The sequence below is a fragment of the Phacochoerus africanus genome, chromosome 3 (assembly GCF_016906955.1).
Source record: "Phacochoerus africanus isolate WHEZ1 chromosome 3, ROS_Pafr_v1, whole genome shotgun sequence".
Taxonomy (NCBI): domain Eukaryota; kingdom Metazoa; phylum Chordata; class Mammalia; order Artiodactyla; family Suidae; genus Phacochoerus; species Phacochoerus africanus.
Window position 1 is genome coordinate 175,822,487 of NC_062546.1, and position 434,120 is coordinate 176,256,606.

Consider the following 434,120-nt stretch of genomic DNA (forward strand, 5'->3'; position numbering starts at 1 on the left):
TCTCTCACCTTCTCTCTCACCTTCTCTCTGTCTCTGTCTCTCTCTCTCTCTCTGTCTCTGTCTCTCTCTGTCTCTCTCTCTCTCTCTCTCTCTCTCTCTCTCGCCTTCTCTCTCTCTCTTTCTCTGTCATGAAATTTGGTTTGGGAGACATCTGTCCCCAAACTTGAATTGCTGATGAACTGGGAAGCTTGCTTTATGAAGGGACTTAGTTCCTATGGCCCTGGTCTAGAATTGTGAGGTGAATGTCCATGTGCCCAGCCCCGCAGCCCCCCATCCTGGAACTCCATGTCTTGCCCTGGGGGCGCACCTCCGGAAGAGGGGCTGAAGTCAAAAGATCCAGCTTCTCCCCTCCAGGGCACACAGGGCAGTGAGACAGCTGGCCTCTGGTGCTCCAGGAAAAGACGGAGCATTTGTTGCTGTGCCTTAGACTCCTGAGGGATGGCACTGGACGCAGATGCTGCCTAGAAAAGGATCGACCATGTGTCATCCTTGAGCTTTCAGAGAGTCACGGCACATTAGCCTTGGTCTTGGGGCCTCTCAAAGGGACAGGGCATTCTGGCTCCAGATTTTATTCAAATTCTGGACTTAATGTCTGCACATTTGCCACTAAACCATATCCTGTCTCATGAAATCAATGATCTTGTCTTCTGTTGTTCTGTAACTTTGTACAAGTAACTCTCATCTCCCTCACTCAACTGCAGGCGCCTCTTTACATTTCCATGGCTTAGTGCACCGTACAGTTTCACCGATTTCAAATCCAGTGAACAAAAGAGTTCAGGAACGTAGCCCCGATCTCATTCTTCGTTCCTAGTGCTGTTAATATTGTCCTATCCAAAAGTGTGATCCTTAGGCCTTGTCTCTAAGGGGCAGAGAGATGAAGAGCAGTAAAAGCCATCATCGAATACAACCTTGTTGTTAAGGGTGGGTCTTTGCAAATGAATGAATCTAGGCTTTGTCCGTTTTCAGGGAATCATCTGTGGACATCCTTTCAGGGTCCTGGAGCTTCCTGAAGAAACACCAAGAAGAAAGATGAGAGTGATAACGGATGGCAATTGAGGTGTTAGGTCTTAGATTTTTCTTCCTCAAGGTCCAGGATGGGTTTAAGTAGATGATCTATCAATTCCTGAGGACCTGGGGAAGTCAGCACTCTGAAACACAGCTGGTAAAAGTGTAAATCAGTATCACCCAGTGTAGACAAGATCAACACAGTGACGTAATCCATTAACTCTACTAGGAAGTCAACCTGAGGAAGTAATAGGACGAGTGTGCAAAGACAGACATTAAGGAATTTAGTTCATGAAAATTTGAAAATACTGGAAACAATGCAAATGTCTACTAATGGAGGATTTATTAAGTAATGTATGATATGGCTGTACAATGCAATATCATGCAGCTCTCAAAAAGATTAAGTAAAATTTTTAATACTGTTTCATTATTTATAAGGTGCCTCTTTTATATCTTAATGTCTCTGAAATTAGGCTATGTCTTAGTCTCCAGGGCCAGCCAATTATAATCTGCAGCATTTTTTCCTTCTTGGAGGTATACAAGCTTATAATCACAAGCCTCTTTCATTCAGTGAAGTAGTGACACGGAAGGACGGCCCTCGTACAGGAAGTTAAAAAGGATCCTACAGAACACGGCGTGGGTAAGATCCCATTTATGTTCATATGTATGTTGATTTCTGGACACATGTATCACATTCTTGATAGTGATGGTCAGGGTAGGGTTACAAGAATTTTAACTTTATCTGGATTGGGGGAGTAATTTGTAACCTTCATGCACTCTTAGGAAAAATAAAGATATTTCCAAATGAGTCCGTTGCTTTGCCTTTTTCTTTCCACCCACCATGAGAAGAATTTCTGGACGGATTGCCCATAAAGGAGTCAGGTGAGCAAGATGTCTCTCTCTCCTTGAACAACCATCTCGCAACATAGTCATGGCCACAAGGCTACAGTTCTTGGCTCTCGATGATGCAACTGGGACAGATTTTTGTGACTTGAACCTGCATAGCTGAACTCCTATGTGACCCATATTACATTAGCCTAACAGCACTGGTGCCATGTTTTCACAAAATGACAGGAAGGTGTTGTCAGGGTTGCTGCTTGGCGAGAGGAGGAAGGTAGTTGTTGCTGCCGTTGCTGTGGTTGTTGTCTTTTTAGGGCGCATCTGCGGCATAAGGAGGTTCCCAGGCTAGGGGTCCAATCGGAGCTGCAGTGACCAGCCTAGGCCACAGCCACAGCAACTCGGGATCCGAGCCGCAGTCTATGACCTACACCACAGCTCACAGCCACACCGGATCCTTAACCCACTGAGCGAAGCCAGGGATGGAACCTGCGTCCTCATGGATACTAGTCGGATTTGTTACCACTGAGCCATAACAGGAATGCCTGTAACAAGGTAGTTGTTCAATTGAGGAAAGAAGCCACCCATTCTGATCATGGAAAAATAAAGGATGGAGAAGAAAAAAAATACAGCATTTTAGAAGCTAAGTTTGCCATTTTTATATCTTCTTCTGATCCAACAACTCTCTAGGTTTTGGTAAAGGTGTAGCCATCAAGCTATTATTACCTCCACCAGGACCACAGAATTGAACAGTAAATGCTTAAAAGGAAAATTCAGAACCTGAGGGTGATCCCTTAAAATTATTGAGGCTTTTTATTTTTTTAAGATTTAATTGTACTATATTATTTAAACAACCATAATTAGATGATAACCGGAGTCGTTTAAATTTATTTAATGTGTGATTTTTAAATTCCTAGGCATTGTGCTAAGTGTAATGTTATTATCAATTAAATTAGCATTCTTACCACTTTCACTCTCAATAACTTTTCAGCTGCTATTATCTGGAGTTTTAGTAGCATCTCATCAGTAAAGGCTCATTGTGGCTGGCCCGTCTGTTCCATTAATAATTTCTTAATTAAGTGAGATGACAGCTGTCCCTCCTTGTCCTCACTACCTTGTCACTCTCTTTCTTTCCAAAGTAATTTTTTTTTTTTCTGGTCTCTCTTATTTTTTTCCCCACAGACAGGCTTAGCTCCTGGTGTCGTTCACAAATGGATCTGGAATTTCTTCTCTGATCTTCACTCCGCCTACCCCAATCTGTTCCCTCTCTGTCTTCTTGATTTCAGTTCCATATTCATTTCTCCCCTTCAAAAGCTTTTCTCACTTCTCGCCATCTCTCGTCTCTAGTCCTTTTAGTTACCTTGGGTTTCTTTTCCGCTGCGCTCTCATTTTTTTCCCCCAAACAATTCCATCATGTTACCTTCCTTCGATCTCTCTCTGTATTTCCCCTTATGGTCTAAATATCCAGCAGTGAGACACCGTTCTAATACAAAGAGACAAAATTAGTGCCAGCTTCATCATGGAAGCCCCTTGTGACCTCGAAACTGTCAACCTTATATAAATAATCCCCACTGCCACCATTCGTTTACTTATTCAATTCCAAATATTTTTCCCCCTGGGGATTTGTCTTAGTAAGAAACAGAGAATGCTAACTTTGGAACAAGTATTCTACATGCTACCGAAATATAACTCCCAGGAGAATGCGTTCCTTCAGTAGTTCCTCTTCTGGGTTGGCCTTTTACTTGCGCCTGTGTTGTCGTCCTTTTGAAATCTTTCCTCCTGTTGATAAATAAACCAGCTATGACCTTTAAAAAAATGTAGGATTATCTTTGACTTGTGAAAAAGAAAGTGACTCAGGATTCAGTTCTTATTTTATCCAAATCGGCTTACCTATTTCTGAACGGCGTATGTAGAAACAGAGCTAAAACTAGAAAAGACTTTAGTGGGTCCTCATTTGATAGATGATGGATGGGAAAAGGTAGGGCTTTTGGACCTGTGCTGTCCAATACGGTAGCCACTACCTGCATGTGGCTATTTAAATTTAAATGAAAAATTTTTAAATGGGAGTTCCTGTTGTGGCTCAGTGGATTACGAACCCAACCAGTATCCATGAGAACGAGGGTTGGACCGGTTGGATGGCATTTCATTAATAAGTCCTAGAACAACATACTGGTAAGTGTAAAGAGGGATCCTGTGGTCAGAAAGTGAAATTCAGGAGTTCCCGTCGTGGCACAGTGGTTAACGAATCCGACTAGGAACCATGAGGTTGCAGGTTCGATCCCTGGTCTCGCTCAGTGGGTTAAGGATCTGGCGTTGATGTGAGCTGCGGTGTAGGTCTCAGACGAGGCTCAGATCTGGCTGTCACTGTGGCCGTGGCGTAGGCCAGCAGCTAAGGCTCCGATTAGACCCCTAGCCTGGGAACCTCCAGATGCTGCAGATACAGCCCTAAAAAGCAAAATTAATTAATTAGTTAAATTAATAATTAAAAAATGAAAATGAAAAGGATTTCCCTTGGTGGCTCAGCCTTTAACGAACCCAACTAGGATCCATGAGGATTGGGGTTTGATCCCTGGACTTGCTCAGTGGGTTAAAGGATCCGGCATTCCTGTGAGCTGTAGTGTAGGTTGCAGAGGTGGCTCGGATCTCACGTTGCTGTGGCTGTGGCATAGGCCAGCAGCTGTAGTTCTGATTTGAACCCTAGCCTAGGAACTTCCATATGCCTCGGGTGTGGCCCTGAAAAGACAAAAGAGAAAAAAACTAAATAAAATGAACTTGTTCACTGATTTACTGCCTTGTTTATCGTCTAGGGTCTCTGTCATCTGTGTTTTCTGTGCTATCTTTCTGAACTTTGAACAGTGCCTGGCATGTAGGAGATGCTCAATAAATTTTTTTTCAATAAAGAAAAACATTGAGGCTGAGTTCCATTATTATTTTCATTTCACAACAAAGGAGATGGAGGCTTAAATAAGAGCTTCTCAATTGTTTCACATTTTTTTATTTTTTAGGACCTCACCCCAGCATATGGAGGTTTCCTGGCTAGGGGTCGAATTGGAGCTGCATCTGCCAGCCTTTGCCACAGCCACAGCCACGCCAGATCGGAGCTGTATCTGTACCCTACACCACAGGTCATGGCAATGTCGGATCCTTAACCCACTGAGTGAGGCCAGGGATCAAACCTGTGTCCCCATGGATGCGAGTCAGGTTCATTTCCACTGAGCCACGATGGGAACTTGATTGGTTCACATTTAGTAGGTGGTTTGGTCAAAAACTGATCCCAGATATATCTGGCACCAAGTTCTGCTTTTAATCATAGGTTTATGTTGTGGTCTCTTTTTTAAAAATGCCCTGTGTTTGTTCCTTCATTCATGCTGGACAAAGTCAGGCTCTTGATGAATGACCCTGTTTTCATTCCACTTAAAATCTAGCAGGCCTTTTGCAAGGTGAAAATTGATAACCGGTTCATTTTATGCATTTATGAGATTTGCTTAAATCTTCATGTACGGGTTCTAATCAAAGAATTATAGGAATAAACAAGTTATTGAAAGGTCATTTCTTTGTCCTTCTCCCCTCCTGTTCCAGGTGACAAGGACCTCGTCTTTCAGATAATTTTTGGGAATGGAGCGATATTTTTAAAATGGACTAAACTAAAATATAGATAACTCATTGGGACCATCTGAGGGGTCTGCCACAGTAGTAGACTGAATTCTTAGTGACACAGGTGTCATCCCTTAATGTGGCGTTAAAGGAAAACCCCAAGAAGAGGTAGAAAGATCAACGAGTGGGAAATTGAAAACCTGGGTTCTAACCCCAGTCCCTTAGTGTTTTTTCTCATCAGCAAAATGGGGGTGGGGGTGGGGGTGGAATGCGAGTCCTACCTACATCATGGCAAACTTGTGTGAACACAGTGAAAGAGTTTATGTAAAAGTGCCATACAGTGTGCAGCTGTCATTTCAGGGCCTCATTTGCTCCTTAGAGGATGGGGAAGGTGGACGGGTCCTAGGTACGAAGGGACATAGAGGGCTGTTTCCCTTTCCAGCCTGATCCTTTCACCCCTTCATGCCATGGTTTCCTGGTTTCATGCCTCCAAGCCTTTGCACAGGCTGTTCCCTCTGCCTAGAATCCCCTTTCCTCACTGGTGATTTTCTGTACTATTTGAAGACTCAGCTTGAACCTGACTTTCTCTGTACAAACTTTCTGATTCCTTTAAAGCAGAGTCCTTGTTCCTTCTTCTATTTTTAGAACCCTGATTGAGTTCATGTAACTACAGTGTCATTTTCTGTTTCTAGATCATGCGATTGGGAGCTTCGTGAGGATGGGGAGTGTCCATTTTTCATGGGATTGTCTTTTCCACACTTTCTTCTAGTGGCAGCTCACTTCCCCCCACACCCACGTGGTTATCCGAGGGTTCTCCATGCTAGTCCAGTGTCATCCCTTCCCTTACCCACGCAGCCACGCAGGGGGATGGGGTGGGAGTGAGAACCTGATAGAAGCAGGGTATCCCATCCCAAAGGGCAGAGTTGTTTGGTTTAGGGTGAGCTCCTAGTCTAATTTGAGAATTGGAACTGAGAAAAGGAATTCAGTCTCTTTCGGTTTTGAGGCACTACTGGCGGCCATGTTTTTAGACATCAGGGCAAAAAAAGTGGGAGTCTTGAGAAAGAGAAGAATAAAATAAATGAGCTGAGAGGAAGAGAGCTGAGATGGAGGGCCCTCAGCTCTTGAATCCCCATTTCTGTGGTACTAGAAGTCAAGTTCTCCTCCTAGGGTTTCCGCAAAGACACTCTAGTATTCCTATCATATGTTATACCCCAGTCCTTATAATGAATTAATTCCACATTGTGCACAGACCACTTCAAGTTGAATTTCTCTCACCACCAAAAAATAAATAAGCAAGCATAAATATGCAGTTCTATCTGATATAAATGGCCTCAGGCATCTTTGAAGCCCTAATGTTGAACACAGTCTCAGCTTATTGTACTCATTAGATAAGTTAGTAAGTTAATTCATCTTTATCCCAATTCTTATGCTGTATGGTTTTCAAATACTGAATAAAAACACCTTAATCTTTGAATTCCCGCTGTGGCTCAGCGATCATGAACCTGACTAGTATGTATGAGGATGCAGGTTCGATCCCTGGCCTTACTCAGTGGGGTAAGGATCCAGTGTTGCTGTGAGCTGTGGTGCAGGTCACAGACGCAGCTCGGATCCTGCGTTGCTGTGGCTGTGGCTGTGGCTGGCAGCTGTAGCTCCGATTAGACCCCTAGCCTGAGAACTTCCATATGCCGTGAGTGAAGCCCTAAAAAGACAAAAAAAAAAAAAAAAAAAGAAAAGAAAAGAAAAGGAAAAACCCACCAAAAAAACCCTTGATCTTGTAAATGACCAAATACAACAATGCAATTGTGTGTTTAATCCTTAAACATGGATTAGTTACTTTAATAAAAATATAGTAAATCTCATCTTTTGAACACATTTTGCAGAACTCTGATAGCCCCAATATAAACATAAACAACTATTAAGTGAACCGCATCTTCAGGCACCTCATCTCAGGAGGGTAGAATTTGGTAGAAGGGGAAGGGAATTACTAGAAAAGTGATGTTTTCACCTCAGCATTTTGCTCAGCACTTTTGTGACTTTGAGCCAATCGTACAACCGCTATGGGCATGAGGTTCCTTATTCAAAAGGCAAAGAGGAAGGAGGGAGTTGGGCTTAGATAAGATCTATCCTCCTGACCTCACTTGTTTACTATGAATATTAAATGAGATAACATATTAAAGCTATTGACAAGCTATTAAAACTAATCAAAGAGGGTATAACCTTCTCCATTACTCTATTATTTCACTAGTGAACACTAGAATAGTTTCTCTTTATTTTGTATCTATGGAGAGCTGTTATTAAAAATCACTCATTATTAGAAAAATGCAAATGAAAACTACACTGAGGTATCACCTCACTCTGGTCAGAATGACCATCATTAAAAAGCCTACAAATAATAAATCCTGGAGAGAAGGGAACCCTCCTACACTGTCGGTGGGAATGTAAATTAGTGCAGCCACCATGGGGAACAGCATGAAAGTTCCTTTAAAAACTAAAAATAGAGCTATCATGCCATCCTGCAATCCTACTTCTGGGCACGTATCCAGAGAAAATCATAATTGGAAAAGATACATGCACCCCAATGTCCATAGCAGCACTATTTATAGGAGCCAAGACATGGAAGCAACCTAAATATCCACTGACAGATGAATGGGTAAAGAAGATATAGCATATGTATACAATGGAATTTTACTCAGCGGCACAAAGGAACGAAATAATGCTATTTGCAACAACGTGGATGGACCTAGAGATTATCATACTAAGTGAAGTAAGCCAAAGAAAGAAAAATATCATATGACATCACTTATATGTGGAATCTAAAAAAATTATACACACGACTGTATACAAAACATAAGTAACAAGAACCTATTGTATAGCACAGAGATATCTATTCAATATTCTATAATAACATATAGGGGAAAAGAATCAGAAAAAATGGATATATATACACATGTGATTCACTGTGCTGTACACCTGAAACTAACGCATCGCTGTAAATTAACTTCACTCTAATAAGTTTTTTTAAAAGATACAAATGACTTATTTACGAAACAGAAATAGACGCACAGACATAGAAAACACACTTAGGTTGCCAAAGGGGAAAATGTGGTGGGGTGGGTAAACTAGAGTTTGGGATCGCCGTGTATAAACTATGATGCATAAAACAGGTAACCAACAAGGACCTACTGTGTAGCACAGGGACCTATACTCCATATATTGTCATAACCTCTAAGGGAAAAGAATCAGAAAAATATATATACGTATATATATCACGCTGAATCACTGTGCTGTACACCTGAAGCTAACACATGGCAAATCAAGCATACCTCAATAAAAAAATTAAATCAAAAAATCTAAACGAATCAGGACAAATCCATCAGGTCCATTGCCCTGGAACAGCTTTACTATTGTCAGTACTGCAGCCTGTGATTGGGGGATGAAAACGACGATCAAGTTCCTCCTGGAGGGAGGGGAGGGAGAGGAGGGGAGGGGAGGGGTAGGGAGGGGGGGGGAGAACAGCTCAGAATATTCTTCCGTGAGGCTGTCTGGTGTCTTTCCCTTCTCAGGACCGCCCTTTCTTTTCTTCACCTCTCGCGGAGTGCTACTTCCCAAGAGAGAAGCCTTTTACAATAATAATAGTACGTTAGATTTGCCTGACATTTTATTTGGAAGGAAATCCAAGTTATTTAACAAGCGAGTATTGTCTCCTTTGACCGGCCGAGGAAGCTGGCCCGAGAGCCGGTGCTCCGGAAAGCCACCCTGCCGGCGAGTGACAGAACCGAAGGGAAATCGCTGCATCTTCCGTGCATATCATCTGGGATCCCTTAACAAAGCCACTGTTCTTTCCGTACAAAAATAACCGATGCAGAAGAAACACCTCAAAACCCTTTCCCGCAGTTGCGAAGGAAAAGGACGGAAATGAGTGGGCGCTTAATCACTGCTCCCCTCTGGGCCGAGCTTCCGGACCCTTCTTCCTCCCGGTACTCTCCAAGAATGGCAGGAAATCAGACCTCTAATATGGAAAGCATAACACTTAGCAAAGAAAAAGGCAAACATTTCCACGGGGGGGTTGTGTTTTTGGAGAACACACTGGTTCGCTTTGGGGGCATGATGTCTCCGGAGAAAGAACAGGACTGAACCTAGGAAACACTGGCCCCCCAGCCTGCCTAGCAAGTCCCTGGCGGAGGACTGGGGGGCACGCCCTTGGGGTGGCTGCAGGGGAAAGGAGAGAGGCCATACCCCCTCTGCTGTCGCTTCTCCCCTGGTGTGAGAGCAGAGGCCCCCCCCCCCCCCCCAGTCCAAGACCTGGGGTGAGGTTGAGGTTGAGCAGCAGGTCTATTTTCTCAAGGACTAAGATTAGACTCAGATCTAAGAAGCTGCCCCCGAAACGTGCCAGCTTTCTGTTAGTACTGGTAGTACAGCAGCACCTAGGGAGCACGTAACATATGCCAGACCCTAGTCGCATCAATGCCATGGATTCATTCCTTCCATTCCTCTTTTTCTCCATTTTTATTTTTATTTATTTATTTTTATTTTTTGTCTTTTTGCTATTGCTTTGGGCCGCTCCCACGGCATATGGAAGATTCCCAGGCTAGGGGTCGAATCGGAGCTGTAGCCACCGGCCTACGCCAGAGCCACAGCAACGCGGGATCCGAGCCGCGTCTGCAACCTACACCACAGCTCACTGCAACGCCGGATCGTCAACCCACTGAGCAAGGGCAGGGACCGAACCCGCAACCTCATGCTTCCTAGTCGGATTCGTTAACCACTGCGCCACGACGGGAACTCCTCTCCATTTTTAAAAATTGCATTGAAGTGCAGTTGATTTACAGTGTTGTGTTCATTTCTGCTGTGCAACAAAGTGATATTGTTATCAACACATTCACTCTTTTTCAGATTCTTTCCCCACACCACAGAGTATTGAGTAGAGTTCCCTGTGCTACACAGCAGGTCCCAGTTGACTTCTGTCATTCTTTTTTTTTTTTTGTCTTTTTTGTTGTTGTTGTTGTTGTTGCTATTTCTTGGGCCGCTCCCGCGGCATATGGAGGTTCCCAGGCTAGGGGTTGAATCAGAGCTGTAGCCACCGGCCTACGCCAGAGCCACAGCAACGCGGGATCCGAGCCGCGTCTGCAACCTACACCACAGCTCACGGCAACGCCGGATCGTTAACCCACTGAGCAAGGGCAGGGACCCAACCCGCAACCTCATGGTTCCTAGTCGGATTCGTTAACCACTGCGCCACAACGGGAACTCCAACTTCTGTCATTCTTGAAATGATCTTCAAGTGACTAAGAGAGACCAGGATGGTCACCCTCAAGGAAAATTCGTAATTAGTGTCTGCTTGTATTCCACAATGCTTTTACATTTATTTTCTAATATAAAGTCTTCCAATGCTTTTGGAACTTATCTTGAACCTAGAGAGAAACTCCAGTTAGAAAAGACGTGACAGGAAGTTCCCGTCATGGCTCAGTGGTTAACAAATCTGACTAGGAACCATGAGGTTGCAGGTTCGACCCCTGGCCTTGCTCAGTGGGTTAAGGATCCGGCGTTGCTGTGAGCTGTGGTGGAGGTTGCAGACTCGGCTTGGATCCTGCGTTGCTGTGGCCCTGGTGTAGGCCAACAGCTGCAGCTCCAATTAGACTCCTAGCCTGGAAACCTCCATATGCCACAGGTGCAGCTCTAAAAAGACAAAAAGACAAAAAAAAAAAAAAAGACCTGACAAAGAAGGAAATGGACAAGGTGGACCATTTTCTCTACCTGGTCATGTCATGTTTTTCTCTAGCAGCTGAAGGTAAGAGTTTCATATTGTCTCACTGAGAGAAGGCTTTCGTCCCAGTTAGACAAAGAGAAAGAAACTATAGATCGTTAGTGTATGAAGAGTTTGAAAGAAGAAAACAGCATTAAACCTAAAAAGAAGGTTTAACTCAGAAATACTGCCAAGTAGATGATGAAGATTTTCCTTAATGGGCTGAATAGTGCCTTTTGTGAATGCAGGGATCATATCTGCTTGGTGCCATTTGCATATCCAGAGCCTAGCCCCAGAGATTAGCTAGCATTCAAATGTTCGTTAGTTAACTAAAACATTAAAATTATTAATTTTTGTTTAATGAACTACAAGAATGAATGGAAACATGAATACTTCTTTGAACCATTCAAATTCTTTTGCTGGTCTATGATTTCTATATCAAATATTCCTCAAAATTGTATGATCACAGAATTTAAGGAGAGGAAGGCATTTAGGAATCATCTAATCTATTCTTTTTATTTTTTAAGAAAGGAAAAGCGAGGCCTGGAAATGTTAAATGATTTGCCTCAGGTCACGCGGCTCACAGAGGCATAGTCAGAGCGAGCGAGGAAAATGTCTCCTGACTCCTCATCCACCATCCTTTCTTCCTGGACCCTTTTCGTGATCCTTCAGACATAAATTGATAAGGAAATTCATCTTTGTCCTTACTGTAATGGAATTATGTTTTTTTCCTCCCATTGCTGCAGCTTTTCTCTTGATGCTCATAGATCAGTCCTGAAAAGTTTTCTGACTCCCCGCCCCCAAATCTTTTTTTTTTTTTCTTTCCTTTTAGAGACACTCCCACAGCATATGGAGGTTCCCAGGCTAAGGGTCAAATTGGAGCTGCAGCTGCCAGCCTGCACCACAACCAGAGCAACGCCAGATCAGAGCCAAGTCTGCAAACTGCACCGCGGCTAACAGCAACGCTGGATTCTTAACCCACTCAGCAGTGCCAGGGATCAAACCTGTGTCGTCAAGAATACAAGTCGGGTTCATTACGGCTGAGCCACAATAGGAATTCCTTTACTAAATTTTTTGGAAAGGAGATGCAGCAGAAGTGTGTGGATGAGAAGAAATTGGTTCTGGTAAAGATAAGTGGGTCAGTGTAAGTGCTGGAGTACATTAAAAATTACGAATATATATTGCCTTTGGAATGGATTAGCAACAAGATCCTGCTGTGTAGCACTGGGAACTATGTCTAGTCACTTATGACGGAGCATGATAAGCTGAGAAAAAGAAAGTGTCCATGTATGTGTAACTGGGTCACCGTGCTGTACAGTAGGAAAAAAAAATTGTATTGGGGAAATAACTATTTTAAAAAAAAAAAGTATAAATAAAGTAGCTGTTGGTGTACTACTTGAGAGAATGGTTTTAAAATACAATTGGGTTTAAAAAGAGCAATTTTCAGAAACTTATATCATGACTTTTCTTTGCCTCTGTTTGCCTATAAATAAAAAGATAATAGTAGTAAAAATAAAAAAATTTTAAAAATTATGAACATAAAAAATAGAGGAGTTCCCATCACGGCTCAGTGGTTAAAGAACCCTGCTAGGAACCATGAGGATGTGAGTTTGATCCCTGGCCTCCCTCAGTGGGTCGAGGATTTGGTCTTGCCCTGAGCTGTAGTGTAGGCCGCAGACGTGGCTCATATCCCGCATTGCTGTGGCTCTGGTGTAGGCCGGCAGCTACAGCTCCGATTAGACTCCTAGCCTGGGAACTTCCATATGCTATGGATGCAGCCTCAAAAAGACAAAAAAAAAAGAACTGTTTGCAAGGCTCTGTTGGATATTCTGAGCTACTTGACCCCTAAGTGAAGAGGCAGTCTCTTGGTCATTGCACTAGGGCTGTCCATCTTTTTTCCTCCTTCCTGCTCCCAGCTCTGGAAAAATGAACACTGGGTGCCTTGCTGAGGCTCCTCACTTCCCCCCAGCAACGGCTGATGCAGCCGATGATGAGCCCTAGACTCAAGCCTGGCCAATTAAATTCTTTCTCATGGGAAATTAGAATTGGGACCCTGAGACTATGTCAGTTCCTGAGGGGAGCCGGGAGACAGGGGCTGTGGAGGCTGGAACTAAGGCAGTTATTTGGGGGCGGCGTGGGTGAAAGGTATGCTGGCCGGATACAATGGATGAGGAAGCAAAGATGCTTGTTTGTGGAAGGAAGGGCAGAGCCAGCAGGCAAAGGAGAACAGAAATGAAATATGAGGAAGGCAAGGACTCTCACATTCTCTCAGGGACTATTTTTCCCAAAATAGATTTTCATGAAATCCTCCTGCAACTTTTTTTATTAATCTTTTAATCTTGATACAATTGTAGTAAGTTTTTGTGCTTTTCAAAGAGGGATTGACTTTTGAGTTAGAGAAAGCGAGAGAGCAGAGGATCGTTCGCTTTCAAAGGAGCAGGGAAACTGGAGCTGGAAAGGGAACAGCGAGTGGAGAAGGCAGGGAAGAGCCGAGAGCCTGCAGACCTGGAGAAGGGGATGGAGAAGACAGCAGACGAGGCACTGGGCCTGCCAGCGTGTGAGGCTGGCGAAGCTGAGGGGACTTGGGTGACAGCGGCTGCCTTCCAGATACCCCACTGACTCGGTGCCCAGCCAGCCTCATTTTCCAACCCCCAGAGCCAATCAGCTGCTCATCACTGCTGCACAGGGAGAGCATCAAAGGGATTTAATAATGGTTGGCAAATGTCAAATTACATTGAATCGCAACCAAATTCCAGACATTTAGGGCTGCGCAGTCATTAACAATCAATTAGTGCACTCGCTTTCAGTCAAAGCATTTTTCATGCCCTCCCTCTTCCACGACAAGGAAGCACATGCCCTGCTTCTTTTCCCCTCCACGGCTGAGCGAGGCATCACGCCTCGAGTTTGGTCCATGAAGGAACCATTTGGCCCCTGCTGTCATTGTTTTCATTTCCTCGTTTGCTCCCCCCAGCAGCACTGTCAGGAGAGGAAGGAAACGTTAAGTGCCATTTGTCTAGCCCGTCCTGCAGGCAGGGGCTGAGAAAACGACATTGGTCATTTTTCTCTTTCTTGGGCATCATGAAGTAATAAAAGGTAAAGCGGATGCAGAGGCTCATGTAAGATCTTTTCACCAGTTGGGAGCCCGGGACTGGGGGCTGCCGTCCGTGGAGGAGTGATGCATGCCAATTACACACGGAGGGCATTAGGTGAACTCATTTCACCTCTAATGGCCCATGTTCTGATGCAGCAGGATTTCATCCCAGCAGCAGAGCCGTAAACATTTACCACAAAACAAGTCATCGCTCTATTGATTGCTGAGTTATCTGCTTCATCCTTCTTTTCCAGATTAGCTCCGATTTATGGCAGTTCCCTTTCTGGTCCCTGAGCCACCTGCCTCATCTTTGGGGTGCTGCTGGTCAGGGGAAGGAGATAAGCGGGAATCTGTATCTGTGCATTTTCAGGAAGAGCTTTCACACTCATTCTTTAAAATTCCTTTTTCACTCCTATTTTTCCCCGCTAGGTCTTCCACGGACCTATTTTTGGACCAAGGTTCCCAGAATATAGAAAAGCCCACAGTCTCCAACTGCGACATGGATTCCTCCCTCTGGTTTCATAGATGACAATCTGGATGTAAAACTGGGCGTAGCTCAGAGGGGCTATGCTGACAAGACAGCAGACTTAGATGGGCTCCTCCAAGTTCTTAGTCCCAGGGCACTTCTGCTTGAAGGATGGACTCCACGGCATAAAACCAGCAAAGGTTAAAAAACAAATAGGACACCACCCAGAGAGGGTGGTGTTGGTGTCTCAGAAGCTGTGGGCAGGGCCCAAAGGGGGGTCTTAAGCCCAAAGTGGGTACGTTGTCAGGTCCTAGTAGCAGGCAGGCACCTGTGCCCTGGTTAGGACCTCTGCCAGGAACCATCTCAGCACAGAGCATGAGCTGCAAAGGCCACCTCAGAGGGTTGAATCAAAACTGGCAAAATCAAAGCACATTCTCCCCAAAGAGTTACCGCCAGAGGTCTTTGCTAAGAAAAGAGACCCAGAGAAGGTCCATCTCAATACACATTGAGAAGAAGATTCCTGTAACTTTATCTGATCAGCTACCTCCTTGGAAGTCACCCAGCGATGACTGGTGACAGGGCTGTTCTTACTGGGATGGATCTCAAACATATGAACAGACATAGCACACACTGAGCAAAAGAGAAGTACCTCTGGAATCTAATTTTTTGCAGAATAAAAACTAAGAACCCAATAGCAAATAATACAATTTTAAAATGTTGTTTTGCTTTATATGAATGTTTCTCAGACTCTGAGGTGCTCTGCAGATGACCTTGAGAGGACCTATGAAAATGCAGATGTCCAGGCCTACCCCCCAAAGAATCTGATTCAGGTTTGGGATAAGCCCCAGAAAACTGCATCTGTAAGAAGAATGCTTAATGATTCTGATGCAGGAGGTCGTTGGTTCACACCCTGAGCAGCACCACACACAGGTCGCTTCTACGTATATTTAAACAAGGCCAACTTCTATGGGGGTGGGGGGTGGGGACAATTACACTGCCTCAATCAAAATCCACCTATACTGTAATGGATAGGACTGTGAGCTAAGGGGGCCGATTTATATTTGACATTTTACAATCCCGACTCTCTTAAGGTTCAAGAGAGTTATCAAGTAGTTATTTTATTATTGCATATATGTCTTGTTCAGAAACAGGCCAGTGGGTGTGTATGTGGCTGAAACATCGGATACAACACACACATGCCGAGTGACTGACCCACTGCCTGGCATATCACAGTGTTTAACAAACAAGGATGGGCTGGAATTCTCCATGTCATTCTGCGGTTTTCTGTTTCTAACTATTTCTAAGGAAACCAGGAAAACAACCAAAACCATTTTTCTTAGTAGCACCATTTTAAATTATGCTGAAAATCAACACCCTCCAACTGGGATATTGTGCCACCAAAAAAATACAGAGGAGGAAGGACGGAGGAAGGAGGAGAATGCAGGACAAAGGGCCAGGTCTTTGGGGCAGCACCAGAAAGAGAAGTCCAAAACAGGCTTTGGAGTCAGTTCTAAACACCAGATACCAGGAGGCAGAGAGGAGGGAGAGAGGAAAGAGGAAATGAAAATAAATGGGAACAAATATGAAAACAGAAACGTCAAGATTGGAAAGAGAAAAGTGTTATAAGTTCCCAAAACCAAAGACAAGATTCAAATTTTGGTCATTCATTAATATCATCATATTAGCATTAGAAACAGAGTGGGATTAGGTATTTCTAAGCAGGGATGGAAAGTGATTTTGTACCCATTTGACACTGAGTCAACTCCCTTAAGGCTTCAAGTGGCAAATCTTTCTGTCTTTGTTTCCATGAGTTCACCGGAGCATGTAAATAAGATTAGGGTGCTTATTCCTCATAGTCTGAGTTCTTTAACTGGTGATTCTATCATCATGTATTTCTCAGGACAGTTTGCAAACTCAACCCCAAGATCATAATATGTTGTAGAGCTGCAGAGACCATATCATCATTGGTTTGGCTTTTCGAGTCCATGAGTGATGATCCTTTAAATATTCCCCCAGTGATGGAATATACATTTCCATCTTCATGAAGGGACCTTGACTTTTTCGCTCACAAGACTAGGACCCTGGAAGTTGTTGCTTCAAGGAACAGAATCAAGCCCCACAACCAGGAATCTATCATTGCCATTATCGAACCAGAGACCACCCATTTGCTGGCAGCTGTTTCCTGTAATAAGCTCTACAGACCCAGGTTCCTGTACACTCTCGTTTTGATGACATAGGAGACTTTGCTGGCAACAAAATATTGCTTTGGCCTCTTCCTTCTATGAAGTCACTTGTTACCTTGTGCCTCCATGGTAATGGGCAAAGAACTGCCTGCCTGATGGCTTACCTGTCTTCGCCTCCTCGGTCCCAAAGTTAACCACACACTTCTGTGACTTTTATCCTCCACAATCCCCATGTCTGTCATGCTTCTTGCACTTAAAGCTTTTCTTGGGAAAGGATGGAATACATTCATACGCACTAATGGCACAGCATGGATAAGGTATAAAGAGTTACCTCTTCTTGGCTAGTTGAAGGGTTTTTTTTTTTTTGCTTGTTTGTTTGTTTTTGTATTTTTTCTTTCTTTTTTGCCACACAGGCAATATGTGGAAGTTCCTGGCCCAGGCATCAAACCTACGCCTCAGAGCAGCAACCAGCGCCCTAGCGGTGAGAATGCAGGAGCCTCAACCTTCTAGGTGATCAGAGAACTCCCTAGTTGAAGTTTTAAAATAGGAAAGTTTGGGGGCAAAAAAAGTTTAAATATTTAATAGTAGAATGTCAGGTTTGGGAAGCTGGCTGGAAGAATATTTGGGAGGCTGAGTGGGGTGTGTGTATGTGTGTGTGTTTGTATAAATGTACAGAGGTAAGTGGGGGATCCCAGGAAACATGCCATGAAGGCGAATACATCTTTTGAAGCCATGTTTCATAGCATGCATCTGTTTCTAGGCATTGATTGTCGATGGGCAGACGCGAGGAAAGGGTGATTTCCTTGATGCGGCTGATGCCTAATGTTCAGGGCTCCATTCGCAGAATAATGGCATGACCTGGCCGTGAGCCTATCCTCGGAGAGCGCCTTTCACTGAGGGAAGATGGGTGTTCCAAGGAGGGGAAAGCAAGGCAGACGATGCAAGCTCATTCCACTCACGGCCACATTATCTTCTTCCTCCTAAGAGACCTCTGGGTCCTTAAGTAACTTCCCAGTCATCAAATCAGTCTTTATTAAATTTTCACATGCACTTAGTTTTAGATTCGATTTGAAATGTGCTCCAAGGAGCATCATGTGGACTAAATAATTAGCTAAAGAGAAATGGTACAGAATAGATTTTAGAGAATGGCACAGAACAGTGCCTCTCCAATACCACCAGTGGTAACTGAGTCTCTTAATATAACACAATTATGAGTATTTTTATTTTGAGTAAAATTTTATTTTCACTTATATTTAAAGGGAAAACAATCCAATCAGTGGTTTCAGAAATTTGTGCTTAGGACAAAGCTAACACAGGTATTTAAGGTTTTAAAAAGTGGGTCGAGTTAAAGAAAACTATTCAGGAAATATTAGTGCAAGGGTATCACAAGAATCTTGAAGGCTGCACTCAAGTGACTAAAGCGGAAGAAACACCATCGCCAAGACTAGTTGAGCATATCAACAACTCTGGGTCGACTCCTGTGCTGTCTGACCTTGGGCAGGTTGCCGTCTCTCTGAGCCCCAGTGCTCAAGAGCAATGGTGGCATTGAAGGAGATCTCTAAGATCCCTTCCAATTCTAGAAAGTGATGATTTATCTATAGTATAGGTTACCATCTGTGACTAAAGGAAAGGAAATGGGGAAATTAAGTCAGTGTTGTCAATGGCGAAGTCATGGGGAGACACACATACGCATCAAGTTAGCTCCTAGATCACGGAGCAGCAATGAGGGGGAGAGGAAAATCCAGAACCAGGGGAACTGGGAGCCAGCACTGTCACTTGCCGTGCCCCTTGGGCCTTCTCGAAGTCACATGCCCTCTTGAAGTCCCAATTTCTCTCTGGGAAGGCAAAGTGTCATGTTGGTATATTACAGCTATTCCATTACTATGCAGTCTTATTGGATGGCTCAAATGCAGTGTAAATGAAGTAAAAATTCAAATCAAAGGTAAATCTTGTTCTCGTCCCCTCTTGTAGGTGTCTTGGTTGTTTCCGTGTTTTTATTTTTTATTTTTATTTATTTATTTATTTTTTGTCTTTTGCTATTTCTTGGGCTGCTCCCACGGCATATGGAGGTTCCCAGGCTAGGGGTCGAATTGGAGCTGTAGCCACCGGCCTACGCCGGAGCCACAGCAACGCGGGATCCGAGCCGCGTCTGCAACCTACACCACAGCTCACAGCAATGCCGGATCCTTAACCCACTGAGCAAGCGCAGGGACCGAACCCTCAACCTCATGGTTCCTAGTCGGATTCGTTAACCAGGGCGCCACGACGGGAACTCCCGTATTTTTAAATACATAGTGGGATGCTATGCACAACTAAATTATGATCAGGCAGAATTTTTAAGAAAACAATAGCTTAAGTTCAAGCCAGGCAATATTGGTCGTTTTGAACAGCGGAGACAAAATGTTTAATGTTGAAGAAGTAATCATGAATCTGCTTATCGCAGGGAACCCGCAAAACCATGCTCATTCACTGTCATCTCAAAATCAGGTTCCAGTTAAAAGTTTTAACCATCTCCATTTCTAACTATAATCCTAAATGGAAGATGAGCTAGTTCTACTAAATTATTTATCAATTCCACCAAGCCCTGCTTTTTACGAGGTTTCTTTCTATTAGCACAGAATTTCCAATTGAATGCGTGACCCCAGATTAGAGCCATCACAATGCCTGTGCACTTTCTTCCCCTAGGTTGTCCAGGTTATACTTTCAGACTCCTGCCTGTTGATCTAGAGTTATGTTTTTGCGCTTATTAGGTTACCAAGTTTGCTTCTCTGATCTGTGAGTTGACAAGGCGATACCTGCTTGCTACACTGCCACACAAAAACCCTGCAACTTCCAAATAAGGATGCAGCAAAGGAAGTTGCTTGGGGTAAGACTGGAGTCATTTAGTGTGGGGTCAGATAGCAGGATAGTCTGGAGCCACCCCTGAAATCACCTTTTTGTCTTTTTTGGGGGGAACTTTTTAGGGCTGCCTCCAGGGCATATGGAGGTTCCCAGGCTAGGGGTCCAATCACAGCCGCTGGCCTACACCACAACCACAGCAATGAGGGATCCAAGCCGCATCTGCAACCTACGCCACAGCTCACGGCAACGCCAGATCCTTAACCCACTGAGCGAGGCCAGGGATCAAACTCACATCCTCATGGATGTAAGTTGGGTTCATTAACTGCTGAGCCACAACGGGAACTCCTGAATGCATCTTATGTGGCAAAAAGCGATGCTTGAAAAGTTGTGCAGTGGGTAACGTATTTTCAGACATATTTTAAACAAAAGTCATGTGTCTAAATATGGGAGCTTCAGTCATCTAGAATATTCACTTATGTAAACCATCTCCTTTCCTCATGGCAGAAAGACTAGACTTAGTAGCTTTCCCTCTTATCACTTCAGCAGAGTATAGGTTGTCCCCTACCTAACACGTTCAATTTGATATCCTTTGACATGTCAGGCTTATTCTTCAGAAAAATAAGCCTTGTTCTAAGTACTACTGCAAAACTGTATTATCTTTCCTCATGCAAAGACATTTCTAAGCCAATGCCCTTTGGACATGAGAAGGTTACATTACTCAGCTAGTCATGGGTCTACTAAACATCCAGGGATCACCAGGTAGGGCTGTGGACTCCGGGGCTCAGTGTTTCTCCCACTGGAGCCTATAGTTTCCCATCAGCCGGCCTTGGTTGGCCCTGCTGTCCAGCTCCCAGGCCTACACGGAAAGACATGGCAATAGATATTTATAATTTTCTAAAATATTTCCCTGGCCCCTGAAGCATCTACTGTTCTCTTTACCTTGAGTTTTATTAGGAGGAGGAAACAAGCCATCAGCTTCACCATTCTTTTGGTGTTCATAAGTCCAAAGTGTGAAAAGAAAGCTGAGTAGCACCATGTCCCGTGCAGGGGACAAACGTGCTCACTGTCGCTCCCAGGGAATACACCACTTTTCTCGGGGATGCGCTCTGCAAGGGGGGCTGGGATCGTAACACCAGTCAGGTGCTCTGCCTTCCTGCTTTTACTTGGATGTTCTTTCCTGGAAGTCATGTGTGGGAGAGAAGATTTTGATAAGTATTCTTTCCAGTTCTGGGAATGCTCCCTCTTCTTGGTTTCCAGGCCGCTTCTATTTGCACCCTGCTGGTACTCGGCGGAGCTGCCCAAATAGCGCTGCCTCTGACCAGCCGTCTCTTCCCCACTTTGTCACCAGCCTCCTCCTGTAAACTGACTCCCACCTCAATTATTTCTTCTCACCTTTGCCCTTCTTCCCTCCTCCACCAACTGCTTCAAGTTATTCTCCGCAAATCTGCTCTCATTAATGCCATCCCAGAACCGACTTTTCCCTTTTCTCTCCAAATAAAAGGCTTTCAATAAGCTGCTCCGAACCCCCCAAACAAATAACATCCCACAATCCACCTCGTTCTAAAATATTGCTTTTCATAACCTCCAACCATTTGCTCTCCTCCTCCCCTTGAAGAAATAAACCGTCTTCAGTGTTCCTTCTTATCTGGGCATTGAGCTACCTCATTGAAACCATAAAACACACATGCACACACACACTCAGCGACCTCCCAAACAAAGACAAATGACCTAATACAATCTTTCGCCTTCCCCTCCTCTGAGAAAGAAAACTCTCATGAGGTATGTAAGGACTCAATTGTGTCCCTTTGAGGATTTTTTTTCTCCCTGACGAAACAGGCTAAGGAGAAATACAGTAAGGCATTCCAAGGCCAAACACATTCTACTGTTTATTACACATATTACATTCTTAAATAAAAATGCGTCACATAACATTTTTTGCATAGATATCTTACAATATACCAATTTAAAAAAGAATTATGAAACAGACCAGTAACAAAAATAAATTTTTTCTTCATTAATAATTTTGTAACATTAACATACCACCATCATATAATACAAATAATAGTTTTAAATCTTAAGACTTTTGTACAGCAAAAAAACTTGACAAAGTAATATATTTATATATATATATATAAAAAGCTTAAAAAAAATAAAATGTCAAAAAAAGGCATAACCGAGGGCTATAAGACTGGGTACTTCTGTGATATATTATAAATACCAGAGAAGGCCTGAGAGCATGTGACCGAGGGAGGTGGGGGAGGGGAGGGGGCCGGGAGTAGGTCTCTCCAAACACACTTGTTAGACACATCTGGCAAAAAGGAAATGTATAGTGCAAAAACAAAGGTCTTCGAGCAAATTTTAAGAGGGTCATAGAGATTGGAAAGAAAAGTGGTGGCTGGGAAGTTATGTGGTGGGAGGGTGACAAGAGAGAAGGAGTCTGAGGTGGGGGGCTTATGGAAAGGAAGGGGGAGGCTTCAAAAACATTAAACATTTATTTTTGCCTCTGTGTTAGCAAGGAGATCTTGGCCATAACAGGTGTATTTTTCCTCCCTGGAATGAAGCAGAAGTGAAAGACAAAGAAATGCAACCAAGTCTGGGGTTAGGTAGAAAATGCATGCTGAGAAAAACAAAAATCAAAAAAGGTTGAGAACTAGCCAATGAGCCCCAAAGCCTTTCAGGACCTAGATTTGCAGAAATCATTCTGCCCCGGGCCCAAAGGCCTAGGATTAAAATGTCCCCTCTCCCCACCCTCAGCCCCTCCCCTCTATGTGGAACTCCCAGTGTGTTTTCAATATACTGGCAATTATAAGCATCCATCCCCCCCAAAAGATAGTAGGCACTGGTGGCTACTCCTCGTAAACGTCAGTAGCCTAAGTGTTTTCCTTCTGCGAAGGTACATTAGGTACAGGTGCACACGTGTCCAGCTGTGTGCACTCATACCACCCTCATTATTCTGACGTGGGGTCCATTTTATGGCAGTAGACAGAAGCTGGAGTCAAAGCAGTTTACGATTCCAAAGCTCACAGTTGAAAAAAATTGTATAAACAGTCCCCAACAAAGAACGTATCAACCTTCCCCTCATGACTGCTGAGAGGGAGCCCTGTTTGAAAAGAGTCATCTCGTTTGGGATATTTGTGAAGCGACGGCCTAGGATTTCTCTCCCCATTTTCTTTTTACCTGTTTTCCGAGGACTTGTACGTACATGCAAGACACCTGAAGAATACAGTACTATATTGGAAGGGTGCACGTGAGAGAGTTAATTGCAGCTTTATTTGTCCCTTTTCCGGGATCTATTAGGAACCCACAGAGGAGATTTAAGAGAGGGTTAAAGGCGAGAGAAAATCCTAAAGCCTCAGGCAGTTAGTCATGGGATCTCACATTTACAAACAGTTTTTGCTTCCTTTGACACATTTTTGTTGTTCCATCTCAAGTATTCCCAAAGATCCTCACTGAGGAAAGTAGGCCACCAAAGAGGCATTGATGTATACTCAGGCCAGCCAGCCCCTCTAGTTTCCAAAGGGAAATATCGCCATGTTTACCATCATCCAGACCCGGAGTGCAAATTCCCTCCTCCTCCTCCCTCCCCACACTTGTCCTCGGCCACTTCCGGAAGATGCCAGGGAAAGAACGCTTCCGCGAGTAGATTTCAACCAGGTTCTACTTAATGACTTTTCACTTTGGCAAAGATCTGGGTGCAAAATGGCGGCCAGAAAAGCTGGCCCTCCTCAGATTTTTTTTAGAAAAGAAACAATTAATTTGATTTTTGTAGTTAGATACATTGCATCTCTTGACTTTCCCAAGCTTCTTCCTTCTCCTGAAACCAATTCGTGCAAGAGAAGCCAAAAGTACCTTGCACTATACTTTATATTTTACGAAGTGACTTCCACAGAGGAAACCATTGTGAACCAATAAAATTAATCATTAAATTTTGTCGTTCTTGCCATTTGAGTTCAATTCTTTTGTCTTTGCCATAGAATTCAGGAGTCGGGGCTACAGGCATAAGTTCTGAATGCACTGGCTGAGCCACCCTGAAAGTCCCATTTATTTCCCCTTTGATGCAAGTAGACATGGCTAATCTGGAAGCTTATCCCAAACTGAAGTCCCTAGGAGAAAAAAAAAAAAAACCAAAAACCTTCTCTGGCCTCTAGATTCAAAGAAGGTTGTTTTTTTTTTTTTTTTTTTTTAAAGGGAACTAGTTCTGCTCATCATGCATGAGGTTGGCTGTCTTTTTTACCCTGTTATAAGCAGGCAATCAAAGATGTAGAAAGGGCACAGGAGGTGGAGGCGGGGAGGAGAGGGGAGACTGAAGGGCTTTGCAAAGGAGAGCACAGAGAGGAGAGGAAATGGTCAGCATGAAGTTCATTTGGGGGTCTCTGATATTTTTATAAAATGCAGCTTTGTCATGGAATCCAAACATCTCTTTTTCTGGACATAATACTCATCACCACCAGGCATTACGCTGGGCCAATTAACCACCAGTGGGGCAGGAAGCCAGTAGCTAGGAGCAGCATTATAATTTCAGGTTTCCACATCTTTGACTTACAGCCATGTGGTAGGAGAAAGAAGCACAAATTGAAACAAAATTGTCAATGGCTTAGAAACACTCTTTTTCTATACTTTAAACTCTGAACCCTGGATAAAGCGTGCTTGAGAGGACAACTAAAGAAACACCATGCCAGGTTTTTCCTTTCAAATTTGAGATCCCCTGGAAGGTTGGGAGGTAACAATTTAAATGAGAAAGTGGTTTCCTGTGTTTCAAATGTCCATTAAAGCACTGTTCTAAATAACCTGTCCTCTTGGAAGAAGACTAGCTTCGGGTTTTTCTTGGAAAGCCCGTTCACTCCAGCACGCTTTCCAACCACCTCTGCCATTTCAGAGATGATGGGTTCTTTATCACAAATCTGTATCCAAAATGACTGCGGCTACCGCTCCCCTCCACCCTCCACAGACCGGACTGGTAATCATTCAGAAGTGTCAAACCGGCTAGAGAAGAACAGTTTCAAAGCCATACGCTTAGCACCCACCAGATTCTCAGGCCAGTTCTCACAGTCAACAGATGCCTGAAGCAAGCAAGCTGCACCATCGTGGTTCAGTGCATCCTGCTTGGAGAAAGGTCAGGAGCAGATTACAAAGGACCTCGCTCATACAAAAAGAGAGAGGAATTGCTGAACATTTCAAACACTGATGAAGACCAAAGGGCCTTTGTTCTGCCACATTCAAATGAGATCTTTTCAAGACCGCAGATGACAACGGGGAGTGAGCAAGCAATGATTACTCTTTTGCATTTTTTTTTTAAACTTTCTTTTTAATAGAGCCTTGCATTGGTCAGTTCAAAAATTAAATTAAGTATCATAAACCCTTAATAATAGCATTTCGAGAGGCAAGAGCAGCTCCAGCTGGGGAGAGAACGTTTGTAAAATCATGGCAGCCACGGCTAATGCCATCACTGGTGTGTGCGTGCAGTCATGCTGGAGGCTGCTCTAGAAAGGGAAACCAAGGAACCAACACAATCTGGGGTGTCTAAAGTATCATCTAGTGCACTGACTGGAGGCGCTACAGTTTAATACAGCTGAGGTTCAAGGTCCCTCACACATCCTTCATGGAGAAAGGATGTACCACACATTCAAATATAATCCCATGGTATGCCCTGATGGACTGGCTACAAATGCACTCAAATGCAGTCGAGAACTACGAGATTGTCAGCAAGCAGTGCTCCAGAAATGGTTTCTAAGTCATGTCTAGTTTTAAATCTTTGGAATAAAACTGATTTTTTTTTTTTTAAATACCCTCCAACTAACATATACATAATTGCCTCTGGCAAATGGGCAGATTTTGTGTGTGTGTGTGTGTGTGTGTGTGTGTGTGTGTGTGTGTGTGTGTGTTTAGGGTGGTTTTTCTTTTTTTGTTGTTTTTTGTGGAGTTTTTTTGTGTTTTTTTTTTCTTTTTTTTTTTTTTGGTCTAAATTGAAAAAAAGAAAAAGAGAAAGAAAACTTTAAGGGCCAGACCTCAGAATGCCCCAAGTGTCCAATTGGCAGCTACAGCATTTGTGATAAGGAGGCTCCTTTACCCTCAGACGAGTAGTTTCAACATTTCAGTGAAATCAAAGTTTGTAGAAAGCTGAGAAACCAAATGCCAAGGATCTTGAAGGTTGCTGTCATAAATGTATCTGTTTCTTACATTATTTCCTTTTAAAGACTTCAGTTTTGCATCCCAAATAGGTATGGGTTGGCATTTTAACAGTCAATGAATCAAACAGTCAAAGGAGGGCAGGAGGGGAGCCAGCTGGTAGGAAGGAGCAGCAACCATGGGCGGACCAAATGCCATTTTTGTTTTGTTAGACGTGTCTTGAAGGGATGGTCCCAGAATATACAAAATATACAATCTGCCCTAATAACCACCCCGCTTGCTTGCATAGGCCATTTAATGGTCCTGAAGGCAGTCTTTGGAGTTGAGGCCAGTGCCAGCTAGCTAAGAATGCGGGTAGATGGAGACCGATATTGGATGTGTGGGGGGGATGGAAAGTGAGGCATGTAACCCCTCGAAGTCAGCTTGCAGAGTAAGTGTGAGGCCTCTCTTGATCCCGGGTGCTCTAGGTCACAAGCCATGGTAGGCCTAGCCAAAAAAAAAAAAAAAAAATCAGAAACGTGTCTCTCCTTTTAGACGGACCATGAGAGAAACATCTCAACCCTTTCTTTAAATGTCCACCCTTCATTCATTCCCACAACAGCATTCTGAATGGTGAGTTTTAACAAGTGGGGTGATATGACTCGGTGGGTATGAGAGAGGAAGAGAGGGTGATGGTTTTTGAAGCCACCAGACTTGGGAGGCATCCTCCGTTTTCCTCACTCCTGGACAGAGTGGTATTTTTGGCTTTTTGTCAGGTCATAACCCAGAGTGAGTTAAATATGCAGCTGCCCTTTGAGAGTAGCGACATCTATGCTGAAACTGGTTACTGGGTAGTAATGACACACAGCACGGGGTCGATCACTATAGGCTGAGGTCATGATGCCTCAAGGGGGATGAGAAAAGTGTGATGTCCCATCTGATTGGCTGCTTCGAGAGCTGGACATCCAGGTGCCGAGAGAGAGAGAGTCCTGGAGAGGTTTAGTCCATGGAGAAAAGGTAAAACATTTAAGCTTCCAAATAAGCTTTTCAAGTTTTCGTTAGCAAAAAAGAGAGATTAAAAAGAAAAAATCTAGCACTGGCAATAAGGTGAGGCTCAAGGGATATACTGTGATTTATCATCAAGGACTTTATTCTCTTGGCCACTTTGCAGTCATGCTAGAAGTTTCCAGAATCCCTAGTGCATATGGTGTGCAAGAGTCAAAAAGTAAGAAAAGAAAACTCCTCCCTGGAGAGTGAAGTCTAGAGAAATGCAGGCCAGAAAGGTGTAAGGTGTTATTCCAGAGTCTGCCGCCGCTAAGGCCGTTGGTATCGACTGGAAAGATCTCAATAGTACTAAGAAGAACCAAAACTGATCAACAGTTCTGTGAGGAAGTCGGACGCACGGAATAGTAGGACTTTTCACACACAAAGGACAAATAAACCAAGAGTTAATTTTGGCTACCAAACTGCAATTTGGTTTTCTAGGTCATTTTCCCCCAACTATTTAAAAAGAAACATTAGTGCTACACATATGCAACTTTAAGACGTTGTATTCTCCTATCAAGTTGCACTGAGAAGCAAGTTAAATGAGCCCCTCTTACTGCCGTCCACCTGCAGAGACGTCACAGCCATTTTCTTTGATTTCCATTGGCAACAGCGGGAAATAATTCCAATAGTGCTGAAGTAAGCAGCCAGACTGCCTTGCTGAGTTCACCGGGTTCCCGTCTTCTTCATCTTCGACCATCTGGCTAGGGCAAGGCATAAAGAATAGACGTATATATTTTAAATATAGCTGAGTGCATGACTGTGTGTGTGTGTGCGCATGTGTGCGTGTGTGTACACAGAGGTTTATCAGTGAGAACTTTCTCCTGCGAGGCAATGGGTCCCCGCTCGAAGTCCAGCCCCTGCCTCGCGGCATTTCCTTCAGACAATGGCCGATGCCATGGCAACTCTGGCCTTTAGCTTTCTTAGATATGTCTCTTCATATGGAGGGCAAGATGGTCAGACCTGGAAAAACACCTAGGAGACAGAAGAACAACAAGGATATTAGAGGGATCTGGGTGAAGAACTCCACTTCCTTCACCCATTAGAAAATGACTCCTCCTGCCTTCAAGAGAGGCAGTGCACGTGAGTTGAGAAAACAAGGCGGTGTGTAGGGAAGGGGAGCTCAGGGCTCAGCCTGCTTGGGTTTGAATCCCAACTCTTCCAGGAGCTGTATGACTCTGAGCACCTTAACCTCGCTGTTCTTTAATTCCTCCTCAGTACAACGGGGATAATTACAGCGCTTACCTCCTAGGTGGGTTGTGGGAATGAAATGAGATGATCTCCGTAAAGTGCTTAGAAGATCTCCTGGCACATGGTAAGATCTCAATGAGTATCAACTATCCTTATCATTACTGTCATTATTAAAGGAGACACAAATGTAAAAGTATTTTGGAAACAAGATGTGCCACGCCCACATACTATCAACACAGCAAAGAATGCTTAGTCTGTACTACTGAATGATGAAATGCTAATATTTCAACAACTGGATTTTAGTCTTAAACCTCACAAGAAAAGCCCAGAAATGCTGCCTATGATACTCGCATGTCTATAGAGACACTCTATATTCAAGTTGAGAAAAAGCTCATGTCTATTAAGTATGGTATAATATGCAGGCATGTTCTAGGTATCTCCCCAATATTACCTCAGTAACATCCCTAGCAACTTTCCACGCTAAGTATTCACACCCCTTTGGTGTACGTGTGGTAAGGACACTGAGGCTAGGGTCGCACAGCCAGCCAGTGGAACACGTGTGATGGGGACCCCGGTGGATCTATAAGCCCCCTCTTTTGAACCATTTCTCAGTACCCAAGGTCCACCACTGAGTGCCTTCCTCAGCCTCAGGGCGAACGCAGTGGCTGTCTTTACTCCTGCCCTTCTTCTGATACCACCAACTTGACTGTCCCCGGGGTAGCAACTCTCCTGCACTCTCAACTGAATGGAGCTGACCATCCTCCTGAGGCTGAAATCATGGCCATAGTAATCTGCTAGTGACCATTAGGTGACTCATAAAGGTCAATGAGAACCAGCTCTGGGACATTTGCTGAAAATATAGGAAGAGATCTCTCTCCCTTAGGGTAAGGGTACCAAGATTGAAGCCTGGAGTTGCAGGTGTCCATACGGCCATGTGGGGAAAAGCCTGCTTGAGAATGAAGGCAATGGGAAAAATTGGGGCCTGCAGAGGAAAGGGAGACAGTTTCTAGTCCTAATGACAACATCTGAGAACCTGGACTCAGCCAAACCTAAAGACTAATCCAATTCTGTTCTTCTTAATTATCTGAACTACTAAATACCCTAATGCCAGTATGAGTCAGGGTTTTGTGCTTATAACTAATAGAGCAAACATTTCCACACCCCTGAAGTCTACATACAATCTCAGGTTCTGGCTGGAATTCCTGAGAAGGCAGCACAGAAGTGAGCAGTCATTTTTTGGCCCTGGGGGCGTGTTCCCCCTCAGGTCCTCCTCTAGAAACTAGCCACCTTCCCACCTGGGAGGAGAGTCCCAGGGTCCCCGAATACCCTCAGAGTCCAAACTCAGGTTGGGATGCTAGCAAGCTGTCCTGGTGAGGTTAGAAAGGCTTCCTGTTCTGCAGAATTTCCCCGTATTTGCTCATTCCTAGAACAACCAACCACAACATCGGCCTTATCCCCTCACCCCAACATTCTCCGCACACTGTCTGTGGTCATTTCTGAAACAGGCACATGTGCTGGACAGAACCTCAAGGAAATGAAGCACAACAGAACAAAGGTAAAATTAAAAAAACGCAAAGTCTAGTGGGAAAAGTGTAGTAGAAAATGATCTACTCCCATAACACATTGAGTAATAGTAATCCTTACTCTAACCACTTATTTCAGGCCCTGATTTGGTGTCCGCAAGATGCTTGGGTTCCATCTAAGCATCTTGCGGATACCAAATCTAAGGGGATTTGATTTCCTATAAAACAGTGATAACTTTTCTTCAAAAGCAAGTACTTGATGTTACTGGTACAAAAAAAGAAAAGAAGAAAGAAAAGAAAAGGGAAAAAGCAATAGAGCCTGCAGGGGATTTAGTTTTTGACTTGTGCAACTCTGTGCTGTCCTTAGGGTACACTAAGTACTGCCCACTGCCTCTTCTCTTTCTTTCCTCCCTCCCTCCTTTCTTCCTTTTCTCCTTCTTGCCATCACTGCAGTAGCCTAAAGGAAGATCTAAGTTGGGAAGTTCTTTTCGTAGGTATTTCTTTTTTAAAGTTGACATCCTCACAAGAACTCTATAAAGAAGGTACCATTCTTATGCCCTCTACCAGATGGGAGATTCAGCAAAGAGAGGCAAAGCCAAACCCTGAACCCAAACAGCCTGACTCCAGAGCTCTTGGCCATACCGGCTTCTGAGTAGCTGAGCTGTTGATTTAAGGAGTCTGTAGTAGGCAGGATAATGGATGGCTCTCCCCAAATATCTATACCTCATCCCTGGAACTTGTGAATGTGTTAGGTTCCAAGGCAAAGAGGAGTTAAAGGCTTGATGGAAATAATTTGCTCATCAGCTGACCTTAAAATAGAAGATTACTCTGGATTATCTGGGTGGCCCAAGGTCACTGCAAAGGTCTTTAAAAAATGGAAGAGGAAGTCAAAAGAAAAAACCAGAGAGATGGCAGCATGAGGCCTTGATACGATGATTAAAGAATCAGGTCAGAGTTCCCATAGTGGTACAACGGAAACGAAGCTCACTAGGAATCATGAGGTTGAGGGTTCAATCCCTGGCCTTGCTCAGTGGGTTAAGGATCTGGCACTGCTGTGAGCTGAGGTGTAGTCACAGATGTGGCTTGGATCTGGCATTGAAGTAGCTGTGGTGTAGGCCAGCAGCTGTAGCTCTGACTGGACCCCTAGCCTGGGAACCTTCGCATGCTGCAAATGCGGCCCTAAAAGGCAAAAAAAAATTTTTTAAATAAAAAAAGGATGGGGACAGGAGTCAAGAAAAGTGGGCAAACCTGGAAGCTGGAAAAGACAAGGACTTAGATTCTTCCATTGAGCCTCCAAAAAGAAGCCCAGCCCATACTTTGATTTTACTCCCTGTGAGACCTGTGCTAGACTTCTAACCTACAGAACTGTGAGATAATAAATTTCCAAAGATAAATAATGATGATACATTTGTGGCAGTTGGTAATGGTAGCAACTAGAAAACTAATCTAGATTAATCTGGTCAGGCCTGAGCAGCAAGGACCTGTAAGAAAGCAACAGAGCAGACACAAAAGAGCCTTCCTGTCCAAAACAGGAATAGGGGATTTGAGATGGTAAGAGGCAAAGCAGAAGTCTTAGCAGTACAAAACCTTTTTCTTTTCTTTTCCATAGCCTTAGAACTTACAGGAAAATAGTATTCTTGATATAGAACTTCATTTGAAAGAACCACTCAATGATGTGTGTGTTCCGTACTTTTATTCTGCTTTTGCCAATTGCCTAGCCTGTGCTGGGTATCTAGCAATTTATGCATAAGTATCTATCTTTACTCTTCAAGCTCTTTCAGGAAAAAAAAAAAAAGGAAAAACAAACCAAATCTTTAGCATGGTATGAAATGTGATAGCATGCCTCCTGAATCAAACTAGCATCATTATTTGTTCAAATTCTAGGGAGTGTATGGAGCTTCGAATTAGATGAGGTCCCTTACTATTGAGGTTTTATTTAAATTCAATACACACCAGCAAGATACTCAGTCATGGTTAATTTACATTTATTAATGTATATTTACTGAGTTCCACATAGGAATAGTAAACTAAAAAGCAATAGATAGACTCAGCATCTAGAAATGCAGAATCAAATAATTCTAAGGGTAATATACCCCGAGAGGGTATTTATGACTACAAAGCAGTCAGACGACCTTAAATGAGAAGGTCCTTAGTGATTGAAATTTGTTCATTACAGAGAACTAGTCAAACCCCTATTGTCCTTTCTCTTGCTTATGAAAAAGGCCCACTGAAGTCACATGGGCATTAAACCAATAACAACCCTCCAGGGCCCCAAAGGGCTAGATTCAGGTTGCTATTTCTCACTACCTAGAAGTGGGCTGAGGTAGAGATCAAAGGTCAAAATGCCTCCTCTCAACTCCCCAAGATCTTGGAGGTACTACCCTAGGAGCTGTCTCCCTGGATTATATCTGCGTATTCCTCTTGTGGAAACAGCCCTGATAACTGCCGTCAGGAGCCATGCTCTTTGGGCTGGCCCCTAACAGTTGACCACTTAGTGCGCTGCCCTGCTCAATGCTCAGTAAGAAATGGCAGAGCCACCTCACTGCTTTCTTCTCTAGCCCGAACCTAAAGCCAGAGGTCCTAAAACCCAACGTCTTCAGGGGCCAGACAGATCAAGTAAAAGGATGCGATGGGTCAAGTGTAGGAAACACAGCACTTTGAAACCATCTGATTCCACTGCTGACAAGGCACAGAGATGGAGGAATAGCCCTCTCCAGTAGGAGGAGACAACAGTCCGTGGGATGACCCTTGGCAATTGACGCTGCACACCGAGGAGACTGGGGCGGGGGTGCAGCGAGACATGAGTGATCACATGGCCATCATGATAGGACGTGATGACTCTCCAGCTCCAGAAAATTATGGCCACATGGGACTGTGAGCCCACTCTTACCAAATCTTCTGATTTTTCCACAAAAAGCCAGGAATAGAGATTTTTGTGACATTTAGCAATTTTAAATGTTAACAAAACAAACAAAAACTCATGTATTTTTTTGAATCTACCCTATAGGCGAAATGCAAGCATAAGTTAGACTTGGTCCATGCTTTAAGGACCAGAAACCCCAATCCTAGTTTAGCTTCTAAATAGGGAGGTCAGATTGCTCCAATTATACAAGGCAAGAGATAGGTTTCTGCGCTCACATGCACTGTGGTACTATCAGGATTCTGTGTCCTGCAGAGGACTACAGATGCCCTCTGTTTCTGAAGGTCAAAGTCCTCTAAGGAACATCAAGTCCCCAGCCACTCCAGGCTTTCCTTTCATTGGCTCTGGGACCACTCCAACTCCCTACGCCGTCTCCCAGACCTGCTTTAATTCTCAGTGCAGTTCCTGCAATTGAAGTATAAGGTGCTACCTGTCAGGAGACACCAGTCAACTCCACTCCTTGGTTTCCGACATTGGTGAAAACACACTGACCCTCAGCCCACACCACAGGACTTTGAGCTACTCACCAGCTTCCCCAAGTACCGTGTTACAGAACTTGTGCCATCACCTCAGCAGATTTCTAGCTCCAGAAACCCAGGTATATTGTGATGAAGAAAAGAGCACAGAGAACTAGGTAAATTTTCCATCCCTGACATGTCCTTCACTGAAATATCCAATGGGTTTGAAGCATTTCTTCATATAAATCACACCAATGGTCAGACTGAATCCTCATATGTCAAGTGCTAGACAGCTGCATATGGCTTAATAACGCAGGAGACAAGAAGAGAAGAATACTAACTGGTAATTTCCCCATAAGAATTCTCTGTCTGTTTCCAAGGATAATGGCTATCCATAATGCTCCATCTCCAGGGAAGAACCTTACCACCCTTCAGGACAGGGTGCCTCATCTGTACCTACTACCACCATTATTTGGGTAACTGATAAAGGATTCCTCTGCATCCCCCTTGATATAATAATGTTCTTTCTCCAAGCTGTGGACCAAGAGTGACCATCTATGTCCCTTTTCTATTAGTAGCCAGGGTCAGAGAGGAATGCCCTTGAGATGGGAGTTGAGGGAAGATCATCACTGAAATATAATCTATAAAAGAACAACTGCTGATTCACATAAATTCAGGGAGCCCTCAAGGTAATGGGAGAGACATTAAAAAACAGGTTGTTGGGGGGGGGGCAGGAAGGTTAGCAGAAGGGAGCTCCAAGGGGATGAGAGACAATAGCTTCATGGAGTGTACTTCCTTAGCCCTGGGGTGGGAGGTTATCTTCAGGCTCCAGGAGGCCTGGGGGCTTTATTTAGTTCTTAAAGAATGAAGATAAGAGGAAAATAGCCTCTTCAGGAAGAAGAAAAAAAAAAAAAGGAGGAAAAACATGATCGCTCCTTTATAAGCATCTTAAAGGAGCACCAAGCCAACTGGCCACCCATGAGATCTGGCCACTCCTGCCCCACTCTCCAAACAAACAGGCACTACTCCAGAGGAAGGTCTGGCAAGGGAGGTGCCAGCACAAGGATGGGGGAGGCAGGATGCGAAAGAGATCGCATTTCCTCCGACGCAGAGCCAGGCCTCTGCGGACATCCTGCACAGCCCTCCTGCCATCCTGCGAGCGGCTGGCCGAGCCGGGGAACCCTGAGGCTTTCAGGGCTTTTATCGTATTAGAAGCATTTCTCTCATCATAACTGAGACCTTTAGTATTGCATTAAAAAGATGGTTAATTTTCTTAAGCTTCCTTTTAAACACAGAAATAGGATTAGAAGGATAACACGCTCAGATGCAAGCCCATTATTTGATTATGACTAAACCTAATCCTGCCTTCACCTTGGCCTGCAGAGTCTCCATTTTGGGGTTTATTGGTTGATAATGCCAGGGCTGTCAGATACTATTACTTGTGTAGTATCTGTTGCTACGTGCTCTTTCTTCCACTATCAAATGCTGAAGGTTTGAAATTGAATTATAGGATCAGTTCTCAAAGCCTGGCCATCTTTTAGACCTGTGCACCTATTCTCAAAGAAAGGATGGTTCAGGCCCCCAAAGAATGAGAACTCTCTTCAGTAACTGCATTCCTAGCAGCACTCAAAGGAAAGCCTTGTAACTAACCTTCCCTCTGTTAAGCAGGCTTTCTATGCTCTCATGTTGTTAAGGATGAGAGGAAAAATGGTATTGATGTTAATAAAAAGATCAGAAGTAACAGGTGACCAATCTCTATCCTGTTACTTTTCCTATTATACTAGAATCATGTGTCAGTCATCTCCTTGGGGGTAGGAGCTCTGTCTTACTGATACCCAGTGACTAAGATGGTTCTGGTGTTCATGAAATACTTGCGTAACTGAACCAAGCATTCATATCATCTCTGGATTACATGCAAGAAGGCACCCTTATCTCATAGGTGTTTTCAGTGGAGAAGTAAAAGGCATGCCCACACCCGAGTCCCTGCGAGACACACTTGAGATAAACCCAAGAGCACACGACCCGCCCACCCTCCCGCCCACTCTACCATCTCCCTTCCCCATCCCAGGAGCTTCTTAGTTTCTTTACCTGTCGCAGTGGTTGCATTTAAAGGGCTTTGCACCTGTGTGTTTCCTGTAGTGCCTTGTGAGCTCATCGCTTCGTGCAAAACGCCACTCACACCCTTCCCATGAGCACTTATAAGGCTTCTCACCTGCAAGAAGAGATGGAATGACCATGGTCAGCAACAAGAACAAAAGGGCGATACACCTGATCAGGGTCTGCTGCCTATTCTTCAGACTTGGAAAAAACTACATTTCCCAACAGAGCATACCATAGTTTTCTTTTAGTCTCTGGATGTTTTTATTGTTATTATTGTTATTATTATTAACCTTCAAAAGTGGTTTCACAAGATCTTCAAATCTAGAGCCATCATTTCAGTTCCCAGAGCCAGAGCATCTCCTCGGATGGGTGAGGGATCAATTTTTATTTATTTTCTATTCCTTGGAGCACTCTGACCCCCCACACTCCAAGCAGAAAGGAAATGTGCTATTTTCATCTGAACCACAAATGCTTCTAATGCTATTTTTCTCCAGAACCTACAGTAATTTACCATTTTAGCCTTTTTGGTCTTCTCCCTCCTCCTCTTCCCTCCTACCACAAACTGTAGCCAGGCAGCTGCCTGACAAGGCAAGGAGCTCAGGTCTCCCAGAACCCCTGTTCCTTCCAGTAAATGTGAGTGGCTGGACAGTCACAAGAAAAGGCTATGATTTGAGAGTTAAGACAAAAATCACTTAACGATTCCTGGCATTTATGTGAAGTACAGTTGCAAAAGACCTACTTAGGAAGTGGGATGGATTGGGAATTTGGGGTTAATAGATGCAAACTATTGCCTTTGGAATGCATAAGCAATGAGATCCTGCTGTATAGCACTGGGAACTATATCTAGTCATTTATGATGGAGCATGATAATGTAGAAAAAATAATGTATACATGTAAGTGTAACTGGGTCACCTTGCTGTACAGTAGAAAACTGACAGAACACGGTAAACCAGCTATAATAGAAAAAGTAAAAATGATTATTAAAAAAAAGAAGCTCGTCATTTAATGACTCTAGAGTGTTCATATTCGAGAGTGATACACATTATTACAAAATATTTTTAAAGTCAATTTGTAGAGCAAGGTTTCAGCCACCATGAAGTTGCTTAGGAGCACGAAATTCGAGCTCTGTGCTCAAGTGACCTTTTCGCACAGTAAATACAGATGGAGAAATATGGAAGAGAAAGTACATGACTTTTCCTAAGACCTGTTTTTTTAAACTCATCAACGTCTGTCACCCAACATGACAAATATTTACCCTTCCAACTGTATGGAGGACTGGTTCTAATAAGAAGAAAAATAATCTTTGAAATCATGAAAGTTCCTGAGCCCTGTAACTGAGAAGCTGGTTAGCAGTGCAGTCAACAGCTCTGAAGCCAACCTTCCTGGGCTCAGCTTTCACGTCTGCCCCTAACTGTCTAGGCTGGGGCAAGTTAATCACCCTCTCTGAGTGCCCTCTGTTTTCTTAGAGATAATAGTAGTATGGACCTTAAAGGGTTTGGGGAAGATAAACTAATTTACATATGCACTATATATTAATTAGAACAGTGCTGGGCACGTATAAGATTCACGTAACTGGTAAATATTATAAACTGCCAAACCTGAAATTTTGGGGATACACCAGTGCCAAGGTAGTATGGGGGTCCCATTACTCTCCATTTTTTAATAGATCCCCCTTCACTAGGCAGCACTGAAGGAGACATTGCCCAGATACTGTACTTGACCCATTTTCTTCTCTCCGCCTTTTCCCTTCTCTTTAAAGCTAACTACAAAGTGTTCACAATTCTGTATTTGTATCACCTAGAATTGGACCAAACATGATTGAAATTTTTATTTCATTAAATTGGTGCCCTAGTGAGCCACCGCTCTGTAAGACCCATGGAGAAGAGGAATGAGAAACGCGGGCATTTCTTTTCAATCGAACCAAGAGGACATGAAGGAAGGCCAGCGGCGCAGGAGGAAACCCATTCAGTTTTGGAAACCAGAAAAAATAAAAAAGCAGCAGCAGCACAGAGCGGTGTTAAAAGTTCACCTTCTGGATCCTTAAAGCCACGATTTTAGAAAAGTGTGCCTGCTGCCAAGAAGGCGAAGAGTGGAGGAGTCAAGTCAACTTTGGAATTGGTACACCTGGGATCTTGCTTTGTTCATGACAGACACCAAGCCTCAGTGTCCTTCTCTGTCAAATGGGGGTGAGATCCCCATGTTTATTGTGAGGTTTAAACAAGCTGTGGTGTACCAGGTGTTTCTGAAGCCTGGCATGAGGTAAATGTTCAGTTAATCTGAGCTCCCTCCCTGCCCCCATTTGCCTATATTCTCAGAGGCTGCTGAGGAGACGGGTCTAACTGGCTGTCAATGCAAAGTCCCAGGGCTCAGGGTCCAGACAGCTGCGCCTGGAGTCACGGGGGGCAACCTAAATATTGGAAAACAGAGTCTTTTGCATTTGAAATATTTTTTCAATATATTGTTGGAGAATGGACCTGAAAAAGAGTGTTCTTCAGATGTGCTCCAGAGGAGTGGGATGCTGAAGGGGAAATAAGAGACCCAAGCTGGAGAGAGAGGTGTGCTCTCAGAGAGGCCTGTTGGCATCATTTTACTGAATGCTATTGATTACTCACGAGGCTCTGTGACTTCAAGGAAATCTGGCACAAACAATGACAGCAAACGCAGAACGAGGCACCTGAGACTTCGCATTCAAAACGCCCTCTACCCCCAGAGACCTTCAAATGCAAGTAAAACTGGAGGGTTTTGGAAGTTTGGGCACCAAGCATGGGCCAAATGTAGCAAGGCCTCTGGAAATCCCATGACATTCTACAGCAGCAAGCAGAGAGATCCAGTCCTCAAAATCAATCCCACAATTGAATGGACTCATCTATCAAAGGCAACCACATTCTGAAGGACACAGGAAGGACAGAGAGAAAATGAAGGCGATTAAAGTGGATATCTTTGGGTAATTTTTTTTTTTTAATTTCAAAGTGTTTGCTTTTCCCCTTGCTGAATTTTTTACTTTTGTTCTGTTTTATTCTGACAAATAATGTAAAGGATTTAGTTATTTCCCAGAAAATAATGCAGATAACTCTGTTAATTCCTGGCACAAACCAACCATCTTCTCCCCAGGGGCTACTTCCGTGTCCTTCCAGGGGCTAAGTCCCTTTTGCCACTGCACAGACAGAAACTACCAGCAGCTTGACTTGGCTCTCAATCATGTCAGCTAACACTGTTTCCTGCTTACAGCAGGTGCCATATAGAAATAACACTGGGGACAAGCCCTTTTATGTCCTGCTAGTTTAGCCAAGTTATGCTATAGTGATTCATCAAGCTATTTTTCCAGGATCTGAATAACTGACCTACATGTCGCTATTTCCACAAATACTCAATAATAAGACATTTAAAATAACCAAGATAAAACTCAGCCAAACAATGAGGTAGTAGTGCATGAAACAGGCAGAGTTCAGAAATCAGAGGGGCAGAAAAAATACAAAGAATTGGGAATATAACTTCATATTTAAAGTTCACAAATAGTGCAGTTAGGCTGGCTTCATTTCTGGGTTCCATACCCACTTCCACAAACCATTATCTACTCTCAAATCAGGGAAATGCTTCTGTCAGCATTTTGCATTGTCAAGATTACAGCTCCCTAATCCAGCAGTAGGGTGTTCCACAGAAAGAAGAAAGGAAAGAAGGAAAGAAAGAAAGAAATGGAGGAGGGAGGAAGGAAGGAGAGTGGTAGAGAAGAAGAGAGGGACAGAGGGAGTGTGGAAAAGAAAGGAAACAAAAAGGCAGTGAGTGCAGTGATAACAGCAGATTTCCTGCAAAATCAGCTCACCTCCCTCACCCTCCCTTCTCTTCCTGCTCCACTCCAGATACTATTCCTGGGTATAAAACAGAAAATGTCATGCCTCCACCACATGCTACACTTGTGGCATTTGGCTCCCTGCACCTCAAGAGCGAGCAAAAATGTTCAAGCGAGGTCTCCGTGAGACAGGCAGATGGGAGACAGGCTTCAAATATCAGGACTCAAGCCCAGAAGGAGTGTGTGAGTGAAGCAGGCATGTGACAGAGGATGGACGAAGGAGTAGGACGATGCCCACACGGTCCACAGGGCCAGCAGGAGATGCTCTTCAGAAGCCCCTGAATTTTAGGGAGAGTATCAAGAACTACTTTTCCTTTCTGGAAATTAACCCCAGGAACTCGTTTTCCTGGTGGGGGTGGGGAGGGGTTCATATCACATCAGACGTGACAGTAGATCTAATCAGGGGTAAACACATTTATAAGGCATATGAGGGCTTTTTTTTTTGTTTTTTTTTCTCTTTTTTTTTCTCAATGGCCTGATCCATAGCATAGGGAAGTTGCCAGGCCAGGGGTTGAATCTGAGCTGCAGCTGCAACCTAAACCACAGCTGTGGCAATGCTGGAGCCTTTAACCCACTGCACCGGACCAGGATCGAACCCACACCTCCGCAGTGACCTGAGCCCCTTCAATCAGATTTGTAACTCACTGCACCACAGCAGGAACTCCCAGATGAGGGCTCTTAAAAGGAGAGTAAAGGATGCTTGAGAATCAGGACTGATTTAACAGGCCAAATCACAGCACAAATTCATGCTTCTCCACAAAATGGCCTCTGAAATGAAATGTGGTCTAAACCAGTGTGGCTTTTTTTTTTTTTTTTTTTTTTTTTTAAGTTTTTGGAGCTCCTGTCATGGCACAATGGTTAACAAATCCAACTAGGAACCATGAGGTTGCGGATTTGATCCCTGACCTTGCCCAGTGGGTGAAGGATCTGGAGTTGCCATGAGCTGTGGTGTAGGTCACAGATGCGGCTCAGATCCTGCATGGCTGTGGCCCTGGTGTAGGCCGGCAGCAATAGCTCCAATTTGACCCCTAGCCTGGGAACCTCCATATGCCGTGAGTGTGGCCCTAGAAAAAGACAAAAAAAAAAGACAAAGTTTCTTACAGAGTTACTTTTTCTACATCATGATCATCGCATTGGATTGATCAAAAAATAATGTCAAAAATACCTTTTGAACATGCACCTCCAATACATGTAGATTTATTCATGAATTACATAAATGTACTAATGTCCTAATATATTAGGATATTATAAAATATACAGGGACCTGCTGCCTGGCACAGGGAACTCTACTCAATATTCTGTGATAACCTATATGGGAAAAGAATCTGACAAAGCATGGGTACGTGTATACGCATAAATAACTGAAGCACTTTGTTGTACAGCAGAAATTAACACAACATTGTAAATCAACTATGCTTCAATACAATTTTTCAAAAACTACAAAAACAAATAAAACATACACTCAATACAGAATTTAAAAGAACTAGAGTCAATTAAATATAAATAGACGCGATAAATTTTTCTTCCCACACTCAAAAAGACTGTTACACAACAACCCTATTTCAAGACCACTGCCCTACAGGGAAAATGAAAACAGCGTGGCTCCAAGTTCACTGGTCTTGGCGCTTCCATCCTTGGCCCCTACAGTCAGAGTGACCCTTTGAAAATGTGAGAGCATGTGTGTCCCTTACAGGGGACTTTAATCTTTATATTTCCATAGAATCATTTTCTCTAACATCCCATGGATTTTATTTTATGCATTTAAAAACATTCTGTAGAGGGTTCCACAGGGTTCACTAGATTGCCAAAGACGTTTGTAACTCAAAAAAGGTTAAGAAGAAATTAAAGTGTAAATGCTCCTGGGTTTCCCATGGCTTTTAAATGTCAAAAGCCTGTAAGGTCCTCTGGTATAGAGTCTACATGATCTGCCCCCCCCTTCAACCTTGGCTCACCATGTTCTTCTGGCATGCTCCCACCTCAGGGCCTTTACACTTGCTACCCTCTTGGCAGGGAGCACTCTTGTTCCCTCACTTCATTCAGGGCACTGCTCAAATGTCTCCATCTCAGAGAGACCAAGCCTCTCCATCCTCTGTTGAACAGCAGATTCTTTCCCCTTCACACCACTTAGGCACGTGGAAATGAGACTGCATATTGTTTGTGTGCACTGCCGTCTGCTTCCCCTAGGAGAGTGTAAGCTTCATGCAGGCATCTCTTTTGTTCACCATGATACCAACAGCATTCAAGCAGGGCCTGGCTCAATCCTGCAGAATACACTGCATGAATAAAATATCCCCATTTGCAACAAAGACCCGAGGTTACTCGGAGGGGTAAGACAGCCTCCCTTTCTTTTCTTTTCTTTTTTTTTTTGTCTTTTTGCCTTTTCTAGGGCCTCTCCCATGGCGCATGGAGGTTCCCAGGCTAGAGGTCAAATCGGAGATGTAGCCGCCAGCCTATGCCACAGCCATCACAACTCGGGATCTGAGCTGCGTCTTTGACCTACACCACAGCTCACGGCAACACCGGATCCTTAACCCACTGAGCGAGCCAGGGATCAAACCCGCACCCTCATCATTCCTAGTCGGATTCGTTAACCACTGAGCCACAAGGCTGCTAACCAGGACAGCCTCTCTATGTGCTGAACTGGCTTAAGAGTAGAAAATGTTGGCTTGCTTGTTTAAACCTGGCCACTCCTCTGTGATAGGGAGTAAAATGTGAAACTGTGCAGTGGATTCAGTAAGTATTCCTTCATCCATCAAAGATTACTTCCCACTTCTTCTCTATCTGCCTGAGCCTAAAAAAGGAGAATCCTGAAAATCTTCCTGTATCCTTCATCTCACACCTGGGATCACAGTCTCCGGAGCAACGTCCCCTCTGGGAATCCAAGTGCGTCATTTTAGAGAATTCATTTGTAAATGTTCTCACTGAAGATGTGTTTGGGAGAGCACAAGTGATATGTCAAATGTATTGCACTATACATTTGCCTTTAAGATACAGACTGTAACATGAAATATGATCAGGCCTCAGAATCTTGCACTAAAAGTCTCTTGAGAATAAACATTGCTGATGCAAATTTTCTGTATTCTTCTGATCCGCAAAATTTCAAGTTCCTAACCCAATTCCTAAGGAGACTAAGATTTTGACCTGCCCCGGTCTCAGTTCAAACTAATTTTATCTATTTCTTTTAATTTATTTTTAAATGTGGTTACTAGATTTCTATTATCTGGGCATCTCAAGGTCCTAGTCTCCTTAAGACTTGGATTAGGAATTTGAAATTTTTCAGATCAGGAAATGGAAAAGCAAAACAGAAAGGAAGAAGAATACTTTGTGATGGGTTTATATTGCCACTGAGTACATCTAGAGGAAACCAGCAAAGATCCATCAATTGCTTTCACATCACACTCAGCAGCACTAGAGAATTTGAGCTACCTGGGGAATAAAGACATTGTGAGAGAAAATGTCACTAAGCTTTCTTAACATTGGAGAAAGAGTAACCAGTATACATCACTCCACAGCTTGGCAATCTCTTCTCAGGGTGTACGTATCACAAGTGAAAAATACTCCAAGTTATTATCTCTGTTTTGGAAAATTATCTCAGAGCTCCTCTTAGATTCCAGCTGAATCTTAAATATTTTCCTTTTCCAAGATTTTTAGATTAGGTGGTTGATGGAAAAAGAGACAAGGGCTTTATTTCCCAGAATTTCAAAAGCATTTACAACTACTACATAAAATATGTAGTTTATTTATGCTCCATGTTGATTTTTTTTTCGTTTATCCATTATCTGCTCACCCAAAGACCAAGTAGGTGCTGGGACCTGACTTAGTTTATACAACGCACCAGTCACTTTACAGAACATACAAACATTGCCTCAAATTTTTTAAAAATGTTTGAAACAACTAATAACATAATAACTGGCCTAGGTTAGATTAACTCTTCATTGCCTGGATCACCACCTTAAAAATGGTTGATTAAAAATCTAAGATTTAAACCTTATATCCTTAATGAAGTATAGCTCCTACTTTAGAATGTAGAGAGAAGTGAGAAAGGATTTTGACTTACCCCACAGCTGTCGACAACTGAGGTGTCTAATACAGTATTCACGAACCCGATGTGGCTGGGAGCACATGAGATGTGGCTAAGGTAATTAAAGAACCGAACTTCTAATTTAATTTTAGTTAAAATTTAATATCGGAAGCAATATACAGAATATTTTATACTCTTCTTTCGGTAGGACTGCACTTGACTTTAACTATTGAAATTTTAGCATATGGACTTAGACATGCAACAAACATAGAATACCCTGGATGCCGAAGATCTATCATTGAAAAGAATATGTAAAATACACCTCATTAATATTTTTTATTTTTTGTCTTTTGTCTTTTTAGGGCCACACCCGTGGCATATGGAGGTTCCCAGGCTAGGGGTTGAATCGGAGCTGTAGCCACTGGCCTACACCACAACCACAGCAGCACAGAATACACTGGATATTGAAGATCTATTATTGAAAAGAATATGTAAAATACATCCAATATTTTTTCATATGGACTTTATGTTGAAATAATATTTTGGATATATTGGTTTAGATAAAACATATTATCGAAATTATTTTACCTATTTCTTCTCATTCTTTTTTAAAGTAGCACTTCTTTCCCCAGAAAATTTAAGATCACATATGTGTCTTGCATATAGTTCTATTGAGGACAGCACTAGTTTAAAACCTATCTTCTGTGTGGAATTCCCACCATTCATTTTCAAGCATAAGGGCTCCCCCTTCCTAAATTCTTCCCAATGCCCAGCCCCCAAAATTACGTTACTACCCTGCTTTCCAGATTCAGGAACCCTAATGTACATCATCCAAAACCTCTCATCTCTGTCCACAGTGAGCAGGCAAAGTCAAAAACAGAGACTTCTGCTATGCCTCACTGATGATAAAAATACCATCAGCCTCTTCAGTGTGACAACCCTGGAGTCAGCCAACATTAATTGTTGGTTCTAATGCACATCGAGCAGTGACACTGCTGGAGATGCAAGCGCAAGGGAAAGGGTCTCTATTTTAGGGAGTTCCCAAGTGGGGAAGCCCACGTGTGCACATAAGGGACACAGGCCCCCATGAGTCTGATCCATGTGTGTGCACAGACGTGCGGAGGAGCCACCCCTAAGACTCCATAGGACCATCAGGGTGGACTTCCTTTGATGCCTCCAGGAAACTGAATCACTGGTCAGGTGAAAAAAAAATACACTTGTCATTGAAAACAGACTCTTGTAGTTTTGGCTTTGCCACACACTAGCAATATGGCCTGGTAGGATGAGTTAACTTCTGGTGGACTTACTGTTCTTAACCGTGTGGGAAAGAAATTTTAAAACATCTGTCCTGCCTCCCTTTTAGTTACAGAGATTCAATGGAATCTAGTTCATAAAAGTGACTGGTCAATTATGAAGTCCCATATGGATAAAGGGTGTACTGACGATGGTGGTGACATCAAAAGGGAGTTGGCAGGCATGCCAGAGAGGACTATGGGAACGGAGACCTCTGTCACTTCTGTGTGCAGGGCAAGGGCACAAGGGCTTCTCCATGAGACTTAAATTGGAGGCCAAGCATCGCATGGAGTCACTTCTCGGGCCCACCATGCCTTGTGTCACACAGCCAGGAAATACATAGGATTCCATCAATTTGGGGGAACATATTTCATTTTAATAACTGCTCCTTCTGAAATGCAGAAGGATGACTAGATTGGTGGTGAAAACTGGCAATATCACAGATGTTGGAGCAAATATAGCTCTCAGCAATCAGAGTTTTTGCAAATGTGTAACCTGTGATTCCAATACTTGTGTTTTTAGATACCATAGCACGTTTCCCATAAGGTGAGGGGTATCATAATACTCTCAGAGTCAAACTGATTATTTATTTCATAAAAATGTGTATTGTAATTTTTCATTGAGATATAATTAATTCCCTTCCCCAACAGAACAAAATCCCACAACTCTTAAGAGAGTAATTCTCAAAAGACTGTAAACTCACTTAAAAATTTAGACCTCAACACTCATACCTGAAGTTGTATGTTCTCAGGTCGTAAAACAGGTTAGCATGATCATTTGGGGCTAAAGGTTTCCCTGGCAGCATGGTAATTTTTTCTGCATTTCTTTTCTTGTTTTGGTTTGATTCTCACTGGCTTGTTTTTGTTGCTGCTGTCCAATATTAATTTTTAAAATTATTTTTATTTGCTTTTTAAGGATAAATTAAAGAATAATATTGATTCGGAAATTTAACTACATTTTGGTGATTACCAAAGTTACAATAACGTTAAAAGCTAGACAGAAATTAAATTTGAAAAGTTGTTAAAACATTTGTCTCTTTTCCTGCCAAGATAACTACACCACGTGAATTTATCTGAAACTAATTTGTAGGACATTTCTTCCATTGGGCAATAAAGATATTACTCTATAAGCCACAGTTCAATTTGATGTATTTAGGAAGGAATTTGATTATTAGGAACTATGCATTTCAAACTCATGGCCAATCTTTGATTTCTGCATTCAAATATAAAGATATCACGACTGCAGAGGACATTTGCAGGAAGTGTCAATTATTATAACCATGACCACACTATTAATTTCTGAATCATTTTTAAAAATTTAATTTTAAGAATGAAGACCAAAAAAAAAAAATGTAGCTTTAACCCCAAACAACATGTTCCAAGCTTAGTTGATATGAAAAGTATCACCAAGTCACTGTGAAAGCAATGCAACCTCGAATGCGGAAGTGTGCCCTTCAGAAGCAACCAACATAGAACAGGGACCTTTCCCCCCCAAAGATCTAATGAATTTCAGAGGCTGGCAACTCAAGGGTACAACTTCAAGTGAGTATTATCTGCAGGAATTTATTCTTCTTGCATGAAGAGAGGCAGTGAGAAAAAGAATAATTGTGGAGCATAGAGCTTTGAAGGGGGGGTAGGCTTGATACCAGCCAGGCAGGTTTGGGGAAACCTGGGGGCAATGGAGAGGATTGGGTATCTGGGATTCATGGGGAAAAAGGGGGCATGGAGGTCCAGTACCGGTGTGTAGTGGGGGGAGGCTCAAACAAATCTCACCAGCCCCAGGACACAGGGACGTCATCAATCAGCCCACATCACATTAATTGAGGATGTTTAATTTGTCTCACTGAATTTTTCATTTTTGCCAACTAAAAACTGGATAAGGTTAAAACATTTACTATTAGGATAAAAAGTTAATTTTCTGCTGCATATGTGATATACATGAAAGGAGATAGACCAATGATTTAGAAAACCCATAAGAATGGATAATTCAAAAGCCATGTCAGACCTGATTTAGGAAATTATCAAATGACTAGTGTCAGCATCCTGAATTTGTTCTGATTAAGCTAATGCGAACATTAATTGTTACTCCCTGATTATACAAATGCAGATGGTAGAGAAGTGGCCTAAGCAAATCAATATTTGATAAGGTAATTTGCCTTAAATTAAAAAGCAAAAAAGTAACTTTATCAATCCTCAAGGTCAGACTGGATCATTTACATACAGATGATGGAGAGATGGGCCCTCCCCTGGATCAGCCACCATTCAAGTCAAATAGATATGGATCCAATTCCCTCCAGATTTTGAGTCAAGATTTAAAACATCAATTTGTCTGTATAACTTAACTCTCTTCCAAGATTAACCCCTTTTTTTTTCAAAGACAATTTCCCCATTAGCTAAAACAACCCAAATATGTACCTTACCCAAGCATGACGTTTAAGAATAACCCTGGAGTTCCCATTGTGGCGCAGCGGAAACGAATCCGACTAGGAACCATGAGGTTTCGGGTTCGATCCCTGGCCTCGCTCAGTGGGTTAAAGATCCAGTGTTGCCGTGAGCTGGGGTTTAGGTCACAGATGTGGCTTGGATCTGGTGTTGCTGTGGCTGTAGCTCCAATTAGACCTCTAGCCTGGGAACCTCCATATGCCGTGGGTGCAGCCGTAAAAAGACAAAAAGGCCAAAAAAAGAAAAAAAAAGAAAAAGAATAACTCCAAGGGAAAATTTTAGTTTCTTATTTTGACAAATGATAACCTAAGCAAGATGCTTTTCACATACCACGGCCTATGTGCTTAGGAAAAGATGTCCATAAAACCATCCCACTTATTTTTCTACCCTTATCTATCCACCACTCCTTCCATAAACCCCCTCACTCCCCAACATCCCCAAGCAGCCCTCCCCAGCCCTTCCTGCTTACTGGAATGTCCTCAAATCTGTCTTCCCTACGTCACCCCAGCCCAAAGTATTTCTCCTCCTCTGAAGACTAGAGCTTTGTCTGAGTTTTCACTCTTTGGCCACTTATTTGCTATTTCCTGTAGATGTACCTTTTCATGCCTTGATTTTTTTTTTTTTTTGCCCTGTTTTTCCCCACCCACATTCATGGAAATTACTTTCAAAACTGGGATATCTTATCCCCCTCCCCACCCCCCACCGCCACATTCAATAAATACAATTGCATATCTGATGTGTGTCTAGGTACAGAGCTAGAGGCTTTCTCACTTGCCTCTTTGTCATCAACCACTGTCCAGCACTAGCACAGGCACACCCTCTGCACTCGGTATGACACTTGCTAATGAAAAGACAAGTGATCAGTCAGAAATCAACAGTATGAAAAGCTTTGTTACTACTCTGCTTTCCAGATTCATGAACCCTAACATGCATCATCCAGGTTGCCAGAACGTCTAGAACCCCTCATCTCTGTCCACAAATGAGCAGGCAAAGTCAAAAACAGAGACTTCTGGTTTAACCAATGGAGAAAATACCATCCGCCTCTTCAGTGTGAACAACCTGGATTCAGCCAGCACTGATTGTTGGTAATAATACACGCTGAGCAATACCACCACTGGAGATTAAAGCACAAAGGGAAGGGTCTCTGCTTTAGGGAGTTCTCAGGTGGGGAAGCCCTCACATGCACACAACGGAAACAAGCCCAATAGTCTGATCAATGTGCGTGTGTGGACGTGTGGAGGAGGCCACCCCTGAGACTCTGTAGGACCATCAGGGTAGATTTCCCAGAAGAGACAGGCCTCACTGAAATGTGAAGGATGCCAGGGACAAGGCAGTGGGCATTTCAGGGAGAAGCAACAGTAGGTAAAAAGGGCCAGAGATGAGGAACAGGGGAGTATCACAGATGAGGTGAAGGGTGAGTATATGAAGAAGAATTTCAAGAATGGACTGGCCAGGTGTTAAGAACCACAGCCTTAGGGACCTTGCTGACAAGCCATCTCCTGGGAGGCTGACTGCCTTGAGGCCAGAGGCCAGGTCTCTACACAGTTGTGTCCTCAGAGTCTAGCCTAATGTATGGCGCCAGCACCTCACGAAGCATGTCCTTTGGGATATGACTCTGGTAGCCTTGGGTGCCCTTTCTTCTCTGCTCCTGTAACTTCCTTTAGAAGAGTCTTATTATTTGAGGGATTTGTTTACATGCTGTAAGGCCCAAACCGACTGGTCCCTTGAAGGGCAGAGGCCAGGTTTACTCTCCTTTATATTTCCAAGACTTGGAGTGCTGGAGATATTCCAAAGATCCTGGACTAACTTGATTGAACAAACAACTGTGTCCATGACTAGGCCTTAATTAAAGCTTCCTTTAAGCACTGTAACCTAGATCCTCCTACACCCTCTTTCTGCTGCTCTGTGATAGGAATTAGGAAGAAAAAATGATTAGAGTCACCTATGGAATCCACACACACACACACACACAAAACCCCCCCAAATATGCAAACAATTCAGTACAAACATATTGACACCCACATATGTAGAAACACCCACACACAATCTGTCAGCCTACATACCTCTAACCTCAAACAGCCTTAATTTCATCTGTGCTAAACCCACAGCTACAAACGACTTTATCTTCATTCTTCCACTAAATTTTCACCCTGGATGAAAATGTCAATGCAATGTGACTTTATACTTTGGAGGGGAAAATGTGCAAGAATATTAAGATGTGGTTAATTTGACCCTATAGGCTTGCTCTCTCAAAGTTATTCATCTCCCAATCACTTCATGTTATTCCAATACAGCAATATTCTCATAAAATACAAAATGGAAATTAAATTTCCATTCAGAATGTCTGGCCTACCACAGGAACCAAGCTTTCATGCAGCTATTTTGATTTTGCAATGTGCTACATACTTAAATGCACTAGAATTTTTTTTCTTACCATATTATACATTTAGAATTTCTCAACTTAAGTGCTTCATATTTAAATTTCTTAAAAAGAGACTATTCTTAAGACTAAGAGCAGAGCAGCAATGGCCAATTGTCCTTCTATATTCATTCTCCCCTATTCTATCATAAGAGAATCCCCAGATTTTAGCTGGGCTCATTGCCACTCAGAATGAAGATTTTATTTCCCAGCTCCTTTGCATGTCGACATATGACTAAGTTCTGGCTGATGAGATGTGAGTGGAAGTGACAAGTGCCATTCCAAGCTGTACTTTTAAAGGTTGGGACATCCTCTCCCCTTCCACACGTTCAAAATAGTTGCATGAAAACTAGTTCCTGGAAAGCAGGCCTGGGAACAGCTATCTAGAATTGCATGGACATGGGCGATTCTTAAGGACAGAAATCCTAGGGAAGGGAGTCCAACAGGACGGATGGAATCTGGGCTTCTGATAGCTTCTGAGAGCACACCTGCCTGGGAGCCTGGACTTTTACATGAAAGAGAAAAAAACAAAAACAAAAAACTTCCATTTTCTCTATGCCTCTGTTAGCTTGGATCTCTGTCACAAATAGTTCCATTTATGTTCTTATTAATTCACAGGGTAACAGAAACCAATGAATGAAAACGATACATGCCCAAATGGAAAACCTGCAGTACAAACATTATTTCAAATTTCAATTCATTTTTTTTTTAATTCAGAAAGGTTGCCAGAACATCTAGAAATGGAGTTATCATGTTTGCAATTATGGTTTAGTGGAAAACACTCACAGCCTGCAATTGGGAGACCTCAGTTCTAGTCTTGGCTCTTACTCTTTACTATGTGACCTTAGAAAGTTACATCCTCTTTGAGTCTCACTTTTTCACCTGCAAAACGGGGCTAATCTCTTCTTTGACAATGGTGTCAGTATGAGGCATGAAGAGAGATGATGTTTAGGCACATGCTTTGTATACTATAAAGTACTATGTAGGTAAAGTCATTATTAAAATATTCCCAATGAGGAGTTCCTGTAATGGCTCAGCAGTAACAAAACCGACTAGTATCCATGAGGACACAGGTTTGATCCCTGGCCTCACTCAGCGGGTTAAGGATCTGGTGTTGCTGTGAGCTGTGATATAGGTCGAATATGTGGCTAGGATCCTGCATTGCTGTGGCTGCAGTGTAAGTCAGCAGCTACAGCTCTGATTCGACCCCTAGCCCGGGAACTTCCATAGGCTGCAGGTATGGCCCTAAAAAGACAAAATAAAATAAAATACTCCCAACGAACACCCTTCTTTATGCAAGGTGGCTCCTATTAGCACCCAGTGCCTGGAGAGAACTTGCTGGCAAATAAAAGGCCTCCAATCATGTGTTTCTAGCTAAGATGGGTACAGATCAGTGTCTCCATGTTAGGAGCATACCACTTCCTGCAGCTAGTCTTTCATTTAATGATCAGAGATAACTCTCCAAACCCTAACTTCTTAGCTGGGACTGTCTCAGTGATTAGAAAGACAAAGGGTTTGGGCCAAATAGCACAACCTTGTACCACACACAGAAAAATAGTTCATAGCCCATGTACCACTAATATAGGGTATATATATCTCACCATATCTCTCAGGCTTCATATCTCATTCACTGAAATAGGCTTTTCCACTAGCTTTTTCTACTAGATATGAAGACAGTAAATCAAACCCTGATGAGATGTCTCTGTTTTTCTTCCTCACATAGATATACATATAGTAGAAAACCAAGTAAGAGAGAAAAACACAAAATGTCACACACAGACCATAAATGTATCTTTCCAGAAAAAGAATTTTTTGTTTGTTTGTTTTCTTAGGGCCTCACCCATGGCATATGGAAGTTTCTAGCTAGGGGTTGAAACAGAGCTGCAGCTGCTAGCCTACGCCACAGCCAGATTCAAGCAAGCCACATCTGTGACCTACATGGCAACACTGGATTCTTAACCCACTGAACAGGGCCAAGGATAGAACTCACATCCTCATGGATACCAGTCGGTTTCATTACTGCTGAGTCACAATGGGAACTCCCAGAAAAAACCATCCTGAATGCTCATCCTAAGCCAAGAAGTGTGGCCCAATTCCATCCATCCTCAATTGACGATGGTGTTTTATAAATCCTGGGGACCTGGGCTACTGGCTAATCTTTATTAAGCACTTACTATGTGCTGGCACTGCAGACACTAAGGGCAGCCCTATGTGATACATACGATTCAATCTTTTCAACAGCCCTATGTGATACATATGATTATCCTCCCCCATTTTATGGATAAGAAACTGAGGATCAGAGAAATTAAGCCAGTCACTAAGTTCACCACCTTACCGGTGTTACCATCAAGATGGAAACCCAGGCAGTCTCACCTTCAGAGTCCTTGTGATTAACCTCTACTTCACTCTTCCTCTTATTTAAATGCCAACAAGAAAAATCAATGTTCATATTCCTTTCGGAAATATTTTCTGATAAAATAAATTTTTCAACTCCAAAGAATGTTAGAACTCTTTAGATGCATCCCCTACAATAGCTGTTCTATTTTTTTTTTTTTTGGCTGCGCCCATGGCATGCAGGAATTCCCAGCACAGGGACTGAACCCCAGCCTCAGCAGTGATGACGCTGGATCCTTAACCCACTGAGACACCAGGGAAGTCCTGATTTCTAAAAAATGAACAAGTGAAGGAACATTATCTCCTGAGGCTAGAAGTGAGGGGTATGAATCACCCCTCACTCATCTCATCATATCCCATGGTCTCACCTTTAGGTCATATAATCGTACTACTCACTACAGAACCTCTGTGTGGGGTAGGCAGTCAAAGTTGGTACCACATATCAACTCTACCAGTGGTTTTGCATTTCACTGCCTTCACCTTTTTAAAAAAAACATCAGTTTAACGTGACAACCAAATAGAAATCCCCAGGGCCAATGGGAAAGCAAGGGCTTCATTCTTAACCCATAACTCAGTCTGTCTGAAAGCCCTGCAGGGCCCAAAGGTAGACTGAAGATGGCTCCGTGTTGGGCTACTTTCTCAAACTCCCACCCCTCTGCCACATCCTCTCCTACACCTAGCCCAGAAATCCAAAGAGGAGGATGAGGAGGGTGTGAACTCCAAAGAGAGAGTGACACAAGGGACCTGGAGAGTCAGCCAGAGGCCAAACTGCTCGGTCCAGTCTGGGAGCCACTAGGGCCAGGTGGCTCCTGAGCATCTGAAATGTGAGCACTCTGAATTGAGATGCATTCTAAGTGTAAAATACATCTGGGTATCAAAGACTTAGTTTTGGGAAAAAATGTAAAGCAGTTCATCGATACATGTTAACATTGATTACATGCTGAAATTAAAGTCCAGTGTTTAATTAATTAGTATAATGAATCACTTTTTAAATAAAGCTACCAGGATATGCATCTATAATCATACATGTGGCTTGTATTACCTATTTCTATCAGACAGTGCTCCTCTTATATACCACATTTAAGAATTCGGACATTATTCTAAGAACAACGGCAGCCATGGTGAGCTTTTAGGCAGAGGCATAACACGATCAGATTTGAATCTTTAAGAATCACCCTGGCGACAAAACGGAGAATGGGCTACAGAGGGAAATGAGCTGATGTGGGAGACGCTCTAGGAGGCTCTGCGAGAGTCTGGGAGAGAGAAGATAATGGCTGCAACATGGATGGCATTGCTCCTGGCGGTGGGAGAGGGGAAAAGTGAACAAATAGAAAACATAGTTGGAAAGTAGTGCCAACAGGCTATAGAAATTGACTGAATAAGGGGGAAACAAAAGGTTGTGTATGGGGTGCCTCCCAAGGTCTGCTCTGAATAGAGTGGGCGGGCCATTCAGTACCAACTCTAGTAATTATGCATCCAAGTTATCCTGGGGTGGCAGTATTCCATCTGCATGAGGTTCCCCTGCCAGAGGTACGAATCACGGGACGAACTAGCGCACGCTGTTCCCAAGTGCTTGCCTTCTGAAGAGCTCCCAGAACAAGAAAGTCAAGATTCTGCCAAGACAAAAATCACTTTGGAAAGCTGCTGGAAACGATGATGATAATTGCTGCTAAGATCAGGAAATGGGCTGAAAGTGCAGCAAATGTAATGGGTTGTGGTCTTCGCTCCTCTGCCCCTTCCTGGATGCTTTCCTAGAAAATTCCAGCAGAATACGGCAGGAGAATAGGCTTTGGAGTCAGACTCTGACTTAAAGGTCAGCTCAGCCCCTTATTAGCTGGTCATACCAGGACTCTTCCAGGCGTCACTTTTTCCTCCCTAAGATGGGAAAATCACCCCCCACCTTGGGAGGACTCAGGGCAGAGGCACAGGGGCAAGATCAGCACGCTGCCTGATTCGCACATAGTGCCCCAGACTAGGGCTGTCTTTCTCCCTTTCTCAACACCCATCCCCCAGGAAGGGGTGGCAGGTGTGCACATTGCTCCCTTCAGCTGTCTCCCCTCACACGGGTGAAAGCTGGGCCGGGTTGGGTGTTTGGATGTTAACCCCGTGGAGAACCCAGCGCCCAGCCAAGGCTGTAGGGACACAAAAGGGACACTCCTTCCAGGGCCAGCAGGAACATGAATAATTAAGGCAAAGCTCTGCTTATCAAAATAAATGAACAAAGGATGACTCTGACATAGCAGCCACTTTTTTTTTTTTTTTTGAGACCATTTTTTCCTCAGTTCCAACTTGATCATCTTCAGAGGCCTATCAATTTGGATAAATTAGCAAGCTTCTCCTCCGTATGGAGCCACGGCCATAAATCACAAATATGAGTGTGTAAAATTATATAGCATGGGGCCCAGTGTAATAATAAACACATTTATATTTTATAACTGCTGTTTTCTCCACGCTCCAGCCGGCTCGCTGCCTGGGCCCCAGGGGCTCACAAGCGCCCCCACCTGCCCGTGGGCAGCACTCTGGCTTTGTGTGCAGGCCTCAGATCTGAGATCTGCCACATGCCAGCCGGCTCCTCTTTGTGCTGCAGCAGGGCCAGCGAGGAATCGTACCGGCTCCCGGCCCTGTGTGCAGTGTGGCAGAGACACAAATGAGCAGGTGACCTTTCAAACCGTGTCAAAATGGGCCCTTGACCCAGAGACCTAGAAACTTCAGTGGTTTCACTGTCTAAACCAGCCAAGTGAAAAGACCTATGTTTGCACAATATGATTGTGTTTACACAAAGATTTAACGCCTCAATAGAGCAAAAGCTGTTCAGTTAATTTTAATTATTGCTTTATTCTTCTCACAACAGATTAAAAAAGGAAAAGTTTAACAGTGAGCTCGCGGTAATTGATCCCATAAGCTTTGTGCCTAAGGTCCTTCGTGCAGTGACAGTAGCAGGAAGGATGCGTGCAAGGTTATCCTTAGCCGAAAGGATTTTTTTCTAGTCCCTGCCTTTGCTTATTTAACATTCCTGGTGGAGAAGATGGACATCAAAAACAAAACAAAACACACACAGAGAAAAACTTCAAGATCTGACTGTGGGAGGGGGGGATAGTCACACACGGGTGAGAAAGCATTCTGATGCTTAGCAGCAAATTCTAAGCAAGCAAGAGGCTCCCATCCAGTGAGGATGAGAGCCTGCCCATTCCAACCATTTATTAAGGTTATTTCTTTGGCAGGCAGAATAAATAAAAGGGGGGAGTATATTTAAAAATATCAACATGCACAGGAACCCAGGATCAGATAAAGGAAAAATCTATAGGCAAACAAGCCTCAAAAAGTGGAGCCCTCAGGGGTCATGTGTGCTCTTCCTTCCACCTTTCAGGATTTTGTCTTTGGTGTTAAAACCTTTTTCTTCCTTTAGATCTCCACAAGACAATGCAAGAATGCCTGTCACTCGGAGGTTCCTGTAGGTCCTGTGCGCAGAATGCTGGAAAGCAGCTCTCCCTCACCGTGTGCTTTTGTAACTACAGAGGGAAGGTGGCTGCACACAGCAGCACAATCTTCACCTGAGTTTGGATCTTTGCCCACTAGGGATTTATAATTCCTGTATCGATCAAGCGTTTTTCTCCTGAAGACATTTAACACAGCCATAAATAGCCTCCAAAAAGTGGGGCAAAAGAGGGATAAATAGGATTATTTTTAACTCCACAGGTATCATACAAATAAAAATAAGAGCAATGACAGTAGTGGGAAGGATGTATGAAAGGTTTATTTGTTCGAACTCTGCAAGCAAAGCTCTGGTATACCTAAGACGGCAACGTGCAACCGACACGTCAAGATCCATGCAGTCGTAGCTCCTCCCACTTTTCTCTAAGGTGCCTCCATTTGGATTTTCTGGTTTTGTAAGGAAAAAAGGACTGCCAAAATGTATTCTTTTAAGGGGTCAGGGATAAGTTTCTATTTATGATTTCTCTTCATAAAGTTTCTAAAATATGCAAACGCACTAGGACTGAGCTATCATTTTGAGAATCAATGCCTTGCATTTGCTGGCATCTTCAAAACTAGCTTTTTTAAAATGGGGGGAAAAAAAACAAGATCAAATACTCTTAAGTTCAATCAAAATAGAACATAGATAAGACAATCATTCCTTTTTCTTAGCTGTTCTAAACTTGCTGTCATATTGGACAATATGATAACAACTCACTTGTTATAAGTGTATAAGTGTATAAGTAGGATGGCAACTTATTAAGCCATTTTTTTGTTGTTGTTGAGCCAAAAACACAGCTAAATTCATTTATATTCTATTTGAATTTGACACCGCCCCCCCCCAAGAATAACTGATTTCTAAAGGACAAACAGAATGGGTTAGGCACTACGGTTCAGTACAGAAACCTTTGAAAATCATTCTCAGGGTCTGTTTCCTCATCTATAAAATGGGAATCATGAAAAGATTTACCCCACAGGTGAGAGGTAAATACAATGAGGAATGTGAAAGCTCTTGGTGACAATCAATACAAGTGATATCATTATTGCTTATGTCTTTGGATCAAGCAATAATGTGGAGGCAGCCACTCCCAGGTTTGGTCCCCAACTCCCTTCTCATTCCCAAGGCCAATCTGAGTAGGAATGCCTCAGCCTACCCTTTCTTTAGCACATCTGCTCCGGGGAGCTGACTAAATAACCATTGCCTCTTCAGGTCATCAAGATAAATATTACTAATTCCCTACTGGACCTAAAACTGAGGTCTGATAACAACTGTGATCCCAAACATGACACTTACCATGACCCCAGGAGGCCAGCTCACTAATCACAATTTCTTCAAGTGGCAAGGGATAAGCTAATCTGTGTGAAAGACACAGATGTCACGTCCTCCCTACAGCCACATTCACATGTATGAGAGGAATAATGTCAGCAGTATTATCTCCACACAATTATAATAGCATATTGTCCATTGTATCTGGGGATGACACGTCTGACAAAGTTATTTTCTATGCATGTGAATGCAGTTGAAAGGGCCAATGCATAATTCACATCTCCTGACAAAATGCAAGCAGAAAGTATGTGTCTGGCAGATAATGCCACTTAAAATCTTTTTACCTGAGGTAGCACCTTCCTCCCTGAGAACTCAAAATGCATCCGGGTACTCTCCTCCAGGTGCTGGTGAGAACCTGACCATGAATGAGGAAACGGACTGAGGAAGCACATACTAGTGCAATACAGGTTTCCCCATGCAAGTTCTATTTTCCGACTGAAAACACTTATTCCCAAACTTATTTGTACCCTAACAGTCAACCTTCTGTTTGATAATAAGAAAACCATTGTTATAATTTGGAGAGGCTGCTGTACGTGAGAGGACAGGTAGAAAATGATCGTTAGTGCCTGGTCAGCTAGACCCACTTCCTGGCTAAAAGCCTCTCTCCCACCTATCAGCCTGGCGGCCCATGCGATTTAAATCCCTGCCTCAGCAAAATCACAAATTATTACAGGTCAGGAGCCTACAGCAAGAGGGGAGGGGATGTCGTTTGAGAGGAGCTATAAGCATGAATGTTAATTCTAGAAAGCAAAGGGGGCTGGGGGCGGGGGTGGGTACAGCAAATTGTCTACCGGACAGAAAAAATAAATTATACAATAGTGATACTTAGTCAATTTTTAAAAGAGCACAAAAGGGAAGGCAGCACTTGGTCAGTAGTCTTAAAAGGATGAGGAAACATTTGGCAAGTGGTGCAAGAGTAACCCAAAGAGATGAAATGAAAGATGGCTTGGGTTGCGTTAGGCCAGGCTTTCTCAATCCTGGCCATTTGGGGCTGGATTGTTCTCAGCTGTGGAGGCTGCCCTGTGTACTGTAGCATGTTTGCCAGTATCCCTGCCCTCCACTTGCCAGATGCCAGTAGCAACCCCTCCTCCAAAAGGCGACAACCCAAAATATCTCCAGACATCGCCAAAGGTCCCCCGAGGGAGAAAATGGGCCCAGGTTGGGAACCACTGCATTAGGCACCTAATGATGTCACATGTGCAAAGAGCTGGGCTAAAAGGTTTGCTCTCACACACAATGGCTGGCCTCTTTAGCCATCGAAAGGAGGTCCCAACGCCTCCCTGGAACAGTCACACGACTTTCATGTTCCTGCCAGACCTCATTAGCTTCTCAAGTTCTTGAAGGGTCAGGCAAGGCCCGCTGAGCAGAGCAGCTCCCCTGGGGTGCAGGCGGCCACGTGAGGTTGTGAGCACAGGGTGTCCAGCTGAAGGGCTAAGGGGGCCGAATCCAGCCCTGCCTCTCAAGCACAGGGCTGCCTCTGCCCCTAAGGAAGGGGCATGGTTTTTTTCATTTGCACAAAGGCATGCCATGGGTTAGCAGCAGTCCTGCTAGGCTCCTGGCAGCCACCAGACTTCTCTTTTCCAGGTTTGTCAATGGATGGACCTCACACAAGCAGTAGCAATGTTGTGTGCAGATGAGAATTAGCAAAGCAGGCCTTTTGTGCCTGAAGAGAATTGAACGTTTGAAGCAGCTTCGTGAAATACCTCCTTTCCTTAACCTCCAGAGCATGCTGACACTCTCACCATTGCTTTAAAGGTGGACACATGCAAAGAATAAAAATCTGCCCACCTGAAGAGCAGGAATGGGGGAAGCTAGGAAAGTGGGTACTGGTGTTTGTTTACGGCTGGGGCAAACCGTGACAGCTTCCGCCTTCCAAGACCCGTGCCTTGGGCTTCTCAGGTCTCATCAGAATCAAAATGAAGCTACGTAACCACATCCAATCGATGAGTGAGGAGCAATGGACAAAAACAGCTGGGATTTCCTTGGGTTTGTGCTCCATATCCTGCTTCAGTTGACAGCATGATACTCAGCTGACCCATGATATTTCAAAAAGATTAACAACGGGTCCTTTTATTAGACAGAGAAATAATGTCTATGCATACCTGCTCTGCAGTTATCCTCTGATAACGAGGTTTTCATCTGGAGTTCAATCACTACTAATGGCTAGCTGGTTTCCTTAAGATCTGTGGAATACTGCACTCTTCATTCCATCATCCTAGCCTGGTTTGAAGCCTTCTACCTATTTTAAGGATACTTGAAGCAGCAATGATTCCATAGGGTTTGATCTGATCTCCTTACTACTGGCAGGGCTGTGGCTCAGAAGAGAGCTTCTCCTGTTTTACTTTCGATCGAGGAGGACAGATCTCATTAGTATGGGAAACCAGTACCAGCCATTAGCATCAAGTAAGAGTTGCCTTTGCTAACTATTTCTGTGCACAGTCACACAACATGCTCTGAGTTTTTCTCAATAAAACAGGCTTTTTTCCCAGGGGGATGAAGTTGGCTCTTCCAGGGGCCTCAATTTACATACACTTTCTCAACCATTTCAAGTGCAACCTCCTTGAAGCATCAGTTCATTTCTGAAGAATCTTCCTCCCCACACTTCCAGGAAGAATTTCAATAATGATGAAATGGAAACCTCTACTTAGGAAATAGAATAATATGGAAAGTAATTATGCTTTAAAAAAAATCACAAAAACTGGTTTTAGGTTTATGTTGTACCCCATTTTCTTGTTTGCTATAAGGAAAGAAAAATCAGATGTGCAAGCAAAAAATCAGATGCTTATTTCTATGTAAAAATGCGATGGTATCACCAAAAAAGTACTTAGGACATGTGCTACACACATCCGAGGAATGAAATCCATAATGGAAATTCAACGGTCTAGAAGCTTCCCTTTACTTCTTCTTAATGAATAAAACAGCTGGGAAAATCTCATAATTGCTTTTAAGTCCATTTGATTTCTTTATACTCTGTATGGTATCAAGAAGAATGGCTACAAGAGAATTTGGTCCATTTGAGAGATAAAATGGCATTCTCCTTAAGATGTTAAAGATGCTGCTTTGTTATTAAGTTAGAAATTTTAATGTCTGCACAAATTCTATTAGTGTCCATATCAGCTACAGATGTGTAATAATTTGCCAGTTCTTTCTTAAGAAGATCAAATCCATCATTGAAGTAATGTCTTCAAATATCTTGTTTCTTTTAAACTATATTCAAAAGGTAAGCAGGGAGAAGAAAGACTTGAAGATTCTAATGTGTTTTCATAGCTAAAGGATTTAGTTGAGAAAGCAGGCTGAGGGGACGCAGGTGCCAGACATTGTGTAGAATTTGCACTTACGCTCCATTAATTGCCGGCATATCTTCCTTTCCCTTTTTCCTCCCCTCCCCCCATTAAATCCCTTTGGAAAACAGCAGAGCAGCAGGCCCAGACTGGTACCCAGCAGCAACACCAGGAGCAGAAGTAGCCAATTAGCCTCCAGAATACAAAGAGGGGGAAAAAAAATTGATGCAGTTACCTAGCAACCAGAAAGAGCAGAAACAGCTGTGTAGCAGGCCCAGGCTGGTACCCAGGCAGAAACAGGATAGCCAATTAGCACACTGTATTTAATGCTGATGTGGTTTCCTAGTAACAGGCTGTACAAGTCTGTCTGTTGCATTTTCTCCCTCCCTTCCTCACATTTTCTTCAATCATGCACAGTATTACTATTTGCCCTAATTACTGTTTCTCCACTGCTTCAAGCAGCCATTATTTTGTCCCCAGAGAAATTGGAAGAACTCAGAAAAAAAATCTTCTGTAATGACAGTATTTAGTTTCAAATTCAGATTAGCTATAAGCCTTGAGACACTAAACAACAACAACAAAGAATGAAGGAAAAAAAAAAACACCAAAAAGCCAGCAAATCGCCTTCTGACTAAATTTGTAAGGAGCCTATGGTACCTTTTCTTCATGCTAATATTTACATGTGAGGGAAGTAAAAAATATTTAATAATGCATACCGTCATTCTGCCATACACTACATTTTCAAATAGGTTGAATCCTCTGTGTACTTGAATTTATTCATATTGATTTTCTGACACTCTCTCCTGAACACTAGGAACATAAAATGTCTTATTACCTATATCAGAGAAGGGAGATGTATCTTTTGTTGCTCTTTTTAAAATACCGATACTAGTTTCAACAGGCTCATGACCAATTGAGAATTCAATATGAGGAATCATTATTTCCCTCCTACAAGAGAAGCTGAGTACAAGTGAAGAGTGTGTACACAGCAGTAAGGGGATTCAAACACCATGTTGTAAGTTCATAATCACAGTAATGAATTCCAGTGAGTGATTTTTCTTTTTTTTTGGTCTTTTTGTCTTTTTAGGGTGGCACCCACGGCATATGGAGGTTCCCAGGCTAAGGGTTGAATCTGTGCTGTAGCCGCCAGCCTATGCCATAGCTGCAGCAATGCTAGATCTGAGCTGCATCTGTGACCTACGCCACAGCCACGGCAACGCTGGATCCTTAACCCCCAGGAGGTGATATTAAACCACATGAACATACAAAATGAGGATAGAAAACATTTAAACATGACCACTACAGTTATTCTGAAATAATTCCTACTTCATGTTACTCCCTTGTATACCCGAATATGTACTGGTGTCAGCCTTTTTTCCTGAGTTCTCGTCATCAGGGCACAGATTATATTAATTCTACAATTCAGCATCCATGAGACCCCTAGAACTGCTCTCATTAAACAGTGGCTTCAATATTGGAACAATATATAGTCCTTCCTACAAAATTTCCCTCCTATGAAAACAGCAAGGGCTCCAGAAGAAGACATGTGACATCTTAACACACTTCACTGGGCAATACTCTTTCACGAAGGAAAAGGACTTTCTCAATCCAGGATGGCTTCTGGCTTCCTGCCCACAACAAAAAGACTGATGGCTTTTCTTAACTTTAGCACAGCTACTGAAAAGGCTGAAACTATTCTATCCTAACAAATTTGGGATTTTTAAAAATTTTACACTGTTTGCTTGGAAACAGTATGCATAATACTGTTTCACTTTACTGAATTCCATAAATTAAACGTCAATTAAATGTCATGGAGAGAGGATACATTCTGAAGGCAGAAACGACAAAAGAAGCCTAAAGTGTGTCTGCTGATATCAGATGAGTGATTTAGCATATAAAATAACTTTTAAGTTATAAATGCATTTTATCTTGCAAACAAAATAAAAGGAGTCTAATCAATGCAGATAACTTTTGAAGGGAAGAAAGAAAAAGATGCAGGGTACGAAAAGGAAGAAAATCTGCCAAGGAGGCCTTGTTTAAGACAAAGCTGGACTTAGGTTCCATAGGGAACTCGCTATGGGTTGCTCTGGTCATCCACCCTTAAGAACATATAGGGTCCAATCCCTGGTCAGTCACCAACTCACCTACCTCAATAGCCACAGATGAAAAAGGAGGAAGAAAGGTGAACAGATAGATATATAGGATAGACCGTAGAAAGCTTATTCTCTCTGCAGATACTCTTGAAATCAGTTAAATGGGTTGGCCTCCTTTACATAAGCGAGTCAGGTCCTCATACTGGTGACCAAATATGGGGACACTGCAGGAACAAGAATGGGGAGTGACTGTCATTGGTTGGCCAGATAACCAGCACATTAAAAAGTCACTAACTTTGGACTATTATGAATGGTTTTGCTTCTACTGACATTTAGCTTAATAACTGTCCTGATTACATTACTTTTTAAAATGGCTGAAAACAGGTTACTCTTAGAAAATGTAGAAAACCCAGTAGCAGGGGAGGAGGAAAGAATGGGATGTGGGGAATGCTCCAGGTCCCAAAATGCCACCCCCATCTTGTCTTCCTACTTGCCTGCAGATTCCTGAAATTCCATAACTGTTTTGCACTGGCTGATGGATATGTAATCCACAAATCAGTAGTGTATTGCTACCAGATCCTTTCTGATGTAAAGGAGGGGAAAGAAAGGCAAAGAAGGCAGGAAATGTCTCAGGACAGGAAGGCATCAGATATAAAATTCTTTGGTGGGTCATGATGAAGGAAGGAACTGAGGTTTTTTTAGGAAATAGAGGTTTGTTCCAGACCATTCAGTTTGCCTCCCTCCATTAGGGTATGGACAAATTGAAACTGCCTGGTTTCTCCGTTTGGTACCCGAGCAGCCCGACTTTGAGTCCTCTTATACTTCCATGATAGGCTGGATCCCCAGAGTTCCATTTGCTTATCAGAATTAACTTCCTTATAGGCAAAGTATCTTTCTTCATGATCTATTTTTAAGGTCTCAACTATAATTTCTACTAAATTCAAACTAGGTATTTTTCAAAGAAAGACACATCATTTTAAAAATAGTTTCTCATCTGTCCTTATCTGTTAACTAATGTTTTGAAAAAGATTATTCTAAAGTTTTTTTAAAAAAAGGGTTTTGTTTCATTACACATGACTTTCTTAAACTCCCCTTTGTTTCCTGATTCACACAGAATTACTCTATTATTGTTTCAACTTCAGGAGATACAAGGAAAGTACTGCCTACCACCAATTAATTTGTACAATATTATCTTAGCCTGAACTCTGTTTAAGAGGCTCTGTTTAACTTTCCTCCAACCTCCCAGTATAATATATCCCGGATAACCATGATGATCATGTTATTAACATTGTTATAAGAGAAACAGCTTCTATACATAGTCTATTTATTAAAGGGAACAGTTTTTGCTTTTGTTTTGAAGTTCACACTCAGCCTTCCTTCCAATACCATTCCTTCATGTGCACAGACTTCTCATGACCCTCTTTTTCCCTTCTCCAGCAAACAGAGGTGGCCTAACCTTTCCATCTTAGCATTTATGAAATTCTGTTACTTCCACTGCCTCTTTTCTCTTCCCTCTTCTCACCTCTCATCCTCAGTCCATGTTCTACTCTTTTTTGAAATCAGGATCTAAATATAATGACTTTATAAAACCATAGTTCAGGCTTTTGCATCAAAAAGCGAGGTTCCCAGAGATAAGGAAGGAAGAGTGTCTGGTACAGTGGGAGTTCAATAAATACTGTTTATGGCGAAATAGTTATTAATTTCATGTTTTTTTCTTTCTCCTCAATTCTATTTTTAACATGTTTATTTGCTTTGTGACTACCAATTATCCATTAAAAGGACATCTGGAATAGGAATTCCACAAAACCTACATCTATTACCATGTTACAATAAAAACACAAATGTGTTTGCTGTGTATACGCTGAGTTTAAACCATTCTATTCAATATATGTTTACCACAAATGTTAAGCGCTACTATCCTATTGCTAAATTATCATGTGGTGAAGTTTTAAGATCTTCCGGGATCATAAAATTCTTCCACCAATTGTTTTTCACCACCTCATTCACACCCCTTTTTTTCAAACTCTTTCTCTTAAGCCTTTGAATATGCTAAATCCAAACTATCAAACCCTCCTATTAAACTCTCTCCACCTTGTCAACTGAACAGTTAACCCTTATGTTAGTTTCCATCCCATAATAGGGGTTTAATGAGTTTCTGCCTCAACATTGGATAAACTTCATTAGCAGCCATGTGTCTCAGCATATTAAAGGCCCCTTAATGTCTTAAAATTGCCCTATTTCAGTTGCTATTGTATAAATTCAAAGAATTCTTATCTATGGAGCTGAGGAGGTTGAAAGTGGTCGATGGGCCCCCTACGGTTCCAGACTGAGGTATTTAATTTTTATCCTGCTGATAGGCCTGACCTTGAATTAGGGCTTCTATTTATATAAATTAGTATATTATCACATGGGCATCATTTTAAAAGATGAACAGCATCAATTTAAAAAAAACACACACCCTTTCCAGAAAGAGAAAAGCGACTTTGTATCTCTGAATATCCGTTCTGCTTCTGACCACCCACAGAAGCCCTCATCTCATGTAATGCCCTGTCTTTCTTTAGCACTCTTTATCAAAACGGTCCTTCCTTTCTTAATTGTTGGTCACTGCGTGGCCCAGCGCCTGACATCTACAGGCACTTAATACCTGTGTGCAGAATGACTGAATGAACAAGTAAAGGAAGAAAGAAGCAAGATGATCTACTAAATAGAATGCGAGCCTAAGGGACAGGAGACATGGGATAATTTTTAATGTTGCCAGGCAGGTTGTATAATCTGGGCTAAGGCATTTTTACGTTTTTGGTCCTCAGTTTCTCCTATATGGGATGATGCTTGTTTTTATTATTTCATGTAGATAAGAGTATTAACATTTGTCATTTTAATGAGGGAACTGGGAATGTTATAAGAAAGTTTCTCTTTAATTCCACGGTTAAAAAAAAGGCTTAATGGTAATAACCATAATAACTGTAACTTCTGCAGTAACAATAATGGGCCTGGAAACGGAAGATCATTCCTTCGTAATTTCCTTGTTCTGGTTCTTAGTCATCTGATGAGGCAATATGCTTAAGAATCCTCCCAGTTCTTATCTATTTAGAAGATATTTAAAGTAGTTTTCATTGTCAATTGATATTTAACCTATAAGTTTCTCATTTCCTCTTAATAAGAGGTTATTAAGAAAAATGTCTGTATGACTTCTTTTCCCTTCATGAGTTAGCAGAGAAGTTGAGAGCTCTGACTGCAGCAATACTGTTTGGTTCAAATCCTGACCTAGCCACTTAGGAGCTATGTGACACTGGGCAAGTTACTTGACCTCTCCTGGGCTCATTTTCCTCATCCGTGTAAAAAGAATAGTATCTGTGTCATTAGATTCATATGGCTTTAAGTGGTTAATTTGTAAAAGACTTCTTTTAAAAAAGAGGCAGTCGCAGGCACCGGGGTGTGCTGTGATCATACAGCCAGTTAGTACTCTGTGTTGTCTTAAAAAAAGAGACAACACACCCAAAATGGAGTCACTTGTGCTAAGCCCCACATCATCAAACCAAGAGTTAATATCTAACTAAATTACAGTTTCAGCCTCCTCCAGGACGGGAATCTTAAACCAGTCAATCTTCAATTACCTGATGAGCACTAGTGAGGTAATCTGCTTGATAGGCACTTGTCATCCCCTGAAGGAAGGTGACCTGGGTACAACAATCAGCTCTGCTAGTATAACTTACTTCTTCATCTAGCCCCCTTCTGCCTACCTATAATAGTCTTTCGTTTGGTATGACTCTTCAGAGTTCTTTTCTTTTTGCTAGATGGAATGTTACCCAATTCATGAAACAGCAAATAAAGCCAATGAGAGTTAAAATTTACTCAGCTGAATTTTGTTTCTTAACAGATTTGGGGGCAGTGGTGGGATCCAGAGGAAACTTCTGACAGCCTCAGTGATAAGTTTTGAGTTGTCTTTCTTATCATTTCTAAGGGCTATGGGTAAGTTTCTCTCAAATCTTTCTCTGTTGATGTACCCATGGCACACAGAAGTTCTTGGGCCAAGGGGTCAAATCTATATTAAAGCAGTGGCCCAAGCCAAAGCAGTGACAATGCTGGATCCTTAACCCACTGAGCCACCAGAGAACTCCAAGTTCCTCTCAGCTTTGAGTTCTCCTCTCTTTGTACTGAGCTCTTTATCTAATTGGCTTTTCAGTCTGGGGTTAATGGGCCAGTCTAAACTGACAGAGGCTCTAACAGATTTCCAGTCCTTAGCCCTTACTTTGTCCATGGTCCCGGTCCAGGGCTTAGTGGGTCAGCTTGAGCTAGCAGATGGTTCTATCACCCAAGTACCTAGCCCTTGATTAGTTCACAGTCCCCATTTCTTAGGGTGAGTTGGTTTAGTCTATAGTTCCACAGTGGGAAGAGCTGGACCTAAAGCCTTCTCTTGGTCCATCTGCAATAATATCTCTTTGGTTACTACTGATATGTTAACATGCATATGAGGTAAATACTATTGTTAATGGGAATCTCAGAAGCCAAAGCCACAACATTGATGGGTATGGTGGAGCATTTAAAAGCTGTTGGAGGAGTTCCCGTCGTGGCGCAGTGGTTAGCGAATCCGACTAGGAACCATGAGGTTGCGGGTTCGATCCCTGCCCTTGCTCAGTGGGTTAACGATCCGGCGTTGCCATGAGCTGTGGTATAGATTGCAGACGCGGCTCGGATCCCGCGTTGCTGTGGCTCTGGCGTAGGCCGGTGGCTATAGCTCCGATTCGACCCCTAGCCTGGGAACCTCCATATGCCGCGGGAGCGGCCCAAGAAATAGTAAAATAAATAAATAAATAAATAAAAGCTGTTAGAGTACCTGTCACCTAACATAAAAGGCTCCTACATTAGGATACAAATTAGAACTTGTCATAAAACAAGTTAGATGACACCAGGCCACTCATCAATCTCAAGAAAATTTCCGCACAAGATACATTTTAAAACACCACACAATCCCCCAACCCAGTGCCACATCCCTCTCAGATATTAATTTTGGCTCCAAGAGACACAAGACTTAGCTTTAAAAAAAAAAGGGGGGGATCCTTAAGTTTCAAAGAATTGAGTGTACCACCTTCTGGCACACCTGCTAAGAACTATGGTCCTAGAAGCTATAAATATCTACAACAATGGCAAAACCTTACTAAAGACAACCTAGAATTACAATGGTCATTGTGGGGAATGTTCCAATTAGACATGATCCTTTAAGAAGTGTGCTTTAAAGCAAGGCTTCCCAAATCAAACAGAATAGGATACCTATTGTAACTGGCATGCAGGAGGCTCCAAAAGACTCCAAAATTCCAAAATACCTTCATTGAAAGATTTGTTACAAAAGGCTAATGATAATATCAAGAGGTACCTAAAACCAAAAAACTCTGCGATAGACACAACTCCCATTGCTCCCCTCTACTCTCCTTCACTTGTGTACCTTCTACTTATCTCCTGCCTGCACTACTCTCAAAAGACTACCTGGATGTAAAGAAAAGTCTACCAAGTTAGTGGTCTTACAGACACCCCCCCATCTACCCTCAAAGGAAGACCCCATATGCACCCCTCCCAGAGTTGATAAGACTCAGAGGGGTTTTCAGGTAAACTGATACCTTATTCCCTTAAACAGCCAAGGAAAAATAAAATTTAAAATTAATAGGAAAAACTTGTCAAATTCTGGTAGAGTCTACAACCTGCAGACGGGATCCTGGCAAAATTGGCAGAATCCAATGAAGGATGAGAATTCTTTTTTTTTTGTCTTTTTAGCTATTTCTTGGGCCACTCCCGCGGCATATGGAGGTTCCCAGGCTAGGGGTCGAATCAGAGCTGTAGCCACTGGCCTATGCCAGAGCCACAGCAACGCGGGATCCGAGCCGCGTCTGCAACCCACACCACAGCTCACGGGAACGCCGGATCATCCACCCACTGAGCAAGGGCAGGGACCGGACCCGCAACCTCATGGTTCCCAGTTGGATTCGTCAACCACTGCGCCACGACGGGAACTCCAGGATGAGAATTCTTACCAGAGTCTGCTCTCCTGAATCTCTGTCTGTTGTGCCCAATTGAGAAGAAAATAAAATTTTACATTGTCTTTTCCTTTCTAAATCCAGATCCACTGGTTATTGATCCTTTCTCTCCCAAGAATAGCCCTTGCCTTCTTGCTTGTCTTATGTCCCGAGAATTTGGTTTGTCAATTTAGGGGCCCCAGGATATGATCAGGCAAAAATATAAGTTATACCCCATTTGCAGCTAGAGTCTATGGAAAGTCCTCAGGGGAATCGTCTAAATCTTTTTTTTTTTTTCTTTTCTTTTCAGGCTATCTTTGGGGAGAGGCCCTGAATCTCAGGAGGGTAATACCTTTCGTACTTTCTTTGAGGACCCCTCGGGTCCACTGAGTTGTTCATTACTGCCGGTATTTTTAAAAATTTTATTTATTTATATTTATTGTTTGTTTCAGCTGAAAACCAACAAGATATCTGAAAGGATTTTTTAAGTAGCTCTGTGATCAGAAGTTGGCCAAACTGGAGGCTGATATTCAGAGCCTGATAGAAAAAATGTTTTCAACCTTCTCCCCTAAGATAAAACGAAACTATGTACCCAGAAGGAGGGAAATACCCAACAATTTAAAAATAAAAACATTCTGCTACCTTTGTGGAGGTATTTACTAAAAGATTCCAAAAACAAACAGCTCTAAATCCAGAACTTCGAAATCTTTTCATTTCCATCTTAGTTGGAAATCTTCTCCCCAATATAAAAAAGCAAATTGAAGATAATGTGGCTGGATGGGCAAATCAACTCTTTGATACGTTTAGGTTACAATCCTCCTCTTTGAAAAATTAAAAGCAACCGTCCTTATCTTAAAAATTTTTGCAAAACCAGAAATACAGCTTGAGAAACAATTCGAAGTCCAATCCCCAAATCTCCCCTATGCATCTCAAAAGGCTTGCAGGTATTGTAAAAATTCTGGCCTTAGGAAACAAGAATCCTTCTAGGAGGAACTTGCATTCTTTCCCTGTGCCTTTGAGATGTAAATGTTCTACCTGGTCTTCTCTGGGAAATCTTATCTAGGCCATCTCTTTGAAATGCAGACTCCAGAGAGGTAATTCTACTGGAAAGAAAAAGAAGGGGGGGAAGGAATTACTTGAAGCTTCGACAAGTGGAAAATCTTAAGTGTCTTCTCCACAAATATTAGTCAAAAGGTTTAGCCATCTGAGGCTTAGTTTACTCCATCTGCCAAAAACATAATTTGGATTCAACTTATTTTATATAACTAGTGAGTTTTGTATTATTGTACCTGATTATGACTAAAATTTGAAAATGGAAGCTATAAGGTCTCTGCATCTGTCTATACATCATACATCTTATGTGTGTCTGTATAGACAGCTGATCTTTGAACAACACAGATCTGAACTGCAAGGATGCACCTACATGCAAGTTTTTTCCAGTAGTAAATATTACAGTACTGCATGATTATTTGGTTGGTTGAATCTACAGATAAAGAGGAACCACATACAGTCAAAGGGCCAGCTCGAAGCTATACACAGATTTTCGACTATGCAGAGGGTCAGCACCTGAAACCCCATACTGTTCAAGGGTCAGATGTAGATGTGTCACAGATGTGTGACATTTTCTACCTCTGAGTGGTACTACTAAAATTAATTTGTAAAGAGCTTAATTTAATTGGCTTAAAAACAAACAAATCCTATACAAATTAAATATAGTCTCAGAAATACAAAATATAACCCAAATGTTTTTCAAGCTCTCATGACCTAGGATAATCTTCCGCAAATAAAAGTTAGTTTAAGTTTGCTAGTTTAATTAAAATAGGCATGTCTTTAGATTTACCAACATTGAAAATAATGCAGACATACAACTTTTATTCTACCTGGGTTTACTTGACAAGTAAGTATTTTATCCCCGTTACTACATTTTTTAGCAAGAAAAATAACTTGGTATGATAAAATTTTCATGAGTAATCTAAACATAACCATTAAGAACAAGTGATTTAAATAGATATAAGTGGGATAAGAGTTTCTACTTTCCAGTAATAACTATGGTTTATGGTGTGTCTACTTAAATAGCTTCCCCAAACCTTTTTGGTAACTTGAAACCTTAGAGTTTTGCTAAGTTAAATTAAATGATAGATAGTCATTGAATATTTAGGTCATTTCCAAATAAAATACTGGAACATTAATCCTAAATATCTACTGGCTTATTACTGAGAAATTTAAGATGTTTGGGTTTATTAGTAAACATGAGTTTTTTTAGTTTTTTGCCTCATTGGAAAATTTATATGCGGGAGAATATATTTCTCGAAATTAAGAAGTATATTTATAAATTTGCCAGTCCACAGAATGCCAGTGTAAGAGACAGTCCACAATTTACTTCTAGTCTTCACTATAAATTAAGAATTCCAATAGCTATTCTAATCAATATCTACTTAAAACTACTAAAGACAAAATAAGGTTGAAGGAAAATAACTGTATAAAAAGTAGGTAAGTAAAGTAAAATGACTGTTCCAGAATAAGAAAGAGGGGGAAAAAAAGGACAAAATTGTAGAAAGTCTATGGAAAAGGAATCTTGGGAAACAAATTTTATGAATGGTCAAGCTGGCTAAGATTAGAATTAATTTATTTAAGTTTAAAAAAGTTTTAATATCAAAAGAACACTGGTACAAAATTAGAATTTGGTTTTCTCTGCTAAAATGATAAGGTTTTAATAGGACTTTTAGTCTGCCTTTGATAACAGATTGTGAATCTTTATTTTTTAAGTAATCTGCCTGAATAGTAAAGATTTCATGTCTTACTAAAATAACTTACTGTGCTTCAAACTGTATTTACCAGGTCTTAGGTTACTTAAGAAAACCCAATCTTCTCAATATTAAAGGAGCTAAGTTTTGCTTACAACTATGTAAGCTTCTGTATCTGCCTGTAACAATATCTACTGTCACGTTGTTGAAGTGGATATTTTTGACCAACTTCCCCCAAGTCAAATTCTAAATGAAGTTTTTTAACTTCAAATTATCTTTGGGATTTTCCTTTTTTTCCTTTTTTTTTTAGGGCCGCACCTTGCAGCATATGGAGGTTCCCAAGCTAAGGGTCGAATCAGAGCTACAGCTGCAGGGCTATGTCACAGTCACAGCCACACCAGATCTGAGCCATGTCTGTGACCTACACCACAGCTCACGGCAATGCCAAATCCTTAATTCACTGAGCGAGGCCACAGACTGAACCCGTGTCTTCATGGATACTAGTTGGGTTTGTTCCCCCTGAGCCACAACAGGAACTCCTCTTTGGGATTTTCCATAGAGCCCCTGGAACATCTTGAGAGCTTTATTCTCTCCCCTTTAAAAAGAGAGAGGTTACACCAAATAGGTTTAGTTGATATGTTAAAAAGGAAACATTGTCAAAGAGGTAATATTAAGTCTTCTTTATTTTGTATCTGTATAGATATATAAGTGTTCCAGAAATTGTATGAAATTCCTGAAAATCTTATATGATCTGGTAAAGTGTTATCAGTCTTAATTCCAGTAACTATCTTAAAATGTTGTATATCATAGAAATAAAACATTTCCTTAGCAAATGAGTTCTCATCAGATCTTTAACACTGGGCATTTTAAAGTCTTATAACTTATAGGCAGTTATTGTTATACTCTGATATTTTTACAAAAGTGGGCCTTAAGGAAAGGACCTTACCAAGTGCTCCTGACCACTGACACTATTGCAAACCTAGAAAGCATTGAACCTTGGGTACACATCTCATGGCTGAAGAAGGCTCCACCTGACATCTGGCCCTAGGCAAACTCTGAAGACCTACAAATGAAAGTGACTAAGAGAAGTAGCCGACATCAAGGTAGACTGATTCTACCCAGGATGCTGGATCAAGATCTCACACTTTAAACGTAAACAACCTTTCTACCTGTCTTTCTGTCCTTTACTGTGACCTTGACCTAGAAAGACAACCCCATCATCCATAACCCCCAGGATGTTACTAAGAGGGGTAACCTTTTAGACTGTTGGATTTGTCATTAAAAACGCCGACCTGTCCCTAATGCTAGGGAACCCTGGTCCTCTTTGTGACCCATTTTTCCTCTATTCCTAATATCTGAAAGCTACAACTCAACTCCAATTAGAAATCACTTACAAGATCAGATTTTTATGGCCAGAACATCTGTGCCTTGTTTTTACCTTTCTCAAATTATAGATGTACTGTCCAACAGACACAATACAGACAAACCATACTACATTTGTACCTCTATGTTCTTATGATGGCCTAAATCAGATCTTACCCCAATCATGAAAATATCTTGCTAGCAGTATCCATCTTTGCAAGGAATTTAAAAGAAATTTTTATTTCAGACTAGGAAATTTAATTCTCAAATGTACTGAAAACCTAACTGGTCCCCAGCTTGAATGGGCAAATGCAATGATCCCTGCAAATGAATCCCTCAACAGTGCCACCTTAGTGGGAATATTCTGTGCCCTGACATGACTAATCTTTGTCTGTGGTGATCATCATTCTCCTTGGGCTTATGAATGCCTAGATAGCTGGCACATAACCACGCAATGCCTCCTAGATTATCTAATGTGCCTCTAACTGTCCACAATCAAACTGAGACACCTCATTGGTCAACTCCCCTGATTTACACGGTCAAGTTAGAAGGGACCTATCAGAAGGCATTCAGGATTCAGGATGTGCTTTCTTTGGCAGGTCCCTACTTCCCTGGTTAGGAATAAGTACAAATGAGACTATGATCAGGAACCTTCTTTAACTCTTGAAAGTACTGCAGAATCCACCATGAAAAATCCTTAGACTCTCTGACCAAGATTGTTCTTGATAATGATAGTCTTGATTATCCTTTAGTTGAACATGCAGGTGTCTGTGCTGTGTCCAACACCACTGGTTGCATCCTGATTAACATTTCTAGGGAATCTGAAACTCCTCTACATATAATCACTGAACAAGCTACTTGGCTTTAAAAAGTGACTCCTTAGAGTGCCCATCGTGGCTCAGTGGTTGACGAATCCAACTAGGAACCATGAGGTTTTGGGTTTGATCCCTGGCTCGCTCAGTGGGTTAAGGATCTGGTGTTGCAGTGAGCTGTGGTATAGGTCGCAGACGCAGCTTGGATCCAGCATTGCTGTGGCTCTGATATAGACCAGTGGCTACAGCTCTTATTAGACCCCTAGCCTGGGAACCTCCATATACCGCGGGAGCGGCCCTCAAAAGGCAAAAAGACAAAAAATAAATAAAAATAAAAATAAACAAATAAAAAGTGACTCCTTCAACAAGGTCTTTCTTTGATGTATTTGATTTTGATTGGTTGGGGTCTTGGGGACCATGGCTCTAAAGTACATGGGAATTATCTTGCTTATAATAAGCAAAGTAGTCTCCCTGGTGTGCTTTAAATGCATGTTTGTAGCCACTAACTACTAAAGCAAGTGATCTCCCTAAGACCAACTGAAAAAGTAGAAACCTTAAGTCAACCTATGAATAGAATCAGAATTAGCAAAAACTGCGAGATTCTTAGAGCAATAGCTGGGAGTGGCACTGATGCCTTAAATGTTGATCACATCTCTCAGGCTAAGAGTCTGATCAAAAGCAGAGAATTGTTTAAAAAGAGATAACTGGCCCAAAATGGAATCACTTGAGTTAAGCTCTATTTCACCAAACTGAAACTTAAAATTTAATATAGGTTCAGCTTCCCCCAGGAATAGAATCTTAAACCAGTCCATCTGGAATTACCTGGTCAGCACTAGTGAGGTGATCTGCCCAATAGACCCCTGCCATTCTCTAAAGGAAGGTGACCTTGCCACAAACAATCAGCTCTTTGCTGGTATAACTTCCCTGTCCAGCCCCCTTCTGCCTATAAAAGTCTTTCATTTTGTACGGCTCTTCAGAGCTCCTTTCTATTTGCTAGGTGAGATGCTGCCCAATTCATGAATCATCAAATACAGCCACCAAGATCTTTAAAATTTACTCAGTTGAATTTTGTTTCTTAATACTCTGAACAATGCCTGGCACATAGCAAGTGTTTATAAATATTTGTTGAATAAGTAAAATAAATTGTATTTCAAACTTTAAAACACTTTCATTATATGTATACAATAATCACATGTGTTTATCTTTTAAACACTACATTCATCTTTTTGCTTATAATATTTTAGTCACCTTTCTATTTAAAAACAATTTCCCTAAATCCTAATTAAACTTAGAGATTGTGCTTCAGCTTGATTCATTGTTGACCTGCCCCAATGCAGACATAAAATTCTAAGTAAAACTGCATACTCATTTTATTTTTTTCAACCTGAAAAGCATACCTTTATATACTTCAGTGAAAAATATAGGATGTCCTTTTCACCATCCCTGGATTAGGCTAAAAGGAATCCCAGTCTACAGAGAGAGTCTTCTAAGGATATACAAGAACACGGCCTCTTTTCTCCCTCCTCTGTGACCAACCACCAAAGATTTCATTGCTGGCCTTTGTGCTGACTTTACCAACATGACTCACTCTTAACAGTGTAAATGTGGGCATGCTTTGATAGGAATTTCCAAATTAGCAAAGTCTGTCCACTTAACACAAAGCACCATTTCAATCGCAGCCTTTTTTTTTTCTTCATTTACTCAGAAGTGATCTAGACGAAATGTGGAAAATTATTTTCTCTTTTTGAATAGAAACTACTAACACTTTAACAAACGGATTTTTGCTGAAAATAAACAACATCAAGGATTTTTTAAAAAAACTGGAGGTGAAGGACTTCCCCACATCAAGATATAAGGATTGCTTAGCTGTCTCCAACAAGATGAATAACACGATGAACATAATGGTTGGATTATTGAGAAAGACAAATATATTACACAAAAACCAGAATACAGAGTGGGAGAGAAGGGTCTGTGATGGCTTGGCTGCTAAAGGACATTTTTACGCTCATACCAGCACTAAGTGCTCTTCCCAATGAATAAACCATATGTCCATTTTTATATGCTTCCTTTCACTGAGATTCTAATTCACAATATTCGCTTTGTGCCGGTCCCTGCCTCATCTTCTGCCACCCCCAGCCTGGTCCCCCCCACATCCCTCACTTCACCTCCTTGGGCAACCCGTATTTATGCCTAGCTACCAACTTGAACATCTGCTACCTGAAAAAAAGAAAAATCACCTCATTGCCCAACATCCTCTAAGGCAAAAAGTTTGAAGGATTCAGCATCCTTAAAAAAAAAAAAAAAGCCCCAGAAGCGGGGGGTGGGGTGGGGTGGGGGGTGGGGGGGCAGTGAGGAAGCGGCATACCTTCTCCAGCTCAGTAAATTCTATCTATATAAAGAATAAATGAATAACACTTTAAAAAATTCTTCAAGGCAAGCAGATCCATGTTACCAACAACGTATTGTCTTTCCTCATGCATAGATGGAGACCCACACATTTTATTTCATTTCTGCAAGTGGGTCTCTTTTTCAATGTATTACCATATAGAAGAGATAGGGTGTGTGTGTGTGTGTGTGTGTGTATACACACACACAGACATATATATATATAACTCTAGAGAACAAAACGCCAATATTTCTCTTTCTCCTGGATGGTTTTCTCTCTCTCTTTTTTTAATGTCTCATAATGCTTCCACAGCTGAAAGATAAGAAAATATTTTCACTGAATTAAAGCGAGCCCAGTGTTAAAACAGCTTGCCTGAATCCAACCAGAGCCCATTTTTCTAAACATCATTTCAACATTTGGTCAGCAGTTCTCCCCACCCCACTCACTTCCATCAGTGGACTAGTCTCCGACCTGAATTCCCATCACCATATCACCTTTGCCCTCGAGCTTTTACGAGTCCACTTCCTTGATATGTTTGCACCTAATTGGATTCCATCCCTTCATGCTTTTTTCATTATTCTTAGTTCATCCACACTACATAAATTATCACTTTTGTTTTCAGTTCCCCATGTGCTCCCTTCACACTAATTCCAAATAAATACTTCTGATTCTCATCCATTTAATTCAAATGAATTCAGATTCCCTCTCCCCATCTTCCATCCCCACCTTTACCTCCCTTCCTGTCTGTTTCTTAGAGCACCGACTTTTCCCTCCACGCTCGGCTCTGCAGAAGGTTTTACTGGCAAAAGGCTACTGCTGCCTATGTTGTTTTAGGAAAGCCATGCTCTACATTTCTGCTAACTTCAATGGGCAGCGCCTGCATGTCCAATTTCACCCTCCGTGACTAATGTGTCCAGGCATCATCACCTCCCACACTGAAATTATGGAAGTGAGGAAAGAAAAGCTTCTTGCTGTTTGGTGGTATTTAACTTTAAGTAGTTTATTTCTAGTTTACATAAAGCTGTTTTTTCACAAAATCCATGCTAATCAATATCATCTGAAATAGTCACAATTCTACCAACCCTGTCTTTAATGACCTCTTACCATCTGCCAAGTATGATACCTACATTCATTTACCCTTCTAAACAATCCAGGCAGTAAACATGATTATCACTGTTTTGAGGAAACTGAGGCTCAGAGAAGATAAATCACTTATCCAGATGATAAGTCTAGGAAATGATAGAGCCAGAATTCAAACCCAGGTCTCCCTGACTGCAAAGCCCTTCTCTTAACCACTCTGCAGGGCTGCCTTTCTAATAACGCATAGTGCCTTCTTAGGTAAATTCCCCACAGGGAGGAGTCTTTCCACTTTCAGCAATTATAAAGCAAGTGGTTGCAGGTGCTAGGAAACCCTAAGAAGCTCCACCTTGATAATCACTCTGGGTGGACAAAGCCCAAAAAACAAAGCACAAAATAATGCACCACTCCTAAGAGTTATCCTTCTAGTGCATCCATTGGAAAGAAGGGATAGAAAATGAAGAAAATGCTCTGGACGCTCCATCCCCCATCCCCCGCCCCACCCCCCACCCCACTGCCAAAAAAGAATCTTTGCTTCTCCAGAGCTGCCCAGCTTCCACACTAGGCAGGACATAGCCTGTTTTCAGGTCAATAATTCGTAAATGTGCTCATAACCATGAATTCCACACCTCCAACAAAGCTCAACCATCTCGCCTCATCCTGCCTTCTCTGGTTTCCTGGGGGAAACAGGAGATGAGTCATGGCCGAAGCCTGAGAGCACTGCAATGTCTTCTCATTACTCTACTCATTGACTTGAGAAAGAAAGAAATGTAAATAAAAATGACCTTCGGGATGATATCGGGGAGGAAAAAAAAAAAAGCTGACAATAGCAAGGAGCTTTTGCCTTGGTATCTGAGAACTGGAGGACTCAAACCCAAACACCAATGGGAGCCAAAAGCGGGACCCCCAACCTGAGCCACAGGTTCACAGGTCATGATAGGAGACCTTCTATGAATCAGCGAGGGCCACATGGGAAAGTAAGTTCAGAATTAGAGAACATGCCTAAGTCCTGTGCTGCGAGGAAGCAACGTCTGCTCTCATCCTCCCACGGGAGCACCTCTGAGGCTCAAGATGGTGATGGCTTCTAGTCACGTATTATGCATTCCTACCTCAGGAGACTTCCTCTGTCCTGCACAAAGACACTTCACAGACCACCTTCCCCCAGACTGAGAAGGGCCTTACGAGCTGGATTGTTTGGCAGATGTGGAAAATGAGGCCACCAGAGAGGTAAAGGGCTGTGCTCAAGGTCACAAAGCTCTTTAGTGACCATGTTAGAGCTAGAACCCAGGTTTTCCTAATTTTCCAGGCAATGAATTTTGCATGGCACACTTCCTTGGTGGCACCATCCACAAACCACCACAGAGCAGCGAGCCTGAAAAGAAGTCTTACTGTCACATCTCCTAGCTCAGAAGACCTCTCCTAGATACCTGTTTCTCCTTGACCACACTCTGATTCTTCTGCTTATACTTTGGGAGCTTTTCCCTGCTCAGCTTGCACTGTGCACACAGGATGCAAAAACCAAGCCCGCAATACACTGTTGGGGCCTCATTTAAAAACCACCAGTGTCAGTAATTGCTCCTCCAATGCTAACCCCAAGAAGAGATGCCAGACCTAAGCATCCAACTCAAAACAGAGAACAAAGACTAGATTCAAGGAAAATGCTAATCTCACCTTTTTCTCTGTAAAACCCACTCTTCTATATGATCCCATTGCTCCTAAGATCAAGATGATTCCTGGGAGTCGCCACAGAAGTCCTGAGTAAAATATACAGTCCCCACTGGTCCCCACTGCCCTTACCACACACATAGCAATGTAATCACTTTAGCATCTTCTCAGTAACAAGCTCATTAAAAAGCAATTCTGCCATCTCTCCATAAAGCACGCGCCAGAGAACAATGCAAAAGAGGAGATGCCAATTAATTACAGAATGATCACATCTAATGAACTCTGAAACCCTCCTGCTGTTGGTGACTTTGATGAAAAATCAGGGATGCTGGAAAAAGAGTGAATAAGGACACCCTGGCTACCTTGTTCCACCGTGAATTCTTTCAAATGTATGTCCTCAGATTCCAGTGTTGATCAAAAGCACAGAATTATACTCATAAAACAATGCAAAGTGTCAGGAAAGCGACAAGCGCATAGATCACATACAGCTTTGAGTCACACCACCAGAGCCCTTGCTCAGCAATGTCGGATTCTACACTGTGGTTGGCATTGCCTCTGAAAGTATCTCACAGCCCACGAGTGACAAAGCCATGTTCTGTGCCCGGGACATCTGGAGACCTTAAGAGAGCCACCCTGCTTCCCCACCCAGGCCCTCCTGCCTCTCTGCCTGCACCTCCTAGTTGTCATGGATGTCACTTCTCGGAGCAGAGAGAAGCCCTTCCCACCACGCGGCTAAAGGAGGAAAAAGAAGAAACCACGTGCGGCCAACTTGTACCACTACCTGTGTGAGTCCTCTGGTGGGCCTTTAAGTGGGAGCTTTTTGTATAAACTTTCCGGCACCCGTTAAACTGACAGCGGTGAACCCTCTTCTTGTTTTCGGGGCATGCCTCAGCCCCTACCCCTCCTTGTTCGCTGTCGCTCTGTCCACTCTTAACTGTCCCAGCTGCCGCCACGGCTGCCGCTGCTGTTGCCACCCCTCCCACCTTCACTGAGCTGAGCGCAGCCTTCTTGGCCACCAGTTTCAACGTCACTGTGCCATCCACGGCTGAGAGAGTCTGTGAGGTTTTGACCAGATGGCGGCTGAGCTCAGGGGACGACGGGGGCGTTAATGAGGTCACTGCGTTGAGCTGGGCCTGGTTGACGGCCGTGTAGCTGTCGAGAGAAGAGCTGGTTGGCTGGAGGCTGAGGCAGGTCTCAGATAGCAACTTGTCCCGAGAGAGCAAAATGTCCACTGCCGAGCTCTTCTCACAGATGGTGGCTTCCACGGGGAGCAGCAGGGGGTCTAAGCGCCGGAAGCTTTCCTCGATGCACGGGGGAGGAGAGGCGTGGAGGAAACAGTCCAGGTCCTCACCGAAGGTCTCCGAGATCCTCCTGGGCTCCGTCTGCAGGTAGCGTTCCAATTCAAGGCATGTCTGCAGAGGGCAAGGAGGGAGGGAGAGAAACGGCCATCAGAAGCAGAGAACACCACGACACCACGTGTCGACAGGCAGAGGAAGAAGACACAGCAAGGAGCAGAGACTATTTCATGGCTCGTTATCTGAAATTCTCTTGTGGAAAGGTCTGACCTTGTTATTTTCTCCCTAGACACTTCTGAAGAGTTCACAGGGGTCACATCACACAAGTTCAACTACTACAGTTGGGGAACTAGAAAGCCAGAAGGGCTATCTCACACCATCAAGTTCCTCGAGAACATTCAATATTAAAATGATCTCGTAATTCCCGTCGTGTCTCAGCGGAAACAAATGTGACTAGTATCTATGAGGATGTAGGTTCAATTCCTGGCCTCGCTCAGTGGGATAGGGATCCGGTGTTGCCATGAACTGTGGTGTAGGTCGCTGACTCAGCTTGGATCTGGCATTGCTGTGGCTGTGGTGTAGGCCAGAGGCTACAGCTCTGATTCGACCCCTAGCCTGGGAATCTCCATATGCTGCAGGTTTGGGCATAAAATAGACCAAAAAAAAAAATTTTTTTTTTTTTTTGTCTTTTTGCTATTTCTTTGGGCCGCTCCCGCGGCATATGGAGATTCCCAGGCTAGGGGTCTAATTGGAGCTATAGCCATCAGCCTACACCAGAGCCACAGCAACACGGGATCCGAGCCACGTCTGCAACCTACACCACAGCTCACGGCAACGCCGGATTGTTAACCCACTGAGCAAGGGCAGGGACCGAACCCGCAACCTTATGGTTCCTAGTTGGATTCGTTAACCACTGCGCCATGACGGGAACTCCCAAAAAATTTTTTTAAATGTAAAAATAAAAATGAGCTCATGCCCCACAATCCAACTCAGCAGGTGAGACACTCTAAGCCTTCCTAGTAATTCCCATGTAAGCAAAAAGCAAATAGAATCATACAAGGTTTTCCCACCAAGATAAGACTCCTCACAGTCGAACCTCATTTTTGCAAACACACTTTAGCAAGTCACAAAAACAAGTCAATTTTACAACTTGCCCTGAAGATTAAATGGTGCCCACCCAAACTAAGACACAAATTTAGCAAACACTAAGGCCTGCCTTGTGAATGGATTCCCTAACCAGCAGGAGTGGACACTGTTCTAAAGAACGCCTCTTCTAAAACCTTTGACATGCAAGACAAAACCCCTGTTGTTTACCGCAAGTTATTCGAAATACGATTGCTACATATTGTGTGGCAAGGAGCATGAGTCCCATTGCAATAGTTTGACATCTATGACTATGTGATAAAAATAAGTTCAAACACAGCTATTTATTTGAATTGTTAAAGACACAATTTCAATATAAAGTTTCACCTGGTAAAGAAATAAGAAAAAAAACCCAAAAAGTCCAGTTGCAACACATCTTCATCCACCATAGTCATAAGGCTTTGAAAGACGGTAGAAACATTTTCATGGCACAAGTGGATATTTAGGTTTGTAACCTAAAAGCACCTTTCACTTGAAAATCCTACTCTTTCAGAATCTGGTAGAAACCATGGTGCTAACATATACCATCAGTTCAATTTGCTCTAACTTCTGGGCTTCAACAAAGAAACACTGATGGTGAATTTAAAGTATGCTACCTCCTAATTTTCTGCCTCCGTAGAGCTTCTATGTTTTCAGCCAGTGTTCTGATTCTAGGCTCTTATTCTGTTAAGAATATCTTTTAATGATATACCGAATTGCGGTGTATCTGTCAAGGATTTTATTTTGGTGACATTTCGAAAGATTGGTTTTTAATCAGCCTTCAGGTAAAAAAAAAAAAAAAACTGCTTTACTGAATAAGAAAAGAAGATTTTTAAAGATGAATCACCTTTGGGTCTCAATGTTGATTTTTAATAGTATAAACTAATGAATGGTTCCAATCTTCATTCAACAGTCATATCACAAGTGTTCATTCGACTACTGTGTTCATAGCAAGGCGCAAGACTTTCTATGTGTTAGAAGACAGAGTAGCAGGAGTTCCCATCATGGCTCAGTGGTTAACAAATCCGACCAGGAACCAAGAGGTTGTGGGTTTGATCCCTGGCCTTGCTCAGTGGGTTAAGGATCTGGCGTTGCCATGAGCTATGGTGTAGGTTGCAGATATGGCTCCAATCCGGAGTTGCTGTGGCTGTGGCATAGGCCAGTGGCTACAGCTCTGATTAGACCCCTAGCCTTGGAACCTCCATATGCTGTGGAAGCAGCCCAAGAAAATGGCAAAAAGACAAAAAAGATCAAAAAAAAAAAAAAAGACAGAGTAACACATCTGTTCAGTGTAGGTACAGAATAAAGAATTACAAGCTAAAAATTACATGAAGCAAAGGGATAACAAATAACATAAGAATAAAGTATGTTGCAAACTTCTTAGAGGATGAGTGGACAGTGGATTCTATATAATATGGAGGTATTTAATCAATGAAAGTTTATTGGAAAAGTAACTTCGATTCTATTTCACTTATTGATTAGATAATAGCTCTTGCTGAGTAGCTTTACATCACTTCATATTTGAAACTAATACTACCACCTTCTCAGGTCTAGAAATTTACCTTATTCTTATTTGCCCCTTTTCTGAATTCTATGTTTCAAAGATTTCCCCTTTCCTTTTTCCAAATTATTGCTAGAAATTATCATTTAGTTCTTTCCAATATTGAAATCCTCAGTCTTATCCCTAGCCAATTCACTTCTGAATTATAATACCCCTGAAACCTCCCGTCTATTTTTAAATAATCATCTACCAAGCACGGTTTCTGGTACCCATCAAGTACATAATGTCTACCTAACAAAGATAAAATTAACCTTACACTACTATTTTGATCATTCTGTTCTACTCTAATCTACAAAAGCCATCTGGTGACCCTAATCTGGACTAGGCTGAGGCTAGCAATCCTAGAAATGGCCACTAATACATGTCTTCTGGAACATAATTATAATGCTCTTTTAGCTTGGCCCAAAAAGCAGAACTAGATCTTTAAGACACAGATATGTTCCAGGTAGTCAGCTGAATCATGGGTTATAAGAGGTCCTTGAGGCAGTTCCCTGCCTCACACACAAGGACCATTTCACACCCACGGTCACCAGTGTCTATAGATAGAGCTTTAATATGTCATGTCCTCTTACATAGTTTGTAGCTCAGAATTTCTAAAGTCACTAAGAAATTGTTGTGATTGTTAGGAAGCTCAGATCTTTTCATGTTCAGAGTTCTGAGGAACTGAGATATTTCAAATGCATTTACACACTCTACAGGGGAGATTAAAAAATAACCTACCCAGTATGGCCTAGTTTGAGTCTCAGAACACATGACCCACACTGATGATCTAAGGATGGAGAGATACTTCCCATTACTCAAATGTGGGGAAATCTGGACCATTTAAGAGAGGCTATCATTTACAGTCTTAATACAGGGCATTCTTATTCCACCTGAGTTAGAGAAACGTAAGTGCCCATCAGAATGTGCTGGATAGTCCTCTAAAATCACTATGGAATATTTCTACCTGGAGAAGCCCACTTCTTATAATATCTGCTGGTGATGAAGCTTAGACAGAGAAGATATGGTCAATCAGAAACTCATCAGGAGTGCTAAAGATTAAAATGTTAAGGACGAGAAGGATTTCAATGTTAGGCTATTTCCAAGCAAAAGAGACAGTTTATCTCCAATGTTTATTAAAAAATAATGACAAGAACCCCTTAAGAAATGCCTGTGATGTTTAACTGGAATTTAAGGTATCAGTATTTACTCAAAGATTTTAATGCATAGACACACAGAGGCATACATAAAAATAGATGTGTATATGCATGTATATGTATATACACATGTATTTCCTAGCTCTGTCAATGAGGAGTCTATAAGCAAAGACACCTTAGTAGCAGTGAGCACACCTGGCACAAAGATCTTGGTTTCTAAATATCATTATACATACCACTAAATATAAAATAGATAACCAGAAGGACCTACTATATAGCATAGGAAACTATACTTAGTATTTTGCAATAACCTATAAGGGAAAAGAATCTGAAAAATAATGTGTATGTATGTATAACTGAATCTCTTATGCTATAAACACCTGAAACTAACACAACATTGCAAATCAACTATACTTCAATTAAAAAAAAAAAAGAAACTATACTTCATTATTCAATAAAGGGAACTGGAGCACCTTGGAGAAATAACTGACTGAGAATTAGAGGCAAAGAAAATAAAGATGAGCCTAGAATAACTTGTGGTACGAGAAGGTAAGTTAATGCACATTAAGTGATGGAGGTATGTCAAAAAGACTCATGAGCCAACCTGATGGAGCTCTCAAAGCTCAAATCATTTGAGCAACAAAAATAAATAATGATAATAACAGATTATAATCCATGGAATAAAACTAATATCTATGAATTCACAGTGACATAAATAAATGGTTGAATAAACCAGTGGAGGAGATTGATGGAAACAGAAAACTGCCATTAGTCAAACAACAAAGTAATAATAACTATATGTAAGAATCACCAATGGATGTTAAAATTAATAGATGAGGCTATGATGAGAAACAAGGTATTTTCCTAGTCTCAAAGTATCCCCTCAATAAGATATTTAATAATTACAAACACAAAACTAGTGATTTTACAGTAGAGAAACCTGGCATGCGCCACCTTAACCATACGATGAAATTTAGCAGCATATTGATATATTCCCCTGACATGCCAGGCTGAAAAGGACACATTAATCTGTTCCACTCTTGCCAAAAAGCATATAACCTCAATCTAATCATGAGAAAACTACATACCAATACAAACTGAGGGCCATTCTACAAAATCACTGGCCAGTATTCTTTAAATGTATCAAGGTCATGAAGAACAAAGGAAGATTAAGAAGCTGTCTCAGCCGGGAGGAAACTAAGATTAGACAACTAAATGCAATGGATTCCTGCTGGGATCCCGGATGAAAAAGGACATCAGTAGGAAAAATAATGTAATTCAAATAAAGTGTATGCATTAGTTAATGGTATTTTATCAATGTTAATTTCTTGCTCTAATATCTGTACTATGGTCATATAACATTAGGGAAAGCTGGGAAAAGTGTATACAGGAACTCTATGTACTATTTTTGCAACTCTTCTGTAAGTCTAAATAATTAGAGAGAGAGAGAAAAGAAATACCCATCAGCACACTAGGATTGTCTCCAGGTTGCAAATTTCAATACAGAGTTCAAATGTTTGTCTGCCCACCAAAACCAAATTGGAGTTGGCAGATGTCAATGTAATGACATAAATCATGGCTGTCTGGGTACCTCACCCTGGAGAAACGAGGCTTTCCTCAGCCTGGCCAAACAACATAACTTAAGGCTTGAGCCACTGGCTCAAGAAATATGTGAGAAGTTTGGTCATATGTGGGCATGATAACCAAGGTCACCAAATGGCTCTTGTTCAACCTGTCCTTATCTCACCATAATTTACATGAAACTTGCCAGTCAGGATTGCACTTTTGCCATTTCCCCTAAAACCTTCCCCTGAAGGGTTTCCCTCACTTATTTTTCCTCTCCTTACTTGCTCTCAAGCCCATATGCTTGACAAAGTCTCTCCTTTTCTCTCCCACTAATTCTTTTATTCAAAGTTCAGCATGAAGTCTCTCTCCAGAAGCACTGTCTAGAAAAAATAGTTAAGAAAATATGCTGACTGTCAAGTGCTGAAAGACACCTCTCCTCAATCCTAGACAATTAAACAGTATCTCCCAAATGAATCTAAGAGTCCATAAATTAATTAGTGGTATGTCTGGTTTATTAAGATCATGATCTCCTTAAAAACAATGATCATACTGCTAGTATCATATAGGTCTCAAAAACAAAAATAATCTTTTAGAGCTAAATTCTACCTCTGTGGTATTAATGGGCGATACATCCAAATGTCTGAAGTGGGAGTAGTTCTAAGAATGTTTTAAAAAATGAGCTAGAATCACCTCACCTAACCTCCACCCATCACCAGCACTATAACCATACCCATATTTCGTTGGGGCAGACTCTAGTCCAGGCACCTCAATTCCACCCCTTTAAACCCAAGTGTTTTTAAAAAACAAAAATTCTAGTTAGTTTTTTTTTTTCCCCCGTGTCTTTTAATTTGAACATAAGACAAAGCCATTGGTCCAATATTCTTGCCACCACTCAATAACTACGTCTTATGAGCAATGTTTGGAGTCTTTGGATCCATGTAGACATGAGTTAGTGAGTCAAAACAGAAATAAAAGTAATTGAATTTTGATAATGATTTCTTTCTGGAATAGTATAGAGTCACTGAAATAAAATGTCACCTACTACTACCTATGTTTATAATCAATGGTCAGTCATTTGCATTCCCTTTAGCCAGCTGCCCTTCATTCCAAGCATCCCATCTATTTTCACTCACCTTAAAGAGCCAAGAGTTAAAAGTACAAAGAGATAAAACAAATCGGGAAAGAGTACAGATATAAAAATATGGGGAAATACAGTGTCCTCCTTCATGGAAATTTACAAAGTCTGCTTCTTTTGAGAGCAGACCCTGACCTGATGTTATTGATATTGACGATGATGAAGATGATGCTTCTGGCAAGGAAGGGGTGACCTTGGTTCCCAGAAAGAATGCTTACCCAGGTAATTGCACACACAGGTGAATTGTACTTGGCTGCCCATGGGAGCCCCTTCCTGACATTTATTATGTGTGGTTTTGTCACGTGCTATTAACCATGGTGCCACAATCCCCAAACAGTCTGAAGTACAGCAACAGGGAAACAGAATCCCTTACCTTTCTCCTGTGAGTGTTCCAAAGCTTAATTACTTTTCTGTGCTTTGAAATCATCACACGTGTCCCAGAATGGAAATTCGAAGTGACACAAAACAACCTTCTGATAGTAGGGTAATTTGGATTTCTTTTGTAAAGCAATCTTCTAAAATACTCATTCTTTCTAACATATTATTAACTATGCTCACATTTCACACTTTTTAGCAAAATCTTTATTCTTCTGACTCCTAAAACCAACTTGAAAACTCTATAGGATTGCAAAGGATGCTATTCATGGGAACTTTGTGATTTTTTTTTTTCTCCTTCAAAGGATACTATGATGTAATGGTTCTGACACATTTTTAGTCTTTTAAAATAAGGTCAGAGTTGAAAGATGGGAAAGGAAGTGGAAAGCATGGGCAGAGAGTTTTGGTACCATTTTTCTCAGGGGTTGAAGGAGGGGAAGGACGCATCCTCGTGACTGAGAAGCCCAGTGGGTTTCAACATTTCAAAGCAGGTTTGAGGAGAATAAAACACTGAACCTAACTCATGACAGAGAGGATGTATCAACTGGTGACAAGAATCACACTTGTAAGACCTGGAAAGTGATTTCTATGAAGATTTTAAACAAATATTCACTTTTGCTTGACTTTTATTGCCAGAAAATATTAGGGTGGAAGGTTATTTAAGAGAGAATAAATTTTGTCTAAAAATTGGAGGTAAGCAAGTATATGGTATGAGCGAAAATCTCATTGCATTTTTTAGCTATTAGGTTAAAAGAAAAAAAAAACAAAAACCCCACATCAATAGCACACCCCAGAGGTACAACAACATTACACATCGCTGTCAGAACTGCTGAACACCACGAAATGACCACAGCACTGTAGCCAGCGTAAGAGCACATTCCTTCCCACTGTTCCTCACATCAGCTGGCTGCTGGAGCTGAAACCAAATTAAATTTTTCCCTCCAGTAACGTGTATATTCTGAGAGACAATGCTGTGAAAATTAACTGAATTCTACACAAATATGAAAGTTGGGAAATTTCTACCCAAATCTCTTCAGCGTTTCTCCACCCCAAAACTATTTTAAACATGCAAAGAAAATATTTGTTGTATATTTTTCCTTGGGGAGGCTGAGGAGGAAGGAGACAAGATTAAAGGCCTAGGGAGAGGATGATGTCTTTGAAATAAGTAGCCTCAAATACCCCTTTCATCTCCCATGGATTCCTTCATTGCAGCGCATTAAAAAAAACAAAACAAAACAAAACAAAAAAACAACAACCTCCCCCTAAACAACTCAAATCCAAATTAAGCGTTGCGTTTTAAAGTCATGTAACTTGGCAGAGTTGGAGCCCAGTCTTCTGCTGTTTGTGGTGGGGTTTTTTTTGGTTTTGGGGGGTTTTTGTGTGTGTGTGTGTTTTGTTTTGTTTTGTTTTTTGCTTTTTAGGGCCACACCCATTGCATATGGAGGTTCTCAGGCTACAGGTCTTATCAGAGCTATAGCTGCCATCTTATGCCACAGCCACAGTCACAGCCACGCCAGATCTGAGCCGTGTCTGCGACCTGCACCACAGCTCATGGCAACATCGGATCCTTAACCCACTAAGCAAGGCCAGGGATCGAACCCACAACCTCATGATTCCTAGTTGGATTTGTTTACACTGAGCCCTGACAGGAACTCCTCTTCTGCTCTTTGAAGGAATGCATGGGGTCCCCCATACTTCCAACAACTTGGAAAAGCATTTTCCTCCTTCACAGTGTCTATGATCCTTAATTAAGTGTCCACTAGGGATAAGGTAGACAAAAGACCCTTCTACCTCAGCTCAGGGTTATTTTTCCATATGTTATTTCTCAGAATATATTAAGTCTACTGCTCTGGCCTCTACCCACAATGACTGCACCTAATCCCCATCAGCCCTTAAGGAGAGTCACTCGCTATAACTTGGCCACTGGACTGTAACTATATTCAACTTCTGAGAGGTGGCGAGATACCACTGCTTACTACAGTTGCGTCGCATAAGATGCCTGGGTCCACTATCACCTTATCTCCCAAAGAAGCCTCAGTTTAGCCTGACACACACTGGAGGAAATCCCAGTTGTTACCTTATAGAATGAAAACAAGTTTCATTAGTGTCTCTGATTTGGTCATTCCACTTTCACAGACAAAATAAAATCTATGTCCTAGTAGTCAATGAAAAAATCATCCTACACTAGAGCGAAGACCTAGATCTGGGCTGAAAGTGTGGTTTAAGAAAGAGAAAAAAAATGCAGAAGAGACATCCCTGGAGGAAAAACCCATTTCCTCTAGGGATGGAGAGCACCAACTAGATCTTGCTTGGGAAAGAGGGCACCCCGTCCCAGTGGCTCACGAGAACCCAAGGACTTGGGAGAGGAGCGATGCTGCCCAAGAACAATGATCCTGACAGTTGTTCAGCTTCACCATTAATTTTCCATAAAGAGCAGTTTTTGAGACGAGGGCTTGTGTCAGAAGGGGCCTGATGCTTCGGAAACCTGTAATTATTCCTGGTTCCCCACCCCCCACAGCCTCTGCACCTGTGTCAGTTCAAGGCACCAGCTGGCCATGTCTTGCCTCCTGCCTCTTAAAGGGGTGGGCTGGGATGGGGGGTAGGGGCAGGGGGGCTGGGGGGGGGGGTTTGAGGGTGGGGGCTGGGCAGGGGAGCCTTCATGGAAAACCCAGACTCACATGACTTGCCTCTTCTTCCAAAATATAAAAACAAAACAAAAATTTTAAACTCACCCGTCTCATCCCTTCCCCCAACGGGTCTTGCCAAAGGAAACAAATAAACATTAATTGGCTAGAGAGCCTTCATTCAAACCAAAATTACTGAAAAACACAGTAACAGGGAAAGGTCTGACAAGGGGTTATTAATCCTGTTTTACAACCTGCTCTTGTTCACCCTCCACCCGCTCCCGTTAACTCTGCACGCGCACACACACACACACACACCCGCCCCAAACTCCCTGGGCCCCTCTGCACTGAGTGGCCAGGACGGGAACATGCCGAACCCATGACATCATCTCCCCTTCCTCTCCCAAATCACTTGCACAGGCTGACTCAGGCTACTGGTTTTTTTTGTTTTTGTTTTTGTTTTTTAAAGCAAGCTCATTTCACTGACTTCCTTCTGGCACGCTGTTATATCCTTCTCAGTTGGGTTAAACATACCCTTCCTCTGCTGTCCATAAAAAAATACATATACATGTATGGCTGCTTTTTTACCCCAAAGCAAGTTTCTCACATGTACAATGTACACTACACACACACACACAACTTCTCTCTCTCTCTCACACACAAACCCAGTCGAAGCTTGAATTTCCCAAGAACAACAGGTTCATATCCCATTGGGGCCCTCAGTGGCAGATGCAATTTAGTGGCTGGTGATCACAGAGAATATTTTCAAAACCAAGAGAGTTTTCAAGGACTTCCACTGTGGAATGTTAAAGACAATGTTGGGGCCCTAAGAGGAATGTTTGTTCTACTCCTCAGGCTGCAAAAAATGACAGCCAAAAACATAATGAGACCAAGCCCTAAGCCGCTTTTCCTGATATAGATGGTTGCACATTTACTTAATTAATTTCAGGTACTTGGAATCAACTTCCCAAAATATTTAAGGGGGCTGCATGGATGTGCCACTGTGCTGCCCACCACAGTTGAGGAAACTGGCCCTGTGTGTACACTGAGAGGCAGAAGAGAGGGACTTATGGGACAGACCGCTTGTTGGAAGGTGGTCCTTGGTCACTCTTCACAGGGACCTCAGGGCCTCGCTCATGAAGCCCCACACACTCACTAATCCAAATTTATAGGATACTATGAAACTAATTCTCTGGTTCCCCACAGACATCAGCCTCACCAGCATTTAAATGTAATCTTCACTAGAACGTGGGTTCCTCAAAACACCTGGTCCTATTTTTGACCCATGGCCTGACTCAAGAATTTGTCTTATTGAATGAATGAATGAATGAATGAATGAAGCAACTCAAAACACTTCGGTCCAAACGACAACACATTTGATCACAATTTTGGTCAGGCATGGGTCCCAGAAAATGATGACAGCCAAAAATGCTTCCTTCTTTACCAAAAGAATATCAGAAACAGGAGTTCCTGTCGTGGCTCAGTGGTTAATGAATCCGACTGGGAACCATGAGGTTGCGGGTTCAATCCCTGGCCTTGCTCAGTGGGTTAAGGATCCGGCGTTGCCGTGGGCTGTGGTGTAGGTTGCAGACTCGGCTCGGATTCCGTGTTGCTGTGGCTCTGGAGGAGGCCGGCGGCTACAGCTGCGATTGGACCCCTAGCCTGGGAACCTCCATATGCCACAGGAGTGGCCCAAGAAATGGCAAAAAGACAAAAAAAAAAAAAAAGATTATCAGAAACAATGCGTATGCATGCATTACCAACAACAGTCCTTGGACGATTCAGCGGTATTTAATATTTAATTACAGGTGATTTTACTTGTCTCTTCAATGCTTTCCATTAAAACAAAACAAAACAAAACAAAAAACAACTTTAACTGCTTACTGTCTGACACACCCAGCATTCCCAAATAAGAGGCACATTTAGATTCCTAAAAGGCCACAGGGCAGCCCTTTGTGGGAAGTAAAACCATTTTCTCATCCCAGAGAGCATCCCTCTCCCTTCTGCCACTTCATCTTTTCTCCTGTGGCCTCCAGAAACCACCAGAAGAGAAGCAATACACACAAGCAATCAAATTGCTATTTTCAACGCTCACTTATTATTGGTAGAAAGAACATGGTCTGGGGAATCAAGTTCAATGCCTCCCTTTCCAACACCGCCTCTCCCTCTTCCCCCTAACTCCTCAACCTGAGCAGGGAGTTCATTTCCTTCGCTGCAAAATGGGTGGACTGTACTCTCAAAGATGCCTTCCAGCTCAAAGTTCTTGCTGACAACCCTTCAATGGCCTGCCATCACGCTTGTTTCCTGGCCATGGCAAATCAGACCCTACATGAACGGGTCTTGCTTTCCTCAGTTCTTACCCCTCCCCTATTCACACACACAGTGCCTGCCATTCCTGCACCCCAGAATTCAGAGCCGCCAGGTCACAGCACACCTAATTTCTTTTCTTATATTATGTTTTGGTTTAACTGCCACCTATTCAGAGATTCCTTTGATCTGCCTAGATAAAACTCACCCAAACAACCTCTTCATTCTCCATCAGACCACCTCCTTTTATTTGCCCTGTAGTTACTTACCAAGCCCTAAAAAGACCTAAATTATCTGTGTACATGTCTACTGTCTATCTTTCCCTACTGTTGGGGAAGTTCCAGAAGAGTAGGGACCTAGTCTTATGCGCCAAGGAATCTCTAGCACCCAGCACAGGGCCTGGAAAAGGCATCCAAACATACTCATTTAATGGGTAAATCAATCAATGAAGCCATTAGTCAATCCCAAATTCCAGAGAGGATGTTAGCTGGTCTCTCCCATCAGGAAATGGATTCTAAAATGTCTACCTTATTAGGTCAAAGGGCTGCATCAACGTTTCTCCTCTGTTCATGGTTTAGCATGGAGAAGGTCCTCATGATTCATCCTCAACAGACTGAGGAAAATGGAGCCTCTTCTCAGGACACAGGGTTCTCACATCTGCCCATTTCAAACAGATGCCAAGAAAGCGTTTCTTCTCAGGAGTTGGTACCGCATCATCTATGGTTCAGATGAAAAAAAGCCACCCTCTCCTGGCCTCCGTGCCAGGTTTATTCACTGGTGCCCTGAAGTTCAACTACTCTGTATCATTTCTACCATCCCTGAGAAAGGCACCTCTGGCCACTGGCCCCCAAAGCACCTGAGGGTCACATCCATTTGGTCTCCAATGCTGGCATCCCCACATACACCAGTTCTTCAATGGAAGAGTGCATTCACATCTCGCGGTGAGCAAGGACCCATGTTTTCTGTCACCCTAAACAGACCCATACTCCACTTATACATATGAGGTCCTTGACATTCCTGTTCTGGCCCGTTCTGGGGACTTTTCCATAAATTCCTAAACACAAAGCATTTCATTCCTCTCCATTCCCTTTACGAATTTTACATAAAAAGATATTTCTTCTGAGAGGTGCTATTTATTTCAGGATCATTATTTCACAGATACAGAGCCCTCAAACACTGAGCCTGGAAGTAAGCCAAAATCCAATTAAGAGGGTATGGCGTTTGAACTAGGCAAGAGCTAAGGGTGAAAATATTGAATATAAGCTGTACAGGTTCCCTGTGTGTGTGTGAACACGTGTGTGTGTGTGTGTGTGTGTGTGTGCACATACCACCGACAATGTAGATTCTCTTTAATGTCTTTTGGATGCCTTTCTCTAAACCTGTCGCTGTTCCCAGAGTCACAAAGCCGCTCCCTTTCTTGTTTATTATGGTAGGCAGTAGGAATCTTTCACACACTGGCTGGAAAAAGATGAAGGAGAAACAAAGAGAAGGTTTCTCATCATGTAAAGCACAGAAAAATTGTGCTTGGCTCTTTTCTGAACCACATTCTGATATTGCAGATTTCAAATTAACAATTCAACTCAACTTGACAGGGAGGAACCAAGGGCTGAGGCCCTGAAGTTTGGTTTCCAGTAGCCCTGGCATCTCATTTAACCTTAGGTAGCTCGCCTGGTACCATATGACATGCACTTTCAGGCACACCAGACTCTCACTGAGGAAGAGACACTAATTTGAATCATCACTGCCATCCCCTCACCCCTTTGTTCCTGTCTGAACCAATTTCCATACAGTTTCAAAGAAATCATCAGCCCGTGCAAAGGGGAAATCCCAATGGAGCTAGAACTACATTAGCAGCATAAGGGGGGAAATCTAATTTCCAATCCAGTTGCTTTGTTGTTTCAACCTCCAAGGAAGGTTGCTACATATTCACAACATAAATTAAGTTTTAAAACGCCACTGTGATTTAAAATTAATAAAAACTCTCATGGGGAAAAGGTGGTCCTTGGTACAAATCTCCTTACACAACTGAAGGTCAACTCCACCAGAGGTTGTGGGTGGTCTGGGGCTTTGAGGTCTCAATCATCTGAGCCAACAAAATATTTTAGAGTGGTATATCCTCATTGAAACCAGTGCATGCACATACTACTTAATGGTTAATGCTGAGTGAATCCTCAGTGTAAGACAGTATCCACATTAAGAAATCTTAAACTATCTTGTTGACAGACCTCACTGAGATGTATTTTAATGGTCAAATTAGGGATTCCATATTGGCATGACAGGATATGCCAATGAGATTTCCGAGTGCCCTACTTACTGGAATAAAACTCATGGCAAGACACCAGTCTGACTACATCATTAATTAACCTGAACTACATACCGGAACATTGCTGCTAATAAAACTTCCCCTGTAAAGAAAACATGTTTTCTCTACTGAGAATCCTGGAATGTGGGCCCCAGCACAGCCGCTGCCTTAATTAAGGAGATATTTTGATGTTGTGTCTATATCTGCAATTGCCATAAAATTTGGTCATATTTGGCTCGATCTTCAGTAACATGAATTCTTGAATGTGCTTTTCGGATAAAGAAAATAAAAATGACATCCACATTAGCAGGATTTGCAAACAGCTGTGTAAATGAAAGGATCACTTTTGCTAAGTAAGGATGCTTTCTCTCCACTGTACTTAAAAGCACACTCTGAGCTCTGAACCCATGATTCACTGAATCAGAGATCTATAGAAACCTTCCATTTTCTCTAGAAAACAGGCTGACAGATTCAGAAACAAAGTCATAAGTATAGCAGCCAGATGAAATTGAGACTTTTCCAATCCAATCGGTATGAAATGACATACACTCTTTTACAGAGAATTTTCTTATGAAAAGCTTTCAAAAATGCTAGTCAGTATTTTCATGGAAACTCGGAGTCCCCCTATGGGACCACCTAGACAACAAGAATTACAATCCTCATCTTACTGATGTGGAACCCAAGCTAGTAAAGAAACAGGGTTTTCTATACTTCTTTAGCCACACTATCAATAGGACCAGAAACAGAACCAGAAGTTTCTTGGCTTTTTTCCTAGTCCAATTCTGAGCCTTCTACCATGATCTCAAAACATTCTAAAAAATTCAACAAGCCATCATCCCTCAGTAACCTTGAAGGAATAAGATTCCTGACAAAGATTCAGGACCTTCCCAAATTGAAAACAAAATACCCAATCCCAAACTGCATTTCACAAGCTCTATGTAGTAGCATCTCCTGGTGAAAATGAAACAAGAGGTCTTAGTTTTGACAACACTCTTTACTAGGAGATTTCTGAATTTTCTCTGGCTGTTCCATATGTTGGTTGGATTGTTAAAAGTAAGCAGGATTTCAGTCACTCCCATGTGTCAACATCAAGTGTCATCACTGAGATAGAAGTGGAACTAGTATTGTTTGAACTGAGAAAATTTATCATTACAATTTACTAAGGACCCAATTTTACTTGTTTTTTGGATTAAGGCCAAATAAATGCAAACAAAAACTGACACACTTTTTAAGGGGGGATTTGAACCTACCATCCAACATTTTAAAAAATACTTCCCAGTTGTAACAAACATAAAAGAAGCATATTTGGCTAAACCAGATTCAGCACCCCTCCCACCCAGCATCCTTCAGAAGAGTGGATTTCACCCACTTTCAACACCAGTATTATCAATCATTCATTTCTTTTGTTCAAGATTCAAGGAGAAAACATAGCTTGAAAAAGGATAAGGAAGGAACAGAAGCAACAAGAAGAAAAGGAAAAAAAGGAAGCAAAGAAAAATTGATGAACAGCAAGTACCTCACTCCTGTATGAAAATCTTGGATGCCAACAGCTCTTATCAGGTGATACATATACACTTCTAACCAAGGGGATCCATCAAACTTTGGGCAGCAGACCAACTCAATGGCAAAACTGACACTTGGCCTTGCTCCCTACATGGGACCTAAACATTAATTTTAAAGTGGTTTGTCTATAATCACTTGGTAGTAAACTACGAAGAAACAATGGCCAGAATATGACTGTGATTCAGAAATGTGTGGTTGTGGGAAGATCATCTTTTATTAAAAATCAAGTAATTTTACATCTTATGGGGATGGGTAACTATTCAATCTTGGATATCAGCATCTTTCAACCCTGGGATTTTTTATGGGTACATAAAGTCAAAGGCAATGTGGTGTCATGGAGAGAACACAGACCAAAATCAGGGGGGCTTTTACCAGCTCTTTCTGCATAATTAGCTTTGTGACCTTCTTCAAGTCACCTCCTATTCAGTTCTTGTTTTCTCAAGACCAAATCTTGGTTGCCTAAGGGAAGCAGGGCAGGAGAAAGATGGAATTTACTATTCTGGTCCCTCTGCTTACAGGGGCCTTCAGGTATCTCAGTTTCAGACCCTAGACCGCAGTTTCTGCCCAGTCTCCCAGATGGGGTGCCATGAATCAAGGTCATACAGTTGTCCTTGAGGTGCTGGGTAGACAGATGTTGTTACTAAGGATCCCTTCCTCTAGATGTTATCAATGCCCTTCCTGATACATCTAGGTCAGGATTCACAAACTCAAACACCCACAAGGGCCAGGAGGCTAATAAACAGTAATGAAAAGAATATGACAGTAGGGACGGGTGGGCACTGTGGTAAACACTTCTCACAGAGTTTTCCTATGAAATACCTTATCTGAGGAGAGCTGGAGGAAATCACAAACGAGCAGCACTTTCATTTATCCTCTGCTTAGCTACCCTTGCCCGGCACCACGCAGCTGGAAGCCCTGTGCTCAGGAAGAATCTTGACGCAAGAAAGGGAAAGCTACAGAGATGTTACCATGAAATGTCAAGCAGGAGAGGGTATGTGCTGACAAATCTACAAGTGCCTGGAGAGGTCTAACACCAAGTTTTAAACTTCCCTTGGATTAAACATAGTGCTTGGTATCATCAGCAGCTGCTCAATAAATCTTAAATGAATTTCTTAAAAAATCTTGAGTAGGAGCCACTATTACTTATCATGGGCTCTTCTCAGAGGTGACTGGATCAGACTGGTAGCTTTGTCTAGCAGAAAAACTCTGCGAGGATACGCAGGTTACACCCCACTTGAACTCTGCTGGCCTTTCAGGGGCAGGTGTTGTGTCTTGTACTTCTTTTAAGTTAATTTAACAATTATTGCCTGAACCTCTACTTTATATCAGACACTGTGCTAGAGATTTCAGGGAAACCAAGGGCTCAATACCTGCCTACAAGATGCCCAGGGTATAGTAGGGACAAAAAGGGATAGAAACAGATGCAATTAAAGAGAACAGGGTATAAGTGTGACTAACAACTTGGGCACACAAGATGTTATGGCAACACCGCAAATAAACCAACTCACTCTCCTAGAAGGTCAGTGCGGCCATGTGAAGAAGTCACATCTGAGCTGGACCTTGAAAAATGAGTAAGCTTTTGACAAGCAGAGAAAGGGAACAATGACATTCTAGAAAGACATATAACATGAGCAATGATGTAGATACATGCAAACCCCATTGTGTGCTTGGAAAAGGATGGGCAGTAGGGGATCTGATATATTGGGTATCTATAATGTGGCAGCAAAAATGCATCCCCAGGGCTTAGAAAGTGCCAAACATTTTTTTGGCTGACAATGATATTGCTTAGCTTTACCAGTGTATGTACTAAACAGCAGTTGGCTGTTTCTCTAGATTCTCAGTGATAAGTCAGGGAAAGATTAAGAGCTCAGAAGATACTACGGAGGATCAATAGTCCTATTAATGCTACCAAGTAACATTCCTGAACCCAAATGTTTCACAAAACCATCTGAAGCATTTTCCATTTCAAATTTATACACACATAATTATAATTTAAGACACATAACACATAAAATGAGAACATAAACACATAAGGCACATAAAACGAGAAGACAGAAATCTTAGCTAAAAAATAATGCTACTGGATCAAGCATAGACTTAAATTCAGCCCTGAGTTTCCTGGTAGCCAAGGCAAAAAGATCAACAGAACTAAGAAATTCCCATTATCAAATAAAAGAAGCATCAGTTTCTCAGATATCAGCTGACCTATGTATGCCAAGTTTAAAGCAAGAGGGGGAAGAAAACAAGAAAATTTGGAAGAAAAGAAGAAAAAACAAGAGGAAGAAAATAGATCATTAAAAAATATATATCTTCTCCTTTAAAAAAAAATTGATAAATTCTTCATTAAAAACCATCAAAAGTTTTGTTGGTGAGGGGACCAAAGCTTCAGCGCCTGAGTATGTTTTTCTCCTTTGTATCCCCTTTCTGTTGCTGTTTTTCTGGCTTTCTAAGCAAAGAGGAAACCTCACCCATTCCTGTAGACATGCATTTATGACCACACTCTCCTGGCCAATAACCCTCAGCAGCTCCTTTTGGCACTTCTCAAGGGTGGAGTGTCAAGCAACTGGATCTGGTTGTGAAGCTGCTGCTGCTACCACTCAGGTTGAACGTTGGCAAGTTCAGTGAAGGCTCCAGGGCAGAGCTAACTCATTAAGGACAAAATGTGCAGGCACATTTGACCTTTGGAAATCCAGCTCTGGTTGGAAGCTTCCAGATTCAAAACAAAAGCTCCAGGGCTGGAAAGAGAGTTGGAGGAAGCTCTCTGCAAGCATGGACCCATCCCCCACACATTCCCCTGTGACTGAGAGGCTCACAAAATCAATAGAACAGCATTATTAACTCTGCAATATCATAAGAGAAGGCTTCACTCTCTGTCTTGGTGGGGAAGGAAGACGGTAGGGAAGCAGGCTGGCTCCTAGGGAAAGGATGCTTCATTAAAGTCTTAACTCTCGGGAGGCAAATGCGCGTGAGCTCAACATATGAACCCAGTGTTGATACAGCACCCCTCCAAACACACACACACCTACAAATCTTGCCCTTGGTCAAGGAGTTGTCATAGTGGAAGAAAGTACAGCTAAACCCAGCAAGGTCTGAATGACAAAGAGTAATTGTTTGCTGCAGACTTCCAAAAAGTCATGCCAGGGGCTGACCCAAGGCAACAGTTTCAAAAACATCACACGAATGTGGAAGGCTTTCATCCTGAGTCGCATAGATGCTAATTATCCCCTTGTTTTCCTGGGTCACCTACAAGTACCAAAACGAACATTTTCAAATGTTTTTCACTGGAAGAAAATACAGAGGTTTTGTTCTGCTTGCATGGAAATGAAACCACCAATCCTATCCTTGAGTTCTTTCTGCTTTGCTTAGGACTCCCAACCAGCTGGGTCATTCCTTCCCTCTCATAGGTCACATGACCCAATTCAACTGCCTCTATCACCAAGTCACTGTCACCCACAAATCTCATGCCCACCCGATGAACAGGGCTCCTTTTATCTTTCTCCTCATATGAAGATATATTTTGGTCTCTCCTATATCCTCCACTGTCCCTCAGCAATGCCAGTAACTGTCACTGCCAAGGCTGAAAATTGGCAGATGTTAGAGGTAAACAAAGTAAGTCTTCAGATACATCTTAATCCCCAAATCCTTCCTCTAATCATGCTTATCAGGCAAAACTCTCATCTCTGTAATGTTGCTGTTGTCTTCAGCATCTGAGTCTGGCATTTGATTCTAGGTTGAAGGTTAAGCATCCCCTGTTGCAAATCATATGTACATCAGTTCAATTCACTTGCTGTTAAAGAAGCATCCTTCTTCCCAGAAAGGTTTTGTTTTTTGCTTTTTTCCTTTAGCCACATACCAAGCCAGAATCAGACAAATACAACCTGATGTGTTTATTGATATTATTCACATCACTCAACAGGGCACAATGGCAACTCACCAATCAGGCCTGGGGCAGAACTCAAGAACAGAATGCTCATCATATCTATATTTTTAAAAACTGCCACTGCTGGTGACCATAAACTACCTGCTGCGTTTGTGTACACAGATTTTGTAAGGAAATATAATAACATATCATTAAAGCCTTAACTAACATGGTTAGTCAAAATCTCTTGCCTACCATGATTTGCTTCATGACAATGAAAAGAACCATTAGCTTTTCCTTTTCTTTATTTCCCTCATTTTTTTTCCTATGAAGGAATAACATAGACCTATTTTCTAAAAAGCTGAGGGTAAAATGAAAAAAAAACCTTTAAACAATAATACACTTATTCAAACACTAGTAACATATATACACGGAATATGAAGTGTGATAATCTCCTTGCTTAGAAAGATTAAAATTCCAGCCACATACATAGAAGAGAATTTATAAACCCAAAAGGAGACTAGTAATAAATGAAATATTGTTGTCTAAAGGTTATAAGCGTCCTCAACCCAAAATGTCTGTTCCATTTTTTATTTCTTTTGAGTGGTAACTATGTAATTCCAGGAAAAAGTTTTGAGAAGAACATTTTGAGAAGTATATAAAAGAGCTGTGAGATGAATAGGAAAATTCCTTAACCATTTCAGAAGTAACTAGGAAAGTCACTGAAAATAATGTTCTCTCCTGGCACCCTGTTCTTTTCTTTATATGCCACTCACAGTGCATATGCCCACATGTATCTATTTTCTGGGTCCACCTCTAGACACTAAGCTCCATGAGAGCACAGACAGCATGTCTGGGTCACTACTCTTTCTCAGCACCTAGCACAATGCTTGGCACATTAAAAACCCTCAAGAAAAGGGGAGAGGAAGGAAGAAAAGGAGAAAGAGAGGGAGGAATTAAATGAAGAAATTAAAAAGAACCAGGAGAGTGACGTCACCAAGATGGCAACATAGACGGCTTCTGACTTCACTCCTCATCACAAGAAGAATCACTAACAACTATTCATCAACAAGGTATCCCTGAGAAAATCCTAAAGAAAGAGAACACCACAAAAATTAACAGAAGAGAAATGAAGCACAACTATAAAACTGAGCGCTCTCTATTTTCTTTTCAAGAATCCCAGTGGGTTACTATGGATGAGTCTGACTATTCCAATGCCTTCATCCCTTGTTGGTAGATGGCAGCTTCTGATCCACAAGAGCCAGCTGACTTCAAGGACCAGGGGTGAGTTCTGTTCTGATGGAAAGTGGCCAAGAAGAGGCAAGTGGACTGTCAAGGGACAAAGCAGTCTCCACGGCCAGTGTGTCTTGGAAACACAGGGTTCTTCTGCTGTCATCTCTCCATCTCTCCCACTCTTCCACTGAGGCTTCCTGCCTATAGCCCTCAAACTCTTTCCATTTTCACTTGCAGGATGAGGTGGGGGGAATTCAGGACACGCTAGATCCGAACACTCTCTGGGTCATCCCCCTTCCCTGACTGCTCCCAGTCTCCTTCTGGCCAAGTGTTCCTCAAAGACCAGTATGTAGGACAAAGTACCCTGGAGCCCTTTCCCTGCATCAGACCAAAGTAAAAGCATCACTGCTGCTTCCTGCCTGCCTTCTGCACCCTGAGTCCTTCCCCTTGCTGAGCTTGCTCCTCCCTCCTCTCCTCCAGAATTCGGCAGACACAGGACTCCCTCTTTCAGAAGTAAATACCTCGCTGAATATCCTGGAAATAAAGTTTCCAAACTTCCTTTGATTCCCTCTCCCACTCCTGCCCGAGAAAGGAAATGGTGGGTGATACTGGAAGAAAAAACATTAAGAAAAAACACTGCAACCCGCATTCCTCTCTCCTCATCCTGATCTCTTCCTGGAAGGCAGTTGCCCCCTGTTTTGGGGAAGCACTGAGGGGCCAGGTAGGCAGGACCTGCTGTTCGGTGGAACACAGACTTCCCCATGCATGGGTCTGCCCACAAGCCAGCAGGGGAGGGAACGGGGTAAATACTGGGAAGCTGGAATGAGATGGCAATTGGTCTAAATCCAGCTTTATCAATTTTAAAGCTGACACAACCTTTATCTCTCTGGTTCCTGTATCTATTTTCTCAAATAGATTAGGGAGTGAGGAAGTGGGATTAATTTATTGGCCCCACTAAAAGAACAGCAATCGTGGTATAATTATAGACAACTGTCAACAGTGCAAAGTATCGATCCTCTCAAGAAACCTGGTATATTTTAAATTTATTTGAACATAAAACCAAAAAAACCCGTGTGTGTGTGTGTGTGTGTGTGTGTGTGTATAAAACGACAAAAATATAAGTGGCCCATCACTCCATCACCAGGACTTCTCTTAAAAAATTAAAAGCAATGAACATACGTGAAGGTCAAAAACATTTAAACAGAGCAGAAAAGGTATAAAAAGTAAAATCTCCCTTTTCTATCTCCCAGCACCCTCTCCTCCTCCCTAAAACTGTCAATAAGTATGTATGTATATCTTTTTATTTGAAATGTTATGCAAATCAGCACATATCATAGAGAGTTTTATTTCTTCCTTTTTCTCATTTACACAGAAGGTAATTGGCTTTTCATTGCAATAGCTGTAAGGCCCCAGGTGCAAAGAGGCTGGGGAGGGGATGGTCTGACTCTTTCTCAAGCCCCCCTCCAGCCCTGCCCATAGTTCCCTTTGCCCTGTAAGGCCTTCGCCCTTTCTTTCCAAGGTGTTCCCTCTGATCACAACCACCCCACTGCTCCACAGCAAGGGCCTCGTAACAGCTAAGACATCTGACAGCGATATAAGATGTCGCCACTGGGGGAAACATGGGACTCTGTGTATTATTTTTGCCACTTACTATGAGTCTATAACTATTTCGAAATAAAAAGTGTTTTTAAAATGAAACAAGTCAGTGCTTGGTGGGGAAAGCCACAGTGAAGGAACCTGAAAGTGAGAGGACAAGGAGTGACAGGTGATGACAAAGCTCTCTGACAATGTCAGAGCCAACACCAGGTCTGGGCCTCTGCTGCTTCCACGGTGCTCGCTGACCCTGGCTGTAGCATCGGTTGGTCCCTGAAATGTCTCAGGATGGGTTTGATTTTCTTTAAAGAATAAAACAATGTTTTCCCATGAAGCTATTTGTTGTGAACTTAAAAATGTTACCACTAGATCCAAAGCAAATTATGGTTTTCTTTTAATAGCTGAGTGAGTTTCCATCCTTTTTTAAAAAAACCAAAACTAAACCTTAAAAGTCTATAAATACTTAATTTTGCAGAGAAAGGTATGGCCCTCCAGATGGGGAGTCCATCCAATTCATGATCTCAAGCATTTTATGGCCACACTTCCCTGCAAATCACATGGATGGCAAAAATCCAGCTGCATAGTCGAGTGTTTTGTCACATTCCTGACCCCAGAATCAAATTTCTCATGTGGGAGGTTGAGCCAAAGGTATGTCCTGATGAATCCCTACAGAAGCAGATTCCTGTCCCTCTCCATCTCCATTTCCCCTTGAACGTCTGGAGCCAGGGCAAACTGGAAGCCGTGAGCTTCAGGGACCACATCCAACTCTACCAAGGGTGAGGGGAGGGCCACGCCTGCCATCTGACCCACACAGGCGGAGCAAGAGAGGCCCATGCCAGGAGTGGCTCCCAAGGGCCACCCTAGCTTCAAACCTTCACTTGGAAGGGATGTATAGAAACAGAGCTACTCAACCCCAAAAAGAGATGTGCTGAAACCTTGGCGGTCCTCTCACCAGGAGAGATCCAGAGGTGCCTTCATTTCTACCAGGGCTACAGATGAGGCAGTAGGAGAGTGGGCCTTTGGACACTGTGGGCTCCCAAATTCTTATTGCTTTGGTACCCATCTTAAGCAGCATGGCAATCTGAGCATCCTTAGCTGAAGAGTTCATGGGGCTTGACCAACGTAGGCGGCATGGTGCTCATGTCAGAGAGACAAGGACAGATATCGCCTGCCAGAGTTGCCTCAGGCCAGGATAAAGGCCCATGTCCCAGAGAGCACACATGCTGCCCAGTCACTCCAATTCCTGTGTAGCACAAGCTGGGTTTCCCTGGAAGTCAGCTAAGCAGTCCTGGTAAGTCTCAGACTTCCTATCCAGGCAAGTCCCCAGCTTCTTATCATCTAACAACATGTGACAGACATTGTTAATCAGTCATTTTAACCACACAAACTTCCACTTGCAGAAGCAAGCTGTCCCCAGGCTTCGCCCTTCCACATAAAACCCAAACTTCCTTCATCTGTGGGAACCAACACACACACAAATGTAAATTAATTGTTTCATAAGTATGGTAAAATATTTCAATTTTTTAAAATGTGTCTTAAAAATTTAAGCCAAGAATATTACCTTAATTCAGAAGTTTTGACACACTATAAACTATAGGTAGACAGTATGTTTACTTTTTCAAAATTTATTTAAAAGGTAACACACACCCAAAGAAATGAGAGAGTTTTATGTCCGCACTTTTAGACAACCAGTACAGAAACTTTTCAAAGTTCCATAACTAAGAAAGACACAAGTAAGAGCCCCACTTGAACAAGTAAGAAGCCACTATACTCCAGCTCGGAAAACTGAACAGAAATCATAAGGAGGAAAAAGTCAACCAGGAGTGCTAGTCTAAGGTTTGAAACAAAAGCCTTCACTACCACAGAATAGAAAACAATAACATTATATGGCATGTGACAGTTTACAAAGCACTTTCACAGCCATATATCATTTGATTATAACAATCCTATTATTATAAACCTCACAGTGCAGATGGGGAAAATGCAGTTTAGCAATTTGCCCCCGGTTTATACTTACAAAGTCAGGACTAAATTCCAGTTTTCTGACTCCAAGTCCCTTGATCTTTCTACCACACCAGCATCCCTCAAACTTCAGTTCATTCCACCTTCATGCATTTTCACCAATCAGCATTCCATCTGTATAATCATTTCCCTATTATTTTCATTTTTAATTGCCTCACTAAGGCACTATGTATTAAGGGTGCATATATTTTAAAATATACTTCCTGTAAATGTTCATCACTAAAAGATAATCATAAAACTAAAAACAATAAAACCAAAATGATACTATTAACTTTTAGCTGGATGTTTGCCAATCTAAAGCTCTGGGTCTGAGATCTGCTCTTTCTGTATAAGAAAGAGAGAGAGACAGAGAGGGAGAGAGAAAGGAAGGAAAGAAGAAAGGAAGAAAGTAGGGAGGGAGGGAAGAAAGGAAAAATAAGGAAGGGCGGATGGGGGAGGGAGGGAAGGAGGTGGGAGGAGGGATGGACCAAGAGACAGAGGAGGAGGAGGAGGAGAAGGAAACATCGCAAAGCCTTAAAGACACACTACCACAAAGCTGAGTTTTCCTCCAAGAGTTAGAAGGATTGAAAGAAAACTGAAAAGGGAATAATACTCCCTCCCGCAGTGATTCTGTTGTTATTTAACGCTGTGCTCCAGAAGCCCAAGGGGTACAGCCCACCCTCTGAAAAGCACTGCCTTGAGCCAAGCTGCACTGTGCCTTTGGTTAACATGTGAATGCATTTAAAATATTGAAAAGGGGCTCACAATCCTTGAAGGTCCAATACTGGCTTGGACTTAAATAATGATCTCTAAAGCTCAGGCAGGTTATCTGCAAATTGAGGAGGACAAGGGATTGCAGTGAGATGTCTAATGGTCCTCAAATTCTACTACTGTAAAATCCTAGTCTCTAATAGGGAGCGTAAAAAAGAGATCATAAATGCAAAAACAGGAGGAAAAAGTAGGCAGGCACATCTTGGGTAGGAAGACAAATGGTTGGCATTCTGCTTCTCTTTCACAGAAAAAATGTGCAAGGACATTTAAAGTCCACATAATGTCTGTCCGTCTTTCTTTTTCTTCTTTTTCTTTATTTTCTATCTTTCTTTTCTCCTTTCTAGAGATATTTTTCAGAAATATTTTAACAGCTAATTCACACAGTGAGATAAACAGCTATTAACTTAAAAATTAATAAATACATGTTAACGAGAGAATGACTTAGCACTCAGAAGTTTTTTAAAAAGGAAAAAAAGAAAGAAAAAGTAATTGGAGATTGGAGAAAGAAGGAGGAACCCCCAGCATCAAGCAATTCAAAAGAATGGCTAGCTTTTATAACGGGAAAAGAATGACCCTGAAAATCACCATCTGGTCAACCTAAATGATATCCTTAGTAATATCAGGGAGCCAAGACAAAAGAATACATTTTTTTAAACACCCCTAATGTAGAATAGCATCCTGAAAGCATTAGAAAATGAAGGCCAAGTGCTTGCTGGCAGTACTGGAGTGCCAAGGGTAGGAAGAAAGCAAATTACTTGATTCTCAAGACAGTACTTTATTATAATGCCCTGGAGTTCTTCACACAAAAAGCATCACTTCCTCAGTGAAACAAGTCATATAAAGTCCACTGCCATGAAAAATAAGCAGTTAAAGCACTTAATGGGATTCTGTACCACATGCTTCTATGTCAAGACTAAGAAACCTCAGAAATGGTTACATGCTTTTCTTCCACAGAAAGGAGTTTTTCCCACCACTGACCAGTTGGGTCTCAGAGTGACAAAAGAAACCGTGACAATGGCAGGCATTTGTTAATGAGGGCTGTCTGACCAAAAGGACTTTTTGTTTGGTATTGTCCCATTTTACTCCCACTTCCACCAAGAAGAGGCTGCAAGCTTAGGAAACTTAGAGTCAGTTTCCAAATTGGAAAATGTTGCAAATACCAATAAGGAATAAACACGCTCTGCAGCAACTGCTCAGCCCAGGCGGGGAGTGGGGAAAGCAGATGGTCTTTTCCATCCCAGATTTCGATGATCTACAACAGAACCTGGATGACGAGGAGAAATTGAGATGCAATTTGGAAGCTGCTTTATAAAAGAGAATCCCAAACAAAGACATTCAACAAGGCCGAGAAATCTACAAAGAAATGAAAGTGGATTCTAGGTAAAGGGTTGAAATCAAGCCGGCTTGAGACTGAAAAAGAAATAAAGGCTGTCCACGCACCATAGCATTTTGGAGGGGAAGGTAACTCAGAGAGCTGCCGGTCTGGGGGTCACCAGGCCAAATGCATGCTTACCTGGCCAGGGATCAGAAATAAACCGAGGTAGAAATAGAGGGGATACAGTTCATTGAGGAATACATGATCTGTCTAAAAGCATTCCAATTAAAAAGAAAATTGTAGTATGTATGCTGGGCAAACAAACAGCTCTTGAAGCCAGTTTGCCTAGGAGCTTCTTGTTTGTAATCTCTGGTCATCTGACTGTTCCTGACTCTACCCTACTGTACACCCATGACGAAACTGAGGACCAGAGAAGTCACGTTATTTGATGATAGGCACGGAGCAGGAGTTGTGTGTATGCAGGACAGCCAAAACACCAGGGTTATGTTACACACTGAGATGACGTTCAATAGAAAAAATTAAATGACATTAAAGCAAAAATCCTTCATGCCTTTGGGTCAGGTGTACTAAATTGACACAGTTTATTCTTTCAGAGGTTAAACTACATTATCATCTAGTTAAAACACAAAGGTAATGAGAATTGGGGGAAGATGTGTGCCAGAAAAGGTTGTGAAAAAAAACAAAAAACCAAAGCAGAGTCAGATATTCGATTTTTCACAAATAATTGTTAAATCCATAATTAACTCTGTCACAATGGTCCTGAGTAAGATGGCAAATGGAGCTCCTGACTTCCATTTTCCAGAGAGGAAAAATGAGGTACACAGAACTCTTACACTTTTTTTTTTAATGGATTCTTTAAAGTTATATGCTCAAGGTTCTTTCAGGTACTCCTCAAAGAGCAAGGTAACAAAAATCCTTTCTTTGCTTCGTATTGGTGAGTGTACATTTTTTAAAAAATTGGATAAGCTTAAGACTCTTTTTTTAAAAGTGAAACTCCAAGGGAGGGGAAAAATCTCATTGAGATATATTACCTAGTGTGAAATCTTCCTAGGAAATCCATGAAGTGTAGGGAAGGGTGCGCACGGCCTCCCTGGGGGCAGCTGGAAGCAGACAAGACAAAGAACTGGAAGCGTTCTTGCTGGGAGCCCCTCTCCTGCCAGGAATGGGACTTTCCTCCCTGGCTTCCATGAACCTAAGAAAACACAAATACACACTCCTCGGAAGGAGGAAATGCAGTCTGCCCACAGGCTGGCATCTCTGAAATAAATCTCTCCATAGGTGTTGGGCTAAACCTTCCATATGAGGAAATAATCTTAGAGTTTTATAGCAGCATATGCAAGATTCTTCCCCCTCCCCCATAAAACTCCCAACATGAACAACCACATCAAATCATTGCTTTTTCAGAGGCCAATTCAAAAACACCCACTTTATCACAGAAAGAATATTCCCTATGTACGTGAGTGCTTCCATTATGTCTTATTTGAAGGGGGAAAATGAAATAAAAATCCTATCAGAGATATTTATAGATCTCATAAAACCTGATTCACTCTCATAAGCTGCCGTAAGCTCAGTCATCAGGTAAGGCAGAAAAAGCAGGTGTAGAAACCAGCAATGTATTACAGTATATGTGCCTAATTCTGGCTCTTAAGGAAAAATAACCGTGTGCTGGAAAAACTTAAGAGAAGTCACAAGTAAGACCAGAAAGAAAGGGAAGGGGTTGGACATTTGTGTGAACAAGCCAAGCAAACTCCAAGGATGTTAAAGGAGCCTGAGTTTCTGGGGACAATGGATATTGCTGCCCCACTTCCAAGTACAAGTGACTTCAAGAGAGCTGCTCTGTGGGATGGGCAGAGGAATACCATGTTACATGGTCAGCCCTCGCCCTGGGCCCACCTTCCATCAGAATCACTGAGATCCTAGAGAGACCAGCGATGTTAAAAAAGGCATTGTGCCACTCTGTACTATTTTTAATGGGAGGAAGAATGGCTGGAAATAGGGAAGGAAAGAGCACTTGTTGAGTCAGTACTATGTGCCAGACCCTGGGGCAGAGAGCCCACAGGCCTGCCCTTACCTAGGTATTATTAACTCCTTTCCACTGATGACAGAAGGAGACTCAGAGACGGGGACTTTCTCATCTTTCTCCAGCTGTGCCTGATTTCAGCGCCTCGTATGATGTGACTACCACAAACATTATGACCTTAAGGAGACCTAGCACAGCCCAGTTCTCTTTCAGATGAGAAAACCAAGGCCCAGAAAGAGGAGAGTTGTTCAGCTCCACTGAGTTCCAGCCATGACCTTCAGCTTCTGCCTCAGTGTCTCCTGCCTAAACTGGAGACAGTCGAAAAGTAAAAATTCAGAGTCCTGAGCATACTGCCTGGGTGTGCACTCTGGCTCAGCTACTTCCAAGGGGTGTGACTTTAGGCAAGTCATTTAATAACCCTCACCTCAGTGTCTCCATCTATAAAATGGGGATAAGCAGACTATGCATCTCACAGGGTTAGTGTGAGGATTGAATGAAATGATGCATGTAAGGTTCTTAGATGAGATCACCTCTAGGAAGTATTAGATAGATACTAGACATTATGATGATGCTTATTATGCTCATAGGCAGAAGAGCCAAGTGGCAAAAGTCTTGAAGAGGAAAGTGTGTTCCACCACCGGTTTTGCAACTCATTTGCTCTGCAGCCACATTAACACAACTTGCTTAATCTTCCTCTGCCCCAATTTTCTCACCTCTGGATGGGAAATTCTGTAATACCTGCCTGTTCCTTAGTTACAGAAAGAATGTGCCAATGACAAGAGATCCTGAGCAAAACACCCCGAGTCCTTGGGAGCAAAAGCTCAACACAGATGTTTGTTAGACTCTCACCAGCCAACATGAATGTCCCCATCACAGAGGAATTCATCTCGTGGTCCATATGAAAGAAAGCAAGAACCTTAATACAGGGAGGCAAATGCTCAGGTGAGGGCCAAACCATCTTGGGACACAGAAACCAAAGCCAGAGACTAAGGCTGACATTGAGCAGCATCTCAGGAAGCTCACAGGAGAACCAGTTCTGCAGAGGGGCCTCCTCATGGAAGACACCCTTCACCCCTCAGGCAGGAACTGTGTGCTATTAACAGGGTCTGTAGTGGCAACATGGACAAACACTAGGAGCTCAAAAGGTAGGGGTGGGGGAATCTATTTCCACTCCTTTGTAGGCTGAGCGAATCTGCCGCCTCTCCAAAAATAAGAGGCAGCTCTATGACCACCCCATTGAATTCCTGCCTCCTCGGCTCGGGAAGGTGAGCCTGAAAGCGGGGTCAGGAGCAGGCAGGCACTGCCTTGCAGAGCAATTGCTCCATGGCTAATTGCCGTTTTCACAGCTGGGTTGAGCTTTCCAAAAGACATCCTTCAACCCTGCTCTGAGCTCCTCTCATGATGTTCTCTCTTGCCAACTATACCCCCATCAAAGACAGTTTATAGATGAAAGGATGTAGCTACAGTACATCCATTTCTGCAAACATCACAGTTTGAAATAGAGGCCTTTCTAAGGCTTCTTTGTGAACATCACTGCATGCCCACAGTCATTACGACAAGAGCTAAGCCTTCTATGGATGAGGAGGCAGCCTCCTTGCCTGAATGTCCTCAGTGGTAATTCTTCCACAGTTTATTTTTGCTCCTCTTACTAGAAACATGGAGCCTTTGAAACTCTTTATAAACAGAGTCTACTGGCAAACAGTGAGGTCAGTAAGAAATATGTAGATCTGCTACCTAATGCCTATCTGGCATCATCCAACAGATGTTCATGCACACATCCACCCCCTTGAAACCACAGAGCAGGCTGAGGTAAGTGGAAAATCATGGTCGAAAGCCTGCCGAGAATAAATTATTTGAAGCATGGCATGGCTGGAGTTTAATGCCCATCACCACAAAGGTACCAGAAGTGGAATCTGACCAGGTTAAGCAAACTTCTAGTGGGTCACAGGAAATGTGAGCTAAATGAGACTGTATTCAACACTTTAGGGTAAGGGAAAGCAAAATAAGAAGGATGAAACTGCACTTGGTTAAGGAACTGGATGAAGTACATTCACCAACACTGTCCCGCTTTATTATAAACCTGTTACACTCAGATTCCAAGTTATACATGAAATGAAATATTTCCATATAAGGAGCAGGCATCTGCAACTGTGACTTCTCTGATAGTAACCCTCTACAGATTAATGGCTCCAAGCCTTGACTGCATTATTAGTCACCCAGAAGCTTTAAAAAACCTTGACACCTAGGTTCTACCCAAATGAATACTGATTTAATTGATCTGGGGTGCAGCCACAGTGGGGAACCATTGCTACGGGCATAGTCAAATCTTATGTCACAGTCATATCATATACTGAATATCTACCATGTGCAAAGCTCTCCAAAAATCTGAATAGTTACATATTAAAAATTTACTATCGAAATTACAACCAAGGCATTGACTCTGCTCTAAATCATATGACCTAACTGGGAAAATAAAGCAACGAGGAAAAAAGAAAAAGAAAAGCTATACTACATGACAAAACTGAAAAGCATCATGAGGAAGTGAAAAGTTCTACACAAGAGTGTAGAAACAGTAGTAATTACTCTTGGCCAAGGGAAAGGGAGGGAGTTTGCTGGATGATGTGGCAACCACCTGAAAGTTAAAGGATGGGTAGAATCTAGACAAAGTGGGAAAGAGGAAAGAAGAAAGAAAAGACTGAAGGAAATGACATGAATGAAGACAGAAGCAGGAAAAGGAGTCCTTCGATTTGGATGGCAATTACCACACCTGGTAACAAGGGGGGAAACTTGTGACTATTACCTAGGCCCAGTCTTGGAACATCCTGACTCTTAAAAATTTGGCCTCATCTGATACAAGAGAGGGAGCCACCGGCAGTTTGAAACATGGTGATGGAGGCAGCAGGTCAGTCCAGGGGAAGTGATGGGGCTGCCCTGGGACAATGGCAGAGCGAGAAGAAAGTGGAAGACCATGGCAAAGCACTGTACGAACCAAATCAATGGCATTTTTCAACTGCTTAGAGTCAAAGGAAAGAAAGGAGCCATGGTGACTGGACCTTCAAATCTGGATCACAGAAGAAAGGGTGACTCATTAAAAGAAATAGGGAAGCCAGGAAAAGGAAGAAAGAAGTTGATGAGATCAAGCTTTGGGGCATATTCAGCTGAGGTCATCATGGGACAACCCCAAAAGACTTTATTGTCAGCTCCATGTTTCCAAGTCGAAAAAGCGGGCCTGAAACCCAGGAAAATATCACAAAGAACTTGGGGAAGAAAAAAAAAAAAAAAAAAAAAAAAACGCAGAAGTTGACTCTCTTCCCAATGCATCACAATGTGCAATATTTTTTGTTTGAATTTGTAAAACATTACAACTTCGCTGCTGCCCATTCAACCCTCTCAAGAAATTTTAAAACACTTCAAGAAAGATTTTCCTGAATTGGCACATGATTACTGCTACAGTTCCATGCAGTCCCTTTATTGGCAAGTTGTCAGAGACAAAGCATCTCACCATTTCTTTCACATTTGATGCTTTTCACATAAAACCCCAGTTCTATCATCCATCCAACTCCCTACTGCATCCATCTCAATGTACCTCCTTCTTCTTACCCCATTTGTTATCATTTAAGTGACAGCAGTTTTTTCCCATAAGTCTGGAATTCTAATTGGGGGCTTTTGTGGGTTTTTTTTGTTTGTTTGCCTTTTTTTTTTAGTACACTATACATTTTCCAGGTTACCACACATTATTAAAAGAGTAAAAGAGATTAAATTACACACACAAGCTTTCTCCAAGATATGCAATAGCTTGGCTTAGGGCCTAGACAATTCCAAAATTCCATGTACTAGTACTGTGCAAAGTAAAAAATGGGACTTTCTTGCCTCCCTTTAAGGGGAGAGAGAGAAAAAGAGAGGAGAAAAGATAAGAAGTGACTCAAATTATATTCAGAACAGTGTGATGAAAAGCAAGCAAACTGATTTGGGCATTTGAAAGAGTCTTAGTCCTGGCGAAGAAACCAAGACCCTTTCAGGACTTGAAATTCTAAGATACTCTGCATCTAGCTTTGGTACAAGGACTGGAGCTTGACATTCAATATGACCCTCAGGAAACATCAATAAACCCATATTCAGAAATAGATATTGCATATGGCTCTACATTAATTATTTTAATTACCTATAATCATTTCCGAATGACATAGACATGGATGCTGTTTCCTGGCCATGATGGACATGTGTATTCACACTGTCTACTCATCTGCCCTAAAAGGGCTACTGGCCCCAATACGCCATTAGCTAAAAAAGCAGAACAGAACTCCTTTATGATTTATAAACGAGGTTGTAACAAAGTGGGTAAATATAGAAAAGGTCAGTGTTCAAATCCAGGACTTAAAAATCTCTTTTTTTGGCAACTGGGTTCTAATATTATATTACTTAATTTTGAACATGCTCACTCTCTCTACTGGAGTCAAGCTCATAGAGGGCAGAATCTACACCCAATTCAATTTCGCATCACCCAAAGGGTATCTTGAACATAAGCAGAATTAAGGAATGAAGTACTGACTGTGAAATATTTTCCATATTTTAATATAAACAGAGAAAAGCCCACAAGGTGTGACTGAGCGCATCTCCCAGCTCAAACAGCAATGGTATCACTAGGAAACCAGAAGTCACTCCATCTCCAGGAGGCTGATACTGGACCCACATCTCAAGGCTGCTGCTGACCCTCAGCTGTCCATCCGTCTGTCACACACATGGTGGATGGGGCAGCTGGAAGCTGCTCTAATGGACACAATACACTCAGCAGGACCAAGTTCTCAGTGCCATGACAAAATACCAAGTGAGACAAACAAAAAGGACCTGGGGCAGGAAAAATGATTCTCCAAATTAACAGAAAATGAAGCTGAAGAAGGGCAAGGAACAAGACCATGACCAGTCTTAGGTAAAAGCTTGTCCAAGAAACGCAATACTTGATTTGGGGAACTCTTAAACTGAATAAGGACTGGTTTCTCCTGTGGCTGTTTTAAAATGAGCACACAATGTAATCGGGCAGAGAAGAGTGTTTCTTATCTTGTGGAAGCTGCGTGTAACAATGATTAGAGGCTGTATCTTGTTCCACAGACTTTAACACCATTAGTACTTGCAGAGCTTCCTGATCACTGCATTGGGTAAGATGTGGCAATTGGGGTTAAAATATTTCCATCTGTTTACGCTAAGCAAGTGCTCAGGTGATTTGGAAAAACAAAGGGATTAATTTGTAGAGTGATAAATCTCTGCCCCTCACCCTTCTGACACCACTGAGGTTATGTTAGGGAGCTGTCCCAAACTTTCAGCAAATCCCAATTCCAACATACGTACTAACTGACAAACCAAGTGAACCAGAATCACAGAGCTGTTCTCCACCTTTGCCAATCATGGAGTCTAGCAAAGGTGATTTAAAACCCCTTGCACGCTACTACAAACTGCAGAGATGGTGGGTGATTGCCAGTCCATTTGGTCAGCTATCCTATCAACATGGGCCAGGTGGGACTGGCCAGAGGAAACTGTCTTTTCTCCCCTATACGCACAGAATGATTAGAGAAGACTGCATTGCCTTCTTGTGCTCAAAAAGTTAAAATACAGGAATTCTCTGAAGGGGGAAGAATCTGAAGGTTTATAAGACAATGGCTACTAAAAGCTCCATTAGGACCTTCTCTAAACTATTCCCATTTAAGTGAAAAGGCAAATAGCCCCCCTGGCATTTATATTTAGAATGGACTGGGAGAGAGGAAGAGCCCATTTTGAACACTGAAGGTCTCTGACATACCCATACATAAATCATTTCAGGGTGAGGTGTCACAGTGCATCTTCTGCTCTGCCCTTTAAATGGATTGGACCCCAACATCACGTTCTCCTCCGGGTAGGGAAAGGGGGTGGGAGTTTCATGGAGAACAAAGAAGTCACCACTTCCTTTATTCCCCCAACTAAAGACAAATGTAATAAAAATATCTGCATTGTAACATTCACTCACTTTAAACTACCGAACTGCAAACAGGTAGGCTCAATGATAATGTTTGAGAGCTCCTAAATCTACACAAAGATGTATCTATTAAAAACAACAAGGAAATGAATCTATTAAAGAAAGACTAAGTGTGTGATTGATGGCATTCACATGTGCTTTCACTTGCAAAAAAGCTACATTTATTTAGTGACTGCATCCTTATAAAGAAAATCTGGATAACAGTGGCAGTTGTAATTTTTTTTTTTAATTTTATCTACCAAGTCACTGCTTCAAATAAAAAAACCCATAGATTTATGGTAACTAAAGAGCACACAAATCACATATGAGAGAGAGAGAGAAAAAAAAAAAAAAAGCCAGCTATTTTATCCTTTCAGTGTGGTTAGCAAGGCTCCTTTGTGTCTACAAATTTCCCTGGGTGGTGCTGTTGCCAAGAAATTCTAATTCATGACAAGGTTTTCTGCAAACTGGAGACAGAGGCAAACCTGCGAATGCAGGGACCCTATAGTTTGCTTTGTCTTTCTGGCTGAGGCAGCCCCTGACTGCTCAGGCCTGTGGAAGGCAAGGCAAAGGCACTATCCCCATATAGAGGGAGAAGCAATGAAACTCACACATCAAATCCCATCCCTAGCGCCATGAGGCTGTTCTTGGAAGGCAACCATTTTTGTAGGTTGTCCCCCAGAGATGCTTCATACCAAAGGCCCTTGTAAAAAAGTGTTTCATGGTGCCTGAAACCAAGATGAAATTGTGGTGTTACTGGGACGGGTGTCGTTCTTACAGTAGCCAAGTATGCCATTAGTTTAAAACAATCGGGGAATGGAGGAGGAGGGAGGAATGTTCTATGATTTATTTATTTGTTTCCAGTAGCAGTGGAAAATTTTCTCTAAGCAAAAGGGAGGCCTGAAGCTGACCCCATCTGCCAATTATGAATCAGCATTACCAACAAGCATAATTCCATAAGAGTTTTCAAGTAAACATACCATGCTCCTCAATGGCATGAAGCAAAGCTAAGTGCAAATAAGACTTAGAATATCATTACTTGACTGGAAATCATGAAACAGTAGCCTAGGGATAAAAAGTGTATGTAAATTCTAAAAGTCTTTGTAGCTTCCCAAAGAAAAAACAACCAACAGTACTGTACCAAATCTTTTATTTTCCAAGTCAGCAGAAGGTCCAGAAAAATGATTTCTAATGGCAACAAAATTCGTGAACAGGTCCCCCTTTAGCCATCATCAAGTGGTACCCTATATGCTACTATAGCTTCCGTCCTACCCTTGACTTTTTCCCACTTTTGCTCATACAGCTCTTGGAAATTTTCCTGCAAGTTTTCAAAGAGCCTAAGGCTGGTAGCCTTCAGAGTTGTGCGTCAGCTGAATTCCATAAAATAATAGACCACATAAGCACAGTGTAATTTACAGTTATATGACAGGCAGGGATGATGTTACTTGGGCCAAGTGCTTAAGTATGCAGTCAGAGCCCAGGAATGGAGAGCTGTTAATGCAGGATGTCCATCTGGATTTTAAAATTACACCGGCAATGATGTTCAGAGTTGGAGCTGTATGTGCCTAAGACATTATCGCCTGAAATTCCAATGTCAAAATGATGACCCCTGAGGAGGGCCATGACAAGCTCGCTGACTATTAAGCAAGACAATTATCTCAGATGAAAGTGTAAAGTAAAATCTTCAAATAGTCCATCCTCAATTTTCAAATGCACAGATGTTCTTGGATTTATCATCCAAGCCACTCTTTCTTACGAACCAAATCAGATTATTGGAATCTCTGTATTTCGCTCATCTCCTCAAGGTACACTGTTCACTTTCAGAAGTACATCCAATGATTGCTCCTCATTTGACCTCTAAAATCTGATTACCCCAGAGCATGAGGAAACTTCCTCCTGCCTGGGGTTCTTTGCAGCAACCTTCTTGAGCCGATCTGAGCAGAGGAGCCTTAAAATTTCACCATCTGATGGCTGATTTGGAACCAACGACTGCATATAACCACACTCCTCTCCTTTACTCAGAAGAGGGAAGGGGGCAGGGAGAGGGAGGAAGGAAGAGATAGAGGTTGGAGGTTATGTCATCGACATGAACTTAAGAGCCCCAGTCACCTTTACAGAAAGCATTTGTGACTACAGAGTCCAGAGAAGAAGGTTCCTTGGAGTGATATCTCATTTAGGGCTGTGTCCTCACAAGTTCTGTTTCAGCAGGAAACAGGGGCCTGCCTCTGAAAGAGCTTGGCAAAGGGTTTTAAGGTGAGGGTAGCTGGCAGTTGGAAAGGATTCAGGCAAGAAGGAAGGAGGGAAGTGCAGGGAGAGTGAAAAGTCCTTTGCCTACAGACAGAAACTAAGCTAAAGGTTCCCTGAAGGGGGTGAGATGAAGAGGGGAGGAAGAGAAAAGCAGAGAAGGCTTCCGAGGAAACAATAGATCTAATACATCCTCTAATTAGCAAACCAGTGATGCTTCTTTACAGATCTAGACTTTCTCATGGATGGTCTAACCAGATCTAGAAAAGCAGGTTTTGTCTGGAGAGGCCTTCCCCAAAGCAGGCTTTTACTACTGTGAAAACTTGAACCAAAACAAAGTTGGGTGATTCATCAGGAGGGAACGTTGTAACAAATAAAGCCAACTTTCTTCCCTCCAACACTGCTTAACAGTTGGTCACAAACAAGGGCTGCCTTGGGCAGGCTGACTAAATCAACAGATTCTCTTCCCTAACCTGTCTAGACAGTTGTTAATAGGAAACGGATTCGACACCAGTGGGCTGACAGTGTGAAATAAAGACTATTTCAGAAAATGAAATTCTGGCAACCTTTTGGTTTAATTAGCATGTGAAATAAAAGAACGAAAAAGCTCTAGTGAGACCCTTGGTGAGATAGTCTCCTTAAGGATGAGGGAAAGGATACACTGAAGAAATGCCTATGTTGAAAACGCTTGAGCTGTGTGTGCATTTAGAGGGAGATGGTCAAATCCATCAGCCAGCATCCTTGGGCAGGAATGCATGTGTGGACGCAGAGACACCGGAGGCCAGTACCTGGAGAAACTCACAGCCTCAGATCAGAAGGGAGAATAGCAAATAGTAACAATGGCAGAGAGAGAGGATTGGCTCCTTACACCAAAAGCCAAACCTCTCTCCCTAAAGCAGCTACTGTTACATCCTAGGCTCAAGCTGGCAAATCCCGCTTTGGATACTGGCAGAGGAAATTCAGCCGTTCATTAGCCTTAACAAGCTGCTGTCACGGAGCGGAGAAGTTACACGAGCAGCCACACACCAAGCTTCTTGCAGCCCCTCCTCAAGGGCAAGCACGTTTTTCCAAGGCGGACCGTGCAGGTTCGCACTTCCAATGTGCAAATTCAAACCGTCTTCTTGGACTTTCCATGATGCACACTGCAGAATTTTGAAAGACTACTCGTGTTCCTCCACTCCCCCATCCACCATCTTTCCTGCATTTAATGTCCCCTCAGCAGCTCCTAATCCTTACTGAGAAAACCACCATTTCCGCAGCAGATCTAGCACTTTCCACTGACCAGCACTTTCTTTATTCCACTTCACAAAGCCCAGGGAACTTGTCACCAGCCCCACTTCCCCCTAACTGGGACACCCAGCCAACTTGGCATCAGTGCCCTTCAGCATCTTAGGAGTTTCTTAACTAGTCCTCTAAGACAAAGTCAGAGGCATGGAAGTACACATCACCCTTTGTCAGAGGTTGTGCCAAGTGGAGAGGGACCCCCCCCCCCAAAAAAAAAGAGAAGCAAGGACACACATAGAGAAGGTGTTCTCTTTCTGAAGACGTTGCACTGGAGAGACCTACAATGCACGTTCAGCATGAGACAGATAACATCTTCCCGTCCTCCTCGGAAATATCCTCAAGTATCTCTTATCACTGGGCTCCTCTTCTTTCTGCCCACCTTCTAATCTCAAAATCAAGTTTCTATTCTTTACTGATACTCCCTAATTACTGGGAAAACACTCCGCTTTGCTCCTACCGTCTCCCCTCCACCTGACGGTCGTTAGCACAGTTGAAAGAGATGAACCAGATTTAAGGTTCAAGATTCAAGTAGGTAGAGCTCCTGCATATAAGGAAGCGGTACCTGCCAGCGACGACTTGTAACCCAAACCACCTTCCCAACCCTCTCCTCCGAACCCCAGAAGTTAGGGAGGTCTCTGCTGGGGGACACTGAGCTTGACAACGTGTGCGCAAGGATGCGTGTTGGCGACTGAAACGCAGGCAGCTCAGACCGGCTGCTCAGCTCGGCACACTAAGGGGTTAGGGGGTGGGTGGAGAGGTAAGCAGATGACTGTTTCCGAAAACATTTAAAATAACAAACAGCCAAAAGGGGGGAAAAAAATAAACAACAACAACACAAAATTCAACCCCAAGCCCACACCAACGCAGCCCCTGCGCCTCCGCCGCCACCACACGATTTACACAAGTAATTTAAATCATTCACCTGCTGCCAGGTCTCCTCCAGGGATGGCAAAGCTGAGAAGTAGCCGGTGTCGTGGACAAGTTGTAGCTCCTGGAATATACTATAACTAGCCAACACGTCCATGCTGCTGCTGCCGGGCAAAACGGGAGGAGAAACCCTCCCCCGAACACAGTTGGGTCTGTTTGTTTGTCAGTCTGTCTGGCTCACCCCCCAAGAAGGCAGACATCCAGTGGCCCTTTTGTTTTGTTTTGTTTCAGTCAACTAAAAAGGAAAAAAAAAAAAAATCAATGCAGGAGAGAGGGAGAGAGGAGGTGAGAAAGAGACTGAGTGGGGCGGATGGAAAGAGGCATCCAGCGTGTACAGTGCAGACGGCTGCCAGGAAAAGGGGACTTCTCCACGGGAGTAACAATTCCCTTCCAGGGCTCTAATCACTCCAGCTCGTGGATCAGGAAGGGGGATGCAAACTCACTGACACGAAGCTGCCATCTATTTCTGCAGCGCTGTTCGCTCCTAATGCAATCTTTGCTCTTTATTTTGGGAGGTTGCATTTTTTTTTTCTCGCGATCGCTTCTCTCCCCCCCTTTCCTTCCCTCCCCACCCCCCACCCCATCCTTGCTAGTTTGTAGTCTTCCCCCCCTCCTTTTCTCCTCCTCCTGCTCTTCCCCCTCCCCAAACTCCCTCCCTCCGCCCGGCTCTCCGCGCAGCCGTGGGATCTCGGAGGAGGGCGTCCATTAGGCCGCGTGTGACCATGTAAGGTAAACAGGGGGCTCATGAAGTCACTGAGGACCAATGGGGAGCACGAAGCGAGGCCTGGGGCGGGGCTTGGTCCTGGCGACGGGCTTGGATTGGCGCGCTGCGGATCTCCCTGCTGCCTTACAAGGCGGTGCGAGGCGAGCTATTTTTAGAGGGCTATATAAGGGGGCTGAGGCTGCCGCCGGGCTGCCGGGTAACACGAGCGCGAGGGACGGGGAGGGTCGCGGCGACACTTGCGCTGGCTCCGGGGACGCCGAGGCGGCCGGGATCGGGCCGCACGCCGGCCTCCGACCCTCGCTTTGGTGCCTAGCGGAGCCAGGGCGTTCGGAGCCGGTTCCCCTGAGAAGGGAAAGGGTCGCATGTTGCCGTTCTGGCGTGGACGCGGCCGGTCAGGAGGTGAAAGTCCAGAACGCTGGGTTAAGATGCCTCCTGGAGGAGGAGCGGGGCGGGGGACTGAGAAGCCAGCGTGGGGAGGAGGGCCGGCCACTTCCCACTCCACCTACCTCCTAGGCCCGGGGGCGGGGAACCGCGAGGGAGGGGCAGCGCAAAGGACTTCCTCACTTCCTAAAAGATAAACCGGCGTGGGGGGCAGGAAAGAAAAAGTCACCAAAAGCCCCTTCACGAATTCCCCACAGGCTGCCAGGGTGCAGAGAAGAAGCGCCAGAGGAGGAAGTGCCGCTCACAATGGAGCAGAACAAAGGGGAGCGGAGCGCGGAGAGCAGCCTGTGCCCGCCCCGCGCCCGCACGCAGTCCCCGCCCCCCACTCCCCTCGGCGCCGCGGTGCGCCCCCCGCCCCCCAGCCTGTCCTGCCTTCTGACCCCGTGAAGGGGGAATGCAGCCGGGGTCAGACCCCCAGTTAGCGCTCACTGGAACGGGACACTTTGCTGGAGTGTGTTAAAGACAATAGAGGGAAGCTGGGTGGACGTGGGGTGCAGGCTGAAGCTGGCAACTTGCTCTGGTGTTAAAGGCAAGGCTCCCCATGTAGCTTGGAGAGAGGATGTCTACCTGCCCAAAGTGAGGTGGTGAGAGGAAAGGAACCGAATTACGTTCTGAAGCTATCATATAGAGTTTTATCTATAGAGACCCTGTTGTCTCTTAGATGAAACCCTTGCACTACGCACGTTGTTGGGGTTGAACAGTTGTTTGCTTGACCTTAAGTGGTGAGTGTCGTTCAAGCTTCCCCAAAATGCACTGAGAGCTGAACTTCCACTTCTGGAATGATTGCAGAATTTGGTATTTCTTCAGAGATGAGAAACTTAATTCACCCTGCAGTGGAAGAAACATATCCACCTTAATCACCCTTCTCAGCTGTCTCACCTTCTTACTATGTGGAACTCCATATCTCAATATTTGAAAGATTCTGTTTTATAGAACAAACACCATTTGAAATTCAGTATTTGTCAGGGGAAATTAAACAGGAATTATTGAGTTGAGGACAATCTAGTTTATTTACTTTTTGATGTCTGGGATTCTGTTGGTCAGATCTACCTGTATAATTGTGAATTTACTGTAAATGTATCTGCATGGACTACACAGATCTTGGTGCATTTAGTATTATACATACATATTCATGGTGCCAGGGGATAAATGGTATAAAAAGGTTAAAAGTCCTACATGAATAAGGCGATATTACGATAGCACACATATAACTGCCAGTATATGAGAAGACTGCCTGGGCCTTTCCCAGAGGTAGAAAAGCACTTAGAGCCATCACATCCCAATGAATGTGTTAACTTGCTCCTTATGGTCATCCCTACTGCCACTTCCTAGCTATGAGACTTTAAGAAAATTATTGGCTCAAACCCTCTGGGCTGTGCATCTCAGAAACAGGAATAGTGGTATCTGCCTTGCCTGGTTATTATGAACAATCAAAATGTTATAATGTTTGTAACTCACCTAGCATAGTATTTGGTACTATTAGGTAAGTACTAAATGTTAGCCACCACAATCCCCTGGCTTTAAGTAAATTAATATCTAAACTAATCAAACCCATGGGGGTGATGTACCAGTCTTAGAAGAAGGAGATAGAAATGTCTTGCCAATTTGGAATAGTTTCCCCTTCTCCCCCTCGACACGCTATTCTGATTGTGTGTGAGGACAGGGAGGAGGCCATTGAGAAGTACTGGGGCAGGAGTCATGCTTGTGAGTAATAGCGGAAGGAAAGAAACTTCAATGTAGGAAACTCAAGGGGCAAAAGCAAAGCAAGACGAAAGAATATAATCTGATGTTTGAGATTCAAGTTAACTTATTTTTTTGTTTTTGTGTTACACTATTAACATTTTGAACAGTATATTTATGTACCTGTTAACTTATGAGTCTGAAAATCTCACAAATAATAGATATAATTTATTAAGCACAATGTGCCAAACTGTGTGGGCACATAACATAAACATTTTGTACGCAATGTCTTATTTTATCCTCATGACAACCCCAACAAATTGTCCCCAGCTTTACAGATGAAGATACCCAGGCTTGGAAATATTAAGCTGGTCAAAGTCACACAACCAGGAAGCAGTCAAACAGGGGTTTAAACCCTAGAGCATCTGACTTCCACAATTGTGCTCTGCATAGGGCTCTCTGCAAGGTGAAGACTTGCTTTCTTGGTTTTAAGTCAAGATTTGTTTATAAAAATTGCTTGGATGTGAAGAAGTAAGGCTTCCATTGGGGTTTTTCCCGTGTAAATATCAGCTAACCAACTTACTGAAGAACTCAACTAAAATTTTACCATGTAAATCCTAAAAACCTTATTATGACTTTTTCCAAAGCTTTATAGATTAAAATTCATCTAAGAGATTTACGTAACAAGGTGCCCCTTAAGGCACATTTTCAGTATTAGTCATATTTAGCTACCTTTAATAGCCTAGAGACCCCAGGTTCACCTTGCAAGGCACATGTAAAGAATCCAAACATACAAAATAATCAACAAATTAAGACCACAGAGGACTTTGGCAGTCAAACCAAAAATAAATAGCACCGTTACAACTACCACGGATTGAACACTTTCTCTGTACCTGGCATTTTATACATGTTCACATCTGATCTTCACCACAGTCTTGCAATAGAGCTATTATTGCTCATTTTCGCAGACGAAGATACCACAGTTCAGAATAGGCACATACTTTGCCCATTGTTCTGTCAATGAGTGACCCTCCGAGAAGTGAGAAATGAGGATATTTTGTGAACAAAATAGTGAAAATTTAACATGTAAAAAGAAACAATCAAGACATCAGACTATTACTACTAGAAAAGTTCTTTGTCATTAGTATAGGAAGTCCTTATTATCCTAGTGTGATTAGTACTGGAAATGCCTCCTTAAAGTAAATCTACTTAAAACAAAGACCAAATCTCAGTGCAATTAGTGAAAAAAGGGACTTTTTTGAAAATAAAATTCAACATTATTAAAATACCTTTATTCTATCCTATAGTGAATAAAATTTATAAGTACAACTATGAGCTAATTATAGGGTGAATAAATAATAAATCAAGATGATTTTTGTGGGCTTAATTTTTTCTCCACAATGTGAAGCACCTTACAACATGCTTTATTTCATATTTGACTTTTAGAGAATAATCAAAAAAAGATGGTTATCTTTGTAAAAATATTTGAGGGCTTCTTTAGTTTTCCCAAGGCTCTCAATTAATTCTCTGATATTCAAACTATTCTCTTCTGAAGCATCAAAACAGTCATCATCCCAGTTGATTTTGCCTCCATTCGTTTATTTAATTCTATAGATCCTCCTGTGCCAGTTTTACCAACCTCACTTTCTTTCACCTTACACCTTTTGTAAGGTTTGCAATTTCACTTTCCAACAGAACTGACTGTATTTGCACTGTTTGTAGAGGGGGTTGGGGGGAAGAGGAGTGTGGTGTTAAAAGATCTCCTTTTTTAATAAGTGGACTAATTTGTAAGTGGCCATATCATTAATAAATACTTTCATACATTATTAACTTTTGCTTCTCTTACAGTCTTACTATAGTGGAACGAAGTATGAACTTGGGAAGCAGCCTTTGTTTGTATCAGAGAAAAACAAGAATGCCAAAGAGATGGAGACTGGTAACAAGACTCTGAGAGACAGTTTGAACCTGGAAGAAGATGTATGTATCCATATATACAATGACATACATACATATATATACACGGACAACTCGAGAGTTGTTTCATGATTGATAAAATTAACAGCAGCTTTATCAGGATGCTTATGTCTCAGACAAAATATTCCTTGAGAATATATATCTCCTCTTGTTTTCATTCCCTATGTACCCTCTGCTCATAATTTGACTTCCCATTTGTTTTGCCTCTAGGGAAAGAATGTGCTGGTTACAACCACAGGAGCCTAGTGCTCATTGTGACGGTTTGGTTGTTTTTGTCCACACAAAGTCCTTGTAGTTATACATGTGTTCCTTTTGAATTTAGTTAGCATAGCATGGGCCTGACTCCCTGGGTGTGTTCAATTTTGAGACTCTGACATGTTGAGGTTTCTGGACATGATGGATAAAAAAACAAACAACAAAATAAGCCCTTTTCTTGGTGAAATAACCGAAAATTCCCTGCTGATCTCCAGAAAACATCCCAATCTTATCATTGATTTTTCAGAATTCTGTTGTATGTTATAGTTTAATAACAATATCCATTTTTTAATAAAATGTTAAAACCAACCCTGAATGTTGAATTTGCCTTGTTATATGAAAGAGGTTAAAGGGAATACCTGGAGTGCATTACTGGTAATGGGCACATTGCTCTGACTCCAGTAGTCATTAACAAAAATTGACTTACCTTAATGATAAAGGTAAAGAATTCAAACATTCAGCAAAAGTTCACTGTCAGGAATGTCCTGTCCAGACCTTAGAATGGTGGACATTTAGTGCCATTATGACCTGTGGTGCATAATTCCTGTGGAGAATAATGTGTGTAGTCACTTTTCCGGCCTGAGGTACCAGCACTTAGAAGTATCGATATTCTCTAATGAAGAACAAAATCATTATCAAAATTCAATCAGTCCTTCAACATATATTATGCAAAACATTCAGCATATATTATGCAAAACATTTGGTCATTTAACATACATTATGCAAAGTGCATAGGTTGAAAATAGAATGGTAAACACAGATACATTAGCAATGTCAGATAGTAGCACTGTGTCTCAGAAGCTAGAAAAAGCATCTGAAGTGTTTAGTCCTACTTTCACAGATTCACTGCTTTCCTCTGCAATATTCTTTCCAGGAGATGCCCAGTTGCTCCAATGATGGGGAAATCCCAGCAAGGACTGGGATAAACCACTATGACTGAGTCTCACTGGCTGATTTTCCCCATCTGAGAACAGCATCACAAGCTATTCAGGGGTTTCTGGACAACAATTTTGGAAAAGAGTCCAGTAGAAAATGGGGAAAGGTTTTAAATAATAAAAAGAATTCCTTTGGCTATGTAATCATAGAAATGCCAAGGCAAATGTGAAGCTAGTGAGAAATTAAGTTGCTGGTGTTTTAGGGATTATTATCCTTTGCAGAGTGTGAAGCATCGTTTGTAAGATTGTGTTATGTTTCATCACAGTAATTTCTATCATGACATGGTGAATACAGCACAGCATTGCTATTAATATACTAAATATCACTGTCTGTGTTTTATCAGGACATTTTCATTTTTCTTTCAAACATGTCATTTCCAGAGGGTTTGGTACACACTTAATGGGATTTAACAGCAGAATGCATCTCAGATTTGGTAATGGAAATCAATGGGAGAATAAGATTGATTTGATAGAAAGTCTGGACTGCAAACTTTGCTGACAATGACCATTCCTTTAAGTGAGGGATACCTATTCCACAAGTGTCCAATGATGGAAATTTTATGTGGATAATATAACTGGGTAGTTTGGAAGATTAATAACATCGGCAGCAGTTTTTTGCTGACTTGTTGCTCATTTGAATGTCACTGAATTTTCTTTACCAGAAGGATGCTTATTTGAATGGTTGGAAGAGTCAGCTTTTAATACTGGTTACTGCTTTTCTCAGAAGTAAGCATGGCAAATGCCCTACCTTTCCATGTATGCGGTCTAAATGCTTCTATATCTACTTCAGAATGTTTCACAATCCTCTCCCAGCTCTCACCATCTCCTCTTACTGCTCTGCAATGCTCAGAGATTGTTCTAAGCAAAGGGGGTCACGTTTTACACAGGTTCATCACATTTTGGCCTTGCCCAAGCTGGGCCCCACATATGACATGCTCTTCTCCTTTGCTGGGAAGCTAGGGAAATACCACTTAATGAAGGCCAAAAGTCAGTATGGCTCAGAGAGGCTCACTTCCTCCACCCAACTTGTCCAAACATGAGATTCGATCCAGCTCTCTCCATGCCGTACATTAACCTAAACTTTGCTTTTCTGTAGTATCGATTCTTAATCTTTGATGGATGTCCATGTTAAGCCCCTCTCAAGTGTTATCATCCTTTCCATGTGCTCAGTTGCCCTTTTGAGATTGCAACTTCCTAGGGAACATTTATTAGATAACTCTAATATCTGTTATGATAAGCACAAACTTTTTTAAAAAACCAACTTTAAAAAGATCATACAAAATGTTTTGAGTAAAATTTAAAACAGTGTTACTCTTTCTCCATTATTATTTGGACACTGTATTGTTTGTGCTGGCTTCTGTTAGCCTGGCCTAAACAGGAGAAAATGGCATTACCTCAAATGATGTCAAATGTGGTTGAAAGAAAATAGAAGCCCTAAGGCTCCTAGTGAAATTCTCTGTAATTAAAGCTACCAAAGTCCACATAAAGTGGGTGAGATACATTGTCAAAGAACCCACTTAAAGAGAATGATTTAGAGATAATATACATTTTTTTTAAATAAGATACTACCCAGTCTATCAGGAAACAGTCACTGCTACATTTGTTACATTTTAAGAGAGACTGTAATCTTGAATATTGTGACACTGCACAAAGTGATGTAGTAACAGACTTTTCTGGGAACTGGTAACAATGTTAGCAAAAAGAAAGCTGGAGAATAGAAATGTGTTAAATGCCAGTTTCTTCTATGCTGTCCTGGGGTAGAGGATGTCCTGATGCTAAATGACCTTTAATTAAAGATCACTTAGAATAGAAGGAGATCTACTTTAGTATTTTGAAAGTAAGTTATATGGTAACCCTGAATTTCCCCTTTTTTGACCTGGCTTTACCATGGCAATCTTCTCATCTGTAATTTGGTCTTCTGAATGGACTGCCCTTTGTAAACACATAATACCAATTTTTATTTATTTACCTTCTTATTTATTATTTCTTCTACTTTCAGAGAAGTATGAATAAAGACATTAAAACATAGGAAACATAGTACAGAAAACTATGAGCATTAAAGACAGAAGTTAAGTACCAAAGGATAAGGGAAGAAGAAATATACTAGGTATCCATTATCATTCCAGCTGTATCTCCCATTACACACTGATCAAGGTCTGTTGTTATTTATAAATTAGTTCCTTGCAAATTTGCCTGGTGTGAACCAAGGCACAGAATCTTGTCTCTGTGAGTGCAGACATTTGGTTTTTTCAGCAAAAACTGAGCTTCATATTTTTCAGTTCTGGTGGGCCCACTCAGATGTGCCCAGATTGTCTCATTTAAAGCCACATGGTTTCATTTAATGAATAATTATGGAGCACCTATTCTGTCATTCACCAGGCTTGGGGCTAAAAGAATGAGTGAGATGTGATTCTTGCCCTTCTGAAACTAACTTGCTAAGTGAAGAGGGATTTAAATTAAAAGTATAAGAGTAATATGGCATACTAGATTATTACAGACTCCCTCTATATAAAAACAACCAAAATTCTAGGACATAAGCCTTGATGAGTGAACAAGATAGGGAATTATTGAGCTAAAATCTAAGCAAAAGTGGTATTCAACATTGCTTCTGGCAGTGTGCACTCTTAAACTTAATATTCCTAGTGCTTGCTGTATATTAAAAAGAGCCTAAAAATTATCATGCGTGCTTCCAGCAAAGATAGACTAACTGGTATTGGATAAACCCTGCCCTTCCTTGCCCTGGAGAAAATCTAGACAAAATATAAAAATTACATGATGGGAGTTCCCACTGTGGTACAGTTAGTTAAGAATCTGACTGCAGTAGCTCAGGTTGCTGTGCAAGTGTGGTTTCAAACTCTGGCCCATCACAGTGGGTTAAAGTTTCCGGAGTAGGTCACAGCTGAGTCTCAGAATCAATCTCTGGCCCAGAAACCTCCATGTGTCATGGGTGCAGAGATAAGATTAAAAAAAAAAAAATTACATGATAAAGGTACTGAAGAAGTAATAATTTAGCAATAACTCATCAAGCCTGTATCCTGGAAAGGAAATTCAAAGAGAAATGCAAAGATCAGCATGGTTTTATCTCACTGGAAGTAATTACCTAAGAGAAAACTGAGTGGTCATGAAGCTGAGCAGAAAACACAGCTGAAAAGGAAGATGAGCAAAGGATTCAATAAATTCAAAGCCTGGGAGTATAAATATTAGAGTTTAGAGTTGACCAGTAGGTTGAGGGCGAGGCAATATGGAGAGGAGAAATAGACCATACCTTACCAGGACTGAACTCCAGCTTTGACATATCATAGATCCAACTGGAATAAAATAGTCTACTCCTAGTCAAGCCATCTTCGGAAGAAAAGAGTAAATTCTCACTCTAAAAAGGTAATCCAGACCCTTGAACTAATCTATTTTTTTTATATTTAATGTCCAGCACTCATTTAAAAACAAACAGGTATAAAAATGTAAAACTTCCTCAAAACCAGGATTTTAAAAATCGGATAGTATAAATAGACCCATAAGAAATACAGACATTCTCATCATCAGACATACACTTTAATATAACTGTCATTAACACAATCAAGAAGTTAAATGACAAGATGGAGAACCTCAGCATAGAACTGGGGACTAACAAAAAATAAAATCCTAGAACTAAAAATCACAATAATCAAAAATAAAAATGTAATGGAAGTGATGGTCCTGGTTAATTTTATGTGTCAAATTGACTGAATTACATGGTGCACAGATGTTTGGTTAAATATTGTTTCTGAATGTGTCTGTAAGTGTATTTCGGGGTGAGATTAGCATTTGAATTAGTGGACTCAGTGAAGGAGTTTTTCCTCCCCACTGTGGATGGGCATCATCCAATCCCTTAAGGGCCTGAAAAAAAAAACAAAAAGTGGAGGAACGAAGAATTTGGCCCTTCCTGCCTGACTGCTTGAGCTGGAACATCAATCTTCTGACCTTGGCACTCCTGGTTCTTCAGACCCAGCCTGGAATCTACATCATTGGCTCCCCTGGTTGTCAGGCCTTCAGACTTGGACTGAATTATGCCACTGGCTTTCCTGGCTTTTTGACTTACAGATGACAGACTGTGGGATTTCTATGATTGCATGAGCCAACTCCCTATAATATACATATATACATACATATATACATATCTTATTAGTTTTGTTTCTGGAGAGAACTCTAATCCACAGTTTAACCAATTAAACACAGATAAAGAGAATATTGGAAGTATGGGCAACAACATGGTAACGCAAAAGATGGTGAAAAGGATAAAGAACATAAATGGCGAGGGAATAAGATGAAACATTCTGTCATGTGTGTAAGTGGATTCCATTAAGTAGAAAAGAGAAAACAGGAGAGAAGCATCATTCAAAGGGATAATGACTGAGAATTTTCCACAATTAAACAAAATACATCAAAAGCCACAGACTACAAAGAGCTCTAGACCCCAAGTTGGATAAATACAACAAAACTCTTTCTAAGCAATTCATAGAACAATTGCTGACAACCAAAAAGAAAATCTGAAGAACAGTTAAGTATGAGATATTTTACTTTTATGAGTTCAAATATAAGATAGAATTCTTTATTCTCAACAGAAACACTGGAAGCAGAAGGCAGTGGAATGACACATTCAAAGTGCTAAAAGAAAACAACTGTCAATTTAGATTTCTATACTCAGTGAAAATGTCCTTCAAAAATTTTGAGGGACAGATTCACTCTAAAATATTACTAAGGAGAGTTCTAAAGTCAGAAGGATAGTGGTGCCAGATGAATATGTGGAGAATATAAATACTGATTGGATATACTGGATATTAATATTGATTCTCTAAACCAATAATAATAAGGTTTATGAAGCTTTAAGTTATATGGAATTGAAAGACCACAATAGGGAAGTAAATGGAGTTTAAATATTCTCATATTCCATGATCCTAGGATATGTAACAAGTTCAAATGTGCATCAGACTTATAATTTCTAAGGTAACCACTAAAAGAATAAGAATATTAAATTACAAGCAATAAAAGGGGAGGAAGAAAACTACTAATCTAGAAAAGGAGAGAAAGAAATAGAACAATTAGTACAAATAGAAAACAAATAGTAAGATGGTAGATTTAGGCTCAAATATCTTAATTACTCCAATAATTGAAAATAGACTAAAACATCCAATTAAAAGTCACTCTCAAACAAAATAAAAAAAAAAACTCAAGTACAGTGAAATTTCTATTTTTGTAGATCAAAAATGGAAACGTATGCTGCTTATAGAAAAAGAAGGGTGGATCATGAAAGAAAAAAGATAAATCATGTATATATAACCAAAACAAAGTTGGCTTAGTTCTGAGAATATTAGACAATTTTAAGTTAATAAACTAGACATAAAAATGATAGTTTATGAGTCCATCAAAAAGAGAGAACACATATAATCTGTTCATATGCCCTCAAAATGATAGAGTAAAATGGAAGAATTAAAGGAAAAGTAGAAAAATTTATGATCACATTGATAGAGTTTAATTCTCCTTGGTAATTGATAGAACAAACAGACAAAAATCAGAAAATTTAAAGAATTTGAGCAACACAATGTTTACCTAATTGTCAAACAGAGAATATAGCACTTAATGCCTATAGAAAACATATTTTCAGGTGGGTATTGAATATTTACCAAAATAGACCATATATTGTGCCATATGAAAGTCTCAGCAAATTCCAGAGTGAAACTGTACAAAAAGAGACTATTCCCACTATAGAGGGAATCAAGCAGAAATCAATAACAAAAATAATTTCCATGTGTTTGGAAATTAGGGAATGTATTACTAAATACCCTATGTGTTAAAGACTGTATCACAATAAAAATTTTAAAAATGTATTTTTAAAGATGATATATAGACAGATATGTAACAAATCAAGTATAGCAAAATGGTAATGGTATGATCTAGATAAATACATGGCTATTCACTGGAAAATTTTGTTACATTTGGCTCAAATTTCCTTTCTGTCAAAAAACCTATATCTAAAACATTCTTTTTTTTTTGTCTTTTTGCCTTTTCTAGGGTCGCTTCCCATGGCATATGAAGGTTCCCAGGCTAGGGGTCTAATCAGAACTGTAGCCACCAGCCTACGCCACAGCCATAGCAATGCAGGATCCAAGCCACGTCTGCAACCTACACCACAGGTCACGGCAACGCCAGATCCTTAACCCACTGAGCAGGGCCAGGGATTGAACCCACAACCTCATGGTTCCTAGTCAGATTTGTTAACCACTGCGCCACGACGGGAACTTCTTGATTTTATACTCTACCACATTTGCTATCCCCCTCAATTCCCTGTCACCGACAAATTGAATAGACCTAATATTAATAGCTAACATGTAGGAAGCTTCTCATGTGCCAGACACTGTTCTGTTTACATATATTGTCTCGCACTCATAATACCCCAAGTTAGGTACTAATTGTATACCCATTATACATATAAAAAACCTGAGGCCCAAAGAAGCTCAGTAACCAACCCTGGGCCACATGGCTTCTAAGTGATAGGCCAAATCTGAAGCCAAAGTCACTACCCTATGCTCAGTCACTACCCTATACTTCTTACCTACCCACCCCCCAAATTGCTAAGGGCAATTTGTGCAGACAAGACTAGAATGCTGAACCCTTTTAAAGACTACCCTCCAAGTTGAGCCACCTGAGGAGACCTATACAGTCAGTGGACTGGTCATCACACAGATCTTTCAACTTGTCCATGAGGATACCTTAAAAGATTTTATTGGCTGTTTTGCATGGATGTACTATGTCCACAATTCCTCTGCCTCTGCCCAGGTCATCACTTATACAAGAACATTTGGCTGTTTTGACCTGACTCTATCCTGGGGCATAGATGCTGGCCCTGGGGATTGTGGCTTCCATTTCTGGGTCCATACAAATTATTGGTTTAATAATTAATTCTAGAATTTTACTAAGAAATGATGTCAAGATTCAGAATACAGTCTGACACAGGAGGAGATTTTGGTGGACACCCAAATAGGTCATTATAAGGACAACCACGATACCAAGGAAAACAGGTCTATCTCCTGGGTACCCTTGCATTCTTTTTAAAAAATTTAACTAATTTTTAAATAACATTAAAATAACTTTTAAAATAATAGCTTACTTTGTTCTAAAGCTTCTAGACAATTTATTTATAATTGGCCTTGATTATATGTCTCCCCTTCCAACTTTTACCCATTCTTTTAGAAGCTGAGCTTACTGAAACTACCCTAAGACAGTCAAGGAATCTTTAGATTCCTTATATCTTTTTCCTTAGAATCATTCATCTACGTATTGTCAGAATTTCAGTTTTAAAAAACTCCTGTCCCTCTTAGGTTCAGCTTTCCTTTTCAGTGATGTAGATCTTGCTATTCAAAGTGTCATCCCTATAGGAGATCCCGATGTGGCTCAGTGGAAATGAACCTGACTAGTATTCATGAGATGCAGGTTTAATCCCTGGCCTCACTCAGTGGGTTAATGGTGTAGGTCACAGACACAGCTCGGATCTGGCATTGCTATGGCTGTGGTACAGGCCAGCAGCTGCAGCTCTGATCCAACCCCTAGATCCAGGAACTTCCATATGCCATGGGTATGGCCTAAAAGCAGTAACAACCAAGAGTGATTCTTGGGTCAGTAGCACTGATAATAAGCTCTTAGACTTGCAGAATGGACCTACTGAATTACAATATGCCTTTTAACAAAATCCCCAGATAATGTGTGTGCATGTAAAGTTTGAGAAGCACTGTTACAGGCCAAGGACTCACAACCTTTCTTTTTCTGAACTTGTTAAAAATGGCTTTCTGATGCCCTAGAGCCAGTTCCACCTAGCTATACCCATCTCCCTGACTTGTATTTATTCGGAGATAAAGCAGGTGTTTCCTGAGGTGTCACTGTCACTTCATCAGCTGGTATCTTCTAGATGGTTAGAACTGGATTGAGAGGAACTGTTGTTCCCCTTTCACTTCTTCTAAATTCTAAGAGAGGTCTGTTTTGTTCCAACTTTCCTTCATTTCCAAGACACAGAAGTTGAAATATATCCTCCTTAATTATCCTTTTATATCTGAAGAGACTATTCAGAATGCACTATAGGTAAGTTCAAAGGTACTTTCATATCTGCTATTTCACTTGGTCCTCACAGCAGTTCTATGATATAGCTAGTATTAAAATTCTCAGAGCATAGATTATTATTCTCATTTACCTGATAAAAAAGCTGAAGCTTAGATGTTAAAGCAACTTGTGTGAAACCATATAGCAAGCAACGGCAATGTCAGTGCTAGTGTTCAGACCCCTTGTATTCTTGCCACTGCTCAATCAGATCTCCAAAGCATTCATTCAAATTTCTGAGCCATGTTGGAGGGAGAACTACCCATCCTACCACCTACCAAGCAAATAGTCTCTCCCCTGTGGAAAAATGCTCTTGCTTAGCTACCTAATGCCCAACTTCCTTTTAAAATTTGCTGCTAGAATCCTAATGCTTTGCTTGGAGTATGTTCAGCTACCTACATACGTGCCCAGTTTTCCTTGTAGTTAGGAGTGGCCAAGGACACACTTCTGGCCAATAAGATGTAAATAGAAGCCTTGTAGAATATATTAGTTTGCTGGGGCTGCCATAACAAAATACCACAAACTGGGGTGGCTTAAACAACAGAAATGTATTATCTCACTGCTTTGGAGGTCAGAAGTCTGAAATCAAGGTGTTGGCAGGATGGGTTCCTTCCAAGGGCTATGAAGAAAGGATCTGTTTCAGGTATCTCCCCTCGGCTTGAAGTTGGCTGCCTTCCAGTTCCCATGGTGTTCTCCCTGTGGGCACATCTCTGTGTCCACATTTCCTCTGTGCATAAAGGCACCAGTCATATTGGATTGGGCCCACACTGATGACTCCATTTTCACTTGATTACCTCTGTAAAGACCCTATCTCAAAGTAAGGTCCTATTCTGAGACACTTGGGCTTAGTTCTGCAGCATGTCTTTTTTTGAGGGGACACAATTCAAACCTAACATGGGGAGAGTATGGGTTTCTGGGGAAGGTTTTGCTTTCTTCCTAAAAGGGCACTGCCACAGTGTGCTATCTTTCCACGGTCCCTCCTTTTTTCTGCCTTATACACTGTCTCAGCAGCTGGAGCTGCCCAGCCTTATTGGGATTAAAAGGAAAAAACCAGGAGCACTAAGGAGTTGAACCAACATTAGGAACTGCCTGACTCTTTATCTTCTTACACGAGACAAGTTAACCCCTATGCTAAATGTCCTTGTCGTGGATTTTCTGTTATTTAGAGCCAAATGCATCCTAATATATCACATTCTTCAAGAACTGGCTTTTCATGATTTTATCAAAGAATACCAATTAATCCGGGGTAAAAGTGCTAGTTATTATCAAGCTATGTTTACAAATGATTTAGATCGGAAAAGGGCTTGACCAGCTTGAATAATGAAAGTACCGTACCTTTGCAGACACTCTGGAAAACAATGTCTGAAAAAATATGTACGTTGGAGGCTGTCCACCAACTGCAATCAAACTCCCTTTTGTGGCTAGTTCTTAAAGGTGGCGGGTCTTCCAACCCCCAGTGGTGTTCTTGACAAGCCAAGAAAAAAGATCCTGCTTGCTATTCTTAGCGTTTATACTAAGGCCATCATTTGAGAAAATGAGGTCATGACTTGTAACCCTCAACAGTGGAAATTTTAGCGAGTCCCTCCATGAACTTCTTTGACAATTGAACATGAGATCATCTCTGCAGTTAAAATTTGTAGTCCTCAATGCACCTCTGTTCCCTTTCACAGGCTGTGTCCTATTGTGATCTCTTTTGGAATTCTTTGGGAAGTCAAAGAAGTCTGAGAGCAGTGGCTGTTGTGTCTCCAGATACTGTAAGTAAGAAAGAAAGTACTGGGGAGAGGGCAAGGTGTAGTTACCAAAGAACCAGGCAGGATGCCCTCCAAATGGGACAGAGACTAGAACAAGGCAGAAAAATTGAAGCAGGCACTCACTCTCAGCACTAAGCAATGTAAGGTCAGCATGTCTTAACATTAGCCCTGGGTGTTTCTTCTGCCTCACCCTTGTCCAGCCCTGCCTTCAGGTAAGAATGATCTCTAATGGACACTCTGTTTGTTTGTTTGTTTGTTTTGGGCCACACCTGTGGCATCCAGGATTCCAGGGCCAGGGATGGAACCTGTACCACAGCAGCAACCTGAGCCACAGCAGTGACAGATGATGCCAGATCCTTAACCCGCTGCACCACCAGGGAACTCCTCTAATGGACACTCTTATCTCCTCAAATTCACTTCTGTTGCTATATATGCCTGCTTTTTGGTTCTGACCTGTATATTTTATTAATTTTACTTGAAGAGCTATAATTTTAACCATAATCCTGATGAAAACACAATCACAGAAAAAAGATATTTTCTATTCTTCATACCCAGGCATTTAATTTTTTACAATGTTAACTCCAAATTAGTGAGGACCTATGTGCCTAAAGTATAGAGATATTTTACATATATTATGTTTAACATGCACTAAGACATTCTTTAGTCTATGCATCTGTAGCCCACTTAGCAGATGAGTCCCAGAGAGAGTAAAGGACTGGTCCCCAACCCGAGAGAAGACAGGGCCACTCCCACAAGAGTGCCACATCTGCCCTCACTTCCCGTACTCACTTCAGGCCTCAAAATCCCTGATTTTCTTGTTTTAATTCCCTTAGTCACTAGAAATTCTGCCTCTTCATCTCCAAGTCAGGTTTTTCTTACTTGATTATAAGATTTTACTATTGCTTTGCTTTTGTGGTTTCTTCCTCTTTCCCAGCTTAAAAAAAAAAAAAAAAATTCATTGAGTTTCAGAGTAGATCAGTATGTCAAGTTTTCTCAAAACATTCTTTAAAGTCATTTTCTGACTTAAATGTCTAGAGGGCAGAGCTAAATGGGGCCACCAGGTAAGAAAGCAGGACAGCTCCACACACTTACAGAGGCTGAGGAAGGACAAATGGAAAGGAAAAATCTTATTAGGCTTTGTAGGTCAGGGAAATCCTTTCTAGCCTGGATTTTTAAACCTTCTGAATTTTAATTGAAAGTATTTCCCCAGAGTATTTACTTTAACATGACTGTGCACTCTCAATATATATATATATATATTCCCTATCCATATTAGAAATATATTACAAATTCCAGGAAGACAAGATTGTATTACAAGGGAGAATTCAATGATGTACCGTTTCTGCTTCGGACAGTAGCCATGACATTGCTGGCAACTACAGAAGTTTCCAGACTCCTACTGAGCATCTCTGCTGGGAAAAATCTAATGCTTGTGGGTAAGATATATGACTATCTGGTCCCACCTAGGAATCACCATTAGTTTTTTGTTTTGTTTTAGGTTTTTTTTTTTTTTTTTTTTTGCCATTTCTTCAGCCACTCCCGCGGCATATGGAGATTCCCAGGCTAGGGGTCTAATCCAAGCTGTAGCCACCAGCCTACGCCAGAACCACAGCAACACAGGATCCCAGCCGCATCTGTAACCTACACCACAGCTCATGGCAATACCGGATCCTTAAGCCACTGAGCAAGGCCAGGGGTCAAACCTGCAACCTCATGGTTCCTAGTCGGATTGGTTAACCACTGTGCCACAACGGTAACTCCACCATTAGTTTTTGTTTGTTTTTTGTTTTTTTAATTACTCAAATGAGTTTATCACATCTGTAGTTGTATATTGATCATAACAATCTGATTTTAAAAGAAGTGAGCAGTACTCCTTTTGGGAGATTTATGATCATTCACATCAGAAAATGCTCCCAAATTAGACAGCAAAAGATTGGTTTTAACAAACCTGGGGGTGGGGGTTAGACAGGTATGAAAATTAATGAACAAAACTTTAAGTCACCCTGATTTCCAGTTTTGGCCTTGAATGCAAAACATTGCTTATTCTTTGTACAGTACACACACACACACACACACACACACACACACACACACACATGCACACCCCAAAAGATAGGGATTCTCAATGCAAAACATATGCGAAATCCTTATAACAAATGCAAAATCAATAGAAAAGTATATATAGAACTACCATATGACCCAGCAATCTCACTCTTGGGCATATATCCATAAAAAACTTTCCTTGAAAAAGACACATACACCCCTCTGTTCATTGTAGCACTACTCACAATAGCCAAAACATGGAAACAACCTAAATGTCCATCCACAGATGACTGGATTAAGAAGATGTGGATATATATACAATAGAATACTAATCAGCCATAAAAAGAAGAAAATAATGCCATTTGCAGCAACATGGATGGAACTAGAGACTCTCATACTAAGTGACATAAGTCAGAAAAAAAGACAAATACCGTATGATATCACTTACATCTGGAATCTAACATATGGCACAAATGAACCTTTCCACAGAAAAGAAACTCATGGACATAAAGAATAGACTTGTGGTTGCCAAGGGGGAGGGGGAGGGAGTGCGATGGACTGGGAAGTTGGGGTTAATAGATGTAAACTATTGCCTTTGGAAGGGATAAGCAATGAGATCCTGCTGTATAGCACTGGGAACTATATCTACTCACTTACGATGGAGCATGATGATGTGAGAAAAAGAATGTATATGTGTATGTGTGACTGGGTCACCTTGCTGTACAGAAGAAAACTGACAGAAAAAAAGAAAAAAAAAAGAAAAATCAAGTGACAGCTAAGTGTTACTACTCATCTTTCCTTAATTTGTATGTACGTATATCTTTGTCCAAACTAGAAATGCTCTTCTTCCTGTTGTATCATGACAACCATGATTATTTGTAATAAAGTGGATTATAATAATACACTGGTTTAAAGAGTACTTTTTGTCTTTCTGGCTCAATATATTTTTCATTGTGTCTTCTCATCTTCATTATCATACCATAAAGGAGGTTACTTATCATTTCTGATTTATAGATACAAAAGGACACTGAAAAGTCAGATGACAAAATGTGAGGTCAAACAGACATGAAAAATTGGTCCTTCAATTCACTTCCTATATTCAAATTACTTAGCTCTCTTTAACGAGATAGTAATATGTAAGAAAGAATTTTCAGCTGGAAGAGTGCTTCAGCATTAGAACACGTTTCCAAATTAGGGATCATCCTTTCCAAATTCCTTTAAAACTAGAACAGAAGACTGGGTATTTTGGATGGTTTCAAAGCTGACCCACCTGATCCAGGGCATTTACTGGACAACCTTGTAAGGACTCTGAGTAGCATTCTTGTGATGCTATGACTAAGTGATCATGCCTGGCCTACCTCATCCACCTCTTACTCATATTTTCCCAGCACTCTGCTTATAAAGAATCCATTTGGCCCCTCCTTGGAAACATACTTTCCCATACTACTTCAGAGTTTTTGCCACAACTCTGCTGCAGTGTCCCTGCTTGACACTGTGCTCCATACTGTGGGATTAGAGGAAAGTTTCCCTTCCATGGGACTCCAGGCTAGCAGTGGTCTTGGCGCAAATGAAGGATGCACAGTATGTCCATGGCTCAGCCATCCATTCTGATCCTAAAGCTCGGGTAGAGGTGTCCCTTCCCTCCAGGTTGCTGCCTGATTCATTGGAGCCAACTGTCTCCCTACCTTCAACTTTGCTTCTATGCTGCAAGTCTCGGGGATCTTTGCAGTCACAGAAGCCTCCGAGATGACTGTATGTGGGCAGAGCCTTGACCTCCACTGTCAGTATGTAGAATACAGGGTGATTCAGCCCAGCCACGAAATGAGAAAGTGGATGGGGGTGGAGATGGGAGGCCAACCATCTACTGTCTGCAACCCGTGGGACTGTTAACCTCCCACTTTAGCAGGGCCAGGGTAGAAGTGGCCCAAATCAATCTAATATGCAGGCTATCTGGGGTCGAATTCTAGCTCAAATACTTTCTTTGCTGCAGTTTTCACATTTAGACCTAACAACATTTTTTCTTGGTAATGACTATGGGTCAGGTACATGTTCCCGGCTTTTACATGTAATATTTCTCATGGACAGCTATTGATTTTTGGTCCTTTGGTATCCTGAGTTGCCTGCATTGGTAACTCTACTCAGATTTTCCTCTGAAAACTGCCTCTCCTCCAGTCACAGCTTCTGGATAGACTTCATCCATTCTCAGCTCCAGGGCTGAAGTCTGTGACTTATGCCTGGCCCATCAGAATTCCATATTTTCATGGATTATGTGGAGTGAATCTCAGGAATTCCCTGAAAGCTACTTGAAGAGACTTGTTCTAGCTTTATCAGTCAGAGTGTTGAGTGTTGTCATGCTACGAGCCTAAAAACACTGAACCACGTCACACTGAGGCTAAGATTGATCCAGCCCAGAGGAAACAATAAAAGAGCCAAGAATGGATTCTTATGGCAGCTTTGTGGGCTGAATCATAGCGATCTGAAGCTGTACTTGTTCGTCTGCTTTTAGTAATAAAACTCTTTTAGTTTAAGCCAGCTTGAATTGGCTCTTCTGTCATTTTTTAAACTTACATAAAAAACTGGTTGAGCTAATATACAATATTGTCATAAGCAGCAAATGAGGCAATGCATATAAGGGAAATTTTAAGGGTACAAATAGATATATGAGAGCATGAAAGATTACTGTTGATATACCTTGAGGGTAACCTCCTCTTCCTATTTTCTCTCTTCAATCGTGATGTTTAAAATCTTGTTCCTGTGAAGAAACTGTGCAAGCTGATGTATGAAAGAAGATCTAGCTCTGTAAAGGTTATTGGCTGGATTTTTCTCTCATTCTTTTTGGAACTGAGCTCAGTGAAACATAAATTAAGTGATCAAACATATCCTACACTCCTGTCACTCTCTAACTCCTCATGTCCTGTCATCAAGTCGATCAAATTCTTCCTTAATGTATCTTCAGTCCATTCATTTTCTGTTATATCTATTGCCACTATCTTAAACAAGGTCCTCCTATTATGTGAATTGCTGAAACTGGATTGTGGTTTCATGTACATGTCTGAGGAAGGAAACACAGGAGGAGTTTTAGGTTTTGTTGGCATATTGGTTATAAATTTGCTGCATGACCCCAAATTTGGTGTTTCAAAACAAGAATAAACAGTTATTATTTCACATGGTTTCTATGATACAAGGTTTGAGAGTGACTTAGATAGATGGCTTTGATTCAGAGTCTCCCATGAGATTAGAATTAAAGTGTTGTCTGGAGCTGTAGTCATCTGAAGGCTCAACTGGGGCTAGATCTGCTTCCAGCTTGGCTCACTCACATGCCTGGCAATTTAGTGCTGATTCTTTTTGTTTGTTTGTTTGTTTGTTTTTGTCTTTTTAGGGCTGCACCTGTGTCATATGGAGGTTCCCAGACTAGGGGTCGAATGGGAGCTGTAGCTGGCCACAGCCATGGCCACAGCAATCCCAGATCCGAGCCTCGCCTGTGACCTACGCCACAGCTCGTGGCAACACCAGATCCTTAACCCACTGAGCAAGGCCAGGGATCCAACCCACAACCTCATGGTTCCTAGTTGGATTCATTCCTGCTGCACTACGACAGGAACTCCCTGTGCTGATTCTTGATAGGAAACATCTTCCACTCTACACAGTCCTCACCATAGGGCAGTTAAGTGTCCCCATGACATGACAACAGGCTCCCCCTAGAGCAAATGCTCAAGCAAGAGGAAGAGAGGTGCCATAATATCTTTTATGACTAAGCCTCAGAAGACATTCTTCATCATTTCCAGTGTTCTTTTGGTCACACAGATCTTCTTTATCCAGTGTGTGAAAGGGTACAAAGGCATAAAAATCAGGAGGTGGGGATCATGGGGGTGGGGTTCATCTTCTGGCCTGGCAGTGAAAACTTCAGTCTGGGATGTTCAATTTTGAGCACAGAGTACTTATCAAGCAGTATCAAGGTGGGGAAGGACAGTAAAGAGCTGGACTTAATGGGCTGTGGGTCAGAAGAGAGAGGTTGCTGGGAGTCACCAGCAACAAGATGGCAGCAGAAGACATGGGAGTGAATAAGATTAACCAGAAAGAGTGAGAAGAAGGTAAAGGACCAAACCAGTGATATCTGAAGATGGACAGACAAAGAAGAGTCTGCACAAAAGCCTGAGAAAGGAGTTCTTGTTGTGGTGCAGCAGAAATGAATCCGACTAGGAACCATGAGGATGCAGGTTCCATCCCTGGCCTCGCTCAGTGGGTTAAGGATCCAGCATTGCCGTGAGCTGTGGTGGTGGTCACAGATGTGGCTTGGATCCCGAGTTGCTGTGGCTGTGGTGTAGGCCAGCAGCTGTAGTTCCAATTAGACCCCTAGCCTAGGAGCTGTGGTGGAGGTCACAGATGTGGCTTGGATCCCAAGTTGCTGTGGCTGTGGTGTAGGCCAGCAGCTGTAGTTCCAATTAGACCCCTAGCCTAGGAATCTCCATATGCTGCAAATGCAGACCTAAAAAGCAAAAAAAAAAAAAAAAAAAACTGAGAAAAATCAACCAGAAAGGTAGAAGAAAAGTCAAGATAGACCAATACCATCAAAACTAAGGGAGTTTCATGGAAGGAAAATCGTTACCTTTCCACTGAATTCTAGAATTCTATGATTCCAGTTGACAGTTGTAATGATATCAGGTTTTGCTAAGAAATTGATGCAACTGAAATAAAAATGAGAAAAATCCAAAGGTTTTTGGAAGTTGATACCTAACAGATTTGTTAAATTTCTAACTGTCTTCACAAACACAAAATAAAGAATTGTTTGTTTCATCTTTGAAGAAAGGGATGGATTTTGTTTTACTTCGAAAGTTGAATATTTTCTTTATCCATACATTCTATCCATATATTTTCTCCAATTATTTCCTAGTTATTACGAGGTTATTCATCATTATCTAAAATATCAGACTTAGTTATAAACCTTTCCTATTATCCTCCTTTCTCCTGAGGCAGCAATCATTCCATTAGTTCTCTTCAATTTTGAGAGTTCCAGAATCTCTAGACCACCTCTCTGGTCTATGACATCATAGAGTATTAAAGTTTGTAAAAAATTCTGTCAGGAAGTTCCCATCGTGGCTCAGTGGAAACAAATCTGACTAGTATCCGTGAGGATGCAGGCTCGATCCCTGGCCTCTCTGAGTGGATTAAGAATCCGGCACTGCCGTCAGTTGTAGTGTAGGTTGCAGATGTGGCTCGGATCCCGTGTTGCTGTGGCTGTGGCGTAGGCCAATGGCTACTGCTCCGATTGGACCACTAGCCTGGGAACCTCCATATGCTGCAGGTTTGGCCCTAAAAACACACACACACACAAAAAAAAAATCTGTCAGGCTCATAGTTTTGGGTTGGTTGGTTGGTGCCCTGGTCGTCTATTGTTACAAGAATAAAATTTTAGGAAACATACCTTTGATAGAGATAGGAACTAGTCATGAATACACTAGATTGTTTGGTTTTGTTTTGTTTGTTTTGCCTTTGAAAGTCATCAGGTTGGATATGTATGGCTTAGAGATTTGTTTCGTTTTGTTTAGGATGATTTTAGTCAATCTGTGATCTATTTATCCTGCACCTGACCAAATTTATTTGCTCTGACCCATTACATAGATAGCTATTTGCTATTTACTTTCCTGCGAGAAAAGTGCTTGGTCAGCTAAGGAAAATACTGCAAAAGTTACAAGAGAATCTTATGTGACAGCTTAGTAAACTAATTATATTTTTATCCTCTTCTCTGTATTCTAAAGAGTTCAAGTTCAGAAGGAAAATAAACCCAATGTATGTTCATCTAGAAGTCAAATTCTTTCTATGAAAATGAACCTACAAATAAGATTAGAACGTGTACTTCTAAATACCTTATAACAGTAACTGATGGTACTGGCCCTAATTTTCTTTCCTCTCCACCTCACATTACAGAAAAGGCATAGGAAACATTGCATTCATTTCTGGAGTATGGCCACTTCTGGCATGGAAAGCAACAAACTTTATTTAACAGCTACACCATAAAACATTTCACAGTAGTGTATATATTCCAGGCAAAAATGCTACTGTCCAGTGTGAAGTTAGCTATAACTTAGATGGAATGCTGACCTTGACCCTTATTTATTAGTTAAATTGTGTCCCCCTGAAATTCATGTGTTGAAGTCCTAACTCCTAGTCTCTAGGAATTACTGTGTTTGGAGATAGAGTCTTTCAAGAGATAAAGTAAGAGCTGAAATAAAGTCACTAGGATGAACCGTACTCCCATGTGACAAATACATCCTTACATTGTATATGTCCTTAAATATGTCTTTCAAAGAAAAGGAGATTAGGACACAGACACACAGAGGGGAGACCAAGTGAAGACACAAGGAGAAGGGACTCACCTCCAAGCCAAGGAGGGAGACATGAGAGGAAAATATTGACACCTTGATCTCAGACCTCCAGCCTCCAGAACAATGAGAAAATAATTTCTGTTGTTTAAGTCACCTGGTGTGTGGTGCTTTGTGTGGCAGCCCTAGCAAATGGATACAGCCACGGAGTCAGACATAAATAGTTCCACAGCCTGGATTTATTGAGGGACTGCATCTCCGAATTCCAGAAACACAAGATATGCTGAGCACAGTGGTTCTCTCCACTTTTGCCCCCATTAGCCAATCAGTTCTCACATCAGTTCACTCTTGAATTTAGTTATTTTTTTAAATTCATGTATGACATATTATAATCTAAGCAAGCCCCAATGACAAGTAGCCAGGGAGCTACATTTCTCTCAGCACGTGGACACACACAAACACAATTTCTGTGTTAATAACTATAAATATTCTAGTAAGTGTTCTAATGGCCAACGAGAGGCAAATTCTCAGTAAGCTCAGGTACTCTTGTAAATGAGCTACATGGGAGAAATTCAGAGTCCATTTATGTTATTCTCCTTCAGTCATATATTAAGACACAAGGATTTAATACGAACCTGTCAGGTATAGTGAAAAGTCCTCTACTACATAAATATATGTATATATTTATATAAATGTATATAAATATATATATATGTATATTTTGTTTCTTAATTTAACTCAGGATATATTTTTGGAATAATGCCCAACAACATGAATTAAACAGAGGAAATGGAGACCATTAACATATGAACTAAAATAAGTGCTATAAAACAAATTTTTAATCTGAATTAAATGACCCCATTTAATGCAGAACGTTTATGGAATTTTCTGTTCTTTAGGGCAACAGGGTTCTCTTGGGCCCTCCCAATTTCTCTGAAAGGGAGGCGGCAGAAAGAAAAGGGAGAGGAGCCTCAATTAGGAAACAGGGAGACAGAGGCACAAAGAAAGTCTGGCCCTGCTCCCACCATTTAATGTAGGGGTCTTGACTGAGCACACCTACCTCTAAGAAATTTTAAGCTTGCACCTCAAAGTATATCTTTTTATTCATTTCTTCGTAAGTGATTTTCACTTGTTCCACTGCAGTAACATATGTATATTATAAAGCATGCACTAAAAATAGAGATTTTGTAACACTGAGTTAAACATTCGTTTTCTTTTCAAAGATTATCCCGTGTTCTCTCTGATTTGGAAACCACTGAATTACTGAGTGGGGTGTCAGAGTAGGGGGGCAGATCCTCAGACTCCCCTCAACACATCTATTTGATCATTCTGCCTCTCGCCAGTTTTCGAGAGTAAACAAATTTGTGCAAAGGAGCGCATGCCACGCACTGATGATACTCGGGGCCCCAATATCATCTCTGTAGAAACTCCGTGAGGATCAGACATTAAATACAAACATACGGACTTTCTTTCCTTTTGGCTCAGTAGCACCTACCTTTATGGTACCAGTGGTCCAAACACTCAAGTTCAACTAGAGTACTGTAAGATATAGTCATATGTTGCACTTAAATATCACAGTAGAAGAAAACAATCAAGTGATGGGAATGAGCTCAGCATTAAAATTTTTGGTCTCTATACCTCCTAATATGTGAACATAAATATGTGGGATAAACAAAGCAGAGGTCTCCTCCCCACAACAGATATTTGGGAGCAAGCATTCATTTTGAAGCTCAGTAATTCCTTTTGTTTTACTTCAGTTTGTTTGTTTGTTTTGTTTTTAGTTTTCTTTTTATACCCGCACCTGCAGCGTATGGATGTTCCCAGGCTAGGGGTCCAATCGGAACTGCAGCTGCCACAGCCATGGCAACACCAGATCTGAGCCTCATCTATGACCTATGCCGCAATTCGCAGCAACACCAGATTCTTAACCCACTGAGCAAGGCCAGAGAGCAAACCCACATCCTCACCGACAGACACTATGTAGGGTTCTGAACCTGTTGAGCCACAACGGGAACTCCAGTTTGTTTGTGTTTTTTTTGTCTTTTTTTTTTTTGTTGTTGTTGTTGCTGCTATTTCTTGGGCCGCTCCCGCGGCATATGGAGGTTCCCAGGCTAGGGATCCAATCGGAGCTGTAGCCACCGGCCTACGCCAGAGCCACAGCAACGCAGGATCCAAGCCGCGTCTGCAACCTACACCACAGCTCACGGCAACGCCGGATCGTTAACCCACTGAGCAAGGGCAGGGACCGAACCCACAACCTCATGGTTCCTAGTCGGATTCGTTAACCACTGCGCCACGACGGGAACTCCATTGTTTTTTATTTGTATTAAATTTGCATTAAATTAAAAATGAATTCTTCTTGTTTGAAATAGTAAATATAATATGACCCAGTGTTATAAAAACATTTCTATTTACCTCCTTTCTTTCAGAGTACTTTCACCTGAGTAATCAATGATTATGATTTCTGGGTTTTGAGATTTAGTGTCGTGTTTCTTGTTTGCTTCTTTTGTTTTTACTTTCTGCCTTTACTCTCCTGAATTGCTTACAATATCTTTGTAATACAAAAATATATATTATATAAAAACTACAAAGTAATTTTCCTTTAAAAGAAACATCAGATATTCATACCTAATTGAATGAGTAGATAAACGTGAAAAATAGGTTGTATCTGAAATTCAAAGGAGATTTTGCAGCGCAAAGAAGAGGCTGTAGTTCTTGGGGGATAACTGCATATGCTATCCCTGTGGAAATGAAAGCATAGTCAGCCCTGAGCTCCCCCACCCCCACCCCAACAGGTGAGAGAGGTTCCACATTTCTGCATTTTCTTGCACTGTCTACACCACAGTCAATAGTAAGATTGACTCATCTGCAAGATAACTAGTTAGACTTATAAGATGTGCCTCAGCCTTAAAACCATTTTTTCCTTTATATTTAGCTGAATAATTTATGAAAGCCCTAAATCCTAGAAACCTGGAATTTTAAAACTGGATAATATTTCAGAAATTATCTAATAATCCCTATACTTTCCATATGAGGAAGTCACAGCCCAGATGAGGAAGTCACAGACAAGAGAAGTGTCATCTTGCTCAAGGCCACCAGAATGTGGATGGACCCTGGATTGTAACCCTCTTCTTCTGATATCCAGTTCAACAACAGCCACTCTGCTAACTCTAGGCTTGGCACATGACTCGTCTCTTTTCATTTGTCCTGGCTTATTGCTTCCCTCTATTATTGTTGCCATATTGTTGTAAATAGTCCTAAACCATTTGTGGTAAGAGGTGGGGGACGACTAAATATTTACACTGTAAAGATCAGGACAACTCTGCCAACTTCCAATGTTAGTGCCCTCTCTAAACAGGCTTGCGTGTCTGAAGCCTGGGGCTCACTGTTACTTCACGGTCACTGACAATATCTGTGGTGTCCCTGCGGCCATGAAGGCTTGCTGTCATAAGTGGCACACTGTGCACACATACAGGCTTCCTTCCTAGCTGGAAATTCCTTGAAAGTAATTTTTAAAACGTTTTACAGGCAATTCAAGTAACTATTCAAGAATGTATTTAATACTCATGAATACAATGACCAAAGGTGAGAGTAGACATCCTTGTTAGAAACCATGACAGTAAGGAGATTTGGAAAATAACAAATAAGCATCTACTTGGGGAAGGGGAATATATATAAAGTAGTTTGGTACTAAGTTAAGAACTCAGAGATAAAAGCTAAAAAAGAAACCTCTCAAGATGGTTGGAGACAACAATGGGAGTAGATGTAGCAGATGATGCTGAGAGGATAAGAGCTCTTCTTTTCTGGGAAATATACTTGATCTTCTATTCTTTTTTTTTTTCCTCTCTCTCTTTTTTTTTTCTTTTTTTTTAATTTCTTTTTTTTTTTTTTAGGGCTGCACCCACAGCATATGGAGGTTCCCAGGCTAGGGGTCCAATAGGAACTGCAGCCACTGGCCTATGACACAGCAATGCCACATCTGAGCCACATCTTCGACCTACACCACAGCTCATGGCAATGCAGGATCCTTAACCCACTGAGCGAGGCCAGAGATGGAATCCATGTCCTCATGGATGCTAGTCAGGTTCATCAACCACTGAGCCATGACAGGAACTCCTCATCTTCTGTTCTGACATCACTTTACTTTCCATAGAAATACTATGATAACAGAAAGTCAGGAAGGTGGACAATCACAAGGTCTTTGCAGAATCAACAACTAAATCTACAAAAATATTTATATAACACTTGAGTGTTAGAAGGGCAAAACCAAAAAAAAAAAAAAATGCATTGACTATTTCTGACCCTGAAAACACAACTAATTAGCAATAACACCAAAAGGAACAGTAAGTTGAGCTTCCAGGTCTGGTGGGGTATTAAATAAACAATGACTTGCAAATATTCAGTTATAATCCACTTAATTATGTCATACGAGATGGCTGTTCAAATTGGTGTCAATAATCTTTTAACCAGGGAAAAAAATGAGGAAAAAACCTATTACATTAGTATTTTAATACATTTATATTTTGTGCTCTATTTCTACTCTTTCTGTGAAAAGGTATAACAGGTTATGGATTGTATATCTTCTATAGACTATTCACACTCTGATAGGGAATAGTGGCCATCTTTGAACAATCTGACTTTAACTTACTGGTCTTAAATCAAGGCTGTCAATCATTGTTGGAACAGAATGTGGTGAATTGTTTTGCAGTGAACTGAAATCAAGTCAAGGGGCAGTTCCCATGTGGCTCAGCAGAAACGAACCCAACTAGTATCCATAAGGATGCCAGTTCCATCCCTGGCCTCACTCAGTGGGTTATGGATCCAGAGTTGCCCTCAGTTTCAGTGTGGGTTGCAGACCTGGCTCAGATTCCACATTGCTGTGGCTGTGGTGTAGGCCAGCATTTGCAGCTCCGATTCGACCCCAAGCCTGGGAACTTCCATATGCCATGGGTACAGCTTTAAAAAGTAAAAGAAAAGAAAAAGAAAAGAAAAGAAAAAAGAAAAGAATATGAATTGTTTTAAATAAGGCTTAAACATAATGCAAACCCTTCCATGGTCAAACACAGAAACAGGGCTCTTAATTATTCACTCTCTTGGGGTAGGGGGATGATTACATTGCCACAAGAATCAGACATAAAGAAAGCCCAAATCTCAAAGCAAAATTTTTTAACATAAGAATCATTCTGAGGAGTCACTCAGTACTGGTTTTATTTTCTTTCTTTTTTGCCCACACCTGCAGCATATGGAAGTTCCCAGGCTAGGTAGGGGTCCAATCGGAAATGCAGCTGCCAGCCATATCCACAGCAAGGCCAGATCTAAGTCGCATCTGTGACCTACACCACAGCCCATGGCAATGCCAGATCTTTAACCCACTGAATGAGGCTAGGGACTGAAACTGCATCCTCATGTATATTAGTCAAATTGGTTAGCACTGAGCCACAACGGGAACTTCCATAGTATTATTTTCTAGATTAATACAACATGCTCATCGTCTTGTTTGAAAGATTCTAACTTACTGTGTCAATGTGTATTGATTTCATTTCAAGATCACCAGTAAAAATAATAATTAGATAGTTGACACACAAAAATTAAAGGTTTTATGTTCTGTTTGTGTTTATAAAAAAATTGAACCTCAAGGTGTAGCAAAGAAGAATTAGCTTATTTTAAAGCAATTGTGTGGGAGGCAGCTAATAAAATTACATTGACATTATATATACTTGTCTTTCTATAAGAATCACAGCAATCAAGTCAAATTAAATTTAAAAGAATACGCTAAAATACTCACTGTTCAAAGGTGATCAACAGATCTTTCTTAAGCATTTAACTGTGATAATTAGGAGGATAATGTTTGATTTGCCCATAAAACTCATTATTTCTTTTTCTATTTCTGGGATTCATTTATCTCACTTACCTGTGACCTGTTTAGTATGGATCTGGGTCAGTTTTAAATTAAAGAGTATGCATCTTCGGGTAATGAAACGTCCACAAGAGGACCATGGATATAAATAAAATGCAGGCATTCCCTACCCTGCAAACATCCAACTTATGAAGACACATGCATATGAGCAGAGCCCTGGAGAATAAAACATGTAACCAGTCTTGCCAACACCAATGCCTACAGCAGCATGAGGCAGATAACACACATGAATAGAGCCACTCCTTAAATGGAGGCAGTCACTATCCAGACCACCAAATTCTTGCCACATAAGAATAAAGGGGAAGCAAATCCACGTTTCTATATAAAATCTCTATGTCTGGAGTTCCTGTCGTGGCACAGTGGTTAACGAATCCGACCAGGAACCATAAGGTTGCAGGTTCGAGCCCTGCCCTTGCTCAGTGGGTTAACGATCCGGCGTTGCCGTGAGCTGTGGTGTAGGTTGCAGACGCGGCCCGGATCCCGCGTTGCTGTGGCTCTGGTGTAGGCTGGCAGCTACAGCTCCGATTCGACCCCTAGCCTGGGAACCTCTATATGCCGCGGGAAGTGGCCCAAGAAATGGCAAAAAGAAAAAACAAAAACAAAAACAAAAAACAAAACTCTATGTCTGAATATTGGACATATCAATTCATTTTTTTTTTTTTGTAAACCACACAAAACACTTCTATAAGCCATTATGAACCTTCTTCCATGTAAAGCTCACGATGTTCAAGAGATATAATTCTCTGGAGTTCCTGTCGTGGCTCAACGGTTAACAAATGCAACTAGGATCCATGAGGATGTGGGCTCGATCCCTCGCCTCGCTCAGTGGGTTGAGGATCCAGCATTGCCGTGAGCTGTGGTGTAGGTTGCAAACACGGCTCAGATCTTGCATTGCTGTGGCTGTAGCGTAAGCTAGCGGCTACAGCTCCGATTTGACCCCTAGCCTGGGAACCTCCACATGCTGCAAGCATGGCCCCAAAAAGACAAAAAAAAAAAAAAAAGATAAATTAAAAAAAGAGAGAGATAATTCTCTAGTCTGTCTTTGCTCAAGATGTATATATTCAGTCTGTTCTGCTTCTAAACAAGTTTTCAGAATGTAAAAGAGCTGCTCTATGGTTGGTAAGCAAGGAAACTGTACTAATGGAATATAAACAGCACACTGGTTTTCACAGAGTTTTCTTACCAGCACAATCATGTTGTGTGTCACATAGGAATGGCAGCTGGATGCAGAGTATATCAGCCCTGCTCAAGGCAGCAAGTCACAGAGGAAGACAGTATTGCTCTGCTCACTCTGCTCTGCCTTAGACATGATTATTTACAGTTTCCCCAATCTTTTTGTATTTTGGCCTGTATCCAACATCTGCAGACTCAATACTGCCTTCAACATCTCTTTCAACAAGCCACCTTCATTTTTAAAGTCTGATATATGCTACAGAATATATTTATTAAGAAATTAGTATGACTTTGAATTAGAAAAGGCTAGGATTTTATTGCAATTACTGTTTTATTAGTACTTGTTTACGGTGTTGCCTCAGTGTTAGTTGGTCTGCCTCAACATTATTTTTCCCAAAAGTATTGTTCTTTTTGGTACGGACTTTTGCAGAACACAAAGGGATTTTGTTTGTTTGTTTCAGGTTTTTTTTTTTTTTTAAGAGTATGTATATCACTTTATGGCAGAAATATTACCCACTGTTGACATGTGGATGCAAGATTTCAAGTTAGATCTGTTCACTGACTAATATCATTAAACTAGCCTTTCAATATATGTGATTCACTTTTGACTAGGTCCTTTGCTCTTAGTCAGTTTACACTGCTCTAATAAAAATACCATGGCTGGGTGGCTTAAACAACAAACATTTATTCTCCTGGTTCTGGAGGCTCAGAAGGGGGTTCTCCCATATCACGTACCTGCCATACCCCATCAGCTCCCAGGGACTCTTGTTGGTGATGGACTCTTGTCTAACTCTGAACTCTCAGGTGTGCAACCCTTACACTCGAACATAAGAAGTTGTTTTTGAGAGATAGTGTTTCTGGGACTTGAGCATTGGCTTGCCCTCTACCTTTTTGGCTTAAATTGCTTCTCTGCTCACAGTTCTCAGCTTTGGGTCTTGGCTAAGGCAAGTATCCTCTATTCCTTCTCAGCCCTGCAGAGCCTATGTCTGCATTTGGCCAATGCTGGCTCCCTCCAAAGGGGGTGTTTGGATATTGGGCTCCATTTTTGCTAAGTCTGAGACTCCCACACAGCATTCCTCAGTCCTTCTTGGCAGGCAGTGGACCCATCATCCCAGGGAAACAAGGTGTCTAAGTGAGTAGTTCTTTTAACCACATTTTATTTTATTTATTTATTTATTTATTTATTTATTTATTTATTTATTTATTTTTGTCTTTTTGTCTTTTCTAGGGCCACACCCACAGCATATGGAGGTTCCCAGGCTAGGGGTTGAATCAGAGCTGTAGCAGTTGGCCTACACCAGAGCCACAGCAACACCAGATCCGAGTCGTGTCTGCGACCTACACCACAGCCCACGGCAATGCCAGATCCTTAACCCACTGAGCAAGGCCAGGGATCGAACCTGCAACCTCATGGTTCCCAGTCGGATTCACTAACTACTGAGCCACGATGGGAACTCCCACATTCGATTTATGATCTGAAAAATGTATGCTCCGAAAAGTGTGGCTTGGAAGGGAGATGTGATGGGGTTTTGAGCAGTGGGATAGCTCACCAAAAACTACAGAACTTTACCTCTAGGAGAGAGCAGAGAGTACAGAGGAAGGAGCACTGTCGATGATTATAGAGAGGTAGGGAGAGAGGATTTGGCCACAATGAGAGGGCATGTATTAGGGAACTTGATGTTAGAGTAAAGAATGTTGACATGTTACCGTAAGCAACAGGAAATTCTAGATCAGAGGAGTGATGTGATGATTTCTGAACTTGAGGATAGCTGCATCCTGGCTGGTATTAGAATGGGTTGGACCAAAGAGAGGTGAAAATTAGAATAACCATCTAAGAGGCTGTTGCTGTCTATCTCTATCTATCTAACTGTCTGTCTAGGAGGATCCAAACAACCAGGAGAGTTTAATAATTAAAGGGAGGTACAAACTCAAGGAATATTGTGAGAGTTTTTAGGAAGAAAAAAGGAGGAACTTTATCCATCCAGATCATTACTCCATGATGGAGACCTCATTCTAATGAAACTTCCAACATTACTGCCATTTTTTGAAGACTTTCAGAGAGAAGAGTCATGGGAACAAAAGAATTTCCACAATGAATGAGACTCTCTCTTTCCTTACACTCAGAGTCCCATTAACCACAGTAACCTGGGATGTCCTGAGAGTAGCTACTTTTCCTCTAGGAGTCCAGATGTGGGGTCAGAGAACCACCAAGTGTCTCTATGTATACACAAGGACTCCAGCTGTTGAGGTGCTGAACACAGAGTATGTCAGAATTCAGCTCAGGAAGAAAGGAAGGACTCCCACACCAGTGACAAAACCCCAATGGAGATAACATGAGCATCTTAGCACCAGCTCTCCCTAAGCAGAACAACATCCACTTAGGAAGGAAATGGAGACCTGATGCTATTTTTTTTCTACTTTGAGCAGGTAGGAAAGTCAGCTTTCTCCAAAATCGCTACCAATTCATGGCCTTCACTTTCAGCATCTCATCTAAAATTAAATTAATTGAGGGAACTTTTTCTTTTCTTTTTTCTTTTTTTTTTTGTCTTTTGCCTTCTTTAGGGCCGTTTCCCACAGCACATGGAGGTTCCCAGGCTAAGGGTTGAATCAGAGCTGTAGCCACTGGCCTACGCCACAGCCACAGCGACGTGGGATCCGAGCCACGTCTGCGACTTACACCACAGCTCCCAGCAACACCGGGTCCTTAACCCACTGAGCAAAGCCAGGGATTGAACCCAAAACCTCATGGTTCCTAGTCGGATTCATTAACCACTGCACCATGACAGGAACTCTGAGGAAACTTTCTAAGGTTACTCCTCAACTTGGTGTTTTTCTTGGCCTGGAGCCCAAAGTATACAACCTACATCAAGGAACAGATGTACACAATTTAGAAATTTTAATATCAATAAGTTAGGCTATGAAAAAAAAAAACTTTACCATAAAGGACTTCTATAAATAGCTATTTTTTTCCCTTGCTTCATAGGATTCAGTACCCATTCATCTTTCCAAGAACATAGCTACTGCACTATGTTTGTGATGCAACTGTAACTTATTCAGGCACTTCCTCTTACTTGTTTTGTAATTATATTCTTTGATCATTTTATGAGGGCCGTCTCTCTAACTATATTGTAAATTCCCTGGAAGCATAAACCTATTAATTTTTTTGTATCATCCATAGTTCCCACTGCTCTTTCTTGGTACACAGTGGGCATTCAATAAATGCCCTTCCCATCAGATCAAGTTGTTAAGTCAGAAGAGAAGTCAATGGTTACAGCTAGGTCTAAATCTTTTGTGACTGGAGAAGAAAGGAAATGGGCAGGCATTTCAGCTTTAAAATGGCATGAGAAATTTGGTTTTTTTCTCCGTAGCAATTCGAGTAGATGATATTGGATTTACCATGTAGCAGGGATCATGGAAGTGCAATACAAAACCCAGGTGACAGTATGAAATGTATTTTGTGTGTATTCACAAAATTCCACAGAATCAATCACCATCCCTTTGACTGAGTTAATATGAACTCCAGTGGCAGTAACCCACGGACCTCTAATAGAATTCACCGACGGGAAATAGTAACAGTTCCCATGGAGGCATTACCTTCGCTGCCAACTGTGATCTATGGATGACAGCCTCCCAGAAAACACATTGACACAATAGGCTGTAATGGCTCAGATGGGGCCTTTATGCGATATCGGGCCAGTGATCCGCAGACAATGTCTCGCCAGGAGGTTTCTCAATTGCCTTCTCCAAAGCTTTCCCTCATGCTTTCAGGGTCTGTCCAGGTACTTTCCAGAGCTCAGGGATGTCTGCCTGTGCTCTAAGGCTATCGAAGCTTGCCTCAAGGCATCTCCATTACACTAATGAGCCACTGCAAAGCCAATGAGAAAATGAAGAATAGCTGCAGATGGAAGATTTTCCCCAATTTGCGATGATGTAGGTGTAGATATGTTTGCTTATAAAGTGTCGTTAAGCTCTGACAGTGAAATTTGGGCTTTCTTTCTTATCCAGCCCTGTTAATCAGTTTGAAAACAGCTTCGTACACATCTAAAGAGGCCCTGACACCCGTAGGCCAGTTGATCAATCAGTCAACACATGTTTGGTAAATATGCATGCCCATAATTATGCAAGGAATTGTTGTAGATGTAGGAGAGTAATCGGCTTCTTCCCTCAAGGAGATTCCGATTGAGTTAGAAGTGAAACTGACCCATGCGAACCCACGTGTAATTATGGCTAAATTGCTAGGCTGGTGTATTCTCCGATCTAGATTGTTTTGACAATTATACACTCAAAGCTACCCAATAAACTCCTGTACTTCGCTCATTATTGCTTTAATACAATAATGACACAATGAGCATATGACCTGGCACTGAGCAGTAACTCAGATACATAGTATGTGGCAGAGGGAAGAACAGACTCACCAGTGGATGCGAAAAAGAACTGTACATTCTTAGAGTAAATCAAGAGCATGTAGGAAGGATTGGGGAGAAGGGAAGAGAAGGAATTACTAATATTTACAAACTCCAGTTATGCCCTAGACACTTCACACATTGCTTCATTTTCCCTTAACAAGGGCCCTGTGAGGTAGAAATTAACATTTATTTTGTACGTGAAAAAAACAGCAGCACAGAGAGATTATCTGTCTTGCCCCATGCCACATATGAGAAAATGAGTGAACCAGGACTCAGTTCTGATTCATTCATTTTCTGTCTGTTCCAAAGCCCACATTCTTTCCAATCCTCCACCATCTCTTTCACAGCTTCTATCATCTTGACCAGAGCATATATATATATATATATATATATATATATATATATATATATATATATATATATATATACACCTATCATTCCTTCCACATTGCTATGGGAATAGTCTTCTTCAAAATAATCCTGGGCCCCTAATTCTGGGTTGGGTGGAAAAAAGGGACAGATTGAGGACCAAAAAACAAAGGTGAAGAACAGATTTCAGAGACTACCTTCTGCCAATTCACAAAGTTAAAGCCAGGACTGGTGTTCTGCCAGGGTGTCCAGTCCAGCATCCATTCTAACTGGTCAGTGCAAAAGTTATTGAGGAAATGACATATTTTAAAAACACAATCCTCCATAACTCCTTTATGAGTTTCTGAAATCTGAAGTCACTGAATATTGGTTTTTGAGAAGAATAATTTTAATTTTTTTTTCCTTTTTTGTCTCTTTAGGACTACATGTGTGACATATGGGAGTTCCCAGGCTAGGGGTTGGAGCTGCAGCCGACAGTCTATACCACAGCCACAGCAACACCAGATCCGAGCTGCGTCTGCACCCTACCCTGCAGCTCATGGCAATGATGGTTCTTTAACCCACTGAGTGGGGCCAGGGACCGAACCTGCATCCTCATGGATACTAATTGGGTTCATTACTTCTGAGCCACAACAGGAAATACCTAATAATGTCAAACTTGAATGCAGCTCTTAGGGTTAAAGGAGAGCAATATGAATAACACCATGACTGGGAGAAAATTTATACTGAGAAAAAATATCAGTTTAGTCATATACTTTACATTTTTTAAATATCCTTAACATTATTAGAAAACGATCATAAGACTTTTATATAAAACTTTAAATACATATCAAAATTGGTCTAAACTTACAACATAGAAGACTTAGATTTTTATTTGTTGTATAGATTTTTAAAAACTATAACTATTCTCCTAGCTATCCCAATCCATTTCCAATATCTAACTTCTCAGAGATAAGCACCTTTAATGGTTTAGTGTCTCTAGATTTTTTTTCTATCTATAGAGGAACATAAAATATATTTCAAATACGTTTGCTTTACAAAAATTTAGTCATGTGTACTACTCTGCAGCTTGTTTTTTGCACATAATGTACAAAGACAACATTCCATTTTGTTCTTTTCACTAAGTACATGGTCTGCCTGTGTGTGGATGTATCATAACTTCTGAAGAATTACTGATATATATTCAGAGTGTTTTCAATGTTTTGATATCTTTTTTTTTTTTTTGCCTTTTTGTCTTTTTAGGGCTGCACCCACGGCATATGGAGGTTCCCAGGCTAGGGGTCTAATCAGAGCTACAGCTGCTGGCCTACACCACAACCACAGCAACACCAGATCCGAGCTGCATCCGTGACCTACACCACAGCTCCTGGCAACACCGGATCCGTAACCCACTGAGCGAGGCCAGGGATCAAACCCGCAACCTCATGGTTCCTAGTCAGATTTGTTTCCACTGCGCCATGATGGGAACTCCTTGATGTCTTAAATAATGCCACCCAAAACATCTTTGCACATTTTTCCCACTTACATGAATATGTTAATAAGAAAAATACACTCTTTTAAATACTCCAATCTCCTTTTAGCAAATTAATGTCAGATATTCATCTGTGCCTATTTTATAGAAATTCATACATACATTTACTATTACCCTGTATAATTTATTGACATATTTTTATGCCAATATGATAAGTTGGTATTAGGGTAATGTATTTGATGTGTTCTTGATTGTGTATAACCACCAAATATAATACTGCACTTATAATTAACAGAAATTTTATTTCAGTCATAGTTGATGGGTACCCATCACAGTGAAAATTAGGCATTATTCTAACAGGTTTCAGAAATACTGTCAGAACTCAAAATAGTAACTCTGTGAGAACTGGAATAATCACAGAAGGTTTCTTGGAAGAGCTGGAGCTTCAGCTGCCTTGAAACAAGGAGGATTTGGATGGCCTAACAGAGGGGGGGAGCCAAGAATGTGAACCTGAGAAGTCAGGACCACGGACAGAGCAGAGATGGGCCCACGGAGGAGTACACTTTGAGAGGAGCTGTGGGAAAAGACTAAAAGCAGCAAAGTGAGGCTTTATGATGAGGGTTTTGAAAAACAGATCAGAAGGTATGCACTTAATGCAGAAATAGGAAATCAGGACCAATGATCAGTTTGGAATATATAACAAAGCTAGAAGCTATATAAAGTCAGACTTGAAAAGGAAAGAGCCATGTACTAGATCAGTGGGAGGTCCAGGGCCTACATACGGTAGTAATCCCATAAATAAAAAGGGGCAATTGAGATATTCCATAGGAAATATCAACATGATCCACAACAACACCTACTGCTTAATTAGAATTTACTCTGAGCCAGACCCTGTGCTAAATGCTCATCCTATCATTTAATACTCCTAGGGTTAAACCTTTGAGTCTGTATGATAACTAACCTCATGGATGAGATATGCTGAGGCTCAGAGAGGTTAAGTGACTTACCCAAGATGACAGAGATTATACATTACAGAGCTGGGATCCCAATCCATGTACCTATCAAAGTCAGGAATCAGAGCTGAAACTCAGATTTATATCACAAACATTATGGAGATTCTGTTCCATATGAGTTCATAGCTCCAATAAAAGAGATGGTCCTTCATTTTCCAGTGTTTCCTTCTTTCCATGAAAAACTATGAAAAGATACCTTCATAAAAAAATAACTGAGTTCAAATCACTTCTGGAATAGTTCCACCCAGCCACATGAAGTCCTTGACAAGTAACATAACCTAAATTCAAATACCAGCTTTGTCAACTGAGTTATCTCACATAACATCACCTAACTTCTTGGAATCTCATTCTCCCAGGTACCTGATAGCTCCTAAACACCCCAGCGCTCCTATTTTTTGTACTTTTGTTGCCAAATGAAGCTGGATATAGGACTGAGGTGACAAAATCTGGATCTTACTTTGCCCCCCTGGACTGGACATAATCTCTTAGAATTCTCTTATGCATTCATTAATGTAATCATTTATAAAGTAAACACTTCTTGAGTACCTACTATATGCCAGACACTTCTCTAGATACTGTAGGTTTAGCTAGGAACAAAATATTAATTTAACATTTTTAGTAGAGTAACGACAGCTTTTACAAAGTGTATCCTTTGTTCTTATATGTGATTTCAGTATTAACTCATTTAATCCTTATACCAACTCTATAAGGTATTTCTTCATAAAATGAGTCACAATGGGAGTTGGTAACTAGCTCAAGATTACACAGCTGTAGAGCAGAATCAGATTTTAAACCCAAGTAGTTGGGCTCCAAAGCCCCAACTCAACTTAAATGTTTTTCTCAATACTCATCACACCATGTTGCCCAGGAAGTATCCCATTTCCTGTAAGTAGAGCCAGTACTTGGCTAAGGCTGAAATGAAAGGCTTCAGGAAAGGCCACAGGATTCTATGGCTTGAGCTTTAGAATTGCAAGACTATGTTCGAATTCGTTTTCACACATGCTGGTCAAATTGAAAATTTTAATTTCTCTGACCTTCAGTTTTCTCATCTATAACATGGAGATAGAATAGTGTCTACCCCACAGGGTTGTTGTAATGTATAGGACAATGCTGAGTACCACAAAGGGAGTCAGAATAAGTACCCTGTGAACCTTAAAATTACTTTAAGCAAAGACCCTAGTACTTTGGATATTAGAAAGTATTTATAGATGCAGAACCCATCTTGACTTCAGTCATTTGTTCACCTACTTTGAAGAAACCTCTAGATATTAAAATGTACTCATTCTGTAGGCATTTAAACATTGAAGTGCATTTTCATGGAAGAGTAAATTTTTAGGGGTTACCCATGCATCTTATAAACACTATAATCACCAGGAACAAGGGTGGGAATATGCAAAGCCATGGAACATTCTAGAACTATTCACACTTAAGCTTCCTCTCTGATGGGGGCCTGCTGAATATTAAAGATGCCTTCCGTTTTGTGTACCATTGATTGTATAATGATCTTCAACACCTCAGGATCATTGTGTTGGCACCAGAGCAGCCCCATAAGGGAGATTAGAAGACTATTTTGCTCTTTAATTGATTCCTTGAAACATTTCCTAGATGAGGCCATTATTTGCATTTTCCTGATGGCTAATCCAAATGTAGAGCTTCTAATGGTTGGGATGAGACACACACTAAGTTTGTGTCAGTCTAAAGTAAAAAGAAAGAGGAATCACAATACCTAGGCCCATTTTTTCAAATGCTAAACCATTTTTCCTTCCTAATAACTGCCTAAATAAATAAATAAATAAATAAATAAACAGGCTCATGGAAATACAGTTTCAGAGTATGACAAAAATTCAACTAAACCTACATGGAAACAGATGATATATACTCAAAACTCCTCATACAAGAATTATTTACAGCAGAATCTAGATCATAAACATGACTGCCATTTGATCAACCCTTATAACCATCTTTAGCAGTACGAGATCCAGAGCCAACCAATCAGGGTTCAAATCCTTATTTTCTAACTTTCTAGCTGTGGAAATCACTTCAATTACTTCTCCAATACTCAGTTTTCTTATCTGTCAAATAGGGAATAAAAACACTACTTACAGCCTTGTGGAATTATGAGAAACAAATGATATAAGGCATAAAACATGTTTGGCATGGGACCTGGCAAATAACAAAAACTCAAATTTGTTCTTATTACAAGTTTATATATATTTACAATACATTATACCATATAAAAATAATGTTTTACATTATTTGTTTTTTTTTGCCTTTTTTTTGCCTTTTCTAGGGCCGCTCCTGCGGCATATGGAGGTTCCCAGGCTAGGGGTCCAATCAGAGTTGTAGCCACCGGCCTACGCCAGAGCCACAGCAACAGGGGATCTGAGCTGCGTCTGCAACCTACACCACAGCTCACAGCAATGCCGGATCCTTAACCCACTGAGCAAGGGCAGGGATCGAACCTGCAACCTCATGGTTCCTAGTTGGATTCGTTAACCACTGCGCCACGACGGGAACTCCTACATTATTTCTGATCTTTAAACAACCCTTCACAAAAGAAGCGTTAACTCCTTTGTATGGATACGGCAATGTAAGTTCAGACCAGCCATGTGACTTGCACCAAATTAAGTGCTGCTAAGTGTCAGAACCAGGCCAGAGCTCAGGCATTCCACACTGGGCATTCTCTCTCTCAGCGTCACAGTGGCCCCCACCCAAGCCACCATCCTGACTGAAATGTTGCAATGACTCCCATCTTAAGTCAGTTTCCACTGCCAGCCCAGTACTCAGCTCTAAGGATGATCCTGAAGCAAAGCTCACCAACTAGACAAAGAAACACCAGTGTGGACATGTTTACAAAATGCCTTTCACCACATAAACTGGCCACTTTGACAGACATATTTTAGCAGGAAACAGGGCAGCTTGCTTTCCAAGGTGCTTGTTCTTGCCTCTCATAACCAAAGGAGAAGAGCAGCATCTTTTTTTTTATTGGCCCATAACCTTTTACTTATGTGAGTTTGGCACAAAATGACAGCTGTTAACACAGCAGGCTACCTCTTGGCATTCCAGTGATGGCTATATTAGTGCCACCACAGGCCCAGGCCTGTCATAAGCCCTTCGTGAATCAAAGTGCCACTAATTTTCCCCTTATAAAGACCACAAGATGGTATCCAGGCTGTGCCTTTCAATTTATATTGTTCTGCCAGGCAGCAGCAAGATCATGAATTTTAAATGCCTACTGTTATTTCGTCATATAACTGCACCATGGGCTCGATGCTATTACTGAGAAAATGGTGCAAAGTAAGTATAATAGTATTTTCACAGTGAAATCTACTTATGATAAATCCTGAGAACTGAGAATAAATTTTGTTGAGGACCCTCATTAACTACTAATTCCCCCTTGTCTCCCCTGCCCTCAGCTCACCCTCTCACACCGTTATCTTACAGGATTCAGCATAGGACTAAAACAAGCAATTTACTGCCTTCCATAGGTGCTGGTAATAAAGGGGAGATATAATGGGGATAAGATAGGAGAGAAAGATAGGATAAGAAAGCACTGGAGGCCACAACTGCTGATTGTGGATCCGTTAATAATTCATAATCTGTCTCTCCAAACCCAGGCTTCCTCTTAACTATTTTTTCCCAACTGATGTTACCAATATTCTCCTAAACATCCAGGCTTGAAGAAATGGAATCAGATCTTTGCCTTGCCCTCACTTTGCCTCTCACACTTAGTCCCTAAGTCTGTGGATACTTCCTTTACAATCTCTCTCCCCTCCAACCTTCATTTCTATTGTCATGGTCATCACTTTATTACAGGTCATTATGACATAATAACTGAATTATTGCAATTGTCAGTTTATTGCAAAGTAGGTAAGAATTCCACTCTGGATGCAAACAAATCTGGGTTCAAATTATGGACCAATCATTTTCTAGCTCTGTGGCCTCAGACACGTTAAGGAATATTTCCAAGCTTCATCCCACGAACAGAGATATTGATATTGACTACCTCTAGGGTTGTTAAAACAACCAAGAAAATACATCCAAAGTGCTCATGTTATTTTTTAACTGTTTTGCATAATCAATTTTCTCCCTCTTTACATGCCTATTTTAAGTTTCTCTTACTAAAAGAAAGCAACATGCCATCTTCTGTTCCAAAACCTAAATTATACTCCCAGCATATAAAACAAATATCAAATGCCTTGGCCTCTCATTCAAGGCCTTTTACTGTCAGACCCTAAGTTATCTTCCCATCCTACCTCCATCTCACTACTGTTCACATGTCATATCATTCTTTTCCCCTTCATCTCCATCCCATCTCCATCATCCAAATGTACACCAAGTTAGCCTGCTTCAAATACATCATCCTTCATAAATGTCCTCCTGATACTTCAATTCAAACTAGTCTCCTTTCTCCACCAAACCTGTAGTTGACACCTATTTCCTGTGTCACTTTTGTTGCAAAGTATATATTGCTAAGTTTGAACTCCTTATTTCATCCTTTTACACCTTATTTTTGCAATTAAATGAGGATGTTTTTCCATTGCAAGCCAAAGGAACACCTTACAAGTGAAACTGTCTTAGAACAAAGATTTTTGATTCTTAAGTAAATGATTTCTTTCGGATGCTGTCCAAAATGTACACATCTCACATGACACCTCGTTTGTTAAATTTCAGAAGAAAATGCCTTTAAACACTGTGAACTTGGAGTCAGAAAGGACTGAGAGATTTCAGGGTCCTAGAGTTTGGCTTGCTAGTAGCCGAGGTGAAACCAATGATAACTATCTCTGGCTGAGGCCCTTCTTCAAGGCAGAGGAGAGTTCTTCTCACCGATGCCTAAGGCAGGTTCCTGGAAACAGGGAAAGGGCTCTTTGGGTTACGCTGTATGCCAATGGATAGAGAGAGAATCTTTATCTCATGGGGCAGAGACCTAGGAGCCATAGCCCACCCCACAAGTTGAGGGAGCAAAAGAAGGGGACCCCATCCTAGATGACATCCTTAGGATTCCTTTTTCTGATAATGGAGCCCATACCACAAAGCATGTTGTTTGAATGGAGCCTTTTTTGTATACACGTCACAACATATAAGAAGTAAATAAGGTACCAATGTGAATGGACTCTATTTTATAAAAGATGAATTGTCTTCACCCTCTATGTCCTTCCATCTTTAGTAAGCAATCCATTTGTTTCTCCCGGCCCAATTCAACAACAGAGGCTTTGTCCTGATCTATTTGACAAGTCAGAAAGCCAAGTTCCTCATTTGCAGAAGCCGCTGACCATTGGGCCTAGACCAGAGAGTGAGCCAAGCCAAAACCAGGAACAGGCAGAGTGGTACCAGGAACCAGGAGAAAGCAGTGGTAGGGTCTTCTCAGAGACTGTCATAGCAGCAGCAAAAGAACAATATGGGGTGGGGATGGGGAGATCAATGGGAGAAAAGAATGCCAAAAATTAAGAACCACATAGCATATCCAAGAGAAAACAACGAGCTAACAGATGGCAAGTGTGTCTGAACTATGATCATCCTCATCCTCATCAGCATCATCACAGTCCCCTCTCTGAACCCCTTAGGCCTAGATATGTTTAGGAATTCAAAACTTTTAGACTTCAGATAGATTGATCATATTAATTTTAATGCATCCACATTTCTGCTACAAATCACACTAAGTGGGATTAAACAGAGCCCGTGAGGGGTTCTCTTGTGGCTCAGCAGGTCAATAATCCAACATCACTGCTACACCTCGGGTCATTGCTGTGGTGCGGATTCAAGCCCTGACCCAGGAACTTCTGCATGCCCTGGGTGCAGTCAAAAAATTCAAAACAAACAAACAAACAACAACAATAAAAAAAAAAAAAACAGAGCCAGTAAATAACCTGTGTCAGTTCAAGTCAAGCTTGGCTACCAAGTGAGTCTTAATTCCAGTTTACAAACAAACAATTATTTTTTAGAATCAGAGTGGGGTGAGGGTTCAGAATCACAAAGGAAACTGTGGACTAGGAGAACACTTACGTTAAGCTATGGAGGGTGTGAGGACTTCCGTTGATCTGGTGGATGGAAACTTAGATAACGGGCACCATCTCTACTGCAAAATGAGGAAGCTGAAGCCCCAGGAGGTTAACAACATTCTCAGACATCTCAAAACTCACTTACAATTGAAAACATAGCTAGAGATAGATATAGGATTTAGAGACAGAGATCCCACTTTTTTTTTTTTTTTTAATCTAGGTAGTCACATGGCAAAGCCATTCATGTGCAGCAAACCCAGGTTTCTAAGAAAATTTTGATTTGATATAGATCGTGTATTATATGCTGGAGTCTTGTGTTCATCAGCCGCTTTATTGGCTTTGCCATTGCTCTTAAATGTCTCTTGCTATTTTGGAATTCTTCCTTGATGACTTTGGGTTGTACTGGAGTAAAGAGGGCCTCTTATTCTGATGTTGATCATTCCCATCAGTGACCCCATTATCTTCTAATGACCATTTTTAGGGAATACATCTAAGGTTATTTTTAAAAGTCTTTTGATGCCACAATATCAACAGCAATTATCTGGTATCATGAGGTCTGCAATCTTTTTCCAAAAAAAAAGTAGATTTTTGAAATGGTCCAAAAAGAAAAGGAGATTACATTGTCCTCCCTATAGTCTGCAGGTCATATTTGAGCGTAACTATTATGGAAGTGCAACAGATAATTACATGTCTACCGAGTGTTCAGGGGACAGCTTTAGATCTCTGTCCCTGAATGTTGGCACCTCTTGCTCCTTTATCTGATATTACTCCCTCCCATGGCTGCTCCTTTAGGTAGAGTGCAGCTCCAAATTAGATGTTCTGTTAGGGCAGTGGCTTTGGCTCCCACTCCCAACACCACTCTAATGATGCCTCTCCTCAGTCACTCTTGCATCATGACCAGCTCAGCTGAAGCCACCTTGAAAGAGACAGGAGAAGAGACCACAGGGGAGAGGACAGAAACCATCCACCTTCTCTATCTTTTCCCCTCTGCCTACTCTATTGAGCTCCTGGGCCTTTTCATCAGTGACCTCACTCTGTAACCAGGCAACATTCAGAACAATTTCAAAAGCCATCACCTCTAAGATTTATCATCCAGAAGCTTCTCCAGGTTTCATGGTGCATAAATTCTCTCCCTCAACTGAACAGACCCTTTTGGAAAATAAATGCTTATTATTTGAGACCTGTTTTCCCCAAGTATTGGTTTTCCAGAATACAAACCTAGTCACATCTTAGTTTATCTATAAATAGATGCCACATCTATTTCCCTTTGGACCTGAATGTTCTGAGCAGTAAGTTGATTTCTCACCCTTGAACCTACAGAAATGCGGTTTAGAGACAGTGGACTATAGCTAGGCTGGGGCAGAAGAAGCAGTCCTCTTGCTAATGTGTGTGAAGGTTTTCATTTGACTACTATTAATAGTAATGAGGGTGAGCTGCCAAAATCCCTGTGCACTGAAATGAAAATCTAAGCTTTGATATAGAGATTTCCTGTTACACTGTTGATAATTCATTGTATGATGTGATCAACTTATACTATAATAATGGCACTTATACATCACACTTTGAAGATGCTTTTTATTGACTTAATGTGAATATTATTGCCATCGTTTATTACAGAGAAGTATCTTGTAGTAATTGAAATACAATATGGTGTCATTAATCATCCTGAATACAAAATGTTAACTTTAAACTGGTCACACTGTATTAAATGCTCCTCTACCCATAAAGCTATTTGATTTGCAAGTCTGTAAAAAGCTGGATGTTTAGGATTTAGTGGGACTAGGCCTTGGAACACATTTCTCTGTCAGATTTCTCAACAGTTTGCTTTAACCCAAGTAAATTTTATTGTTTTGTTTGGGTAGGTTTTCTCTTCCCATGTATACTTCACTGGATAAAATGATTGGAGTCATTTTCACATAACATGAGAACAGGACAGTTTTCCCATCTCTTTGAACTGACCCTGAGATCTAGTTACCTACCTTCTCCATATTTGCAAGATTTAACGCACTGGGACCTTAAAGAAGGTAAGCGATGTTGTCCGGTGAAAATAATTCATGGAGATTGGAGGGAGGATCACAGATTGCTGCCCACACAACACTTTGGCGTGCCCTGTTCCAAAAGCCCCATTCGTGATCTTATAGCGACTCAGATTTTATAGGCTAAATGATTTTAGGGTCTCATGGTTCTTTTCACATGACTGAGCGTATCTAATTACCAAAATCACTTACAACCTGCAAACCAAAGGCACAGGGTGAAAAAAAGTCTTTTTTTTTCCTTTGGCCTGAGTAATATACAAAGGAAGAATTATTTGATGTGGAACATAATACTTACTGTATAATGAAGAAATATTTCAGCAGAACTTTAACTCATCTTTTATATCAGAAAATATTTCTTAGGCATATGACAATTTATCTATATGATTAAATGGTTCAGCATTCAAGAAGCTGCTTTCCTTATTTTAGTCATTTACAAAAATAACTCACTGGGTGGTATTTTTGTATTTTAAAAATTTGTACTGTGATTCCATTTTGGTTGAAAGTCTTTTTGTGGATTACAGAAGTAATGCAGGCTCATTATAGATGATCTACAAAATACAAAGAAAAAAACTAAATCACCCATAGTGCCTCAAGGCAATATTTTCAAAGGCCCATGTAATGATTTTGAATGGTGCAGAGATGTTTGAAACACTCACTTACACCGGCTGCCTTTCTTTTTTATTTGGAATAAGGCTACAAGCAGTTTAGGACCCTCTATATGAAAGGTAACAGAGTGATGCTCTGTCATTTTAAATTCAACTTTTGTCAGTAGTACTTCTCTTCATAGGGACATTTATTTTTGACCACTTTGCAAAGAGATTAAAATGAAAATGTATGAAGAGTCCCAGAAGGCAGTCTGCTTTGAAAAGCTGTTTACTTGCCTTGGGCGTGATTTGGGAGGGTAAAGGTCAAGGATGAGTCACAGGAAAGCCCCATGGGCTGTCCATTCAGACTGCTCAATACTCTTTCATCTCTCTCTGTTTTTGTTGACACCAGCTGTGTCTACCTTAATCCTCTCTGTGAGTTTACATCTTTTTTCTTAATAATCTATAAGCAAACCACAGAAAAGGCACATGTGCTGACTAGAAAGTAATGGTGGGGAAGCAGGTGATGGGAAGAAAAGGCAAAGGAAAAAGAAGTATAATGGGCCGTAAACTCCTCTTTATAAAATGTCAGAGAAAGCAACAGCATATTTGACAAGACTTGATTTGACCCAGAGCACTGGCACCTGTAATTCTTAAACATTATCCAATACCTGAAACAAAGGAATGTTATTGCGCTAAACTTCTTAATCTCAAAGCGCTTCCTACAGATTTTCTTTTTTGTAAGTGTAACATAACAAATGTGTTTCATGATTTAAAGGCTTTGATAATCATCAACTTTAAATACAATTAGCCTAGTATATTATACGCAATGCTGGTATTTTGCCCGCATGTTTCTAGGCAATAGGACCACCTAAGTAAGATGTTCTACCTTAAACCCCTCCTTTCCTAAAACATAAAAGTAGGAGTGACATGGCATTTAATGGATTTCTAAATCCTTCAGTGTGGGAAGAATGGGAAGTAGGTGGTAGAAGGAACATCAGCACCTCTTAGTCAAAAGAAATATGTGAATGCATTGACAGGAGAGTTTAAAAGAGAAAGAAAGGAAAATAAGAACAGAGATAACAAAAGTCCTGAAACTACACTGTCATGGCCAACTATCTCATGAATCCAATTAAGAACATATTAATTGCTTGACTTCAGATTGGTACATTTATTGATGGATAATGACCAATTTTGGCTCCACCTGTGGGAAGGCAGCTGTTGGAACCCTGAGTTGAGGCTTATAGAAAAAGTGGTGCTGATCTACAAGGTAAAACAGAGGGCAACAAAAAGCACCAGAGACAGAGATACGCTAGGCAACATCTAGGGCATTTTCAGCATATTATTTCATTTTTTCTTTCAGTCTTTAGGATGAACCACCAAGGTGGGGGTGTGATGGGGAAAGGAAAGAAGAATTGTCTCTCTGGAGAGATGGGGCCTAGCCTGAAAGTGATGGGTAAGGCTGAGATGCTGAGTGCCCTGCAGTAACCCATGGCAACAGCCATTCCCAGAACAGCTGTCAAGCAGTGACTTAAATGGATGACCCAAGTGCTGGATTTGTTTTTATTTGGTTGCTTGTTTGTTAACCCTAATATATGGCTTTGAACACGGAGAGAATCTTTTTTGGAAGAAATAAGTTGGCAAATATTTTAGGCTGAGATGTAGTTTTCTTAAATACCCAAGGGGAAACAATTTCACTTCCAGGAGAAACAAAGAATTGGTTAATATATTACCTTTAAAATCCTGAATCCCAAAATTAGTACATGTTTTGTGTAAATACTATCATTCTAATTAATGCTTTCTGCAGTTTTAAGAAAATAATGCTGCAAGGTCCATTTCTCCCCTCCTATCCTAGCCTAACAGAGGCACATTACCTGGACCTAAGCCTTAACTCCTCCACCGGTTATTAGCTATCTAATTCAAGGCAGCCACGGGCCCTCTCCACACAAAATCTACAAAATGAGGGTAACTGTAGCAACGCCATGAGAATTAAGTGAGTTAGTGCCGGTATAGCACGTAGCACAGTGCATGGCTCATGATTAATGTCCACTAAAATTTAGCTAGCTACTGTTATTGTATTTTATCAAATGCAAAATGCCACCCATCATACGATACACCATTATTTTATATGCCACTATTAAAAAAATGATGCTAGCAAATTACAACACTATGCTTTCTTAGTTTTATACTTTACCGAACGTTCTTTTAAAATTATTAGATGTGTATTTCATCATATGTCACTCTTGTGCATACATTAAAAGGAAAATGTACATTAAATAAATGTCTTAAAGTATTCCTATCATTTTTTAACCTCGAAGAGGATTCTACTGCATTTCTTCTTGAGTTCTCAAAGCTCTCTATCAAGACCACCAAGGAGAACTGCTGATCACACAAAACTGGGTTTATTAAACTGATGAACAAGAGAAAGCACCTCCTTGATCAAATATCAGCAGTGTTTTCAAAGAGAAGTCAGGGTAGTTGTAGGATTTAGGGAAGTCTGCCAGTAGTTTTAGGGTAGATTAGGGCAGAAGATAGTTAAGTAGGGCTGGACGAGGATAGGTCAGAATTTTTACTAAAATAACTTGCCAGAAGTCAGTGGTCTTGTCTTGGAATGAATGAGTCTGAACAAGCTGATGTTAAAACATTTTAGTTTGCTGTGCATATCATGGTTTGTATAGTTTTATCTGCTATGCCAATCATATTACGAGTTTGCAAGCTGTGGTTTCTGCTTTATTTTTCATCCATTGTCATCAATGTCCACATTTTTCCACCCAACTTTGTGCTCTGTGCCCTTAAGAATGTTGGTGATGCAGTGCTTCTTATTACCTCTGGATTTCCTCTGCAGAAGCTGGTACCCATTCTGAAAGTTTTGATGCCCATGTATAGTATTGGCACCATTGTAATGGCTGCCCTGCTGACAGTGATCTTGTTATGCCTCCTGATTTTAGAATTGAAGAAATATGAAAAAAAGGTTTATCTTAGAATCAATGAAATACACTAATAATTTGATAGCAATAAAATCTAATTCTCATCTTGAAGAGGAAAAACCAACTGTATATTTATGTTCCCATTAGAGAACTAGCCACTTATGGACATAAGTGAAAGGATCTGTCATAAAATTACAGGACAGTAATACTTACCCCTATAGATAAGCCATTATACCCCCTCAAAGAGCCGAAAGGGGAGGTTTTTATTGTTTATTTTGTTCTGATTCTTACTGGTTTAGCATTAATTTTGTTTCCTCAATTTAATAGTTCACTGTTCTTTCAAATCTTTTTCTTGTGACAAGGTATTTGATCACAGAAGAAATAATCTAAATTACGTAAACAAGAAAGTCTGATGTGTCTGGCTTATAGAACTTCTGTACCATAGGACAAAACTAGAAAAAATAAAGATACTCAGAGGTATGTTTTTAGTTGGATTTTTTAAAAACTGGGTGGATTTGAACTTCATTCCAATTGTAACTTTTCCAGTGGCAAAAACTAAAAATGAGCACAATGACAGCTTCCAAGAAGACAAGTCCTGGAGCAAATTATCCATTGGGACCCTGATCTTTGGCCCCACTGTGATTTCCAAGAAACAGTGAGGATGCGTCTGTGTGTGTGCCTGCTCACGTGCTGGGTGAGGATGCAGAGGGAGAGAACTGAAAATCCATTTCTAATGTCAATATTATGTTTTCCTCTGAAAGATCACCCAGTGTGTCAGGCTTACCCGTAACAGCTACATCACCTTGCAATTGGAATGGGTCAAGAAAGAAATCTCACATGTTACCAGGGGGCACGTGAAACTCTCTGGAGGTCCGATAGAGTGAATAGATGGCTCCATCTCTTTTCCACCTGATAGGAACTCAAATTAAAATCTTAACTAAATCAGAAAATAAATGTAAAGAAACCCAATAATGTTTTGATTTCTCCATGATGATATTGATACCTTTTTTGAGATATGAAAAATCTGTAGGTTTTCTTCTTTTTTAAGAAAAGAAGTATGAGCTGCCCCTGAATTGCTAATGTCCTGAGCATATGCTTTGTCTGCCTGCTGGGTAATCCACACTGGGTGGCATCTTGGTTTGCTTCTGGATCAGGAAATGCTCTCAGCTTTAGGCTGCACCAAATGTAGACATTCAAATAAAATTGTGAATGTTTTTGTGTTCTTTTGTAAGCAAAATCCTCCCTTACCCCTTCCCTAACCCAGTGTCAAATGGATTGTTTCTCCAAGTACGATTCAGATTTTCTTCACTGCAGATTATTACCCTGTTGGGTTTCTTTATCTGAAATCATCCTGGGGAACCTTTGTGTTTGAAGTACAAAATGATATGAAAAGTCAAGTTTAAAAAAAAAAAGGCAAACCTAAAAGCCGAAGGCAGATGTTGGAAGCAGGAAAACCATTCCTTGAACTCCCCAGGAGTTGATCAAAGAGACAGCCATAAATTGCAACAAAGGCAGAGATCTACTCCGCTCTGAAAGCCAGCCAGAAACACTGGAAATGTTTCATTATTTATTTCATTAATTCTGTGATAGCAATCTCTACTGACAAGATTTGCAAATCTAATCATTTATTAATGAAACTGTCTGGTGGATTGTGCCCAAGATCTTCCGTCGGTCCCAGGCTCGGAATGGCTTAAGCTCTTTGCTAGCTGCCGGCTTGCTCTCTTGCCACAGTACAATATCAGGATTTCCAAGATCTTCATCACACATTTTCTCTCTGAGCTCAAAGGCTTATTCAGAGATGGCTGCCTACATAGCCCTGTCCTGAGGACCAGCACGATGGCCATTTTCCAGTATAGGTATAGCAGACATGGTTTCATCTATTCATAGAAAACGCTGAGAATCACAACACGGAGTGTGTGGTTTTAAGTCATGGTGCAGACAGGAATAGATCTTTTACACTGTATTTGCATTGTTACTACTCACCCTGATGCAGAGAAGGCTTAACCTGACTCTTGACTAAGACATTGATTTTTCCTGGAAATTTTTCACCATGGTTTCAGATATTTCCAAAATCTCGGCCTGTTTCCTTGGCAACCACCTAAGCTTTATTCCCTATGAACCAATGTGGCATGATTCATCAGTAAACAGCGAAGCAGCAGCCACCCAACTTATAGGCGTCCTAAAGATTTCCTGGAAAGTGATCCTTGCCCTGAGCTATTTCACAGGCACTGTTGTTGATATTTCACAGAGCGCAGCTAAAAAAATAATAAAAGTCCCACAACCTTGTGCATGGGGAACAACAGCGTTTATGGAGATAATGAAATGCAGAAATGAAAACCCCTCAGCAAAGCCCCTTTAGATGTGCCTAAGCTACATTCATTAATCTGTGATAATTAGACGTATTTGCAGAGGTTAACAGCAGTGCCACACGGTAATTAAGCACTCCCTCTCTACCAAAGGGATCGAAATGCTCCTCATGTGACGCATGTCCAGTCTTCAAGACTTTTTATGTTTGCTTTAGGGCTCAGGTTTCCTATAGAAAGAAATTATATTCTACACAGCCCTGACCAGATATTACTTTCTATAATGAGCAGCAACATCGAATTTTAGTTCTAAGCTCTGCAGTGAGAATGACCTAAGGTTAGAACCATTGCCTCCATTACTGACTGGCTGTATCAATTTGGGCAAGTTGATAAATCCTTTTGCCTCAGTTTCTCCATCTGATAAATGTGGATAAAAAAAACACTTTCTTCAGAATGTTATTGTGATGATTTAAAAACCACAATGACGATAATACGGAACATTCACTGAATATTTATAATATGCATGCACTATTCTAAGCCCCTTACCATTAAATCTCATTTTGCAGATGAGGAAATTAGAACATGAGATTTTGAATAGCTTGCCCAAACCCAAGCTTTGGGAGCAAATAATTTAATTCATTTTGGGGTATCCAAGTCCCTTGCGAGCAAACTTCCAAAAAAATGACTGTTTTGAAAAACACATCTTCCCTCTTTTCTTGAGAATAGCAACAATATTTATGCACTGTAACAGCTTTATCCTTGGCAACAGGGCTTAGACTAGGTATAGCAGTGTATCCTATCTATGAAGGAATACATTAATAAAGAATTACTGGAATGCAGAAAGGAGATGTTCCAATTCTCCCCAGTTTTAGTAATTGCACTAAATAAGGAAATATAGAATGGTGCTTTGTGTATACCAAGTACTCAATAAACAGTAGGTATTATAATTACAAAAGTGAACTGCAGAAGAGCTGCATAAAAGTGAACCATATTTTTCTGTTTACAGATGCACATGAATGTGGACTTAAGATGGCAATCATCGCTAAATTCATACACGCTGGGATTTAGATCAATTTCAGTCCAACAGTAGGAGTATTTAAAAGGATAAAGAAGTGAAATTGGACCCCTACGTTACCCCTTACATGAAAATCTACTCAAAATGGATTAAAGACTTGAATTTAAGACCTGAAACCATACAACTCCTAGAAGAAAACAGGTGGCAAACTCCTTGACTTGGTTGACATTAGTGTTGGCTGTGATCTTCCTGCATCTGAAACCAACTGCGAAGGCAACAAAAGCAAACAAATGGGACTATATCAACTAAAAAGCTTCTGTACAGCAAGGGAAACCGTTAGCAAAATGGAAAAGCAGCCTACAGAATGGTAGAAAATATCTGCAAGCCACACAAAAGGTGAATATCTAAATATACGAGATAAAAGGTGAATATCTAAATATCTAATATCTGCAAGCGACATAAAAGGTGAATATCTAAATATACGAGAAATTCATACAACACAATAGCAAAATATATATATATAATAATAATCCAATTAAAAAATGAGCAAAGGACCAGAATAGTAACTTCTCAAAAACAGATGTATGGCCAACAGGTACATGAAAATTTGCTCAACATTACAAATCACCAGGAAACTGCAAATCAAAATCACAATGAGACACCACTTCATACATGTCAGAAAGTCCAACATCAGAAAGACAGGATAACTAATGCTGGTGAGGATCTGGAGAAAAGGGAATCCTTGTACACTGCTGGAGGGAATGTAGTCTGTTAAAAGCACTGTGGAAAACAGTATGAAATCTCCTCAAGAAATTAAAAATAGAACAAGGTAGGATCCACCAATGCCACTTCTGGGTATATATCCAAACAAAAAAAAATCATTATCTCAAAGGGGTATCTGTATTCCCATGTTAATTGCAGCATTATTCATAATGGCTAAGGTGTGGAAACAACCCAAGTGTCAGCAGATATATGAATGGATAAAGAAAATGTGATATATATACACATACACACACACATAAAGAAAATGTGGTGTGTATATCACACTGTCTTTATAGATGTATATACACACAAAACAGAATATTATCCAACTTTAAAAAAGGATGTTATGGAGTTCCCATTGTGACACAGCGGAAACGAATCCAACTAGAAACCATGAGGTTGTGGGTTCGATACCTAGCCTTGCTCAGTGGGTTAAAGATCCGGCGTTGCCACGAGCTGTGGTGTAGGTCACACATGCAGCTCGGACCTGGCATTGCTGTGGCTGTGGTGTAGGCCAGCAACAACAGCTCCGATTAGACCCTCCCTGGGAACCTCCATATGCCACTAAGCCCTAAGAGGACAAAAGACAAAAAAAAAAAAAAAAAAAGGAAATTATATCATTTTGACAACTTGAATAAAACTGGAGGATATTGTGCTAAGTGAAATAAGCTAGATAGAGGGAAAACAAATACTGCATGATATCACTTACACGTGGAATCTAAAAAGAAAAGTTGAATGCAGAGAAACAGAGAGCAGAAGGGTGTTTTCCAGTGGCTGGAGGTATCAGAAAGGATTAAGGAGATGCTAATAAAAGTGTATAAACTTTTGGTTACAAGGTGAATAAGGTCTGAAGATTTCATGTATAACATGGTGAATATAGTTGATAATAGTATACTGTGTAGTTGAAATTATAGGGTTCTCACCAAAAAAAGAAAAAAAAGAGTAAATATGTGAGATGAGGGATGTGTTAACTCAATGGTGAGAAGTCATTTGCAACATACATAAATATCAAATCATCATGTTACACATTTGCAATACATTACAATTGTATTTGTCAATAAAGTTGGAGAAAAATTAGTGAGGGGAGAGGAAGTGGGAGGGTAGGGAGAGAAAGAGAGAGAAGAGAGAGACAGACAGAGAAAGGAAAGAGAGAGAGGGGAAGGCAGGGAGGGAAAAGAGGGAGCAACAGCTGAAAAAAAGTAACAAAAGTTTCCAGTCCTCAAATCCTGGAAAGCAGAGTTTAAAAATTCTCCAATCTTGAGAAGGAGAGAGGGGTTTTGCCTGTATTTTAAGATGTTATCAGACCAAGTTAGAAAGTAATAATGGGATTATAGCTGCTTTGCCTTAAGAAAGGGCTCTTATTTAACGAATATTTCAAGATAGCCTCAACTTTGCCACCCTTGCTCTTTCTTCATGTCCCAGTTGAAGCCATGCTCATTTCTCACACAGTCTAGAATAAGGATTTCGGCAGAGAAATAAAACCCCAAGCCTGAGCTTGGCTGATTTTCCACACACAGCTGGTACATTCATTAGCAGTTCCTGACTCCTCTCTCTGCACGAGTGTGCAAATGGGCAGCATGGCACTTGTTTTTGCAAATCCTCCTTTTTACTTTTTGTTTTGTTTTTTGTTTTTTTGGCTTTTGAAAGACAAGCATTGACACTTTCCACAAAGAAAGAAACTCCCAGGCAGCACCAAGGAAAGAACGAAAGGAGCTCTAAGGAAGGATCTGGGAAGTTCTACCAGTCCTCGTTCACATGGGAAACCAGTCCCATACTTTCCTGCAGCTGATAAAGACAGAGGGCCATCTCCAGGTTACTCTTGGTCTGCCCGTACCTCACCTTTGTCAACTGACCTGAACTTTCCCAGTAAGATCAACCTCTTATTCAGCTTGCGGCATGCTGAAACTGTTACAGAAAATAGGCAACACTGACACCACCACAGCCCTGATTGCCTCAGTTCATTTTTTTTTTTTCTTAAGGGGAGACAATTTTCTAAACTGGCAGCAAATGGCATTTGGTGGGGGGGGTGTCCCATTGATATATTGAAAGGAGACACAAGGTTTAACAAGGTAACTGTTCGAGAGTAGGTCTTCATATGCCGCCATTCTGTGATATGGAATGGACTGAAGGCAGCGGAGCTTTCCAAAAAACATGTGTAACTCTCTTCAGATTGCCCAATTTCCAGACTATGCGGGGGTCTTTCTTTTAATTAAGTGGACCTGACAGAATGTGGATTCTGGCCTTTACCTGCTCTCTAAACTGTCTTCTTATTTGACAGCCCCTTTACTTAAATTCCTTCCCCCCAGTTTATGACAGTGGATTTCATAATACAAACTAAGAGGTAGACTGAGACTCACCCAGAAGGTTCTACATGTGATTAGTAAAATACGTGTGTGTCTTGGGTTTGAATGAAGAGAATCTAAGCTGGAAGGACAAAGATTGAAAGAGATAGAAAAAGATTCCTCTTGTTAAAGTAAATTAATTAGTTGGATTTATATGAGGAGACAGAAGGGAAGAAGCCAGGCTGTGTCCCATATTAATAACTCACTTGGGAGAAGCCAGATTGGATTGAAAGCAAAAGACAGGGGGAGGGGGAACTCCGTGCCACCTTACACAAGAAGTAGCCTCGGTTTTCCTCCCTTTGCACTCCATAACCCTTACATACACAAACACACAATCTCATTCCTGACATGAAAATGATGTCATCTTTCTTTTTGACTCACCAACCAGACTACATTAATCCCCTGCAGCGTGAGGGCCAGCAGGAGGCTGCTTAAGGGACTTCAGGCCTGTGAATAAATGATGACCCAGTGGTTAGGGGCGGCAGCCTAGATACATTCAGGATGCATTAAAGCAATTAGCTGGAAGAGGAGTGAGCACAATTTCCAATCCCCAAGAAGGACCAGGCCATGTTTGGAATAGGGCAAGGAGCTTTATAGCTGAGGGAGGGCGGGTAAGAGCCACTTAGCAAAGTGGCTACGCAGGAAAGGAGTGTGGAGTTTTCTCCCTTGGCCTTCTTTGATACGAGAGCCGTTTGGGGGGGATTTCAGGATTGTGGGAGCTATGAAGCTAATTACTTTTGCAAATCGGTAGAGACAAATTGGTAGAACCAGCTTTGTCACAGATGATTCCAAATCATGGTTTGCAAACTGGTATGCCACTGGCTGAATCTGGTCCACGGATGCTTTTGGCTTGGCCAGACTATTCACTTTAGGCCAATATTAGAAGTCAAGAGACCTCACCAAAAACCCAGCAAGTCTGGAAAATGTTGCACCAGTATTTCTACATGACACTAATTCGTTGAAGCTGAGGACCTGCTTTCCTCTTATACCAGCCATATGCTCTCCAGTTTGCCACAGTCCTCACCACTCTCTATGCCCTTACTCTCAACCCATTGGATCCTGTAGGGATTTGAGCCTGTGACCTCTACTTGAAATGGCTCCTGAATTAGGTTCGACCAGAAACAAAAGGTTAAATTCCAGAGCTCCTGAGCACAGTTTGCATGTGGACATTTCTCAGTCCCTGCTCCTGGAAGGGTTAGCTCCAGCCTTGCCCACAACTGTTTGTGAGGCTGTCTGCCACTCTCAGAGATGCAGAGGTGCCGCTCTCTGCAACACACACTCAGCTATTTCAACCTGGTCAGGAAAGGTGGCCGTGAGGTGACAATTAGAACAAAGGGGCATCTGAACATAATTTCAAATTCAGTGACAATCACAGGTTTGGACAGTATTGATGCCCACCAAAATCCAAATGTTCAGAAATGTCACAAGCTAAATAAAATGCCAGCCAAGAACAGCCTCAGAGATCCAGAAACGGCTTGGCATGTTTTGGGACACTGACTTCACAGTGCAGCGAGATGTGTGAAATAGCCCCTAACATGCAAGAACTCCCTAGGCACAGTCCACAGTTCTAATTTCTCTGAAAAGGCACTTACCTCTTTCCCTGATGTTCCCTGTTTACTTAAGTCAATAAAGCTTTGTCTAAATTTTTTTATTGTTCAGATGAACTTCTAATTGGAAATGTCACTTAAGAAAAAAGAAAAAGAAAAAGAGCTCTGATGACTTAAGGAAACCAAATCATCAAACTTCTGCCTCCTTTCTCCTCTCCTCCAAACCTTCAGATGCTTTTCTCACTTCTTGCTTTTAATCTCTCTCTTCTGCCTCCCAATCACTTAGCTGGAATGGGAATCAAGTGCTAAGTGGCTGCTCCCTCCCTCCTCTCAGCACCAAATGTGGCTGCTCCTAAAAGGCATCTTCCAGACTGCTGCGGACACAAGAGCCTGTGTCAGCAATCCCTCTGCTTAAAACGAGAAGACAAGGCATGTTTTTAAAAGACGGCTGAAAAATGTGTGTGACTCTAGTGCCCCAAAAGAGACTGTAACAGACTGCAGTAAAAAAGTACCTGGTACAGGGTCAGAAAATGAATAATTCAAACTTTCCTCACATGCTGAATTAACCTTGACTTATTTCATGCTTCCCCACCCCCATCTCCTGACTTGTGCCTCTCTCCAGGCTGGAGTTGGTTGGAGTCATTCAGGTGTGCATTTTAATCCCTCTAGGAAACTTCTTCTGCTCTATTTGGATCACAGAAAGTGAGAACAGTTGGATAAGCTTGTGCTCACGCCCGGCGAGAAGGGGTGTCATATGGAAGCCTGCACAGATGGGGCCCTTGGGGCTTCCACCACGCCCGTGAAAATGACCACCAAATGTTCTTTCACTAATACTGACAGCCAGAGGCTAACGCAACTTGGGATTTAGAAAATGTCCTTCTTTCTAGTTTCAGTACACTCAATTTTCTTTAAAGATTATTTTTTCCCCAATTTTCTCACTCACATTACCAACAACAGCAACAAACTCCTTCACCCCACCAAAAAAAAAAAAAAAAAAAATCCTCTTTTCTCGCTCAGCCTTTGGAAGAAGGCACTCCTGTCTGCTTTAAGTCACCTCTCCCATCTGACAGTACATTACAGAGCATGGCATTATCTTCCCATCGTTTTCCAGGCACAGAGCCATACAGGGAGTAAAGGTCTATGAAAGCTCAATTTTCACCTAAATTGTACTTGCAGACCCTTCTCCCTGATGAGCTTGACGGGAAGAGTGGAAGCTGGTCAAGAGACACATGTTCACATGTGCAAGGCTAAGAGGAAGATGTGAGCATACCTGCGCGTACAGTGCGTTTTCTTGGTTACAGTTTGAAATAAATACTGTGTGTCTTACAGCCAATACCATGTAAAGAAGATGGTACACCCCAAGGCAAAGAGAAATCTGGGTTTTGCCTTAAGAAACTTGTCCTTAACATTATGGTAAAGTAATTTCCATAAGAAGCCTTTCAACATTGTCCAGGAGAACTTTCTTCAATGATGGAAATATTCTTTATCTATGTTTTCCAATATGATAGCCATTGTAGCCGCTGAACACTTGAATTGTGACTAGTGTTACTGAGGAACTGCATTTTTTTGTTGTTTTATTATAATTAATTTAAATTTAGGAGTTCCCATTGTGGCGCAGCGGAAACAAATTTGACTAGGAACCATGAGGTTGCGGGTGTGATCCCCGGCCCTGCTCAGTGGGTTAAGGATCTGGCGTTGCCATGAGCTGTGGTGTTAAGTTGCAGAGGCGGCTTGGATCTGACGTTGCTGTGGCTGTGGTGCAGGCTGGCAGCTACAGCTCTGATTTGACTCCTAGCCTGGGAAACTCCATATGCCACGGGTTTGGCCCTAAAAAAAAAAAGCTAATAATAATAATAATAATAAATTTAAATAGCCACTTGTGGCCACTGGCTCCTGTATTGGACAATGCAAGGCTAGCTGTCAAGATACATCTCTGTTCCATCCCTTTTTGCTGCTGTTGTTGTTGTCAACCAATCTTCAGTATACCTAAGTCCAAACACTTCTTTAAGAAATTCTTTCATTATTATCAAAAATGAGGAAGGCAGGAAGCAAACTTTGGATTAGGCTTCCTCCAAGCCCAGGCCTAGGAAAGTGCTTTTAAATGTGAATCTCATTTACGCTTGGTTGAAATTTTACAACTCTACTCTAAATAAAAATTATCCTCATTTTTAACAGCTGAGGAATCTGAAGGTGATGAATTTTGGTAAATGGCCTAAAATCACAAGATGAATAGCTTGCAGAACTGGAGTTTGAGTCTTTGAATCCAGTCCAGTAGGTGTTCCATTATAAATAAGTGGTATTATTCTCAGCACTATTCCCAATTCACAGAGATGGAGGGGGGGAAATCATTCATAACAGAATAAAGTCCAAGAAATCACTCTATGAGTGGTAGGCGTAAATGTTTGTGGTCTTTAGCTACAAGTTTCAGCTCCAAGTGCACACTGAAAGTATTCAGTGAGGAAGCATACCATGAATGTGCACTTCTTGGTGCCAATGGTGTGGTCTGAAATGACTAGTTCAAAGTCACTACTCTCATTGTTACTGAAAGATGTCTGAGACCTGCAGGGAAAAGCAGGTGTGTATTAGGCAAAACCAGATCAAGAAAACTGGAATACTTCCAAACTGAAAGATCTTAAAAGTCAGGGAGAAATACCCTTCATCCAAAATAACTCAGTGCCTTGACTGGGGGAGAAAGCAGGAGAGTTACCAAGGGCTGGGCAAGCCTTGTTGAAAGAGGTGTTTTTCTCTGCCCGGGCTGCAGCTGGAATCCCTGGCTACAGCACTGCCCAGAAGGGTGGTAAGCAGAAAGCTCTCTGCTGGTAGCCATTCACCCAGGAAGTTTCCTAGAAGGTGATGTTGATTGTAATTAGAGCCTCGCCTCTGAGAGGGGGGTTGTCTCAATTCCCAGTCCTGCAAATGCAGCTGGTGGCTGGAAGCTGCCGCCTGGCATTCTCTCCAGAGAGAGTCTCAGCTGCTCTTACCGTGGAGAATCATCACTTGGTTTCGTTTCCCAGGGTAGGGGTTGAGTGTGACCAGGGAGGGAGTGGCAGCGCTTTACCTTGGAAGAAGCCGAAGACCCCTGTGCAGGTGGCTTCTCACAGTGTGTGCCTGCCCCTATCGGGACAGCAGGCTTCAGTTCCTCCCTGCTCCCTTGCTGGCTGTTCACTTTCTACACCAATAGGCTCTGAGGTGACAAGTTCAATTCCCAGTTCTGTCAAACCTGCATTTTCTTCCCTGACCTACTTTTCCCACTCCGCAGTGCTGGAACAATGCCTCGCTCTGTTCCCTGTTTAGACCCATCTTTTGCCTGAGCTGGTGCAGAAGCCCGGGCCTTTGCCAGGCTTTTTTGCCTTGAATCCCTGACAAGTGTTGATGGGAAAAGAAAAAGAGAAGGAGAAAAAAGAAAATCCTCACTATAAAACAGTTCAGTTTGGCTCTCCCACAGCTACCCCGATTCCGACAGGAATAAACCCTCCTGCTGGTAAGGAAGGAAAGTAAAAGGTCAGGCTTCTCCATTCACCTCTCTCCCCTTCACCCCAAGCCCAACCCCACACTCCCAGGCGCAGTGAGAGCAATTAAGGCAATGCCAAGAACACTCCTGACCCCGTGAGCATCAAAGAAGCTGCTGCCGCATTTGCTGGCTCTAACTGAGGCATCATCCAGGAAGGCGCCTCTCACCCACACTCGCACAGCCCTCCCTCTGTGAGCTGCTCCCTGCCAGGAGCACCAGGCAGCCTCTCACAAAGGCCCTCCAGTTCCGTCTACAGGTCTGGCACCACCAAAGGTTTCTCAGGCTTATTTATGGTCACAAGGCTCCATGACCCAGGAGCCAGTGAGGCCGCACAAGGGACACTTCTTTGTGATTTGTAAAGTAGATGTGAAGATCGCACACGGAGGCAGGATAATCTGACATGGGGAGAGGTGAGAGGCAGAGGAACAATAACATCACAGGCATCCGTAGTGACTGAATGCTGTACACTGGATTGTTCTGTGTGCATGTGCAGACAATGTCTGCTTGTCCCAGGATCCTGTAAGACAGGTATGATTATCACCCCCACTGCACAGGCGGAGAGGTACAGGGCTGTGCCGGGAGAGGCAGCAGTCAGGCCAGGACACACACACAGAGTTGCTGCCATCACACCTGGCCTGGACTCTGCACCCCTGCCCAGCCAATGCCACCTAGCTCTAAGCTGCACCTTGTCCCACACTCTGAGGACAACCTGGCCTGCAGTGTCCTCTCGAGCACTCTAGCAGCCCTCTCCTTCCATTCCACAAACTCCAGCCAACACCTCTCTGGCCCTGTTCCTCCTTATGCTCTTGGGACAATAGGCTCCTCCAGACACCCTCCTCACTTCAGCTACTCCATGAGTTTCCTCTCCTACAAGGACCTATGCGAGCCTGTCACAAAGACCCCAGCTGGACAGCACAGATAGGTTGTGCCTGAGCTCACACCCTCCAGTTCCCCCCCAGTCTAGGCTACACGTCCAGGCAGGCCTGTTCAGGGAGGTGCATGCTGGGGGAGGGTCTTGCCTCTCAGAGAGGAGAGTGCTCCACAAGGAAAATGGGTCTGGCTGCCTCCCCTTTCCTGCTGGGTCTTCTGCTACGTGAGGACATAGGCTTAGAGCTGTGGCAGCTATCTTGCAGCCATGAGGGAATTCACTTCTGACATACTGAGGATAAAAATGAGGAAAGAGGGAGTTCCCATGGTTCAGCAGACACAAATCCAACTAGGAACCATGAGGTTGCGGGTTTGATCCCTGGCCTTGCTCAGTGGGTAGGGACCTGGGGTTGCCACAAGCTGTGGTGTAGGTAGCAGACTTGGCTTGGATCTGGCATTGCTGTGGTTCTGGTGTAGGCTGGCAGCTGTAGCTCCGATTCAACCCCTAGCCTGGGAACCCCCATATGCCACAGGTGTGGCTCTAAAAAGACAAAAAGAAAAAAGAGGAAAGAAATAAATGCCAGGAACACAATGATGCCATTGAGCTACTGCACCAACTTTGGAACTGCCAACTTTTAGATGTATTGTTTGATTAAAAAAAAAACTGGAGTTCCCATTGCGGTGCAGCAGAAATGAATCCAACTAGGAACCATGAGGTTGTGGGTTTGATCCCTGGCCTCACTCAATGGGATAAGGATCTGGCATTGCCGTGAGCTGTGGTGTAGGTTGCAGAGGCAGCTAGGATCCTGTGTTGCTGTGGCTGTGGTGTAGGCTGGCGGCTGTAGCTTCAATTAGACCCCTAACCTGGAAACCTCCATATGCCACAGGTGCAGCCCTAAAAACCAAAAAAAAAAAGAAAAAAGAAAGAAAGACAGACAGAAAGAAAGAAAGAAAGAAAGAAAGAAAGAAAGAAAGAAAGAAAGAAAAAGAAAAAAAGCAAGAAAGAAGAAGAGAAAAACTTCAAAATTTATATTACTAATCTACCACTAGATATTCCATTGCTTGCAACCCAAAGCACCAAACAAATAGAGCTACCTACCTACAACTAGCCCTCCAGCAAGGGTGTGAATGACTTCCTGTTCTCAGTTGTTTCCCCCCCCCCCACCTCACCCCACTCACAGTCTGCTCCCCTCCCCAGGAAAGAACTTGGCCATCCCTCATCCAGCCTCATTTCCTGGTCTTTGCCATCACTACTCCATCTGCGGGGAAAACCTCTCCTCAGATCTTTACAAGGCTGCCCTCTTCTCTTCACCCAACTTTCTGTCCTATGTGTGTTTCCTTCATGGACTGTCTCATGCTACGTAAGTATCTTAATTGTTGAAAATCTCTCTGTGTTTGACAGTTTGCCCATCTTACTCACCTACAACCTCAACTGGCTCATTGCAAGTGTTCAGACACTGGTGTGCAATCCCCAGCTAACCTCGCTGTGTTTGCCGTGGTGAATCAATGGGTCCTTTTCCTCTTCCTCCTCCTCCTTCCTTTTCTTTTCCACCTCCTTGTCTTCTTCTCTTTTTTTTTTTTTAAATCCCCTTCTCTTCTCTTTTCTCTTCCTTCTCCTCCCTCAAATCTGACCAATGCCTGCTATGCCTCTTTTGATGGTACGGATAGACTCTCTTCCAAATTAACCTTTCCCAATTTTTTAGAATCACTGCATGTGTTCAACAACTGAAATCTCAGTTTGATCACTTCCAATGAGGCTCGGGTTTTACGGTATCATTGCAAACTGGAATGCTTTGATGGAATGACAATGTGAAGATGTTTTTAAGCTTCTTGTGTTCATTTCACTATACCATCATGGTGGTTTTCAGTCTTTCAGACATTTTAATCTATGCTTAATTATGCTCATTCCCAGAGCTCCTTAAAAGCAAATGACACAATTTTTTTTTAATCAAATAAATAATACACATGAGGCCTGCTAAGGCTTGATAGAAGCCTGCTGATCAGCTGGAGAATGACTGTGATCAGCGGGCCTGAGAAACCAGGGTTTTTGGAGTCATCCTCTACCTCTCTGACATTTCTAGGCAGTCAAGAAAAATCTTCAAAGCCTGGAGAGACAGAATGTTTGCCAAGCCTGTACCCTAGCCTCTCCTCCCAGACAGGATGGAATCTGCTAAATTTGATTCTTCTTGGTGATCAGTTTTCTATGCATACAGATAAGTGTGGTTCAGAGGCAACATGGAGTCCATGGCTGCTTTGGCAAAAGGAGAAAGAGCCTCTATCACAGTCATTCCCAGCTGATAGACAGACAGACAGACAGACAGATACACACACACCACAGCCTGGGTGACAAGCACAGTTCTGAGAGAATCCAAAAACTCTTCCAGGAGGCTGGGGAGTCAAGATAAAGGTGCTGGCAGATTTGCTGTCTGCAGTGAGCCCTCTTCCTGGTTTTCAGATGGCCATCTTCTCATTATGTCCTCACACGGCCTTTCCCCTTTCCTCGATGCGTACACAAGGTGGAAAGAGAGAGCTCATTTCTGGTCCTCAGTTTCTAAGGGAAGTAATCCCATCATGAGGGCCCTACCCTCCTGATCTAATCTAACCCTAATTACTTCCCAAAGGCTCACCTCCAAGAACCATCACATCAGGGATGTGGGCTTCGGCATGTGAATTTGGGAGAAGCACAAATATTCAGTCCATAGCAGCCTCTCCTGCCACTTTGTAATAATGACAAGAATCAATGTCAGGATTCAGGCATTGGACATCCCTTTCTAGGGCAATTTGGAAACTTTCAGCTGGTGATGGGCACCTGCTGATTGAGTCTGTCCGGAACATAGTCACCCTTCTTCTGCTACACTTTGTATGCTTCCCTTGCCGTGAACAGTTTTAGAAGGCCTGTCAATTAAGGCTTCTCACTCCTATCTAGCTAGGAGGTTGATATGAGACTCAAGCTGGATCAAGTAGATTTTCTTGGATTTTTTTTTTCTTTTCTTGCATTTTAGGGCCACACTTGTGGCATATGGAAGTTCCTAGGCTAGGGCTTGAATCGGAGCTGCAGTTGCCAGCCCATGCCAAGGGATCCAAGCCATGTCTGTGACCTACACCATAGCTCACGGCAACACCGGATCCTTAACCCACTGAGCGAGGCCAAGGATTGAACCTACTTCCTCATGGATACTAATCTGGTTCATTACTGCTGAGCCATGATGGGAAGTCCTTGGAAATTTTAATCTTGAACAAAACAAGGACATAAACTGAAGACAACTCAAAACACTGGCACTTCCCTAAAGAGAGTGTCTGTTACTTCATGCTACCTAAATTCTCTGGTTCTAATATTTTCTAATACTTGGTCTTTAGCTTTGGCTTTTACTAAATGACTACTACATATCCTTCAATTAATTGCTTTTTTTCCCTTGTTAAATGCCAGGTTAATGTGTGTAACTTACAATAAAAGGACCCTAAATTATAGACTTTTTAAACAATGAAGCCCAGAGCACTACACCTGCTCCCACCAGTGAGGCCTCAGAATATGTTTGTATGTCCTCTTCTAACTCTGGTAAAAGGCCCAAATAATTGAAAAAACAAAAAACCTGGGTCACTGTCTCTCTGGTCTGCCATGCCATTCTCAAGTAGAGAACAAAAACAGCAATTCCAGAAGCTAAGAGAAAAAGAGCCTTTTTTTTTAAAAAAAAATCTTATCTACCTTAAAAGCCATGAATGAAATAAAGGGAGCTGTGTTCATCACACCTGACTCACATGATTACTGTGGGTCAGCCATCAATATGTAGATAGAAGGAAAATAATTGGCATAAGCTCCTTGAAATTTCTGCCTACAGACTCCCCAAGGAGGCCTTGGGGAAATTCAGATAGCATTTGAACAGCCAGGGCTTCGTAATGAGAACTGACAGTCTAGTGTGTAGTACAAAAGACACTTCCCTCCTGGAACCATGAAAAGTACTTTAATCAGCCAAAAAGTTGCTACTGTAAAAAAGGGGGGGAGGAGATACTGTAAGCCCCTCATTTATTGTTTCTCTGCCATTGCCGTGTCTGGCTCCGTCTAACTGTCCAAGCCCCCATGGCATCATCTAGGCCTCCCTCATTAATGCCACTTGCTCATTGCTATGCCAGCAAGCCCAGCTGATTAACAGGAAACCCTGAGCTGAAGGTTGCCTGGGTTTCAGGTTGCTTATGCACACGATTCACACTCCATGTATTAGGAGTTCCCTCCTTTGCTCAGATCACTCAGTAAGTCTGGAAAGCAGGAAATCGGCTTTGAATTGTCTCTGGCTCCTCACTGACCGGTCAAACTCCAGGGGGCCCGTGGAATATTTGATTAGTTGTAAACTCAAAACAACCATCACAAAGAAAGATAAAAGGTTAAAACCACAAGCAAGGCACCCCATGGTGAAGAGCCTGAAAGATTGGAAAAGGTAAGCCAAAAAAAATACTCAGCAGAAGCTAAAGATAAAACGAGGCATGTTTCATGCCCAAGGCAGAAAATTAAAAATTGAGCAGGTTCCATTCTGAGAGGTGTATTGTAAGGTGAGGTCTCTTTCCCCATACCCCACCCCCAGCCTATGTCATCCTCTCTGGAGCCCAGTCTTACCTGCTGGCATGCTGTGTTTTCCTTTGTCCTCTCACTTCTAGCTGAGACAAACCCTGTTACCAGTGTGATCAACAGACAATATTTTCAAGGCAATAATCCTAGGAAATCTTGGTGGGGCGTCAGAACCTGAGGGCTTTGGGTATGCACCTATGGGTATATATGCAGATGCCTCTGTAGAAGTGGCCGAATGCTTCCTTTAAGACATTTTCTGCATCTTAAGGTCAGAATGTGACCAAGGTCACGCCACATTCCAGAGGCATGAGTCTTATATCAATTTTCTGGTCCAGGTGGAGTATAAAGACCTTGCCCCCTTGTTCTGATTTGAGACATCTTGGGAAAAATCCATTCCAGTTCCACAGAACCCTATAAAAATGGTAGAAAAAATGCTCTGACTGCATCGCTATTTGGCATTTCCCTTTGCTCAAGCCTGTTTAATTTACTTCCTCAACAATGTTGATCCTTGAGTACTCTCCCAATGAACTTATTGTATTAAAAAAAAAACTTTTAGGGAGTTTCCACTGTGGTTCAGTGGTAACAAAACTGACATATCCACGAGGACTCAATGGGGTTCAATCCCTGGCTTTGCCCAGTGGGTTAGGGACCTGGGGTTGCCATGAGCTGTGGTGTAGTTTTCAGTTATGGCTTGGATTTAGCATTGCTGTGGCTGTGGCATAGGCCAGCAGCTGCAGCTCCGATTGTACCCCTAGCCTGGGAACTTCCATATGCCACAGGTGTGGCCCTAATAAGAAAAAAACCCACAAACTTTTAGAGGCGTTCTCTTGTGGCACTGAGCTTAGGTAGCTGCTGTGGCACGGGTTTGATCCCTGGGCCCAGGAACTTCCACATGCTCGGGGCAAGGCCAAAAACAAAACAAAACAAGCAAAACCAAGCAAAAACAAAAACAAAAACTTTTTGAAAAGTAATATACTAAAAGATCTTGAAATCCAACCTCCTACCCAGTCACTGTAGAAACCCCCTCTGTGATAGCCTTAAGAGAGAACTGAATTCTCTTTTGTTAAAACTTCCTGGTGTTTGAGGTTCCACATTCTCACACAGGAGTTAAGAGGAGGTGGTGCCACATTGGAGAGGCCAATCTGACACCAGAGTAGCCATGGAACTCGGTAAGGTGATGAATTATGGGTCAGACAAAGAGCACAGCTTCTTGGAAAGGGCAAAAAGATGGCATGTAAAGGTATTAAATTGTGATAGTCCAGTAAATAGGAGTATCCAAGAGCTAGCAGAAAAAAAAAAAAAAAACCATCAAGTGGTACCCTGGCATCCTTTTCCTTACAGAGCTGAGCTAATAAAGAAATATGGTGGGCTGTCCTGCCAAGAGTGGTATAGAAACAACACTGGGAATTTATGATAAAAGGCCAAGGAAATGGGCAAGAAAAAAAGAGCCAAGAATACAAGGACACTACAGAGAGAACTATTAAACAAGCATCATCCCCTGGCTTATCTCCTTTGTACACTGAGCTCCCAGAGGCTTCCAACAGAGCTCAGCACAGCGAAGACTGACACAGAGAGAGTGTGGCTTGTCACATATCTAACATGGTGCAGAAAATAGAAGGAGAGCCTCTGAAACATGGAGTCAGATAATTTCTAGTGGTCAAACAGGATGGTAATTTTTCCTGTTATTGTTGGCAGATATGATCATGATGCTGATGGTCTAGACTACTCTGGGCAAAGCCAAGATGAAGAATAAGGTAGCTAGGGATGCAGTGGTGGGAAAACCTCCATACAGGAGTTTCAACTGACATCAGAGTCTTTAGGGAGTGTGTTAAACTCCAAGAACGGGAAAGGCAATTTGCATAAGTCTTACATATCCAGAACAAGACAATGGGAAGTGATGAGAAACATGGACCTCTCTTAGGCTTTACCTAGCAAAAGCATTTTCAAACACTTTCCTGTCTAAACTGTTATGTTTATGGCTGAATTTGACTCTCAGGTTGCCCATTTGCAGCCCTCTTTCTAAAAGATGAAGACCTTCCCAGATATCTCAAGCAATCACCTGCTGCTACCATTGCTCACACTCACAATTGAATTGGTGGTCTCACAACTAGGTTTATGTTTTATTTCATGTCGAAGAATAGCCTGCACATAGCCCTTTCTGTGTCTTTGCTGCCACTGTGACTATTACCATTTCTAGCTAATTAAAGTAAGTCAATGCAATGGCCACAAAGGAGGGGAAGAAACTGACCAAGTGGAAAAAGGAAAACGTTGAATAACATTAAGCAGAAAAAGCGAAGGGAAGGGCGAAGACCTTCAGGATTGTTCAGATAGATGTAATATCCCAGCTCTTTACATAGAATCAGACCTTAGCATCTAAAGATAGCTTCCTCTTTCTTAAAAAGGAAGGCATGAACATTTACTGAATGCTTACACTGTGCCTAGCATATGCCAAGTACCTTTCCTAGAGGGAACTAGAAGAAAGTAGGCTGAAGATTCGACTATAATCTACATTTTTCCTGTGGGCCATGGAGACTCTAATTCTCAGGCTGCAGAATCCGTAGCTGTCCAGCTGATTTTCATTATTTTCCATGAAAGTAGGAATGCAGGGACCAAGAGAACAATGTATACATTAAATGTTTGTAACTAATCATAATACAGAATAAAACTATGAAAACATAAGTCAAAACTGTGAAAACTTGGCTGAGAAGTTTACTTCTATTCCCAAAGCTCCTAAGCATGGTTTTGTTTGACTAATGCCGTATGCTATTCAGTTAGTTCTCTGAGGCCATGATCAAAGGGCCATCTAGGCACCAAGTGGAAATGCACGTGGGAGGAGAGGCAACAAATTCAAAATCAAAGCCAAATGGAGCCATTTCCAATGGGACCACCCACACCTCACTTTGGACAAGAAATGAAGGATTTTTAAAGCAGAAAGACCTTCTAGATTGTTTCCCATTCACTCTGCTGACAGATGTACTGAGGCCTGCAGTGTTTACATAGAGGCTGAGTTTACAAGCCAATTAAGAGTTTGAGGATATTGAGCTATATCATGGCTTCCATTTCAAACTTCATCTCCAATTTGTTACATAATTTTGCTTCATTCCTGAGATTATTTGTGCCTCAGCCTCTCTCCCATTTTAAAACATCACTTCAACCTTTAAAATTCTACATTGATTTATTTCACACACAGGTATGGAGCACCTACTATGTACCCAGCCCTAATCTAGGTGCTGAAGATAAAGTAGAGAAGGGTCAGTGGAGAATAAGACAGACAAACAAGGAATTTATGTTTCAAAGGAAGATGTTTGTCAGTATTTGTTGGCCAAGAGTATCAAATTTCTTAATATTCTTACACTGAAGTTAATTTCTCCATGTAACTTAAATTATCTTACTTCTTTACATAGGAATTGTTAAAGAAAAAGAACTTCTGGAGTTCCTGTTGTGGCTCAGCAGTAACAAACCTGACTAGTATCCATGGGGATTTAGGTTTGATCCTTGGCCTTACTCAGTGGGCTACACAGCGTTGCCATGATCTATGATGTAGGCTGCAGACGTGGCTTGGATCCTGCGTTGCTGTGACTGTGGCATGGGCAGGCAGATGCAGCTCGGATTCAACCCCTAGCTTAGCAACGTCCATATGCCACAAGTGCAGCCCTAAAAAGTTAAAAAAAAAAAAACAAAAAACTTAGGCTTTCTCAGAAACCAGATTCAGACTTATGAGCCCTAATACATGTCAGTTATTATTTTTATCACAGTTTTAAAAATAACAATGCTAAAGCAGGTCACTGTCATTGCCTGCCCCCACCCCATGACCTTTCTACCCAAGTCTACATTAGAATCTAGCAGTTGTCTGGAACCTATCACTGAGGGGAAGGGTATTAGAGAACAGACTGCTTAAAAAGGGAAAGGAATGAACAGAAGACAAAAAGAAAGAGAGAGAAACAGCCAGGAGGAAGTAAAATAATACTAACACAAAGAGAAAGAGAAGATAGAACCAGATGAAATAGAGCATGGTGTGTCTAGGTAAAAGGACTGACGGAATGCTAGGACCAGGTTAAGGCCATCGAGGCCACTAGAGCACTAAATTGAAGGAGGTCACTCTCAAAGTCAGTGTCTAGACAACTTGCTTTCCCGTTCCCAATCCCAGCACTGGTGCCCAGGGCCCCTTATATAAATACCGCTGGTACCTAATGCTGGCTTGTATACGTGCAACATCATCTTTAGTTTACCTGTCCCAGATGTAGGGGCAGAAGCTACACCTCCTTCCTGAAACTGCTTTCTTATTCCAGGCCAAGAATTCTCCCTCTGAATTCTCCCTCTGTTCAGGGCTGTTGAGCTATTGGGTACTTGCTAATCGTGTCATGTTTATAATTTCTATACCTCAACGGGTGTATGAGCAATTTGAAGATAGCACCAGGCCCAACAGTCCACGAGGCCAAGGAAAGCGATGGGCACACAGCAAGTTCTAATTAAGTGACTGAATGAATAATTGGTTGGTTGGTTAGAGCTAGAAACAGAGAATGACCTTCAACTTAGAATTCACAAGATGCCCAAGTCACACCTCATCCCCTGAAGCGCAAAGAGTTGCCACTACCACTTGTCTCCCTGAGCAGCCACATTGTCACACACAACAGGTGTTGTGAGAAGAGAGCCCGAGGGTGATACTAAGGAGGTGTCAGAGGCCCCAGTGGACAAGAGAAAAAGACAAGCAGAATATAAAGCAACTCTCTTTGTGGGAGGAGAATGAAACGAGAAAACTAAGAAACTATCATCTTTACTTCAAGAAGAGAATGCCCAGATTGCCATATACCTACATTTATTAGGGGGTGGGGCAGAGTCTACTGTGTAGGTAACTGAAATTCAAAAGAGCCAAATTTCCATAGAAAATTCCCAATTTCCAATCCAGTTAGAATGTTGTTGAGATGTTAATCCCAACCCTACAAAGGAATTCTAGTCATTGGGTATCTTTATGTTTATAAAAGCATCTTTATGTTTATAAAAGCACTGGCTAACACCTGTCTGGGCATGAGATGCCTCCCTGTCCCATAAGCCAGCCTGGCCCTTTGGCAGAACGAGCACAATCTGGCCTGTGCAGGTGACTTGTAAATAATTGCAGGTGTTTAGGACAATCATTTTCCAATACCATTTGCTTGATCTCAACATGCTTGGATTTTGATCCTACCTAGGCACCACTTCCAGAACACTGGATCTAAAACGCTTTTTAGACCATCCTCTCTAGATTCCTGATTGGCAAGGTCTCACTGGTACTGGATCCTCAGCCTGCCCCTCCTCTGGCTTTCCTGGCCCTTCGTTGCCTCCTTGGGCAACAAAACCCTTGCCCCATGGACGTACCATGTAACTGGTGTCCTGACTGAGCCAACCCTAGTGGCCCTGTGAGTGCAGTGACTCAGATCCTTGGGGCCATTTACAAGCTACCAACAGAAACGGCAGCACTTATCCAAGCCTCAGTTGGATTGTAACGAGGTCTAAAGGTGGTTGGCAGATGAAGCTACCCATGCCTCTGCTGTTATCTATTTCAACTGATTTACCTGGGGCTTGTGGAGACCCCGAGGGAATGCACAACTTCTGGGCACCATTGGAGTTAAAACATATGGACACATATGGGAAGGAAGGGAAAAGAGGGAAAGCAACCTGAGTCAGTTTGCATGGAGAGAAGGCAGGGAACCTTAGGAAAGAGCCTGGAGTGCGAACCAGACTCAGCAACAGCCCTTGAAAAGCCGAAGGAAGTCATGGTTCTGGCTGAAGCTCGTGGAAGACATTAGAAGGCTCCCATTTCAGCTCAGGAATATATTTTGATGAAAGGGAGAGGGGATGGAGGGAAACTTTGCAAACTTTCATGGAGTTGGTGGCGATTACTAAAGGTAATGAGACCATATTCTTGCTCACCTACTAGTAAAGCTTGGGGACCCATTGGTTACAACAGAGTACTATATACTCTACTTCCTTTTTAAGGGTGTCAGGAGATATCTGATCTGCCAGAGCCTGTCCTGCTACCCTGTCTCTGACCTAGAGATCAGAAGCCAATAAGTTGGCACCATCCAGCATCTGAGCCTCTGTGGCTACAGAGACATGTCCTCTCCCTATACAGAGAAACAGGAAGCAGTCTGTAACCACTGGGTCCACACAGACCCTTCATCCCATCATGAAAGCCGCCTCTGCCATCCAAAGCCTTCCCTTGCTCCAGCAAGGATGACAGGAAGCCTTTACTCTGCATGTGCATCCAGTGTGAGCCTCAGCATCTGCATTCAAATGCTGTCTTTATTGGACTCTGCCCACCTCCAGCCAGAGAGGATGACAAGCAAAGCCTACCACAGAGATCTTTTCATGTTTCTAATCATCCCAGGCATGCCTCTGGTTTCCTCCCCGGCCCTCCAAGCTTGCAATCTGTTTCCTTCTGTGGTGAGGCTGGGCAAGTCCCCTGCCTGGGTTGGAGAGCTGTGAGTCATGAGTCTCTGCCGCTTCACCCACAAGTTCCAAACAGCCTAGCAAGATCCAACTCTGACCCCACAGAGTTCTCCATCCACGACGGGTGCCTTCAGGAATGTGTCTGCGGGAAGCAAGAGAACTTTCAAATACAGTGCAACAGAGTCATTGATGTTTTCTCCCTCCTATGCTGGATTGCAAGACCCCCCCAAAGGCTAGTCGGCTCCACAATTAGGTAGGCACAGAGAGAGACCTGAGTCCAACTCTGAGCCATTTCAATCCGTTTTAGAGCTGACTTGCTCAGAGAATGGAAAGGAACAAGGCTCTCAGTGGAGATATCATGTAGCTATGGCCTACAAGTATTTTTTAATAGGTAAAATTTAGAAAGAATTTGAATATTTTATGCCGGGGAGATAGATTGCCGAGAGAAATGGTTGGGGAAAGGAAACATTCAGTTCAAGTGATTCCAAAGGACATTTAACTGATCTAAATATTTGTCAAGCTGACTCACTACATCCACCCTCACCTGCCTGAAATCAATATGTTCAAGTCAAACACAGTCGTCTGCCTCCGAGTGTAGAAAAAGAACTTAAACCTGAACTGGCAGCCAGGAAGGGGAGAGAAGAGTCAGACTGGGAGCCAGGCTAGAGAAGCTTTTTCCTCTAAGGGAGAGACCTAAAACGAGTTGTTGATCCCCCTAGAGTTAGCTTTCAAAGTCTGTAATCCCACAGCAAGCTTCGGCTCATCTAGATGCCATGAATAAACGGTTAAATACTGAGGAGAGCATTTTTTTTTTTTTTTGGAAAAGTGTATGAACATATCTGTTAGAACAAATGCTTTCTCTTCTTGCTCTAGCTTTGAATTTCTCAGGACGCAGACGTACTACTTTGCACAGAAAGCATGGACAAGGCCAGGCATGCTGTTTACCTCACTTTTTAAGGAGTTCCCTTAAGATACCTATGTCAAGGCCTTTTCATTCTGAGTCATTTGACTTCTACTCCAAAAACGAAATGGGAAAAAAAAAAAAAAAGAGCCCTTTGATTTAACACTGTTTTTCACCAGATGCCTGTAACTTGGGAGCCGGTCTGGCACTGGAAATACCCCTGATGCTGCCACATTCTGAGATGGGTTCGCAGAGGCACATCCTTAAGCCCTGCCCTGAATGCAAAATGGAACGAGGTGCTGGCCCCCTGAGAGTGAAGAAGAATCAAGGAGGACTGGGGGTCCTGAGGCTCCGATTGGTCACAGATGGGTCTGCACAGCTGTGTGGACAGCAGGGTACCCAGAGGCCAATTCCTGTCACTCCTGACTCACTGCTACTGTGTGACCAAGGACACGCTGGATCTTGCGACCAGCCCTATACTCAAGGACAGATGGAAAGGCACTTTGGGGCCTCACTCAGGTTCTTATTCTCTCCTCTACGAAAGGCAGTATAGCCATGAGAAGTGACCACTTCTGTTGTCATCGTTAATGTGGTAGAGAATTGCAAAAATCCCTTCTCATTCCCCCCACCCGCTGCCCCTGTCCTTTCCCTCTCCTTGTAGCCACACCTTTGCAACATGACTTTGCATTTCCTCCCATAATAAGTGGGGTTAATTTCCCCACCCTTTAATCTGGGCTGGCTTTATGACTCACTTGGACCAAGTGATGGTGTGCCAGCTCTAAGCCTCAGCCTCGAGAAGTGCTGAGCCCTTCTGCTCTCTCTTTCTTGAACTCCATGATTCCATGAGGAACCTGGGATTGTTGAACAGAAGACACGCACAGCCCAGTCCGCTGTCACCCTGCTGATAGCCACACAAATGCCAGACTTCAGAGAAAGGGAGCCCTTCCTAGACCAAGCAGCCCTCAGCCCACCTACCAGCTGAGACAGGAGTGAGCCAAACCAACATCAACCAAATTTGGCCCAAGTCAGCACAACCACCCAGCTGATCTGTAGACTTGTGAGTGACAGTAAATGCTTGTTGTTTTCAGTCACCAAGTTTTGAGGTGACTGGTCTTACAGCAATAGTCAACTGATGTCCTCATTCATTTGAGGGAGAGGGAGCGCACATGATAGGGTGGAGTAACACGACCCTTCAGGCATTAACATATTCATTCCACAGAGAGTGGATGAAGTACTATAGAACTCAGGTATCATTCCAAGCTCTGGGGATCCAATGACCCTGCTTTCTTAAGAGTTTGCATTTCAGTGGGTGAAGACCAACTACAAATAAATAAATGAGTAAGTAAATACAAATATTGGCTAGTACACAACATACAGACCATTTGAAAGGGTATACACTAAAGAGTAACTATGTGGTTACCTCAGGTTTATGGCCAGGGAAGTCTCATTGAAGAAACATTTAGACTGAGAGCTGAGGGACAATGTAGAGTGAGCCATGTGAATATGAGGAGAAGAGCACTCTGAGCAGATGGAAGCGCAAGTGCACCCTGTGGCTGGACTACGGGGTGGCTCAGCAACAGAGAGAAGACTGTATATCTAGAAACCATGGGAAAGGAAAGAGGGGTGGGTAGGGGCAAAGAACAGAGCATGTAGGCCTTTCAAACCAGGAAAAATAATTCAGATTTTATGCTAAATGCACTAAGCAAGCTATCATCGTTTTTTAAATCAAGAGAGAGTAACATAATCTGACTAATGTTTAAACGAATCCCTTTGGCTGATGGGCGCAGAGTGGCTATTAATGGGCAAAAGTGGAAGAAGGGAATCAGTTAAGAAGCTCCTGCAATCCTTTAGCCTGAGCCAGGGTTATAGTGATGGAGATTAAGAGAAGAATGTTTTAAGGGAAGAAGTGACAGGACTTGGGATGAACTGGATGTGGGAGATAAGGGAGAGAAAGGAATCAAGGGTAATGCCCAGATCTTTGTTCCGTAATGAGATGAGCTGAAATACAAGGGGGGAGGGGAGGGCAGGCTTGAGGGCTGGGCATCAGAGTCTGAGATGTCTATTAGAACAGGGGAGAGGCCAAGTATGTGAGGGCCACGTGGGCCTGGAGTCCTGGGGTAGGGTGTCACTGGAGGAGTAGGGTGGGGGTCACAGGCAGGAAGATGATAAAAGCCTTGGGTTGCATGAGGTCACCTGAGGTCAGTGATTACAAGAAAGAGGCGCCCAGGACAGAGACCTGGGACAGGCCAACATTTACAGGTTGAACACTGAGAAGAAGCCAGCAAAGGAAATTGAGAAGGAACAGCCTTTACCGGGGCAAATAAGGAAGTACATACAGCGTCACACAAACCAAGCGGGTAGAACAGCAAGAAGAGATGGTGGTCAATAGCCCTACGTGCTCCTGACTAATATGGAAGACAGGAACCTTTCTGAAATCAGCAAACATTCAAAGGCCTTTTTCCCTTTTTAGGGCAGAAACACAGCTCAGAACGTAGAGTGGACTGCAAAGTTATTTTCTGAGCTCTCTGTCTCTGCTGGCTTCTGCCACTGGATAGCTGGGACTACTTTACACCAACTGCCCCTGCCCCTCTTAAACCCAGTTCTTCTACCTTCAGTTATTTTCCAAACTCTGCCTCTCTCCACAGGCCTTGAAATATGATGACCCATCAAGTGAGTTGATGCAGACTCTCTAGAAACTATAAGCTTCAGAAGGATGAGGGTGGTGTCCACATTGTTGGCACTCTATCCCAGTCCCTGGTACAGTACCCATCCACAAATGAACTCAATCACTGAGTGCATGAAAGTACGTCTAGTCCCATTTCATCGCCTACCATCAGTGCTGTACTTGGCTTCTCCTGGTAACCATGCTGCCCCTATCTTACCCCCCTGTGGACAGATAAAAGGCTTTTCTTTAACATCCCTCAAGCTGAGTTTTCTATAGTTTGGGATCCTATCTTGCTTCTCAGTCTTTATAGGGTAGGATGGTGCTGCTAAGGCCAGTTCCCCAGGACCACTGCTGACTTCTCTGAAGTGGCTGTTGGGACTTTCCTGGTGGCCTGCCCATCCCCATAACTAGGACAAGTCAGACTCTCAACTATGTTTAAGGGTCTCATCTCCCCAGGACCCTACCTTTAAGATTTTCTAAGTGTTCATTGTTGTGGAATTTTTCAGCTGTTTTGTATTCAATTCATACACATACAAGGTCTGGATGGCTGGATGCTAGGAGGAGTCTGTGTCAGCTTGACCTGAAATGTTGTCTGCTAAAAGTCAAAGTTAAAATACCTGACACTAATATCTGGGAACGTCCACGTGACCTTTTAACCCCCAAAAGGGTGTTACTTTTGCCTTCAACTCTGACCTGGATGTTTATTTGTGAATTAATATCAGAATTTACACTTCCAGTAGTTCATGTGGACCCTGTCTCAAAGGAAGGCGTTTGGAAACCATTCCAACCTAACATAGAGCAACTTACCTGCTAATCCCCAGTGCAATTCTGGTTTTTTGGACAGTCAGGTATTAGGAGGCGGAGGACTAAAAAGTTAACCTCATATGACCTGAACAAAGGATCATTCTTTTTCATCTTTAAAATAATTTTACCTTTAATCATGAGGGTTTTTTTTTTTCCTACTTTTAAAGGCTTTAGTGATTATTTTGGGCTTAACCCTGTAAGTATTCTGCTAACACCTTCTACTCCAAAGAGCTCATATTTGTTTGGCTTGTGAAAGGAAATTATCACAGAAACAACATCAGATTTTAGCTGAAGTCAAGACACATATTAAATCCAATGCTTCACAGCTTAAAACAAGCCCCTCCACCTCCGACAGGCTTCTCGTGGCCGTGTGCAGACACTTAATAAATGCTTTTGATGAAACTCCCTCTGTCTAAAAAGGAAATTAGATTGTTCTGACAGTATCTCCCCATCACTAAACTGTTGGTTATTATCTAGCAGCCTGTGATCCTCTAGGTGCTTACAAATTGATTGTTTAATGTTTTGCATTCCTCTATGTCCACATTTCCAGGGTCAGCAGCCACATCTACAATTCCCAGTGTAGGTGATGTGTTTGTCCTTTGACGGTCTTTGGGCATTTCGCTGAATACACACACGAACACACATACACAATTTTTGTTTCAGAACCGTTTTCTAAGCTGCTCATTTATTCACTTTTTTGAAGTTACTGAGTATTGAACATGTATGGACTAACATTGGGCTAAGGGGATACATTTGTATGCAAGATGAGGCAGATTCATGTCCTTCTGGAGCTTAAAATCTAGTGATTGTAACTTCAAATCACAGTTAAGACTGTGGATAAAGTAAACAGGTTCTACAATAGAGAATAAATGATCAGGACTCTGAATTGGAAATTTTTAAGCTGAGATTTAAAGAATAAAAGGGCCAGAAGGGTAGCCTTAAAAATTAGGTAGAAGGAAGTGATGAATGTGAAGGTTCCAGAGTGAGAGTTCCTTTGGTCCAGGACTTGATGAAGGACAAAAGGGAGTGGGCTTTGGGAAAAGAGTGATGGGAAGTGAGGGGCAGCTACAGTCTTAGAAGCCTTACAGGTAGGGTGAACACACATCCCAGTTTGTCAAGAACAGTCTTGGTTCAGACCTTTGCTCTGGTATAATTATCAAAAAGGCCTCCTTTCCCTCTGGAAAGTGTCCTGGTTTGCATGATAAATTATATGGTCACCCTACCAAAAGCATGTAGAAGATTTGAAATTTTATAATGTGTAAGATGGGAAATCATTGATGGATACTAAGGAGAGATATGATCCCACTGGATTAATGTTTCCAGATAGTTCCATGTATAGTCCAAAGGTGGCCAAGTATGGAAGTGACTCTAGTAAGTTTATTATTTGGCCCAGGGAAAAATGGATGGTTAACAGAGCATCATATTTAGCAAATATCTTGCATTAAGCAACATTCTACCATCTTCTATCTTCTCAGGCCCCCAGGGCTGCTTCCAGTAGACTAGACACTGTGGTGCTCTGTGCAGACCCTCTACCCCTTTAGAACTGGGCTGCTCATTCCCCCAGCTGCCAAAAGTGTTAGCTGTAGGTGACTCACAGCCACGAGGCCACAGGAATTGCTGAAGGAAGCTGCCTTGCTTGAAGATGCACCCCCACTCCTCCCGGGACGCAGGACAGATGTAATTAATTGGGCAAAACAGGGGTACAAAGACCCAACCCTTTGCCTCAATTCAGGACATCTCTGAAGGGTATTCCAGTTCTAGGCCGCTGTTGCAGCTGCATTACAGTTCAATTTCTCCCCCACTCCATCCTGCTTCCCTCACACTCCCACAGAAACTGTTCCCCAGAGCACTGTCCCCAAAATCACCAGCATGCAACTATCCACTACAGAATCTGTTGCCTGAGGAACTGGGTTTACAATTCCAATGATAGCACAACTCTCCCTTAAAATGTATCTTTGGCATTATCTAGCCTGGCAACTCCACATCTAATCAAGATGTAGAGTTTTCCCTATGCTTTTCTGTTGGGTATATAAAGGATCTTTTCCTCTCATCTGTTATGTCATTTGTAAACTGAATCACCTAGTTTGTTCTGACCTGGATAATTTTATCCATAAATGGTTGTATTGGTTCTTGACACTGGTTCTCTGTAAGCTGGCACCCTTCCCACTTTTCATGGCATTCCAAGTGGTTATTTCAGATAAAATATCAGCCCTTCTTTAAATATCTTGATTTTTGATTACCTAAATTTAGTTTCTTATTTTTGGCACAAGTTATTTCCTTAGAGAACGTAAAGATGTCATAAATTCCTTTTTTATTTCTTTTATTCATGAGGTTATTCCTAGTATTTCTATATAGTAATTTGAAATTTATTGAAATAAGTTACAATGGGGCCCTATTCTTTACAGCTTATTATCACCAAGAATGCAATATATCATAGATTAAATCATGCTCTCCCCAAACATAACTACAACCAACAAAAGACAGATGCTGGGTCATTAAGAGTCTACTAGGAGAGAGAGTTTTGGTAATCTTTGCAAAGCAACACATTAAGTCTTCACACCTTCACAGGCATAAGAGGGATAAATGTGTATGGAGGTGGTGAGGGATGAGGACCTGGAAAGGGAAGGCGAATGTTCACACATTCTTAGCACTGGAGCTGGCCCATGCATCCTGGTGAAGTCTGTTGACCAATTTCCAGCCGCCTAGCCACATGAACTCTGCTTCCCCGCCTCTGCTCACAGTAAAGGGCACATGGGAGAGAGAAAGAGCACCTACATAGACTCATACTTCAACTCTCCCCAGTCATCCCATTCAACAAATATTCTTGAGCATCTACTATAGTGCTATGTCCAGGTTGGACTATATTAGGTGGAAAGCATCTCAGAAAACCATTCACATTCCCTTCACTCACCCACCCCTCCACCACTACCACCCGTCACAGCTTACATCATACCTCTTGGTCTTGAGTCCCCAAATGTATAATAAAAAATTCCCCAATTTTTTTTTAAAATAATTTTCCTTTCATTTAAATTCAAAACTTCTTTTTCAAACCATCTGCCCTAAGCATACCATCTATTGTGGAAATCTTTAATCCTTCGATTAATTTTTCCAGCTATAGAAAGATTAGGTTAAAAAGAATATCTTTTTTAGTTGACCCAGATCTAAATGTTGTTCTTGATACTTTTCAATAGTCCGCTTATACCCTTATTTCTAAAATATTGGATAAGTCCTTATCATCTCCAGTTTGTGTCATAGTAGAAAGTATGTGGAAACCAGTGGGAACTTCAACTCTTTAATTTATGAACAGTTGGATCTGTCTCCTTGTTTAGTCTCTCAAATCCTCATTCTCCCCATGTGTCAAATGGGGAAAACACTTAACTTACAGGATTTTATGAAGATCAAAGTGAATCCTGGTACTAAAGGTTTGAACCTGGTAGTAAAGGTTTGAGCCTGACCCATTCTAATTGCAGGTTCCTCTCACTTTTCTTGCTCAGAAACTCTTTGATCATTCATTTGACAAATACACATTGATGCTTACATTGTGCAAGGTACCACTTTAGGCCCTAAGGTTACAAGCTGAATAAGTAGGACAGTGTACCTGGTGGTGGTGTTCAGCTTCTGTTCTAATGGGAGGAGAATGGCAGTGACGGATAAAGAGAGAGCAGGGGGTGGTAAGTGCTTGGATTAAAATTAATCAGAAAGATATAATAGGAAATAATTGGATATGGATAGGATCAATAGAAATAATTATTGTATATAATAATGTATAAACAACAATAATGTATGTTGAGTGTCAGAGGGCCTCTCTGGGGAGGTAAAATCTGAGCTGAGACCTAAATGACAAGAAGGAGTTAAGCCAATTAAACACCTTAAAGAAGAGCTTTCTAGACAGAGGGAATGGCTAGGAGAGTCCTAAGGCAGGAATGGACTTAGAGGGCTTTATGCAAGGAGTGGTAGGAAGATGCCCATCCATTATAGGCCATTTGGTCAGAGCAAAGATCTTGTATTTTCTTTTCAGTGCAATAAAGAGCTATGGAGAATTTAAAGCAAAATGTGGGGTGGGGGGTGGGGGGACAAGATCTGACCTATCTGACTCCAAACACCATCAGGAAGGATAGTTTTGGGTTAACAAGAGTAGAGGGAAAGAAATCACTTAGAAGGCTATTATAGTCATCCAAGTGAGAGATGCTGATGGCCTGGACTACAGTGGAGTCCACAGCGATGGTGAGAAATAAACAGATGCTGGAGAGATTTTAGAGTAAAAACCAACAGGACTTGGCAAAATGGGTGAAGGGGATTAAGAGGTACAAACTACTAGGTATAAAACAAATAAGTGATAAGGATGTAATGTACAACACAGGGAATAGAGCTAATATTTTATAACAACTTTACTGGGGTATAATCTATATATATCACTATAAAAATAACCTTGCTGTACACCTGAAACTAGTATAATATTGTAAGTCAACTATACTTCAATTAAAAAAAGTAGAGTCTACTGGACTTGCGGCTGTATTGAATGGAGGTGGGAAATGAGGAAAAGGAAGAGATTCTAGGCAGGATTCCAAGGATTTGACTTGAACCCAGGGGCGTCATTTACTGAGAAAAACAAAGCAAGGAGCATACTTCTTGGAGAAAATCATGATTTCAGTTCTAGACATCAAAAGTTTGAAATGCCATTAAACATCCAAATGAATATGAGTAGATGGCAACCTGTAATTAAATATACCAGCATGGATTTCAGGGATCAGGGATCAAGGCTGAAGACAGATACATTTGAGAGACATCACCCTAATGATGGTATTCAAAGCCATGGAACTAGAAGAGATTCCCAGAGGAGAAAATGTAGATGGAGAAGAAAAGGGGTGAAAGTATAGGTCTCAGGGCAAACAAGCAAAGGAGTCTAAGGAGAAAGAGCCAGTATAGAAAAACCGAGAGAGTATGAGATTATAAAAGTCAAGAGAGTGTTAGGCAATGAGGAGATTATTCACAATTTTTATTGCCCGTGAGCTTGCTTCACAAATGCTGCTATTAACAGCAAACCAACATTAAGCCCAGTCACCAACCTGTCAACCCCAAGAACAATTTCAATTTTCACTTCTCAAATATCTCAGTGTTATGGGTTGAACTATGCCAACACAATAAACTAGTTTTCGACCTTAATCCCGAGGACCTCAGAATGTAACCTAATTTGGATATAGGATCTTTACAGAGATAATCAAGTTTAAGAGATCATTAAGGTGAATCCTAATATGACTGGTGTCCCAAAAAGAGAGCATAGAGACTCCCAGACAGGGAGAATGCCATATGAAAATAAAGGCAGAGAAAGGGGTGATGGAGCAAAAGCCAAGGAACACCAAAGATGGCCAACAAAGCACCAGAAGCTAGGAGAGATGCGTGGCACAGATTCTCCTCCACAGCCCATAGTCCTCAGGAAGAACCAACACCTTGATTTCAGACCTTCAGTCTCCAGAACTCTGGGACAACAAGTATCTGTTAAGCCACTCAGTTTGTGGTGCTTCTGCTAGGTGGCCCTAGCAAACTAATACTGTCATTATGACATTATATTCTCACAGCTGAGGTCTCCTTTCCCCAAAAGCAAAGAACAAAATAGACTCTGGGACAGTGTTAGCCACTGCAGGGACACTTCCGTGGTCTTTGTTCTCAGTGTCTGAACATGAAACGTTGCACTTGTAAAAACACTAGGAACAAAATCACCCATGGTGAATGCAGTCAGCTAGTGGGTTGATGGCACAGGAATCCCACTTTTTCAAGGGATAAATGAAACAATATGAGGGAGTTTAAAAAAAAAAAAAAAGAGTGTGTGTGTTCAATACAGAGTAGTGAGGAGAACCTTCCACGAAGGAGAGCATGGCCCATGTGGCATTCAGACCCAGAAGTAACCCCAGAGGAAGGGAAGGTGCAGGTCCTCCTCCCCATTTGCCCAGATTAGAGATGGCTTGTTTTGACAATATGCACACTTTGAAAGGCTTCTCTTTCACTCTGCCTATTTCTGTTCCCACAAGGCACACACTTAATTTCTATTTTTATCCTAAATTTATGAAGTTCAAAAGAAAAGATGGCTTCTCTTTATACTGAATTTGGAAAGTATCTTAAGGTGTTACAGTTAAGCTGTTTTTGATCATAAGGAGCAGATATCCACAAATATGTTCAATTCAGACAGAGCCTTGGGAGTTGGTGACTGTTGTCAGGATCCATGTGACATAGGACGAGAGACAATCAATTGAAACCAAGAACTTTGGTAGAAAAAATAGATCACACTTACCTCATGTTTCAGGCACCCTGATAAGTACCTTAATGTATTACCTCACTTATTTCTCACTTTATCCCTATCACATAGGTACTGTACTTCTACCCATTTTACAGAAGAAGAAGCTAAAATATGAGAGATTAAGTGCCTTGCCCAAAGTTACAAAGCTAGTAAGTGATGAGCCAGGATTTAAACCAAGATGGGCTGGCTTCTTTGAGTACTACCCACAGGAACCTGAGTGGAACTGAAGCAGATTAGGGATTCTCTCTCTCATCATCCTTCCCTCCACCTTTCTTGTCATCTTCCTCCCTGCCCTGTTCTCCCTCCACTCTTCTCTGTCTACTCTTCTCCTTCCAGCTCTGCCTGTTTCTCTCAGCATTTCCATTGCCCCTCTTTTTTGTGTCTACTCTGTTCTCTTTCGGCCCCTGACTATCGTATTCTGTTCGCTGTGTCACTTTGCTCTATGCAACAGATTCTACTTACTCCTAGTTTCTGTTCCTTACACTTAGTTTTGTTCCTTACACAGTGGATGTGGCCCAACCTCCCAGTGTAACAGGGGCAGGGTACACATGTGGCTGTTAGTGAGCCACCAGTAGAGGTCCTACTCAGGCATTGGTCAGCATCACAGTGGCCCTCCCCTCCCCCTCCTTTATATAAAAGGAGCCCAAATTTGGATTGAGGGAAGATGGTTCTTTGTCCAGTGGACAAAATCCAGTTGGATCAGTCCATTAGGTGCCCCCCAATCTAATCTACTCAGCTACTCAGCTACACGTTGAATCATAAAGAACTAAACACGGCAGCCCATGCAGGGCCAGGCTCAGGGCAGCTGCTGAGAATGATGTCTACTCAGCAGACAGTCACCTTCATATTTGTCACAAATACCAACTACTGATCAATTCTGTCATGGATAAGCCTGCTAGTCTGACCGCTACCCAGGCCTGGACCATACCTGGGCATTCAATGCATGCCCCTGATGTAATGGTGCTCACGCATGCTGCACATCTCTGTGCAATTATGATACCTGATTTCGAGGGAATAGGTGAAGATCTTGTTTGGCTCCTCCAAGAGAAGACAAATGGACCTGAGTTGCAAGGCACATCAGATCGAAGGGGAACCCAGGCATCAGGAGGAAGCTAGAGGCAGAGAACCATGTCATTCAGTGTGGACACTCATCAGAGACCTGCCTCTTCAATTAACCAGAGTTCTCTGTTGTTGTGTTGGGAGTAAAAGCTGGAAACCAGAAAAAAGAAGCTGCCTGAGTGAAGAGACAAAAGGAACTCAGCCTAAGCCAGGGTGAGCTCCTATTTGAATTAGAGTCCTGGTTTCTCTGGGAGAAAAGAGAAAAGGTGCTAAACTACAGGGTTGGGCTCTTGGAGCCAGACTAAGACATCTTAGTCATTAGAGCACATGGAATCTCTCTATCAGGCTTCTGCAGCCACTGAACAATGAGCTAGGCTCTGCAGTGTGTATCTGCACTTGTTCACCTGAATATATAAAGATGTTTAAAAAGCAAATCTGCCAGCAACTTTTTGTCTGACTCTATTCCCAAAAAAGGTACTTTGAATGATACATTACTATGTTTCCATGTGTTTCTTAACAGATTTGAGCAGGTTTGTTATAGAACTGGACAGGTGTTAGTATCTTAGCATTCCCAGCCTTTCACACCTTGCACGATCACTCAGCCTTCCTTCTAGAAATTTTGCTCTCTTTCTTTGATACACTGGATTGACTGAAAACAGGTTTTCTATATACTTAGGGAACAAAAATATATTTTTTGCATTAAAAATAGAATCACAACAGACACAAAGACTGATATTTAAACAAAGAATACACCAATTCTCATATCCTGATAGTAATCCATTTTTCAGTACTTCCGGAAATACCTCACAAACTATCCTACCACTAAATCATAATGTGTGGAACTACAATAACATGTTGATAAACCTTGTTGACTTATTTTTAAAATAACCCTCATCGTGTATGCCATGTACTAAAGGGTTCCCCTCTCCCATGCATGAAGTTCCAGAATGAAAGTGGGTTGTTGCCATGGCAACAGAATACAAGGCAGAGAACTTCAGACGGGGGGAGGTCTCTATACCCAAGGCCACAGCCACAAGAAAGCCTCGGGGCCCCAGAGTGGTGGCAGCAAAGAGAAGCAACCTGCTATGACTTCACACAGCCAGATGGCCTGCTGTTGACATAGGGTTCCCCAACTGCTAATTATTTGCATAACTCTGGATCATTCATTCAAAGGAAAATACAGACTTAAGTATGCATTGATATACTTATCAGACAGTTCCTATCTTTGAAAAACCTAGTATTAGATACTTTCTCCAGGTACCTGGCACAGCACCTCATACATAGGAGCTACTTAAGTGTGTTTTTAGCTATGTACTGGATCCCTTCTTGAGCCAGGTATTGCTCTAGAGATGAAAAAGAAAGGTTCCCTCTCCTCAGAGAGCTCACTGTTCATTGTGTAGACAAGCATATATCAAGATCCATATAACCTTACATGTCAACTTAATGCTACAGCCTTGCCCAGGTTATCACAGGGGAAGAACCTAGAAGACAGACACACCCTGGGGAAGAAAGAGGGGACGAGGAGAAAGGGAGACAGGGTGTGTGCCACATGATCTGAGTCCTGAAGGACGAAGGAGGAGTTATGGGTGCTCCTTGTCTGTTTGTTTTTGTCTGCTCACTTGGAGACAGTCCTGGCAGAGAGAGCAGCAAGGACAAAGTTCAAAGGGAAAGAGTAGCATCGTCCATGGTGGGAAAGCACATGCCGTTTGCTTTGGCTGAACATGAACCTGTGAGGCAAGGAAGGGTGGGCACTGAAGCTGGAGATAAAGGGGGCTGGGGTGTGCACAGAGCATGGAAGTCCTCCCCTGGGAGGGCCCAGACTGCATCTTCTGGGCAAAGGAGGCCCCTGAGAGGTAAAGCCTGCCTTCTGAAAGGACTCTCGGCAGCAAGGTGGAGAATTGCTTAGCAGAGAACACTGGAGTCAAGAGGACCAATTTCAAGGCAGCAACAGACACCCAGGCAAGAGACACTAAGAGCCTGAATCAGAGGAGTCCTCTTGTGATGCAGAGGGTTGAGGATCCAGCATTGTCACTGCAGCCACTTGGGTCCTGCTGTGGCACAGTTTCCATGCCTGGCCCGGGAATTTCCCTATGCCACCAGCAGGGCAAAAAAAAAAAAAAAAAAAAGAAAGCCTGAATCAGAGTGGAGTTTAGAGGTGGAAAGAGTGAGGATAGATTCTAGAAACATTTAGTAAGTAAAATCACATAGTTCCTCAGCATGATTCACCTCCCCAAATCTCTAAAACACAAATCTCCATTTTCTCTGTACCAACTTTAACACTAAGGAAAACCTGTGCAAAGAAGGGTACGATTACAACGACTGAAGTGCCTCCAATAGTACGTAGCTTTTACAATCATTGAACCACTTAAAATGATCATAGGCACTTTAAAACCTATTGGCTGAGTTGATGGACAGGGAAAAATATTTCTTTCTTGGATTTATTCCAGTACACTGTTTCCCATCATTATTGGTCATGGGGGTCAGAAAAAGAAAGGAGATTTTTAGAACGATTCTGAACAATATATCACTGCCAACTCAGAGTGGCAGGCAAAACAAAACTGATAATGCTCCGTATTGAGATAGGATCATTCCTCTGAGGCTCTCCTGATTTCACAGTGAATATTAATTTTTAGAGCATTCCTATAAAGTAGACAAGTGGCAGAAGGGGTTGGCTCCATTTCAGTGGGGGTTGGGGGTGGAGCAGGGAGAGACACTAGTGCCTGAAGAGATTTAACAGAGGTAAGGCTGGTTGGAGACAAGCCTGAGGGCAGAGTTTGGGCTTCTTGGTTTCTTCTCCTGGTTTAATCATCTAAACCCATCCTAATTAGGTTAAAGTATTTAACACAGCCTGTCCAGATCTCATCTGAAAAGAGGAAGCAAAGACCTGGGTAATTTTCCAGATAATTTCTTTAAAAGAAAAAAAAGCAAGCCTTCTTTCCTCCAAATTGTTGATAATTGATGCAACACAGGAAGTCTCACTGCTTTTTAATGAGTTCCGAAACTCAAATTCTGCCATTTATTTTTTTTTTTTTTTAAATCTGCATTTGCCTGAAATATCTCAGTAATTCTAGTGGAAAGGGAAGTTCTGCCTAAATTATGAAAATGGCCTCAATTTACTTCTTGGTGTAGCTGAGGGAGAAGTGGGCACTGCATTGGTATGTGAGCCGCAGAGTTCAAGCTCCCCTCCAGTGGCCTGGGGTATACAGACTCCTTTGGTGCTGAGATGGGGGTGGAGGGAAAACCCCTCACTCCCATTCAATAGTATGATGCCTTCTGTTCCATTAAAAATGTGTGGGTGTTCCTCATTTACTCATTTCGCATCCACCAGACTGCAACGGATACCACCTGCTTTGTTCCATTTATACACAGGTGAAAATATAGGACTTAGACTAACAACTGGAAAAAATGACTCAATTCTTACTAAAGGGTCAGCCTTGGGCTCAGTTTATTTTTTTTATATATTTATTTGATGGGTAAATTGAGCTAACTGTGATGAAGCAAGAAAATGACTGCATTCCCCCCCCCCTTTTTTTTTTTTTTGCCAAAGCACATGTCCCAGTTCTTTGTCTGACTCAAGCCCTTGTTATCTGCCACACTGCTTTTGTCTTTCCCCCATTCAGCCACTCTTCCCTTACTCCTATCCCCGTGTATCTCTTAGGAAGAGTCACATGCCCCCTGGATGCTTGAGTTTAGTGAAAACCTTTGATTACAATGGAGTACACAGGCAACAGTTCAGGTGGAAAGAAGGAGCCCTATCCTGAAGCTATTTAGGGGCAGCTATGAGTCTATGGGGGGGACCCTAACAGTTTGCATTTTCACTAGAGCTCGTAGACAAAAGCTTCAGATCTTAATGATGAACAGAGGCAGCTCCTTCGGGCTGGTGTGTGGGTGTCCTGCTGCTCCCAGCAGTTAGAAGAGCCAAGAACAAAAGATGCTCGCCAGGCCACCCTGGTACCCAGCCTGGAGCCACAGGATGTCTGACACACGCTGTTCTCCTGGGCTTGTACTCGCCACCACCCTGCCCAGTTCCCTGAGCACACACCCAGCATGGAGTTTTCTGCATTACCTGTCTCCCCAAAGGAGGGCTCCTTTTTGAGACTGTATGACTTCATTTTACACCCTAAACAATTAGACATGATTTCCCAAAACCTACGAGCAGTCAGCAGACCCTATCCAAATAGTCAGCTCTAAGCGGTTAAGGCAGGAGGAGAGAAAAGGAGGGCGGAGGGAGAGGGGTGGGGGAAGGAAGGCAGAGACTCCTGTCTTTGTTTCTCTCCCATCTGGCTGGGAGCCAGAGGCGAGGATCGAAGAGACCTATCCTTTGTCCACTGATTTGACAGTCGTCCGGAGTTCCCACTCAGTAAAATCGGAGTGGGAGGCATTCACACATTCATGTCCAGAGCTCACAAGGTTACTGAGAAATCTAAGTCTTCCTATGCCTGGTGGAAGCAGGATTTCTATGTAGCACTTCAGTTTTCAAGGTCACAATAAAATTAAAGTTCCACTTTCTCACTGTAGCCTGTCATTGTTAGCACTCTCCTAGTCCTCCAAGGGACCAAAAGCATGTACTCTGTGGCTTTAAGGGAAGAGAGAATCCTTCTCAGGCTCTATCAAGTCTGGTTAGGTTTTAGCATGTAAAGTTCCAGGCCATAAATAATTCAAAAGGCAAGAAGAAGATTTTCCTCATTCTCCATCTATCCCTGCACACAACAGCCACCCCCCCCTTTCTGGCTTATAACAAATGCTAATTTAATCAACTGGCAGTAAATTGTACTGGTTGCTGACTCATGCCAGACACAGCCCCTATGGACTTCACCGAGAGCCATGCCATCTCATTTGGAAATGAACAATAAAGAGGTGCCATCCAGAGCTGCCCACCTTTCTTCTTTTGTCTGCCTTTGTTTCCTTTTATCCCTCCCCCTCCTCCAAAGAGGCTTCTTCACAATATGTCTGTGATGTACATGCAGGAAATTCACATCTCAGCCGTGCTACCTGCTAGGGTCTGCGCTCCCTGTGCGTTGCGCAGCCTCCTGCCCGTCTCTGATGACAGGGATGGGGGTGTTCCCAGTGCTCCCGAAGGCTGCTCTCTGGATAAAGCATGTGGCTGAGAAGAAAGGTGAGAAGGGGAGTGAGGCAGAGCCAGCCCTCATTATCCAAGCTGTGAAAGCATGTGTGTCAGAGAGGCTCCTCAATAAAACCCGGAGCTCGGGGATAGAAGCTGATTAAGGGGATGGAGAAGCAGCTCCCATCAGTGGGCCCTCTTCACCTCTCCAAGCCAGCAGAGTGGGGGCTCCTCCCCCTGGGGATGGCTGTAATGGAGGGTGGAGGGGAGGAGTCTCCCTGGAGACAAGGTAGGAGCAGCAGGTAGAGGGCTGGGGCTGGAGAAGATGGGACAGAAGAAAAAGGGCCAAGAGATAGAAAAATATTTATGGGAAGCCTAGAGTCAATTTCCCTTTCCTTTTGCTCTTTTATTTTGGCTATAAATATTTATCTTATAAAGAAGCATTCTCCATCCCTGCCCTAGAGGGACTCCTTTAAAACCCTCCCCATCATGATCATCCAAATATGTGCTGAGCACTAATGTATAGGGAGGAAATGGAAGGTCACCACCCTCTTGTCTTCAAATGCCTTATAAAGCACTTACAGTGTTCCAGGCACCATGGTGCATTATTGTGTTTGCTTTCTCCTCCTGACCACCCTGTAGAGGTACACAGCTGGTAGTATTAGGTCCCTTCTGCAGACAGGCTAGACTCTGTGCAAGGGCTGATTGATGGAGCAGTCCTAGCCCACACCATTTCCATCAGACACCCGCTACCTGGGGCATGGCACACAGTAGGTCTTTCTGCTTAGATGTTAGCCTTATCATTTACTAAGCAAATGTAGTAACAGCACAACATCAGAACTTCTGGAAGGGTATGACTCCCCTGGTCATCAAACGCTACCCCCATTGCTGACTATTTGTGCTTCTGGTCTTGAATTGTCAAAGAGCTATTTTATGTTTAATTGTACCCATCGGCATCATTGGATCATAAAGTCCTCCTGGCCAGGGACTTGGTGTGAGGAGTTTTTGTGTCCCCCACAAGGTGAAGAAGTGGGGTGGGTTACAGAGAGCAAATTCAAATTTTCTAGTGGGTAGCAAGCACACCTGAAAGCTTTTCAGGTGAGAAACACTGCCGGGACCATCCTAATTTTCAGATCACCTCACTGAGGTTTCTATCTTCTGTGGTTCTTCCTCCAGTTTGACAGTTACATGTCCATTCCTTTGGGTTCTTTTTCGGGTGTGTAGGTGTGTGTGCGCACATACACACGTGTGTGTCTTGGGCTGACTGCATTGTTTCATGCCCCTCTTTGAGGGTTTTTTCTAGAAGGTTTCCTGGTGACAAACAGGACATACACAATGACAAAAGCACTTTTGCCTTAGAATGCACGATCAACTTCCTGTGGGAAACTCAGAAAGGGGAACAAACAGGGGGCCCTCTTCTCCTCCAGCACCTTCTGTCCTTGCACAATATTCTAATGCATGGCTCTACAATTTTGGGGCCCCTGGGGATCCAAGAAAGAGTCACCCTGCTTTGGGGGAGGCTTCTGTACCCAGCACATGGCATTCTAAGGCACTACATCTCTGCCAAGAATGGAAGGCGTGGCTCACTTTGTCCTTATTTGACCAGAAGGCTCGGCATGGAATGCTGCCTCGGTGCTGGTGCTCGCTGTAACTCCCGGGTGGTTGTAAATAAGCACAAGGCCTGGTTTGGCTTCTTGGCTAAACGTTTGCACAGTAACTCAAAATGGGGCAGCAGACATGAGTCAGGAGGGAGAGATAAGCTAAAGAACAGGGGCTTCTCTCAAGCCAGCGAGATGGTACTTTACCCAGAGACACTCGCCAGTCTCCAGGGACAGACTGCAAATCCTCCCCCCAACACTGCACCACCTGCTAGAGCCACTTGCAAAGCAGCTGGTAAGAGCAGCTAAGTGAGCGAGCCGCTCGTCCATACTTCACAAGGCCAGCCAGGCCCTTGCATGTTGCTAAAAGGGGCAATAAAAAGATATTAAATTTTTCTACTTTGAACACTCACAATTCAAGCCAGGGCTATATACAAGCTGAGGATGTAAAGCTCAGGGATAACACTGGCTCTGCAAGATGAGGTTCAGTGAAAATATGAAAAGATAATAGTTATTTAATTCCAGTGATCATGGTTATGTGTGCAGTAATCAGTGGATCACCAGATTTACCCTTGCCTCCCAGAGACAGGGCACCAGTAGCTGGTGGGCAGAGGGTATTAAGCCTCCATGGTATGCTTCATTTTCTCTACCAGGGATGATGAAAGGGAGGGCTTCTTCCAGGGATTATATGCCACCCTCTAAGGTGCCGAATAGACGAACAGATTCCTTCCTTTACTCATTCATAATAATCAGGGCTGCCCTGAAGCTGTGCTTCTCTAGTTTAAGTCTACCTTATTTCTGCTCCTTTTAAACTGTTATCTTAGCCCGCTTGGGCTACAACAAAGCACCAAAGACGTGGTGGCTTAAACAACCGAAACGTACTTTCTCACAGTTTTGGAGGCTGGACGTCCTAGATGAAGGTATCCACAAGGTTGGTTTCTTCCGAGGCCTCTCTTTGGCTTGTAGATGTCCACCTCCTCCCTGAGTCTCTACATGGTCTTCTCTGGGTGTGTGTCTGTGTCTTCATCCCCTCTTTTTAGAAGAACACTGGTCACAGTGGATTAGGGCCCACCCAGACGACCTCGTTGTATTTTATTTGCCCCTTTAAAGGCCTTATTTCCAAATGCCACAGCATTCTGAGGTCCTGGGTGTTAGGGCTTCAATGTATGAACTTGGGAAGGAACACAGTTCAGCCCACAGCAACAATTATGCTTTCTTTTGTATGTCTCAGGACTAAATATGCGAGTCTCTGTGCGCATAAATGTTTTTGTAAACACATATCCCACTGCTGACCCAGGAAGACTCAGGCTCTGCCCCTGCCATGTCTACACACCTACAGGCACCTCCACCCACCAAGGTGAGAATGAAAAACTCCACAGCATTTTGGGGCTAATAACAGAAAGAAAGGGTTTTAAGTCCGCCCCACCCCACCCCAGTAGATTGTCCCCCTTGTGAAGGAGGGAAGGCAGTAAGAATAATTATGGTGGGATGGGGGTGGGGGGAGCCTATCAACTCTTTGCCCTTTATTTCTCCACTCCTGCCAGGGGGCTCCCTCACTTGGTAGCCTGTCTCTGAGTAAAGGCAGCTTCTGCCTGGCTGCCCCTTTATCAACTCTACAAACTAGCGATCTAGTTTAGTCACAGAATGAGGTTCCATTTGTTTCTAACATAAACTGGGATTCAGCATTTGACCAATCCAAGTGACAGACAAACTCCAACTGGCAGGTTTGTACCTGACTCTCTCCATTTTGTATTTTTCCTCCACCAGGATACTTTCAGTTCCCTTCAAGTGGTCCTGTCACTACTCAGTGACTTAAGCTGAAACTCCCTGAAGGAGCATTTTTTCCTAATTCCCAAGGCACACGTCTGTACCATCAGGACTCTCCCTGCTGGGAAAGTCCCAACCATCCACCAGTCCATTTCAAGACAGGGATGCTGAGATCTTTCAGGCAGTAAGTTTTAGCCTCATAACTACAGAATGGTTAATTGGATGAGAGTAACAAAGAACTGTCCTGTGAAATTTTTAATGCTTCAAAAATTCCCATTTAAAATTGTTTTGGCCCTAAACCCATGTTTTGTGCACATGTTTTGTTTTCTGAAATCCTCCTCTGGGCCTGCATGCTGGAGACATGACAAATTTGGAATTTCAATCCATATGCCCATTTGAGTTCTAGGAATGCACACTGGTTAGGTTTTAAGAGCACCTTCTGGTAAATTAAGTCAGAGGTAGATATTGATGCTGCTATATAGTCAAGCAGCAGTAAAATTAATTCTAAGAAAGGGGTAGAAAAATATCTCCCATTTATCTTCTTCCTATCTCATAATTTGAGCCTACATTCCTAGAGATTTTAAAATATTATAATAAAAAAATAAGCCTTAACTGACCAATATTCCAAGCCAAAGAGTCTAACCCCGGTGAATTAATACTATTTATTTATTCAGTGTGTACAGGGCACAGACCTGTACACCAAGTGATAGTTAGATATATACATCTCTGTCTTCCATGATTGCAGAATCAGAGTAAGAAGACACAGACATAAAAGACCTTAATTAACAACAGAGAGCAGGAAATCTGGTCGACACCAACTAGGTTTGACAGATACTCAGTGCTATTGGGCTTTGGAGGTGAGAATGGTCACTACAGTGAAGGGGTCTCAGAGGAGGTGATCTTGGAACCCAGATTAGCTGCCTGGATCTGCTCCTGCTTTCAGTGAGTATGGGCTCACTGGAGGCTTTGGAGCAGGAGAACGATGTTATGACAAAATAGGTATTGGAGGTGAGTACATTGGCACAGGGCAAGGGCACAGGATGTGCTCGAACAGGTAAGAAGAAGCAAGGCTGGGAGACAGGTCTGCAAACTCTGGCAGTGGTCCAGGCACCAAGAGACTCACACCTGAGGTGAGGGCTGGCAGTGGCGAGAAGAGGAGATGGATGTCACAGGCATTGTGAAGATGAAATAGAGCTTCGAGTCCTACTGACACTGAGAGGCAGGGTACAGGGTCCTGACCACTGACCAGCTCACCAAGGAAGACCCTGTCCAGAGGGAAGGTCTAGGTCCTGGCTGAGCAGCTCTCCCAGCCTCCCTCCCCTTCCACACCCCCTAGAAAGGGCAGAACCGCCCAGCACACCAGGCTTTCTAGGAGGAGTCTCAGGTCATCCCCAGAATGCAGCCTTGCCCTCTGAACAGACAGGAAGAATATTCAGGGCACAGGGATTAATTATGTAAGGCCCGTCATCAAACAAAAGTCCCAGAGCTTCCTCTGGCTTCAACCCCCAAACCAGTCCTCCTTCCTGATTGTACCAAAATGAACATTGTCTGGCTATGACCTTGAATCATTCAGACTTCAGATCTGTCCTTTTGGATTCTGTAGTGATTTTTGCCGGCCCTGTTAAGCATCTAGTGTCTTCCTTCCCCCTCTCCAACAGCCCTTATTTCTATTATTTCTGCATGAGTCTCACATATGGTTCCCGGGTCACAGGGTCTAGATTCAGCCCATTGGGGAACTCTATCCACCTGTCTTTGTCGACATACCTAAGCTCCTGATTCAGATATCCCCTGAAGCCAGACACCTCTAGACTTTTCATTTCTATGAAATAACTTTATTGCTTGAGCTCTGTATTCTGCTCATTGCACTTAAAAAGTGCCCAACCCAGGCTCCATGTTGGATGGTATCACTGCAGAAAGGGCTCTGGGAAAAAAGATGGAACACTGTCACTTGTGTGAATGGGCCATGTGGCCTTTGTCAATGTTCTTCATCTCTCTGGGCTTCAGTTTCTTCATCAGTAACGTGAGGGACTTGTACAAGCTGGGCTCTAACAGTTCTTCTAGCTTTGCCGGGTAGACTCTACCACCCCTAGTGTATCCTAAAGCCCTAGCAAACTTGACTCCTCCCCTCCTGACCTGTCCTCTCACAGTCTTGCCGCTGCCTGTCTGACCCCACACTGCAGCCCATGAGCACCAGGTAGACTGCCTTTTCCAAGGTGGCTGAGGAATCAGTGTGCTTCCAGGGCTCTAAACACATGTAAGATCAATAGTGCCATGAACCGAAATAGAGTCTGTGTTTTCTTTCTCTGTGGGGGTAGGGAGGACACTGGGAAGAGTGAGGGAGGCGTGGGGTGGGAGTAGAAACCCAGGCCACATTAAGGCCTATGGAACTGGGGTGAGGGGGAAACAGCCAAAAAGGAACATTCAGCTGTGGGAGAGTCCACACTGGAGGTCACGTCCCAAATTTGAGCACAACAATAGCCAGGTAAAGAAGTTCCCATTGTGACGCAGCAGAAACGAATCCAGCTAGTATCCACAAGGATGAGGGTTCGATCCCTGGCCTGGCTCAGTGGGTTAAGGATCTGGCATTGCTGTGAGCTGTGGCGTAGGTCCCAGATGCAGCTCAGACCCGGAGTTGCTGTGGCTGTGGTGTAGACCTGTAGCTGCAGCTCTGTTTCAACCCCGAGCCTAGGAACTCCCATATGCCAGGGGTGTGGCCCTAAAAAGCAAAAAAAAAAAAAAAAAGCCAGGTGATTCTGAGCTGGGAGAGGGTTAACACAGGGCCAAAGCCGGAAAGAGAGACCCTACCTGGAGACTTGCCAGTGCAGGTCACAACATAGAGGGGAGAGTTGAACCTGGGACCAAGCAGCTGCCCTGGGAGAGTGGAAAGAAAAAAAATGAGTCTGCAGGTCTTAAACATGACAGGCAACCATATTTTATGAGGGAAAGAAAGAGGAAAAGGAAAGGTCAGTAGAAGGTAAAGGAGCAAACAGAGAAGGGAACTAATTTCCCCTGAGTTGCTGCTCCACACTGGGCTCTTCACATATTTCACTGGACAGAAAACCTTGAGAGTGAGTGTTGTGAAAGCTAAGGAGAAAAAGCACTGTCCAGGAGAGGCGCCCTGGGCTTGTGTAATGGAGCACGCCCCGGTCAGGTCAGCAGCACCCAGGCCTTGGCGCACCCCTAGAAGGATGGGTCCTGATCTCTTGCAGCAGAGATGGGAGCAGACACTTTGGGTGGCCCGCATCAGCACCCAACTCCCACCTAGATCAATGACCTCCTCAGGCTTGCTGCTCCTCCCATCAGTTCTCTCTGCTTTTTAGCTGTAGGGCCTTTTCTGAAGCTGTGGGAGCCTCACGCAGGGACAACTCAGACAGAGGAATGAATACTCGCTTTCCCCAACGGGCAACCACTCAGAGACAAGAGCCCCCACATCAGTGCCCCCGCCCCTTTGTGAATACGGACAGTAGGACAGTACAGAGCTCCACGATGAACCATTCGTGGGCTTCTCCTCCTTCCCTGCCTCATTCTCCCCACCCCGCCTCTCCCTTTTCCAGGATGGAATCCCAAATAATTACCTACGCTCAGTCCTTGACTGGGACCCTGCTTTCTGGAGAAGCCAGACCAAGACAGATGAGTCAGCCTTGTGGTAGCCAAGAGAACCCAGACCAAGAAATTCAGGCAGAAGCATGAGTGCACATTTCCTTTAAAGCCCCGAAATGCTGAATAAATAGAACAGATTTCTACTGCTCTCTGTGATGACCAAAGGCTGAGCTGCGTTCTTTGGGGCAGGCAGAGATGGTACTTTGGACATGGTCCACAGGTCCTTGGTCATAAATCCCCTCTTGAGAGGGTGGACAGGCAGTGCTAGTTCCCAGGACTCTTGGTCGAAAACAGAAACAGGCTGAGTGCCATCCACATCACCGAGAACAGCACTTACCTGCCCAGAGGCCTGCAGCCCAGAAGCCTGCAGCAGGAGGCAGCTCAGGAAAGTGTTTTGTTTCACTTGTCTGACTCATTCGCCACAATGTGTTCAAAGCTAGGGGAACTTAGCAGATGTGAAGTTTAACTGCAGTAGAAGGAGCTTAGCACTAAATTTACCCTAAGCGCCTTCAGTCCTTTGTGCTATTGCCTGGCCCCACAGGCATTTGAGTCAGCAAACCCTCGCATATTTGAGAGAAGGGGCTTTGGTCCATTCCCTGCTGTGTCCCCTCCACTGCCTAGCTCCAAAGTTTCTATCTCTGCTCCACCTTGGATTCCTCTGATGCTCTCGCTCTTGACCTCCTTGGACCCGCAGAGGCCTTCTTTAACACAGGGGGAAGGGTGGTCCTGAGAAGTAGCCCTCCACGTTCTCCCATTCCAACTTGGACTCCTACCCACTGCACAATTCCCAGCCACCTGCACAGGTCACTGACCCTACTGAAGCATCAAGAAGATCGAGGGGGGTTTCAAAACCTGGAAGAGAAAAATGAGGGAGCTCCAGCTGTGGCACAGCAGAAACGAATCTGACTTTTATCCATGAGGACGCGGGTTCCATGCCTGGCCTCACTAAGTGAGTTAAGGATCCAGTGTTGCTGTGAGCTGTGGTGTAGGTTGCAGATGTGGCTGGGATCCTGTGTTGCTGTGGCTGTGGTGTAGGCCGGCAGCTCTAGTTCCGCTTTGACCCCTAGCCTGGGAACCTCCATATGCCTCGGTACGACCCTAAAAAAAAGAAAAAAAGAAAAAAGAAAGTGAAGACCTGATATCTCTCTTCTCCGAGTACAGCAGCACTTGCGGCTCCTCTCCCCCTGTCCAAGGTCCCCCGTGCTGCTCAGGCTCTCTTCCTCCTCAGGGCCGTGTCTGTCACACCATCTCTCTCCTCAGTGCTCGTTTCCTGAGGCCGATGTTGGGCTGCTAGCGAGATGTTCTTCTCTTCCTTTTGAAAGCCAACCATCTTTTGGCGGAGACTCTCTTACCCTGGGTTGCATTTTCTTTCAAGTTTTTCATTTGAGAAATTGTCTTAATACTTTAATAAATTAAATTGCATTAATAAAGCAATTTTAACTCTCCCTTGAGCCAACATACTCCTTTTAAAGGAGACCTAGACTTTATATATCCAATGGATTAGCTGGAGATTTTTCTTAAAGAAAAGAGAGAGGGGCAATATTATTTCAGCATGAATCAATACTTAGACTTTTGCCCTAATCTGGATTTGATGTATTGCCACTATTCCATTGAACCCTCACAATGACAAACACCTGTGCTATTTATAAAGATTGTTGAAGCTTAAAATTTTAAGGAATAAAGAAAAACCTGCGGCCCAGCAAAAGCACTTGGCATTCCCCACCCAGCACTCATGCAATGCTGGGGATTTGATAGCTGCCTCATAGGCAGAAGGGTCTGAAGGCCAGACATCTGCACACAGATTTCTCTTCTGTTTTTTCCTTTAATCAAGTGCAATGGTTTTCAGATTTCAGTGTGAAATTAGAATACACGTTGTATGTTTTTTGGGTGATATAAGGGCTTTTCAAGGGTAATACTAAGTCTATATGATGTTCACGTTAGGTGTTGATTATAGAACCTAAAAATATTCCTCCGAAGATGCGACTCTTCTGTTTGGAAGCATTCTTCAACACGAATTAGGCCTTCAGACCAGAATGTCTAAATGGCTGCAATTATTTTTTTATTTTTTATTTTTGGCTGCACCCAAGACATGCAGAAGTTCCCGGGCCAGGGATCAAACCTGAGCCACAGCAATGACACAGCTGAGTCTTCAACTGCCACCAGGGAACTCCTGGCTGCAAATTTTTTTTTCATGCTTTTTGCAAATATTCAAATGGTGGGCTTATTTATTTTTGTTCTTACTATCCTTGGAAAGAGAACACGGCCCCTCAAGCCTGAGGTGTCCTGTTGAAAGCCACCCCTGACCCCACGTCACCACCTAGCAGCTTTTCTCTCTGGTATAGTTAGAGAGAGAGCTGGGGAGTGGTGAGGGGGCTGGCTTTCTTACTAACCAGCCAGATCACTTGGGGCTGCAAACCTTATGCCATCCATTTCATCATGGCATTTGAAAGCAGAGATCTCCTTGAGCCCATCATATGTGTCCTGAATTTCCCAGCTTTATTGCGAGGCCTATTTCATCTGTCACTGTTTATACCTCTGCTCAGGTTCATGGTAAATGGTCTGTTTCTGTCAATGACTTTTTCATCTATGTCAGGGAAAGGCCCATTAGACAAATCCAATGGGACAAGTTCAGAGAGTTTGTCAGTTCCCGTCACTTTCAGGTCTGGCTGTGCAGTGGAGCACAGACGCGAAACAGACTTGTCAAGATGGGCAGCTTCTCTGGAAGAAGTTTATCTCAATGGAGAGAAACGTGATGGGTGAAAAACATTAAAATACCAGCCCTGAAGCCTGGGAACAGCACAGGGAGCTGAAAAGAGCTGTCTGTGAATAAATTAAGTCTCAATCCCCTGTGCACAGGAGGGGTGGGGGGATCATGGTGTTTATCCCAGATATTTGGGGGTGCTTGGGAAGAGCCCAATACAAATGAGGAAGCCAACATTTCTTAACATCAATAATTACTTTAACTTAATCAATAATTATTGATGAGAGAAGCGAAAATATTTTATGTCTTTTTTCTCTGAGAAGGTAAAACTACTGCCATATCATCCTATTGCCAAACTAAGGCCCCACACCCTCTACCTCATATATTTGGCCGCCCCTCTTTCTGCAGTGAGCAAAATGTCCTGGTGGCAGTCTAAGCCCAAATCCTCTCATCTGTTGGAGTCTTGGCCTCATGGCTTTGTCAAGCACTCGTTCCTAGAGTTGTCATCTGCCTTCTCATTATCAGTTCCTCTCTACTTGGTCATTCCTTGCAGCTTAAATATGCTGTCATAACTCTCATCAAAAACAAAACAAAACAAAACAAAATTTTAACTCCATATCCCTTCTTAACTGCCACTCAATTTTTTCCTGCTCACTTTTTAGTGAAGTTCCTTTCTCGACTTCCTCCTCCTCCCCCCATTCTCTTAAACAACTTTTGGGGAACAAAAAGTTGTCATCAAGGTCACCAGTGATTTTCACATAACCAAATTCAAGTACTCAGTTTCACAACATTTGCCATAATTGACAGCTCCATGTAAAATATGATATAGTACAATACTCCTTTCTAGCTATCCATTTATTACCTGCCCCCTCACTATAATATAAAGCAATTCTCATAGGAAAATAGGAAGTTTGCTCAGTTTACCAAGTCTCCCCAGCTCCTAGAACACTATGCCTGGCACATGTTAGGTTCTCAATATATACGTGGTTGAATGAATCAATCAATTGCTTTGGCTCTGCTGGTTACCTGGTTATCGGTAAGCAAGAACCAAAATTTCTTTGAGACATAACTGTGTAATTTCTTTAGTCTAATATTTTGCCATGGTCTGGGAAAGTGATGCTGTTCACTCTCAGAAATGGAATGGTAAGGCAAGAAAAATGCAGCGAATGTGTATTGAGTGTCTCCTAAATGTAAGTACTGAACTAGCCACCTTCACATACATTTTCTTGTTTACCCCTCACAACAACCTCCTAAGAGAGGTGCTATTATTATCTCCATTTTGCAAAGGAAGAAAATAAAGCAAAAAGAGAGGTGAAATAGTCTGCCCAACTTTGCCCAAACACGAATTCATCATTGATGAACCCATGCAGTTTTCTAGCTCCTTTGGTGCTAGATATTAAGTGATGCGAATTCACAAAGGAACTGAGGTGATAAAGCTATAAGTCAAATTTTCCAAAATAAAATATACACGCATTTGGGAATATCTGAGTTGTTGTTTTTATTGTCAAAAAACATCAAAGTGTTACTAAAGTAAATAAAACAACAGAGCTCCAAGCAATTTTTTTTTTTTTTTGCCTGTTTTCTTTCCCAAGCATACTCACTAGAGGCTTAGAACCATCATCCATATATGCATAGTTGTAGAGCCGGATAAATACAGGATGTCCCTTTAAATATGAATTTCAGATGAAACACAATGTTTTAGCATAAGTATATTCCAAACATTACATGGGACATACTTACTCTCAAAAAAAAAAACTGTTGTTTATCTGAAACGTGCTTATATATTTTTATTTGCTAAATCTGGCAGGCCTATACAAGGCCAAATGTGCCCTGCCATGCTTGTCCCTTCACTCTGCTAGACAACTTTATCAAGGCAATAGGACAGAAAGAAGAAAGGAGCAAGGGCCACTTTGAAAAGACCTTGAAGTGTTAAAAGCCAATGACTTCTGTCTTGCTGTTTACTGGGGAGGACTGGGAGAGATGTTTTGTGATAGTAGGTTTACCTCCAGAGCCCCACCCTCTGCCACTTGGGCCTCCTCAGAACCTGAGCAACTGTGAACAAATCCCTTGTGTTCTCTAGCCTCAGTTTACCCATCTACAAAATGGCAGCAGTCCTAGGAGTCGGAAAGAAAAGAAAGCAGGTGATGCGATGTGACAGACTTCTGCAGATATGGTAGTTGGTCAAGGGCTCAGTGAAGCTTTTTAAGAGAAACTCAAATGATTAGAAGAAAGCAGCCATGTGAAGAATGTGTGTGCGCGCATGCATGTGTGTGGGTGCGTGTGTGTGTTTATATCTGTGCAACTACAGAGAAGATAGAGGAGATGAGGGCCAGACAGGACAGTGAGTACAAAGTGTTTAATGGGGACAGAGGATTCCATACTGACCTTTTTTTTTTTTTTTTTTTAATAAAAATAAAGGATACCAGATTCAGAGTAAAGCAAAAACTCGACAATTGGGGCAAAGAGAGACTAATCGATAAATCACATCCCCTGAAGTTGATTTAAGTAGTGAATGGAAATGCAGGCTAAACAAAGAAAATATCAAAACTGGGAATAAACACAGCTTGAAGTTGCAATCAATTAAAGTGATGACAAATTTAACCCCACTGATACCTGACATTGTTTACCTTGAAGGAGGGCAGTGTTACAGACTCAACTGTGTCCCTCTCAAAGTCCTATGTTGAAGCCCTAACTCCCAAAGAAATGACATACTTAGGGACAGAAACGTTGGGCTGGTAATTAAGGTTAAATGAGGTCATAAATGTGGCGGCCTAAACCAATAGGACTGGCGGCCTTATGAGAAGAAGAAGAGAAAAAGAGCTTCCTCCCCACCTGCATGTGCTGAGGAAAGTCCATGTAAGGACACAACAAGAAGAACGCCATCTGCAAGCCAGGGAGAGAGATGTACCAGAACCCAACCGGGCTGCACCCGGACCCCAGACTTCTAGCCTCCAGGACAGTGAGGAAATGCATTTGTGTGTTCAAGACACCCAACCTCTGATACATTGTTACAGCAATCTGAGCAGACTAAGACAGACAGTTGAGGAACACTAACCATTTTAAGAGCTTTACTGCGTGAAAAGCCTACTGTTATGTCATAACAAATAGACTATGGAGTAAGAAGGAGAAATGAAGTCAGTGAGATGGACAAAAACAACCTAGCAATTAATGGGATAAATAACCAGGGATGTTTTTTCCAGGGTTGGGACCATCCTTGGGCATATCAGGTTCCCAATCAAAAAGACATGATCGTGGGAGATAAGCCAGCTTATGTGGAGGGTCCCCACTGAATGAGCAAAGACAGGTGGGGGCTGCACTGGGAGACAGTGCCAATAAGAAACATTTGAAAACTTCTGAGACCTTTACTGTATGAATCCATACATCTCATTCATTTTTTCCCTTAGGTTATAAAGAATAAGAACAAGGCACAACCTCTTGTCCAAGGTTCATTCCAGACATGATGTTAGGGAATGGGTGCATTTGAGATCTGATGATGTGGGCGTTTCTGCCCACAAAGATGTTCAGTTCTGTAGGACAGATGCTCAGAAAGTCTGAGCAACACAAAGCTGGGTTTGAAAAGACATTGGATAGACTGGGTGGATGGACAGGCGGATGGACGGTGAGTGAATGGATGAAATAGTGGTTGTTACAGTGGTTCACAGCAGCGCTAGGGCCCTGATGCCAGCCTCTGGCTATGTTTGATCTATTTGAACACAGGCACTGATCACTCTCTGAAAAACTGATAACACCCTGTGCGTGACCCCTGCACTAATAGCATCTAAAAAACACAAACATCTTATTTGCTTTTGTTTTCCCAAAAGCCTAGCCTTGACACCATGAACTGGGATTGACAATCCCATTGACTCTTGCTGTCCTGGCCTGTATGTCATTACTGGGGGCCTGTTTTTGTTTTGGTTTGTTTTTTTATGGCCACACCCATGGTATATGGAAGTTCCCAAGCCAGGAACTGAATCTGAGCTGCAGCTACAACCTACACCTCAGCTGCAGCAATGCCAGATCCTTTAACCCACTGTGCCAGGCTGGGGATTGAACCCCCACCTTCACAGCAATCTGAGCCCCTGCAGGTGGATTCTTAACCTACTGCACTAGAGTAGAAACTCCTGTTTAATGAACTCATTCATTTATTCATTCAATAAATAGTTATTAAGAGCTTGCCATATGCTATGCATTGTTCTAAGTTTTGTGGATATATTAGAAAGCAAATGCACTTACATTCTGCCGAGAAGAAAAAAAACAGAAAACAAACCAAAAAATAAAAAATGTCTAGTACATCAGACAGTGATAAGTGCTATGAAGAAAAGTAAAGCAGAAAAGAGGGACAGAGCAAGGCAGAGCCAGGGGTAAGACGCTTAAGGGCATGCTCAGGGAAGACTCATGAGGAAGGCGACCTGTGAGCAAAGACCTGGAGAAGCTGGAGGAGTGGCCCACACAGCTCTCTGGGGACAAGATGCTCCAGCCAGAGGATGAGTGAAGCTCTGAGGTGGGATTGTGTCTGCAGTGAAAAGGAAAACAGTAGACAAAGGAATGGGAGGACAGAGGATGTAATATAAGAAAGAAGAGGGGAAGGAAGAGACTCGCACAGGGTCCTGTCCACCCTGGTGAGGATTTCACATTTAAAAAAAAAAAAATTTGAGTTTTTGAGGTATAATCGACATATAACACCGCATTAGTTTCAGGGGTATAATATAATGATTCAATGTTTGTATACATTATGAAATGATCACCACAATAAGACTAGTTACCATCCATCACCACACAAAAGTCACAATTTTTTTTCTTGCTATGGGAACTTTTAGGATCTACACTTTTAGGAATTTTTGAATATGCAATACAATATTAACTAGAGTCACCAAGCTAAACATTACATCCCCATGACTTATTTATTTTATAAACGGAAGTTTGTCCCTCTTGATCCCCTTCACTTAATTCACTCACTATCCTAATACAACTCGCCTTTGGCAACTACCACCAAGTTCTTTGTATCTATGAGTTTTGTTTTGTTTGTTCATTTATGTTTTAGATGTCACATGTAAGTGAAATCATACAATATTCGTCTTTCTCTGTCTAACTTGGTGCACTCAGCATACTACCCTCAAATCCTGTCCACGTTGTCACAAGCAACAAGGTTACATTCTTTTCTTATGGTAATATTACCTGTATAAATACATCACATCTTCTTTATCTGTTCATCTGTTAATGGACATTTAGGTTGTTTCCATATCTTGGCTAGTGCAAATAATGCTGCAATGAACATGGGGATGTATATATCTTTTTCATATTAGTGTTTTAATTTTCTTTGGATAAAAATACGGAAGTAGAATTGCTAGATCATAGAGTAGTCATGTTTTTAATTTTCTAAGAAATCTCCATACTGTTTTCCATAGTGTTACCAATTTGCATTCCCATCAACAGTGCATGAGGGTTAACTTTTCTCCACATCCATGCCAATACTTGTTATTTCTTGTCTTTTTGATGATGTCCATTATAAAAGGTGTGAGGTGATATCTCACTGTGATTTTGATTTACATTTCCCTAATGAAGAGTGATATTGGGCATATTTTCATGTGTCTGTTAGCCATCTGTATGTCTTTGAAAACTGTCTATTCAGATCCTCTAGTAGTTCTTTTAAACCAAATTGTTTAGGGTTTGGAGGGTATTGCGTTGTACCAGTTCTTTATATATTTTGGATATGAACCCTTCACCAAACATATGACTTGCGAATATTTTCTCCCATTGAGTAAGTTGCCTTTTTATGTTATCGATGGTTTCCTCTGCTATGCAGAAGCTTTTTAGTACAAGAGGAGAATTTCTCTTTTACTTTGAGCTATTGAGGGATGATATGGCCTGATTTAGGTTTTAGCAGGATTATTCTGGTTGCTGGATTGAGACTAAGAATTTGGGGTGGCAAAGGAAGAAGCAGGGAAACCAATTAGAAGGTATTTTGATAATCCAAGTAAGAGAAGGTTGTGGCTCTGACCAGGTGTTAGTGGCAAAAGTAGTGAGAATATCAGATTTTTTTTTTTTGGTCTTTTTGTCTTTCCTAGGGCCACTCCCATGGCATATGGAGGTTCCCAGGCTAGGGGTCGAATCGGAGCTATAGCTGCTGGTTTACGCCACAGCCACAGCAAGAAGGGATCCGAGCGCATCTGCAACCTACACCACAGCTCACGGCAATGCCGGATCCTTAACCCACTGAGCAAGGCCAGGGATGGAAGCCGCAACCTCATGGTTCCTAGTCGGGTTCGTTAACCACTGAGCCACGACAGGAACTCCAGATTTTAAATATCTTTGGGGACTATAGCCAATAGGATTTGTTGGTGGTTTGGATGTAGGGTTTCATTGAGGAGATTCCTGTAATGTTCCAAGCACCCCTGGTATAAAACACTGGCTTGCTACATGGTATCTTCCTACTGAAGGGCCTCAATTAACTGATGGGTTGGCCCAGAATAAATTGGGATTCTTCCAGCACCTCCAGTCCCCCCTCAACCCTCACAGTCATAATTGTGATTAGGACTGATGGTTTCTCTAACCTTATGGGCTCCAATGACTTAATACTCTTTTTTGCCAAGCCCAGCCCAGGGTCCATCCCATAACCCCCCATTTCTACCTCTTGCTGCCTGCACTTAGGTTCTCATAAGAATGGGAAATCTGAGCTTGAAGGAAGAAAAGGCTCTATCTAGATGAAAATGGGTCCAAGTGGGGAGAGCCATTCCAAGCCAGGATAACTGTTAAGGGAAAGCATTGGACCATGTACTGTAGCGCTGAGACAAGACAATCAGAACAGCAAGACCAGACGTTGAAAATCAGCACCTTTCTAGTTCTCTACCCAACGTCTATTACCAGATTTTAAGACATTTTGGGTCAAAAGGAGATATAAGAAGTTGCCATCTGATGGCCATCTGAGAGCAGAATAGATAAAATATCTAAGGAGAGTGCCTCTTGCAAACTATTAGTCTTAGTTGTGATTGTTTAAGCAACAAAGAAAGCAGAAGGGAGAGACAAAGGAAGAAGGAACAAAACAACAAAAAAAGAAAGAATGGTTCTTTCCCATTAACTGTTTTATAGAAAACAGTAATGGATTATTACTACATTCTATACTATCTATTTACCTAACTTTTAAAAAGAATCCAGGAGTTCCCGTCGTGGCGCAGTGGTTAACGAATCCAACTAGGAACCATGAGGTTGCAGGTTCAGTCCCTGCCCTTGCTCAGTGGGTTAAGGATCCGGCGTTGCCGTCAGCTATGGTGTAGGTTGCAGACGCGGCTCGGATCCCAAGTTGCTGTGGCTCTGGCGTAGGCCGGTGGCTACAGCTCCGATTGGACCCCTAACCAGGGAACCTCCATATGCCGCGGGAGCGGCCCAAAGAAATAGCAAAAAGACAAAAAATAAAAAAATAAAAAGAATCCAGGCAATCAACCCTCCTGTACATTATGATTTAAATCAGGACTTTTTTTAAAGTAACAATTTGGAAGATTTCCTCTCAGGGAATGAGAGTGAGCATGCTGAGTCTAACCAAATCATTTTTGGTATTAAAACATAACACGACATAAATCCTTTGGAACACAACCCATGCAATAGATCCCAACTGCTCTTCAGATTCCTGATCAGGATTTCCAGACATTCAAAAGTGCTGGGGGTGGGGTGGGATGGGTTGGGAGAGATATATGCACGTGTTGTCATTTAAAAGATCCAATACTATGATTCTCACATGTGGAAATTTTCCACTGACTTCAGATTTGCTAGTATGAACCATCAAACCCTCAAAGATAGTGCTAGGGCAACTTGGAGGCATATTTCCAACCTCCTGGTGGAATAAATTATAAGATGCAATAAAGTAGTTATTTTCTAGGGCTTGTTGTATTTTTATTCCTCCCACAAACAAAATGTAAACCATCACAAATTAAATAGATTCCTCAAGGTCCAAAGGAGGCTTCTCATGCAGTCTTTTGAAAACTCAGCGGTGTGTCGCAACAGATGTTAAAGGGCCAGCTCTGAAAGGCCCTTGTCTATTTTATCAACAAGATGTGGATTGGAAATGGGGAACTTGAAGGCCTTGCCCCAGAGACTTTTGTAGTGAAGTGACATGGGGGATGAGCATCAATCTCTTAGTCCCTTCCCAATCTCTTTGTGTGTCTCCCTGTGAGGTCATCTGGTTCTGAGAGTAGCAGGTTCAACAGGATGCTAGCTCCCTAGAACCTACCCACTTTTTCTCCCACCTTAATTATTGAGAGAATCTTTTCAAACAGTTACTACGATGATGCTACTCTTCACCTACATCCTTGATGAGTACATCTTACCTGGTTTTTCCTGCAGAGCTGAAGTAGGCAGACTCACTGTCAAGTACAGAAGGTGGCACTGCTCCTGTTATTTGAAATTTTGTGGAGCTGAGACCTGGGATTCAGAACTCTGAAACTGCATCCAGATAGCACCTCCATACACAGTGCACTTAGGCACTCACAGCCGCAGGCACAGGGACCATGAAAGTCATAATGTCTCCATGTGCTGCCCTGCTCCAGCCTTCAGTTATGAACAAAAGACAGCATCCCTTGGACCAGCCTCCCTTTCATACGTTATACTGTATATCATTTAGAGGCCATAGGAGTAGGGTGGCCCAGGGCCACCTGAAATATTCCCTCCCTCCTGTCCAGCTCTGTTCCTGAGCTTCACTTACTGCTGGTTTGGGGGCTCCCCATCCACCCACATGCATTTATAGCATCTGTCCCAGCCTAAGGCCTCTGCCTCAGGGCCTGTTTTAGACGTCTTATACCAAATGAGAATATGCATAACAGATGACTTATTCAAAACCTAAAATCTAGTTAGGGTGGCAATAGAAACTAATAGGCTCCATATTCTTTTACCTACCTCTGGCTAGAAATGATAACTGAAGCCAAAAGTTACAAGCTTCAGTGAGCATAGTAATGAGAAAACCTGAATTCTTGGGAGACAAACAACACAGGTCGTTTGAGTAGATAAATCTTTCAGTTAGAAATTACATCTTGATAAATGGTTAAGAAAATTATTATTGAATATTTTCATACCAGTTACCATAACTTAAGCATCAATCCATTGTCTGCACCTTATCTTAAAGTTTCTGCCTAAGCCTGTTTGTTTGTTTGTTTGTTTTTTACTGCTAAGAGATTTATTGAGGTATGAAAAAGTTTGTTTTAATAGTTCTAAGAACTATTATCTCATAGCCTTGAAACTATAAATGTTCTCTATGGGAAACTGCATTTGCTATAGAAATGTGTTATTGAATGTTGTGGTTTGTAGTAGAAAACAGCATGTGCTTACTTGTTCTAATCTATGTTGGTCTTAGGAGGTTGAAATAAACCACCAATCTTGTGATAATTAACTCAATATTAGTTCACTGCTCTAGATCTAATCTATTCAATCACTTAAAGGGCTGTGTTGTATCTCTTAAAATTAAGACATAGCTAAAGGCATTTCTGCTCATAAAAATTTATTTTACAAGTATAATTAAAGTGTTGATAACAGTATATCTTTTAAACACAATGAGAACAAGATTTGCCACATTAGTAACAAGATTTAGGGATTTTACTGTTTTCAGTTCAGAAGAGCTATTTCTTCTACACTTCGCTTTAAATAAACAAGAAGGTCAGTTGAAAAATGAAAAGAAAATCACTCAAAGGATAATTTTCATGACAAACTTATTAAGATGAGAATTTGGGGGAGTTCCCGTCATGGTGCAGTGGTTAAGGAATCCGACTAGGAACCATGAGGTTGCGGGTTCGATCCCTGCCCTTGCTCAGTGGGTTAAGGATCCAGTGTTGCCGTGAGCTGTGGTGTAGGTTGCAGACGTGGCTCGGATCCTGCGTTGCTGTGGCTCTGGCATAGGCTGGCAGCTACAGCTCCAATTAGACCCCTAGCCTGGGAACCTCCATATGCCACGGGAGCGGCCCAAGAAATGGCAAAAAGACAAAAAAAAAAAAAAAAAGATGAGAATTTGGGCTTGTGGGACTGTGCACAAAAATACCTCCACAGAGGGTGGCCTGTGAGAGGGGATTGGTAAATGCAGGCTGAATCTGATTTGCAACAATTGAAGTTCCTTTATACTAACCTTCAGCTATTGCTAGAGACAGAGGTAATGACCGACCACATCCTCTGGAATGTTATTTAACCTCACGCCAGGCCTAAAAGGTCCTTTTCTCCCTCAAGAGGAAGCTATGGAGAGGAGGCCCATCTTGTGAGGTGTCCCAAGAAGAGGAGAGGTGCACTGTTTCTTCTCCATCTCATATCCCCTCTCTGCTCTGTCAGGAGCCTTTCCCTGGTCCACTGCCTTGGAGCCTGGTTTACGATACTTGTGCAGCCCCCATTAACACCACCTTCTCCCTGAATCTGAGCTCATCAGTCTATAGGCATTCCCTACACCCACCAAATTTCATACCTGTCTCTAGACCCACAAATGTGCTGCCCAGCTTCTCCGTCAGGGGAGCATTTGATGGAAGGAGGGCCAGCCAGCTACCAGCTATTTCAGGGCCTGCCTCAGCTGCAGACCCTCTCCCCAAGGTCATGCTCTTTGCTGACAGCCCACAACCCTTGGCTGAGATGGTGCCCCCTGGAGCACGGCTCCAATGGGCAATATTCACTGTAGCACCCCTGGTGATACAGACCCAGGCCCTTTGGACCTGCATCACAACTGGACTTCTTCCCCTGCCCAATCTGCTTCCTGTGCCTCCCCTTGACAGGGGCTGAACTTAATGAGCACATTGCTTTGGAAACTCCGGCTCAGCATCTGTTTGTAGAGAGTCCCACCTGGGACAGATGTTATGTATGTCAGTCTCTTCATGAGACTACTGCCAAATGGTCAATCTGACACAGACATTCAGGAGAAGAGGGAAAGGTCTAGAAGCTCATCAGAGTAGACCAGTGGTCCTAAATATTTTAGCCTGTAGAAACTGAACCCTTTCTTCAGATAAACTTTTTGTGAAACCATAAGAGGAACTGAGTGGGGTGTCTCAATAGAAACTCCTCTGGCTGGTCACAGAGCCTAGAAAGATGGAAAAAACCAATGGACTGAAGAGATCAGCAGCTCCCAACCCACATCAGGCATCAGAATCCACTGGGAGCATTTAGAAATACAAGGGTCTGGCCCTCGCCCCTGAGATTAAGTTTCAACATTGTAAACATTCTTCAGGTGAATCTACTGGACAGTTTGGAGCGCTCTTCTCCATATCACAAGATGGCCTCCTCTCCAGGATAAATATTTAAAACAGGGCTTCCAGCATATGTGTGACTGAGTCACTTGGCTGTACAGCAGAAATTGGCACAACATTGTTCATCGACCATTTTAATATTTTATTTTAATAATCTAATATATATTTAATATTATATTTTAATAAAAATAAAGACCAACTTGAAAAAGTGAGCAGGAAAAACAAACAAAAACAAGGCCTCCAGCACCTAAGGCTATTCTAGCCTTTATGTTAATGGAGAGATTTATTTTTTAAGCACCTATTAATATCACTGGCTATATGCTCTTCTGAAAATCAAACAATGAAAATATTATTGAAGATAATACACACTAAGAGAAGGGCACAGATCATAAGTGTACAGCTCAAAGGATTTTCACATGATAAACTTTTCCCCAGGAACCAGCACAAAATCAAGAAATAAAACACTACCATCACCCAGGAATCCAGCCTCATGTCCTTTTCCTGTTTCTAGCCCCTAAACCTTTAGCCTAATTTGTATCATCATATATTAATTTTGTCTGTTTGTGTACTTTACATCAATGGAATTACAAAGAATGTGTTCTTTTGTGTCTACTTTCTTTCAATATTATTCTCATAAGATTCATCATGTTTTGTATCATAGCTTTAATTTGCTCATTTTCATTGACCTAACATAACACAAATTATTTACTCATTCTGCTGCTGATGGACATTTGTTTAAGAGGGTGCTATTATACATTTGCCACCCACACTCTTGTATAAATGTATTATGTATAAATATTTTGGTGTATGTATATAAGCATTTCTGTTGAGTATATATCTGGGAATGGAATTGCTCAATGATAAAATATACACATATTCAGGTTAGTAGATATTGCCAAACAACTTTCCAAAATGCTTACATCAATATATATTCAGAGAGTTCCAATCATTCCACATCCTGATCAATATCTGGTATTTTTTTTTGTCAGTCTTTTGGTTTTTCATTCTATTTTCATTCTAACCATTCTGGCAGATAAGTAATGTTATCTCATTAGGGTTTTAATATATATTTTCCCTGAATATTGGACACTTTTTAATAAGTTTATTGGACATTTAGATATCCTCTTTTATTAAGATTCTGTTCAAGTCTTTTGCCTATTTTAAAGCTTCAGTTAAGACAATATGTACTGGCATAAGGATAGACGAATAGGTTAAGAGGAAAGAATAGAAATTCCGTTCATATATAATCTCTTGATCTGCGATAAAGCTAGAAGTGATGGATAATGGGGAGATGTCTTTTCAGTAAATCATGTCAGGTCAAAATGATAGTCATACACAAAAATATATTATGCTACCTCACAGCATAATCAAAAAAAAAAAATTCTAGATAGACTATAGATTTCAATGTGAAAAGAAAAACAATAAAATTTTCTTAAGAAAACAAGAATGATATCTTAATGACCATGCAGAGCGAAAAGATTTCATAATCCAGATATAAAAACATTAAGTATAAAGTAAAACAAGTTATAAATGATAGCACTTTTAAGTTTAGTGTTATCCAAAGGCACCAATAAGAGACTGCAGTGGCAAGCCACAAAAGATACTTACAAGAAATATATTTAGGAGTTCCCAACGTGGCTCAGTGGCTAACGAATCTGACTAGAAACCATGAGGTTGCGGGTTCCATCCCTGCCCTTGCTCAGTGGGTTAAGGATCTGGCGTTGCCGTGAGCTGTGGTGTAGGTTGCAGATGTGGCTCGGATCCCATGTTGCTGTGGCTCTGACATAGGCTGGCGGCTACAGCTCCAATACGACCCCTAGCCTGGGAACCTCCATATGCTGTGAGAGCAGTCCTAGAAATGGCAAAAAAAAAGAAAAAGAAAAAGAAAAAAAAAATATATTTAACAAAAGACTCATATCCAGAACATATTCTTTTGTTATGAGCCACATGGGAAGTCCAAGAACATGTTCTTTTAACGGTTGCATATTATTCCATAGTATATATGTGAAATAGTTTATGTTCACTCCCTAGTTATGACCATCTACTCTATTTTTAATTGTTCACTATCTAAAACAATGTAGTAATGAATATACTTGTCCATTTTTGAGTGTTTTCCTAATGAATTACCCAGAAGTGGATGTAGAGTCATGAAATAAAGCAGAGCTTCAAACCACAAACCCCAACGGAAAGATATTTTTTTTCCCAGGTAGGTTTTCTCTCATCTTGCAAATCTTACTCTGAAACTAATTCTCTGCACTCTCTTAGCCAGGGCCCTGATCATTTTTTTCCATCTTTTAAAGACCCTAGCATTGATTAATAAGAATACCCAGGCTTGAGGAGAAGACTTAAGAATTATGACAAGGGAGAATAAAAGAACATAAGAAAATGTCTGCACAAGAGAGCTCTCCAATATTCTCCCAAAGATTTTCTTCTTCTCAGCTTTCTAAAGAAATTGTATGTAAGGTATAATAATTGACTTGAGCAGTATATCTTGTATTATGATGATAAGCAAGTATCCTGGGGTCTTTTTTTTTTTTTTTTTTTGTCTTTTTGACTTTTCTAGGGCCACTCCTGCAGCATATGGAGGTTCCCAGGCTAGGGGTCAAATTGGAGCTATAGCCACCAGCCTACGCCAGAGCCACAGCAACACGGGATCCAAGCCGCGTCTGTGACCTACACCACAGCTCACAGCAACGTCGGATCTTTAACCCACCGAGCAAGGCCAGGGATCAAACCCGCAACCTCATGGTTCTTAGTCAGATTCGTTAACCACTGCGCCACGATGGGAACTCCCTGGGGTCTTTTGAAATAAGGAACTTAGCAAACACAAAATTCAATTAAATGATTTTTTTCTTTTTTTTGGTTGCTAAAGAGACTGGATATCTCTATTTTCAATATTATTTACTGAAAACTATCTTTCAAATACATATGAATCTCCTTTCCTGCTTTGGTAAGGACAATATCCTAAGTATAGCTGATTATTTCTTTACAGGCATGAAATCTTAAGATCCTCAGGGTCGTAATTTGAACATTAATCTCATCTTATGTGGCACCGATAGAGAAAGTGTTCCTGGCACATTTTGCCTTATAGTAGACTATACACTTCTTAAGGGCAAGAACTACATTCAGATTCTGATTCTGTCAGGTATAAAGTTTGTGTTCTTGGGTGGAGTATCTGATTCCCAGTGTTCCCATCTGCAAGGAGAAAGAGACTGCCTCACACACATGTTATTGGAAGAAATCAAATTCTGGTATACAGTTCATGGCACATAGTAGGACTTAGTGAATGCTCCTTTTGCTTTTCCAAAATATTTTTTTTCCCAAATCAAATTTAAGTGACTGTAGGAGGTAAGAACGAATTTTTTATGATATTAGGGCATAAAGGGAAAAAAAGCCTAACTGTGATTTTTTGCCTTTTGAATTAACATCACTTATTTGAAAGTGAGGTGGCACAGAGAATTCCAGCATACTGTGATCTCTAATTATTTGGTTCCCATTAGTAATCAGACAAACCTTCAGGCAGGCAACTTGGCAAAATGTATCAAATTTCCTTTGCCTCAGCAATCCCATTCTACTAGTTTATCCTAAGGAAATAATGGAGCATGAACAAGGATATTCACTGTAAGGTTGTTTATAGTATTAAAACATTAGAGGAGTTCCCGTCATGGCTCAGTGGATAACGAATCCGACTAGTAACCAAGAGGTTGCGGGTTCAATCCCTGGACTCGCTCAGTGGGTTAAGGATCTGGCGTTGACATGAGCTGTGGTGTAGGTCGCAGACGCGGCTCGGATCCCGTGTTGCTGTGAATGTGGCATAGACCAGTGGCTACAGCTCCGATTGGACCCCTAAAACCTGGGAACCTCCATATGCCGCTGGTGCAGCCCCCCCCCAAAAAAAATTATAAAACATTAGAAACAACCTAAATGCTCATGAATAGGAGATTGGTGAAACATATTTTGGACAACCCATACAGCAAAATATTACGAAATTTTTAGAAATAACAGTGTAGCTTCATATTTATAGATTTGTAGGATGCCCACAAAATACTGCTAAGTGGATAAAGCAAATTACAAAATAGTATATATTAAACATTTTATTCCATTTTTGTCAAAAACCTGTATCTGCATGTATGTATGCATAGAAAAAAAACCTTGAAAAATACATACCAACATGCTCATATGTTTATGTACAAGTGGCAGGATTATGAATGACTTTCTCTTTCTTTTTTTTTTTTGTCTTTTTAGGGCCTCACCCGCAGCACATGGAGGTTCCCAGCCTAGGGGGTCAAATCAGACCAAGAGCCGCCGGCCTACACCACAGCCACAGCAATGCAGGATTCCAGCCACATCTGCAACCTACACCACAGCTCGTGGGATCTTAAACACACTGAGCGAGGCCTGGGAACGAACCTGTGTCCCCATGATACTAGTCAGTTTCCACAGAGCCACGATGGGAATTCCAACTTTCTCTTTCTTTTTAATACCTTTTTGTTTTTACCATATTCTTTTATAATAAGTCTGTATTATTTTTATAATAAAAATACTAAAGCTACTTTTATTTTGAAAAATTTTGTAATTTAGTTGCAAAAAATGCCAACTGATAATTCTGCACTAAGAAATCCTAAAAAACCCATCTCTCTATTGACCTTATTTCATTCATCCTCAAACAGAAAGGCTTCATTATGGCTGTGTGTGGCAGGGTTTTTCAAATTTGGCACTATTGACATTTTGAGCTGGATAATTCTTTGTCGTGGGAGACTGTCTAGTACCTTGTGAGAGGTTTAGCAGGATCACTGACCTCTATTCACTAACGCTAGTTAACACACATTCTTCCTTTCCCACCAAGGAATCCAAAAATGTCTCCAAATGTTGCCAGATATCACCTAGGGGCTAAACCACCCCAGTTGAAAACCACAGCTCTAAGGAAACTGAAGACCTGGAAATAAACCATATGTTTGCCACTTACTAGTTGGGTGATTTAATCTCTCTGGGGTTCCATTTCCTCATGTCTATGTCATCTTTAAGATATCTTCAGTTCTAAAACCTATAGTTTTATGGGTTTGTACAAAATCAATTGATCCAAAGGGCAAGTGGTTGGTCCAGAGGCATGCAAAAAACCAATAATACAGACAGAAATGTAACTGGGTCTCCTGTTTGCAACATGCACTTATCCACTCATGAATAAACATTTGCGACAAATATTTACTGAGTGCCTTCTATATCTCAGGCACTGTTATAGGCACTGGGAAATAGTAATAGAAAAGAAAATGAGGTTCTTGCTTTCTTGGAGCTCATCTTCTGTTGAGAGAAGCAAACTGTAATTACGTCAGTTAATAAACAGGAGTATTTTAGATAAATGACATTAAATAGGTAACACGGTAATGGACGGCCACTGGAATGGTGTTGGGAAAAGCAAACGACATTAGATAAGGTGGCCTGGGAAGTCCCTCCAGAGGAACTGATACTTGAACTAAGATCTGAAAGATAATGAGGGTAGAGCCAAGCAAAAATCAGTGGGGGGAAAAATCCCAGTCAGAGGGAACTGAAGTACAAAAGCAGTGAGATGGAGAAGAGCTTGGGATTGTATTCATGATATTTAATAGCAGTACCTACATGACAGAAAGTTACAAAGGAAACAGTGTCAACTTATATTATTAACAACATGGGGAAAAGGTAAATGGAAAAGTAATCTCTAATTTTTCCATAGTAGAGTGATTATAGTAGAAATTAAATCCAACAAAAGCCCTCACATCATGGCCGTCATCAGTAATGCAATTGAAAAATTGTGTCCGGGGGAATTCTGGAAACGAATGTCCCCAAAAGCTCACCAGTGCCTTTCTATCACCATTTAGTACTAGGAAGGGGGTGCCAAGAAGATGTCTACTGAATTGCCAAAGCAATAAATTGAGGGGATAATCTTTTTGGTGGTTGGTATGCTCAGGGGGAATGGGTCCAGTAGATAAGATGATAACTAGATTTAGATGACAATTTGCTTTGAGTAAAATGTCGAGCTTGTAAATAATTTAAAAATAACCTGTCATTCAATTGCAGCATGTCCTTTAAGAAATTTTAATCGATGCAAAACACATTTCTCAAATACAAGCTTCTAACCCCTGTGAAACCAGCTATCCGTCTAAACAAAGAGCTGTGACACTCGGTCAGGAGAGTGTGTGCAGTGGTTATGAAGGAGAGTGAATTGAGCTACAACCCCAGAATCCAATATATGACAATAGCCTTGCAACTGAGGAATTAGCTATTTCAATAATATGTAATGTGGAAACACACCACTTGTTCAGCTCTTTTTGCTCAAGGGCACTGAGAAGCTGAGGTTTCAATCCACTCATCAGAAACAATCAACATGCACATAAACTCTGCATTTTGGCTGCAAATGGATTGTCTCTTTGTTATATTTGCCAAAAGCTCAGCATTACAGACAAAGAAAAAGGGAGAAAAGGTGGGGGGGGGAGAGGGAAGACATAGTAACTGCCTGAAATTAGGGTATCTGATCATCTCAAGAACATAAGCTCAAGGACAAAGAGGCAGAGCACAGGATTGGTGGGCGGGAGTAGGGGGAGGAATCTCTCCTGACCCCCACTATTGTCACTAAGCTAAGCTCAGTCGCTTTCTGCCTGGTCACCCTTGTTGAAATGGGGAAAAACAGAGATCATTCCAAATGTGAGAGAGGCAAATCGCCACCATTTTCAGGCCAGCTGCTTTCCCTGGGGACAGCAGGAAGCAGAGGCAGTGGCTGCTCTTTCTTTGTGCTTCCCCAGTGCTGCTCAAGCCCTCACTGCTGGGTCACACAGCCTGGTGGCCTTCCCTGACTCAGCTTTTCTTTTTCCCATAGATTGTTTTATCAAAGGAAACGAATCATTGTTCAACCTACAGGGCCAGGAGATGCAGCAGCAAAACCCCAAGGACAATAGAAAGTTCTGTTCCTTTAGGCTGAAACTCCTGGAGATGTTTTATTTTATTCCTTGCTTAGATCTGAAGATCTTTTCTTCCTTTTTCTTTTTTTCTTTTTCCCCTCCAACATTGACATATATTATAAAGACATCATCCTAAATCACCTACAGGGTAGCTACAGTTGAGGAAATAGTACCAGCACAATTAGAGAAGAAGGACACCTCTGAGGGTTTAACTGAAGTTGGCTCAGCATTTGTTTTTAATGAATTGATTATAATTGATTATCAAAACAAATACATTGATTTAGTATTCCTTAAGTCATATATACTAAATCTGCAAAGCTATTAATCCTGGATAGATTTAAAGATAATAGATAATGATGCATTATTCATAAATGCTGTAGAGTAGGATATCCACTGTACAACTGTTAATCTCTAGCAATATCATTTTCATATTCATCTGTTATGATTTTATTTAAACCAGATTGTCAAAATTTTTTTAAATGTTGATTTTTAAAATCTGCCCTCGTAACAAAACATCAGTTCCTCCTCTCAACCTAATGCAGCCATGGAGACAGAATGAAGATAGGGCTTCCTTCCCTCCCTGCCTGGCCCAGTTTACACACAGCCACATTCACAAAGACATGTGTACATGCTGCTTGGCTGTGCTACTGACCTTGAATAGTTTCCAGTCTGTCTTTGTCCCAAGGTCAACCAGAATCAAGCTCCACTTTTTGCCTTCGTGTCAGACATTATCTTCATTGGTTAGTTTGTTGTAATTCTTTTGCAGATACTGAACCAAATATACTCAGGCTGCATTCTCCTGGGACCTTTCACTCAGGGCTAAATATAAATAAATACTCATATAGGGCAGCTTTTGATGAAACATTAAAGATGTCTCTGGTTATATGGCTTCTAGATTCTCTATTTTCTCTATGAAAAAATCCATGGTGGTAGAGAGAACCTTAGCCAAGGGGAGGGAATAGATTTCTAAATTGCTGCCTATGGACCCCCTGGGACTTAATGGCACAGGGCAAAGAAGCAGCTGATCTTGGCAAAAGAAGCAAGATAAATAAAATTAGCCACTAAATCATCTCCCCTTAAAATACCAGCTGTCAACTCCCTCCAACATTTATGAATTTGGGGGCATGTTACTGTCATATTATGTCTCACCCAGGATCAAGTAGCACTGCTCTTTTCACTTGGGAAAGGGTCCCCGGTTCCCCACACAGGAGAGACTAAAGCAAAGGGTTTGACTTTTTTTCTTTCGCCCTCTTTCCCTGTCATATGTACAAGAAAGAACCAAGCCAACCAATATTAGTTGCTCTAATGATTGTAATTGTTGCTTATTTTTAAACAACTTTCCCAGTCATCCCTTCAAAGATTGGGACTGCTGGCTCCTACAGAGGATTATGCACATGCCTTTTGGGAACTACCATCTGTTCAGAAAAGGGATTCTGCCCATGGTGATGGGGAGGGGGAGGGGGGTCTGGATGAGCAGAAATAAGACAAAGGTGGCAATCTTGCAAACTTGGGGGGCAGGGGGTGCTTTATCCCTCTCCTGTAGCTCCCTACTGGGATCAGGACTCTGCAGCTTCAGGAGAGAGGATGGTGGTGCTTGATAGGGTCACTGAAACTTTGAGTTAGAGCTCTCCCACGAAAATGGGAGACATGCAATAACAATGAAAAAGCTAACCTTAACCAAACACTGCACTAACTGCTTTCTAAGTATTATCTCACTGAATGCTCAGAACAATGGTCAAAATGGATAATATTGCAGCTCCATTTTAAAAATGAGCAAACTTATGAGTTCCATTTGTGGTTCGGCGGTTAACGAAACCGACTAGGATCCATGAGGATGCCGGTTTGATCCCTGGCCTCCATCAGTGGGTTAAGGATCCGGCATTGCCACAAGCTGTGGTATAGACTGCAGAGGAAGCTCAGATTGCATGGCTGTAGACCGGTGGCTACAGTTCTGATTCGGTCCCTAGCTTGGGAACTTCCATATGCCGCAGGTGCGGCCTTAAAGGACAAAATACATACATACATACATACAAACATACATACATACATAAGCAAGCAAGCAAACTTTATAGTTAAGCAGTTGGTCCACGATCCTATCCTGGGAAGAAGCACTATATAGCCTTTTAAGCAGTATGAGGCACCCTCTTTCCACTGGACATGGGGGTGATCAGCAAATCACAGTCACCTCCTGGCCTCAGTCATTCCTACCTGAGCACAAAGCATGCGCCTCCAGCTGCAAAGAGATCCTTCCAGGCTTGTGCAAAACCTCTAAGCATTGCTAGGCAGGTCCTCCAGGGAGAATCAGCTGGAAGCACATGGGCATCATAAGGATCACAAGGGAATCTTAGGAGAAAACACTGATGAGTTGTACAAACTCCTTTTCCTTATACTCCACACACATTGTTTTGAAACCAGAGGAAAGAACCTGAACAGGCTCAAACACAGACTAGCTATTTTAATCTGCACCTAACTAAATCTGTTGGTTGGAGGCCAGGTGAAATTCCTATCACACTTTATAGGAGCAAAATCATGAAGCTTTTCTAAAAACAAAATCTTACAAAGCAGAGTCCATAGTAGACACAAAAAGACCATATGTTGGCTCATTAAAATAGCAATTTTTTTGTTATTGTTTATTTAAAAATACATAAAGCTTTTCCACTGTGACTAGATAAGAACTCTGTATAATCTATAGAACACCACAATCTTTACCACTCCAAAAACGGGCACAATGTCAGAATACAAACAGGCTAAATTCATACTCCACAGACAGATTAAAGGACCTGGATGGAGTGAGCCAGAAGAGCCAGTACAATTCAGGCTGAGAGAAAAAAAAACCACCTATTTTTTGACTCAAGTGTAATAATAACTATAATGTTTTATAAAGAGCTTTCCAATATTATTTTGCTTGGGCTTCACAAGGCAACGAAGGGAGGTGTGGTCAGGTGTGGTCATCCCACACCCAGTCCCCATTTCCAGATTGAGGCCCCCTAAGTGATTTGTCCAAGGTCATGGTCAAGAGTAGAGGGAACTCATCCAAGAACTTGGAAGTCTTCAGGATTTTCCTACTTGAATTTTCAGCACAAGAGCTGGTCACTGACACAAATGAAAACACACAGTCATAAATAGCCTTTGCTCTTGACTTCATGTGGGCCCAGATGGAAGGGAGTTAGTGGACATATGTCTGCTCTCTTCCAGCCACATTTTCAGTCACTCCACAAGAGGTAAGGGTGGACAGGGGAGGACACATTGATGAGAGAGCCTCAAGAAAGGCTACTTGAAGAAAAGCCAGGGAGGGTGATAAGGCACAGTGGATTCCCTCCACCTTCTCCTCCTGGAGTGGAGGGATCTGCCTCTCCTCTACTTTTTTTTTTTTCTTTTTTCTTTTTAAGGCCAGACCTGGGACATATGGAAGTTAATGAGCTAGGGGTTGAACTTAAGCTACAGCTGAAGGCTTAATGTCACAGCCATAGCAGCACTGTATCCAAGCTGCATCTGCAACCTACACCAGAGCTTATGGCAATGCCGAATCCTTAACCCACTGAGTGAGGCCAGGGATCAAACCCACATCCTCACCGACACTGTGTTGGGTTCTTAACCCCCTGAGCCATAATGGGAACTCCTGTCTCTCCTCTAATGGTGCTCCTTTCGCTGCTAAATTACCATGCTAGGCACGTGCAGAAAACATAGAAGGGTTTTCCATAAATTTGAGTTTAAAGGGGATAATACTTGATGTTAAATCATTAAATTAAAACATTCTTTATGAGACAATTTTATAGTTTCAAGCCATTTTCCCAACTACAGCTGCATAGTAAATTAATTACAGTGTTAGTAGTTCATTGGTGACTCTTGTAAACACATTTTACTCAAAACAAATACACACAACTATTCTCCAAATATTTGTTCACATATTTGAATCCATTAAAAGGTGCTTGTAACTTTAGGCGGGAAAGGATTCTTGGTAATTTCATTGCTTGCCTCATTTTAGCCTGGGAAGAGCTGTGTTCATCTTCCAGTCAGCATATAGCATAATTTATCACAGCTACTTACGTGGTACTGGCTAACATAACTGAGGACTTTTCAGAAGTTGAGCAGAGTTGGGGAAGGGTAGTTATTAATCTAGTAAAAACAACTTTAATAATTTGGTTCATATATATACTAAAAAGAAAGATGAACCATTTTTTCATCCCTAATGGCTGAAAATATGAAAGATAAAAAAATCTCATGTTAGATAAACTTACAAGAGCCACACACATTATATCAAAAACATTTCACTTTACATTTGTAAACAAATGCTGAGTTTTATAAAATAAATATGTAATAAAGAATATAATTTAGCAAGATGACCTAAGATGGATAAGAAGTATGATTTGGGTGAAAATGTTCTCTATATCAGTCATGTAAAAGTTTGCTGTACTCAAACTATATAGAAATAACTTGGATTGGTTTTATATGCAATTTAAGCTTTTTCTAAATATACATACTTAATGCACAGCTGAAAATCATAAAGCATCAAAATATCCATGTAGGAAGAAGACTTTTGTAAGAAGTATATCTACATGTCTTATATCCGCAGAAACCATTTTCTTCAAACCCAAACTTGGCATAACTAACTTGACTTGGTAAGTTCAAGTATATTCATAGAACAATGGGTATATCTAAAATCTGAATATCTGAAATCCAGCCCGAGCCCCCAAATCTATTCTCTCTGGCTGCTATACCTCTGCAGAGAATGAGGTCACAAAAACGCACACACATTTATGTGACACCCCATGTACACTCTGTGCACTCAGGCAGAGGCACCTCAAAAGACTGCAAAAATCCAATGATAAAACCACCCAAATGTCCATGAACAGAGAAAAAGACAAGTAAATTGGGCTATATACATGACAATGGAATAGTAAGCAGAAATTTCAATATGTGAACTCTTACTGTCTTCTCAGTGGGAATGAATGTCACACCAATAACGTTGGGCAAAAGAAGCCAGACCTGCCAAGAGCAGTGTATTATTTCATTTCTTTTTTAAAACATCGAAAATAATCTGTGGTGTTGGAGGACAAGGAGAGTGGTAACCCTTGGGGAGGGAGGCAGTGAGAGAAAGGGGCAATAAGGAGTCTTCTGGAGTCCTGATATCTTCTGTTTATTCATCTATAGGCTGCTTCCACAGTCAGGTTTCCCTTCGCAAAAATTCATCTAGCTATAAATTACATTTATAATTGGAGTAAGTTATACTCCAATAAAAAGCTTACTTGAAATATAAAAATAAGAAGACAGCTGAGAAAGTGCCACTTCAAACCTAGCTGACCCAAAGTGCTACAAAGGGTTTAAGCTCTCCATGCCCTCTGCAGGGGAGCAGAGCCTTTTGAATAATTCAGAGACACAAGGTAATGGAAACTCACAATCACAAGAAAAGCCCTCATTGGAGTTCCCTGGTGCTACAGTGAGTTAAGGATCCAGTGCTGTCCTGCAGCAGCTTGGGTTGCTGCTGAGGTGCAGGTTCAATTTCTGGCCTGGGAAATTCCACTTGCCATGTACATGGCCAAAAGAAAGAAACAAAGAGAAGCCCTCATCTTCTCATACTCTTGTGGTAAATAAGACATTGTCATTGTAATAAAAGGGGGAAAGCCCACGGCCTCTCTAAGCCAAATATCTCCCAGTGTGTGTTTACTCAGCTTTGCTATAACCCAGTCAAATAGAGCCAGGAATTCCTTGGAGGCTATATACACAGTTCTAGTTAGATGAACTACTTGCCAAATGTGTGGACAGCCTCATTCCCTAGAAGAGATGGTCTTGGCTTTTGACAAAACAACCTAGTTGGGAAAGAGCACATTCTGCAAACTGTCTTTGAGCATCACTCAGATTTGAGAGAATGTTATAAAAACTGTATTACAGTTCTGCTACTCGAACTAAGAAATGAAGCCTTTTCGTTTGGTCTGAACTTTCTTCAAGAAATACACTGAAGCCCATACATCCTGGCATGATTCCATTTGGAGAACATGGATCTCTGACATTCTCACCCACACTACACCACTCTGCTTGGGGTCCAGAACTTCCTCTGTAAACAAGACAGACACATTTGTAAGTGGGGAAACAAAGCTCAATGCTGAATTGGGATTGGGGACAAGCATTAATATAAACCTGGACAACCAGAAGAGACAAAACCCCCTTAATCAGCACAAACAGACAGAACTAAATGTCTGGCCCTGATGTCTCTTTAAATCCTATCTAAATTATCCTACTTTCCTGGGAAATGGGTATGGAAGGCTTTCTCCAGGTGGAAGCAAAAAAGGTGGATAGCTATGAGGGAGACAGGAGTTTTCTGCTGCTCAATAAGAAACATCCTTATCAAGCCTGGTATCATTCACCATGGTCAGAACTCTCTTGTTTCTGGCAAGAACGCACTAGATCTGTAATTTTTAGTTCTTTTTCTAACCCTACCATTTTCATGCAGTGTCATCTTTAGCTGGTCTCTTAACCTTTTGGGGCTGTAAATAGTTTGCAAATTGAAATTAGCTTTATCTTTCTTCAAATACTCAAAGGAGTAGGGTAAAGATGCTTGAATATTGCTTTGAGCATTCACAAACTTAAGTGATACTCTGAATGGGAAGACCAGCCTTGCTTACTCAGCCCTCCTTTGACATCTCCATGTTTAAGCTCTGTCCAGCTTTTCCAAGAGCACTGATGGAGTTCTGCTTTCCACAAGAGGTGGGGCAGGGCATTTAAATCTCCTGAGCTAAAGAGAAGTTGGATCTTTCTCCATATCCTTTTATTTTGAATTAGTGACCTCTACATACTACCTGAGTTTCTACCGGAGTGTTTGACATTCTGTATTTTACCATTCCTTGACTTAAAGAGACATAAAATTTTTCCAATTAGATAAATGTAGTTTTTGAGGACATAATTTTTAAATCATAACAAAGAAAAATTTTAATATGTATTTTTACCAGACTTTATAGGAAAAAAACTGTTGCAGCCATTGATAACTTAGAAGAACATAATTTACAACTAAAGTTTTAGAAGTTAGAGTTCGGAGAATGTCAATGAGAAGTAAAATGAAAGCACTGTTGAGATTATAATTCGAGCAAAGGGGAAAATACAACTCAATTTCACCCTCAAAGGGTAATCTTACATGCACACTTCCTTTTCTTTTTTTTTTTTTTTCTTGCCACCTTGTGGCATATGGGGTTCCCAGGCCAGGTCAATCCGAGCCACAGCTGTGGCAATGCCAGATCCTTAAGCCACTGCGCCAGGCCAGGGATCAAACCGACATCCCTGCTGCTGCAGAGACACCATCAATCCTGTTGCCTCCACAGCAGGAACTCCTACATGCACATTTTTAAAGGAACATATCCATGGTAAAAGTGAACTACACCTGTAGATCACACTCTTCCAGCACTTTCCAGCAATCCCAGTGCAGTATGGAGAAAATGAATGCTTCTCTTAATCAAGCATGTAATCCCATGTTTACAAATGAGAAGAACGAAAAATGAATAAAGGTTGGGAAATTAGATCTCTGCAGAAAGACTGGTGGAACTGGCTTCATTTGTCCTCAAGAAGAAGAAAAGACTGTAGGATAAAGGGGTTCTCAAGCCTGTATATGAAGGAATACGCACAGTGAGTGGTTCAATGAATTAACTGAAGGCAAAAACAAGGCTGTTAAAGAACAACCAAGTATACTTAACTTAATGTTTGAACAGGATTTTAAGTCTTTCCACATTTAAGCTAGAGGGCCATCTGGAACCATCTCTAACAATGTCAAAAGAGGCCTCTGAGTCTGCCAGGAAACTGAGCAAAGTTATCCCTACCCTTCTTTCCGGCTTGGTTTGGTTAGCAGTAGAAAGAAGAATTTTGAGGCCCTTTCAGAATTGAAGTTTTAGGAACATGACTGACATTAAGCTCAAAAAGATGGCAGCAATATGATCAGAAAGTAACGGTGACCCTCAACCCAGCCTCCCCGGTTACCATCCAAATGTCGTCATAGGCCTACATCATTTTCACAAAACTGCCCTGAACTCATCAGCTCCATAAAATAAATTCTCTAGTATGACTTCCCCATTTCTGTAAATGATGTCACCATTTTTTTTTCCCAGTCATCCCAGCGTGACACCAGAGTCATTTGAGACTCACCTGTCTCCTCACTCATCACTGCCAGTCTGCCAACAATGCCTAGTGAGTCTTGCCTCTGTCTTTCTCATCTCATAATCATCCCCTCCTTTTCACCCCCAGGGCCAACATGCTAATTCAGATGATCATTAGGGTACATCAGTAAGACAACTAATTTGACTGTTCATTTCCTGTCTCCTAAATTCCAAACTCATCCTCAGTATTCCCCAAAGAGTGGTCCAAAGACCATCCCCAAGAAAATCACACCAAGGGATCTTGTTAAAAATGCAAAAATCCAAGGCCCCAGACTTCTTTCTCGGAATATCTGGTGTTTGTTCTCAAGGACTGGGATTTTTAACAAGCTTTCCCCATGTGATACTGGTATACCCTAAAATATTCTCCCATATTGATAGGACTGATATATATACATATATATATTATATATATATATAACCAAGGGTATATTATGGAAATGATATGCAGTTTCTGAGGCCTGGTCATAAAATACATTGCAGCATCTGCCTTGCTCTCATGGACCATTCGCTCTGGGAGAAGCGAGGTGCCTAGTTCTTAGTAACTTCAGGAAGCCCATGGAGACACACATGGTAACAGCCTCACAAACTCACCATATATGCGAGTAGGCCAACTTGGATGCATATCTTCCAACCCTGTCAAACCTTCCAAGGACTGTAGCCCTGAGATCTTGACTATAACCTTTTAAGAGTCCTGGAATCAGAACCACCTAGCTAATCCCCTTCCGTATTCCAAAACAACAGAAACTATATGAAATAATAAATACATATCTTTTAGGACAAGGCGTTGGGGTAGTTTTTCATTAGCAATAAATATATGATACCAGTCCTCTTATCATATACTAGCTCCTATCTCTTAACTCTTTTGGGGAAGATGTTTAATCCTCAACTACACTGCAAAATCCTTGAGAGCAGGATAATTTTTTGTGTTTCTTTGCATCCTCGACCATGCCTAATAATTATACATATAGATACATATATACATACATACATAGATACACATAGGTATAGATAGCTCACATTACATGGGTATCTCACTATATATGTATGTATCTGTATATGCATATTTCATACCTACACTCTCACACACACACTCACACAATGTGCTTGATAAACATTCGTGCATGGTGAATGAATGAAAGAGCACAGAGTATCCCATTAAATAAGCTTTCAAAATATTGCACTGAACCAACACTCATTTTAAAATCAAGTTTACGGAAACTTTTGTCACAAGGAAATCACTTGAGAAAAGCTGCATTTGAAGCCATTTTGAAGCCATTTTTTTTTCTCTCTCACCCATTTCTCTGCCTCTCTGTTGTTGCTTATTGGCTTCTGAAATGTAGGTCACCTCCAGTAGTATGACCTAATTAGAAGATGTAATTTAACAGAAAAAAAATAAAATAAAAGAAATCCTTTGAGATGGCAGAATTGAAACAAAGAAAAGTGGTTCTTTCATTTTGTGTTTTTGGCAATAGCTTCTCTACTAAAGTTATCCCCTTTCCACCCCCAAGCTACACAATTTGTAAAGCACAAAGAAGAAAGGTAGAAATGAGTTTGGGAGCAGCTGGAAATGATGAATTTATAATGATCACAGAAGAAGAAAGACTAAGCTTTGCTTCGCTAAAGTGGCTCTGTGGGGCTGCTTCTTGGCAACACAGCGAGTGAGACTTTGGAGGAAGAAGTATTGATGATGCTGACATGAAGCGCCACACACTCCTAGAATGAGAAGAGACCTTACAACTAATCCTTCCAACCCCTTAGGAAATGCTGTGACACCTGTTGTGATTGTAACACAATAAAACTCCATAAACAAAGCATCTAAACAATAGTGTTTCTTTATTCCTACATTTGGCACTCTTGATTTAGAAAAGAGAAAAGTGGTAAGTAAGCTAAACAGACTTTAAGGCTTCATTATAAAATTAACTTCCAGGGGATGTCATTGGGCCAGACTGGATTCACTCCATCTCCCTTACCTCTTCCTCTCAGAGGCATGATGCTGGGTTCCTGTAAAACGCTTAAGTGCTTTTTGAATCACCCCAGAAACACTTAACTACACTGATCATAATTGAATGCATTATTAATTCCTTCTTTGAAAACTGATATTCCATATTTGTCATTAGATGATTCCATTTACCTATGTAACAAAACTCAAAGGCCCACTGTATGTTTGACCTGCCTGATGGCTGGCACTTATTAAGGTGAAAACAGTTATATTATTCCCATTTTACAGAGGTGCAGAAAGGTTAAGTATCTTACCTAAATTCAGACAGTGAATAAAAGGTAAAGTCAAGAAGCAAATCCTGACAGCCTGACTGTAGAAGCTGTGCTCTTACTTCTCTACATTAACTATAAAACTATATTCTTCACCTACTTGAGATCAATGGGCATTTACTGCATAGGCAACTTACCTAGTTCTCTCTGCAAGTACCTTCCCAATTGCAGGAAAGTACCCCAGTCATTTTTAGCCTTCTTCCCATTGCAACTCACCCATGAGAGATGTCACACTACCACCAATACCCATGGCATATACACAAGTTACTCTCCATGTTGCTGAACAGGGGATTCCAATATGCATTCTTATTAAGAATCACTACCCTACAACCTAGGAGTTCCCCTTTTGGCATAACAGCAGGAAGAGCTCTGCAGACCCACTCCTCAGCAAAACTGGTTAAAATTATTTTGGAAAACAATAAAGTCTGTGGAAATATTTCTATTGGTATACAGCAAATGAAGAAAAATTTATTCATGAAAATCTACTAAAACTCAGGGAGAACTACAAGAGTTACTGGCATTTGAACCAAGACCCACACCTTCTTCCCCTGCTCCAGCTCAGTGAGGTGGAGACTTTACTCCAAACTGCTGTGGGCAAGAACACAAGGCTCCTTCTTCCAGCTCCCAGTCAGGAGTCTATCTTCCTGGGGAAGGACAGGACATTGATATTTCTTACCTTTTCCCCAGCTACCTGTTGTTGAAGCTAAGTATCAGGAGAGTATAGCCAAGAAATAGGGGTTTCCTTCTTCTATCCTGCCCCCAATCATGGGACAGAGGCTCTACCTGGGACACATGCAGCTGAGAATGCTGTGTCCCTAACCATGCTTGCCCTGGCTTAGAGAGCTGGGTTCTGTACAAGAGCATGAACTAAGCAGACCTGGAGCTGTTGCCCTCCCCATCCACCAAGCATTCAGCTTCTAAAGCAAGGGTATCACTAGTAGAGGAGTACACCATTGCTCCTGACTCCAGCACCAGAACCGTAGCTCACAGATTTTTGCTTAGGGGAAGTAGTACACCACAGAACAGAGAGCTCCAAATTCCTCTCCAAAGAAATAGACATTACTTGCAATAGAGTATGAAGAAATTCAAGCCTAGAGGTGCTCTCAAACAGTGGACGTTATGATGAAAGGCAGGTGCGAGGATGCTGGTAGAGTCACTAGAGATACAGGCTAAACAGCAAAACAATTAGTTTGCTATAGAGAAAGGGACAAAAGAGATATCTTACCCTCCTGGGGTAAGAACAAATTGCAAACACTTGGCCTCAGCATTTTCCCTTCAAAGGAGCCTGAATTTGATTGGATTAGTCTGTGAAGCAATTTATGCCTAAGGGCATCTTGGCAACAACGGAGTAATCAGCCAGCAATTAATTGGATTTAATCGCTGGGTGTGGTCAGTAGAAAAGAGCATCAAAGAGAATCCATCCAAAAGCACAGCCATCCCAGGGTGATGGTGAGCATGGCATCCCTGAGGAGCAACATCAGAGATTCCACACTGTGGGAAGTGTGAGATGCCAAGGGGAAATAAAATACTTCAGCCAGTCACTAAACAAGTAGAGAAGCAACTAAAAATCCCTAGAGTCTAGCACTCAGAATTGCTGCATTACCTAAAATGCTCACTTTCTAACAAAAATTTATGACATACGCTAAAAAACAATAAAGTATGATATTTAGTGTCTTATAAAAAACAGGCAACAGAAACTGACTGTGATAGTGACCTGACACTCTCACTGGGTTAAGAAGACAGAGACTTCAATGTAGCCATTATAAATTTGCTCAAAAACTGGAGTTCCTGTCGTGGCACAGTAGAAACGAATCCGAATCATAGGAACCATGAGGTTGCAGGTTTGATTCCTGGCCTCGCTCAGTGGGTTAAGGATCTGGCGTTGCCATGAGCTGTGGTGCAGGTCACAGACATGGCTCAGATCTGGCATTGCTGTGGCTGTGGTGTAGGCCAGCAGCTGTAGCTCCAACTAGACCCTAGCCTAGGAACCTCCATATGCCATGGGTACAGCCCTAAAAAGACAAAAGACAAAAAAAATAATAATAATAAAATAAAATAAAATGAATGTGCTCAAAAACTAAAAGGAACCATGGTTAAAGAAGTAAAAGTAAGTATGATCACAATGTTGTATCAAATAAAGAATATTTAAAAAGAGCTATAAATTAAAAAAAAAACAACCAAATGGATATCCTGGTGTTTATAACTTATAAGTAAGTAACTAAAATGAAAAATTCACTAGAGGGGCTCAAAAGTCAATTTGAACCGGCAAAAGAAAGAATTAACAAACTTAAAGATGGGTTAATGGAGCTATGCAATCTGAAGAAAATAGAAAGAGGATAAAGAAAAATAAATAGAGCATCATAGAAATGTGGGACACCATTAATGGCACCAATATATGCATAGTGGGAATACCAGAAATAAAGAAGAAGAAAAACAAAAGGGAAAAAAAATATTTGAAGAAATAATGGCTGTAAAACACTAAGCTACCTATCCAGAAAGCACAATAAACTCCTAGGATAAACACAGAGATTCGTAAATAGTAAAAATGCTGAAAACTAAAGACAATAAAATCTTGAAAGCAGCAAAAGAAAGTAATATATCACTTACAAGAAAATTCCAATAAGATTAATAGTTGAGTTTTTAAAAGAAGCAATGGAAGCCAAGAGGCAACGGCATAACACACTCACAGTGTTCAAATATTTCAACCATGAATCCTATACCCAGCAAAGCTATCTTTCAAAAATGAAGAGAAAATAAAGATCTTCTGAGGGAAAAAAAAAGAAAAAAAACCTGAGAATTTATTGCTAGCAGACTTGCCTTACAAGAAATACTGAAGGCAAAAAAAAAAAAAAAAAGAAAGAAAGAAAGAAAGAAATACTGAAGGAAATTCTTAGGCTAACAGCAAATGACATTAGCCCATAATTTGAATCCATACTTGAAAATAAGGAGCACTGGTAAAAGTAATTATTTAATTATAAAGAACACTATAAATGCATATTTTCTATCTTTCTTCTTTTAACTGAATTTAAACTCAATTTTATAAAACAATATGCATATAGTATACTGGTGCACCTGTAACATAAAAGTAATATATTTTCCAATAACAACATGATAAAATTAGTCCCCAAATTGATTTAGTTTCAATGTAATTTATACCTTGTCAGAATTCCATCTACCTTTCAAGTTATAAACAATGACAAGCTGATCCTAAGATTCATATGTAATTGGTAGGGACCTGAATAGCCAAATCAATCTCAAAAATAAAAAGGTTGTAGAACTCACATTCTCCAATTTCAAAACTTATTACAAAGCAATAGTAATCAAAATGGTGTGATATTGACATATGGATAAACACAGAGATTAAAGGAATAGAACTGAAAGTTCATAAATATACACATTTGTCTTTGGTCAACAGACTTCTGACAAGGGTTTCAAGACCATTCAACAGAGAAAGAATTGTCTTTGCAACAAATGGTACTGAGACAACCAAATAGCTGCATGTAAAAGAATGAAACAATATCTTTACCTTACACCCTTAACACAAAATAAACTGAAGACCTGAATGTAAAAATTAAAATTATAAAATTTTAGGAGAAAATATAAGAGTAAATCTGCATGACTTCAGATTTGGCAATGGATTCTAAGATATGACATCAAAAGCATGAACAACAAAAGAAAAAAATAGGCAAACTGGACTTCATCAAAATTTAAAATATCTATGCTTCAAAAGACACTATCAAGAAAATAAAAAAGCAACCCACAGAATGGAAAAAACATTTGCACATCATATACCTAATAATAAACTTATACCCAGATTATATAAAGAACTCTTATAACTCATTAATAAAAAGACAAATTACCCAATTTTAAAATCAAAGGCAAAAGATTTGAATTATCATTTCTCCTAAAGATATGCAAATTGTCAATAAGCATATGAAAAGATATTCAACATTATTAATCATTAGAGAAATGTAAATCAAAACCACAGTGGGATACCACTTCACACCAAAATGACTAGAATTAAAAAGGTAGATAATGGGGAATGCCCTGGTGGCTCAGGAGCTTAAGGATCTGGCTTTGTCACTTCTGCAGTGTGGGTTCAATCCTTGTGCCTGGGAAATTCCACATGCCACAAGACACAGCCCTCAAATAAATAAATAAATAAATAAATAAATAGAGAGCCTGAAGAGTAACAGGAGAAACAAAAGCATCTTCAATAAAAACAAAGTGAAAACAAAAAATTTTTTTTCATGTTAGATAATGACAAGTGTTAGTGAAATGGATAAACCAGGAACTCTCACTGGACTTTTGGAATTTGCATTGTGGCTCATCCTGACATAGTGACCCTGAGGATGTGGGTTCAATCCCTGGGCTCACTCAGTGGGTTAAGGATCCGGCACTGCTGCAAGCTGCAGCAAAGATTGCAGATGCAGCTCAGATCCCACATTGCTGTGGCTGTGGCGCAGGCCAAGAGCTATAGCTCTGATTCAACCCCTAGCTCAGGAACTTTCATATGCTGCAGGTACGGCCATAAAAAGAAAAAAGAAAAGAAAAGAGGAAAAAAATGGAAGCTCATACCCTCATTGCTAGGAGAATTTAAAACTGTGCAGCCACTTTGGAAAACAGTCTGGCCCTTTGTCAAATGGTTAAACATAGAGTAACCAACCATATGACCCAAGCATTCTATTCCCAGATATATACCCAAGAGAAATGAAACATATATTCACACAAAAACTTGTATGTAAATCTTTATAGTATCATTACTCATAATATCCAAAAGGTCCATTAACTGATGAATGGATAAATCAAATGTGGTATAACCACACAGGAGAATATTATTTGGCCAAAAAAAGGAATGAAGTATTGATACATTCTACAGTAGGGATGAACCTTAAAAACATTATGCTAAATGAAAGAAGCCAATCACAAAAGGCGATATACTATATAATTCCATTTACATGAAATGTACAGAATAGGCAAATCTATAATGATAGAAAGTAGTTGCTTAGGGCTACAGAAAATGGGGATATGGTGCAGGGGTGAGGGGTGAAGGAGGGGCAATGATAGCTAAAGGATATGAATTGCTTTTTGAGGGGATGAAAATATTCTAAAATTGACTAATGATATTTACATATCTGTGAATATACTAAAAAACACTTTATTGGGTAAGTTCTATGGTATGTAAACTGTATCTCAATAAAGCTGTTATGAAAAAAAACTGAGTAACATTCTATAAATATCCAGGCACTACTTCTCAAAACTATAAAGGTCATCAAATACAAGAAGAGTCTGAGAAACGGTCACAAACCAGGAGAGGCTAAGGAGACATGACGACTAAATGTGAGATGGTACCTTGGATGGGATTCTGGAATAGGAATGACACAAAATGGGAAAAACTGAGGACATCTACAGAAAATATGCAATTTAATTAATAGTAATGTAATGCGCCAATATTAGTTTTTTATTTGGATCCAGCATAATAATATAAGATGTTAGCAACAGGTGAAACTCGATGAGGAATATATAGGAACTGGCTGTACTATCTTTGCAACTTTTCTGTAAATCTAAAAATGTTTTAAAATAAAACATTTATTTAAATTAAAAAAAAAAAAGAATCACTACCCTAGATCAGTGTCTCCCAATTTCTTTATTCTAGGAGTTAGCTTAAGATGCCTGAATTTACTGTGCCCTCCTTAGTGGAGAGGCCAATGAAAAACAATCCTCTGTAGGGGGAGGATGCTGCTGGGAGGGACTGGGAGAGGGGGCACCACACTATCGGACATCCCTTTTTTTTTTTTAGGGCCACACTCATGGCATGTGAAAGTTCCCAGGCTAGGGGTCAAATCAGAGCTGCAGCTGCCAGCCAACACCTCAGCCACATCAACATGGGATCCAAGCCACCTCTGTGACCTACAACACAGCTCACGGCAACACCAGATCCTTAACCCACTGAGTGAGGCAAAGGATCGAACCTGCATCCTCATGGATGCTAGTCAGATTCATTTCCACTGAGCCACGATGCGAACTCCTGGACATTCTTAAAAAGGGAGAGAAGTAGAAAACAACGTGGCAGGGGTTGGCAGCTAATCCTGGTGGTCAAGCAAAGCTAAGCCTTACCCATAAATACTAGGAGGTTAGAGAATGACTTGAGAAGAGGGAGGGAAGAGCTGACAGCTGGAGGGGACCAGGTGTTGGATAGGAAGCAGGTTCCTTAGAAGATCTCCGTGCAGGAAAGGCTAAAATACAAAGAAAGCACAGGACCCAGTACTCTCCAACATTCCTCTTCAGGTCTCAAATTACTATTTTTCTCTTCACCAGACAATTCTTCACAAGTATTCATGTCTCACAAAGCAAGAGAGGGGATGAAGATGGCCAGAGACATCTTTTCTCCTGATACTTCCCACTGGGCTAGTGTCTCTGCAGATCATATGTACTTTGGGAAATGTTTTAGGATACAGTCTTACAGGAATATCTTACAAACACAGACTCCATTGCCAAAACAAGCAAATGTTCAGGATGTAGAACTCTAATAAAAATAACAAGACAAGAATCTGATTAGAATATAGAATGGAAATCACTTGAAAGACACTTATTGGACATTTGCTATAAATCGTGCCCTAACTCAGGAGCTGGGGATAAGAGATAAAGGCACTCTCTACTGACCACTGAGAAATTCCCAGTCCAGGTGAGTGTGTGTGTGAGGCAAGAAGGGAGGGAAGCAGTGGTCCAGAAGAAAGAACTTAAAGAAAAAGGGGAAAAAAAAAAGAAAAGAAAAATCCACAATATAATGCCAAAAGGCTAATAATAGAGATATAAATTAATCTCTTGTCTCTCCTGCAAACTCAGGTCAGGAAGAACAAAACCCCCCACCCACAGGAATCCAGAATGTAGAGGAAACACCGGAGGCGGTGATCCTGGCTAACTCTCATTCACCCGTCAGAGCAGTGCTGGGAACGTGACATGCATTATGTCATCTGATCTCACAGCTCCTCAGGCAGGTACACGTTTAATCCCCACTTTCCAAACTGTGAAGTTATGACTTAAAGAAGTTAAGTGACTTGCCCAAGGACAGACACACAGATAGGAAATCCTGGAACCCAAGAAGTCTTTCTCCAGATCCAGGTGCTTAAACTTTACACAACACTGCCGGGTCAACAGGATGAAAGTAAACGGATTAGTAATAATTTAATAGGAAAACAGATTATTTCCTCATTTTAAAATAAAACTCTGCACAGGAATGAAAGGAAAAAACTAAGATCTAAGACCTCCCATCTTAAATCTATTTTCAAAAACAGTGTCAGCCTCAGTTGATGAAGGACAGAAACAAGAGGAAAAGAGAAAAGGTAAATGTGCAAGTGTTAGCCACACTCCAGGGAGACCCTGCTCTTCTGCAAGAGGAAGGAGGAAGCAGCCTTCACTCTGAGTTAGCACTTCCCATGCCAGATATTGATCTGGTGAGACAGTGACACAGCAGAATGAATTAAGAAACGTGTACTCAGAGCCATTATTGCCTCAGAATAACATATGCACCCAGCTAGTGTGCATTTTAAGGGAGCATGGAGGTGGGGAGGGCATAGAAACAGTTTCCCAGGGAGAGTGAAAGAGGGAGGAAACGCATGTTGAACAACTGCAGGGAGTCAGAGCAGTTTGTTTGTATGTTACAGCTGGAGATGGAGACTCCTTTGGGCAGAAGTCTTTTAGCTACATCACTGCATGGATCTTCCGGTTAAGGACAGCATGAAGGTTTATGGGTTCTGAACATATCATACACAATGTGCGGAAACAGACCCTTTTATAGTAATGTGTGGAATCGTCTTGGCCATGTTTCTGGTGCCAGAAGGTATTGTAGTCAAAGGAGGAGTAAGTGTGGCACCTGAGACATTCCAAGAGCTGTCTTTTAGTTTGGAATCAGCCAGACATTTGGGGATAATGGGGCTCTTTTCTACCTATATACTCAACATCTACTGTCCCTATTCTAAGATCAAAACTGGCTCTCCTGTTTGTCACTTTTGCTGTTGCCAATGAGGCTTCATATAACTTCAATCTGAATATATGAGTTTTAAGAAATTATATATGAGGTGTGAATATATTTGCATGGATGGAATCCACTGAAGAATCCTTTTATAAAGTCACATTTACTTCCATTTGCCAATAAGAACTTCATGACAGATTTTCTTTCTTAAAGGCATCCCTGTCTACCCATCATGCACTCTGAATCAGAAAAATATGACTGTGTAAACTATGAGCCACACCTTTATGGAGGTGGGCTAAGGGGAGAAGTTGTGAGATTGGAGGCTATTTGGGGAAGACATTATCTGGGGACCCAGTTATTGCTATGGATGATAATTAACACCGACAGGCCTCAGCTTATATTGGGCTGTTCCTCAACCTCCAATTGTTAATGCTGAGTTCAGTTTTCCGTGGACAAAACATAGAACATTAGTGCTGGAGAGAAAACTAGAAAACATTTTGTCTGGCCCTCTCACTTTACCGATAAAGATTATAAAATCCAAAATGTTCAGTGGCTTACTCAAGATCACATAATAATAAAACAGGTACAAGTCTGGTAAACATCCCAAATGTTATAAACATTGTATCATAAACATTATTATTAAACTTGGTCCTGGCCTATGAGGCCCAATTAACTGAGGACATGAAGTGGTTACAGTAAGTTCCTCTCATTCTCAGCTAAAGTCACGATGGACATTAAATATTGTTACCCAGAAAAAATTAGAATGGTGGGGGCTGGTACAGGTTATAAAACTTAGAAGCCCCTCTGAAAAAAAACAATGCTATACTACAAGTTCAAAATTAGCTACCAAAATTAGAATGAAGAAATAAACATACCTTATTTCTTAAAATTAGTGGAAAAGTGATACACATCACAAATAGAAGTAGTATTTTTATTAATTAATTTCCTCACATGACTCTATAAAAATTTTTTCTCTACATGCCTCTTGCTGTTTGATGACTTCTTCACATGACAATGATTTTGTTATATGTTATCGTATAGAGAAAATAGATAATGCAGTCTTTCCTCCAGCTTAGTTGGTCAAAATTTGCCTTTTATGGAGTTCCTGTCATGGCACAGCAGAACTGAATCTGACTAGGAATCATGAGGTTGCAGGTTCGATCCCTGGCCTCATTCAGTGCGTGAAGGATCCAGCGTTGCCATTAGCTTGGTATAGGTCGCAGACATGGCTCAGGTCTGGCACTGCTGTGGCTGTGGCGTAAGCTGGCAGCTGTAGCTTGATTAGACCCCTAGCCTGGGAACCTCCATATGCTGCAAGGTGCAGCCCTAAAAAGCAAAAAAAAAAAAAAAAAAAAAAAGCCTTTTATTATTGATAGTTTAGAAAAGTTTTTCCAGTTCCAGTCATTATTGGTATTGTCATGTAAACTGTAAGGATGGTTTTCAGATTTGGGGAAATCTTTACCAAGTTTCTTTCATACATAAGAGATTTAGGATTTAGAGGGACTTTTTTCATGGACTAGCTTCTGGCTCTGCACACTTGAAATATTTTTACTCTCTGTATACACAGGAACTCCCAAGCTTAGGCATGTTACTGGGATAGGATTAGAAACACCCTTAAACCAGGCCAGAGAGAATCTGTACTTCATAGGCTACATTCTGGTCCTCCTCCCTTTCTGTCCCTCTTCACAGGGCAAGGAGTCTATGGGGCCAAAGAGACATGACCTTGCTCCAGGTGTATGGGACCCTAGAATTTCTTGTTCAAACTGGTCCTCCCTAGGCCTATTCCTTTGACTGTACCCAGTGTGAACATTCCCAGGCCAACCTCAGCACCATGAACAAAGCCATGCAAGTGAAGAACTCTAAACCAGAAAAAGTCATCAGTTTTGTGGCAAATCTCCCTCTCTATGGTACCCATAATCTTTGTGATGACACCTTTTCACCATGGCCCCCAACCCAAAGTGGAAGTTACTCCACCCGCCAAAAGTACAGTCTATAAAAACCTCACAACCTCAGCATGGCAACCATGCTAGGGAAGCAGACAGAAAAAGCTCAAGGAGATAGAAATGGACATGGCTTGGAGCACTGAGATCTTTCTGGATAATAACAATGTGACAGCAAACACCTTGCCTGTCTCCCTCCTGAATGGCCATGGTGCCATCTTGGCATCCCTCAGGGGTAGCCCCATTGGGCTGCGGTGCCCCCAGTGTTTCCATTCAGTAGAAGCTGGGCAACTTTTCCTTAAACCTAATTCTTTCCCAGCCTCTTCCCCATCCTTAACCCCACAAGATAATACATCAAATACAAATCCCTCCTCAACTCTCAATAGCTCAGGACACTGCAAGGTGACCCCTCTGGCCACCGTTAATGGACAGCACACCTTCACACCCTTCATGCATTATGCATTGACCTGAGGGAGGGAAAGGCATGTGAGATAGCAGTGGTCAAGGAGGGTTGTCCTTCCTAGTCTAAAGTGAGAAGGCTTTTTAAGACAAGGCTGACCCTCTGGGGAGGGCTCCTCGGCACCAAGTGCTGGTTGCCCAAGCAGCCACCATCTTTCTTTTTTTCCTTTCTAATCCTTTGGCCCTATGACCATGCTTTTTTCCCACCACCACCTCATCTTCTAGGAAGACATCCCCTCTGATAAATGGGATGGATCCTCCTTATAAAATGACCTGGACAATCCTGGGAAAACCAGCCAAGTGGCCTAAGGCAGTTTACACTCCTTGGCCCCCCATCCAAGTCATCCTCCTGGTGCCTTCAGGACCACTGTTTCTCTCCCATGACCCTCAGAGGCCCAAATTTTGGGGACTCATATTCAGGTGTATGAGATTATTATTCATATTCAAGGGTATGAAATTAATAGCATCCCCTGCCTTAAAGACATGTGTCTTTAAACAGTCGACGAAGTCTTAAGCAAAATATTAAAAGTCAATGAGCTTTAATAAAATGTCTAATATATATTTAAGAAAAACTTCCAGGCATCTTAAAATAAAGTCTTACATTTAATCACCAGAACCCCCTGTAATGGAAAGAAATAAAGAAACCAAGGGCTTCAGAGGTAATTTAGCCAAGTTGACAGGGTACTTGGGAGGGGGCTGGGTGAACTGTCACAAAGGTCAGAAGAGTAGGGGTGGGGCAAGCTGTCACTGGTCTGACTTCTATCTGGCTGGATCCTCTACACACACACACACACACACACACACACACACACACACACACACACACTACAAATGCATTTGGGGTTTCATGGGGAACAAGGGGTTACCAACATCCAGCCTAAGTGTAAGCCTCTCATTTTGCATTCCCTGCACTGTGAGGGCCAGCCAAGTGTATGCAGGGTGTTGGGAGGGGCATCTAGAAGGAGAAGGACAAATTTAAAAGGAAAGATTTACGAGGCCATGAAGATGCTTCTCCCAGACTCCTGAATGCAGGAGTATGACTTATTTATTTTATTTTCATTTGTAACCAAAACCTTCCCCTGACTCCCATTGGCCCCAGCTGAGAGGGGAGAGAGGGCTGGCCCGTCAGGCGTTGATCACCGGGCCAACGGGAGACAGTGTGGCGTGATGCTGACGCAGCCCACTGACAAGCCAGCGAGAGGCCCAGGGGAGCAGCTCTGAGCCGAACAGCCAAAGCCAGGCAGGTAGGGAGCTGACAGCTGGGGAATTGCTAAGAGGCGCCAGGCTGGTGGGGGCAGGCTGGTGAAACAGTGGACTCAGAGAAGGTGTGATTCGGCGATGCACAAACACTGCTGTTTACCAGCTTTCTTTGGAGTCTCCTCCACTTCCTCGGCTCCATCAAGCTCACCAATGTTTCACTTTCCTTTTTCCCTTCCTCCAACCCACATGATAACCCAGTCGGTCCCCTCATCTATTCTGTAATGCTTGTCTCCCCCACTCCTTTTGGGAGAAGAAAGGGAGCAGATGAGTACATGTTAATAACATCAAAATGTCACTTTGTGGTCAGCTGAAGAGGGACAGGTCTCTGCTGGCCTCAAGGCAAAGTATTGATTTGATTGCTGCAGTCAGAAGAAAGAACAGGCTGGGGATTAAGGGGTGTCTGCACTGGGGACTTGTTGGGCAAAGGCACAAGGTTAGTGAGTTTCAAAGGTTTGAGAACTAACTGGTCCACATTCCTTGGAGAGAGGTATCCCAGGAAAAAGGAAAGCTGTGTCTCCAGTTCTCTTTTTAAAAACGGAAGTTGAGAGAGAGAAAGCAGGAGCCAAGCTCCAAGACTATGGATAAGTCTTGAATCCTCTTCCAGACAGTAAAAGCAGTATTTACATTCCTATGCCCATCCACTAAGGATCACAGATTCTCTTGCAAAGGCACCCCATGTGGAAAAATCCATCATCCTTTTCATGCAAAAACAACAAACAAAAACAAAATAAAACTTTACTAATCAGGTTGCATTTACTCATCTTGCCTGTAACTTTTCTGGATGATGTTCAAAACAACTTGCAACCCTTCCTGACACCTCTCGTCACTGAACAAAACCATCCAGTTCTCTTACACTAGACAAGGCAATAGCATAATTTTCACATATTACAGGAACAGGACAGACACTGCTGATCTGATGCCTGGATTCTCAGATTGATTTAAACCACAGGTGATTCTCAGCAGGCCAAGGTCACATACTCCCTACTCTCAAGGACCTGTGTGTCTCTTCCCCTCCTCCCCACTACTGGATGAGAGGTTCTATCATTCCCAATCTACAGATGGAACAATAAAGGCCCATTTAAGTGAAAATGACTCCTTGAGTCTGTCTTTTTCATTTACTGTAGGGGAAGGGCACTTTGGAGCCATACTGTTGCATCTCATCAGAGGGCCTCATATCTGAGCCGCCATTCTGAAGCCTGCTTCACTCTATCACAGGATGGGAGCCTCAGAGCTTAGCTTCTAGTCTCAACTATGATACCTGTATCATGTAGAAATCCTTAGGTCCAGGAGTCAGAAGGCCTGAGTTCTCAACTTAGAATTACCAGTTAGCAATCATGTTAATCACATCACTTAAATCCTCCTGTGGATTTCTACGCCCCTTATAAGAAAACCATAACTCATCTTCAGAACTCCGTATGATCTGGCTGTTGCTCATCTCTCTGACCCCATCCCATACCCCTCTCCCTTTACTTCTCAGTCACACCAGCCTTCTTCTGTTTCTGAACTTCAGAAACAGAAGACCTGTTTATACTTCATTGTCTGTGTACCTGTTGTTTGCTCTGCCTCTATTGTCCTAAAAGTGCCTAGAGTCTACCAATCATTTGGCTCTCAGCAAATGCTGAATTACTCAATAGGTAGATTAAGCATACATAAAGGACAACAATAAAGCAACGGCGCTGCCATAGAAGGTTTCTGGGGAGAAATTATTTGAAATTTGATATGTTTTTTTAATCTATGTAGTCATTATGGGAATGATAAGAATCTTTCATTTGTTCCTTAATTCATTCACTTAGCAGACATTTATGGTACTTATGTGCCATCTGTCTCCTCTCCCTACAATTTTAAGTTCCATGAAGGCAGAAACTTTGTCTATCTTAGACTCCATCAGCACAAAGATGATGTCTAAATGTTTAAATGTCTGTTAAATGAATAAGTGAATTAGTAAGCAAATGAATGAATGTAATCTCAAACTAATCATTTAAACTATCTGAGCCTCAGTTCTCTCATCCTTAATGTATGACTAACACTAACATTCTTGTCTACTTCAAAGTGTTGGAAAGAGTCTGAAAAATATGTGTATGAGACCCAGTTTCCTAAAATACAGAGCCTGAGGCAGGGATTAAGTACTGGTGCTTTATTTGGAAGATACAATCCTAGGGCATTCAGACTGAAGGCAAAAGTAAGAGACAAGAAGAGGGGGAAGAAATGAAAAGACGACGTGTTAGCACATTGACCAGTGCGTCATGTGAAGCTGCAAAGGGTCCCAACCACTGGCAGGAGTGGTCACAGGATCATGCAAGATACCTATGGACAAACTATACCTTGAAGCAATCCATCAAGGAAGGGTAAACACTGATGACTATTCAGCCACTGAAGCATTTACTGCCCCATACTTCCACATGGCCCTATTCCCTCACCCCTTCAAAGCATCCAGGAATCTACTTCTACGTCCTTTACTGTGATGATATTTCATCTAAGTCTGAAAGTGACTGGAACAGCCAGAGTCTCCAAGCTTGTGGCACGTTGACCACAGTGGTGAAACCTGCAGCCCCAGAACTTCAGGAGGGGCAGCTGTTTAGAACAAGAAGCTGAGAGTCCACGCCAGGGGGTGAGTGAAGATGAGAGATTCCAGTGAGGATGAAACTATACCCATAAATTATTTCTAATAAAGTATCAGAAAGTGATTCGAAAACTGGAAAGCACCAAACAATGACAAGTGTTGTTTCATTGGTCTTTTTTTTAGAAAAATTCAAGTGTGTTTTTACCTCATCGTCTCTGCACTTGTATAAGTTTGATAAGCTTTCAAGCAGACTGTGCAAATGAAGTCTTTTCTGTTTGCACTGTTATTGTTGAAATAGCCTGTCTCTGAAATAAGCCGCTTCATCTCATCATAAAAATCCTTCTGTCCAAAATAGAAACAGAAATGTGTGCTGTTAGAGGGTTTTTTTTTTCCCTTGCTGTTTAGTTTCTATTATTGAAAGAAAACACACCCAGTATGAGCAACCCATATGGGAGATAATTTTCACATAAACTTCTTGCCTCTTGATTCTCCCTCCATCACTTCTTTCTTATAACATCAACTTCCTCGCGCCCATTCTTGTGCTAGTATGTTGCCTACACAGTGGTGAGTTTTAACAGACCTCCAATATACTGGTAAACGTTAACAGAACAGTCTGTGTAATGGTCAGAACAGAAAGATTTCCTAACCTGAAGTGACTCCGTTACCAATTACATAACTTGTTGACATGTGGTCCCTCATCGTGTTTTGTCTACAAATCCAAGACCCTAACTATTTGGGGTCAATCTGAAATGAAATCAGCACAAACTGAGGAGCTCTGTGTGTTTTGGGATTTGATTTCATTCCAGAGCTCAGTAAAATGAAATGCCTAGCACATGGTAGGATGTACATGCACACACACACACACATGCACACACACACAAATTATTCGTTAAATGAATGGATGGATACAGTTAGTTTAGAGCAAAAAAATTTTTTTGGTTTTTTCTTGGCTTTTTAGGGCCACATCCACAGCTTATGGAAGTTCCCAGGCTAAGGGTTGATTAGGAGCTACAGCTGCTGGCCACAGCCACGGCCACAACCACATAGGATCCGAGCCACCTCTGTGACTTACACCACAACTCAAGGCAATGCCAGATCCTCACTCCACTGAGCGAAGCCAAGGATCAAATCTGAATCCTCATGGATACTAATCGGATTCGTTTCCACTACACCACAATGGGAACTCCCAAAAAATTTTTAAATTAAAATACAGGAGTGGGATAGACTGGGAGTTTAGGGTTAGTAAATGCAAATTATTTATTACATTTAGAATGATATGCAATGAGACCCTACTATACAGCACGAGGAACTATACCCAATCTCTTGGGACAGACCATGATAGAAGATAATATAAGAAAAAGAATGTTGTGTATATATGTATGATTGGGTCACTTTGCTGTACAGTAGAGGTTGGCACAACATTGTAAATCAACTATACTTTAATAAAAAATTTTTAAAGTACAGGCTCTAGGAGGTCCCATTGTGGCTGAGTGGTTAACAAATCTGTCTATTATCCGTGAGGATGCAGGTTCAATCCCTGATCTTGCTCAGTGGGTTAAGGATCCGGCATTGCGGTGGGTTGTAGTGTAGATTGCAGATGCGGCTCGGATCCTGTGTTGCTGTGACTGTGCCATAGGCCAGCAAGAATAGCTCCGATTAGACCCCAGCCTAGGAACCTCCATATGCCGTGGGTGCGCATGCCCCCCAACAACAAAAACATAAATTACAGGCTCTAGAACAGATGTGTCTGGGTTTAAATTCTAGCTTTATCATAAAACAGTGACATTGGAAAGTTTGGTTAACTTCTTTATGTCTCAGTTTGCACCTTCGCTTAGTCACCATAAAATGAGGATAATAGTCACAGCTCCTTCATAGGTTAGTTGGGACCATTAAGTGATGCACAGAATGTAGGTCTCTTAGCCCAGTGCCCAGTGCCCAGTAAACAAGAGATAAGAGACAAAGGTTAGCTCTGACAGTAATTCTGAGTGTGCTACTAGCTCCCCACCTTGCCCACCTAAATCAAGGGAAGGACATGCTTTTCTACCAGGCCATCTGCCTTCATTGATTCAACTAGACCCAGGTAAATGTTACATCCAGTGTAAAGCCTGTCTCTAAAATTTTGTGTAGCCAAAGGGACTCTCTTACTGGTCATGGCATTTATGCTGCTTTGTGATACACTTTGTTTTTAAATGTGGTGTTGTCAATTGATTTAAGTATTTTATTGGACAATTTTACGAGTTCCACTGCCCCAAAGCTTTTTAAAGCAGGAACCACTTTTTTAAATCAAATAGATAAATATAAAGTTGGTGCACTTGAAATAACAGCAGTTACAAGCAATAGGGCCAGAATTTCCACTTGGGCTGTTTAACTATTTCCCTGGAGGATTTCCCTAAAATGTAGGGGAAGAGCAATGGAGACAGGCGACTAAACTCCTAAGCTCTGAACTTGGTGTCACCCAGGTCCCCAAGTCCACTCCCCTGAAGTTGTTGCTGGGTCCACCAGGTACATAGGGATTTTCTCATCCTCCTGGGAAGAGATAGTCTGACCTTAACTATTTCTTAAGTCCCTTTGATACCAGTTGTATCCCACATCAGTGATGGAATAATGGATAATGAGTCAACACTTTAGACTGTTCCTGCAAACTGCTGCTTGTTTCTATTTTGAAAGTGAGCTGCAAATCACTTTCATTTTAGTACAAAAGAGCTCTATACTGTCACAAATATAAACTGTTCTACAGATACACTTAAGAATTTTAAAAGTCGGCATCACTAGTAGTACAATATTCCAACCATACATGCCTCCTGCTATGATGAAACATGGATCACTTTTGAAGTATTCTTGACAAAAATGTTTATTTAACCTGAATTGAACAAGCCTTTGACCTAACTTCCAGTTTAGAAGGAGTATAGAGGATAGAGGAAAACATTAAATGGTACCACAATAGAACAATCAGAAAAATCCAGAATGTGGGAAGTTCTATAAGATAACTGGCCTAGTCTCTTAAAAAAAGTGATGTCACGGGGGAAAAAATAGGGGATGGGACCAGTTCCAGATTAAAAGAGACCAGAAACACCAAATGCAATGCATGACTTCAAATGAATCCTCATTTGAAAAATAAGAGATATAGAAGATATTTCAAGGCCTACTGGGGAAATTTGAATTTAACTCTCAGATGACATTAGAGAATTACTGTTCATGGTCCTTATTGATCATACTGAAGAATGACCTTTTTTTAGGAAATGAATACTGAAATATTCAAATATGAAGCATTACATCCAAATGATTAGTAAAATATTAACAATTATGGAATCTAGGTGGTTGCCATGTGGGTAAATAATTGTACTACCCTTTCAATAATCGTGCATGTTTGAAAATTATCATCATAAAAGAATTTTTGAAATGTTGGTTTTCCTGTGTGAACTTCTGAAATTATGAACAATTTACATGCTTGAGAATTCATATTTCTACTTCAGGAACTGGGGATGGGTAGGGGGAGGAAGGGCATACCTTAAAATATGGCCTCTGTGCCCTGTTCAGTGCACTGTGTAATTTCTCTGTACTCTTAGTCACCACTTCAGAGGATATATGTAATAATCATTCTTTACATGTAATGTAATCTTTCTGAAGCGTTTAATAAGCAAACAGACCAGGGATATAATATTTCATGTGTGGTTGTATCTGGCACATTATTTATCAAACAGAGCCTATACAATTCTCCCTCACTTCCCCTGATCAAATATCATGCTTCCACACCCTTCTGTAATGCAGATTTCAAAGTCCTAGACCTGTTAAAACTGGGGTCATCTTTCTGTGTTTCTCCTAAGAAGATTAGTTTCTAAATCCAAGATGAAAGTTCTTGAGCTCTTGGTACAGTAATTGATAAAATATATCTTGGAACCAAACATTTGGTTTAATCACTGGGGTAAGGGAGGGGAGAGTCACATGATGGATGAAATAGAAAGGAGCCAGGAGTTGTTTAAATTGGCCAAGCCAGCACTATTTGGGGTTTCTGTGTCATCCATGAGTCATAATATTCAAAGTTATTGCAATCACAAGTATATGAGGTCAACAGTGGTGCTATAACTCTTACTGTGCTTGTCCTCAGGTGTTATACCAAAACAGGGCACAAGTGTACATTAAATTGTTTCAGGCAGGGGCCAAGGAGGAACGAAAACCCAGCACCTGAACAACTGCATAACTGAGTATATTCTGAATTGTTCTTGTGTGGAGGTTTTATTCCCCTGGAAAACACTTCGGTCTGCCACTTTCTATAAAGCATTCTTCTACTAGCAAAATGAATCCCTGCATTGCAAGACCTCAACATAGAGTCTCATCTCGGCCCCTCTGAGACACCTCATCAAGAGAGTATTTTATTCTTTTCTTTAAACCCTCAAAAGAAAATTGTAGACATTCCATGTGGTCACTCTTCCTTTTATTCTATGGATTTATTAACTTCCCACTGGATGGCAAGCACTGTTCTAGGCCCTTAGAAGAGCGCAAACAGAGCGATCAAGATTCATCAAGATTTCTGCCCCCTGGGAGTTACAGTCCAGTGGGAGAGTGGAGGCAGGTTAATAATGGAAAAAGAACAACAAAGACTGGGAGTGAGGGCAACCTACCTTAGACATTGTGGTTCAGAAAGGCCCCCTGAGAAGGTGACCTTGGAATTAAGACCGTTGATCAGAGTCACCCATGTGCAGATCTGAGCAAGGTCATTCCAGGCAGAGGAACCAGTAAGCACAAAGGTCCTAGGGCAGGAAGAAGCCTGGTGGATTTGAAGGACAGAAAAAAAGCCTGAGTTACTGAAGCATGGTGAATGACAGAGAATAAAATGAAATGTAGGTTTTGGTTAGGCAATTTGACTTTATTCTAATTGCACTGGGTAGCCATTGGGGGGCTTGAAGCAGGAGAGTGGCATGATCTAATTTATACTTGAAAAAGACCTCTCAGGCTGACGCTTTTGATCAGGGACTATCCCCTCACATTTAGCCCAAATTCCTCCTGCTGCAATTAAAGTGCTTCTTCTCTGCTCACAGTGAACAGATGCTACCTGATGCTGATATTAGTTCAGATGACTGAGGAAACATTAGATGGCTCTATCAGGATCCCCAGAAGGCTGGAATGAATGTAGTAAGAAGGCTAGGGTGATGATCACCAACCTGAATTAGAATCAGAGGCCACCGATAAAAACAAAACCAATTTCCTTCCCTGCTGATGGTTGGGCCAGTTCTTTCCTGAGTCTTTCTCTTGCTCTCACATTCTCATTGATCCTCAAACCCTACCTCCCCAACAAGCAATCCATGGCATCAACAACATTAACATAGTGGAAGATTCTATGCATTCATGGTAGGGAACATATTGTTGGGATAAAAGAACATATTGTTGGGATAAAATAGGATGGCTGGGACTTCCCTAGCATAACAACAATTTAACTGGTGAAAACTGCAAAAATTAAAATCATTTAAGGCCACCGGAAATTATCTTAAGGGCATAGAGCAAAAGGAGAAATACTCATTCAAGATAATATACTAGGAGTTCCCGTCGTGGCGCAGTAGTTAACGAAACCTACTGGGAACCATGAGGTAGCGGGTTCGATCCCTGGCATTGCTCAATAGGTTAAGGATCCAGCGTTGCCCTGAGCTGTAGGGTAGGTCGCAGACGCGGCTAGGATTCCGTGTTCCTGTGGCTGTGGTGTAGGCCGGCAGCTACAACTCTGATTAGACCCCTAGCCTGGGAACCTCCATATGCCACAGGAGTGGCCCTAGAAAAGGCAAAAAAAAAAAGATAATATACTAAATTTTGTAAGAGCAATAAGCATCTAAAGCATGTCAGAGTGATGTGTTCCTTTAACTCTTATATCCTGGGCATGTACAACTAAGACAGGGGCCTCCTCTTCCCAAAGTGCAGTCAGGGGCTATGATTTCACCCCAGGAGTGGCACTTTGCCAGCAATAGTTCTCATTCCCCCAAGCCACTTCAGCCTAGTGTTGCAGAAGTTCTATTCCTAGCAGGAATGGGCTAGAGGATGAGGCTTCCTTCTCTGGTCCTGCACCAGTTGTAGCGCACTGCAAGTATAGGGGCCCCGATCACCCTTGCCCTGGCTCCACCAGAGAGGTTTCATTTGGGGAAGGACAAGGTGAGAAAACCAGGGGCTGGTACTGCTCCCCAATCAGTGCCCTCTCATAGAATTGGAGTATAACTCCTAGCTCTGGTGCAATGGCATGGAGGTCCTACCCAAGGAGTGAGGCAGACCCTAAAGATGAAGAGTTCTGAAGCTCTGCCTGAGGGGTGACTGTTTGGAACAGAGACTAGAGAACTTCATGCTTAAGGGTGTTGTTGAAAACATTGGCGACCTTAGTAGAGAGTAATTAAGAGGAGAATGATAGTTCCAGAAGACAAACAAAACAGTAGAGCAGCCAGAAGTTTAATAAAACTGAGAAAAGAGCAGCCAGGATAAACCCTCCTGGAATCAGTCAGCCCAGGGTGGAAACCTTGCTGGCATAAGGAGCTTAAACACAACCCTGAACCAAATTGTGAACAATAATGTGTCTTGACTCAGGGTGATCCGAAGTTTAAAACTGAAAAAAAAAGAAAAAAAAAAAAACACTCACCCTGGCAATCTGGCAGATTATGGGCAGACCTAAGGCTGAGCTTCTTGGGAACAATCAGTGAAAGAACTTCCAAACTGACTGAACATGGGGCAGTAAACACAAATTCCCTGAACTGTAATAGCAACCTCAAAGCCACACATACATTAAAAAATAAAGAGCAAAAATCTAACTGGCTACAGAGGGTAAGTACAACCTTTGACCAACAAGTAGCTTATACCAACTCAGACCCAGGGATGATCCTTCGGCAGCCAGGCTGAAAGACAAAAACACCGGGAAGAAATGCAAGCATAGAAAACATGGGCAGCACACTGTGAGGGAAATAGATGTCACAGTAATAGTTCAGCCAAGTCACTAAACAAATTAACAACTGACCAAACCAACCACCACCACTCCTGGGAAGCAGAGGATGGAATCAGCATCTAGAGTTGCTATAATATACCATCAAAATGTCCAGTTTCAAAAAAACAAAACTGTGAAACATGCAAAACAGTAATAATGTGCATACCTAGCACTCAGATCTTGGTTGTTAATAGCATTCTCAAAAGGAAACAGGATTTTCTTGGAGAAATGACTGATTCCAGGACAGGGGCAAAAAATCTACAAGATGAATGTGGAACCATCTTGTAATGACAGAAGATCAGGCAGTGTTTAAAAAAAAAATTAGAACCCTTCATTGATAGAGATATGCCAAAGGGATACAGGAACCAAATGAAAGAGTTCCCAATGGCTAAGGTTGGAACAATTGGAGTAAAATAAATAAATCAGTATTGGATCACAGCCCAGAGTATAAAATAAATATCCATGTGTCCACACTGATATTAAAAAAATGATCGAATAAATAAATGGGGAGAAGAGCTAAATCTCCTGGCAGGAGAATTCAAAATAATGTATGTAGATATTCCATCCTTAATGGAACCACAACTTCCTACTCCTTAAGTGCAGACTTCTCACAGTAACTTCCTTCCAAAGATTCAGTACGGAAGATGAGGGTAGGTGAGAATAACTCTATGGTGGGAAAATCTGAAAAACATTATCACAGCCAAATAATCAAGGTCACTGTCAACAATGATAAGTCATGCTAATAGTATATACCCTTTATACAATGTAATGAAAATTGCACTTGACCTCTATGGTTCTCTCCAAATCCCATAATCCCAGTTTAATCATGAGAAAAACATTAGACAAATTCCAATAGGGGAGTAAACTACACTATACTTGACAAATATTCTTCAAAACTGTCAAGATCATCAAAAATATGGAAAGTCTGAGAGCTGTCACTGCCAGAAGGAACCTAAGGAGATACAACAACCAAATGTCATGTTGTATCATGGATGGGATCATAGAAGAAAAAAAAAAGTAAGAACAAAGGAAATCTGGGATATATACCCACAAGACTCAAGAGCAGAGACTCAGACACACATTTGTACATCCATGTTCAGAGCTGCATTATTCACAACAGCCAAAAGGTAGAAACAATCCAACTGGCCATCAATGAATGAATAAACAAAATGCAGTACATACATATAATGGAATATTATTCAGTTTTATAAAGGTAGAAAATTTTGACAAATGTCACGACTTGGATGAACTTTGAAGATATGACATTAAGTGAAATAAGTCAGACACAAAAGGACAAATATTGTATGATTCCACTAATTTTAGGTAGCTAATTAGTCAAATTCATGGACATAGAAGACAGAATGATGGTTGTCAGGGGCTGAGCAGTGTGGAGGTTGAGAAGTTAGTAATTAATAGGTATAGAGTTTCAGTTACGGAAGATGAAAAGATGGATGGTGGTGATGGGTAGCCAGAAGAGAACTCAAGAGAAAGCTTTGCACATTTACTGAGTCCTGCCTTGAGCATCAACACTGGAGGAGTCAGAAAGCAAGGTCAGAGACATGAGGGAGAAAGAGTAGAAAGGAAGCAGAAAGATGACCACACCCCCTTCTCTGACTGCTAGCTGTCAGTCAAAAATAAAACAAGATATGAGATAGAAAATGACTGTGAGGCGTTCTGACTCTTAATGGTTAGGTACTGTCGCCTGAGTAACAAGAAGGAAATAGTCATGACAGAATCTGAAGACAAGAGTATTCCAGGCAGAAGGAACGTGCCTAGCTCCTTGCTAAGTCCAAGGTTAGTGCTCCAACAGTATAAAGCCTAATGCTGCAACTCAAAGGATAACACACAAAATCATTGTTAATTAAACAAAACTCTCCCAGAAGCCTTGGCGCTTTAGAAAAACATAACTTAAAGTCATCAAACACTTCACCTTTACAGGTATATACCATATACATGCCAAGATTCAGGCCACTGATGTGCCAAGTAAAAATTTTCGCTGGTCCTGACACACAATAATTTCTCTTCCAGACTGTATGTCATTGCTACTACAAAATTTCAACATGTGATTTAATATGGGAATTTTGCTAATGTCGTCGTCTTCTTTCTTTCTAGGAAAATGTTGTGGGGTTTTTCGTTTGTTTTTTGTTTTTTATTTTATGGCTGAACCCACAGCATATGGAAGTTCCTAGCCAGAGATTAAATCTGAGCCTGTGAACTATGCCACAGCTGTGGCACCACAGGATCCTTTAACCCACTGCACCTGGCTGGGGATCGAACCTACAACTCAGCAGCAAATGGAGCCGCTGCAGTCAGATTCTTAACCCACTGTGCCATAGCAGGATCTCTTAGGAAAATCGTTTAGTTAACTTTGTTCTTCAAGCGTCTTGGCAAAAGTGTGACCAGTAACATTTTTCCTGCAAGAAAGTTAATGGATTATGTCATTCTCTTTTTTGCCTTTAGAGACAAAAATCACTTGATTTGTGTCAGGAATTACTTTGCAATTGTTCTGGAAAAACTCAATTTGTTTACCAGAGAGGATGCTGGGCTTTAAGGGAATGCACACAGGAGTAATAATAGTAGTTTTTATTTTTATAATAACTAATATTTATTGAAAACTTGCTTATGTCAGGCATCATTCTAAATGCTTATATGACTTATTTAAATCAGACAACACCACTATGGGGTAGACATTTTTATTTTAATTTTGCAAGTGAGGAAAATGAGGTTTAGAAAGTTTAAACAACTGTCTGTGGTCTCATAGTTCTAGAAACGGAACTCATGCACTCTAACGCCATGTTTGCATGGCAAAACCCCGACCATCCCATGACTATACTCTGCTGCTTAGAAGGGAGTGGAGATGGAATTAAGGAGAAAGTCAAAGAAGTTAAAGGAAAACTGGGCAACATAGTGAAGGAAAGTAGAGCTTTAAGAAGAGGGATTTTAAGTTGTTGATAAGGGCGTTCCCCTTGCGGCACAGCGGAAACAAACCTGACTAGTATCCATGAGGATGCAGGTTGATTGCTGGTCCTGCTCAGTGGGTTAAGTATCTGGAGTTGCTGTGAGCTGTGGTCGCAGACACAGCTCGGATCCTGTGTTGCTGTGGCTCTGGCACAGCCTGGGAACTTCCATATGCCACCTGTGTGGACCTAAAAAAAAAGAGAAAGCTCTCAGTACTGTTAGAGTGTCAGAAATCCCCTCTCCTCACTACTGCACAGTGCATTAAACTATTGGTCTAATAACAAAATTATTGCATTCGCAGATCAACACTGGTGGGGAAACATTAACAAGACTTTTTAGGGCCATACCCACAGCATATGGAGGCTCCCAGGCTAGGGGTCTAATTGGAGCTGCAGCCGCCAGCCTACGCCACAGCCATAGCAATGCCAGATCCAAGCCGTGTCTGCCACCCATACCACAGCTCAACGGCAATGCCGGATCCTTAACCCAATGAGCAAGGCCAGGGATCAAAACCGAGTGCTCATGGTTCCCGTAGGATTCGTTTCCACTGCTCCACAATGGGAACTCCCATATGCATATTTTTTATGATGGGAAAAAATTGAGTGTATTTATGTGATGAGGACAAGAAGCCAACAGGAAAAGATGGCTGAAAGCTCCTCGTAGAGCGAAGGGTGACTGAGTAAGTCCCTTGAAGAGATGGAGTTGGAAGTGACTGTAACCCAGAACTCATGCAGAGGGGCAGCGCCTGAACAAAGGATGAGTTTGGGGGAAAAGTGGGGGGTGGCTATCACTGTTTCTTTGTGAAAGGAACAAGAAGTTGAGAAAATTCTTGCTGGATAGGATATGTATTTTCTGTGAATTAGGAGGTAATATCAGGAGCCAGGTTCTTTAGCATGACAACAGTGAAAAACCTAAGTATTTTCTTGGAGAAATAAAGCACAGGATAATGGGTGCCATGAGGACCCAGCAAGAGCTGTAAGTCCTAAATATGTAGCTGAACCAACTCACATGGTTGTATGAAACACTTACATAACAGTGAAGTTTCTGTAATAAAGTTTCCATCCACAGACACAGTGGACCACATCCCATTTCTTAAAAAAATTTAGTTATTTATTTATTTTTGTCTTTTTAGGGCCACACCCATGGCATATGGAGGTTCCTAGGCTAGGGGTAGAATCAGAGCTACAGCTGCCAGCCTATACCACAGTCACAGCAATGAAAGAGCCAAGCCCAGTCTGGGACTTACATCACAGCTCGTGGCAACACAAAATCCTTAACCCACTGAGCGAGGCCAGGGATCAAACCTGAGTTCTCATTGATACAAATAATCAGATTTGTTTCCACTGAGCCACGACAGGAACTCCCCCATTTCTTAAAAATTAATAAAAGATGACTTACAAGAACAAAGCCACAGTTTCAACTATTTAAGAATGGTGCCCAGACTTTCCCATTCAAGTTATGCATTGTCTACATCAAAGCCTAGTGCTAAAACAGGTTTAGGTCAACGTCAGACTTATCTTGCTAAAGACAGCCACATCCCCTGGCACAATTTTTAAGAATAAACCTACTACAGTTTTCAGTCTTGTCCATTTAATATCCAATTTCTCTGATAGTAACAGACATCACACAATTATGAAACTTTTTACATCTCACCTTATTGTGTTTTTTAAACGGAGAGGATACTCTTTGGTCTTTACCTAAAACATAAACCTTAAAATTGAAATATTCCATTCTTGAAACTTTTCCAGTATACTTCTAAGATTTCATCAAGTCTCTCTACTTAAGAAAGAGAGATAACTAGGTGTAGTTGAAAACTGCCTTATCATTACAGTGGTTGTATCATTAATTTTTTTTTCCATTGGGCAATGTGCTTAGCAACTTGCACATTAAGTCTTCTATTAAGACTATATTAATATCATAAATATGCAAAAAGGAAACCACTCTGAAAGTTCAAAATAATAGCAATAACCTTTTCTCACATAAAACCTTTTATCTCAAGATCTCCACGCACTATCCCAAAAAGCTTGAGTACCCTGCCCGACCACTTTGGCAAGGAGCCAATTAAAATGCCAACCTCACTTTATTCACCCACTCAAAATGCTAGGAAGTATCTCAAAGCAAACACCCAATATAATCATGATTTTAATTCTTAATGTTTCCTATGGCAGCGTTTATAATCTTTAAGAGAACAAGACCTCAAGTCTATAAGAAATCCAAGTGGCTGCTACCTTCCTGGCTTTATTCTTTAGCCAGAGCTGATGGAGTGTGAGAGGAGGGGTGGGGAGCTGTGGCAAACCCTCGATGTGACTGGAGAAATACTCCTCTCACACAGAGACACTCACGTACACTGATGCAATCATGGCTAGAAATGAATCAGGGCCCTTGAGGCAAGAGCCCATGATTAATGCTCTCTGAGGAGCCTGTGAGCCACCTGGCGAACTGGTTATATCAGGGCCATTACGGAACAAAGCACAGGTGAGCAATGAAAAAAAGGAAAAAGGAGGGGTGGATGCATTGGGTTCCAGGGTTTGGGACATGTCATCTTGAGATTATTCCTGGGTACTAACGGGCACAAGAAAGGGAAAATGCGCTTTGGCCTGAGTCATACGTGCAAACCCACTGTGAGATCTAGGGTGACTTCTTTTACTTCTCTGGACCTCAATTTCCTCATCTCTAAAAACAAGGAAATGATACAAACATCAGGGCGACTCTCTCTTCTTCCAGTACCCTATGGAGTACTCATAGTCATCATTTCCTGTTCCCTCAAGAGAAACAGTGTCGTTTAAAAAAAAAAAAAGCAAGGGGAATTGTTCTTCAAGAAAGTCTTTCAGATTCTCAAGGAAGACAAGTTCTCTGGCATGTTTCAGCCCGACTTCTTCCATTTGAAATGACAAGCCAGTGTAAACAGTAGAGAGGAAAAGCATTTCTCTCTTCATCCTCAAGTTTTGTAAATGTCTGTGAAAGGCATTTTACCAACACATATATACATATACACCTCTGTGGACAGAATTAATAAGAGTGTTTCTGACCACTGCCCGTCTCCTAGAAATGCCTAATGTGGAATATCTCTCACCACAATGGCTAATTCTGCTCAGTCACTACTTTCTGAGACATTATTCCTTAAAATGTCATTTTCCTAGAATTGCATCCCAGGGAGCCATTTATTAAAGAAGTAACAAAAATCCATAAATGTGTCAGCCTCGTTTTTCACCTTAAGGAGAAGTGAAAAAGAAAGATAGCTTTCCCCAGCCTAGGTCAAGCCAAATTTAGGGCTTTAAAATAACAATAAGACCATTTGGGGGAGGCAAGCCAAGGAAGGGCCCTGGAGAGAGGAAAGCAGGTGCTCACACCCAGGCAGTGGCTACAGGGCAAACGAGCTCCCCGGATCTCTATTCTGCTTCTGAGGAGGGGTGGGGAGAAGAGAATGGCTGTCCCAGATTTTTCATTTTAACCAATGCCCTTGGAAACCATGTTTCTTCAGTGGTGGAGGGTGTCTGAGGGCTTTGTTACTCTCTCCAGATGGAAGAACAAAAGTCCTATCAAGTAACAGGAGAGAGAGCTAAGCTGAACTGAACTACAGGTTGAATCACATTTCAGGGCTTGCTTATAACTGCTACTACTTTGGTTGCCCTCCAGACCACTGCTGCAGGAGAAACCCCCTGACACTACCCCTGACTGCTGTGCTCTGCACTCGCTTCCTGGGGTTCTTTGAAGGTTGTACAAGACAAAGCCCAGACACACCTCATCAGAAGGATGAGGTGCTGAGAAAACTTTGTAAGGTGAGAGGAAGCAGGTGTCAGAATAGAGGAGTTTTTAGACTGGGATGAGGGAGAGAGCCACAGGAGGAAAGAAGCTGGTTCTCTTTCCATAGAAATGGAAAATGTTTCATTGAAGATTAAACCCATATCAGGGCAGAATCAGATCTGCCAACTTAGTGTTACTCTGGAAGCCTACTGTTTCCCAAGTGTTTCAGCATAAGTATTTTCCACTTTCACTCAGTACAGTAACTACATGTTTAGGATTGACATTTGCACAACTAAGCAGATAAGGGGCTACAATGGTTCTCTCAAAGAACCTCCCTAATGCACTAAAAACATGATTTATAAAAACCTATTTTGTTCATAGTATCTTTCAGGAGCACAGTTATTATAAAAAGAGAACACTCCTGAACTCAGATTTTTAAAAAATAGTCAGGATATATAATTGAGTACTATTCAAAGAAATTGCACACTTAACTAGAAAATAATGACTTTATATTTAAAAAACTTCACTACTCATGAATTCAGTTTTACCTAAAATCATATCATTTGCAGGTGTACTCTTCCCACAAATGTTGACACATAAGCGACCTTGCTCATTATATATCAAATCAACAACTATTCCATACCTTTTAAAATTATACAGTCACTGTAAGAGGTATGGAGACAAGATATGCATCATAGCCCCTGTGATACGGAGTTCAATGCTATCCCCTCATAACCCAGGTACTTTCAGGTTAGAAATGGGTTACCTTTGTCTTTTAATAATCCATGTGAGCAGTAGCAGAAATTTTCCAGATGCTGACCTACAGAATCACCCACTGTTCAGGTTCATCCAAGACTGAGAGAGTTCCTGGGATGCCAGACTCTCGGTGTTCCAGGCAAACCTGGACCCTAAAGAATTGAGGGAGAAATGAAATTAGGAAATCATATTAGTGTAATAGTCACTATAATTCTGGTCACCAATTCCAATATATGGAGGTTTTTCCCACACCACTCAGTAATTCTCTCAAACCAGCTGGCATTCTAGAATTCAACTCAATTCTGACCCTATGTACCTGGAGATAGTGTTGTCTATCTATAGTGTTGTCACAGGTGAGGGGCTCCCACCCCCAACTTCAGACACCAATCTAAGTCCAAGTTGTCACCTGAGCTTCCAACTGACATGCAATCGATTGGCAGTTCCAATGACCCCCTCTTTCGGTTTGATGAATTTGCTAGAGTGGTTCACAGAACTCGGAGGAAGATTTTACTTACTTAGATTACCAGTTTATTATAAAAGGCTATAACTCAGAAACAGCCAGATGGAAGTGATGCACAGGGCAAGGTATGAGGAAAGGGTGCGGAATTCCATGGCTTCCATAACCACAACTCCTTGAATCTCCGGGCATCCTGCTCTCTGAACCCCACTCCCATCTTTTAAGTGTTTTACGGTGGCATTATTACATAGACGTGAGTAATTAAGTTGTTAGCCATTGGTGATTGAACTTAATCTCCTGCTCCTTTCCCCTCCATGGATGTGGGGAGTCAGGAGAGAGGGGCTGAAAGTTCTAACCCTCTAACCACACAGTTAATTCCACTGGCAACCAGATTTCATCCTTAGGTGTGGTTCAAAAGTCACCTCACTAATAGAACAAAGTCATCTCTAAAAGGTATGTGTGTGTGTGTGTGTGTGTGTGTGTGTGTGTGTGTGTGTATGACTGGGTCACTTTTCTATACAGAATAAATTCGCACAGCATTGTAAATCAACCTTTAATTTAAGAAAAAAAATTTTAAAGGCACCTTTATCATTCCCATTGGCTAGAAAATCTAAGGGTTTTATAAAGGAGTTCTGTTTTTACATATGTACCTCTCACACATATGCACACACATAGAGAGAGACACACACAAATACATATGCACAGATTTTTATGCTGTTAAGATGGGAAAAGCCAAATAAACATTTTTTCCTCTGTTTTTTGACAATTTAGCAAGTATAAGGAAAATAATGTGGCACTAAATTGGGACAAAAGAATTGGAGAGACAGGATCAGTAGTGGAGGAGGGTAGAAAATTCAAAGAAAGGAGATTTTTTTTTTTTTTTTTTTGGCCACAGAATTCCTGCTAAAAGCAGCTAGGAAGCCCCACCACCTGACGTAAGTGAGACCTCCTGGTAATTTCCCTGTAAAGTGCCCCCTTCCTCCACCTCGCCCCCAAGAACTTTTACCCTCAGAATCCGGAGGAAGCTGATCTAGGTAAATTCCCAAACACAGGGGGCTGTGTGGTTGATGACCTAAAACCAGATTGGGACAAATTTCCAGGCGGGTTTCCCCTTCCTGCTCTGACAGCCAGGAACGTGAGCTTCGCCAAGAAGAGGGGGAGACTGTGGCCAGGGATTCTTGCTGGTATTTTCCTTTGTCTCTCAGCTTCCTGGGTTTGACATGAAGGAATCTGAGGCTTTCTGTGGCCACTCTTGTTGTCTGGGATTCTTTCCTCAAGAGGCGTTCATGAGTTTGTCAGGACTGCCAGGAAAGAGTGTGAGTCACGGCTTCTGAGCAGACAATATTCGGCTTTAGAAATTCCCAGAGATATGACTTGTTTATAGGAAAGGAAACAGAGCTATTCTGAGCTGCCAGGGGAAGAGGAAAGCACTGCTCATTTTTTCAAATGTGTGTTGGAAAGGTCATACAAGCGGCCAGAGTGCCAGTAAGAATCTGGTATAGACACTGATGTTAGCAGTTCATTTGTCCACATGTCGGAGGATATTTTGGGGCTTGGCATTTAAACTGCAAGCCTTCTGACATCTCAGTCCTAAGCCCAGAGGCTTGAGGGGGTATGAGCCAGTGGGGTGGGGGATACAATGAGGGGGGCTGTTTGCCTGGAGGGAGAAGGGCGTATGCACCTTTAGTTGGAGAGAGAAGCATACACACAAAGGCACCATCTGGGACAACCTTCTAACTTCACATTTCTCATTTCTCGAGCAGGCCATTGATTTTTCATTCCCATTGTAGGGGAGGTAAAATTTCCTCTATGCCCCTGTGATCTCCAGCTGATATTGACCAAAGACAGATTGACAGGAGAAAAGAATACATATTTTATTTTCATGTAAATGAAGGTCCTCACAAGACCCAAAGAAGTGACAAGATATAATATACGAGGTTGAACAAAGAGCAGCAGTTGTGGAAAAGTAACTCTAACACAAGGGGTGACTAAAGGAAGATGAGCTTGTCTAACAAGGTCTGTTGGTATAGGTTTCGCTCAGCCTCAACAACCTGTCTCTGATGATAAGAATGTTCCTTTCTCCTGGTACAGGGAGGGCACCTTTTACAGGGGAATGTTATCTCCCACTTTTAGGAAGAAAAAGGAATGTCAGAGTGCCTTTCTTGCAATTGCTGTTTTTCAAGTGCCTTTCACGCAAAGTAATTAATATGCCAAAGCATCATATATTGAGGTGGCATGTTCTCGACTCCTTCACTTTATTCCACACTGCCTCTTCTAATATCTTTTCTTCAGAGTAGTAACAACTGTGATGTCAACTGTCATTACCTTAAAAAACTCTCCAAAGCCACCAACTTTAGAGAGTGTGCCCAAGGAGAGAAACTCAGGTGGCTTGCTTCAGCACTGGCCCACTTTCTTGTGTACTGAGTTTGGCTCTGATATGTACAAATTCATAAAGTCACCGTTTACACATTTGCCACTGTTAGCACAGCCAGTCAGCAGATCACAGAGACTGATTTCCAAGGAGGGAAAAAAATAATCCACTGAGTGTTCACTGATTCAACAATAATTAATCTATGTGATAATTTCATAAGACACTACATTTGATAAAATCAACACCTTTTCCTAATTACGAAAGTAATATTTAAATAGAAATAGGATGCCCTTCAAATGCGATAAAGGTGGGAGGTCCCGTCATGGCACAGTGGTTAACAAATCCAACTAGGAAGCATGAGGTTGTGGGTTCGATCCCTACCCTTGCTCAGTGGGTTAAGGATCCAGCGTTGCCATGAGCTGTGGTGTAGGCTGCAAACGCGGCTTGGATCCTGCATTGCTGTGGCTCTGGCGTAGGCCAGTGTCTATAGCTCCAATTTGACCCCTAGCCTGGGAGCCTGCATATGCCGCAGGAGCAGCCCAAGAAATGGCAAAAAAGACCAAAAAAAAAAAAGTGATAAAGGTGCTCTTGGCTTAAAATAAATAAAGATTATATTTAATGGGTAAATATTTGAAATATTCAAAATCAGAAACAAACACAAAAATTTTCTCTAGTATTACTATCACTTTATATTGTTTGGCTAAGGCAATAAGTCATGAAACAAAAATAACCAATTTTGTGAACTAAGATACTAAAGTACCTGAAAATCACATAAGCATATATCTGGAAAAACCAAGTAAGACAGCTAAAAGCTTTCTTAATTAATAAAGAGTTATAAAGTGGCTTAGAATAAAGATAAATACCTAAAAAGCAATACTACTTCTATATACTTGCCATAACCAAATAGACTATATAATGGAAAAGTCATTCCAAGAGCAACAAAAAAGACCACCAACTCAATGAGAAATGTATCAAAACTTTTAAAACCTTGATTGAGAGATACAATTTTAATAATTAATAGGAAGAGCTACATTTTCATTAGATGGAAAAATTCAACATAAAGATGTCAAGGCTTCTCAAACTTATTAAAATAATTCTATCCAAAAATACAAGACTTTTCTTGGAACTCATTAGAATTAGCATGGACTAACTACTAAGCTTGGAGCTTATCTTGTAACAAGGGCTCAAAATGCTAAATAGGAAAAATTAGCAAAATATATTCTTAGGGATCAGTCTTGTCAGATATCAGAACATGAGTGTAAAACATCAGTAATTAAAACTGTGGTTTGATATAAATCTAAAAATATAAATCCAGTGATCAAATACCTGGGACTAGATCCTGTCATACTTAGTGTCACATTTATAGATGGCTCTATCGTTTACAAAGCTTTCTATCTCATTACCTTTTATGCTTCAAAACCATGCAGTGAAACAAGTATTATTGCTGTTGTTGTTGTTGTTGTCGTTATGCCTGTTTTTACGAAGCAACTCATACTCCGAAATTGACTTGTCCAAAAATAAAATGAAGATGAATGCAGACTTGAGCTCAGATTTTCTGACCTCTCAAACCAGGCCTCTTTTTACTATATTGTTCTCCCAAAGCAATGGAGAATGGACTTTTCTTAACCTTTCTTGTCTCTTTTTAGTGATGCTAAAATTTTGAGAGAAAAAAAATTTTTAACTTCTTACTTATACCCTTGCTAAAGATAAACAAAAACCTGTAGTCCCTTGAAGAGTTCAACACTAAAAACCGAATTATAGAAAACTTGGCCAAAAAAAAGATGTGCTCCATAGAGTCATAAGCCTGAACCAGCATCTGAGATGTCCCCTCACGGAGCCCACTAAGGAAGCAGGGAGCTGCAATGCTTCTATTCTATCCTGTTTTCCAGGACCATCAACCTCCATCTACTCCAGATGAATCTCCCATGATTACAAAGATGTAAAATTTCCCAAAGTAAAGGTTAAGCTCCCCAGAAAATAACTGCTCAAAGAAAATGTAGTCAATCTATTTCCAGGGAGGAAGATGATGATGAGAGAGTGCCCAATCAGTAGCACCTATTCAAGAATGAGAAGAACCAACATAAAAACCAAAAAGGAGTAGGTAACTAATGTATAGTGCATGCCTACTATGAGTGATAACTACTTAACTCTGACACTGTAGTGAAAAACAACCATACACAATAAGCATACAATAGCTTTAAATGAATAAGCATGACTATTTCCATAAACAGGTGGCAGTCAGACTGTAATTTAACAACTCCTGCATCAGACCATTTTAAACTAGTTGGCCCTGGAGCTCCCATCTCAGCTCAGCGGAAACAAATCTGACTAGCATCCATGAAGATGCAGGTCTGATCCCTGGCCTTGCTCAGTGGGTTCAGGATTCAGCGTTGCCTTGAGCTGTGGTGTAGGTCACAGATGTGGCTCAGATCTAGAGTTGCTATGGCTGTGCAGACTAGCAGCTATAGCTCTGATTCAACCCCTTGCCTGGGAACCACCATATGCCATGAGTGCAGCCCTAAAAAAAAAATAAAAATAAAAAATGTAAAAGTTAGTCAGCCGTTTAAATTATCATAAATACCCTTCAGAAAAGACATAAGAAGCCAAAAGAGGTTACTCAACTTGACCACCTGACAGAAGAAGACCAACACAGGTGTTCTTTTCATAAGTGGGTAAAGCTAAAAGTGGAACTAAGATCTTAAGACTTGAAACCTGGAAAGTGTGTAGTCCTCTCATTGGAGAGCCTCCTATGACTTGAGGCTGTTAACTGGACTTTGTAGATGGGAAATAAGTGGAGGTAGAAGAGAATCCCATATGGGTTGAGTTGACAGAAACAAGCATTTGTTGCACTGAACCAGGATGGGATTATGTAGATGATTCACATTGTGATTTTTTCAGGATGCAGGAAGCTATGGACTTTTTCACCTCATATATCCCCTCCTCTCCCATCCCTCCTCTGAAACACAAAGACTTCTACAGAGTTGTGTAGAGAGGTGTGTGCCTGTAATGTATGTGGGAGGTGCTGGCAGATTGGTCGTTGTTTACAGAAACCAGAAAATCCCCAAAACTTAAGAGACCTAGAGTAATTTGTTTTACTTCTCTGAACCTAAGTTTCCCTTTCTGTAGAATGGAAATGTCTTTCCTCAACCTTTTTTTTTTTCCCCAGGATGTCAGAATAATAAAACAGAAAAAAACTCTGTGTAAAGTTCATTGGTACCTAAGGGAAATGTGTTATGAAATGACACAGTCTTATAGTCACCTGATATCTCATGGCTTCAGCTGGCTCCACGTCTTTGCATTTCCCTTCCAGCAGGGAACTTCACCGTCTTTACATTTAACACATCTCTCTGTTGAGGGACCAGCACTATTAAGCTGGTGCTTTGACAACCACATCGACAGGAGACCAGGAAATATGACATGTAAAGGTGAAAGGACAGTGACTAAGGGGAGCAAATGAGCTTTTAAACAAGCCTGACACCATCCAGCTAGTTTTCATATTGCCTCCTGTGAAAAATCTTGACATATTGGTACATTGCTGTGAGTTATTTCTTCATATAACTGGCTATAGTGACCTAATATTATTTGATCTTGTAAAGTGTTAGCTGGGGCTACAAACTTATTTTATTTTAAGCTCAATGACATTTCATCAGCAGTTAACACAGCATGAATAGCTAAAACTCACTTCAGTACAGTACAAGAGGCCCCCAGGATTTTGCTGCTTTATTTTTGTTTAAATAGATGGCTCTCTGACTTTCTCTACTTCTTATGGTTTCTGTTTTTATACAGCTTTTTGTGTTTTGAGTCATATTTTCAGTCCATTTTTATGTAGTATATTATTTATTTCATAAGATTAACTTATTATCTGTAATAGTGAAAACTAATTCACTTCACTTGTCCATGTTAGCTACATCTAAAAATCGAAGACACGTACTTCCTGATCACACTTATAGGGGCAGAATGAAAAAGAGAGACAGTCATTAAGGAGTCTCTGGGATGCTCCCATTCCGACAAACCTCCGCTCCGAGATCTGAGTATGGGGCTTAAATACATGTAGGGTTCATTGAATTCTCTCAATCTGAGACTAAGATCCTCATGGGTGCCTGGATCTTTTTAATGCCTTCTGGGAACTCAGAAACTATCAGTCTTCATCTCTATTCAGCTACCAGCTCTCTAGTCTTTTCTATTTAAAGCCAGAAAACTGTTCATTTTCTAGTTGTAGTTTAATTTTATTTTGTTTTAAACCCTCTTTCTTGATTCTACCCAATCAATAAGATCAGCCATACATTTAATTTGCTTCTGTCCTTGAAACAGCTGAAAAACTACCTGATTTTTCAACCAACTAATGCGTAAGTTCAGCCTGAATGGAAACTCAGCCTACTTATCACCAGCTCTTCGACAGCTTTCTCAGCTGTAATATGAGAAAACAGCCACCTAGTCATAGAGTCACTGGAAGAATTATATAACAAGAATGAACTGTATTTGGTGATTGACAATATACATTTTCTTAACAAAATGATAAAACATATGCCTCCAAAAAAGACAGTCGATTTCTTGGGTGCTCTATCCACTGCAATATTTTGCTTCTGCTTAACAGGAATACATCAATCGGGGCAATCATATTAATTAACAAGGATAAGCGTTGGCTTTTACATCTGTACTGATCAATGATTTAACCCTCCCTTTAGAAAAACTTTTTAATGGATGTAAAACACGTTACAATGTGATGAATGTTCACAAAACGAACACAGGTGTGTAACAAATGCTTGGATGAAGAAACAATATTTCCAACATTCCCCACATGCCTCTCTGTATCCCATCCCATACACAAGAAAATCCCAAACACCATAGGTTAGTTTTGCCTGTTTTATAATTTTTTAGTTTTTTTGTTTGTTTTTGGCTTTTTTTAGGGCTGCACCCGCAGCATATGGAGGTTCCCAGGCTAGGGGTCGAATAAGAGCTGTAGCTGATGGCCTACGCCAGAGCCACAGCAATGCCAGCTCCGAGCCGCGTCTGTGACCTACACCACAGCTCACGGCAACACTGGATCCGTAACCCACTGAGCGAGGCCAGGGATCAAAACTGCAACCTCATAGTTTCTAGTCTGATTCATTCCCGCTGTGCCACGATGGGAACTCCTATTTTATAATTTTTTATACATTGAATTAGACATGGAATTTTATATATGGAATTATTAGTACACACTTTACCGAAGCCTACTTAAGCTTACCATATAAAGAAGGTCTGAGCCCAGAAGAAGTTTGTCTTTTCTAGGCTGACTTGAGGAAAGAAAGCAGGAGGAAGAAGGTGAAAAGTAGAGGCACTGTGTAATTTGTCATCCAAACTGGGACAGCTTTGAGAGTGAAAGGAGGTGCTATACAAAATGATGCTGGGACAAAAGGCATAAACAGTGACTGCCCCAGCAAACCAGGACATGTGGTCACCCTGGTGAGAAGCGATGGTAGAAAGCAGCAGAGACACACTGGCAGGCAAAGCCTATTTTAAAGATCATAAGATAGAATCCAGGCAATTGCCTGAGATGTACATGAGCATGGGGGTGAGCAAGCAACTTCCCAGAGAGCTTGGTCACTGGTAAAACCCAGATCAGTAAGAATTTTCTGAGTCCCAGGTAAGTGGAAGGCACCAAAACAGCACAAAAGTAGCTCAGGTACCTTCCCTGCCCACGGTAAGCTCACAGGCTAATAGCGGCAATAAGACAAGTTCACAAATACATAAACTGCTAATGGAAACAAAGCACTATATGGGTTCCAAGAGCGAATACAAATGATACATGGATTCGAAGGAATGAGAGATCATGTCCATCGGGAGACAGGCAAAAGCATCGTGGGAGGCGTAGTCGTTAAGATGAATTTAGAGTCCAGTGGTTCTCAACCTTAACTGCACATAGGAATCACCTGGGGAGCTTTTCAAACTCCTGATTCCCAGGCAATACCCTGGATCAATCAAACTAGAATCTCTGGGAATGGGACCCAGGCATAAGCTTTTTATAAGCTCCCCCTGGCAACTGCAGTGAAGAGTCAGGTTTGAGAACCACTATTGTGGGAAGATGGGTAGGCATTAGCAGACAGGAAAGGTGGGGAAGAGAGGAAACTATGGAGAGAACAGCTGTTAGTATATTCCATCTCTGGTAGGCACAGAGAAGAAGCATCTATTGGGAATTAAATATGGAGGAAAAGCAGCAGGGCAAAAATAATTTAACCCCCTCCAGGAAAAAAAATTAATTAATTATGAAACCATTTGCTAAGGCCAATAACAGGGATGGATGGGAAAAGGATGCACTGAACATCAAGGGAACTCAGAGGGGTAATAAATCCATCATAAATCGTACAAGCCATCTGATAACTTCTGTTCCTCACATTAGCATCCCATTAAGCTGCTATTAGTGAGAGCAAGGAAACTGAATGAAACCAGCTTCCTGGGTTAGCAGAGCAGCCAGGAGAGAGTTAACAAACTGCAGTCTTTCACGGGCACCTTTAAGGACCTGAGCTCCATTTGTAAAGGACATTTAGAGGCCCCAAACCTTGACCTATCACGCTCGTGCTGCGGGAGTTTGGGGGGGAGGCTAGAATTAATCACAGTGGGGACACAATTTACCAATCAATACTAGCCAATTAGAAGGCTCCCTGCTGTGCAGAGTTCCCTTGGAATGCTAGATGACCTCTGCCCTTGACTTTTTGTGGGGGCCGATGTTTCTTTATCACAGCTACTGAAAGAATGGTACTAGGAGGCTTGCAGCTCATTTCGGATCATGCCAACATCAACAGGGCATCCTGAAGCTGGAATTTCTTAGGACTTATGTATGAGCCACCTGTACATGGAGGCTAAAGGAAGACAAGAGTGGAAATTATAATGGTAATTAATTCCCAGCCAATGTGCCACTTTTTCTGTGAACTCAGCTGTGACCTTCAAGAAGCCACTGACAACAACAAAAAGTACGAAACACAGTCTTTTTGGTGAATTCACTCTAGTGCCACTGTCCTACTCTGCTGCTTCTGCTATCTGTCAAGAGAGAAGGAGATTCTGAGCCCTGGAGCACAGCCAGAGGTGAACGGATTTTTATCACATCAGTTTTGCCAAAGGCCTGTCATAGAACCACCTAGTGGAAAAAATCCTAGTAGATACCATTGAGTCTTATGATCTGATCAGAGCCTCAAGACAGAGCTTGAGCATGGGCCTCAGGACCTCCTGTCCTCCCTGGACTTCTGTGATGGCTGTTTCTCATTACTGTTTACAGAGTTGGGCCCATGTTTTCCCGTCAGTTTTCTGAGATCTTTGCCACAGAGGTCATATGCCCTAGGACACAAAAGTTTAGGGGAAGAAAAAAAGAATTCTGGAACGTGTTCTGAAGCTTATCACTTACTTTTCTGTCATTCACTTTTTAATTTTTATTTTAAGGAGAACAATCTTATTATTGACAGCTTCTCCTAGAGACTCTAGGACTTGAGGCCAGTGACCGCAGTCTCCCAATTTGTTTCATCGCCGCCTAAAGGACAGCAGACATAGTTTCTTCAGATGCCGCCAGCTGGAGGAAAACGTCTCAGCTCCTCCCAAGTAACCCTCTGTCCCCTGGCCTAGAAAATCATCGTTTTAAAATGAAAAATAAAAGTTTTGAGTGGACTTTAGTAAGTACAAGGCCTAGAGCAAACCATACTGTGATTCCTCTCTCCTGCCCTTACCCTAATCCATAGATCTTTTTATTTAAGTCAAACTTGATATAAATGACTATCAAAAATATCCCTGAAGGGGGAAAAAAAAAACAAAAAAACAAGCTTTTGAGTGGATATGTTAGGGACAGCCTCATAGATTTTGCCTTGGAAATGTAGAAGGAGAAGGAAAGTTTCATGAGCTGATGACATATATATATATATTAGACCCAAGAATATTGAAATATCTAATTGCACCACCTAACAGGTGCCACCTAACAGCTCCTCCCCAAACATGCCATAGTCACTCCATGTCACCCAACCCGAGGGACAACTTTGCCCACATTTTTTACCTCTATAAAAGGGTACACTGTCCCCTTCCTAACTCTTCTAGAAGCTTGGCAAACTTCTGCTGTGTTAGTCTTGCCAAAAACATTTAGCTGGAATAGTATGAGAGAAAAATCCGGTAAGTCCAAATCAAGGGACATAGACGTTTGTGTGAGTGCAAGCACAAAACTGGAAAAATGTTAAAACAATCATTGGGCCTAGTAAATATTTTCAGAACATATTACTTTTAAATTTTTCTGTAGATTTAACATTTTTTCAGAACACCTTAATGTGTACCTCTTACTGGCATAGTGTTCAGTCTGCTGCATGTAGCAGTCCATGAATTAACTATGGTTGTCAGAAAAAGTTTTCATACTAATACATGGCCGAGGAAATGAAACTGATTATTAAACCAATTTTTAACAAAATTGGAGGGTCTTTACAAAAAGCTAAATTCTCTTTATCAGGAAACAGTCCCTCAAAGGAAAATAATACCACGTCTAAGGGACCAACTTCCTCATGAAAAGAATTTAGAGAAATTCTTCCTTCCATGATAACAAACCCTGTTTAAATTACCTCATCAAAAGATGATGTTCTCAATTAACTAACTCAAAGCACTCAGATGACACAATGGCAAATTTTCAGGAAAAACCCACTGCTCTAGATATGGAGAATTTCAGAGGTAATTTTACTAAATATATTAACTGATAAATAGGTCTCCTGCAATATGAATATCACAAAAAATGGATAATCACTTTTTGTCTAAGAAATATTAGACTAAATTATATTTTCTATCTAAATCAATTTCTTGATTTAAGATAGCCAGCTACAAATATTTATTTGTATAGATATACACACACATATGTGGCATGATACATGGCATATTTCTAAGTGCAATTTATTAGATTTATTTACCACATTGTTTACTAGTTCTGTATCCAAAGAAAAGACATTAATCAACTTACAATTTTGTAGAGAGGTATATATGAAGGGATCAACAAAAATAATAAACAAGCTTGATAAATTTTCATATTCTAATGCAAATTTATCTAGACAGTTACATATGTCTGTTTATTTACATATTTATATTATTTATCCTACATTTTGTTACACATTTATATTTATTTTAGTTTTTTGTTTTGGGGGGTGGCAGGGGTGGGTGTTGGCCACCGTCACAACATATGGAAGTTCCTTGGCCAGGGATCAAACCCACACCACAAGCAGCAGCTGGAGCCACTGCAGTAACAACACTGGATCTCTAGCCCACTGCACCAAAAAGGCACCCCCATGTGAGTTATTTTTACATAAAATTGCCCTAAAAGCCCATATCTTAAAAGAGCATTAGAAAGTATGAGAAAGAAAAGATAAACAAAGGGAAAGACAATCACAAATTGTGTATCTATAAAAGGAAAATACTCAGGACATTGTGCATTTCCAATGTGATTAACAAGGCTAATAATCTGCATTCAGAAGCATGTAGACCATGGAGCACAGGCTACTTATGGCTCTCAGTCTGATGATCAGAATAATAATCATGAGTTACTTTCCCTAAATGCTTACCAACTGCCAGTTACTACATTAAGCACTTTACATGTATTAGTGTCTTGTTTAACCCTCATTTTATAGAGGAAGCGCCAGACTCAGAGAAGTTGAGTGATCTGACCAAGGTCACACTTTTCCTAAGTGGTTAAGCTGAGATTCAAATCCAAAGGTCTAACTTCAGACCCCACACCCATACCCACTTCAGGCACTGCCTCAAAGTCTTTTTTTTATCCTTTTTAGGGCCACACCCTTGGCATATGGAGGTTCCCAGGCTAGGGGGTCAAATCAGAGCTGAAGCTGCCAGCCTACGCCACAGCCACAGCAACAGCAAAGCCAGATCGGATCTGTGTCTGCGACCTACACCACAGCTCAAGGCACCACTGGATCCTTAACCCACTGAGCAAGGGCAGGGATCGAACTAGCATTCTCACGCATACTAGTCGGATTCGCTACTGCTGAGCCATGACAGGAACTCCTCAAAGTCTGTCTTACAAGTGGTAATGAGTGGCCCAGGATGAGAAAATAAATGAGGACACTCGCACAAATCATTACACTTACACACACACACACACACACACGGCAAAAATCGTATAGGTGTTGTTTCCCATTTGTTTTCCAGACCAAATTTTCAAATATAAGACAGACACCGCACAGTACTACCTGCAGGTGGGCTGCATTGCTTGGGGAGTTAGCCATGGGACCCGGGCCAGCCACCCGCCCCTGCTTTGCAGGACTCTAACCCCCCAGCTCTGAGTGAGCCAGCAGCCCTCGTCCTGTCACCGGCAAAGCCCATGAACAATTCCCAGGAATTAAAAATAGAATCTGGGGAGTTCCCGTCGTGGCGCAGTGGTTAACGAATCCGACTAGGAACCATGAGGTTGAGAGTTCGGTCCCTGCGCTTGCTCAGTGGGTTAAGGATCCGGTGTTGCCGTGAGCTGTGGTGTAGGTTGCAGACGCGGCTCGGATCCCGCGTTGCTGGGGCTCTGGCGTAGGCCGGTGGCTACAGCTCCGATTCAACCCCTAGCCTGGGAACCTCCATATGCCGCGGGAGCGGCCCAAGAAATAGCAACAACAACAACAACAAAAAGACAAAAAAAAATAGAATCTGGGTAATAAAATAAAGTCTAACCTTTTTTCCTCTGCGCTTGGAAGAATTCCACTTGCTCACAGGGAGCCATGTGCAGAGGCCTCACACCCAGCCACTCAGCCCAGAGTTCCCACAGCAAAACGGCTGCGCCCACACCTCAGCTCCCCAGAATGCTTGCCAGGCACCGCAACTCAAGATGGCGGCGGTGGTGGGCGCGGGCGGAGATGCGGAGCCGGCTCGCTTGGAGAGCTGAGCAAGGCGCCTGCGCCGCACCCACCGGAGCTCCGCCCCCTCCCCTCCCCGCTGATGAGATTCCTATGAAGAAGCCCTACCCGTGGCCTGTTGAGAGCACATGCGGTAGAGTGCAAACTCGCACCTGTCCATTCTCTGATCCGATAATAATATTTTCCTTTGCTTCTGAACTGAGCTCGGTCTGGTTCTGCTGGCCCCAGAGACACCAGCTGGAGGACACTTGCTAGGAACCAGTCTGGAGAATTGATGACAATCCCCCACCCTCCCTACCTGCTGTGAGCTTGACCATGAGCAAGGCCTTCACCCCCAAGTATGGTAAGGCCCCTGGTAACAGGGAAAAGGATCAGCTTGGAGCCTAAACAGGAAAGAACCTTTCTTTTCCACAGACCAGTAGTGTAGCTAAAGATGTTGGTCTTCTCTGACCTGAGGACTAAAGAAGAATGAAGAAAACACTAGGTACTATGCTTGGCACATGGAAAACATGAGCAAATGGCTATTGTTGTAATCCTCATGTTCTTTATAACAGTTTAGTCTTTAAAAATTCTATGTAGGGGAGTTCCCATTGTCATTTAGTGGGTTAAAAACCCTACTAGTAACCATGAGGATGCAGGTTCAGTCTGGCCTCGCTCAGTGGATTAAAGGATCCCGCATTTCCACAAGCTGCAGCACAGGTCACAGATGCAGCTCAGATCTGGCATTGCTGTGTGGCATAAGATGGTAGCTATGGCTCTGACTTGACCCCTAGCCTGGGAACCTCCATATGCTGTGGATGCAGCCCTAAAAAGACAAAAAAAAAAAAAAAATTCTGATTTGGGAGTTGTCACCATGGCTCAGCAGTAACAAATCTGACTAGTATCCATAAGGATACTGGTTCCATCCCTGAGCTGTGTTGGAGGTCACAGACACGTTGCTTGGATATCGGGTTGCTGTGGCTATGGGATAGGCTGGCAGCTACAGCTCCGATTCGACCCCTACCCTGGGAACCTCCATATGCCATGGATATGGTCCTAAAATGACAAATAAATAAATTTTAAAAACTCTACTGCCAGGGAGAGGAGAAGGTTACCACTAATACAGTCTGAGAGTGGCAGACAGATGGAGCCCCAGGGACCTACATTTTACTGGGGGAAACCCCAATTCTTTCACCCTTTAAAGTAGTGGCATATAGTAGAAAGGTGAAATCATTCACTGGATTAGAACATGTGACTTGTATTAGCGAGGTCTTTTTTTTTTGTCTTTTTGTCTTTTAGGGCTGCACCCCAGGCATATGGAGATTCCCAGGTTGAATGGGAGCTGTAGCCACCAGCCTACACCAGAGCCACAGCAACTCAGGATCGGAGCCACTTTTGTGACCTACACCACAGCCCATAGCCACGCCAGATCCTTAACCCACTGAGCGAGACCAGGGATCAAACCCACATCCTCAAGGATGCTAGTCGGGTTCATTAACTGCTGAGCCATGACGGGAACTCCAGTGGGATCTTTGCTATCATAGCCTACACTATATCAGGCTGGGTGCAAGTCATTATTTCACAATTTTACTTTTAACCTGTAACTCAGGTACTAAGTTTCCTCAAGCTACATAGTCCCCTTCAACTATAACATCATCAGTTTGACATTGTAAGTTGAAACCAGCAGAATGTATCTCAGGATTTTGTAAAGCGTAGGTTCTTCTGTTTTGGCGCAGAAAGAATTCAACAAGAGGCAGAGTGACAGGTAAGGAAAAAATTTATTAGTATAGGGTGCTTAAGAGAAATATGAGGGAGGACCACGCCCTGAGAACTTAATGTGCTGTGGTTTTGTAATCAAAGGAAAAGTGGGGAGGGGGAGAAAACCACCTTCTTCCTCATTCCTGAGTAGATGTTGTCATCATCAGGTTCTCCCCTATGGCCAGCAGAAGAGTTTTCTTGTCCCTACATGGCCAAACTGGGACTGTCATGATGCAATGGATATGAACAAAAAGTAATATATACTAAAATATGGTGAATCATCTCAGGTTTTAGTATAATGTCACCTTTTCCTATATTTTTGTTTTTAGTGTGTGCAGAGAAATATGTCCTAGGAATTAATAGCCTAATAACCACACTGGGCAGGATGCAGGGCTCATTCCACCATTGTTTTATTGTTTTGGGGACACGTCTCATGCTTCTGTTGCATGGTTTTGTTGCTAAGCAAGCCTGCTTGGTTTTGTTGTTAAGAAAGCCTGCTTTCTTGAGTGATCATTAACTTACAGGGATCTCCCATACTTTTTTCTACTTATAATCTCATAGTGGGATTAACTATTTAGTCACCGACTTTGTCACCTTTACTCTGTCCCATCAGTATGAAAAGAACTATTTTTTAAGAAAAACATTTTTAAGCTGGTATATCACTTTCCAATGCATCCTCTATATAAACTAAATATAAAGCTGCTGTGTTTCAGGGGTTATTTCGATTATTTTAATCCATTGAAAAGCTAACATAATACTTTTGGACATCAGACTTCTTTCTCTTTGCTTTGATGATCTTCTTTTCTCTCCTTAGTTTTACCTTTGTTTGAAAACAAATTTTTAAATCCTGTAAGTATAAATTGGAACAATTTCTGGGTTTTGCACAGCAGCTGGCTCATTCATCAGGATATTCTTTGTTATATTTTTAACATACATTTTTAAAGGTAATAATATAATAAACTATGACCTTTAAAATCTTTAGATAAATCGCTTAGCAAGAGAAAGGACTGTCATGAGCAGAGTGGGGAAAAAAAATCTAACAAGGATAGGAAGTCATAGACAAGTCCTAATGGACTCTGTGTATGTTGTTATTGTTCTTATTCTTGTTGTTATTGCTGTTATTTTCTGTCTGTGTGTTTTAGGCAAGCAAATTTTGAGTATAAAAAAAAAAGTAAGAAATGAGAAGAGTGGTAGGCTGCTTCTGAAGTCCTTTCACAGGTAAAGATTTGTAAAGCAAAGAAAAGGAGAAAATTATTGCAAAAATCAAGCAGGTCCCTGTATCACCTGTTTACACTGTCAGGCTCTGACTGTTGTAGGCACCATTGTCTGTATTGTCATTTGGGTTCTTTGTTCTCAGCCAGGAGGAGGTGATGCTTTTTCTATTTCTCTTCCTTTCCTTTCGTTTTCCGTTCTGCAGTCCCTTCCTTCTCTTCTCTCTCCTCTTTATTTTCCTGTCCTCCCTTTGTTTTTGTATTGTTTCTGATAGTTTTGGTCTTTCCTGATTTGCCTACAAACATTGTTCTTTTTCCTAGTACAGATAACATTTTGTTTGATCCAAGTAAAAATCAATGAATTAAAACTCCTTCTGAAACAAAGTTTCTTCCGTGTTGTAGCACACTGAAATCTACAATAGAGCCCCTGAAGCTGTTTTCATGCTGCAAAGAACATAGGAGCCAAGTCAAAGCCGACATAAGATGAGTTCACATATATCTGAGGCTAAGGGGAAATTACTTCTGAGAGAAGTAACGTGTTGGCTTAAATTCACTATGAAATATAAATGACTAATGTCAAATCCTTTGCGGAAGCAGAAATTGATGAAGGGGAGGGCAGAGACAGGAAAGGGTGAGGAGCCCTTTAAGAAGCGAGCGTTCAGCTGTGGGGAGAAAAATATGCAGAAAAAGGAGGCTAGAGCACTGAAGGTTAGCTGGGGCTGCACTTCTACTTAGCCTTGAACTTGCTCAACCCTTCAGAGATGTGTGAAAGTATCCAGTTATAGTCATTCAAAATCAAACAGAAAATAAACACCTGTCTCAGAAAAATGGGAAGCATCTACAGAATGCTAGGCAGTCATGGCCTAATTGAGCCTCAGGTTTGGGCCAGCCAACAACTCCCAACCCCGACTCAGCTCCCTAAACCCCTCCCTGTTCTCAGCTCACCTGGAAGAGTTGGGCAGAGCAAGAATTTCCAAGTTCATCACAGGACAGTTGTTTGGCTGCTCCCCCATCTCTTGTTCCCTGAGCAAATAGGTATTCTCATACTGGCTTTGTTCATCTTACGAACCTTCAACAATCTCCGAAATTTAATAGCCCTAATTTTGACTATTCCTCTGTAGCTCCACGAGTCCATGGCAAGAAGCAAATTCTCATTTGCTGAGTACTAACTCAAAGTTGCACTTTCTAGGGTAGAAAGTTGATTTGTGAAGCTAGAATATCTCATTGAGGTCTAGTTGCCACTTCCTTCCCAAAGTAGTAATCTACAAGAAGTAAAGAAAATTTTGGTTTCAAAGCTGTATTATGGCATTATTCCCAAATTTGGGGATTATCAAAACTCTCACCATTTTCTCCACGAATCTCAACAATAACATTATGTATTTATATACATAATCTTAGTGTCCCTCCATTTATTGAATGTTTACCATGAATCAGGCACTTTACATATATCAGGTCATTTATAGTCGAAATAATCCTATAGTAGGACCTATATATATATAGGTTCCATACATACATAGTAGGACCTATCCCATTTTACAAGATAAAGTTGAGATTCAGTGAGTTTGAGTTACTCTTTAGTGGTATCACTAGGTTATAAACCCAAGCACCTTGACTTCAGAAGCCTACGAACTTAACCATTACACCGCAATGCCTCTGTATATGCCTCGAACCACTATATAATGCCTTTACATGAATCCTTTATAATAGACCAGCAACTCCTCACATTCAACGTGTATCTAGATTTACTTGACTTCATATTCTCAAGTGCCAAGGCCAGGCCTATAGGTAGATGGTCAACATATCCAGAAGTAATGCATGGAGAAGCCCCTCTGGTTGTTACACAGAACACCCTCTTGCACTTGCCCCTTATACACCTGGGGTCATGGCTACCTACAATCCATGGGAAAGATGCACTAAAATGAGGCTCTGTAATCTGATTTGGAATAAATGAAAAATTCCTTTCGTCATATTTGGACCTTATATTGAATTGAGAAGTCTTTAGCAGCATTTACCTGGAGCTAACATGTTTGTTACCATAGCTTTTAGACCATTAGATGGATGGCTTATCTCACCTTAACCAGAAAATCTCTCTCTCTCTTTATCTCTCTCTCTGTCTCTGTCTCTCTCTCTCACATACGCATACACTCCATCTGCTTCCTTCCTGATTAAGGTTGGACTACACTAGATGTGATTCCCAAACTCTCCAAGCAGATAGCTGACCCAATACCTTTTCTCCAAGCCTGAATTCTTACTTCTTAAAGAGAACCAAGCTTGAAGAGGAATTGGGAGTTCCCCTTCTTTGCCTCCCCATATTCCCACCCTTGCAGGCTGCTCTGGTTCCAAATATGAACATTGCTCAGTCCAGCCATTTCTGAAGGCCAGGTGAATATTACCCACAAAATAAGCTATAATGTTACCCAACCTACATCAGCAGAGCAAACTCGATTGCTTTTCAGTTGGCTACTCCTGGCGATAATACTTGTAAAAGTGACTAGAGCCCCTTCAGGAAATTTCAAATGTAGTTGGAATATAACAATAGAATACACTTTCTAAAATTATGTATATCAAAGCCATTTATCCATCAGCTATTTCAGTAGACCAGAGTCTGCTTATTTCAGAAGCCCTAGGATGCCTTACGCATATTTGTCTCATTATCCCCATTATTTTCCCCTCTAGGGAACTGTCCCTAATAAACTTTGCTGTGTCTCTTCTCCTGGCTAGTTTTAATATGAGCCAAGGGAAAGATTTCAGAAAAGCATGAGTTCTTTTCTGCCTGGGCTTGCAAAATTGTCTTGCTGCAGATGCATCTGTTAGTAATGATTGAGACAATCTGTGCAGCCTAAGACAACTTGTTGAGAGATGACTCTAAAGAGATCCTCTTCCAAAGACCATTTAACCTCTTAGTACCTTTCATGACAGCAGGATCTTTACATTAGTGGCTGCAGAAGAATAGATGACACCTTCACACTAGCATGGCCATCTTAAAGTAACATTTGCACCTTAAAACCAAGAGGACCTTGAGAACTTCAGGGCCTCTGAGACTATAAATATTACCTGAAAGGATATTTCAGGTTCAAGTACAATTTTTAATTCTCAATCTTCTCTCATGGGGCTCAGATGATTGAGTTTGAGAAAAATCTTCTTTGAGAGGACTAGAATTCTTTGGCATTCTTTACATAGCCAAGAAGACCTCCAAGCCGAAGCCAAATTCTTAGGATGCTGAGATCAGAAAACCCCTAAATTAGTTCTCCAACCTACTTCTCCTCTTATCATCTCTTTTGCCTCAGTCTAAGAATAAAATCAGCATAGTTTCTAGCTAGAGATTTAGAGTAGCCTCGATATGAATATCAGGCAAAACGGCCTCCAGACAGAACTGGAGTCATCTTTGGGTCTCCTATTTCCCTTGTAGCTTTATTCACCAGTGTGTTAGCTGATACACAAGGCCACCCTGCTCAAGCCGGGATTACAGACTCTAAGGAGTATATGGTGATATGGTAATGTGCCAAGAGAACAAGAAGCTGCAGGATAAACATGGTACAGTTTCCTGAAGTGCCAATAATATGGGAAGTGCCATTTTTTTTAGAGCATTACAAACTAGCATAATATGCAGACTTGAAGTCAAATGCAAAATTCATGGACTTTTAAAATAAATCCTAAAATTGCAAATAAATTTTGTGCTTGAGGCAAAATCTTCCAAATCCTTCCCCAGATCTCAGAGGTCTAAATGTTTATTTTATTCCTTCATTAGGGGCACTTTGATGGGTATTTGAGAAAAACTATCTTACCACACCTCCCTCAGAGCCACTGACATTTTAAAAAGATACTCTTAATTAAAAAAAAAAAATCTGTTGCTAAAAAGAGAATGAATTAAGGAAAAAGAAAAAAGAAGTATTTACAGTATCTCTAGTATATACTTACAGCATTAGTCCTTTTTTATTAAGGTGGAATCTGAGATTCAGAAAGGCTGAGTAATTTGTCCAATGCCACATCAAATGGCAGAGCCAAGGCAGGCAATGAATAGAAATAGTTAGTTAAGAGGGTCCTTTTTCAAAAGCCCCATATCATTGCCCACAGTCAGTCATTCACTCTACCTACGTGAAAGAGCTCTCTAGATTTCCCACAGTTGCCATGTAGCTGCAGCACTGCCATCCTGCTCTCAGAAGGATCCTTTCAACATCCTAATAGCACAGCAGTACCCTGCCAGACTCACAAAGGAAGAGTGAGCCTAGGTTTATTCTCTCAGGAGAGATTTATCATTTCTCCCCAATTTTACTGAGATATAATCGATGCGGAACACTGTATTAGTTCATTGTATTAGTGTACAATATGATAATTTGATATATGTATGTGTTACAAAATGATTATCACAGTTTAGTTAACATATATCACCTCACATAGTAACAACTTTTCCCCCTCATGAGAGATCTATTAAGAGATCTATTTAAGATCTATTACTCTTTTAGCAACTTTCAAATATATGATACAATATTGTTAACTCTAATCACCAAGCTGTGCATTAAATCCCCAGAGCTTATTTATCCTATAACTGGAAGGTTGTACCTTTTGACCATCTTCCCCCATTTCCCCCAATCCCTATCCTTCACCTCTGGCAACCACCAATCTATTCTTTGTTTCTATAAATTCAGATTGTTTTTTAAAGATTAATATAGAAGTGATACAGTATTTGTCATTCTCTGCCTGACTTATTTCATTTAGCATAATGCCCTCAAAGTCCACCCATGTTGTCACAAATGGCAGAATTTCCTCCTTTTTTATGGCTGAAATGTATATATACATAAATTTCTTTATTCATTCATCCACTGATGGACACAGGTTGTTTCCATGACCTGGCTATTTTAAATACTGCTGCAGTGGAAGTGGGGATTCTCAGAAGATATTTCTGTTAATCTCTGTTTATCCCTCCAGCCAAGCTGGGGATAGTTTTGATGAGACAGACTTGCTTCTCTTGGCAGTGAAAAGGAGGTCTTTGAAGGCACCACATGGAAATTAGAAAATGAGCAACCCAAGAATGCCTGCCCATTTTGGCTCTCACTTTCTGCTTCTCTTTGTATCTCTCTGGGTCCCTAAATCTTAAATATACCACTCAGTTTCTTCCTCAGTCTCTATTTTTCTGTTTTTTGTTTTGTTTTGTTTTGTTTTTCCTTTCTGTCATTGATGCTTTATGTCTTCCTGTTCTACTCACTTCTCTTTATTCGATTTGAAAAATTATATCATTTTCTTAAAGACCTAAACATAAGACTGGATATTATAAAACTCTTAGAGGGAGTGCCCTCGTGGCACAGTGGGTTAAGGAACCAGCATTGTCACTACTGTGGCTTGGGTTCAGTCCGTAGCCTGGGAACTTCCACATGCTGTGGGCAAAGCCAAAACAAAAACAAAAACAAAAACAGTGAAACTCCTAGAGGAAAATATAGGCAGAACACTCTGACATAAATCAAAGGACTTTGGGCTCCATCTCCCAAAGTAAAGTAAATAAAAGCAAAAATAAACAAATAGGACTTAATTAAATTCAAAAGTTTTTGCACAGAAAAGGAACATTCAACCAAACGAAAAGGTAATCTACTGAACGGGAGAAAATATCTGTAAATCATATGGCTGATACGGGACTAATATTCAACACATATAAACAGCTCATATAATTCAACATGAAAAAAGCAAACAGCCCAATTAAAGAATGGACAGAAGAACTGAACAGACATTTTTCCAAAGAGGAAGTGCAGATGGCAAACAGGCACATGAAAAGATGCTGAACATTGCTAATCAGCAGGGAAATGCAAATCAAAACCACAATGAGATATCACCTCACACCTGTCAGAATGGCTATCATCAGAAAGTCTACAAATAACAAATGTTGGCAAGGATGTGGAGAAAAGGGAACTACATACTGTTGGTGCAAACGTAAATTGGTACAGCCACTGGGGAAAACGGCATGGTAAGTTTCACAAAAAACTAAAAATAAAACAACCATATGACCCAACAATTCCAATCCTGGGATATATTTAAAAAAAAAAAAAAAGTACTGTTTCAAAAAGATACATGCACCTCAATATTCACAGCAATATTTACAGTTGCCAAGATATGGAAGCAATCTAGCTATGCATCAAGAGATGAGTGGATAAAGAAGATATAGTGTATACACACACACACACACAATTGAATACTTCTCATCTATTAAAAAAAGCATGAAATATTGCCATTTGCATCTACATGGGTGGACTTGGAGGGCATTATGCTAAGTGAAATAAGTCAGACAGATAAAGACAAATGCTGTATGATATAACATATGTGGAATCTAAACAATACAACAAGCTAGTGAATATAACAAAAAAGAAGCAGACTCACAGATATAGAGAATTATGATTACCAGTGGGAAGGTAGGGGAGGGGCGATATAGGGGTTAGGGACTGGGAAGTATAAACTATTGGGCGTAAGATAGGCTGAAGAATATATTGTACAACATGGGGAATATGCCAATATTTTGTAATAAATGCAAATGGAAAGAATCCTTGAAAATTGCATAAAAATTTAAAAAAAAGAAAAATTGTATCATTTGCTAACAAGCCTGAGGATATAAGCATCACAATATGTAATTAAAATATGCAAAGCAAGTGACAGCCCTAGTACATTGCTTGAAGTTTTGTTGCATATTTATTAATTCATTTATTAATTATAATTTAATTTGAAATATTTCAGCCTAGACTGGGAGATATTGTGCATATGCTGGTTAGTTTAATCTTCCACTCCAGGGGCAGTCAGCTGCCTTAATGGAAAATCCATACTCCTGGGGTGCCCAGTTAGCATCATATTTGAAAGGACTGCTGTAGAAGCAGCTGCTACAAATGCTTCTCTCTTCTGTATCTCAATCAGTGCCCAAGGTTTTCCTAATTAGCATAGTGAATTTTAGAAATATTTAAAGAGTCATTTATTAAATAAATTAATGGCTCTTTAGTGTATCACAGAAGTTTCCACATATTTTTAACTCCTCAAATACCTCATTTTACAGAATTGGACTCAGATTCAAACATTAAAAATGTGCATCATTGGTAAAATTAAATGTGTTCAAGATGCCTAGATTGGCTAAACTATATGAGACTTTTCATTTCCTTGCTTAAATGGTATCAGAATCTTGCTGGACCTGTAGCCTATCTCTTTGAGATGATGCCCAGGGCTTGATTTCTGAATTGTCCCAAGTCCAGCCATTAGCCAGGAGGATTTCTGTTGCCTAAATTGTAGGGTAACAGAATCCTGCCCCTGGAATATCACGGTGGACCTTTCATGCAAGTGCAGATGAACACAACCGAAAGGACAGAACCCTGTCATGTCATCATGTTTGCACAGCAGGTTGTATGAACTACTTTGTGCCTGCCTGCTTATGTGATTGTTTAATGTTTACACGTGAGGAAGAATCTGTCTTGAGAGCTGCCTTCATTATCACCTGATTGAAATGTTATGAGGGAATAACGAACACTCACCTACCTCAAGCTTCTTTTTGAATTATAGTTTTTTGTGGATAGTAGCTTTACAGAGATACAATTCATATGCTGTACAATTCAGATATTTCAAATACATAATTCAATGGTTTTTAGCATATTCATAGTTATGTAATCATCACCATAATCAATTTTAGAACATTTTGCCACCCAAAAAGAAACCTCATATCCTTTTTTTATCATCCCCAAATCACCCCATCCATTTTCCTCTAGCATTAGGCAACCACTAATCAAATTTCTGTCTCTACTTTTTGCCTTTCGTGGATAGTTCATATAAATGAAATCATACAACAGATGGAAATTTTTTGACTGTTTTCCTTCTCTTAGTTTAATGTACTTAAATTTTATCCATGCTGTAGCAGGTATCAGAACTTCCTTTCTTTTAAAAAAAGATTTTTATTAAAGTGTAGGTAAGGAGTTTCCTTCATGGCGCAGTGGAAGCGAATCCAACTAGGAACCATGGGGTTGCAGGTTTGATCCCTGGCCTTACTTAGTGGGTAAAGGATCCGGCGTTGCCATGAGCTGTGGTGTGGGTCACAGACTCGGTTCGGATCTGGCATTGCTGTGGCTCTGGTGTAGGCTGGCAGCTACAGCTCTGATTAGACCCCTAGCCTGGGAACCTCTATATGCCACAGGTGCAGCCCTAATAAGACAAAAGACAAATAAATAAATAAATAAAGTGTAGTTCATTTACAATGTTTCTTTAATATCTATTGTACAGCAAAGTGACCCAATCACATGCAGTTCCCTGTGTTGTACAGTAACACCTCATTGCCCATACTTCCTTTCATGGCCAAATAATATTCCATTGTATGGATATACCACCTTGTATTCATCCATTCATCAGTTGATAGACATTTGGTTTATTTCTACCTTTTAGTTATTATAGGTAATGCTGCTATGAACATTACGAGTTTGTATGTGAACCTGTTTTCATCTGTCATGAGTATGTACCTAAAAGTGGAATTGCTGGTTTTTACTCCATGCCGTATCTCTGTTTAATCCTTTGAGGAACCATTAGGCTGTTTTCCAAAATGACTGCAACATTTTACATTCCCACCAACCTTCTATGAGGATTCCAATTTCTCCACATCCTGACAACACTTATTATTGTCTGTCTTCTTTATTGTAGTGGGTGTGAAATGATACCTCATTGTGGTTTTGATTTACATCTCCCTGATTGCTAATGGTGTTTAGCATCTTTTCTTGAGCTTTTGGTCTTTTGGTTATTTTCTTTGGAAAAATGTTTAGTCAAATCATTTGTTCGCTTTAAAATCTGGTTGTCTATTATTGAATGGTAAGAATTCCTGATATATTCTAAATATATGTTCTAAGTATTCTTATCAGATATATCTTTTGGAAATATTTTCACCCATTCTGTGGGTTGTCTTTTCACTTTCCTGATAATGTACTTTGCAAAATAAAAATTTTTAACATAAGAGAAGTAAAATTTATCGATGTGTTTCATTTTGTTGCCTATGCTTTTACCGTCATATCTAAGAACCCATTGCCAAATCCAAAGTTACGAAGGTTTACTCCTATGTTTTCTTCTTGGAATCTTACAGTTTTAGCTTTTATATTTAGGCTTTCAATCCATTTTGAGTTAATTTTTGTGTAGGTGTAAGATAGATCCAGCTCATTCTCTTGTATGTGGCTGTCCAGTTGTACCAGCATCATTTGTTGAAAAGTCTATTCTTTCTCCATTAAATGAGGTAGGTTTTGTCTTGTTTTTTTTTTTTTTTTTCAAAAACCAGCTGATCATAGATACGTATGTTTACTTCTGGGCTCTCATTTCTAGTCAATTGATCAATATGTCTTTCCAATATTTCCACAGCAAATATAATCCTCAATGGGGAAAAACTGAAAGCCTTCTCACTCAAATCTGGTACAAGACAGGGATGCCCACTCTCACCACTGCTCTTCAACATGGTTTTGGAAGTCCTAGCCACAGCAATTAGACAAACAAAAGAAATAAAAGGCATCCATATAGGAAGAGAAGAGATAAAACTGTCACTGTATGCAGATGACATGATACTATACATAGAAAACCCTAAGGACTCAACCCCAAAACTACTTGAACTGATTAATTAATTCAGCAAAGTAGCAGGATATAAGATTAACATTCAGAAGCCAGTTGCATTTCTGTATACCAGCAATGAAATATTAGAAAAGGAATACAAAAATACGATACCTTTTAAAATTGCACCTCACAAAATCAAATACCTCGGAATACACCTGACCAAGGAGGTAAAGGACCTATATGCCGAGAACTATAAAACTTTAATCAAAAAAATCAAAGAAGATGGAAAGAAATGGAAAGATATTCCATGTTCCTGGATTGGGAAAATCAATATTGTAAAAATGGCCATACTACCCAAAGCAATCTACAGATTCAATGCAATCCCTATCCAATCACCCATGACCTTTTCCACAGAACTAGAACAAACAATCCAAACATTTATATGGAACAACTAAAGACCCAGAATCGCCAAAGCAATCCTGAGAAACAAAAACCAAGCAGGAGGCATAACTCTCCCAGACTTCAAGAAATACTACAAAGCCACAGTCATCAAAACAGTGTGGTACTGGTATCAAAACAGACAGACAGACCAATGGAACAGAATAGAGAATCCAGAAATAAACCCTGACACCTATGGTCAATTAATCTTTGACAAGGGAGGCAAGAACATCAAATGGGAAAAAGAAAGTCTATTCAGCAAGCATTGCTGGGAAACCTGGACAGCTGCATGCAAAGCAATGAAACAAGAACACACCCTCACACCATGCACAAAAATAAACTCAAAATGGCTGAAAGACTTAAATATACGACAGGACACCATCCAACTCCTAGAAGAAAACATAGGCAAAACACTCTCTGACATCAACATCATGAATATTTTCTCAGGTCAGTCTCCCAAAGCAATAGAAATTAGAGCAAAAATAAACCCATGGGACCCTCATCAAACTGAGAAGCTTTGCACAGCAAAGGGAACCAAAAAGAAAACAAAAAGACAACTTACAGAATGGGAGAAAACAGTTTCAAATGATGCAACCGACAAGGGCTTAATCTCTAGAATATATAAACAACTTATACAACCCAACAGCAAAAAAGCCAATCAATCAATGGAAAAATGGGCAAAAGACCTGAATAGACATTTCTCCAAAGAAGATATACAGATGGCCAGCAAACACATGAAAAAATGCTCAACATCGCTGATTAGAAGAGCAATGCAAATCAAAACTACCATGAGATATCACCTCACACCAGTCAGAATGGCCATCATTAATAAATCCACAAATAACAAGTGCTGGAGGGGCTGTGGAGAAAAGGGAACCCTCCTGCACTGTTGGTGGGAATGGAAACTGGTACAGCCACTATGGAGAACAGTTTGGAGATACCTTATAAATCTATACTTAGAACTTCCATATGACCCCGCAATCCCACTCTTGGGCATCTATCCGGACAAAACTCGACTTAAAAGAGACACGTGCACCCGCATGTTCATTGCAGCACTATTCACAATAGCCAGGACATGGAAACAACCCAAATGTCCACCGACACATGATTGGATTCGGAAGATGTGGTATATATACATAATGGAATACTACTCAGCCATAAACAAGAATGACATAATGCCATTTGCAGCAACATGGATGGAACTAGAGAATCTCATACTGAGTGAAATGAGCCAGAAAGACAAAGACAAATACCATATGATATCACTTATAACTGGAATCTAATATCCAACACAAATGAACATCTCCTTAGAAAAGAAAATCATGGACTTGGAGAAGAGACTTGTGGCTGCCTGATGGGAGGGGGAGGGAGTGGGAGGGATCGGGAGCTTGGGCTTATCAGACACAACTTAGAACAGATGTACAAGGAGATCCTGCTGAATAGCATTGAGAACTTTGTCTAGATACTCATGTTGCAACAGAACAAAGGCTGGGGGAAAAATGTAATTGTAATGTATACATGTAAGGATAACCTGACCCCCTTGCTGTACAGTGGGAAAATAAAAAAAATAAAAAATAAAAAATAAAGAATATAAGTCCTCCAACTTTGTTCTTTTTTTTTTTTCAAGGTTATTTTGGTTATTCTGGGAGCCTTACATTTCATATGAAATTTCAACTCCTTTCTAAAATTTCAAAAAGAAAAACTCTTCTAGTGTTGGTGGGCTGCTATATCTATAAATGGGTTTTGATTTTTGCCTTCTGGAGATATAAAAGCAAAGAAATAAAAACTTGTATAGTTTTGTGCCTTCAATATAGTAGGAATGTCCCTCAAACAAGTTCATTCCATTGAGTAGTCTTTAAATTTCCTCTTGCACTGTTTATCCTCTTCTTTCTCTAATGAGACACTGTTTAAAATTGTTCAGCTTTGCAGCTTTGCCTGCTGAGAATGATCTCAGACATTTGGCCATATTTTCCTTCAATCCAAGCTTCCAGAGGTTGTCACTGGTTAGTCAGAGAAGCAGGGCAACAGAATTAGCCTGATATCAATTCACAATTCGAAGGAAAAAAATATTCAAGAAATATTCTCTGAAACCACTCTCTTTTTTAAATTCTTGACCTAGGCACCATCTAAAAAAAAAAAAGCAAAAACAAAACAACAACCTGTATGCCCTTCCCCGCCTCTTTCACCCCTACCAGCTAATGCAATGACCTCAAGAATCCATGCAAAAATCCCCTCTGAAATGAGCACATTGAGAGGCAAGGAAAATGGTGTTGAAAGCAGCAGAGAACTGCAGAGAAAGGAGAGGAAAGGATAAAGAGCAAGATAAGGGCAGAAACCAATAGGAACTGAGAAGGGAAGAGAATGAAGAGGGGAAGGGAAAGGGGAGCTTAGAAATGGAAAGGGAAACATATGGCAGGTATCAATTATTTACCATTTATGTACAATAAAAAAAAATGCACTTTAACTACAGGAAGAGTACCAAATCCACTCAATAACCATTTAAAAGCATATGGAAATAAAACACAGCCATTTGAAGGGCTGTAATAAATGTGCAATGCTCTTTGTAATGCCCCTGAAAGAATACAAGTGTTAAGCCTTGGTAAATTACACTTAAAAGTAAGTATAACATAAAAACGGAATTAGGCATACAAATAACCTCACACTTAGGCATTTTTTAAAAGTCTCTTTCAAACAGTTAATTAGAAAAGCCTCTAAGGAGCATAACTTTTCTTCTCTCATATTTTCATCTCTTAACAATAGAGCCAAGCAAATGGCAGGAGCAAATAAACATAGATTCAGGAGGCAAAGAAGGTCTGCCTGATGTCTGCCCTGGAAAAAGAAAAATGGGGGAAGACAATAAAGAGAAGGCACTGTTGGAATTGTTCTTCACTCCCTAGAGAACTGAATGGGGCCCTGTAAACATAGGTCACAGAAATATGCAGATGGCATCATAGACCCTGTTTCACAACTGCACATTTTAATAGCTTTAATGTTCTTGTCGAAATGCAATAAGCCAATCAAAAAGTACTATTTAACCTCATGTGCCCATTCTTCACTAACATCTGCTATATACTATAGCAATGTTTCCAGTAAACAGGGCCCCACATGTTCCAGCCTTAAAAGGGAGAGGATCAAGGGTTTGGCTCCAAGGGGGCGGTAGCCATTAGATACCAGATTAAAGCAGGGACGGGGTAGGGTGAGGCTGCTGGCAGAATTTGCTATGTTCCAGCCTACAAATTCCACATAAGTTCTAATCACAAACAAGAGTTCTTTCAGCAATTAATGGGTAGCATGCGTCTTTTTAACCCTATTCAGTCAGCCCCCAAGCTTTTTGTATTTCTAGCACAGCACAAGACACCTACATAATCTCCCAAATGTTGCAGCTTGGGTGCCCTAGGAAGCAGACTCTGAGACTGAGATTAGTGTGCAGGGCATTTTTCAGGGAGTGCTCTTGGGATCCGACATCTATGGAAGGATAAGGAAGAGAATGAAGCAAAATTGGGCAGAGGAAGAAGTGGTGCTGCAATGCAGTTTCTTTCTTTCTTTTTTTTCTTTTTAGGGCTGCACATGCGGCCTGTAGCAGTTCCCAAACTAGGCATCGAATCGGAGCTGCAGCTCCAGGCTACACAGCAACCCCAGATCCGAGCTGCACCTGCAACCTATGCTGCAGCTTGCAGTAATGCTGGATCCTTAAGCCAACGAACAAGGCCTGGGATTGAACCCACCTCCTCACGGATACTAGTCAGGTTCTTGACCTGTTGAGCCACAACGGGATCTCCTGCAATGCAGTTTCAGTGGACATTTCAGCCGAACCTCTGGGAAGTTCTGAAGATGGATTGACCTCTCAATGCTGTCCCATTTCAGTGAGAGGACCAGGGCTCCCTACCCCTTCATCAGTCAGCCATTGTGCAAAGCTACTGTCCTAGGCAGACAACCCAGAGGGACCAGCCGCCTGCAGCACCCCAGCAGCTGGGGGCATCAGGCCCTCAGGTCTGAGAGGGGTCTGAACAGCACATCCTCGTGTCCACCACAGCGAGCAGATAGTAAAGGCCTTTTTGGGTTCATCTATTCATTTAGAAAACTTTCATCGCACCATTTCTATGGGCATGGCACTGATCTCTGATGACTGGTTTCTGTTCCCAGCATGTCTTCTGGTACAGAACACAGACAGCTTTATACTCATTGCATCTCCTGAATTCTCTGTGAGGCAATACTCTACCAAGGACTCACCTGCCCATTCTACACAGAGGAAAGCAATGATGGAGAAAAGTAAGCTAGGCTGTTTTACGGGTAAGCCCTCCAGTATTTAAAAGAAAAAAGGAACCCTGAGAAAATAATAGCATATCTTGCCTACAAATAAAGTCAGTCCATTGACGTGGGGTTACAGATGGACAGGAAAAGGAGAGATAGCGCTAATGAGAAATTTCCTGGGCTCTCGAGTCTTTCCTCCTCCCTCTCTTCTTTCTATCTTTGCAGATGCCAGAGGGCAAGATTTAGTCCATAAATTGTACTCTGACCCCATTTTCTAAATTTCATTAAAAACATTTTTTTTTCTCTTTTATCTGAAAATTCCTCTTTCAACTCTTATAAAGACACTCCTGGGTCAGTCTTATTACCCAATAAGTAACCTGCTACTGTTCACACTGACTGTAATCAAGCCGGTGCTGCTGTCCTAACAATACACCCAAGTGTGCCACAGACCGCCGGCGCTCACCCTCTTGTGTCATTTCACTTAATTAATAAATGGAACAAAGATTGCAGAAAAGGAAGAAATTTGATTACGCAGCATTGTAATGGCACTCTAGTCTCCTGTAAAGACGGAGTGGGCTCTGCCCCCTTAAAATCTCCATTTGCTCCACAGTGCACCATGGAAATGTCAGCTCGCCTCCCCCCCCCACTGCCCCCCACTCCGAGGTGACCTTTAGCTGCATCTCTCAGTAATACTAACCCATTAGTCATGGCGGGGTCACTGATGTGTCAATAACAGAATAATTATTGAAGAAAGCCTTAAGAGGAAGGACAGCAGTCTCAATTCAGAATTAGCTTGACCCAAACCGGCACCATGGCTTGTTGAATAAATGAATGGATGTCGAATAAATGGGCCCTTTACATCTAGAGACCTAAAGACTGTTGATTCCATTAATCCAGGAGGTTATTTGTAGCTGCTAAATACCTTTTTAGACCAATAAGTGGCATGGCTTTTACTCCTGCTGACTGCAACCCACCCTCTCTAGGAGAACAAATTTACTGTACTTAATGGTTCTGGCATTTTAAAAGGAAGTCAGTCAGCAGGGCTGTTCAGAAGGCTTGCACCTTTTGTAGGGACCCTGGATGCAGAGAAGAACCTCTCCCTACTCACAGGAGGGACGGTCTTGAGATCCTGAAATCAGAGATGCTCCCAAACTCTTTGCTGGACCTCTGATAGAAACCAAACAGGTGTGGATAAAAGAAATGAGGCACAACGAGAGAGGCAGTGTGGCCTAACAGCTATAGGAGGAATGCAAGAGACAGATGCACACACAAGGAGAACGCCATGTACAGATTGGAGATATGCTGCAAGCTAAGGAACTACCAGAAGCTGTGAGAAAGGCCCGGGACAGATACTTCCTTGGTTCCTTCAGAAGGAATACAGTCTTCCTGACATCTTGATCTTGGACATTTAGCCTCCAGACCTGTGAGACAATAAAGTTCTGTTATTTAAGCCACTTGGTTTGTGGTACTTTGTTTCAGCAGCTCTAACAAACCAATACACTGGAGTAATAACTTGCAGCCAACAGGCCTTGTATGGAATTTTGTCCTCCTCATTTACTCGTTGTGTCATCTTGGGTAAGTTACTTAAACTCCTTACCCCTCTGCTTCCTACAAAAGCAAGACAGTGATACATGGCTTACCCACCTCACCAATCGATTGTGGGAGTCAAAACACTACATATGCAAAAGCACTTCCCAAACTCTAACAGAACATTATATACATTGTAGACAACATAAAAGTGTCTAGTGTGACCTTCTGTATGCTAGTACTTCTTATCTATAAAGTATGTACAAATTAAGATCTCCAGGATTCTAAAGAGTGCTCCTGGGAGCTCCCTGGTGGCCTCATGGGTTAAGGATCCAGTGTTGTCATTGCTGCAGTGTGGATTCAATCCCTGGCCCAGGAACTTTCCCATGCCATGAGTGTAGCAAAAAAGAAAAGAAAGAAAGAGACACAGAGAGAAAAAATCCAAAAGTGTTCATAAAATACACAAAAGCATTTTCCTGGCCTTCTAGACAGGCAAGATGGATTTGGTTAGGGAATGAGAAGGCTGATGAGGCGAAAAGGAGAGGCTAGATCTGGAGTTACCTCTTCCTAATATTATAGCACAAATGAAAATGACAGCACAGCAAGGAAAGAACATACCCAACATACCAGCCTACACCAGATGCACAAGATCCCTTCTTGCCACAGGAATGCAGAGGCCTGGGGAGTGAGAGAGAGCTGGGGTTAAGGGATATAATGTACAACACTCAATGGAAGCTTCTCCACTGTGACAGTCTTCATTGGAGCCATCTACAATATTCTCATGCTATTATTTTTCAATAAACAGGTGTTTCTTCTACATTCGGCTGCAACCAGAATAAATCCTGTGGACCTTCAGTTCCATCTATTACATGAAGCTGCATTTTTTAAAAAAAAGTCCAAGAAACAAAAAGACTGAAAGAGACAATACGTTGATAGTATGTGCCATGGATATGATATGAAATATATATGAAATATATATTTCAAAAAATTTACATATCACTAATTTCATTCTCTTACTACCTAGATACATGAACTAGTGTTGAGTTTAAGGGGGGAGGCAGTCCCAGAGACTGTATACAAAATTGGTACTATTTAATCAAGCTCAAAAATAAGCAAAGCTTGGAGTTCCCATCGTGGCTCAGCAGTTAGCGAACGTGACTAGCATTCATGAGGCTGCGGGTTCCATACATGGCCTTGCTCAGTGGGTTAAGGATCCAGCATTGCCATGAGCTATGGTGTAGTTTGCAGATGTGGCTCAGATCCAGTGTTACTGTGGCTCTGGCGTAGGCCAGCGGCTACAGTTCCAGTTAGACCCCTAGCTTGGGAACCTCCGTATGCCACAGGTACAGCCCTAAAAGACAAAAAATAAAATAAAATAAAGTAAAATAAAATAAGCAAAGCTAAAGATTATATAGTTTAGACAATAAAAATTTTTAAGAAGCAAAGGAGGAACAAATACAAACTTCAGGAGAGTAGTTATCTCCTTTGAAATAGGGTAATGTTTAAGTCTTGATAGATATTATGTTTTATATATCATAAAACATACATAAGTATATACATATGTCTATAGATTTTATATATATTTAAGCATATATATGTATAACTTACATATATATACTTACTTTGGTATGTAAAAATATATATACTACTTTGATGTGTAAAAAAGATGTATTTTTAAAAGATAATTAGAACTCTAACGGTGTACTGTATCAGTCAGATTCTTCCAGGCAAGGAAACCAACCTTGAGTTATTTAAACAGAAAAAGAACTTATTGAGATACAATACCCAGTTCACGGAATAACCAGAGGGACAAGAAGGCCAGGCTGCGTATCAACCAGGAACTTAGGCAGCAGAACTAGCTTTGGGAAGACACAGACACTACAGCTTACATCTCCAAGCCATCAACACAGGACACTGATAAGAGCACTAGAACCTTACCACACTGCCTCTCAAAACTGGATGGGGTCCAGGTGCTGCCACCAGGTGCCCTGTGACTCTGCTTCATCTCACCTTCAGGCTCAAGTTTCCAACTCTGTGTGGATAAGTCTGATTGGTGGAGCCCAGGTCATGTCCCTGTACCCTACTTGCAAGGTAGGCTGGGAAAGTGCTTGGTTTTTACTGTAGGAAGCAGGCTTAGCCTCCCACAAGACTCCTAAGGTAGTGAGTCTCCCATACAGAGATAGTGACTTCAGAGTGTCAAAAGTAGTTGACAAATGTCCACTTTTAGCTTTTCAATATCAAAATACATCCTTCCTCTCATGCATCTGCTTTTAAAATAGTGCTGTTTAACACAATGTAACTATCTTTCATATAATCAATGAAGTTTTATCTTATACCCAAAGTGTAGAGAGCACCCAAAGACCTAAGGGCTCATCAGGTCCAGGTGCAAGATCTCTGAGTGTCCTTTCTTACACTAGTTCCATCAGGATTTTCTCCCACTTTAGTCTGTACCCTCTAAACCAAAGTGTTAAGCTGACTCCTATGAATTCACCCTATAAACATAATGAAGGGAACAAAACATAATGAAGGAAACAAAAGAAGGAAGAGAGAGGGAGGAAGGAAATTAAAGTATGAAAATACAGGTTTAACCCAATCGAAAAGACTCTAGCTGGTCATGAATCAATAGGTGGTATTCATGGATTCCCTACCCATTCTAAGGTCCCTCTGCCTTCAGCCAGTACCTCAATTAGAAAGTTTTAATCCTAAGGGATCTGAACCATTGGTGGCCCTATTTGTACAGAATGACTGAGTCTTCCCTTAACATTGCCCCTGGGTGTCCACCCTCCCCTCTCTCCCTCCCTCTCAGTGATTCCACTTCTCTTTCAGTGTCAGGATCAGTCAAACCAGTAACACCATAGCCCCCTTTTTGGCCTTTTCACCCAATGGTGTGAAGTTGTAATTGGAGTCTCCAGAGTAGTGGTTGTTTTCATGAGTTTATTAAGTTTCTAGGGCTGCTATAACAAACTTGGTGGCTCAAAACAGAAATTCTCCCACAGTTCCAGAGACTATGGAGACATTTTCTAGAGAAGGGTGAAATCAAGACATTGGCAAGGCCATGCTCACTCCAAAGGTTCTTTGACTCTTCTAGCTTCCAAGTAATGGTTCCAAGTAATGCCTGGTTTATGGCAGCGTAACTCCCATCTCTGCCCCTGCCTTCACAGGGCCTTCTCCCCTGGGTGCCTCTGTGTCTCAAATCTCCTCTTCTTTTCTCTTATAAGGGCATTGGCCATTGGATTTAAGGTCCGCTCTCTAAAACTGGGTGATCTCATCTTGAGATTCTTAAATACATCTGCAAATCTCTATTTCCAAATAAGGTCATATTCAGAGCTACCAGAAGTCAAGACTTGTACATACCTTTTGGGGGACACAACTCAACTCATTACAAGGAGCAGCCACATAGGACACACAAATTCTCTAACTCTGGGCTAATTCTGAGCTTTCTAACTATATTTATATTCCCAAAACCTCTAAGTCAACAATCTCTCATTCTTCTTGCCAAATTCCTACCCAAACTTCAAACCATTGGAGCCACCCATGAATCAGGGTAAATGCTTATCTCAGGCTCCCTCCATTCAGACAAAGTGGGAAATGAGATGTAATGAAGTGAAGGGCAGGTCTACAGGCAGACCAGATCTTCACCCAGGGACAGATGAGGACCGTGAAAAGGAGCTGCACTGACCTTGCTTCAGCTTGATACAGACAGGACTACAGATATCTCACAGAGGATGCTATTCAAGATGCCCTAGCCCGGTCAGTGACTGTTAAAGATTAATATTTGCAAACCATTCAAGATTTGGGAGAGTTACATGTTGAAGTGATTATTTCATTGGAGACACAGGACTAGTATACATCCCGCTCTATGGAAGTGAGACTTTCTCTGAATATGTAAATATTTTCGCTATTCTGAAAAGAATTTTCATTCTGAAAAGAAGCCCCCTGTGAACTGGAGTTTGGCCCTTGCCATCACTTGCCATCTGCCTCTCCATGGATTTAATCATGAGCCACTGCAGCTGCTGACCTGCAGCACCCCCTGAGCAGAACTCAGAGTGGAAATCAGAAATGAAGTACTCTATGCTCTGGGTGTGGAAAGTAACATAATGTCTTTTCTATGAAAGGAAATCTTGGTGACTCCATTTTGCTCTGGTTTCTGCTGAAACGCCCTCCTGAGACCCCCCTCTTCTTCCCCTCTTCCCCCAGTAACCATTTGTTTCAAATTAGCCACCGGAGAAGAATGTGCACCCTGACCTGACCGATGGAAAGGGGACAGGTACATCGCCTGCTTTAGGGATCAATAGGGAGGGTCTTTTCTTCTTTGTGCTCGCTTTTTGAGCACTAGCACCCTTCTGCAGAAGTAAAGAGCCTTGTCAAGATCTCCCCCTGTTCATGCGTCTCATTTTCTGACACTGACCATCCGAGCCATTTCCCCAAGATGGGAAAACTTGGATGAACAGGTCTCCAGACAGATCTTTTTAGGAGATTTTATGTGCCCAATTCTTGTATCTCTTCATATCTAGAAAAACACTAAAATCCTTCATGGTGATGTCTGCTCCTTGTGACTAGTAGTAACCTTCACGAGACTAGAAACAACCTTTTGTAAAATGTGTGCCTGACTACAGGTACTCCCCCCTCACCTTTATATATGCTGATATTATTTCCCCCTGCCTCTTTCTATCTGCCTCTTTCAGAAAGCTCTGAAATACCACCTACCCAGGCTGTAGTTAGGTGGACAAAACAAAGGATGTCACAGCCCGGGGGGGCGGGGGGGGGGGGGGAGAGCCACCTCCAAGGCCTGTGAAAACTCAGGATACTGGCTCTGATAGTGGAGGTGCATATCAAAGGAATGATATCAGCAAGCCCAGACCTCTTTTGTTCCTGCTACCTGCCTTTTGTTGCAAAAACTCCTGTAAGTCCTAGCTGCCCCTTCACCTCCTTGGAGTGGTTTCTCAGGGCTACCTGAGATGCCTTCTCCTGGGCTTAAGCCCTAGTTTTGCCCCAAATAAAACTCTCAACTTTCAGGTTGTGCTTTTTTTTTTTTTTTCAGTCGACACCACCCTCTGGCCTTGAATAGTAAAGGACTGGGTTTCTGGCAAGATGGCTTTCCAGCTTCCCAATACAACCCATCTTCTATTTCATTGTGTTGCCTTTCCAAATATCTCCCAGACAAGGAATTGCATGGCAAATAAAGAAATGAGCAATTACTCATATCTGTAGGGTGTTATAGGGAAAACCTGTAACAAGGTAAATGCAACCCACCCCCCAATACTTGTTAGGCCATATTCAAGCGTCACATAATTATGCACTGAGAAAATATTTAACTACATTTTTCAGGTCAGCATTTTTCTTCTTATCCTCACAGATTATTCAAATTTGAGAAAAATGAGACCAAGAATAGAACTGAGACTTTTTTTGTCCCGTTGCTTTTGAATCAGGAAGACCTTCCTATCCTCCTCCTTTGTATTCCTTTTTCTCTTTACTAAAAAATTTGTCACTCATGCTGTTTCTCTGACAATCAATTCATTGATCTTCACTATTCCACTCCAGGAATATTTGAAATGCAAATAAGGTCACAGGTCTCTTTTCCATTAAAAAAGGGTCGTTCAGAAACAGTAAAACAGTGCAGTTCTATAAATCCCCCATCTTTCTAATATGTGGACACACCACCCTTTCTTTTTCTTTAATTTTTCTCTTTGTCAAAGCAGGAAAATAAACGTTATCAAAAGGATACACTACTTAATCTTCCAAAACAGAGGAAATCACTATACCGAAAGAATCTCTATTCATTTGACTGAAACCCTTCAATTTCTTAGATGCTAAACATTAGCAGACTTAGCAAAGCTCTTTGTATCTATCATCTACTCATGCATCATTCATGTAAAAGGTGACCTGGGTCCCATTAGTTGACTAGCTGACCCGAATCTTTTGGGTTACTCAGATAAGTCATTTCTAGTGGTCCTCCTTTTTAAATTAATGGAATATAACAGAATACATGTTATTTAAAAGAATTCCCTGCTGGGAATTTCTCACTAAGGTAAGGCTAGTTCTTTTCTGTATTTCCCCCTTTCTTTCCCACCCTTATTTTTGCTTTCATTCCTAAGTTCTGTATTTCTGAATTATTTTAGATCTAGGATTACAGAAGATCAATGTCAAGGCCCCAGCTGGGACTCAACACATATGAATTTGAATCAGTACCCGCCCTCTGGTACAAAGTCTCCTCTGAAAGTGCTGTCTTTCTGCCCAAGGCCTTTGGTTCAGCCCCAGGTGAACAATGACCCAGTCACTTCTTGGAAGTCCTATTGATCAGAGTCTCATAGATAGTCAAGGTTTTCCCTATAACACCCTACAGATATGAGTAATTGCTCATTTCCTTAATTGTCATGCAATTTTGACTAGCCCCAAATGTGGTTATTGCTTTAAAAAAAATACATGTCTTGGGAGAGTTAAATAAATGGTCACTGTTCTGTTTAAAAGTCCTTCAGTGGTACCCCATAAATTGCAGCCGGAGTTCAAACTCTGAAGCTTCGCACCCGAAGTCCCTAGTAGTTGGGCCTTGCCTACCTTTCTACCACCACCTCCCACCTCCCCGACATGTGTGTTCCATTTCCACATCCTGAGCTGCTTAGTGTCTCCCCTGCTGCAGTGTTTATGATGCCCCTCCATCATCTAGTAACTCTTCCTCTTCCTCCAGTATCAGTTCAAGTTTATCCCCCAGGAGTCCTTCGACATACCCATCTGGATCTAGCTATCTCTGCTCTTTGCTCTAAATTGCCTTTTACCTACCTCTAAAAGAGTACTATGGCACTGTCAGGCAGTAAATGCTAATTCACTTACCCATCTGCCATACTAGTTCAGAGCTTCTTCTTTCACTAGTCAAAAAAGGAATAACTTTTTGCCAATCAAGTCTGTGTTAAAGAAATGGCTATTGGGACTGCCTAGTATCTAAAATGAGAATGGCCAACCTGACCAAGAATTGATGATGTATTTCATTAATATCTTGAATAACAGAATTTTTTAATTAACTAGGTGATTTATTATAGGGTGCAGGCCTAAGAATAATTCATGCTATTCAATTAAATTATTTACATGTAAAGTTATTTTGTTTTAAATTTTTTAATTATTTAAATTTTCCTGCATATAGTCTTTAAATCATGATGGAAGCTCTGAAAAGCTGCTTTCTTATAATCTGACCACCTCAACTGGTAGCGAAAATGACATGCTACTGAGGAATTATTTCATTGCTCTGTGTTTCTTGCAGTCATGTCTTCCTTACATCTCCAGACACAATAGTTTTTGCTTTGTTTCAGCCCCCTCTATAATCTTACCCTTCAATACCTCTTCACTGGGTTCCTATGAAATTTTTCTTCGTCAAAACTCAGTTGGAAGTGTCAGAAAATATAGGACAAACCATCTTAAACAGGACAAAGGAAAGAAGAGGTGGGAGTGATTTTCCTGGGACATGTAACTGAGCGATTTAGGGCACACAACTCCATCCAGGGGTTGAAAAGATGACATCAGGAACCAGCCTCTTTTCCTCTTTGTTGACATTATTCTTATCAGGCTCTATAACAAGGAGAAGAGATGGTCTCACCCACACCTCTAACCTTGCATTGCCCTTACAGCTATCAAATTTCATAATAAACTACCAGCTTCCCAAGAGTTGATGCAAAAGTCACAAGGGGAATGTTAACGGTCCATCTTGAGTCACATGCCCATCCCTAATCCAATCTCTGTGGCCAGTGCGATGCATTATTCTGATTGGCTAGGCTGGGCCAAATGCCAACCCCTAAAGTGAAAGTACGCATTCACAGTACAGAGATGAGGTTCCCCATAAGACAGAAATTCTGAAAAAAAAAAAAAAAAAAAAGACAAATTCTGTTACTAGAAAAAGGGAGGAGTTTCCCTGTTGCCTAGCAGTTGGGAGTTGGGCATTGTCACTGCTGTGGCTCAGGTTCGATCCCTGGCCCAAGAACTTCCACATAGGGATGGCCAAGAAAGAAAGATAGGAAGACAGGAAGACAGGAAGGAAGGAAGGAAGGAAGGAAGGAGGAACGAAAGAAAGAGAGAAGGAAAGAAAGACAGAAAGAGAAAGAAAGAGAAAGAAAAGAAAGAAGAGAGAGAGAAAAAGAAAGAAAGAAAGAAAGAAGAAAGAAAGAAAGAAAGAAGAAAGAAAAAAAGAAAGAAAGAAAGAAAGAAAGAAAGAAAGAAAGAAAGAAAGAAAGAAAGAAAGAAAGAAAGAAAGAAAGAAAGAAAGAAAGAAAAAAGAAAGAAAGGGAAAAGCATGCTGGGCAGACCAAAGCTAGAGACAAATCTTAGGTTTTCCCCCCCTGCAGTAATTTGAGAAACAAAAAGAAAGAGAAGCTATTCCTTAATATCCTCCAAACATTTCTATTGAAAAAGGTACTCATAACAAGGGAGGAATATATCAGTCAAGATTCTACCAAATACACAAAACCAACAAGAAATATGGAGGTTTTATACATATATATGTATATATATATATATATGTACATATACACACACATATTTCAGATATATATATATATATTCACAGATCTGTGTGTGTGTATACATATACAGTAACCAATGTCTGATGAAGGCCCACTGACTGGCGTGTAGGTGGCCATCTTCCCATGTGGCAGAGAGCAGACAGAACAAGCTCTTTAGCATCTCATCTCATCAGGATACTAATCCCATTAACGAAGCCTCCACACTCATGGCCTAATTACCTGCCAAATGCCCCACCTCCTAATACCATCACACTGGGAGTTAGGATTTCAACATGTGAATTTGGGTGGACGAGCGGTGGGACACAAGCATTCAGTCCAAAATAGGATCCCATTCTCTTCTATCTCCCCTCATTCAATTCTTCTCTCCCTGACACATCCAAGAGCTCATTACCATGCACATAGTAAATACCTAAGAAATATATGTAGAAAGATAAATGAAAAAATTGCTCTTTAAGTATCTCATTTGCTCCATTAAACACGAATGATTTCTATTTTTCTCTTTAGCACACCTAGTAAAATAATACAGGAAAAAGGTTTTAAACAATGCAAAGCATCTAGCAATCTATAAAATAATTTTTTGCTTATAATAATAAAGGTATTACAGTAATTCAAATGTCTAATCTTATGGTCAGTATTCCCAGTTGCAATGAAGTTCTCAAATTTTTCTTGTCTTTTTTGTCTTTTTAAGGCCACACCTTCAACATAAGGAGGTTCCCAGGCCAGGAGTCCAATTGGAGCTAAAGCGGCTGGCCTACAGCAGAGCCACAGCAACACCAGATCCGAGCCACATCTGCGACCTACACCACAGCTCATGGCAACACAGGATCCTTAACCCACTAAATGAGGCCAGGGATCAAACCCAAGTCCTCATGGATGCTAGTCAGGTTTGTTAACCGCTGAGCCACGACAGGAACTCCAAAGTTCGTAATTTTAATCAACTTATGGGCTTTTGTATGGCACTGTGCTGTGTGCTTCTGAATGTTTTTATCAGGAGACTAGCAGGATAAGAAGGGAAGACTGGAGTTCCCGTCATGGCGCAGTGGTTAACGAATCCGACTAGGAACCATGAGGTTGTGGGTTCGGTCTCTGCCCTTGCTCAGTGGGTTAAGGATCCGGCGTTGCCGTCAGCTATGGTGTAGGATGCAGACGTGGCTCGGATCCCGCGTTGCTGTGGCTCTGGCGTAGGCCAGGGGCTACAGCTCCGATTCAACCCCTAGCCTGGGAACCTCCATATGCCGCGGGAGCGGCCCAAGAAATAGCAACAACAACAATAACAACAAAAAAAAAAGACAAAAAAAAAAGGGAAGACTAATTCAGTCGTGGGGGCATATAGGACAGATTTTGGAGTGAAATGTCTTAAGGTCAAGAGACTTCAGGATGATTTCAATAGTCCGAGGCTGAAGGAGGATGATGACAGTGAAACTAGTAAGGGAGAATGATTTAAAAGATATAAGGGAAGAGTAGAGGAAATTCAGGCTTATCAGTTACTATGAGGAGAAAATTCCAACATGTGAGGCTGGTGAAGGAGAGAATGATGGTACCTTAACAAGGCTGGAGAAGGAACAGGGATAGGAGGATGAGTTAGTTTTACACTCAGTAACTTTAAAGTTCCAGAAACATCCAAGTTGACAATGTCCATTAGGCAGCTGATAATGTGGTAACGACACTCAGAAGTTGACTAGAGAATCAGATTCGGACATTGCAGCGTGACAGGCATCAGCAAAATCTAATATCCTTCAAATCCTGGCCTATGTATCTACATGATTAGATGGCTCATCTCCAAAGCAGCCCTCAACGGGAAGGCTCCTTCAGCCCAGGTTCTTCTGGCTTTGACCTGATGGCTTTCTCGTTCCATAACCTGGAATAGGTAAAAATTAGGGAGAGAGGAGATACAATCCTCAAAGCAACCATGCCTCTTTAGTCAGCATTATTTTCCACCCCTGTTCACTAAAGGTATACCTTCCTCGGCAAGCCTACATCAGGGCACTTACACCATTCATCCACCATCGCCTCCGTCTGTATTCCAGTTTGAGAGGGAGTCATTAAGTTGGGTCAGTAAATGTTTATTGAGCATATAATATGGTTCATGAACTCTGTTCACATTGAAGAAATAAAGATGATTAAGGCCTACTCTCTGCCTTAAAGGAACTATGAGTCTGTTAGAAAGACATAAAATCAAGTAGGAAAGGACAGGAAAAGGATGAAGAGATTTACTCTGCTTATAGGATTTAGGGAAGGCTGATTTAAAAAGAGATGTGTTATGAACCCGACGATTATCCATGAGGACACCGGTTCTGATTCCTGGCCTCCCTTGGGGGGTTAAGGATCCGTCATCGCCGTGAGCTGTGGTGTAGGTTGCAGATGCAGCTCGAATCCCGAATTGCTGGGCTGTGGCATAGGCTGGTGGCTGCAGCTCCAATTTGACTCCCAGCTTGGGAACTTCCATATGCTGCAGGTGCAGCCCTAAAAAGCAAAAATAAATAAATAAATAAACTAATTAATTAAATAAAAATAAAAAGAGGTGTCTAGAAGGACACCTAGGAGACCAGTAGGTGGAGAAGGTAAGAAGCAGGGCTTCAGCAAGATTGTGTGGGAAGCACAGGGGCTATGAATGACATGGTCCGTTAAAGGAATTGAAAGAAATTAAGTTGGAGGTTGACTGCTACATAGGAAGTGAGGTAGCAAACAGCTGGAGGTGAAGCTTAAGAATAGGACTAAAGGAGTTTCTGTCCTGGCTCAGTGGTTAACAAATCCAACTAGGAACCATGAGGTTGTGGGTTCGATCCCTGGCCTCACTCAGTGAGTTGAGAATCCAGCGTTGCTGTGAGCTGTGGTGTAGGTCATAGATGTGGCTCGGATCCCGTGTTGCTGTGGCGTAGGCCGGCAGCTACAGGTCCGATTGGACCCCTGGCCTGGGAATCTCTGCAGGAGCAGCCCAAGAAATGGCAAAATACAAAAAGAAAAAAAAAAAAGACTAGGACTAGAAAATGGTCGATTTTGTTTGGTAAGATCTTTGAATTGCAGGGCATCAATCATGTACAGTTGAGGCTCATCATAAGTAAATCTCCCAATGGGGTATAAACTTGGAGCACTAAAAACTATTTCCAATCACTAAAAGTTTTTGAGAACTTTCTGACCACAAGCCACTGCCCCAGACTCAGCCCTTGGAATAGCAGGGAGGAGTCGTGGTGATTTTTTTTGTTCATCTAACCATCTTTTCCTCCAATCAAGGTCTTATTAGTCCTCGCTCTATCCATCCTAAATGTTTTAGATTCCTATCATATATTAGGATTAATTGTGAGTGTTAGAAACCTATCCAGACTATTTTTTTTTTTTTTTGCTATTTCTTGGGCCGCTCCCGCGGCATATGGAGGTTCCCAGGCTAGGGGTCTAATCGGAGCTGTAGCCACCGGCCTACGCCAGAGCCACAGCAACGCAGGATCCGAGCCGCGTCTGCAACCTACACCACAGCTCATGGCAATGCCGGATCGTTAACCCACTGAGCAAGGGCAGGGACCAAACCCGCAGCCTCATGGTTCCTAGTCGGATTCGTTAACCACTGCGCCATGACGGGAACTCCTATCCAGACTAATTTAAACCAAAAAGTTGAGTTTTTGGCCAACGGGAACAGGTGAGGTGTTCATTTAAACAGGGCAAATTCTCTAAGGAGGTTCCACAAAAGGTCAGAAATCCTAACATTAACAGTCACCTAGGCAACTGATTCCCTAGCCTTTCTCCACACAGGTCCTTGACTGGCCTTCCCCTGGTTCTGCAGAATGTACTAAGTTTCCTGAGCTGGGCTTCCCATAGCCATATCCATCATCAAACCCAGCATTCATTCTCTGATCTTCAACCTGTTTTCTCCACCCAACTCTGATCTTTAGGCCAGGTCTTTTAGCCCCTACTCTACCCTTCACTCACCTCCTCCAGCACAGAAGCACATCTTCCCGCCATGGATTCACTAACCCAAATGATACAACCTTTCATCCTAGGTTTAGGTTAGGACATCATGGAGAGGTCATTTAACTATTCTGCATTCATTTTTTTCATCAGCTCCATCACTCTCAAACCGTCTCAAGTTAACAAAGATTTATTGGAGTTCCCATCATGGCACGGTAGAAACTGAATCCAACCAGGAACCATGAGGCTGCGAGTTCGATCCCTGGCCTCGCTCAGTGGGTTAAGAATACGGCGTTGCCATGAGCTGTGGTGTAGGTGGCAGACACGGCTCGGATCTGGTGTTGCTGTGGCTCTGGTGTAGTCTGGCAGCTATAGCTCCGATTGGACCCCTAGCCTGGGAACGTCCATATGCCGTGGGTGCGGCCCTAAAAAGACAACAAATCCCACAAAGATTTGTTTACAACACACTGCAGGCAGTTCTCGCCTTGCATGATGTCACGCTAACTCAATCATGTGCATATTGAAGCCATGTCCTCTCTTCTGGGCAATTCCATGGTAACAATCTCTGGTATCAGTGAACCATGTAAAACAATGACACGCTTCTGACATGCACACATTTCAGTGATCGTGTTATTGTGTGAAGGGAGGACTGCCTTATTCTAATTAGATTAATGGACTAAGGGATAAAAGACTATCCCATAGAGTCAGGTATCCAATATTCTAAGAGTTCCCCATTCTGTTCCGCTCCCTCCTCAGTCTTACAGCCTTTTCAGCATTAGAAATTAGAGAGGTTGGTGGGTGGCAGCGTTGGGAAGTTTCTCAGGCTACCTTTCTTGTTCATTTATCCTGTCAATTTTCATTGTTACTCTTTTATTGTTATCAAGTTTATGGGAGAAAAAGACAGCATCATATTAAGGCATAATTAGGATAATAAACGGGAGCTGTGGTTTGTTTTTGGACTGATTCCAGTTGGGGTAGCACCCATAATCACCTCTAGCTGACTGCTTGATGATTATGACTTTGACAAAGTGGCATTATTTGCAGCTAATGGATGAGATGATGATTTATTACTAATTACTCTCTTTTTCTACAATTTTTATATTATGTTAAATGAAGGATTACAGTTGGGATAATAAATATTCACTAGAAAGAAATGTCTAGCAGCAGAGTTCATGAAACTAGACCCTGAATCGAAAAGCCATTTTAATTACTCAGGTCCAGTTGTTAGAGGAAACTAGACGGGAGAGCATATCATTAACCCTCCCTCCCACCTCTCCTGTGAGGGGCTCTTCAGGAGTCCTCACCCCACTACAGGTTCTTCAAATCACTCCGTCCACCTACCCTTAGTTTCATTCTTCATCTCTCCTGATAAGACGTTAGTGAAAGAGCTCAAGTTGTAACATAACATCTCCCCTGGGTCATTCTGGACTTCAAGAGTCTTCTGGAAAAAGAAGAAGACAGACTTGTGGTTGCCAAGGGGGAGGGGGAAGGAATGGCATGGACTGGGAGTTTGAGGTTAGTAGATGCAAACTATTACATTTAGAATGGATAAACAACAAGGTCCTACTGCATAGCACATAAAAAAGGAATAAAAAGTTTTATCCTTTTTTTTTTTTTGCCTTTTCTAGGGCCGCTCCTGTGGCATATGGAGGTTCCCAGGCTAGGGGTCCAATAGAAGCTGTAGCTGCTGGCCTACACCAGAGCCACAGCAACTCAGGATCCGAGCCAAGTCTGCAACCTCCACCACAGCTCACAGCAACGCCGGATCCTTAACCCACTGAGCAAGGCCGGGGATTTGAACCCACAACCTCATGGTTCCTAGTCGGATTTGTTAACCACTGCACCACCACGGGAACTCTGGAATAAAAAGTTTTAAAAAAATAAACATTTTTGAAAAGAAAAAGAAAACAAAAAGCATTCTAAATGTAAAGAACTAGCCCTAGGATTCGGATCCAGAAATGATAGTATCCAGAGAAAGAGTCAGAGGGACAGAGGGAACATAACTAAATGTATATGAGGGGTTCGAATGCTTATAAACTGTGGTGGGACCTCTGGGGCAAGATGGGGGTTACGTTAACCAGTTCAAGATGCCTCCTTTGGAAGAGGAACAGATGCAGAGCCGGGGGGTCCTAACTGGAGTGCAAGACTTGATGGCTGAGGCTGCACCACAGGAGAATGGGAAAGACACAGGCAGTGCTCATTAGTCCTGACCACAGGGTTAGAAACAAAATCAGAGATGGAGCAAAGCCGAGCAAGAGAACAGAATGAAAGCCCCTTGAGGACAAGAACCCCCTCCTTTACTTCTTTATAATCCTCACAAGGCCACCCTAGTACAGTACCCAGAGCATGGAAACCATTATGAAAATGTGTGCTAATTCCTGAAGGACTGACTAAAGCAACATTCTCCACATGCAGTTTAACTAATAACTAACTTATTTAAAGTGTGCAGACCACATTTGTAAAAGATGCTATAGTTTTATTATTGGGAAATGCAATAGCACCAACTTAAGCATTATTCTTTTATTTCCCTTTGACTAGAGGTTTTCATTGCAAGCTAAAATTTCATATCCTTTATAATTAGCACACACAGCAGTATCTGATTTTAATGTTGTACCTGTGATCAAATTTTTATGTTGAGTAAGTTGCTTTTGAAGTTGGTTTATATTCTTTTTCCTTGACTGAGTTTGTAGACCTCTTATTGTAAAATGTGGTTTCTTATAGCATTTTTTCAGTACCATATACTTTTGTTTGACTTCAGGTTCCAAATTTTAAACATGAATTACCTTACTGAGTAACATAATTAAACAAATTTAACAATACTTTGGATTTTATCATTACTGAGCTGTCCATAGAAAGGACCACCTAACCCCCCCCTCCAATCCTTAAGATCCACCAGACAAGGCTATACTCCAGCAGTAGATGCACCCACTGGACTCTCACCAATGCTACAGAGTCAATAGATCCAAAGAAGTAACATGTGACCTGGGTCCTGAAGGATGAGTAAGTGTTCTTGGGGTAGAGAAGAGAGGGTAGGATATCCTAAACCAAGAAAACTGCTTTTCAAGGAAGAAAGACTTGCAGGAGACTGAGTGTTTGGGCAATGATGGAAAGGCCATGATATCAAAAAGGTAGAGTGAATGAGGACAGAAAGGAAGAAACATTGGGTAGTAAGGCTGTTTAACAATAAATCATACCAAGCATTTGTACCAACAAATGTTAACCTAGAGGCAAGTGAAGGCTTGGGGGCTCTATTAGAGTTCTCCAGAGAAACAGAACCAATTTGATTATAAAGAGACTTATTATAAAAGGAAGCAACTCACACGATTACAGAAGCTAAAGCCCACCTGTCTGCCATCTGTAAGCCGGGGTCCCAGGAAAGTCAATGCTGTAATTCCTGTCCAAGTCCAAAGCCCTGAGAATTAGAGCTAATTGGGTGTAGATCTCAGTTCTAGGGCAAGAGAAGACCAAGGTCCCAGCTCAACAGTCAGGTAGAGACAGGGAACGTTTCCCTTCCCCCTCCTTTTTGTTCTCTGCAGGCCCTCAGTGGATAGGACGATGCTCACCCATGCTGGGGAGGGCATCTACTTTACTACCAATCCACCAATCAAGTGCCAGTGTCTTCCAGAGACACCCTCACAGACACACCTAGAATAATGTTTAACCAAACAGCTGGGTAACCCGTGGCCCAGTCATGTTGACACATAAAGTTAACCATCCCAGATACTTAAAGAAGAAAAGTAACATGATTATATCTCTGCTTCAGGAAAATGATTCTGACACAGTGTAAAGATACATACATTTGAAAGAGAAAGGGAGTTCCCATTGTGGCTCAGGGGGTTAGGACCTGGACATAGTGTCTGTGAGGATGCAGGTTCCATCCCTGGCCTTGCTCAGTGGGTTAAGGATCCTGCATTGCCACAAGCTGTGGCATAGGCTGCAGACGTGGCTGAGGTCCAGTGTGGCTGTGGCTGTGGCATGGGCCTCAGCTGAAGCTCCAGTTCAGCTCCTAGCTTGGGAACTTCCATATGCTGCAGGTGCGGACTGTAAAAAGAAGAGGAAAAGAAAGGGGCTATAAAGAACAGTTGGGAGAGATCTTACTGAGAAAGTCAGAGATGAAGTATCCAGGGAGGAGTGGATAGCCTCCAGGGATAGCTGAGAAGTAGAATCAGCTTTACTTATAACTTGTTAAATATGTGATCAAGAGCAAAAAAGGTGACTTCAACATTTCTTGGTTTGTTTTTTTTTATTATTTTTTTTTATTATTATTTTTTTTTTGGTCTTTTTAGGGCCATACCCATGGCATGTGGAGGCTCCCGGGCTAGAGGTCTAATCGGAGCTCTAGCCACCAGCCTATGCCACAGCCACAGAAACGCAGGATCCGAGCCATGTCTGCAACCTACACCACAGCTCATAGCAACGCCAGATCCTTAACCCACAGAGCAAGGCCAGGGATCGAACCCGCAACCTCATGGTTCCTAGTCAGATTGATTTCTGCTGCGCCACGACGGGAACTCCCAACTTCAACATTTCTAACCTGACCCTGGGAGTGCGTGTGAAAAATTTTGTGTAAAAGTGTTCCATATTTTTTGAACAATTGCCCTACCAGGCTTTGTCTTCTAAAGAACTTTGAGCTAATAAGTTGAGTAAAGAAATACTTATATACTATAAAGGAAGAAAAGCTAACATTCTTGGACACCTACTAAGTGCTGGCATTGGATTAATCAGTGATCAATCTCACGAAAGCATGGTGAGACAGACATTATTACTCTTTTTTTTTACAGGCTGAGGCACAGAAAAATTAATGTACACAAGGTCACACAATTGGCAAATGGCAAACCCAAAATATTCAAACTCAGGCTTTTGGCTTTGAAATAAATATGTTTTCTACCCTCTCATGCTGCCTCTCGTAAAGTACATCTTCATAAAACTCTATATTTGTGTAGGTAATTTCATCAAAGAGAATTCAAAAGGGCTTTGAATTTCCACTCTGTAAATAATAGAGAAGAGGAATTAAATAGTCGTTCTAAAATTCTGAGTACACACAAAACTTGAAAGTCTCAGTTTCCAATAGCAGCTTTGAAATTGGCTGGTGGAGCAGCCATTAAAATTGTTTTGTGTTGGTGCATTTGTATTCCTCAGTGATATTATTAGTAGCAATAAGAACTACTCACAACAAAGTATACCACCTATAATGCATATTCATATTTAGTCAGAAAAAGATTGCTTTAAAAATTCTAAGAGACGTAAGTACAGTTTTTTAAAACTTGTTAAAATGGATTTCTAGGAGTTCCCACTGTGGCTCAGTGGTAACGGAACCAGCTAGGACCCATGAGGATATGGGTTTGATCCCTGACCTCGCTCAGTGAGTCAAGCATCAGGTGTTGCCGTGGAGCTGCGGTATAGGTTGCAGACACAGCTCAGATCCCGGGTTGCTGTTGCTGTGACTGTGGTGTAGGCTGGCAGCTGTAGCTCCGATTCAACCCCTAACCTGGAAACTTCCATAAGCTGGGGGTGCAGACAAAAAGGAAAGAAAGAAAGAAAAGAAAGAAAAAGAAAGGAGGAAAGAAAGAAGGAAGGAAGGAAGGAAGGAAGGAAATGGATTTCTAGTAGGATCTAGATTTGTTGGTTGGATTAACATATTCTACCAGATTCTTCCCGGATTGCAGAATGAGGATTTAATGCAACAGAGATGATTGATTTTATTGGTTGAATTGGTTGTATCCTAGTGATTGAAAATGTGGAATGATGCCAGCCTTCCCATATCAACTCTTCTTTATGGATTTTGAAGCCCTCAGATCTAAAAGATTCTGTTCATGCATTCAATAAGTGACTTAAATGTGCCCTTCAGCTTTCATGTGCTGGAAATACATACAGCAGTGAGCAAGATAATCAGGTGTGGAGTTTCCACAGAGTAAGGGTGGGAAGTGGGGCCAAAGGAGGAAGAGTTGGGAGAAGAATGAACAATAACTAAGTAATCAAACATAGATCATTCCAGATAGCTGATTCATGCTTGGAGACAGCTAAACCTGGTGACTTGGTTGAGGACTATGTCGGTAGTTGGGCAGGGACTCCTGAGGAGGTGGCATTTGAACAGAGACTTGAGAGTTAAAGAGAACTACCCAGGAGCATGTGTGGGGGTAAAACTTTCCAGGCTTAAGGAAGAGGACACAAAAGTCCTAAGGTAAGGTTGAGCTTAAGATGAGAAGAGAAGGCCAATATGGCTAGAACACTGGGACAGTGTATGAGAGAGGCAGGAGAAGTGGGAGGGGAAATTTGGGGGGGGGGGGCTTTAAAGACTATGTGTGGCAGGGCAGCCAGCTGTCCCCCAAAAGATTCATGCTTCCCTTTCCAGAATGAAGAGTGGTGCCTGGGAAGTGTCACCCTGCCAGAGACCCAGCCCCAGAGCTTCTAGGGGCCATATGACCATGTGAACAGTGTGATGCAGCCACATTGGTGCCACCAGCTAAGAAGTGGTATGCCTTCTCCAGCCACACTCCCTTATCAACTCTGAGGCAGATAGCAAATAAAAGGACCACAATATAGAAATCTGAGTTCCTGAATCACACGTGGAAGGAAAACTGCTCCCAACCAGGATCACCTGCACTGACCTGTTACATGAGGCAGGTCATGTGTTAAGCCACTGATAGTATGAGTTCTATTTCTCACCACAGCTAGTATCATCTTAACTAATACACCATGATAAGGAACTTGGGTTTTATTCTAACTGCAAACACATGCCGCTGGGAAGTTTTAGAGAGGGCAGAAGTGACCTGTTTAAAGACCACTGTGGCTGCTTAATTTGGGCAAGAATTAATAGAATAGGTGGTAACAGCATAGGTGGAGGGGAAGGAATAAATCTGTGTCTCTCTCTGGAGTTGAGCCAAGTACTTTCTTCCTTTCTTTCGCCCTTCCTTCTTTTCTTTCTCTCTTTCTCTCTTTCTTTCTTTCTTTCTTTCTTTCTTTCTTTCTTTCTTTCTTTCTTTCTTTCTTTCTTTCTCTCTCTCTTTCTTTCTTTCTCCTTCTTTCTTTTCTTCCTTCCTTCCTTCCTTCCTCCCTCCCTCCCTCTCTCTTTCTTTCTTGTCTTTTTAGGGCCACACCTGCTGCATATGGTGGAGGGTCCCAGGCTATGTATGAGTCAAATTGATGCAGTAGCTGCCGGCATACACCACAGCCACAGCAACATGGGATCCAAACCACATCTGCCACCCACACCACACCTCATGGCAACAACAGATCCTTAAGCCACTGAGCAGGACCAGGGATCAAACCCTCATCCTCATGGATATGAGTCGTGTTTGTTACCTGATGAGCCACAGTGGGAACTCGGAGCCAAGCATTTTCTAACTGATTGGATGTCAAGTTGAGGGAAAGAAGAGTCATAGGAGATGCCTTTCTTGTGATCTGGTGTCACATCCTCTGGCAGGAAAGCATAAGGAGCATGTTTGCAGGAGACATGCTGAGGTTTATTTTGGCTGTGTCATTATACCTGTTGTCCAGATGAGAAAAGCAAATCTATATAGTAGTATTTAGAAGTTATACAAAATAAATAAATCAATTATTTATTTATAGTATATAGTCTAAAGGAAACTAACTTGTTTTACAACCAGCAATGGGAAAATGCTAGTAATAGATTATTTACTTAAAGCCACTGACCATTAAACTTTCCATTATTGAAAGTATAGCAAAATTAAGTAATAAAATTAAAGGCTATATGCAGAGTTCCCACCACGGCACAGTGAATTAAAAATCTGATTTCAGCGGGTCGCTGTGGAGGTACGGGTTCAATCCCCAGCCCAGTGCAGTGGGTTATGGATCTAGCATTGCCGAAGCTGCAGTTTGGATTCAGTCCCTGGCGTTGGAACTTCCATATGCTGCAGGTGCAGGCCATAAAAAGAAAAATAAGTAAAAAATAAAAACAAAAATAGTACAACTCAGTCCCATAAAAATGTTTTGTCCAAGGTCATGAAGCTAAGCAGTTTACCTGACTTGAAATCCACTGCTGTGAATCCATTTCTCAGCATTAAGACATCACGAAACCACATCAGAAACTACATTCTCTAAAGCCAAGAATCATAGACAATAAGTTTCACTCTACAGTAGGTTTTCTCAACCAAATAATATCTGAGTGAAAATTAATGACGGTTCAACTGAAAGAGGAATCAAAGAATATGAAGTTCAAATACCATTCAACAAATGTACACTCTAATCTTTATCTAATTCCTGTTTCTTTAATCATATGCATTGAATTTGGTAATAACAGTGTTATCTTAGCCTAAGATAGCAAGTACCTAAGCTTTCAAATTGCCTTGCTTCATCTATAAGAACCCTATTGAAGAATCTGGAATAAACACGAAAGAATGCACATTCATGCTTTATTTTTCATTAGAGGAACATAAAACCTTTAATGTCACAAACTGTTTTTTTGTATCACAACATAATGTTAATTGGAATTTCATCTGATGAACCGGAGCTGAGAACAAGGAGCTACACGCTTCCTATTCCAAAGTCTCTACCTACAGGACTGGCTTAGAAGTGGTCAAAACTACCTGGGAACTCTGGCCCATCCCTCATGGCCTTGTGGAAAACAAACAAACAAACAAAAAAGGAAATATATTCTTTTAGAGAAATTTATCAGGAGTGGATTTTCCAGTCCCTCTGCCATGGAGAAGGAAAATGGTGTGCTCTGCCTCCCCTCTCCCCATGCAAAACACCCAGCCAACAGAAAGGGGCTTCAACACCACCTCTTGCATTCTGACATACCAGCGCCTTAGCCTGAGACTGACTGATCATAGAGAATGGACTAGAAAGAATTTCTGAGAGAATGTCTGGACCATCCTCCAAGATAGCAGCTATCCCTGGAAAATAAACAAACTGGCACCAGAGTGAGCAAGCTGCCCTTCTCCCAGCCTCAACGGGATAAAGGCGCTCTGGATCACGTGATTAACCCAGAGGGCAGACAGGCTGGCCCCATCTTGAAAGGGCTCTGCGTGCCAGGCCCTGGGACCCCAGTGAAAGAAAGCTCAGTGGGGTATAGAGCCAGAGCAAAGACCTGAGAGGACATCAAGGAGGTCAGCTGGAGAATATATTCCCAGATCAGGACGAAATCCCACAAAACTGCTCTTGAGAGAAACCCAGCAATGAGGTATGTGCCACAGAAAGAACACTGGCACCGTTTAGACCAGGCTCTGCCGAGTTAGAAACCTTCACCAGCTTGCCAGCCCAGCTCTGAGGAGTGTGGAAGCAGCAGGCTTCTGAGTGGAGACGTGGAGTGAAAGAGCAAAGTGGAGAAGGAGAGGGATCCAGGACATGCCTCACAGCCCAGCTACCACACTGAGGACTCTGTCTTCTTCGGAGCCTTGGAGGCGGGGTGTGGGAGAGACACAATTGTGTTGGGGGAAGGAGCCACAATGAGATGAGAGATTGCAGTTGCTCTATACTTGAAAGGGAGCCCATTTATTAACACTTTGAAATTGACTGAAAAACTATGAGATCTGTCCAAGTTGTCATCAAGGAGTCAGAGAAGAGAAAACTGACCAAGGATAATTAAGGGAAGTCGAGAAAGAAAAATAAATACTGTTTCTTGGTTAAACCCTACCAAGTTAAGCACATTTAAGAAACCAGTAAGAGTTGTAACAACAAAAACCCACAAACAAGATGCTAAGATAAACAGAAGGAATATACCCAATCACAGTCTATACACCTAAGATTCCTTTCCAGTTAAATCCAGTTTCAATATATTTGCAAGCAGGTGAAATTAGCTTATAAGAGGAGTGCGAATGGCTTTTAAACAAATTAAATATTAATTATAAAAATAAATTTGAGGGATGTCTTTAAGGGAAAGAAAACCAATGCAAATGAAGCTTGGGAAGCATATTTACCAGCCATCTTCAGGGTGCTAAGTGGTACTTAGAAGCATAAGAAGAATTAGAAGATATGGTGCCTATTCTTGGAACCAGCTGGATGAAGTAAATCCATGGTTAAAAGGAAAAAAAAAAAAAGAAAAGAGAACAACAGAGAAAAGAAAGTGTACACCAGTGCAAGAATAAGAATAAGAGGATATACTTCTGTACAGAAATACACACACGAAGATAGAGATAGGGTGAAGAGGATTTGTAGAAACAGACCATCCAGGAAGACAGAGGGTGTTGAAAATGCCTTCCTGATGCAGATTACAGAGCTTGGATAGAGATGATCTGCAGTAATCAATGGAGATTTCCATTATACCAGCATCAGCTGTAATCTCATTATGGAAAAAAATAAGCACCTAAGACATTGTTAAGTAGCCTTACTGAGAATTTACTACTGGGAAGGATGCTATGAGGAAATGGTGAACAGGACTTTTTTCTTTCTTTCTTTTTTTTTTTTCCCTGAGCAGAAAGGTCAGTTGTCAATCTACTCCTGTCAAGATGGAGACCTGGACTTCTAAACCCTAAATATGAAAGGAAATAAATGGAAATAGCCTGGAATTAAAGAAAATAAATGTACCTAAATCTATATTAATGTAATAATAAAGAATGAAATGCAACCCAATTAGAGAAACTATGGAGAATTTAGCAAAAGGATTTCTTCGAATTCAAGTTTGACCAGGACAAAGAGCCCTATTCTGTTCAAACCTCCAAGAATCTCGCTCTTTCCTCTCCACAATGATGCATGGCCTTGGATTTAGGCCTACCTATGAAACAATTATTAGGTCTGGGTTTCTCTTCAAATCACTTTCGAGATTCCAGAAAGACATTTCAAGGTGCATGGGTGTGTTTAGTGGTATAAATGAGGCACCTTTGGGGAGAAGCCTCTGTGTCTTATTCCCAGATGGTCTGCTATTGCATAATAACCAGCTACCTATTTGTTGCAACTTGGATTTGCTGTCCACAGGCCACATTCCAAGCAGTTCTCCCATTCTTTGGGTATCACAAAGAATTTGAAAGAGAAGAGACCACTGGACATTGGGGAGAGCGGTTCATGTTAGATTTCTGCCAGCTAATGCACATTCAGTTATGCTGACCCAGATATTCTGATTTCAACTGTTTTCCACATCCACCAGAAAATCCTGATATCAGCAAGCATGTGGCCTGGCAAGCTGGGAGTATTAACCTGCGGTCCCATCAGGACTCTTCATCATTTTAACATGGTTCAGCCATGGTTAGGAAGGCTGTAACATTCTCTCACTTTGAGTGTGATTCTTGTTGTTGCTATAACAGATGGTAGTGATACATGTACATGGGGAAAGGCCACCTCTGTCTTACTTTTTTTATCTGGCAGTTTTCAGCTACAAAAGACAATATTCTTTTCATTCAAAAGGACAGTGCTGAGATCTAAAACACAGAGCTAGGTCTGATTATCTTCTGAAGGAAATGACCTTGTACTCCAACAAAATGAGTTAGTCTGTTTACCACAAGATGTAAACTGTAGATCATAATGGACCACTGAATACTTCAAACCAAAATTATAACTTCTGATTAAGTAGTATGGCCTGGACTGCTGAGTCATCAATGTGGAAACCCACCCCTGAAGAATGTGGAGCCCAGGATGACATGTGTCACCACTGTTGGTGGAAACAACATGATTTTTTTTTGTCTTTTTATTTAACTCTTTAGTCACTGACTTCATTCTACAAACTGTGCAGCAAAAGCCCAACAAAGGTGACCAAAGAGCTGTGACCAGAGTCAGGAAATAACAGACAAGTTATGGGGAGCAATAGGCAGTATTCGTGGATCCATTCCACAAATGTTTGTGGGCAAGCACCACCAGGCACTGGAAAGTGTAGTCAATTACGCATAGGAGACTATTGCATCTGATGAATCCAGGACTAAAGTGCACTGCCCCAGCTCCAGAAAGATGTCTGTATTACCTGTGTAATCTCAAATCCTTAACCTTCAGGGACCTTAGATGTTATGAAAACTAGAAAATGAATCACTTAGAATGTTTTTGTTAGTAAGTGATGGAAAACCCAATTCAAATTGACATTAACAATAAAGTTAATTTATTGGCTTACATAACAGAAAAACCCAGAAATTACATAGACTTTGGGATAATTTGATTAGGGCTCTGGCTCCACATTTTGCTCTTCTTTCGGCTTTTTCTTTCTCCAAGTATCAGCTTTATTTTCAAGCTAACTTCCCTCCTGGTGACTATGAGAGTTAATTTTATGTGTCAACCAAGCTGGCCATGGGGTATGCAGATTACACATTATTCCTGGGTGTGTTGTGAGGATGTTTGGGATGCGATTAGACTCCGAATTGGCAGACTCAGTAAAGTAGGCGGCTCTCCCCAATGTGGGTGAGCACCATCTTCTCTGTTGAGGGCCTGAATAGAACAAAAGGAGGAAGGAAAAGTTTGCCTGTTTTTTTCCTGCATCATTGCCCGAGCTGGGACATTTCATCACATCATCTCCTGTCCTCAGACTGGGATTTACACCACTGGCTCCCCTGGGTCTTTGGACTCTGAGTGAATTACACCACCAGCTTTCCTGAATCTCCACCTTGCAAATGGCAGACAGAGGGGTATCTTGGCCTCTAAATCTCATAAGCCAATTCCTCATAATAAACCTCTCTATATGTAGATAGATAGATGGAGCTGCGTGTGTGTGATGCACGTAGAGATTTTATATACATATACATACATGCACATATACATATATATATAATATGTATGATATATTAATATATAATCTGCATACATGGAGTTGTGTTCAACTGACCCTTGAAAAATGCAGGGGTTAGAGGTATCAACCTCAATCAAAAATCCATGTGTAGAATTCCCGTCGTGGCGCAGTGGTTAACGAATCCGACTAGGAACCATGAGGTTGGGGGTTCGATCCCTCCCCTTGCTCAGTGGGTTAAGGATCTGGCCTTGCCGTGAGCTGTGGTGTAGGTTGCAGACGTGGTTCGGATCCTGTGTTGCTGTGGCTCTGGCGTAGGCTGGCAGCTACAGCTCCGATTAGACACCTAGCCCGGGAACCTCCATATGCTGCGGGAGCAGCCCAAGAAATGGCAAAAAAAAAAAAAAAAAAAAATCCATGTGTAACTTTACAGTTGGCCTTCCACATCTGTGGTTCTGCATCCACAGATTCAACCAACTGTGGATCCAAAGTATTTATTGAAAAAAATCTGCAAACTACTAGGTATAAAATAAATAAGATACAAAGATATAATATACAGCACAGGAAGCAAAGACAATATTTTATAATAGCTTTAAATGGAGTATAATCTATAAAAACAAATTCACTATGTTGTACACCTGAAACTAATATGGCAAATTAATGATACTTCAATAAAAAGAAAAAAGGAAAAAAACAATCCACAAATAAGTGGGCCTGTGAAGTTCAAACCTGTGTTGTTCACAGGTCAACCATAAGTATCTCCTACTAGTTATGTTTCTTTGGAGAACCCTCGCTAAAACAGTGACGAAATGGAAGATATCATTGAGGTTCACAAGAAAAAGAAAAAGAACTTCCCAAGAAATGCCCTGAAGTCATAGGCCCTCCACTCCATCAATCATAATAGATAGAAGGCTGACTAATTTATAGCAACCAAGAGTCCATGCCTGAACCTGGCAGCAGAAGTACCCAGCCAACTACACAGCTGCTCTTCAAATGGTGGAATAAAAGCCAAAAGAGAAACTCTACAGTGAACTTGAGCATTCAGATCCAATATCTAGTGCTAGCAACATAAGATTTACCATATGCTTCCTCTTTAGGCAGAGAACTGATAAACTGCAAAAGAAGGCAAAGAGTCAGTTTTGTTCACAAAAATCTGGGATTACGGGAGTTCCTGTTGGGGCTCGGTGGTAACAAACCCAACTAGTATCCATGAGGATGCAAGTTCCATCCCTGGCCTCACTCAGTGGGTTAAGGATCTGTCATTGCTGTGAGCTGTGGCGTAGGTCTCAGACGCAGCTTGGATTTCGCATTGCTATGGCTGTGGTGTAGGCCAGCAGCTGTAGCTCCAACTCCACCTCTGGCCTGGGAACTTCCATATGCCACAAGTGTGGCCCTAAAAAGCAAAAAAACAAAACAAAACAAAAACCCTCAGATTATGCAGGAGAATTAAAGTAATTTCAGTATTTCTCAATAACATTTCCCTGGACAGTCTATGTAAGGTGCAGGATACAGTGTCTGCTTCTGAAACCGCCAAAGAGTTTATCAAGCTTTCGATAGGTTTCTGTCCCTCGTTCGCAGCTCCCAAGATATGAACAAAGTGACCTTGAAAAGTTGGCCACAGATGACTGGTGCAAGCACAGTACCTGATTCCAAGGCAGCAATCCATTGGCTGACCTATAACACAGTCTTGCAGAAGAGCCTAGCACTGGAAGGGGAAATTGGATGAAGGCAGTTAAAAGGCACAAACTTCCAGTTATAAAACAAAGAAGGTTCAAGGGATGTAATACACAACTTGATAGATGCAACTAACAGTGCCGTATGTTACATATGAAAGTTGTTAAGAGAGAAAATCCTAAGAGCTCTCATCACAAGGAAAAAAAGCTTTTAAATTTTCTTTAACTTTGTATTTATATGAAATGATGGATATTCACTAAGCCTATTGCAATAATCATTTCATGATGTATAAAAGTCAAGTCATTATGCTGTGTACCTTAAACTTATATACAGTGCTGTATGTCCATTATATCTCAGGAAAAACTAGACGGAAAAAAAAAATGTTAGCGCTACAGGGGTCCAATACACTGGATAGTGATTAATTGACCCAATCAAATTCTCTCAGGGAGCCTGGATGTAAAACATACCAAGAAGGATGAAGTATGAAGAGGAATTTCCCATTGTGGTGCAGTGGAAATGAATCCAACTAGTATCCATAAGGATGCAGGTCTTATCTCTGGCCTCATTCAGTGGGTTAAAGATCTGGCATCGCTGTGAGCTTAGGTCTCAGATGTGGCTCAGATCCTGAATTGCTGTGGCTGTGCTGAAGGCAGGCAGCTACAGCTCCGATTTGACCCCTAGCCTGGAACTTCCATACACTTCTGCTTTTTTAGGGCAGGTGTGGTCCTAGAAAGTCAGTCAGTCAGTAAATAAATAAATAAACAAACAAAAGATATAGGCTTTTTGATAAATAAATATCAAAAGGCATTTGATAGAAGCAGAAGAAATAAGTAAGAAAGGGCAGCATTTTCATGCTAGTGGAAGCCTGGTGGTATTTAGAAATATGAACTAGAATCACATTCCTTCATTGAAATTGAGTCATGTATCATTTGTACAGAAGTTACCAGCAGATGTGGACTACAACCAACCTTGAGAATCATTTTGTATGAGATTGGAAATTTCTCGCATTCTCCACTAAGTTACCCCCTCATTGTAGTTAAGTAAGTCAAGCTAGACTCTCTGGCTGTGTCAGGCTTAGGGGTTTGGGGGAGATTGTCTCAAGTAGATATGAGCTAAATGCTGGCAATGATTCACCCCAGAAAGCTAAGAATTGGAAAACCATCTCTAGCACAGCAGACATTTATGTTAAAGAAATTGATTTTGAACTGTTTTTAGCTTCCTGCATTTTATCTCTTGTTTTGCATCTTAATCCAACTTGCTTCTCTAGACAAGAGGTGTTTATTGTTATTTGTCAGGGGGCAATAATAGCCAGATGATTCTAGATACATCCTTGTTAATGTCAACCCAACAATTATCTCGAAGGGGAATACATATTTATTTTAGACACTAACTTGGCCTCTGTCTCCTTTTTGTCTAGTTGTGGTTAGTTCATTGTACTTTATCTCCAAAAATACAAATATCTCACATTTTTTGCATTATGTGCACACTCCAAACAGGCATCTTAAGTTGTTACTACCTCTTATTTATATTGCATTAAGTATTTTATTCACTCCTACAACAACGACAATAAAAAAAAAAACTTTCCTGTTCATTGATAATTAGATGTTTTGCTTCATTTGGATTTCCTCCAACAATCTTCTGTTCAGATTCAGCTCTTATAATTAATTACCCTCTTGCTGAACAACTGAAAACTGAAGTCTGACCAAAGTACATCTCATCCCACACAGATGTCCTAGTTACTCCACAAAAGGTTAATTAATCATAAGAGGTGCTTTAGAGCAGGAGGCGCTGGAAGAAATTCAGACCTAGTTTCTGGCAACATAGAAAAACCACCATCATGCCCGTTGCTATTGAGCTCACACTGAGAGAATCGTTTCAATGGAACAAAAATTCAACTGCACAAAATAGCTGGTGGATATAATATCACGCCTCAGATAATGGAGCATGCCACTTCCCAGTCACTGATGATTCAGAATCCCAGACTGCCTGTGAGGGAAGGTCAGCCCTGTTTATCCTCATTTAACAGAGGTGCCTGAAACTCCCGAATCACAACAATGGCAGAAGCCAAGCCGGCTTCATTGTTCTCCTCTTTTTGGCTCAGTGCCATTTCATCATATGAATGAACCCTCCTCTCCAGCCAAAACAGTCTCCACAGAGTCTTCCAAATACACCTACCTTCGCAACCTGTGGTTTTAGTCATGCTAATCCTCCCAGTCCAGGAATAGCCTTGCCTTCTTCCACTGTCTAGCCAAAGCCTATAATTCAGTCCAGAACAAGTTCAAACACCTCCTCCCCATAAACCTGCCCCAAGAACATTCCAACCCACAGAAAGTGCTTCCTCTTTTGGTCTAGGAGCATCTGTGGTCCAAGAGAAGGAACACTGTCCTGGGCAACAGAAAATATATGCAATATTGTCTCTGTGAAATGTGTAATTCTGAACAAGTTGTTCGACTCCTATGAGATTCAGATTTTTGTTCAATAAAATGGGAAGAATAACAACTACTCTAAAGTCTTTATCATGGAGAGTACATAGAATAAGGTGTATGAAAATGTTCATCATCTACCTGCTGCTGCTCGGCACATATTTTTGTGTTTCCTTGATAACTGACCACTCTTGCTTTCTTTGTTTTTCTTCCCTTTAACCAAAGATGAGAAGGAAGGTCACCTTAATAGTCCTTAAGAGAGTGATCAAAGTAGCCACCCTTAGGAGAATAGGAAGATGCTTACATTTTTCCAGGAACATGGATTCATAAATAATGTGTCTTAAAGATCTATGAGAAGACATTTCCAGACCCTGGGGAGGAAACTGCTAGGGTTGCAGAGAAGGAAAAGAGTCTTGGTCTCAGGACTCTGAGAAGACCAAGAATCTGAACCCCTCATATTCAAGTATCCATTCGTGGTACTGAGAGTGGCTGTAATTTGAACAGCGAGAGTCTACTACAATGGGTCATGCCACTAGGGGTAGCATCCATAAGAGGTAATCCCGATGCCGACTCTCTCAGCCAGTCAAAGTGTCCTCCTGCTACCAGGATACTCCTGGGAACTGTAAGAGAGACTGCATATGGATTTCCAAGGCCCCTGGGAGTCAAGAAAGAGGTGGAAGGGAAGTGGTGTTTGGGTGATGGCTATTATGTATCCCATCATGTCTCATAAACCATCAGCATGCTTTTCTCCTCAACTAGACTTTATGCTCCAGGAGGCTAAAAACAAGTTTTACATTTTGGATCTTTTCCCCAGGACCTGGCCCACAGCTCAGTGTGCCTTAGATTCTGGTTTGTTTCCTCGGCCTTCGCTAGATGATCACTTTTCTTTTTTCCTTCCTCTGGGCCTTGTTTATTTAGTCATGATTTAAACCACAAGAAAGTGGATTCTAAATCAATGTCGAAGATTCTAAACGGTTGATGATTTCTCCTGCTTAATGATTCACTCCATTTCTCTTGCATGGAAACAGAGAAATTAATGAGCTTGAGGGAAGGACAGAGTGAGAAGGGAACAAGAAAGAGGCTGGGATACATGACTATGTACTGGAGCAAAGTATGTAATTTGTCTTTCAAAAATAAGATTCTGTGAGAAAAAGAAAACAATTCTAGCTCATGGTGGCAGCAAGGTGGCAGGGCTGCTTCTGGAGAGTCAGATTTTCCCAGCTTCCTTGTCCACCACTCAGTTCTCATCTGGGAGTCCAGCTTGAACTGACAGTATAGGGAAGATTTCCTTCCTGTCTAAGATGTCAATCTGTAAAACATGTTGACGGAAATAAAGAACGGTTTGCATTCAAAGCACTTGCGCTCAAGAGTTCAAATCTCTTTTCAAGCATGATTGTGCTCGGTCTTCAGAGAGAACATAGTACTTATCACTTATGTTTCTTTTCTTTTTCTTTTTTCTTTTTTTTGGCTTTTTGGCTTTTTGCCTTTTCCAGGGCTGCACCTGCGGCATATAGAGGTTCCCAGGCTAGGGGTCTAATCAGAGCTGTAGCCACTGGCCTACACCACAGCCACAGCAACGCCAGATCCTTAACCCACTGATCGAGGCCAGGGATGGAAACTGCAACCTCATGGTTCCTAGTTGGATTCGTTAACCACTGAGCCATGACAGGAGCATCTTTATCACTACTTATCTTTGAAGCTACCAAAACTGAGTCGGCAGAGTCAAATACCCAGTTTAGCCAAATAGAATTTGCTATGAACCTACACACACACACACACACACACACACACACACACACACACACACACGTAATTATTATCATGACTATTACTCAACATCATTTCTGATGCTAACACAACCCACTGTGCAGAATTCAGCCAGTACCTGAAATGCAGCCAGGGATACAGTGTTTAATAAAAAAAATAATTCTGAGACCACGGTGCTTCCAGTTTTTGGAAACCTTAAAATAAATCCCAAATTTATTTCTAATGGAAATAAATCACAGAATCCAAGTTACAAAATTATTTCCACAGCTCCTCCAATAAACATCAGAAAAGCCCTTGCCAACTCCTGGCTATTCGGGATACTATTGTACAAAAGAGGAGCTTTTTAAAAGAATAACCCTTATCTATCCTCATGAAAGGCTAATAAGTAGGCATTACCAGGATCTAAAAAGAACATGTTCAATTTCAAATCTTCTCAAAACCTTCTGGATATATTTACTCACTTCCACAATTAGCAGGTGTTTGAAGCCCTGAAAAATTTTCTCACTGCTCTAATTTTATGGTTAATGACATAGATACAGATACAGACAGACAGATCTGAAGAGCTATGGAGCTGGATAGATATATATTGCCTCTCCCCATAACCAGATTAAGCTACTCATGAATCCTAACTGTAGCTAGAGCGTCCCTGTATCTCCCAGGTAGATAACCACTACAGTTTGTTCATGGAGAGGGCTTGTGTTGATTGGTGACTCAATGTAAATATACAAGCTAATTCTGAGTGGATGGAAAAGTAATGGTGAGCTCAATAAATCACCCCACATCCTTACCTTTCTAGTTGTAAAAAAATTGAAACTATAGAGACTGTAAAAAGATCAGGAGTTTCCAGGGATTTGGGGACAAGGGAGGAATTATGAATAGGTGGAACATAAAAGATTTTTAAGGCAGCGAAAATACTCTGTACAACACTATGATGATGGATATACGTCATTATACGTTCATTCCAAACCATAGAATGTGCACCACCAAGACTGAACCCTAATGTAAACCCCTGGACTTTGGGTGATAATGATGTGCCCATGTGGGCTCATCAGTTGCAACAAATGTATCACTCTGGTGTGGGATGTTGATAATGGAGAAGGCTGTGAATGGGGGGATGAGAAATCTCTGCAACTTCCTCTCAATTTTGCCATGAACCTAAAAACTGCTGTAAAAAAAATACAAATCTTAAAAAAAAAAAAAGTTCCTTCCTAATTCTGTGTAAAGACGCGCATGCTGGTGCCATGTCCAACTTCGAAAGGAAGGCAGGTCTGCCGTACTGGGGATGTTCCCTGGAGCTACCCAGCAGTAATGAGCCTTTCAAAACCAGGGAGACAGGCGGGCAAGGGAGCAAGAGAAATGATGCTGCTGTGACAAGTAGAGGAGCAACTCCACAGTCCATAGTTATGTAGGTTGTAGATCCTCCCCACCCCCACCCCCTCCACCCCCGCCCCAGTGATTTAAAGTGATATAATTGGAGCTATATTTGACATCAGAGCAATCTGGGTTCAAGTCCCAATTCTGTCTCTTACCAGATGGATGTACCTGAGCATATTACTAAATCTTTCTAATCCTTATCTTCATCATCTGTAAAAATAGGTGGAATAGCAGCTTTGTTGTGAGAATTACATATGCCGATTCACTCAAAGTGCATCAAGAGGAAGTGAACATTCAAATATTGTTAGTTTCTTTGCCGCTCTGACTTCCTCCTCTACCAGAGCATGGTTTTTCCATCAAAGCAGGGCTGGGAGATCACTAAATGACCCTACTTCTCTGTCACAATGTTTCTCAACTTTTAAAAATCCACATGCCTCTTGACCATATAAAGTTCCACTTTCCCACTTTCCATGTTGAGATTTATAGATTTGACCCCTAAAATAGGCTGGGAAATTAAAAAGGCAAATAATACATGAATATTCCCCAAATCTCTCTCCCTAAACCACAGAGAGCTCTGTGGCCGAGCCCACATGTCTGCATGTGGGTGAGTGTGGGTGTGTTTCAGAGTGAAATTTTCATTTGCTGCTCTCTGGTTACTCAGCCCCCGCCAGAAGAATTCAATTATTCCCAGAAGTCAGACACAAGTCAAGTCAGCTGTTTTGCTTAAAGAAACAAGATACATCTTAAAGCCCCAAACAGAAAAGTGGAAAAGAAGAGATTATTTGGGTGGCTACAAATCACTAAAGTTCTTGCCAGCAATGAGTGGCAGGCTCTCACCATCTGATTGTTTTTCAAGAAATGCAAACAACACATCACCTTGCTCTGTGATTTATCAGCAAGCCAGCTTACTAGGTGTTTGCATCAGACTGTGTGGACCCAGCACGGGGAAGTGCAGGGAAGAAGTGAAACAGGCATCTTTTAGATTTCCTTTGCTTCTGATTCTGCCTTCATCCTGGCAGGAATCCGCCAGGCTTGCTCAAATGCATTACCCAATTTGTACTATTCGTGAGACAAAGGGAGCCATGCAGCTTCAGGTGTCTGTTGCAGTCATGGGGCTAAGCAACGTCAAGAGAACATTTCCACAATTATCTGCTAGTCTGTGACCGAGAGAAGGGCACAGCAAAGTCTGGCCTACCTCCAAAGAAGTCTCATTGGGAGCTGTGGGGAGAGGGTGGGAGAAAAAGTTTTGGGAAAAAAAAATGTGTATTCAAAATAATTTTTAAGAATGTAAAAAAAATCAAATTACAATCCCACAGCCTATCTGTGACTGGATATCCCAGGTTACCTCTTTCATATTCTGCAATTTTGCTTTCTTGATATAAGCTACATTCTTCTAAATTGGTTTGAGCCAATGCTAATCACATATGCACACATGTACAGCCACATTCAGAGTTAAAAAAAAAAAACAAACACCTCTTTTCTAGTCATTAAATCTAGGCTATAGTAATGAATAGATATCTCAGGGTAACCTTCCAGGATTTGTGACTTTTTTCTTTCTGAAACATACCATTTTGACACACATAGGTCATTCTTTGGCAGAGAAAGCAGAGCTCAGCAACTGCTTTATCAGAAGAACTCACAGGCATTAATTTCTAACAAAGCTAACCCATCCCCATGCTGAGCAACACAATACACCCAGATACCCACACAGGCACATGTGTGTGCTCGAGGTCCTTCCCAAAGTCTGGGTCTGGGAGAAACAGACCAAACGCGTTCACCCACATTTACATTTTCTATACTCACAACAACCAATTAGAACCACAGTCTCACTTTTCATTCCATCCTTTGACCCATCTTCCAAAAAGAAAACCCACTTGTACAGGGAAAGTGTGGAGCCATACCTAGAAATAGATACTGGGGCTACATTAATATTTTGCCTTTGACCTGACTTAAGAGCAGCTACAAGCAAAGTTGGAAAAAAGAGTCGCTCCCTCTCTTCATCATGTCTGGCTGTCTTCTCTCCACATTTAATGCTAAGGATACAAGATGAACCAGACAGGCCCAGTCTCTGCTCTCATCGAATTAACAGCAGAAGCAGACAAGTCAAGAGGCAATTTCGGAACAGTGTGATAAGTGAAAAAAGAGGAGTTAAGGATGCCCTTGGAGTGCCAGGGGAACACCTAAGCCTGGAAGGTGATTGGAAGTTAAACCAAAGAGAGGAGGAGAGTGGAGGCCAGGGTCAGAAAGGAGAGCCCTTCTGGTTCCTTGTGGCTGGGGTGTATGAAGCATTCCACAGGGGTGTGGTGAGCCGTGTAAGGCTGCAGGGCTAAGTTGTGGATCAGATAACGAAAGGCCTTATAAACCAGAATAAAGATCTGGGGAGTCAGAGAAGTACTTTAAGCAGGCGGAGTGACATGATCAGATCTGCTGTTTAGGAAGAGTCCTTTGTCTGCAGGAGAGAGAAAAATTGGAGAGTGGTACAGTGAAAAGCGGGGAGAGCAGTTAGAAGGCAGCTGAAGTAGTCCACAGGAGAGCTGATGGCAGCCTGGCTTACAGACCTGACCCTGAACAAGGAGAGAAGTGGACGGATCCAAGAAGCCAAATCCCTTCCCTCAAACAGGTGAACAGAAGGACGCCGACAGGCGAGACGTGACTTGTGCCTCATGTCCTTCCAACACGAGTCAGCATTTCACATTTTCTCTTTGAAAATCACCATCTCTCATTTATCTTCTTCATTTAAATTCTTGGTAATTGAAAGAAATATGAAATCTTTCATTTATTTTGAACCCAGAAAGGTCAAACTGTCCTGGCCAATGTGAACAGTTCATTTGGTAATCATCCAGTGCCTATTTGCCACAGGCCCTGCATGGCCACTGGTTCACTCCTGGCATTTGTTCATCAGTCCACTTTCTCAAAGTGAATGAGTGAGCAAATGGCAATCAATGTCCCCAATAAAAGTTTTAGGAGATAATTACAGTGACGGGAAATGCAGTCATTACAACAGTCATGCTGGGTCTGTTGTGATGCTACTAATCACACCACTTTTCTGATTTCATGTAAATTGCAGGTACCTTTACTCCTGTAGGAATCTCTATTAATAGATAATATCATTATGCTAATAGCTGCTTAAAGTATAATTTAAAAATTTTACGTGATCTAAGCCAGATATTTTAAAACACTATAATAATCTAACAAATATGAGCCAAAAAATAAACCTTATCACGTTTAGGGAAATTATTTTTAAAGAGAGGCACCTGCAATTTACCCATTAAAACACAGAGTTATACTACATGGAACTGAGTGATTAAATGTATGCATTTTTTTTTCAATTATCCAACAAAATAGGAAGCCCAAATGCTCCACTATCTGATATCCTGTTTATTGCTAATGGACAAATGTTTATACATGCACACTACACTTAGAGAATAATCACAGGTATGCCACCTTTTATTCATTCATTCAACAAATATTGACTAGGCCCTCACCCTAGCCTGATACTATGCTAAATACTGAGGATTTAAGAAAAGAATAGAACATGCTGACAGGCCAGAAGGGGTAACATATTCAAATAAATACGATGTTGACATATATGCCAAACAGGGGCAAGAGCAAGCACTAGAATCCCAGGGAGGAAGATGCCTTTAATTCAGTCAGGGAGGGCTTCCTAGAGGAGGTTTTTGTTTGTTTATTTGTTTGTCTTGTTTTTTTGGCTGCCCCTACCCACATGCCTAAGTTCCTGGGCCAGGAATCAAACCCAGCCACAGCAGTGACACTCCTGGATTCTTAACTGGCTAGGACATCAGGAAACTCCAAGGAGTTAATGGTTTTTAAGGCGGCTCCTAGAAAAAAAGTCAAGACCTTGGCAGACAAATCCAAACAGTCAGGGGGATAATCCAGGAAAAGAATAAAAGGCTGTTCAAGGGTTCAGAGGTCCAAAAAGGAACCGTGTGATGTGGGAGCTGCAAGAATAGAGCACAAGGCTCTTTAGAGAAGGGTCAGGAGAAGACTGCTAAAGGCCTGGTAGGCCAGGGTAAGACCATTAGGGGAGGGAAGAAGCACAGATAGATGATCTTCAACCTGCTCTGTAGAAAAAGAGCATCCATGCAGCTAGGACACCATTTTTGCCTTTAGTCTATCAGAGTTAATGGGATAGTAACCATGCTGTCCCGGTCATAGCATCTTCCTCTCTAGGATTCTAGTGCTTGCCCTTGCCCCTGTTTGGCATATATGTCAACATCGTATTTATTTGAATATGTTACCCCTTCTGGTCTGTCAGCATGTTCTATTCTTTTCTTGGATCCTCAGTGTTTAGCATAGTGTTAGGCATAAAGTAAGGGGCTAGTCAATATTTGTTGAATGAATGAATAAAAGGGGGCATTGGAAAACACTTAGAGATTGAAGCCATCCTTCTCTCCTACTTCCCTCACCTTGCTAACTCAGACTCAGGTTTCAGTCTTTGGCTTCAGCATCACTTCCTTAAGATGTCTTCCTTGACCACTCCAGTGGGTCAATGATGCCCACATCCATGCGGAGAAATGTTGGGAGTAGGATATGATTCGCACAAGATAATGTACAGGCTGCTGAACACACACACACGCACGCGCTCTCTCTCTCTCTCTCTCAGTGTTTTAAAGTCTCAATACTTGCTAAGACCCTGGTCAGTGCTATCTGGAAGAGTCAATTAATTATCTGGCTTACAGTTTAACAGGAAATAGTTTATCCAATTAACTCTAGCTTCATAGTCCTCAGTTAAAATCAGGACACCAGGAAAGTCCATTTGACTGGGAGTGTGGATAAAGGGTACTGGGGAGGCAGGGAGCAACAGGGCAGCAGGAGAGACACTGGGGGAGGAGTGTAGTGGAGGGACAGAGGAGGAAGCAAAGAGGGCCCCAAGAATGGGGACCCAGCAGAGGAAGGATGTAAGAGCCACTGAGAACTATCCAATGGCACAGAGCTTCCAGATCTACATGTAGAAAATTCCAGAGATGGCCAGTGGCCTGACAAAATAAAACCACAGAGGAATTTCCTGTCTGGATCTGGTCTTTTCGGTTTCATCAGGAAGTAGCATCTTATTTTCATATCATCACGTTTCTGCCATCTGCATTGCCCTGCCACTCCTTTAAAGCAGTCCTACCCGCCACGGAAGTCTCTGGCCTTCCCACACGGTGGTCTGCAAATACCGAGAGCCCCACTCAATCAGGGCAGCACTGCCATCCATATTTAGGGATTTTAATCTTTCCACATAAATCACTTCCTCCAGCTCCTTAATCATGTGTGACAACTTGCAGTGACTGCATCTCATTCTCTGATTTCCCTGAAAGGTCTTGCAAGCTAAGCAGGGTTAAGCTGAGTCAGTAACTTAGATGGGAGATGCAAGAACCACACAGGAAATGCACAAAATGAGTCAACAGGCAGCACATGTCTCTGTGAACGTCAGCCTCTCACTGTCTGGAAGAGCGGCTCCCAGGGGCCAGAAGCCCTCTGTTTTCTGAATTAGGGGGCCAGCCAGCATCACAACACATTCTCCTCACCTGTAGAAACTGGAAGCTGGACTGGGACCCTAGAAAGCCCTTTCACCTTTGCTGTTCTCTATGCTTATGCCCCCAACTTCCTTCAAGAGGCAGATGGTCCTAACCAGAGTAATAGCAGAACCAATGGAATTGGTATGGCAGGAGGACTTTGAACCAAACTAGAAAGAATTCTGGACTTTATCAAGAGTCCCAGGCCACAGCTGTGGGAATGCAGCTGGATTCCAGGCTTTTATTATCCTGACTTGAACACAACTATAGCCCCATGCTTCCTTACCTATTAAACAGAGCCGCTTGGTGATAACACACTTTTCCTTTGCTTCTGAATGTAATGTTAGATCCATGTAATTCTGTGTATTAGCTTGATCTACAGTGAAAAGTGGGGAGAGCCATTAGAAGGCCATTGATCTACTGACACAGGACAAGAGGGAGGTCTCAGAGTGCCAATTCTTACAGTAATAAGTAACTTTTACCTGAGTGCTTAATCATAAGAGGCACTCTTCTAAGCATTTTATTCATAATAACTTATCTTAAACTTCTCAACAACCCTACTGAGAGATGAGAAATCGAGACTCAGAGAGGTTAAGAAACTTGCCCAAGGTCACACAGAGAGCAAGAGGCAATGCTAGGATCTGAACACAACTAGTATGATCCCAGACTCCACGGTCATGATTCTGCTGTTCTACCTAGACCCTCCAGAACCATTGACGTTTCTGCCTCTTAAAGAAAATTTATATATATTTATATATATATGTATCTATATCTATATATGCCGTGGAAGATGATATGCTCTAAAGTAGAAGCAAGAGACCTTCCTGGAAATGTGAGAAGGAAGAGAGGTCAGTGAGCATGATTCAATGGGAGGTGGAGACAAATACTTACTAGTAGATCTCTCAGCCCACTTCAAGGTGGGGAGAACACAGCTGGTTTAAAAACTAAAGAATAGGAGTTCCCATTGTGGCTCAGAGGGTTAAGAATCTGACATAGTGTCCATGAGAATGCAGGTTCAATTCCTGGCCTTGATCAGTGGGTTAAGGATCTGACATTGCTGCACGCTGTGGGTAGGGTGCAGATTCAGCTTGGATCGGCATTGCTGTGGCTGTGGTGTAGACCAGCAGCTGCAGCTCTGATTCAATCTCTAGCCTGGAAACCTCCATATGCTGCAAGTGCAGCCATAAAAAAGGAAAGGAAAAAAAAAAAAAAAACAAGGAACACTGGGCAGGAGGTAATGTCATTGGCTAGAGGGTGGCTGAAGTGATGATCAAGAATCAGGAATAGTTGAGGGAGGAAGTGAAGAAAGGTGGCACTGAAGCATAGTAAAGAGGTCAAGGTCATGAGTTTCCCCCAACATGAATTATCTCACTTTTCTGCACAACCATTTTTAGGCTTCTCGGTCATCTCCAATTTTAAGATGAAGGAGTTTAGTCACAAGAGAATGAAGTAAATTGCTCAAGATCACACAGAGGTAAGTGGCAGGGCCTAAGAAACTGGCACGTGGTCAGACAGCCTGACCCAGAGGCTGAGCTCCCAATCACCAGGTCACCGCCCATGTGCCACCCTGGGAGGAGTAGTGGAGAAAAGAGAAATTCCAGATGCAAGAAACACCAGGAGAAACCGGGGAAGCAGGGCTTGAGGCAGCACAAGGCGAGGGGTCAGTGGGCACACAAATGGGGTGAATCTTAAAAAGGAAGATTGGAGTTTTTCTTCCTCTGAGATAAGAGGGAAAGAATAGAAATGGTGGGAGCACACAAGAGTGTACTAGCAAGGCAGAAGAGAAGAGCTCACGTCCCAGAGGTCTCCTTTTCTTGGCAAATTAGAGCAAAAGTATCTGCCAAGGTCTCTAATCCTAGAGCAATTGGGTTGGAGCTGCATGTTAAGACCCTGGCCTGTCTGAAGCTTGGCAGCTGTGCTGGGCTCCCCAGTGAAGGAATGCAAGCGACACTCAGCAGCTCTGGGGCCCTTTCTGAGCTTATGTTGACTTTATAGTGAAACCATTTGCCCTGAGTTTGTGATTTTTCTCCAGCAATGGCTGGAAGTACAGGAGCAGGGGTAAAGACAATGACTGAGATCCTCTCGTCAGTACTGGACACTGCCTGCAAGCCCACAGATGCGCCAGAGTGTGAAAACGATGCAGTTTCTCAACCTAAGTGTCCATCGACACATGAATGCATTAAGAAGACGTGGTACATATACACAATGGAATACGACTCAGCCATAAAAAAGAACAAAATAATGCCATTTGCAGCAACATGGATGGAACTAGAGACTCTCCTACTAAGTGATATAAGTCAGAAAGAGAAAGACAGATACCATATGATATCACTTATATCTGGAATCTAATATATGGCACAAATGAACCTTTCCACAGAAAAGAAAATCATGGACTTGGAGAAGAGATTTGTGGTTGCCAAGGGGGAGAGGGAGGAAGTGGGATGGATTGGGAATTTGGGGTTAATAGATGCAAACTATTGCCTTTGGAATGCATAAGCAGTGAGATCCTGCTGGGAGCTATATCTAATCACTTATGATGGAGCATGATAATGTGAGAAAAAAGAATGTATACATGTATGTGTGACTGGATCACCTTGCTGTACAGTAGAAAACTGACAGAACACTGTAAACCAGCTATAATGGAAAAAGTAAAAATCACTATAAAAAAAATGATGCAGTTTCTTCTAGCAGAAAAGCCTGTGGGCTGATAATCCATGCAGGGAAGGGCCCAGGCACACTGAACCCAACAGGTAACCTGTGGTTCACAGTAGAGACATGGGCATCCAGCTCCCACTGGTTCAGCTCCCACTGGTGCCTCTTGCTGACTGGTGACCGTGGGTAAGTTTCTTAACCTCTCTATGCCTCTTTTTTTTTTTTAATCTGTAAAAGGGGGTATTACCTAAGCTTACTTCATAAGGCTGTCGTGAAGATTAGATAAAACATAAAAACCACTTAGCACAGGGTCTAAGACATAATAAGTGGTCAATAAATGTTAACTTCTATTAAGGCTCAAACAAGGACTTCACTGATGCTGCTAGTTGCTGAGTGTATTCACTGATCAGCATTCACCACTAGAAGTACAGCATCTCATGCATATACATGTGTGCACATAATCATGTGAGAGGCTAGAATCTCCCAGCCATCAGTGGTGGCTTTACGTGGTCCAGCTGTGCTGAACCGTTCTTGTTTTCAGATACAAGAAAAGTAGTGGTGTAATGGACTATGAGTTTGCTCCTAGGGAAAGTAGCCAACTGTTTCCTATTTAATGCCAATAAGACCTAGACCTTTCCTACTTTCTATGTCAGCCTTCCTCTCATAAAGCAAATCCAGACCACAAGTCTAGCCAGAGAGTCGATATTAAATTAAACCTAGAATTTTAAAACATTGCCCAGGTCTTTCTCCACAATTACAATCCTTTTTAAACATTAGATTCTCTGTATGGGTTCCCAAGGAATTGCAGAAAAGTACTGGTGTTGTTAATCCTTCTTCCAAATCTCTATAGTCTATTCAGCATCATTTCTTTTTATATTCTCTCAGGTGTAAGTAATACTTGTTGCCTCGGATTGGGTTCTTTTTCTGCATAAACAAAAAGATTTTCTTGAAAATGTGGTTAGAATACAAATGCCTTGTGCATTTAGATGTTTTAAAGAACTACAGTCTAAGAACTTCCTTTTCATGAAATAGAAATGTCTTTTTCTCTTTTTTCTAGAAAAATAGAAATAATAAAATACAGAAGCCTAATGACTAAGAATATCAATGGCATGCCGTTCTTTAAATGCTTAGGTTGATTTGTGGTCTCTTCTAGGCCAGGCCTCTAATTGTTGCACATGTTACTGTCTTGTTCCTCATTTGGACAGAAGTACCATTTGCTTCGCCCACAGTACCTACAAGCTCTTAAAAGTAAAGAAGTGACCCAATAAAAACTTTTTGATTGACTGAAATACTTTTTGTTTAATTAATTCATGTAGATTAGGGACCCAGACAGGTATCTGAATGATGAAGCAGGCTAGATGTGAGACAATACAGAGTAGTGGGGACTGGGGTTAAAAGAAAAATTCATGTCCCCATCTAAGGGGTCAGCTGGAATTCAGTTCCTCTCATGCTTGCCATGTGGTAATGTAGACCTTGTGTTGCTAGATGTTCCAATTTTTAGACAGTAGATTTTTTTTTTAATGTGAAATCTCCCAGCTTTTACATGAAGGAAACCAATAAAAAAAAAATTAAAAGGTTAATCCAATGCAGGCCCACTATAACACATCTGTGGGCAGGTTCAGCCCAGGACCAACAATTTGCAATATTTTAGCTAAATGAAATTCCTGACAAATTATGAGTAATTCAAATTCTCCTTATCTATCCTTTACATCAGACCCACCTGCAAATACCTTTGTGACCACAGCCCTCAGTGCTATCCTCTGTCTCTGACTATTGGCAGTCACAGCTGGGCTGGCTCTCATAGCAAGACTCATCCTGAGTCAGTACAGGATGACACAAACCACGCAGTCAGTCACACAGTCCACTGAGCCTTTTGATGGTGTCATACAAACTGAAATGATGGTAATTGGTAGAGAAGGTGTCCAGGTTAAATGCTGTGACAAACCTTTTTAAAGGCCTGGATGATTTCATGATTCTCACATAGCCCCTGCAAAGCCACCTGAAGAAATGACACAGCTAATCAAGTGTCATGCTTCAGAGGTCAGCAGATTGTCTGCACTGGAGAGGCAGGAAGGCTAGGCAGGAATATTCCGTTCTCCCCCACTCCCATCAGCTCCAAATTAGTTGACGGACAGCAAAATTTTCTACTTTCCTATGAAGTTCAAAAACAAGTTCTTACTAATGGAAGAATATTTAACCCAATAATAGGTTTGCATTCTTGTCAGAATTTATAAATTTTCCTTTGGCGTAAAACCTTGAGTTCGTTCACCACTTGGAGTCTCAGTAAGGCTCAGTACTTTTACTGAGTGCTTTTTTTTTTACTCAGTACCTTTATTCTAAAATAAAGCACTACTCAAATTCCTGAAGATGAATCCTACATCATGTCAGCCTTCCTTTCCCCAGCATCTGGCACAATACCAGTCACAGAATCGAGACTTGACAAATGTTTATTTAATGAATTAATTAACGATGGGATAATTGAACTCAATCCATGTCTCAGATAGTAACTCTGGGGGAAGGGAGTAGAAAAGAAAGGGCAAAGATCAGCATCTTTAAATGCAACATGCAGTGCTTTGTCTTTGTTGTACTTTAGAGAATTGTATGGTAATTTATCTAATCCACTCTGTCAGGAAGAATCTGAAGACACAATCTCTGCTGCCCTGCTAAATCTTAGCATGTGCTGATTTGAGGTGGCTCCAGAAGTGGAGCTAAAACAATAAATTGCGCTATTAAATAAACACTTTATGTTCCTTTAAAAACCTTTAACAAGAACCTCAGTGTCAGAGCGGAAAAGATGCTGAGGCATCAGAATCATGAAAGAGACATTAAATTTCTTTATGCCTGCAGCCTTGTGGATTCCAGTGTCTGCTCCCCAACCCTGCAAAGTTCACAGTTCTTTAACATGACACTGAGCTTGACAAAGAAATTGCAGGTACTTGAGTGTGTATCTGCATTGCAACAGATGTCGGCATCACGTTTAGAAGGAAATTGAATTACAGATGGAAGGAGCCTGGGAGTTGAGAGCATCTGTTAGAGGAATCTGGATTTGAAAGAATACATTTGAAAAATAAGTCTCTTCAACTTCCGAATGAACTAAAATGGTTCATGATTCTCACTGTCATTTTCCCTCCTCTCTCTCTCTCCCTCTGCTTTTTAGAAGGAGTGAGAAAAGATTGAAGTTTTTCCACACTGTCAAGGTGCAGAATAGTATTAGAAAATATTTCAGAGAATAATATGTGCTTTTTATCAGTAGTGGAATGCTAATTAGAAATAGTAGAATATTCCAAAGATGTTCTTCAAACAATCCTAATATTCTTGCTGTAATGAAAAACACCATGTTTTCTGGGAATTTTTAGAAGGGACCTATCAGCTTAGTCAGCATAAAAAAAAAAAAACCTTGAAACTGCACGTGACCTTTTTTGTTGCCATTGTCCATTTTTAGTGAACATGAGAATGGACATTTGACCCAAGGAGTTACTATGATTTTATTCCACAAAGAAGTCTCTCTTTAAGCAAAGAATTCTCAAAGGATAGCTTGTGGCTCTAAGTAAAACCACTCCTAATAAATATGACCCTTAAACTACATACAAGACACAGCCCACTCCCTCCCAATCATGTTCTGACAGTGGCTCGACTCTGTAAGCCTGACAAAGCGGGTTACGGTGATGTGGGCTGCAGGCTGCAGAGGAAGTGGCCTAGAGCACAGAGTCATTCTCACACAGGTCTGAACAGCAGCTTGCAGGCTCTCACACCCTTCATGAGTTATCCCCAGTCTCATCTCCACTTGTGAAAGACACATGATTTATAGATCCTAATCAGAGGGACAGTGATCATCTGTGACCTATTCATATCACCCTGGAGACCGGCTCAGGCCTACATCAGGATAACTGTGCTCAAGTGCCCTTCAGCCCTGGTAGAACTTTAGTCTAGCCTGCCAGCCCCCACATCCACCATGAACTTCAGGTAACCCCCCTCAATGTCCTCTAAAAACTAGTTGAGATCCAAGGTCCTTCCATGGTGCCCTCAGCACAGTTCCCACACCATGTGGAGCTGATTCAAACTTTCCACCAATAAAAAGTGAGTGAAGGAAGGAATTTCCTGGTGGCTCAGTGTGTTAAGGGTCCAGTGTTTTCACTGCTGTGGCTCTAGCTACAACTGTGGTGCAGGTTCCACCCCTGGCCCAGGAACTTCTGCGTGCCATGGGCATGGCCAAAAAATAAAATAAAATAGGTGAAGGGAGGTGGAAGTGGGTGCTTTACCCTAAACAGAAGCAATTATGCAAGGTCAGATCTGTACGAAGAAGGCAGACGAGTTGCAGGACAAGAGGTGGCTACTTAAATATGGCTGTGCAAAGAGCTTTGCGAATAACCCAGTGGAAATCACTGGAACTTAGAGCTGGGATCAATTGACCATAAAAATAAAATGTGTAACTCCTTTTACCGGACTTTTGAAGAGCCTTCCACCATTACTTCCTGCCTCTGAGCAGTGACTCTCCACTTGGGAGGGGAGTCTCCTGGTGTGAATGAGCCGGGAATAAGGTTTCCTGCGGGTGTGCTGTATGACGCTTTCCCACCACTTTCACTATAATCATGATGAATGCGACGGCTTGGGCACATCTGGCTAAAGACGGGAGTGTGAGGCGGCCACATCTGGAGTCTGGCGTTATTTCATCTCTAATTTAATAGCTGACTTCCCAGTTCTGAAACTGACAAAGGACTTGAGCATAGAAAAATGAAAGGACGATCACTAAACTTTGTTGGCTTCCAAGCACTTGCTCTTGCCTTGGGGAAATTTATATCCTATTCCACTGAAGGCACGGCTCAAGTGACAGTCATAACTCAATAACAGTGCTCACAAGATTTTCCAAAGATTGACATTCTTACTGATATTCCTTTAACCTGTGGTTTGGGTCAAATCTACACTGCGGAAATTCCCCTTTATGCCAAGGGTCCAAGGTCATCAGTTCACCAAGGGACAAAAGACACATTCCTACTTTCAAACTTCACAATCCATTTTTATTTCCTTTGTCTTCATTAACCTTATTGATTCCCTCACTTCTTTGTACTGTCCTGAGATCATCATTTATTTTATTTTATTTATTTGCTTAGGTTTTGTTTTTGTTTTTAGGACAGCCTCAAGACGTCTCTGTTAAGATCTTACTTGGAACTACTGCCAGTTAGAATAACTTTCTCTTCACTTTCTCTCTTTTGAATAATATTATCTCTTAAGCATATCTTGATCTTCACCTATAAACCCTCATTTTAGGCCCTTTATTCTCAGTGTTTACAATTTAACTTCATAATCTTCGCATAGAGTTTGATGGGCCAAAGAAATTCACTGTAAGATTTAGGGCCTCTGTTTCTTTATCTTTGAATTAAAATTCTTTATATGGATCTTGTGTGACTTTGCCAAAATAGCAAACTGAAAATATAAAGTAAAATACTAGGTAACTGCTCCTTATACAATCAACTGCAATAAAATGAATTTAGCTCACAATTTTATAGATGATACCAAAGGTAGTTATTCAAATACGATAGTGGCCAGATAATAGAAGACATTACCTGACAAACCCAAGGCTCTCAAAAATTCTCTTCCCCTTGGAAACATCTCATGAGTTCATACTATGGGCAAAGTGTGAGGCAAGGTGCCAAAGAGGTAACAAAGGAACTTTGAGACAATCCTTGTCTTCCTAGTTGCTCATCATCTGGGAGAAAAAGACTCATAAACAAAATATCACCCAGGCCAGAGAGAACTGGTAGAAGGTTAGGTGTGAGCCAAGCCCTGAATAATCAGCTTCTAAAGCAGGGTTTGTGTCTCATTGTGTTTGCTATAAATCCTGTCCCAAGAACTAGTAGCCTCCCATCCAGGTCTGCAGCTGGGACGGGTGACCTTAGGGCCTGGAACCATCCATTCTAATCCACTACTTTATTTCTATCTGAAGAAATGCAGGTGAGAGTACTCCTGCCGTCCCCTCTACACAATACAAATGGAGTAGGTGAGCCTTGGAAAGGGTCTATTAGTCCTGGTGTCGCAGGTGACAACTCAGAGTGCCCTGAAGCCATCCGCCACATTCTGAGAGTGGGTGAGGGACTGTATCCTCTGCTCCTCATACCTTCCCCTGCCCTAGAACCCTTGCTCACAGCCACACCGAGAGGCCTCTGATCCCATTCGGTCACTCTTCAGACACAGCAACCCCTCCCGCAGCATTGCCAACAATCCACTTCCGACTACCTTTTTATGACTTTACAACACAGTTTTTCCTCGAATTTTATGGCATTTCATTAAAGCCGCCAGAAGGTGATACTGCCCCTTTTCTAGGAGTGAAATAAATTCAAGTTTTATCGCTTCTGGAAATGCCCGAGCAGCTGTCAGGACATTTGATAGATTTTCTCAATTACAGGACTTGTGGAGCATTTTATACTTACATCTGCACCGAAGCCCAATATAGTAGATGCTCGTCTTGCCTCCCTCACTTTTATCTCATGCATCTTTTTGCTTTTAATGACCAATTTGTTATTTTCCCCCTTTTAGGTCTCCTTACCTCTTTTTTTTTTCTGCATTTTGTTTCTCTTTTTGCTGTTTGGTTTAGAGAATGATGCATTTCTTGTACAAACTTACATTATTTGTAAAAGAAAAGGGGAGGGGGACCTAACTAGGGTCTGTAGACGAGAAAAGAAGTCAATTAAAATTTAAAAGCAAATCAATTTTCCGTGGGGGAATTTACTGTTAATATAAAATGCACTATGCACATGCAGTATTTATTAATGTGACATGACATATGTTGAGTTTTTTCCTAATAGGATAGAGGCTTTGGATTGTGTGACTTTTTATACTAATAAGGCTCTTCATTGGTGTTTTTCTTCATTATCAACGTAGAGAATATCAGCTTTCAGGGACAACTTCGTGGATTATTCAAAACTGCAGAACCTTGGTCCCAGAGGATACTAAATAAATAAAAAAGGCTAATGTACAACATAGGCCAAGCCAGTAGAATATGCAGACAGACTGTGGGTATGGCACATAAAATTTATTTCATTGACTTTGAATGTATCATCTTGAGAATGGAGCAGAGACTACACAAAGTAAGTGGGTGATCGTCTCTTTTCATAGAAATGCCTTCACTTAAATATTTTAAGATAATGGAGTACTTTTGCAAACATTTCCAAGTATAACTTCCCTCGCAACCCTGGAGGGTAGGCAAGATGAGTGTTATTATTCCCATATATGAAATGAGGAAACTGAGGCTCACAAAGAACCACTGCTCTGCCTCAGGCCACAAGCAGAATCTTAACTCCAATCCAGTTCTTGTCAATTCCAATGATTTCCCTCTGTTATTGAACCCCCGCAGTAGCTGACACTCTCAATAAGAAATAGTTAATTCCTCTGTTTCTCTATGGAACACTGTAGTGGGTGTTTTTTTTTGTTTGTTTGTTTGTTTGTTTTTGTCATTTCTTGGGCCACTCCCACGGCATATGGAGGTTCCCAGGCTAGGGGTCGAATCGGAGCTGCAGCCACTGGCCTACGCCACAGCGACAGCAACATGGGATCCCAGCCGTGTCTGTAACCCACACCACAGCTCACAGCAACACTGGATTCTTAACCCACTAAGCAAGGCCAGGGATCGAACCCACAACCTCATGGTTCCCAGTCGGATTCATTAACCACTGAGCCACGATGGGAACTCCCACCCTAGTGGTTCTTCACAAGTACATGTGACTTTAAAGTCTTAAAAATGTGCTCACACCAGCCTCTCTGTATTTCCCCTTAGTCACTCTTTATAGCATCACCCTGCTTAAATTTTTTTTTTGTCTTTTTTTTGCTGTTTCTTGGGCCGCTCCCACGGCACATGGAGGTTCCCAGGCTAGGGGTCGAATCAGAGCTGTAGCCACCGGCCTACGCCAGAGCCACAGCAACGCGGGATCCGAGCTGAATCTGCAACCTACATCACAGCTCACGGCAACGCCGGATCCTTAACCCACTGAGCAAGGGCAGGGACCGAACCCGCAACCTCATGGTTCCTAGTCAGATTCGTTAACCACTGCGCCACAACGGGAACTCCACCCTGCTTAATTTTTATAGCCCAAATCACACTCTAAAATTGTATTTCATATTTATTTACTTGCCCATTTATTATGCTTCAGTTATCAACTGTGTGTAACAAACCACCCGCAAAACATAATGGTTTAAAAAACAATTCATTGTTTCTCCCACATCTGTGACTGAGCCCAGTTGGGTGGTTTGTCTGCCTGACATGATGTAGCTGAGTTCTTATGTGTTTTCATTGGGCTGAGAGCTGGGCTGGGGCTGAAACATCCAAGAAGGACTCTCATCCTCCAGGCACTGCAGGCATATTCAGCCATTGAGTCCCAAGTTTCTTACAGCATAGCAGCTGGCTTCCAGAAAGGAACATTCCAAGAGCTAAAGTCCCAATGTGCAAGCACTTTTCAAGGCTTCTGCTTGCATCCTGCTAATGTCTTATTAGCTACAGTCAGTTACATGACCAAATCCAAATCAATGTGGGAAAGAACTACTCAAGAATATGAGTGTTGGAGTTCCCGTCGTGGAGCAGCAGAAATGAATCCGACCAGGAACCATGAAGTTGCAGGTTCGATCCCTGGCCTTGCCCAGTGGGTTAAGGATCCGGCGTTGCGGTGAGCTGTGGTGTAGTTTGTAGACGCAGCTCAGATCTGCTGTTGCTGTGGCTGTGGTGTAGGATGGTGGCTACAGCTCCGATTTGACCCCTAGCCTGGGAACCTCCATATGCCACAGGTGAGACCCTAAAAAAACCAAAAGACAAAAAATAAATAAATAAAAGAATGTGAGTGTCATCTGGTGTGAATCATCAGGAGTCAACAATGTAACAGTGAATTCCAGTATTTAGAGGGGAAACTACTAGCACATCAACTCTATGAGGGCAGAAACGTTGACATGTTTATTGCTGTAACCCTGGCACTAGAACAGTTCCTGGCAAACAACAGAAGCTCAAGAAATAAAAATATTAAGTAAATAAATATTTTAAAGTAAATGAATCAATGGATGAGATGCACCCTATGAATTACAACAGATTTTATCAACTTCATCTCGTTTTATTAAAGTCTAACTCCTTATGCCCCCCTTCCAGTTATTACCGTCTTAAAGGGTTACTACAATCCTGACTTCTAGTACTATGAACTAGTTTTGCCTCTTTCTGAAATTTTATATAAATGGAATTATACGGGAGTTCCTGTGTGGTTCAGTGGGTTAAAGATCCGACATAGTGTCCATGAAGTTGCAGTTTCAATCCCTGGTCTCACTCACTGGTTTAGTGGGTTATCGGTCTGGCGTTGCTGCAAGCTGCAATGTGGGTTGCAGGTGTGACTCAGATCCAGTGTTGCTGTGACTGTGGTATAGGCCCCAATTTGATTCCTAGCCCAGGAACTTCCAAATGCCACAGGTGTGGCCTTAAAAAGAAAATAAATAAATAAATAAATAAATAAATAAATAGAATCACACAGTATATATATATATATATATAATGTATATATATATATATATATACTCTTTTGTGTCTAGCTTCTTTTGTCACCATTATGTTTATGAGAATAATCTGTGTTGCTGTGTGAGGCTGTAGTTATTCATTCTTGTTACTGTATAGTATCCCATGGTATGAATACATGGTCACGTATTTATCCATCCTACTGCTGATGGACATTTGAGGTGTTTCCAAGATGGAGCTATCAGAACAGCGTTATTATGAACACTTACATTTATGATTTTGGGTAAAAGTGTGCATTTCTCTTGGGTATATCATGTACAAATGGAATGGCTGAATCATAGGATAAGCATCTACTGAGCTTTGGAAGATACTCCCAAAGAGTTTAGCCAAGTGGTTGTAATGCACACTTCTCCATCAACAAAAGGGTGTTCAAGTGGTTCCACATCTTCACCAGCACTTAAAATTATCCTTTTTTTTTTCACTTTAATTTGTGGGGGGTGGGTAGAGGTATCACATTGTGCTTTTAATTTACTTATTCCTGACAATTGATAAAGACAGTTTATTAGTTTGCTACAGCTATTGTAACAAATTACCATACATGTAGTGGCTTAAAACAATATAAATTTATTCCCTTACAATTCTGGAGGCCAGAAGTCTGAGATCAAGATGTTAGAAGGGCTGTACTTCCTCTGAAAGTTCCAGGGGAAAATCCATCCCTTGATTCTTCCAGCTTCTGGTGGCACTCTTTGCATTTCCAACCTTTGCCTCTCTCTGCGCCTATGTCAAAACTCCCTCTGCCTCTCTCTTATAAGGACACATGTAATTTCAAATAGGGCTTAACCAGATATCTTTTGCCATATAAGGTGATAGTCACAAGTTCTGGGAATTAGGAGGTAAATATATCTTTGGAGATCATTTTTCAGCCTATAGAAATACCCTGTGGTTTAATGTGTTTGTCCTGTTTTTTGAAGTGCCTAATCAAGTCTTTTGCTCACTTTTCTATTGGGCGATACACCTTTTTCCTATTGATTTATTAGGTCTTTTTTATTATCCTGAATACAAATTCTTTGTGAGAAATTTTGCAAATTCTTCTCTCACTCTGTGTCTTGCCTTTCCACTCTTCTAATAGTGCCTAGTTCTAAATTTAGTGTGGTCTAATTTATCTCACTTTTTAATAGATTAATAAATAGGTTCAGAGAAGCCCCATGACATTTTCAGGATGTGTATCTAATTAGAGGGAAGCACTTCAGCTCAAAGTGTCCACATTACCAAAGTTTATTAATGGATCAATGGGGGTTTTCAGAGCTATAAAACCACAGGGTATTTCTAAATGTTTCACCTGGCATTTAGAGTTTATTTTAAGAATACATTTTTGAATTAAAGTCTTTAAAATTGGTTTTACAAAAATTTAGTTGGCATCTTTACAGAAATTAACAAGCTGATCCTAAAATTCATATGGAAATTCAAGAGATCCAGAGTAGGCAAAGCAATCTTAATAGAGTAAAATGAGTAGGAGGACTCATACTTCCCTGTTTCAAAACTTACTACAAAGCTACAGTAAATAAGACAGTGTTGTATTGGCATAAGGATAGATCAATGGACTAAAAATCAGTGTAATAAATTTTAGAGTCCAAAAATGAACCCACACATCTTGGTCAACTGATTTTCAATAACGGTGCCAAAACCACTAATGGAGAAAAAAATACTTTTTTTCAAAACAGTGCTAGTACAAATAGATAAGCATACAAAAGAATAAAGTGAGATCTCTACCTCACACCATATGCAAAAATTAACTAAAAGTGGATCAAAAGTCTAAACGTAAGATATAAAACTACAAAACTCTTAGAAGGACACGTAAGCATAAATCTTCATGATCTTGAATTACGTGATGGTTTCTTAGCTACAATGCTAAAAACACAAGCAAACAATGAAAAAATAAATTGGACTTCAAAGTTTTTAAAATTTGGGCTGCAAAGGACATCATCAAGAAAGTGAAAAGACAGCTGACAGAATGGGAGAAAATATTTGCAAACTGAATAGTTGCTAAGAGATTTGCATCTAGAATATATAAATAACACATATGATTCAATAATTAAAAGACAATTAGAATGGACAAAAGATTTGAATAGACATTTCTCCAAAGAAAATATACAAGTAGCCAATAAACACATGAAAAGTTACTCAAATCTGAGGAAAGTACAAATCAAAACAATGAGATACCATGTCATAACCACTAAGATGGTTAGAACCAAAAAGATAGTAGCAAGTGTTGGCAAGGATGTAGAGAAATTGGAACCCTCATACACTGCTGATGGGAATATAAAATGATGCAGCCATTATATCTTTTCCAGTAATACCACTTTGAAAAATAGCCTAACAGTTAATTAAAAGGTTAAACATGAAGTTACCATACGACATAGCAATTTCACTCCTCAGTATATACTCAAGAGAAATGAAAACAAACTTGTTGACACAAAGCTTGCACATAAATGTTCATAGCAACATTACTCACAATAGCCAAGAAGTGGAAACAACCCAAAAGTCTCTTAGCTGATTAATGGATAAATAAATGTGGTATATTCATATCATGAAATATTATTTCTCCGTAAAAGGAATGAAGTATCAGCACATGCTACAACTAAGATGAAACTTGAAAATACTATGTTAAGTGAAAGAAAATGGTCACAAAATTTATGATTTCATGTGTATAAAATATTTAGAATAGGCAAATCCATAGAGACAAAAAATAGATTAGTGGTTGCTTAAGGATAGGGAGACTGTGGGGACGAATGGGAAACAGCTGTTGCTGAGTACAGGATTTCTTATGGGGTGATGAAACTTTCTAAAACTTATAGTTGCACAATTCTATAAATACACTTAAAAACAGTGAACTGGGAGTTCCTGTCGTGGCGCAGTGGTTAACAAATCCGACTAGGAACCATGAGGTTGTGGGTTCGGTCCCTGGCCTCACTCAGTGGGTTAAGGACCTGGCGTTGCCGTGAGCTGTGGTGTAGGTCACAGACGCGGCTTGGATCCTGCATGGCTGTGGCTGTGGTGTAGGCTGGTGGCTACAGCTCCAATTCTCGACCTCTAGCCTGGGAACCTCCATATGCTGAGGGAGCGGCCCCAGAAAAGGCAAAAAGCCAAAAACAAAAAAAAAAAACCACTGAACGGCTGCACTTTTTTTTTTTTGTCTTTTTTGTTGTTGTTGTTGCTATTTCTTGGGCCGCTCCCGCGGCATATGGAGGTTCCCTGGCTAGGGGTCCAATCGGAGCTGTAGCCACCGGCCTACGCCAGAGCCACAGCAACGCGGGATCCGAGCCACGTCTGCAACCTACACCACAGCTATCGGCATCGCCGGGTCGTTAACCCACTGAGCAAGGGCAGGGACCGAACCCGCAACCTCATGGTTCCTAGTCGGATACCTTAACCACTGCGCCACGATGGGAACTCCAACTGCTGCACTTTAAATAAGGGAAGATGGCAAACACAATCTTATTTGCTCTATAATAAAGGATCTCTAAGTCAAATTTTATTCATTTGAAATTATAATAAATTTGGCAGGACAAAAAGTTTTATAATGTAAATGAATAAACAATATTTTGTGAAAAATGTTTAAGAAAATTCATTGCACTTTTTAAAAACGCAACTTTTGTCTACCTGTATAGCTTTACTTACCAGGTTGCAATGTAACTGCCTATCTGAATGTCTTTTTTTTTTTTTTGGTCTTTTTGTCTTTTTAGGGCCGCTCCCGAGGCATATGGAAGTTCCCAGGTTAGGGGTCGAATCGGAGCTGTACCCACCAGCTTATGCCAGAGCCACAGCAACGCTGGATCTGAGCCGCGTCTGCAACCTACACCACAGCTCACGGCACCGCCGGATCCTTAACCCACTGAGCAAGGCCAGGAATCAAACCTGCAACCTCATGGTTCCTAGTCGGATTCATTTTGGCTGCACCTCAATGGGAACTCCTATATGTCTCTTATCCTAGACAAAAGTCCTGTCCATAAAAAAGTCAGAGTTTCCTTATTTTTGCATTTCCACTGCCTGGTGCAGTGCCTGGCAGATAGTATACCTTCATTCAATAAATATTTACCGAAGGCTCTTACTTCAAACTACCATACTCTGAAGACTTCTGATTCCAGCTACCTAAAAGGTATGCATATCAAAAAAAAATTCCTTTTGATTTTTTTATAAAAACAACTTTATTTGGAAAATTTTGTTTTCTTTTAGTTATATATTTCTGTAAGTTATTAAACTTCACATCCACATTTCTTTACAAAGTATGGTATAATTTAGATTTTTCACTAATTCTGTCCTTTCCAAAAATTAATCTGAACTAGTGAAGATAGTGTAATAAACCAATATTTCTGTTTTCAATTTTGGTGGGGTTTTTTTGTTTTTCTTTTTTCTTGTCTTTTTGTCTTTTTAGGGCCACACCCTTGGCACTGGAGGTTCCCAGGCTACGAGACAAATCGGAGCTACTGGCCTACGCCACAGAGACACCAGATCTGAGCTTCATCTGTGATCTACACCACAGCTCACGGCAACACCGGATCCTTAACCCACTGAGTGAGGCCAGGGATCGAACTCGCAACCTCATGTCGGTTTCATTTCTGCTGAGCCATGATGGGAACTCCTCAGTTTTGGTTTTAAATATGTATATCCTTAGATCCAAACTTCTCATCCCTCATATATTGACCCCTGGATTAGTCATCATGATCCATGAAAGTTTATGAGTTGGAAGAAAATGTAGATAAACTACTGGTTATATTCATCTTAGAATCAATGTTAGCACTTTGGGAAGGGGAGTACACAGATGTTTGTTAGAATCATCTTTTGCATTCCCTGCACAAACATTAGGATGCTATCTTGAAGGCTGTTGAGTGAGAAGCTGTTCTGAACATGGCAGGAAGATCTGGCAGTGGGCAGCCAAGTCAAGCACAGGCTTTTAACAGCATGTCATAAGAAACTGGTAGTGTTTTTCATCTGTGAATCAGTGTTTTGTTTTGTTTTATTCTATGGTCAGTTGGTTTTTATATCTGTTAAATACTCAGAAATCACCTTTCAATTCATTCTTAAATACATGCTCTTTAACAGTACAGACATACTCATAAATGATGAGTTTTCTATATCAAGCTAGAATCCAATTCTTCTACAGCTTTATTTCTATTTCTGTTTTCTTAAACTTCTCTGATAATAGTTCCTAAATTGTTTAGAGTATTGCGAGAAAAAACAAAGATAGATGATCAGATAGAAATTTCTAATACCCAGGGCAACAACAAGCAAAGAGAGAGAGAAGAAAGTCCTTCCCAATGGTAATTAGTTTTATTCCACACATGAGATTGTATTATCCTTGTCTTGGCAGGCAAAGGTTAGCCTTCTTCATAAATTTTATCCCACCCACAGACCAATCTAATTACAGTAAATAATTTTCTCAATTCACAATTCTGCTTTTCTCCAACATGCCCATTGTTTTCAATAGTTTTGCAATAAGATACCACAAAATTGCATGTTTTGTTACCAATTCAACATCTCTCCAAAAGCTTTGCATCCCTGAGTTAATTTCTTTTTCACCCAGCATCGTGAACACTGTATTCCTCAGTCTTTCACACCAGAAAAAATCTCTATTCAATAAAGAGAAGTTAACTTTTTGATCAGGGAAGTGGGAGTTGTAATATTTTTACAACACTGGCAATATTAAAGAAACAGAGAAGCAATATTTTATTTGTCAGTGTAGGATGGGAGAAGCAGCATCAAATTGGGAGTTGGAAGATCTAGAAACCAGTTAGCGGTACGACCTTGGGCAAGTCTCTTCATTTTCCTGAGCTTTAGGTTAGTCATTTATAAAAATATCACCCATATCCTAAGGTTATTTGGGGGCTCAAAAGCAAAGAAGTAAAAGTATTTGAAAATTGGAAAGAGCTACATAAACATGGAATATTGTTACTATTATTATTTAAGATAACATCTAACCCTTTAAAGGCCCTGCTTCCACTCCTTGGGGAAGTAGGTTTACCACCCTGAAGAAATCACCCAAAGTGAACCTACAATATGTGCCTCCATGTTTACTATTTGTCCCCAAATAAATCCTCCTGCTCTCTCCTTGGGTGGGTGGGTTTGCTTTTTATTTTGGTTTTTTGAGTGGCTGAGGTTTGTTTGTTTTGCCACATAATTGATTTTGTAGTTTTCTTCAATAAGAAGTGAAAATTTTCATGGGCAGAAATTCATCTCCATACATGCTATCATTCCATCATTTCACTGCACTAAGGGAGACAGCCTACAGAACCTTAAACCTTTTTTTAAAGACCCCAGTGATATATGAACATTCATTTCCAAGCGCTCCCACTAGAGTCATTCTAATCCGGGGAGCTCTAGGGACTGTTTGAACGCGGTCTATATGAAGTCGTTTCTCAGGCACTTCTTCTCACTGTCATGTAGCCAACAGGCTGAATCAACCACATGCAGTAATGAAAACATCCTGTATTTATAGGAGTATTTCTCCAAGGAACATCCTTCAGCAAGAATGCCTGAAAGAGTTCTAAGAATTGGAGGACATATTTCAGACATGTCTAACCTGTCTCCGAACCCCTATAAAAATGGTCAGGATACCAAATTGTGCCTTTCCCCGCCTTGCGCTGTAAAATGAAATGGGAGAGTTGTTTGGCTTTATGGCTCTCCATGTCATTGTGTCTTTTTGCTATTACATGGGTGTAAAAAAATAAATAAAAATAAGCTATATTAAGCATTATGCCATGTCACTACCTCACCAAGCAGCTACATAACTTCAACTCCGAATTTTGTTTTATCTCAAGGAATTTTTAAAAACATCGGTCTGCACAAAATAGTCTACAGGCATGTAATTTTTATACTCCCCCCCCAAACAAAGCTCTTGGCATCCAGAAATACTAGAAAGAGGGGGGAAAAAAGTTACAAAGGATTTGTAGCAAACCAAAGCTGACATTTTCTCTTCTTTAAAGTGAAGGGCAGTTGGACAGCATTTGCCTGAAGATCCTTGCACTGCTTAAATTCTTGAAATATATAAACAAAAAGCAAACTGAGTGGCTAATTATTTCATAATAGAAGATAAGAATAGATACTTTTCAAAAGCTTTCCCATGGGTAGCATCTCTTTTAAATGTCCTAAGAGGAGTTCTCTGATGGCTCAGCAAGTTAAGGATCCAGCATTATCGCTGCTGTGGCTCAGGTTTGATCCTTGGCCTGGGAAATTCTTTTTTTTTTTTGTCTTTTTGCCATTTCTTGGGCCGCTCCTGTGGCATATGGAGATTCCCAGGCTAGGAGTCTAATCGGAGCTGTAGCCACCGGCCTACACCAGAACCACAGCAACGCCAGACCCGAGCCGCATCTGCGACCTACACCACAGCTCACAGCAATGCCGGATCTTTAACCCATGGAGCAAGGCCAGGGATCAAACCCGAAACCTCATGGTTCCTAGTTGGATTTGTTAACCACTGAGCCATGACGAAAACTCCGGCCTGGGAAATTCTGAATGCTGCAGGCCGAGTCAAAATAAAATAAAGTGACCTAGAGAGAGTGGTTCCCAGGATTTCTGGGACAAGCGGTTGTTGATCACTTCCCTGGTCATGGGCTGGGAGGGGGGCTTGTGGAATTCCCCCAGAGGAAGGTACTCACACACCACTGGCCCTGAAGTGGACATCCATTTCAGGAAGGTAGACAAGATGTCAAACCCTCTTGGAGACTGATGAAGAAGGACTCGATCCACTAATCAGGGATCCTTGCCCAAGGGTTGGTGCTAACCCAAACTGTAATTTTCAACCATCCTCTTGGTTGTCTGTGCCAGATTTGTTTTGCTCAAAACAAGTTTAAAGAGGTAAAGCAAGGAGAGGTAAAAGGTGTCCCTTGATCACTATCTAACACCGTGAAGACTAAACCTAGCCATGACATCTTGAGCACCCACCATGTGGGAGGGACTGGAAAGCTATAGGCACTGCTTTAGTCCAGTGTGGTTACAAATGTTTCTCTGTTTTCTCCATGCCTTTTTTGCTTTTCCACTTTCACCCCAGGAGCTGACCTTTCAGCAGAGTTATTCAAAGTGATATTATAAGAAGTGGTCAATATGAGCAAAAGAATGTCCTACTCTGAAGAACTATAGCATGGGGAACACCCATGCCTATAACATGGAGGAACCTACCATCTATCCCAATGAGCTACCATCAACACACTCTGAAAAGGGAGACTGGAGCAAGAGTTTTACCAGCCTTTGCCAATCCTAGTGCCAGGAAACAGGAACCAGGTCACTGGGGGCAGTAGTGGGGGACAGGAGGTTAGAGGCCAAAAAAAAAAAGAGAAAAAGAGAGATGGGAGGGGAGTCTGCTTTGTTACCCATCAAAACCGACCCCATAGGCCTAAAAGTCAACCCAGTGGAAAAAGTTTTGCACCCACTTTGGGTCTTGTATATGTTCATGCTGATCGTCTTAGACTGAGCTCTTTTAAGCAATATACTCTTCCTCCAGCCCTTCTAGATGTTGCAAGGTTGTAAGATCCTTATTACAAACTCAGAGAAGTAAAGTAACTTGCACAAGGACACATAACTAGCAAGAGCCAGGATTCCAGCCCAGGGCCACCTGACTCCAAAGGCTGTGTCTCAGTCACCACACAACCCGCTTCTCACTAATGGCAACCCTCCTGCTGCGCTTCCTCTGTCCCACTGGTGTACACAGGCTGTATAAAAATTCAATTTTCATCATTCTTTTTAAAGCAGTTATTTGTGTTGCTGGTATGTTTTTTCACATATTTCTAGGTGCACCATAATATCTGAAATAACTTCTTCCACTATTCATTTCACATTTATTCAACACACAGCTTCTGACTTCTTAAGCCAAGCCAGGTATTGTGTCGGGTGCTTTAGGAAGTCACAGTCCACTGGAAGAGATCACATTAAAATGAAAATAAGTGCTTGGTTTCCCATGGTACAGTAAGGCGTAACCAAGAGATTAGAGCTTGCTTATTGAGCTGCAATCCAAAACCACATTATTGGGCTATAATTTCCTATTTGATTGACAAGAAAGGACTGAGCAACTGGCCCAAGGTCAAGCAGCTAGTCAGTGGCAGTTCATTTCACTTACTTTATTGTCTCTGACATACCATGTTTTCATGATTCACCCTCTCTTAATAGCCTCATGTAATGTTCAAAACATATTTTATGTTTTACAGACATTTTTAAAATTTAAAGCCAAAGAAGCAAAAGCATCAAAAGCTAACACTGGGTTGGATTACATTTTGACTACCAGCTTTAAGGACGGCAGAGAGTCTACAAGGTTTGGCTTTCCCCCAGGCATGTTTCCAGGCTTTGGGAGCAGTTAATTCTGTCCTAAATGCATGCTGTGTCCTCATCTCCTCAGTAGCCCTCTATCTAGGCTAAGATTTAATTGGTTTGGGTTGGGTAATTCATAGTGCCTCATTAGGACATCAAAACACATACTAGGCTCTCTAGTAATTTTCTCCCCTGAAAGAACATTGATTGCCTCCTTCATTGGGAAAAGAATTAGCTAAAGGACTCTTGGGTTGTGCAAAAAGATTAAGTCAACAATGGATAATTTCAAAGTATATTCTACAATGAGATTTCTTTGAGGCTGTCAATCAAATTTCTCTTCTCTTGTTAAAACTTCTTGCACACCTAACCAACAGCAAGTTGAGTGTTAGTTACCTTGCAGAAATTCTGTAAACTATGGTTACATAGCTGCAATTTTAAAGTTTTCACTTGCCAGGTTTCTAGTTTTCTTTTGTCCTAGATGAATTTTGTTAATGCACTGATAGGAAAACCACCCAAAAATGGCATTTCTTCCAATCTTGGTTATTAATTACTCTGCTTCCCACTCTCCCTATATCAGACTGGGTCAGTGCCCAACCATTTCCACTCATCTCTACATATCAAAGGATGCTAACTGCAAATATCTACAATTCTCTTCTACAGGTCAAGCCCAAAGTGCTTGAACCAACCAATGACAGGGTATTTGGAGGATCCATAGTCCAGCTTCCTCACCTCTGAGTTCAGATAACTCTGAAGTATGTTCTACACTCTCTCCCAGAGTTCCTGGGCAGAATTAGCTCCAGTTGCTCAAAGTGATGACTGGCCTGATAACATACTCTTTATTGGCCTATTTCCTTCCCTGTCTCACTTCCTCATCCCACTCTGTTTCCTGAGGTTATTTCCCAGAAATATCACCTCCACTTTACTCCTCGTCTCAGGGTCTGCTTCTGAGGAACCCAAAGGAAAATACTTACAATTGTCCCAGTAATCTTTGACTTCCACCATTTAAATCTCGAGATCCTGGAGTTCCCGTTGTGGTGCAGCTGAAACGAATCTGACTAGGAACCATGAGGCTATGAGTTCGATCCCTGGCCTTGCTGTGGAGTGGGTCGCAGACATGGCTCAGATCTGGCATTGCTGTGGCTGTGGCGTAGGCTGGCAGCTATAGCTCCGATTTGCTGCTAGCCCGGGAACCTCCATGTGCCACGGGTGTGGCCCTAAAAAGTAAATAAATAAATACATAAATAAATCTATCTCGAGATCCTGGAGAAGCTATTCTGCTATGGTGGGGTAGAGCTTTCTTAGTGGACTCCGTGTTCATTCTATAATCCAGACCTATCTGGTTGGATCTGGGGACTAGTGGAGTAAACTCCCCATTAAGGTTCAAAACACTTCCTGAGAAATAACTTACCCTAAAGGAAGAGGGAGTTGAGACCCACCAAGCTGGTCTAATTGGTGGGAGGAGAGGATGCAGTTGGACAGCTTTGAGTACTATGTTAATACACCTTCTACATTCTCAGGATATATGGGCTCCATCCTCACGACCTTCTAAAGGCCATCTAGTGGAGACGGTGTGGACAAGGTAAGGGAGGGCAATGAAAAAGAGGGAGTAAAATAAACTAGAATAAATTAAATGGTTGCTTTCCTTACAGTCACTAAAGGAAGTCAAAACAAAAACTTGCTCTGTTTTTTGTTACTGGATCCAATTTTTATCTTCAGATCAGTGTGTCCTGGGGCAACATTAGTTAAACTTCGATCAGCATCACATAAATTTAACTTCTCTGACAGGAGTCTGGCTTGGTGGAGCCAAGACATCTAATTCCTAAAAACCTACGAACTCTTCTCTCAAGATAATATTCTGGGACTTTCCTACAGGAAAACAAAATAAAGCCATTCCCTTCTCTCCAATCACACAAAATATGCATTAGGCATATTGCCACTGGCAGTTTGAAGAGAGCAGACCTGCTGGCTTTCTTTCTCATCCCTTGCTTTCTTGTAAAACTGATATGACCTCTAGTATCAGCATGAACAAAATTGTGAATGGGACCTACTCATAGGCTTCTGGATTTTGAATCCTCCAGGAGTGCCCCATAATGCCCCTGTGCCCTTGGGTATCTCATTTAACTGACAAATCTGAAGAATCACATGGAGACAGCCACCTCCCCAGCGACTTCACAGATGGGAACCCTGCAGTGAGCAAGTTATTCCAGCAAGGTTGACATTAGCTTATGTTGAACATTCTCCTGACAGGTCTGCTCATTTCTTAACAGAATAAAACAACTCACTGTTATTAGGCATGAGTCTCCCTTGCCTTGATAAATACCATGGCCCCATTTCTGGCTGTTTTTATGGATGTCCTAAAGGCATCTGAATATGGGATTTTACATTTGGCAGACGCTGATCAACAACAGTTTTTTCTAATGAGTCTTGGAAGCCTCAGACGTAAATGCACAGGATCAAATATTCCCACAAGTGAAGGATATCCAACTCTATGGACAAGTGCACTTTTGAGGGTGAATGGAGGTAGGGAGGGCACTCTTACTGCCTGAGCACATGTGGGCACATTTTGCAAAATCAACTTAGCTGCAAATTTAACCTGAAATCAAATCATGTCTTGGCATTATGCCTAGCAGGCATTATATAGTTGTTAGTTTCAATCACAAGAACAATTACTTCAAGTTATGGTACAGACTAGTTTTGAAAGTCCTCAGGCCAGCAAAGTCTTGCTAGGATACAGCTAGCTGCAAAAAATCCATAGATGAAAGAAGTGCAATACTTTATACTTTCAGCTTTTATTAATATTTTGTCAGTCAATTGGCAACAGGCACAGAGGCCTGGCACTATACCAACGTCACGTGCACAGTGCTGAGAGAGTGCAAATGAATGCGGAAGACATGACCCATGGGCTCAGAAAATGTGAGGAATACATAGAGTCAGACCTTACTGAATAAGCATACCCCAAACTGAAGAGAAAATATAGAAGTCTATGTAAAGACCAGATCATGAATGCAAAGCACTGTTTCATGCTAGGGAGATTCACAGTAAACACTAAGGGAGGAGAAGCTATTATGGTTATTTTATTAGAAAGCTTAAATTCATAATGACATAAATACTGAGAGGAAACAAACTCAGGTCGGGGGCGAGGGTGAATCCTGAGTCAGATTATGAAGGTTTGGAGATTCAGGCTGCAGAATAGAAAACACAGAGCCCCTTCCCATCAGGGAAAGCTGCTTAAACCACAACACTGTGGCAGAATTGAGTTGATTTCATCCAAAGGCAGCAGGTATGGCAAATCTCAAAGATTCCCATCAAGGAGAGGTTAAAACAAGAGGTTATTGAGACGAGAAGGTGGGTAATCACCTTAATGGCTGGGTAGAGGAGTTTAGATTTAATAGAGTCAGAAAATAAGGATCTTTAGGCAATAAGGATTTTCAGACAAGCTAGCCATGTAATTTTCGGGGCCCAGAGCAAAAATATGGGTCCCTTGTTCAAAAATTATGAAGAATTTCAAGACTGACAAGAGAGCATTAAACCAAGCATGGTGCTCTTGGGAGCCTGAACCCTGTGTAAATATACAGGTCACAGGTTTGTGAAACCAGCACTGTCTTTCCGAGTGTGATGGTGAAAATGCTTCCCCAAGACTGTGATTCTACCATCTATTCATAAGATGCATTGGAAAAGGAAAGCATCTGGGATAGAGATGGTCGCAAGGTGACTCTTTATTGGAATTTGCCAAGAAACGTTGAAGAAAAAATCTGAGAGAAGTTGATGACAGAAAAGATGTAAGGCATAAAGGGGAAAGAGGGTTCGAAATCACCTCAAGTTAAGCAGGAGGATTTAAGGGGCACGGGGGTGGGGACAGTAAGAGTGCTTTTAAATGACCAACTTGTTTCATTCATTGAAGGTATTAATCCCTCTAAACACTGTGCTGACTGATGTCCCAGGACACGGTAAGCTAGCACTAGATGGAAGCCCCAGAAGGACAAAGATTTTTGTCAGTCTTGCTCATTTCTATATACTCAGGTGGCTGGCATATCATAGTATCTGGCAAACAGTGCCTGGAATGTAGTAGTCACTAAATAAAGATTAAATGAATCAGTGAATGAACGAGACTGTGTTAGTCTACTCCTCTCTAAGACTGATTCTACTCTAAATTGATTCCTTTGTCCTTATCTAAAGTCAGTTACTTTCCTAAACCCGGTATTGCCATTTATGTTTGTAATTATAACCACATGATCTATTCAACTATGGAAAACATTGAAATGTGTGTGCCGAGAGTTTTTTTTACAAGCACTTGGTTGACTCATTGGAAAGATTTATTAAAGGCAGGTAATTGGGGGAAATGTTATCAATTAGATGTGGGAAACATCATGAAAGAAGAAGGGAAAATAAATAAAATTCTGGAATTCTTTTTTTTCCTTTTTTTTTTTTTTTGCTTTTTATGGCCACACCTGCAGAATATGGAGATTCCCAGGCTAGGGGTCAAATCAGAGCTACAACTGCTGGCCTACACCACAGTCACAGTAATGCAGGATCCAAGCTGCATCTGCAACCTACACCACAGCTCATGGCAATGCCGGATCTTTAACCCACTGAGCAAGGCCAGGGATCGAACCTACATCCTCATGAATACTAGTCAGGTTCGTTACTGCTGAGCCACAACAGGAACTCCAAAATTCTGGAATTCTTGACTTAGATTGCTATGCAAGTGGATCTAACTTCTCACTCCACTTTAAAAAGACTAAACTTGGAAACTGTAGCCTATTATGGATGTATTTAATGCAAGAAAGACTTTGCAGCCTTCACACAGCAGACTCATTCTCAAAGAAAAGACTTTAGCCCTACATCAAAAGACAGGTGAAAGACGTAAGGTTACTTTTCGTTACCATTTATCGAGTACCTACTATATGTCAGGCATAGTAATACCTTCTCCACTCACACTGTCACTGATTTAGGTGACAACCCTGCCAGGCAATATCCTCAGTCCCATTTCACAGACAAAGAATTTTACACTCAGTTGCTCAGTTAGGTTGTTACTTGCCTTGAGGCTATACAGAAAGTGCCAGAGCTGGACAGAAACCCAGAATCTTCTGGTTCCAAATCCCCTTATTGACCCTATAATACTTAAATAATATGCCCAAAGTAACTAAGATCTTCCCACTGTAAACCTCATGTAATTTCCATTACATCAAGTTAACTGAATATTCTAATGAACTATCAGGTAATAAATCAAAATAAAATTGAACAAATAAATGAATACTTAAGCAAACTAAGTTAAAGAAAATAAACCAAAGTGTCAGTGTATTAGGCCAATGGCCTAATTTTAGATTATAATTATATATAGTACAATTATAGTTATAGATAATACTTTACATTTTATATTTATACTTTAGTTTCTTTATTGTTTTATACTTATATTTAACATATATTTTAATTTCTACTGACCCAATTATCTACATTTTTCTATCCTGGGAAATCTCTTCTTGATACCAAGATACCTGGGAAGTGACTTTAATCAGAATGCTGAGGAGTTCCTTTTGTGGCTCAGCGGGTTTAAGAACTCAACTACTATACATGAGGACATGGGTTCGATCCCTGGCCTTGCTCAGTGGTTAAAGGATCTGGTGTTGCCACAAGCTGCAGCACAGGCTGCAGATGTGGCTCAGACATGGTGTTGCCATGGCTGTGGTTGTGGCCGGCAGCTGTAGCTCCAATCCAACTCCTAGCCTGGAACTTCCATATGCTATAGGTGCAGCCCTAAAAAAAAGGAGAAAAAAAAAAAGAATGCTGATCGATGAGCTGAGAGTAAAAATTGCTTTGGAAGGATGTCTCATGCAAACTCTGGAAAAACCCAATGAAGTATCCCTACTCCGTAACCAAATACACTGCACTAATGACCAGAAAATGGAATCCCCAAATTCAGTACCCTATTACCATCCAAAGTATGAGTTATTTGCAGGGAAGAAAGCGCTGAGGAACAAAATCGATAAACCACATGGAATAGGCAGAATGACCCCCCGAAGATGTCCAAGCCCTAATCACTGGGACCTGTGAATATATTTTCCTACATGACAAAAGGGACTCTGTAGATATGATTAAGGTTATGGATATTGATTATCCAGGTGGGCCCAATCCAATCATATGAACCCTTAGAAGCAGTGAATTGTATTTCCTGTCATATACCTATTACATCTTCTACATTTCAACATTAAACATTTATTTCTTATATAATTAGTGGAAAAAAAGTGTTGCTGGTTTAGATGAAAAGAAAAAAGGAAAACATGAAATAACTCTCAAAACTACAGGATCTGAGGATGAAGCAAGCTGACTGGAGACAGGCAGAGGAGGAGATGGCAGGCCTTTTATTTGTCAGAACTATTCAGGTTCAAGTGACAGAAACTAGCTTGGGTCATGTACCCATTCCTGGGTCAATTATAGTTTCCAGAAACATAGTGCACTCACTCAGAACCACCAAATCCATATGGAGTGTGGGAGAGGCAGAGAAGCAGAAAGGCTAACAAAAGAAGTAGAGAAAGGCTTACTAATCAAAAAAGGCTCTCTTCCCATATCTAGCCCTAACAGAAAGAGGCATGGCAAAGGCGATATAAAGACTAATCAGGGAGGAGTAAAGGTCATGATGAGTTCAGTTTTAAACACATTCAAGTCTTGGAGTCAAGAGTTGCCTCCAGTGTAGACCCTCTAAAGGCAACTTGAAATGGGTTAATAGAGACGTGCAAGTTACGGGTTCCCTGCCGTGGCTCAGCAGAAATGAATCTGACTAGCATCCATGAGGACACAGGTTCAATGCCTGGCCTCGTTCAGTGGGTTAAGGATCTAGCATTGCTGTGAGCTGTGGTGTAGGTCACAGAAGTGGCTCAGATCCCATGTTGCTATGGCTCTGATTTGACCCTAGCCTGAGAATTTCCATATGCCGCAGATGCAGCCCTAAAAAAAAAAAAAAAAAAAGTGCAAGTCATCTGCAATGACATGGTAATTAAGACAGTTTTGGGAGGATTCTTTCTATGTCAAGGGACAAAAATCCACTTCACATTACTTTTAAACAAGCAATTGAAAAGTCCAGACTAAAGTCCAGAGGCTCAGCTGGATCTAAATGCTCAAAAATTGGTGTCAGGTATCTGTCTTGCCGCATCTTCTCAGTTCTGCTTTGTCTGCGCTGACTTCTTTCCCAGGTATGCTCTGCCCACAGGATGGCGAGAGGACCCCCAACAATCTGAGCATTCATCCTACCAGTTTAGGGACACCAGTGGAAAGAGAGCACACACACCAAAAAAAATCTCAGTGCTTTTTGGACCACTTTTTGGCCACAGTCCTGGATCCTATGCCCAACCCTAGAACCAGGCGGAAGTGCCAGCAAAAGTGTGTCAACTGAAGATGAGTGATAAGCATAAAAAGTGGGCCCAGAGAAAACCCTTTTCTCTGTCCTCTTTCTTTTGACTTCCCCATAGTTTCTCCCAGGATGTTGACTGAGGTGGTCTGAATCTTCTGCTGGGCACTCTGACTGCTCTCTTACCCACCCAGATTAGATTTGTACAGCTACTTCCTTGTTATGATAACACAGGGAGTGGTTCAGTGTCCTGAACCCCAGTTTGACACCTGTACAGGTCTTCCCTGATGAAAATCCTGAGGCATTGGTTTTTCTCTAAATGTGTGCAAAATATATTATGCTCCTTTGATCACAATTATGCAAAGAACCAGATGTTTACTTTTCGTTATCTTACAGATAACAGTTGGTATTTGAACGACCTATTTTGGGTTTCACTGTCCTTGGCCTTTGAATTCTGTTTGGGGGTGTGTGTTCACAGGCACAGCTGTATTGTTTTTCTCAGATGATGTTCTTAGATTGAACTTGAACATACTAACATAGTGTTTTGGTTTTCTACCGCTGAAGCAACAAATTACCAAAATTCAAAGGCTGAAAACGACTTTCAAAACAAAACATTTATTATTTCACAACTTCATGCATCAGAAGTCTGGGCAGGGCATGGCTTTAATGGTTCCTCTGCTCCAGGTTTCACAGATCAAATCAAGATGTGGGCAGAGCTGCTTTCCTTTCTGAAGGCTCTAAGAAGGAATCTGCTTCCAAGCTTATTCAAGTTGTCAGAGTTTTGTTCCTTGGGATTGCAGGACTAAGGCCCCGTTTGCGCAACGGTTGTCAGCCAAGGGCTACTCTTTGCACCTAAAGGTCTCTCTTCAGTCCTCGCAGGCAGATCCCTACATTCAGAGCAAGCAGCACTGCAAGTCCTTCTCACACTCAAAATCTGATTCCCTCTCCCACCCCCAATTCCACTGCATATCTCTGACTTCAACCAGAGAAAATTCTCTGCTTTGAAGGGCTTTGTATGATTACACTGAGCTCACTTCAATAATCCATGTCCATAATCTTAGTTGCAGATGCAAAGTCCTTTTTGTCATGCCAGAAAGCATATTCACAAGCTCCAGCCTCCAAGGATCAGGGCATGGACATCTTGGAGAAGGGGAGGGGAATTCTGCCGATTACATATAGCTTGTCAATTTTGTTCTTCACCACTTTCTCCACTCCAAAGGAACTCATAATGTTGCTGGTAATAGGGCACTGAATTTGGGAACTCCATTTTCTGGTCACCAGAGCAGTGTATTTGGTTATGGAGTAGGGGTACTTCAATGGGTTTCTCTAAAGTTTATATGAAACATCCTTTCAAAGCAATTTTCACTCTATGCACACCAATCAGCATGCAGACTAAATGCACCTCCTGGGTAACTTGGTATCAGGAAGGGACATCTCAGCATAGAGAATGCAACTAATTAAGCCAATAGAAATTAAAATAAAACTCTAAATTAATATATAAATGTAAATTTATAAATAAAGACAAGTTAAATATAAACATTCTGATGTCAACTGGAATTGATTATATGAGTCAATAACCAAAAGAATGATCATGTCTAGGAGTATGTCCAACATCCAGTGTCTTCCCTCTAAGAGAGTTGATCCACTGAGAGACTGTGTCACTAGAGCTATAGAGCAGTCTCATCATCGTGATTCCCCTCCCCACAGAATCACCATAGAAGAGGGATACTGGAAAATAATTTCTACATACATGCCAACAGATAAATAATGGATAGATAAGCATAGGATCTTCTCTAATTGTGTCTATCAAGACAGAAGAGTCAGTAGACTAGGATCTTGTGAGAAGACACAGGTTGTTAGCAGGTAGGGATGAAGAAAGGTGTCATGGATGGGCCCAGGAGGAATGAGTCATTCTGTAAGAGGTGCTACTTAGCCTGCCTCTCCCAGCATTGTGACTGTAATTGTTAATGAGATCCACTTGGCATCTGAGCAATTCCTGGGGATATTATTTATCAGCCAATGGAATTATAAATATAACTAAGGAATGCAAACATATCTGTGTGCGTATATATACATACACATACTATACTTCTGTGTATACATTTGAATAGGATTCTATGTGGCCTTGGCGTTAATTTACAATTCCTTAGGCTCTGTTTCATCCCATGCCTCATGCCATCTGTGTGGCCAGTGGGTCTGCATCAGAGTCCTAACCCTCACCCCTTTTGTATTTGTGCCATCTTGGTTTTCATTGTGCCACACTTTTATATTATGATTTGACACCAAACACTGCTTTTCCTTATTTGCCATGGCTAAACTTGTGGAGGGGTGCTCCCCATCCACTGCTTCATCGTCTCCCGTCAGAATACTTGGACTCGTACTGCTCTTATTACTATATTACTTCCTTCTGTATTTTTACAGTTATTTATTGCTATGTTATTTTTTTCACTCTGCTAGTGTCATGCACCAACTGTAGACTCTTAAATTACCAGTTTAGGAAGAGAACCAGGAGGTCAAAGAGGAAAGAAGAGCCACTCGCCAAACTCCACTTGCAGCTGGACACCATGAAATATATCACAGAGTAGGTTGATTGCCTAGGACTTTCATAAAAGCTTGATTTTTATTAGATTTCCCCTCCAACTTTTTCATAATCTAGGCTTCATGCCCTGTGTTAATTATATTTCTGACCCAAAACCAACAAACTAAGAGGCTGCATGTTGTGATGGGAAGTGTGCCGGACCAGACGCCAAAAACTGTGAGATTTAGGGCCAACTCTGGAGCTAACCAGCTGTGTGACCTTGAACAAGTCACTTCGGCTCTCAGAACTTTTTTTTTTTTTAAGGAACAGTTAATAAAACTGTGCCTATGATTTCTTCCCAGCCAAAGCTGTGTTATTCTTTGACCCTGATTCCCTTTCATCTTATAATTAATATATTATATGTAACAACAACATAATCTACAATTCTTATAAACCAGGCTAAGTTTTTATTACTACTTCCTACTAAACATAAATTACTACTCATGAGCTATATAACACTAAAAATGAACACTACGTGCAATTTCAAAAACAATTTTGTTAAATTTATTTCAGGTATGATTCAGCAAATGAGGTATTTAACATACCACTGTGAGAATAAACCTTGGTTTTAAACCCCAGCAAATAAAAACGGGATCTAAGATTGGCTGGGGTCCATCATCTTGATGAGAGTAGAGGGACTTAGGATATACCATTTGCCTAAGAACTGGGCAGAGAGTCTGGAGCAAGAGGGCAGGGGGTGGTAAATTGGTGGGAAAATTAACAATATATTTTCCCCAGCTGTTTGATTTTTCATGCTGCTGAGTTTTGAGGTTACAGTATGTAACTCGAATATGAAACATTACTGAGAAGAAGGGAACTCATTTAAAATTATGTTAGTTGTAGAATTATAACTAGGTGTAGAGCAAAGAAAGTAGTTATCTATTATTCATTCCTTCTGAATAGACATTTCCTGTCTGTGAATACAAAGCATGACTAGAATTCACTTGCTGACACTTGGAGATGCTACGAGAGAACATTTCATTTTCGTTTGATCTGACCTTGTGTGTGATAACGGAGCTTCTTTAAAAATACTGTGACGCTTATCTGCTCTCCATATACTGCACCCCTGAGAATTATTCCTTCCCCTGGCCTTGCAGGGGGGGAAATTAACCTCAGAGGGTTTTAGTGTCTTATCCAAGGTCATCCCAAGGCTCTGTCTCTTCAGACAATCTTGAACACACCTGGTCACAAAAATCAGTCCAGTTAGTTATCTATGTATCTATATGTAACTGCCTATGTGACATGAAGGATTTATCTTACTGATATCTGGTCCCAGCTAACCAGCACTTCAGACGGACCAGAAATTAACCCACCTCGTTGTTCATTCCCAGTGTCTTTAGGTGCCGAGTGAGCCTGTGAAGGTGGCTTCTCTTTAGCCTAGTGATAGAAACGAAATGTCTTCCTCAAGACATTGTATAGAATGTAGATGTACTGGATGTAGATGTGCCAGACACAGATGAGCCTCATGCTTAACTGCTAAATCAAGTGCCCTGTCTCCTGACCAAGGCCTTGACCTGAACCAAAGCATAAAACCACAGCTGCAAGAACCTCAATAAACAGAGAATAGACTCCCCTTGGTTATCTTCTTTTGTTTTTGTTTTCTCCAATTAAATTATGCGCTAAATCAACTTCAATATTCAGTCAAAGCTGACCTAGAATCTAATCAGACAACCAGTTTTGACCTAGAATCTAATCTATTCATTTTCTAAAAATTATTAAATCGGAACATAATCTCATTGAATTGATGTGTCATCCAGTTCAAGCCCTCCAAAAATTGATGGCCAGATGGGTGGATAGATTGGAAGGTGGGAGGATGGATGGATGGATGATGGATGGATAATAGATGGATAGATGAAATGGATTAATTCCCTTTCTTGGACTCTGGTTCCAACCTCTAAGAGTACAGAATATACCTCTCATGTAGATACTGTCTTGCTAAAATTTTGCACTGATTAAAAAGTGAATGTAAATTTTCTCTGATGAGCTTTTTATCATGTTCATAAGAAGGAGAAGTCTGATATAAAGTTGTAAAACAAAAATAAACAAACCTATAATTTGGAGTAGCAGCTCTGGGGACAATAACAAGGTTCTCCAATCTCCCAGATCATAATTAACAGTATAAAGAATTAAAGGGAAGTTCAGGAAGGAGTGCTTAAACCTTTTTGTAAATTTAAAAACAAGTAATGATCTCCATTGCTGTTCTCCAGGTTTATTCAAATTTGGACAATTAGGACAATTAAACATAAAACAGAGACAGTTCTAAAGAGGGTGCTGCAACAAAGCAGAATAATTGCTGGTACGGGCTATCAAATTTACATAAAAAAAGATTAAAAAGCTGATTTCCATTTAAAAAACAAGATCAGGCAACATCTAAAACAGATAACACAACCCGCTGAGAAAAGCTCTTTTCATCAATAAAGGAGAAGCAAAGGTGATTATACATAACAAAACTAATCTTCTATATTGCTTTAATCACCTAAAACCACTTTAACTGTTTATTTGGGAACAGCTATGTGAAGAAAAAAAAAATATTGCATGTAAAAGTGTCTAATTTCTAGGCTTCAATAAAACCTAGACACCATCAAGATCATGCTCACACCCTCTCTGTTCATCACCTGCACTCTTCTCCACATCCTGTCTTCTCTTGGTTATCAAATTTTTCACCACTTACAAATCTACCCATTCTAGAACTTGAAACTTTGCCATGTAATTGGTTTAACAGATGCTTCCAGAATAGCAGTTCTGTTTATTGTTATGGTGTCTCATGAGCAAAGTAGATTGTAAAGCCTTTTCCTTCCTGGACTGAGCACCTACGTGGCATTTTGAGTGCTTTTCAAAACAGAGAAAAAGCATAATTACCTGAATTTTAATATGCGCCACCACTGACCCTTTGTTAATATTTACTATTGTATGCGTCTGTTTTCAAAAATAGTTATTTATTCATTAGTTCAGTACTTTCATGATTTGAGATTAGGGAATCAGAAACAAACAGATCTCAAAGTCAGGGGATCAGCTGCCATTAATATATATTGTTGTCCTTAAAATTTGTTAAATTGCCCTAGAAGTTAAGAATTATGAGTTCCAGAAGTTAAGAATTACAAGTTCCTGTTGTGGCTCAGTGGGTTAAGAACCCAACATAGTATCTGTGAGGAGGCAGGTTCCATCCCTGGCCTTGCTCAGTAGGTTAAGGACCCTGTGTTGCTATGGCTGTGGTGTAGGCTGGCAGCTGTAGCTCCAATTTGACCCCTAGCTTGGGAACTTCCATATGCCATGAGTGCAACCCTAGAAAGACAAAAAAAAAAAAAAAAGAGATAGAGAGAGAAGCTACAAATTGGGAGACATTTCCATTTCAATCCATGTATAAAGAAGCAATGAAATGCTGATAATATCAAGAGTTTTCATACACCAAATGATAAGGTGTAGGACATGCTACCCCATAATATGGCACCTTGATATATGGAATGGTTTAAGCTGAAGGAATTTGAGAAACAGCAGGTGCATGAAGAATTTTCCAACCTTCCCCTGGAACAGGGCTTCATGTGAGAGGTGCCCTCCCAGTGCTCTGAGGAAAGTAGCATCCTTATTTCCAAAGATGGATGGATGCTGAGAGGAATCTGAACCTCACTAAGTTTCCCCCCATTTACCACCTTTGGCTCTGATTCGTTCCCAGGAGGATGGAGACAGACTCTCACCCCCTCAAAGAGACCTGCTGCAGACATGGGTACATCCCAGCACAAGATCTACACCCTTTCCCAGCATGTGGAGCATAGATTAACCACCTACAAGGATAACTGCCCTCTGTCATGGGACTTGACCACCTTCCCCTCCCCATCTACCCCTCCCTTGGCCTTCCCCTCCTCCTTCTTCACTGTTTCTGCCACAGATTCCCAGCCCAGATCCTTTATAAGCCTAGCACCTCCTCATAGTCAGAGCTGGCACCATCTTGAGCTCAGCACATCCCTCTCTGATGCCTTAATAAATCTCTCTTGCTTTACCAACTAGGCCTTGCATGTTCCTCTCTTGGCAAACCTAACAAGCTCATATCTCTTTGTCCAGTCACATTTTACCACAACCTTCCACCCTCCATCAAACTTGGTATAAAAACATTCAGGAATAATGGTTTCTTCAAGTCTTCATTTCCTTATGAAGGCTCCCATGTCACATAAAACTTACAAGAAATAAGTGTGTATGCTTTTCTCTTGTTCATCTGTCTTTTGTTACAGGGGCCCCAGCCCCAAGCCTAGAGCGATAGAAGGAAAGGTACTCCTCCTCCCCTGCCTAACAAATCGCAAATGAAACAACGTGAATAAAAACAAAATCCAACATTAGGGAAAGAGAAGAAGAGATGGATTTGACCTTAAATTGTTTTACAAATGCTCTCAAAACTTGTGCATACACTTCTCAAGCCCCTGTGCAGTCAAACTCTTCAGGTGAAAAGTGACTATGTTATTTCCATGGCGAAGTTCCAAATGCATGTATTTGTGAATGTAAATCTACAATGTCCTATATCTGATTTATGTAGAAACACCACCTATAAAAAGTATCACAAAAGATAGAGGACAAAATAAATTTAAAGACAGGTCGTCAACACTTATACATATAGAATGAGACAATAGCGCAACAACTCATATAATAATAGGATCCCCAAACTTTAAACCTCTCCAGATATTTGTGGTCGTACTAATACATCTCCTTTCATGGGCATAATCCTAAAGCACTTGCCAGGGATGAGAGCAGCCTGGGATTGAATCCAAGAGAGAGAGAATGAGCTAAAACTAGATTATACCTTCAGTTTTGCCACTAATGTTCCCTAGGACTTGGGGTCAGTGGCTTAACCTCAGTGCATCTTAGCTTACCCATCAGCAAGACGATCTCAATGGCTTGCCTGACAAGCTCTGAAAGAACATGAAAAGATGAACCAGAAACTGCAAGTCACTCTGAATCCCTCAGATAAAGGCTCCATAAATATTTATTACTGCTGTTATTATTACAGTAAAACATACTTCAGGCCCAGACACAACGGCACATGCCAGGCAACCAGAGAGAGACGACAAAAGCTTGCTTTCACTAAGTAGCCACATGAGCAAGAATCTAGTCAGCCTTCATCCATGTAATATTTTAAAAGTCCACAATGTGCTAATATATTAAATTTATAAAAGACACAGCCCGTACTTTAAGAGGTATGCAAGGTACAAGGGAACACAGGGCAAAACATAAAGAATAATAAGACGTAAAAATTGGAGTTCCGGTTGTGGCTCAGCAATAATGAACCTGACTAGGATTCCTGAGGACACCGGTTCAATCCCCGGCCTCACTCAGTGGGTTGAGAATCTGGCATTGCTGTGGCTATGGCATAGGCTGGCAGCTACACCTACAATTTGACCCCCACCATGGGAACTTCCATGTGCTGCAGTGCGGTCCTAAAAAAAAAAAAAAAAAAAAGACATAAAAACAAATAATGAGAAACGCTATAAAAAAACAAGAACAATGTAGATGAATCTCACATATATTTAACAAGAGAAAGAGGCCAGATATATACCATATGATTCCATTTATATCAAGTTCAAGAATGGGCAGAACTAATCTATTATTAGAAGTACCATAGTGGCTGCCTCTACAGGTGGTGGATAATAGAATGAGAAGGCATGCAGGGTGCTGGAAATGTCCTAGGTTCTGATCTGGGTGGTAGTTTCCTAGGAAAGCTCATATGTAAAAATTCATCTACCTACACACTTGAGATGAGTGCCCTTTATGTACCCTATACCACGATCTTTTAAATTTTTAAATAAAGAAAAACCATGGGTGCCTTGAGTCTGAGCACAGTTCTGTGGAATTATAGTGATGGATGTCAGAGGGATGCAGAACTAGCTGAAGTCACAGAGAAGGGCAGGTTCCCTGGGACAATGTTTCAGAAGTGTGGTTTCTGTGTCCTGAGGGGCTTGATTTGGTAAAGAGGAGTGCAGAGAGCATTTCCTCCAAAGGAATGACAAGAGGTTCCCAGACAGTCCCAGACCATGTTTCCAAGTCAAAAACACCGTGGACCCATGACTGTAATGAATGGCTCAGGATGGAAGAGCTGGCAAAACTTCCTCATGGAGACAGTTGTCCATGATTTACTAAGGATGAACAAAGAGCGACAGTTCTACGACTCAAGAATTTTGGAGACATAAGCTATCCTAAGACAATAAATCCAAGCTTTAAGGTCAGAATAAAGTCTTCTCACAAGTGGAGAAAGTTAGAACTCAAACAACTATTTATGTCTACATACGTGTCAGAGGCAGTCATCAAAATGGCACCAATTTGTTCTGAGAAGCAGCCATGGGCAAATCAACTGCACACACAAAAGAGGAAGAGCACCTTTCTCTGCCCACCTCTCGCACTTCCATGTCTTCAGTAATAAGCTTGGGAGAAGGGGAGTTCCCTTGTGGAGCGGCAGGTTAAGGATCCAGCATTGTCCTGCAGTGGTTTGGGTGGCTTCTGCAGCATGGGTTTGATTCCCGACCTGGGAACTTCCATATGCCAAGGGCACATCCAAAAAAAAAGAAAAAATGGTAGAAGGGCTGGGCATCTTGAAGCAGAGAACCCAGGAGACAGTTGTCCATGATTTACTAAGGATGTACTTGAAGGAAAAGAACTGGCAGGAGGTGAGGGAAGCAGGCTGAGAAAGAGGAGGGGATGAAGAATGGAGGAGGGAGGCCCCTGCAGAGGTGTACCTTTGTAGGTGAGGAATTTTGCCTTTTGTACCCATCCTATCCTTCATTTGCTAGACCCTGAGTAGAAAAGACAGTGACCTCCTGCCAAAGACCCCTGATGGCCAAGGGCAATTCTTTGAAGAAAGGGATGACGTGCCAACCTGGTAGTGGGATCTAGGCTGGAAGCTGTCTACTAGAGTAGCCACTTGAGCACTGCATCTGTCATCTTTAAATTAGCAGTTCGTATTGGCAATCAGACCAGCCCATTACTTTCACACTATCCTCATGATTTGCATGGCCCACATCTAAAAAAAAAAAAAAAAAATCACTGGGTTTTCCTGCAAAAAACTGCATCTCAATACTAAAGATGCGGATTGCTTTCAGTAATATTTCAGATCTCTTGTGTTAGCAGCAGTAGTAAAACAAAACGATTATACTGAGTGCTAGGCAGTAGCAATAGGCTCAGGTTGGCCCTCAGAAAGAAATTCCTTCAGATCCCAGGAAACTGGGGAGTAAGAGAGAAACAGAAGAAAGTTCGGGAGGGGGACAGAAAGTGTCTTCTCTCAAGCCATAAATCATAGAAATTGAATTAGATCATCTCAAATTGAGGGACAAAAAGCCAGTTATAGATCCATTTCACGACACTGGATGACATGGATTCCATTTGTGACTCACTGAGTAGCATTACTTATTCTGAGTGCTCCTCTGACAATGCAGGCACTTAACATGAAGACATGTGTACCGTTCCAGGAGGATAGAGGAAAGAGCAAAATCTGACGGTTTGCCTAGAAAGCAAACTCCGAGCCTCAAGGGTTTCTGAAACCCACTCTCGGTGTCTCTCTTAAATTCTGCTTTTTGCATAGCTCAAAATTTATAAAAATCCTATCCTCTTTCCAGTCACAATCAACACAATCAAACCATTTGAATCTCAGCCTGAGGGCAACAGATCACTCACTAGAAGGCTAATCCTGTAGTAACTGGATGAGCCAGGGCTCAGGCCCAGGGGAGGGGGCAGGGGGGCAGAGCTGCAGAAGGAGGCTGGGACCTGAGAGCTATGGCCTCCTGGTGAGGACCGTGCCACCTGGGAAAGTGAGCTGGGCTAATAAACACTGCAGCCACTCTCTTCCCCCACCTCCTCATCACCTGGCAGAGCCACCCTTGTCCGGATCCATCCAGAAGCTGTCCACACCGGGCACAGAGCCAGCTGGGGAAGGGTGGAGAGAAGATGTGGGGCAGCGTGGTAGCCCGCCATCCTAGGCATGGGAGTTAATATCTTTTACAAACAGGTTAGAAGTTATAGATTTAAAAAAAAAAGTTCATTATTTTAATTTATTCCTTGTGGGAAGTATTTCGTGTATTATTGATAGTAAGGGCTGCCATGTCAGGCACTGTACTAGAGGCTTTACTGTTAGTTATTTTGTTATTTAATCTTCAAGATAACTGGGTGGTGCATATGATTGGCTTTGCTTTGTAGATGACCAACTTGAGGCTTAGAGGGCTGAGGAACTGACGTTACACAGCCCAGAAGGGAAGGAGCGGGATGGGGCACACGAACACTGACGGCATAGCCCTCCTCTGTCCTTCTTCCCAGGGATGATGCTGAGGTTGTTCAGAACATTTAGAAGCCCTCCTCGGCCAGCATCCCACGGCATGCAAATTTCCCCAGGCCAGCCGTCGAACCCAAGCCACAGCAGTGATGATGCCAAATCCTTAAGCACTAACCCACCAGGGAACTCCCTGCATTGCTGGTTTTCTTTGTTTTTTCAGGGCTGCACCTATGGCATATGGAAGTTCCCAGGCTAGGAATTGGAGCCCCCCCCCCCGCCGCCTACACCACAGCCACAGCAACCCGGGATCCGAGCTGCATCTGCAACCTACACCACACCTTGTGGCAATGCTGGATCCTTAACCTGCTGAGTGAGGCCAGGGATCAAACCCTCATTCTCACAGACACAATACCAGGTTCTTAACCCGCTGAGCCACAACAGGAACTGCCTTGCTTTTATTTTATTTTATTTTTTATTGTAGTTGATTTACAATGTTCTGTCAATCCCCTGCATTGCTTTTAAAGTGCTCTTAGAAGCCTCTCCCCCATCCCCCAAATCAGTCACATGACTTTATAGTCACACATTTGTAACAACAGTCAAAGAAGACGGCGATGATTCACCCTCATCACGTTCACCAGATGTAAGGCCAGATGACACTTGACGATTTCTGAAAGTCAAATGTGATTTACCCTCAAAGGGCTGAGGATATTAAAAATAAGCTCTGAATGATAACTCCGAAAGAGAGGTCTCCAAAACAACATTGGTACCGCCAGACATCGCCATTAAGAATGTGGTACCTTCAAAATCCACAGCGGTTTTCCCACGGAATAATCCCAGGCCTCCTAAGGAGGCCCACTGCTTATTTATAGGAGCTGGAAAATTGGAAACAATTTAAATCTTTAAAAATAAACATGCTTGGGTATTACCTGTCTCCACCCCACCCTACCCCTGCCTCAGAAGGAAACCAGCCCAGGGACAGGAACCAACTGCCCTGCCCACCCACTCTCCCCTGCTCTGCACACCGAGCCTGGCACGTGGAGGATCCTCAGACATCTGTTGAATGTATGATGGAAGGAAGGGAGGAAGGAAAGAAGGAAGGTAGCAGGGAAGGGGGAGGGAGGGAAGAGAGGAGGAAGGGAGGGAGGGAGAGATGGAATTCCTCTTCCCTCCTAGAGCAAAACCTTTGTGTAAATATCCCATGTCCTTTGGTGTCCTTCTGCAAGGAGAACTGCTAATAATGATGAATACAAAGTGTCTTATTTCCTCGCTTATGAGGCCAGCAAATCATCTACAGAACTACCTATGGGAACGTAAGAAAACAAATAACCCCTGCCCCTCTCATCCTCTCCGCCACACTCCCACACCAGCTTCCCTCTCTCCCTCCGACCCTCAACTGTCAAAACAATCACCAGTTCCATTTGGCAGTCATCAAGCATCCTTTTCTTGCAAGGCCGTCCAAAAAATAATGAGTATTATTACATGTCCTCCACGGCCGTGTAATCGGCTAATGCTAAAAGTGCTAAGAGAGATGGCGTTTTGCTGGTTCACATCTAAAATTTAGACAATCAACCATGAATGCCCCAGGCTGATCACATGCTGGGAGAAGCAATAATAATACGTCTGGCCAGATTTCCCTGCCAACTGGAAGGCCCAGGTTGGGGAGCAGATGTGCTGTGGAGGTGATACATTTGGTTTTCAGTGGGGAGGGTGTGTGGGTCTCATCTGTCTTCCGCACCCCTACTGGTCAGCTCAGAGCTCAGCACTAAGCCAGCTGCTTAAGGCCCTGCTCTCTGCCGTGTGCATCCTCCAGGCACGAAGAGACACGTGCCCTGAGGAGGGGAGTGCTCCGTGCCCTAGTGGCACCACCAGGCTTTGCTCACAGGCTCCTCTTTCTGATGTGGAGTAAACCCTCCCTTCCCCCACAGCCAGAACTCAGTGGCACTCGCTTAGGGGAACGTGGCAGTGTGTCCCCGCCAGGCCAGGGAGGTCCATTCCCCGCTCATACAATCAGCCTGCAGATCCGCAGCCGGCTGGAGGCCACAGATGACCAACTGCAGAATCAATAGGCCTCTGTCGCTGCCACATGAGGGAGACCCCAGCTTATCAGCAGCATCATGATAAGTACCTATTTGCCTGACATCTCCTCAATCAATAACTTTGTTATTGTTTGCATTATCTGACTATAAGTTTGGTCAATATACCCAGCTAATGGGTAACATGAGCTGGGATTGCATTTCAGTTTTTTTCAAGTTTAACTCTCTCTGCACCAGCCAGGGGTCACTGAGTGAACCTTGCCAGCTCTACTTCACTTGTGCTGAGTTTCATTAACCTTCCAAGACATAGGCTGTCTTGAGACAAGGAAATTAATGTTGCCCAGGTCTAAACCAAATTGAATAAACCCTGCCTCTCTTTGCTATTACTTTTATTAGGTTTTCACAAGGATGGGCAGATGGGTGTGTGTGTGTGCGTCCATCCTTTCCTTAATGCGCTGGAGAGAAGAAAATCAACTTGCTAGTGTGTGGATCAAGATATACAATGCAAACCAGCTGGGTGGGAAATGTGCATGGGCCTAAACAGGTTTGAACCCCTCGACATGATTAGCCTAAGATAGATATGGTAACACCATAAAATAAATAGAATAAAAAATAAACATCCTCGAATCCTGTCACAGCTCAGCTCTGCGCGCTGCGTCAGAAGGGCCATGGCCATTGTGTGGTGAGAATTACCAGCAGATGGCCTGGCGCGTCGAGATGGCTCCAGCTGGCCCCTCGCCCTTCTCAGGACTGCACAGGGCTCTCCTGCAAGATCAGGCCCAAAAGGTTATGGCTTAAAAAAAAAAAAAAGCGAAAGAAAGAAAAACCTTGTAGTAGCAACAGTGTGCAATGCACAGAATGCTTTGATTTTCTTGTCACATTAAAAATAACTTACCGGTTTCTCCAGTCCAGATTTAGTGGCAACCCCAAGTAGAGAGGGAATAAACAAATTACTCACTTACCAGAATGAGCCTGGTAGTATTCACGGCCTACTCCATCATTCTGCCTTTAGGTGCTTTTTCTTTCTTTCTTTTGATTGGTTATAATAAGCTATTCATATATAACTGCATTGGTAATGAGGTATAAATAGCTAGATCACGGGACGGTTTGTCTTTTAATACTTAACGTTAAAAGTGAGCTACAGGATTTTCCAATAGCAAACTGCTGCCTTCTAGGTCACCAACTCATGGAACCCCAGAACCAGCCTTAAGCTGGTCCGGTGTGGCCCCCGATTTTACAGCTGAGCGGCACCCAAGTCAAACATCTTGTCATCTCAGCCCCAGAACTCAACTCCCTGCCTTCAGCTCCCCTGCTCTGAGGGCCCCTCACACACACGGTGGCTGGGCTGTCCTTAGGTCTGATTAATTTCTTTGTCACTCATTAATTAGGATGTGGGGATGGGGGGGGGGGGGTTGCCACTTAGAGTGAGGCAAACCCTGGACCTGTATCACAAACTCGGAGGGTTTTCAGGGCTTTGTAATTCGTAGGGGAGAGGAAAATAGGAGGAAACTAAGAAGGGGCTGGAGAGGAAGGGATCAGATAAAAATAGGGGGTAGGGGAGTGGTCTGTGACCATCTACTCAGACACAGGAGAGGTGAATCCGTGCTTCCCCCCAACGCTCCCCCCCTTCCTCCTCTGACTATTAACTTAACCTAAAGTCCTAACAAGAATTGATCAGCTAACAAATAGATCCAAAGGGGCTAACGGGGTTGATGTGATGTATCATGGGAAATAATGAGTCATGGAAAATTATGAATGAAAAGCAAGTGTGATCAATATATGACAATAGGTATGAGAGGGAGGTGACGATTCCTAGGCACTGACTCCTTTGTTTCGCATCCTGACTGATGGCGTTTGGGACAGTTTATCGGAAATCCAGCACCTTGGTGTGTTGAGTATTTTAAGCCGATGGAGTCTGGGGAGACAGCAGGTACAGGAAGGGCTCTCTGGCCTCCTTCCCCTACGCTTCCCGCGTAAAGCAGGCCAGAGCCTCCTATGAGAGGCGCCACCTTGTACACAGAGGAAAGGAGCATCCTTATCTCTCGAGGGGGAAGGAACGGAGAAGAATCCCAACCAACGGACCTTCCTAAGTCCCCCGGTTACTACATTTAGCTCATACTCCCCGTCTTGTCTTATCTTCCACAACTCTCCATGTCATCCACCCTGGCAAAAACTCTCAGTTTTAACTCTTGCAGTTCCTCATTTGCTATGGAGGCTCCTGAGTCACATAAAACTTATATTAAATAAATGCATATGCTTTTCTATTGTTCATCTGCCTTTGCACTGGCGTAATTTTTGGACCCAGCCGGGGAACCCTCGAGGGTACATGCAACCTCTCCTCCTCCACGTGGCATCATCAGCAGGCCGTGTGATCTGGCCTAGGCTGAACCCTGTGACCCACACGGGCAGCCGGCCTGCTTAGTTAGTCTTCCACCTTCTCTTTTGCCTTCTGGCTAAAACCAAATGCTAGGATTTCATGTGTGTGTCCTGCGTTTCTTCTCTTAGTCATGTGATCCTCTCTTTAAACTTGGGGGGGCGTGGAGAGGGGAGGCTGCCGAAAGATGCTGTGAGCGTGAAGAGTGATCACGTGGCCCGTGAACCTCAGAGGGTGTTCACTGAGAAAGGAGGGGCCCAGCTGGTGTGCGGGCCTTCCTGCCTGTGCCCTGCTGAGCTGGTGATGTACTCTGTACCCTAGCCCTGCTAATGATCTGCCCAAGATCCTCTGTGTGGATGAGCTCACCTCTATGGCAAACTCTACTAGGTGGAATCCCAAATTCTAACCAGGTCTCTTCATTCATGAACGGATGGTTTTAGTTAATGATTTACCCTTTCAAACACGGAGTCCCCATACAGGATTGACTCCATGCTCCTCAAGTGCCTGTTAGCCAGTAACAGAATTCTGTAGAAATAATTTCTTTTTTTAAAAAGTCTGTCATTGGCATTATAATCTAAAACACAGCAATTCAGCCTCTCTGGCCATCTTCACATGCGTTTTTTGCACACAGAATTAAATTGGAAGGTCAGAGCCATCAGCAGTCTCTCCAAGCATTTTCTTGCTTGGTAGGCGGGCAGGGAAGTGCCTCATTCTGGTGTCTGTCCGTTAGGCCAACATCACATTCCCAAGTTCTCTAGCTGCCACATTGCTTGAACCGGGTCAACTCTGGAAGGGTGAGGTTTGCTTTTCCTTCCTGTAACCTCAGGACTGATTTAATTAAGCATCTCCTCCAGCCCCGATTTATAGTCTGAAAAGTGTTCTTGCAGCAGCCCTTCGATGTGCTATGGTTTTCAATGAGCTGAAATGCGATAAGTTAAATGGAAACACCATTCTGAGTGTCTGCTGCCACCCCAAGAGCGGTTCCAACAGGCGCATTGTCACTGAACATTTTCACTGCAAAGAACTGGATAAACAAGGGGTGGTTTCCTTCGGTTACTTGGCAGAGTTCTGGAAGTCAGAGGAGAGGACGGTTAAACTCCCCCATGGCCTGGGGGGCGGGGAGTGGGAAGCTTCCTGCTGTGAGGAAATAACCTTTTAAACCTTATTTCATAAATCACAAATTCTTTTTTTTTTTCAAGGTAAAAACTAAAAATAAGAAAACCCTAACACATAGGGGTAGAGGAAAAATGGAGAAAGGATGTCCCAGCGTCACTGTCCTCGGTCTGTCTCGAGGGATTTTTTGTTCTCCCATCAGGCCCCAGATGTCCTCCCCTGTTTGACAATCCTGACCCCCCACCCCAACCTGCCACCTAGAAATGAATGAAGCCAAATTCCCCATAGGAAATGCCCTTTCCTAGTCTCTCAAAGGCTTCAACCTCAAAATGAAATCTGACAAAAGAAACAAATTAGATTAAACTGCAGCGCTAAGAGCTTGGGATTGCTCAAATAAAAGACAGCAGAGCGGTTAGGGTGACGAGCAATCATCTTCTGCAACCTGGGGGAAAAACACAAAGTTTCCCTTCCTTCGGCTGTTCTTGCTGGCCCTGGTGCAGTTTTCACTGTCATACGAAGATAATGAATAGACAATGGGAGACGGAAGGACACGGGGAGGGACATTGACCCGAATGCCTGCAGAAGCCAGGCCAGTCACGTGCGTGAATGAAACCGGAGAAATCTCCCGTGGTCTCTCCAGATTTTTAAATGTTAGCAATCCATTCGATTAAAACCCAAAAATTCACTGCGTTTCCTCCAATGTTTATTGAGCGCTTTCTATTTTATACATCCATGCTGTTATTACCTTCTGTTCACAGATGGGGAAAAGCAAGTCTTTAAGTGGCAGAATCAACACCTGCCCACAGCTGTGGCCACATTTTATCTACTAAACTGCCTGGGAGGTTTATAGATAGAGAAAAGGAGGTTCCCTGGGGTTAACTAATGTGACCAGGATCATAAGAGTCGGGTGACTTTTTAAAAAATAAAGCATCTAACTACGGAAGCTGAGAATAGAACGTGAAGGAGACAGGCTGGAAAAGAAAAGAGAAAGAAACATCAGAAAAAGGACACAGGCCATGTCTGGCTGATAACAGCCTCATCCTAATGGCTGCCTAGACCAAGAGATAAAGATATTTTATCAAAAAAAAATGAGAATTTACAAATGTAAATAACACTGCTTCTATTATTAGTCCTTGTGTTTGAAACCAAATTGAGGACAGAGCAGGCATCATTCTGCTATTTATGTGGGCAATGCTGCCCTCTCCTGGCAACCATCTTAATAACATGATTCTGTGTTTAAATCTGAATAATTTGATGCTCCTATTTTCCCAAAGTACATTGAAGAATTTTGCATCCATCTACCGTCACATACATGCATATGATATATTATTTACATGGCGCAATACCCTCTCAAATTTGTGTTTCTAACCTGGGATTTGTTTGTCTCATTTTTACACATGTTTTATAGGTCCGTGGAGGAATTAAATGGAAAATAAATCATGGTGCTACTGGCTCCTGAACTTTTGGAATTTAGTTCCTTGGGAAAAAAATGTTTTTTTCTTATAACAGAAAACTTAAAAGAGCTCCAGAACAGAAAATGTCTGAGTGTCTCTAACTTGAACATTATTTGACAGAAGTGACCATGCCTTTCCATTCTAAAGAAAGGGGGTTATTATAGCTGAAGGAAAAAAACAGTTCATAAATGTATTTTTAGGTTAAAAACACTATTCGTGGTTGTGAAAAGAAAATCACCTTCTGGTCTCCTGCAGGGACAGATCGTTTATACTTAGAGAAATCGCGGACCAGGAAGAGAATGTTGGGTAAGAGTTAGGGCACCAAGAGTAGCCACTGCAAGGCCATTTTCCTAGACCTGAGTGATGGCTCTCACAACCACTATCAGAAGCCTGCTGCCTCGCAGTCTGTGCCATGAGCCCCTGTCCTATGAGAGCCACACCTGTATGGAAGTCATGATGGGGATAGCAGGTGGACAGTGACACTAAGGAGAGAAAATGTCTTTCACAGAAACAAGGTCAGGGAGCATTGTGTGAAGAGAAAGGAACAGAGCCACCACCAAGGTCCCTCTTGAAGAGTATCTTCAGGTGAAAGGAAAATTTCCACTTACCAGATCAACCTTTCCACTCCACCTTCTTGGTGGAACTCTAAATTGGAAAATATGTGGGAGCCAAATTTAAAAATGCTAAGAGTAGACTGAGACCTGCAAGGCACACTTTGGTTGCTAACATACCATTATGGCCTATTTCTTTGTCTGATCAAAATAGTTAACATAATAACACAAGGCCTTGAAGTTATACACCCCTTTGCTCTAGCTCAGAGAATGGTGATACGCAAATTTATTCTTTAGTGACCGTAGTGCTCAGCAAATTTAAACAGCACTCCAACGTGAGGGAGGGAAAAGCAACATTTACACGCACTAATTCTGATTTCTCTCTTTGCATTTCACCTACACTTTTCCTCCGTTGTCTTCCTTCCTGATCACAACTTCCCATAAGGGTTTTAAGCATTATTGGAGTTAAAAGTTATCTCTAGAGCACCTAAAGTTTTGGTAAAGAAAGTTTTAATATAAATCTATATTTAAGATATAAAATCAGACTAATGGAAAGCACATTGAATTAGGAGGCAGAAACCCTGGGATCTTATTTATACCTTTTCCCCTGATAAACTCTGTAGCATTAAGTAATCCACTTAAATCCTCTTTACCTTTTAATACTCCATAAATAAGAGATAATAATACTTGCTCCTTCTACATCACTGGGATTTTGTAACAATAACCATAAATCAGAAGACATCTGAGACTACAGAAGAAAATTCTATAAAGACCAAGATAGCATTACCGTGATGCAACATTAGATATAAAGTAAATATTAAAGTGTTATTCAAAGGGGGGAAAAGCTGTTTTGAAAAAAGAAACTGTTGCTATATAATCATATCTTTGGATAATATACATCAAAGTGCTAGTAGGTATATCTAGGTAATGGGATTTGGGATGATATTTCCCCCCCTTTGGCTTAAACCTATTTTTCACTTTCCCTAAAATGGACATATATGTAAGGTATGTAATACAAAAATATAACAAACAAAAAGACAGACAGTAGGAGAAAGAAACTAAAATTCTACATTTTCACTTTTAATGGTCTTGAACAATGACTAATTTCAACTATAACCATATGTAAAATTTCCTTTTATAGTAATTGTCTTATGTTAGAAACATGAAAATTAGAACTCTCCTGAGAAATATTTGTTAAGGTATTGCTGGCTAGCAAGCAAACTGGACTAGTCATGGTGAGGCTACTGATGAGGTGTTTTGTGTCTTCACTTTCTTGATATCTGATCAGAATCACTGAGGCAGACTGAGGCAGACTGCAGGAACTTTGACTTTCTGATTTCCTCTTTCATTACACACAAGGCACATGTAAACTTCTGTGCCTGTGTTTCCACATCAGAAGGTAGAGTTTCTAATTCTTACTAATTAGTAATTAGTAATTACTCTCTAGTAATTTTTCCCTTTGTAGAAAAACTGTCACTATATTCCCAGTTCAAATATAACTACAAACCAGTGGGGCCTTGTTGTTGTTGTTTCTTTTCTATTTAGGGCTGTACCTGTGGCATATGGATGTTCCTGGGATAGGGGCTCGAATTGGAACTGCAGCCACAGGCCTACACCACAGTCACAGCAACACCAGTTCTGAGCCACATCTGAGGCCTACACTGAAGCATGAGACAGTGTCAGATCCTTAATTTGCTGAGCAAGGCCAGGGATCGAACCTGTGTCCTCATGGATACTAGTTGGGTTCTTAACCTGCTGAGCCACAATGGGGACTCCAAACCAGTGGTTCTTCACTGAGGGTGCTCTACTCCCCAGAGGACATCTGGCCATGGTGGACACACTTAGTTGTCACATTGGTTGGGGGGGGGGGGGGTTGCTACTGGTTACCTAGTGAGCAGAAACCAGTTGTGCTACTCCATGTCCTATAGTGCATAGATGGTGAAGAGTTAGTAGTAGCGGGTTAAAGTCTTGCTAAAATAAAAAAAGTTCTAAGTTCAGACACAGTTAAGTAACATAAGGGTATTTCTGGAGTCACAGGGGTGAAAGGGAAAAATTGGGGGGGGCACCACCGAGCAGATTTAAATTATCTGATAATTCGGTATTTCACAAAATATTCACTAGTTCTTTTCATTATAGACATTGCTCACTCTCAAATGAGTTTATGTCTACTTGACGTATTTGAACTCTGTGGAAGGTGACATCACAAAGAAAAAAAATCAGGGAAAGAGCTGTGAAGAGCTTGGTTTGTCACTGTTTACATTTCTCTCTACCCAGGAAGATAAGAGAAAGAGTGAACTCAATGCTTTTCTGGAATAAAATGAAACCTACACCCTCAACATCAAATATGCTGAAAAGACATTACTCCTATCAAATTCAGAGTGAATAATACTCCCAAAAAGAAATACAGTTGTATAAATTTAAAAAAAAGTAACTATTTCTGAAAAAAAAAATCCTTAACAAAAGAAAATCAACTCTACACAAGAATTTTAAAAACACTCAGGCTGAAGCAGAACAAAGGCAATAAGATATATTTAGACACAAATGCATAACTGTTTTCTTTTGAAAAACACTCTATAGAAATTTCTCTTAACTAGGCAAATAAAAGGGTTTTAAATGCCTTCTCAGATTTGCTTATTAGTGTGGATTATTGTTCCTTTTTTGTTTGCAAACAGTATAAAGGAGACTTCATCAGTCAAGGAATTATTCATTATAAAAATTAGAAAGTAACTTTTTGGGGTGAAATTTTTACTCACTTTTAAAAACCCGGTGTTCCCATTGTGGCTCAGTGGAAAGGAATCTGACTAGTATCCATGAGGATGCAGGTTCGATCCCTGGCCTCAATCAGTGGGTTAAACATCTGGCATTGTTGTGAGCTGTGGTGTAGGTCACAGACATGGCTCGGATCCCGAGTTGCTGTGGCTGTGGTGTAGGCTGGCAGCTGTAGCTCTGATTTGACCCCTAGCCTGGGAACTTTCATATCTGCAGGTACAGCCCTAAAAAGCAAAATAATAATAATAATAAATAAATAAATAAATAAAAATAAAAACCCTATCACCACTCTACCCAGAGATAAGTTATGAAGTAACCGGAAACAAGGAAAAAGAAAAGACCCATGGAGCTTTTGCCTTTACTAATAGTTTTGAGCTGCATCCTTGATATTCATCATTAATGCTATGTTCATAATAGTCATTACAATCAAAATTCATCTGTCTGATTATTCCATTTTTGACCCCGAGGTCACAGAGCATCCTATTTATAATTCTGGTTTAGGAGGAAATTGAAGAAGTGGAAGAACACGAGATCACCTCACTGTTCCATTGATTAACAAGCTGAGTTGGGCCTCTGAACCCCTGACCTCACTCTTTAGATTTGGTGCAGTAGAGAGAGGGAACTGAACATGCAGGAGAGATCTGAGCAGAATGCTGGCCGAGTATGTGATACTGGCTCTCATGTAGCTTAGATACCAGATGCCAAGAGAAAAAAATAGACGGACCAATGAAAGCCTAATAAAATCCATTTCAAACCACTGCAGAATAGGGCCAAGAGTCCTGGGGAGAGTCCAAAAAGGGACATGTGTGACAGCTGAAATCAACATCTCTCCTGGCAGGTCCCACTGCTTTACTTTGATTGGCACCCAGCTCGAGAGCCCATCACACTGGTTCACGGCATGCAGTCCATAGGGCTGCTTCTTTCAGCCTCCGAAGACATCTTAGCCGTTTCCTTTGTCCCCTCTGGGTCAGTCAAAGATGTCAAAGCAGACACGGGCAAAATATGTGAGGAGAAGAGGGAGTAGGGGAGGAGAAAGGAAGAGGGAGGGAAGCGGGGGCGATCACCGGAGCGCTCATGAAAATAGGCTTGGGAGAAAAACAAGCCCACACTTCCAGACTGATCCTATTTGACTTCTAAATAAACAACTGGAAACAGGGCATAATTGTAGCTAATTTTTTGAGTGTTCACTATGTGTCAAGGTCTTTCTAAAAACACTTTGTATATATTAACTCATTTAATCTTCACATCAGCCATCTGTGGTTTGTACCTAAAACATCCCACTGCACAGAGAGGGAAACTGAGGCACATATCCCTGGTTACACAGCTAGTAAATGACACATTTGGAAAAGGAATCCACATGGTCTGATTTCTGAGCCCATGCATGCACTTCACTGTCTTAGGTTGCCTCTCAGCTTCTCAATCCCTATGCTGGATGGCCATTGCTACATCTTGTATTTTATAGAGAGAAATGGAGAAAAAGGCAGTGTAACAATCCTACAAGCCATGACTCAATGAGAATACAAGTGTCTGATGTCCCCATTATGTTTTTCTTCCCCAATGCATTTTGGTTACATTTAACCAAATAATTTGATGAAAACATGCTTGGAACCAAGTTCAGTTCAACAGATGCATAAACATTATGAATAGGTGAAAACCAAAAACAAATGGAGACAATACACCGTTTAGGTCAGTTGGGTTGTTCTCTAATTATTGTATGTATATGAATGTCTGAAATTGCAACTATAAGTTCCTAGTATATTAACGTGAAGTATGCTTGAAAAGTTCTGGTAAGAGGAGTCAATTTATCAATTAACTCACATTTGTAAAATGTTTACTAGTAGATGCAACAGGAGATGAAAGGTAATAAGAGAAATAGATTAATCCAAGCTTCCACTTAATGGAAAAATGGGATAAATTAAATACTTTAAAGATGAAGAATGAAAACATTCTCCCCTTCTTTATCAAGAGAACTCGATTCAATCTGGAACGGCAAAACATCCAGTGAAAAATCCTCCCTTCTTCCAAAATGCATATCAAAACGACAATGAAGTATCACCTCACACTGATCAGAATGGTCACCATCAAAAAAGTCCACATGTGAAACAATATGGAGAAAAAGGAATCCTCCTACACTATTGGTGGGAATGTAAATTGGTACATCCACTATGGAGGACAGTATGGAGGTTCCTTAAAAAACTAAAAATAGAAGAGCTACCATATGATCCTGCAATCCCACTCCTGGGAATATATCCAGAGAAAACCATAATTCAAAAAGATAGGTTTACTCTGGTGTTCATTGTACCTCTATTTATAATAGCCCAGACATGGTAACAATGTAAATATCATCAACAGAGAAATAGACAAAGAAGATGTGGTTCATATATACAGTGGAATACTAGTCATAAAAAAGAATGAAATAATGCCATTTGCAGCAACATAGATGGACCTAGAGATTATCATACTAAGTAAGCCAGACAGAGAAAGGGTTATCAAAGGGGAAGCAGGGAGAAGAATAAATTAGGAGATCAGGATTAAAATATACACATTACTTTATATAAAAGAGATAACCAAAAAGCACCTATTGTATAGTACAGGGGACTATACTCAATATCTTGTAATAAACTATAATGAAAGAGAATGTAAAGAAAAGAAAACGTGTGTAAAAAATGTGAAAACCTCTGTGCTAATTCTATATGTTTCCTTTTGAGAAATCAAATGTATTCAACTGCAGTCATTATTTAGAAATTGAAAATAAAAAAAGAATTTTTAATTAAAAAAACAAAAGAAACCTCCCCTCTTTCAGATTTTCTTATGGTTAGAGGTGGCCATGGCAATTAGTGCTGGTTGCACATGAAAGCAAAAGTCACAGAGTGGAGAGTTCCCATTGTGGCGCAGTGGTTAACGAATCTGCCTAGGAAACATGAGGTTGCAGGTTCGATCCCCGGCCTTGCTCAGTGGGTTGAGGACCCTGCGTTGCCATGAGCTGTGAAGTAGGTCGCAGACGAAGCTTGGATCTGGGGTGGCTATGACTGTGGCGTAGACCAGCGGCTATAGCTCCAATTAGACCCCTAGCCTGGGAACCTCCATATGCTGCAGGAGCGGCCCTAGAAAAGGCAAAAAGACAATAAATAACTAGATAGATAGATAGATAGATAGATAGTGGATAAATTAAATGAATAAATAAATAGCAGACCTTGCATGGTAGCATCTCTGCAGGCCTCATACTGCCCTCTTACATTGCCTGGAGCATAAACACAAGGCCTGGGGGTGGAGTCAAGGTGTCCACAGAGCAAGCTGACCATGGAGGAGTGGGAAGGAGCCTAGGTCCTCAGTGACTTCCTCAGGCACCAGCCCCTGCGCTGGACTGCCCCGCTCAAATTCCTCATCACATAAATCCTATCTAAGCCAAAGAAGCCAGGTCTCTCTTCCATGCAGCTGAATGTAATCCTGATTGATGGTAACTGCTAATCTGCTCCATCCCCCTTCTCTGGTTTTGAGGAGCATATGGCTTCTAATTTCTGCCTACATGGCCACGGGCATTGAAATGAGAGAAAAAAAGAAAAAGAAAAACTAAAAGAGGTACAGTAAAACATTACTAATAGCATATTATGTAAGTTTTACAGGTTTGATTATTTTGGGAAATTACTTGAAGGAAAACAGTAGATCTGTTATAACATTTTTTTCCTGCAATGTCCCCCCATCTGTTTAATTTTTACACCTCATTTTAATGAAATCACTGTTCATGTTATTTTCCTCTTCAAGTTTCTTTAATACGAGGCCTTTGAATGATCTCCCACTAGACTTTTCCAATCGATTCTAATTACTATTTCTTGCTTCAACACAAAACTACCTGTCTTTGAGGCTATAATAGATTGGAGGCATTATATAGTTTACTCAGCATTGAAATTTTTATCAGTCCTAAATCATAGTCGTTCCACTAAAACTCTAAGGGAGTTCACTGAAATGACTGCTCAGACAGCATTGTTAAAGGAAGCAGCATGTTCTTTCAGCTGTTTAAACAGTATCTTAGGCATCATTTAGTTAGCCTTAGGCTCATAGAGCAGAAGCAAAAGTATTTAAGTCAATCTCAATTTTTTTTAAACTTTACATATTTTTTTTAACTTCACAGAAGTTTAAAATTTAGAAGGTTAAAGACTTTTTTTAGAATTCTTACAAAGTTGGCATGTCAATACATATTCTATTAAATTGACAATCAGTTTTTCATATTATCTCAAGTAAAAGCACCACCTCCCTTTGTTTACTTGCCTCATTATTGAGAAAAAAGTTGGTTTGGGATGAGGAGTTATCAGAATGGTAACTTTACTTTATTCATCCCAAATATCAATCATCTTCACCTTTTAGTGTGTGAACCTAACTATTAACTTGGTTATAGGAAAAAAAGTATTCCAAAATAACCTTACTAAATGAAGAACCCAACTCAGAAAAATTTGCCTAGCAGTTATTCAAGTTCTATAAACTCATAAATAACTAGGAGATGAAATTTGGGGCTGATGAATCACTGCCTAGCATGGGAAATTTATTTTCTGGGTTTTAGATGTCTAAATTATGTACATCTCTTAAATACAAATGACTGCACCAGTCTGGTGGCTCCAGCACTTCCTTTTCTCTCCACTGCCATTATCTGAGGTTCCTTTCTCCTCTGTCTCTCCTCTCTCCTTTCCAACCTTTGTGATACTGCAGCATAAGTCTGCAGGGACAGCAGCAGAGGAAGCAAAGGAAAATGTCAGGGAGAAAGAAAAAGTAAAGCTTCATCACGCATTTCTTCTGTCCCTTCTAACTTCTTACATTGCCTGCCAGGGGGAGGGCTGTTTGGGGAATCCTATCACAGCACAAAAGATCTTTCAAGATCTGGTTCTTGCAGCTGCTAATGTAATATAATGGCCTCAATCAACAAATTCCCTGGAAGAACTCTACCCAGCTCAGTTTGAGCACCAGCGTAACGTGTTTAGGCTCTTCCCTGAGCTCCCAGGATGTTCATTCTCTCTGTCTCCTCATTCCTCAGTTAACATCTTCCTCTCTATACAGTGAGCAACTTGGGACTGAAAATACATTTCATCTGTATTTTCAAGGACCTAGCAGCTTTGCTCAGCAACTGGTTTTAAAAAAATCAATGGTGCTCAAAAAAGTGTTTGTTGTAGCCTGAATGAATGGCCTTAGAACTTTCCCAGTTGTCTCAACCCAGAACCCCTGCTCTGGCCCTCCCCCAACTTACCACACCAGAAGTTACTCTTCCTTGATAAGAAGGAAGATATGTATATATTGGGGGGGTGGGGTGGAGTTCCTGCTGTGTGTGGTGCAACAGGATTGGCACCATCTCTAGAGCGCTGGGACGCAGGTTCAATCCCTGGTCCAGCACAGTGGGTTATGGCCCCAGCTGCCGCATAGGTTGCAGCTATGGCTCGGATCTGATCCCTGGCCTGGGAACTGCATATGCCTCAGGGCAGCCAAAAAAAGAAAAATAAAATGAATACATACATGGAATCTTAAAAAAATGAACTCATAGAAACAGAAAACAGTCAGGCTTTGAGAAAGTGAGTGAAATGGGTGAAGGGGGTCAAGAGGTACAAAATTCCATTTACAAGATAAATTCTGGGGATGTAATGTCACTTGATGATGTGTGTGTGTATACATATGTGTGTGTGTGTGCATATAAACTGCATTGTATATTTGAAAGTTATAGATCTTAAAAGTTCTCACCACATGCAAAATTTTTTAATAGACGTTAAAAAAATAGATGTTTTTTAAATAGACGTTAACTAGACTAATTGTGGGGATCATTTTTCAATATGCATATACATCAAATCATTATGCCATACATCTTAAACTTATACGAAGTTATGATCAATTGTATCTCAGTAAAACTAGAAAAAAATAGAGCTGCTTCAAAAAGAAAAAAAAAGTGTGACGACTAGGTAGGATCATAAAGAAATATGTATATAATTAGAAAAGATAAAAAGCATATATAATCTATAGCCACGCAAACATATCAATATAATAAGGACTGAAAAGAATATTAAAAAATGAGAGCTTGAGTTAGAACAATGAGTAGTGTCTTTTTTATGTTATTATTTTTTAAGACATAAATTTCAATTGTAAATTAAAAAAAATTTTTTTTTGTCTTTTTTTGGGGGGCTACACCTATAACGTATGGAAATTCCCAGGTTAGGGGTCCAATCAGAGCTGCAGCTGCTGGTCTATGCCACAGCCGCAGAAACACCAGATCCAAGCCGCATCTGCAACCTACACCACAGCTCACCTCAACACACCAGATCCTTAAATCACTGAGGGAGGCCAAGAGTGAACCCGCCGCAACTTCATGGATTCTAGTCGGGTTCGTTATGGCTGAGCCACAATGGGGACTCCCTAAAATGTATTTTTAATGAACTATATGTTTCAATGACCATAGGAGCAACTCATATTGGAGACTCAGAAAATTCTTAAAATTAACTTTCCTTCTGATTTTTACTTTTATCCATGACTTTTTACCCAAGTCCCCAAGCAAAGTGCTAGTTCATACACTGAGAAGAGTGAAGGAGGAGAAGGAGAATTAAGTCTTGTTGAGCTGGGTAGAAAAATGGGGGGGGGGGAGTATGGGGGAGAGATAGGTATCTTAGCCTTGACTTTCATCTCTCCATCAGCTCCTACCATATTTAATAAGGACAACTGATGCTGCCTCCATCTTTTCCAAAATGGTACATAAACACATCTTCAAATCCTTCCTTCCAACCAAATCAGTACCTTAAACCCTGCCTATAAGGAAATTCTGGAGTCCCCAGCAGCAGTGTCTCCTATATGGAAGACTGTGGGACTCTGGCCTCTTTCTATAGAGGAACAGAGGAGAGAAACTCAGGTCAGAAACACCCAGAGTGTCAGAAAGGAGGAAATAAAAAGAGGTCTTAGCAGAAGGTCAGTGAGGGATAACTCTAAAGCTGATCAAAGATTAAGAGTCATTCCAACTCAGAGATTTGGGCTGGCAGGTTTGGCCCCCCAAATTCCCAGGCCATCCACTCACAAACCCACATACTCCAGACTGTCCTGCCAGATACTGATCCAATTCCTGCCACGCTTGACCGGCTCAGAAACCTGGCTGGAAAGGAGGGAGAAAGTGGGGCAGGGCAAGGTTGCCCCTGGAGAGAATTTGTTCCTGGATCTCCAAGTCAGAGCAAACCTGCCCAGGAAACTACTCAAGCCTGCGGATCCCTTTCTATTGGTCATGTAGGCTGTGAAGTTAATAGGCTTCTGCGGGCCGGCCAGGTGAACCTAGTCCAGGCAACTTGCTTAACAGTATCTATGGGAAAACCCATGGTAAGCACCAAAGAATCAATTACAAATGAGCCTTTGGTACCCAGCTGCTCCTAACTAGACCCTGACCACAGGATCAACGTAAGCAAGGGAATTGGGGCTGGGGGAGGTCACTGCCCACAGACTTTTTTGAAGAGGGTTTTCATTTTTATTGTCATGGCTTTGTTTCCTTGCCATATTCTCTTTCCCAGCTAAATAAATGCTTAAACTGAATGTTTTAAATTCAGATTTTTTAAATAGATAAATAAAACATTACTATATATATATATATATTTTTTTTTTTTCTTGCTTTTCAGGGCTGTACTCACAGCATATGAAGATTCCCAGGCTAGGGGTCGAATCGGAGCTGCAGCTTTGGCCTACCCCACAGGCATGGCCACGCTAGATTTGAGCCGTGTCTGTGACCTGTATCACCACTCACGGCAACTACGGATTCTTAACCCACTGAGCGAGGCCAGGGACTGAACCCAAACCCTCATGGATACCAGTCAGATTTGTTCCCCCTGAGCCACGCCAGGAACTTCCTACAGATATATTTAAAGCCTCCCAAAAGTCCTCCCTGACTTCCGTGCCTGTCCGCAATCTTCAGGGGCCGACCACTGTCCTGAACCGGGTGTTTCTCATCCATGCGTGACAGTCGTCTTTCACCACGTATGTGTGTGTCCACCAGCAACATGTACTTTTGTTTGGCATATTTCCAAATTTTACATAAATGGGTCTCTGGACGTCTATCTCTTTTATGCAGATTTTGCTCAATATCGTTTTTGAGACACATATTAATATAGCTCGAGTGAATTCATTTCTAATTCCAGCGTTCCGTTATGCGACGACATCACATTACTGTTACTGTGTTATTCTATTACTGCTACTGTTCATTTTGGTATTTAATTGTAGTATTCTGTTATATAAAGATATCATCATTTGTTTCTTAACTCTCCTGAGTGGAGTAGCGGAGCGGTAGAGTGTGAGCATTTTTAACTTTGAACAAAGAGAAGTTCAGCAATGCCTAATAAAGCAGTCAAACCGATTCACAGCGCTGCTAGCACCACAGGTGGAGAGCTCCTGATATTTCACATCCTCAGACTCTTTAATTTTTGCCCATGTGATGGGGGTGATATATCATCTCATTTTAGGCAAGATCTTAGTTCACAGGAAACCAAATTTTTTCCAAATGAGCTTATAGGTCAGTGGTTCTCCAAGTGTGGTCTAGGAAGCCCTGGAAGATCTCTGCAACTCCTTCAGGTAGGCACTGAGGTCACAAGTCTTTCCTAACAGCACTAAATGTTATTTGCCTTTTTAACTCTCATTCTCTCACAAGGGTGTGGTAGAGTTATCCAGAGGCGACCTGAATGGGATGCTGCAACAGATGTTAGGACCATCCAGCTGTCTTCTATTAAGCCCTACGTTAATGAGATTTACAAAAATGTAAAGCAATGCCATTGTTCGAATTATTTTTGTCCTAGAAAAAATTATTCTCATTTTAAAAAATGTTAACATATATTGGGTTCATTACTGTTTTTACATAATTAATAAGTGCTTTTAAATATTTCCATTTTAATATCTAATGTGGTAATATCATGAGATATAACAAACATAAACAAAAGCTCTTTGCAGTCCTCAGTAACATTTCTGAGTGTTAAGGGGCTCTCCAGACACCAAAAAGTTTGAAAGCTGCTGTTATAGGGCCTACTGTTTTATTGTCACATCCCACTTAAAGTAATGACAGCTGACTTTTAGCAGGTGCTCCCTGTGATGGGCCATCATGCTAAGTGCCTGAGGGTCACTTTCCCTTTAACCTTCAAGATACTCTTGTAAAGCAGATGCTGTGATTGGCCCTACTTGGGGGAGAGTCAACTGAGACTTGGGGCAGCTGGGGGACACGCCTGAGGTCAGGAACTGGGACTAAAGTCTAGCCTCTCGGCCTCCAGAGGCTCCCTGCCCTTTATAATCCCAGCTACAGTCCTTCCTCCCCACCCCCTCCAGCTTTCTTCTCAGTCATTCTCTGAGTCAGCCATCTCGACACTACCTACTCATCTTTGAGTCAGCCTCTCCTTTTTCCTTGAAATGATCCGAATCCCCTTCCCAAGGCAGCAGAGAGGCGAAAGGCTCTGGGGCAGGCTTCCTGGAGCTGGAGCTGCAGTAAGCGAGGCCAGGCCCCAGGCTTCCAGGCCGCAGAGCCAGGAGCCAAGGGAGATATGCAGGATGGAGGCCTGGAAACAGACCCTCCCAAAGGGGCAGCGCTAAGACGGAAAATATTTGCTAGAAAGGTGCTGGGAGGAAAGACTGTGGAGGCCCTGGAATAGGAAGGCAGATCACTTTCCCTCTGGGTTTCTTTGCCTCAGGCCCACAGGTGGGAGCAAGTGTTAAAATCAGACACCTGCCTATGAACCATACCCATCTCTTAATCTCTATTCCCACTCACTGATTTTCTTTATTCAGCAAATACAATGTTTTGTGATAGGTGGGTTGTGATGGGATGATAATATAGCTGACATTTACCGGTGTGAAAGGATGCAAGTGCCTAGAAATGGGGCTGGAGAGGAAAATGAGAGCCAGCTCAGGAAGAGTTTGGACACTACAAGGGAGGTTTAATCAAGGGCATGACTTGCTCAGGTCTGGCTTGCTGGGGAGCAAGGCAGAAGGCAGAAAACAATGGGTCTGGAATTAGCACAGCACTAGTAGGGATGGATGAAATCAGTGATGGAGAAGCAGGAAGCAAAGATGTGAATAGTTTCTCATGGGCCTAGAATTACTGCCATAACCTCCTAACTGGATTTCTCATCATCAGGCTTCTCTCCCCTTCCAGTCAACCCTGAGATTAATCTTCCTTAAATACCTCTCATCCCATTGTGTACTACTAGACAGGCTACTGCTTAAATGCATTGACAGTAGGGCCAAACAGCTTGGATTCAAATCTTTTCTCAGCCACTTCACTGTGACCAGTTTCTTCATATACAAAATGAGATCCTGGAGTTTCCATTGTGGCTCAGAGGAAGCGAATCTGACTAATATCCATGAGGATGCAGGTTCAATCTATGGCCTCCCTCAGGAGGTTAAGGATCTGGTATTGCTGTGGCTGTGGCACAGGCTGACAGCTGTAGCTCCAATTTGACCCCTCGCCTGGGACCTTCCATATGCTTCCAGTGCAGTCCTAAAAAAAAAAAAAAAAGAAAGAAAGAAAAAAATATTGTAAATCAACTACAACATTTTACAAAAGGAAGCTTCCATAGAAAACCTTGTATTTCCATTTGCTAAAATGCCAAGGCCTGCCTCTCCAGATCCTTCATAATCCAGGCCCCCTACTCTGTTCAGCCTCATCTAATGCTACTCCCCCGAATATGTTCCCCAAATATACTAGATATAGCACATCTGTGCCTTGGTCATGCTATTTCCTTCATTTCAAGACTTTCTTTTCCCCATCTGCCCTCCCAACCCTTCTGTCCCTTAAATGCTCATCACTACTTCCAGAAAAATGACTCCAAATGCAGTGACCAGTGACCATAGCCTGGATAATCATTTTCCCCCAGGCAGGACAGTATGTCATTCCAACCAGGGGGCTATCATTCCAAATAACTCACGAAGCCACTCACGCTCCTACCTGTCACTGCTATCTAAATGCTAAGCACTCACAGAAGGCCCAGAGCATAAACTTGTCTTTCCCATGCTTCGTGAAGCACTATGGATGCCCCCAGAAGCCCATAAATAAAAAATAACTTTCGTACAAGTTAAGTTTTCATCAGGACTATCGGCTATGAAATATTTAAAGGCTCTCTTGGGCTATCAAACCAAACCAATGATGTGTATTAAAAAGAAATAGGACCAAAAATACATGAACTAATTGACCAAAATATATTTTCAGGGGAGCAAAGTCTTACCCCAAGCAGGACTTCATAAAACACGTGCGTCCTTCTGTGCTTCGTGTTTTTACAGCTTTATTGAGGTGTGATTGGAGAGACCGCACAACATTGAACTGCACGATTTGGTAAATCTCATGTGTTTTTAATCACAAAGCTTTACAACAATCAGCATTTGTGTCAGGCTGCTTAAAATTCTCCCATTTCCAACCATAATAGTGTAATGATAGCATCAAGTTGGCCTAGAGTGAGGCTTTCCACACCTGTAAGTTATTAGAAATTCTCCTTAGTTGGGGGAAAAAAAAAAATGTGTTCTAGAAACCAGAAGAATTTCTTTTTCAATGGAGAATGATAACTTGGCATTTTTTAAACCAGGACATTGAAGGCACTTGATTTGCTTTGGGCTAGAAATAAAAGGTTTTTTCTAAATCGGGCCTCTCATTAACTGTAATCTCTCTATAGATTGCACTCGATTCAGTAGAAAGTATGTGGAGACACAGAGGAGAACTCCTCCCCATGTTCTCAGACTCGGAAAGGGTAAGAGTGAGAGAGTGCATCACAGTGGTGCCAAGTGCCAGACTCCCCAAAATGCTTACTTTTCATTGATTCACTTATTCAACCAATATTCACTGAGCCCCTGCTTTTTACTGGGCTGTATAGCCCTGCCCCAGCAGCAGTGTGCAAAATATTTTGAGGCATAAGACACAAATGTCCAGCCCCCATAGTGACCCAGCAGGCAGCTGCATCTATGAATTGTAGGAAGCCACCTGCCGGGGAGTGAGAACAGGTGGCAGTAGTTGGAGGACCTCCTGTACTCCAACTACTATTCCACTGTGATGGCCCACTCTATGTCGCTTGGTTTCTGATTCAGTCTCCCGGATTCTTAACTTCTCAATATTTTCTCCTTGAGAATATCCATTCTGGTTTTTTTGGGTTTTGTTGTTGTTGTTGTTTGTCTTTTTGTCCTTTTTTAGGGCCGCACCCACAGCATATGGAGGTTCCCAGGCTAGAGGCCAAATCAGAGCTACAGCTGCCGGCCTATGCCACAGCCACAGCAACGCCAGATCCTTAACCCACTGAGCAAGGCCAGGGATCGAACCCGTGTCCTCATGGATGCCAGTCAGGTTCTTTAACTGCTGAAGGGAACTCCCAGAATATCCATTCTGGAACTTAAATGTTTCCATAAAGTCTAGCCTACTTAGATGAGACCCAGTTGTCAATGCCAAGAACTGGCTCTTACTTCCTGAGCCCACAGCTGCTGGCCAGTGTCCCATTGTGAATGGACTCATCATCCACACTTGCTGACCTTGAAGAGTCACCTCAGGCACTTGTCAAAATTATAGATTTCTTGTCCCTGATCCCAGCCTATCTGAATCAGAAACTCTGGGGGAAGAGGGCTTTCTAGATGAGAAAACTAAAGCTCTGAGTGGCGAAATTATAGGCTTCAAATCCACACACATGAGTGCAGAGCCAGGGACATATCCTGTTCAGTCCCTCTTTTTTGTGTTATAATTAGACATACAAGAAGGTATGGGGCCACATTCACTTCAGTCTCACCCCTTTTCTTCAGTCACATCCTCCTTATTCCATTTTCTGGAGTCATACACTTCCTCAGTTTCTTCGAAAATGTAATCCTGAGTTCCCTGCTGGCTCAGCAGGTGAAAGATCTGGTGTCTCTTCTGTGGCTTGGATCACTGCTTGTGCCGTGGGTTTGATCTCTGACCTGGGAATGTCTGCATGTTAGGGATGAGGCCAAAAAAGAAAAAAAATTTTAAAAGAACGTAATCCTGTGTCACAAATGCCAATGCCCACAACAGCCAATGAAGCAGCTGTGGCAGTGCAGATGCAGCATCCATGGAAGGCAGGAACCCTAAAGAAAATTAAAGTCCTTTCTTGTCCAAGTGACTAATGGCTGGTACTATTCAGCTCCTCCCAGCAGTCTGCCAGTGAGAATGTGGGTCCAACATTGCTGAAAGATCTAGATTTTTCAGGTGAAATCTCAAAATGTCATGCACATGATCATACTGTACTATATAACACTCTATCTTAGAGGCTTGAGAGAGAAAATCTGTAGCCGGCCTTGAAGAAGCAAGATGCTATGATATGAACTGCCCGTGGAGAGGGCCAAGTGGCAGGGAACTACAGACAGCCTCTGGGAGTGGGCTTCAGTCCTACAACCACAAGGAACTAAACCCTGCCAACGACCATGGGAGCTTAGATTAGGATCCCAAGTTCCAGAAAGAAATGCAGCCCAGTCAGCATTTTGAATGCAGCTTTGTAACCTTGACCAGAGGACCCAGCTAAGCCACAGCCAAGCTCCTATCCTACAGGAACTATGAGATAATAAATGAGTGTTGTTTTAAGCTGCTAAGATTGCAGTAATTTCTTTTTCTTTTTTTTTTGTCTTTTTGTCTTTTTGCCATTTCTTGGGCTGCTCCCGCGGCATATGGAGGTTCCTAGGCTAGGGGTCTAATCCCAGCTGTAGCTGCCAGTCTATACCAGAGCCACAGCAACACGGGATCCGAGCCATGTCTGTGACCTACACCACAGCTCATGGCAACGACGGGTCCTTAACCCACTGAGCAAGGCCAGGGATCGAACCCGCAACCTCATGGTTCCTAGTCGGATTCATTAACCACTGCGCCATGACGGAAACTCCTGCAGTAATTTCTTATACCACAATAGAAAACCAATACACTCTCCTAGGCCTGCCCTTCTCAGAGAGCACTTCAAACTCCAGGGTTCCCTCTCTCCATCTGCCATCAACATTTCCATTCCTAACTGCCTGGATCTCAGCTGGCTGTCAAGAGAGAAATTAATTTGGCAAAAAATTTACCATTTCTGATTCATTTATCCCTTTGCATTTTGGAAGAGGGCTTGGAGAGGTACTGGCTAAATCAAATGTATGATTGATTCAAATGATGGAATTTTCAAAAATCATTCAAAAAAGTAGAAGTAATTTGGTGCCTGGAAATTGTTCCAGCAAGCCTCAAGTCATACCATAATCCTTACTTCGGAATACATTCAACCCAGCCAAATGCACTCTAAACAGTGGGACAGGAGCCAGAAAATGCATTCCCATTTATTAGAAAGATTCATTGGAGAAAGCTTTTTTCTTCTCTATCAAATATGGGAGAGATTTACCCTTCCTGCCTCAAAAGGCTATTGTGAGGATCATGCCAGTTGGAATATGTGTGTGAGATAATAGAAAAAATATCAGTCTCTGCTCCAATCATTGGCACAGAGCTCCTGAAATCCTTGAGATTGCCTAGGTGTTTGGAGTCTTTTGTTCTAATGAGCTGACTCTGGGTGGGCTCCTGGGTGAGAACTGGTCTAAGCCATGATTGGAAACTTGGAATTTTCAGCCCCACCCCCCATTCTCTTGAGACGAAAGAAGGACTGGAAATGGAGTTAATAATTGATCATGCCTGCATGATAAGGCCTCCACAAAAATCCCAATAGTGCGGAGTTCAGAGAACTTCCAGTTTGGTGACTACCCCAACTCCATGGGGCTAGAAGTTCAGTTCCCGTGCATGGAACCCTCTCTGACCTCAGTATAGGTATCTCTTCATCTGGGTGTTCATCTGTGTCCTTTGTCACATCTTTTTTTGTTGTTGTTGTTTATTTTTTGTTTGTTTGTTTTTGTTTGTTTGTTTGGCCAAGCTTGTGGGATGTGGAAGTTCCTGGGCCAGGGATTGAACCTGCACCACAGCAGCAACCCAAGCTGCTACAGCAACAACACCAGATCCTTAACCTGCTGTGCCACAAGGGAATTCCTGGCACATTTTTTAATAAGCTAGTAATTGTAAGTAAATGACTCCCTGCATTCTATGAGAAGCTATAACAAATCAATGGAACACAAGGAGGGTGGCTATGGAAATCGCTGATTTACAGCCAAGTGGGACAGAAGTTGTGGGTGGCCTAGGGACCTACTATTTGTGATTAGTACCTGAAGCGGGGGGGGGGGGGGGGGGGGGCAATCTTGTGGGTCTGAACTCTTAATCTGTGGGGTCTGACACCATCCCCAGGCAGAGAGGATCAGATTGAGTAAAATCATAGAACACCCTGCTGGTGTCAGAGAATTGCTTTGTAGTGGGGAAAGAACCCCCACACATCTGATGACCAGAAGTGTCAGAAGTGTTGCGAATGTGATAGTCTTGTGAGAGTAAAGGAAAAACATAGGGAGGGAAAGCCTGGGTTTTTCAACTTAATAAGAAAGCACCCTGTATGTAAAAATACATTCATAAAAATAGATTGAAGTGATGAAGCAATCACAGATAATTTAAGCCAAAAAGATCCCAGCACACACGTTCTGATTTCAGGCCTGCAGCTTCAGCACTGATCTTGCCCATGTCTGTTGTCAGGCTTCTGTTTCCTTGTCACCTCTCAGTTGCAGCCAGAGGCTGACATTCACTTCTGCCAGCTCCCAGGCAGCTGATGAAGGCTGGGGAGGGATGGAGACAGCACTGCTCTCATGACCCAGCATGTGATTAACGAGGGAGGAGGAGGCCTCCAGGAAGGTCACACAGATGTCCGGGGAGTCCCTACACACCAGACCAAAAACAGCCCCATCACACTCCCCAGGCTCCAGAATCATCATCCTCAGTGCAACTGAGACTTAAGAACCCTTCAAACCTAAGCAGTCAAGCCCCTGAGAGTTCTAGAACTCTGCCTCATCCAGCAGGGCTCCACTATGTCCAAACCCGTATTTCAAATGGCAAGAGCATGCAAGTACTTTTTTCTGATGCCTATATGGTTTAGAGTGAAACCTACACTAGGCAGAGTCTTACTGGATTTAAATGGACAAGGAAAAGAGTGACAAGAAACAGAAGATGATTTATCCTCCTTATAGTCAAACAAACATTGAAAAACAAGTAAGAAGAAAGCAGCTTCACATTTTAAAGCCAGGGGTTGAAATTAAGAATCACATGACTAGAGGAGTGGAAAATACTGTTGTTCTGCAAATAAACTAAATTATTAAATTATATAGTTAATAATAATAATACAGCCATAACAATACTAAACACTTTCTGAGTTTACCCTGTGCCTGGCACTGTGTTAAATATTTTCCATGCATTCTCACTCAATCCTCACAATGACCCTGAAGAAAATGTACCATTACTCTCACAGTTTAACAGATGAAGAAACCAAGGCTTGGTGAAGCTAAGTAATTTATACACAGTCATGAAACTAGCAAATGATAGAGCTGGCACTTTTTTAAAAAAAATTTATTGAAATATAGTTGATTTACAATATTGTATAAGTTTCAGGTATATAGCAAAGTAAATCAGTTATACATACAGATGTATCCATTCTTTTTTTCCCATTTAGGTTATTACATATTATTGAGTAGATTTCCCCGTGCTATACAGTGCGTCTTTGTTAGTTATCTATTTTATACACAGTAGTGTATACATGTTATTCCCATTTTCCCAATTTATCCTTCCCTCCCATGGTTTCCCCTATGATAACTATAAGTTTGATTTTGAAATCTGTGAGTTTGTTTCTGTTTTATAAATGTTTTTTGTATCATTTTTATTAGATTCCACATAAAATGATATCACATGATATCTGTCCTTCTCTGATTTACTTCACCTAGAATGATAATTTCTAGGTCCATCCATGTTGCTACAGATGGCATTATTTCATTTTTTATGGCTGAGTAATATTCCACTGTATATATGTACCACATCTTTATCCATTCATCTGTCAATGGACATTTAGGTTGCTTCCAAATCTTGGCTATTGTAAATACTGCTGCAACGAACATTGGGGTGCATGTATCTTTTTGAGTTATGGTTTTCTCTGGAAATATGCCCAGGAGTAGGACTGCAAAATCATATGATAGTTCTACATTTAGTTTTTTAAGGACCCTCCAAACTGTTATTCATGATTGCTACACCAACTTACATACCCACCAATAGTGTAGGAGGGTTCCCTTTTCTAGTATGCCTCCAGAGCCTGTGTTCTTAATCACTATACTATCTTGCCTCCTGAAAATGAATATACACAACTGTGCGCCCACTCCCCAGCAGGGCCAAGGATGCTGACCACAAATCCACAAGCTCACAGTACTCCCTTCTACCATGTCCGTCTGTTCTTCCAAGAGACCCACCAAATATGCGTGAAGAAGGAATTCTCTCCTTAGCTCCCCAAACCTCACAGTGACTCTCCTGTCTTCAGAGAAGTGATAATAAGCCCTACACAAGAGCTGTTAATCTTAATATTAGCATCAACATCATTGGTACTATTTCTTCTCTAGAAATAAGATATTAACCTTGTTAATATTTTAAATTAGTAAGCAATAGAAAATGTGAAGCTAACATGTGTACAGCAGCATTGGAAAAAAAAAAGCATGGGTTAAAAATTATCAAAAGTTTGCAACCTAAAATTAACATGCAGTGCATTAGGAGAATGTAAAGTTTAGGCAGAAGTGAAAATGAATGCAATAGAGCAATGGTAGCCTCTGCGTGGCAGAGGAGATAATCATTCAGATTGGCTCATAGAGCTGAGAAGAGGTCAGTGCCAGCTTCGATGCTGCATTCTCAGAGCTGCTTTCCCACAAAACAGGTCTAGTTCTTTGTGCTTTAGAGAGTTTCATGGAAGACAGTTTGGAGGTTTACTTAATTATAAGGAAAGATGAAAGGAAGGAAGCAAAGGAAGGAAAAGCAGAAAAGTGGAATAAGAAGAGGAAGAAGAAGTGAGAAAAAGCAGAAAAAAAATGTAGACATTGAGTTAAATTCAACATGGGCAAATAAAATCAGTATAAAACAACACAAACATTTTCAAGTTTTACAGATATAAAACCTCAGAAAACTAGATATTAAAAAATATAAAACAAAAATTATTGGTTATCTTTATATTGGAATTCTTGGTATCGGAACGTGGCTAATAGTTCAGAAAAGAGCAATCTTTAAGGCCACAGGAAGAAATGGAAGATGACAGTAACAGAGACCATTATTTTGGATGACGTTTGTGCTGTATAGGGAAACTAAACAGCAATTTTCCAATTTTTGGTTTTGATAGCAATAGCTATAGTTTATTGAGTACCATGCATACCCATCTCTGTGTTAAAAACACTACTTGTAATATTATATTCGATTTAATCTTCCAACAAGTCCATCAGACAACTATAATTACTTGCACTTGTATATGAGAAAACTGAAAATGAGAGAGGATAAGTTGCTCAAGATACAAAGGTAGTAAGAGGCAGAGCTATTCACCAGTGCCAGCTCCATGTGACCAGACTACTCTCAAACTTGTTCCATCATCACCAACAACACTTACTGAGCAACTTACATAGAGTACCATTTTTTTTTTGTCTTTTTTGCTATTTCTTGGGCCATTCCTGCGGCACATGGAGGTTCCCAGGCTAGGGGTTGAATCGGAGCTGTAGCCACCAGCCTATGCCAGAGCCACAGCAGCGCGGGATCCAAGCAGCGTCTGCAACCTACACCACAGCTCATGGCAACGCGCTGGATCGTTAACCCACTGAGCAAGGGCAGGGACCAAACCCGCAACCTCATGGTTCCTAGTCGGATTCGTTAACCACTGCGCCACGACGGGAACTCCAAGAGTACCATTTTTAATCTCCATCTCAACTGCTGTTATTCCCATTTTACAGAAGGAGAAACTGAGGCTCAAAGAGATTAAATAATACCCAAGGTCACCTGGCTAGTAAGGTGGTAAACCTGGGATGTGAACTCAGACAGGCTGACTCCTGAGTGCATGTTTCAATGTTCTGTGCATTTCAGAAATATTTCTAACACTTTAAAACATTCTTGTATAAAACAATATAGAACATGTATTTCAATAAATGTTAATAAACAGCTTGCTCTACTACACTCTGAATGTGAAAATTACTATCAAAATCAAATTCAGCTAACAGGTAATTTAATCCCCAGAGACCTATTGGCTTGTGTTTTATTTTCATTTTCTTATTTTGATGGAAATATGCTGTAATGGGTTAACTATGATAAATCACATTATGAGTGTATTGGAGTTAGAAATAAAAAAGTTGGATTTCCCATTGTGGCTCAATGGTTAACAAACCCAACTAGTATCCATGAGGACGTGGGTTCGATCCCTGGCCTTGCTCAGAGGATTAAGGGTCCGGCATTGCTGTGAGCTGTGATGTAGGTCGAAGATGAGGCTCAGATCTCTCACTGCTGTGGCTGTGGAGTAGGCCGGTGGCTACAGCTCCTACATGGCCCCTAGCCTGGGAACTTCTATATGCCGCAGGTGCAGCCCTAAAAAGAAAAAAAAAAAGAAAAGAAGAGAAAGAAAAAAGTTGATGCTTAGTCTTACTATCTCTCTTAAGCAAGCGTGTATGAACAGATTAAGAAAAATAAACAATGTTTCCTTTTACAGGCTTGAGGTGTATGTATATTTGTGGATTCACATCTGGGCTATCAGTCTTGGCAACTGCTTAAGACGTTAGGCATTTCTGGCAACAAACAGGAAAAATATTGAACTTTGAAGAACTCAGTTAATCTCTCCTTTTCTACCCTCTTCTTGCACTTTTAACTTTCACAACAAACTGGTTAAGTAATAGGTATTTATCTAACAATTGAGAGGTACTCTAGAACGAACACATTTTATAAAACATGAGTTAGGATAAGATAGACTTGCTTCATTAAAACAAGAGCCAGTAACTTAACTAGAAAAACTTAATTTCTTGCTCACACAGAATGCTACATCAATTGGGCAACAACCCAGAGTTTCTGTCCTTCATTTGGGGACTCAGAAATCCAGTCTGCTTTCATAACTAGGTTCAGATATCTTGAGTCTTTTTTCCTTGATAATATGAAATAAAAGAATCACGGAGTTCCCGTCGTGGCTCAGTGGTTAACGAATCTGACTGGGAACCATGAGGTTGTGGGTTCAATCCCTGGCCTTGCTCAGTGGGTTAAGGACCTGGCCTTGCCGTGAGCTGTGGTGTAGGTTGCAGACGTGGCTCGGATCCCACGTTGCTGTGGCTCTGGTGTAGGCCAGTGGCTACAGCTCCGATTAGACCCCTAGCCTGGGAGCCTCCATATGCCGCGGGAGCAGCCCAAGAAATGGCAAAAAGACAAAAAAAAAAAAATACAGGCTGCTTCCGCTGAATGGCTTTACTATCTCAGGACGTGGCCTTCAGGATCACAGCAGCAGAGAAAGAGAAGGAGAGAAGGAAGCTGAAGGACCACACACATGCTCTTAAATGCTATAGCTGAGAAATGGCTTGTGTCACTCTGCTTACAGGCTCATGGACAAGAGGGCCTGGAAAAGTAGGAAAGTATATGCATAGGAAAGTATATGCATATTTGGTAGGTAATAAATGTCTCTGACATAGAGCACTATATACATGTTTTCTCAATACTACTACCACCACTGTTACTAATACTAATACTACAACTAATATTAATTATCACAACCAAAGCTTGTGTTATTTATCTTTTTCAAGGAGCAAACTTTCAGTTTTACTAATCAATTCCCACGAAGATTATTTTACCTCATTAATTTTTTTTATCTTTAACCTGATGTAAATATTTCTTCTCTTTAGGATTTTTGCTGTTGTTTTCCTTTTTGTGTCTTCTTGAGCTGCATACTTTATGTTTAGTCTTTCTTATTTTCTACTAGAAGCTTAAGGCTATAAATTTCCCTCTGAATGCCACTTTGGCTACTTTTTACAATTTTGGAATGAATTACTTTCATTGTGGTTTCATTCTGAATATTCTGCAATTTTACTCTGACTCCCTCTTCATCCAGAAAACTAACTATTTAGGAACCTGCTTTGTTAATTTCCAAATGTATAGCTTTTAAGTGGCTTTCTTTTACTGTTAATATATAATTATATTATATTGTAATCAACTAACATGGTACTGCCTATATGTTTAACTTGTTGAAATTTCTTTGGCCTGTTTTTTTCCACTATATTTACCTCATTCTCTAAAGCAAGGAAAGGAATTACCTAGGGAGTTTTTTACAAAATAACCTGAGGCCAAATGTTTCTCCAGACTACTGAGTCAAAATCTCCAGGGACAAGTTCAGGCAATATATTTTTAGCTGCCCTTCCTATCCACCACAGCAATGACTCTCACATACACCACTGGTTGAAAACATCTATTTCAACTAAGCTATAGATTTGGAGTTTGAGGAACTGGAAGATTGGGAAAAGATTGCAGGCGGAGATTAGGTGGTAATGGAGACGAAGAATTCTGCTTGACTATATTAAGTAACTGTATCTTGTTCACCTGTATCTCTCTTATCTCTATATACACAATGCTGGCACAGAGAAGGCACTAATAAATGCAAATGATTAGTTGTATCAGTAGTTACCTGTGCAACTATGAGCATCAGATAATTACAGCTAAAGTCTGTATAACAGAAAGAAAACACAGGAGTTCCCATCATGGCTCAGTGGTAATGAATCTGACTAGTATCCATGAAGACATGGGTTCGATCCCTAGCCTTGCTCAATGGGTTAAGGATCTGGCATTGCCATGAGCTGCAGCGTAGGTCACAGACTCAGCTTGGATCCCAAGTTGCTGTGGCTGTGGTGTAGGCCAAAACTAGAGCTCCAAGTTGACCCCTAGCCTGGGAACTTCCATATGCCACAGGTACAGCCCTAAAAAGGAAAGAAAAAAAAATAATAAAACACTATTTCATCTTCTGAAACACCAGTGGCTTGTGAGAAGTTGTAACAGTTACTTTACTTTTGTATCTTCTCCCCATGCACAATGTTGAGCATAGAGTAAACACTTCGCAAATACATCTGAGCATGTGTATTAGCTTCACATTGCCATTTGGAGCAAATTACCACAAATTTTGTAACTTAAAGCAACAAAAATTTATTATCTTAGAGTTCTAGAAGTCAGAAATTCAAAACGGGTCTCACTGAGCTAACCAAGGTGTTGGCTGGGCTGCATTCCTTTCTGGAGGCTCTAGGAGAGAATCCATTTTTTTTACTTTTCCAACTTCTAGAGGCTGCCACATTCCTTAGCTTGTGACTCCTTCCCATTTTCAAAGCCATCAAAGGCAGATCTTTCTCACAATGCCACTTCTCTTTCTAACTTTTTTGCCTTTGCTTTGCCTATTTAAGGATTCCTGTGATTACATTTGGCCCACCAGATAATCCAGGATAATGCCCTTATTTTAAAGTCAGCTGATTAGCAATTTTAATTCCACCTACAATCTTAATTCCCCTTCCAGGTAACATAACATATTCATAGGTTTTACGCATTAAGAAATGTATTTTTTTGGGGGGTGAGAGATGGGAATTATTCTGTCTACAACAGCATGTCAGACAAAAAAAAAAAGAAAGAAAGAAAAAGGAAGAAAAGAGGAAAAAATGGAGTGAAATACTAACAACATAACAAATATGTAAGAATTAGTACATTACATTTTAAGAATCTGAAACAAAGCCAAAAAAAACCCCTCTATTCAATGCTAATTAGGCAATTCCAAGCATGTGTACGCATGCGTACAGCAATAGCTTGGTTAGCTGATGCCACAGCTGGGATATTACTATTTACTAATTAGACAAACTACATAAGAAATGAATGACACATTTGCTAGTTATCAAACTTTTTAGAAAAAGTTCCCAAATGCCCTTCTTCCTGGAAAATGATTCTTTTCTTGCCTCTTCCATTCCAACTCACCTCCGATATTTCTGGAAAACTTCTAAGAGAGTGGATAAAAGTCTTAACATTTGCCTACCCAGATTAATCTGTCACAGGGCCAGGATGGAGGGTAACTGTCAGGTACACTCTTGGAGACAGAGCACCATTGGCCTGAATTAGATGCAAAGGCTGGTGGACATCGCCCCCTTGTGCTGAGAGGTGGAGAAATCATCCCCTCTGGCTACCCAATCGGTTTGCTGGAGGAAATTTCTTGGCTAAAATTCCATGGAAAATGGTTGTTTGGAGAGTGAAATTCCCCAGAGCTCTTAGAATCAACTTTTTTCATCAGTTTAAACCTATTTATTGGGGAATCTCTCTAAAATATATTACACATAAAAAATAATCATACCGAGTCAATACTGCATGAAAGAACGTGTTAACAGCATAAAATAAATTATTCATTCCCTTGCCTTGTAAAGAGCATGCTGAATGCAATTTTTACAATTGTTTTTGGCTGTGAACCTCAGTTCATTCAGTCTCCCATAGAAGAGGTAGAACACCAATATTCGTTTGCATGTTTATGACATTTTTAAAAGTTATTTTCATTACTGTTATTTGGGGGGAGGGTGTTGTTTGTCTGTGGTCATTTTCTGATTCTGAGTTTGTCAGTGTGGCTTCCTTAGCAGCTTCCTTCCCTTTCTAATTTGCTGTGGAAATAGTAACTAGGATACCAAGCTGGTTAGAACTGCAAGTAAAAGGAGGTTAAAATAGGCTCCCAATAAAGCCCTCTCTTATAAGTGAAGTGTGTGAGATTTAAGACAAAACCAGAGTGACATCGCTCACGGGACTGCCTGTTCCATTGGAATTCATGACTGTTTGACATCTATTTAGCTACTTAGACGCCATTTTTACTTCTTTTCTATTTTTGTTCTGAATAGGTTAGTGTGAAATTGTTGTGTTTTGGCAAGATGAAATATTGCTATATTTTTCAATGTGCCAAAGCTGTGAAATGGGATAAAAGATCCTCACAACTGGGATTGGAAAAAAGAAAAGAAAGAAAAGCCATGCCCGCTTTGATGCTTATGGCAACTGGGTATAAAACCAGGGCTGCAGCTTAAATGTGCATTAACAGCAGAAATCGCTTTTATTTCTGGCTTTGCTTTTGAGAAGCCAGAGAAAGAAAGACAACTGTCAAGGGCGAAGAGAAAATGATGTATAGTGTTGCTGCACCTGTTTTGCCACAGTGAAGACAAGACCAAGAGAATGCGAGAAAACTGATGCAGAGCTATGGCATCACTGGGCTACAGAACCATCTACCTCTAGGCATCTTGTTCCATGAAAAGAATAACCCCCTATTAAGCTGCTGACAGTTAGGTTTTCTGTTATTTCCAGCTGAAGTATTTCTTAGGAGTATTTTACTTAGAGCTGAAGACAGAGGGAGAAGCCCTCTGTGTGGGGAAGCCTGGGGGAGTTGGTAACCAGAGTTCCAGCTTGTGGAGAAGCTGGTCTGAGAGAAGCAGAGACACAAGACAGAGGGAGTGCGTCCTGTGGTTTAAATTCTTCTGCCAGTGAATTCCTCCTTTTGTCTAAAATAGCTGAGGTACAGTTTCATTTGCAAACCAAAGTCCTGTCTAATTTAAGTATGCGCTCATTTTTTTCTTCTTCTTGTCCTTCTCCTTTTTTTTGGCCTCACCCTGGCATGTAGAAGTTCCCAGATATCAAACCCATGCCACAGAAATGAACATGCCAGACCCCTAACCCACTAGGCCTCCAGGGAACTCCCAAGCTCATTCTTGTTTTATAAAAAACAAGTATGTATATGTAAGCGTATAATCATCTAAGCATGAAAAAATATGAATGGATGTACTAAACAGTTACCAGCAATTATTTCTGGGGAGAACTGGAATTGAGGGGACTAAGAAGCACCTATGCATTCCTTTTCCTTTATAAAAATCTTAATGTTTAAACTTATTATAACCAGCCTGTATCATTTTTGTACTTTTAAAGGACTAAAAGCTGCAGGAACTCTGAGATAATATGTGTGTTGGTTCATGCTGTTGGGTCGAGGTGTGTGTCAATTGAAAACCAATGCACAACAGTCATCACGAAGCTGAGAACTACTGCTTACAAACCACTCAACAAATCTCAGACAGACAACCACAAATCCCAAGGCCCGAATAAAAGCAGCAGTAGGTGCCGAGTAAGGAACTAATGCTGGGAAGTTGTATCTAATCGGCCTGTGTCCACCCTCCCAAACATATTATTTCCATTATTTCTGCTAAAAGCCAACCCACCAAGCCCACAATCTAAGTTCAAAACAAACAAACATAAAACAGTGTGCTTTCTATGCAAATACAGCTTCAAAGCAAGCTCATCCATTTACTGCTTCCCAGCCCAGTGCATTTCTAGACAGTAAACTCTAGAGCAGCCATAGCTCAGGAGTGCTAAAAAAGATAGGAAGTATGCTAGGCCAACCTAAGCACACAGGATGATGGGATGAAGCCAGGACCAGAGAGGATGGGGTCGTGGGAAAGGGCTATAGCTGGCTCAGCTACATGAGCTACTTGGTAGATGGACCAAAGCAGAACATCACAGGGACATGACATTCTCAGGGTACAGATGGTGTCAGCAAACAGAACACTGACAGCAAAAAGAAAAGCAGGTGAGCGATGCCAGCACGACTTCAAGTGGTGGATGGAGGATGCCAGGAGCAGAACTTAGGGAGAGGACCAGCAAGATCTTGGGAGATGGCATCTGATGACAGACGAGACCCGGAATTCCAGGCAGGTATACCGAAGGAGAAATTCAGGGGTCTGAAGAGTAAGAGCTACATATGCATACTTACTGATTTAAACTCATATTTAATTCTCCCAAATACCTCATGAAGAAGGAACTTTTTACCTTCTCCACTTTTGAGATGAAGAAACTAAGGGTAGACAGAAGATATACAATTTACTCAAAGTCACACAGCTAGTATTAGCTTGGGTTGTGGTAACAGAATACCACAGACTGGGTAGCATAAACAATAGAAATGTATTTTCGTAGCATTCTAGACTCTCAGAAGTCCAAAATCAAGGTGGTGGCAAGGTTGATTTCTGGTTAAGCCTCTCTTCCTGAGCTGCAGATGGTTGCCTTCCTGTTGTGTCCACACATGGCCCTTCTTTGGTACCCTCACGCGGAGAGAGAGCTCTGGTTTCTCTTCCTCATCTTCTAAAAGCACCAGTCCTACTGGGTTAGGGCCCCACCCTATGATTTCATCTAACCTTGATTACCTTCTTAGAGGCCCTATCTGCAAATACAGTCACATTGGGAGTTAGGGCTTCCAACTCCTTCCTAGGGAGTGGAAGGGAAAATTCAATCCATAGGAGCTAGTTAGTAGCAAACACAGGTGGTAAGACTCCAGAGCCTAATATTCTTTCTGTATTTTTATATTTTGTTGAGGTATAACTTTAAAATTATAGTTGAATGAGTTCTGAATAACTGCATACACCCACATAACCCACCTTCCTAGCAAGAATTTATGGTACTCTTAACACTCTACCAGACCATCTGATGACAGGAAGTGATGTCACTGGTAGCTTTCATGGCAGCCAGGAGTCATCTCTGGCACTGTGGACACAAGGTCCACAAGCAGCAAGACTGGATGCTGAGTTGCCTCCTGTACACTCCCATCATGGTGCTCCCTGCCTGAGAGCCCTCACCCTCTGCTACTCTGGCCATTTTCCCAGGGTATTTCTCCCCTCCCCTCTCTTATAAGGCAGTGTCTGTGGCATCCCCTTTGGGTTATCTCACCATCCACTCTTTGGCTTCTCATCTCTTCCATCTCCCATATAAACAGGTACCTGCATTACATTCCCCCGATTCAAATACTCAGCACAGATTCTCTTTTCCCAGTTACACTTTTGTAGTACACTGCTATCCTCCCTACGTGTCAGGACTGGCTCAGAAACTGGGGCAGTTCTAGCCACTGGATGGAGCCCATGCACAGAGGTTGAAGGTGGAGGACTTGACAGCAGAGATTTCACCAAGAGGATACCATAGATTATAATTTTTTCCTTTTTTTTTTTTTCTTTTTGGCCTCACCTGTGGCATGTGGAAGTTCCTGGGCCAGGGATCAAACCCATGCCACAGCAGTGACCAGAGCCACAGCAGCGAACATGCTGGATCCTTAACTCGCTGAGCCACCAGGGAACCCCAGAGCGATTGTATTTTTGTTCTCTATTAATTAACATCTTATTGGTCTATCTTGTTAGCAAATTAGCACTCTCCGCCAATTCATTTGCTGCCCATGGCTCACCTGTTTTTCAGGTGAACCTCTACAAACGGTCAGTATTAGAGATGCTAGTGGTCCTTTAGCTATCATCATGACACTAAGCTACCAAGTGGATGTGTCAAATTGCCACATATTTTTTTTTTTTTTAAAGTGGATGTCTATATGAAGTGGTTGGAGAGAAAATAATCAATTCAGAGTGCAGAACGGGACATTCCAACACCAAGAAGCCTTCAACAGCCTGTGGGTATCCCCTGGGATCCTGCCAACCAGCTGGGGTGTGGAGGAAGAAGCCTTTGTAGAGGCTTAAAAGAGGCAAAATGCCTGGTCAGCTCTAGTTCCAGTTTACAACAGGCTCTAGCTAACTGTAAAATCCATATTGAGCAGATCCACAGGACTACCACAGAAGGTAAGCCATCTCTAACTTGGCTGCAAAACTAAGTCTTGGCTTCCAAGAGCCTTCAGGAAGAAAAACCAGGAGGCAGGCTGCACCCCCTGGCTCACTGCCCTTAGCCCAGGCTTCTCCAGAACCACAATATCTCTGTGTCAAGTCTTCTTTCCTCAGCTCACACCACCTAAGAGATAGGCTGTTGGCCTGTCCTGATTGTAGGAGTAAAAGCCCCACTGTCAGGAGGTAAAAGGAAAACAGAGTTCCCACTTCTCTTTCAGTCTTTCTATGTGATAAATCACTTCAGCTGGGAGAAGTGTCATGGAAGGACCTGGCAGCTAATGGGAGAAATGGAACCCAGAAAAAGAAAGGAAGAAAGAATCCCATTAGTCACAGAGCTTTTCACTAAACCGCAGAATAGGCTCTTGCTTTCTGTGGGAATAATAAAATCACAGTCCTACACTGTATTAGTTCCTCAAACAAAAGCAGCTCCCTAGAATGTAATGCTTCAGGCCTTCTGCACTGCATTTAGTTTTCACTGGGTAAAGGCATACATTAAAAAGAAAGACTAGGTGCCCTTAAGAAAATCAAGGAAGTAAAGTTTGCTATTCAAACAAGGAAAACACAAGCTGCTAGGCAGCCCTGCCCTGTGGTCAATTCAACACCTGGTGAACAAACAGCACAGTCTCCGCCCAAGCTGGATTTTTCTCACAGTGGCCCGGCAGCTCCAGAGGTCCAGCAGAATGCCAGGGCCTTCTCTCAGACCTGGGAAATAGGGTGAGAAGAAAGGGCTGGGAGAGATACTTCATTCCAAAGGAAAGTGACAACAGCTAAAAGTTACAAGAAAAGGACCTCAAAGCAGGTAGCCCGAGCTATTTTAAAGGTAAAGAAACACTCTGTGGAGTTCCTGTTGTGGCTCAAGGGGTTAAGGACCCAACATAGTATCCATTAGGTTTGATCCCTGGCCTCGCTCAGTGGGTTAAGGATCCAGCATTGCTGTGAGCTGTGGTGCAGGTCACAGATGCAGCTCAGATCTTGGGTTGCTGTTGCTGCGGCTGTGGTGTGGGCTGGCAGCTGCAGGTCAATTCAACCCCTAGCCTGGGAACCTACATACGCTTCAGGTGTGGCTGTAAAAAGAAAACGAAAGGCAAAAGAAAAAAAATACTCTGTGGAGAAATGTTTAGGAAGAAAACACCAATAGTGCGGAGAGTTCCTATTGTAGCACAGCAGAAACGAATCTGATTAGTATCCTTGAGGATGCGGTTTGATCCCAGGCCTCGCTCAGTGGGTCAAGAATCCAGCATTGCCATGAGCTGTGGAGTAGGTCACAGACCCGTCTCAGATCCCACATTGTTGTGGCTGTGGCATAGGCTGGCTCCAATTCAGCCCCTAGCCTAGGAACTTCCAGATGTTGTGGGTGTGGCCCCGAAAAGAAAAAAAAAAAAAAAAGAAAGAAAACACAAATAGTGCATGAATGCTGTACTATAGGAACAAAATATACCCTCCAAAATAAAAAGCCGGTATGGAATCAGGTTTTTTTTGTTTTGTTTTTGCTTTTTAGGGCCACACCCACTGCATATGGAGGGTCCCAGGATAGGGGTCTAATGGGAGCTACAGCTGCCAGCCTATACCACAGCTGCAGCAACACCAGATCCAGGCTGCGTTTTTGATCTACACCACAGCTCCCAGCAATGCCAGATCCTTAACCCACTGAGCGAGGCTAGGGATTGAACCCACAACCTCGTGGTTCCTAGTCAGATTCGTTTCCGCTGCACCACGAAGGGAACTCTGGAATCAGTTGTTTTTAACATCACATAAGCCCAGTGTCTGCTCCCCAGCAGCAGGCATGTAAGGTACAGAAACATGGCTCAATGCCCACCTTATCATTCTTCATCCTCCCACCCCCATCTCATCCAGCTCCTGCCTTCAGCACCCCTTTTCCCCAAAGGCATCCAGGACTCTGAGAATTCTCTGAGAAGAGTGTTCCTCTAAATTATTCATAGTACAGGGCTGCTGACTTCCTATCTTCCCCTTCCCAGAAGTATCTGCTCTATAAGAATCCAGAGCAATGCTTGGAACAGATAATGAATCACTCCTGGTAAAATTTCACTTGTAGAGATTTCATGGGGCAGGGGTGGGGGGAGAATATCTCTTACTCATATCCTAAATGATAAATATATATAAATATACTATAAACTTGACCTCTCTTAGAGCATGAATTCCCATTGTATGGGTGTGAGAACATTATTTTTTTAAATGCTGACTTTCAAAAGTTGAGATCACAACGTTCGATCAAAAGAGCCATGTGTCTAATGAAGGCTAGCAGAAAAATGTTTATGAATTTATTTCCAATTGTGTCATCCTCCTTGCTTGTGAACAATTATATCAATAAAAGTATAGGAAAATGGTTTATTTGTTTTTTGTCTTTTTAGGGCCTCACCTGCAGCATATGGAGGTTCCCAGGCTAGGGGTCAAATCAGAGCTTCAGCTGCTGGCCTACGCCACAGCCACAGCAATGTGGAATCCAAGCCACTCACAGCAACACCAGATCCTTAACCTACCGAGCAAGGCCAGAGATCGAACCTGCATTCTCATGGATACTAGTCAGGTCTGTTAATCAATGAGCCACGACGGGAACTCCTGGAAAGTGTTTTCAATAACCAAGAAAACCTTCCTAAAATCCTGTTTTATCTTGTCACACTTCTTTTCTACCAGCACACAAAAATATTTGGGAAGTGTCTTATCCACATGATGCTCTCTTCCTGATAGGGATAAAACACTCTAAATGACTGTCTGTGTCCATATTTACAATTACTAGGGATTTATGCTGCAATACCTATATTCTCAGTCCTGACTGTGGTAGACTACTGCCAAAGACAGACACAATAATCCCCCTCAACTGCAGGCTCTTTTTCAGCGTAACTCTGTTACTCCTTCAATAGGTAGAGTCTATTTCTTCTCCCCTTGAATCTGGGCTGGCCTTGTGACTCGACTAACACTTAGAATTTGGCAGAAGGAACTCAGTGTGATTTCTAGGCATGCTCGTGGAGACCCAAGCCTCTGTGTAAGGAAATCCAAGCTGTATTGCTAGACAGAGGCTTTCAGAGGAGCCCCTGGGTGCTCCGCTGACAGCTATCCCAAGACATTTGAGTGAGGCCACGTTGCACCCTCCAGCCCAAGTCATGACCAGCCAACAAGTGCAGAGCAGAGGCAAGCCTTGTCCAGAGTTCTGCTCAAACTGCAAGTCTGCAGAATCATAAGAAAATTACTGCTTTAAGCTACTATGTTTTGGGACAACTTGCAACCTAGCAGTAGATAACCAAAATACGGACCTTATACAAAAATGACAAAATACTATACAGCTACCTAGATCTGGTTCATCAAAGATGAGATACTTAACCTCAGAAAGCATAATCTGCCTCAATACAAAAATGTAAATGATCCAAGTCCAAATTATGCTCTGAATCAGAGATCACTCCCCCAATATCCCAGCTCCCCTTCCTCTATGGCAGTGATCCTCAAAGTGTGGTCCTGATCGGAGGGATCAACAACACACGAGAACCTGTTAGAAATGCAGATTGTTGGCCTCCTTCTATAAGAGAAACTCTAGGGGTGAGGCCCAGCAATCTGTATTTCAACAAGTCTTACAGGTGAATTTGATGCACGCTGAAGTTGAGAACCACTGCTCCATGGCAATAAGACTTGTGGCTTAACTGGTATACCTGGCCACCTGTGTAAAGACTTAGGTAAGGTGGCCAGAAGGTCATGGCTACATTCTGACCAGCAATAAGTAAGCAGAAATGTGAAAAGGATGTTCCTTTTTATGTCTCTTTCACCACATGCTGGTTGGATTTCATATATGAGGACAGGAGCCCTGCAAACTGTCTGGAAACCATGACGATCCTGGGAAATGAATACATGCACAGCTGAGCAACAAGAGGGAAGGAGCCCAGAACCCTGATACTGTGAAACTGCCACATTAGATTTGGACAGATTCCCTGCCTTCCTGAACAAGAGTGAAAAATTCCTGTCTTCAGCTTCTGTTTTTAAAGTTTTCTGCCCCTCACAGTTAAAGCTGAAGCTAACTAATATATCATTCTAATAAAGTAGTCCCCCTTCCCCTCACTAGCTGAGATATTCTTTAATATAAGAATATTTTATTTTCTTCACTTGGCACAAGCTATCCCTTGGATTGTTTATTTTTCTAGTTGCCTATTAACTGTCTCCCTATTTGACTGGGAGTTCCATAAGGGTAGTTTTGTTTATCTTTGAATCCCCAGCATCCAACACACACCTACCCTCACAACAAGGACTTAATGACTGTTTACTGCATCAAATGGACAGAGAGAATGATGGGTGTAGAAAAACCACATTTTTTCCAGATAGTCTTTAAGTGCTGGGATAAAATGACCAAGCCTCAAATAAATCTTTCTTTTACATCCAGCAAAACTATCCCACCTCATCCACATCCTACCTCTCTTCCACAATGTAATCTAAATATGAAGCAATAATAATAATAATAATAATAGCAGCTAACACTTTTACAACCTTAAAATGTACCAAAGAAAAATTCCAATAGAGGAGCATGCTATAAATATACCTGACCAGTATTCCTCAAATTAGTCAAAAATCATCAAAAACAGGAAAGTCTGAGAAACTGTCACAAGGAGTCTAAGAAGACATGACTAGTAAATGTAACCTAGTATCTTGGATGGGATCCTGGAACAGAAAAGGACATTAGGCAGAAACTGAGGAAATCTGAATAAGCTACAGACTTTAGTTGATAATAATATATCAATATTGGTTCAATAATTGTAACAAAGGTATCACAGCAGTGTAAGGGAAAACCTGGTACGGGATAGAATGAGGGGAGAGAGTGTAGATAAATATTCTCCATACTATCTGCTCCTGTCTATAAATCGGAAACTGTTTTCTGTTCTCTTTTGTTTTCTATTTTTCAAAAAAATCTAGGAGTTCCCACTGTGGTGGAACAGGATCGGCCACAGTGGCATCTCTGCAGCACTGGGATGCTTGTTCAATCCCAGTCAGGAGAAGTGGGTTAAGGATCCTTGGCCTGCGGAACTCCATATGTCACCAGAGGCCAAAAAAGAAAAAAATAAATTAAAAATAATGTCTATTCAACTTTCAGAATGGGAGAAAATAGTTTCAAATGATGCAACTGACAAGGGCTTAATCTCTAGAATGTATAAACAACTTATACAACCCAACAGCAAAAAAGCCAATCAATCAATGGAAAAATGGGCAAAAGACCTGAATAGACATTTCTCCAAAGAAGATATACAGATGGCCAGCAAACACATGAAAAAATGCTCAACATCACTGATTAGAAGAGCAATGCAAATCAAAACTACCATGAGATACCACCTCACACCAGTCAGAATGGCCATCATTAATAAATCCACAAATAACAAGTGCTGGAGGGGCTGTGGAGAAAAGGGAACCCTCCTGCACTGTTGGTGGGAATGTAAACTGGTACAACCACTATGGAGAACAGTTTGGAGATACCTTAGAAATCTATACTTAGAACTTCCATATGACCCCGCAGTCCCACTCTTGGGCATCTATCCGGACAAAACTCGACTTAAAAGAGACGCGTGCACCCGCATGTTCATTGCAGCACTATTCACAATAGCCAGGACATGGAAACAACACAAATGTCCATCGACACATGATTGGATTAGGAAGAGGTGGTATATATACACAATGGAATACTACTCAGCCATAAAAAAGAATGACATCATGCCATTTGCAGCAACATGGATGGAGCTAGAGAATCTCATACTGAGTGAAATGAGCCAGAAAGACAAAGACAAATACCATATGATATCACTTATAACTGGAATCTAATATCCAGCACAAATGAACATCTCCTCAGAAAAGAAAATCATGGACTTGGAGAAAAGACTTGTGGCTGCCTGATGGGAGGGGGAGGGAGTGGGAGGGATCGGAAGCTTGGGCTTATCAGACACAACTTAGAATAGATTTACAAGGAGATCCTGCTGAATAGCATTGAGAACTTTGTCTAGATATTCATGTTGCAACAGAAGAAAGGCTGGGGGAAAAATGTAATTGTAATGTATACATGTAAGGATAACTTGATCCCCTTGCTGTACAGTGGGAAACTAAAAAAAAAAAAATGTCTATTAACAAAAGGAATATGCTAAAGACTTACATATATTAACTCCCATTACATATATTAATTCTCATGAAGACTGAGGTGGGTACTATGATAAGCCCTATTTTACAGATAGGAAAGAGTACATGAAGTTCAGTTTCCCCAAGTCCTTGAGGCTTGGTGTATATGTTTCTTCTGGATCTAAACATATTTGATTCAGTCATTTAAATAACGCATATTGATTACTGTGTGCCTGCCACAGATTGAGTCAAAAAGAGTCAAAATTAGGAAGGCAGAAAGAGCTCTGTATCTGCCTATTGAAATTTAAAGGGCACAAGCAAACATTTTAAAGCACACGCAATTCTAAAATGTGTTATATTTACATGTTGATAGCATGTAAACTCCTCCAACAGCTAAAAACAACTGAGCTTGACATCTAATTATCAAGAATAATTATTTAAATATGCAGCCACCAGATGGCACAAATTGTTAAGAAGACATAAATCGTACATCATACGTTACAAAGCTGATTGAGAGTGTACTTGTATCTTGTATCCCAGGTACCAAAATATCTAAGATCCTATCTCCACAGACAATCCCTGGTCAACGAAGAAAGGACACTTCAAATGAGAAAAAGCTCTATGTCATTGCATTCCTTTCTAAAGATATTCACTGTGAACTTACTTAACTGCTATTTTGGCTATCAGAACTTCAACATTTTCATTCCAGATTACTCTGTTGACCAGAACAAAGATTTGACACCTTGGCAGATGGAGCCAAAATTACTGGCCCATGTAGCCTGACCATGAAATGTCATCAGTGCTTACTATGATAACATGGTACACTGAGACAGAAATAAGCTTTGATAAAAATTTTTTTGCAAAGTGTATTACCTATAGAGTTGGACTTCCATACCTGGAACTGTAATCATAACAGGTAGCACCCAATCTAAATAGCCACCTGAAACAATACCCAAAGGACAACTTTGCATCTGTCACTTCATTGTTCTCATGATTCCTTTAGCTGCATCACTGTATTTATCCTTAAAAGTTCAGCTGAGGCATTAGGTCCTTCACAAAGTCTTACCCTGCTCAGTGTGAGCCAGGGTACCTCATGCAAACCTCAGTCATAGGATTTGTCACAATTCAATTCAATTCAACAAGCATTGAATGAATGCCAGAATGAATGCCAGTGAGGCACCATCCTGGACACCTGGGAAACATCAGTGAACAAATCAAAGTTGCCTACCTTTGGGAAGAAAAACAGATGTTAAAAAATAAATAATAGGAGTTCCCATTGTGGCTGAGCAGGTTAAGCACCCAACCAGTATCCTTGAGGATGCAGCTTTGATCTCTGGCCCCACTCAGTGGGTTAAGGATCTGTTGTTGCCACAAGCTGTGGCGTAGGTCACAGACATGGCTAGGATCCTGCAGTGCTGTGTTGCTGTGGCTGTGGTGTAGGCAGCAGCTGCAGTTCTTAGCCCAGAAACTTCCCTATGCCACAGGTGAGACCCTAAAACAAACAACAATAATAAGTAATTTTTATAGGATGTTACAAGGATAAGTGCTATGGAAAAGAAAACATGGAGTGGTTAAGGGGCCTGGGGTGAACAGGGGTACACAGGAAGGTTCAGGTTACAGTATTAATTAGGGTGGCCAAGGCAGGCTTCAGTGGGAACATGAGATTTGTGCAAAGACTCAAAGGAACTGAGGGAATTAACTCTGTAGATCCCAGAAGAGGAAGCTTCCAGGTAGTAGAAAGAACTAGAGCCAAGACCCTCAGGCAACAATATGCTTGGAGAGTTTGAGAAACAACCTGGAGGCCAGTGAGTATGGAACAAAATGCCACAGAAGGCAGGAGGAGAAGGGAGAGATGCAGCAGGGAGCAATGATTATGTGGGCTCAGGGGCAATTACAAACACACTGGCTTTTACTCCAAGTGAAACAGGGAGCCGTTGCTGGGTTTTGAGTCAGAGAGAGACATGATCTGACTTATTTTTGCAAGATTTGTTCAGGCCACTAATGCGGAGAATAAAACTGTAATGGAGCCAAGACAGAAGCAGAAAAACCTGTTAGGAGGTAATTACAGGTGAGAGGTGATGATGCCTCAGGCCAGAGAAGTAGCGGTAGAGAGGGGAAGATGAGAGCCATATTTTGGGTGTAGCATCATGAGGGAACAGATGAGGGGTACAGCAAACAGTGGAGAGCCAAAGACAACGCCAGGAATTTGTCCTGAGCACCCACCACAGTGGACATGCCTTGTGGGAAGACTAAGAAAGAAGCAGGTCAGGGTGTGAAGAGCAGGAATTACTCAAGAATGTGAATTTGGTTGTTGTCTGAAAATGTTCTGTTGAGACTTTCTGGTAAGATGGAACAAGCACAAGGAGAGTGGATGTCAGTGGTTTGAAAAAAAAATCTGGGATTCTGCAGAGGGGCACAGTTTAGAAGTGCTCCATTTCAAATTCCCAACACTTGATATCACAGACTGCATTGTGAGAAAAAACACAGGAATCAATGTCTCTGAGTCTAAACATGATTCTGAACAAGTAGATTCCGAACATGAGAAAGTTCTAGAAATACCTTAAGTGATCTGTTTACATTTACTTTTTAATGTTTTTATTTTTTATTTTTTATTTTTTGCTTTTTAGGGCCGCACCCACAGCATATGGAGGTTCCCAGGCTAGGGGTCTAATTGGAGCTATAGCTGCCAGCCTACACCACAGCCACAGCAACACCAGATGTGAGCCACATCTGTGACCTCCACCACAGCTCACAGCAATGCAGGATCCTTAACCCACCGAGCGAGGCCAGGGATCAAACCTGCAACCTCATGGTTCCTAGTCGGATTTGTTTCCATTGCGCCACAACAGGAACTCTTACATTTACTTTTTTATGCATGGCCCGAGAATAAAATATCACTTAAAGAATCCATTTAAATAGGCCTAAATTTTTAATAAATAGAAAACAATTTTGGTGATAAGAAATTACAAGTAATAGTTTAATGGGCAATGTTTTCTTAGTGACACAAAAAATATCTATTAATCAGATACAATGAAATATGATAATAAAAATAACAAAACTTACTAGTCACAATAAGCCAGGGACAGTCCTAAGTGCTATATATGAAAATTATTATTTCATTCTCACAAGAATTCGATAACATAGTTACCAATTTCCCCTCTTTTAAGAGAAAGCTTAAAACTGTGAAGAAAACTTATGTCTCTTCTGTACGTCCCACATGATCTTTGTACTTGGCTAATTTTTTCCTCTTGGAAAAAAAAATCATCAGTCTCTTATTTAATAATTCCACATCTTCATGAATTTTAAGAACGAAATCTTTAGCATGGGTCTTCCCTACCTGCTCCATGTTACCCCAAGCATAGCTGCTCTCTCTGAGCACACATATCTCTAATTCCTGACTTTTGTGTCCTGTGTTTTGGGTTTGTTCGGTTCCCTGTGTTCAGGTCAAAAAAACAGAGAAGGAGGTACTGGACTAAAGGAATGAGTTAAACTTCTTCCCTGGGCTGGAGGCACCTACAGTCTAACGGGTTAGTCAATACGTGAATGGATGATTTACTTCCGATCGTGCCAGGCACCCTACCTATGCAAGTGCAGCAAGCTCTGACAGTGAAGCAACAACTCAGGGCAAGTCCTACTGCAAAGAAAGAGAGGGTGTTTTCTAAACTCCTTCAGCTTCGTGCTTTACTACAATAATTCCAGTAAACATTCGTGGGCTGCAGTGAGCTACTCAGGGACTGTTTTGATCACAGCTCTTTCATACCTTGTATCAGACAGGCCATGAGAGCACACACTGTTTGCTTAATCTTGGACTAAAGATGATAGACTAGGTTATATAAAAGTCCTGAAAATGATTCAGTTCCCACTTCCCAGAAAAATACAAGAAACTCTGACACACAGTTACAAAAGCATTCTACTGGTTGGGCTCAAAACCACAGTTAGAAAAACTATTTAGCAATGTTAGAATAGATGTTTATGACATTTGCAGTGTTAGACAATAACATATTAGACAATAATATTTGCACATTCATTACATGAATTTCAGGCTAACTGTGCTGGTGGCTCGGGGGTGGGAGAAAAGAAGGATGTGGTCCATCCTGGCAGTCTAGTTAGGGAGATTCTGTGAACCTAGAATAAGAAGCCACTCTATCAAGAACCAGGGCTGTGAGCACTCCAAATTCTAGCAAATTCAATTGCATTTCACTGATGTTTATAACCCTCATTCATTGTTGGACTGTACATGTATTAAGGAACTTCTTATCTTAAGAGGATCTCAGAACTGTGACAGTATCTAACCAAGCAATGAATTAGGACGAAACAAAGCTGTTTTTCCATCTATAAATGCACGTCCCTAATAATAAAAAATCTGCTTTTGCAGGGGAGGCATGGGCATGTGTGTCCTTCAAGTTCCGTTGGCAAGAGGATATTTCCTGGAAGAAGCACCACTAGTTACTGCAGTTTACAGAAACATTTACTAAATTACTGTCATTTTTGACGGGTCCCTTAAAAAAAAAAAAAGTGTGTCAAATACTGAAATGTAAGAATTTAGCTGACAGGACTAGATTCCTTGCTAAGAAAATTCTACGCAGAGAAGGGACACTAGCAATCATAACACTGAAATTTTTAAGGGTTCTTATTCTCAGATGAAAAGATTTATTCTCTCCTTCTCCATCATCCTTTCTCAAACAAATAACCTCTTCCTAAATTTCTTGTAGAAGAGGGGAGGGTGGGGAGAGGATAAAAGTCTAGGTGGGAGGAACTTTTGAAAACAGAGAGTGTCCCTTCCCCCACTCCATTTTGGGGGGATTACATTGTGTGTGAAAAAGAGAAAACTTAAGTATCTGAACACACAAATCAGATACCTTGATACAGTTAGTTTCAGGAGATACAGTAACTCCTACCTCACAAGCTAGCCTTTGACAGCTTTTTCACTTTGCAGAGATGGGAATTTTTTTTTTTTTTGTCTTATCTTTTGTCTTTTTAGGGCCACATCTGAGGCACATGGAGGTTCCCAGGCTAGGGGTTTAATCGGAGCTGTTGCTGCCGGCCTACACCACAGCCACAGCAACATGGGATCCGAGCTGCATCTGCGACCTACAGACCTACACCACAGCTCACGGTAACGCCGGATCCTTAACCCACCGAGCAAGGCCAGGGATCGAACCCACAACCTCATGGTTCCTAGTCGGATTCGTTTCTGCTGTGCCACGATGGTAACACCAAAGAGATGGGATTCTTCTTAAAGTGTGGTTTGAACCGCTGTATCCTATACCTGAGTTTAGGTGGTAATAATTCCTGTTTGGGCATGAGTCAGCAGTATTGTTTTCCAGTGTCACCAAGACAACATGCATGACTGGATCCCAACTAACATAGAGATGGGAAAAGTTTTTATCAAAATGCATGGGAACATCGGCATTAAGACTGACAGAATTAACCACTGCATCTTTTTACCGGTATGTTAAAAGAAATGTTACTCTTCTGGAGAACTGTGCTCTTGCACTTCTAAAATACATCT

At 41.7% G+C, this 434,120-nt stretch overlaps 1 protein-coding gene and 1 long non-coding RNA gene across 10 annotated transcripts; both read right to left on the reverse strand.

The window, feature by feature from the left end:
- Positions 1-25,684: 25,684 nt before the first annotated feature.
- KLF7 (KLF transcription factor 7) lies at positions 25,685-321,236 on the reverse strand. Of its 9 annotated transcripts, none has more exons than XM_047773340.1 (10): positions 321,130-321,236; positions 308,012-308,062; positions 307,179-307,278; positions 275,031-275,172; positions 123,478-123,594; positions 119,825-119,969; positions 117,972-118,211; positions 78,521-79,151; positions 35,090-35,213; positions 26,990-27,884 (listed from the first exon to the last, which is right to left on the reverse strand). In XM_047773340.1, the coding sequence occupies exons 7-10, from the start codon at positions 118,071-118,073 to the stop codon at positions 27,833-27,835; spliced, it is 909 nt and encodes a 302-aa protein (XP_047629296.1). In that variant the 5' UTR covers positions 118,074-118,211; positions 119,825-119,969; positions 123,478-123,594; positions 275,031-275,172; positions 307,179-307,278; positions 308,012-308,062; positions 321,130-321,236; the 3' UTR covers positions 26,990-27,832. The 9 variants fall into 9 exon arrangements, 7 of the variants coding, with proteins under 7 accessions (XP_047629296.1, XP_047629297.1, XP_047629298.1 ...); XM_047773341.1 differs by having other exon boundaries at positions 308,003-308,062; positions 321,130-321,234; XM_047773342.1 differs by lacking the exons at positions 307,179-307,278; positions 308,012-308,062; positions 321,130-321,236 and having other exon boundaries at positions 275,031-275,931.
- Positions 321,237-406,323: 85,087 nt separating this feature from the next.
- On the reverse strand, positions 406,324-408,587 carry LOC125122256 (uncharacterized). Its single transcript, XR_007133745.1, has 2 exons — positions 407,752-408,587; positions 406,324-406,457 (listed from the first exon to the last, which is right to left on the reverse strand). It is a non-coding gene; the product is annotated as an uncharacterized LOC125122256 (long non-coding RNA).
- Between the last annotated feature and the right edge of the window lie 25,533 nt (positions 408,588-434,120).

Excerpts from the sequence above, each read along its gene's own strand:
- KLF7 (XM_047773340.1), bottom strand. The coding sequence starts at position 118,073 with ATGGACGTGTTGGCTAGTTATAGTATATTCCAGGAGCTACAACTTGTC. Across the intron at positions 79,152-117,971 it reads TGGAGGAGACCTGGCAGCAG|ACATGCCTTGAATTGGAACG; the intron begins GTGAATGATTTA and ends TGCCCTCTGCAG. Across the intron at positions 35,214-78,520 it reads CCACCAGAGGACTCACACAG|GTGAGAAGCCTTATAAGTGC; the intron begins GTAGTGGTACAA and ends CTCTTCTTGCAG.